This window comes from Lepisosteus platostomus, chromosome 19, assembly GCF_059453375.1.
Source record: "Lepisosteus platostomus isolate fLepPlt1 chromosome 19, fLepPlt1.hap1, whole genome shotgun sequence".
In the NCBI taxonomy this organism is placed as follows: Eukaryota; Metazoa; Chordata; class Actinopteri; order Semionotiformes; family Lepisosteidae; genus Lepisosteus; species Lepisosteus platostomus.
The window spans coordinates 6,262,257-6,831,791 of NC_142629.1; the positions used below are offsets into that span (position 1 = coordinate 6,262,257).

The 569,535-nt window shown below is 45.0% G+C and overlaps 22 protein-coding genes and 7 long non-coding RNA genes across 95 annotated transcripts in view; 14 read left to right on the forward strand and 15 right to left on the reverse strand.

Moving 5' to 3' along the window:
- Positions 1–2,096: 2,096 nt before the first annotated feature.
- LOC148645003 (aquaporin-8-like) lies at positions 2,097–9,500 on the reverse strand. The gene is made up of 5 exons (XM_088613104.1): positions 9,184–9,500; positions 7,205–7,331; positions 3,899–4,113; positions 3,277–3,411; positions 2,097–2,750 (listed from the first exon to the last, which is right to left on the reverse strand). Exons 1-5 carry the CDS (start codon positions 9,453–9,455, stop codon positions 2,708–2,710), a joined length of 792 nt encoding a protein of 263 aa, XP_088469230.1. The 5' UTR covers positions 9,456–9,500; the 3' UTR covers positions 2,097–2,707.
- A 9,449-nt stretch (positions 9,501–18,949) lies between these two features.
- On the reverse strand, positions 18,950–33,101 carry lcmt1 (leucine carboxyl methyltransferase 1). Of its 3 annotated transcripts, none has more exons than XM_088613103.1 (12): positions 32,970–33,101; positions 31,245–31,364; positions 30,438–30,529; positions 29,219–29,340; positions 28,752–28,828; positions 27,376–27,437; positions 26,944–27,046; positions 25,351–25,471; positions 24,200–24,301; positions 23,608–23,699; positions 21,146–21,243; positions 18,950–20,563 (listed from the first exon to the last, which is right to left on the reverse strand). In XM_088613103.1, exons 2-12 carry the CDS (start codon positions 31,331–31,333, stop codon positions 20,541–20,543), a joined length of 981 nt encoding a protein of 326 aa, XP_088469229.1. In that variant the 5' UTR covers positions 31,334–31,364; positions 32,970–33,101; the 3' UTR covers positions 18,950–20,540. The 3 variants fall into 3 exon arrangements, with proteins under 3 accessions (XP_088469229.1, XP_088469226.1, XP_088469227.1); XM_088613100.1 differs by lacking the exon at positions 32,970–33,101 and adding an exon at positions 32,555–32,692; XM_088613101.1 differs by lacking the exon at positions 32,970–33,101 and adding an exon at positions 31,456–31,634.
- LOC148645005 (rho GTPase-activating protein 17-like) lies at positions 33,080–94,267 on the forward strand. 10 transcript variants are annotated; one of them, XR_015928537.1, is made up of 22 exons: positions 33,080–33,220; positions 63,027–63,066; positions 67,941–68,045; positions 69,246–69,322; positions 70,578–70,689; positions 71,102–71,178; positions 71,448–71,565; positions 73,259–73,327; positions 74,698–74,779; positions 76,273–76,400; positions 77,605–77,716; positions 80,056–80,137; positions 81,307–81,387; positions 82,888–83,001; positions 83,410–83,501; positions 84,017–84,173; positions 85,078–85,332; positions 86,348–86,511; positions 87,837–88,343; positions 89,632–89,655; positions 91,048–91,094; positions 92,120–92,236. XR_015928537.1 is itself a non-coding variant. In XM_088613095.1 (21 exons), exons 1-20 carry the CDS (start codon positions 33,168–33,170, stop codon positions 89,634–89,636), a joined length of 2,430 nt encoding a protein of 809 aa, XP_088469221.1. In that variant the 5' UTR covers positions 33,080–33,167; the 3' UTR covers positions 89,637–89,655; positions 91,048–92,236. The 10 variants fall into 10 exon arrangements, 7 of the variants coding, with proteins under 7 accessions (XP_088469221.1, XP_088469222.1, XP_088469218.1 ...); XR_015928536.1 differs by having other exon boundaries at positions 89,632–91,094; XR_015928535.1 differs by lacking the exon at positions 89,632–89,655 and having other exon boundaries at positions 91,048–91,321.
- On the reverse strand, positions 53,968–57,068 carry LOC148645006 (uncharacterized). The gene is made up of 2 exons (XR_015928543.1): positions 56,757–57,068; positions 53,968–54,287 (listed from the first exon to the last, which is right to left on the reverse strand). It is a non-coding gene; the product is annotated as an uncharacterized LOC148645006 (long non-coding RNA).
- Positions 94,268–94,564: 297 nt separating the features above from the next.
- On the reverse strand, positions 94,565–98,590 carry LOC148645007 (testis-expressed protein 47-like). 2 transcript variants are annotated; one of them, XM_088613107.1, is made up of 7 exons: positions 98,439–98,590; positions 98,182–98,237; positions 97,303–97,406; positions 96,830–96,894; positions 96,182–96,389; positions 95,553–95,712; positions 94,565–94,734 (listed from the first exon to the last, which is right to left on the reverse strand). In XM_088613107.1, exons 1-7 carry the CDS (start codon positions 98,495–98,497, stop codon positions 94,697–94,699), a joined length of 690 nt encoding a protein of 229 aa, XP_088469233.1. In that variant the 5' UTR covers positions 98,498–98,590; the 3' UTR covers positions 94,565–94,696. The 2 variants fall into 2 exon arrangements, with proteins under 2 accessions (XP_088469233.1, XP_088469232.1); XM_088613106.1 differs by having other exon boundaries at positions 98,182–98,254.
- LOC148645008 (uncharacterized) lies at positions 96,311–101,029 on the forward strand. Of its 2 annotated transcripts, XR_015928538.1 has the most exons (5): positions 96,311–96,449; positions 99,252–99,367; positions 99,880–99,923; positions 100,079–100,129; positions 100,739–101,029. It is a non-coding gene; the product is annotated as an uncharacterized LOC148645008 (long non-coding RNA). The 2 variants fall into 2 exon arrangements; XR_015928539.1 differs by lacking the exon at positions 99,880–99,923.
- Positions 101,030–101,729: 700 nt separating this feature from the next.
- On the reverse strand, positions 101,730–104,044 carry LOC148645009 (uncharacterized). 2 transcript variants are annotated; one of them, XR_015928358.1, is made up of 5 exons: positions 103,768–104,036; positions 103,278–103,334; positions 102,721–102,788; positions 102,450–102,505; positions 101,730–101,970 (listed from the first exon to the last, which is right to left on the reverse strand). It is a non-coding gene; the product is annotated as an uncharacterized LOC148645009 (long non-coding RNA). The 2 variants fall into 2 exon arrangements; XR_015928359.1 differs by lacking the exon at positions 102,450–102,505 and having other exon boundaries at positions 103,768–104,044.
- A 2,579-nt stretch (positions 104,045–106,623) lies between these two features.
- On the forward strand, positions 106,624–109,233 carry LOC148645010 (uncharacterized). Of its 3 annotated transcripts, none has more exons than XR_015928564.1 (4): positions 106,624–107,143; positions 107,236–107,364; positions 107,541–107,636; positions 107,812–108,057. It is a non-coding gene; the product is annotated as an uncharacterized LOC148645010 (long non-coding RNA). The 3 variants fall into 3 exon arrangements; XR_015928563.1 differs by adding an exon at positions 109,009–109,233 and having other exon boundaries at positions 106,650–107,364; positions 107,812–107,948; XR_015928562.1 differs by having other exon boundaries at positions 106,663–107,364.
- Positions 109,234–109,245: 12 nt separating this feature from the next.
- Positions 109,246–122,457, reverse strand: slc5a11 (solute carrier family 5 member 11). The gene is made up of 16 exons (XM_088613165.1): positions 120,962–122,457; positions 119,923–120,088; positions 119,063–119,134; positions 118,515–118,619; positions 118,232–118,291; positions 117,208–117,312; positions 116,243–116,348; positions 115,653–115,733; positions 114,568–114,773; positions 114,042–114,177; positions 113,031–113,138; positions 112,144–112,294; positions 111,271–111,439; positions 110,843–111,058; positions 110,532–110,679; positions 109,246–110,112 (listed from the first exon to the last, which is right to left on the reverse strand). The coding sequence occupies exons 2-16, from the start codon at positions 120,052–120,054 to the stop codon at positions 109,886–109,888; spliced, it is 2,022 nt and encodes a 673-aa protein (XP_088469291.1). The 5' UTR covers positions 120,055–120,088; positions 120,962–122,457; the 3' UTR covers positions 109,246–109,885.
- Positions 122,458–122,586: 129 nt separating this feature from the next.
- grid2ipb (glutamate receptor, ionotropic, delta 2 (Grid2) interacting protein, b) lies at positions 122,587–196,577 on the reverse strand. 5 transcript variants are annotated; one of them, XM_088613158.1, is made up of 24 exons: positions 196,408–196,577; positions 190,218–190,471; positions 189,235–189,567; positions 188,333–188,487; positions 153,891–154,157; positions 150,942–151,027; positions 147,703–147,772; positions 146,696–146,790; positions 145,986–146,175; positions 145,148–145,302; positions 144,830–144,973; positions 141,478–141,575; positions 140,998–141,142; positions 140,239–140,555; positions 138,449–139,318; positions 137,026–137,113; positions 136,097–136,186; positions 135,529–135,725; positions 132,997–133,152; positions 132,159–132,245; positions 131,072–131,201; positions 130,003–130,121; positions 127,039–127,203; positions 122,587–126,170 (listed from the first exon to the last, which is right to left on the reverse strand). In XM_088613158.1, the coding sequence occupies exons 1-24, from the start codon at positions 196,505–196,507 to the stop codon at positions 126,099–126,101; spliced, it is 4,383 nt and encodes a 1,460-aa protein (XP_088469284.1). In that variant the 5' UTR covers positions 196,508–196,577; the 3' UTR covers positions 122,587–126,098. The 5 variants fall into 5 exon arrangements, with proteins under 5 accessions (XP_088469284.1, XP_088469281.1, XP_088469280.1 ...); XM_088613155.1 differs by lacking the exon at positions 196,408–196,577 and adding an exon at positions 191,866–192,517 and having other exon boundaries at positions 136,097–136,174; XM_088613154.1 differs by lacking the exon at positions 196,408–196,577 and adding an exon at positions 191,866–192,517.
- zdhhc4 (zDHHC palmitoyltransferase 4) lies at positions 190,466–203,802 on the forward strand. Of its 2 annotated transcripts, XM_088613191.1 has the most exons (8): positions 190,466–190,646; positions 195,360–195,440; positions 198,224–198,354; positions 199,517–199,590; positions 199,777–199,955; positions 200,661–200,786; positions 201,559–201,803; positions 202,909–203,802. In XM_088613191.1, exons 3-8 carry the CDS (start codon positions 198,232–198,234, stop codon positions 203,191–203,193), a joined length of 1,032 nt encoding a protein of 343 aa, XP_088469317.1. In that variant the 5' UTR covers positions 190,466–190,646; positions 195,360–195,440; positions 198,224–198,231; the 3' UTR covers positions 203,194–203,802. The 2 variants fall into 2 exon arrangements, with proteins under 2 accessions (XP_088469317.1, XP_088469316.1); XM_088613190.1 differs by lacking the exons at positions 190,466–190,646; positions 195,360–195,440 and adding an exon at positions 197,776–197,961.
- Positions 203,803–204,565: 763 nt separating this feature from the next.
- On the reverse strand, positions 204,566–216,910 carry e4f1 (E4F transcription factor 1). 5 transcript variants are annotated; one of them, XM_088613164.1, is made up of 14 exons: positions 216,672–216,910; positions 214,091–214,242; positions 213,223–213,316; positions 212,825–213,012; positions 212,415–212,535; positions 211,680–211,832; positions 210,899–211,014; positions 210,191–210,409; positions 209,650–209,755; positions 208,510–208,727; positions 207,778–207,976; positions 207,212–207,372; positions 206,421–206,483; positions 204,566–206,103 (listed from the first exon to the last, which is right to left on the reverse strand). In XM_088613164.1, the coding sequence occupies exons 1-14, from the start codon at positions 216,763–216,765 to the stop codon at positions 205,753–205,755; spliced, it is 2,235 nt and encodes a 744-aa protein (XP_088469290.1). In that variant the 5' UTR covers positions 216,766–216,910; the 3' UTR covers positions 204,566–205,752. The 5 variants fall into 5 exon arrangements, with proteins under 5 accessions (XP_088469290.1, XP_088469288.1, XP_088469287.1 ...); XM_088613162.1 differs by lacking the exon at positions 216,672–216,910 and adding an exon at positions 215,346–216,171 and having other exon boundaries at positions 213,223–213,313; XM_088613161.1 differs by lacking the exon at positions 216,672–216,910 and adding an exon at positions 215,346–216,170 and having other exon boundaries at positions 210,191–210,406.
- A 699-nt stretch (positions 216,911–217,609) lies between these two features.
- On the forward strand, positions 217,610–224,164 carry pgp (phosphoglycolate phosphatase). The gene is made up of 2 exons (XM_088613210.1): positions 217,610–218,515; positions 220,964–224,164. Exons 1-2 carry the CDS (start codon positions 217,924–217,926, stop codon positions 221,287–221,289), a joined length of 918 nt encoding a protein of 305 aa, XP_088469336.1. The 5' UTR covers positions 217,610–217,923; the 3' UTR covers positions 221,290–224,164.
- A 1,541-nt stretch (positions 224,165–225,705) lies between these two features.
- Positions 225,706–232,607, forward strand: bricd5 (BRICHOS domain containing 5). Of its 2 annotated transcripts, none has more exons than XM_088613211.1 (6): positions 225,706–226,006; positions 226,643–226,774; positions 227,574–227,726; positions 228,234–228,341; positions 231,218–231,371; positions 232,019–232,607. In XM_088613211.1, the coding sequence occupies exons 1-6, from the start codon at positions 225,953–225,955 to the stop codon at positions 232,111–232,113; spliced, it is 696 nt and encodes a 231-aa protein (XP_088469337.1). In that variant the 5' UTR covers positions 225,706–225,952; the 3' UTR covers positions 232,114–232,607. The 2 variants fall into 2 exon arrangements, with proteins under 2 accessions (XP_088469337.1, XP_088469338.1); XM_088613212.1 differs by having other exon boundaries at positions 227,586–227,726.
- Positions 227,079–229,324, reverse strand: LOC148645017 (uncharacterized). The gene is made up of 2 exons (XR_015928566.1): positions 229,187–229,324; positions 227,079–228,275 (listed from the first exon to the last, which is right to left on the reverse strand). It is a non-coding gene; the product is annotated as an uncharacterized LOC148645017 (long non-coding RNA).
- Positions 232,608–233,550: 943 nt separating the features above from the next.
- mlst8 (MTOR associated protein, LST8 homolog (S. cerevisiae)) lies at positions 233,551–244,075 on the reverse strand. 3 transcript variants are annotated; one of them, XM_088613188.1, is made up of 9 exons: positions 243,935–244,075; positions 242,250–242,405; positions 241,545–241,596; positions 239,314–239,476; positions 238,801–238,876; positions 238,081–238,233; positions 236,777–236,901; positions 236,220–236,383; positions 233,551–234,751 (listed from the first exon to the last, which is right to left on the reverse strand). In XM_088613188.1, exons 2-9 carry the CDS (start codon positions 242,376–242,378, stop codon positions 234,633–234,635), a joined length of 981 nt encoding a protein of 326 aa, XP_088469314.1. In that variant the 5' UTR covers positions 242,379–242,405; positions 243,935–244,075; the 3' UTR covers positions 233,551–234,632. The 3 variants fall into 3 exon arrangements, with proteins under 3 accessions (XP_088469314.1, XP_088469312.1, XP_088469313.1); XM_088613186.1 differs by lacking the exon at positions 243,935–244,075 and adding an exon at positions 242,724–242,805; XM_088613187.1 differs by lacking the exon at positions 243,935–244,075 and adding an exon at positions 242,648–242,788.
- LOC148645019 (hexosaminidase D) lies at positions 240,173–255,802 on the forward strand. 12 transcript variants are annotated; one of them, XM_088613173.1, is made up of 14 exons: positions 240,173–240,366; positions 244,985–245,094; positions 246,207–246,453; positions 246,849–246,958; positions 247,264–247,351; positions 248,655–248,819; positions 249,679–249,862; positions 250,279–250,350; positions 250,602–250,806; positions 251,922–252,004; positions 252,383–252,461; positions 253,490–253,588; positions 253,969–254,058; positions 254,640–255,802. In XM_088613173.1, exons 2-14 carry the CDS (start codon positions 245,000–245,002, stop codon positions 254,821–254,823), a joined length of 1,701 nt encoding a protein of 566 aa, XP_088469299.1. In that variant the 5' UTR covers positions 240,173–240,366; positions 244,985–244,999; the 3' UTR covers positions 254,824–255,802. The 12 variants fall into 12 exon arrangements, with proteins under 12 accessions (XP_088469299.1, XP_088469303.1, XP_088469295.1 ...); XM_088613177.1 differs by having other exon boundaries at positions 246,213–246,453; XM_088613169.1 differs by having other exon boundaries at positions 240,174–240,366; positions 246,168–246,453.
- A 712-nt stretch (positions 255,803–256,514) lies between these two features.
- On the forward strand, positions 256,515–267,979 carry ciao3 (cytosolic iron-sulfur assembly component 3). 2 transcript variants are annotated; one of them, XM_088613180.1, is made up of 11 exons: positions 256,515–256,620; positions 258,866–258,966; positions 259,160–259,303; positions 260,404–260,533; positions 261,339–261,473; positions 261,712–261,830; positions 262,409–262,538; positions 264,202–264,274; positions 265,248–265,385; positions 265,726–265,883; positions 266,624–267,979. In XM_088613180.1, exons 1-11 carry the CDS (start codon positions 256,560–256,562, stop codon positions 266,863–266,865), a joined length of 1,431 nt encoding a protein of 476 aa, XP_088469306.1. In that variant the 5' UTR covers positions 256,515–256,559; the 3' UTR covers positions 266,866–267,979. The 2 variants fall into 2 exon arrangements, with proteins under 2 accessions (XP_088469306.1, XP_088469307.1); XM_088613181.1 differs by having other exon boundaries at positions 260,407–260,533.
- LOC148645021 (uncharacterized) lies at positions 264,691–266,624 on the reverse strand. Its single transcript, XR_015928565.1, has 2 exons — positions 266,541–266,624; positions 264,691–266,043 (listed from the first exon to the last, which is right to left on the reverse strand). It is a non-coding gene; the product is annotated as an uncharacterized LOC148645021 (long non-coding RNA).
- LOC148645022 (hydroxyacylglutathione hydrolase-like protein) lies at positions 267,574–280,513 on the reverse strand. Of its 15 annotated transcripts, none has more exons than XM_088613195.1 (10): positions 275,962–276,209; positions 274,967–275,044; positions 274,695–274,822; positions 273,533–273,597; positions 271,877–271,994; positions 271,434–271,542; positions 270,973–271,076; positions 270,595–270,701; positions 270,094–270,173; positions 267,574–269,739 (listed from the first exon to the last, which is right to left on the reverse strand). In XM_088613195.1, exons 3-10 carry the CDS (start codon positions 274,797–274,799, stop codon positions 269,411–269,413), a joined length of 1,017 nt encoding a protein of 338 aa, XP_088469321.1. In that variant the 5' UTR covers positions 274,800–274,822; positions 274,967–275,044; positions 275,962–276,209; the 3' UTR covers positions 267,574–269,410. The 15 variants fall into 15 exon arrangements, with proteins under 15 accessions (XP_088469321.1, XP_088469323.1, XP_088469322.1 ...); XM_088613197.1 differs by lacking the exon at positions 275,962–276,209 and adding an exon at positions 275,734–275,955; XM_088613196.1 differs by lacking the exon at positions 275,962–276,209 and adding an exon at positions 275,564–275,727.
- Positions 280,514–282,117: 1,604 nt separating this feature from the next.
- Positions 282,118–289,426, reverse strand: LOC148645023 (hydroxyacylglutathione hydrolase, mitochondrial-like). The gene is made up of 9 exons (XM_088613208.1): positions 289,292–289,426; positions 287,795–287,967; positions 287,316–287,380; positions 286,520–286,637; positions 286,073–286,181; positions 285,455–285,558; positions 284,507–284,608; positions 284,260–284,339; positions 282,118–283,024 (listed from the first exon to the last, which is right to left on the reverse strand). Exons 1-9 carry the CDS (start codon positions 289,416–289,418, stop codon positions 282,925–282,927), a joined length of 978 nt encoding a protein of 325 aa, XP_088469334.1. The 5' UTR covers positions 289,419–289,426; the 3' UTR covers positions 282,118–282,924.
- A 402-nt stretch (positions 289,427–289,828) lies between these two features.
- Positions 289,829–290,625, forward strand: fahd1 (FAH domain containing oxaloacetate decarboxylase 1). The gene has a single exon (XM_088613213.1). It carries the CDS (start codon positions 289,829–289,831, stop codon positions 290,486–290,488), a length of 660 nt encoding a protein of 219 aa, XP_088469339.1. The 3' UTR covers positions 290,489–290,625.
- A 646-nt stretch (positions 290,626–291,271) lies between these two features.
- Positions 291,272–299,318, reverse strand: meiob (meiosis specific with OB-fold). 4 transcript variants are annotated; one of them, XM_088613183.1, is made up of 15 exons: positions 298,995–299,317; positions 298,464–298,543; positions 297,497–297,554; positions 296,741–296,872; positions 296,428–296,500; positions 295,827–296,022; positions 295,085–295,185; positions 294,932–294,984; positions 294,758–294,853; positions 293,957–294,055; positions 293,425–293,578; positions 292,848–293,034; positions 292,421–292,507; positions 291,817–291,958; positions 291,272–291,483 (listed from the first exon to the last, which is right to left on the reverse strand). In XM_088613183.1, the coding sequence occupies exons 2-14, from the start codon at positions 298,530–298,532 to the stop codon at positions 291,851–291,853; spliced, it is 1,413 nt and encodes a 470-aa protein (XP_088469309.1). In that variant the 5' UTR covers positions 298,533–298,543; positions 298,995–299,317; the 3' UTR covers positions 291,272–291,483; positions 291,817–291,850. The 4 variants fall into 4 exon arrangements, with proteins under 4 accessions (XP_088469309.1, XP_088469310.1, XP_088469308.1 ...); XM_088613184.1 differs by having other exon boundaries at positions 291,272–291,996; positions 298,995–299,318; XM_088613182.1 differs by having other exon boundaries at positions 291,272–291,958; positions 298,995–299,316.
- Positions 299,319–336,869: 37,551 nt separating this feature from the next.
- On the reverse strand, positions 336,870–374,527 carry LOC148645026 (heparan sulfate glucosamine 3-O-sulfotransferase 6). The gene is made up of 2 exons (XM_088612278.1): positions 371,078–374,527; positions 336,870–340,784 (listed from the first exon to the last, which is right to left on the reverse strand). The coding sequence occupies exons 1-2, from the start codon at positions 371,626–371,628 to the stop codon at positions 340,166–340,168; spliced, it is 1,170 nt and encodes a 389-aa protein (XP_088468404.1). The 5' UTR covers positions 371,629–374,527; the 3' UTR covers positions 336,870–340,165.
- A 47,702-nt stretch (positions 374,528–422,229) lies between these two features.
- LOC148645027 (uncharacterized) lies at positions 422,230–431,498 on the forward strand. The gene is made up of 4 exons (XR_015928462.1): positions 422,230–422,909; positions 428,524–428,655; positions 429,172–429,223; positions 429,988–431,498. It is a non-coding gene; the product is annotated as an uncharacterized LOC148645027 (long non-coding RNA).
- Positions 431,499–432,845: 1,347 nt separating this feature from the next.
- Positions 432,846–527,029, forward strand: LOC148645028 (unconventional myosin-XV-like). Of its 8 annotated transcripts, none has more exons than XM_088612504.1 (65): positions 432,846–433,098; positions 461,169–461,251; positions 462,433–462,496; positions 463,410–463,519; positions 464,186–464,260; positions 467,217–467,307; positions 469,042–469,145; positions 469,464–469,527; positions 469,844–469,957; positions 470,401–470,562; positions 470,815–470,928; positions 472,323–472,381; positions 472,519–472,642; positions 473,680–473,775; positions 474,459–474,590; positions 476,215–476,340; positions 476,918–476,995; positions 477,917–478,071; positions 478,781–478,826; positions 479,051–479,175; positions 479,978–480,095; positions 482,869–483,044; positions 485,033–485,117; positions 485,603–485,656; positions 486,786–486,867; positions 487,482–487,612; positions 488,237–488,332; positions 488,810–489,045; positions 490,791–490,969; positions 493,981–494,053; positions 494,698–494,889; positions 495,609–495,724; positions 496,643–496,761; positions 498,294–498,414; positions 499,603–499,686; positions 500,765–500,826; positions 503,156–503,329; positions 503,643–503,727; positions 504,819–504,975; positions 505,583–505,676; positions 506,168–506,318; positions 507,817–507,932; positions 508,373–508,432; positions 508,602–508,677; positions 510,026–510,141; positions 511,257–511,375; positions 512,895–513,036; positions 513,417–513,528; positions 513,653–513,727; positions 514,442–514,647; positions 516,214–516,356; positions 516,450–516,522; positions 517,019–517,091; positions 517,335–517,408; positions 517,914–517,996; positions 518,837–518,967; positions 519,286–519,380; positions 519,889–519,966; positions 520,810–520,906; positions 522,561–522,721; positions 523,095–523,228; positions 523,592–523,725; positions 524,121–524,254; positions 524,793–524,933; positions 526,174–527,029. In XM_088612504.1, the coding sequence occupies exons 1-65, from the start codon at positions 433,066–433,068 to the stop codon at positions 526,273–526,275; spliced, it is 7,215 nt and encodes a 2,404-aa protein (XP_088468630.1). In that variant the 5' UTR covers positions 432,846–433,065; the 3' UTR covers positions 526,276–527,029. The 8 variants fall into 8 exon arrangements, with proteins under 8 accessions (XP_088468630.1, XP_088468631.1, XP_088468632.1 ...); XM_088612505.1 differs by having other exon boundaries at positions 504,822–504,975; XM_088612506.1 differs by having other exon boundaries at positions 495,612–495,724.
- On the forward strand, positions 452,315–456,397 carry LOC148645029 (uncharacterized). Its single transcript, XM_088612694.1, has 2 exons — positions 452,315–454,864; positions 456,202–456,397. The coding sequence occupies exons 1-2, from the start codon at positions 452,634–452,636 to the stop codon at positions 456,395–456,397; spliced, it is 2,427 nt and encodes an 808-aa protein (XP_088468820.1). The 5' UTR covers positions 452,315–452,633.
- Positions 527,030–530,267: 3,238 nt separating the features above from the next.
- On the forward strand, positions 530,268–545,723 carry alkbh5 (alkB homolog 5, RNA demethylase). The gene is made up of 4 exons (XM_088612512.1): positions 530,268–531,885; positions 542,457–542,537; positions 543,015–543,149; positions 543,567–545,723. The coding sequence occupies exons 1-4, from the start codon at positions 531,197–531,199 to the stop codon at positions 543,748–543,750; spliced, it is 1,089 nt and encodes a 362-aa protein (XP_088468638.1). The 5' UTR covers positions 530,268–531,196; the 3' UTR covers positions 543,751–545,723.
- A 4,976-nt stretch (positions 545,724–550,699) lies between these two features.
- Positions 550,700–569,535, forward strand: part of llgl1 (LLGL scribble cell polarity complex component 1) — a 74,499-nt gene continuing 55,663 nt past the window's right edge. The window contains exons 1-2 of one of the 3 annotated variants that reach the window (XM_088613368.1): positions 550,700–551,358; positions 556,184–556,281. In XM_088613368.1, the coding sequence (XP_088469494.1) occupies positions 551,278–551,358; positions 556,184–556,281 (179 nt within the window). In that variant the 5' untranslated portion in view covers positions 550,700–551,277. The remainder of the gene's footprint in view (positions 551,359–556,183; positions 556,282–569,535) is intronic. The other 2 variants (XM_088613367.1, XM_088613369.1) reach the window with 2 other exon arrangements.

Here is a 569,535-nt window from a genome sequence, read left to right on the forward strand (position 1 = left end):
AGGCCCTCGACTTACATATTTATTTAAAAACGACGCTATGAGAAACCGATTACTTCTTCAGATTTTTAAAAAAGGACACAGCTCCGAAATATTGAGACGTGCTAGTTAATGCCTCTTTGTAAGCAGCATGCAGTTGCTTGCTAATGTTCGCCTTTTAAGGCTACACCCGCAACTCTTCTGACTAGGGTGTGATATTGGTGACAATTGTAATGTTCCTGTTCACACAAACGTGCAGAAGATACAGGTATTGCAGAATTGTTACTCTCGCACCAGTAACAGAGGGCTTGAACTCGGCAGACGGGGTCACTGGAGGTCAAAGTCACCGTGCATGGTCATGTGATCACTGGAAAACCAAGGCGCTATATCTCGGAAACGAAAGCAGCACAAACGCTACTTTCAACGGCACAAACCGGCACAAACGCAGCACTAACGAAGCACTAACGAATGAGACCGGTCCGGTTCCCCTACGACGTTGTAGGGGGGCTGAATGACGTTACGACCCCGAAAAAACAAGGCGCTTAATCTCGGAAACGAAAGCAGGACAAATGCTACTTTTAACCCCACAAACGTAGCGCTAACGAATGAGGTGGTTTGTGCTGCTTGTAGTGGGGGCTAACATCACGGAGCTGAAGACTCCATGTATCGGCAACCCAAATTGAAAATCCCTGCTTGGAATGAAAACTTGGAGTGTATGTATGAAGCTTGGGACCTGAGATCAACTCTCGGCCAGTCCGAAGAAGTCGTGATGTGGGAACCACCTCTTACTCACAGTCCATCACCTGCAGATCCCACACTCCATCCCTTCACCTGCTGCAGCTAGAGAAGCTCATTCTGTCTATAGGGGTGGGTCAGGGGGATGCCACTACTCTCCTCCTCTTGGCTAGCCAGTCTGGTCAAGAAAGCTAAACCCAAATCTGAACCTGCAGTTTCTTACCAGCTACAACCATTCAGTCCTGGGGTTTGAGCTGCTGTGAGGCACGTTGGGAACGAGTCTGTGAGTGAGGAATTGGCAGAGAAATGCTTTTTGAAGACACCGCAGCTCTTTCTGTGATGTGCGGAGCTCTGCTCTGCACCTGCTGAGAGCCGATCTTGGTCGCTCACTGGCTCAGAGACACATAGTTCCAGTCTGCAGATGGAGGCAAACTCTACAGCTACAAAAGAGTGTTCCTCCTCTCCAAGTTACTTCCAAGAGTAACGTCTGAGTGCCACCGAGCACTCTTTCATGTATTATTTCAGGTTGTTTGTGTTCTTTTTCATAAAATATGAAGATTTGGGTTGCTTTTTTGTTTTTCCATTTTTTGGATGTGGATTTGGTGTCTGTGGCCAATCTTCATTCTTTCCTGCCTGCAGAGAACGAATCCCAACTCCCTGTGGTATTTGATGTGCCTTTTTTAAACAGATGTTGTTATATTTTAATGTAAATAAAAAAAATGCTGTATTATTTTCCATTGCACATTTCCTATGTTTAACAGCCTGGCCAGTACCTGGATGGGAGACCTCCTGGGAAAAACTAAGGTTGCTGCTGGAAGAGGTGTGAGTGGGGCCAGCAGGGGGTTCTCACCCTGCGGTCTATGTGGGTCGTAATGCCCCAGTAAAGTGACGGGGACACTATACTGTAGAAAGGCGCTGTCCTTCAGATGAGTCATAAAACTGAGGTCCTGACTCTCTGTTGTCATTAAGAATCCTAGGGTGTTTCTCGAAAAGAGTAGGGGTGTAACCCTGGCGTCCTGGCCAAATTTCCCATTGGCCCTTACCAATCATGGCCTCCTAATAACCCCCATCTGTGAATTGGCTTCATCACTCTGTTCTCCCCCTTTACTGATAGCTGGTGTGTGGTGCTGCTGTCACATTATTCAGGTGGGGCTGCACACTGGTGGTAGTGGAGGGGATCCCCATTACCTGTAAAGCGCTTTGAGTGGAGTGTCCAGAAAAGCACTATATAACTAATTATTATTAATAAGGATCTACATTAGGGGGAACCTTTTTATTTGATCTTTTAAAAGTTTCTGAAACTTAATTAAATAATCAAAGAAGCAAAATCCAAACTTCTCATCTTTGGGTGAGAGCCAAACTCCTCTTAAAGACCACCACAGAGACACTTTTTTTTCTTTTTTCTTTATGTACAGTGTGGTTATGAAACACAGAGATCCACATCACAGCCAATTCTCCAAAGTGCTTCTCAGACATTGGAGAGAAAAAACGAACACCACTGAACTTCCGGAACATTTTGAAAGCAGTATCAAATCCACACACAAATAAAGAAAAGCTGGGAAAGAATCACAGCTTACCAGTCTGTGTCTCTGAGTCCATTGTGTTGGAAACGCAGCGTACATACTAACACAACAATCAGTTGATTTTTCTAAACGCTGCAATGATTTCTAACGCAAGGCAGAAAAACAGAACAAAAAGAACAATTATTTCTAGAACGCGTGTTTCCTGCTGTCCACCCACAAAGCAGCTCTCTCTGTGATTTCAGTTCTTTCGTGTAATGTGCTGCACGTCTGCCCTGGACGCGCTGTTGAAAAAGGCTCTGCTCTCTTTTAGAGAATCTGCTGTGTAGAAACCGGTGGGTGTGGATCAGCCAGTACTGACTCTTGTCCAGCAGGTGGACAGCCTAGCCAGGCGGGGGCATGGTCTTGTTGGACACCAGGAGGTCCAGACCCTGCCCCAGCTGGCCAGTAAGATAACCACTGAGGCTCTACGGAGATCACTTGAGGAGAACTCTGATCTTCCTGTCACCCAGCAGCAACCTATGAATTCAAGAGAACAGATATTTCTGTTAGTTTTCCAGGTTATTACTTTAAGCTTCAAGCTGGTGGTGAAATACTGCAGCTGTGACACTGAGGGGGCAGAGATGTGGGTTTATTGCATTAAAACAGACAATATCAGCCTTCCCTTGCCTGAAAATCAACTTCTTTTGCCATGGAAAGATGTAGCAAATTGTCTCACGTCTGAACTGTCAGGAGTGGGGAGGCAAAGGGCTTTTCTTTTCACGCTAATTGGAGCAGCCTATAATACGAATAATGTCAATCTGCAGCTCTCGACTGTATCTTTTATCCAATCATCTTTTTTATCCTCAGTTGGCTTCCAAGCCTTTGTGTTCACGCAGTAACCACTGCTGTCCACAGGAGGGGGCTGTTAGAAGCCAGTATCAGCAGACCCGGCAGGTCGCTTAGGGCATTGAACTGAGACAGGTCTAGCCGCCAGGCTGGTGGCACACTGAGTTAATATTAACCATGGGGCTCTGTGCTAGACTGCACCACGCCAGCACTGTACCTCACAAAGCAGGCAGTGAGCAGAGCTCCGATCACGGGCCCGACCCAGTAGATCCAGTGGTAGTCCCAGTAGTTTGCCACCACGGCTGGCCCAAAAGCACGGGCAGGGTTCATGCAGGCCCCGGACACGGCCCCTCTGAAACACAGGAAGGGGTCTGGATCAGTCACTATGCCTTGATATAGAGAGAGAGACTTTTGAACACCTGTTCCCACTGTCCAGATGACATGTGATGCAAGTAAAATCCCGGCGACGTGCACTGTTGGATAGGAACTGCAGAACACCAGCGTAATGGGATAGCCCAGGCGCAGCCCAGTGCCTCTGGGGATCTGGGTTCAAGACTGTTTCTTCCAATTTAGCATCTCGGCAAGCAATGGGCACAAGGCATGACACCCCTTGGACAGGACACCAGTCCATCACAGGGCACACACAGACACGCACACACTCACACCAGGGCCAAGTTTCCCAGAAGCCAACGTGGCTTTGGGAAACCCCATTCAAACATGGCGAGGAACATGCAAACTCCACACAGATAGCACCCCCAGATCTGGAAATGAGCCCACTGTGCTGCTGAATCGGACTGCAGTGCAGTCTTGTTTCCATCAGCGTGCTTATGTGCGCGTACCCTGCCAGTATATCCGCGGCCACAGTGAGTCCGATGCACAGGGGTGCCAGGAGGCTGCGGCTTTTCTCGTTGACGGCCCCCATACACACCACCATAGTCAGGAAGAGCGTCATCACTGTCTCGGCCACGACGGCCGGCCCGATCTGCTCGTCGCTCTGCACCACGTTAAAGGCTGCCCCTGAGGCGTTGGCGTAGCTCTGCGATGTGGATATCGCCTGGGAATACAGACATACAAGTGTTGGAGAGTGCGCTCCCCCCCCCACTGCGACAGAATGGTGAAGCTGGCAGCCGGAGGGAGGCAGATACACAGGTGACACTTAGCTACCCATGACAGGGCGTTCAAAGAGCGCACCAGGGGGCTCAAGTTTGTCCTTCTTGCCTTCGGACAAAGTAAAAAAAGGAAAAGTCCAAACAAGCAAGTGGATCAGCAGGAGAGGTTAAAGAAGAACTCGAATGGACCAGGATCTGCATCTTCGGGGATGAAGAATTAAAAGTGAAAGGTCTTTTACGAGACACTATGAGGTTTGCAGAGAGATTCCACTCAGGAAATCTAACATCTGCAACTTAAAGCACCACGGTATTAGTGAGGAAGAGCTTCGCAAGACCTAAGACCAAATCTAAAACTCCAGGTATAACACGGATGTTTAAGATCCTGTCTGTAAGATTCCAGACTCGTGGAATTAAATTCTTGAGCCGTTAATAGAATGAATTCTTTTTTTTTGTTTGTTTCCAAACAGATGAGCGAATTTGCTTCAAGCCTAAGGAGTCATTACATCCATTGTGTGGAAACTTGAGTTTTGAGAAAAGCAGACTTTGAAATCATGTCCAGTGACAATAAACATAAAAAAACTCTCTACAGCCCCTGCAGCCTTCAACAAGGTAATCCTAACCACTTGAGTAATCGCAGCTATTGTAGTCATAAAAAAAAACAACCTCTCCCTGGATATCAAAGATTGTTTATCGCTTTGTTCTCAAAACCCATCTTGTGATTTGAGCATAATTTCTGGTGGGCAAGAGTGCAGATTCTGTCATAAACATTCAGTCTGGTGATAATGTGGGACTGCTCTTCTCTGAAAACTGGAAGCGAAGCCTTTCTCTCAGTTCTTAACGATAGTATTAAAACTGTCTGGGTATGTCATTCAGAACAGAAATGTTATTGAAAGGGATTTGCACAGGGCAGAGTGGGCACTGACTTTTGAAACTTTTTTTCTGTGTGCTATCTTTTTCACCTTTTTAATAACATGTGGGACCCAGTGTCACAATATCAGATTTTTCAGAGGGTAATTCTCAAGTACGCTCATTCAAATTTGTTTTCAAACATATCCTTTACTGGGTAAGGCTAGACATGTTAATGATGACATAAACACTGCGTGAGCAAGTGTTTCAAAGCTAGAGAATTAACCTGAAAGAGCCCGTCATTCCGAGAGGAGGCAGCACTGTAGAGTTACCATCTCTTAGTACCACGAGATGAATAAAACAATAGCTTTCTAGTCTCACCAGCAAAGGTTAGTGTGAGGCATTCAAGGAAAACGTCACGTGACTGGACAGCAGGTTCCTTGCTACAAAACGAAGTGACCTCTCACTACCTCTGCCTGCTTCACCTGCATATACCCCCAGTGCATCCCCCATCATGAGCACTGATCAATTAATATTGAGATTGTACAATACTGGACAACTGAGGTACCCAGATTGCGCTTAATAACCATATATTTGCTTTGGCTTGCAATAAGGTTTACCCACACTGCTTGTCAGGATCCTGGATAAAACCTGATATGCAGAGACTTGCAGTTACATAAACTATAAGGTGCTACATATTCCAAGACGGCTGTTTTAAACACTGCCTTGTTAAGTCCTACAATGATCTTGACCTTGTTTTATTTTCTGTGGTTGTGGTAAAAGTTAACAAACATTTATTGCTTTAAATAAACCTTTAAAAGGTAATGGCCTGTCATAAATCAGAAAACCGATAAGGAAGTATAAGCATTCTAAGAAAGTTCAAGTTAAAAGGACTGGAAAACATAACTATTTGGGTTGGAGTGCTGTTACTGAACGGTGACATAAGATAAAGGAACAAAAAAACAGAAGACCCATTTCAAAACTCTCAGAAACAGTCACAATCCAGACACAATACAGTGACTGAACCGTCTCAATACATACAGCGTAAGAAATGGGAGAAAAACAACAGAACTTTGATTCAAAAGCGTCAATGTTCCATGGCAGAAATGTTTGGCCTTCTGCAGTAAAACTGGGGGAATAAAACAGCAGGTTTAATCCCCAGAGGTTTTAATTACAGAAGCACAACAGGGGGTTTTTCCTTCCTGCACTTTAATGGGTAGAACAACCAGGACTCTTTCATTTTCATTCTTTTGCAATTATTATACCAGACAAGCATTCGTTATGCACTGCCCGGCAGACACATGTCGTGTTCTGTAGGTGTACCTGATGAACCTTCCGTAGGTTTTTTTGCAAAAAGATGGGCAAAGGCTATCTCCACATAGAGAGGCAGCAAAAAAAAAACCAAAACAGATCGTCTCTTCTGCGTGCTCATAGCAGTCGCAGAAACCAATGTTGTAAACCAGAGCACATGCGAGCTCAACTCCAACATTTGTTTTACAGGCTGGGTCAGGACTAAGGGCTTGGCGGGGGGGGGGTTGGATGGTTTAATACGCTCAGGTGTGCCCAGGTGTGGAGTGCAGAACCCCCCACACAAGAGTAATTAATAATAATTAATGATAATTGCTTACACTTAAATAGCGCTTTTCTGGACACTCCACCCAAAACGGGTAATGGGGATCCCCTCCGCCACCACCAGTGTGCAGCCCCCACCTGGATGATGCGACGGCAGCCATAGTGCGCCAGAACGCTCCCCACACATCAGCTATCAGTGGGGAGGAGAGCAGAGTAATGAAGCCAATTCATAGATGGGGATTATTAGGAGGCCATGATTGGTAAGGGCCAATGGGAAATTTGGCCAGGACGCCGGGGTTACACCCCTACTCTTTTCGAGAAACACCCTGGGATTTTTAATGAGCACAGAGAGTCAGGACCTCGGTTTTATGTCTCATCCGAAGGACGGCGCCTGTTTACAGTATAGTGTCCCCATCACTATACTGGGGCATTAGGACCCACAGGGACCGCAGGGTGAGCGCCCCCTGCTGGCCCCACTAACACCTCTTCCAGCAGCAACGCGCTGTGGAAGCAGAGTTGCCTATTAATACCCCCCACCCCTAGCTACCTGTCCCTCACGGGAAAACACCCCCCAACACATACTGTACCCCCCCTTCGGCCCCCACCTCCGGCTCTCACCTTGGCCAGCGCTGCTCCGATCAGCCCCCCACACAGCTGGCACCCCACGTAGGGCAGGAGCAGGACGATGCTCACGCCTCCGGTCAGGTAGACCGACAGGGACACGGCAGGGTTGAAGTGACCCCCACTGCGGGGACAGAGAGACAGAATGAGGGGAGCTCGTCCTCGCTCCTCCCCCTCCAGAGTGACGCTCTCCCTGACGGCTGTTTCCCACTGCGATAACCTGGCTTCCTCCGCGGTGTCGGTCCCAGACATCCCTATACCTGCTGCCTCCATGTAAGGGAACTCTTCCTGTTCGGTATCTAGGCAACCGCACCAGGTGTGTATCTTATGTGTATCTTATGTGGCCTTCTCCTGTTATGCCCCCAAGCTCTGGACCTCTCTCCCCAAGGATATCAGAGAGTCACCTTCTCTAAACTCCTTCAAATCCAGACTCAGAACCCTCTTCTTCAGAAAAACCTTTACTGAACAGGTTCCATTCTTCACCCCTCTGCTTTTCTTAGCACCACCATCCATGTCTCCTCTGTATATCGTAATTGTGTTTTATCTTGTGCATTCCTTTGATTTATTGTTGTTGTCATCCTGTAAAGTGCTTTGAGAAGCCACCTTTAAAGGCGCTATATAAAATAAAGTCTATTATTATTACTGCATATGTGTCTGCGTGCACGTTTACAGTATATTTGCTAACTACGAGTGAACTCTTTAATAATAAAACGATTTGAATCGGGTTTCATCCTGTTGTGTTATTTTGTAAAAGGTAAAGTGCATTGCAGTTTAACAAGCATGTTTATCTCCCTTAATAGATCCATGGTATCAACATTTAACGGCAATCTAACTCTCCACAATTTAATATTTAACCCTCATATTGAGGTCATTCTTTGAAAGCTTGGTTCTTTAATGTGTTTGTGCTTAAGTGCTGGCGCTGTGAAGGCCAAGGGATTCTTATTTCACATGTCCCTGTACTACAAAACTATTCGAATTTGGCTGATTTATATACTGGTTTACAGGAGGGCTGAACTGTTCCTTCTTAAATCACATTCCCAAATCAAAACTACAACAAAATCTCTGCTTGAACAGCGAGGCCAGAAGACCACGAGGTGACTGAGATCAGGCTGTGATCGTCTAGAAAGCCGAGTTTGAATTACAGCAAATAACTGAATTCTTTAGGTGAGCAAAGACTTAGGAGTCTGATATTGGGAACAGCACAGCACAGTGGAAGAGAAAAGTGTTAGTCATAGCACTGCATTGGGTGAAAATTCATCCGCACGTTCAAAACAAAGTTTCCCACCATGAACTTGTACTTTTGTACATGTGTGGGCTTAGAACATGTTCGGTCTGATTAAAGACGTCCTGTTAGGTGATTTTATTTGTAATGTTTATTACGCACTGTAATGTTGTAATAATTCCCGACTTTAAGAATTAAAAAACGGAAAAAGAAACGCAAAAAGACAGGAACGCTTAGCAAAAAGTCTGAAAAGATAGAGAGAGAATGGCAGTCACATTCTCAATTTAATTTCACAAGGAAAGCATGCCCGTCTTATCTGTGGATCAACCTCTCTTCTCCCATCGCAATGCTACGACCAAAAAAAAAACGACAGCAACAAGAAGCAGAATCCGTCATGAACATTATGCACGCTTTTTTTCTCTGTGTGCCATAAAGGACTAAACAAGAAGAATGGTGTAAATGTTCCAGATGTAATTCACTTGCAAGGAAATCTTTCCCCCTGAATTCATAAATCAACCTGTCGGAGGGCTTCACTGACAGCTGAGCTGCTCTAAAGGATTTCTAATACAGTTAGATGCTGAAATTTAAGACTTATTTAAGGCACAGAACCAAAATATTTCTTACCAGCCCTGGTGTTTTCCTTTAACGTCCAAAAGCATGATACATTTTCGCTTCTAACCAAATTGAATGCCCTTTAGCTTTGGACCTTAATCAGTTCTCTGTAACGCTTCTTCCAGGTCCCTGACCTCCATACCTGATCTCCCCCAGGACTGCGATGACGATCCCCAGGGCCAGGCCATGGGCCAGTGCAGGCTGGAGCCTGCCCGTGCCCTCCACGTTCTCGATGACCGAGGAGCAGCCCACGAAGATGAAGAGAGCCGAGCCCAGGAGCTCAGCCAGGCAGGGCTGGACGTAGCGTTCAAACCTGTTGGGCTTTTGGCAGAAACGTTCCCCCTCCTTCTCTGGCTCCGTGATGGACACAGCGGACATGTTGAACAGCTCTGACTTAGACTCCACTGTGGACATTTTGTCGGTCGGGAGTGTTTGGAGAGAAACGCATGTCTGAGTGCCCTGTTGAAACACACACACACACAGAGTGGATGATAAGGTCCTGAAAAAAAAAAGTGACTCCCTCCTCCCTCACAGGTGTGTCTGGACGCTCTTCAGGGGCTCCAGAGTGGGGGGAAGAGAAGAACGATGAAGCATTGCAAGCTGGTGGCCCACAGACAGCAAAGGGGTTTCACAAGGGATAGAACAAAAACAGTTAAGAAAGAGCAGAATCCCCACCCAATTCTACATTTTCCACTCACTTTGTAAAAACAAGACACAATTCCCAAGCTTAATCAATGTGACACACCTGATATTACAGCTGCACTTCAAAATGATTCTGTATTATATTTCTGTTTTACTTTTAGGAATCTGACACCGTAAGGGTTCGTTCTGCCACTGTAGTGACACACATTTATACTCCACTTCAAGGAGTTCCTTACTATGAGAACCAGTGAACAGCACATTCACAACAGCACACAGATTCTTTTTAATATAGCTTTTGGGCATTTACAGTTTTTGCCAGTAGATCATTTCAAACATATATACAGTACAGTAGGCAGAAAGCCTGTTTTCTGGGTCTGCAGATGCATTTTCTAATTTGTGTATACTAAATAGTGATTTTTACATCTGTATTAACTCTTTAAATTTTTTTTTTCACTTTTTCCTTGCTTTATATTTGCTCTTCTTCTTCTGTCCATTGTCCTAAGGGTAGATTTTCATTTGTCAATAGCTACATTAACCTATGTAGAAGTGTCTCACTCTCAGCCTGCTAGTCTGTGCCTGGATTCAGTAAGTGCTTGAATTGTTCCAGCTGTGGTGACATTTCACTGGCCAGCCTGCAGCCGTAGATCAAAGTCCTGAGGTTTCTGAGTGGCCTTGATCTCTGCAGGGTTTGACCGCATGGACTCCAGGGTTTAAAGACCTGCAGGTTAAACTCGAAAAAGTGTCCGAAATGTTTCAATCTGAGCCTCAGGTCCTCTGCTGGTATTACAGAACTGACAGATAATGGGTTTTAGAAGCTGAAGTATCTGGTGCTGTCAAACACTGCGTTCAAGCATATAAAGTTTTTTTTCCCCATTATTTATGCATTGGTTATCTGAAATCCCATGCAAACAAAGAGTGAGGGGTAAGGAGGAATGTGCAAACACCACACAGAAGGCACTGTACCACAGTGCAGAATCAAACGCAGAACCCAAGAGCTGTGTGCCATTACTAACTACTATGTATCTGTGCCACTTTTTCATTACCCATTAAGAAAATACATTTTCAACCACAATAACAAAGATGAAAACTCTGATCCATATTACCCTGTCATTCATTCACGCAGGTGTGATTCCGAAAGTATTTTAAAACTCATTTACAGTTTGTTCGGATGAAAAACTAACCTTGTTTCGGAAACAGACATGGCCACTGTGTTGCGCCGGCAACCTCTTTGTAGATGATAAATGTCACCTGTGTCACTAAAAGAAAACCCAAAGTGAAATAAAAAATGCTCATTTCTAGATTTTCCTTTTGCTAACTAGGACCTCTGAAGCGTTCTCAGACCTCCACTTCTTTGTAACATGGCCCAGTCCAATAAATCACACCAGACAGTGAGTGAAAAACAATTTTATGATTCAATTGTGGATCATTATTAAAATGGACTATTTGAAAGGACTATAAAACCTACAAACTCCCCATTCAGCAGACTTCTATGGAAATATGAGATAAAATTCCAGAATTATTAGCACTCTAGTTCTGAACAAGTTAGGCAATGCTTTTTTTTCCTTGTCAGGTTATCTTGGTGTGAAGGTGTTTCGACATTGCCCCCTACACTTTCACCTGCATTGTTCAACCACACTGAGCCCTGTGTAGCCTGGAAGAGTCCTGCACAAATATGAGAGAACTGCCAGGTTAGAGCCTGATCAAGTTACAGGACATCTATCACGAGATCTTATGGGCGTGTGTTTCACGAAACCCCGACATGTCTCAGCCCTGTGGCTACGATTTCAATGTGTATTAATATGAGAATACAGAACTGTGTGTAGTCACTTGCAGAGCATTCCAGGTCCTCTGTGACTCTCATTAATACTACTTAGCTCACCTCTATACAAGGTGTCTAACAATTAATAAACTGTAAAGCACCAACACTGCAAAACATCATGCAGACAGGCATAAACTGTCAGGGAACCTATAGGTTGAATAGGAGGATCCTTATGCATAACTGTGAATCCTGCAGAAGGTGGAGTAGCACAGGGACAATATCCAAAACACGGAATCCAGGGGCTTGGAGAAGCAATGAGTCCTAAATGGTCAAAAAAGGCAGGAGCAAAGATTAGGAACCAGGAGATCAGTCAAAAAGATTGAAACACACACAAGAGAATACTATGGGAGTCTTCTCAATAGTGAGCCTGGGTTGGGGTGTGAGGGAAGTTTAAATACTGAAGGGAGAGGGACGTGGTTGGATAAGTGGTTCGGGAGTGAGGATCTGTGGAATCTGGTGCATGTGGGAATGTGATGGGTTCAGTTAGGAATGAGATCGTGAAACAGTGAGTTTGGGAATGTAACAGCGTTTGCAAGGGAGAGTATGGGGCGTGACATAAACAAAAGAAATAGATAAATGGCATATAATTATATAATACTCTGATGCCAATAGGGGACACAAATGATTGAAATAATATCACGGTCTAAGCTAGATTAAGCAAAAGCAATATAACACAAAGTGCCGAATTCACAGTCATGTCAGAGCAATCTGAAGATGGAATCCACAGGAGGCATCCCAGGGTGAACAGAACATCAGGAAAGCCTCAGGCTCATCTGGTTCAATTTCTTTATAGCCCCACAGCCAGTATTGGGAGTGCCTCCCCACCCCCAGTATGAAACGCTCCACAGCATGCAGAGCAGCCAGTTAAACCTGATCGGCATGTCTTTCGGAAGTGGAAAGATGGAAATCCTATGGAAAACACAGGAAGAATATGCCAACTTCACGGGTGGACAGATGCTCTAGTGTGGAATTGAACTAAAAGAGCAAAGCAATAATGCTAACCAGCATGCTTTCCCAGAGATGGGTTCACACAGTGACAGGGGATATAAAGAAACGTGAAGGCCTAGAAGACAGAACAGGGCAGACATTTCCCCCGTGCTCCCATTTTGTACTGTGCTGTAGCAGCCCTTAAAATTCCACAATCGCCGCTCTCGTGGAACTGAAGCACCAGACCCCTTCAGGCAGGGCCTATGACGATTTTTAAAGAACCGTTGTTCCTGTGGTTGGAAGTCAAAGGAAACAATGCAGGACTCCTATCCAGCGTATCTAAAAGATAGCCAAGCTAAATACCGAGTGGGTGAGTGAAACCCATTGACGCCAGGATTAAGAGAAACAAAAAACAAACAGACGAAAGGAAATGAAGACAGCGAGGCCAAGCTGTTAAGAACATAACTCTACACAATGGCCTTGTGTTTTAAAATCGGCTGGCATTTACCGACCAAACATGGCACAGAAGCGTTGTTGTTTTAATTACAGCGATATATTTATTTTTAAGCCTGACTTCCACCTCCGGGGCCGGCTCTCGAGTGAGGGTGAATTTTTCTTAAGGGCAGACTAAAAGAGCCGTGTTATGTGACTCATTGCACAGTCAGTGAGGCTCAGGACCACCCCAGACATGCTGATCCAGAACACTGAGACTCGATTAGACAGCTTGAATAGTCTTTCAGTCACACCATATGCATAACCAGAGATTTATATGTATATCTAGATGTGGTAGGAGTTGTTGTCAGCTCTTGAGTCCTGGGTTCTATGTCGGGCTGTGGCACCTTACGTGTGGAGTTTGCATGTTCCCCTCATTTTTCTCTGGTTGGCCCAGTCTCCTCCCACCTTCCGAAACATGCTACCTGGGTTACATGATGTTTCTCAATTGTTCTTTTGTGTGATGGGCTGATTTAGACCCTATGCTTCTGGGAAGGGTTCTTAATCTGCACAACCCATACCAAGGATAAGTGTATTTCCAATAACGGACGACGATTACACATTGAAATCTTTACAATACAGCTCAAATTAAAAATAACAACCACGGGTGTGAATTCTCTTATAAAGAACAATCAATAACAGGATTGGCTATGATGGTAGGTAAAGACACAGAAGGGCAGATCGTAGACAGATGGACCAATGGACAGACAGAGCACTATGCCAACAGGAGGTTGTGGCAAGCATGTTGCAGTAAACAGAAACCACATGAACCATCATACTAGCACACAAATTGCCCAAAAGAAAACTTGGAATCCTCTATCTGTCTATATAAGAGATGGAACAGTGCTGCGCAGCCTGTGCAACATTTTCTTTCTCTGTGGTTGGATTTTGTTTTTATCTTTATGGTCTTGGCAGTGTTAATAACCCAGAGCAATCCAGCCATGCAATATGTGATTGCTTCAACAGCTTTATTGTTTATGTAGCGATAACAATCCTTTACACAGCCAGCCAGCCCATTATGGTGAAAAGGCATTAGAGTCTCAAAAATGTTAGAAGCATCAGAGTATAGGACACCTTTCCTGGCCAGTAGAGGTGTCTTTTGGTGTGCAGGTTGGGACTTACAGTCCAGGTATTGCTGGGTTGAATCTGGACTGTCTCAGAAGCTGACTGTGACCAGGACTCTGCAAGCAGTGGTGGGCAGCTAGTCAAGCAAGCTAGGGCAGGACTGGAAGATTCTGACTTGACTGACCCCTGAATTCATGCCTTTCAGTAAATGTCGAACGGAGAAACAGGACTCAGAGACTTGGACTGCGCTTGTGAAGAATGGTACTCTACAATACACAAACTAGAGGAGGCTTATAGGATCTCAACGTGATAAAGCAATGAGAAGATGGTCCGTAAAACTGTTGTTTGCTTGAAAAAAAAACTGAAGGATATGAAGGATACAAGACCTGAGTCCACCTGACAAACTGGGAATGGAGTTTGTGTGGCTTCTGTATCGGGGAGAAAGGTCACACAAGCAAACTACATTGCAGACTGCTTTGCAAAGAGATGTTCTGGCAAAGGACGTACTTGACTGAAGCCCGGAGCATTGTGAGCAGAGAAAAGATATTAATCCCTGGTTACTCTTCTAGAGCTCTAGGTATGCACAAACTGCAATCTCGCCTTGTGTGCTGTACAAAGGCACGCCTTGTTGCACAAGCAAAGTCTAAGACACGTTACAAAAGAAAACAATTTCTTTTGACAGTTCTCCGTGTTAAAATCCAGATTTTGCAGGTTTCCCTTTTCTTAAGTTACGAAATGCAGGTATTTGACTTCTCCACTGTTTCCCATGAAGTTATGTCCTGGCGTTCCACACCTCTGTGTTTAACGCTGTCTCAGTGCATCCCCTTGAGATTTAAAAGTGTGGTGGTACATGGGAAAGAACAGGCAGCAGGCATGATGCTAAAGCCAATGGAAGACAGGGAGATGGTGCAGAACAACACAAATGATCCAGAAACTCAATGCAGAGGCATTGGAGCACTTAAGGTTACAGGGCACATGGCCTGGGGTCCCAGGGAACAGAGAAATGTCTGCCGTTGCATATCTCTGCAACTCACCACTGGCAGCCCACTGAAGCTCAGCAGGTGTGAGCCTGGTCAGTACCTGGATGGGAGACCTCCTGGGAAAAACTAAGGTTGCTGCTGGAAGAGGTGTGAGTGGGGCCAGCAGGGGGTGCTCACCCTGTGGTCCATGTGGGTCCTAATGCCCCAGTATAGTGACGGGGGCACTATACTGTAAACAGGTGCCGTCCTTCGGATGAGACGTAAAACCGAGGTCCTGACTCTCTGTGGTCATTAAAAATCCCAGGGTGTTTCTTGAAAACAGTAGGGGTGTAACCCCGGTGTCCTGGCCAAATTTCCCATTGGCCCTTACCAATCATGGCCTCCTAATAATCCCCCTCTATGAATTGGCTTCATTACTCTGTTCTCCTCCCCACTGAGAGCTGATGTGTGGGGAGCGTTCTGGCGCACTATGGCTGCCGTCGCACCATCCAGGTGGGGCTGCAAACTGGTGGTGGTGGAGGGGATCCCCATTACCTGTAAAGCGTTTTGAGTGGAGTGTTTGGAAAAGTGTTATATAAGTGTAAGCATTCATTATTACCTGCATTTGTGCATGCCCTTTGCATGATTGTGTTTTCACTATATGCATTTATATGGTCTGGACCGAAATAGGGAAATAAATCAAGATTATCAGACATCTCTTATGCCATCTCAATTAAATCTGCCTCTGTCGCATGCTAGGTGAAATTTGCACATGATTCTCTAAAGACTTGTTTTCCAGACCTAATGCTTCTGTGTGTGAGCGCAGTGTCAGAGGGACAGGCACTGGTTTAGAGCTGGGAAGTGCATTGGAGGTGACCCAGTTCTGCGATTTTCATTAGCCACACCTTCACACACTCAATCAGCCTCACCAGAGGGTCCGGGAGAACTAGGGCATGACTGGTACCCTCACCACCTGCTTGCCATCTCAGGCTGGCACACTAATACAGACTGAACGGGCGCAGGGTCTGAGGAGGGATTACTGTCAAGGACATTACAGCACAGTCAGCTGTAAAAGGGTACAAAAGAAGAGAGTGGCAGGTCATGAAATCATTTCCAATGATTTGTAAGAAGGGCATACGCTAAAAATAATCTCTTGTGCGATTTCACGTTTCTCACATGAAGGATTTGATTACATTTAGCCAGCCGCCACATCACCCTGCGACTCACAACGGGCAGCCCACTGAAGCTCAGCAGGTGTGAGCCTGGAGGAGGTATGAGAGGGCCCCTTAGGAGACGCTCACCCTGTGGTCTGTGTGGGTCCTACTGCCCCAGTATAGTGACGGGGACACTATACTCTTAAAAGGTGCCGTCCTTCGGATGAGACGTAAAACCGAGGTCCTGACTCTCTGTGGTCATTCAAAATCCCAGGGCGTTTCTCGCAAAGAGTAGGGGTGTAACCCCCGTGTCCCGGCCAAATTTCCCATTGGCCCTTACCAATCACGGCCTCCTAATAATCCCCATCTGTGAATTGGCTTCATCACTCTGTTCTCCTCCCCACTGATAGCTGATGTGTGGGGAGCGTTCTGGCGCACTATGGCTGCCGTCGCATCATCCAGGTGGGGCTGCACATTGGTGGTGGTGGAGGGGATTACCTGTAAAGCACTTTGAGTGGATTTTCCAGAAAAGTGCCACATAAGTGTAAGGAATTATTATTATTTAATCAAATAATCCTTGTGCAAGTGACCAACAGTGGACTATAGAAAAGAAGCACAGAAACATTTAGTGTTTCTTTGATATTCAGATCCAGAACAGTGCATCAACGTGATAAAGCAATGAGAAGATGGTCCGTAAAACTGTTGTTTGCTTGAAAAAAAAACTGAAGGATATGAAGGATACAAGACCTGAGTCCACCTGACAAACTGGGAATGGAGTTTGTGATTCTTAAAACGACAATTTTACATTCTTCACCATGAAGAATCGTTTGTGAAAGTATATACAATATTTCAGGCTGTACAAATGTGAAGGTATAGCGGAGCTAGTTTGGACAGGGCGACGTCATTGCCCTCCCTGCGCATAGCAGGGCTGAGGGTGGTCTCCTTTAGCTCATGGAGCTGCGTTATGCCAGAGACTCGGGATCGCGCCTAGGTGTTATGGGACAAACTGGCAGGGGCACAAGCCTGCGCGGAACTGCGAAAATAAAGTTTTTATTAGGACAGAAAGGTCCAAAGTAGATTTCTGTATCCAATCCTCTGCATACTCTTCCCACATTGCACCACTGCCATGGGCCTGCTGCCTGTGACAGGAAACGATCTCTCATGTCTGGCAGGGTCAGCAGCACCACTGTGTTTGGACGTGACCCTTGTTAAGCCGCCTGATAGCACAATGTTAATGATTAACGACGAGAACTTCAGAGTGGAAAAACAAAACATTGCTAGATCGAACAGGTTTTGTGACGTTCAGAGGCAGATTCTTTTGTTCCGGAATAACTCGGGGCATCGTGGGGGGCGAACACCAAGCCACGTGACGACGGCGTTGTCCCTCTCAGGACCCCGTGCTGACATGGCGCCCAGATGAAAATTGATCCTGGTGTGGACGAGAGTCGGTTCTGTATTGTCATGCTATTTCAAAGTACCGATACCGATATACCGATTTCGAAGTATTGAGCATCTATGCGCAGTTTTATTAAACTAAAGCATTTTGGGATAGTGATTGAATATTTTTGGCATTATTGCTTTTAATTTATCATTTACTGTGGTAAAGACATGTGGGCTGTTGAATAAGCAGTAACTCACATAATTAGTCAGAAGGCTGATTGAGCACAGGTGATGCCTGGCAAGTATCAAGGAACAAAAAAAATGCTCTATTTTTCAAGAGAAAGCCACTTTCCTGCCATTAATACGTTAGAGGTCGGACTAAATTGATTCACTCTTGCTCACCCTCTCCTCACAGACAGCAACCTTTAACTGGAAAGATGTTACAGCTGACAGAACCCGTCGATGATCATGGTAGCCTCTATAGTCCTACAGTGGGTCTAGGTTAAATCACAGCCCTACTCTGCCCACCAGTCTCACAATCCATGAATTCCTGCCTTGGCAGATAATTGATTTCAACAGATAATAATAATAATAATAATAATAATAATAATTGCTTACACTTATATAGCGCTTTTCTGGACACTCCACTCAAAGCGCTTTACAGGTAATGGGGTCTCCCCTCCACCACCACCAATGTGCAGCATCCACCTGGATGATGCGACAGCAGCCATAGTGCGCCAGAACGCTCCCCACACATCAGCTATTAGTGGGGAGGAGAGCAGAGAGTAATGAAGCCAGTTCATAGATGGGGATTATTAGGAGGCCATGATTGGTAAGGGCCAATGGGAAATTTGGCCAGGACGCTGGGGTTACACCCCTACTCTTTTCGAGAAACGCCCTGGGATTTTTAATGACCACGGAGAGTCAGGACCTCGGTTTTACGTCTCATCCGAAGGACGGGTATTTCCCTTCAAAGCTGTGGAAACCCACCCCAAGGAGCTGGGTTTGTAATTTGTGAGAGGCAGGATGGTCTTGTCTGTTCAATAAAACGTCTACTGCCACAAAATGGGATGGTCATTTTCTTGATAGCCCTGTGAATGTGATGCAGTTATGTGTTTGTTGATGCTCACTATTGCAAAGAAAACATCAAGATCTTGAAAGTGCAGCCTCAGCGATGTGCTGAATAAAGATAAAATGGATCTGCATTTCTTGAAGAAATCTTGATAGCCATGTGACACAGAGGAAGCAGTTCTGCCCAAGAGAAGCACCATTATTGTGCTTTTATTTTTTTAATAAGTTCTGACTACCATAGCTTTAAAATAGTATTGTATAGGACATTTCTTTAGCATTATCTACTGCTGTTACTGTGCTGATAGTTCTCATAAGTTTTCATAGCCCTCATTGGTAGAAACAAGTGTGATGGTGTTACTAATTTCAGCAGACATCATGGATCACTCATGGGCTTCAGAGTTTCGTGCAACATTATTTATCCTCCCCAAGCCCCCCAGTTCTTGGCAAGAAACTTTCAAAAGCTGTTATGGGAGCTGAACGTGCTAAAACAGTTCAGATCACTAACAGCGCATACGGAAAAACCGGGAATTGAGCAGCCCACATATAATAGTTACAAAAAGCAAAACGTACAAACCACTTCTTTCACACTTCTGCTTATCTTTCACGCTTCTACTGCATGCAAAGTTGCAAGGATCATAGTGTCCCGCTACATTATGAACAGAATGGAAATCATATTTTAAGTTACAGGGTATATAATTCAGATAAAATGAAGGCAGAAACTGAGAAATGCCTTGTGACTGGAGTAGAAACAAAGAGCTGTATAGGAACACAAGTAAATAATGTCTGAACTGTCACAGCTGGTATGATCCCCTATAACAGACAGATACATTACAGTCATTACTGACATTACATTGCTGTCAGTGCTGAATGACTGGAAACAATGTAGGCAAGAGGCAAGATATATCATCACATAATCACATACTCCACTTTGAAAATAAGTTCAAAAATACTAACAGGTCTCGTTTGTTCCACATTTGGACAGGTAAATACTAAACTGTTTCACTCCTGACCTGATTTTTAGCAGAATGAGGACCTACTGGCTTTGCAGCACACTAACGTCTGCCCGGTGTTCCTATTAGCCATGGGTCCTCAAGAATGATGCTGACTTTGGTTGTGTCCTCTTTTTCACCATACAGTATGGACACTTCCGCTGCAAATTTGTTTTCAAGCTTTCTCAATTTTAACAATATTTAACCCGATGATCAGTACCCTACCCACTGCACTACATACCTCCGTGAAAGGGTGAAAACTTCATCTGCAACAGGGGATTCTTCTCAAGTGCTACAGTCTGTTTCACATGAAACAAATTTAATTCGAAATATTTTTTGGAACAGAAAATGTGTTATGTTTCTTTCAAAATCCTTTTTTCCATAAAAATGGTAAAAAGCATACAAGAAAGGGTTACCCATACAATTTCTGTACAGTTCACATTTGACATTTCAAGAAAATCAAAATATAGGCTGTCTTTCAGTGCTTGAACAATCAGTCAAATAAATTATATCACAACACTTTACAGACATATAAAACAGATAAAATTATCAGCTAGGAAGAGATAAAAGGCTGCAATGAACTCTCTGAAGTAAACAATTAATATGATCTAAAGAAGCCTACAGGAGGCCAGGCTAAATGATTAAAAGCAGAATGACCTTGGTTTATTTTTACCGTTTATTAGTGTTTACACTCAAGGCCCTACACCTGTTCAGACTCTGAACAAGGGCATTTCCTTTGACTAAGAGAGTTTGCATGCCTTTCACAGCTGGAGTTTTCCCTATTTATGTGCTGCTAACAATATGACATCCAATCAGTTTTCATTCACAAAAAGATAGCTGCAACCCTCAGATTCCTGATATTCGGCTGGGGCAGAAACCCCACTGTAAAGCAACTGCGCAAGTTGGCCTAGGATCCCGATGTGTCAGCTGATTCTGGTTGGGAGGTTCATGGCACTCAAGAGTCTTATTGAGAAGAAAAAGTCCTCCTTTAACCTCGTTATTTAAAATGCAACTTCAGAGAGGCCTGAAAAACAGCAAATACAACAACAAAAAAAGGTTTATTAAAGAGTCCCAGATATGTCATGCATTCAATTGGCATTTTATGCGATTTCCTCGTTGTGCTGTCCAGCAATGACCTCTTTGCACAGAAGACAGTGGACCCACAGCAGAGAGCCAGGGGGTTGCAAGTTCAAGTCCCCACTGTGCACACTGCTGTACCTCATTCCAAATCCTCCAGTCTACCAGTATTGTATAAATAGGGATGACCCTCCACTGGACCTGTGTCTCACCTGGGGGAGGGGTTTCAAGAACATCTCAGTCCAGTTAACACTACTGAGACGGCTCCAGCTGTGATCCAGATGTGTGAGCCACTAGGTGCCAACATGGACTCTGGCTCACTGTATCTAGAACCTGAAAGTTTCAGCCTACTGTCACAACAGATGTACATTTGCCTGCTTGGGTGAGATTATATATCATGTGTCATTGAGAGGCAAGAATTTCAAATTTGTGCCAAATAAAGGTGGCAGAAGCTGATGTCTTCTTGTGCTGCCGTGGCAGTGCTTCAAAAGAAGCCCCAGCTCTCCCTCTCCCTGGTACTCTCACTTACCTAGTTTGAGCTTATCTTTGGTAGCCCAGCAGATACTGTAATGCTGCAGTAACTGCTGGAGAAGTTCCTTCTCATCCAGAAACTCCAGGCGTTCTATTCTGAAATTAAAGTGAATACACGAAATATTGATCTATCATAACACGCTCTTGGGAAAACAAACATATGCCAGCAGCCATATCACCCTGCAACTCACAACTGAAGCTCAGCAGGTGAGAGCCTGGTCAGTACCTGGATGGGAGACATAGGTTGCTGCTGGAAGAGGTGTTCGTGGGGCCAGCAGAGGGCGCTCACCCTGTGGTCTGTGTGGTCAGTATAGTGACAGGGGCACTATAGCGTAAAAAGGCACCATTCTTCGTATGAGACGTAGAACTAAGGTCCTGACTCTCTGTGGTCATTAAAAATCTCAGGGCATTTCTCAAAAAGAGTAGGGGTGTAGCCCTGGCATCCTGCCCAAATTTCCCATTGGCCCTTACCAATCATGGCCTCCTAATAATCACCATCTGTGAATTGACTTCATCACTCTGTTCTCCTAACCACTGATAGCGGATGTGTGGGGAGTGTTCTGGCACACTATGGCTGCCATCACATCATCCAGGTGGGGCTGCACACTGGTGGAGGTGGAGGGGATCCCCATTACCTGTAGAGCACTTTGAGTGGAGTATCCAGAAAAGCGCTATATACAGTAAGTGTAAGCAAGTATTATTACTATATGGAACAAGTAATAGGTTTATTCCATGCTGGAAAAATGAAGAAAGAGAACACAACGTTTCGGCCCTGGAGCCTTCTTGAGGTGTGTACACCTAGCACATGCAGCTACCCAGCTGAATTATTACTATATGTTGGTTCTTACACAAACACGATCATTTATGCTAAGTATTGTTCGCACGAAAGAAATGCCAAAGCAGCATTGTAGTTTCGGAACACAACCGATTCTAGCAAATTAAAAAATAAACATATCCCCTTTATTTTAAAAATCCTCTTTCTACTCCTGAAACTTAAGTAACTATCGCTGAGCAGATCAGCCTGAGTAATATGTATATACTGCTTCCTGCTGGATGATCATCAATACATTTGCAATTCATAAAAAAACACAGAAGAGCTGCTAACTGGTTATCACTGACTGGTAGCCCTCATATGGGGCTACCGATGGTCATATTCCAGGCCACACCCATACCCAAAATCCACAGTGCTCAAATCCCTTTGCATGTACAACGCTGGGCAGATGTTTTATAAGGCAGAGCTATGTCATTCTGTCTTTCTTGGGCTAACACTTAAATCGTTATTTCCCCTTCCTCTCACAGCACCTAATACAAGAAGGACAAGCGCCGAGGTTTAAGAGCTGGATAGTGTGAATAGCGATCATACCCACTCCACACAGATGGAAAGTTGCAGGGAATGGAGGGGGTTTTCAAGATCAGAGGAGATTTGGCAATAATCCAGTTGTATCAGAATAGAGATATTGCCCTTTATTCTACTCTAAACTTGTAGCTGACGACTTGTGGGTTTGAGTCCCTGCTGTTACAGCTTGAGTGAGGTACTTCACCCCAATGATTCCAGTACATCAGGTGTCTAAGTGAGGGGTAATCCCTGTGATGAGCCGGCGTCCCATCCAGGGTGTGAATTGCATGCTCTCAGTGTACTTTAACATTACAGTAACCAGGATGTGCTTTGCTGCAAAGAGCCACTGGATTTTACTCTGCTATGGAAAAGCCTTTGCATTGTCTTCTCCAGATCCAGCTGGATTAACTTTGATGTACTGTCTAGCCCTGAAAAGGTGATGAAGGGCTGTATGTTTTTCTCACTGTTATCTGAAGCACTGCAGGAAAGGGATGTGCTTAATCGAGAGCTACAAAAGCAAAAGAAGCAGCAGGAATTTGTACGTCTCAGGGGGAATTTGGTACATACAGATTACAAAGCAGACAGTGCAGCAAAATAGAATCCCCTTGTCAATTTTACCTTGTTTTTTTAGGGCAAGAGCAAAACAGAATGGAACAAAAAAAACAAATCAATAACGTTCTTGATCTTAGCGAGCACAGTGTGGCCTTGCACTGGGAACCCTAAGCACTCTTGAGGAATGCTCTGGCTGTTTGCCGAGCAGTGAGAAAGGAGCACATGTGTCTTGGGTGTATCAGCAAGATACACTCCCCTAAGGTCAACACCTGAACAACAAGCCCAGGTCCACAGGGACAGCCGAACCAATAGAGCTACAGCATCCTATCCACCTGCCCTACCAAAGGATTTAGTGCAGTTAATGGTTTTTGACTGTCCTTATCTAGTAAATCATTAAAGAGATAATGCCAGACACTGGTATGAACTTAGCGTCAATATTGACACTTTCTCTACTGATAAAGTTGAATGGCTATGGACAATACATGGCACTTTAATAAAAAACTCCTGTTTACAATAAGACAATGCTCCTGACACTGAGACCGGCACACTGAGATACGGTACATGGGCCCTACCTTCCCACATCGGCCTGTGGAAGCAGACTGTACACTGTCATCATGTCCAGAGCGTCTGCAGTTTCCCAGCCAGTTGACAAGAAGCGCTCTTTCTGAAATGCAGAGGGAGTCACTCATTGCAATCTATAACCCCCAGTGCGCGGAGATGACTGAAGGAAGTCAAATGCATAGACGAATATGTTGGGTGCACGTCTGCATTTATGAAAACAAAAATATCAAATACAATTTGAAAGCTGCTTATAAAACAACAAGACAGTTGTCCATGAGCAGGAGGTCTCTGTGCTGTGCTAAGGCAGTGGCGAAATGTGAGGACTCCTTCTTGGTGCTCATTCAGCACTGCAGATTTAAGTCCCATGCTGTGAGAACTGCTGAGTGCATTCAAACTAGAGGCACGAAAAAACAAACAAAAAACAAACACTCAGCTTCTGACACAAAGTAGAAATGTATTGCCAAGGGTCAACAAGGCGATAAGGCGGTCTTACAGGCTGAGGTGTCGAGAGTGCGGTTTCTTTCTGCTCTGCTACCTTATCTGACCACCCTGCGAGAGGAACGCGGCACCAGGGGAACTCATCTGTGCGGACGAGAGACGTACCTGCGCCTCCAGGCTCCGACACACCTCCACCCCCGCCAGGTTACACTGCCGCCTCTGCAGGTTCTCGATCATCACCTGCCCGAAGCGGTCGGCCATATGTACCTGCGGGCACGGGAAAGGGGTCAGAGGTCAAGGCACCTCGTTTTGGGGGGGACCATGCCTGATGTTTTCTCCACATCAGAATTTTGGGCTACTGGCCTGCTGCGCTTATCTTCAAGCGTTTGGCCTCTGAAGTAACTATTATGTTGCATCTTGGCGCCTAATGTCAAAGCAGTCATGTTTCATGACAATAATGATATTCCTTTGTAGTAAGAACCTGTGTGGGGATAATCTTTTGTGGTGAAGTAGCAGAATTTGTAAAAACGATTCTGTGAAAGAGGAAGGGGGTGAGTACAGGGTCTAATGTGGCTAGTTTGACAAAGGACAGGGAGGATGATGTGCCAACCGATGTCTGTCACAGGAATGCCTTCTTCACACAGGGGCTTGAATAAACCATGGCTCATTTTAAAACTCCCCAGACCGGGTCTCTCGGGGCATCCTGGGCTGGCTGAACCTCTGTGAACTTGCAGGGTGACAAGTGAGCCTGTGACAGAGGGATCTCCGTCACCGTCCGCAGACGGTACAGTACAGTTTTGCGTGTATGAAATGGGAAACTGCTAGCCAAGCCCCGAGTGTGCACCCTCATGAGCTAGCTAGCTGACAGGAACGTGGATGCATGAACTTAAGTGTGATAGGGCTCCTGGTCTCTAATTCTTAGAGGAAGGGTTTATGATTTTTGTTCCATTTTGTTGTTTTTTTTTGCTATATATAATTGTTTGTTAGTTTGTGGGGACCACTGTCCTAATAAATCATTACTTTTGCACCTAAGTGCTATTGCAGCTGAGCCATCATTCTGTTTTAAAAGGACTTACTTGGGCACCCCTCCTGCCCTCCCTGTGACAGAGCCCTATCGATCTCCCGTCTCTGAACTAACTCTCCTGCGGACCTGGTGAGGGTCTCATTGCTCTCCTTTTGTCGTGCTTGCCAAAAGGGTCTCAACAGCGAGATGAGCTGATTGCCATTTTGAGACTACTGAGCGAGGGGGGTCACTGGAAAAAAAAAACAAGCTGAAGATTTCACATTTCTCTGCAATGGGAGTGGGCAGCACAGACCTGCTCGTAGTTCACGAACATGGCAGTGTGGAAAGTCTCTGCTGCCCAGCGCACCAGGCTGGAGGACTGCTGTGGGGTCAGGTACACCAGCACACACTCCGACAGGAACAGCGTGGGCAGCCTGAAGAGGGGAAGGAGAAACGAAACAAAACAACACTGCTCAGTCTCTGTCATGCACAGCACACACCAAAAGCAGAAAAGCAAAATGGACACCGACTAAGGGCGGAGCGGTGGCTCTGTGGTTAAGGATCTGCGCCTGTGGCTGGAAGGTTGCCGGTACAAATCTCGCAGCCGGCAGAGGAATCCTACTCCGTTGGGCCCCTGAGCAAGGCCCTTAACCCCAGCTGCTCCAGGGGCGCCACAGAAATGGCTGACCCTGCGCTCTGACCCCAAGCTTCTCTCCCTGTCTGTGTGTCTCATGGAGAGCAAGCTGGGGTATGTGAAAAGACAAATTCCTAATGCAAGAAATTGTATAGGGCTAATAGAGTGATGTTAGATGTTATGTTATGTTAAGCTCTTCAACCGTACCGCCTGAATCTCTGTCGAAAGAGCTTCTTTCCCTGCAAATCAGATGGTTGACTTAGGCTGTCCTGCCTGCAACAGCTTTTACTTAAACTGAGATCTGGGCTACTTGTCCTCACCGCACGGACAAGCCTGACTCTGATGAGCGACAGCTGACTGTGCTGCCTAATTAAAAACAATGATGTGATTCACTGCGAGACTGCTCCCTTTTAAACATTCACCTTAGGTGCAAAAGTTCCAGGCAGTGACTGATCAGATGTTCAGTGCCATTAAAGGACCTGATTAAGAACTGCATCTTCACATAAAATTTTTGAAACAAATCCTAACTTTTACAATGGCTGCTTTTTTACTCCTGGCCTACCTTGCATTTTATCACGTGTGATATAACTCTCAGATAACCTCACTGTAAACCATTTAGAAAGGGCAATAACCTACATTGTGATCATATAGCTCAATCTGCAAAAGCAATACAGCCTATTGAATGCAGGAAGGGACAAACTGTCTATGATGATAAATCCGAAACCTTGATTTGGCTTGGAGAGTGGAAAAAGTGAAACACGATCCACACGTAGACTGAAGTACACTTGGGAAATTTATTTTCCTGAGACAGCCTTCATATCTTATCAGGAACACAAAGGCCAAAACATGAGCAAATAAATATGGGGCTACAGCATATTTAAAAGAATGGACATCACTGAGCTAAGGTTTTTAAATTTCCTTGCAATATGTTGCAGTTCCTCATTACTGGCCAATGTATCCTCTCCTGCTTAAAAAAAAACAATCTCTTGCAGGACATTAATACTTCACGGTTCATAATATAATTCCAGATTGGTCCATCACACAGACTGACAGGAGTGAGAACATTCTGTGTGAGCATGGGGGGGGGGGGGGCGTTTGGGTGGGGAACAAACCCGAGATCACTCAGGATCATAGAATCAAGGGGGAATGAGGTATTAATGATGGAGAGGAGAGCAACAGGGTATTCATTACAGCAAGACGGGGGCAGGAAAACAGGGTATGAGTTAGCATGAGTTGAAAGAGGGGACAGAGAGCTTAGGAAACTAAGCTCACTCTGGGCTCATCTGGAATCTCTTGAGCTTCTCCTCCAGTCCGGGCAGGTCCCGGAGATCAGCGCCGATGATGGTGTACCGGTCCGAGTCCAGACTGTGGCCATCTGTCACAAGGATGTAGAGAGCATGTGACTGATGTGAACACAACATGACCAGCATCACACACCTGTTCTCCTTCAATACAGATGGCAGCCATCAATCATCAAAACGATAACTTTGATGGCTTTTAGTTGTGGACATTGCTGGGATTTAAATACTTCTGCCTTAGTTTCAAAAGAAACAAGCAGTTTTAAGAACAAGCGAGACATCTCTGAAACATCTCCACGGTTAATAGGGAAAAACTGGTTATTATTACAGCCTACATTTTCTTGTATTGCTTTTTAACCTCAAAAGCCCAGATTTACACAAAATTAACAGGCTTATTTATTCTTACCAATTAGAAGTGAATCTGTAGAATGTGTTTCTACTATTGGTTTGGACAGAGGAGGCTTGGTTCTGCAAAACAGGAAAGAGAAATGAATATCTTGTTGTTTTTTGTATCTCCCTTGCACTTCACACTGTACATCATTCATGTCAAGTGTGTGATCATACAAGAAATCTATGAAAAGAAAAAAGATAAAAGAAAAAAATAAACGGAGTTATCAAAAAAAATGGGTCAGCATGTTCTCTGACAGTAATAATAGCATCAGTACAGTGACCCAGCAATGCATTCAGACATGCTCAGAAAACCACATTTTCCAACCCCCAAGGCAGGCCAGGAAGAGGTCGGAGTGCTTTCAAGAGAGCAGCTATGAATGAGCCACATTAACAAAAAATATCAACCTTCCAGCTTACACTTTTTGGTTGTCACTGTTAAATCCCAAAACTCCAATAAATAGGGATACTTTGATCTTTGAAAAAACGTAATAATATCTGCGCATGACTGATTGGTGTCCAGTGTTTAAGGGCTGCTCTCATTCTGCCATACACTAACATCGCGGCCATGTCCGACTCTGCGCTCAGATTCAGCTTCTGAGCCCCATGCTTTAGAAAATTGCTTCAGGCTAAAAAAAAAAGCTGAAGACACAGTAGTATCAGATCGCATTTGCAGTCTGCAGGGACGTTTTAGAAGCCTCCTGAATTGAGCGATCTGTGTTGTCAGTATTACACAGCCAAACACATGTTTAAGGAAGAGCATGCAAGATAGTAAAGGACTGTGATGCAATACCCAAGTTCGAAAAGGTCCATGAACTAGACGTGCCATTTCTGTGGTGCGGTTTCAGGGATAGTTGTCTGTAGCAGCGACTCAGAGTTGTGTCCCCATTATTTGCATGAAGCCAAAACTCTCAATGTACCACAAACAAAACAGTACAACTGATAATCTTGATTTGTTTTTGGAAATAAAAAGGTAGTGCTTTCACACACCATCCTGTTTTTGTTAGCTGTACCAACTTCAAATTCCCTTCAAATTCTGGGAGAGGTCCCACTGTCAAACGCTAGAGCAAGATACTTCATTCAAACTGCTTCAGTATAATTCCCAGCTGCACGAGTGGGTAGAAATAAAAACTGGACAAAGTCGAATAACATTGGTCTTCTATAAAGCACTAAAACGCATATCCAAGACATAGAGCTACACCCCCTCTACTGGGCACTTTCAGAATGACACATCTGCACATGATGGCGATAACCCAGTACCAGCCCCACAGCGCAGCTGTCTGGATTTCCTGAATTTCCTCTCGGCCTCTCCGCATGTAGAAAGGAATCCATCAGTCAAAGGCTGACCGGATCTCACCCTTCACTTTAGGAGAAGGTCAATAACAGTGGTCTTACTTGATGTTGTGGATCTTCCTCGCAACAATCATAGGGAAGTCAACTTCAAAATACTTTTTAGGCAAGAGATTTTCATCCTGTGTTTTGAAGACGAAAAAAGGGACATTGAAGTCATGCTAGATGTGGTCCTACAGATTACAAAAAGCATGGACCAATAAGAAAGGCAGACATCTCAATACTGAACACTAATAATCATATTTACCAACTGATACTTTCTGGTACCAATTAAGGGTTAGATTTTCCTCAACCTAAGACTATACTCCAGCCTTCATTAGTGCCAACAGAGACATATCTCTCTAAAACAGCTTTAGAAGCTACAGCAAGTAAGAGAAAACTATATGAAAAACTTTGATTATCACTATTAATGCCCTGAATGAAAGGTAAGTCCTTGCCACAGATAGACGATGAACTTTAATTTCGCTTCATGGGGTGAATGTTTTTTTAATGCCACAGTGTGACCACTGTACCTTCAGTCTCCAGAATGTGGTGTCCAGACCAGCACCCAGGTTGATCACTTGACATTTGCATGCAGTCTTCCTGATGAAGGCATCCAAGAGGAAATTCACACCGTGTACTCGAGCATAGTAGCCTGGGAGAGAGGGAGAAGGCAGATACGTGTCGGCACTGCTGGGAATTCAACACACATGCTTAATCTTAAGGCACTTGGATCCAGAAGGCTGCATGTTCTATGAACACAATATGATTCACAGCACCCATTACATAACAGGAATAATCGAGCTGCGATTTGAGTTACAAGATGCTTCACTGAATTCATAAGGCTACCACCAGGTGGCAGCAACAATAAGTGGAAAAATCACAATATCACACCACCCCGAGTCTGATTCAATACCATGCCTGTTAATGCTTCTAACTGAAAACCATTACACACATTACCAAAGACCTACAGTACATACTGATACACTGGGTTATGCCCAAATGTATTTTCAGGCTACAGCAGGCTGTGTAATACTTAAACAGACATAACCTTGCCAATTCTACTCATCAAGGGCAAACCAGGTCCATAGGTCTTCATTAGGAGCTCCCAAATTCAGACCTGTACGGGTGAATTTATGGACATTTTATCAGTCTCTTTAATTCAGCAAAGCCCAAAAGACCCAGGGAAAGCTGTTAGATCAATCCGATTGAGCTAATAATTAGCTCAATTAGATCTGAAAGGGTTTAAATAACATGCAGGACAGCAGTTCTCCTTGCAAAGGATAAGATTTGCAAACCCCTGCCTTAAATCATCTAAAGCTTCAGACCTGTGACTGGGAGAATGTACACATCCAATCAAGCTTTAACTGAGCCCATTCCACCCTCTTCCTGAGCTCCTGGACTGCTGATGATTTAGACCTAACAAACCCTGCTGGACTGTGGCCCTCAAGGCGCAGACTAGACCAAGCGATTCAGTCTGCAAGCAGCTGCACTCCAGGACTGTAAAGCATTTCTTGACATTTCATGCAGCACGAAACAGACCATCTCCGCACCACAACTGCAGCTGGAAAACTGCACTACTCGAGGAATATCTCCAGCTTCAGGTGTGATGGTGTGGCCACTGTCCTGATTTCACCGCGTTCCCCTTGACAGCTTCACACGACAACACGTACACCGTTTATAGGTTAGCAGGAGGAACGATGTGCTGTTTCGAGAGAACTGGGATTCAGGGTGAGCAGGTCACTGACTTGCCTCTGTTGATTTCTGGGGCCTTTCGTTCACTGGTCTGTCTCACGAAATACTGGATGTACGGATCTTTCCAATAGCCTTTACTGGTTGCAAACCTACAGATCACACAGAAAGCAAAATGATGTTTAAGATTACTGTACAAAAGCGGCTTAGGACCGATAAATGTCATAGAAACCTAGAACCTACCCTAAAACCGTAGGATACAAAATGGGAGTACAGCTGAACAGGACATCAGCCCTTCACTGGACACACACAGGGACATTTCAGAGGTGGGAAGAAACGGGAGCACACTCATGTGGACAATGAAAGACATGCAGACTCCACACAGAGGGTTCCCTGGCCAGTCAACCCAGGACCTACGTGCTGGGAGCCAGCAGCACTGTCACACCTTCATGCCAAATTTCTTTGGAAAATGTCAAGAGACAGTTCCACCCAGCGGAGGATGTTATTGGTTCATGCTTAGGACTCTGTTTAGACTAGACACATCAAAATATTTACCGTCGGAATATTGACAGGAGAAATCATGTAGGAACGTCCTAATAGTTTCCTTGTAAAACGAACTTCCCAGAGAGCTGTGACCGGACGATGTTACTCTAGCTGAGCTGACAACTCTGCTGCATTTAGATTAGACAGCCCGTACAAAATGGCATTTTCAATTCTACATTTAATGTGAATTAACCGAACACTCAACCTTTTTTCCCATGGCTATTGGTGCCTGTAACTTCGAGCACAGATTTAACAACATTACACAACGGGGTTCACAATTACCACTACTGCTCCAACGTGAAAATGAGACATCAGGATCTTTACCTTTTACACACCGAGGCGTCGTCGCAGGTAGTTCGCACCGCTTCATCTGCAGTGTCGGAATCTGTTATGGGTTGTCGGGTAGCCATCATTTACAGAAAGGCACCACAGAAACGTCGTTTGCTAAAAAAAACACCAGCCGCAGCTAAATTAAATATAACCACGCCTCTCCAATTTCACCCACTGGAATCCCTTTATAATGTCCGGAACTAACCCGCCGGAGCGCTGGTGGTCACAAAGTACAACTCGAACACAGTCAACGCTGAATGGTTTATCCTTTCACGATTTTAAAAAGAAATAACAAGACATTCCCTTTTCAACCAGTTACCCCTACACAACACACCAACTTCTTACAGAACGACAGTACTGCTTCCTGTCCCAACATCCGCTTCTGACGTTTTCTAACAAAGAAGCCTCCTATTGGCCGGCTCCTGCTCAGCGGATTGATTTGATTGGAGCGATCAAAACGGAAATCCCACCCTCCACATATGCTCCGCTCCAGATTCTCCTGTGAATGTGAGCTATTGCTCATGTGGACGATAATCAATCGTTGTGATCCCGTGCACACCAAAAAATGATTATCTACATTCCTGAAAGTGTTCGGCCATGTTTGAGGTTTCTGTACTTCGTTGTCTACGGCGCACTGACACACTTGACTAATTTCAAATAATGCTAGAGTACGTGTAGATGAGCTAGGCACAGCTGTAAAATAACAGTGGGAGACAGAGCAAAAACAACGTAATGGTTTCATCTGTAGAGGCTACTCTGTTCTTATGTAATTGGAGACTGATATTACTACAACAGTTGAGTGAAATGTTAGTTCACTTACTACAGCAAACTCTGGGAGGCGAGCTTTGTCAATTTTTGCATTAGCAGCAAAGTTCATTAGCAGCAAATGGGAAATAGTAAAGTCAGAGAACGGGCGATCTTTAATACTATAATGAGATTCATTTTCTTGAAGCAGATATATCAAAGCAGGGCGGATAGTTATTATCTATGGATAATCTATCTATGCATTTGAATGACGAAGCCTTTTAAAAAAATGTTTCACTAAACTAAAATGCAGTCCGGGTAATCATCTTTGAGCTTACATCGACTCTACAATATTGAACCCAGTTCAGCTACAACGTGTTAGCTACATGAAGATAAATACATGGGTTTTTTTTGTTCTTAAAAACTTTGAGCTTACTTCGTGTGTAATGATTCGACTACAATACGCTGCGCAGCGAGTAATAAAGAAAGCAGTAAAACAAAAACTAAAAGAAAGAAAACACATGGGTATTCCTAATTGAGAAAAAAAAAACATGTATTACCGTTGTTTTCGATTGATGCTCTCCACGCAGTCAGAATGTTGCATATTCATATGCATCACTCATTAATACTAAATGAGGTGCACAGGGCTGGGAGTCTGCAGTCCGCACAACTATATCACATGTTCCCCCAGCTTGTTTAGTATAGGGAAGTAGATAGTGCATGCACTTCCTGCAGTACGGAGCGCTGGTATCGCTTGGTCTGTGCTTGCAGAAGTTAAGGTGTGTTGTTGTTAGTGCGACTCCCGGGGCGTCACTGTTTAGTCTAAAGCAACTTAGGGGTTTGTAAATTTGCCAAACAGACGGACGCCGATTGAGAGGGCCGGGTTGAAGATAAAGTAACAGTGTTCAGGACAGCACTCGGGCAAATCGCAACATTGGTTTCATCACCACCACCACCCAAAAAAGAACCGCATACCTGTGTGTTAGCCTTCGCCTTTGGGACGCTAAGATGACGCGGGACGCCTGGACTCGCGTGTGTTAGCTGAAGGGGAGAAGGGTATCAGCGGCGGGTCGCTCTTTTTATTTTTTTTGTTCCTGAAAACAAAACTTTAAAAAGGAGAGGAGGAAAAAAACAACAACAAGTGAAGAGCGCAGTGGATCACGGATCTGAAAAATGAAGAAACAATTCAATCGGATGAAACAGCTCGCCAACCAGACAGTTGGCAGGCAAGTACACGTCGTTGTTTGACGGGTTTTCGGGGGGGGAGTGGGGGGTAGGGAGTCACACCCCGAATTTATTATCATCTTTATTAACGTTTTCTCTGTTGCTGTCGGAGTTGTCAGTGGGAGCACCACGGGAGTTCATGTCGACATGGCCTCGCTGTAGGAAATGCCGAACTACTGTACTTGTATTTGCAACAGGGCCATGAAAGACCGAGCGCATTAGCGAAAATAATCCCGAATGAAAGTGGACGAAGTTCCGCTTTGTTTGAGCAAGTTCTGACAAGTTGTCCGGCTGCTGTTCGGGCTTTTTTTTCCCCCACTCGAGCTGTTTAAAGGCGCGTTGCTTGTCTGCGTGTGTTGTCCGAACACGAAACCCTAACGAGAACAAATCTTGTTTTGTGGTTTTTGCTCGATCGCTGCATCTTGTCGCACGGGGTGGGTCTTTTTTTTCTCTCTCTCTCTCCATTTGTAACTGTGTTAGAAATATGTCGTTTCGATGTAATCGACGGGTCACAGCTCCGGTGACTGATAGGACAGCTGTTGTCGCTAAGCGGTGGGTTTGTCGAGAATCGGCTTGCAAACTCTTGGTGGAGCTGAACGTTGTCATATATAACATTCACAAAACAAATCCATCCACTGGCCTATCCCTGAAAGATTGTCGATTGAGGTACTTTTTATTGTTACTAGGTCCTCAGATACTTCCGACTCACACCTGGGTCAAATATCAAACCCCCTTTTCTGACCGAGCTGTGAAAGAGATCTTGTCGTTTACTGGCTAGAATACACGCTCCGTTGCACTCATTCAACAAGTGGGGGGAAAACGCTTTCAGTTTTCAAAAGAAAAGGTCGCTGTCTTATGTATTCTTCCAAGCCGTTATCTGTTCTTTATTTTTTTTTACATATTGTAAAACCCTGAATTTTATGTTTCATCTGGGTGATGAAAGTGCAGTGTTTATGGGATAAACACAATAGCAGATACGCGCAGTGGACAGGTGAAAGCTGTTGATTTAACCATGTCCATAGCGCACGTCAGTGGGCTTCTCCGATATACCAGGATAGTTGATCACTGAGAGTCTCTGGTACAGTATAACTGTAAGATAGTGGCATGTAGGTAGCAGTCCTGTAGAGAGACAGCATCCACACACACCGATCTGGTACTGCAAATTCGAACCCGCTGCACCACAGCTTTCTTGAGATCCAACAGCTGAAGGCTTAAATCAGACCAATAAAACCTTCATTGAGTCAGTTGATCCTTTCTTCCGGGGGAAAAGCTCCTGGGTTCTGAACCCCAGGAGCCTGTGAGGGGAGCCCCTGGCCTGTCCCACCTTTGAGGAAGGACGTTGATCTGGTCTTGTCACCCTGAAGTCACGGGTGACCTCTCCTCATCCCCAAACCAGATGTTCTTTTAGGTCACACTAAATCACCCCCTGTGTAAAGATCAGGAACAGTCATGTAGTTGCTCATTTGGACAAGTAATGTTTCAATGAACGTAGCTGTGGCCTCAGCGGGCTTAAGGACTGGAGTGGACCGGGGTTGGAGACCTGAGCAAACAGAGTTGAGCAGTGGCTCTGTGGCGAAGGATCTGCGCCTGTGGCTGGAAGGTTGCCGGTTCGAATCCAGTCCACTCCAATCTTTTAGCCCGCTTCGACCACTGCTACGTCCATTGAAACGTTACTTGCCTAAACGAGCAACTTAGACCACTGGCCGGCAGAGGAATCCGACTCCGTTGGGCCCCTGAGCAAGGCCCTTAACCCCAACTGCTCCAGGGGCGCTGTACAATGGCTGACCCTGCGCTCTGACCCCAGGCTTCTCTCTCCCTGTCTGTGTGTCTCATGGAGAGCAAGCTGGGGTATGCGAAAAGACAAATTCCTAATGCAAGAAATTGTATAGGGTTAATAATAAAGTGATCTTATATTGGGTGAACAATTAATCTCCTCTTTACAGTGGGCTGGATGGGACGGCCCTTGCAGAAGCGAGCTCTGTAATGTTTAACCCGTGCAATTCAGTTGTCATCTGAGCACCCAGTAAGACAGAACTGCCCGGGCCAGCATTTGTTTAGGTGAAACAGCTTGTTAAGCAGATTCTGGGCTTACCCCTATAAAGGTCATTGATAGGCATCTCAGCTGAGATAAACGCGAGATAAAGTTAACATGCACCTGCCTTAGTATTTTGGGAGAAGGTTTATTGTGCTATTTTTGAGGGGTTTATTCCGGGCCCTCGGCAGAAGAATTGTTTGATGTGTTGTGATAGCTCACATGTTTGTTTCAGGACAGCGTGCACTGTGACTAGTGAGGAATCCCGGCTGTATTATTACTGCACATCCCTGCTTAATACCCAGGGATTTGGGAAGAGTATGTTTGGGATCTCTGGGACAATAGGAGCGGTCTTTGCTGGAATCGAGTCGAAACTGAGGAAAAATGCAGATTTATCTAAGTGAAAATGACATTTCCCTCGGCTCTCAGCACCAGCTATTGAAATACTGACTTCCAGTGCCTCAGAAAAGGGTTGAAGTTTTTTTTTTTTTAATGGAGCAACACCAATTTAGTAGTTACATTTGAAGCATTAAAATATTTTAAAAAACGTTGAACCGAAGAGGTTAATGTGCCTCTCGTCATACTAAATGATATTTTATTCTGCTTTTTGAAATGCAAATACTCAAAACAGTATTCAAACTGCATGTAAATGAAACAGTATGTTTTCCCACACAGCATTGCGTAGTCCTTGCGAGAGCTGTCAACGACTGAAACAGAACAGCGTTCGAAATTCTGGTCCTTAACGATTTTTCTCTGCTTAATCAAGGCGTATCAACGTTCTTCCCCCATCTGTCATTATTGGTGGTGTTAGTCAGTTTTATCTCTTAATTTGAAAAGCGAAAATGTGTGGATTTTTATTCAAATCTTTCTTGTGTTGTGTAAAATGGTTAAACATCATCGGCATTGTCTCCATAAGAACACAACATTACAAATGAGAGGAGAGCATTTGACCTGTCTGACCCATTTCATAGATAGTAATTGATCCTTCCTGGCCGTTTCTTGAAAGAAACCAGAGTGTTGCCTTCCACAACCTGTGTGGGTAGCTTGCTCCATATTCCCACAACCCTTTTTGTAAAGACGTGTCTCCTGTCCTCGTTAAAGAACGTCATCCAGCTGTTTCTTGAAAGAAGCCAGGGTATTGGGTCCGAAAACGTCTTCAGATAACAGATTCCCCAAACTCTTAAACCATTTCCGTGGAATGTTCTGCAGTCGCGTCTATGTTTTTTCACTATCAGTTATTAGACTTTTAGAATCAGCTTATGTAATAAAAAAATATTAGACTCTTCAGCATATGAATGGTGGGACAAGGATATTACAGTGCAGGAATAAGGAGTTAGAGAATGATAACGGGTATATCAGCTGCTATTTCATTACTTCAGTATTGCAGCTGAGCTGTTGCTGTGCTACATAATATTTGTGGGCCTCCTGTCCTTGTGTGTGATGTTGAAGAGCCAAGGTATTTGCAGGGTGGGGGGATGTGGGAAGGGACAGACAGACATCATAAGGAATCATAAAGATGGAAGCTGCCCTGTGGAAAGACTGCCTGCTCGCCTGAGTTGACCTGCTGATCCAGCAGTTATCTGCCGATCCAGCAGGTCAATTCCTTGAGAGATTTCGCTCAGTCGGCTTGCCCAACGGTGACGTTGAGCATCTCCTGATGCCCGTTTCCCTCCGTGCTGCACAAGTAACCACTGCAATGCCTTGTGGGAAACCGGATTTGTTGTTTTGCCAGTGTGCAGTTTTCAACTGGGAGGGGGGTGCATCAAGGTAGAGAAAATCTCCCCCCCGGTCCAGTTAGAAGTGTGTCTTGGCCTCTGCTCCTTCAGAGCCGCCTGGTTTACCGAATAAAGTTTTATAGCCAGTGATTCAGTGTGGAGCTCCCCTTGGCGATAAAGTGCTGTGAGATGTGTTTGCTGGTTACACCCCTGATTGCGCTGATAGCAGCTGGGTCTGGCCCCTACCTGTTTTACAGCTCAGGTGAGAGTTGCCAGGTACTTATCCTCCCCATGCCCTCTGTTAGTGGCCTATCACCTGAACTGCTCTGGCAGTGCGAGAGACCAAGCAGTCCGTTGTCGCGTTGTCTAGTGCAGCAGTTCCCAACCCTGCTCATGGGAGATCAGTCTCTTTGTTGTGTTTTTGTGTGCTGCAACTGAGTTCATAATGGCATTTAATTGATTTCTGTTTTCCAGCTGAGGCAGATATAACCCCCCCCCTGCCTGCTCACTCATCGTAAAGCAATCAGAGGTGTTTGTGCCAAAATAAAGGTGGAGGAGGCTCTCCTGCAAATTCTGCAGGGGAAGTTGTCCGTAACGGTGGCCCCTGAAGTCTGGTATTTTAATTATTTTTTTTTAGATTGGGGGCTGAATGCAGAATACAACACAAGTGCATCAGTCAAAGTCAATTAAAGATGAATGAGCACTGGTGAGAGCTACGCAGAGCTCAGCTTGAAAGCAGCCCAGCAAGTGCTGTTCCTTTTTTGGGAATCGGTGGTCAGGAAATGCTTGAGAAGGGTTGACAAAAGCAGCGATAAGTACCCAAAGCTGCTGCAGACTTTCTGGTTTGGCCCGCGCGCCTGTTTGATCTGGTGTGAGGGTCATGAAAAAGAGGAACGACAAGGCTGCACCATCGTTGCATTCTTCTGCAGCAAACTCTGGGTCTTAACGTGCTCCACCTGTACAAAAGTGTCTTTTTTTTTTTCCCCCACCCCATTTGTATACTTGCTCATCTTCCTGCTCTGACACCAGTCAGGTTTGTCTCCAAAGCTTGTGGCCTGGGGCTCCCGAGTAGTGGCTCGCCCAGTTACAGCGGCCCGCTCGGAAGGGGGCGGAGCTCTGCGGTGCCCGTGGGACAGCTCGAGTGGTCGGGTGTCTGTAAACGGGATTGGCCGGGCGGTGGCGGGAGCTCCGGTTGGCTGCGCTCTCACCAGGCAAGGCGTGGGATTGGATGACTCGCGTACAGGGGGGCGGGGCAGGGGTCCAAGGGGAGTGGCTTGAGGTGGGCGTGTCCGGAGCCTAGCCATAGGCAGGGCTGTGGAAAATGCAATACTGGTGTTTCTACATCCGGTGAATGCCCCATAACAATAAACTCAATTCAGATTTCTTTTTAAAAAAAGAAGCCTGTGGGATATTGAGCTATAGGCTCAGTCTTCGGAGGATGTGGAGCAGTGTGCATTATCTGCTAAAGGAAAGCAGATTGCAGTGGGAACCTCAACACTGTCAAGCTTGTGGGAGATTGGCAGTTCAGGGCTGGGGGGGTTGTGTGGAGGTGGGGGTCCAGGAGAGGGTACTGGGTGCTTCTCGTTAATCAAGGCGAGTTGCGATTCCTGCAGGCCTGGAATGGCATGCAGTGTGATGGCGGGGGGTATCTGGTAACGAGCTGATTGCTGCACTGCCTGTCTCTGCACTGGTCTCTCTCTCGTGTCCTGTCACATGTCCCAGAGTCTGCTCTTCGGCAAGGCTGCTGTTTTTTTTTTCCAGTTAAACAAAGTTTTTTTTTCCCCAAAAAAAAACATCCTGTTATTTGTTTAGAGTACCAAGGGACGAGCTGTCTTTATTGCCTCTAAGCAACCTGTAGACTTCATCATTATCCCGAGCAGGTAGTTTTCAATAGCTTATCTGCTGTGGGTCGTGCCAGCTGTGATAAGTTTGCAAGAGCCCAGCGCATGCTTTTTCTCAGAAGGAGGTGTCGGGAATGAAGAGTGATCTGGAGGCTTAAAAGTAGTGAAGTACAGAACTTTAATCCTACACGGTTTTAGTTGTTAGACTGTTGATCTTGCACAGCGCACTGGTAAGACCTCAGTTTAGAATGTCGTGGTCAGTTTTGTTGGTTACCGCATCACACAAAAGATGCTGCTGGTCAGGATGGGTTGAGCAGGACTGCCAGATGCATTCCTGGGCTTAAAGGAATGTGCCGTTCTGGCTGGTAAGAAGTGAATCGTAGGCGTTTTGGGAAGAGAAGGCGACAGGGGGACCTAGTGTGAGTGCTGGTCTTCGGGAGAGACGTGAAACGTACGTCATTAAGGGTCTGCGAACGAAGGATTCTTCATCCCAGCTAAATTCCGCTCTGAGTTTGTCAGTCTGGCCTCCCTAACGTTCCCCCTAGTTCAGCCGATGGAGCAGTTTCTCACTTCCCTTTCTGTGCCTGGGGGAAGTGGTACACAATGCCTGCCATGTCTCGTGTGGAAAGCACTTGGGAGCCTTTGGGATGAAAGCGACTTATCTTGCACAGCGCACTGGTAAGACCTCAGTTTGGTCTTAGTCTCCACCTCAGTTGGGTGGAGTGGTGGCTCTGTGGCTAAGGATCTGTGGCTGGAAGGTTGCCGGTTCAAATCCCGCGGCCGGCAGAGGAATCCTACTCCGTTAGGCCCCTGAGCAAGGCCCTGAACCCCAGCTGCTCCAGGGGCACCGTATAGGTGGCTGACCCTGCGCTCTGACCCCAAGCTTCTCTCTCCCCATCGGTGTGTCTCATGGAAAGCAAGCTGGGGTATGCGAAAAGACAAATTCGTAATGCAAGAAATTGTATGTGGCCAATAAAGTGATCTTATCTTATTAATCCCAAGCATGATTCAGACCGACCTCGAACGCAGGTTTTTGGTTGCTAAATGTAGACATCTGATCGCTGTGTTTAAGCAAAGAAGTGGGACTGATTCAGTCCCAGCACTGGTCGGTCAAGTTTAATACGTCCCGCATCAGCAACCCTGGACTTCCCTGTTGGTGTCATACCATGAACCATTGTTCCCCAAAACACAGAAATACCCTACCCCACCGCGCACCGCAGCTGCAGAAAGAGAAGTGAGATCATAGGAGCGCTCTGTCCCCGGTCTCGAAGCTCGCTGTTCTATTTCCAGAGACTGCTGTCTGTGGTTGGGGGGGGTGTGCGCGTGCGAATGGCGATGGCGTGTTGTTTGCTCCGTTTCTGTCGAGCTGGCCCGTGCAAAAGAGCGGATCGTTTTTGTTTTTGTGCTTACAGGGGCCTTTACAGCCGGACGTGAGAGAGCGCGTTTTGATTTGAAAACCCCCGAATCCGATCGTCCCGGCTGGAGCTCCGGTTCGGAGGGGGGAGGGGGGGGGGGGCGATTTGGTTTCCGATTTCCCGTCGTTGTTCTTCACAGAGGGCAAAGAAATAGGATCGAGGCTAGCGGATGCCATCCGCCGATCACATCCGCCAGCTGCAGACCTCTGTGTGCAAGTCGTCAAGCGGTGAAGGTGACGTTCTCTGTCAGTTTGCGCAGACGGGTGAGGCTTGAATTAGGTTAAGCAAGAAGGTTAGAGATGAGAAAAGGCCGTTCGGCCTGGCTAGCCCGTTTGGAAGTTCAGAATCGATCCAGGGATCTGAAGGCTACTCCAGAGAGCGACGCCGGAGGAGAGATGGAGCTGGGCTCGGCTGTGGCGAAGCGGCCTTGTGAAACCCGAGCAGGCCTGATGGAGTCAGGCAGGGGCGGGGGGTGGGGTGACGTGGGGGAGAGCCGTCTTCCCCTCGTCCACCGCGTCGGCTGCGGTACCTGAGGGCTCGCTCCCCCTCCTGCCCCCGTGGCCGAGGGAAATCCTAGCTTCCTGTTGCCCGCGCCACAACAATGCGCCCTGCGAGATGGGATCCGAAATCCCTGGAAGGGGCCGTTGCCGTGGGAACGCGTGTTTTGTTTGGCTTTTCGCTGGGGGCAGCGGAGGTGCAGGAATGAGTCCTGGTTTGGCGGCTGCAGATGTTTTGATGACTAAGCTCTCGACCTTAAAGCACTGGGGTGGGGGTGGGGGGGGTGGAGAAGTGTGAGCCGGGCTCGGTTTCCTTGAAAGTCTTGAGCTCTGGAGCGAGTGTCCATCGGCTCTCTCTTCAAAGGCCCATCCACACGCTTGCATTCCCGAGCCCCCCACACCGCCGCCCTGGGGGGGCCGCAGCTGGGCGAGGAGGCAGGGGGGAGGTGTGCTTCTGTGCTCCCGGTCTGTGCCCTTGTACTCGGGGGAGGTAGAAGAGCTTGCTTTTGGCCATAGGCCCAGCCTTCCGCCTGCTGCCTGCTGTAGAGGGCAAACTGAGCCGATCCCGTCCAGGACGTCGAAAACCGGGCCTCGTGGGAAACGTGGCGCCTGGGCAGCGTCAGCCTCGGCAGGCAATCAATCTCCAGGGTGTCCGGAGGACCGGGGGGGCTGATGCTCCCCCTCTGGGATTACTGTCACCTGATGGGTTGCAGGCTACGCCGGGGCTGTGCCATTGAAGAGGAGGTCAGAGGTTCACCCTTGCCGGCGTGTGGGGCCGCTTGTGGTCCTGCTCGTGCCCTGGGTGACGGCGCACGCACACAGAGCCGTGTTCGGAGTTTCTGGAAGTGGCTGGTCGCTATCCCCGTTCCTCTGCTCTCTCCTAAGATCAAGTCCAATATTGTATAGGCAGAGGCTGAAGTGCCATCCGCCGACTGCTGGCATCTTCTGGCGTGCGGGCGGGGAATTCCCCCCGGAGACCCCAGTGACATCGAGGGTGAAGTTTTAGTGTGGCACGCTGAATTGGCGAGCCACAGACCTCCTTTCCTCTGGTACCTGGACTTTCAGTGCAGTTGATTCCTGTGTTAACAGCTCTGGCACGAAGGGCTTTGCAAGCACGGTCTGATGCCTTCAGCGCTTAGTAATTTTCACCATCCTTTGCTAACTCGAGGCCGGCTTTTATCAAAACTGATTGTTGTGTTGCTACAGACCACAAAAATGTACGCAATTGCAAAATAAGGGTGACTTCTTTCTTTATGTTGAGAGGGTCTCTGTGAACTTTGTACACACTTTTCCCACAGAAGATGCAATATTTGATGAGGTGGACATTCAGAGCTGGTTTGAGCTGGAACTGGTTTGGGCTCAGCGGCTGCTATGTAATACTATACTGTTATATAGGGGCGCGTGCTACGGACCTAAGTAACCAATTGTATCAAAAGAAGTTATCTTTAGCAAAGGTAGGAAGATGTGCGTAATTTTGGAATCTTGTAAGCACAGGGAAGCGTGCTAGATAACAGAAAAATATTTAAGGACTGTTCTAGTTAAATTACCTGGAGAAAAAAATACACCAAGCATTTCTGTATGTTTCGCTCCCATGTGCATGAAATAAACTTCTTTTAACTTCCAAAAAGTCTTTCGAGGGGAAGCGGGGAAAAAATTCTCCAACATTTACATTGAAGGAGCCACAGTTCTGAATGCCCGGCTTTGTGTGCCAGGCACCACCGTAGTTAAGTGCATCACAAATCATCGTGAGCACTGCGAGGTGCCTTGGCGTTATGATGAACATGGGAAATTTAAGCCACCTGCCAGCCTCTCTGGCTTAGCAGCAGTAGTGCAGCCAGCTCACCCAGTGTAGGACCTTGCGCCATGCCAGTTGTTCACCATTCAAGTGCTTTGTGTGCGTTTATGTTGTTTTAAAATAGTCCTCATGCCTGATGCACTTACTTTCAAGCAGCTGGCAGCCCAGTAAAGTCCTCTCTGTCACCTTATCAGTCTGGGGTCTCCAGTGGGCAGAGTGGAAAAATAAGGACACTTTTGCCCTTTGAAATCGTAGCCCTTGGCCCCATGGTCAGAGAAGCAGGGGCTGTGGGGGGAAATGCCCTTCTTCCCCCCGGACATCTTGTCCTTCTTGTTGTCCTGGACTGAGCATCGATGGCTGGGGGTCGGAGTTCTAAAATATCACCTGCAGAGAAACAAGGGATCTCTGTATCATTGACCCAAGCACGCAGTCCCCCCCCCAAAAAAATGAAATCACCTTTCGAGCCACGCGTGAAACGTTTGCGAGAGTTGGTTGGCCTCACGTGGGCGTGTAGCTGCAGATGAATAAATTCTCGGAAGTACAGGCGGGCAGGGGACAGTGTTTCTACAGTGTGTGAAACTGGTGCCTGCGCCGCGAGGGTACAGATCGCAGGGAAGGGAGGGCAGAACCTTTGCAGATGCATGCATTTGCAGACCGAGTCACTGGCGGCTTCAGTGTCGATTTCTAACAGAAATGCAAGAATAGCGAATGAGGATTGTACACGGAGAGGATGTGGCAATGAGAACTGCTTCTTCTTCCTCACAGTGAAGGTGTCCTGTGATTTGGGCTGACTTGAACAAGATGTGCAGGTTGAATAGTTGGTCAGTGCGTTTAAGGTTTCTAGACGTACTGATAGGCTCATTTTCTGAATGCACTTTGCTAGCTGCAGTGCATAAGGCGGAGTCCTGTATCCACTGCAGGGTGTGTGAGCCTGCTGCGGAGGGGACACCGGCTTCCTGCGATTGTGAGCAGTGAATGAGCTCCCCCGCTGGTCCTAGAGGCCCTGGAGCAGACCACCCCCCCCCACACAGGAAGGTGCTGTCAGGACACGACCTGAGGAAGAGCTCAGCCTGACCTCGGGGGTTAAGGATCCTGTGATTTTGTCACGTTGTAAAAGCGACAGTTCTGTTTATTCAATATGGGCAGGAACAGCTGGGAAGGGTCACATTATTCCAGTCGAAGCTGTGCAGTTTATTGTGAATAGGAGCTGCTCCTTCAGGCACTGGCCCGGGTGCCTTCAGCCTGACGTCCCCCAGATAGCCTGAGAGCGCAGGAACTTATGGACGGTTACAAACGAGAGGTTATTTGGCCCGTCTGGTCCGCTAGACAGTTAGTGGACAATTGACCCATGGGTCTCATCCAGCTGCTTCTTGAAAGAAGCCAAGCTCCGTGGCTCATGGCTTGTTCCACACTCCTACAACCCTTTTGGTAAGGACGTGCCCCCTGGTCTCGGCTGGCTGCCCACGTTTTCTGGTTCACTGGCGGTTCAGATCGCTAGTGGCCTGCCACACCCACAGCTGGAGTGGAATAAATAAGGAACAAGCAGCAGCTAAATTTAGGGTTTCAGAGCCACCATTGTGGTGCTTTAAATAACCTGGGAGGGGGCACCCTGACAGAAGGCCTCTCCTCTGTGTGCAGGGCAACAGCAGCTCCAGGCGATCACACCCACTCTGGCTGACTGCCAGCCCTCCACTCCTCCCCTTTACTGTTCCCACTAGGCCGAGATATATGGTGGCAGGTGTTACTACTGTAAAAGTGAGACATTAAGAAAAAGTTTTGTTCTTTTTGGTTTTACATTGTGCTAAGTGTCGTAAGGACCATTGTGTTCATGCTACAGTACATCTGTTCTAGAAACAGGCAGCCATCTTGAGTGGCTGTAGACCTCGAGTATGTCTTTTATGTGAACTGGTGCACAAATAGTCCATGGGGATGCATCTCCAGCACAGTAATTACCTGTCAAAGCTCTGTGCACATTAAAACCAACCCAGACAGGGGCCTGGTGAGTTGCAGAGCTCAGCACGTCACGACTCTGTGGTGCTCTAATCAATGCTAATTTAGTATCTTCTGGAATCCACACATTGCGGAGGGGGTAGCTTCTGTAGCTGTGTCGAGCACTTAGTATGTAATTGGATGTGGGTTTTTTTTTGCTCTTACCCTGATGCAGTCCGGTAGCCTGTTCTCTCATTGCTTGGCTGGGGCGTCCCTTTCAGCTCAGTCCCGCTGGTCACCCATGCTGACCGATTCCCTCTGGACCTGGGGTGTCTTGAGCTCTGAGCCTCGTCTCTGCCGCTCGGACTGGGAAGTGTTGAAAGGAAAAAGGGGCGAAGTCCGACAGTGGTGCTGCTGGGTCCAGTGGAACTCAGAACAGCAGGCAGCGGAGCACCTGAGCGCTGTCGACTTCTTGGGGACCTTGTTTTGTTTGCTTTCTCGTGGACATTTGAACCCCATGCCAGCGCTCACCGCGCGCGGACCCACAACACGTTCATGCCTTGGGAATCTGTAATCCTGAGAGTGAGCCCGCTGGCTACTTCATGCACTGCACCTGCTTCTCTTGTTGCTGGGGCCTGTGATGGGTTGTGGAGCGGAGCTCTGTAGATACTGGGTCCTGCAGGACAGCAGCCTTTCGCTGTAGATTCTCACTTGCCAGCAGCCAGATCACCCTACAACTCACCACTGGCAGCCCACTGGAGCCCAGCAGGTGTGAGTCTGGTCAGTACCTGGATGGGAGACCTCCTGGGGAAAACTAAGGCTGCTGCTGGAAGAGGTGTTAGTGGGGCCAGCAGGGGGCGCTCACCCTGCGGTCCATGTGGGTCCTAATGCCCCAGTATAGTGACGGGGACACTATACTGTAAACAGGTGCCATCCTTCGGATGAGACGTAAAACCGAGGTCCTGACTCTCTGTGGTCATTAAAAATCCCAGGGCGTTTCTCGAAAAGAGTAGGGGTGTAACCCCGGCGTCCTGGTCAAATTTCCCATTGGCCCTTACCAATCATGGCCTCCTAATAATCCCCATCTGTGAATTGGCTTCATTACTCTGCTCTCCTCCCCACTGAGAGCTGGTGTGTGGGGAGCGTTCTGGCGCACTATGGCTGCCATCGCATCATCCAGGTGGGGCTGCACACTGGTGGTGGTGGAGGGGATCCCCATTACCTGTAAAGCGCTTTGAGTGGAGTGTCCAGAAAAGCGCTATATAAGAGTAAGCAATTATTATTATTATTATTATTATTACTTCTCCAACAGAGGTGTATTGTGTCAGTATGGCGATTTCACCGATGTAGGACATCTTGGCATAAATATATAAAAACAGACTGATCGGTTTGTGTAAGCTCGTGTCGTCTGTGCCTTCTTTGGGGGCGGAGCAGTGGCTCTGTGGCTCAGGATCTGCGCCTGTGGCTGGAAGGTCGCCGGTTCAAATCCCGCGGCCGGCAGAGGAATCCGACTCCGTTGGGCCCCCGAGCAAGGCCCTTAACCCCAGCTGCTCCAGGGGCTCTGTACAATGGCTGACCCTGCGCTCTGACCCCAAGCTTCTCTCCCTTTCTGTGTGTCTCATGGAGAGCAAGCTGGGGTATGTGGACAAATTCCTAATGCAAGAAATATGGCCAATAAAGTGACCTTATGAACCTGTTCATAGCCTCTCTGTTGTTCGCCTCTGGTATGCCACAAAAAAACACGGGCAACTTTAAAAGGAATACAGTACGTGAACGATATTTTGTTACTTTTTGCTTTTGAAACCATTCAGACCTGTAAGATAGTAGTAATGGAATTTTTGCTTCAAAACAGCCTTTTCTCTTTGTGCACCAAACCTCGTTGTTGGGCAAGTATGAGGTCTGCTGTCTTGGCACTTATCGGTAGGATCTATAGTTCAGTCCGGTGCGTAACGAACAAGACAGTGTCAAAAAAAAGTCACAACGCCTTTTTTTTTCCCCCTCTGTGATCATGTGAGTTTTATTTAGCAGATGGTGGGGGATCTTCCGAGCAGCAGCCTCAAATCACAGGGCCTCGAAGAAGAGCCCTTTCATTTTATCCAGGAAACTTTTCTGCCCTTCCAGAATCAAGGCAGCTGACAGTTTAACTGCAATTTTTTTGTTCCTTCTTCCTTCTCCTCCGCTCTGCGATGAGGAAAAGGCCAATGACAGCCCGTTCCTCCGTTCTGGTTAAAAAGCACACTGGAATGGCAGGAATTCCAGCCTGACGCTTCTCTCCGAGTCGAGATAATCTCCCAAGACTTCGGGAATGCACAGCCTGCCGAAAAAAGGGAGAAAGGGCTAAACCAGAGGAATGGCTTTGATAAACATGAATGTGCACACCCGTGTTCTGAAACAGCACTGTTCTTAGTTTTTTTTATACTGCCTTCATGCTATGAGGGTAACAAATATTGCAGATATGTTCTGTGCAGTTAACATCATTTTAAAGCTCTGTACAAGGTGTTTGTGTAGTTTAATGTAGTACTTCGGGTAAGATTTGGCTGTAAAGGGGCTTTTCTCTTTAGGCACATTTCTTATTGAACTGTTAACCTTTTCTCTCCTGTGCTGTGCTAACCCCACTTGTTCTGTTGACAATTCCAATTCATGGCCCACAAATCGCTTGTCATACCTGAAAGAAGGTGTGTTATCTTCAACATTCACACTCCACCTGCATTTTGAAATGCATTTTCCTCAAAAAGATACCCTTTTAACTGACTCACGGGCCTGAAGATGTTTCCATGCTGTAACAGAGAAATGATTTGCTCACTGTTTTTTTTTCCTGGGAATGTTTCTGCCCGGCTTTGATCTGTGAATCTGTTAGCGGTTTCGATCATTCTCTCACGTTATTGCTTGGTGATGCATTGGATTTGATTTGATTTGATTTGATTTTCCAGGCCGGTCTTTTCCAGAATGCCTCTTTCTGACCATGTCAAAGCAGGGGCAACAAGAGGTTAAAGCTTAAAGATGGGATCGTTCCTTTGAGGACGGCTGCAAGAATGTCTGATGTAGTTAGATGGAGGGTTCAAGGACCAGGCTGCACACTCTGTTGCCTTTTTTTCCCCTCTCTGTTTGCTTCCAAGACAATGTCAAAGAGCCGCCTCTTTGTGTAATTGTGGAATTGAAATAGAACTCTCGATCCCCAGATGGCCAGGATCCATCCCACAATCCTTTTCTCTTCCTCCGCACGGAGCAGTCTCAAAGAGGCCGAGCTGCCAACCAGGCCCAGGAGTGAGAACCAGGGCTCTTCGGTCCCTTACGGCACGAGGGTCACCCCTGCTTAGGGCTTGACCCCCCGTCCCTGGCAGGCCCTCGTCATCGAACCCCGCGCCCATTCGGCGACCTTGCCGCCTGAAAGAAAGAGGATTTCTATTTCCGTTCCGGAAACGGACACTTGCTCATTTGGTTTTCTGCAATCGCAGTCTTGCCAGCTCTGTTTCTCTGGCTGCTCTGCCGATGGGTTGGCTTTGCAGACTTTCTCGGGTCTCTCCAGAGCGCGGCTCTTCCATAAACTGCAGTGGCGCCCCGGCCAGTGTCCACTACTACGCACTGGATCTGCCCAAGCCTGTTCTCTCAGGAGGAGTGTCCCTCCTCCAAAACAGCTGCCTTGTGTTAACAACTTGCAGCCTTGTTAGACAGGCATTTGGAGAAAAGCTACATCAGCTACATAGCCAATAAAACAGGACAGTTCCTTTTCCTGCAGTGATCCAGAGACGTATTTGAGCCGGCTGCAAAAAGCCGAATTTAGCTGAGCGTTCTGCAGCAGATCTTAATTCAAGTGCTACGAGCTGAACAGAGAGGGAGACGTATGCCGCTAGTTTAAGGCAGCAGTCAGAGTCGATAAAAATGGTCCTGCACAAATATGTAAACCAAGGTTTTTAGGCTCAAGGCAATGTTTGGACTCAAACCACTACAACTGCGATCGGCGTCCGGTGACGTCGGCGCTGCAGACAGCCTGACGGCTCTTTGATGGGGGGGGGGGCAGGTCGAGACCCCTTTCTCCTGCCCACGTGGTTTCCTTCTCCTGCAGAGTTATTGGCAGAAGTCCCCTTTCATGTTTCCAATTACAAGGGAGACCCTGGCTGGAACTCCCCACCCTGTGATTAAACCCTGTGCAGGCTTTCGTGAGGGTGGGGGTGCAGTTTGGGGTTTACGTTCTCCAAACGGAGCCCCATGCAGGAGTTCCCATCTTTCCCCTTGAGACGAGAGCACGTTTGTGGCCTTCTTAATTCTGTATTGTGTGACTCTTGCAAAACGTTACAAGACGGGGATTCCTTTGAGATTGCAATTCGGATTATTTTTTTTCCCTCGCTCCGATCTTGTGCCCGAGCTTCTCGATCTCCAGATGCTGCAGTCTCTTGAAAGAAAGGCAACACGGGCAGTGTTGTCCTAATTTTGACAATGGCTCGGCTCCGAAGCATATCCCCGCAGGACAGGTGGAACTGTCGCAGAGCTCAAAGTTCAGTTCTTCCTAAACAGTGTGATGTCCGGGATCACAGGGAAGACTCTAGGTCAGGGGTCTCCGGTCCTGGTCTTGGAGGGCAAGGAATTGTTAGAACCTAAATCGGCTCATGAGTGGCTTAACTGACCCTGATTAACAGCTTCTTCCCAGCTCTTCAGGTGCTCTTGCTTCACCGAGACCTGGAAGGCCCTGCTCTAGGTGTTTTGTAGCCAGTTAGTTAACTCTCAAGCTTAGTTTGGCTCCTGTGGGACAAATCTTGGTCATTTAGGTCTTGAACGGGCTGTGCTTGTTTTATATTGTTTTATACACAGCCTGACAGAGGAGAGCTGCAAGGCAGTGGGGGAAGAAGAAAAGTCTGACCTTGAGGCAGGACTTTGAAGGAAGGTAGTTCATAGCACAGCATGTGTGGTGAAGTTCTTTCTTTCAGGAAATGAAAAAACCCTATTAAAGGCATAAATAATTAATTGAATTCCTTGTTTTTTTCTCCATTTGCTTTGCCTCGGTCAAACCTTTTGTGAGCTATAGTGGCTTGTACTGGCCAGAGCCTTCTGTACAGGGTGTTTTGCTGCACAGATAAATGCACTGTCTGGCAGCAGGCAGGAGGACGTGCTCACAGGTGCATCAGTGCAGTGCCTGTCTGAATCGCACCCGCAGATCAATAAGCCACTAGCCACCCGTCTGCCCTCCTGTCTGAGAGATGCTTGTATCCTCGCAAGATTGAGTTGATCCAGCAGACGGGCCGCAAGAGCGAAGATAGGAACTTCAACTCGCCTCCTCCGATTGTCCTGATGGACCTGATCGGACTTCTGTTCATGAACAAAACGCCCTGTTCTTTAAGAGGTTTCGTCTTTATGTTTTATGAGGTGCTTGCTGCCAAACTGCGTGTCCGTGCAGCAGATCAGTTTACAAGCCAATTAATGCCAGTCTCTCAGCCATCTGGGTTCTTGAAAAATATGTTGCTTTTTATGCTTTGTAGAGCGCGGAGAGACAGCCGTTTTTTAAGCAGCTAAATAAAAGCTGATTAACAGTTTGTCCCCTTTGCTGTTGCAGCATTGGGTTAGCAGTACTCCTGTTGCTGACGACTCAGAGGATGAAAATGCCGAATGCTCCAGTGTCCATGTCTTTCCGGGGAAAGAAAGAGGCGAAGTCTTGCAGGTGGTTAAACGGTTAAGGTTCTGCGAGAGCCGGGGAAGGAACTGGCAGGCCTGGCGTCTGAGTGTTGGCCGAGCAGCTGTTTTGAATTGACTGGCGAGGAGGACTGGGAGAAGTGAATTTGAGAGCAGTGCTCAGGCAGCAGGAACCTCGTCTGGTTCACCCCACACTGCTCTTCAAAGGCCGTTTTTTTATGAATGTGCAGTAAACCTTGGAATACGTTCAGCGGTAGTAGACCGCGTTAACTACGTTTCAGAGTGCTTTCACCACGGTTATGTAACCGAACGAAAGAACGTTTCTTTGACTTTTTGAGCGAAATGGACCGTGAATACGATCTAGAGAAATATTCTCGTAAAGGGTCAGGAACCTGAACCTAGCCTGCTTCATTGTTTTCAGGATTTTAAAAGGTTTTTAAAGGGAAGACCCAAGTCTGGGAGAGAACTCGCTGTCTCGCCTTGTGTCCGCTGTTTTTGAACTGCTGCTCCACCAGGTAGGGGGGTGGTCCCAGACCACATGTTCACACACAACACCCTCATCAAGATCTGCGGGGCTGTTTTTGTCGTCTTCTGTGGGCGCAAGGTCTCAGCCTGAAAATACTGCAAGTGCGTCTGCAGACCCATACGCAGCCTTTCGCAGTGGGGACCTGAACTCTGCCCTGGAGTTTTGGCAGGCTGTCTCTGCAGGCCGGAACAAAGCTGGTCCCAGCTTCAGAAGCGCCCAAAATTATTGAAGTTGGTAAATTCCTGCTGGGTCTGAAAGAGGAAGTTCCCGTTCTTTAACAATGATGACCTGGTTCAGTCTTCTGTCAAACAGTCAACACCACCCCCTCAGCGCCACTCACCATAAGGTCTTACTTGGTTTCTGTTTTTAATTTTGATTAATTCTTCTCATTAGCTCATGTAGGTGTAGAAATAGGTGTGCTTCGTGGAGATCTGAGCTGTATTCTTCCTAAGTAAGGACAGGGATTTCATGTGCATTATTGATGGAATGGCTTGTGAGCTGTGGATGTCATGTCATGTCATTTGCCAAACCGCTTTGTACCATACGGTATCGTGGGAAGCCAGAGCCCGCCCGGCAAGCAACGAGCGCAGGGTACACCAGTCATACATGGGGACAATTTGGAAATTTGGCCCGGACAACGGGATAACTCCCTACTCTTTATCGAGAAATGCCCGGGGATCTTTAAAGACCCCTGAGAGTCAGGACCTCGGTTAAACATCTCATCCGAAAGACCGCGCCCCACTACAGTATAGTGTCCCCGTTACTATACTGGGGGTTTAGGACCCGCACAGACCCCAGGGTAGGCCCCACTAACGCCTCTTCCAGTAGCAACCACGGCTTCCCAGGAGTCTCCCCTCCAGGTACTGACCAGGCTCGACCCTGCTGGGCTTCAGTGGGCTGCCAGTGGTGAGCTGCAGGGGTGATATGGCTTCTGGCTTAGCTGTGGATGTCCGCAGTGTATGTACGCAGCGAGGGTATATTGGTGTTAAACGGCTGAGGATGGGCCGGTCCTTTTTTTGGAACAAGTTCTCTATGAAGTGTGACAGTGTGTCCCAGACGTGTCTCTCGCTGACTTGAGGCCGAGGTCCCCCGACCCCCCCACCCCCCCAGCTCCGCGCAGGGAAGCAGATGGAACGAGGGTGTGCGGAATCGACAGTCGGGGACCCTTGTCTCCCAGCCCTTCCAGCTGCGCCCTTCCAGCTGCTGGGTGCTGCACTGTGGTTAGACGCCAAGGGCTGCAGACTTCTCTCTGCTTGTTACTGGCCTTTTTTTATCCAGCGTGAGAAATCTCTCACTCGGCTTTTTTAGTTCCTTCCATTAAGCACACAGAGGGTCAAACAAGGTTTTTTGCCGAAGATATCCCTGCTTGACATCGATTGAAGGGAGCCATTTTACAGATCGCAGCCCGTATTCTCCCAAATGTGTTTTGTTTGTCTGTTGTTTTTTTTCTCATTTTTACTATGTTCCTCTCTGAAAGGGGAACTGCAAGGCTATTTTGATATTTCGGGGGTTGGAAAGAATTGGCAGTGATGAGTGCACTTCAAACCACAGCGTCAGTGAATTGGTACACCGTAACCTGTAAAACCTCCAGTTTCCATCACAAAATAGCCAAATTTCCAGGTCTGCGCAGAGCCATGTTGTGAGATTCAGAACGAGGCAACAAAACGTCCGGTGATGTGTTGTGGCCCTCTTACGTTACAAACAAGCAGGCTTGTGAAATCCTGTCTTTTAATCCGATAGGAATATTGCTCTCAACTTGGAGACGGCTTTGCCGACAAATACTACTCACTTGATAACTCTGCATGCAACACTTCTGCGGTGAACTGTCTGCTGCACAACCTGTACTCATTAACTCGTACATCACATTCCATTAGTCATTATGGTGACTAGCGAGTAGGAAGGGCTGCTTCATGTCACAATGCTCACAAACTCTTGCTCTCGCCCGTGGTGAGACCAGGGGTTTGTGACAACATAGCGACCATACTGTACTTCCATAAAGTTCCACGATTTTGTGCTTCATTCGGAATTCGTAAAAGTTTGTGATACCATATTTTGTTACTCAGACTTAATAACCGGTCTGAGAAATTAGACTACAGGTCCACTTTAACTTCTTCCCCTTAGCATCTCTTATTCCTAATATGTTCATACTGTGACCACTTCACTGTTAGGGGTTAACAAGATGTTCACCTATTTTTGTACAGATAATGGTTATAGAACGGTTTCTCTTGAGTAGATCTAGCATGGAGTAGTATTGGAGTAGCATGGAGTAGTATTGGAGTAGTATTGATATGGCCAGCAGCCATATCACCCTGCAACTCACAACTGGCAACCCACTGAAGCTAAGCAGGTGTGAGCCTGGTCAGTACCTGGATGGGAGACCTCCTGGGAAAAACTAAGGTTGCTGCTGGAAGAGGTGTTAGTGGGGCCAGCGGGGGGCGCTCACCCTGCGGTCCATGTGGGTCCTAATGCCCCAGTATAGTGACGGGGACACTATACTGTAAACAGGCGCCGTCCTTCGGATGAGACGTAAAACCGAGGTCCTGACTCTCTGTGGTCATTAAAAATCCCAGGGCGCTTCTCGAAAAGAGTAGGGGTGTAACCCCGGTGTCCTGGCCAAATTTCCAATTGGCCCTTACTAATCATGGCCTCCTAATAATCCCCCTCTATGAATTGGCTACATTACTCTGCTCTCCTCCCCACTGATAGCTGATGTGTGGTGAGCGTTCTGGCGCACTATGGCTGCCGTCGCATCATCCAGGTGGATGCTACACATTGGTGGTGGTGGAGGGGAGTCCCCATTACCTGTAAAGCGCTTTGAGTGGAGTGTCCAGAAAAGCGCTATATAAGTGTAAGCAATTATTATTATTATTATTATTATTATTATTATTATTATTGTGGTTATTTGTGCACTAATGAAGTGCTGCAGTTCAATTGATAGCCCACATGTAGTATGATACTGTGTCTTTACACATGTACTGGAAATAGGGTTACACAGGCTCAGAAAAACCTTTCCTCTGGCACCTCTAGAGTGTTGTCAAGGAATCCCACTCAGGTGTTCATTTGAAGGTTGGCAGGAAAATGTTTAGCGATTGGTTCTGGGTTGAGTCAGTCTATTAAACTGTCCCACACCTGGCTGAGAAAAAACTGTAGAGTAAATGTAGTTCAAGATGTTTGGTTTTGTTCTCTGCTGTGTATTGTACTGCCAATAAAAATGCTTTGCTTTGCTTTAATGCTTTCAGTGATCTAGGTGTTCTCTGTGTGCTGACTGGCAGGGTAGATGCCAATATTTTTATGTAGTAATTATAATATTGTTGTAAATGAATGTACAGAAGATCTGTTTGAATCTTCTTCAACTGTGGAGAATCAGGATACATAACTAAGAGGCCTGCTGGTTTTTATTCAGGTAGAGCACCTTATCTTTAAGATCTTAAAGAATCTTAAATAAAGGGGGACTTTAATAGTGTGATGAGAGTACAGTTAAAAAAAAACAGCTGAGTTTTGAAAATAAATTCAGTGAAGCACAATTAATACATCCTCGTTTCGTGTGCAGAGGCTCCATTGAACAAGACTTTAGGGTATGTTAAATGTATAACTTCACTAAACGCCAAGAAAGTCTTCCATTTTGGTCGAAACAGAAGCTCGCTCAGGAAGGGGAACTGATCCAATGAGGAATTTATGCAGGAACATATGACTCCAGCTGGAAGAAAAGAGGAAAACAATGGAAGAATCGGGAGTAGAATACCAGTGTTCCCCACCTCGGGCTCTGGGGGCAGGATTCGAGAGAGGAAGTTGGATCACGGAGCATGGTGCAAAGCCAAAGAGGAAATGAATTTGCTAGGAACTTGTGTTTGTGTTGTTCTGTCTCTGTATTTCTCTTGGGCAGGCCGGACAGCACTTACAGCCCCCACCAGCCCCTCTCCTGTCGGGTTAGGGCTTGGAAACGAGGGGGGTGGGAGTCAGTGCCCGAGCTGTTTTTGTTTCTCGCGGTGATATTTTCAGATCCCCCCCCCCCCTCTCGCTTTTGTTTTGCACAGTTTCGGTACCTGCTCATGCGAGGGCGCAGCGCTAGTTTTGGAAAGCCCCAAGCTCCAGCCCCAGCAAGGGGCCTGTGTGCTGTAGCTACAGGAAAACGGTAAAGTCAAGGCCTTCGGTGGCCCATAATACTGGTTTCAGACTCTACTGGAAAAAGCACACTGGGAAGAACTATGCAAACTATATTGTGATGCATCACCCAGTAATTCAGACATTGCGGGTTTTAATCATGACAAGATTGCAATGGTTTTACTAGGTTCCACGTTTAACAAGAGCAAAGGAGAAATTTAGCCAGCCTGAACGGTGTGTTTGACGTGGGCAGTTTGATTATTTTATTTTTTTAGGGTAAACACTGGCCTTGTGCTAGGAGCGTGCGAATTGATGGCACCCTGAGAGCCCTCTGTGTGTTCGGGCTGCTGCGTGGGCAACAGTTTGGAGTTTCAGAAGGGGAAGGAAGCTGAAGAATGTGCCCCGTGCACGGCGTGGGCACCGATGCAGAGAGCTCTGCTGTTTTTGCCCTCCTTCAGCCTTTGTACAGCAGGCGCGGTGTTTGTGAAACAGGCGGAACAAAGCCAAGCTGCAGTCAAACGGTTAGAAAAACTGGAAATGGAAAATGTACTGTTTTGTTCTGCCCCACTTCTTCTCCGGCTAAAACTGTTTGGGTGGGGGTGGGGTAAGGGGAACACATTTTCTTCACCTCTGTTTATTCGGAACGTATTTTCTCCTCTCGGTCCTCACAGCGGGCTGTGAAGCGCGCCTGGCGGGGTTTGTTCTTTCAGGCTGGAGGGTCTCCTCCGACGTTTCCTGCAAGTTCTGCGTCGGCCTGCAGCCCAAGAGCTCCTCTTTTTTTTCCTCCCCCCCCTGTGTTTTCATTGGAAGCAGCTGTCTGCCACCGTCACGAGGTTACTGTAGAGCACAGACCGGCATTTTGGGAAGGAAAAGCCGCTTTGCGGGCAGCTCGGCGGGCATGCTGGGATAGCGTTGAGCGGTGTGGTGCAGAGCTTGGCTAGTGCGACTTTTGTGGAGCGCGAGAGCTTAGACGTTGAAGGGCTGACGTTTGTTTGGGGTGATGAGGAGGTTGACCATAAAAAGAATCTCGTACTCCATGACTTTGTTGACACTTCCAGCCCCTGGTCTGTTTACAGCTGCACCCTGGGTCTATGTACAGGATGGAAGGACATCAGGCTACCACCAAGAGCAGGCCTATTCAGCCCAATTTGCCCGTTCGTTAGCAATAACCACAGGCTGAGAGCGATTATAAATTAATACAGCTGTTTCTTGATTGAAACCAAAGAGTTACACGGTGGTGTTGCTTATTTCACATTCGCACAACCCTTTGGGTTATAGAAGTGCCTCCTGTTTTGGCTTCTAAAAGCACTTCAGTGTGTACGGCAATACCCATTGTAATGCAGCAAACTTCCCAGGCCTGCACTCGTCTGCTGAAACACTTCCTCCTGCCTCCTGAGGCTGCAAGAACGACTATTGTCCCTTCCAGAGCAAGATCCTGGTGTGGTTCTGATAGAACCCACTGTGCCAATCCCCCCAGCCGCGACTGGCCAACTGAACAACTAGTGTCCTAGGGAAAACCGAATGCCAAGACCTCTTCCGATTTATTTTCTGAACGTAAAGTATTTTGAGTTTTAAATGGTATTTAACACTGCGTGTTTTTTTTTCCCTACAGAAAATATAATAATCTGGCTGGTTAATCCTTAAAATAACAAGTTATAGGTTTCTTCCATGCTGAAAAGAGAAGAAAGAAAACAATCTTCCTTCTCTTTCCAGCATGGAAGAAACCTTTACTTGTTCCTTTGCAGCCTTTGCATGCTGAGGCAGCTCCCCACCTGAACTGGTTAATCTTTAGTTTACTTTATGTTCAGATTTAGACCTTGGCCCCCAGCTGCTTCTTGAGAGGGTAGTGAGAGCTCTGTGGCGTGAAGTGCCTTGTCTTTTGTCTTTACCTTGGTAACTTTTTGTATATGTGCAGCACATGTACCCTTACGTGAACTGAATTGAATGTACAATCTTATTAGTATACCCTGACTGACCGCAAGATTTTGATCAACAGATCTGGGTGACATATCAAATATTTAGTTGAAGTGGCACATTTTCTACCCTTGATTCATTTTGTACATACCAACTGCTAAGTGCACTGAGCTTTCCATGTTCCACAGGCACATGGTAGGACGGGATGATGTCATCTGGTCTGAAGCGTGTTACCGTGTCAACAGCGGAGTGATGAGTCATCATTCTTGCGCTCAGGCCGAACAGTACAGTCAAGTCAGGACAGCATCCACACACAGCCTAGCAAAAGGGAAGAGTAGCACTTTTTTTTTTCTCTGTGTCATTGAACCAGCTGTACCGTGTGCCTGTCAGTGAGAAAAAGAAGCTACAGACAAACCCCCTGCCTTGCCTATTGGTCGCTGCTCTGTGCTCACGCTGTATGTTTTTTTCTTACACTCCTGCTAGGTTAAAGTGGCACAATCTGTAGCTGTCAGTTTCTCATCTGTTCCTTAGAAAAAAACAGTCACGAGACCTGATGAGGTTTGTTTCCAACACACTTTTACAGTCGTAGTGTTTTTTTGTACTTTTTTATGCTTATGTAACATACGAGAGACTAGTAATAAATTCCTTTGAATGTCTTGTGCAGTCTTGTTCATCTGTGGGAGGTCTGTAGTGTCGCTGGTGCTGCTGGGATAGGACGGAGTGGGGGCGGGGGGGAGGGGGTTTCTTCGGCTGTTTCTGATGGGTCTCGCGGTCTGAGCACCCGCCCCCACCCCGCCGATGAGGGCCCTGCGTCACCCCCTCCCTCTCCACCCTCTTCCCCGCAGGCCTGTTGCCATAACAAACTGGGGCCTGGAGCCAACAGGAAGTGTGCTCCGTAAGACAGCAAGGACTTTCAGAAACAGGGCAAGATTTCCAAGAGTGTAGCAGGGGAGAGAAATAAGACCTCTTATAGAAAGCCTGAGAAAATGTCCATCAGGAATTGCTGTCTTTGTGGGGACAGTGTGGAAATCAAAAGTATTCCCCTACTCATCCCCCTAGGACTGACGGAATGACAATTACAGCCACAAGAAGCCTTCTTGTTATTCTTTCTCTATTCTTTATTGCCAATAGTGGGTGGAGTTTGCATTCGGTACAGCAGGAGAACACTGATGAGGCAGGCATGCAATATTGAAACGTGAATTCAATTTGAGAAACCAAGCAGAACACAATCACACACATGCATCAACGTTACCCTGACGTGGAGCAAGAAGAATCGTACAAGAGACGCTCGCAGGAGGCTCAATAGCTGAAGATGGCGAGTTACTGACGCATAGTGACTTCAGTGCTATCAGACAAAATGCCACCTTAAATGTCATTTGATCTAACCAGGGCGGCTGTTATATTTGTAGTTCTGATCAACTCTCAACGCCAGCCAAAAATAAGAAGATCTGTACATTTTGTTTTATTTTGTCAATCGATCAATGAGGGGAAATAACAAATAGAAGAAAAAATACCTAATGATTTAATTTTGTGACACAATAAAATGTGATCAAGTCCAAGGGGAGTGAATACATGCGCTAGCTACCGTATTATTATAATCCAAATGGAATCGCCTATTAAATCGATAAGAGGCCAGAAATATTTTGGGGTCTATTTTTCACCTACTGTGGGGACTTTGGAATAGTAAATAAAAATAAATCAAGTTGGGGCTCTGGATTCATAAGGTTGTGGGTTCAGTTCCCAGATGGGACACGGCTGCTACACAGCTCTTCAGATGCACGACAATTCGGATAAACCTGTCAGCCAAAGAAATGCAGAATAATGACCAAGTCCGACTGCCCGTTGTGGTCATTGAGAGTGGGCCCTTACGTGTGAACTCTCAATGCTCATCTCTGCCACAGAGACTGAGCTGCAGGGAGTTGAGCTCTGTCCGAGAAGGCACGTTTGCTTAAGAAAACAACCGACGCAACAAATGAGATTAGTAGATGGGGTTTTTTTTCCTCCAGAGTCAACGTTGAGCCTAGATGTTCCAGGATTGATCTTTTAACACGTTTTTAAAAAGGGGGCGACGTCTTCGGTTGAGTAACTTGAAGCCAAAAGACTTGTGAAAGGGTCTCTTAATGGATTTCCCCCACCAAGGTTTATGCCTGGTATGGGGTGAAGCAGAAGAACCTTTTATTTATTTTTTTTCCTTGTATACCAGCGATTTTATGTGTCACATCTGGTGTTGCTTTGAGACTTTGTGCAGCATCTCTCAGACATAAACAACAGCCCTGTGGAAGTGCCAGCTGTATGGTCTTCATTTGCTGCAGATCCTTCCAGGCCCAGTCTTGTGTTTAGGCAGGTGGGGGGGGGGTTTTATCAGCTTGTCTGAGGTTTGGACTGTAATTGCTTGCTCTGGACTGTTCAGGAGTCTGTTGACAGTCGCCATGCGGATGGGCCCGTGCTGGCTTTCAGTTGAGCCCCAAATCCCATCACCTGCCGGGGCTGCGTTCTACGTAACCTGTCGATTTTAAATCAATGCTCAGTAGACCAAAGGAATTGGTTTGATTGTGATCTGTGGTCTGTTCCTGAACGTGTAGGAGGTGGACCTTTAAACGTAAGAAAAACAGAAACCTTGAGTTGGGGGAGGGAAGTCGAAAAATCAATCTTGCACAGGATCCAGCAAAGCGACCCGTTAGAATTAAGTAACGAGCTCGGCTACATTGAAAACCAGGAGGTGGGAGAGTTCCCAGAACCTCCTAAAGCAGGTTCCCATCGGAAAGATAACCCCTTGTCCGGTAGCTTCTTCTCCCTCCTGAAACGGTGCTCTCGAAAGAGTAGGTGCTGTGTGTGCAGAGTCCTTTTCTCCCCGGCTTCTCCCTGTACCAGCCCACACCTTGGGCACCCTGTCGGGTTGGGGACTGTGGATGTGGGTTTCCTGCTGCAGAACTGCTATTGCATCTGCTGTGCTAACTGGTTGGCGCCCCCACACAGCGCCGGCTGATGAGGGTGACAGACCTCAGTCTAGACACGCGGGCCCCCCCCGGCGCAGATCAGAGCCTTCTTGTGACCTTCCTGCAAGTCGTTTTTTTTTTTGTGTCTTCCCCACCTCCCCCAAACAAGGGCATCTTGGCTTGGCCGTTGTTAGTGTGTGGGTGTGAAAGGTGGCACCAGCTCTGCTAGATTAAACAATGTGGCTAACAGCCCTAGCAGAGGAGTTGTCGAGTTAGGGTCTAGCCAGGCCCATTGACCTCTTCCCTCCCTCTCTCACTCCTCTTGCTCCATCTTTTTTTTTTTTTGCACTGACCTGCGCTCACACTGTCCTGCGCGCGAGTTTGAGACCTCCTGCGCCGGACCTCTGGAACGTATTCCCCAGAACACGAAGGCGTGCTACTGCGGTTGTTCCCTTGCGTAAGAAGTTGGAAAAAATGAAATCGTGGGCCTTTTAGTTGTTAGCTGATCTGAGTATCCTCTCCGGCTTTGCCCCTAAAAGAAGGGGGGATATCGGTGTAAGCGAAGAGCCTGGCGCACAGACCCGCCAAACCCCGCAGCACGACGCAAAGACCGCTCAGTCGCAGGGGGGGAGACGCGCGGTCTTCACGTCTGTCGGACCTGTGAAGCGAAAAAACCGCGAACGGTTTTGAGGGGCCGAGGAAGAGCTCTGCTTTTCACTGTCGTCAGCCCCTGCCGGGATAAGGCGACTGCACTTTGAGGCTAACTCGGATTAATCATTGAAATAAATTCTGTTTATCACATTAATAAGAATGTGCTTCGGCTGGTGACTTGTGTGTGTTTGAGGAGAGGGGACAGTGAGACACAAAATCTAGAAGTATTCTTACCTATTCCTGTTGCCATACAAACCATCTTGTAGTTTTAGATCTAATCGTTATGTGCAATACAAGTATTTGTGACTGCTTGGGTCAGTTTTGTCATCGATGTTATGGACAGACACTACATTCTCTGGCTGATGCCCACAGATTGGGCTATTGATAGAGACAGGAGTGTTCTTTGTGCTTTATGAATCCTGTTTCCCTAAGGATTTGCTAAAGGGGCACGGAGGTATCTATGGGTCAGGCTGCTTTTGTACAGGACATTTCTGAACAGAAAGCGGAGCAGCTCAGTTTTATTGTTACAGTGTCGAACACATTAACCTGACAGACCAGGCAGTTCACTACTCTAGTTTACAGTACTGGAATTCTCATTCCGGCTCTCCCCTGTGATAACAGCCCACAGCCAGACGTTTCCTGAATATTCATCTTCAGGAACGGTGAAAAATATAACCGTGTCTTCAATCGCTTAAGATTCCCGTGAGCCGTTTGTTTCTGGCTGAGCCGGCTTCCCACACTACCGGACCAGAGTTGATTTGGAGCCGAACGTGGTACAGGGCTGGTGCCAGTTACTGTTTCAAATACCGCTCTGTGAAGTATAAGAAATACTAATTTGTTTAAAACCAGCCATGAAATCCGCTGAATCTGTGATGATCTCACCTGGATCGGGAAGAAGGAATTGTTCCCCCTCCTGAGTGGAGAATCAATGGGTCTGCCGGTGAGGAACCGGGACTGTGTGAGGCTGGAGTTAATCATACGAAAGACTGCGTTCTTTCTTTTTTTTTTTTTTTGAATCAGAGCTTCTAAATCCCACCTTTTGGGTTGTCACGATGGAGTTGGTGTTGTGCTGGAGCCCCGTCCAGGCTGGGCAGGGGAGGTGTGGGCAGGGACGCCCGTCAGGGCTGGGCAGCCCTTCCATCACGTGCCTCAGTTCAGTAACCCCTGGCGCCAGGGGCACAGGGCAGGCCTTGGTGCCGAATCGGATTTTGCCCCTGTAGGCTCGACCCCTTGCAGCTTTGGCCTCTGAATTGACATTTAGTTTGCCATCCCTGCACATTTCCTTGTTTTCACCCATCTGTCCTAGGGCATTACCGCTGTGTGCCCAGTGTGCCCACCCACACCCACACTCACACTGCTCATATTGGCATGCGGGTAATTGCGATTTCACTTGGCATCTTTAAAGGCAGTTTTGTGGTTTACGGAGCACCTTGAGGAGAACAGAGAGATGAAGCCAGTTCAGAGATGGGCATTATTAGGAGGCCATGATTGGTAAAGGCCAGTGGGAAATTTGGCCTGGACGCCGGGGTTACACCCCTACTCTTTTCAAGGGACGCTCTGGGATTTTTAATGACCACAGAGAGTAAGGACCTCAGTTTCACGGCTCATCCGAAGGACGGTGCCTTTTCTTTACACCATAGTGTCCCCGTCACTATACTGCGGCATCGGGACCCACACAGACCACAGGGTGAGCGCCCCCTGCTGGCCCCACTGACACCTCTTCCAGCAGCAACCTTTTTTCCCAGGAGGTCTCCCATCCAGGTACTGACAACACCTGCTGAGCTTCAGTGGGCTGCCAGTGGTGAGTTGCAGGGTGACATGGCTGCTGGCAATGGTACAAATTGGTAAATAATTAGCCTTATGTACCATTTTGTAATTTACTGTCTACGTTGTATGGTGTTGTCTGTCGTACTGTCTCGTCTGCTGTTCTGTGCATGTCCTGAAAGACTTATGTGAATAGGAATACCAGTGTGGCGATAAACTCCTCTACTCTATCGGCCTTAGGAAAGATAAGACGGGCACACTCTGGGGAACCCCAAACTGCTGATGCAGAGTTTGCCAGTGAGACTACTCTGTGCCCTGACAAATCATTTTCTGCTGAACGCTGTTCTTGACGGTGCTTTTCTGGAGCAGTACTGCGAGACCTGGCTCGGTGCAGCTCCTCGGAGAGCCGTCTGGGATATCTCTGTCCGCCTCCTTCCCCTGCGCTCTCGGGAATGTCATCTGTCTGACCCTGAAGTTCTCCCGGCTATTTATAGCGCCGAGCTCAATGTTATTTGAGACTCTTGTTTGAAAGGTCCCTGTTTTGAGTTTGAGAGCAGGCGGCACACCGCTGTTTTAAAAGTGGACTGACCACTCGGAGAAGCGCTCCGGGCCAGATGCTGTGCTCTGGACCAGGGCCAGGCCTGTGGGAGAGCTCCCCACTCTGGCTGTCTTCTTCCTGTTTGGCGCTGACCTAGTCTGTCTTCCCATGTCCCTGTAATCACTCCGTCTCTTAGTGGACAATTCTGCCTCTCCCACCAGCTCCTGCACCATATCATAAGCGACTTCAGAACACGGGAATTTGAGCTCAACGACTCTGCGTTCATATGGCACATTATTTTAGCGCTGAATCGTACGGTGTCCTTAAATAAGCTCGTTGTCAGTGTGTTAGGTCTGTGTAAAGTGTTGGGTCATCTTCTGTGATTTGAACAGGCCTGGTTATTGCCGGTTTGGAGCCTGATTTTGTTGGTTGTGGCTGAACGCTTCTAAGGGAGGGGGGGATGTGCTTCGGTTCTGTGCTGGTTTTGCAGACGACTGCTAATCTGCTCTCCCTTGTTCTTTCTTCTCCACAGAGCTGAGAAAACAGAAGTCCTCGGGGAAGATCTGTTGCAGGTAACCTTGCGCATGGCCTTTTCCTGGTGTTCTAGTGTGCTCACGGAGGGATGTCGGATGTAAGGTGTCTGATCCGCAGAGCAGTGCCCATGTCTTTGCTTTGGGTCTGAGCCCGGGCCTCTCAGAGCATGTGGGGAAGGAGGGTAACTTTCTCTCCACGTCCTGGAGCATACAAAACTCCGGAGATCCTCCCCTTGTGTGTGTGTCGGCTTCAGATTCCTTCGGGATCTCCCAGAAATAATAATCAATCAAGCGCGTTGTCGCTCCCACACCAAATCCCAAACCCCAGTGGATCGGAACAGTGACTTGGTGAATCTTTTCTGTGCTTTGTTCCTTCATTCTCACCCATATTCGTTGGATTACTCGCACCGTTAATGTTGGGCTGAAACGGGATGAAGTCTGTTTTGGATCCTGGTGAACCTGTGATCAAGGAGCTGTCCCATGTCAGGCAGCTAATTCCTCTCCGTAGTTTCTTCCCATAGGCAGGAATGTGCTCTGTATTATAGCTGCAGTTGCAGCCTTTCCCTTATAATCCACCTGGAGTAAAATCTGCCTCTTGGTTTTTTTTTCCGCACGACCTTCACAGGACAAACTCCTGCAAGAGAAGCAGTTTAGTGTGGGACATGGAACGTGGTCACTTCTTGATCAAACTGACATCTAGTTACTCAGAATCTCGTCTCTGATGCAGATTAAGCCACGAGCCTCGTGTGCCTGAGGAAAAAAAGCAACAGTCTGGCATTTAACGTCACACTGGGTGATGCACGTTTTAATGTCATCTTGGGTGTTGCTAATATTTTGAACAGTATGTATTAAAAATACCAGATGGTTTTTGTTTCGGCAGAAACCATGTAAAAGGTCTTGATTCGCTGGTTGTCCCTGAGCTGCCTGTAAGTGGCGGCAGTTGAATGTTGGAGCTGTTAGTGTTCCTGAACCGTGGACCAGACAGGGGAGTCGAGGGCTACGTCAGACCCTGCCGTCCAGTACCCAGTCTCTTGCCTCTGTTGTCCCTACTGGCGTGTCTTGGGGAAATTGTGTCTGGTTTGAGGAGAGATACAGTGATTGTTGGCCGCAGACCAATGACCTCTCACTCCGCAGGTTGTCTGTTATTGACGTTCGTGATCCAAGCCCAGGAAGAATTGCTGTAGTTGCCGTTTATGAGGGCGTAAGCACTTCTTATCTGTGATTTCTATGCATTGGACGAAGACTTGTTGTCTTTCCGTCTCTGGACTGAATCCAGATAGTATCCACCGTTTGTTTTTGACCCGAATAAAATATTCAGGGACGGGTTGATTGGAATCGTCCCAGTAAGCAGAACCGCTTGGAACCAGGATGCTTGTGGTTTTAAGTTGAGGTTTTGAAAAAGCGAGAGGGCCCGAGCAGATCGCCCAGGTCTGTGAGACGCGCGTCCGCCTTTGGTATCGTAGAGAAGGAGCTCCTTGCATGTGTGGACTTCACTGACGCTTGGCACACGAAAAACTTCTCCAGCCACTGGGGGAAATGACGCGACGGCTGAGCTCTGCAGCGTTGGGGATGTCCGACTGCTCTCCGGTCCACTTTTCCACTTTCCGTTTCCCGGTGTCAGGGTGTGAGGGCTGTGTTGTTGCCAGAGCTTGTCCCTGCCGCTCCTGTGCGGAATGGAAAAGGGAAGCCGGCTTTGGCCTAGTAAACGCCACACGCACACACAGTTCGCACAGGATCCCCCCTCGGCAGATCGCGTGCCCCTGGCGGGCCAGAGGGAGCGGGGCGGGGGCTGTCGGCCGTCCCGTCCGAGGGCGCGCTACGTTCCCAGGCAAGGTCAGCGAGGGCAGGACACGCCCTGGTGGAAAGGGTGAGCTGGACCGCGCCATTTCTGCGGGGAAAGACGGTCATCTCCGCCGCCAGCCCGTGGGAATCCTGAGCCGCTGGGCTGTTTTTGGAGACAGCGGCTTGACGCCCCCCCTCCACCTGGGGCTGGCATTGTTCGCTGCTGAGGCGGTTTTCCTTTTTTCTTCTCAGCCTTGTTTTACAGTCTGCCCCAGCCTGAAAACACAAAGTTAAACAGAGCTAAATTTCCAGAGATCTTGCTACATCACAACAAAGGAGCGCGTATCTCCGGGCTTTAAAGTACTTGGTTATAGTCTGAGGCGGGGTGTGTGTGTGATGGGGATCATTCTTTTTTTTTCCCCCACTCTGGGTGACTTTCCTGATCCTGACCGTTCAGCACCCTCTCTCTGGTTTAACACGCAGAGGACTCGGGACAGAAAGAGTTGATTCTGCGGATTAACGACAAAGATTTCCAACCAGCAGCACCAGTCTGCTGTTGGGGCGTCTCGGGGGTACGGGGGAGATGGTGTTCTCTTATTTGACTCCTCACAGGAACTGCTGAGCCAGAGCGCCATGTTTTTTGAAGCTGATATACCCTGGCTTCTTTCAGGCACGAGATTCTTGACTCAATTGGCTACTAACTACCAAACAGGACTAGATGGGCCGTAGAGATCTTTCTCTCTCTCTCTCTCTCTCTCGCGCGACTAATTTTCCTCGTCTTCAAAAGTAAGGCCCATTTTATCAGTGGACCGTATGTTTCTTTTTTTGAAGCTGACCAACCGGTTTTGTGTTTCATCCGGCGCCCTTTCAAAGTGCCGTTCAGACACGGAGGGGTAGGGGGGGTTGATGCCCAGCTCTGGGGCGTGACGCATTTGGATCTGCGCAGTCCAAAGACGCGCAATCCGGGTCCGTTCCCGTCTCGCCCCGTTTTTTTTCGTGCGAGCAAATCCGTGTGGGTCGCTCGCGCCCTGCGGCGGGCTGACATCCGACCCAGGCTGTCGTCCCACTTTGCGGAGTTGGGTGCCGGTTAATCGCGACCGTCTGAAGGTGATCGGACCTCTGATTTTTGTTTTTTTTAGCCTTTCGTGTCTGACCGTGTCAACGTGGAATTGCCCGTTGAGTACTGTTCAAGTGGCAGGTGAGTTGGGCCACGTCTCTTTGAATTGGTCAAAGGGTTAAACCCTGCCGGACCCTGCCGGTGCTGCCCAGGAGCGAATATGTTTTCTGAGGTGCGGTCGTGTTGCGGGGTCGAGGTGTGCTGGAACAGGGGGCCCGGTGGCGTGCTGCGAGTTGTAGGATTGGGGGGGAATTCCTGCACCCCTCTGTGCAAGCTGCCTTCGGTCACCTCTGAGCTCTGCCTGGTTTTCGGGCCTGGGACTGCGAGAGGCAGCTGGGAGCGGGGGTGTAGACGGGGGCGGAGAGTCAGGAACCCCAGAACCTCCCTGGCCCTCCATCATGACCCTGGCGGGAGGCGGTCAGGTCTTTCCCTGTATCTGGAGCGCGGGAAGCCAGAATTGGTGCGGAATGTGGGGTGCGGTCGAGAGATGCCTTGAAGAGGGAGTGAGGCTGGTTTGGTGGGACTCCGGGTCAGAAGGAAATGTCGATAAAGGGGCTGATTTCCAAACTCCATGACCGCGATGCCAGTTTGCCAGTCAAGAGGGCAACAGCTGGCGTTTCTTTATCTGCCCGTTTAGGTTTTGTGCAAAAGGGAGGTATTAAATGACTTGTGCCCAGGGAGGGACTTCATCTCCGCGCCTCGTATCTGTGCTCCCAGTCTTTTTTTGCTTCCCCTTGAGTCTGTCTCGAAGGTCGTGCTGTATCGGATGTTTTGGTGAGCCCATTTTGTTTTCGCAGCACAAAACCTTTTCCTTTTACCTCCAAGACCCCAACGATCAGCGATGAGTAACTGAACGTGTGGACCACCTATGGTCGGTACTGCTGGGCCCAGAGCTCTAGGGGATTGTCTGGACAGGATGGCACTCTAGACAATAACTGGTATTACCATGTGTGTCCAGTAAACTGCGGACCCCAGCCCTGTTCCTGCAGGACCACCTTTTTGTCCGTTGAGGTGGTGTGTGAAAGTAAGGTGTTGTAGTTCACGTAGGTGGCTGTGTCAGCATGCGTAGGCTGCAAAGGAACAAGTAAAGGTTTGTTCCATGCTGAAAAGCGAAGAAAGGAAACAACCCCCTTTTTTCAGCATGGAATAAACCTTTACTTGTCCCAAAGATAGATAGATACTTTATTGATCCCGTGAGGGAAATTGCAGTGCAACAGCAGCTTAACACAGAATTGCAGTGCAACAGCAGCTTAACACAGACATAAGATGTAGACTGACATGTGCACAGGGAGGGGAGTTCGTGTCTATGCCTTGTATCTGTTCTCACAGTCCTTTCTGCCTTGCTGGTCAGTCTGGTAGAGCTCAGAGCTCTGGGGGATTATCCAGACAGCACAACCTGCCGGTTTTCATTCCAGCTCTGCTCTTAACCTCCAGGGCTAATTGATGCCTTTAATTGATCGGCTTTCTTCCGGTTCAGTTTTTTTTCCACGAGTCGTCTCCAGGCACTTCAAAGCACAGGATTTTTGTGTGGGGGGGTGGCTCTTCCATAGCTTGTTCACCCCGTTGTTTTTTGACTCTCGACAAACGATCAGTTCACCACCGACAGTCTTGGGTGGGAATGACGATCTATCAGGAACCTTCATCGGAGGTCCAGCCGGTTACATTTCAAGCCTAGTGGTGCAGCGTTGGGCAGCGCCTATAGGTGCAAGGGCCAGGAAATGCAAACTGCTTCCTTGACGTGCCTCGCAAGGCGTGATCTAAGAGATCGCCGCGACGTTACAGAGAAACGGCCGAGCGCACAGTGATTGCACAATCACACGTCATATCTGGCTTTTGCACTAGATTTTAACTGCAAGGCGTCCCCCTCAGAAGCATCGTGGGGAGTCAAAGATAGTTGCTTGGCAGTGCTAAACAGCCAGGCCAGGCCCTGGAAGCCGTGGCGCCCGATTCGGGGGGTCCCCACTCATCCGGGGCGCTAGCCTGGCACCGCCTGAGCTCCTGCGTCTCTCCGCAGATCGAGCGACGGATGGAGATGGTGCGAGCCGTTTCCCACAACGCCCACAAGCGGCTGGTGACGTGCCTGCAGGGCCACCAGGGCACCGACGCGGAGAAGAGACACGTGAGTAGACCTCTGTCCCCCCTAAACCACGGCCTCCTTTGTGATGGGGGCAGTCTGGGGCACAGCAGTAGATCAGCTTAATCCTTCAGCATGTTTCATCCTGCACGTAGCCCACTTGCATCTGTAGCCTGGTTCCTGTTACTGTATTATAATTATAATAATAATTGCTTACACTTATATAGCGCTTTTCTGGACACTCCACTCAAAGCGCTTTACAGGTAATGGGGATCCCCTCCACCACCACCAGTGTGCAGCCCCACCTGGATGATGCGACGGCAGCCATAGTGCGCCAGAACGCTCCCCACACACCAGCTATCAGTGGGGAGGAGAGCAGAGTGATGAAGCCAAATCAGAGATGGGGATTATTAGGAGGCCATGATTGGGAAAAGCCAGGGGGAAATTTGGGTAGGATGTCGGGGTTACACCCCTACTCTTTTCGAGAAACGCCCTGGGATTTTTAATGACCACAGAGAGTCAGGACCTCGGTTTTACGTCTCATCCGAAGGACGGCGCCTTTTTACAGTGTAGTGTCCCCGTCACTATTCTGGGGCAGTAGGACCCACACAGACCACAGGGTGAGTGCCCCCTGCTGGCCCCACTTGCAGATTAATGCAGTGCAAAAGCTTTGGGTTTTAAAATAATGATACAGTAGATTGTTCAAACGTGAGACCACTGTCCTTCTGCAATTTTACCAGCTAACACTTTACGTTAGTTAATACTGATTCATCGCACATTTTATGCTTTTCTCTTTGTTTACTTCTTGTGGTATTCAGTTTTATCTTGAAGAATAATTAGCTAAAAAAAACAACACAACACATCTTCAGTCTCTTTCTGCGTTTTCTGCAACCAGTCAAAGTGGTCTGTGTTTTTTTTTTAATTGGCTTACTGTGATGCACTTGCAGCAGTGCGATACCCCTCCAGTAGGGGGCAGTGCTGGGACAGGGTAATCCTGGCCCTGGAGTGCCGATGTGTCCGCGCGGGCTTTGTAGTTTTTTCCCGGCAGCTGAAACGAGCGACTGAGGATTAAAAAAAATAAAATAAAAAAAGGAATTGATCTCATCATTACGCCAATAGGGATCTGATGGAGATTGAGAAAACCTGAAACCCTGCAGGCACACAGCCCACCAGAAGGAAGACTGCCCACCCTCCTGGGTGGGTGTTAAGGCCGCCGTGACTATAATTCCTTTTCCTTTCTCCCAGAAAAAGCTCCCACTCACAGCGCTGTCTCAGACCATGCAGGATGGAGGGAGTCAACTGGGGGAGGAGTCCCTGATCGGGTGAGTCCGGGCACCCCTGATCTGAGTGGACATGGGCTGGAGGAGAGTGGGGGTTGGTGTTGTTGGTCTTCTAATCCAAAACCCAACCACAGGGGCAGCATCCAACTAAAGATTTCCCTACGACTTATCTTTTTTTGGTTGCAAAGTGCGGATGATACTAAATAAAGTGCATCTGGAATCAAAACCTCATTTTAGCGAAGATACATTTTTTTTCCTTTATGGTTCCTGAAATGCCACCTAACTCGTATCGGCCTTAAGCTTTGCAGTCCTCAGTAGTATTAAGTGTTACAGCACAGGACAGATTTGAGATTCCTGTCTAGAAAATTGAAAAGCAATATGGCCGGTTACTGAGGAGGAACAAGTAAAGCTTTATTCCATGCTGGGAAAAATAAGAAGACAAACAACGCAACGTTTCGGCTGTGGAGCCTTCTTCGGATATGAGAAAGAAAGGGAAGTTGGTAGCTGATGTAGCATGGGAGAACAAAGACCAGGAGTGGAGCGGAGCCGGGAGCAGGGGGGGAGGTAGACTGGGCACTCAGGTGGTGTGAGATTCGAGAGAGGTGAGGAGAAGTCGAAACCTCCAAATGAATAGAGCGGAATAGAAAGAAATGAGTCTGTCGTTGAGAGAAGGGGGAAGGTGGGATCCTAGTTTCAGTTTAATTTTGATTTCGGATGTCTTTCTGCAATAGGAGTTAAGAAGCCCTACTTTGAGAACGCAGAGATCAGGGTGAGATTAGAGGTGAAATGAGAAACTATGGGCTTGGAGAGATCTTTGATCCTCACAGCCCTAACATGTTCTCTACAGCAGTCTCCCAGTCTCCTTCCTGTTTCCCCAATGTAAAGCTGGGCATTTTCTGCAAGAGAGGCAGTAAATAAAGTTGCTGGAGGTACACGATGTCATCTGAGGGATCCGGAATTGTCCTGATGAGGAATGAGGTCTTGGATGAGCGCAGGGTTAGATGTATATTTGCATTGGCTGGTTACTGGTCAGAATCTGGTCAGAAAAGGTCATTGCTGCACTCGCCTTTTGGTTTCCCTGCACGTTATATTGGGTCCCTGTGTCTGTTGTGTCCAACGAGTGTTTGTGGAAGTGTGGACCAAAATCTCCCCGACATGTTGTTGAGGCCAGTAATCTGGCAGCTTCCAAGAAATGGATGGACAAGACGCTAAGATCAGGTAGCTCCTACTAGGCTGGACAGCCTCGTCTGGCTTGTGACCGTCTCCGTGCTGTGTGTGTCTATGTCTCTGCCTGCAGGAAGATGATGGAGGTGTGTGGCGAGGCGGAGAACCGGCTGGCCATGGAGCTCTCTCAGCACGAGATGCAGATCGAGAAGGACGTCCTGGACCCCCTCAATCAGCTGGCGGAGGTCAGTAGTCAGTAGAAGTTCTCTCATGGTTTCTGTCAAAATGACTAATTTGATTACGCATTTGGCTGATGCTTTTACCCAAAGCGGCTTTGTGCCCATTGATACACCTGGATCCCTACCGGAATGGATTATGTGAAGGAATTGCTCAGGGGTACAACAGCAGCATCTTATGTGGGATTTGAACTCGCAACCCTCAAGTTCCAGGTCCAGCATCTTGATCACCGTGCCACACTGTTGCCACAGAGCAGTGGCTGATGTAATGACCCTTCTGGTCGGACTAAAATGCTTGACCTCCCCCAGATCACACCCTCTGCAGGGGAGGCTGTGTTATGACAAGGTACCAGACAGGCTGTATGAAATGCAGTGCAGTAAACCAGCAGGGCCCCTGACTCCTGCCTTTATTGTCCTCCAGATGGACATTCCCAACATCCTGAAACAGAGGAAGCAGCTGGCCAAGATGGTACTGGATTATGACTCTGCACGAGCCAGGTGAGTCACCTGTCTGCCCACCTGTCTTTTCATCGAAATCTCCTTCTGTCTTTTGATTTCCTTGTCTCTGTCTGTGAGCCCACGGCCTCTCTCTCTCTTTCGTGCGGAGGAAAGCAGGTGCCGTTGGTGGAATTTTATTAACTTGAGCTTTGAAGCGCGTGTGACCCCGTTCACGACCTGTTGCGCCCCCCCACACACACACGCAGTGGACACGCTTCTGTGTGGCGGTGGTGCTGGCCAGCGCTCAGCTGTTGAGCTGTTCGTTTCAGGTGGAGTCAGGCGACCAAGTCGATCATCTCGGGAACCAACTTCCAGGCCCTGACAGCCAAGGCTGACTCCCTCAAAGAAGAGGTGGACGAAGCCATGAACAAAGTCGAGCTTTGCAAGGTAATAATAATAATAATAATAATAATAATCATTGCTTACACTTATATAGCGCTTTTCCGAACACTCCACTCAAAGCGCTTTACAGGTAATGGGGATCCCCTCCACCCCCACCAGTGTGTAGCCCCCACCTGGATGATGTGACAGCAGCCATAGTGCACCAGAACACTCACCACACACCAGCTATCAGTGGGGAGGAGAGCAGAGTAATGAAGCCAATTCATAGATGGGGATTATTAGGAGGCCATGATTGGTAAAGGCCGATGGGAAATTTGGCCAGGACGCCGGGGTTACACCCCTACTCTTTTCGAGAAACACCCTGGGATTTTTAATGACCACAGAGAGTCAGGACCTCGGTTTTACATCTCATCCGAAGGACGGCGCCTGTTTATAGTATAGTGTCCCCGTCACTATACTGGGGCATTAGGACCCACACGGACCGCAGGGTGAGCGCCCCCTGCTGGCCCCCACTAACACCTCTTCCAGCAGCAACCTTAGTTTTTCCCAGGTCAGTTTTACTGACCAGGCTCACACCTGCTTAGCTTCAGTGAGTTGCAGGGTGATATGGCTGCTGGCCATCGGTATCGGTATCGGAATCGACCTGATTCTCTGACCTTTAAGAGATGCCAGATTCCAGCTTTGGACGTCAGTAGTGTTTGGCATCGAGAACGCCAGTAATCTCTAACAGTGGGTCTAAATCTGCTATTTAAAATTCTAGAATGTACTCCGTTCTGCAGCTTTGCCAGGTGATGTAACAATCACATGGAATTCTGGAGCATATCCACAGGCTGAATGATTATTATTGTAGTTTTTTTAAATCCCTCAGGCTGTTCTATTGTCAAGTGGGTAGAGCTAAATTCAAAGTTCTGTATTCTGCCTGCAACATACTGTACAAAGCCATGCCCTTCAGTAGTATTTTATGCCAAATGCAGAATGCACACAGTCATCATGCACGAAACCAGGACAGACTAGGATTGGCAGAGCTTTGTACACACAAACAGTGATGTTTACAACTGTGACGCGTATTAAAGGAAGCTGTTCCAGATTCTGGGAATGCGTCCACTCCGAGCAGCCCGGAGATGGAGAGATTGCATTTTTTTCCTGACAAAGCACTTTCTGTTCGCTTTTAGCTGTGGGGCAAAGAGATCTGACCAGATTATGAAAGGCGAATGACTTTCTTAGGGGAAGAAAGCAATTAATGGTTTCATTGTTCAGCGCCAACAGTTGTATTCGGTTATCGTTTGATCCAAAAAAGGACAATTAAAAGAAACAGTCAGGTCAGGGATTTATGATCTGATTGTCATAAGCGTTGTATGGCGCAATAGAGACTTCAGAAGAAACTGTTGATTTATTTTATTGTAAATAAAATGTGAATGAAATTGTGTGCTGGGAGGCTTTTGCATGCAGATGTTTTCTGTGGATTTGGATGCTGTTCCCAGTCCAGGCAGCAGTCTTGTTGATTTTCATCCATCTGTTTAATATTATTAGTGTTATTGATATACATGGAAGGAGCACAGCGCTGCACCACAGTGTACATTTCACATCTTGGCGAGGACTGGAGTATAAACGGTCTTGTCTCAAATTAAAAAATAAGTTTGTAGAGAGAAAACACTGATAAGAAGGGGATGGAGACAGTCCGGCATTGTAACTCTGCCAGTTCCCACACTCCTGACTCGCCTCCCCCCCCTCTCCACAGGACCAGCTGGCCGCAGACATGTACAACTTCTCTTCCAAAGAAGGGGACTACGCTCGCTATTTTGTTGCAGTGAGTTGACTAGTTTACCTCTCCTCCTCTGGACTCTGTGTGGCCGTGATTCTCTGCAGAAGAATGTTTCATTTTTCAGAGGGTTCCCAGGCCCCTGAGGCCTGTGCTGCTACTATGTAGAAGTGTGGGTGCTCTTGTGTGATAAAGCACCAAGCCATCCAGAGTGCAGGTGCCCGAGGAAGCAAGAGATTCCTGGGGGTTGTGGGAAATATGCAAATTGTTGTTACCGTTTCAGACCCTTGGAAACGGAATCATCCAAAAAGGCGTTTAATTCTGTATATTAAGTCAAGGCAGGCGACATCAGGGAGCTGTTTTGCTCTCGTTAGGGCTCTGACAGGTGAAACAGGCCTGAGGTCGCTAAGAACAAAAATGCAATAAGGGTAAGGATTCCCCATACTGAAATTCAGGGGTTCCCAACCTTCAACCTAAATTGTTTGCCTCTAGTACCCAATTGAGATTTTAACTAAATCAAACCTTTCAATGAATGTAGATAAATCCTACAGCAGCCCTCTTAACATCCTTTCACTTTGTAAAATATTCCTGTTACTACTGTTGTTTTTCTTATTCTTATTATTACATTGTTACTTATTAATAGGACTATTTAATTTGACATTGACGTTTCCATCACAATCTCACGAACCCCCTGCAGTACCATCACGAACCCCTAGGGGATCACGAACCCCCGGTTGGGAACCCCCTGCTGGAACTCACGGGGAGTTTTAGATGTACACGTGTAATATCTGTAGAGGTACAAAGTAGTCCTGTGTTGTCCTGCATCTCTTTTATACTCTTCAGATGTTGTTTGCTTTTTAAAATATCATCTGTCCACTGTGACACAGTGCTCACTTTGACACCTGTGTTCTGATCGTTAATTGACTGTATTTTTTGTTTTATCCTGAGCAAGTTTGTTTAGTTGCGCACTCTGAACCTGACGCCCCACCACCTCAGGTGCTGCATGAGAATGTGTCCGGTTTGTCCTGCTGGGGCGTCCTCTGGTGCACGGCAGTTAAAGAGCAGTGAACCACAGGGAAATCACAGCAGGGCAGCATGGGAAACAGACGTCAAGCACTTGGAGGAAGGCTGGGCCGAGGTGAAACAGATCCCTGCTTGTAAACGGGGGTGACGCCCGGCAAACTAGTTGTGGAACCCCGTGAAAAAACTGGGGGGAGGTGGGGGGTCAGTCCAGTCTTCCTCAGTGCTGAGACCCATTCCTCAGCTGCAGTACGTCCAGAGGCTTTCAGGGTGGGGATGCTCCGCAGGGTGTTTGAACTGTTTAAGCTGATTTATTGCACATCGTGAATTTTGTGTTTTGTTCTGTGACATAACCGAGATTTGTTGTGTCTGTTCCACCCTGTGGGTTCTGTTCCCAGTTACTAGAAGCACAAGCTGATTACCATAGGAGATCTTTAGCAGTGTTAGAAAGTTTCCTTCCGACCATCCATGCACAGCAAGGTACAGTATTACCATGGGTCTGTGTCTCTGCCTCCTCTCTCGCTGTTAAGTTCTTTCTTCTTCTTTTGCACTGTAGCCTTTATTTCCTCTCCCGTCTCTGAAGCTTAAGTCGGCACACGTCTGAACATTAATGAAACTGTCCACTGCGCTGTACTTGGGGGTTCGTAGCATTTCTATAATTATATGCATATTGATCAAAGGTTATTCAAATATGTGACAAATAGGATCATTAGAGTTACAGCATATGTGCAATAATAATTGCTTACACTTATATAGTACTTTTCTGGACACTCCACTCAAAGCGCTTTACAGGTAATGGGGATCCCCTCCACCACCACCAGTGTGCTGCCCCACCTGGATGATGTGCTGGCAGCCGTATTGTGTAGTGAAAGGCATTGAAAATGCAACAAATGAGTATTGGAATGAATAGCATTTATGTTTTTAATGCTTCTCGTGTATATAACTACTAATGTGCACAAGAAATTTACCTGCACTTTCTAAACGTCCTGCTATGAAGACATCGGCTTCAGCCTTTTCATTTTTTTGATTCAGGCTACTGGTCATCTAATCTCTTGGCTGAGAGATGCAGATTGGCTCCGTTTATCGCATCAAAGCTGATTTTCTAAACCGGCCCTTTCATTCCTTCTCAACGTTGAACCAAATTGAGAGACAGGACACATGGCTGACAGCTCAGTAATACAGACCGAACAATAGGTCCCATCTGGGACTGGTTACCACCTTTTTCCTGCCACATGCCCATTGTTAGAAAGCCAAGAACTATTATTCTTTCAAATTGCATGCAGCGAACCTTTTTTTAAGAAGGGAATTCATCTCAAGGTTATTCGGCTGGCCATGTTATTTTTATCCAGTTATCCGTTGAGATGATAACTGAAATCATTAGCCCACTCCCAAGTGATTTAATGTGGAAAATGTGCCTTCCGTCTTTGCCCTTAATGGTCTTTTCTGACACCCCCCACCCCCGTCTTCCTCCTGTTAATTGTTTTAAAAGAGTTTCAAAGCTGCAATTTCTTTCTGCCTTTTTTTAAAAGATTCACAATAAACCCCCCCCCAGACAAGCCCAGCCTCCAAGCATGCCCCTCGCTCTGCTGTCCTAAACGGTGACTGTAGCATGTGACTCGGTGTCGGACCCCTGGCGGCCCTGCCCGCCAGGTGGTCCTTAAAGAAGGCCAGAGCCCTCTGATGTTTTTATAGGCCTTGGTCGAGAGCCGGCAGATGTCGGGCGTTTTGAGTGACTCACCCCTGCAGAACAGCATGGAAAATCTGCACTTTTCCTTCCCCTTCTCCTACTGGGATCACAAATTCCTTTCGTGTTTTGAGCGGGTGGGGGGGGAATGCTTTCGGTGTTTTTTTTTTTGGGGGGGGTTTAAAGAGCACGCTGGCATGTCGTGCCGCGGCCCCCGTCTTTCTGAGTCGCCACGCTCTGCAGCTGGACTCTAACCCCCCACCTTTCCTCTCTCCGCCCCGCCCTGCAGATTCGTGGACAGAGAAGCCGGCGTTTGGCACGGCGCTGGACGACCACCTGAAGCGCAGCAACCGGGAGATCGCCCTGCCCATCGAGGCGTGTGTCATGATGCTGCTGGAGACTGGCATGAAGGAGGAGGTAGGCCATGCCAGCTCTGGCCACCACAACACAGAGCGCTGGAAGTACCCATGTGGTGACCATCGATGAGCTTTGGCTCAGGATCTACGCCTGTGGCTGGAAGGTTGCCGGTTCAAATCCCGCGGCCGGCAGAGGAATCCTACTCTGTTGGGCCCCTGAGCAAGGCCCTTAACCCCAGCTGCTCCAGGGGTGCCGTATAAATGGTTCTGACCCCAAGCTTCTCTCCCTGTCTCATGGAGAGCAAGCTGGGGTATGCGAAAAGACAAATTCCTAATGCAAGAAATTGTATAGGGCTAATAAAGTGATCCGATCTGATCTGATCTTATAACAGCCAAACATGCTGTTCGCTGGCCTAGCAAGAGCATCGGCCCCATGTGACTGCTGCCTGAATTGAATCCGGGTTAGCTAATAAACTTGAGAGTTGAAGAAAAGCATTAGGTTACCAGCGCTAGCTGAAGTTGTGTTTTAATTGAAAGTCAAACTACCTTGACGGTTGAGTTGCATTCAAGGTTTTTCTGGAATTTGTGCTCTTGGCACAAGTATCCCCGCAACGAGTTTCTGTCCCTGTGTGAAGATCACTTCCTCTTTTGCTGGCGGTGCAGACAGGGAGTCCCGTCTGAGACACTAAGCTCTGTCCCGTCAGTGCGAAGACTATTTTTAACACAGAAACAGAACTGCCGTTTCCCTCTGTACAGTTTCTATATCATTCGTGTGCACTGTTGCAGGATTCTTCCACTGCTAGCTTGGCGTTGAATTTGTTGACATGGTTTTTAGAGGAATTGTAGCTCTCCTACGTATTTTAAAAAGATACAGAAGGTTGGCATGGCACAGGATTATCTTTGCATTCATCAAAGTGCTGAAATTCCCTTCACTGTTTTATCGGTGCCTCAGCCTTGTAGTGTTGAAAATCCGATGAGCACTGTTCAGGAAGGATTCCCCCTGTCTTAAATCCACCAAAATGTGAAGCGGGTTAGTTCAAATTACAATGGAGGTGGCATCTTGTCTGATTGGAATTAGTCACTGTGAGTCAGTAATCACAATGAACATTTTCTGGAGAGGTGAAATACAGGGTAATAAAACAGGACTGCTCATTGGTGGAATTGTCAATCGGCAGAATCTATCTACATCTGCTGCGGGTTGTGTATGTTGAGACAGACATGGCGAGACTGACCTGTTTGTCACCTGCTCTTCCCATGTGGCACAGGGGCTGTTCCGGATTGCAGCCGGGGCCTCCAAGCTGAAAAAACTGAAAGCGGCGCTGGACTGTTCCACCTCCCAGCTGGAGGAGTTCTACTCTGACCCCCACGCCGTCGCTGGTACGGTCCGCCTCCTGCAGTGCATGTCTGTGCCATGGATGAGGTCTCTGATGGGTGAAAGATAAGAAAGGGACTGGAGTTCCACGTAAGAGCCTAGAGGACTCGCGCTCGATTTATTGTTGACCACGCCAGTGCACGTTCTACAGCACATGTGGGTGGTCAGTCTAGAGTGTGAGAGCCAATCATTAGAAGTGCTGAGAGCATGCTATACTTTCAGACAGGGTGGAGTCAGATCTGTCGGGGACCATCCTAGTGGCTCAGCTGGTTAAAGTCCAGGTTGCACTCTTTGATCACAGGTTCGAGCCTCAGACATGTCACTAGCCCACTGTGACCAGGATACTCCAAGCAGCAGTGCAGAACTGAGGCACCTCCCAGGGGTTGGGTAGGATTAGCTGGGCAGAGCCAATGAGCCCTCTAGCCACCTGGGTGCTGGCAGGCTACTGGTGCAGTCAGTGAGGGACACACCTCTCCTCCAATCAGAAGCGAAACTCCAGCTGTGGTGGGGCGGGGCTGCCTGTGATGTTTTAGAAGGGGAGGGGCCTGAAGGTGGGCGTGTCAGAGGAGTCTGCCGACTCTTCCTCACTCTCCCCTGAGAATAGTCACAGGTGTCAAGATGTTAAGAACATACAGCCGGATATGCCAAAGTGGGTGAGCACAACAAGAAAATTGGTGCTACCTTGTAAAATTACGAAAGGATCATACCTGACAAGGGTGAGCTTTGAGTGGAAAAGGACATTGTCAACAACAGAATTGTGTGTCTCATGGAAAGCAAGTTGGGGTATGCGAAAAGACAAATTCCTAATACAAGAAATTGTACATGGCCCATAAAGTGATCTAACTTGTGGCATTCAGCTGAAAGCCTGTCCGGGTAGCTGTGTGGAGAAGACCCCAAGACAAAAGAGCGAGGAGACAACTGTTTTATTAACTGGCTTTTCTGCATAGAGATGGAAGTAAAAAAAGACATGAATTTAAAAACATTTGCTGGGTCTCAGCCACTCCGCATCTGTGCATTTTCCTGTTTCTGCTTCAGTGATGTAAACACATCGAAATATTCAGTGCTACAGGTCTCAGTGTGAATGCGCTTTTGTTTTGCCAAAATATAATATTTTGCAGTGATACAATGTCTTGATTCCAAACATGTTTGTATCCCAATACAAAATTAAGTATACAATATATACACTCAAGAGTTCTCATATTCTGGTCTTTTAAACGATTCAAGATGCAGTTTGGGGGGGGTTACTTACCTAAATACCAGTTTGCAAAGCTGTGCTGTCTTAACACATTTTTTGTAACCCACATAATGCCTTGACACTCTGTTCCAAAGAAGTTTTTATACCGTGGGCTCTGGAACAAAACGTTAAGGTTTGTCCCGTTTTGTTTAGACAGAGTTCTGGTTGTAGTAAATTCCACAAGCATTTTGAGAAACCCGACAGTAAAACAAAGGCCAAGCCATTTGACCACAGCTGCACTGTTCCTTGATTTTTATTTCACACTGGGCACAATGGCCTTTGTTATCGAACACTGGGCATAGTGTAACTTTGCAGATCCCTGTGGCTGACATCCAGCACGACAGAGGGCATTGCGCTCGCTAGCACGGCGAACAAGTCCCGTCGCACTGCCCTGCTGGTGGATATCCCATTGAATTGGGGCTCAAGACAGGAAGTGCATGAGGGAAGGGAATCTCTGTGACACCAGGCCTGGCATCATGCTTTGTCCACTGGTGAAGCCCACCTTTGTGGCTTAAATTTTTATCTGCAGGCATTAAGTGTTCATGGAGTGTATAAAAGGCTGTCATTGCTTGAATTTGTTTTTTTGTTAATTACCAATGTGCGCAGTGATGGGACAGTATCCCAACGGGGTGGTGGCGGGTGGGGTCATGTGCTGTCTAGCCTAGTTTAACACCACAGAAACCAGTGTGTGCTCTGACCTGATGAGCCACTGTCCGTGGCTCTGATAGAGACGTTTAGGGAACAGCACGGATCAAGCACAGGAGGTCATGCAGTTGAGATCAGTGAAACCTGTGGGAGGGTGTTAGTGGAGTGGTGGGTCTGTGGCTCAGGATCTGCGCCTGTGGCTGGAAGGTTGCCGGTTCGAATCCCACAGCCGGCAGAGGAATCCTACTCCGTTGGGCCCCTGAGCAAGGCCCTTAACCCCAACTGCTCCAGGGGCGCTGTACAATGGCTGACCCTGCGCTCTGACCCCAAGCTTCTCTCCCTGTCTGTGTGTCTCATGGAGAGCAAGCTGGGGTATGCAAAAAGACAAATTCCTAATGCAAGAATTTTGGGTTAATAAAGTGATGTTGTTGTATTATTAATCCTTTCACACTGCTTGCACACCAGGTGCCCTGAAGTCCTACCTGCGAGAGCTGCCCGAGCCCCTCATGACTTTCCATCTGTACGATGAATGGATACAAGCTTCCAAGTAAGGCTGTGCACCTCCCCTGCCTCCGTTACTGCATCGCACTGGCGCTCCGGGCCTTTTAAAAGGGCGCTCCGAATTTCTGCTGCTGGCCTGCCTGACCGAGCAGTTTCGGAAGAGAGAGCTCCGGTGACCCCCGACCTGTGACCGCAGGCGCTGAAGCCAGCATATCGATTCGAAGATCGACCGCGCCCGCGGCCGGCCTTCGTTAAAGGGGGACGTGCAACGCTCCATTTATATTTCGGCGTTAGAAAAAATCATCACAGATGAGTGCATTTCAGTCTGCAATAAATGGAAAATGTAAACTAATAAAAGTGAAAAGTAACTGGTAAAACCTCCAATGTGCATCACAGAAAAGACAGATTTCCAGGTCTGCGCAGAGCCATATTCTGTGATTCAGACCTTATTACATTGTAATCGAGCAGGCTTGTAAATACATCTCTTTTAATCCCATAGAAATATTGCTCTTGACTTCAAGACGATTTTTCCGACAAATACTACTTACTTGTCAACTCTGCACGCAGATCATGTTGGAGCGTTTCTGCGGGGAAATGTCTCCTGCACAACCTGTCCTTATTCGCTCGTACGTCACATTACATCAGTCAGCACAGTGACTAGTGAGCAGGAAGGGCCGCTTCACGTCCCGATTCATGGGAACTCTCGTTCTCGTCCGTAGCAAGACCAGGGATTTGTGACAGCGTGGCAGTTTAGAGTTACTTTAACAACGTTCATGATTTCGTGCTTGATTCGAAACTTGTAAAATACTTCTGTCCTGTCAATGACTTTATTTTGTTACCAAGATTTAATGACCTGTCTGAGAAATTGGGACAGCAAATTTAATTGGCTCTCCTGTGTGTGTTTGATTGCTTTATATTCATTTCGGTAGCCACCTTCATGCATAACGCACCTTATGCAAACAACCCAGTATATAAATAAATATCCCATATTATGTATAACATGGCATATCCAAATAACATTTATTATGCAAATAACAGGTCTTTCCATGCAGTTCTGTTTTGTACCATTGCGCTTTCTTGAAAAAGGGTTCCCTGAAGTTATGGTTAATTCATAAATTATAGTCTCTTCCATTTATCATCCTAAAGCTCTGATCATTTTGCTGGGTTGCTGTAGGAAGTGATGAGCGATTGAAAGATATGTTGTTTTTTTTTCAGCGTGCCAGACCCGGATAAGAAACTCCAGGCTCTGTGGGTGACGTGTGACAAGATGCCAAAGAGTAACAAAGCCAACTTCAGGTAGCTTGAGTCTTGAGTCATGCTGTGAACAGCACAACAGTGCCCTTCTCTGCACAGGCTGTAGAGGGCATGCCTGAGTCAGATAGGTCATAATGGACCATTGGACTGCAAAAATAAATCTGATTATACATGTCAACCCATGTAAAGTAAGAAAGAATAAGAGACCACATGAATGATTGATCACTGGGGAAAGACTGACACCTCACAAGTGAATTAACTGTCCCCTAGCACAATAATAATAATAATTAATAATTAATAATAATAATTGCTTACATTTATATAGCGCTTTTCTGGACACTCCACTCAAAGCGCTTTACAGGTAATGAGGACTCTCCTCCACCACCACCAGTGTGCAGCCCCACCTGGATGATGCGATGGCAGCCATATTGCGCCAGAACGCTCACCATCAGCTATCAGTGGGGAGGGGAGCAGAGTAATGAAGCCAGTTCATAGATGGGGATTATTAGAAGGCCATGATTGGTAAGGGCCAAATGGGAAATTTGGCCAGGATGCCGGGGTTACACCCCTACTCTTTTCGAGAAACGCCCTGGGATTTTTAATGACCACATTTTTTTAATGAGAGTAAGGACCTCGGTTTTACGTCTCATCCGAAGGACGGCGCCTGTTTACAGTATAGTGTCCCCTTCACTATACTGGGGCATTAGGAGCCACATGGACCACAGGGTGAGCGCCCCCTGCTGGCCCCACTAACACCTCTTCCAGCAGCAGCCTTAGTTTTTCCCAGGAGGTCTCCCATCCAGGTACTGTACTGTAGGTATTGTAGGTACTACAATAACAATCTTAACCCTGTGCTCTGAGTCCTTTATATCTCTTTAAAAACCGATGGATAAAGGAGGAAGTAGATTTTGTTACAAAAATAGCTGAGGATTTCCATGACTGAAAACAAAACCAGTTTTACCATAAAGCCTTGGCTAACTGACTAAACTTTCGTGGCCACGAATGCAGATTCTGTTCTAAAGCTGCAGAGCGACACTGCATGTTCACAATTACTGTCTATAAACAGAAAAGAGAAGCATCAGTCATTTAACTCCATGTGAAAGTAGGACATTTTTTTAAGAAGTGTTTTTTTAAATATAAATTTGGGGTTGCCAATTTTAAGGTTCAGAGAGAATGAGACACTTAGACCTGCTCTTGCAGCAGGCCCACCTATAGGGCCATCCATGGTGTGACAGTGTCGGAGGCTCCATAGTGCCTGTCAGGAGAGTTATTGCCTGTTGATCACTGATCGATACTTGCGAATGTGCCAAAAACGTAGAGGGTCCTGGCCACATAACATCCATCCTTCCCTGGTGAGTTGTTGTTCACCAACAACTCCAGTTTCTGGAGGAATCTGTCACAGACTACCAACATCTGGGCCATAGAGAGTAACCTGCGTTCCAAGTTAGATGCTCAATGAGTCATTCCAGAACCCTGGTTTTGAACAGTTTTTCTGTGGTGCAATGCGCAAGATGACTCATCTGCCTCTTCTCCTTGTTCCAGGTACCTGGTGAAGTTCCTGGCCAAGCTGGCCCAGGACAGCGAGGTCAATAAGATGACCCCCAGCAACATCGCCATTGTCCTGGGACCCAACTTGCTTTGGGCCAAGACTGAGGGGTGAGGGACTGGGCAACTAGCAAACATCTGGAGGGAGATCAGAGTTTTTGCAGTGGAGGTTGTGGGGTTAAAGGACAACATCAGGCCTAGCTCCTTCTGCAAAGCTTTTGCAATGGGTGTGCAAAGGGGAAAGTCTTGCTTGAGCTTTCTGTTTGTGTGGCCTTCTGTGCAAACAGAATTTATTAAGAGAAAGGAGGTCTGCCATTATAACTTCCCTTCACCCACTTACTAGAAGATTATTTCTTTTTCATTGCAATTGTAGTTAAGTTGCCGTCGTTTTGCAGAAGTGCCGGATAGCAAATACTGGGTGTTGGCACACACAATGTCCCGGAAACGGAGCTGTCAGTCAGGTAACTTTCGTCACAGTAGCAGTTGCTGGCAACTCAAACCATCTCTCTCCATGCACAGGAGCCTGGCTGAGATGGCAGCTGCTACCTCGGTCCATGTGGTAACGATCATTGAACAGATTATCATGCACGCCGACTGGTTCTTCCCTGAAGGTACTGTACTTCCCCTGCTAGGAGAACTTTATTACTGGTGTTGCCCTGCGGTGTCTGATACTGAGCCTTTTCACCGGCTTTTACCCTGGCTGTCTTATTGGCTGGGCTTCGTTTTCATTCAGCGTGATTCCCAGGAAACTTAAGAAGAGTGTACTGTTGGGTTTTACCTGTATAGAAGAAAAAAATGGAACTGTTGGCATGCGTTTCACTGGCACAAGAGTTCCGGTTCTCTTTCAAGCTGGCCTTGAAAATTACTGTAACTCATTTGCTTTACGATCATGTTTTAAAAGCCTCATAAACGTTGGCAGGGCTGTGTTTTGCAGACGTGTGACCTTGTAATTGTTGGGCAGTTTTAATTCTAATTTGAATTCTTTCTAGTTTTAATTATGCAGCATGAAAGCCACTGATATTGTAACAGAATTATCGCCTTAAAGATACTGAGTGATGATGGAGGTGTCGGCCATTCTCCAGGTTACAGCTGCAGGAGAGTGTAAACGTGTTGGCTCTCTCCTCAGAGCTGGATTTCAATGTCTCTGGGATGTTCGCCTTGCCCACGCCCCCTGCCAACAGCACCAACCACCTGCCGGCGCTGGACTCGGACCCTGGCACGCTGGAGAGGAAGAGACCGCTCAGCGTGGCGGTGACGGAGGCCGACCCGACCCGCAAAGACAGGTATCCGGTCCCAGAGAGGCAGAACCCAGGAGTCTCCTCACGCCCAACCGCAGCCCCCAGTTCTCCAGCTCCTTCAGATGGCTGCAAGAGCTCTTAAATAACTCTGTGTTGTGCGATTGAGAGAGATACTGCTGAAGACTGAGCGCTGATGGGTACTAATAGAACCATTAACCTTACTAGCATGACTAGATTATAACCCAGTAGTGCCCAAGCAATGTGAATGCAATTCCGTAGCTGCTGTAGTTACAATTCAGATGGAGGTTGTCTGTGTTCGCTGGCCTTGTCTTGCTTTGAGTGTGTCATTTCCTAAAGGAGGAAGGTTCTTTCCACACCGCCTTGTGTCCACAGATCCTGTGAAGGACTAGCAATGTGCCGCGAATCCCCTTAACAGAGCAGGCCTTTCAAAGCGATCCATGTGGGCAGGGTCTTTTCCGACTCCTGCAAACAGTGACAGTCCTTTAGATTAGAGCATCACATAGAGCGTCATCAGACAGAACATTTCTTTCACAAATTCTATTACACAAATTGTAAATTGGTGTATTGTTTACTGGCAGCATGCGTAGCATTAAAGCAGATTCATCTTAAAAACGAGAGCGCCGATATTAAATATGTTGCACATCTTTAGTGAGGTGTGTTTATGTGTATTCACATTACGGTAGCATTGCATGTGTCTTTGTCACTGGTAACGGTTGGTTAGAGTGCAGGTCTACTGGAAGCTAGTCCCTGCAGGAAAAGTGACAGCTGACTCGATGCATTTCAGGCCACGCGTCATTACGTGGCTCTGCCACCAGGTGGCGTACACTGCAGTCGTCTTCCCTCCCCGTCACCTGGGCCTTGTGTGTCAGCCTGCAACTCTCATCATGGCCTCTGTGTGTGTGTCTCCACTGTCTCCCTCTCTCTGTAGCCCTGCTAACAAACTATTGGACCACACTCCGCGTAGAAGCGGCACTCTTAATAGGAAACAGCACTCCTCGCCCGCCTTCCAGCCCCCCCTGCCTCCGGTCGAGGCTGGGGGGGGGGCCCTGGCGCAGCCCGTTGCCGAGCAACAGGCTCAGCCAATGGGTGTGGGCAGTGAGGCCGGCCCCTCAGGCTCGGCACAGGGTGTGGCGTCAGGGGCCACATTCCAGCAACCCCCTGCCCAGCACTGTGAGGACAGCAGGTAAGGACTTGGGCGCCAGGTGTTCAGCGCCACTCCATGGCCAGCGACGGCGCTGCACCAGTCATGAGCTGATGGGGTGAAAGGACCTGCGTTCGGTACTTTTCCCCCTTTCGTGCGTCTCCCCTTCAGGAACGCGCGCTAAGTGCCGGCAGCGTTAATCTTCACTCGCACACGATCGGCATTGCTGACAGTTCAGTAGGGCAAGATCAGCAAGTTGTTTAAAATCTATATATATATAAAAAGTCCCATTGAATTTTAGACTGGATAATGAAGAATATTTTAATTGACTTAATTGATTTTTGTGTTATTGTTTTAGAGGAGAAGAAAAAATTTTTTCAACAAAGCTTCGTTGAAGCAGTGTTTCAGTAACATTTCCCTTCGAAAATGCGCTTCCCTTCGTGGGCTCGAACGAAGCAGGTTTCTGTTAGATTGTGTGAGGAAAAAGAACCGTGTAAGTGCACGGTGCAGAGATGAGGTTGAATGCGGAACTAGAGGTAACAGTTGCTTCCGATTTTGGTTGCTTCCTGTCTGTCTGGTTTGTTACTCCCCTGATCCCATCAGCTCATTCCTGGTCAGGCTGTCGGTTCCACCAGCAGGAATCGGAAAGACACTGCGGCTTCCTCTTGTTTGCTCCTGTGGAGAAATCTCGCCTCTTGGTGCACGTGTGGCTGACGATCGTGGAATCCTGGCTGATTTTAAGAGTGGAGGTTGGCAGCGTAGTCTCTGCACCTCCTCTCTCCCTGCACGAGCCTCTCCTGCCCCCCCCTCCCCGCCTGCAGCTCACATTCACCTGCATCCCGATTTGCAAGCTGGGGAAAAATCAAGGCGCTCCGATAACAACGCATGCCGCCGTTCGAATTCTCCATAAGCGATTGGCAAGCTTTCTTTCAGACGAAATCAACGTGCGATTGCACGATTGCACGATTATTTCTGTCCGCGCTGAATTCGCACTTTGCGGGAGCCCCGTGCGAGTGGCGGGTGCTGCAGTCACGTGGGCCCCTCTCTGCTCTTCCAGCTCCCCGAAGGCGAGAGAACCGGCCTCGACGCCTCCCCCGCTGAGGAACGGGGCCGCAGGGGGGGCGACGCTGACCCCCAGCCCCGGCGGTGGAGCGGGACAGCTGACCGTAGGGCCCCCCCAGGCGGGATCGCTGGGGCCCAGCCCTCACATGGTGCGCAGAGGTAAGAGCAGAGCCGTCTTGCGGTGGTCTTTTGAGGAGCTGGACCATGCAGTCCGGGGGAAGCGAGAGAAATCGGGGAGACGGAGAACGTTGAGGGTCCAAGTGGAACGAATGGGGTCTTTGCAAGCTGGATGGGTTGAATAGGAACCAGATTACCGCTTACTAGTCTTATACAGACGGGTTTAGGTAGTGCCATCGGTTTAGTCTAGAAGAACACAAGCAATTGATCTAAATCAATCACGTCATCAATCAAGCCGGGGCGGTGCAGTAGCTCTGTGGCTGGAAGGTTGTAGGAATCCGACTCCGTTGGGCCCCTGAGCAAGGCCCTTAACCCCAACTGCTCCAGGGGCACCATATAAATAGCTGACCCTGCGCTCTGACCCCAAGCTTCTCTCCCTGTCTGTGTGTATCATGGAGAGCGAGCTGGGGTATGCGAAAAGACAAATTCCTAAAGCAAGAAATTGTGTATGGCCAATTAAGTGATCTGATCTAAACTATAAGATAATTGGAATTGAAAGGGAATTCAGAACACAGGACAGGAAATGCAGTTTTACGCAATGAGTCAGGTGGGTGAGGCCCAAACTCTTGGCTCTTTTAAGAGCCAACTGGATGCAGTTGTTGAGATTTGATTAACTACTATACTGTCAAACCTGCAAGGTGGACTGATTGGCATCCTCTCGTCTATAACCGATCTGACAGAGACCTTAAATTACAAGAAAACGCACTGTGGCGAAGTTCTTCCACTTCATATGTCGTGCATACATATTTAAATGTAAATGGTTAACAGTCTAGTCAGCACAAAACTTAAATATGTGTCTATGAGCCATACAGTAATAATAATCAACTTTATTTTATATATAAAGGTGGCTTCTCAAAACGCTTTACAGAATGACAACAACAATTTGAAATAATAAAAAACACACGAGATAAACACGATGCGAATACGCAGGGGAGACAGTAGATGGTGGTACTAAATACAGTAGGAGCAGAGGGGTAAAGATTGGACCAGTTCAGTAAAGGCTCTTCTAAAGAAGAAGGTTTTGAGTCTGGATTTGAAGGAGTTTAGAGACGGTGACTCTCTGATATCCTTGGGGAGAGAGTTCCAGAGCTTGGGGGCAGAACAGGAGAAGGCCCTGTCACCCACAGAGTGTAGACGGCCTTGGGGGACAGTTAGGAGAGCAGAATTAGAAGAGCGAAGGTCGCGAGGTGGGGAGTAGGGCGATAATAGCTCAGAAAGGTGCTGGGGTGCCAAGCCGTGGAAGCATGTATATTTCACATTTATTAAATTGATCCCTAATTAATGATCTGCCCTCGTCACCTTTACAGCTACAAAGAAGCCGGCACCGGCCCCGCCTAAGCCCGCCAACCCCCCTCCGGGACCAGCCGCCACCCCGGCTCCCAAGCCCCTCTCCGGCCACCCCCCCTCCAGCCAGAGCTCCCCCGCCCAGCCCGCCGCCCAGCCGCGCAGGCACTCGAGCAACCAGCTGCCCATCCAGGCCCCCAGCCACCCGCCCCCTCAGCCTCCCACCCAGGCCACGCCGCCCCCGCACCCGAAGGCTCTCGGGCAGACGCCGGGGGGCGCCGGCGAGGCGGGGACGGAGAACTCCCCCCCCAGGACCCCTACCCCCCCCGGCACCCCTCCGCCCCTCGCGGCCGCCCACGACACCCACCAGCCCCCCTCTCCCTTTCAGTCGGGGTCTCTTCCCAGGCCCCGGCCTGTCCCCAAACCCCGCCACAGACCCAGTATCCCCCCGCCGCCCCAGCCGCCCACTCCCGGCGCCAGCGACAACAACGCCAACGGCATCTGCAACTCTGCTTCCAAAATCATCACCGGTAAGCCAGCTGCGTCTCTCTCTACGTGCGGTCAGGGTTGGTACGTGGAGAGAGCTTGATCCAGTATCCATGCAGTGAGCAGAGGCTTGAAATGCACATTTCAAGGATTAACCATTGCGTAAACCTTAACTAATGGATAATCAGATCAGTTATGCAAGAACAATGGTGTCTTCTAGGAAATGCAGTACATGCACTTTGTTCTGTCTGTGTACAAATGGTATCGGTGTTAAAATAGCATCTGCTTGTCCTGTAGCTGCTTGAAAGCGAAAGTATTTCTTTCCCCCTTCGTTATGACCCGCAATTGTCGTATGAATCTGGTGCAGCTGGACCTAGCCGGTCAGGACTTGCTTGAGGAAAAGTGCTAAAAGACAGTGCACGCCTTCAGGAACAACCACAGCCTGGCCGTCTGTGGGACGGGGTCTTGTCCGACATGGAGAAGTCCTGCTCTGAGCTCGAGCATGTAAACGTGCCACCCCCCTGCTTCCTGTGATCCAGGGAAAGAGGTCTTTGCTTCAAAAAAGGGGTTGGCATTGCCATACAAAGTATCTGGTGCCCATTTTCGCGATTCTTGGCTTTGCATTGGATTTTCTATGCACAGATATTCTGAATGCATAGTGTAGGATAGCCAGTCGCTGCATGCATAATATAACATCATAACGTCCTGTAGTGTCTGTAGGAAACCGGAGTGTTTTAGAATAGTGTATGTGCCGTGCTGTCATTACAGTGCCAGTCACTCACACCACGGGGAGAAAAAAAGTTTGATGTCACGGATCAGTTGGGTTCCATGGCAACAAAAAGCAGAGAAACCACTTTTTGCAACTCTAAGCCTGAAATCTGAAGCTGCCAAAACCGCATCTTGTCCCCAAACTTGCTTGTTAGCTTTTTTTGTTTCAGTCTAGAACCATCTTGGTGAGCACAGTGTACAGATGCTTCAGAAGTGTGGTTCACTGACCCCTTCTAAGAAATGTGTGTTAAAGACCGTATTGGGTGAGCTGGCTAAACAGCCAAGCAGAATAGAAATGCAGCTCTCCTAAACTGACTTTCTTAACAGGACGCAATACAGCACAGTGCCACATTGGAGGGAAAAAATGGGTTAAACCTGTGATCAATAATCCACAGGTGGCAGAATACATTTTTTTAGTCTCTCCATCAGTAATCCTGTTCAGCCACCTCTCTTTCTCTATCAGTCAATAACATTGTGCAGGTCAGCGCTGACTTGGGATTATCTTAATACACCTCTAATTGTCATTAATTGTGCACTAACGGCCTTGTCGCAATACTTCCACAGGTTGATGATCTTTCCAGCAGGAAGGTTTGTAATGAGACACTTGCATTTGCAGTTTCCAGTGCCCCTGCTCTGAGCTCTGTACTCCATGTGTTATGTTACAGCAGCCTCTGCTGTTCTGTACATGCTTGAGGCATTTTGCTTGCAGTTGAACTGTTGTGTTTACATTGTCCACCAGGTACTTAACCTCCGTTTTTCATTTTATCACCAAAAACGCCCATCTCGTTTATAACCCATCTACTTTTTGATTGCTTGAGAGCCATGTTCATACCATTAACCCCCATGGAAAAGCGGACATGAGATGTGGATACATTTTTTCTCAAGAGTTAAATGCAAAGAATCAAGCACAACTCAGGAAAAGATGTGGAGCAGTAAAAGCAAAACATGGCAGTAGAGGAAAATGCCACTGTTTTCCCTTTACCATTTAATGCACAATCACGTTCAGCTTCCTTAGCAATGCTTGCGCGATGCCAAGATCAACAGTGTACTGGCTGTTTACTCCTTTTTTGAGTGGATGTGCATAATTCAATCTCTCATCACAAGGGTATTTTATTAAATGGTCTGCACCAAGCAGCCTAGGACTTCTGTGACTCATTTATGGTAGGGAAAACCCACAGCAGCACTTGCATAACTCCCTGCTCCCCATGTCCCTGTTAAATTGTGTATTGTGGCTTTAGGTTTGCAAGACCTAGTAGTGTGCTATGGTTTCTGCCAACTCTGGTGTGCATGTTGTTGATAGGCCTTTGCAATAGCAATGCATGCTGCAAAACCTATTGCATCAGAAAATGTGTTTTACTGTAAGAAATGAGAATGAAACAATGCCCACGTGACCCTCTTGACTTCTGGCATGCATCGCAGCTCTAATCCACTGCACTTTGACATTGTGACTCCTGGCTTTCATTGAAGATCAATGTAAAAGGTGCAATGTCCCTTAATTTGCCTGGAGGATTTTAAAAGGTTTATTGTACAATCAATATCAAGGTCAATTTTCGCTTCATGGTATTTTTTTAGGCCCTGCATGTTGTAATTTGGGTTAAGGTTTGAAATAAAATGACCTATTCTGTCTACAGAACTAAACAAGACATTTCCTTTATAACTGGTGAAAGACTACAAATTACCATAGAACACTCAATTATTTTAAGTTCCTCTTCTGGAGGGGGAATTCAGTTCTTTCCCCTCTTCATCTGACTGAAGTAGTTGAAGAGATGAATGCATGTGCTTTCAAATATGTATAGTGGGCAACTGAACACAAAGGCCAGTGTGCAAAAGTCACATTTTAATACTGTTCTTTATTGTTGCTCTTGTTATTTACAATTACTGCTTTGGAAACCTTTGTTTCCAGATGACATAAGGAACGTAGGGATGTCGTTGATGTGAATGCATTCATATTTAGAGGTGAATAAATATTAAATATTGCAGATGTCTGACCTGCCATTCTAAGAGATGATGTTGGGAGGCAGGCTATGGTAAGCACACAAGGCACCTGATTGGCCAAAAAAGTAGCCATCCCTGAATTGCGCACACTGCTTCTCTGCCTGTTAACCCCAGTGCGTGCTAACCCTGCTTGCCCGCCCTTACTAACGTCAATCATCTCTGGCTGTGCGAAAAGCCCTGTTTGCACAGACACTTGTCTGTGCAAACTAACTGCTGTTTGTCTCAGGTTCCTGGAATGTCCCCTGCATACACACTGTGGGTTTGTACAACATTACCTTTTTTTCCTTTTAAAAACGTGTTTTTTTTTTTTAAACGTAGAATGCACCTTTAAATTTGAGTCAAGGATATCGTCTTCATTGTCAGGTTAAAGATCAACCTTTTCCCAATGTGACTTGTTTTTTTTTTTTTATTATGGGACCGTTTTGAGTACAGTGATATGTAGTCCTTGTACTCCAGTCAGGATCACTCACATCAACAGTGCTTCATACATGGTGGAGGTTCATAACCGAATAACTAACCTAGATTCATGCTGAATAACTATCCTAGTGTGAGCTGGAATACTGAGGATCATACTGCTGCTGAGGCATTTCACAATCCTGTCTAGGCCAACTGTCACATGGAGCTCACTCTTTAGAAACTGTGATCTTTGTGTTAATTATTCCAGATATGAATGTAACAATTACAATAAAATCAATTAAAAGAAATGGCACATTAGTAGAATTTGCAGCAGTGGTATGATATATTCCAGTATGGAAAATACCAAGTTGTCTTTGATGAAGGAACTTCACTTTAGCCTTGTACAGTACATCATTCTAATTCATTTATACTCAAAGTGTGGGCTGGCACCAACGTATTTTCCATTTCACTAATGGGATCAGTTGAAAGACTGGGAAATCTTAAAAGGCTCCACTGAAGTGATTTAAAATCTCACACTTCTTATATGTTCTTATGTGTTTGAATGCTGCAATGCCTGGTAGCTCCCGACGTTTGCTACTGGAGAAACTTGTGTTGAACGCATTCCCCTGTGGACTAAACCCCACTGTGCTTGGCTGTGCAGATTCCAGTATTGCTGTGAAGGGGCTGACCCGTGCCCTGGTTCCTGAGCTCCCTGTGGAGCCGCCCGTGTCTCCCGCTGGCCGAGAGCTGTACAACCCCCCACTGCAAGACCCCGAGCTCGACTCCGAGAGCACCGCCTTGTGAGGAACCCTCCCCCACCTCCGCTGCTTCATCCTTCCCCTGTCCAGCCGGGCTCACCTCCTCCTCCTCCTCCTCCTCCTCCTCACTCCCCCGGGGCTCTGCCCTCGACACGCTACCCCTCTTCAGCGACGGGGGCACCAGCAGACCTCCCTCCCTTGACTGCAAGAGCTTTAGACAATCGGGGTGTGGCTCTTAAGAATGGGGACAGAAGAGCTGGCGCCCCAATTCGCCATTACCACAGCTCCTTGGAAGCTTCAGGATACGGCTGCTGATTATTGACAGATGCTGTTATTGCGATACTGCGTTTGAAAACGGAAGAGTTGAATAAATTTAACAAAGCAAAGCATGCACCTTCTGCACTGGTTGCTAGCAAACAAGCTATTGGTTCAAAAAGTCTTTTTTTCTTTAAAGCCAGTGTCCTGGAACTCTGGGAAGCTTTGATCATAGGATATCTTTATATATACTGTATATATGCAGTATATACTTGTCAAAAATATGCTGTATCTTTTGCGAGGATATGGTTTAAGAACAGAAACAGCCTTTCCTAAGAAACATTCCTTCTTAATGTACAGTAGTTCAAACAATAATAGTATTACTCGGGAGGCAGAAATTTAAAAACCCGTTTAGCAAATTGTGCTGGTGACTGCAGGTTCCCAGTTGTCAGCTGATGTGTTTCAGTGCCTTTTGTAATCAGTCCAGTGTGTTTGGAAACAAGTCACTGGCTGTCTGATCTGTACTTTCAGATCTGCTTCCTTTCTTTCACAGACTGTGCAATAAATCAATCCTTCTCTTTTTTGAACATCTTGTATCAGAAGACTAATTCACTGAGCTTTACAATGAGGTACATACTGTACTAAAGAATCTGACTTTTGTGAAATGACATTTGACTGGTTATTACCGCTGTTTGGGTTCAAGCACGGATTATTTTTTAAGAAAAGCATTGTAATTTGTGTGTTTACCATTGCTGTTGGTGCATTTTTGATCAACATTGCTTATGATAGTACCAGTTTAGTGGACTTATTATGGCACCTGAGCAGACTCCACTGACCAGTTCTATTCAAGAGAAGGACTGAATACCTGCTGTCTACAGAGACAAAATGAGCAACTTGAACCATTTCTAATGCCTTTTTAAACACAAAGAGGTAGACAACCCTGAATATGGACTGTCGCAATGATTCCTTGTTTTCATTCCATTTCAGACCTTAACGACTTAATTAAACCAATCAAGTGCAGAGCAAATGAAAGTCAGCTGTTTTCCAGGTCTTAATCAGGCGCTAATTGCTAGATGCCTCTGAAGTCAGCAGGAAGTTGGCACTGGAGGACCAGGATTGTCCAACTGTCTGAATAGCTCATTTACAACATTCACACACAATGCTGTGCACTGTGAAACAAACATTCTTCAAGGGAGAGATGGTTTTACTTCTTAGGTATTAGGCTTTTTTTTTTAAGATGCCTGTAAAATGTTTGTGCGTTTAATGGTCATTTCCACTGAGCTGTATTTTTTTTTACTTTGGAGCTATTTTACGAAAAAACAACCTTGAAACTCAGCAGTGAAGTGGTTTAAGAATTTAAGGCCAGAAATGCTCCATTTCTGTGTTGGTTTCCTCACTGTCACTTTTGTGTTCTGTTCTCAAAGAACGGAAAACAAATAGCACTAAGGGTTTAGTCTGTGGTATTCTGATTGCCCTTAGAAGATTATTTGTAAATTTGTATTTAAGTTATCATTATGGTAGTCATCTGTAGGGTCTTGCTAATGTTGCCTGTAACCAGCTATTGTTTTCCTGATGCTGTATCTCTTTAAGTGCACTTCCTCTCTTGCTGTGTACACGAGGCACAGTTTTTGGAAAGGCTTTAAAATGAACAATCATATTCTTATACGGTTATTGTTAAGGCTGCATTTTTTAGCTCGGATCTCTGTCTAATTACATATAAAAATTGAAAAAAAAACATGTAAGGCTTAATAACTACTCTTTTTGTTGACAGAATAAAAAAAACCTTATGATCAAAACTGTTTTTTTTATGTTTCCCCAAGGTTTGTGAAAAGCTGAAAAATGTTCAATCACTTTCAATGTGTAGTAATACAGGTACCCTCTTCTTAATTTGTAGTCTTAGGAAACAGCAGTGATATAATTTTCCCGCTGCCTGGTTGACAACTTTAACATACACCATAAATACCAAGTCTGTTTTAAATAATAAAATATTTTCTCAATCTCAACAATGGGAACCATTGTTTATACATAAAAAGAAAAGTATATCAGCTGTAGGTAAAATAGGCCTTGCTGGAATTAAATTGGCAATAGCCCAGTTTGTCTTTGAAAATGCATTTTATTGTGCTTTTTAAATAGCTTGATGGGTGTATATCAACACAAAGTCAATAGCAGGTGTCCGGTTACTCCATTTATATACTGGTGTACTTGTTCAGTTTCATGAGAAGTTGTCACCAGTAAAGGTGACATTGAGTGGGCCACACAATTTCTAAAAATGAAGGAAGAGAACAGTGTTAGTGGAGAACAGCTTGGCACCCCAATTTGCTTTGTAGTATTCTGAAGAATTCGAATTATTTTGACATATATTGTGCAATGTAAACTTGCTTTCAGTAGAAGCAATCAAAACACCAAAGGTTTTAGTTTTAGAGCCTTGTGTTTGTAGTGGAGCAGAGAATGGAGGAAAAACACCAGCCAAGAGCTTACCCTCCAACCTCAGAAAATCCTTGTGTTCTGACTTTTCACACAAGTGCACAATTTCCTACGCACAGGGCCTATGCTCTTAAAGTAAGGCAGTGGGGAGAATCCAACTTTTCAGATGGTGTTGAATCTACCTGGAAACCTGCTGCTGTAGTGTGGATTCTAACACATCTGTGCATTGACAACATAGTATTCCCTAGTTAATGAATGAAAATCTGGGACAAGAACATAAGTGGTTATGACTGTATCCAAGGTTTCAAATTGGTTATTTGGCCAATGTTTATACCTTAAGTGCCTGGCAATAATAATTTTCTGGACACTTCACTCAAAGCGCTTTACAGGTAGTGCGCCACCAATGTGCAGCCCCCAACTGGATGAAGCCACAGCAGTCATACTGCGCCTGTATGCTCACCTTGCAGACACTAGTTGGTGACGTACGTGAGCACAAAGGCATTGGGTAACTCGCTCAGAGTGACAGTGCTTAGGTGGCTTTGAACCAGCAACCTCCTGACAGCAGGTACTTTGGCCTGGCTGTCTGACGATCCCGCCTGGCCCAGAACCGTGTGTGATGGGGGTGGTAATTGAACTCCCGTAGCGAAGCCGAATCACCTGAGTCCATGAGGACGTGCAGGGGCGCGTGGTAGGCCTGCAGGAAGGAGGCGGGCGTGCGCAGGGCGGTACTGTGACACAGCTGGGCCACGGTCTCCTCCTCCACCAGCAGGTCCTGCTCCTGGACCTCCTCCCCCGCCTCCCCCTCCTCGCGGTCACCCTGGAAACAGATGGCAAGCCTGGGATACTCCTGTTGCTCGCTTGTAGGATTTTTTCCCTCCCATCATTTTGCCCCCCCCCATTCATTGACTGGGGAGAAAATTTTCCTCCCCTGCTGTCTCCGCCTCTGCGGCAGCCCCTTCGCCACTCCTCGCTGCTCCCGGGAGTCCCAGCCTCCTCATCCTCTGGCCAGGAGGTGAGATCTCAGCCAAGCGGGTTCAGCCAGATTTATTAATAGAACAGAATAAAAATATCACTGGGGAAAAAACACAGGAAAATAGGGAGACGACAGAAACCCCCCATATAAGGCACCTCAGCCCAGAACTGGACTGTGAAGCAGTGGTGCGAACGTCATGCCCCTGTACTGCTGTTTGTTAATCATCAACTGATCTTTTGTGTAATCTAAAAAGCAATATCATCAGAAGGCCTTTGTCGACTGGACTGCCCTCATCACCTGTTGCTGCTATTACCTGGTCTGTGCTGCCCTTCAGCAGGTGTGCGCACAGCCTGTAGAGCAGGGAGAGGCAGTCGGGAACCAAGCTCTCCATGGTCTGTGGGCTCCGGGCCTCCTCCTGCAGGCTCAGGGGCAGGTTCAGGCACCTGAACCCCCACTCGTGGAACACATGGGCCGGAACACTGTAGGACATCACCAGGATCCTGGCATCCTTCAGGAGAGAGCTGCAGAAATACATACATACATCAATCACCTGTAACACCAGCTGGATGACACCGTTCCGGGTAAATGCAGGTTTTTTTTTTTGGTGCTTTGTATAATTGTTCAATTGTAGGTTTTCTCAGTTTTTTTAAGATGAATCAGCAGTTTTTCGGTGCTTGTGTGAAAATAACATTTGCATCACCCAGAAGTCATAAACTTCTATTCCTAACTGTGAGAAATGACTTCAGCCATGTAAAAAAAAATGTGTCAGGTTTGCAAAGGAGTCCCCTTCTAAACAATGAGGATTCCAAAGTCAAGAGTGCCGACTACAGTATGAGATCATGACTGCCTGTTTTCCATCCTGATCCTTCACTAACAACTGTGCAGATGGGGTTTCAGATACTGTGCTACATTTCCTGTATGCCATTCCAGCCACTCTCCAAAGCTTCAAGGAAATCCTTACTCGGTGCCTTTCTCCTCCATTGCCCTAAGATCCTGCAGAATTGTGTTTAAGACATCTGAAGAGGACTGCAAGAGAGGATGCATGTTAGCATATTGATATCCATCTCACACGTCACGATTTCAATATTAAACTACAGCAATTCATATAGTGACGATTGAAATGCGCCGAGAATGGCGAACACAATAATAAGATCACGACAGTTTATAACACATGGCACGGTTCAATTACAACCGTGTGCGACTTTGATGAACCTGATGATTCATAGTCACACAGATGTGAAACAAGTTTTGGTGCACGATGCCAACTAAATAGAGTCCCAGCCTCCTTGTCCTCTCTTGCCAGGAGCTAAGAGCTCAGCCAGGCGGGTTAAGACTTATTTATTATGACTGAAACGCGCAATAATTATTTCAATTCGCTTAATTCTCGGGTGCTGTTATTCCTATTGAGTCGAGTGCTGTGCAAAGACGGTTTACCTCCAGCACATGCAGGATACATCTCGGGTACAGCAGCAGAAGCCCAGTGATACCCTCTGCCTGGGGGTTCTTCTGCAGATGGTTAAACAGCTGCTCGTAGTGATCTACAACACGGAACACCCTTTTCAAACACAGAATTCAGATTTTGAAAACGCCCGGGTATTCCGGTATACAGTATGCTAAGGACTCCCCCTGGCGGTTAGGACGCGTCAATACCTGCAAGTTCCGTCAGTACCTACAGTTCATGATCGACGTTGAGATGAGATCACTACTTCATTTTGATCTATTGGTTTCTGTTCTCCATCCTTGCTAGGCTTTGCAATAGTGACACGTCTTTCTTGCCCACAAACGCACAATCTCATCGCATCATTAAGTGTTTTATCCATTAATATAGCAGAATATTAAAGTGGATATAGAGTAAGCTGCTCCCGTACCTGGGAGCTTAGCACTAATTGGCTATATCATTACTGTGTGTATCAAACACTAATAAAATTCTTTCCAACCGATCAAATTCTGTAATATCTCCGACCTCGCCATTCAAGCGCAATATCACCCGATCTCGGGCCAAGTATAGTTCGCTGCTGAGTTAAATAAAAATCAGACTAATTAAAGAGGACTACTTAATGCTGCCAACCATACAAAGAATCCAACAATGCTGGTGACCACACTAGCAGTAATGGACATAGGTGTGGTCAGTTGTAACTTGAAAACCAGTGTTTTTAGTAATTTTGCATTGCATATAACATTGTTGAGCCTGTCCTGTGCTTAACATCTCCATCTAATTCTGTTCCTCAAAGTTTTTTTAACTTCCTAAAACTTCGTTTTTACGTGACCTCACACTTACATAGCTGAATAAGAATCGCCGTATTTATTGTTTACCTGTGATGTCGCTCTTCTTCACTGTACTCGTACTGATCTTCGCTACGTAAATTAATCTGTGAATCAAACATTTCTAATGTAAACAAAGAACAAAATTGTTAATATATTGCAGTATTTATATAACCATACTCCTAATAAGTGCAGCTTTTCTTCACATAAACATTGGGTCTTAAAATTTTAGGGTTCAATTCCTTAAGTACTATTTTCGGCCGTTCAAAATCGCAAAAAAAAGCTAACGGGTCAAGCGCACGACGCACCTTGTGTGTGCTTTTCTGTTTCTCGACCTCGGCAAAAAGTGAGGTCTTGTAGGCCGCATAGTGGTAGGTGACGCTGTTCAAAGAGGAAGACAGGGCGTTGGAAGCCATGTTTCCGTCACCCTGGCAACAGCTGGCAACAGCTGCTGTTTGACCATTCCTAATACTGTCCTGCCTGGAACTGTGCTGTAACTGATTCCGTAGAAAATATATCGTTTTCGATTCTGTGTGTCAAATTTGACATGCAGTATTTTGATAGTTTGTGGCCATAATACTTGTATTAAATAGAATGGTAGTTCAGGTGGGTAGCTGCGTCAGCATGCGTAGGCTGCAAAGGAACAATAGGTTAATTCCATGCTGAAAAAAAGAAGAAAGAAAACACAACGTTTCGGCCGTGGAGCCTTCTTCACCTGAAGAAGGCTCCACGGCCAAAACGTTGTTTTCTTTCTTCTTTTTTTCCAGCATAGAATAAACCTATCACTTGCTAATTTAAGTGGGACAATTGCCACAAAAAACATTGCTACTTTAGGCCCCTAATTATCTAGCAATACGGCGGACTGAATGACCCTGAACTCTGACATCTTGGTGCAGCGTTAAGATAAATCAGGTTATAGAACAGTAAGTGTCCTGCTAAGAACTTTAGACCCGAAAGCTCACCTACATATTTCTAAATTCTTTCATTCAGTGTCCTGTGACACTCAAATACTAATAAAGTTTAACTGTACTGTGATTACCCCGATGGGCAGGGCAAAAAGGATTTTGAAACTTTTAACTCATGGGGTCGTCTGAAAAAACAGGCTTGATTTCTTCCACCAGTTTTCAGGTGGAAGAAAAACCCGTCGGTCTGTGGCCACGCCCACTCGAACGACATCCCTCGGAAGCCACGCCCCGCTCACCTGTCCGCCAGGTTCTGCGAGAGAGAAGGGAGCCGGGTGAGTTTGCTCCGCGTCTTTTTTTTATCATTAGTTTTATTTATTTTAATGTAGAACATTTTAACTCGTGTAATTATGTATTCTAAACATTGCAGGAGAAAGGGCAAAACACGTATTTTCGTTGGGAGTTAAAAGCATTTTTTAATGTATTTTCTGTTCCAAAGCTTCTCTTATTTTTAACGTCGCTTGTGTTACACAGACACCTCGTGTCTTCCTTTTACATCGAAGAAAAGCTCTGTTCTAGCAGGAAAGAATGAAAACGTCGTTTTTTTCCGAATGTTTCTTTATCTTAATCTTTATCAAACACTTCGTGAACTTTACTCTCAAAATTAAGCGTGTGAATGTATCCAAACCTAAGTAGCTCCCTAGAATTTACGTTTTTTCCATCATTTTCCAGAGTATGTTATGTGATTGTTCTTATATTCGTGTGAAAATTTCTCCAATTACTAATACCTTTTAGTTAAATAGTCTTTAAATTATAAATACAGCTGTTTTTGTTTTTGCGTTTTCAGTTTCGGGCAGGACATGAGTCACACTAAATAACGGGAGTTTAATCGTAAGCATGAACATTTTATTCATTTCTTTACTCGTATCTTTTTTAAGTATAAACTGCGTTATTTTCCCTGATGAAAACGTCGTTTGCTACTAAGAAACCTTAGTTTAAATTATCTTTAAATAATCGTCTAAATACATTTGGTCTTGTGTTTCTAGTTTGGTGTTTTCGGGCAGGACATGCTTGGCTCAGTTGCTGGAACTATCTGTGTAAGTATGATTTTTCATTTCATTTTTATTCGTTCACACTTACTGCATCATATTGAAGTACAGTATATACTCAAACTAGACGATATTAGATCTCTCAACGGTAGAAATGGTTTTGAGACGACAACACTGTAGGCCTGCTGTTTATTGAAAGCAATTTCTGCTTAAAATGCCATCACTTGAGCTTTTTTAATATGACTAATACAGATTCATAATAAACCGTTTTGGCTTCCAAATTGGATCACAACAATTAAAACAACGGAGCCTATAAATATTTGGATCGAGTGTTCACGCGTTAATTACGTTGTTTCGGAAAAAGAATATGCTAATCAAAATGATTATCGTAAATGAAGTCGTAAAAACACATTAGAATATAGTAGTTTTTTATCTAATCGATACACATGTAGCTGTATTGGATGTGTTGTGCCTTGGGTATTTTGCACACTTGTAGTGCACACCTGAATATTTCCCGTTACATCAGGCTAAACGCTTTATTCCAACACTGTCTTTTTAAATTGTTTTATCTTCCGAACCTGTCAGTCAATACAGAAGCTCGATCAATCCTGTTTGTAACACAAAGCACAGCTAATACTGATTTCTGTGGTTTTGCAGGAAAAGCAACGAGGTGCCGGTCTTCATTCTGGTTGCTGCCTCCACAGATCCCTTGGAGAAACAGTAACGTGCTGTACTGTATGTTTCTGTACTTTTCCATTTACTTGCATGCAAACCTTTTTGCACTGTTGACTTGCAAAAGTGTTTAGCGTTAATGTAGCCTTAATTATAGCCGTGCTTCGACACTTTGTAATTTAAATGCCTGTGAATTTTCACCTCCAAGCCCGTGCATCTGTCGTACTGGAATGCTCTGTATGCAATTCTCGCTCAATAAATTGTTTATCGAAGTTTGCTTTTGTTGTTTCATTTTTCATGCAGAGTTCGGTTTCCCTTCGGTCCAGAAAAACCCTGATGTTGGTGAGTTTTTTGGCGGATGAATTTGGCAAACAGTTTCTGAGACACGATGCAATGTTTTTTTTTTTTTGCTTGAAGTCCCGGCCACAAGGGGACACCCAATCGCTTTTTGACTTGAAAAGGTCAAAGGCTACCCCCTTTTTAAGCGTGTCCAGATTTTCCCGCCAAAAAACTTAGTATATGGGGTTTTTCTCGGGGTGTGGTAGCAATCAAGCCGAGCCTCGCCCACCCCCCTCATTGGAGAGGGGTAGGCGGGGGCTGGCTGATTGACCGCAGCTCTAGCCAAGCCCACTCGCTCCCGGCAGGAGAGGATGGCAGGTTGGTGGTGGCTTTGGTCCCTGCAGAGAGGCAGGTCTCCCGGTGTGTGGACTTAGAAAGCTGTCAGTTGCAAGCTGTGACTGATAGGCTGAGTCCATCTCCAGCCTGCCTTCCCCTCCTGCTGGGAGTGAGGGGGCTTGGCTAGAGCTATCCTCAGTTCTCCTCCCCCTGGGGCTATACCCACGCTCCCTCCAGAGACTATCTAAAAAGGCGGGCGTCTTCGCACTTTTCCAGGTCAGTGCGATGGGGTGTCGCCTTGCGGTGCGTGGCGCACACTGCAAGACAACCCTTCGCACCTTCGAAAATACAGGACAATGCAGACAATGAAATGAGTGTTTTTATTGCAGAATTCACAGCAAATACATTAGCAGCAGTCAACAGAAAACATGCAGGTCAAGAATAAAATACAGCACTGAATCGGGACATTACAGATCAAGCCACTGGTAACAAAAATCAACTGTAAGAAAAAGCACACATTGTCGAGAAGAACTTGCCAACGCTCGTCGAGTTGCTGGAAAGGAGATCGTCGGAGCGCAGAGATGTCGTGAGGAGCCGCAGAACTGAAGGCAAAAGAAAAGGGATCAAGTTAACACGATTCACTTGAAGTTCTGAAGTCTTAACTTCTTAAATAAGTTGCCTAAATAAAGAAATATAAAAATACTCAAATTGAACAATAAGCCATGGGAAATCACCACTACTCCAATATTTAGAAAATACTTTCGGTCACATAGAAATCCAATGCTACTTGTAAATACAAGACCAAGTAACAGCGTGCATACTATTCGAATAAACTCTGCTTTGAAAACTATCGATAAAATGTGTTGGTATTATCCATCTTTACCCAATGAATTCAAAAGATGAATGAAAATATCATATAAAAAAGAACCAGCGCCTTAGAGTATATTCTACAAAATCACAATGAAACAAAAATCAGTTATCGAGTTAGTATAAAACTGTTCTTGTGTTAAAATGCTAGGAAATACGTGTTGTTTTATCGAGTTACACAAATAATGTAGCGGAAGGTAACAGTTAAACTTACCTTGGAAAAAAAAAACTTTCATAAGTGGACGTCCGTTCTTGAAATCCTTTTGTCCCCTGGAGAAATAAAGAAAAACTTACGATTAGTCAATTTCATCTTTACAACATTTTATCATTTCTGAGCGGTAAGCGTTATTATAGCCCGAATCCGAAAACCAGAGATTGCACAGCTACTGACTTCATACAGCAAATGTTTGACGATAAATAACAGCCTTTTTTTCGTTAAAGGAAACAGAGTTAGAGATACCATATATTTTAAAAAACATACTTACAGCGCTGAATCCAGATTTCTAAAACTTCGAGAGCACGCTCCAACGGACAGGAGACTCTTTTCGGCGTCCTAAAACACAAATTAAAGAGAAACAAAGGCAATTAACAAAAGTTACAACTGAAGGCAAAAGAAAAGGGATCCAATTCACAAGATATCAAACTTGCATAATCGAATCTTTTTACTTTTTAAACAAGCTGCCTGAATAAAGAAATATACAAACACGCTCAAATTCAATAAGATATCAATGGGTAATTTCATGAGAATTCAAATTTAAGAGCAAGTACCATTTACAGAGTGTATTATTTACGATTTAACTCCCTGCTTTGAAAACCAAAGTTAAAATTTGTATCGTCCATCTTTACCCAATAGATTCAAGAGAGGAATAAAAGAACAAGCGCTTTAGTTTCCTTTTTCTATTCAACAAAAGCACAACGAAAGGAAAATCAGTTGTATACTTGGTATAAACCCGTTCTGGTGTTAAAATGCAGGGAAATACGTTTTGTCTTGTCGAGTTACACAAATATAAATAGTATAGCAGAAGGTAGGAATAGAACTTACCTTGGAAAACACCATTTTTCCAAAACTGGAGTCCCGTTCTTGAAATCCTTTTGTCACCTGGAAAAATAAAACAAACTTTAGTTTAGTGAACGAATTGGTAATTATCGTGTTAACAATATTTTATCATTTCGGAGCGGAAAAGGTTTTTATAGCCCGAATCCGAAAAGCAGGATTTACACAGCTACTGGCTTTATAAAGCAAATGTTTGAAGGTAAATTTCAGCCTTTTATCGTTAAAGGAAACTGACCAAGAGATACCATATCTTAAAAAAACATACTTAAATGAAAGATAGTATAAGAACACTAAATACAGACTTTTAAAACGTCGAGAGCACGCTCCAACGGACAGAAGACTTATTTCGGCGTCCTAAAACGCAAATTAAACTGAACAAAAGTAGCAACAGCAATACAGTTTTGTGTAGCTTTACTCAAGATGAGATTTGATTTTTTGCATTAAAAATACGAAAACTAGAAATAAAACGCAAACGCACCTCAAGCCGCAGACACTCGCCCTGCCGCCATCTTGCCGGGCGCACCTGTGGAACAGGTGGACGGGGCGTGTCCGCTGAGGAAGGTCACTCTGGGGGCGGGCCCGGCTCTTGAATGACAGCTGTGCTCTCGGTTACAAGGGCTCAACACTGACGGTACTGAAGATAAAAATAAGCCTTAACTCACCAAATCGTATATAATGTATATAACGGCTGAGGACTTTCAGACACCCGAATACAGTGACATCGCCCTGGTTGTTCGCCGGACTCGTTCAGCTTGCGGCCGGTTGATCTCTAGAACCAGGAGAAATGTGCTGGAGAGAGACCCCTGTCGCTCCTAGTTAGGACTGCACCTCTCTTTCACTGCTAGTGCCACACCTGTCCTGCAGGTGTCACAGTGGTATAAGGGGCTGCTTTTTAGAATTGAATTCCGAACTATGCATTTATAAATGACCTAAACCCCCCATTTTTCCCGGTTTTGGAGGACCCCGAAAATGGAACCCCCCAAAACGGCCGGCGTGGTAGAGAACAGCCACCTCCACAAACTCACCCCGACAGCACGAGAGCTACACCCGGGGCTTAGATCTCAGACTGACGGGGAGGCTCGGGGCTCAACTTCAACTCCAGAGACTCCGGGGGAGTCAATCCGCTTTCTGAACTTTACAAGTGCCCGATGGTTCAGCCCGCGGAGCCACCAGGCCGGCCACTGAACTCTCTTATTCAGTCTAAAGCCAAGTCACAGTTCAAAGACGGGCTCGCTGTTTGCTCGCTTTTCAAGCATTAAGGCTAAAGAAAAGCCTTGGTAATACGTTACTGTAACCGTTTTTGCGATTGTTTAACTTTTCGAGTGACAGTGAAAAATAAAATAACAGAATTTTGTAGCAGAGTTGGAGGAATATGTATGTCATTTGTCAGACGCGAAGTCTGTGAGGTAAAAATGTTGATTTTTTTTTAAACGAAACGTCTGAAACAATTCTGAAGACAACTTATTTAAAAATGCATGAACAATTACATTAATGTAGGCTTTAGACCCCGGCTGGTGTCTGGGCAGAGTATCCCTTTAGTTCCTTTATACCAGTAGGTGTGCCGACATGATTTATTTCCGTCGACGTTTGTCAAGGTTCCACATAGAAGTTTAATCCTTTATATTAAAAATGTATCAATCAAAAGCAATGCATGTAAATAGAATGTGAACTCATGTGTGCATAGAAAACAGAAAAGTGATAAGGATGTAACAACTAGTTTTGCTATCAATGGAGCATCACGTCACTCCTTATTAGAGATGCTATTATTTAATACACTATAAGATGAGAAAGGTTCTGTAGTCAAGTGTAAAGAGTGCAGGTGGTAAAAATGTGAATATCAGACTGCTGGCACTGAACTAGTGGAAGCAGTGTGCGACAGGTATTCAGGAGTTTTGTATTAACTCATAACTGTCATCACTAAGCGAGAGATGTTAATTCATTTTGATGAATTTAAGAAGTCATCATAAATCTATTTAGTGTAATAAACTGTATACACAGGATGTACAGTGAAAAGCGCTGGGGAACCACTGTCAATGAGTGATTTGCTGTAGGTACAGGTGAGATTGACTAGCAAACACGGGCAGTATAATTCTTACTCTCTGATCCAAATTTAAAAGACAGGAATAGAGAAACACTGGTGCAATATTGACGCTAATGTCTAACCTTTTACTATGATCTGAATCCCTGGGGATGAAGAAAGTATTTTGAATATAATTGAATTGAAAACATTTGGTTAATGTTCAAAGTTTCAATAAGATTACTTCATCAATATAAATACATGGATAATGATGGGTTTTTTTAAACAATTTAGATACATGTTTAATTATTTTATGTGAAAATAGAAATATTTTCAAATATTTCCGAGGTCTACATGTACAGTATGAGACAGTAAAGGTTTCCAATGTTATTTCGCAGATGTTTTATGAACTGCCTAGGTCAACGTAAAACATAATGTCCTGGTTCTTTTCAACTTTTCCGAATATGCTTTGCATAAAATGGTACAACAGTGGTCTTGTAATACAGGAAGTAACTAATTCTAGTATTTTTAAATAGGTGTCTCGAATGACGGGTTGAATTTTTAAACATGCCTCGATTTGTATATTCAAACGGACACAGTAAGAAACTGATTACGTCTTCAGATTAAAAAAATATATATTGACACAGCTACGAGGTATTAAAACGTGTGAGCGAAAGCCTTTTTTAAGAACATGCAATTGTTTGTTCATGTTCGCTTTTTATTGTTAAACCCACGACTCCTGTGATTGTGGTATGATATTGGAATCAACCCTTTTTCCTGTTCACACAAACGCACAGAAAATACTGGTATGAAATGCAAAATCAACTGTCGGTCCTCGGGTAAACAGAAAAACAAAACTGCAGACTTTCTTATCCTCGCATCAAGTAACGGAGCGCTTGAACTTTCGGGGTTACTAGCGGTCAAAGTCGCCTTACACGGTCACGTGATTACTCGGGGGAAAAAAGGCGCTATATATCGGGAACAAGAGCAGCTGGGAAGCTACTTTTAATAATTCAAACGAATCAGACCGGTTCGGTTCTCCTGAGCCGCTGTAGGGTGGCACAGTGACGTCACGCCCCCGAAGAAATTAGGCCTTTTCTTTCTGAAACGAAAGTAGCACAAACGCTACTTTCAACTGCACAAACACAGCACTAACAAACGCGGTTCATCATTTGTGCCGCTTATAGGGGGGACAGCTTTACGGAGCTGGCAGCGTGAAGTCAGTGTGTTCCCTGTCTCAGGGTATTGCAGTGTGAAGGTGGGATCTTGATACTGGAATCAGAGCTACTTGCAGCCTCTCCAATTCACTCCAATTCTCCAATGTCGAGGCACCCAGCACTGTTAAATGGATAATTAGCAGGATCTGCATTATATAAAGAGCTGGTTGTGGCAAGCTAAGTAGCTCCGATTAAAACCTTTAACTTTGAACTTAATTGTCCCTGTTAGATGTTTGGAATCTCAATACAGTTGGATTTGTGCAGACTGGCTGTTTGAAAACTCCGCTGTTTAACAGCAGAGACGAGCAGCTCCGGGATCCGCTGCCCCTATTGGCCGGGTGTGATTGAGAAGGCAGGTGCGGTCGGTCTGCAATTAGACTTCAATTCGCTCATTTATAGCAGTTCTGGGACCCATCTTCGCTTTTAAATAGCGAGTTTGGAAGCAAAAACGGTTTTAAAATTAACCGTTTCACAGGAATTGCAGGATTCCGGGCGAAGTTTGTCACTTTTTCTCGGGGCGGGTGGAAAATGTAATAAAATGGGGTTTAATGGTAACAATTTCGAGATCGTTGGAGCTGCTGGCTAAGTTTTGTGGCTTCGACTCTGCGAAGAGAAACGTGGTATTAAAATAGTGCCTACAACTTCTTTACGTTGCTAATTTCGTATTTCATAGCTTTAAATGGACGATGAATTTTTTTGGTTTGTATTACAGCTTTCCACTGTATATTGGTGAGTCTCTGGGCTTTAAACAGCAGCTTTTTTTTATCCTTCACGGCGTGGCCTGGAGACCTGATCGCAGACCCGTGTACCGAGTGACTGGATCTCCGCGGCGGATTCACAGGTGAGTCGGAGTCTCTTCTTCCTAGAAGCCAGGAGTTCCGGTCAGGAAAGCGCAGCTCAGGAGTGAACCACTTTCACTGGGATGGCGGATTTTGAAATCCCGTGGTTCCGTTTAACTTGTATCTGGCCTCGCTGTGAAGATGTAGATCCAGCTGGGTTTTCCTTCTCTCGAAACAGTTTGCAGGAAGTCGTACCGACCGCTCTGCTTGGATTGAAATGGGAGGGAGACTCGTAACAGACTGCAAGAAACTGCACCCAGCTGTGCGAGACCCGGTACGAAAACTGAAACCCCCCCGGTGCGAGGAGAGGGAGAAATCGGTTACCTTGCTCCCGAAACGCCTTTTGCCACTGTCCCGCTGTAGAGTTTTTCTACGATAACATTTTAAGCATATGTTGCTGGTTTCAGCAAAACCTGTAAGAAAAATTAATGCGTTTTTTTTTTTTGCAGCGACCGAGTAAAGCGATGGACCAGGAGAGCAGCGAGATATCGCTATCAGCCGGGACCCCAGCCTGCACAGGCCAGGAGGCCAGAACCGCCCCGTATTTATAACCTGAGTCCTGCTGAGCGCGAAAAGGACGACAAAGGTTGCTAATTAAGACACCGGCGAGGGAGAGGAGACTCTGGATATCAATGTAATAATACCGCTGTATATTGTAATTGGTTTTTATGCTGTAATAAACTGCTGTGAATGTGTTAATTGTATTGATTATTCTGATAGGGTGTGGGGGGAGTACAAGGGTGTAGAGAACCCTGAATCGGGTCCCCCCTTTAAATGGTCCCACCACGGGGTTCGCAGCGCTACAGCCGCCGGGAGTTGGGAGCCAGGGGCCTGCGGCCTCTCCTACAGCCTCTATCCCCGACCTCTGCGGGCCTGAGGACACTCGCCCCTCGGTACGTGAAGGATGACGCACCACGCTGCTGAGAGAACGCGTCTAGTTACCATGGTAACTAGGGGGCGTGACGGCTTTAGGGGCGGAGTTCAGTATTATCCAATCGGCGCCTTGAAGAGGTAGATGTAAGGCCCGATCACAAGAGGGACGGGCTGAGCCTGAGAGGAAAAATAACTGCAGAGACGTGCGGGACTCGAACCCGGCTCACAGGGGTAGAGAGGTAGAAGAGTCGGAGGTTCAGCTGATTGAGCTATAGGGCGTGCTACTCAGAGTCACTCCTTGGAGATATTTGTTCAAACGCCCCTAAAGCAAAAAAAGTCTCCTCCTCCTCTTTTAGGATTTTGGAATTCTATTTTTTTTGTAGTTGTAGTTTTGTTCATCTTCGATAATGTAGCTTTTCCTGGAGTTTTTGTCCTCCATCAAGTGCTGCCAGAATCGAGATCTTTTTCCAGCTGAAGGCAGGGAGTACTAAATGCATTGTGTGCCTCTTTTTGTAAACAAAAAAAAAGTGAGGTGCTTTTATAGTTTTATCTAATTCATACAATGTATGCATCTCATTGTTGGTGGGTACCAATCAATTAAGACTGTAACAATTCATGAAGTGAGGAGTGTAAAAGATGATCTGGAAATAAGTTCAAGTAGGGAGGTGCCTTAGGCTGCAAAGGAACAAGTAAGGGTTTATTCTGTGCTGAAAAGAAGTGTACACCCTCCACAGGCTCCACAGCCAAAACTGTTTCCTTTTGTCTCTTTTTAGCATGAAATAAACCTTTACTACTTCTCATCTGAAAAGAAGGGGCAATCGGGAACCAAAATGGAAGAAGAGAAATAGTCCCCATATCTGCGGGTCTCACACAATGGGAACCCCTGGGTACCGCCCAGCCCCCCTCCAGCCCCAGCCCCTCTATCCACTGTGCTCTCTCAGACAAAGTAAATGTGCAAATGAACTTCACCTGATTAAATACATTACTGTATGAGTGTGGCAGACGGGTCATCTGGTTTATTCTTTATTCACTCAAATTTAAAGCAATTTAGTCTTCATTCTTGGCATTGGGGATTATATCTTTTGTGAGAATTTCATCTTTAACTAAAATGAGACACCGGCTGTTGAACGTTTTCATCATAATCTTCCCGGACTAAATTAACGCCGTGGAAGTGCAGAACTACAATGAATGGAATGGGTCGACGCCTTCGCCGCTGGTCTCTTAGAAGAATCTGCAGTGATAAGATAGATGGGGTTTCCTCTAGATACCAGCCTCAGCTCAGTCTTGATTTCTTACAACAGTCCCTCCGCCATCTTTGTTGAACAAAGTGAATGTTGGCTGATGTCCTGTCCTTGAAGTCACAGTCTCCCAAGGCCCCCGATGCACAAAGACAATTGAAAGGCTTGCTGGGACTGGACAGTGTGCATCGGGGTTGAGCTGCACTGCCTGCTTTTCATCAGGCTGGGGCAGAGGCTTCAAACTGCAACCCCCTGAGGGGCTAAGGCACTGGGTTTTATTCTGATGGTCGCCACCGAGGCCGAGTATGCCACCATCGCGATAGGTCTCGTTACTCTGGACGTGCTGGGGAGCGAGGGCCTCCCGCTCCTGGGGTTTTATTTTTTTGGTGGGCCGCCTTCATTGCGCCGTCCGCTAGGCAAAGTACGCAAACAGGAAAACCGCAGCGCACATGCAGACGAGGAGGTTGGCGTTGAGCACGTGTCTCAGGCAGGGGTCCTCGTCCAGGGAGCAGACAGCGACGGCGGGCGGGGGCGAGACGGGACCGCCCCCTTCCCTTTTGCGTTCCATCCCGCACACCCAGAGAAAGACGGACTTGAGGCGGGAGCCTCCTTCCTCGCTGGCCTGGCTCGAGCTGGACTCTGCTTGGGAAAGGACAGGTTGATCAGGTTTCCTGGGAAGCTCCTGTTATTCCTGCTGCTTCCTGACAACTCCCCTTCACAGTGTGCTATCCAGGATTGTTGGGCGTTAAATCCCCAAAGGTAGAATTTAGAATAACAAGGCACTTGACAATTTATCATATATCCGTGCTCCATGAACAGCTTCAGTGCTGGTCTGCTGTTGATACTGTTAGCAATTTTCCCTAAATATAGTTGCCAGATGCATGTTCAAGTGACTCTCTGTGGTTCAAAAGGATTTAACAAGACTTCCTTGCACAATAGGTCAACTCAAATTTACAATGCTCAAAACAGGAAGTCCTCTACCCAGAATTCAACAGCCTCAGCCCTCAGCTCAGACGTTTTTGCCTCCGCCAGCCCCCACACCCCGCCAGGCAGCTCACCCTTCCGCGGGTTGGGCGCGCCTCCATTCCCGGCTCTCTCTGCCTCCTTCTCCGGCACTGCAGTCCCGCCATCAGCGGGCAGAACGGCGATTTCCACTCTGGACGGAGCCGCTCGGTCCAACCTCGTGAACCAGGTGAGACGGCTGATCTGTCAGCACAAGGGACGAAAGAAAGAAGGTCAGAAGAAAAAAAAGGCACCCCTTTCTAATGGGTGAACAAAAAGCCTAAGCCTGTTCTCTTAGGCCTGTGATTGCTCAGTTTAAAGTAGATTTCAAAGCAATCTAAAGAAGTACCAGGCACTGGTCACTTACCTGTTCCCTCTGCGGTTTCTTCGTGGCCAGGCTGACGATCACAACCACGGCCAGCGTGAACAGGGACAGGATGATGGAGAAGTACAGGTAGTGGATGTACTTGACGATACCGGGCCGCTCATCCGGCTCGTGGCACTGTGGTGCTGGGAACACGAAGTCAAGGGCCATCCGCGCGCAGCCGGCCAGCAGCCCGAGCACTAAGCCCCAGAAGGCACCCTGAGTCGTGAGACAGAGCGCAAGGAGGGGGGGAGGAGGAGGACGGAAGAACGTCAGCCTGCATCAGGGGTTTGAGATAGGCTGTCCTTTGAAGATTTACCCCATAACCTTCAGCTTCTACCTGAACCGCTGCGCTTTTCCGAAACCCTCAAGAATCCTCCCCTCGTCCCCGTTTCTCTCCACCCCGGCACGGAGCCGGGACATTCGCGTACCTGCTCGCTGCTCCTCTTCCAGAAACAGCCGGCCATGAAAACGATGGCGACAGGGGGCTGCAGGTAGGAGCTGATGGACTGGATGTAGATGAAGAGCTGCCCTCCCTGGCTGGCCTGGACCAGGGGGATCCATAACACGGACACCGCTACCAGCACCAGCACAAAAACCCTGCGCAAGAGATGCCCGTGGCACAGTAAAGATACCTCCGCGCACACACCCAGACACCACGACCGTACCCTTGGGCAGCAAGACAGATACTTCTACGCACTGGATGGCGCTGCCAGTACCACACACACACACCTTGCATGTGTAGAAAATCGCATGCAGTACATAAGAGGTGCCTCTACAATGACCGACAATGTTACAAACAACATGAACTGTACAGAGAGACTTAAAGAGAGGTGGCAGCTGCTGTAGGAACATCACCAACCCCAGACTTGGACAAAAAACCTCCAACTTCCTGCTGAAACTAGCACTGGGCCAGTGATCTCAAAACAGCTATGCAGGAGGGCCTTGTGATTATACCTCTGTGTGTACAGCAGGAACTGTCTCTTTGTCTCTATGGAGAAACGAGCAGCGACCCCTCCTCCACACAAACAAGAACACAAGCAAGGGTACAGCTAAGAAGAGGCCGCTGCATCCATCCCGTTCAAGTGGTTGGTAAAGGTGGAGTTCGAAACCAGACCTGAGCAAGGAGGGGCTTGAAGCAGAAGAAGGAAGTGGCACACTTTCAATGTGCTTGTCCATTCAAGGATTAAGACCTTTTCACAGTTGCTCGGCCTGCACCGCTCAACCCATTGATGTGTAAAACCACCTGTAGTCACCAGATCCTCCAAAAACTGCACCCACCCACCTCCACCCAGCCCCGTTACCTGCCTACGATCATGAGCTCCCACTCGGTTGCCCAGGGGCGAAAGTGTCTCCACAGGTCGATGGTGAAGATGGTGCTGGAGCTGTTGAAGATGGAGGTGAGGGAGGACATGAGGGCCGCAATCATCACGGCCATCATCAGCCCGCGCAGGCCTGCAGAAAGCCAACATGAGAAACAAAACCCTCCTCCTCATCATCGGCTCTGTCGCTGACAGGACAGACAAGGTCATCGGCAATGTCACCGAGTCTCCACCCCACCAGGGGAAGTCATTAACTCAGATGACTGATTAGACAACATCTCACACTGACAGATTCATTTACAATGCCTGTTTGGGGTTTTCACCACAGCTTAGGATCCATACGACGCTCCAGATGAGTCAATTATTCTCTGAGGTGTAACGCCTGCCTGCGCTGATGTTAGAGAGCAACTAATTTTTTCTTTTATTTCACACCAACTACAGCAGCTAAACCCCCTACTCCTCAGCCTTGAGCCTTATGGGATACGAAATCTCCTGCCTTTCAGTTCAGATTTGAATTCATACTCGCTTAACGTCACCAGTTTATCCCCTTTCTTCAATCTAAGGCCAACTCCAGACGCTGAGATTCTACACTGGCTTAAAACTCTTGCCCAGCTGTGGAACCCTAAGGACATGACTTAACGACAACCTGAACTAACCGACAGAAACAGCCTGAATCCATAACGTTACGCACCATTACCTGCGATTTTTTGGTCCTGTAGAGTATTTGAAATGTATAGTGCAAAACAGAGAAATGACCCCTACATGAAAGAAGATCTTAGCAGGTTGCATCTTTAGAGTCCAATGACGAGAGGCTCTACAAGACGCGTCTACAAGGCTAGTCCAGCCTCTGCTGTTGGCTGCGGCCGTACCTGTAGGCAAAAGCTCCATCACCAGTTTGGGGTACGCTATGTCGGAGCACCCCACAGGATTTCCACAGACGTCTTTGCATACAACTGGGTCTCCGCAGGCCACTTCATCTGCAAAGCACGGCACCCAACACGAATCACCATGAAAATGGACATCAAACTAAGAAAAAGCAAATCTACCCATTCCAGCAAGTAGGTCTTCAATTTCTAAGGAGTCTTTTCTGCTCCTTTGAACCCTTAATACATTTTTTTCCTTACTATTTCCTCCTTCCACCCCCTGGTGAAACAGTCCAAAACTCTGTACGCTGAGATACACAGGCTGGAGCTTGTCACAGGTTTAAAGGGGAACTTCAATGCTATTTTATATTTTGGGGTTAGAAAGAACGAGCATCGATGAGTGCATTTCAAACCACAATTAAAGAAAAATGGAGACAGTGACCTGTAAAACCTCCAATTTACATCACAAACTAGACAAAATGTCCAGTTATGTGCAGAACCATATTGGACGGTTCAAAATGAGACAACAAAACGTCTGGTGACTTGTTGAGGCCTTATGGCACTGTAAACAAGCAAGCTTATGAATACATCTGTTTTAATCCAATAAAAATATTACTTTTCGATTTCGATTTGCCTGCAAATACAGTACTACTTACATGCGGTCAGCATGCAGAGTTAACGTTGGAACATTTCTGCCGTTAAGTGTCTGCTACACAACCTGTACTTATTTGCTGGTAGTTCGGATTACATTAGTCATTACAGTGACTAGTGAGCAGGAAGGGCCACTTCGCCTCGCAATTCGTGGGAACTCGAATGCAAGTTTGCGACAACATGACAACTCACAGTACTTTCACCAAGTTCACCATTTTGTGCTTCATTCAAAGTGTGTTATTTTTATTTATTTATGGTGAATGAGTTAACGTTGTTACTGAGATTTAAGAACCGGTCTAGGAAGCTGGGACTGCCATAGCCCTTTAACAGAAGGTTATGATTGCACCTGCCAGGGAAAGTCCTCACCTGGGAAGAGTATTCTGCTGATCATCCCAGGAAGCACCATCATGAAAAATGGCAGCACTTTCAGGTACGAGGCAAACAGGGAGCCACCCTTGGCGTGAAGCAGGTTCTTGGCTGCCAGAGACCTCTGAACGATTACCTGCATTCAGAAAGACACAGAAAAGGCACGTGTCTTTGTCCATGCAAAGCCTCAGGCCTGAGCTCGGAACCCCGTATAGATGATTTATTAGCATTCTGCAGAACCTCATTTTATAGCAAATGATCCTTAATAGAACATCCACTACACTCTTATTTATGCAACTTAACCTAAAGCTACTCTATTTCTTCCAGAAGCCACACACATTATAACGTACGACCAGCCAGCACAAAGCAAGAAGCAGATACTGACAGCTTTCTCGTCATCTCGCCATTGGCTCTCTAGATGAAAATCATCATCAGGGAAGGGTCAGGAGGCCAAAGTAAGTGAGTGGCCCGGGCAATACATTGGTTAATACAGAGTACGACTGTCATGGAAAGTGGGGCTAGTCACCTGGTCAGTACACCAATACCATATGGATGGAATGGTCATCCCCACCAGGATACCCGGCCAGGGCAGGTCAGAGGTCACGGGGTCACGGAAAAGATGGAAGGCATCTGGCCTGGGCAGGCCGCAGGTGGTGTTGGGGTCTCGGATCTCAGGAATGGCCTCCCAGTACTTGTTGTGCAGCTCCTCCCAGCCCCCCACTGCCGAAAAGCCTGAAGAGACACAGTCAGGCAGCAGCAGAGACCTTCAGAATCTGGGTTCGAGGGGACAGAGTGATATAGCCAGCAGCCATATCACCACTGGCAGCCCACTGAAGCTAATCAGGTGTGAGCCTGGCCAGTACCTGGATGGAGACATCCTGGGAAAGCTGAGGCTGCTGCTGAAAGAGGTGTTAGTGGGGCCAGTAGGCGGCAGCCTGTGTGGCTCCTAATGCCCCAGGATAGTGACGGGGACACTATACTGTTAAAAAAGGTGCCGTCCTTCGGATGAGATGTAAAACCGAGGTCCTGACTCTCTGTGGCCAATAAAAATCCCAGGGCGTTTCTTGAAAAGAGTAGGGGTGTTACCCTGGCGCCCTGGCCAAATTTCCTCCTGGCCCTTACCAATCATGACCTCCTAATAATCCCCATCACTCTGCTCTCCTCCACACTGATAGCTGGTGTGTGGGAAGCATACTGGTGCACTCTGGCTGCTGTCATCCAGGTGGGGCTGCACACTGGTGGTGGTGGAGGGGAGTCTCCATTAACTGTAAAGAACTTTGAGTGGAGTGTCCAGAAAAGCGCTATATAAGTGTAAGCAATTATTATTACAGTGTATCACCTCAATGGCCGACTTCATGCTATTCTGTTAGGAAATGAACCTTACATTGTGAGATTTAAACAGTCCTTATGCAGCTCTTAAAAACAAAGACTATAGATACATTTAGATTTACAAAACAGGCCTGCACACAGCCCTTCATATCAACCTTGTGCTCGTTTTAGTGGAAGTGGGAAGCAGGGGAGAAGGGCTTGGCAGGGTTCCGACTGGGGAAGTCACTCAGAACTGGGGGCTTTGGGGCTTTGAGGGGCCGCCAGGGCACAGGACACACTTACTGAAGCCCATGAGGATCAGGGCGCCGATCAGCATGATGACAGTCTGAAGAGCATCTGTGTAGATCACTGCAGCCAGGCCACCTGCAACCACAGAAACACAGTGACTGCACCGGGAGCAGACATGCTGATAGAGCTTCTTCAGGCTCTTGTTTGACCTGTTACCCAACTGTTCTGCTGAGCGCATTTAGGGGAAACATCTCCATGTTTCCCAGCCTCATACTCCTCATATTGTAGCAGCAGCCAGCCCTACAGAGTCCTGGTCTTGCAGGAACGATAGATTTGCTCAAGGCTCAACCGCTAAATACAAACAAAAAGTAATTAATTTATGTAGGTGTTGGACACAAGAAAAAAACTGTGTAGGAACAGGGCTGATGATATTTGTACTATTAGCTGAATCAAGTGCATGGAACTGAAGAATTGCCTCTAAATGACCCTTTAGAATGTTAAGTGATTGATCAACTTAAGGAAGTGAGGACCGTGGTTTCACATCCAGTTTTAGAGTAAATGTTTGTGTTGTGCTTGTTGTCCTTCCCCAGGTGACACGAAACAGTTTTATGGACTTTTTATGGGTGGATGTGGCGACCCTCTACCTGCTACAGTGTACAAGGCAGTGATGACCAGGAGCACGACCACAGCCAGGTACAGGTCCCACTGCAAGGCCTGCTGGATGAACACAGCTCCTGCGTACATGTCCACCTGGAAGACACCCGGGACACCCGGGCAAAATATTAAAGTAGAGCGTCACTCAACTCAAGAGTCACATCCACATTCTCACGTTCATTAGGAATAACAACACCCCAGAATTAAGTGTACTGAAAGGATCTGGGCACATTTGGTCACAATTCAGCTTTAACTTGGCTTGACAGAGGGCTGGCCTTCTGGCCAGAGGATGAGGAGGCTGGGACCCCCACGCTGAGGGAGGAGCGACCAAGGGGCAGTTGCAGAGGGGGAGATGGGGTGGAGATGGGATGCCAAAGACGTATGTAAGGGAGAGAAGTGGATCACATGCAGTACTTATAGTGCTTTAGAAGAGGAAATAATGATCGCTAATTACTGACACCCGAGTCTTATTGAACTTGGTTTGTTGTCATCCCTCACAAACCTTTGTTAAAAAACTCCAATAGTTGGATTAAGAAGTTAATCACTGAAAGAGACCTTTAAAATGTGATGGGCTTTGGGCCACAGCATGAGAGCAACAGAGAGGGCACCACAGCTGTATTTCTGCAGACCCTCTTTTCAAGTCCCTTCTAAGGATGGCAGAATAGTGAATTAACTCACTCACCTTACATCACAAACCTAGGATATACCTTTTTTATGAGACCTCCTACAGTTCATGATGTGCAAAAAAATGCTGCTTAGATATAGTAAAAAAAACAGTGGCTGGGCCATTAATTATTTGGGAAACTACTGTAAAATCACTAATATGTCAGATTAGTTCCTTAGTGCTACAGGACCGAGGGTGAGCTCTGCCCCGACGAGCTGTCAAAGAACAGGTCTGAGTTTGACCCTTTTCATCCTTTTCAAATGTAAGGCCTGTCTTTTTCTCCCCACTCACCGATATTTTGGTAAAGATGTAAATGAACAAATACAAAATAGCAATGAACAACTGGATCCTTTTCCCTCCAAACCTCTTCTGCAAATACTCGGGCATGGTCGTCACCTGGGCGCGAGATAAGAAAAAACAACAGAAGGGATAGCCACAGTGATGCACCAGCAAGTGAGCAAGAACAAATTTCTGAGTCACAGCACTGGGAACAGTGTCCACATTTCAAAATGGCCCAGCGATAATAAAGGAGGAGTTCTCTGCCACTGTGTCTGTGTGATGTGTTGTATATGGGATTCTGATGCACCCATTTCAGTGGCGGAAATCTCCTTTTCTTAAGGACTACTAATCTAATAAGCTCTTAACTAATCAAGTACAGTAAATTACGATGACCTATTCACCTGGTCCAATTCATCGTTCCTCATTACTAGGAACACCAGTATCATTGGCCTGGCATTGCTGGTGAGCTCTCCATTAACTTAACACCGATATAACAAAAAGCTTCAGCTGACATTAAAAAGTTACACATTTCCAGGTCTTAAATCGTCCGCAATGAAATCTAATGAGCCAATTATTGGTTTACATCAAGGTTTCCATTAAGGGATGATAGAGAGATCACTTTATTGGCCATACACAATTTCTTGCATTAGGAATTTGTCTTTTCACATACCCCAGCTTGCTCTCCATGAGACACACAGACAGGGAGAGAAGCTTGGGGTCAGAGCGCAGGGTCAGCCATTTACAGTATATGGCCCCCCTGGAGCAGTAGGGTTAAGGGCCTTGCTCAGGGTCCCAACGGAGTAGGATTCTTCTGCTGGCTGCAGGATTTGAACTGGCAACCTTCCAGCCACAGGCGCAGATCCTTAGCCACAGAGCCACCACTCCGCACTTCATTTTTTTTACAGATAGGTACTCCAAAGCATGCAGACTAGAAGCCATTATGGGTCCAGACAGCCAGGGATTGGTAGCTGTGGGGTGTTTTGGTAATGAGTTTGGACTGCAGCTGGGCAGCACAAGCTGCAGTCTGCAGTCTCACCCCAGAAGCGATGTAGATGGGCAGAAAAAGCCAGGCCAGCAGCAGCACGATAAACATGCCCTGTGGGGAAAACCAGAACAAGAGGAGGTTAGACAGTGCAGGGCACACCTGACACAGGACTCCTCCAAGCCCTAAGATCTGAAAAGCACAAATACACATGGTTCCTGTGCCCTTCCCCATCTTAGAGAGACTAAAAAGTCCCACCCGAGCAGTGGGCCAAAAACAGAAACACAAGAATGAAGGGGTTTTTTTTTCCATTTGAAAAAAAGAACGGATATCTTACGTTCCATTCGTACGCGGTGACGGCGATACCAGACGCGGCCCCCGATCCCGCCAGTCCTATGAAATGCCCACTCCCCACGTTACTGGCAAAGAGAGACGCTCCCACCTGCCGGGGCAAAGAGGCGGAAAAGCTGACAGAGATCTGCCCCCGGAGCCCGGGAGGCGGGAAGGCGAGGCAGTGCTCCGATCCCAGTTACACCAGTTCATGCAGAGCGCAAAGACATCACCACTCATTAAGAGAGCCGGCCAGCATGCTCAGAATATCCTCAACTGTGTTTTATCCAAACTGCATAAGCAAATGGGCCCCACATCTCCCAGCCGTTCCAGGTGCAGTTTAAATAAAAGAAAGTCTGGGGTATTGTTTTTCTGTGCAACCTTTCTCATGAGGACATAGCAGTTCATACCTGTACATGCGGTGCTCAACTCACCGACAATGAACTACAAATTGCTCCTAAACATCAAGAGAGGGAGAGAGTATAATATGTACGATACTTCAACTGGAATTGAACAATCGCTGCGATCATGATCCGTGATGTCCTCCATACTCACCGGCCACCACACCATGCTCTTCCCAGCTAGGAAGTACCCGTCCACTGTGCTTCTCTTCGTCTTCCACATGGACTAGACGGGAGAGAGACAGAGTCAGGTCCGCTAAATCCACACCCCCAGGCGCACAAACCCAGCATGTCCAGCCTTCCTCTGACAAGCAGCGGCCTTTCTGCACCAGCAGCCCCACTGGGATCAGGAGGAGAGAAACGGCTGCGCCAATCGAATTGAAGGAGGAAATCATTTAGTACATCGGCCATCAACAAAGACTTCAAAAACACCTACACCGAGGATGTGATCAGTATCGTTTGAGTTAAATTAGACAATAACCTTTAACTCACACTCATTGCTTATATATTTGGGTGATGCTTTTATCTAAAGCAACTTCCATTTGTATCTATTTATAAAGACGGGCTAATCAGCAGGAAACAGTCAAGGATAGGTAATCAATCGCCTCTTTGCCTTAATTACAGTGACACCACTGAAACAATTACCTTCCCTTTACACAAACAAAGCTGTGATCTACATTAGAGCAGCCCAGGCATCACTGCAGTACTTACCACTAATTTTATGTGGCTGATGGTTTTATCCAAAGGAAGTTAAATTTGTACCTGTTTATACAGCTATGTATTTTACTGGAGCCATTCAGGTGCAGTATCTCACTCACGTGTACAACAGCACTGTCTCACCTGGGATTCGAACCCGCAACCTTCCAGAACCCTGACCTCTGGCCCCCTTAGAGTTTACGGAATTCATGTATTAAAAATGAGGAGTTTACAATTAAACATCATGGATTAAAAATGATTAAACAAAATACTTAGAAGTGAGCAGCCTCCGATTAAGCAATGACAACTGTGTATTACCCAGAGCCCCACAGCCAAGACAAACAGGAAATACAGGACCAGCACCACGATGTCAGCGATAGCCAGGGATTCTGGGCGGGAAGAGCCCGGAGATCGGGGCGTGGATACGTGGGATACCGGCGTTGGGTCCATGCTGTCAAAGGTCAAAGGTTAAAGGAACCTGAGTCTGGAACACAACATAGAACAACACATCAGGATAAGCCTCACGAACCCCCCTGTACCCCAATACACATACACCCCACTTCTTTTCCACTCCACGGGCAAGGTGTGCAGGGACCCCCATCTCTCCCATCGTGTCAACACACCCTACAGGATTCCTTCAGACTGCCTGTGTTTCCCATTGAAAGGAAGCAGCATTTCATGGATCTGTCCTGTCTCCCAGAGTGCTTGTAACACAGTAACACATTGTTACACAGTGGGTGTGCACCTGTCACACAAATCCCACGGAGCAGTGTCGCTATATTCTGCCCAAACTGTGGAGAAGCATCCCAGTGAAGCCACTTGCTCGACTCTGGAAGGTTCCCAGGAGGGATGCTGTGCTGTAAGTGGGCTGTCCAATTACCAACGTAATATTCAGAATACGCAAGCTCACTGCCGCCTTTGCGAAAAGGCAAAGGGCAACACCAAGAAGTACAGTATTAACCCAATTCATTTCCCCAGTGCATCGTCTTTCTAGAACAGTCCTTGTAGACCTCACCCGGCAATTATTTATGCAGTCTCTGCATCTCAATAAAATCCTAACACAGACTTGTTTTTTTGTGTGAAAACGATTTGCTCTTTCACGCTCTTCGAATGCCTCCCTGTTCCTTTATGTATGACTGTAAGGTTATGCAAAACCTCCCTTCCCGACCAGTGCAGAAATCACCTGTCAGCGCAATGGTCTGGCGTTCTGCTGGTCAGGAGGCCCACACTGAGGGGACTGGAATAACTAATAAACTTTTTTTCGGCGATCTGGGGACAAGACTCAAGAAACTGAGAAGTGGAAAGGTAAAAACTGTACTTGTAATGGAATCAAAAGCAAATGCGTTTCGGGACTTACCGTGTCATTAGCGTGTGACTGCGTCAGGGTCTTCGCGGATGGTGTGAGTTTGACAGCCCATGCAGGCTTTGAACCTGTGTGTGTGTGTTGTAATATCGTCCCTGTCTTTTTCGCGTTCCCCCCTTCCTTCTCGCCCATTTAAATCCCTAGTTCATCTCGCCTGCCAGTCCGCCAGCGACTGAACTTTAGCCCTCTAAGGAGTTTGGTCCAAACTCCACCAGGTGACACTCCGTTATCGATTTACACCCCAGCTGAAGTGTAGCATTCTTTCGTAATGAGAAGTCAGCCTCAGCTCCAGACGCGCAGTCATTAGCACTGAAGCATGTGTGTGTGTGTGTTTATGAGCTGCTGTAATTCTCGGTGAGAATGAGCGATTTATGGGTCGAAATCGAGATATTCATCGGGGATGCGCAACATGGCTCCCACGTGGAAACGTCGGCGTTTATCGTTATTTTAGTTAGGTTTCTATCGTATTTTTGTTGATTCCATTCAGTAAACCGAGTTTGCCAGACCTCCCAAGTTAATACACCGTTGTAAATTATAAGGGTTTCAGGTTATACCATACCACTATAACCTTGCCTCTGTTGCAACCCTGCTACGACTCAGGCTGTATTATTTTCCACCTGTTTCCAACCGGTTTACCTGCCTTCTCCATCTGACTGAGCTGAGGCTGAGCGTCTGCGGCACAGGGACCGACGGCCGGCCCGCCTCTCTCCCTCCGCGGCCCGGCTGGACTTGACTGCGTCTCCGCGGCTCCTCGCTATCAGCCAGGCCGATCCTATACAGGCTGGCTTTCCGTCAGCTGGCCGGGAGGTTAATTGCTCTTACTGTACACACAGGTTGCTCCGACGGGCTTCCTTTAGGTAAAAACGAGGGTGGTAGTAATGCGATTTTATTTTCCCGGCGAGGTCTTCCCTCTGTTTGATTGGCCTCTGTGTCAAGGATAGCGGGGAAGGGTAGCTCAACTCAAATGGGTTTCAGGATGGGCTAAACCAGTACGTGATACAAATTTAGCAAAGATTTTGTTTCTCATACCCTTTTACTGATCAACCTCTAAACTTATTTCAATATTCAGATACCGTGAAAAACCTGAGAACTGCACGTCCATCAAAGTAATTTCTGTGGGACTCTCAAAAACACATCTTTTACTGACAACTCGCTTTGGTCACAAATTGGGTGAGCTCTTCCAAGCTGAGCGCAATACTGGACTGTGTGTCGGTTGTTGTTGTTTTTTGTCTGGTTATCGATTTAATAAAGAGACGTCCTCAGTACAATTATCATTCCACTAATGTTCTCCAGCTTGTTTTGGTTATCCCCGGTGTGGTTTATAAAGGTGGTTAAAATAAACTGCCCCCCCAACCATAAACTAGCCGTGCAGGCTGGCGCTGGTTTCAATGTTGACATTTTCTTCAGAAGTGAACATCACCCAGCACCGCCGTCCAGTTCTTCCGTTTGGGAGGATGGGCTTGTCACCCGGCCTGAATCCCCTGCGCGGAAAACGGGCAGCAGACAGCACCATGGTTTTTGTGGCTTCTCTCTAACAAGGATGACGACTTGTCAGGCGCTGGTGTAAATTGTGTGTGGGGTTGTGCACTCTCCATGAGAACGACACAGTGGCGCCGGAGAACGTTTACGCGTCATATAGGTTTTTATTGGCCAGCGTTTGCTGTCGACATCGCTGTACACAATACAAAACTGCGACTCTTCGGCGTAGCCATAAGCCGTACCAAGACCCACACCTACTGTAACACACAAGTCAATACTGAGCTTTATACAGTAAAAACAGGAATTCTGCTTAACTAAAAGAAGGGAAGACAAAAATAAATAAATAAAAAAACAAATAATTGCAGAATTAAACATAATTCAAGGAAGAAATTATATTACTGGCTGTAATAATATTAATAATAATACTCTACATGCCTAATGTGTTATACATGCAAGCACATTTTATGTCGCTAATAAATACTTTATAGTTCTAATACTGCGTACTGTATGTGGCAACAGCAATGTGAACTGATGTTCTCTTGCCCTCTAATGCTTCTGCATTAGTAGCGATTAGTAGTAGCAAAAAAATGGCGAAGCTCTCGAACAGCGAAATGAAATGGGCTTGTATTTTGGTCCTGGCACGGAAATGTCACGGGAAAACCGAAGTAATTCCGAATAATAATGTTGTCAACACTGGGATTTAGGTGAGAATGGGTCATGTCACTGAGGTTCCCTAAAAAACATCTCAGGAAACATAACCGCCAGTCTGTTGAGGCTTGATGCCAGATCTGCACTGCAAGTATACTGAAGTGTGGTACAAACGCTCTAATATAATTCTATTCAGAGTGGAAATGTATTAGGATTCTAATACATTAGATTGTATTAGATTAGAACATTCTAGGTCATCTCCCATCAGAGCCTAGTTCTGTTTTTGTAACACAGAAAAACAGTTCCGCAGTTGTCTAATGGTTTATTTAGGATTTTCTGGATATTATCAATATGATTCTATAATCACCCAAAACCGAGAAAGGGTGCCAAATACATCAGTTGTCATATGCAAGTCTGAATACTGTGGTTTTAATGTCTCTTTGTGAAGAGCATTATAAACCAATGTCTCTGGCAGAACATATATAACGAATATCCAGACCAATTTCAACAAGCTGAAGTTTAGAAGTTAGTCTGTCTAAAGAAGGAGTGATGATACCTCAAGCTTATTCATTGTTGTCAGTCAGATTCTGCCAACAAGCTGAACAATCACACAAAATGTAATTCAAACGAACTTTTTAGAAATGCGTTCAACAGAAATGACTGCTATGCACACTCTGTTGATCAGAATGAACTTGTAATCCTTAATTAAACGACATTATGTCCTACGGCCAACAGAGAGAATCACTAGAGGGCCAGAGAAATCATAATAATAATAGACCTCGAATATCAAAGTCTTTCTCAGAGTACTTTTGTCCTAGGTAAACCACACACAAAAATCTGTAAGAACACCTTTTCAAAACCAAAGAAACAACAAACAGTATTGTCTTCATGGAATACTTTTGATGCCCTTTATGCCTCTAATTACAAACAGCTGAGTAAGACTGCCAAAGATGTTTGAGAATAAACATTGACACATACAGGACAATACACGGCATATTTTGTTAGGTACGCCTTCTGAATCACAAATGTCAGTTACAAGAGCGAGTTGTTTATCATCCTGTTGGTCATCAGGACTGAGGATTGCCCCTGAAGCACAATGTATGTGGACAGATGAATCTGCACTCAGTTTCAGAAATGACCACAGCCTGGTTTGCACACCAGAGCGTCTCGTTTCCTCTCTGCAGTGTGAGCGGGCGGCCACCACACCCCCTCCCACCACTCCGGACAAGCTGTGACCCCAGTCCACCTGGGATGGGGGGGGCAGGGGGACAGCCCCCCTGTCTCCTATTTGGTGAAAATGAGCCTTTAAGAGGAAGCACAGAGGACTGAAAATGTACTGGCAACCAAAGATACAAACGTATCAATAAAAAATTCATTTCACAGAAACAGATGCCTGATGTTAGGAAGCAAGGGACATTACACAAATTGAGGAGCTAAAAACTACACAGCATGAGGAAAAGTCGGTCATTTCTGTTAAATACTTATCTGTCAGCCAGCTCAGTGCATCATCATTGAAGATAGGTGGTCTCCTCATTCGGCTATGGACAACCAATTTCGTTTTACCCAAGTATCCCCACAGGAAGTGGGGAAGACACAGCACATCAGACAGCACCGCAAAGCTGAACGTTACCCTCATGATTCACGTGGCAAAGTGAATGAGGACAGGTTCAACCAGTCAAAGAAACAAGTCCCAAAATCATATACAGTACATCACATACAGTGCCATAGCCTGGCTGTCCGTTTCCTCACTCAGATCATTAGAAGTGCCTCTACTGATTTACATTTACTAAGTTAGAGCATTAATAAAACTTGTCAACCAGTGTAGCAGTTGACAAGATTTTCTTTTAGCTATTTTCACAGAAATTATAGACTAAGAGAGACTTAAAGATTTCCTTGGACTGTACAGGTAAGTGGATTATTTTAAAATATTTAAACTATACAAGTGGGAGGTTGTACGAAGTTCAGGACCGGGTAAGGAGTTTGATCCTTGTTCTTAGTTTAATCTCTGAATAAATCAATTGCACATTACCTTCAGCAGACTGGCCTGAAAGGGTGGGAACTGTGAGCACTCACAAATCCCACACAAAAAAACAGCCCTTTCACAAAGTGAGAATGGGTATTTTGATTTCATCGCCTTTGCGATGATTTACAGGAATCTGACGGTATGTGCAGTTTGTAAAGTGTCAGATTAGTAATGAAGTCTACTGACAGGCTCTCAGCCCAGATTTGTACAAAGCGCCCCACTTGTATAATTTCAAAGACAGAAAAATAGTAGAGCTCATCTGCTTTGCTTCGAAACAATGCTCACTTTCACTGGAAAAGGAGATTCTGGTGACATTTTCTTGACAGTATTCTACCAGCTAGTGGATATAGTTTTTAGCCTTTGGATTAATCCTGTATGCACAAAATATTATAGTTTAGTCAAGTTGAAAAATACAGTGACAGGAGTATATACACAGTATTTACAATAAAAGACTAGCTCGCTGCAGGAATGGGAGATTTACGTGGGAAAATGCTGTAAATCGAAACTTAAGTTTGGTCAGAAATGCAAATCAGTTCAACCTGAAAAATGTGGGAGTCGGATGTAAGACAGGAATGGCTCGGTACACATGAAGTGGTCTGTGGTTATTGTTAGGGTGTTCAATTCTAAAGCTCAAAAGCAAAGCATTACCTTTAAGATTCGTCCCAGGAGGGTGAATGTTGCCCAACGCGCTGTATAAACACTTCTGCAGTAGCAATGACAGCTTATGTACACTTCCTGCTAAGTAACCTACTTGCCAGCACAGAATTAAATATAAAACATGTATACTGTATCTTGTAAATATCCTTTTTTTGTTGGAAATTGGCAAGCTGGTTCCGAGATTTCCATTTTTTCGCATTTCTGCAGTCTTTTTTTTGTTTTTGCTTCAGGGCAAAAAAAACAGTTCCTTTGTGGCTTTCTCTGAACAGCCTGCACTCCTTTTGGCACCATGTGTGGATGAGTGGCAGAGGTGCCCCCTCCCTCTCACCAGGCCAACGGGGAAGCCACACGCGGACTTCTTGGGTTCTCGGTCGCCTGCGTCTCGCTGAAAGCTCTCTGAAATCAAGAACGAAAACGCGTGCGCATCCTGTTACACCCCGCTGCCCTCTCCGTGACTCGTTAACAGACTCCTCTCCCCACGGGCTTGCTAACTTGAACAACAGAGTTACTCTTTAAAGTTCCACTCCATTGAGGAGCCATTGACGTGATTTTATGGCCATTATCCTGTCACTTCTGTGATTCACTGACTAATGATTAAACAGTCTTTTAGAATCACCAATTGTTTCCGTTGTGCCCGACGACGTGGGAAAGCGAGTCGTGTGCTTTTCACGTCTCAGCTGGCAGCTAAGGACCCTGTGATCGCACACGGGGAAAGGGTCAGCTCTGATTGGAGGAGAGACATGCCCCCCCTCCCTGACAGCTCCTCGTGACTGCAGCTGCCCAATGAGGCCAAAGGGGTCACTGTGTTGCTCAGGCAACTAGGTCACTATGGAGCCCAGGCAGTCTAATAACATAAACAACTGAGCACCAAGGCTTGGTGACTCACAGACATTGCCCACTAGTGACCAGACCCAGACTCGAACCCGTGATCATAGGGCTCAGCCTGAACTCATTTAAACGCCTTTAATTGTTGAAGCCCTCAGGAGGCCCCTGTTTTTATTAAAAATATTTTTCTCTCATGCAGTGGGATTAGATTGTATCCTGCAACAGATGAATTGGTGCCATTTTACAACTATCCACAGTATAACCAAGGTGCTTTCTTTCTCTATATTGTTTTTTTTTGTTTAAATTCTTTAATGTACTTTATTCCAAGTGCATTCATAGCTAGATCCATTTCCATGCTTAAGAAAGTGAAAATTTAAAGAAAAACAGAACGGCCAATGCAGGGATTCTCTGCACAGAGCTGCTGCGTGTACCAGCTCACCTCGAACTTGGAGATGAACTCGGCGAAGATGCCGAAGAAGGCCTCGGTGGTGGTGGCCTTGCTGTCTTCGCCGAAGAAGGACGCCACCTTGGTGAACTCATCCATCGCCCGTTGCTGCAGGGACTCTAGTGACTGGACCGCGGGGTGTGTGTTTTCCAGAAACCCCTTGGCACCACTGGTCAAGGAGTGAAACATAACCCTGGCCCTGTGCTCACCATCTGCGACATCTGGGACCGAAGTCACAGTGGAGGAGTCCACCTACAGGAGTCTCCCCCTCCCTGTCCTGAGGAAAAGACGATGGGCTCAGCTGTGTGAGGGCCGGTTGCTGGGATAATGAGCGCAGAGCCGGGACAGTGGGCGCAGGGCCCTGGACAGTGGGCGCAGGGCCGGGACAGTGGGCTCAGGGCCGGGACAGTGAGCGCAGGGCCGGGACAGTGAGCGCAGGGCCGGGACAGTGAGCGCAGGGCCGGGACAGTGGGCGCAGGGCCGGGACAGTGAGCGCAGGGCCGGGACAGTGGGCGCAGGGCCGGGACAGTGAGCGCAGGGCCGGGACAGTGAGCGCAGGGCCCTGGACAGTGGGCGCAGGGCCGGGACAGTGAGCGCAGGTCCGGGACAGTGAGCACAGGGCCAGTACAGTGGGCTCAGGGCCGGGACAGTGGGCTCAGGGCCGGGACAGTGAGCGCAGGGCCGGGACAGTGAGCGCAGGGCCGGGACAGTGGGCGCAGGGCCCTGGACAGTGGGCGCAGGGCCGGGACAGTGAGCGCAGGGCCCTGGACAGTGGGCGCAGGGCCGGGACAGTGGGCGCAGGGCCGGGACAGTGGGCGCAGGGCCGGGACAGTGGGCGCAGGGCCCTGGACAGTGGGCGCAGGGCCCTGGACAGTGGGCGCAGGGCCGGGACAGTGAACGCAGGGCCGGGACAGTGAGCGCAGGGCCCTGGACAGTGGGCGCAGGGCCGGGACAGTGAACGCAGGGCCGGGACAGTGGGCGCAGGGCCGGGACAGTGAGCACAGGGCCAGTACAGTGGGCTCAGGGCCGGGACAGTGAGCGCAGGGCCGGGACAGTGAGCGCAGGGCCCTGGACAGTGGGCGCAGGGCCGGGACAGTGAGCGCAGGGCCGGGACAGTGAGCGCAGGGCCGGGACAGTGAGCGCAGGGCCGGGACAGTGAGCGCAGGGCCGGGACAGTGGGCGCAGGGCCGGGACAGTGAGCGCAGGTCCGGGACAGTGAACGCAGGGCCGGGACAGTGGGCGCAGGGCCGGGACAGTGAGCACAGGGCCAGTACAGTGGGCTCAGGGCCGGGACAGTGAGCGCAGGGCCGGGACAGTGAGCGCAGGGCCGGGACAGTGGGCGCAGGGCCGGGACAGTGGGCGCAGGGCCGGGACAGTGGGCGCAGGGCCGGGACAGTGAGCGCAGGTCCGGGACAGTGAGCGCAGGGCCGGTACAGTGGGCTCAGGGCCGGGACAGTGGGCTCAGGGCCGGGACAGTGAGCGCAGGGCCGGGACAGTGAGCGCAGGGCCCTGGACAGTGGGCGCAGGGCCGGGACAGTGGGCGCAGGGCCGGGACAGTGAGCGCAGGGCCCTGGACAGTGAGCGCAGGGCCCTGGACAGTGGGCGCAGGGCCAGTACAGTGGGCGCAGGGCCGGGACAGTGGGCGCAGGGCCGGGACAGTGAGCGCAGGGCCGGGACAGTGGGCGCAGGGCCGGGACAGTGAGCGCAGGGCCGGGACAGTGGGCGCAGGGCCGGGACAGTGAGCGCAGGTCCGGGACAGTGAGCGCAGGGCCAGTACAGTGGGCTCAGGGCCGGGACAGTGGGCTCAGGGCCGGGACAGTGAGCGCAGGGCCGGGACAGTGAGCGCAGGGCCCTGGACAGTGGGCGCAGGGCCGGGACAGTGGGCGCAGGGCCGGGACAGTGAGCGCAGGGCCCTGGACAGTGAGCGCAGGGCCCTGGACAGTGGGCGCAGGGCCAGTACAGTGGGCGCAGGGCCGGGACAGTGGGCGCAGGGCCGGGACAGTGAGCGCAGGGCCGGGACAGTGAGCGCAGGGCCGGGACAGTGGGCTCAGGGCCGGGACAGTGAGCGCAGGGCCGGGACAGTGAGCGCAGGGCCTTGGACAGTGAGCGCAGGGCCTTGGACAGTGGGCGCAGGGCCAGTACAGTGGGCTCAGGGCCGGGACAGTGAGCGCAGGGCCCTGGACAGTGAGCGCAGGGCCCTGGACAGTGAGCACAGGGCCAGTACAGTGGGCGCAGGGCCGGGACAGTGAGCGCAGGGCCCTGGACAGTGGGCGCAGGGCCGGGACAGTGGGCGCAGGGCCGGGACAGTGGGCGCAGGGCCCTGGACAGTGAGCGCAGGGCCGGGACAGTGAGCGCAGGGCCGGGACAGTGAGCGCAGGGCCGGGACAGTGGGCGCAGGGCCAGTACAGTGAGCGCAGGGCCGGGACAGTGGGCGCAGGGCCGGGACAGTGGGCGCAGGGCCGGGACAGTGAGCGCAGGGCCCTGGACAGTGGGCGCAGGGCCGGGACAGTGGGCGCAGGGCCGGGACAGTGGGCGCAGGGCCGGGACAGTGGGCGCAGGGCCGGGACAGTGCTCTGGACTGGAGAAGTCACATCTGCCCACCTTTCAACTCGCTCAGAAAAGAAAACCAGCAAAGACACTGATAAAGTCGACCCCCATGGTTCTTCTTCAGGATGAGCACTGAAACATGAGCCACAAGTGGTAACTACGTGGAAGTGCACTTAAATCCAAGAGCAGGAGGCACTTCTTTACCCAGACGTCTGTGGGAATGTGAACCAAGCTACCCAGCCAAACTATTGAACCCAGTGGCTGAATGAGATTGTCAGATCAATTACTAACTTTCAAACAGGCTCAGAGGGCTGAATGACCTCCTCTCATTTGTAAACCGTCTTATGCTCTCATCACAGGTATCACAGTGATTTAATCTTTTGTGGCGCTGATCAGTGGCATAAAGGATACACTCATCACAGCTGCAAACCTGTCCTCAGCAGTAGCAGGCATCTTCTGGCAGGCTATCCGGATGTCCTGTATGGTTGCGTGTAGGTCATTAAGGTCAGTTGTGATCGTCCTTTGATTGACTACAGAAGGAAGGGAGCAGGAGTACAGTATGGGTACAAAGATGTACTTCGTCTTCATGCACATACTGTAGACTGTAGATTAAATAATCTGCTTTTCAGAAACTTGGCACAGAAGTAGAACACTGTACACTAAAAAATTCCTTTTTGTTGCTCAGCATGTGTTGTTTCATTATCAAAGATCTACTCGGGTATGAAAAAACAGGCAACCCAAAAAAGCAGTAAGCATCTGACCACACGCTTATTTCAAAACAGGGTTTTGTTGGTGGCTGGGTAAGCTCATTTTCAGGGCTGAATAACGACGTGTTCAGGAGAAAGAGGCTGATGCGCACTTTTCCTTCCCTGGTAGATAGTTAAACACTTGACACTAGACCCTGAACAACTTCACCACAAACTGAACAGCTCAGTAGTCACCCACTCTGGGTAGTTTTCCACTGACATCCTACAGTATGGTAAATTGTGTTTTTAATGATTCACCAGTCTGTGTCACTACTTGAGCATTCTAAGACGTTTTCAGCCCCACTCTAGCTTCAGTATTCACCGGGTTTTCAGACAATTTTCTGTTAACAGTGTGTAGCACACAGCACGTATCATTAACCCTTTCACACGCCAAGACATCATACGCAGAAGGATCATTTAGGATCATACGCTAAATTAGAAAACTCAATTGGCCAAGTATACACAGCAGTTACCCTTCTGAATAATGATCCTCTCTCAAGTGACACACTTGGTCTCAAATCGTCTTTTATCTTGAATTTTGGACATAGGAGGAAAATTACAAATTGCATGTATGCATTATAGAACCTTGTGTGACAATGGCTCCCACCACTACAAACCAAATCCATTTAAATTTAGTGGAACTGAACATTTTCAGGAGTTGTTTCTTTAAGACATTTTCAGCAGTGAACAGCCGTCGCTTCTCAACCCTGCCTGCAGACAGAGAGTGTGCCCACCTTTGGCAGCGAGGGACACTGTGGGGAGGTCCTTGGCAAAGCCCAGAAGCTCCGGAAAGTGCTGGCCTAGGGACTTGGCAAGGATGTGAAGGAACGTGGACTTCCCGTCCACCGTTTTCGTGGTGCTGAGCTGGAGGGCAGGGAGACAGCGACCAACGGGTGAGAAGAATCTAGATGGAGCAGCACGCAAGAGCCTTTTGGACTGTCTTCCGAAAAAAACCCAGCGTGATCTGGGATCTTCGAATGGCTGAGAGAACCCACACCCCTCTGCAAACCTCCGAGACCCAAAATGGCTCAAGCTTAATAACGCCCAGCCATCATCAGAATCCATTAATCCTGGTGCAAGCTGGAGCCTAACTCGGAAGTGTAGGGCACATGATTACTCTTTCCTGGGACAGGAAACCAGTCTATCATACACAGTTTACAGCCTATCAGACTGAGGGAGAATTTTAGCATTGCACCTTTTTTAAGTGCACAAGATAGTAACTATTTGTCTTTGCTAACATGCCTTTCCAGGATTCTGCTGAACCACACCTGACCTGAGTGAAGAGTTTTCTAACCTCCATGTCTTTGGGAAGTGGGAGAAAAGTGCAGCACTGAGCAATAACCCACAGAGACACAGGGAAAAGACTCTAAACTCCACACAAACAGACGTCTAAGACTGAAACTAAATCCTAGGCCAGAGGAGCTATAAGGTGCTAGTTATCTGTTATGGCACCTTGCTGTCTCAATATTGCCACTTAACATTATTTAGCTATTATAGGATACCATCTACATTCTTTATAGTCAATAAATTGGACAAAAAAGGCCTGGCAAGGAACATTTATTTCATGCGTGTATCTGTATGGCTGATATTTGATTTGCCTTGAACATCCTTCACTTCTGAATCTGTAGGCTGTCCACTGTCAGCTGCAATATCTAAATACAGGGCGATCCCATTTAATCAGGATTCCTTCCATTGTCCTCACTATAGTTAGTGTGAGGCTTAATGAAGCACTTCATGTTTTTAGGATGAATGACAGCAGTGCACCACATCTGCAGAGTTAACACACCCACCCACGCCATTGCCCGTAACAGCGCAGCCTACCTCAGTGAGAAAGTTGATTTTAAACCCAGTGGTTTTACCAGTCTTGGGCTGGCCGTTGTTCAAATAATTCCCCATCGCCAGCACAAACTGCAGAAAGATACAGGAGAGCGAGGTAGCACAGAGACTTCATCAGTGTTCATGTGAAGACAACACATTATGATGCAACATGAGTGTAGTGTTCACATATTCTCCTTGTGGCAGCAGGGTGCAGCTCACTCCTTGCCTTCTGCAATGCATTTGGCTGCACTTGGTATTTTCTAAAATGAGCAGCCTTTAAAAAAAACAATGCCTGCTTTTGTCATCAAAGATTATGGCTGTGTTTTGCGCTTTATGGTGCTATGGAGCATGTCAAATCTGTACAGCTGCAAAAAGTGAGTGTTTACTAGATCAGAATGTATTCAGTATACTGTCATTCGCCATTCAAGGATGCAGGACGTGCAGCAAATATATGCTGTCTGTATACTGTTCAGGTTTCACAAGGACAGATTTTGACATCAAGTATTGAAAAAGCTGATGAAAATGTTTTTCAGGGTTAAATAATCTCCTGATTTATTTCCCTTACTGGCATGAATCAGCCACACACTGGCTGCTGGACTGAATGTCACTTAGTTTACACCTGTGAGAGCTCCAAACAACCCCCACTGGTGCTCTTGCAGCGTAATTTCTTGCAGCAGCATTGCAAAAGCTTTGCACAAAGCTGGGCAACAAGCCCGCCATTAGCCATCAGGTGTGCAACCACTATTAACATGTTGCAGGAGCGTCAACACACAAGTTATTCAGTTGCTGTACTGATGATCGCTCAGGTGCAGAGCTGCAGCAATGTTGCGGAGTGCCGTACCTCCAGGATCTTGGCAAGTTTCTTGCTGCTCTTGAGCTCCAGGGAGGCCTTGTAGATGCATTCGTACCCGGCTTTCATCTCCTCCGTCTTCTCCTGAAGAGTGGTCTTGAAGTGCAGGCTCCTCAGCCTGGTCTTGTACTCAGGGACGGACAGCATCTAGAGCCACACGCAGACAGAAGGGTGCTCAGGTACAGCGCTGGAGACACATAAGGCCAGCGGCCATATCACCCTGCAACTCACCACCGGCAGCCCACTGAAGCTCAGCAGCTGTGAGCCTGGTCAGTACCTGGATGGGAGACCTCCTGGGAAAAACTAAGGTTGCTGCTGGAAGAGGTGTGAGTGGGGCAAGTAGGGAGTGCTCACCCTGTGGTCTGTGTGGGTTATAATCCCCCAGTATATGAATACTATACGGTAAAAAGGCACTATCCTTCGGATGAGATGTAAAACCGAGGTCCTGACTCTCTGTGGTCATTTAAAATCCCAGGGTGTTTCTTGAAAACAGTAGGGGTGTAACCCCGGTGTCCTGGCCAAATTTCCCATTGGCTGTTACCAATCATGGCCTCCTAATAATCCCCATGTATGAATTGGATTCATCACTCTGTTCTTCTCCCCACAGATAGCTGATGTGTGGTGAGTGTTCTGGCGCACTATGGCTGCCGTTGCATCATCCAGTAGGGGCTGCTCACTGGTGGTGGTGGAGGGGAGTCCCCATTACCTGTAAAGCACTTTGAGTGGAGTGGCCCAGAAAATGTGCTATATACAGTGCCTTGCGAAAGTATTCGGCCCCCTTGAACTTTTCAACCTTTTGCCACATTTCAGGCTTCAAACATAAAGATATAAATTTTTTATTTTATGTGAAGAATCACCAACAAGTGGGACACAATTGTGAAGTGGAACGAAATCTATTGGATTTTTGAAACTTTTTTAACTAATAAAAAAATGAAAAGTGGGGCGTGCAAAATTATTCGGCCCCCTTGCGTTAATACTTTGTAGAGCCACCTTTTGCTGCGATTACAGCTGCAAGTCGCTTGGGGTATGTCTCTATCAGTTTTGCACATCGAGAGACTGAAATTCTTGCCCATTCTTCCTTGCAAAACAGCTCGAGCTCAGTGAGGTTGGATGGAGAGCGTTTGTGAACAGCAGTTTTCAGCTCTTTCCACAGATTCTCGATTGGATTCAGGTCTGGACTTTGACTTGGCCATTCAAACACCTGGATACGTTTATTTGTGAACCATTCCTTTGTAGATTTTGCTGTATGTTTGGGATCATTGTCTTGTTGGAAGATAAATCTCCGTCCCAGTTTCAGGTCTTTTGCAGACTCCAACAGGTTTTCATCCAGAATGGTCCTGTATTTGGCTGCATCCATCTTCCCCTCAATTTTAACCATCTTCCCTGTCCCTGCTGAAGAAAAGCAGGCCCAAACCATGATGCTGCCACCACCATGTTTGACAGTGGGGATGGTGTGTTGAGGGTGATGAGCTGTGTTGCTTTTACGCCAAACATATCGTTTTGCATTGTGGCCAAAAAGTTCGATTTTGGTTTCATCTGACCAGAGCACCTTCTTCCACATGTTTGGGGTGTCTCCCAGGTGGCTTGTGGCAAACTTTAGACGAGACTTTTTATGGATATCTTTGAGAAATGGCTTTCTTCTTGCCACTCTTCCATAAAGGCCAGATTTGTGCAGTGTAAGACTGATTGTTGTCCTATGGACAGACTCTCCCACCTCAGCTGTAGTTCTCTGCAGTTCATCCAGAGTGATCATGGGCCTCTTGGCTGCATCTCTGATCAGTCTTCTCCTTGTCTGAGCTGAAAGTTTAGAGGGACGGCCAGGTCTTGGTAGATTTGCAGTGGTCTGATACTCCTTCCATTTCAAGATGATCGCTTGCACAGTGCTCCTTGGGATGTTTGAAGCTTGGGAAATCTTTTTGTATCCAAATCCGGCTTTAAACTTCTCCACAACAGTATTACGGACCTGCCTGGTGTGTTCCTTGGTCTTCATGATGCTCTCTGCGCTTTCAACAGAACCTTGAGACTATCACAGAGCAGGTGCATTTATACAGAGACTTGATTACACACAGGTGGATTCTATTTATCACCATCAGTCATTTAGGACAACATTGGATCATTCAGAGATCCTCGCTGAACTTCTGGAGTGAGTTTGCTGCACTGAAAGTAAAGGGGCCGAATAATTTTGCACGCCCCACTTTTCATTTTTTTATTAGTTAAAAAAGTTTCAAAAATCCAATAGATTTCGTTCCACTTCACAATTGTGTCCCACTTGTTGGTGATTCTTCACATAAAATAAAAAAATTTATATCTTTATGTTTGAAGCCTGAAATGTGGCAAAAGGTTGAAAAGTTCAAGGGGGCTGAATACTTTCGCAAGGCACTGTAAGTGCAAGCGATTTTTAGTTATTAATTACTAAAATACCCTGTGAGAGGCAGAGACAGACACACCGCTAGAGAACAGTGACTGGCCTGGCGTTACACTACAGGTGATTCACCGCGCCAGACCTCTCCCACCACACCCTACCTGCAGGACGAACTGGTCGGGTTCGCTGAGCTTGGCGGGGTCCTGGCTGTACTGCTGGAACTGCTTGACCTCCTCCTCGTCGGGGGCGTAGAGCAGGAGCTGCTTGATGTGGGAGGGCTCCAGGCGCTCGTTGCTCATGGTCATCAGGACCTGGCGCAGCTCAGCGGGGGACAGCTTCAGGTGGGCGATCAGGATGGCTGTCGAGGGGCAGCAATAAGTGTTGACGGCCACTAACACAGCAGCAGCCGGTACCCCAAAACCCCGCGCTCGCCTGTCTCTAAAGCACGGTGGAGACCCTGCTAAAACTCGAAATGCAAAATCAAAAAAACGTGTTTCAATGCAAGCGGCATAGAAACTATGGAACGTTCAATAAGGATGTTAAATCCAAGTGAAAGTCAAAAACTTTTCAGCTGCATTCAGTCCCTGGGTGAATAGGTAAGGCTTTCAGAAGAGGTGTGAACCCCTGATGTATTGCAGGCTAAGGCAGCAGACTTAGACAGGACTCAGCCCAGTCGCAGCTCAGGGAAACTGGAGGGTCATTCCCTCGGGATCCGCCATCCATACTCACACGTGTTGTAGGCCTTTTTGCGAGAGAGAATCTCCACCACGTCCTTCTTTTTAAAGGACTCGGGCAGGAGGGTGGGATCTGGAATAGAAACTGAAAGATTTAATCCCAGTGTAAGGACCTGTCCTCCCGGCACCATCAGCCACACAGCAGACAAAAGCAACTGTGATGGAGAAGATGAGCGGAGGTGAAGTGCCAGGTGGAGCCGGGGGTGGCGTGTCCGGGAGGCCTTGAATTGAGGAATTCAAAGGTCTCCTGAAGGGACAGGGCGCAGGTGGCGCTGTGCTGGAAGAACACAAGACGAACAAGTCAGGCTCGGCAGGTATGAGGACACGCACAGAGCACAGAACAAGACACAGCCCTGTACTACACCACCCACACATACTGGGAAGACACTTTGGGACTGGAGCAGCTTTGGGTGGTTCTTAGATTTTTAAAGCTTGCAAAATTGAACCAGAACAACTTCGAGGAATGTTATGAAGCAAAGGGAGCTTTCAGATAGGGATTTGTTTTGTTTTGAGGTCAAATCGAGTTTTTGCTTCTAAAGGCAATCCCTTTTGCCTACAAAGATGACATCCATAGACAGGAGTTTTAAAATGATCCCAATGATCGTTTCTTCAGAATCTAAAATACACAATCTGGTAAAGGAAAAGGAAAATGGAGCAAATCACAAACTAGGTCAGAACACTCCTTCCAGCTAATCTTCTATTAATACAGGACCTCTTTAGTCCTATTAATCAAAAGCTATACGTTGTGCTGCTGGACTTCAAAAGTCGGCCAAGTTGCAGTCCCAGCTAGAAGGCAGCAGGAGGCATCCTAACTTTATGAATTAGGGTGTGTTGGCATGGAGATGTGGACAATAATGCTCACGCACTTGGGGCATGTTGCCATGGAGATGAGAACAAGAATGCTCATGTACACATCTGCCTTACTTGTGTTCTTCTGCGTTCCGAAGTGCAGCTCAAGGTCCAGATACTTCACCATGTCACTCAGCTTGTCGTAATCGGAGTCCTCTCCAAGCTGCAGGACACAAGTGCACCAGACTGGTCAGCATGCCAGCTTAGAGCAAAAGTCTTGGCTCAGGGTGCCAAGCCCATGCCTCCTTCAAACGTACATCGGGCATTTGGGTTGGCATCTGCAACAAACATCCCCTGCTTTTTTCGTCCCTTCAGAGCCCACGCTGATCAGCTGGGCATCACTATTCCCACCAAAGCTTCGGGCAGAATTCTCAAGGTTGCACTGCCAGTCAACTCTGACCCCAGACCACCTTCTTGACATCTCTCGGGATGCAAATTAAGTTGAATGCAAATTTTGTCCGCCAAGACAATTTGACACACATTCTTTCTCATTTAATCACACTTGTTTTACAGAGAGTGTTAATGATCAACTCAGCCATCGCAAAAGGTGTGTTTGACACCAAAGCAGAACTGCACCAACCTATCACTATTTATTTCCCTATGTACTAGTACAAGGCAGCATACGCTTAGTGCTACCAGTGTAAGGTATTCCCTGCAATGCTCCAAAATGGCAAAACCACAGACCTTGGGAGATCAGTTTACAGGCAGTGTCACACCAGAGGCTGGTCCTCTAACGACACTCTCTCACCAGGAATCTCGGAGCACGTGCTTTGTCAAGGAGACACAGGAGCATGCGTTCTGGAGCTGTCCCTTTGCCAAAGCAGTGTGGGGCAGAATAGACAACATTATGCACCTCCTGGGAGCAGGAGCGGTGCTCAGCCACCAGTGCATCCTGCTGCGGCTAGCACCGACCTCACTGGACAAGGGGACACAATACTTGCTGGGGCTACTGGTGTCCCTAACAAAACAAGGACTGTGAACTGCGAGGAACACTTGTTATCCAGCACAACACAGTGGGGAGCGAGGGAGCTGGAGGAGAGGATCCTTGCGGATCTCAGAGGGAGGATGAAGCGCGACATCACCAAATGGGGCTTCTCCACAGCAAGGGAGTGCTGGAAGGGATTGGGGGCCTGTGGGAATAAAGAGAAAAACCCTGTTCCCTGAGCTCCTGCGGAGGACTGGACGGCCGCAGTTTCAGAGCCGGCACAGGAAAATGGCACGGACAAGAGCAAATGGGTAGGCCTTGAAAGGGACTCTTTCAATGTGCAAACCCAGCCCCAACATCATTATCAGCTCTGACTGATAATGAACAATCACTCGGTTCAGAAAGTTTTTGATTAATGTAAGTTTAATATTTTGTTAGTGTGTACTTACTGGGAGATGTTTTTTTGTGAAATTAAGTTTATTTTGATGGAAAAAAACTACAGGCAGTGTCAGCGTTTCAGCGTTTCACATCACCTTGCTAATGTCCCGTTCTGAGGCGCTGTGCTGTACCCACCTGGCCCCAGATGGTGCCTTCAAAGTTCTCCACCTGCTCCCAGCGCAGACGCTTCACACTCATGTGGCTGGAGTCTGACCGGAGGTGCATGGGCCGGGGCAGAGGAGGAGGCACGCAGGGTGGGGGAGGGGGTGGAGGTGGAGGAGGCGGGGGCACTTTGTGAGACTGGCCGGGGTGGTGGGAGGGAGCAGCAGGATGATGGGGCTGGTGTGCAGGATGGGCTTGGTGAGGTTGGCTGGGCTCTGGGGTCTGGTGAGGCTGGTGAGTCTGAGGGGCCTGATGAATTTGGTGGGGCTGATGAGAGCTCTGGTGAGGCTGATGAGGGCCCTGGTGAAGCTGGTGAGGGCTCTGGTGAAGCTGGTGAGGGCTCTGGTGAGCTTGATGAGGGCTCTGCTGAAGCTGGTGATGGCTCTGATGAGGACTCTGATGAGCCTGATGAGCGCTCTGCTGAAGCTGGTGATGGCTCTGATGAGACCGATGAGGACTCTGATGAGGCTGATGAGGACTCTGGTGAAGCTGATGAGGACTCTGGTGCGGCTGGTGATTCTGCACATCCTGGCTGGGAGGGTGCGCCTTGTGCACGGAGAACCGTGAGGGCAGGTTGGCTCGCGGGGGTGGGGGCGGGGGTGGCGGGGGGTGGTGTGGGAGGTGCATGTGGCTCCTGTTGATGTCAGGGGTGAGGGAGACGGGCAGGGGGTCGTTGAACTGTATGGGTGGCGGCGGTGGGGGGCTCTGTGGGGGTGGCGGGATGTGTTCGGAGCCGGAGGAGTAGGTGAGGGAGCTGCCGTCCTCGCTGCTGCTGTGGTACTCACTGGCGCTGCTCAGCTCATGTGGCAGGAACCCGACTTCCTGCTCGTCCTGAAAGCTCATCTGAAACCCAGAGAACAGCGTCATTGTCTTCGGTCAATCCAATTCATGGAGATGAATGAGAGTTCTCAACTCTCATTCATCTCCATGATCTCATATCCTCATTGCTTCTTCTCTTTCCCCATGCTGCTGCTAAATCCCCACTTATTGGCCGTTTACCTCTTACCTCTTGGTCACCTTTCGCTTCTTATAAAAGATGTTTGTCACACTAATTTCCTGGAAGTTCCTCTTTTTTTGGAAGCACAGCTGGTACTGAGAATATACAAGGCCCAGTTGGATAAGTACTATTTTGGGGGTTAATTGTAAGGATCCTGCTTAGAAGAAGAAGATCGTGTTGTCTTACCCAACGAAAGCAATCCTAACGACTTCCAAAGAGACCTGTAGCTTCCGGGGGAAGGACAGGGCTTCTATTTGTATGACTTTTGCAGTAACCTATCCGTTTTACTGCTCGTTTATTTTAAAACAGCATTTTGTTCTCCTATATGCTGTAGAATTTCTGCTGACTTCTCTGTCTTTCTCACACCTGAAGAAGGCTCCAGAGCCGAAATGGTGTGTTTCCTTTCTTCTCTTTTCAGCATGGAATAAACCTATTACTTGTTCCTTTGCAGCCTACGCATGCTGACGCAGCTACCGACTTGAACTGTTTTATTTGAAGTTAACATTCCTGTTATTTTTGTGTCACTGAGAGTAATCTGTCCACACCCATGGCATTTCTAGAGTACAGTTCTGTTCGTCCCTGTGTCCTTAAATTCTGCTGTCAAGCTTGGATTCAGGCAAAAGACGCCAGGTCCAGTTGTTATAAGCTTATGACACCGATCACTCAAGCCTGGACCGGAACTGGAGAAGGAAATGACCAAACACAGGATCTCACACTGCCCAGCAGTCTCTGTGGAAGGTGAGCTTGCGCCCCTGTCCGCACTAACCTCCTCGTAGTCATTCTCGGTGGACAGGAAGTCGTCCACGATGGTGACGCGGTGGCCCAGCTGCTCGCTCAGGGCGTCCAGGAACTTGTCCGTGTCTCTGCTGCGGGGGGGCCGGGAGAAGGTGAAGAGCTTCTTGCGCCGGGAGGGCGGGCTGGGAGGGTAGTCAGGGGGCTGGGGCGAGGGGGGGGGGCTGTCCAGGCTGATGTAGGGGTTGGACTCGGCGCTGCCAGGGGATGGGACGGCGTGGGGGTAGCAGCGACACTGGGGGCTTGGCAAAGGTTCCTTCCAGGACAGAGACAGTCCCGATTTTCGGCTCCCTGCAGCAAAAGCGAATACAATACCAATCAGTGTAATAATAATACTGCACAATCTGCCATAATGCAATTCAACGTAGCTCTGTGAGGGAGCTTATGAGTCCAAATTCTCTCATGGAATGTGCTGCTGAGGTGTCCCTGGGAAACGTCTGTAGAAAGCAGCCATTTTGGCTCAGTCTCCCCGCTGTTTCCCAGAAGAGCCAAAATGGCTACCTTCTACAGACGTCTCCCAGCTTCCTACTTTAGCTGAGTATTCCACTTGGGAATATATAGTCCTCCACAGTGCTATGTTGAATTGCACTACAGCAGACTCACGGGCTCCGTACAATGCAATGTGGGCCATTACTACAGCGCAGTAGATCCTGCTGCAGTGCAATGCATAATTTCTTTCCAAAATCAGATCTGACACCCGTGGGTGGCGAAAACGGCGGCGCTCTGCCTGTACCTGTGCTGGGCTGTGCAGAGGACGAGTGCTGCAGCGCTGGGCTGGTTTCAGCCAGGTTGTCCGGCCCTGGGGACAGGCGATTGGGCAGGGGTTTGAGGCCCTTTGTAGAGTAAGTGCTCTCTAACTCTGCGTACACAGCAGACATCTTCTCAAAGAGAAATGTGGAGACACATGGCAGAGAGAGTTCAAGGGTTAAGTCGGTTTTCAGACCCAGGATCCTAAAGGATTACAGTCCAAAATTAAGCACAGAGTCTAAGCCATCATAGGCTAGGTTTTACCACTATTTCATTTCTTTAATTTCTATTAATTTATAACAATAATATTCAGCATGTTGGTGTTGGAGATCTGGAACATGACGTTCAGCATATCTGTGAGGAGAGATTTTTCAAATTTCTATTAGTGTTCATGTCATCAGTGCACAATATTCACCATTTTGAGACCAACTGCAAGTTCCTCACTCCTTGATTTCAGAATACTCACGTTTTTGAGATTTGGGGTCTCTGGAAGGGACGTTCCATCTCCAGATTGTCTCTCTCCTGGGGTGAGTCTCATTCCGTCCCCTGGGTCACTGTGAGCCCCTGGAATGCAGAAGTGAGACGCAGCCACATCATAACATCATACATCAGTTTGCAGAAAACCTTCCCACTCGTTGACATACAAATCATAACTGACCTTTTCTTAGAATGGACCACAGTTTTAGCTGAGACCTTCTCCATTGATTTTGTTTTCCCTATATTTCCTTGACAAACTGTTGTGAATATCGAATATACTATTGGATTAAATTGCATATATGAATATTAAATCTACAGAATTGCTGAATGGCATCTTTTTTCACATGCACTTATAGTATGTGGTTGCAAGATAAGAAAAACGAATATTAAAGAAAGAATAAACCAGTATGGGGCTATAATTAAGGAATAGAGAACGAGGGGATTAGAGCTTTTTATTTTATAGCTGTTTCATGTCTCTGAATATTCAGTCTTTTATGTCCCAATGTTACACTCTTTAAATGGGAAATGATTTCAAAATTAAATGATTTGCATCCCACACTTAATCTGAAAAAGATCCCAAAAAACATGCTTCACACATTGGAGGTGACCCACTCACCCACCACTGGCGTGTAGTGACCACCCATGTGATGTGTGGCAGGTGGAGAAGTCAGAAGTTACTAAACCAAATGAATTGAGCAGGAGCTTTGGGGAGGCTAGATTGAACTAACCCAGACTGGGATTTAACCAGGACAGTAGTACAGGATGTACAGTATAATGACCAAGTATTCAGGACCTGGGCTTAATATTTCAGACACCTCTTTCAGCACAGTGTCCCCAGTCATCTCTGAATTGGCTTCATTACTCTGCTCTCCTCCCCACTGATCGCTGGTGTGTGGTGAGCGTTCTGGCGCACTATGGCTGCTGTCGCATCATCCAGGCGGGGGCTGCACACTGGTGGAGGTGGAGGGGATCCCCATTACCCGTAAAGCGCTTTGAGTGGAGTGTCCAGAAAAGCGCTATATAAGTATAAGCAATTATTATTATTATTACCACCATACACGGGCAGTCATTTGGAAATCCTAGTCCAGAGGAAATAGTGCCACCTGCTGGTCCAGCAATACCATTAACAGCAGCAAGAGGAATTGTTCTTTAGAAAAATCCCATTACAGCACTGACCGCGCCCAGTATTGTCCAATATAGTCTTCTGACATCCGATAAGATCAAGTTACAAGGTGGTAACAACTGCTGTGAAAACTGTGTGCTGGAAGGACACCAGATACACTTTGGTGTTAGATTATCCTTTGAAAACCAGCTGTCTCAATGACTTATAGTCCTGCTTAAATTAATAATTATCAGAACGGCGTGACATTTCCATTTCCTGATGTTAGACACTGGATATGGATATTCAGTGTTCTTCACTGCGCAGAAAGGATAGAGCAGCTGCTGCGGTCTCCCCTGTCCTGTAATGTGAGTGAGCCATGCTGCTCAGTTTGACCAGGTGTGACTAACAGGTTCCTTGTTCAGCCCAGCCTACTGCCAGGGCCCTGCGGTTAATGAGGGCCATGTTTCTGAGCCTGCCTGTCAGCAAGCCTCAGGGTGACCAGACAGCTCTTCTCTCCTGAAGCAGAGACAGACGCAAGAGCTCAGCAGGGCCATTGCTTTCGTGTTTGATCTCCGTCCTAAAGTTGAAGGACGGACAGTGATTCTTCATTGAAGAGAATGCTGTCTGATTGCAAATCTGCAGGCTGGATTCAGCCTTCAGCCCTTACACACCTGACTGTGCTAATGCGACAGTGAAAAGAGGCAACCTCAGAGACTCCCATTCTCCCTGTGGATCCAGCTCACATACTGTTACTTCCTTCCTAAAGCAGAAACAAATCCCAACAAACACGCGCATACACTGAAATTCTCAAACTGAGCCCAAAACTTTGAAAATATTTTGTTTGACGGACCATCCTAACACCCTCAGACTGCATCACTATGATTTATACAATTTTCTCAATTTCTGCTCACTTGTTCGCTTGAAAATGCATGCAGTGGAAACACATCCTTCTCCAGAGATAAGAGTTATTAACAAGGCCTAAGGCAATGGCCAATTCCTCTCATTGAGTTCTCTAATCACAACCTCAATAATGTCAATATCCTTTTTAAAGCTTTCAGAATGATAAAAAAGCCTTGATTTCTTCACTGTAGTATAAGACACAGCCCTAGAATAGGGATATTTTCTTTCTCAGTTGGCCATTCTTCACCACATCACCACATCTCATTTTCTTTCAACCTGAACAGAGTGAGATCAGAAAATGTTTTTTTTTTTACTATGAAGTTGAACAAAAGCACCAAATGACAAGGTGAACATCAATCTGGGCTATACCATTATCCAGCTGTGGCTGGGGTTCCCAATGAAAAGGTTTTACAAGTTGGCCATTTATTGCTAGCGGTTTCTGGGGGGAGCTCCCAGCATGCTTTGCAACAGTGATTATACAGGATGCCAGCTGCCTGCAAGATGCAGATCACTCCTCCCCGTCTAACCAGCGTATAAAACGATGGCTGGACCCGACAGAGCACCATCCACAGGCAAGGATCCACAGATCTCATTGGCGATGGTCCAAATGAAGAGGGAGAAAGGAGAAATAACGGTAAATTATGTACCAACTAAAAGGAAAGGAATAATTCCTCATTGGTAATAAAAATGTATCAGATGACAGCAAGGAATGTTTTTTTTTTTTTACCTTACCAGAGGATCCCACTCTGCACGCTAACAGAGAGCTTTCTCTGACTCTGGCATGGATACCATTTCAGCACAGAGCCATGTTACACTGCAGAACAACAGAGGAGCCACTGTATCCAGGCTCACCTGGTCACTATCCCCCCCCCTTCTCCTCACAATGCCACCTCCTAATTCCCCGATGAGGGATTACAGAACTATCCGTGTTTGCTGTCCGGGATAATGTGTGATCTCTTAACACAGACTCGGCACACTGCCATACAGCTCAGCTTGTGGGTCACAGAGTGGCTTACATAAGCCAAGCTATTTGCTGATCCCAGGCGACACAGTGAACTTTTGGCTGACATTTACACACGAGAACGTGACACTTTACTTGCAAAGGGCTATTCAGGATAGGATTGAGGACCTCCTATGGTATTTCTCGTAGTGAGTAAAAGCTGTAGTAGCAGCATCAGTGTTGGGTAAATGACTGAGTTGCCAATCAAAGGCCATGAGGTGGCTGTGGTTTCATCCCAGTTATCTGACTGACTGCACCAGTTGAGAGTCCTGCCTGCTCGCTCACTGCTGCCACCTGCAGGTCAGAAGGAGCACCTACACTGGCGCGGCTGGACTGTACCTAGGATGCAGTCGTCGGAACTCCTCCCGCGGACGCTACTGCGGTAGGTGGTGGAGGTGACTCTCATGGAGCTGCTGCGCCGGTGAGTGTCGGGGGCCGGCTCGGGCTCCGTCGTCGCCGCCGCCGCCGCCGCCGCCGCCGGCACTGGGGACGCGGCACACAGACAGGGCTGTCAGGATCACTCCCGCGCGGCCGGAAACCGCGCCTCTGCGTTGTCGCCAACACATGCGCGGAGGCCGAGGGGGAGACAGACGCAAGCCCACGCACATTCTCGCAGGCAGCCCCGCGCTCAGGGCGTCCCACCGGCCCCTCTCGTACCTGCGATGGTCTTGTATCCCAGGAAGCGGGCGATCTTGTGCTGGCAGTGCTCCTGCTCCTCATAGGTCAACAGCTGGTAGATGAACTGCCAGATCACCTGCTTGGCTGGAGTGTCCAGTACTGGGAACACGTCCACGATCAGAGTGTCCACATTCCTGGACACAGGAGGAAGGAGGGGGCACAGAGACAACTGAGGGGGATTGAAGTGACTCTACACAGACCTCTAGAGAACAGCAAGGTCATGTCATGTCATTTACCAAACCGCTTTATACCATACGGTGTCGCGGGAAGCCGGAGCCTACCCAGCAAGCAACGAGCACGAGGCAGGGTACACCCTGGATGGGATGCCAGTCCATCGCAGTGCAAGAGCAAGCCGATCATACATGGGGACAATTTGGAGGCCACGGTAAAGGGCGAGGGGGGGAATTTGGCCCGGACACCGGGATAACTCCCTACTCTTATTAAAAAATGCCCGGGGATCTTTAATGACCCCTGAGAGTCAGGACCTCGGTTTAACGTCTCACCCAAAAGACGGGAGAACAGCAAGGTCTCACACATTGTTGAAGAGTAATGCACTTTTTCCTGCTTTAACAGTAGAAATGTACAGGAGATATCTTAGAATCAACACTTTTCTAGGACAGGTTGGGAGTTAAAAGGTGGAATGAGAAGCTGGAAGACAGTTCTGTTTCCTATAGCGCTGTGATTGGATGGGGAGCTACGTGTTCGAGATCAGCCAGATCTCTGAAGGTAGAAATGTACTAAAGACAGCTGTTGGGAACCTATTAGGATACGAGGTTCCTTCTCGATTGCAAAGCCAGTGCCGATGTCTGAGCCGTACCTGTGCTGGAAGAAGGTCTCCAGGGCCTTGCAGATAGTGTAGCGCTCCTGGTGGGTGAGCAGATGCTCCAGCTGCTGGCTGAAGGTGCGGCCATGCACCTTGATGCTGGGCGGGAGGATCTCAGCCACCCACTGCAAGGAGCTCAGCACTGGCGAGCGAGAGCGGGGAGGGGTGCTGTCCGGCTCCGGCTCTGAGCAGGCAGGCACGCAGACAGCCCCGTCGTCAGCGCCGGGCACAAGCATAAGCACACAGACAGTCAAATAAACCAGCGCCGAACAGACAGTCAGAGAGAGAGGGTGAAGACAGGTTCTGCCTTACCCAGCAGCTTTCTAATTATGTGTAGGAGCTGTAATGTGTCGCTGAAAATGTTTGAAGATCCCTACGCGGCAAATAAGGCTATGCAGGGTATACGTATCGGAATACGAGCAAGAGAAGTGTTTGATGACTCTGGCTGTTTGATAACTCTCGATGGCAATGATGTGCTCAAGAGCTCATCGAAAGCTTTTTCAAGCAGTCGCCATTGGCCAAATCGATGTAGATCTTGTGTTTACTGGCTCAAAAATACCGTTGTGACAAATAGTCCTGGTTGAAAATACATGATGGGATTTACAGTAAAAAAAACAACTTTTTCCTGCGTGCAGATTTGCAAGGACCCCGATGCTAGGCTTGCACTCTGCAGGGTTACAGCCTTACGGAGGGCTCTGCCTCACCCAGTGTGAAGTTTGTGGGCCCGTCTTCTACCACCAGTGTGGGCATGGCACCACTGCCCTGCAGCATGGATACAACTTTCTCATGGGAGCAGCTCCTGGGAAGCAGACACAGACAGCAGTCAATGACCCAACCTTCAGCTCTTTCATGAATATGTATCTGCAACTTGAAACCAGCAGCCCCATTGGATACACAGTGACACATCTCACCTTCTTTCTACCGGCTCCTACAAGCTGTAAGCAGAAAAAACCCATGGTCCTAGGTCACAGATTTAAAGCATGCTCTTCCTGCAGTCTGCAATCACATCTGCGTTGCACACAGAAGCAATGAACAATTAAGGCTAAAAAAGGTTCAATTTAATAGGGCCAGCTTTTGATGCTACAAGAATAATCTGTAGAATGGGAAACCCACATTTCACTCATACTGCTTACAGCTGCCGAACAAGGCAGTTGCCTTCTAAAAACAAGCTGTAACCCTTTTTTAATCTTTTTGTAAATTTATATAATAGTGACAATTTCTGGCTTTACTTCCAGCATGAAGCGAGTTGATCTTTGTGAATGTCTCCTGGTGATTCAGCTCTGACAACACTGACTCAGAGGGCTCATAGGACTTGTACAGCATGTATAAATGCAATATGCCCCCTTCTCACATTTTCTGTACGTCACTGCTCTCTTCCCTAGAAGTAGAAAATATTCATGATTGTACTCAAGCCTGTGTTATTTGGAAGTGATACTTCAAAACGGTAAACCACAATCCCTGCCATTTTTGACCAGTCTCTCCTACACTACCCTAAATCTAAAACCATAATCCAGGCGTAAGAATTACTCTGATCGGGACCTGACCACACCATCCCATCCCGGTGCCCTCCTCTAATTGAAAGCTCTTCTCAAGCTTGACCCAGCAGGGATACTGCCTTGCCAAGATGAGACTACCTGTGGGCACTCTGAGACTGTGTCACGATGACTGCAATGGGTAATTATAGTGGCACAGACTGGTAATGCATTCTGACCTCATGTCCAGGCCATTGAGAAACAGTATGCGGTCTCCAGGCTTGAGGCCGGACTTCTCTGCTGGGCTCCCTAGTGAAAATAGAGACGGGGGAAGTTTAGAAAAGATGACATCGGAAAGAACAGGAAGCTTGCAGGTCGAATGGAAAATCCGCTGTGCTTCTTTTCTTCCATGAGCAAATCGCAACAGGAGGAAGGCAGGCTCTAGGAAGAGGGTGGGCCGCATGAGTCAAGCCGATACTTCGTTTCCAATCTGCATACATGACACACACAAGAAGAGTATGCTGCTCTTCTTGACATTCCGGGTCTCAGGAGCTCATCTGTTTCCTGGAGTGTTGCACTCCCACGGCTGTGCTGCAGTTTCCCGGGAGCTTCTCTCCTCCCACCTCCCCTCTCCGGCCCCCTGAGTCATGAGAGACCGGACACAGAGCAATGCTGCACAGCGGCACTAACGTGCACAGTGCACACAGAGAGACAGGGTGCACACAGCAACCCCTGCAGAGGGACAGGGTGCACACAGCGCCCCCTGCAGAGAGACAGGGTGCACACAGCGCCCCCTGCAGAGAGACAGGGTACACACAGCAACCCCTGCAGAGGGACAGGGTGCACACAGCGCCCCCTGCAGAGGGACAGGGTACACATTGCAACCCCTGCAGAGAGACCGGGTGCACACAGCGCCCCCTGCAGAGGGACAGGGTACACATTGCAACCCCTGCAGAGAGACCGGGTACACACAGCGCTCCCTGCAGAGAGACAGGATGCACATACCTCCTCCTGCAGAGTGACAGGGTGCACACAGCTCTTTCTGAACAAGGACATGGGACAGTAACTCGACAAGAAGTGGGACAGCTCAGCAAGAGACCCCCCACCCCGGTGAAAGTAGTACGCTGTTGCAATTTGTAATTTGTTTCCTGAATTAACCAATAATTATATATAATACAGCTTGAAACAGTGTGGTCCCGTAGGGATATTTTTTCGGAAGTTTCCCTTTCAAGTTGCTCCTCTACACAGTCACAGAGCAGCAGGGGAAGACAAGCAGTCAGTATTGTAAGAATTGTGTGTTCGGCGCAGATTTGAAAGGTACGTGCTCACTCTCAGAGGGAAGTAAAAACATTCCTCTAGTAAGAAAGCTGCAGGAGTCAGACAGATATTCAGTCTTCCTTGCCTCTTTGCTTTGGATACAGTGACACCCCTGAAATAGCTTTTTTTTCATTTTACAAAACAAAGGCTGTCACCTACTGTCACGATCATCATCCCTCCTCTTAAGGGCGCTCCGGTCCTTTTCTATTTTAGTTGATTTCGTGCACCTGCCCCTTCTTTTGTCTGTCATTATTCAAGCCTGGTGCTCTCGGTATTCCTGGCTCAGCACTGGGAGATGGACGCCTGGAAGCCCGGCTGCCAGCGGGTCCAGGAGAGACCCGAGGGCACAGGCTTCATCATGGCGTCCTGACTGTCTGAGTCCGGGGCTCGGAGCGCCTGGTCTCGTTATCCTGTTTTCAACTCCCTGTTCCTGTTCCGGATCCCGTTCCGGATTTAAAACCCCGTCTGTCTCTGATGGTTCTCCCGGTTCCTGGACCCTGGACTGTGCCCCGGATTCCTCTTTGGACTGTTTGGACTTGTTTGCCTGCGCCACGCTCCCCCCCGCGCACCGGATCACCTTCGTCACGCCCCCCTGTCTGTCATCCCATCCTGATTCCTCATCGTGTTTGCCCTGTTGTCCTTCTCCACTTACTTCCGGACTATACCGTCTGCACAGGGTCCTGAACTACTCTTCACACCTACATTATAATGTAGCAACCCAAGCATCACTGTAGTACTTACTAATTCATTTGACTGACAGCTTTATCCAACTTAAACCCCATTGGCCCCATTTATATGGGTAAAAGAGCTCAGGTCGAGAACCTTGCTCAAGGGTACAAAGGGCAGTGTCTCACTTGGGATTCGACCCCACTGAATCTTCCAGTTCAGAGCCCAGAACCCTGATTGCTGTGCCACACGGGAGCCCTACACTGCAGGGCTTAGGCAGAGTGAAAAAAGATCTGCAGCCATTCTCTTCCCCCACAGGCAGGCTGAATTCCGAAACCCAGACGTTTGAAAATCTAAGTTTCAAAACGTGCTTTTTGGAATAACCAGATTAGGTAACCAGGGGCGCCACAGACAGATCTGAATAGCCCCTTTGCTGCTCTTCTACTTGTTTTTACCAAATGTAAGCAGTTAGGAGTAAGCTCACAGTTTAATTTTCTGTTGAATTAATAGATACTGGTCAGAGTGTTGCATAGTATGTACTACACACCATGATATATATTGTATATGATACTGTATACCACATACAGTTATCATATAGTGTATATCATTTACTGTATTATATACAGTACATGTAGATGCATGCACTGTATATCACATTGCAATGGAAAGTTACCGAGAAAAAGTGTTTTATCCTAAAAATGTTGTTTGCTGTGCTGCAGAAGCAGCTGGATACTTAGAGCAAAGTGTGATAGCACCCAGCTCGTCAAGGGCACGGGATGTTTTAATAACGTTTATCTCTGCTGCTTGAAGAAGGGAGTATGAGAAACTATTTGAATAACTGCTCTTCTCTGCTTAAAGCAAAAACCTATAAGGAATGGAAAATTACTGCTTCGCCTGTCCTTGAAGTGCTGCATCAGCTTAAAAAAAGATATAAAACAAGGGCTCTCCCTGCTTGCTTTTGAATCAGCTTTCACTTCTCTGCACAGACCAGTGATAGCTTTTTCCCACATTGCAATATGAATAAAGACCTTACTGAGTGAATGAGAACACCTCTCCTGGCTCTTCTTTGATAAAATTCCACGACAACATATATATATATACACAATATGTAGTGCAAGACAGAAGGATTCAGGAAGTTCTCTGTTCAAGCCCTGACTTGAGATGTACAGTAAAACCCAGGCTTTGTTTCCATGATTCTGCACAGGTGAATCCCTTTGCTCTGCAAGAGAAGATGTCTGTTATGGGCTACTTCCACATTGAAAAGTAGAAAGAAGAAACACGACGTTTCGGCTGCCGAGTCTTCTCCAGGTTGGTCTTCCTCAACAGCTGAAACATCACGTTTCTTCTTTCTGCTTTTCAGCCTGGAATTAAACCTCTGCTTGTCCCTCTGCAGTCAAACGCTCACTGCTTACCTGCTCAAACCTTTTGTGCTTACGTAGACACTGATAAATGATACCGAACCCCATGCTGTGTCGGTCCCAGAACCGCATCTTACCTGGAATGACCGAGTCGATCCACACTGGGGCATGACCGCGCAGAGTGAATCCGAAACTCTTATTCCCTTTGTACACACGCACTGTCCTGCAATGGAAAAAGAAGAGATTGGAGACGGTCCACAGCATGTAACTAGATTGTGGCTGTGGCTCTATTACATGACTAACACACAAATCACTTTGAGAAAACAGGAGCGCGACCCATTCTTTTAACACCTATCATTATGTATTTTCCAGATCGGAACTGAAGAAACAGAGTGCAGTGGAGATATTACAATTAGAATTGTCTAGATCCTGTCACCAGGTAGTAATTACGGGATGCTGAGAGTGAAATTAGAGGTTTTAAATTAGACTTTCTAATGCTCAAGGGAGTGAACGTGGACACGTACTGTAGCCACACAGTTCATAATAATAATAATAATGTTGCTTTATTAGCCCTATACAATTTCTTGCATTAGGAATTCGTCTTTTCGCATACCCCAGCTTTTCTCCATGGAGACACAGACACACAGACAGGGAGAAGCTTGGGGTCAGAGCGCAGGGTCTGCCATTGTATGGCACCCCTGGAGCAGTTAGGGTTAAGGGCCTTGCTCAGGGGCCCAAGGGAATAGGATTCCTCTGCCCGCCACAGGATTTGAACCGGCAACCTTCCAGCCACAGGTGCAGATCCTTAGCCACAGAGCCACCGCTCTGCCCACAGATCAGAGCTGAAAGACTAACTCACACATTATGCAGTCCAAAAAAAGGACAGAGGGCTGTGTCACGCTGATCTAACCAGCAGCATGCATAAATCACAATAATGCACAGCTGTTGGGAATATGACTTTATCATACAACATGCATGGCACCAAGAGGCTGTGATCACTTCTGCTTTGGCAATATTTGAGGGGGCTTCATCAATATGGCTGCTGTTGGGAGGAAGCTCTTTCTTCACCCTCTTGCTCTCACACTGCACTTTGACCCCTTCCACAGTGAATTCTGGGATGCCTGGTGCCTTAAAACAAGGCCCCAGAATCCAGCATCCTCTCATTTCTGTAGAAGTGAATCTTAACAGACTGTCCTTGGAGGCGATAGATTGTGCACCACCATGCGCCAAACGATGTTGTCTAATTGTGAAGATTTTTCCGAACAGCCCAAGGTATTTTTAGCCGTTTCTGAATACCTCATTTGCTGCCTGTCTCTGAAGTTGTGGATAAAAAAAGAACATGCAGTTTTCCACAATATGAGCATGGGTGGAGGAAAGACACTGCAATATATCGGCCTGTTTGTCTAAGTTGTTTTTGTTTAGGATTAACCCACTGTTTTCTCTGGGTGATCCTCTGGCGCATCTTCCCCATTAAAGGAAAAGTGTCAGTTGTGCAGTTGCCATGGCAACTTCCAGGGACAACACCACCCGAGTCCTGTTATGTAAGCAGTACGAAAGGGAAGGCTTTAAATCCTTTTCCTGCATTTCGGTTTGTTTTCTTTTCCACAAGGCCGAGGAAAAGTGAGGACGAAAATTTGAAGCTGTGAGAAAAATAGAAAAAAGACTCCAAAAAAGCCCAGCTGTTTTACTGTGCAGCGTGCTGAAACAGATAAACACTGAGATAAGGAAGAAAACTGTGTAATTTCCCCAAAGCTCTACCTCCAGCTGTGTGCTAATGGAGATGCACCCTGGAGTGATCTCCTCACTAGTGAGATTCAACTGAGTGCAATAACAGGTTTCAGGTAATTAAACACCCCTTTCCCTAAGCTGGCTTTCAGCTGATTTCTGTTTGCAATGGGAAAATGTCTTTAAAGAGTGAATGAAACAGGGTTAATTAGCTCTTTAAAATGATCTCTGAAGGCTTTTTGGGGGGGCACTATAGTTTTAGATCTGAACATCTGTGTTGCCTTTGGCATTCAGGACAATTTATAGTAAAGAATCTGAAGTCACTCACAGCACTGCACAGTGAACTTATCAAGCACTTATCAATAACCAGTCACCGGAAAATGCCACGGCATTTTAAAAAAAGAGAAGGCAATTCACCCTGCAATAGCAAAATACAGTGACAGACTCTCAGTCCCCGCCAGTAAGCTAGAGATCATTAACAAGACTCATGATTCCCTTAAGGCGTTTTGCCTGCAGTCCCTGTATTGACAAGTAATTTGGAAGTCCGTGGTGCTGGAGCACAAACAGCAGTTTTCTGATTGCAGAGCTTTAGGGATCAAGCTATGCTCACCAGCTGTGCAAAGGCTAACTAACTCACAAATTGCGCAGTGCACATGCGATACGATTGGAGCAACATACACATCACTCTGCCCGATTTCACGTTTGCAAGTCCTTTTACAGGATAAGCATCACGGATTTCGCCAACTGTTAACGAGATGGGTGTTCAGTCCTCAGTGGGGTAAACTCTGTGCAGGACACTCTTCACAGGACTGCTGATCTTCAAAAGAACCACAATAAAGCAAAACCATCTTGTGCCAATTCTTAATGTTTTTGAAAGCTCCAAATCTCCTTTCTCACTATTATAAGACTAAATATGTCCAATATATACAGTATATTACATTTTTATAAGCCCTCAAACAGTTTCTGACTTGGAAATGAGATTTCTTTATATCCCTCAGGAGTGTAGATGTTCTGACACCCCACAGTCTACAAGAGGGACGTCACACTAAACTCTGCTTCCGAGTTATCAATCCTCTTTGCAATTAAGCAATTGAAATCATCGTTTAACCGGGCACAATTAACAGTTTATCTAGATGTTATACAGGAATGCAGCTACAGAGGTGTAATACCTTCAGAATAAAAATCAAAACAAAAGCGGACAGTTGAAAATGAAAAAGAAAAACATTCCAAATAATGAATGAAATCATTCCTTCCTCAGTAAAGAATGTAATGGCAGCATATTAATGAAGCAGGACTCAGACAAGAGCAATGGCCACGCCCCCTGACCCGTCGGCCAATCCGGGATGTGGGCAGGTCCTTACCTACGGTTGCCGCCGGCGCCGGAGTGCCCGGCAACCAGGGAGGTGCTCTTCCTCAGGCCCCTGGGCGCCGAGCTGTCCTCCCCGGCCCGCGGCACGGAGCTGGCCCGGGTGGACACCAGCAGCCTCTCGTGGTGGTCCTCGCTGCGGCTGCGGCGCAGGCGGCCCTGGGCGGTCTCCGTCAGGCTCTTCCCCCGGCGCAGGCGGCTGATCAGGCTCTGGGACACCACCTCGTCGAAGCGCTGCCGGTGCTTCTTGGGGATGAAGATCCTGACAAACATGGCGGGGCGAGACCGGGCATCAGCGGGCCCAGCCCAGAGATTACTGGATAATACCCGCTGCAGTTAACCCCATCTCCCTGTGTCGGGACACAACACACGTGGAAAACTTCCAAAGAAATCCCACAGGACAAAATCCAAATAACTTCAACAGCGGTGGCAAAAGACTACCGCCCAGCAGCGCCAGCAGTCCTGAAACTGCTTTGTAAAACGAGAACACCCTTCCCGAAGCAGAAGGATTTCTTTCCAGCAGGACCAGAACGTTCTGTGCTAGAGCTTCGCGCCTGAACTCATCCCGAGTATACAGCAGAGCAAGGCGAATCAGCCACATTTAACCCGTTGCAGTAAAAAACGATTCCGGAGAAAAACGACAGCATCCCCTTGATCCCGAACAGACAGAGAAATCGCTGAGCACATCAGAAGTGAATGAAAAGGATGAGATCTCCCCCCCCCTCCTGCTTTGCTCTGTAATCCCAGGAGAAAATACCAGAGGAGTTAAAAGAGAGAGAAAACACAGAATTGGTCCCTCAGGAATTGAAGGTTGCCTTAAGAGATAGCTGGTGCCCTAGTGGCAAGTTGACACACAGGGAGCTGTGTCTGCCTGATATACTGTACCAGGGCTTGGGCTAGGTGTGAAATGCCGGAGCGCAGAGACAATACAGGTGTTAGATCATATTATTACTGTGCCACCTCCACAGCCTCCGTCTCTCTCTCTCCCCCTCTTTCTCTCTCTCACTCTCTGCAGCAAACAGCTCGCTATATACAGTACAGAGTAAAGGCAGCCATCCAAAAGCAAACCCACCCTTTTCTCACAGCATAGGAGGCTCGAAAACAAAGTAAAGTGACAGTTTTGTCAGAGTTTCCTTCTTCGGTGCAGTGCTTGTGTTGTTATTCCACCTTTCAACCCCAGGGAAACCTCAGCAAAGTTTGGCGCCAACGATAACACACAGCAGCGAGCCAGAGGCGGTCACCACCCCGAAAGACATGCAGGGGGAAATTGTTTCATGCCTTAGGAAAGAGGTGGAAATCGCGCCGTTAAACAGGTCTGCCCAGCTGCCTCACAACACCGAAATCAGTCTTTAATTTAACTACAGTTGGAATCGAACCAATTATTCTCTAGCCCAGCCTGTAGAAGACAGATTTGACATAACGTTTCTTTGACCCAACTGCTGTGCACAAACCTTACTTCGCTAAATTCTCTTCTCAACACCAAAGCGTACTATAAAATGCATTAACTATTGGTTAACCAGTAGGGAACTCAACAAAGATTTTCACTGGAGGATCTTACAACAGAAATCTGGACAATTTGCTTTGAAACAAAAGGATACCAAGAGTCTTAGGTGCTGTGCTACAGTAGTCATTTTCCCCATGTGACAGTATTCATTTATTATTTGCTAGGGAGCAAAGCTCAATATTATTCTTGTTTTAAATATACATGAATTCATATTCATATATACATATTGCAAGTGCTCGTATATAACACGATTGGTTTTAAGTATATACGATTTCACCGGTGTGTGAAAATTCCTCCTTATTTCAGAAGGATGTCAAAGTCATTCATCTGTATCTTTGCCTTCAGCTTTTGACATTTTGTTAATATTCAATGCTTTCTCTTTGATTTTTGGATTAGAGAACCAAAGGAAGCCTAACATGTCTCTGCGTCTGGTGAAATTTGAAATTGGAGACAGAGCCCTCTGAAGTGAGCTGAATTAGCACTGACCTGATAAGCAGAACACCCACTGTAGTCTGTGCGGAGGGAATGATCAATGGTGATTGAATGAAGCCACAAGATATTGCATTACTGTACATCTCCATCTGGATGTATATTTATTCTAAAAGGAACAGGAGAGAGCTGCTGCCTCACAGCTCTTATATTGATTTCGGCCCCAGGGAATGTCTGTGTGGAGATTGCATGTTCTTAACACTTTGCTTCAGTTAAAGTGCCATTTCTAAATCATCCCCTATGCGCTTGTACACTTGTGTCCTCTGCAAGGGGCTGGTGTCCTGCCCAGAGTACTGTGCCCAGTGCTTCCTGGATAGACTTCTTCCCAGAAATAAATAAAATAAACTTTCCCATAATGACGGGATTGGATGGAAGAACAAAACACAAATTCCACGGGGAAAAAATAGATGTTGGATTTTGTTGTTTCTTTGCTCTCTTGTTGTTATGTTCTGAGAAAAATGGCTGTTTCTTTTCGATGAGAGCTGAAACGCACATCCATGTCGTATAGGACAGGAAGCATTTTCTGCTGTTTTATATATATATATATGCCCCCAAGAAAAGGGTGGAAGTTAATTTTAACTGAAGGCAAATCCATCTAAATCAGCTACTGATCTCTAGTAATTAGCAGGGTGGTTCAAAGTGCTGGAAATACTACAAACCTGTTAATACGTCTTTATTGTAAGCCCTTGGTAAGCTCTCCATCCATAGAGCAGATAACTCTCCTCTTTTGTAATATGTAAGGACAATGATGTCTAAGTATAATGGCATTCCAATGTGATCTTCCTTTATTAGGAAGTTCTTACAGTTGTGGAAGGCATGCATGCTCCCTGATAATTCTCTGATCTAAGGGGGGATAGTATATTCAAGAACAGACACTTACTTTCTTAAGATGAATCTAAAGGTCTTATCTTTCCACAAATTTAAGCAGCAATGTTAAATAATGCAAAATGCACACTCTCCCCAGATTCACAACTTTACCAGTACAAAGACAACATTTAGGACCGCCATGAGTCCTAATGAGACATCTTCCATAATGGGACAAACCCTCCGATATTATTCTCTGCTTCATTCTGCAGCTGGCATCTCCAGTCCTGGTCCTGGTGAGTCCTGCAGGTTTTCTGAAGAGCTGGGAGATGCTGTGAAACTGGTCCAGTCTAGCCAACAATGAGCTGTTTGAGGTCATTAAGAGCCCAGCTGGACTGAAACCCTTTAGACACACCTGCCCTGGCCCTCCAGAAGCAAGAATAGAGACCTCCTTTCTGTGACCCGTTTCTAAATCTTGACAAGAAATTTGAAAAAGAAATTGTGTTCACTGAAACCAATTGTTCTTTAAATGTAAGTGCCCTTAAGTCATTTATCAGGGCAGACACAAATCCTCAGTAGTTGTACAGCTTCACTAATAGAGGAACATACTGCGTAGAGTCTCTACATTTCATGATCTGAATATGCAGTATGTTATAATATCCGTTAGTTATATGTTATATTAGGTATATGTTAAACATTATAACAGTTACCTGTCAATCTAGGGTTTGCAGTAAAAACAAGATAACATTGAGGTACGATACTGTACCTCAGTATTTTAGGCGTCTCTGACTCTTACAAAATGTGATTCACAGAGCCAAGTAATTCATCTGAAACACGCAGTGGATTGATCGCTCGGCCAGAGCCGAGAGTCAACAGCCTGTCAGACATCGTGCTTCATTCAGCAGCCAGCAGGTTGACTTTCCACTTTTGTGGTGCTGGAATCGTCGAAGCTTCGGGATTGCTCTCCTGAAGAGCACGACCCGCACTGCTAGTGTTAAAAACAAGCGCTTGAAGAGCCACCACAAAGCTCTTCATACCTACAGTATCCCCCTTAGACACACCAGCCAGCCCACTCAACTGCCAGTACGGGCCTCTGATCTGTCGAAACACTTCAGAATGTGGTGACAGCAGCATCACTTTGATTAACTGCACCTTACCTCTTTAAAAAAATGACTTAACATTTAAGTGACCTCAGAATGTTTTGGTAAGCTGGTGGTAATACTTGCAATAAATGAATCTCAGGCAAGCTTCTGTTCCTGATGTGCTGTTCTCATGAAGTATGTTGGGAGCTCCCTCCAACACCACCATCCGAGTCTGACTTAACTTAAAGAATACTATTTGAGGCATGGGACTGCCTATTCATACTACTACTGCGTCTGCTAGGTAGATGTTGCACCTTATTTTCTCTAGAAAACCCCTAACCTCGCCTGAAGATGGGAAAAAAAACCAGCACGAAAATCTTTTCCTCAATGATCCCAGATTCCAACAGATTCTTTCCTTCCATGTACTCATCAATGTGCATTAGCACAGTCATGTGTGGATCATACAGACTAACACTGGCAAGAAGATCAGAGAAGTTGGAGCACCAGCGGCACATTTTCTTAATTAAATCACGGCCAAACAAGTTCATTAAAACATTAGATGCGCATGCAAGGAAGAGCTCGAGCTACAGGGAAGACTTGGGACTTGAAAGCAAAACCTGCTGTAGGCTGGGGAACTCCAGAATCCAGCCTGCTTTTGACCTCTCTGTCACGCCTCAGTTGCTAAAGACTTGGGAAGGAAAAACATCAACTAAACGTCTCCTGGAAGACTGGACCTGGACACCACCAGCATAACTGGTCAGCATGGGGGTGAAAGACCTTTGAGAACCACTGCGGTCTCTGCCAAGAGAGAGGTGGCAGAGGAGCAATTTTGCTTCGTTTCGCTACTGGAAGCTTAAACCCTTTCCTCAAAAAACCCAGTGGAGTCAGGTTCCCTCACTAATTGCCCAATCGACTGGCTGTTTTTCTCAAACCTGTAACGACCGACGAGATAAACGGTAAGACCTGCAGGGCAGTGGACCTCCAGGTCGCTACTGCTGCAGTGTCTGCTGATCATCTGCGAGGTGCCGTTCCACCCCCAATGCACAGGACAGGTTCGTCCTACGTGTGTGTAACCCTTCTGGTGCAGGATCTGTTCAGCAGGCCCTTTCAAAGAGGCTGCGAGGCCAGACAAGAGGAAGCTATTTTTATAGCAGCGTGGCCGGGACTGTGGCTGAAAATAAACCGCAGAACGCCCACGGACCCCCCACTCCATCTCCCAGGAAGTGCACCGAGTGAGCCCCTCGCTTACTGAGAGGCTGTGGCTCTCTCCGCCGAAACCTGTGGCGTCTGTTAAAGAAAACCTGGTAACCATGACAACCCTTGCATTCAAGCACCACAGTGCATGCCAGCCGGGAGACGGCTCTGTTCGGCACCCTGAGCTCAAAATAAAAACCTGCTGCTGCCTCCCGTGTCTGCGCTGTGCCAGGCCGCTGGGACTGACAGTTTTCCTGATGGGGCTCAATGACTGAAAACCTCCCGTGTCTGGGTCTGTCAGCACAAGCGCGGGGGTTGTGATTGACATTAACCTCTCAGTCTTCCAATATGTTAACTCTTGATTTCATCCTTCCGTTTTCAGTAACCCCTCCATCAGAAGAGTGCCGAGACAGATCCTAACCTGGCAGGCAGAGGGCACAAGGTGGGACTATAGGAGCAAGTCGGGATGGAGGCCCGATTTAAGACACCAACCTGGACAACGTGTCATGTCAACCGTCTTTGGACTGTGGGAGGAAACCTGAGTAATCAGGAGAAAACCTACATTGATGACAGTAGAACAGGGAACTTCCAGACAGAGACAGATTTGAACCTAGGTCCCGAAGCTGTGAAGTGACAGCACTATCACAGCGCATGGCACCACTGTGGCACAGATCAAGAAAAATGGAAGACGAGGACCTCACGAGTAGCTCAACCAGTAAAGGGCAAGCCCAGGATGAGCTCTGTGATTGTGGGTTTGAGTGTAGGTAATGTGACCTAGGGATTCCCCAAGAGATGGCAACAAGTGGCTGAGATGACAGGGTGGAATTAGCACGGGAATTACACAGCAACCCCGGCACCTTCCTGGGTGACTGTAGGCATGCGGCGCCTCTCCTCCAATCAGAGCTGATCGTCCTGCAGGGGGAGGGGCTTCCTGAGACGTATTAAAATGGGAGTGTCTCTAAGGTGGGCGAGGTCAGACGATTCTCCATACACTTCCTCTCTCTCCCCTGTGGGGGGTCTCCAGGAGTGTAACACAAATACAAATAGTATTGGGAATACAACATTTCTCGGCAAAAAATGATTGTTTTTTTCTTCAGGAACAGCATAGTCCCAAAGAGCAACTGTAGTCCCAGCCCAGGCAGTGAGTGAGAATACCAATGTCTTGAAGTGAAAGAGTAAAGAGATCACGTCATCACTTATGGGTTCAGTAGATTGTAATGCAGCACAATAGGGAATGGTGCAAAGTGACCCAACACAGAATGACAAGGCCCTCTGGTCAGTCTAATAGCCTGTACATCAGTTGTATCTCTGTAGTTTGGCTCTGTGCAAACTCAGTACATACGTACCAATCCCAACTTTACCACCCATTCCAATGAAAACTATTTGTTCCACTGCCCGTGGAACAGTTCATTCTGTGAAAACCCTCATTAACAATTAGTGATTAACACTCAGTAATGCACATCAATAGAATTCACTGACACTGAAAAAACAGCATTACTCTACTGCTAAAATAGAAACAGTAATTATTTCCATTAATGTACAATGGGCAAAAATTCTCCCTTTTTCCCCATGCAGTAGACTCACAACCAGAAGTACTCAAAATGCAAGGTTTCTGAACATTGCCAACGTGTCATGTGAAAACAACGCATGCTGGTACACTTGGCCCTCTGCCCCACAGGATAAGAGCCCTGGCGCGCACACGCACACACACAAGCTAAGATCCCCGGCACACACACACACACATGTTGAGACCCCCCGGCACACACACACACACATGGTGAGACCCCCGGCACACACACACACACATGGTGAGACCCCCGGCACACACACACACACACACACACACACACACACACACACACACACACACACACGGTAAGACCCCCGGCACACACACACACATGTTGAGACCCCCCGGCACACACACACACATGGTGAGACCCCCCGGCACACACACACACACATGGAAATTGACAAACACAGCAGAAGTGCCCCATGATGAGTTGGAGAGACAGCTTTGAAAACTGTGCTTTGATCACTTTGGTCTCCATAGAAACCAACAGCATAAAATCCAACTGTGGGAGGCAGATTCATGTTCTTAATTTGATATTCCTTTATAAATCGTGTCAATTGCAAAATGAATCTCCACCCCTCTGGGGTCAGAGCACAGAGCTGGTCTACATACAGTATTAGGCATATAGCACGGCCTAGGTTTGCATTGGTAACTGGGACAAGGAATGTCTTGAGACTATTTACAGGGGTTGGCGACTGTCAAAGAGACTCATGGGTGGTTTTTCAGGTCCTGACAGGAGGATAGCAGCCGATAGGTGGGAGGGAAGGATATTATTAGGAAGAGACGCCTGCGTTCCTTGGGCAGAACTCAAACAAGGACTTAGACAGTGACACACTACCGCAGCAGGCCAGCACTGCGTGAATAAATAGATACACACACACATGGTGAGACCCCTGGCACACACACATAGAGAGACCCCCAGCACACACACACAGAAATTGACAAACACAGCAGAAGTGCCCCACGATGGGTTGGAGAGACAGCTTCATCTGAGAGATGAAAATGTAAAGAAGCCCAGAATGCCTCCTGACTGCATAAGCAACATCTGTGTTTCCTGTTAGACTTGGACAAAGCAGAAGGCCGGAATTAAAGTAGAGTGTTGATGACCCAATGGTATCAGCAACGAGAAGCTTGGCCTGTAATTAAGTCCATGAGTGCTGAGAACAGATTAACAGGGCATATAAACAGAATGAGTTGGACCGTTCTAAATAAGCTAATAAGACTCTGTGGATTTTTACTATTATACTATGAAAACGAAGTTTTTACGGATTGTTAAAATGCAAGCAATTGTAAAACAAACTGGTTTGGAAATTCGCCTGGACTACATGTTTTACAATCCACCACCAGGAGGCACTGCGGCCACCACTGCAGGCAGGCAGGCAACTGGAAACAGAGCATTTAAAAACCTAGTTTCTAGAATATACCGTACTATGCGGATAAAGAAAACATTAGTAGCGATTTTGTTATAAGCAGTATTTAACTAAATTTGAAATTATAATCAATTACGGAATTCACTGAATTACATTAACACTATTAAGAAGCTAGTATCGTGCTTATCACTGTAAATCTGTGTTTCTGTATCTGGTACAGGAAGGGTTAATGTATTTGTTTATATAGACAGAACAGAAAAACAGCCACATCCGGCTAGAGGTTTACTTTAAACGATGGGCAGGCACTAATCATGCCTTTCCTTCGCTTACAATTTCCTTCGCTAACAATCCCTCGCAGGTCTACTGAACAGATTCTCTGAACGGATTCTCTTCTTCACCCACTAACACACAGTGAAAACAAACGCCGGCCACCCTGCACACTGCCATGTCACAGGCCCACAGGGCTTGGAGGGGTCAAAGGTTACAGGGCCCGGAGAGGTCACAGGGCTCACTCCCTCAGGCCAATCACACTGGTTAGCAATAAACACACTACCTGTGCTAATGCCCTCTCAAGGTAGTGTGTTTGCCACCAGCTTTCCTATGCTTCAGCTGCTGGACACATCACTAAAACAACAGAAAGGTGTCATGTATAGTTTCCCTACAAATGAGAATGATTTCTCCCTTCTTTATTTCAGACACGGGAAAAACAGAAGGACAGAACTTGCTGGAACTGGTAAATTACATCTGCTGGTAAATGTTATGAGACATCTGCCTTCAGATTGAGGGTTATCGGAATTGTATTGGCAGCCTCAGATGAAATAAGAGCACTGTGCTACGCTAACTTGCAGGGAATGACTTCTCCTTGAAGGGAGCTGTGCCAGCCTGCCCCTGTCTCCACCAGTGTGTTCTGGAGCAGTGCTGTAAACCAGGCCAGAGCTGCTGGTAACACGTCTCAAACTCACAGTTCCACAAGGTCGGCCCTGAAGAAATTAGCACAGACCTCGTCACACACAGAAATAGTCTGCTTTTCTAGGGCACTATACAGTACCCTACTATTCAGATTCTACAAAATAACAAGAACCCTTCCAAGATGTCCCTTTCTTAATGGGGTGTCCAGCTCTCTTCTATGCACCCTGTCTTATAGGATGACTCAAACTCTTCTCATATACTTTAGAAAAATAGTATTTCTTTACCGCCATGTACAGTGATCTCATGTGGATCCGAACTAGAGCAGGGTACGACGATAGCACGATAAAATCTGTGGTGTGGTTAAGCCAGATGTAAAATGCGGGAAATAAGGGGCAAAGCAAGATGAACGCACAGCACAGGCAATGGGAAAAATGTGGGAAAACTATGGAACTACCCTGCAGGCTTTCCCTGGAAAATCTTCATAAGGGTGATCATCACCACGGTGCCTGAGAAGGTCAAGTTTCTGTAAGCATCTCTTCAGTTGTGTAATATTTGGCATGTGGGATTTCCTTCTAACAGTTAATGAAGTTCTTTAAGGATAGCTTGGGAAGTAGTACTTTAGTAATATTGTCCAATGCCAGTGGCTTTTCATAAACCTTCCATGGAAGCAGCACATAATGGGCAATGAACACCATGTACTGAGTAATGAACACCGTGTCCTGAGTAATGAACACCATGCAGAAAGTAATGAACACCGTGTACTGAGTAATGATCACTGTGTACTGAGTAATGATCATTGTGTACCGAGTAATGAACACCATGCAGAAAGTAATAAACATCATGAACTGAGCAATGAACACCATGCAGAGAATAATGAACACCACACACAGAGCAATGAACACCACGCACAGAGCAATGAACACCACGCACAGAGCAATGAACACCATGCAACGTCAACGTGACCACATTACTGCTCAGCAGCGAGCTGACTCTTGTCCTGACAGCACAGATTAGCCAGTCATATCTGAAGATCCAGGAGGAACTCAAAACAAGGGGCCGAAATGTCCCAAAACACAGAGGGGAGGAAAAGTGGCTGTAGCCGATTAACCTTATCCTGTCACTTTCTACCAACCTGCGAACTCCAACAAACACCAACTCAGAGAGCAGGCAGAGTCATTCCAAGATGATTCCTGCCTGCTCTAAACCACTGCTGGGTTCAGCAAATTGGTAGTGCCCGGTGATCAGGAATCAGTGGACACTCTCAGGTTCCTACTCCTCCCTGATCACGTCACCCACAAAGGGGAACATCGGCATCTCTGACAGGCCGCGGTCCCCTGGGGAAAAAAGAAGTTGAAACTTATTTTATAATGGGGAGGACACGAAATTAAACGATCCCTGTGTTTAAAACTCATTAAGTTTCAGAGGTGACCTTAATTAGAAGGAGATCATAAGTGCGCTAAAAATAAACTTGTGGGGGGGAGATCAAGGACGAAGCTTTCAGAAGAGAAGAGAGTGACAGATCTCAAATACAGGAAAAAGACCTTAATAAAGTGTACTTCCAATTTTCTGCAAGACCTAATTACAACAGAACACATTCACGTTGGCACCGTGCAACAACAAGGGTTACAGGAGAAGAACCTAACTTCAGCATCAAAAAACAAGTCCAAAGGTATTCATCATACTGAATCCTGCACTCATCCAGTCATATCAGACCATAGTGTGACTGGAACTGTCCTGGCAGAGATGCATTATCTGAGTCATGCCCAATGTCTTTCACTTCTGCTCAGTTCTCTGCTCTTCTTGCATGTAACACCAGAGAGTGCCATTTATAGCACTACCATCTAAAGTTATTGATATACAACAATTCTTGTATAAAAAGCAGTGTTGTGCTACATGAAGGACTTCTTTACCACAGCCGGCAATACCCCTGTTGAGCGACACTGGAGACCCGGGTTTGAGTCCATGCGGTGAAGGATGTACTGGGCCAGGAGCAGTGAGGGCACAAGCTCTGGAACCCGAATTTGTTACCAATATGGTGGCGTGGTAGCTAAGGGTTTGCACCTGTGGCTGGGAGGTTGCTGGTTCATATCCTGCGACCGGCAGAGGAATCCTACTCTGTTAGGCCCCTGAGCAAGGCCCTTAACCCCAACTACTCCAGGGGTGCTGTATAAATGGCTGACCCTGCACTCTGACCCCAAGCTTCTCTCCCTGTGTGTCTGTCTGTCTCAATGTGAATTACCATTTGTATGTTCAAAACAGATACAATACTGTATGTAACACATCATGAACATCATTGTACAAAAGTTCAACCCAAAAAGAGCCGCTCATTCCAAAGCAGTAAATGCAGGCAAAAGAAAAGTGCAGGAAAGCTTCAGCAGACAGAAGGGATGATACGAAAAAACCCTCAGATTTACTTTGGCAACTGTTACGTACTGTCTGCCTTCCAATAAACATACAACAGAGGGTTCTAGGGGCATATTTTCTTGTGTCTATTTCAACACAGATTGATGCATATCCTGTGAGACCTAAATAAAAGGCAAAGGCAAGTTAAAAAAAAAACCCAACAAAACAGATCTAGGTTTCTAAATGTGAGGTCAGAAAATAACCCAGTTTCTGCACTTACAAGAAAAGTGTAGCATGGAGCACCATGGTAAAGTGAGAGCAGCAAAGATAGATCCGGGGAAACTATGAAGGGCTAAGGTAAGCCACAACTTAAACTGTTAGACAAGCATCAGATAACTGTATGAAATCTGGAAAAAATGTACACTACTGATTAAATCTGAATTAAATCAGTCCTAGCATAACAAAACCCATGGAGCACATCGTTTAAACGCAATACCTGCTACCAGCAATTCCTACGGAACAGACCTCAGTAACGTGAACCTACAGTACATCCAGAAAGAAAGCACAAAGAAAACTGAAGTCTGATGGGTCCAAATACTAAGATAAGATCACTTTATTAGCCATATACAATGTCTTGCATTAGAAATTTGTCTTTTCACATACCCCAGCTTGCTCTCCATGAGACACACAGACAGGGAGAGAAGCTTGGGGTCAGAGCGCAAAGGGTCATCCATTTATAGGGCACCCCTGGAGCAGCTGGGGTTAAGGGTCTTGCTCAGGGGCCCAACGGAGTAGGATTCCTCTGCCGGCCACAGGATTTGAACCGGCAACCTTCCAGCCACAGGCGCAGATCCTGAGCCACAGAGCCACCACTCCGCTCCGCTCCTATATACTAAACACTAAAGGAAGCACGCAGACTGCAGCTACTGTCAGGATCGCACGCAAACTGTTCCTCTGATCTGTCACTTTTTTACTTCTGCAATTCCGACCTCCTACTGCTCATCGAGATTAACTGCCGAGAAGAAGAGGGGGGGAATGCAGTTTACAGACGATGAAGGTCTTCTCAACTCCCTCTGAGCTGGTTTAAAATCCCAGTGATGTGGCTAGAACCATTAAAAACATGATGACCCAGAAACAATCTGGCATGACAAACAAAATGTTATTAAAATATCAATCAGAAAATAAGTGTTTTTTTGTCAGCCAGCTGAATTCTTGTGAAACTCAATTTCACTTTTGATACCCCATTGCTAATCGTTCTCCTCTTTCACATCAATCATTATATTATATTTATGTTCTATTTGTACTGAGACACAATATTCGGGATGTGTGTATTGCTCACTCAGTAATCTTTATTCTGTGATACAACAACACCAAACGCCCTGTATGATTCTCCTGCAATATTATTATCCAGCTTGTTGTGCATTAGATGAGCAAACTTTCGAAGGGGAGAAAAGTTTCTCCGGGGACTTTGAGTTCATGGAAATAGCTCTGCACGGAGATGGACAGAGAGGCCGATGGACCACCAGGGAGAAAAAAGAAAAGGTTCACACCACATCCACAGACAAACTTTCCATTTAGAAATCTGCCCACAGGCCCCCTTGAACCATGCTAAAACGACACTAAAGAACTTCAGGAGCTCAACCCTGCTGGAGTTCATTTACTTTCCTGCCTCCTCTGACACACGAGACACCTCCACCTGGGACAGGTAGCAAAGACCTTCCTTTCCTGGGTTCTTCACAAGATCATCCTCACGATTTCAGCACACACGGTTGACCCCCCATTATTTCTCGGAACAAAAGACTCGAATACTATACAGGCACTTCTCCCTGCAAGCAAGCATTCACAAAACACCCCAACGGTGAGAAGGAAACATGAAATAAAATCAGCACACCCCGGACCATTACCTTTACCCTTCCTGGCCCTAGAGCCGACACTAGCCCTTAAACAAAATCACAAGGTATTCCCTTCTAGTTCCCAATGAACAAACAAGGCTGGAAGATACTGTGGCCGGGAGCACAAACAAAGTCTGAATGAAAGCTCGGTCCTACCGAAAGTGCCGAGAGAAGTTCTTGTCCTTCCCCATTGGAATTCCCGGAGCACAGTGGAGCTGGAGGTCCAGGGGACGGACAGTTTCGCCCGCAGCCGACGAAGACCGCACCGCCGAGAGGGGACGAGAGGGGCCAACCCTCCGCAGAGAGTAAGTCGGAGGGCTATGACTGCTTCTTCACGGGAACATTATTCCTGCCCTGCCTCTTGTTCCTCTCTTTCATGGCGTCTTTGAACGTCTCTCCCTTTTAATTGTTAAATTCTTTTTTTTCTCTTTTCCTGCCTCCCTTCCTCTTGCGGTCTCCAGCCTCCACGACTTCTATCTCTTCGTTTCGCCTCCTCCTTGTCTTCTTCTGCGCACGGAGTGGCGTGGCGGGGGGGGGTGGAACAGCGGCCCCCAGGTTCAGCCCGGTAGCCCACCTGGCCGGGTCCGGACTGTCACAGGTGCCCGACACACGAAACGCAGGCTGCGGCGCCTCGGAGAGTCGGACAGGGAAAGAGAGAGAGAGGGAGCGAGAGCGAGCGAGAGAGAAAGATGAAGAGGAGAGCAGCAGCTCTCAGTCCCGCCTGAATTGCGAAGGCAAGAAGCTGCAAGTTTGCTCCCCCGCTGCCTGGCTGGTAATGAGACAGCCCTTGAACGGCAGCCCGGTTCTTCCGCAGGAGGGGTCCGAAACAGCCCGCTTAGGTGAACGAGGACCCAGTGGGACTGACAGGTACGCAAGGACAGGTGCTCTCTCACCTGACAGCGCCATGTCGCCAAGATTCAAGAAATCCAAACAGGGCAAAGAAACCACAGCAGCGACACCGAGATGAATTACAGACGACCAAAACGCTAAAATCATTCCAAAATGAGAAAGACCGACTGATTGATGGCAGATCACAGCTCCCTGAACGTGCCAGGAGATGGTATACAAAGTGAAATTGCCTACTTAGGAGAAAGCGCTAAAAGCAGTCACGCCTGTTAAATACAGTGTGATGTGTATATACTGTACATATGGACTGTAAATAAACACATATACAGGCCCACATATAGCCATAGAAATGTCAAAATGCTCTCAGTCTTCCCTGAAATAACCTTTTGAGCAAACGAATTAGGATATTGTTCAAAGCCACGCATGAAGCTCAACTATTCTTTCAGATTACAGCCTGTCCGACCAGCCCTTGGGTTGAACACTGCTCTTGGCAGGTGTTTTTTTTTTTCGTTTTGCACTTAAAAACTTCGAAAGGCTGGAGAGCCCGAAGCTCCTATCTCGAAACGACATTTTTGCTCTGCGCGATGGGAACGTCACCCTTTCCGAGGGTGAGAAGCACCACTGAAAAACTGAGATCTTTTTTCAAGACCGAAAAAACAAGGTTAAAAACGAGTGGACCGTTGCCCGAAGGAGGCTGGAAATGGCCCACATTTTAAACTGTACGGTATATGAAGAGCAGCACAGCCACGCTCCACAATCGGAGCTGTCAGGATGAATTTAAAGAGGATAATCACAGAGCTTCCTAAAACCAGGAAAACGGAGGTGATCGGTTTTATGGCCCCAGGATTATTAAATGTTTTCAATGATAATGCTCCTTGTGCAGGGAAAAGGAACAGGGAATAGAAAGTCTAAAAACAGGGCTGACTTGAAACCCTCTGGTCCCAGCCAGTGGTGCTGATCTGGAGAGATATACACAAGTCAGTAACCACTCTCCTGGAGGATGCACAGAACCAAATTTGGCCCACCCCTCTACCGTACGTGCCCAGATCCTGCAGCACCAAACCTTCTGCTGACCTGACTGTCTGAGGACAAGGATGGAGATGTCTGAGCTGACCCAAGTAGAGCAGCAGAGCTGCGGCACCTAAATTCTTTGCTCGCAGTGCGGAAAAGGAGTGTTCTTACTCTCTTATTCCAAGAAATGCAAAAATTCAATGGAAATCTGACTTTGGGTTTTTTAAACAAAATCCCAAATCAAACTCAATGTTGTCGTTTTTTGGTGAATGGGCAGGAAGATGTCTCCATTGGGATTAGCAGATGGTCTGGAATGTATTCAGGTTCAGGGGGGTCAGGGAGATGGCTGGGGGTGGAATGGAAGAGCTAAGTTTAGCTGTGTTAACGCAGCAGGCACGGCGACAATATCTTTACAAGTGCTAAACGCGAATTAATTGCTCTTCACGTCACCCACGACTCAGCTGAACTCCTTGCGTTTTCCACACACCAGCCGTCCTGACAGAAGCCCACACTGAAGAGCCCCTCAGTTCACTCGGATGAAAGAAAGACATGTGCCTGCTCAGCACGCATTTCGCTGGGGTTCAAGAGTTCTGTGGTTCCAGTATCCCTCTCTAGTTCCACCAGCTGTGGTCTGTGTGGGTCCTAATGCCCCAGTGGAGTGATGGGGACACTATACTGTAAAAAAAAAAGGTGCCGTCCTTCAGATAAGATATAAAACCGAGGTCCTGACTCTCTGTGGTCATTATAAATCCCAGGGTATTTCTCCAAAAGAGTAAGGGTGTAATCCTGGCATCCTGGCCAAATTTCCCATAGGCCTTTCCCAATCATGGCCTCCTTATAATCCCCATCTCTGAATTGGCTTCATCACTGTTCTCCTCCCCACTGAGAGCTGATGTGTGGTGAGCGTTCTGGTGCACTATGGCTATATTTAAGGAATTATTAATTATTACTTTAATATTCTAAGTCTGGGCCTTTTACCTAAAAGAGCTCAGCTCTTCACCTTGACCACGGACTGCATAGATAGAGCTGAGATTGGAATGCATGAACGCACGAATGAGTCAAATCCTACATGCTGTCCAGCTGCCCTGATCCATGTGTCAAAGTCAATAGTGCTCCCTGCCAAAAGGGCAGGGAAACCCCGATGCCAGACTTCGCTTCTCTATCAAACAGCCCTGCCTGGTTCCTTGTCTCCTCCTCGAAACAAAGAGCCGTCAGAACTGCACCAGCACGTTGGGCGTCTCAGGCCTGTAGGCCTGCTTATGACTGAATGACTTTATTTTGTGAGTCAGAGGAAACTGACTTGAGGCCTAAACCTCTGTGAAACCACCCTGAACCTCTTGGGTTTCCTTGACTTTGCTCTCCAAGTCAATGATTGATCTTACTGCTGTAAACAGAAGTGGGAGCCTTACTCCACTGCTTTGTCTGGTTCAATTCAATTCAATTCAATTCATTTTTATATAGCGCCTTTCACAACAAGGTTGCCCCAAGGCGCTTAACAACGCAAGTAACCATACATGTTGTGAATACAGAACAGAAGACCAGAAGACAACGGAGGAGAGGAACCAAAAACTCCTCAGTAAGGAGAAAAAACACCTCTAGGGGTCCAAGGTCAACTGGCTGTCCAACCCCTTTGGGCATGCTAACATTATATAATTAAAAAAAGGAAATAAATGAATGAGGGTATTAATCCATCCATCATGTCCTCTGTATGACAGTACTCTCTGTAAACCAGCAAAATCCTCCTAAACGATAGCTATATCCAGGATGTCTCTCTTGGATCCATGGCAGTGATGAAGCATCCCACTCAGATGCTGCCCAGCCCGGGCGCCATCCCGACTTGGTTCACCCAGCTAGCAATGAAACTGGGGCCCCTTAACTCCAGTCACGCTGCACGGCAGAGAGCAGCCAGAGAGCACCTAGTCGGGTGTTTAAGCTGTACCATCCGAGTCTTCTCAGAGGCTGACAGGGCCGGGCTGTGGGGTCGCTATCAAACCACAGGGTTATGGAAGGTTAATGTACTTCCAGCAAATGTGATTGAGATTCCCAGGGTTTTGGCTAGTGAGAGGAAAGCCGTTCTGGGAGATAAACAGGAAAAAGCTCTAAATACCATTTAATCCTGCTCCCTTAATTTCCCTTATTATTCTCTCTCCTGCTGTCATTCAGAGTGTTTGTGTGTGTCCAGCAGACAGCAATCTGATCAATCCAGCCCAGGATCAAGCGGTGCCATGCTGCTAAAATGTTAATTATTTCAAATGAATGCTTTGAAAACTGTCCTTTTGAAAGATTTAGGCTCAATTTGGAATGGCCAGTCGTGTCTTTTCCATCTCAACCCCCAGAGCAGTGACCTCTGTACCCAGCCACCTGCCCATCTGCCCACCCACTGAGTCAATCATCTCTGGACAGGTTGTAAACTACAGGATGCACATCAATTATCTAAGACCCCTGTCTAAAAGTACAATTGCAAATTGCCAAGGTATTTCTGTGTTTACGAACACTGTGTAATTTTTTTCAATGGTTTCCCACAATTTGCAAAATAGTCCTACTTTAACACACCCTTCCTATGCTTTATTATGAATTCAAAGTGTTTTAATACACTTTACTCTGTGTTCTCCAGGGTGCATTTTACCATTATACAGTATGTGCAATATCTGCCTTTCAAAGCCGTTTTTGACAAGAAAAGGCTGAAATGCTCTGAAGTATCACTATCGTACCTAATACACAGTGAGTCACACCAAATACTGATTTACTGTAAGTGGGAGTTCTAACTTAAAAGAGCAAGCGAAGCAGGTTAAATATCTGCATTTCATAGAAGAAAGGATAATTTAATAAAAGATGTTTAAAACATCTTTTTTTGTAAAACTATTTCACTCAAAGCACAAGTGAAATTTCAAGAACTGCACGATGCCAGTTATTAAACACCTTTGATCTTGGCATTTTTTCTCCCCATTATTAAAATCGCTATTCCTGCCTAGTAGTTCACACCCTTCTCTGGAATAAGAGGAAGATGAAGAGAGCAAAGCTAATTAAGTCCCATCGTTTCACATGGAACAGCGACATTTGTCATTAGGCCTCTCCAAGACAATATTGCTGCAGAGAAATCGTTGGTCCCACAGAAGTAATTTGTTGACAGCTTGGCACTGGAACACAGCTGTGCTGCTCAAACAATGCTTTTTGTTCCATTAAGAGGTGAGCCAACCAAGCAGGAACCAAGGTAGATGGAAATTATAGAACAGCTCAATTGAAGACCAGGATATCCACTGTCCCTACTCTTGCAAGCTCCTGGAATTAGAATGCAAGGGGATTTTAAGTTTGTGCTCAACTAGAAGCTATCGAAAGCCAAAACAAAATCCCAGAAAACTGCACGTGTAATAGCTTACCTATTGTGTTGCAAGAGCATTGCCGATGAGATTCAAGTTCAGTTTTATATGGTCATGCACACAGACAATGGGGAACCTGAAACAAGCTACACAGCCATGCTGGTAAAGCCGATACCTAAGCTTCATTTCAGACACAGTCGGATGAGAACCTACAGTATAACAGCTCTTATGTTTTTACAACTCGTTCCACGGGAGTAAAAGTTGATGCGCGAGGCATCAGCAAGACTCCAGAGACCTTTTGGGTTATCCATTGACATATCAAGCACCCAGAATTGAAAGCCCCAATTAAATTAAATTAAGCTTAATTAACGGTAATTTAATCAGTGCAAGCTGATAAAGATGCCAGTGCAATGCAAGAGAAGGGGAATGGAAAAAAACCCTAATATATCCTTGTACAGTGTCTTACGGCACATTACAGCAGGAATTAATGAAGCCACAACAGCCGAGATCGTTACCATAATTAACATCTCGCCACACAGATTGCGGGGTTAAGCAAAGGCAGGGTGGAAACAAGTATCGCCACACCTCCAGCCAGGGGTTTGTTAGTACGGGGGAAAGTGCGGCCGATCTCTCGCTGCCCGTCAAACGTTTCCGGCACACCCCTGTCGCAGCCCCGCCTACGAAAAGATGATTCCTAAACTGCTCTCACACAAAGGGGCATCTGTAAGAAAAAACACGCCAGCAAAAAGTAACTCCACAGTGACATACTGGCGCAGTGCTAACTCCAGGTATGCATTTTCTTGTCAATGCAGTTATGCACGAGAACAGAAAAACAGAAGATTTGCTAGCTGGTGGAAATATAATGCCAATGTTTTACAGCCGTTTAAACATATACACACACACTTTCACAGTCCTCAGCAGCACATGAGGGCTTGATTTCTCCTGGGCTTGTTCACAGTAGTATTATTTGTTGTTGCTATTGAGGACATAAAAGCACTCATCCATAGGAACCAGACCAGTCAATTAAAGACCGGTCCACTGTATTGTCAGTGCCGCCCATGACAGTAACAATATAGCCTAGAATCGCCTACCAGCTTTGAAGATGGCAGCAGCATTGCACCATGTGAGGATGGCCCTGATCAGCACTGGCGGGGGCAGTGGACACATGCGGAAGGGGTGTGGCATTGTGAACAGGGCGAGGAGATGAACACAGGAAGCACACCACATCGCTGCAGTCCTGCTGCTTGTCCGACGTGTGTGGATAGATTATCTCTGAGGTTTACCTCTAATTCCTATATGATCTGTAGGAGGAATGTTAGTATTAAACATAGGCACATAGGTTACATTGTGTTGTACTACTCCTGTGCCAGCAAGCAAACAAGCACTGAGGTCAGTATTTCCTATACTTTGGTCTTGAAGCCAATTGTCCAATATGCTTTTCTTCCCTTCATTAGTGTGGGATAAGTAAGGCACAGTATCACAGATCACTGGATCACTGGACATAACCACTGTATAACTTGACCTCCTTTAATGATGAAGGCCCTGGAACTTTTAAAAGTGCTGCTTTCTGTTGAAACATGCTGGAGTTTTACTCCCAGAAGAGTTAGAGGTCTGTTTGACATTGCCACGGTAATTAAACCATCGACATCTGCCTAGACAGGAATTACGGTGCCAAAATTAGCAATAAGTCACTACAAAATCAGAAAACCGGTGGAATGTTTTCCCAGCCTTTGTTACACCTTGCAAGGCTGTGTCAAACCCAGTCACACACACTGAGACTCCAAGATTTGTTGTATTAATTTGTGTGCACCCATCTATACCTGTCTGTATTGTTTTGTTGTCTCATCGTAAAGTACCTTGACACAATGTATCACTAAAGGCACAATGTAGATAAACACCACTGTGATCTACAGACACGCTGTACAAAGAAGAATAATAGAGCTTTAATCAGAAAAACAATAGTTTACTTGAACTAAAAAAGCACATTGTTTGCTAGCATCGTAACAGTGTTTAAAAAAATGCAAAGAATACAATAACAAACAAACTAGGGACACATAATTCCTCTTTCTTAAGTGCGTCTTTATTACATCCCCGTATCCACTTTGAGAGACAATGGAACTGTGCCTGTCTGGAGGAGATGATTATCATGAACAACGCCTCTCATCCGCTTCATGGGACTGTTACGGGGCAGCAGAGCACTTTTAGCACCAGACTGCTCCAGCTACGGTGTTCAAGGGAACGTTTCCGCAGGTCTTTCCTCCCAGCAGCTGTGAGGGTGTATAACGCTGCCCTAGGCTAGGACTGTTAGCCCTTCATCTGCTCGTCTATGGACAGCATGTTGCTCCATTGTACTTTTTGGACAATCAGTCTGTATAAACCTATGCACATTTTGCACATATTTTATAGTTTTTACAGTGACTATAATCATCACATTTTGCGCACAACTATGTATTTTTTATTTATTTATTTTGTTGTCTTTTGTTTTATAACTATTCTGATGTCTGTTTTTGCTTGTCTTGGGTTGGACTGCCGTAACACATCAATTTCCCTACGGGATCAATAAAGTCTTATCTATCTATCTAAGTCGGATTCATATAAAGACCTGAGCAGGAAAAAGCTCGACTCTTTAATCAAAAGCACCGGCACCCGCATCTTTGTCAAATTTCTCTCCAAACAGCACGTGTGCGATTTTGTTTCTTTTTTCATGGCAATTAAATCAGCCCTTTTGTATCTCTTATCCAGGGGATATCCACTTCAAACATTCTTTTTTGCCCAACATCAACCCCGCTGCTATCGGCAATACAAAACACCCCTCTCCCATGTTGGGGAGTCTTTCCAACATCAGGGAGTCGGTAGATAAAAAGTTAACAAAAGTCAGAGATCTGCAGAACCAAACCACTGAAAAATCACGGGTTTACTTATTTTCTGAATCAAATTGCTATGAAGGATCCAGCCTCTTAACATGTTTCTATGCGAGAACATCTGTGGATTTACCTCTTACAAAGAGCATATCTAAAACAACATCCCCTATCAGCCTTGTAAGACCTCCTTCCTGCTCAAATCCACACCCAACACTAAACCAAGTGAATAACAGTGTTGCCACAGGTTAACAAGTTTCCACAGCAAGGATTGATAAGAAGATAAGAGAATAGAAAAAATACTAAAGCATCTGTACAAATCCTACAGTGTCTGAAGATAGAGAAGCGCTAAAAAAATCAGCACTCCTTGGTCTACACTGCATACCATAACAACATCATATGGGAGATTAATATATACTGTACAAGCACAAGAATGAATATAGAAATTAAACTATTGCTCAAAAATGGAAAAACCACATGGAAATTGCAAATCTAGGGAGAGTGCTATTTGTGTGTACACATATTTCATACTGTATTTTACCAAATCTATCGTATCTAATTATGAAACAGCGTCTTTTATATTTCACACTGCAACATTGCAGGGCACGAGGGATATGTCAGGAGAGATAAAGCATAAAAATCTGGGGAAGGACACATTCTCATCACAGACACCGCAGAGCAGAGAATTTGCAGGTCATTAAAGACACATTCTGCATGCGAGCTCCGGGAGCTGTCTGCAAGCAAGTCGAAACTCAAAGATCACAGATACCGTTACTAACAAAACCCTCTATTGCTGTGATGAAGAAAGAGCTATTGTAACATATTCCCACTTCCACAGAAATGTGCTGTGCGCTACTGACAAAAGCCATAAATCATCACAAGACAGATGACTGCGGATCAGAGCAATCTTCTTCCTTTATACCCCGTGCAATGAGAGAGAGCCTGCGTGTTAACCCAAGTCTGCAAGCGAGTTTTCTGAAACCTCCACAGTTTTCCTGGGGGATACGCAGGACTGCAGAAGCCCAGTTACAGTGTTAAAACTTCGCTGTCCTTCACGCACTCTGAGACAACAGCAGCAATAGAACCACACCGTCCGATACTCACCCAAGGCAGCTCATCTCTGGTGTTTACAGCATCTCCTCCTCCAAAGCCAGAAGAAAAAATTAGAGTATCCAACGCAGAGCGACGTGCATACGCATGTACAGACAAGCATGCATTTGCAGGGAAGGGAGGAAAGCCTCCCAGTGCAGTGTGGAGTCTGGAAAGGAACAGAGTCCCGATAGCCCCCCGACTACAAACTGCCACAGAGAAAAAAAAATGCCAGCACATTAAAACCTGCAGAAGCTCAGAGCGGGATAAACAAGAGGAAATCCATCAGAGCCAAAAATAGCAAATCTAGTGTGAGTGTACTGTGTGTATGCATTTCTTATTATATTTTACCAGATCTAACGTCCACAGCAAAGACCTGAACATACCACACAGCCTTCAGGGATTCTATGTGTCTTTAATAAAAAATGTGAAGATGGCACAGAGATCGCCGGGGCTCGGGAAGTGTTTTTTGTTTTTTACCACAGCCTGGTGCAAACGAGCTGCAGCCACATCAGGCCGGCTGTGGAGACGGCCCTGGCAGTGAGCATCAGGCCGTGATCGGATTTAAGCAATTTGGGGCAACCTGAGACCAGCAGGCTAACAATCTGCGAGACCCCGTATACAGAAGGCGAAGAATGACATTTTTGGGGGACCAAAGGAAAACAAAACTGCAACGAAAATCGGATTTGCTTAGCCATGGTTTGGCGATTTCAGTGGAACTTGGATCAGTTTGAATCCATCTTTTAAAATTGATAAACATCGAGAGAAAATTGTTTTAACTTGACTGGCAGTGCAGGTGATCATTATTTGCCCACAAAATACCAGTCCTCTGATGTTTGACTTGTTTGCGAGTCCAGGCCACTGTGAATGAGTGCAGCCTCTAGCACATAGACAGACCGGTGAATCAGCACGTGCCTCTCTTTAATATCTCTCCAGTGAGGCCTGATAGAGGACTGTGTGGCTCCTACCCCTAACTGGCCCAGCTGGAAGCTCACTGCAGCCTCTCACAGACAGAGAGAGACACCCCTGCACAACAGCCCAGGACCGCCGGCTCTGGTGTCTGGAGATTTAAAAAAAACCCCAACAACAACAGAGAAAGGAAGCTATTATTGACCAGCTGAGCATCACATCTCTTAAACTGCCAGTCACGAATGTGGCCGAGATTAATCTGTCCCACCGAAAAGACTTGCTTGCAATTTCAAAAGACCAACAAATGCTATCAGCGATAATCCAGTATGACGGCGCCCGTTTGGGCTGCCACAGCTCAGAGCCTGCGTGTGTGATCTGGGGTACCCCTGGTCTTGGGGGGCCCCAACTCTGCCAGTCACCCTAAATCAACCCATTACTAAAGACAGGGACTGCAATGCAAGGACACTCTGGTCGTTGGAGCTCACAGCCTGGCTTCTTTTTAAGAAGCATTTGGATGAGATTCACAGGTCAATTAGTTACCAACTACCAAACAATTTCCTCATTTCCTTTCCATGTTCTTCGGCTCCTTGAGAGCTGACCAATTCCTTTCCAAACCTCTTGTATCAGGAGCCTTCAGGAGCAGGATTTGAGATACCTAATCCAGTGTGAGAACAAATTCCCCAAGTCACAGACAACATGAGTACGGCTTCTGTCAATTATAGAATTAATGCACACAGGTAGGCAAGCCTGGCACAGTTGCAAAGAAAATTTAAATATATATTTCTTCCTAATGGTCGGATTTTACTATTTAGCAATAAAAGACAACTTAGGCCTACTGTTCTGCTCAAGCTATCAAATGTTTTTGGAGTACTCTTATCTGCAATAAAACAGTTAAAAGAGGCTTTTTTATTATCAGTACAGTGTATTATTAAAAAAAACAACCCCAGAAATGAATGGCAGATGAGCATACTGTAATCCGCTCTCTACCAGAGCAGTGATGAGACTGAGCCCATGTCAATCAGGAAATATACGCTTGCAAGACAAGTCTGCTGCTGTTGATTCCTGATGTAATCAGAGAGCCAAGCGCAGCAGGGGAGCGATAAATCAGTTTTTCCATCTGCAGGAGAAACCATGAAACTACCTCCTGTGCTGTCTGTGATCTTTTCTCAAACAAAAATCGATGCTGACTTTGGCACCACACATGGGCACTGTAACACCTTAGGGTCTCTTAGAGCTACTACCATGAAAGAAATGTAAGCTGGCCAGTTACTTAAACTGGAGACACCCCCGATCTACTCCCAGTCCTCTTTGACCCCTCTATTCCCAACAGAAACTGGGGTGTTTATTCCGTAGATTCATTTTCCTTCATTTCCATGCCTGGAATCATCAGTCATCCAGAGGGGGGGCGGTCTCCACTGAGGCACTTGGCTCTGTTGGGAGACAACAGCCAAACAGCTGAAAGCCAATTAAAAAAAAAAAAGCATTGCCTGTTTTCTGTGTCACTTTAAATTAGACTCCCCTAATTCCATTCCCCGTGCTTGTAGGAGAGAAAATTAGGCCACTCAGCAGACAGAAACCTGGCAGCAGCGCGATGTGAGAAAATTTCAGCCCTACCGTTTTCCTCTCCCCTCCCATGAACAGAATTTAAAACTCTGTCGCCGTGCACAATCACACATCAGCCAAGGCCCTTAAGCCCAGCCCAGTGAGCATGATCACTCTACATGCTGCCAAAAGGTCTCAGCAGTTTACTCAATTGACATCTCTGGCATGGGCTAGAAACCTTGTTTGTAATGCTCTCCTGTGGCCAGCAGCCATATCACCCTGCAACTCACAACTGGCAACACACTGAAGCCAAATGGATGTGAGCCTGGTCAGTACCTGGATGGGAGACCTCCTGGGAAAAACGAAGGCTGCTGCTGGAAGAGGTGTTAGTGGGGCCAGCAGGGGGCGCTCACCCCCGTATAGTGAGGGGGACACTATACTGTAAACAGGCGCTGTCGTTCAGCTGAGATGTAAAACCGAGGTCCTGACTCTCTGTGGTCATTAAAAATCCCAGGGCGTCTCTCGAAAAGAGTAGGGATGTAACCCTGGTGTCCTGGACAAATTTCCCATTGGCCCTTACCAATCATGGCCTCCTAGTAATCCCCATCTGTGAAGTGGCTTCATTACTTTGCTCTCCTCCCCACTGAGAGCTGATGTGTGGGCAGCGTTCTGGCGCACTATGGCTGCCGTCGCATCATCCAGGTGGGGGCTGCACACTGGTGGAGGTGGAGGGGATCCCCATTACCTGTAAAGCGCTTTGAGTGGAGTGTCCAGAAGAGCGCTATATAAGTGTAAGCAATTATTAATTATTATAATTAAGTCCATTATGAAAGGAAAGGAGAGGAGCCAGAACTGCTTCTATACAAAGAATCAAGGTACGTCTGCAAATGAGAAAATAAGTTTTCTTTTGGAAGGACTTGCATTCAAATTATGTGTTGAATATATATGTTGAAATATTTTATAAATATTTGTACAACCTACATTTTCTGCTGTGCCTGTCGGGACTTCGCACAGTTATCTGCCTCCCCATCAAAGGATAGGCCAACCTGTATTATCCGAAATCTGATGCAGGTAATTGACATCGTACCAGTAGATACTCCACTTAAGCCCACGATGAAAACGGAATAGGGTCTTCAGAGATTATCAGGGCTGGAGATGACTTCTTGCAGATTCTTAGATGTCAGAGATAATGATCAATTGCACAGCTTAATTATCAAGACCATCCCAGGGAATAAAGCATTTTGAAACCATGGCCTTTTAAAACACACACACCTCCCATTCAGATGTCCTTAAGGCATACCTTCACACTGGCATGTCCCCGTCTACCATAGGTTATACAAAATCTGTCTTTAAATGCCACCAAGGTGTCAATCAAGAAGCAAAAGGTGAAGATGATATCACTGGTTCCAGCGATATAATTAGGGCAAAGAAAAAAAAATGTGACAAGCCAGTTCAGTATCACCAGAAAATGACTTCCAAGTCTATACATAAGTTAATTGTCATTTTTCTTAAGCTTATCTGAGCATAACAGAGGATAATGGGTCTGTTAAGCTGTGGTTTCATGTCTGAATGAGCAGCTGTAGAGAGTGAGGGTGCTGAAGTACACTGCAAGAAAGTGCAAAGATTACATATCGTGCCTTTGCTTTGATGACCTATATACTGGATATATAGGAAAGTCATTCAGGCCAGTTACTAGTGCAACACCATTGTAATTTATCCTGGGCGAAAATCACTTTTTTTTAAATGCTCATCTAAGAAGAAACGTCTGCCTTTGCCTTTTTTAAAGTGCAGCAATTTTTGTCAAGAAAGGATTAAGAGCAGAAAATAGAATATAGAGCATGCTTCCCTGTGTACAGCAATGATAAGTGAAGCAAGTCGGATTTCTCGTTATATACTGTAATATCAGCTTACTCCCTTATTCTTGTTTTTTTTTTAAAAACAAACAAGAAATTATGGTTTTGTCATAAGAACATTAGAAAGGTTACAAACGAGAGGCTGTTTGGTAGTTAATTAAGGTAATTAATTCAGCCAGCTACTTTTTGAGGGAAACTGGGGTATCGAGCCATATCACTCTGCAACTCACCACTAGCAGCCCCTTGAAGCTCAGCAGGAGTGAGCCTGGTCAGTACCTGGATGGGAGACTTCCTGGGGAAAAACTTCAAATGAGACGTGAAACCGAGGTCCTGACTCTCTGTGGTCATTAAAAATCCCAGGGTGTTTCTTGAAAAGAGTAGGGGTGTAACCCCGGTGTCCTGGCTAAATTTCCCATTGGCCCTCACAAATCATGGCCTCCTAATAATCCCCATCTCTGAACTAGCTTCATTACTCTGTTCTCCTCCCCACTGAGAGCTGGTGTGTGGTGTGTGGTGAGTGTTCTGGTGCACTATGGCTGCTGTTGTATCATCCAGGTGGGGGCTGCACACTGGTGGTGGTGGCCTTTTTACAGTATAGTGTCTCCATCACTATACTGGGGCATTAGGACCCACATGGACCACAGGGTGAGCGCCCCCTTCTGGCCCCACTAACACCTCTTCCAGCAGCAACCTTCGTTTTTCCCAGGAGGTCTCCCATCCAGGTACTGACCAGGTTCCCACCTGCTGAGCTTCCAGTGGGTGGCCAGTGGTGAGCTGCAGGGTGATATGGCTGCTGACTGCTGGACTCTAGTCCCCAAGAGAGTCAGCGACAGACTGGAATCACCCTTTCAGCCTTGACATTATTTCCTCCAATTTGTCTCGATCTCCCTGGCTCTCCTAGGCATGCTTACTGCACGCTCCCACTCTCCCAACCACACTTGCTGACCACTGTTTTCCCATCACCTCCTCCCTTACACATCTGTCTTCTGACTCCATCACGACCTCTCCCACTCGGCCTCACTTTCTCCCGCACGTCTTTGCTGTCGCAAATCTCCTGCCCACATGAGCTGAGCACTTTGCCAGCCCAAACGTGTTGACGGGGACACCAGAAACACAGTGGGAGGTGACTCGGAGCTGCCGTCTTCTTCGCACAGTGCCGTCTGATCCCAAAAAACACTTTTCACAGAGGGAATGCAGCAGGTGCCTGGGCAGTAGGCAACGCTCACACAGTCCTAAATTTAAGACTCACAGAAAGGCCAAAATAAAATTAGCTGAGAACCAAGTGCAAACTGGAAAACAAGCAGGAAAACGTTCATTTACCCTAGAATAGCTTTTGCTGCTTTTGAAAAGGTTGTTAAATAGGCACCAATGCATCAATGTTTGTAGAGGCTATTGCTCTTTCTCTTAAGAAAATGAGTGGGGTCTCATTGGACAGATTTCAACCCTCAGAAGGTTGTATTCCAGGCTTAAACTCCATCTCATTACAATAGACTCATCACCAGCCTCTTGCTCACTGCTTGACTAGCAGACCCTGGCATTAAATTAGTAGAAGGAACTCCAACTCCCAGGAACTCCTAATCCAAGAAGCATCCCCAGTGTCCTGGGCAAGCAGAGCTGCAGGCTTGAGATTAGTGGTAACTAACCCTGAAAAACACCTCTAATCCAGATGTCTGAAACAAAGATGTCCTCAGGCACCTGAAGACTGAGAATGTGTTTCACATAACTGTACGTTCTGGGAGACAGACAATTTACAACCAACAAACATATCAAGCAAAGGTTAAGAATCACTTCAACACCTCTCACAACTCCCAAACTTCTGCCTACACCAGTGTATTGACACTTAGTGTTCGTCATTTGTGAAGCTTATTTGCAAGGAAAGTTTCTTGCGTGAGAGTGACAACCATTCTCTTGCTGTCACATTCTGATTATTATCATAATTATCCAGACCCCAGCTGAAACCCACATTACACAGAAACCCATCTGCATAGACAGGAACCACTGCATTAATCTCCATTTCTGTTCTAATAACTTTGATCCTCTGTTGAGCTTTTATAAACCCTTCAAATTTCCCTCTAATCTTCAATTAAAAACTAAAATTAAAATGAAACAAAGAAATCTTTCGATAAACAGTGGAGAAGTGCCTACAAAATCTTCCTCCGTTAAACAGAGTATAAACAGCCTTTATATTTCCTTTAAAAGAGAGAAAATGCCAACGTGACAATGCACTGTGTCAAGGACGAACAGTGGAATAATTTCTATAATACTTTAACACAAACCTAGAACGTGAAACTTGTAGTTGATCCTCTTAGGTTTTAATCAGCTCAGCAAACACAGGGAAAAGATATTGAAGCAGGAGGATTAAAAATAAAGAACAATTTAAAGACAGCAATTATGTGATTAGTCTGTCCCAGCTGGGCATTGGCAAAGCTGGTGAATCAGGGAGATGTCTCCCGTCCTGTTCTCTTTCACAGACAGAAGAACTCCCAAAATCACAGAAGTCATTTGGCCACATCTTGTGTGCAACCTACAACCGTACAACAGCTTATCTATTAAAATGGCAATGTTGTGTACCCACAGCATGTACAAAAGGACATATAGCTCTGTTATACCAACCTTTTGGCAGGGATCAGTCAGGACTGGATACTTTAAGAGCTAGGCCACCCACTGTGCTCTCACACTAAGTGAGCATGCACTCCACATGTACCAGGAGAGATGACTCATGCAGGAGAGCTGTCCCTTGTCATTCACAGTTGATAATGAGTTTTGTAGCACAAATACAACCCTATACCTCCTTGGGGCGCCCACCAAAAAAAAAAGGAGTAACATAAGAAAGGAAAGCAAATTGGAAATTCCTCAGAGCTCTGCATGTTTCTCCAGCAACAACTGCGACAAATTCCCCATTCTCCCAGCTCACTGATTAGGGTGTGGGTTAAGGTAAGGTTGGACAAAAAGCATGTGGTCCCAATCGGCTGTTGGCTGGATCGATGCAGAGCCTTTCTTTCCTCTCCCTGGTTTCACCACTAGGGAGGATAGAAAAGAGGGCTTTAAGGCCCTTGGGACAGGTCAAAGTTCTTATACGCTGAAAGGAGAAGAAAAGAAACACGTTTCGGGGACACACGAAGAAGGCTCCACAGCCGAAACGTTGTTTCTCTTCTTCTCCTTTCAGCAAAACACACCTTTACTTGTTCCTTTGCAGCCTACGCTTGCTGACACAGCCACCTACTTGAACTACTTTTGACAGGTAGTCTGGGCCAGCTACTGAGCCCAGATTAGATCACTTTATTGTCCCTATACAAGTTCTTGCATTAGGAATTTGTCTTTTCACATACCCCAGCTTGCTCTCCGTGAGACACACGGACACACATGAGAAGCTTGGGGTCAGAGTGCAGGGTCAGCCATTCATACAGCACCCCTGGAGCAGTTGGGGTTAAGGGCCTTGCTCAGGGGCCCAACAGAGTAGGATTCCCCTGCCAGCCACGGGATTTGAACCGGCAACCTTCTAGCCACAGGCACAGATCCTGAGCCACAGTGCCACTGCTCCGTCCTCACCAGTATGCGAGAGATCCCCACTTTTTGATAGTGAAGGGGTCTCCACTTCAACTGTAACTATCTCCCCTAAATAGCAGTTGCAAGAGCCTCTCTCGGTTGATTCCGGTTGACCAGGTGCACTCATCAACCATCTTCTTACTTACCGGCGTCCCAGCCTGGAAAACGAACGAGGCTGCTACCAGTTTTATCCTGCTATAAGTCCCCTCTGACTTGATGCAACACTTTGATCTCGGGATTGTCCATTTGAATACTCACTGTCTAACTGAACTGTGAGGGTCCGTGAAAAGACAACCTCTGACTGTCCCAGGAACTGCTTTTACAGGGAGCTAAAGTCTCCAGGTGCAGCCAGTTCAGTGATTTCCCTGTGAGAATCCGAAGAATGTGATTCTCCTAAATGAGATGACCCTGCCCCAGGGGGATTCACCCGTGTTTCTGACCCCTGCTTTGCTTCAGAGTAGTGTAGGACAAGTCATTACTGCAATGCCAAAACCACTGGGCCACCAGGCAGCTTCATGGGAACTACACCAGCAACATGGGTCACATCTACCTTGCATCTGGCAGAGACCCCAGTCTAAATCAAGAGCGCACAGCGGCTGCAGCAGAGGAGCAGTTGCCTGTTCTGCGGGATAAACATATTTCAGAGGATTACGACCATATGGCGCTTCGCCCCGATAGAAGAGCAGTATCACAGGGGGGAAACGACATGAAACAGCAGGAGGTACAATCCACTGCTCGCTGAAGTCCCGCCCTTAGCTCGGCCCGATTCCCAGCTGCAGGGCAAGATCTGGTCAGGTCAGGCAAAGCGAGCTGGCAAAACTGACCGAGCAGCACTCACACCATTCCAGACCTTTTTCATTCAGCCTCTGCTCTTTCTGACGAGCTGTTCTGAATAGGTTGCTCCGGACTCTGAGAGTTACCTTCAATAGGCACTTCAGCTGGTGAAATGGAAACTGACAGGCGAAGGTTCGAGATCAGTCAGTTTTCTCTTTCCCATTTAAACACTAACCTCGCTAACACACACACGCACAATTAAAGGTTTTGAATTCCCTCCTCCTCCTCCTCTTTCTGTCGTGTTTCCTTGGCACTCCGGCTCCCTCTGGGGGGTCAGTGAAGCTCACTGCCCCGACCTCAGGATGCCGGCGCCTCCTTGACCCCTTCTGGGGAGGTTCTCACAGCGGAGCCAGAGGGGCCCCCGGCCACATTGTTCTCGGTAGCTCTAACTCGCTCATTCTCCTCCCCTCGGACCCCTGAGGGCCCGGCTCAGTCAGGGGTGCTTTCTCTTCCCCCTTGAGGGGTTCGCTCCCAGGCGTGAGGTAGCACATCTCGAGCGACCCTCAGGGGAGTCTTCCTCTTCCTTCTCTACCCCTGAGGGCCCAGCTCCCAGTCGTGAGGCAGCGCCTCTCAAGTGTCTCTCCATGAGTCAGGGCTCTTCATGTCTTCACACCCCAGAGGCTGCCGAGTCAGCCAACCCAAACGGACCACTGGGGTTCCCCACGCGGTTCGGGGTGCTACTTTCCCCTCCTTTACTAACCCCTGCGTCTCCCATTGAAGTAGCGAGCTGCTGTACAGAGCAAACAGGAAACAGCAAGTGCCATATCATTTATAATATAGAAAGGGGAATTTGTTCTTTGGAGAAACCAAGAGGTGGCAATTGTGGAGATATAGGATTTCCTGTACTCTCTAGTCTTGATTATCCAAAACTAGGACAAAGGGTTATTGAATGTTTAAGACCAGTTTCAGTGTATTATTTTTTGCTATTTCTAAAACTTAGATCATTTATATTTCATGGTCAGATTCTTTTTTTTTCTTTTTGCTGTTTCAACAGCGGGAGTGCTCATGAGTAATGAGATCTAGCCCTGCACCTCCTTATTCTACATCAGAAGATCTGACTCCAGTGTCCCTGTGACATTACAGAGTGGGCATACCATCCTTCCCCATTAGTCAACACTTCAGAAACCAGGGAAAATCAGACTGCCTGCAGCCAAACTGCTTGTCCATGCCTCTTGACAGAGGACGCAAATACCGATGACATCAACAGTTTCAACTCATTTTATCGCTCCCAGACTTTCCCAACCATATCTGAAAATCATATCAGACCGTTATGACAAATTAGATCCCCAGATGCTATCGCCATCTGTTTATAGTGTTTGTACATTACATAGATGGTTATATACATATCACCTGTGGTTAAAAGTATAAACACTTATGTACACACACATATATACTGTAGGTGTTTCCTGCACTGTTGTGAAATGTTTGGTTAGAACTATAGAGTAGATGTGTATAAAACTGTATATATGTCTTTTAACCAAAAATGTCTGGATAGTGCATGAAACTGTGATCCCTTTTCCTCCTATTGGTCTTTGTGTCTGTCTGTTTTTTTTTTCCATTCCATTCTGCTGCTTAGGAAAAAAGTCAATCACCACCGAATCACCCCTCCTGAAAAATGTGCTCAGCCCACTTCTTTGTCATTTCCAATGGAATATACAGTAACAGGAGCAGCTTTAGGGCAGTGAAGGAGTTGGAAACAGGAGAACTGTTGAGTAAACCACAGAGAGCAAATGGAGAGTTTTTGTATAAACAAGCAGAGATAAAGCTAGTGAAAGCCGTGGTTATGTAAGAAAACAAAGGAGCAAGCCGACACACTGCAATTCATTAGCCACTGCAGACTTTCACAGGTTTAACATTCAGTCTGACAGCAATTTAATATCTGAGCAGAATGAGCTTTGAGTTAGTGCTCAGCGTGCACTGTGATCTAAACCAAGTAGTTACACACTCTCATTGATCTATCATTTCTGATACTCATACTGTAGATAAATCTACCAAATGCATTAATGTTTCCTGTAATGTTCAGAATGCAACTTATTCCCGGTAAGGATCATAACAAGCTGGGGTCTATCCCAGAGGCTCAGGGCACTAGGCCGGAGTTTACTCTATCGCCATCGACACACGTGAAATTTAGAGAGAGTCATTTTAGAAACACTAATTAACCCAGCTAACATGTCTTTACAAAAGTGAGAGGAAACTGGAACAGGCCTATAAAGACCTGAGGCAAACATGCAAACTCCACACATAAGGTACTCTAATACCGAACCAAATTGTGGTGCAACAACGCTAACCAAACTATGTCTGGGCCACAAACATTGCCATGTTTATATGACCTACATAATTTGGAAAATTACACTGCCTGCTTTGCATTAAAATATAATTTTAATATCCCCATTAACATCTACCTTTTGTGGTTATCCTGAACATTTTTTTATGTGCATGGACAATCATCTTTAAAGAACATTGTTCACGCATCTGTTCACAGGATGAGCAGCAACACATTTACATTGCCTGTACACGACTTAAACGAGTTTTGCCTCTCCAACCCTCCTGAATACATTAAGGAGCTGCAAAGCCCCCCTTTCAGTTAAAAGGATCAGTTTGCATTTAGAAGGCATTCATCTCAAGTGGCAGAAATTAGTGAGCATGCACACATTTCTTCACATCAGGGAATGGAGTTGGATGTCAGGTTGAGCAGAGGCTTCTGGGCTGGCCTGAGTGGAGTGGGTCGTATTACACAAGGACCAGCTCTGGGAAATGCGAGAGAGTGTAGTGTTGTCCTTGCTATGGATAAAACGGAGATTGACCCTTTGCTGTTTGTAAAGGATCCTGTTTCTGTGATGCCCTGACGAGCTCCAATGCTCCTGCATCAACCCCATTCAATTCCACGGTGCATTCCACATGTGGAACTAGCTCGTCAAAGCCATCCCTAACGAGATCAGGCCGGGCTTATCAGCCTCATTAGGGAATCTCACACGCTATTTAAGCCCTGAGGAACCATTCCTCAGGGTTCAGACATTGAGTCACTAATATGCGTGTGCTCTCAGTTCTAACTGTGGTCTTTTCGCAGTTTACAATTCTCCAGTTCCAGTTTTCAGACACCCCCACTGTTAATCACCCATCAACCCTTCCTGACTTCACCTCAGGCCTGTCTGACCCCTCCTATGCACCTCTCCTGCCTGTTTCACCTGTGCATCTCAGTCATCCGCCATTCCTCCTTCTATTTCTATAATTACATTATTGCCATCCACTCATCCAACAAACTCCAGAATCGTTTCCTCTGAACAGACTCTGAAAATAATTAATTAGCCATGCCCTTTCTTCCCCCACCCACGGGCCCGGTGTAACAGTTTCTGCTCAAAAACAGCAGCCAGCTCCTGAGTCACCCCAGGAAGGGGCTCTCCCGGTGTGATGGGGTCAAAGGGCAGAGAGGCGGGAGGATTCAGACCGCAACCAGAGAAGTGGATGCAGGTACCTGATGTTGTCGATGAGCTGGTGATGCGTCTCCTCTGTCAGGATGCTGGGGAGGGCGGTGGCCAGACACTCCACCTTCCTCTCGGCGGCGTACTGCTTCAGCACCGCAAACAGCTTCTCCTTCACCTCCGGCTGGTCTCCCAGCACCTCCTCGATCTGCACACACAGGGCCACGCTCGTGAGGCACCGACCGCGAGGAGGCAGTGGACACTGCCTGTTCCACACACCCACCACTCTTAGTGAAAAGAGGTATTTCCTGTTCGCTTTACTATCCGTGTTTCACTAGTGAGAATAAAATAAGTACCCTGGATTGGTCCCATCTGTACCAATTAAGATTTCAAATCAGTACTGCAGCAGGTTCAAATGAACTCCCAATCTCCTACAGTGAAGAGATTTAGCTCTTTTAACTAATCCATATTTGACAATCCCCTGACGTCAGGCCTCTGTCTCGCTGCTCTTCTTTGAATTTTGTTAAGGTTATAACATGCTTTTTGTAGTATAGAGGCCAAAACCTCATATTTTAAATTAGGTTGCACTGTAGCTTAAGCATTAACTCCCCTGGATATAAATGCCACACTTCCACCCAGATCTTTTTAATGAATCTTCCTGCAGCTCCTTGCGTAATATATAGTAGATGTTCCTTCTGCCTTTATGACTCACTTGTACTCACTTGGCACTGATTAATGAACAATTAAATTGTTACTCCCTAATTTTATAGCCAAGTACTTGATTATATCATTCCTTTGTTGCTCTTGCTTTTGCCACCCCTGTGATTTTTGTATCATCTGAAACTTTGACTGGACACATAAATCACTGAAACAGATCAGAAAGGCCCAAAATGCACCAATGCTATACGCGGCTGTTACACCTCTTTGCAGCCCCTCTGGGGGTAGCAACGCTCACCTTCCTGTTGAACTCCAGGGCTTTGTGCTTGCGGTCCTGTCGCACACTGTCGCCGCCCTGCTGGGAGTCCCTGAGACTGCTGCTGGCCCGCTTCTGCCGGCGGCCCAGGCAGAGCACACCCAGACGCAGCGTGCGGCCCTGGGACGTCTTGATCATGGCCGCCGCCATCTCGTGCTGCTTCACCGGGATCCCGTTCACTTCCAGCACGTAGTCCCCCGCCCGCAGCCCGCTCCTCCCCGCCGGCGAGTTAGGGAGGCAGTCCTCCACCAGCAGGGGGCAGTCTCCCACGATCGTGAAGCCGAAGCGGCCATCAGGACCAGGGGCGATGTCCATCTGTGGTGTATACACACACACACACATACACACACATTCTTCACTCAGAGAGAGCCACAACCACAGAGCGGGATTCCTGATTGGAAAAAATCATAACGTGCCAGATCAATCATGTCAACGATTGTAGGAAATGACAAAAGAGGTCCCTTTCTGAATCAGTGTCATTCTTGTCGCATCTTGTAGATTTAACACATGAACTCAACCTCCCAGCTTGGGCTACTATTGTATTGCAAGAATTCCCTCTTCCTCACACCTAATCGTTTCCGCAGGTCTTTCCTCCCGGCGGCTGTCAGGGTGTATAACGCTGCCCTAGGCTGGGACTGTTTGCCCTCCATCTGCTCGTCTATGGACAGCATGTTGCTCCATTGTACTTTTTGGACAATCAGTCTGTATAAACCTATGCACATATTTTATTGTTTTTACAGTGACTACGATCATCATATTTTGCCCACACCTATGTATTTCTTTTTATTTATTTTGTATAACTTTTCGTCTATTCCGATGTCTGTTTTTGCTGGTCTTGGGCTGGACTGCTGTAACACATCAATTTCCCTTACGGGATCAATAAAGCCTTATCTATCTAACCAATGTGTTCAAAAACGGGGGATGTCGTAACACTGTTAGATGAGAGGGAGGAGGGATGGCCTGACCTGTTGAATGCGGGACACCACTCCGATGCTGGGCGGCACATTCTTCTGCTTCTGCGCCAGGGCGATGAGCGCCTGCGTGCCCAGCAAGGACACGTTCTGGCCCTCGATCTCCAGCACCTGGTCCCCCGCTTGCAGGCCGGCCACATGGGCGCTGCTGCCCTCCTCCACCGACAGGATGTAGCTCGGCCCGTTGCCCCCCAGTCGGAAACCGAACTCCTCCGGCCAGCCCTGGTTGGAGGCCGGCATCGTCAGGACTGCGGAGCAAGGGGGGAAACACAGGAAACACATCACCACACGGCACCCGCCTTGCGCCGATCCCCGGAAAACGCTGCACTGTGTTCCAAGGCGAAGCCTAAAAAAACCGCAGAGAAGTCAAAGTACAGGCGTTTGAAAATATTCAAAGGAAGAAGAGCTATCCAGCTGGACAAGGTAAAGCAAGAATGCAGGAATCGCTAAAACATCTTTTCTTTTTGTAGTGCAGCTAGACAACGGGATTGAGTCAGGGAACAAAGTGTTCAGATATCTCAGATATTTCCCCGGGGAGCTCTCATTTCAGGTCATGTGAGTTTGTGTCCTTCGCTGCAAGAGAGCTGCCTCTCTCTCGCTCTCCTCCTCTCCCTTGTCTTTCTTTCCTTTTTTCACTTGCGGCTGCCTCTTTTTTGGGGACAGGCTGCCGATAGTCAGCCCCCCCAGTCTGCTCTGCTCCATGGTGGTCTGGCGTGACACCTCGGGCTCAACAGCCTCATTCCTGCACTGCAGTGGTGTCATTTGCTGCCTTGGAAAATGAGACAGTCTACAACTGCAGCAGCCTAAATCTTAGCAGCTAACTTTGCATGTGCGCTGCTGTGCTGTTCAGTTTAGTCCTGAAAACTTCCATCCCACAAAAAAAAACTGTTCCAGCTCCAAAGCCTTGTGATCGTGATGCTACCTGCAGCAAGCGGTTTATTCCCATTCAGCGATACAGTAGGATCCAGCCAGACAAACAGATCTTAATCTAAAACCCGCCCATCTGTAAAGCAGAATTCTGCTGTTGTATATCAAGCATGCAAAATTAACTGTGCCTCAAGGCCCACAATAGTTCTATAGTTCTAACTGTTATCTCCACATAGTGTGGACAATGACCCGTGGAATTGTTAGTTTTTACAGCTGTCTGCTGTATTCTGTGCCCGAGCAAAGAGACGAGACGCTGTATTCCACTGCCTTGCTCTAGTTCACCAACATTCAGTGCATAAAGAGGCTTTAAAGAGAAGTTGCAATCAGGAAACAGGGCACCTGATGCTGTAAAAACAGCAACTTAAAATACTGGCTCGCCTGAAGGTCATGGATACAAAGCAGAGACATTAATCAGAACCCGAAATGCAAATAACACGGCGCTCGGGTGATGAATAAATATATGCAACACAGAAATCAATGCAAGCCTCCCGGGCGAAAGCCAGATACTTTTACAACTTACACAGCATTACAGAAACGGATCAATTCTATGACATCAGCTCAAGGCAATCTGGATATAACTGAGCCATCAGAAAAGGAATTACCGTCCTGAAAACACTGCCTTTTCCACTGCTGATCGCTTCAGAAACCCAGGCATGCAGATTAGGAACTTTCCTCCTTCCTGAGCAGAGTAGTGAAATCAGAGAGAGACACTTACAGAAGTCTTTGGATGCACAACGAGAGCCGGACTTGCTCTGGCGCAGGGAGTACCTGCCCTTCCGATTTTTCAGAAACTTCTTCATTCTGTGTCGGGATCTGGTCTCGTGTCACGCTGCGGCCCGGGAGGTGAGAAATCAAGGCACAGTCCAGCACACACACACACACACCACCCACCCCCCCACCCCCCGCCCCACCCCAACTCTCTCCTGGCTAACGAAGTGAACGAAAGACACCTCCAGGCCCTCTGCCCTTCAGGCACAAGTTGCTGGGAGAAGGAAAGGCTGGGAAGCTAAAGAGTCACAGTGAAACGCAGCCTTGCTGAACATCTTCAAGGCCAAGCTGCAAAAAAAAAAATCCATAAAGAGGAGGAGAAGGGTGTGAAAGTGTTGTCACTCTGTCGATGCTGCATCTCTGGTGAATTTGGCCAGTCCTGCCTGCTTGCCGAGTTCTAATCATAAAAGTAGGACACATCGCTGGGCTCTTTAATAATTCTTTCACAAGAAAGGGTACTGTGAGGCCCCATTTTTCTATAAATACCTCCGCTCCCTCTTGCTCTCTGTCTCCTCTCGCTCTCTCTCTCCTGAAGCTGGCCCAGAAAACAGCGTGGCGAACCAGTGAAGGACGAAGGTGGCCTTCTCCTGCTTATTGCAGTGTCTGGGTGAGCAAGAGCCACAGACGGGGGGGGGGCTGGACCTCAAAGCGAATTAATGCCTTGGGCCTGGATAAGCTGGATTAGAGAAGGAAACAGGTGCCTCTTCTTAAGGCCAGGCAGGAAGTGGCGCCCTCTAGTGTTGGGGGAAGACGCCTGCACTGCAGGGTCATGCTTCACATCCACGTTGTCAGGAAAACTGCCCCCAGTGAAAAGCCCGGTCGAGCTGTCAGATCTGCTCCCGGCGGGCTGTGGTGTCTCCAGGTAATTAATCACTTTAATTAATCACTCTCCTGAACTGAACAAATAGTTCCTTATTGGCCTTGAAAGTAAAGTTCCTTCAGCACCTTTGCTTTCGAGTGAGTGAAGATAATAAATGCATTTAATAGAGAACGTGCAATGTTTAAAAAAAAAAAGAGTTCTTTTTATATATCCACTATATTAAAATATCTTTCGAGCCAGGTTACAAGGGAGTTACAAGGGCCTGGGAACACCCGTGATCCCACAGAGTGTAGAACAAGTCTCACAGTAAAAAGGAGGTCACAGTTTTCAGTGGGTGTGTGATGGGGCTCTAGATTAATCTTCACCTCTCTCTGGTAATAGAGTTTATTACCTAGTGTAAACAGGGGGATCGTGACCCATTTTCTAGCTGACAGATGTCCGGTCAGCTAGGGCCGCAGTTGATGCTAGAGCAGTCTGGGACCTCATTCTGTCAGGTGTACAGTCGGCGACTGTGGACACAGAGCAAAGGCCTGAGAGGAAGAGTCAGGATAGTCCATCACGCTGTCAGGGCACCACGCAAATCCCACAGATTTCTGACCATTTTAAAACCCTGGAATAGTCCAAGAACTGCTCATTTGCCAACCTTAAAAAAACTGCAAACTTGCAGGACTAAAAACTCCTCCCATAAGAACCTGGTGCAAATTACATCGCTGAGCAATCTGTTCCCTCCTCGATACTCTGAACACAAGGGCCTCTAATCTTGGATGGGCTTTACTGCGCTTTTCTTTGTAACACGACTGGGAACGTGTTTGCTTTTCATGTTCAGCTATAGGAGTGGAGCTGGAATCCTGGATTCGCAGAAAGGGACAGCTTGCTTGGAATGTTTGGGAGATCTGCCTCCCTAAAGTGGCTGGGTCTGTTATCGAGCAAAGACATCGCCTGCAAAGGACGTGACTAACCACCATAACACACACAAACAACAAGTAAACAAGCAACATCATCATCTGCAGCACCAGCAAGCAAGTGTGTGGACAGCAGGGGTGTGGCAGAGACAGCATCTAGTGTGTGCTGCACAGAGGCCCCTAAATAATTCAGCACCGCTCCGAGTCTCCAAACAGCTACTGCTGCTCGCTACAATTCTCAACTTACACCAGACTCAAACAGGCCAGCCCAGACACAGCACAGCAGCTGGGAAGCATCGGATCTCTGGATTCATGTCTACACAAAGCAAAATGCCCCCCCGCAAAATTGCATTTTAGTCAAGGTATTCATTCATTCAATCTGCTCACGTGCGTGTGCAGCACTTTGTCATGAATCACAGAGGACTGCGTGCAAGTATTTTTAAGCTCCTAAAGAGAAAAGTTGCTGGCAATAGAAGACACCTTCTTTCACAGAAAAAATAAATACGAATATGTATTTAAAACCATCTTTAAATTTACGGATTCAGAGCTAATTGTGTTCAGATGTAAACACTGCCTCCTGGTGGAGAAAAGTAGATATTTCTGCTTACCCCTGGCATACATCTGCAGTAGATAAGATAAGATCACTTTATTGGCCGTATACAATTTCTTGCACTAGGAATTCATCTTTTCACATACCCCAGCTTGCTCTCCATGAGACACAGACACGGAGAGAAGCTTGGGGTCAGAGCACAGGGTCAGCCATTGTACAGCGCCCCTGGAGCAGTTGGGGTTAAGAGCCTTGCTCAGGAGCCCAACGGAGAAGGATTCCTCTGCCGCCACAGGATTTGAACCAGCAACCTTCCAGCCACAGGCACAGATCCTTAGCCACAGTGCCACCACTCCGCTGTACAGACCACTGACTGAACATTCACACATTACAGTATATACAGAAGGACAAGCGCTTGGTAGGTAATGCCACCGACCCCCATCTCCAGTTTTTGGGTTTAGCTCCTGACGAACTCTACACCTCAAACATGCTCTGTCCTGTCAGGAGGGGATCTGTCTCTCTTCTGCTTTTGACCCCAAAGTTCAAATTCAAGTATGAGTTTCTATAGTTCCACAAAGGCCTAACAAAACCAGCGCTTTTAACATAGAGATTGGCTAAATGAAGGAAAATGCAAAGTTAGTAAATCAGTGCTCTCTATGAGGCCTGTGACCACGCTGCGGCATCCAAAATGAGTATCTGAATAAATGCCTGGAGTATCTTATTTCTCTGCTGGAAAGAAAAGCTCCTCGTTGCCAAAGATTCTGTGCCCTTGAGTGATTTTTCACTCCACGTCCAAGTTCATCCCAAAGTTGAATCCCTGCCACTCTGGGGGACAAGAGACATCAGGGAAGCACTGGGTTATTGTGGGGCTTTAGGGATTGTGGGGAATTCCAGCCTCATTCTTGGATGCTCAGGTCAGCAGTGATAGGGAAGAGTCCATTAACAGGCCCTCCGGAGTGTGAGGAGGCAGCCTGACATACAGGAACATTTGCTGAAGTCTCTCCTGCAGATCATCTCACACGAAGCCAGTTCTGCTCAGTGGCCTGGACAGAGGCTGAAAATGGACAGCAATGCTACCCATTCTCTAAAGCATATAAACACACATCAATACTCTCTACTTCAAACCTTCAGTGCCCTGTGCTTAACATTCCTATACCTTCATCTGCTTACAGACCAGCTGGCCATATTGACTGCTGTCCATACTTGCCCATTCACATGGTGATCTGCAAGCTCAGCTCCAGAACCCGGCTGATGTAAGTGTTCCTAAACCAAATCGAGAACAGTTGCACTAGAACACACACTCTTGGAAGAAAGGAGTGCAGTCTGCAATTAAAGCAGGTCAGCAGTGGGTGATACATTATTTGGTAACAACAGAACGCAACAACAGATCAGTACACCTCAGGAAATAGTATGGGATATTAAAGTGATAGTGGATGTTTATGACATAGACCCATATTGCAGAGATACAATGTGAGTTAAAGATCACAACATGCTCATATGTAATAATAAAATAGAACTGATTTTAAAAGGGAGTTATTTCACCAAGTCCTGTTTCACTAATGCTTCACTTGGCTACACTGTAATCTTTCTGCCTTTAGAGAAAAAAGTTAAACTGCAAGCATACAAAAAAGGTGGCACTATATTTACTCAGATCTTTTGCTTTTACGACACCCAAGAGGTTTGTCTATTCAACGTGCGTTCCTGTGCATTAATTCAACTCAATTTATTTGTATATAGCGCCTTTCACAACAAGGTTGCCCCAAGGCGCTTAACACTGCAAGTGACCCTACATGTTGTGAATACAGAACAGAAGAGACCAGAAGACTACGGAGGAGAGGAACCAAAAACTCCTCAGTAAGGAGAAAACGAAACCGCCAAGGGGTCTAAGGTCAACTGGCTGCCCAACCCCTTTGGGCATGCTAACATTACACAATTTTAAAAAAAGGAAATAAATGAATGAAGGTATTAATCCATCCATCATGTCTTAAGGAGAATTTAGTTCTCTACAAGCCAAATACAGCTGTGCTGTTGCCAAAATCTAGGAACAACACGTTTCCCCAGGACGAAGACAGAAGAAGGCTTCTTCAGAAGTGTGTCAGGGCTCCTGTTTCATCTGCCCCCCTCAGGTCTCATTCACTGTTTGTCCGAAGAGAAGCCCCACCTCCCAAAACAAAACGACAACAGAGAAAGCGGTTTTAAGGCCGGCCCTTTGTTACTTACCCTTGTAAACGATGACCAGCACTGCTGTTCCGTCGCTGTCCAAGAGGGAGACGAAGATCAACCAGAAACACATCGGAGCTCCTCCGCGGCGCTCCGACATAACCCGACGCCAGCTGTCCGAGTTGCCCGAGCTAATTCTATCCGGGCTGTGTAACCCGATAGACCGTGGAGGAGGCAGGCAGGAACCCCCAGCCTTGGAAGAGCAGCCAGAAAAGTTTCCTGTGAAACTTTCTTATTTGTGAAAACACAAAGGAGACTTTGTATTGCGTTGATAGGTTTAGGTAGGAGGCTGTACAGAAAATTAAGTACGCATTTAAAAGATGCACGGAATATAATTATAGTGTTATGGTTAATTGTGGTGAATTAAAAACTCTCTTTATGGGCCACTATTATCAGTGATGTATCTTCAGTATGGTCCTACAACCAGAACTAACCCATTTCTCAGGAGACACTGAGGCTGAAGGTTGCTGATTTCCTTAGGTGAGTGGCCACACCTTAAGGTGGGTGCGTTTTCAAGCTCAGTTCTCAGTTGAGGTTTCCTGAGTTTTTATTTCTGTGATGTTTAAAAGTTGTCAGTTAACTCCCAGCTGGCAACCCACTGAAACTCAGCAGGTGTGAGCCTGGTCAGTACCTGGATGGGAGACCTCCTGGGAAAAACTAAGGTTGCTGCTGGAAGAGGTGTTAATGTGGCCAGTAGGGGGTGCTCACCCCGCAGTCTGTGTGGATCCTAATGCCCCAGTATAGTAACAGGGACACTATACTGTAAACAGGCGCTGTCCTTCAAAAAGAGTAGGGGTGTACCCCCAGCGTCCTGGCCAAATTCCCCTGGCCCTTACCAATCATGGCCTCCTAATAATCCCCATCTCTGAACTGGCTTCATCACTCTGTTCTCCTCCCCACTGAGAGCTGGTGTGTAGGGAGCGTTCAGGAGCACTATGGCTGCTGTCGCATCATCCAGATCAGGCTGCACACTGGTAGTGGTGGAGGGGAGTCCCCATTATCTGTAAAGCGCTTTGAGTGGAGTGTCCAGAAAAGCGCTATAAAAGTCTAAGCAATTATTATTATTATTAAGAGTCCGCCGGCCACATTGTTCTTAGTAGCTCTAACTTACTAACACCTGAATTATTATTATTATTATGTTCTGCATCACAGTGTAACTCGTTAGACTGAAACACTAAAGCTGGGGACTCCCAAACGAACCATAACGAAGTCACTGAAAACTGGTTGAAATGGTAAGACTTTGGTAAGAAGGTAATTTTTTAAAAAATGTTCTGATCACATTGTAATTGACAGACCACAAACAGACGCTCTGGGATAGTTAGGCAATGTGAATTGTGCTCTAAAAACAGAGCAAGCCGTGGTACAGCCTATGGCCTAAAGGCAAGGCTGAGACAAGGCACCAATCGCTGCTCGCGCGAACAGCTGATTGGCTGCTCGGACACGCGCTGGGGATCCAGGAAGCAGGAAACAGAATCGAACTCATGGCGAGCCTGTGAACTTCTGCCATGAAACTTCATGAGCGATGTGCTGCTCTGTGAGAGACAAAGAATTCCGGTAAGGATAACGAGTGACTCCCGACGCTCTCTTAACTGGTTGCAGCTAAAAGTAGAGTTTTGCGAATACCTGTTCACATATCGGCTAATAAACTGTTTTGCAAAATGACAAATGGATAGACTAGTAACTGTCATAAGTAAACGGTTGTGCTAAGTTCAGGCGGTATTATCTAAAATATTTTTGCGATTTAGAAAATGAACGCAAAATCGGTGTGGGTTCTCTCTGGGGGAAATAAAGTTGCGTGTTTGCTTCATTTCTGCAGGCTGCCAGATGGATTTTCTCTCTCTCTTTGCCGTGTATGTGGTGTTCGTGGTGACCTGTATTGTCCTGGTGTGCAAGTACTCCGGCCAAGAGCAGAGTCCTTTCGGGAGGGCATTATCTTCTCTGAAGGAGGTCAGTGTCCGTATGTTTGCTGCTTTCACAGGGATCATAGGTGGAGACCCTGCTGTGCCAGACCGTAGCTTGTGCGGTGTGATTCCTTCTTTTAATGAGCTACATCAAGAAACATGACTCGCAGGAATCGGTCACAATTCGTCTGGATACGCAAATACACCCGCTCAGTTTATTTTTCTCTGTCCGATCCCCTTCCATCGCACGCCCACGTTTCAAAGTGGTTTATGACAATGACAGTGGTGAAAATAGTTATTACATAGAATTAGTAATGACGCGTGGAAACGTGTGAGCTAATATGATGTCTCAGCACTTCTGCAACAGAAAGAAGTGGTTTGGAGTTCTAGAAATCTGGTCTCTTTAGTTGCGTTTTCGTTTTGGAAATACGCATAGCCTGTTTAACGTTGTCTGATGCCCCGTTATACAAAAAAAAAAAAACAGAAGTGAATTAAGTTCAGGTTTTCCCAAACATTTCAATCACGTTAAGAGGTAAAAAGTGACATTTCGGAAATAGGTTGAGGAATTGTGAAGTTGTTGTCTAAGGACATAAACAGCAGAAAACGTAATATTTAATAAGAAGATGTGTATTTTAACTTGTGTTAAATGTGTACTGCTCAGCGACTCACGCACATCGCCAGTCAGATAGATCTCTCCCTCTACACAAGTGTTTATCCCTTAATGAGGCTTAACAACGCCCATTGAAGTGCTGCGTTGCCATAGAGGTTTTAATAGGACCCAATTACGAGCTAATTTACATTATGAACCTCGTAATAACGGGAGATGTTAAGGCTTGTATTTATTCATGACCGAGTTTCGTCTTCCTGTTTTTCTTCTTGCTTGAAAAATTCGGAAATGTCCGCTGCACAACCTGTACGTGTTTTGCTCGTACATTGCCTTACATTAGTCAGTACAGTGACTAGTGAGCAGGAAGGGCCGCTTCACATCACCATTCTCACAAACTCACGACAACATGGAGGCTAACAGTACTTTCACCAAGTTTGTTTTTGTGCTTAATCCGAATTTTTTTCTCTATACTGTCAACGAATGTATTTTGTCATCGGGATTTAATAGCCAGTCTGAGAAACTGAGACTGAGTTCCCCTGTAAACATCCCCTGCGGGTAATGGCCACCAGTGTGATGTCATCCGTCTGTGTGTGATTGACAGGCTGTCTCTCCCTGGATTCCGGAAGGTGTGCGGAGCATTTCCCATAGGGCCCTGCACAGGCTGTTCCATCAGCGGTGAGTAGAGTCCCGGTGTCATGGCAACAGCAGAACAAGAGGAATCACACCCTCCATTGAGGAAACTGAATCTGTGATTCTGGGATCAGCACCGCGCAAGACCAGGCCTGGATGGAAAGATCATCTACGTCCGCAGCGGTCAGGTCAGCGGGCGTCTCAGTTGCTTGTTGTGCTCTCTCACTTCAGGAACAGCCTGCTTGTGGCTCTGCACCTGCTGCTGGAAGGCGCAGTGTACGGGGAATTCACCTATGAGGTGTTCGGCTTCTGCAGGGAGATGGACATGGGCCTGCCCAGTCTGTGCGTGCCCTATGTACTACTGGCTCTGAAGTCTTATTTCTACTACCAGTGCTGCGTTCGAGACCCAGGTAGGCTGACTGTGGCCCAAGGGTCTGCATTCTCCATTTAAAAAGAATGATCAATAATTCCTTACTTACATAGCGCTCTTCTGGACACTCCACTCAAGAGGTTGAAGTGGGCAGTCCTTGAGAGGAAGGATTTGAAACATGTCCCAGAAGGGAGAAGCTGAAAGAGATTATGAGCTGGACGAGAGGGGTCTGAGATGATTTTCTTAGCACGGTTGGGGGGTACGGCTTGAATAGAGAGATGAAATAATAATAGTTATTATTAATTGCTTACACTTATATAGCGCTTTCCTGGACACTCCACTCAAAGTGCTTTACAGGTAATGGGGATCCCCTCCACCACCACACGTGCTGCCCCACCTGGATATTGTGACGGCAGCCATAGTGCACCAGTACACTCCCCACACATCAGATCTCAGTGGGGAGGAGAACAGAGTGATGAAGCCAGTTCAGAGATGGGGTTATCAGGAGGCCATGATTGATAAAGACCAATGGGAAGGTTGTCCAGAACGCCGGGCTAACACCCCTGCTGGTTGTGATGCAGCCATGTTTCAACGTGTCCAAATGACACCTCTGGTGTCTCCGCATGATCTTGGGCCAAAAAAACACAGCATTTTCCTGAGTAACTAGGAACGGCGCTTGTGTATAAAAATAATACGCTTCCAGAAATGGAGTAGACATCCACAGCCTGTGATCTTCCTGCTGCAGGTGTGGTGACGGAGAGGAACCACGCCACCCTGGTGCAGGTCTACCGGTACGACGGGGTGCTGTTTCAGCCGGGCGTCCTGTGCCCCACCTGCTGCTTTGTGAAGCCAGCCCGGTCCAAGCACTGCCGTAAGTCCAGCCGGCGTCAGCCAGGGCTTTCCCGGGCTCGTGCGGTCTACCCAACGAAAGGGACTGAGGTGGGGGGGATCAGAAAACGGGACCACAGGAACGTGGCGCAGCAGGCTGTGTTGAGAGGCCATCCAACAATCATTTACGTCACGGCCAGCTGCAACAGTTCCCCAGGTCCCTGTAGATTAGAATGGGCCACAAGCTAGCTCCTGCAAAGCCTCACTGCTTAAAATGATTGTGAACGACGAGTCTTAAAACCATGGAGGGCCTCTTAACTGCATGCCCAATGGGAGTCATGTCACATCATGGCAAACTATAGCCTGTGTGCTCTTGAGAATTGATACTGGATGGCACTGATAAGATCATTTTATTGGCCATATACAATTTCTTGCATTAGGAATTTGTTTTGTTCGCATTCCTCCAGCTTGCTCTCTATGAGACACTCAGGCAAACAGATGAGGAGAGAGAAGCTTGGGGTCAGAGTGCAGGGTCAGCCATTAATACGCCGCCCCTGGAGCAGTTGGGGTTAAGGGCCTTGCTCATGGGCCCAACGGAGTAGGATTCCTCTGCCGGCCGTGGGATTCAAACCAGCAACCTTCCAGCCACAGGCGCGGATCCTAAGCCACAGTGCCGCCGCAAAGAGATTTGCAAAATTGACATTTGTTCTGCCAAGCTATCTTGAGAATCGATACTGGATGGCATTGATGAGCAAGTGATTGGCAAAACTGGCATTCGTTTTTTTGTTTTATTTTGCCTTTGTCCGTTTGAACAGGCGTGTGCAACCGGTGCGTGCAGCGCTTTGACCACCACTGCGTGTGGGTGAACAACTGCATCGGGGCCCAGAACACCAGGCACTTCCTGCTGTACCTCTTGTGCGTGTGCGCCATGGCGGGCGACATGGCCGTGCTCACCGCCGGCATGCTGTTCCACGCCGTGCTGCGCTCCGACCTCCTGCACGCCTCTTACATCGACCGGCAGGGGCAGCGGCAGCCAGCTGGGCTCTTTTTCATCGTGCAGGTGAGTCCGAGCAACACCCCGCACCGCCTGTACCACAAAAAAAAGCCCACAGCCATATCACCCTGCAGCTCACCACTGGCCACCCACTGGAGGCTCAGCAGGTGGGAGCCTGGTCAGTACCTGGATGGGAGACCTGCTGGGAAAAACTAAGGTTGCTGCTGGAAGAGGTGTTAGTGGGGCCAGCAGGGGGCGCTCACCCTGTGGTCTATGTGGGTCCTAATGCCCCAGTATAGTGACGGGGACACTATACTGTACAAAGGCACCGTTCTTCGGATGAGACGTAAAACTGAGGTCCTGACTCTCTGTGGTCATTAAAAATCCCAGGGCGTTTCTCGAAAAGAGTAGGGGTGTAACCCCGGCGTCCTGGCCAAATTTCCCATTGGCCCTCACAAATCATGGCCACCTTCTCTGAACTAGCTTCATTACTCTGCTCTCCTCCCCACTGAGAGCTGATGTGTGGGGAGCGTTCTGGTGCATTATGGCTGTCATCTTGTCATCCAGGTGGGCCTACACACTGGTGGGGGTGGAGGGGATCCCCATAGCCTGTAAAGCTCGTTGAGTGGAGTGTCCAGAAAAAGGGCTATATAAGTGTAAGCAATTATTATTAATAAAAAAAAACAGCTTTCACATTGTGTTCCTGCAGTTAAGTGCTGCAGAGGCGGAATTGTTCTGAAAGTTGGCATCTGCCCCCCAACCCTAACTCTTTACAATATGGTTTATTCCAGTATCGCAGAACACGGTCTTAGCTGAATTTGTCATTTTAGGTCATGTCATTACTACCAATTATTCATCTTGGAGCAACTTGTGCTCTTAAGGACAAAAAAACAGGAGGACTTACCAGTGTTCTGAAATGTTGCCCGCCTTGGGAAGATGGGGGGGGAGGGATAAAAAACAATCTTAATTTGAGAAAAAACATGGACACTAAGGCCTGAAATTGAAATAATTGCTTCCACACCCATGTCAGTTTGAGAACCGAATCTCATATCACCGAACTGAACAACCAGATCGGCGAACACGCTCTCACCCTCCCGGCAAGCGATTCCTCCTCCTCCTGACCTCGCATCTGCCAGCACGCTCACCGCAGCTCTCGCCCTTGTCTCCTCAGCGCCTCTTCCTGACGTTTCCCCGGATCGTCTTCATGCTGGGCTTCCTGGTCGCCGTCTTTGCCCTGCTGGCGGGTTACGCCTTGTTCCACCTGTACCTGGCCCTCGTTAACCAGACCTCCAACGAATGGAACAAGCGGAAAGGCCAAGGCTGCCGCCACTGCGGGCCCGCGGTCTCACAGGGACACTCGCACGCCGCGCAGCGCGGCTTCTACAGCAGGGGCATCCTTGGCAACCTGAGAGAAATCCTTCAACCCCTGAGCCACAGCCCCAAGAAGCACACATAGACAGCACTCTGGTACACCACCAATCACAGCTGATCAGGGCAGCTGGGCAAAATCCTGAGTGATCCAACACATTTCCCAGTCACCTGTGCGGTTTCCTTGCTAAGCAAATGACTTTCTGCTTGCAGCAACATTCATTTTTTAATTTGGAAATTACGATGATCAACAACATTTGGAAATTCCTGCTGGTCTAACCCTTGCGACAGTCATGGGGAATGGAACACGCGCTCAGGTCTTCAAGACGTGAACTGCTGAGTGGTTCAGGAGCCCCACAAATTTAGGACATTATCCATGAATAAATGAGATGAGTGTATAGGGACAAGGCAGGTGGGAATAAGGTTGTAATTTTAGTGTTGCGTTTTTTTTATTGTGACTACACTACCACATCGCATAGTCTGGGTGGGTGGGAATTCCTCAGTGCTAAATGCGTTTGGGATTATTTTTCCCCCTGCTTGCGAGACACAATTGGCAGTTAGGTCAAAAATAGTTTTTTATTGTTCTGGATGGAAGCCGAAGCCTGGAAAAACACAAATTTTCCCCCTACCTGTTCCCCACTTCTCAGAACCTGTAACTGCTTGTTTGGGATTCAGCTAAATAAAACTTTAAAAACTGTTTCAAATGTTTATCAACTCATTAACATGCAGAATTCAGTAGGGCATCTTGATTCTGATGTGACAGCACTGTTTAACAAACTTACTAATATTTAGATTGCTTTTTACAAAGGGGAGAAGGAGGTGTATAATATATACCCTTATATAGTGGCAATAGCAACATGGACTGTATATGAATGTGGTTCATAACTAGAGTGCTGCAATTCTAAACTTGTCCTTAAGCAAAATATCTCTGTGCCCTCAATGAGTGGCGTATTGTCTAATCAAAATACCTCTAATCGGACATTCAATAATGCCGAGACACATGAAAATTGAGCAGGAACAGCTTAGAGTGTGAATACGTTGAGGAAGCACTGCATGACCTTGACATGCTCCTGTTTGTCCATACTGCCACTCCAGGATGTAATACTCCTGAGGGCTCACTGTGGGAACAGGTGTTCCTTCACCTTGCGAAACCTCAGACCACATTAAATATGTAAACCAAGGAAGTCTGGCGCTAAGGAAGTGGCCACCTGGTAATAACACAGCCACCGGCAAGGTGATCACAGTTAGCCTCAGCCTGTGAATTCAGAAAACCTGACGGCACCTGAGCTTGGCTCTGTCAGTTAGATAGGTCTGCATAGAATCCAAGTTTCTCTATGATTTATCCCCCAAAATCTCCCCTTTAAAAGTGGCAAAGGACTTTAATAATGCATTGTGATTAGCTTTTGTACTCTCTAAAGGCAAAAAACATTGTTGTGTGAGGTGTTCCAAGAGAACAAGAGTCATAGTTCACGTATATATTTAACCGATAAACATAAGTGCTTCACAATATCACTTTTCTCCAATATGAAAAACAAAGGATACTGAAAGAAACTTGTTTTGCATTTCAATCTCGTTTCATGAAGTGTAGGAGAAAATGCTTCAAACCAAAGCCAATATAGAAAATAGATTTGTTTTTGGAAAATTATATTACTTTTGAAAAATCAGAACTGACATCATTTTCCATTGCTACCCCTTTCTTTTGCCCCTCCCTTGAGCTGAGCCTGTTTAACCCACCTGTTAATATTGAATAATGGGCTCTCTTAACCTCTGGCAAGTTCCTCTGAAGGAAATATAGTCCTGTACAGAACCTATTTCTACGTACGTAGGTACGTTACAATAATGAGCACTGTTTGACTCCTGTAATGAAAACTAGTTAGAAACCCTGCGCTATATCTGATCAGACTAAAACAGTTTGTGTGTTAGTATAGTTCCAAATGCAATACTAAAAACTGCATTACAAGGAAACATTTCCATTTCCAGTTCGTGATCTTTTAAGTTTGGACATATGGTATAAGTATTTTATTAAAAAGCTGTGCCCTCTTTTGGCTACAGTTCACTGATCTCTGCTTAAAGAATAAAAGTCTGCGGAGATCCCATGCTTATTTCTGAACGTCTTCATGCTCTCCACATTGGGAGCCTTCCTTCAGTGTAAGGCTGAGGTGTTCTGGGGGAAGGCCACTGCCCCTTTCAGTGTCTCTGGCACTGAGCAAGGACAATACCACTACTCACAGTTCAAGGCTAATAAAATATGAAGTTAGTGGAAAAAGGCTGGGTTCAGAGTGTTTGTAAGAACGATTGTCTTTAAAATATAGATGGAAGGAACATACATCACTAAAGTTAGTTAAACTCAAGGCGCATGGGTGGATGACTGTTCTTTGAACATAATTTGAAGATGCTAACAGCAATAATGGTAAAACTTGTGACCTACTGTGTGAAAATTCTCATTGCGTGGTGACAAAAATATCAGTTCAGAGTATTTGAGATAAGTTATCGTTCTACAATTGTGTAACTCACTCCAAATACTAAAAAAAAACCTTTTCAGCAGCAGCATTAAGGACTTGCTTTCATTTTCTCCTCCTCTCAAAACGTTTCACGAAGCCACCAGCCTGTGGGTCTGCACAACGGAAAAAGCAGTGGAGAGTCATGTTCAGTCCTGCACAATGACCGTCTGTATCTCCACTTCCTCAGGGGAGGTGATGACAAACTCCTCTGCCTGCTCCATCACCTCGATGTCCCGGGATGCTACCATAGTGACTGTTCCGTCCCTGGCCTCAAGAGAGCCCTCAGCTGCGAGTATCGCGCCATCGCTGATAGCAGAGGCCAGCGTCATGGCAACTTGTTCCGTTAGGCTCTCGGGTGTTGCTATGGTGATGGTGTCGCCACAATCTGTGGAAAGCGCAGCACCCTCATCCATAGTGACATTCTGCACAATGATCTGGTGCCCAGAGTGGGACTGGTTCACTATCTGCTGTACCACCTTCATGATGTGGCTCCCCACCTGCAAATATGGATGATATCGGCATCGTCAGTGACTGCACAGCTTAACTAATGCCATTCCAATTCTCTGCAACAACCAAAACAGTGTTAAAACCTGGAAATATCCTCAGTAAAAAGTGATAATGCACATTTTCACTTGTCACTAATAAATGCAAAAACAAATATTCCAGATAATGATCTCCTTTAACTTTCATGAGATTAACTTTCATCTGAAGGCTCATCTGTTAATCAAAATGGGTTTGTTAAAACATTCAAAGGCAATGGAAAAGGGTGTGAATTTTCAGATAAGGAAGAAAACAGTTCTGAACATCAACTGACCTCGCCTCTGTCATCCTGTATGAGTGCCACTTCTCCCCCTGTTCCTGCCGTTTCAGAGGGTGCCTTCAAAACGAAAAACATTATCAGACCTCTGAGAAGCCCATGAAAAATACAAATGAAAAGAAGGCCATTCAAAATAACTAGATGAGTTATATTTTAGTAGCTAACTGATCAGACAATCTCATCCAGATGTACCTTTAAAGAAGCAGAGTAGCTGCTTTATCAAAATGTTTGCATAGCTAATGCCCTGTGGCCATAACCCTCTGTGTGAAGAACTGTCCCTTTGGTCTTTGTTTTTAAATGTACTTTGAAGCTGTAGTTTCCATTTCTGTCATGTGGTTTGTGTTTTAGTGCTGATGCTCAAGAAATCCAGTAAATCCAGTGGTGGCAATGCCTTTGAGGATCTGAAACACCACGATCAGGTTCCTTGTCGGCTCTGTTCAAGGCTAAGAAAGTTTAGTTCTTTTAGGCTGTCAAGAGTAAGACTCTCCTTTGATACCAGATCCCAGGGTGATCATAGGTGAACAAAACAATAAACACTATCTGCTGTACCTCTACAGTAGCTCATACAAAATTAATTGTACATAGAAAAGCCATTTAAATGACCTAGTGGACTGACAATATTTCCAGCAATGAGTTCCAGTGCACGCACCCAAAATGGAATGGAATTCAACGGCCATGCTTTTTCTACCCTTTTCAGGGCTTCTTCCCAGGTTCAATAGGACCAGCCTGGGGCCCAGGTATGAGAGAAGACGTGACACATGCATGACAACTGGAGTGGTGGCTTTTACCTCAATGATGTACTCCTGGGTATCTGCCACCACGGAAGAGAACTCCACCAGCACTGCATGAGGGTCTTCTGATATGATAGTAGCAGCCACGTTATCAGCAGAGGGTTGCTCCTCTGATGCCTCAGTTTGCTCAGACTCCTTCAATCCTCCGAAACAGCCCCCTGCAAGACAGTAAACCCACGGAATATATTGAGTTGCACACCGAAACATCACCAGGATCAACGAGCCATCAGCAATACATCTTGCAGGTTCACCTTCTCCATCTCTGACTCTGGAGTGTTTGTTCTGCTTGATTTCATATCCATCCTATAACCAGCTGACCAATACAGCTACTACCTTTTCACCATACTTCAGTAAATAATAGTACAACTCCATTTTAATCTCACTACTTTGATAGTGACATAAGAGAGGAGATCCACTGCATAACAGGTCTTACTACGCCACCTTTACATAGCTTACACATGTGGAGCTATTCCATTGGTTTCTATTAATAGCAATAAACGATTAATAAATACAATAATCTGCCGGATAACACTTGCTCTCCGCTGCCATTAGCCCTGGCTTACCTTTGGCCCGCAGATGCCTGTTCAGTGTGCCATGCTCCGCAAACCCTCGACCACACTTGTAGCACTTGAATGGCTTCTCTCCGGTGTGGTGGCGGATGTGCCGCACCAGTGAGCCCTTCTCCCGGAACCCACGCAAGCAGAATTGGCACACGTATGGCTTCTCCTCCCCGTGAGTGCGCTGGTGCACCTGCAAAGCATTCTGGTACCAGGAGGGGGAGGGAAAGTCAAGTCAAGTCATTTTCTAACTGCGTCATCCAATTCGGGGTGGCTGGGGAGTCTATCCCAGCCAGCAAGAAGCGCAAGGCGGGATACACCCTGGACAGGATGCCAGTCCATCGTAGGGCACAAACAGACACACCCCCTCACACCGAGGGCCAGTTTTCCCAGAAGCCAGTTAACCTACCCGTCTGCCTTCAGACTGTGGGCGGAAACCTACTACGCTTCCAGAACAATTTCAGATTTCTGGTTCTCTGACTGTGCAGTCAAGTTCTTTTCGATTACTTGACAAGACCACCAGTCTTTAATGAGAAGCATGCACTGAACTACCGGAAAAACCTCTTGACCACTTAAAAGACTGCAATGAAGGGACGTAATACTGACATAAAACAGTCCACAATGTAATGCAAAAGCCGATATCTTTAGAGCGATACCAGCTGCAATGTTGATTCCCTAACTCCTGGCAGAGCTGTGGTGAGCACTTCTACAGCCGTCAGGATGTCAGTGCTGGCTCACCTTGGTCTTGTAGCCTTTGTCACACTTGTTGCAGCGGTAGGGCCGCTCGTCGGAATGAGCTCTCATGTGCTCCCGGACATGGCCGATAGTCTTGTACAGCTTCCCACACTCCCCACACTTGAACCGGCGCTCGCTGAGGTGCGCCTCCATGTGTTTCTTGAGCAGATACCCCGTGAGGAACTCCTTGGGACACTCCACGCATTTGAAGGGCTTACATCCTGTAAGAACAGCAGCCATGTCACTTACCCTGTCTCAGTGTGCAAGCTGGGCACATTCTAGTTGGATGTAAGGCAGTTTTCTACAGTACCTGTGTGTAAGCACACAGAAAACTGAAGATAATAATAATTATTAATGATTGCTCACACTTATATAGCACTTTTCTTGACACTCCACTCAAAGTGCTTTACGGGTAATGGGGATCCCCTCCACCACCACCAGTGTGCAGCCCCCACCTGGATGATGCGACGGCAGCCATAGTGCGCCAGAACGTTCACCACACATCAGCTATCAGTGGGGAGGAGAACAGAGTAATGAAGCCAATTCATAGATGGGGATTATTAGGAGGCCATGATTGGTAAAGGCCAGTGGGAAATTTGGCCAGGAACACCGGGGTTACACCCCTACTCTTCTAGAAACGCCCTGGGATTTTTAATGAGCACAGAGAATCAGGACGTTAGTTTTACATCTCATTCAATACACAGCGTCTTTTTACAGTATAGTGTCCCCGTCACTATTCTGGGGCATTAGGACCCACACAGGCTGCAGGGTGAGCGCTCCCTGCTGGCCCCACTAACACCTCTTCCAGCAGCAACCTTAGTTTTTCCCCAGGACGTCTCCCATCCAGGTACTGACCAGGCTCACACCTGCTGAGCTTCAGTGGGTTGCCAGTTGTGAGTTGCAGAGTGATATGGCTGGTGGCCATAGATGTCCCACATTCCTAGAATTACTCCTGAACATTCAGAGGGGTGAGATGGCAATTTATTTAAAATCAGCCAAACTGTGATGTCAGCTTCTTTTTACAGCAGGTCCACTGATGCGTGAACAGAAGCTGTCAAGTTGTTTCAGATGACTCTTCTGGGGGGTGAAGGCGAGGGATTTTTAATAGCAGTTTTAAAAAAAACACAAGCACTGTGAACTCACCCAAATGACCTTTCACATGTATTCGTAGGTAGTTTGGGGCTTTGAAGACCCGCTTGCAATGAGGGCATTTATGTCCTTTCTCCTCACTCTCTTTCTCTGAAGGCTCCTAAAAATATATTTTTTTTATTCAGTTCACATACAATATTTTAGTTTGCTGTGGAAAGAGTAGGAAAAAATGTATCTGAAGGTAAAACAAATGTTGAAAATTCCCACAAGGGGGTTTCTTTTTTTACTGCCGACAGCATCTCAAAGAAACCAGTGGCGCTACTCAGTGTTTAAAGTCTAGTATGGGCCAATAAACAAAAAAATGCAAACCACATGAAATGGAATATGAGTCTCTTAAAAAAAAAAATCATCTTATTTCTTTGCATCCCCAGTTCAGTCACAGTGACCCATCCTAGGAAAAGAAAGGTTCAGGAAGGGAACCATTTTTCTGCTTTCCGCTGGGCTCAGTTACCTCATCAGTACAATCCCGTCAATCCCCCTGTACACTACTGAAAACCGGGACTTGCTGCTTAAGCAGTTTTCCCTTCCTGCTCACCGACGCGTCCTCGGAATCCGCCTCCACGCACTCTTCCGTGACCTGGATGTCCTCCATCCGGTCGTGAGCGGACAGGGACAGCTCCGGGGGCCGGCCCTCGCCTCCCCCCCTCTCGCCATCCAGCGCGATGCCGGAGTTGAGGATGGCTTGGCTGATCAGATGATCCCCCTCCGTCTGCGGCGCGGCCTTGGGCTCCGACACGGCGGCGGGGTCTGCCTGCTGGGGGGGGGGGGTACGAGAGAATGGGTGAAGACTTGTGGGTAAGCGTCTACGAACCACCGCTGTCTGTTCGGCAAGATGGAGGATCGGTCTTTATAAACGGCGATTTGTGCTTGGACCTTTGGGATTGTACACTAGAACACTGTACATGTATAACCAAAACACAAAAACGTACGATACAAAACACTGCCTTGCTTTTCTATATACCTCTTCATCATTAACACCTTCTTTAGACAGGGATCCCTTTTATTTCACCATATACAGCAGGCAGTTGTACTGAGGCACATTTACATAATCAGTACACATAAGTTAACCAACTCTAACAGACACCTCCCTTATCTACATGCATTGGAAACAACTTGGGATCCTACACACTGCTTAATGGTGCGAGTAATAAATATGTCCTGAAGCACTGGAAGAGAATCCAGACATACAGTAAACTATTTTAAACAAATCCAATGAGATATAAAAAAATGGGCAAAGCCACACCTGCTCAGCACCGTCTACCTCCATCTGCACGTGGACTTCGTGAACAATCTCCTCTTCGGAACTGGTCGCCAAGTTCACCACAGGCTCAGCAGGGGGACAGGAGTCAGTCGCCAGTTCTGTATCAGATCACCACAACACATCACACTCATTCACAGAAATACAGGAGCCCGTGGCTGGAATACGATGAGCATCTAGTTTATTTAGGGATCAGTGGCTACTGTTTTTATTCTTGTCCAGTCGCAAGTGTGATCAAGTTCTGATGGAAGTCACCAATTTCCCAGGATCTTGAGCAATATCAAAGACATTTGGTGCCACTCAACCTGCTACAAAAATCACACACAGGAAAACATTAGCTATAAGTCAACCTTAAGTAATGAAATCACACAGTGCCCGTGCTAGTGGCAAAATATAAAAGCACTACACTATACATTCCCAACAGTCCTTAAAAATATGAATCAACCTTGGCAGAGACACAACTACAATGGTGTTCAGGACCGCTACCTTTCACTAGTCGTTATGCAATAAATGTCCTTCGTAGCTTCACATGTGTCTCGGACACACTACTTTGACTAGGATTAATAGTAATGCCTCCTATTTATAATTCCAAAATACTTTTACATATAGGGGGGTACCCACCTCATCCTTAAACGGAAGCACACCATTAAAACTGTAAATTAGGAAAAGTCTGGTATGTAGAGCCAGGAAATGTGGAACTACGGTAGTAAAATGTTAAGAATGGAGACTTAAAATTCCAGACTTGAAGCAGCCTGCCGACACCTACCTTTCTGTACACCGTCCTTATTGACCAGGATCTCCTTACACTGGCTGAACCGGATCTTCTCGGTACAGGGGGTGATGGACTTCAAGTGCCTGGTCAGAGCCCCCGACTCCCTGAAGCACAGCCCACACAGATTACACCTGTAGGGACGCTCATCTGCAAAGGCAAGAGACACGAGACAGCCAGGGAGGTAAAACACAAGATATATAGCATGCACTGCTTCTAGTGTTTTTCTCCATACTAATAACATATCAATGTATGGGTGTGAAAGCCGGACCCTGAAAAAAGAAAGAGGATAAATGCTTTCGAGCTATGGTGCTGGAGAAGACTGTTACGGATACCATGGACAGCAAGGGTCACCAATAAAGAGGTTCTGGAGCGCATCAAGCCAGAACTTTCGCTTGAGGGAAAGATCACCAGACTCCGGCTCACTTATTTTGGTCACGTGATGCGATCAGATTCATCGGAGAAAGCAATGACGCTTGGGATGGTCAGTGGAACAAGAAGACGAGGCCGCCAAAGAACGCGCTGGCTCGACGCCATCAAAACGGACACTGGCTTAGGCATAGAACAGCTGAAAGGGAAAGTCCAAGACCGGAAAGCGTGGCGAGAGATGGCCTATAGAATCGCCGAGAGTCGGATCCGACTGACCGGATAACATCATCATCAATAACAGTCCAGTTGTTTGGACAGAACTAGGGCAAGGACAGCTCAGTAGTGGATTTCTCTCCATCTCACCTGTGTGCCGCCGATTGTGGCGAATCAGTGAGCCCTTAGTCCTGAAGGCATTCCCACAAAGATTGCACTGAAAGCTCTTCTTGTCGCTGTGGGTGGTGAGATGAGTCCTCAGGATGTTTGTCTGAAAACACAACATATCCCAATGCAGTCACCCTGCTGCAGAGTTTTCTCACATGTATTCTTATGTGCAAACACCAATAACCATTTTCAGCTTACTAGCAAGCAGCCAACTCCTTAAGCAGTTCTAACAAAAGATGAGTCACGAGCACCCGGCCTTCCTATGTTCGTGCACATTTAGCAAGAGATAGTATTCTAATACGCTTATAAACAAAGATGTTCATAATCAATTTGTCCACGTGAAGCATGTGGATGTGTACTTCATGGAAGAAAATGTTCAATACAGAACGCACTGTTTTAAAGGTCTTCTCACACAGGGGACAGATCAAGCGCCCTTCTTCATTGACCCGGTAGGTGTTCTTGGAGACGTCTAGCCCCCTACTCAGGTTGGCGCCTGAGCTCTGAGAGAGACTGCAGTCCCTTCCGGTGATAGCTTGCCTGGGATGCCCTCCAGAGTGTAACACCCTTGCTCCTGCCTCATCTGCAAACAGACATCACACGGTTCAGCCAAGAGCTCTGCACTGTGCACAAGAGAGAAGCTTCCTTAACACAGTGACATCTGTAGCGGAAGTTTAAACATTAAATACCACACCAAACGCAGGTGCGACATCTGACGGTCTCTGCCATCTTGTGTACCTACAGAAGAACCCAATTTACACCACTTTAACTTGTTAATTAAAAAAAACAATACCTGTGTTTCTGGGCCTCTCCACCTCTTCTGAAGAAATAGCACCATCATCGACTACTATTGCTGTAACAGCTACTCCATCAGATAACACAACCTGCTAGAAAAATGACAAAAAAGGATCTTTTAAGGATTGTGAAAGCACTGATTTTAAAACTGCGGCACCCAATCCTTAAAATATCTCAGATCCAGCCTGTCCTAACCCAGATGCACTAGGCTGCCTAAGTGCTCTCGTTCATTACACTTCATCTTTGACCTTTAAAGCTTTTTCAATACCAGTTCACACAAATCCAGACACCAGATGGCAAGACAGATGAGCGTTATTACACCCACGCTAAGTAATAACACGAACTGACTATGTCTGCTTTCATTTCAAACTGCTGGTCTGCAACAACACTGCCATGCACAAAAAAGGGTATCTGGCAGTTCTAATCCTGTCACACGCAAAGTTCAACTCCACATGCCTTTGAAACGCATATTAAAAAAAAAAACCACTACCAACACAAATGATCAGGTCTGGACCCAGAGACATAAGAGAGACCAGTCTTTACCATCACAAGGTTTGCACTATGCAGTAATTCTTTACCAGTGTTTATGGGACAAGCAAGCTGTGTGAAGTTTTCTTCTTTTACCCATCAGCAGGAGGTATCCCCAGCCCTCAAGGGCTGCAGGTTTTTCTAGGTACCTTTAAACCACCACAGGTTTTTAAACCGGGACACATGGTTTGACGTGTTCACTCGTAGCCAGCAGGTGGTACAATGTAACAATCTGCAGCTCTCTGGGAACGAAATCAAGAAATAAACCCTTCGCTCTTCAAGGGGCTTGGATGCCCTCCATTACTCCTGGTGCCGGGGCAGGAGATCAGGGAGTGTACCTCTGGGCTGTGCTCCTGCACGATCTTGCTGGGTGCCTGGGTGGGCAGCCCCTCTTGGCTCCTCTGGCAGCTGTTCTGCAGCTTGTGCTGGATGAAGGCCTCCAGGCTGGTGAACTCCACCTGGCAGCGCCCACACTTGTGTACGTCCTCATCTGGAATGCAACACAAACCACCACCAGTGTGACACTGGCCGCGCCATGACAAACCCACCCCCACACCGTTCAGGCCATTCCTCGGAAACAGCTGAGCTCCTTCAGGCTGGGAACCGGCTGCGCAGCCAGCGAGGCTGAAACCAGCTCTGTCCGACCCATGAAGAAACAGCAGGGCCAAACCCTTGATTCAGTCAGAGAGAGCGGGGGGCAAGTTGTTTTACAGCAGCAGTGTTGGTGTACAGACAAGTGGAGAAAAAAAAAAGACAGGAACGATATACATACATATTTACACTTAAGGTCAAAGGTTAAATAAGGATATGGCTACAGGTATGAATGAGAACTTAAATCTGCTGGTTTTGGTGTTGGGGAGTCGGTATCTGTGTTCTGATGAGAGTAACTGGAAATGATTAAAACAAGGGGTGTGAGGGATCATCGAGGATGGATTTTGTTTTACGCAAAGCAAGTGAATGACAGATGGAGGAGAGGGCTGGGAGATCAGCCCCAGTGACCTTCTGATATATTTTCACCAGGCTGCCCAGTTTGTTCTTGCCTCTCAGGTTCCGGTTGCCAAACCAGCAGGTCAGGGTAAAGGTTAGAACAGATTCAAGGAAGGACAGGTGGAACAAAACCAACAAAGAATCATCGACCTTAAAATACTTCCGTTTCCCTAAGAAAAAAAAAAGGAGCTGTTGACCTTTTCTGAAGATCAGGTCAGTATTGGCTTCGAAGTTAAGCTTGGAGTCCAGGACAGTCCCCAAGTAGTTATATTGTTCTACATTGTGAGCTACATCCAACCAGGCACTCTAAATGAGCAGAATGGTCTTCTTTTATTCTGTAACCCTTCTAATGTAAAGAAAGCACGGCATTTAAATAAACTGTAGATTAGATGATTAGATTATTCTTTATTGCCACACAAAAATAGTTGGTGGAATTTGCTTTCGGTACAGCAAACAACACAGATGAGACATACATACAGTACAAATTTAAGTAGGACAGAAGACAAACAAACATTGTCACCTACATACAGCATGTAAACAACTTTCCATGCAGCAGCATGATTATACAATGGAACTCAGAGTTCAGCATGACTTCAGAGTACGTACTGGGGAAAGAAGAAGAGGGGTCGGAGATGATTTTCGTGGCAGGACTGGAGGTACGTCTTGAATAGAGAGATGAAATGGAAGGGAGATCAAAGCCGACACTTTTTGCAGCTTTGGACACAATCCTTTCCAGTTTGCCTTTGGAGTAGTTATCCAGGCTCCCATACCAGACTGGGATAGAGGTTGTCAGAACACTTTGGATCATGGCTGTGTAGAACCGAAGGAGACGTTGCCGGTTCACTTCTGTGTTTTCCGAGTTGCGTAAGAAAAAAACATCCTCTGCTGGGCTTTCTTAACTATGTGGTCAGTGTTGGTGCTCCGTTTGAGATCACCGTTTTCACATCCTCCCTCAAGTCTGTTTGCATGCAGAGGCCAACCAAAACAAACAAAATAAAACTCTATCTGGATCTCCATCCCCTACAGAGTGTGGCGCAATGCTCTGCACCTCATTTGAGCCTGATCACGCCACAGAGCAAGAAATACATGCTCTGCCCAAAGTGAGCCACTGCGACACTGATAGCACAGCGGCCTCCCGGCATCAATCAAGCCAGGGCTGAACTTTTGCAAGAACAGCAGTTTCAACCTCAGCAACTTGCCTGTTCTGGTAAAGGGCACCATTCTCCCACAGCACCGACGATGCTTCTGTATGAAAGCCATGCATCGATAGAGTCTTCATTAATACAATGCCTTTTTTTTGCAATATGCTTTTTATCAGCGTGAGAGGCATTGATCCCATTGATTGAACATCTTTTGATGTATGCATTTATACTCGTTTAGGTGGAATTCCGCCGATAACCAATAAAAACATTCGCGCCGTAAATGCGTTTCCCTGTGTTTCGTTACCGTTTCCTGATGGGAATCTCCAAGGCGCCGCCCCCTACATCAAACCTGTGGCGAAACATTAAATCCTACAGTGGAAAGGAGGTCACAGACACGCGCGGCTGTGGAGATTGTAAAACCCGAGTTAAAACGAAAATAATTCTGAGAGGGACGAGCACCAAACCAGTCCACACAGCGATCACCTATATAACGTGTTACAAAACGGATGTGATTAGAATGATCCTAAACAATTCCAATATTCCCCCGTGGTTTAAAACTTGCAAAATAGTTGTCCACAACCCACGCATTTTTCTATTATTGCACGTTTTACATACATAATTATCTGCTACAGCAGTTTCTAATCCTACAACCAATCATCCCTTCTGTTCAACAAGGTCTATAGACAAGACATATCAGGTCAGGCCTGTGCCGTGGCCTGTTTTTATAAGCATGTTTTCCGCGCCTCTCAAACGTGGTGAATGTGCAAAAGAGAAAGGTAGAAGTGTTTACCTTCGTCGCCGAGTGTGGTGTGGATGGCGATGATGTTGCCGGCTACCGTTTGCTCGCTCACTGTTTCTGCCGTATTATTATTTTGTACATTCATGTCGTCTGGGCTCTCCGTCTCTGTCGCAACGCCGCGACCGGGAAAAACATGGCGGATTTACGACCTCGTCGTCATAACAACAAAGGGGCACGGGAAGGGAGGGCTCAGATCAGGATATGCACAAGATCGATAGCAGTTGCTTAAAACCCGGACCACTGGAAATATTATATTTAGCTAATTGTGTTGCACTTGTTGCCTTGGTTCTGTTGCACAACGGAAGACGTGAATTTACGCCGCACCAGGTGCTCTCTACCCACTCTGATTTACAGCGATTAACATCGTTTTTGGCCGAAATGTTTTTCCTGCTAGTACCCGGAGAAATTGGGGTTGGAAAAGCGCTGCTGGGATTTAAAATAGAAGACATACAACTGAAAATATAAATGCGTTTAAAAAATATGATAACTTTGCGCAGCCCGCTGTAATGTTCTTCCCAACTGACTGCGACATCTGAGAGATACTTCAAACCGCTCAAATCACAGTATTCACAATAAGATATTCCCCTGAAAATAATTTTATTGTAGCCTAAATAGTAAAGCTAGTGATGTCAGAAATATTGGTCTGCAGAGTTTTTTTTTCTAAAATGTGATCACGCTTCACCTGGGTGTTGAGTAGTTTATGTTGTCCAGACATTTACTTACAAAGTCGCATTGAATTGAGCTTGCCAAGTACTTTAATTATTTTAAATTGGAAAATAAATCTATCGTGAAGGCTGTTTTTTTTAATGCGTCTGCGCTGAGGTGTTCATAGCCTGAAGTTAAAAAAAATGAGAGTACTGTTTCTTTAAGGCCGGTCAGCTACATTGTAAATTGAGCAATGAGGAGGTCGGCTTTGAAATCCCGTGTACTGTCTGCGAGTGAGTAATCCTGCGACATTGAAGACTCATTTCCCCCTTCAGACCTGTGTCGGCTTCCAGTTTCATTTCAAATCAGCTCATTTCCAGTAAAAAAAGGGCTGCAACGGAGCCGGCGAGATACCAGGGCTTTGGGAAGCTGAACTTAACGGAATCTGTTTGATACCGGCTAATCTGCCAACGGGACATTTCACTTTTAATTTGTTTCCAGGAAAACAGACTACGAAAGAAAGAGCCGACGTGACAGTAAGGCTTTGGGGCACAGAACCTCACAGTGTCTCCCTCTAATTTGCGCATCTGCTGGTTCAATGGCGTCTAAATGCAACCGACTCAGCGGCCCCTTGCTACAGCAGCTCCTGGGCTCGGTGGATAACGTCCTGTTCGACTGCGACGGGGTGATCTGGCGAGGGGACCAGGCCATCGCCGGCGCCCCGGCCGTCGTCAATTCGCTGAAGAAGAACGGGAAGCGGGTGTTTTTTGTGACCAACAACAGCACCAAAACCAGGGCCATGTACGCGGAGAAGCTGAGCCGGCTGGGCTTCGACGCGCGGCAGGAGGACGTGTTCGGCACGGCGTACTGCTCGGCGGTGTACCTGAAGCACATCTCGAAGCTGGCCGGCAAAGTCTACCTCATTGGCAGCAAGGCCATGGCGCAGGAGCTGGAAAACGTAGGGATCCAGAATGTGGGGGTTGGCCCCGACCCCATTTCGGGTGGGCAGAGCGACTGGGCGAGTGTGCCCTTGGATCCCGAAGTCAAAGCCGTGCTCGTCGGCTTCGATGAGCATTTCAGCTACATGAAGCTCAACAGAGCGCTTCACTACCTCAGCAACTCGGACTGCCTATTCGTAGGCACCAACACTGATACCAGGCTACCGCTGGAAGGTGGCAAGGCTGTGCCAGGTGTGTACATGGGTTTTATACGTGCATTTTGATTGTTGAACGTTTTATAATAGGTGAAGATAGTGACGCGCAAGCGTTTCGCAACTGTCCCCCTGCCTTGTTCTAGCACCATCAGCGCGGTAGTGACGTCATACCGGCGGTGCTCTTCTGCGCGTTTTAATCCGGCGTTACCTGCTGTAGCGACGGGGTGAGGATTTCCAGATGCCTGTTAAATGCTGTACATACAGACTAAAGGAGGGGACACGCAAAGCATTTTCAAACGTTTGTAGAAAACGCCTCCCTGACGTTTTATTGATCTCATTTGCGTCTGCGTACTTTGAAATCAGTTATTTCAGAGAGTCCAAGGTACAGTGACGCGGCTGTGTGCAGGGACTGGACCTTCAGTTGTTTAATTGAACTCATTTGATTTGCTAGATTTTTAATTTACTGCTCCTAAAAAAAAGACGTTTTTAATTTGCCCATGAGTTTTTTTTACGTACAGTTAGAAAGCGGGAATTCATAAAAGATCTGCTTGGTAAATTTACTAATTTAACTGGTAGGAAATTACCGCTTAAACTGGTAGAAATTCGTGGTTCAGTTGACTGACAAGCTCCCGATTTTGGAAAGACCTGAACCTTGACGTGACACAAGAAGGAGTTATTCAGATAACCCCTTTCCCCACCTAATCCATTGCCATTGTGCAGGAAAGCAGATTTCTGCTGATCCTCCTGACAAACGTGCACAACTGCTGACACGTCGTTATCCCCTCTTTGAATTCTGCGTCCTAATGAGAACTCACAACGCCCCTCCACATCCGCTGGGCCGTCCTTGGGGTCCTTGCTTCTCTTAATTGCTTCGTCTCCTGTTGAGGGTGGAACGCCGGCGTGTCTCCTCTCGCCGATCTTCCGCTTTCCTGTTTTTATTCCCTTTTTTCCTCCCTCATTTTTTACTCGTTTAATTGCTTTCCCACTGTATTCCAAACCCTAACTGTAATTGTGTAATCCTGCAGTCTCCTCTCATTGTGTTTTTCTTTCCTGTGAAGCGCTTTGAGAAACCACTTTCAAAGGCACTATATACAGTGCCTATAGAAAGGTATTTTTCAAGAACCTTGTCTGGGGTCAGCTTGGAATGTTCCTTGGTCTTCATGGTGTAGTGTTTCCTCGGAATTGCACTAAGTGGGGAAGCTCCCGGACACAGTATTTATTCTGATAGCATGTGAAACACCTCAACTGCACACAGGTGGACTCCAGCCAAGTAATTCTGTGACTTGGAGAAGAGAGTTAGTTACTTCAGAGGTCATTTGGGGTGTGTCAAAGCAAGGGGGCTGAATACTTATGCATTTGATTATTTTCAGTTATTTTAAAAACTCCTTAGTAAGGAGAAAAAACACCTCTAGGGGTCCAAGGTCAACCGGCTGCCCAACCCCTTTGAGCATGCTAACATTATAGGATTAAAAAAAGGGAATAAATGAATGAGAGTATTAATCCATCCACCATGTCTTCTGTGTGTCAGTACTCCATTCAGATCTCTGTAAACCAGCAAAATCCTCCTAAACAATAGCTATATCCACGATGTCCCTCTTGGATCCATGGCAGTGATGCAGCGTCCAACTCAGACGGTGCCCAGCCCACATGTGGGGAGGAGAATAGGATAGTTTGGTCAGAACAGATGTATCTACCTGTTGGGCCAACAGAGACACACAATGGCATGTACAACAGCACCAGCAGCCATGGTTGCAGCAGGCTATCATGTAAGGTGTGAGTAGGCTAGGCTGAAGTAAGAGGTCTTCAGTCTGGATTTGAATGAGATTGACTCGGCATCCCGAATAATAATAATAATAATAATAATTGTTTACACTTATATAGCGATTTTCTGGACACTCCACTCAAAGCGCTTTCAAGGTAATGGGGATCCCCTCCACCACCAACAATGTGCAGCATCCACCTGGATGATGCGACAGCAGCCATAGTGCGCCAGAACGCTCCCCACACACCAGCTATTAATAATACTAATAATAATGTTTCTTTATTAGCCCTATACAATTTCTTGCATTAGGAATGCGTCTTTTCGCATACCCCAGCTTTTCTCCAGGGAGACACAGACACAGAGACAGGGAGAGAAGCTTGGGGTCAGAGCGCAGGGTCTGCCATTGTACGGCGCCCCTGGAGCAGTTGGGGTTAAGGGCCTTGCTCAGGGGCCCAACGGAGTAGGATTCCTCTGCCGGCCGCGGGATTTGAACCGGCAACCTTCCGGTCACAGGCGCAGATCCTTAGCCACAGAGGAGAGCACAGTAATGAACCCAATTCATAGATATGGGGTGGGAGACTGTTCCATAAGCTAGGGCCCCTGTAACTGAAGGCTTTACCGCCAACTGTTCTTTAATTAATGCGTGTGACCACGACGCGGGTTCACCCAGCCCAGCGCCGCCCTGCTGACCTGTGGGTGTTGTGCCCCCTTCTCTCCCTGCAGGGACGGGCTGTCTCCTGCGGGCGGTGGAGACGGCGGCGCACCGCCAGGCCCAGGTGGTGGGGAAGCCCAGCCCCTTCATGTTCGAGTGCGTGGCCAGCGAGTACGGCCTGGACCCTGCCCGGACCCTCATGGTGGGCGACCGCCTGGACACGGACATCCTGCTGGGCACCAGGTGCGGCCTGAAGACCCTGCTGACCCTCACGGGGGTGTCCAGGCTGGAAGAGGCCCAGGCTCACCAGGAGAGTGGCTGCCCCATGCGCTCAGAGTTGGTGCCCGACTTCTATGTAGAGAGCGTCTCCGAGCTCCTGCCAGCGCTGCAGGGATAGACCACAAGCCCTTGCCCCACTGGAGAGGAGAGGAGGGCGAGACAGAGAGGCAGAGTGGCATGTGTCGGGTCACACACCTTTCCGGAGCAGCAGAGTTATTTAATTTGAACTGTTTGGTGATGTGACTGATCTGCTGAGGTACGTTCTCTTTTAGCAGTTCCTTTAAATTGGCCCCTAGAGGAAGAGAAGAGCGAATGTCTTCAATAAAGAGTCAGTATTTGATCAGCTCTTTATCTTCTGCACCAAGACACAGTGGGGCTCTGTTTCCATGACATATTAACCCCTTAGTTTCCTAAAATCTAAAATTTTAACCCCCATCTTTGGCCATAGGCTATCAAAACAGTACTTCGTGTTTCAGCATCTGACTTTATTTAACATAAAAATATGTTGTTGAAGTATGTAATACAGTACACTATAGTAATGCTCAGTAAGCCGAATTTGCGGCTTTGATAATTCAAAGGAACAGAGGCAGGATAGCTAGTACAATGCCCTGCGTTCCTTCCTAAAGGTGTGAAAATAGTTCAAAACATAGATGCTAGAAATGGCAAATCGGCCTCAGGTGCATGCAGAAAGTTTTTGTTTCTTTTGAAGTGATATTTGGATTTTAACTTGCACTCCTAACAGTCCTAAGACTGAGGCTTAGAGCTTAATTACGTCAGGCTGTATAAACGCTAACAACAGATGTAGCTCCAGCATGTAACGCGTTCAAGAGAATGCACCGTATTTCTGAGTTTTTGTCACTACCAAGGCAACTGTGTAACAACACAGGTGAGTAATAAAAGAGCTTCCTCCCAGAATTTGAAGGGTTGGTCAGATTTTGCTGTTATGCATGGATTTCTACCAGAGCACAGAGATGCTCTGACTTCATCAGTGTTACTGAGATGTGAGGGAGAACAGACCAGGCAGGCACTGAGGCGAATCGGGCTTGGTGGTCCTGTTTTTTTGTAATAGTATTATTTCACTGTTAAATTGAAGTGTTTTTTTGGGCTGGCACAAAAGCTGTATGTTTGGCAGCTAAGTTAAATAAGTAATCTACATTAATATAATACATTTCCATTACATATTAAAATATTGAATTATAGCACTGGCAGTGATCCCCTCTCAAAAAATCTTTATCCCAAATTCCAGAAACTGTGTTGGAATGGAAATTTTAGCCAGTTGCTTGTCGGCATGTGCTATTGTAATTGCAAATGACCATGACATTTACTCACACAATCAAACTGCCGAAACAGACCAGGTTTAGAAAAAACTGAAATATAATGGCTTTGGAGTCTGTTCCTTAATAAAGGCATTTTACTTGATTGCAGGTGTTCAGACTCATTTAATTTAGTTCTTTTTGTCATAAAATACGTTTTATCCTCTGCCTTGCTCATAAACACAACACAACACAACACCTGGCTGCTTCTGTATTGATTATTTTTTTAATTAACATACAGTAAAAGTGTCATTCAAAAATCACCTTGACTCTTATTGGCTTGAACCATTCTGACCTAACAATCCATTAATGTTGACCTTTACTTATCATTCCAGTGAAGCTGATGTCCTATGACTCAGATAACATCTGTGCATCTACAATAGAAGGTTCATTTCCGTGTCTCTAAATTCCCCGTAATTCTGTATTTTGTGCTCTCCTGTACTCATTCTCTGGTTCTCCTTGAAAGACATGCTATAACAATGTTGTGCGTTTGGGAACTGCCCCAAAATCACAACAAAGACCTGTATTCAGGAAGGTTTGGCCAACCTGTTCTACTCAGGTTTCATACAATTTGACACATGAAGAAATCTCCAAATGAAACAAAAAGCACCACTGTATCAATTTAATAATTTAGCTCACTGAAAGCAAGCTATTAAATACAAGGTATGTGGACTCGTGAGTGCATTACTTTTTCTTCTTTATATGAGAAAGAACATTGTGGTACGTGTTGCATAGTTGTGCTTGACGTTTTAATGCTTGTGTTACTGTAATGTTTCTGGCACCAGGAACAAATCTGGGCTCTTGGATTCCCTGCCAGTACTGAACTTTAAACTGCCTAACAAGTACTGAATTTATCCTTAATTACTGAATTAACCCAGGTGCTGCAGATCAATTAAATAATTAAGGATTGCACAGGATGGCAAAGACTCTCCAAGCCCTGTAATCCATATGTCTAAATTGACAATCCTTGGTTTAGTAGGTGTGTGTGCGTGTGTGTGTGGTAGGCAATATGATTTCTGTTCATTGCTGGAAAAGCAGCTTAAAGTGATTCAGCCTCTGTTATACGTGTGTGGATATATAACTGAAAAATGTCTAGTAGTTAAACAATCCCTATGGTTTTTTTTTTTCCTTATTATTACTATAACAGGGTAATTTATTATTTAATCATGGTAGCTGCAGTATACAATTAGCATAAATTCCTAGGTTACAGTTTTCTGATTCACACGATTTCGAGAAAAGGATCCTCTCAAATAACAAATAATGCATTTATTAATTTATTATACGGTTTCTTGATTCAGTTTCTTTCGATAATATCTTAACAAACAGTACCTACTGTCAATGAATGGTGCTCAGTACATTAATAGCTGCTCAGTACTTTTCTTGATAAACAGTTGATGCTGAACATTAGAAGGATTTCTGAAAGAGCCACTGTACGGACTGGAGGAAAAGTGAACAAATGGAGAAATTTATTTTGCTTCCAATAAAAAAAGTAAGAGTGCCGTGGCAATTGGAAATGTTTGGGGAGCATTTTTGTCAATTGAAAGTCAAAAATGTTTTTCTTCTCTAACAATTTGTGGTCATTTTTTTTTTGCTTTATGAATGTTAATAATTTGCACAAGCTACTCCATTCAATCTGGTCTACATTAAACGCTCCAAATGGAGATTTGTGCCTAAACAAAACGTCTAAGTACTCTTTTCTTTTATTTCTTACCCCAGGTTCACAGTACTGTTGAAAAAAATCCAGTCATTCCTTATGAGCAATGTTAAAAACAAACTTGTTTATATGGCATGTGCCAAGGAGAAACTGCATTTCTCTCTCACAGGCCTGCGCATGGGCATCAGCAACTGTATTTGCTGTTGGAGTCCATTTCACTCGATTCCTTTCACACTGTTACTTGTAAATTACAAAGTGTTCAGACAGGGTGTTTAATCTGATCATTCTGATGTGAGAATTGGACCATGTCTAAGTTAAACATCAGCTGGCGTGTGAGTTACTGTAGGCTAGTTGGTCAGTTTTCACATACACGTCCATTTTGATTAATTTGAATTATATTTAGACAGCACTTTTGTTCCCAAAGGATCTCACAGCACTTTACAAATAGGAGGGGACCCACTTTGTCCACTACTGAAGTGCTGCACTCCACTAATTTGCGATTCGTATACTCCAGCAGCCCCACTCCACAGTAGACTGGAGCCTTGGGTTGCCTTATCCAAAGGGCAGCACCTATAGTAATGCAGCACAGTGTCGCTTATTGTACTGGGACTTCCAGAAGGGTGTAGTGACACCTGCTGGTCCCTTTCTTCCATAAGAGGCTGAAATCCAGCAGTTTTGATGCATTAGGAGGGAGGTAGCATATCTGCAGGCTTTCTGTCCCTGGACAGCAGCACCTGAAGAGCTGGAAGATACTGTTAGATTAGTCCAGGTAAGCCGATAATGACCTGATTCGGCTCTTTAAGAGCCCTGATTGACTGAAAACCATTAGAAAAGCACCGACCCTCCAGTACCCTGCTGCAGAAGTTCCCAGGTTGAATCTTTGGTCATACTAAAGCACTTTTGAGAAGTTTTCCAACTAAGAAAACCTCTAATAGGATACAGCTATGCCTGTATTGCCAAAAATAATATGTAACTTAAAGTTTTACACTGTTTCGGTTCAAGCCCCCTCACTAATTCCAAGTACTTTAATGTCCATGCTCTGTACAACATGTTAAACACACACCTGTTGATGATCACTGTGTGACTACTGTAGAGTACTGTAAATCATGTTGAGCAGAAACCACAGCCACTGGACATGTGGAACAAAGGAAGAAAAATGCGTTAGAATAGAGTAATATATTATGCAAACGAAGACGGGCAACAGAGTTTTTACAGACCACTGTGAAATAGTTGTCCAAAGTGCAATAATTATCTGTTTTGTCATGCTATAAAACCAAAACAAGCTATGCCTGTGACTCATTGGACAAAGCAGCGGTAATACTGTATGTCGGGTCATGTCCTTAATATCCTTTTGTGTTAAACAATTCACTCCTGTTTAGAGTCTATGCAATAAAATAAAAAACACTGGAAAACTTTTTCATGGGTTTTAGTACATTATTTATTGGAGGGTTAATTTTTTTTCGCCTGTTTTGGGGGTACAGTGCAACGTGGGAGCTTGGTGCTCATTTAATTTGTTTGGCTCGTTTACAATACACTGCCTGTACGATACCGTGCATTTCCTTCGAGTCACCTTGGTCAGTCGCCGGCTGGCAGCCTCTTATCTCATTCTCCCCGATGACAGCCCCTGTCCTCTCCCGGACTTCCCTCTCGCCCTCTTTGTCCTTTGTCTGGGATGCTGGACCTGGGTCCGGTCCCGGGGCGATCACGTGTGCGCGGGCCGCGGCCAGGGGGACGCGCCCCGGCTCTATAGCCGCCCAGGTGCGCGGCTGTTCTCGCTCAGGCGGTCGCAGTCGAGCGCAGCAGCGGGACCCAGGATGAAGGGCTGCTGGAGCAGGTCGGCGGCCGGCCCCCGAGACACCCAGTGCTCGGTGAGAAACCACAAAAGACACAGAAATCTGTCTTTCCGAAACAGAAATGCTTTATGCTGAAGTTCCAGGATAGATTTTGACCATTTCAGCGACGAGTTTAATTTATGAACTACTTTAAATACAGGTGTTCACATGAGTTTGTTAATTACATTTCTAGAGGCATTATATTCTGCTCTTCATATGTAACTTCTAACAGCATTTCTGTCAACGGAAAGTCTGAAACCGTTTTTCTTCTCTACGAAATCTTTGTCATTTTATGAGCGTCTGGTCTATCCCCACTCTTCGCGTTTAGATTTGATCAACGTAGTCTGCATCGGCGAAATACTTTTCTGTGCGAAGGGAAAGGGCGTTAGGATTTTTCAAATCTGAGAAGGGCGAACTGCTTCGGTGATGTGAGCCGCGTCTTGCGGAAAAGACGCGCCCAGCGTCCCATCGCTGTGCCCGGGGTAGTCGCTCATCGGACACCGCCCCCCTAGAAACCCCCGGACTGGGAACTGCTGGGAGGCAGAGGCGAAACGCGGATAGATGTAGTCTCAAGTTGACCGCATCCGAGGGAGAACGGCCCCAGGCCGGAGCACTAACTTTACCGCACAAATTGGGACTACAGTAAATTTCCTCTGTCACCCCCCGCAACAGGACAGGAGCCCAGCTCTGCAGTCCCCTTTTCCTCACAGGACGCTGTGGGGCTCTGTGGGTGTCGTCCTGCTCCTGCTGGCCATAGCCGTCAGCGCTATGGTGCTACTCGGAGTCAAAAGGAAGCACCCGCAGGTAAGAACCACCTTCTCCCGGCTCTCTTGCACACAAAAAGCGAAAACTTATTGAGTTTTAATCTCACGCACTTAACTGTGCACCTGCTTGAACTTGTGTGTGTGTGTATGGGGGGGTAGCTTCACGTCTCTACGGCCTTTCAGAACAATCCTGAAATGCTTTCACGTTTCCGAAGTTATTAAATTCAATTCAACTTTATTTGTCATTATACTTACACAGGTGCATAGGATAGTGAAAAGTGTTTCTCATTAGTCTCTCAGGTGCAGTATATAAATAGAACAGAAAATAAGACAATAGACAGTAACACAATAACAACAGTGTAATCAAAACTGTGCAAATACGCAAACAGAGAAAAGAATACAACAGGACAAAAGTAATTGGGGGAACAGTGCAAAAATAGTACGGTGATGAATAAATAAATATTACAACTAATACAGTTTTAATAGCACAACAAAAACTTTTGGACGTGCGCTGTATTTAGGTGTCTGCTTAGGTGTCTAGGTATATTTAAGTGTCTTGCAGGCACTGTTCGTTATAGAAATCGGCGAGCGGGTTTAAGAGTGATAACGGTGGAGATCGAGTCCGGGGTGTTGTAGTTTTTTCGGAACTACAGTGCTTGGGCACTGCGATGCATCCTCACAAGTTTTCATGCCCCGGCCAAATCCTGCGGAACGCCGGATATTTAAGAACTCGAATTCGCACAAAACCCTAAATCACCCTGGTCGGCTTTGATGGCTACGACGGCGGCCTGAGAGAGGCAGAAGAAGGCAACCGTCTCCGGGCGTCTCCCGTGTCGCAGTCTGTGTTGCAGGTGGTGAGGGTGACTCTGGAGGAGCAGAGCGGCGCCCTGCTCAACCACTCCGCCCTCGTCGACAGGTGCCATGAGGTGGTGACCTACTACGTGACATCGCACACTAACCTCACCTCCGCTGTGCTGTTCGACATGAAAAATGTGAGGCTTTCTCCTTACTTCTGTACTATGATGGGGGATTTTTTTTTCCAAGTAAAAGCCCCCCCAAAAATCCATTTAGGATACTTCTAAATCTGGGAAAGATTTCCAGTTGTCCACAAAGAGGTCTTTCTGTAAAAATAGTGTCATCAAGACCCTTTGTACAAGTGAGTCTCTGGGATCAAGACTGGGGGGTTGTGGGTTAGTCCTCGCTGCACACTGCTGCTGTGAGGGTCCTTAGCCCAGTACGCCAGTCCCCCCAGTTGTGTGAGTGGGGGCCAGCATTCCTGTGTCCCCATTATGGACTGGCCTCCTGTCCTGCAATGCGGGGGGGTCTGTTCACTTATCTCCATGGAAACCAGCCCAGCTGCTGTGGCACTGATAGGGAACTTTCCAGTCCATTGATGCGAGACACTTAGATAAAGAAAGTCGAATACCAGATTGGGGATAGGGCATTTTTCACGCGAGAAGTTTCTCGTGAATCTTTATTTGTTTTTGGTTTCTGTTCAGGGCTTAATATGTTACAAGCCAGAGAGCCGGGATGCCTGCTTCCTGCAAAAAATGGAGACGTCCGATTTTGAAAACGTACACACCCTCCTCAACATGTCCCAACACAAGGTATGTTGGTAAGATCGCAACTCGTATTAAAGAAATCGACCTATCAAAATATAAGGTACCACAAGGTGTGTGGAGGGGGGCTTATTTAACACATTTTGGTCCTGGGTTTGACTTCAGTTGGACAGCTTGTCTCAGGTACAGGGCCTCCTAAAGCACAGCGTCCTTGGTGGCCATACAGCATTGCTGTTTTTTTAACTGTGTTCCAGAGGGCAGAGCGCCCCCTACTGGTCCGCCAACATCACTTACAGCAGCAAACTGGTATGCCTCATAGCAGAGGTCTCCAGTCCAGGTTCTGGGACACCCACATTGCAGCCGAGCGCTTTACCTAAATGAATCCTTAACAGGACCAACGAGAGGTTTGGTTGTACCTTTTATTTTATTTGTCGGAGGTTGGAGATCTTAAGTTACTTATGAATCCCAGTAGTTCAAATGCTACATGTTTAGAAACTAAGCACAAATTGATGAGGTCAGATCAAACCTATTATCAGGTCAAATAAGGGGTCGGTACACTGGTGGTGCTGACTGCTGAGACCTGACAGGATCAGGCTACAAGCTGTTGGGGTCAGAGCACAGGGTCAACCATTTACACAGCGCCCCTGGAGCAAGGGCCTTACTCAGGGGCCCAATGGAGTAGGATTCCTCTGCCGGCCCCGGGATTTGAACTGGCAACCTTCCAGCCACAGGTGCAGATCCTGAGCCACAGAGGATCCGCCCATGTTGACATTCCAGTCTGCTTCACAGAGGGCAGACTTCAGCACTCAAAGCCCCTCAGTAGAAAGCAGTGTGTGTGGTCTATAGTCACGGCACTATCAATAGACTTTCTGCAGGTTCCTTACATAGGTTACCTGTAAGTGGAGGGCAGACCTAAGCCCCACCCTCCGCCCCTCCATTAAGCAGAAGCTTATTCTTCCAGTCTCCTGGCCCAAAGCACAGAGCGGCAGACAGCATGCTAGAGCAGGACACTGAAAGAGCACTCCGCTAAGGCCGACCTGGTCTGTACAGTACACCCGATCCCACTGCCATCTCCCTCCCGGATCTCATTACAGCGCGTCACACACACAATGGAGACTCTGTTGGACTTTATCTGCAGTCCCTGCTAAAAAGAAAAAAAACACCGTGCAGCTCTTGAGATGTAAGAGACCATTCTGTACACACTGCTGCACTGCAGTTAATGGAGTGGAATATCAGGAGCTACGGTGTTTTAGCTTGCAGAATGAATGCTCTCAGTTCTGGCCTTGCTGATATTTGTTTGGCTTTCTTTCATATAATCATTTTTTAGGGTGCTTTTCCATTCCATTTACTGGAGAAGAGACCTCTAATCTTTATGTTTCTGCTTGTGTGAAAATCTGTAAGAAAAAACAACAGCACTACCATCTCCTTAGCCACCTAACTACTCCACTTCAAGCATGTGGTTTACAGCAGCTTGAGCACACAGAAGCAGTCTGTGCTCTCCTTGTGCTTAAGAGTGTGCTTCCTTGACAGCAGCCCAGTTCTCTTTCACTTCAGCTCAGAGTCATTCCTGACACTGTTTCCAGAAAGCAGTAACTGTCAGACAGAACAATCTCTCCTCCACCCCCTCTGCAGCTGCCCCTTGGTCTCTCCTCACTCTAAGGTGGGGTCCCAGCCTCCTCATCCTCTGGCCAGGAGGTCAGCCCAGAGCCAAGCAGGTTGCGACTAATCTCACCATGTCCAGTCAATAAATATTTTCATTCCATGTGAATTCTCACTAAACTGATCTCAAGAGGCGGTCAGTTTGAGACGGACAATCACAGGTGGGACTGGCAATGTGCCAGACGTGCCCACAAGGTGGTTTACTGTATTTCCTTTGGCAGAGGTCAGTCTGGTGGCATTTTAGGAGACACAGAGTGACCTATGACCCCAGTTCTGAGTGTCGGAATTTGGTACAGCTTAAAACCTATAGTGACACATACCAACCCACTTCTAGACGAGCTAGACACGATTTTGAAGATTTCTCTGACAGAGGCGGGTGAGACCTATTACCCACTGGTGAAGAACTGGAGTAGAACGGAAACTGAAAGACAAGGGGGAGGTCACCCCAAGACCAGGAGCGGGACCCACTGGGCTAGTGCAGCTCAAAAATCGGCCAGCTCCCGAGCTGAAATCGGCCAGCTCCTCTCCTTTAATTCGGTCAAACCGGCCGCTTGGGGGTTCTTGTGACACGCCTAACAGTTCAGGGCTGACTGATGTGAAAGGACCTTCTGTGCAGTGCGACAGTTTTGAAGAAGGGGAGAAAAAAAAGAAAAGGGGAAAAATTCCTCTAATAGTTTTATTCCCGGACAGGAGTAATTGCCCGGTTAGGGTGAATTGGGTGCTGGGTTGAATGAGGTGGGAGCGATTGTGACACTGCGCTGTGTCGGCTGAGCCCTGGGGACAGGCCAGTTACTCTCTGGGGAGGTTCACTTAATCAGAGCTCGCTTCTTCGTCCCTCTCCAGGTACTCCTCTTAACAGAGCCTGGAGCCCATCCATTCACATCCCTCCCAAAGAAAGTCTGTTAGTTGCCAGATCAACAGCAGCCTCCACTGACCCGGTGACTAGACACCTGATTAAATGGAACTGAATGTCCAACAAAAATAATCCACTTGGTGTAAAAAAAACCTTAAGTGCGCTCAAATTCAGATCGACAGCTCAGTGATCGTGCTGCATGTTTTTTTATAGACTGAACAAACAGTTTTTTATCTAAAGACGTCTGACAAGCACCTCTGGGGAATTGCCTCTTATTCATTAACATTTTCTTTTTTTAAGCTGGGAAAAACCGGCAGCTCGTTTCCTTCTCAAACAGACGTCGCATTTCCAGTTTCAGGCCTCCCGACCCCCAGTGTCTGAGCACTGTGACTCTCTTCTGTCTCTTCCTTAGGTCAATCACTTCTGGCTCCCAGGCAACAAGACCCGATGGCAGACGGAGTTTCTGGGGGTCCTGGGGGGCTCGGGAGTAGATGCCATGACATTGGAGGAGCCCCTGCAAGCCCTCTGCCAGCACGGCCCCATCTACTGGGCTCGCCGAGCTGATGGTGAGAGGATAGGCCAGCTGTTCGCCCACTGATCCCAAACCTCCCTCGATTAAAAAGCCAACACTTCTGGTCTTTTTCCAGCTCATCCACCCCTTTTTCATTCCTGAAGCATCCATAGACCACAGGTCACTGCCGTGTGGAAACACAGCCAGCCTGGGTCAGCGTCCTTCTCAAGCCTCATAGCATTACACGACCCCAGAGTCCGAGACTCCAGCCAGACGCGACACTGGAGATCACAGCACAGATTAAACACACCCTTGAGTGCAGTAACCTAGTTAGAACGCTGAATTAAATGGAGCAACGGGGGTAATTTAAAGTTACAGTATCGGTCTTGAACCTGCAATCCTAGGCTCAGATCCCTACCCACCAAAAGATGAATACAAACACTCAGGCAGAAAGGTAAAAAGAACTAGAAACGTTTCAGGAGGAATCCTTTATCTTCCTGACTGCCCTTTCAAGGCAGAAACATTATACAGCAGTGGAGCGGCACTTTTTTGGCGCGTCCTCTGAGGTGATCCTGTAAATAACAAGGACAACTTTGTCCTTGAGGCTGAAGTTACTCTGGGCTGAAGGATGGGACTGCCTTCTGGCCTAGATCCCGTCTGAGGAAGTGTGAGTGATGCCTTTCCCTTTGTCTGTTTTCACAGGCCCAGGAAAACAAAGGCTAATTTACTTCTGCATCGATATATGCTTCCCCAGTAACGTCTGCGTCTCCGTGTGCTTCTACTACCTGCCTGAGTGAGCAGGGACTGAGTCCACATCCCACTGCAGCCTGGGACCAAGGCTCTCCTCCTCACTGCGGACTGCCAGAAGCGCTCGCTGAACCCTGGGGGAACCCGACCTAGTTAGGCTGGCAGACAAAGGAGCAGCAGAAGAGCTGCCCTCTCCCCTCGGTGAGGACGAGAAAGAAAGTGGAACTATTTCATGTGGTCGATACCCGCATGACCACTCGGTGGCTGTAAAATAAACACCCGCCTTTCAAAACTCCTGCAGTGGACCGTCACATGATTTCTTTTCCTGTTTTGCCAAAATAACACACATATACCCGAGAGGCTTGGCTGACCTGTGCTTATTAACCGGATATGATCTATAGGAGTGCATTATCAAAAGGTCAAGTACTGTACATCCACTGGCTGCGTGAAAACTCTATTTTATTTTCATGGGATGTCACGGTTCAAGTCAGATCTTATAAACTATGGAAAAAGATTGTAATAAACAAGATTAATGCATATCGCACCCACATTGTGTCCATTTTTTTTTACACGTATATTCCTGGAAGCAGATTCCTGGAAAGCAGCAGCAGTAACTGGAGAGAGGGCCCAGGTAAAGGCCACGTGACCCTATAGAGCACCACCCAAAGGTGGAACATCAGGTGCTCAGGAAACTACTTTAATACTCCCTGAAGGCGATCTCAAGCTTCTTGTTGATCCCGTCATTTCAGGAGCTTTAAAAGTAGAAACTGCCCAACACAGCCTATCATACCTCGCAAAGACAAGACACAAAAAGCTGCCTGACTACTCCTAGTCCTGGTGACCTTACTGTCTGTTGTTTTTATTTCAGTTGAGTTCTCAGTTAATTAAATATTAAGACCCATGTTGAACTAATAATCTCATTAATCAGAGCCAATAAATCATTTGAATAGAATACTACTAGAAGCCTCTAGCTAACTACTACATTTCCTAAGCAATTTTATTTAAATCTTCAAATTTGCAACTTTTGAGTAACTGAAAATGATGCAAATGATTCATTCAAATATATACAGGATACTTAACTGATGGCTCAGCAGGGACAAAAAGCAGCAGGCAGTGGGGCTTTGGTTTGGGACTGCTGCACTAACAGCCTTTCAGCTCACACACAGACGACAATCTACATTTAAAAAGAAAATGGGGACTCGTCAAGCACAGTGCTGTGGCACTGTACATCAATTATTTTCAGAAACAAAGCGCACAGCGCCGACAGCATACCCGTGACGTACATTGCGGCTTCTGAAAACAATTTATGTAGTAGCTTTTTTATTGCCTGCGTGGGTATATGCGTATATGATGAACACGAGCTGTACTGCGTGGTACTGCACGCATTTCTTGTCCTGGGTGTCAATAAAACACCTTCATGTCAGACACCACTTTGGTGTCTGTCTGGGTGTTTTGAAGAGCGCACAAACAGCAGAGTACGAGACCAATTATTCAAAGACACTTGTTCTAAATTTCATTAATTGAATTATTACAGGTCAACATGTTTCAATAGTTTGGTGAAAACAACATTCATTTAAAGAAACGGACGTAAAGGTAATACATTTTTGTATTTTTAAGGAAGTAAAGTAACCCTGTAGTAACTCTCAGTTTAAATTGCCATCTTTGTCACAAATATGTGGAATAAATACATTTTGAAAGATCATCATTAAAGGATTCACCAATTCCATTCCACAGCAACCAATGCACACTAGCTGACTATAAACTGACATATCTCTAATGTGAAACACTGATATAGAGCTATTATCAGAGATGTATGGCATTGTATTGGACAGTCCAGTAAAATGTTACAGTAAAATGACAATTACCTTTCAATTAAGGCTAAACAAATTATAGTATCTAATGTTACTCTTCTGTTCTTCCTGCAAACAGCTGCTGATCACAAGTGCAGGCTCACTGGTTCAGAGTTGGGAGGCGCAATGCAGTCTCACTGGGCCAGAGTTGGGGCGCAATGCAGTCTCACTGGTCCAGAGTTGGGAGGTGCAATTCGGGCTCACTGGTTCAGAGTTGGGGCGCAATGCAGTCTCACTGGTCCAGAGTTGGGAGGTGCACTGCAGGCTCACTGGTTCACAGTTGGGGCGCAATGCAGTCTCACTGGTCCAGAGTTGGGAGGTGCAATGCAGGCTCACTGGTTCAGAGTTGGGGTGCAATGCAGTCTCACTGGTCCAGAGTTGGGAGGTGCAATTTGGGCTCACTGGTTAAGAGTTGGGGGCGCAAATCAGGCTAACTGGCTAAAAGTTGGGGGAGTAACTCAGGCTCATTGGTTAAGAGTACGGGCCGCAATGGAGGGTCACTGGTTCAGAGGTGGGGGTGCAATTCTGTATCAACCTCCGTTGGAATGAAGAGAGAACCAGGTACCCAGGTCTATTTTACAAGAGGAGTCACCCTCTTACCACAACAATTTTGAATAAGATCTTATGTTCTGAAGACCTGGTTCTGCACTGCACATGCTCATATATATGCTTGGGCCAACCCTCTCTGCCAAGACTGGTCTGAATGGATGCGTCTATCTTCAGCCCAGCACACTGTCATTGAATGCCAGGCACACCACTGCTTTCTGGTGTCCGCTGTACTCCCGCTTGATCTCCCCAGTCTCCACACACCACAGCCGTGCCAGGTTATCCGAGGAGGCTGCAGGACAATCACAGACAGGTCAACTAGTCAGCTAGTCGTCACAGACAAAGACCCCTAAAGCCGTTGTTTAATGATTTCCAGTTACTCCTATCAGAACGCAGACACCGACTCCCCAACACCAAAACCTGTAGCCATATCGTTCCTTAACACTTGATTGTCTATGCAAATATGTATGTAAATTTGTGTTGTTGTTGTTGTCATGTTTTTTTTCTGTCTGTCTGTACACCAGCACTGCAGCTGTTAAACAAATTGCCCCATTGGGGATAGTAAAGAACTCTCTCTATATATAAATATGCTGATGGAAAAAAGAAACGCAACATACTATAGTTATAGCTTATGTACTTTCACAAAAAGTGGTCAATTTGTTTTAAGCCCTCTGACCAGCAAAACAGCTTGTGCAGTGAGGCATTGCAACTTGCCAATCACATGAAAGCTCGTTAGGTGCACTTTTACCCAACGAGGTCCAGGTGGAACAATGCCTGGTCAGGTCACCTTTAAAAAGGCCTTAGTTCAAAGCTTAGGTCACTGCAAGAAAAAGGCCACACTTAGTCAGTTTTCTGTGCATTCCATAATGCCTAGAAATGTCACCAGGAGCAAGGGAGAGGGCCATTGGCATGCTGCAGGCTGGTATGTCATGTGCCAGCCTTGCCAGACACTATGGAGTGAGCCGCTCCACTGTGTCCCGACTGCAGAGAAGGTTTCAGCAGACCGGCAGGACAGATGACTGTCCAAGATCCGGTCGCCCTCGAGTGACCACACCAGAGCAGGACCGACACATCAGACTGGTCCATCTGAGAGATCGTTTCAGATCTGCCACCCGTACTGCTGCTGAAACTGCCAGCAGACACAATGCCCGCATCAGTGACAGGACAGTGAAGCTCCATGCTGCTGGCCTTAGAGCAGGGAGACCTGTCAGAGGCCCTCTGCTCACACCTCCTAGACGTCACACCCGACTGGCTTGGGCCAGACAGAGGCTGCGATGGACTCAGCAGTGGCATCAGGTCCTCTTCCCAGATGAGTCACTCTTCAGCCTGTTCCACACAGACAGGAGGGCCAGAGTGTGGAGCAGGAGGTGTTACGTTTCTTTTTTCTATCAGTATATATTATTGGAGACATCAAACACTGTACATCTGTCATCTTGGAAAAAGTTTGCTCAGGGCGATCAAGAATATTATTTAAAAGATGTCAAAATGATCTGATAGTAATAGACCTGTTCACTATCTTGGTAAAAAGTCATCATAAACACAACCACATCTATAGAAAAGACCACCTGAAGGAATCATTTTAGAATACCTCAGTATGCACTAAACTAACAACAGATGGAGCAAGTTTATGACCTCTGAGAGGTAATACAACTTCAGTGCGTTTACGAACACAATCCACAGGCAATGCCTTGCTGGTGCAATAACAGCTATAGTGATCTGTGTGCTGCGCAGTGGGGACAGTGGAATACTGAGCGTCTCACCTGTGACAATGTACTGGGAGTCTCCAGAGAAGGCGCAGTCCCACATCCAGCCCCGGGATGTCTCTCCAGGGTTGTTGCTCTTGATGCTGAGCTCTGTCATCAGAGAGAAGTTGGAGGTCCTCCAGATCTTACAGGTCTGGTCTGCAGAGCAGGTGGCTAGCAGCCTGTGGATCACAGCGCAATGGACACACATTACATCACGGGCACTCACAGTGTTCTATTACAGTTCCCTCATCTGTCAGCAATGTGCATGAAACGTCTGACTCCTGTCTATTGTAGCTCTGCCAAAGGCATCACTTTTTTGACACCAGCAAGCACTTAGTTTTCCCTGATGCCCTGAATTATAAGGAAACACCCATCTCATTATCATTACACTTTTACACTTGCACCCTCTACAAAGATACCCAATTTCAGGTGTTTATTCGGACACATCAAAGTTAATGTGACTTTAACGTCCTCATCAAAACCACGGGCCTTTGCCCACAGGCAGAGCTAGGCTGGTTCCCCCACAAACACGGGGCAGGGCGTCTCTGACCGGGCACCCCCGGGTGACTCACGTGGAGTCAGGGCTGAACTTGCACCGCAGGGAGTAGCGCTTGTGGGCCGGGATCTTGGTCTTGGGAATGAGCTGCGTAGCCTCCTCTCCGATGCCCCCCGTCAAGTTCCACACGTAGCAGTTTCCCTGGGGGAAAGAGGGAGATTAACAAAGAACGGCTGACTGCACACACGGAATAAAACAGCAGCCATGCAGAGCTAAAGTGGGAGAAGAGACAAGGGCAGGCATTACAGGGGGTGATCAGGTCGGCCCAGTCCATTACAGGAGTACAGCTCCCCTCTGTTGGGGATATTTGTACAGCTGGTCTCAGGAAGGCTGGAGGTATTGCTAAGGATAGCAATCATCCTGGTTGCTCACTTTTCTTTCCCCTTCCCACTGGTAAGCATTATAGGAGCATAAAGGCACGTACCCCCAGATCCGGAGACAGTTTCTTCCCGCAAACTGTCGGATTATTAAATCCTGCCTCTACCACTGACTCACACCGATGGCTTTTTTTTCACACTGCTTGTGCTGACTTGTATTTAAGGTGTGCGTTATTGAACTTTGTTGTTGTTGCTGCTGCTATTGTATCGGGGCATACGTGCAAATAAGCATTTCATTGCACTCGTGCATATGACAAAATAAACTGAACTGAAGACAAGTAATATGTGAGGGAGACACAGAAAGAGATTACATCCTATAGCATGTATTAAACCCCCTGCAGCCTCAGTACTGACAATCTCACTGCATGTGTGCTCCTCCAGCTTCCATCACCAAGGAAACACTTACTGCTGGGAATCAGAGAAGTTTCCTTTGGATAATTGTATTTTATGGAGTTATCCCCCCACAATTATTTCTCGTAATTCACCCATCTTCTAACCACTTCATCTGATTCAGGGTTGCAGGGGAACCAGAGAAGCTAGGATACACTCTAGCCCATAGCAGAGCACACACACACACACCAGGGCCAATTTCTGCAGAAGCCAATTCAGCTGCCAGCATATCTTTGGGAGGAAAGTGGAGCACCTGGAGGAACAGCACATGAACACGGGGAGAACATACAAACTCCAGGTCCAGAATTCTACCCAGGAGAGCAACACTAACATCTGCACCACCATGCAGCCCGCTATTTCTCATATTGCTTAATTCTGGGAGATTTACTCGAGGCACAAAGACCTGATTACAGAGGTGTGACTCCAGGTAACTGACTGCTCCAGAGAGACCAAGACAGTCTGTCTGCGGAGAGTGGAACGGCAGATATCCCGACAGTGTCCCCTGCTCTGGAGATCACACAGCTGCGCGGGCAGAGCTGGCCAGGGCACTCACCGAGCTGTTGACTGCTGCCATGTAGCTGGCATCGGGATCGATGTGGACGGAGTTGACCGACACTTCGGGCTCCGGGATAAGCTGCTCGTTTTGGTCCGTTTTCAGATCCCAGATGTGGATCACTCCGCTCTGGTCTCCAACTATGAGTTCTGCCTGTAAGCCCATGAGATGACAACATTTAACCCAACGGCGCCCTCTAGTGTTAATAAGTGTACACAGGAAGTTCAGACTGGCTGACATGACAGTACCTTGGATTCCTGCTACACATCTACGTAAAAAATATTCCACATATTTATCACTGGTTTTACCTTTTTATTTTTTATTTTTTCTGCTTCCTTGTCATTTCAGACTTAAGTAACTGCTTTGCATTCAAAAACCATCATAAAATGGGTTTTCCAATATGGAGTATTGAAGTTCAAAGATGCGCACACTCGCACTCCTCTGCTAATTGTGCCCCAATACAGGGTCCTTAGAAACCAGCAAAACTCCCAGGAACCAGGAATTTAGTGCATTTAATCCTAGTAAAACCTCCCACTGCACTGGTGTACATTTTACTGAAATATTCATCACCTTGTGTTGCCTTCAATACATGAGGTGGTAGCTGGTAAAACCTGGAATGGATCAAACTGATGTGCAATGGGAGTCTTTATCTGTTCTCTAGTTCCAGTGACTGTGTATTCCAGTGACGATGGCCTAGCACAGCAAAGGTGGGTAGCTTACCTGATTAGGGTGCAGGCAGACACAGTTAATCGGAGCATTGACCTGGAAAATTCTTTGGCACTGCAGGTTACGTGACCTAATGAAACACACATTTTTCAAAAAAGGATGCACAGATATGCATTGCACATACAAACGCACAGCTTTTCTGTGCATACAGAAGTAAGAAAAGCCTATTCATTTGATATATTGACATAAAAACTCTGATGCCTGGTAAAGTTTTTAAAATATCTTTCCGATAAATGAAATTTCCTAAGGGGACAGAAAAAAATCAGCACAGAGTGAAAAACGTTCTGCACTTTAATGTAACCGCATTAATGATGAATTCAATGGGAACTTGCCCTGGCCTACAGTGCGATGTTTCACAGCACCAGACGAAATAAAAGCCTGCTGTAGTAGGGTGAAGGGTCCCAATGAAAACGGAAGTTTTAATTCTTCATCACAGTCGATATACATTACAGTTAGGGACTGGACAAACCTCCCCAAGCATTAAGTCCCACATGGTCCCACACCTACCTTAAGTCCCAGATGCGTGCCATGCAGTCCTCCCCCCCTGTGTACATCCAGCGCCCATCTTCATGGAAGCCCACCGAGGTGATGTTCTTACTGACACCATCGTAGTTAATCACGGGGTTTGGGTTATTGGAGTTCAGGTCGTACATGCGAATGTGCTGGTAGCCTGCCAAGCAGAAGCGATGGTGAAGACACAGACCCACAGAGCAGCGCAGGTAAGCCAGTGCAGATTGGGATAAGAACATACGCCAGGTGACAAATAAGATGAGGCTTTGTGGCCCATGTAGTTTACTGGGAGATCCATCGTTCAATAATGAACCACAGGACTACCCCACAGTACAACACAAAATGCACTGCCTCCTTCAGGAAGGTGCTGCTCTCTGGGATGTTGATCACTACTGTGTTTTGGAGAAAAGATTGTGTTTTGTGAATGGTATTCTCTTCTCAGTCTATTTCTATTCCTCGTGAATCCAATATATACCTCTTCCATGTCTTCTGTGATACAGACTTTGCAAGCTTGTCTAAGTCTCCTCTCGTACTTCACTTGCCCAGATTCTTCCTGAATGATGTAATATTGTTCTACTGCATTTCCCCATTATCAGTCCCATCTCCCACAATGGGATGAGACTGTTTTCCCTGTGTATTTTTGAGACAGAGTGCACTCCTTTCTGCTAGCTGAAACAATGATACCTTTGTGTGTGTACTACAAAAACCCTGCTTATCATAGAAATGCGTGCTACGAAAAAAAAGGTGACCAATTGTATTTCTAAAAAGTTATCTCCAGCAAATAGGGAGGCAGGAGAATGTGTGGTTTTGCGCTTTTGGAACAATGCCAATGTTGTAAGCACAGGAATAGAGAGAAATGTGTGCTATGAATGCTGGCAATCTTTTGAGCCCAGGAAAGCATGATAGACAACAGAAAAAATATTTAAGAACTGTTCTAGGTTAATTTGAGAAAAATAAACAGAGCGTCTCTGTGTTTTGCTCCCATGCACATGATACGGACTCCTGAAACAGCAACGGGGAAAAATACAAGCTTCCGGATAGCTAAAGCAGGTAAGCCCCACACTATTTTTGAAGAACATTATTTACCGCTGGCAAAAGAGCTGACACGTATTATGTGTGGAGAAAAAGCTGCTAAACAGCTCGACCTGCTGCCCCCTCACAGCCACTTAATAGAATTACTGACATGGAGGATGATATCAAAAGTACGCTGATGGAGCGCGTTAAGATGAGCAGCACTGCAATTAGATGTGTCTTTAAATGTTGTCGATTTGGCCAATTTGCTTGTTTACGTCGCATGAGGACTTTCTGTTCTGTAAGCCGCTACCAACAGGAACTACAGGAGAGCGCATATCTCAGCTTCTGAATGAATTTATCGAAGAGAATGGCATCGACTGGATAAAATGCGTCAGAGTTTGTACAGACGGTGCTAGAGCAATGACAAGCCGACACAGCGGTGTAGTTGCACGAATTAGAGAGGTTGCTCCAGAAATGAATTTGCAACACCCACCGCGAGACCTTTGCCGTCAAGAAAATGCCTAACGATTTAAAATCTGTTAGACTCTGTTGTGAATTGTATCAAGGCTCGAAAAATGACTTCACATCCGCTTTGCTCGACTAAACAGGCTCACCCCTCTCACTGAAATGGTGCTTTTTTATTTTTTTTTTATTTTTAATTGTTCTTGTTCCTGTTTTTTTTTCTGTAAACCGCTTTGAGAAGCCACCTTTAAAAGCGCTATAACAAATAAAGTTTATTATTATTATTATATTTATTATATGTGTATGTGAGTGTGTGCGTGCTCGCACATGTTGGTCATTGAGAATTTCTGGGGTTCCTATGAGAAGATGACTTGTAGGTGGTACTTGGATGGTTTGGTTTGATCAGGGGTGGTGCTTGGTCCAAAAGGTTTTGAGAACTACTGGTCTAATAAAATTCAAAAACTCTGGAATTAGGCACATCTGTGTTCACAAAAGTGGACAGACACAGGAGACGTGTCATGAGCATGGAGGAGAGTTGATGATACCGCCAACTTTGCCCATGGGACTTCATTAGGCTCAATAATGGAATGAGAATGGAAATGGTAGCAGGAATGAAAAGAGATACTTTATTGCATTAAGAGCTGGGAACAGTCTATCCTGCCACACCATGGAACCTGGCCATCAGGGGTCCTGCAGAAAACTGCAGATTGGGGTTCTGGTATTGATTAGACACAAGAGGGTAAGGTACTCACCTGCTGCAGCAATCATGCTGCGTTCAGGGGTCACCTCCAGGGCATTCACCTGCTGAGCAGCCAGGTTCAGGAACCAGAACAAAAATAATTAGGCAGCCCCCTGTGCCCTACTAATCATTAAGCAGAGCACATTTTACACATGATCACTACCTGTAGATTGATTAGACGCCATCAACGGCACATTACTGTTGATGACCAGCTGTACAGAAGTGGACTGTGCTGTCCATCCATTCGCACATGCATTTTCAATGAGTGCTTTATCCTCAGAGGACCGCAGTGTGCCTACACCTACAGGCACAGGGTGTAGTCCTGATTCCTTGGACTGCCAGAGCAGTTAATAGGAGCACCACGAGTAAACCCACAAAGACATGGGACCATGCAAACGCCACACAAACAGAAAGGGATTGGAACTCAAGACACTGGAGCTACTAAGTTACTCACTGCCACTGTTTGATGGCATCAATGTTCAGAAATATCTGATAAGGTGCTCAAGCCAAATCATAGCCAGATACAACATTAAAAATAAAATTAAGAGATCTAATCTAATCCAGTATTTCTTAATTTATCTTCCGTCTTTGATCAGAGACTGGGCATTAGCCGCAGAGGGAAGTACTGGTCTTAACGCTGTGCTCAACTCTACTCAAGACATTCAGCTTGTATAGCAGACGTTACAAGCTGCCCCATCCGGTGCCTAATTAAGGATACCGAGTCCTGGTGCTGGACGGTTCGTGTACAGATGCCGCTGTGGGCCTGCCAGAACCGCACCGTGTGGTCGTAGCCGGCTGTGGCCAGGATAACCGGGTCGCTGCCGACGGTACCTTGGTTTACATTCATGTTCCAATAAGACCGGAGCTCTTCACCCTTCATGGATCAGTACAAATATTATTTTTGTTAGTAGCCTATTCCTAATAAAATAACAATCGTTATAAAAAAACAATCTGATTTATTTATACACAAAACATTTATGGAAGATCCACCTACTCTATAAACAAATACAGTAGCAGTAGCATACAGTCTACGATACACAATTATGATGCTTTAAAACACTTAAAAGAACTAAAACAATTTAAAACTTTGTAGAATTAAAAGTATATAACACTTACACAGATATGCCGACTCCCAAATAACACTAGTAATATAGATATTTATTTTGTAAAGCAAAACCCACTTAACACCAACCCCAGTTGTTTTGAATTCCTCTCTCTGTAATGTTCCCCACTGCAACAAGGATTTAGACTGTAAGTTCCGACCACTATGGTCCATATACTAAATATTCTAATTACGCTCTAAGGGATGGCTAATGTAGACAAATAAATACATATATAAAACGGATAAAGCCATTCAAATCAAAACCACAGTATACAAATTTTTTACTTGCAGTGAAATTTCATAAAAATGTATTTCAGTTGAAAGATCTGTTTCAAATGTTCTGTATTTTGTTAACAATTGATTTCGCCTACGACCAGAGGGAAATTATTTTGTGAAAGAAATGGTAAAAAAATAATAATCTGACCTTAATATATTTATTTGTCATGTCCGTTTTTGGACTTGACGGTTAACTATTTTTGGATCCTCAACCTGAAATCGTTCCTTGGTGGTTTAAAACGTAGTTTAAAACGAGCCAACATCAAAATAATGTGCCAAACTAGTTTTTACTAATACTGTGTAGTGCTGCGCGCAGTCAGCAAGTGTGACAGCGCACCGTGGGGAAATGTATAATTAACGACATACTGTAGCGATCACACTGACTCTGAGCCTAACTACTGATAACGAAACATACGGAAGTAACGAAACGAGAAAGCGCTTCTTATGTTACTCCCTGACCTTGTGCATTTATTTCTGAAAATCATTTGCCATTAGAATTGTTTTTTTGGTTAAATTTCACCGCAGCACGCAGAGGGGTGACGGTAAGATCGCCTGTATCGCTTAGGTAAGGTACGTACTGTGCTGAACTTCCTGCTATACAATTATTATCCAGAGCGAAGTAAGGTGTAATATACTGATTCAGCCTGGTATGTTAGATGGCACCAGCCTAACATGCAGCAGGTGCATTTTTCTCGTTTTATTCTTGCAAGGGGCCTGTTTTCTTACTGCGCTAAATAGCAACCGAGCAGCGCTCATCGACTATTGAATACGATGTGTACTGCACATTATACTGTATATATTGTAACGCTTACGGCCGACAGGCACTGTGTAAGTGCGTTACAATATATATTTCTAAAGCACCATTGCGTTTAGTAAAACAAAAACAAAAAACAATTTCGGTACGTGAATTTGATCAGACCCTGCATCGTTATTCATTTGTGGAGGGATAGTTTTACCGTGGTTAAGGAAGGAAGGGTCGGGGTTTTATTTTAGTGTTATTTTAATGGTAAACCAAATCACAGTACCTGTAGCGCTGCAGTTGCCCGTGGGAGTGTTGTTGACACACAGGGTGGATGGAAAACAACGTTTGTGTACACTAAATCTGCTCCACAGAATATTACTTAAACTCACTGCACCATTGTTATAGTAGTTTTCTACACACCCTGATTTTAAATGACGTTAAGGCAAATATTTATGTAGCTACAGGTTGTGCTTAACCTTTGCCCTCTGTTTTTTCAGGGAGCAGTGGTTGCCTGTAGAGACTATTGTAAAATCTCAAGATTTGCATCGCCCCTGTCCCTTGTAATTTGGGTATTCTGCAGGAGAAAATCATTTCTTCAGCCCATTTTGAGCGCCTTAATTGAACTTTCCACTAAGCTTTTGATAGCGATTAATGACTGCAAATAACTTTTTGTCCTTCGGGGACTATTAAGAGTAAATGTCAAAGAGGTTTTTATGTTGCAACGCAGCTGAAGTCCTATCATTCACAAGTTGCTTAACATTTAACAAGGTTTTGCCTAAACCTTTACTTGATCTTATGGAATCCACCTCTTGTCGATATGGTATGTCCTGGGCGTACAGGACGTAGGTCATCCAGAATTCAGCGCACAACAGCAGCCAATGCCTGTCCCTGTTAAGAGCTTATCAGTGCTTTACCAAGGCATATTTACTCAAGAATATTTACTTACTAGGAGCATTTTGCTTGATGGAGTGTCAGTAGGTAAGTGCCTGGGTGATGATTTACTGTGCTTTTTGGAAATCCATAGCAGGGGTGAACAGTCCTAGCCCTGGAGGGTCAGTGTGCCTACAGGTTTGCTAATTCTAATTGAAATTCAAAGCAGGCGCACTGAGAAACAGCTGGGAGAAGCTGTTCAACTGGTCCCATAGCCAATAATGAGCTTGTGAAGAGATGAGTCAGAATTAAACCCTGCAGACCAGAATTGCCCATCCCTCCTCTGTCGAATTTAGACATTTTTTGTTGTGAGGAAGAATGGCTCAGTCGGTCTCTTCTTTGCCTCTCTCTTCTGATAGAGCACCGTGCTGTTAATGCGTTGTCCTTGTTGTCTCCGTTTTAGCACTGAGCTGCAGAAATGAACACCCACTTCATGAGGAAGCCGGCGGTCTTGAGACTGGTGGTGCTGTCTGTCGTGGTCCTGACTGCCGTCAGGTTCCTCCTGAGGTCCAAGTGAGTAGGATTCCTTTGAGAGACAGACAGGGCAGCCTGGTGTGGGGTGTTAAACAGCAGGGAGGCAGAGCTGCTCTGTGGGTATTAGTCCACTCCTGACCTTGAATATTACATTCCCAATGGGAATGACCAGGCATCCAACAAGAAAGTCCCAATATGTCTCTAATTTTCACTTCTTCCCTGGAGCTCACTCTTATTTCTTTATCCCATGAACATAATCTAGGCGTTCCAGTTTGCTAAATCTCACTACTACTGTGCTAAAGCTGCAGCCTAATGTAAAAGTCGGTCAGGAGATGTAGGATTTGCATCTTAAGTTTACAGCCAGTGGCAGTTTCGAAATCCAGTGGTTCTGGGCAGTGTTGGTATGGTACTGTCAATCATAGAGAGGTCCTTTTCATAAAGAATGATCTGTAGAGCAAAAACAGGCTCTAACACTGTCTGCATTCTTTATGTAATCGCTTCAGTGGGCGTTTACAGGTTGCGTCTGATTTTGTGTAAAGTAAGCAAGTGGTGTGAACTGTGTATTTTGTTGATGAATTTGTATTTTATTTTAGTTGCATGTTATCATATCTATTCTATTGACACATGAAACAAAAGCCCTATGGTACCATTGGATCAAGACGTCTGCAGCAGGAAAAGAACAGTCATGTTTTTCCTTTCTGCGTGCTGCCTGCTTGAGTGGTTTTTTTTGGTTTTGTGTTAACATTCTTGGGCTTGTTTTTCTTGTTTTCTACCTTCATCTGAGTTTAGTGCCTCAATTGGAATTTCTAGGTACTAGTGTAACCTGAGGCAGCTCAGTGGGCCAGTGAATAGCATTGCTGCCTCACAGCTCTGGGGCCCTGGGTTCAATTCCTGGGGCGATATCTGTGTGGAGTTTGCATGTTCTTCCTGTGTTCGTATGGGTTTCCTCTGTTTTCCTTTCACATTCCAAAACACATCAGTTTGCCAAGACAATATTTTACTTAAGCGGCTTAATTGTAGTACAGATGCAGATTGCCACAACAATCAGCCCGTCTCCTGACCAGAGCTCTGTCTCTGCTCTGTCGCTCTCTTGTCGTGTGTTTGTGTTCAAGCTCTAAGCTGCCTGTGCCTGACCCTGCTGTGTTCTGGAGGCACAGAGAGATTGGCGGAGGGGCGGTCTTGAACGAGGAGCAGACTCCGCAGAAGAAGGAGGCTCTGGTGTGGGCCCGTCAGCAGACGTCCCAGTCACAGGAGCCTCAGAAGTCACAGGGAGGAGAGGCACAGGACTCCCCGAAAAAACCCCAAGTCACCCCTCGGCAGGACACTAACCAGACTCCACTGAGGGTTGTGCACTTTGATCTCAAAGGTGCTGCTCCTAAACTCACCTATTTGGAGCAGGTGAGCAGGGCTGGAGGGGTGTATGGTGACCTCAATGCTTTGGGTTAGAGTAAGTCTTCTTAATGAAGAGTTTATGGTACTGTGGCGGCATTCAGACTCACTTAAAACAAAGAGCCACATATGGCTTTATAGCTGTAAGATGGTCAAAACCTGCTTATTATTCCCAACTGTAGCTGTATAGCTGGCTAAAAACACATTGCTGGAAAAAAAGAAATGCAGGAAAGCATTTCAGCAGAAGGAGACTGTGATGCATAAAGGCTGCACCTACAGCCCTGCTGGGAGCAGGTCTTGTTCAAGTGTACCTGCAGTTTTGGACTGCTCCAGCAGATCCGAATTTGCTTCTTAGAGCTTGAAACCACATATGCTTATAGTCTTATTGTCATGTTTTCTCCCAGGTATTCCCATTGCTGTCTTCTCTTGGGGCCAATGGGATTTTGCTGGAATATGAGGATATGTTTCCGTATGAGGGTGACCTTCAGATCCTCAGATCGCCCCATGCCTATAGGTGAGTGCTGCTGGGCAGCTGGGTACAGGAAACTGCACACAACTCACTGCCAAGAACATGTTCAGTCTCAATTATCTGCAAAACATCTTTCGGTTTCTAATTCATTTCACTGGGCTTTAGAGTTGCATGATACTCATGGTTCCCATCAGCTTGCTCCATGCATTGAGAACTCTTTGGATCAGCTGCATGTTAAAATTAGGCTTTTAGCTTTGCAAATCAGAGAGCTGTGCTTGAGAGAGTGGCCCATGGAGTTACTTCAAGTGTTCCCACAGGGTAACTGTCCTATTGTTCTCTCATTGCTGTAGTGTGGAGGACATTCAGAAGATCAGGCACCTGGCAGAGCTCAGTAAGCTGGAGATCATTCCCCTGGTTCAAGTGTTTGGACACCTGGAGGTGAGGGAGATACATTGACCCAGAGAGTCATGCGATAGGACACATCTCTAAAACGGGGCATCTGAACTTCCCCACTTTCTGTCCCAGTGCAGCTCTAAACATGTGATTGAGTGAAGAAAACGCCCTGGTTGTGTCAAAATCCAGTAGTGGGACAGACTGCAGAGCTGGGCAGTTAGACAACTGTTTTCTAGAGCTTGTGTTTAAAGCTCAGGCATGCAAATAACGCATACAATCACATGCAGGAACATAAAACCATATTTCTACCCAGGAATCTGATTGCAGTGAACTGAATGCAGTGTATATGAAGACTGCTGTGGGAAATTCTTCATCAGAGGAGCAGAGGAGGAGCAGGACACAGTCTTGTGCAGATTCTGTTTGCACAAGACTGTCAATAAGTACACAATGCACGCTGGGTCTGCCCCACAGAACAGACACACTGCAAGGGTTTTTCCAGCTCTTATATACAGTCAGAAAGAAGTTTGTTTCACAATCTGAGTGCTTGTCTTGTTCTTTGATATGTAATTACATATTGTCCTGCTCTGTCTTGCTCTTAGTTCTGTCCTTCGATATGGAGGAAACATTGATCCGTCCTTCGGATGAGACGTAAAACCGAGGTCCTGACTCTCTGTGGTCATTAAAAATCCCAGGGCGCTTCTCGAAAAGAGTAGGGGTGTAACCCCGGTGTCCTGGCCAAATTTCCAATTGGCCCTTACCAATCATGGCCTCCTAATAATCCCCTTCTATGAATTGGCTACATTACTCTGCTCTCCTCCCCACTGATAGCTGATGTGTGGTGAGCGTTCTGGCGCACTATGGCTGCCGTCGCATCATCCAGGTGGGGGCTACACATTGGTGGTGGTGGAGGGGAGTCCCCATTACCTGTAAAGCGCTTTGAGTGGAGTGTCCAGAAAAGCGCTATATAAGTGTAAGCAATTATTAATTATTATTATTATTATCTGCTTTATCCTGTTTGTGGGTGTTGTTCCTATCGTTTATGTATGTAGCATTAAGTCACTGGGGTTGCTAAAGCAAGTCCGCTTTATGGCATCTTAGAGTAACTCTTGTTGAAGGCTTAATTAACAGACCCCAGCAACATCTCTCACAATGTGCTTGTGATGATATTGTGATGCTGGATAAGTGAAATATATACATGTCCCACTTCAAAGACTTTTTGGCATCTTGATCATTTTAGTGATTTCCTGGTGTGCCACCATCAGGTATTTGGGAGATGTAAACTGCTTCTCCCCAGGCTCAAGCGAGCTGTGGGCCTGCTTCAGAAGTGTCTCTGATCTTGTCTGCACAGTTTGCTCTGAAGCACGAGAAGTTCTCGAACCTGAGGGAGGTGCCAGGGTTCCCCAACAGCTTGAACCCCCACGCCCCTGGCTCGCAGCCGCTGGTCCAGGCCATGCTGTCGCAGGTTCTGGACCGCCATCCCGGGCTGCGGTGGCTGCACATCGGTGCTGATGAGGTGGGTTAGGGGAAACGGGCCAACCCAAAGAGAATAGCCCAGGACGTGTAGAGTACATGTGATCTGCAGCTTCGATTCTTGTTCTCTTTCGTTAAAATCTATGTGCATTAGAGAGAGACCATTGTTGATTAAAAGTCACTTCATTATAGGTAATGGGAAAACTGGGAGGGTGGATTCCAAGCTCCTGGGAATGTTGTGCTATGATATAAAGTATATGGATCGGGTCTGTGTGAGGAGGCCTTGTGAGAAAGCCTAAGTTGAGCCAAGATGGTGGCTGCGTGGTGTGGCTTGGAGCCAAGATGGCGGCTTTCTCACAGTGCCACCCCCCATTACCTAACAGTCTGGTCTAGGGCATTGGCCTAATAAGAGATAAGATCATTTTATTAGCCATATACAATTTCTTGCATTAGGAATTTGTCTTTTCGCATACCCCAGCTTGCTCTCCTTGAGACACACTGACAGGGAGAGAGAAGCTTGGGGTCAGAGCGCAGGGTCAGCCATTGTACAGCGCCCCTGGAGCAGTTGGAGTTAAGGGCCAAGGATATGAATTCCTCTGCTGGCCGTGGGATTTGAACCGGCAACCGTCTGGCCACAGGCACAGATCCTTAGCCATAGTGCCACCGCTACCATTACTTAATGTAGTTTGGATTCCTGGCGTAGTGTTGCAGCATTGTCTGAACTTGGGCTTGGGCTGATCTGTGTGGCTGGGGTTACTGTGGTTGATTGGGATAAGTGTGAACTTGCAGTTTTATCAGTTTAAAACACTGACTTGATCAGCTGTTGGCCATTGCAGCTTGGGATGGCAGGTGCTCTTCCACCTAGTTTTTTTGAACGATAAAATCCATCTTGGACTTGACAGGTCTTTGGTCTGGGACAAGGATTGGACTCCAAAAACTGGCTGAACAGCAACAACGGGGATATGGGAAGGATGTTCCTGAACCACGTGAGGGAGATCGTGCACTTCACCACGGAGAGACACCCCGGCCTCCGGCTGCTCATGTGGGACGACATGATGAGACACATCAGTGTGGACACTCTCAAAGGTCCTCTGCAGCTCTGATCCTGGTTTCCCCTTAGGGTTCTCCAGGTTTTCGGAATATTTCACAGGGAAGTCGACCAGATGCTTGCGCTTGTTGGGCAATAGTGCAGACCAGGTGAACTTGAGAGAGAGGCGGGCTGCGTTAATGAAACCTGAAACTGATTCTCTCATGCTCTTTATACTGCGGGCATATTTGTGTAGATTCCTCTTTATCTGCGGATTGATCTCCTTCAAGGAGAAGCCTGATAACACCTGTGTCAGCTGATTCTGTACAGGCACATCAGCAGCAAGGAAATACAATGCAAATACCGGACACTCTGAAGTTTTGGGGGCTGTGTATGTGTAGTGTTAGCTCTGAGTTACAGATGTGATTGTTATTCTTATTGTAAGAGATTCATTCTGAGTTTCCTGTTTTCCCAGCATCCAGTCTGACCAGCTTTGTCTCTCCAATGATCTGGGATTACGGTGCAGATTTGCAGATAAACCAGATTGGTAAGAAATGTGAGCGTAAGGCATTGACGTCTGACCTTGCAGACTGACTGCTGACCTGCAGTTTGCTAGTGTACTTCCTGTACAGAGAGTGTCCACTTATAAAGAACAGGGGGAAAAAACCTTCAGACTTCGCCAGTAACAGCAATTTTAATAAAGTGTAAACTCTGCACTGCATAAACATGTTGAAAACGTGCATGTAAGTGTGAAGGGTGGTTGAAGCCAATCGAATCACACCTGTGCCTCTTTTTCAGAAAAGTTCATCTCGAACTACCAGGCGGCAGGGTTCGAGGGTGTGTGGTTTGCCAGTGCATTCAAAGGCGCATCAGGGGTGGCACAGGACTGGACCCCCCTGACCCAACACATGAAGAACCACCTGTCATGGCTGAAGGTCATGGCTGTCATGCCCAAGTACCCGTCCATCCACTTCCAGGGCATCGCGCTGACAGGCTGGCAGCGGTATGAGAGGGGTGTGGCTGTGGAGCTGGGTGCCAGGGACTGTGGGACACTTGCTAGACATGTTTGATAGGTCCTTACAAGATACTGTATTTGCTGGTGTATAATACCTACTAGTGTATAAGACGCACCACGGTTATAGAAAGTGTTAGAAATATTTTGGTGAATATATAGTACTTTATATATTTAATACTACAGTGACAGAAAAGAAAAGGTGTGTATTGTCATTACCACATTTCACACTTAGCCTTATAAAAGAAAACTTCAGTGTTTCATGAAATGAAGATACGCTATGTGTATGTTCCTACCAGCATGGAAAACAATATAAAAGTTTTACTTGTCTTCAAATATAGAAAAGTCCTCCACACATCTTTCATCTTTATTATTACTTTTGTACACACAAAATGATTTTTAAATAGAGTATAAGAGTTTATTCGCTGTGGTATGACCAGGGAAACCTTTACTACTGATTATGGATTCATACACTCAGCACCTCGGCATACCTCACCCTATAACTCTGGGATATGAGATGCAGGGTGATGTTATAAAGCCTTTTTGAGGTGTGAGAATGTGTCTTATATACCAGTAAATATGGTATATTGTTCAAGAACCAAAAGCATGTGACTGGAATCAGGCTCATTTGAGCCAGACCTTGAAAATTAACGCCACAATGTTCAACTTTTTCAGGTACAAGTGTGGTTGAGGTGAATGTAATTTTATTGTTCCACTATTAATTTATCTGTTCAGGAATTTATCCAATGTGCCTCACATTTGCACTAATTTATACAGGTGCATGTGTTACTGAAGAACCTTTGCTTCAGGGATTGGTGATGTGCAATAAAATCACAACTAACTTGTTGCATTCCTGTGATTTTACACCTTAATGGGCCTCCAGTCCTGTTACCCAGTGAGAATCAGAAAAGAAAATGTAATTGTGGGCAATGATCATGTTCTCTGTAACACCCACATGGTAAACACTGACCTACGTGAGACTTATTACATTTTTTGGGAGACTGCAGGCCCTCTTAAGAGGAATTTCTGTTTGTTTTTTATAACAAGCAGAAGATAAACACTGGCCTGATTTGAAGACACTGAGCTGCCTTTGCTGTGTGTTACAGGTACGACCACTTCACCGTGCTGTGTGAGCTCTTTCCTGTGGGCATCCCATCCCTGGCAGTGTGTCTTCAGAGCCTGGCACACGGTCAGCCTGGGGGAGAGAGGGGGATTCTGGGAGTGACGTCAGTGTACTGAATTTGTTGTGTAGTGTTTACCAGAGGAAATATCTAATGCAGAATACCTGCAGCCGGGTTGCCAGCTGTGGTGCTGAAATATGTACCATCAGATTTTATTGGGTTTTGAGATCCTAAGAAGGGCACTTAATACAGAGTCCAGACCACTTCAGAATTGTTAATAATTACAATATTAAGACATTATGGCTTGTAACCATTCTGTGACCACTATTTTTCTCACTGTTGGTAGTTTCTACACTGTCTTTTAGTTAAATGTGTGCATCTGCTGTTGAAATCTGCCTTTAATCTGTCCCCCCTCCCCCCTCCCCTCCCCCCTAACTGTGCTCCAGGTGGGTTTAATGAAGAGGCGAAGAAGCAAGTTCTGCACATGCTGGGCTGCAAGAACATCAACCTGGAGAAGAGTCTCTGGTAAGGAGATTTCTGCTCCATCATACTGCTGTCAGGTGTGTCAGACTGCTCCTGAGCTCTTCAGAGAGAACCAGTTGCTTTTGGAAGGTGGAGTCCATACCAATGAGGTTGACGTGGCAGTGTGTCTATGGTATTGTGTGCTTGGATTATGAAGAGCTGCAGAAAAAACGAACGTTTTGGACAGTAAATTGTTTTGTCTTTGAACGGATCTTGTGATAAGAGTTCCTCAAGGCCGCTCCTTGAAGACAAACAAACAGTCGAGCCTGTTTTGTTGAATTACTGATATTGAAAACAGCATTTGAGGCCTGTGCAGGAGGATTAAACTGATCCACATCTGAGGTCATAGAACCCTCTTCCTGAGGTCTTGTGCTGTTGGTGATGTAAGAGAGTCAGAGCACACAAGACTTCAGATTGTGTCTGAGCTGTGGGTGACTCCGGACATGGCAGATGGCCAGAATTCCAGGTGCAGAACCTCTGCTTTCTGCATCACTGTATGTGAATGTGCTGCAGCACCAAAAAAACCCACACACGAGTCTGATTTGATTTTGTCAAGACAGGGACAGCCTATGATTTTCCTAGGCAAACCGCACCCAAAGGTGAATCGGAGTCCTCTCTGTACCCTTCAAAATGAACACCGTCCAGGCTCCTGAGTGACACAATCATTAAAGGCACTGGTCCGAGCGGAGGTTGAGCTCTTTAAACTACGTGTCACGGGTTCGAGTCCAGTTGACTGTGACCAGGATCCCCCATGCGGGGGCACACGATTTGGCTGAGCTCTGCCTAGGCTGGGGTGGGATTACACACAGCGCCCCCTTGTGGCCCCCCGCACACACTGGCCCTCCAGTACCCTGTGGTGTGTGTGGTGTGTTAAAGGACGTGTGCAGAATGGGGGATTGTCTGAACTTCCTCATCCTACCCATAAGGTTGCAGGGTTTGGGGCTGCAGTTTGAAAATGCACGAATGGAGAGTTCGAAATCAGGTGCTTCGTAACAAAAAACACTAAAAATATGTTTTTTTTTTATTTGCAGCGAAGGGGGTGGGGCGTTCCCGGGCTATGAAGTGTACCAGATGGTCCTGCACATCAGAGAGAACCTGAAGAGCCAGATCCACCAACAGTTTGACAACCAGTGAGCTGCTGTTTCAGTTTTAGTTTGAAAACAGTCCTCTGGAGCTCAGAGCTCAGCTCCTGGTGATGAGAGTGATTAACTCACCTTGACTTCCTCTGTGTAAGATCTTATAGTAAGGAAGTCAGTAGTCATAATCCCAGCATAATAATTTTACTTGGGGTATTTCCCCTGTTGTCAATGAAGGGCTGAAGCATTGGATAGAATTAAGACGGACAAACAGTGAACCTTGTTTTGTTTTAAAGAAACCTGCTTTAAAATAACAGATTATTTTGTTTTTCTGATGGATTTTGTACATCCAGAAGTCCGCTGTTAAACTCGTCGGTTTAAAATGCTTTAAATGAATTCATTTCAATTGAATGCGCTCATTGATTCTCCAACAGACACTTGAAAGGCTGGTTCTCCCGCTACCACAGGAAGTACAAGTTTGGGAATCCTCGGAACATGGAGTTTTTCAAAGACAAAATGAGCAAGTAAGTCAAGGAGGTCTCAAGACTGGCCAGTTCGAGCAGCTGTTACTGTGACCTGAGAACTGCTCAGCAGTCTGACAAGAGGGTTACAGCAGGGAAACAAGAGTGGCCCAATCTACAGTAGCAGGCTGTATGCAATATGTCACCTGTACATTTTCAATTTGGAAAGACCTGGCAAACATGTGAGTTGTGATCAAGTTAGAAAATTGATTTCCTTCCCTCAGGAATGTCCAGCTGTGGTCCTTGAGCCTGGCCAATAGTAATGTACTTAGAAATCTTCTGCTTAATTGCACACATCACATGCTTCAGTGGTCAAACTGATAGTGTTCCAAGTGTCTGGTGATTTGAGGTTGAGCTGTTTAACCTGATTGTCAGTGGTTCTCTCGCCCCTTAGTGTCGACTCTTTCTAACCCTGAAATGTAAAAACTGCGTTGCAGTTGCTCTTTAATGCAGGTGCACTGTAGTCTCATTGTTATTTGGAAACAGAGCTCTGATCTGTGGCTGTGAAGTCTCGGGAGGGATCTGGGTGGTACAGTGGGGCAGACGTGCCCGTGGCTCAGGGGGGCTCTGTGCTTGTGGCGCAGGTTGCTCGAGGAGTGGGAGGACTACCTGCAGAACTTCCGCACCCAGATGGAGGCCATCTACTTCGCCGACACCGTGGAGGAGTGGATGGAGGAGAACGTCAACGAGCACATGGACAAGCTGAGGGAGCTGGCCGCCGACTTCGAGCAGGTCATCAAGAGCAGGGGCGGCCAAAAACCCCTCTGAGGGCAGCAGGACGTCCCCGGAACCGGACGTGGTGGTGGTGGGTGGGGGCCGCGGGCCGTAGAGACGGACTGTTCTGGCTGGACCATGTGCTCCTGTTCCATTGCCCAGCATCTGAGAGGGACAGGGGGCGCTGGAGAGCGGTGGAGGAGACTCTGCCCTCCTGCCTGTGTGCACGTGCCCCCAGTGGCTCTTCATGACACCTAATAGGGGCAGAGGGCACAGAGTGTTTAAAAGATCACTTCTTTTTTATTAAGAACATAATGTACATATTGAAGACAACCCTAGAGTTTCGTTGTTGAAACCAGAGCCTCTGTCATAAGATCTAAACTCGGATCAGAAAGGCCAATTAACTAACCCTATTGGACTGAGGGGGGCTCCATTCCTCACTGCACTTTTACCTGATTTATAAACCCCAGAAGCTCACTAGAGAAGAGGGGGCTGTTACCCTGGATATTTTCTGTTTCCTTGTATTACAGCCTCCTGGTGCAAGGAAGTCAATAGGCTGGGGGGTGCATACAATCCAATATTCCTGAGCACTTCAACGGGAATTTTGTTTTCCATGCAGTTTACGATCACTGCATTGCCACTGCAGTTTTTTTACTTTGCTTTTAGAAAAGTTGATATTGCTAAAAAAGTAAATATGTTCTCTAGGGGAAAAAAAACAACATTTAAAGCATGGGTCTCTTCTGTTTCCAGCTTCCTCAGAAAAGTACTTTCATTATCTCTCTTACTTCAGCTCAGGGTTTTTTCTTACTGTAAAATAGAGCTATTCCTTCTGATTATAAAATGTAATACGGATCTGGTAAAAAAAAATAAAACCTAATAGTGATGAGAATTTATGTTTTGTGTAGCACACTTAGAAAACTGTTTAAAAGTCTGGAACAGGGGCATGATACTCAAAGTCATTTATTCTATGAGCCTGAAAATCACTGAGTTCAAATAAATAACTGTGAAATAAACTGGAGGTTTATGTTTAGAATATTTTGAGTCTCTTTTTTTCTGTTCCATTGTGTAACTTGGCTGTTTTGATCGTAAGAGGGGCACAAGGTAACCAGGTTAAGTTCTCAGCTCTGATTTATTTTGAGTTTGACACTGTATGTTCCATTATGGTTCAATATTAAAGATCAAAAGTCAAAATGATTGTCCAATTATGCTCCTCGCTTCACGAACGACAACAGCTAAGTACCCGCTGTGCTCCGTTGTGTTTTGGTTGGTCAATTATGCAAATCTGATAATGATATTGTATGTTATACGATTTATTTTTTGTTTGCGTTAAAATTAAAGATGAACACAAATACACAAAAGGGAATGTCTGCCTGCCTCTGCAGTCCTGCTAGGTGTAGGCTGCGTAAAAGTATTTCCAGTTTCAATGTTATTCTGGATCCTTAAAACCACAGTAGTTTTTTTGAATGTTTTTCGAATGGAACTGTCCACCTGCTTTTGAACCCTTGAACTAATTAAAGGCGTTTCTAGTGATGTAATAATAAATATAATGTACAGAGTTTCTGCGAATTTCGCTCTAAACTGAGCCGTGCGTAAAAATATTTGGTATAGTCAGCCGTTTTAGACACTAATCCACTTGAACCGCTTACCTTGACGCCAAAGAAACTGCGACCTCTGAAGGACATCCGAGGTACAAGTGTTAATTTTGCGACAGTACGGCACGAAACGTACAGTACGTATCGTGTTTCCAAGTTACAAAATAACAAACCAACGCACGGCAGCGTGGCAGGAAGATGGCTTCTCATTTTAGTGGAGTTTTGCAGCTGACAGATCTGGACGATTTTATTACTCCGTCTCAGGTAGGAGAAAGTTTTTAAAATTTGAGTTGTCGGAATCAAGTCCGTTTTTTTTATTCATCCAGTTCTTCGAATGGGAGGAAGGCAATCAGTTCTCGCCGGTTTTTTTTTTTACAGGAACATAGACCGCAAAAGTGAAATTGTTGAGGTTAAATTTAAGGTATAAGGTTAAATATTTTTTTCCCGACATTCAGAACACGTTCCCTGGTATAAATTTGAATGGACCACTACGTGTTTTCTAACCTGTTTAACACGAGATCTGGTCCCAAACTTCATATTACATATCGACGTTAGCAGGGTTGTGCGACTGTCAAGCTTTCGACGAATCAATTCAAACCGCTGTGTCTTACTTGTGAAAATAGTTTTCCTATTCCTGCTGGCATCTCGGATTACACAACGTAATTTCTGTGTTAAACCTCTCGAGTTAATAAAAGCAAAGTCGCTTTCGAGGACATTGTGTGATGTGATAGTACTGGTTTTAAATAAGATACTTCAAGAGCAGGCTCTTTCTTTCTTGTGTCACCTTAGCTAATGTAGCAGGGCTGTATAACTCCAGTGTGAAATAACTGTTAACGTTGGGCCAGTTCAGTTTTTTAGTGCTTTTCTGGACACTCCACTCAAAGCGCTTTACAGGTAATGGGGACTCCCCTCCACTACCACCACCAGTGTGCGGCCCCACCTGGATGATGCACCAGTCTGCTCCCCACACACCAGCTCTCAGTGGGGAGGAGAACAGAGTGACGAAGTCAAGTCAGGAGGAAATTTGGCCAGGACACTGAGGTTAACACTCCTTCACTGTTTGGAAAAAATGCCCTGGGATTTTTACTAACCACAGCGAGTCAGGAGCTCAGGTTTTACACCATTACTATACTGGGTCATTAGGACCCACACAGGCTGCAGGGTGAGTTGTTGGCTTCTGGGTGTTTTATATATTGTGAGATCCTTTAAATGCAGAGATCAACCACTTCTTTCTAGTACAGAGCTGTTTATAACTAAGGAGGCGCAGAAACAACTTTGGCATCTGGACTCCTAGGACTGAGGCTTTCAAACCCCTGTTGTATAGTATCACCTTGCCAAGGAAGATTAAACCAGGCAGCTTTCCGCTGAAATTCGACTCCCTCCTCTGCTCTAAGCATAAAGCGCTTGTCTTCCGGAATATGTTGGCAGCGGTGTAGCTAACTTGTTACACCCTTTCGTGTGTTGGGAGTGTTTTTTTTTTCTGCGGTTGCGTCACATATTTAACATGTAGTGGACAAGTTTTGTCTGAGCCCCTGTTCACAGCGGTTAACTGCACCGAAAGCCTGGAGTCTAGTGATAAGACACTTCTTGTGTGCTGCCCAGAGATGACTCGGTATCTCTGTGCCGCCAGAGAGTTACACTGTGCAGGTCAGACCCTGTACTCTGTCTGTGAGAGGGATAGCTGCACATCCTCCAGAGTCTGGTGGCAGAGGAAAGCTCAGGACCCTCCTGCCTCAGGCTGGCCCACTGCTCCCTCTTCCTGACTGGGATTGAAGGGCCTGAAAGAGTCAGAGCAGGGCTGGAGCAGGCCGGGAACTCTGAACCCACTTGGCACAGCTCACGCCTGGAGGTCCTGGGCAGAGGGCACCTCCCTCTCAGAGATGTGCAGAGGGTGATGTAACGCCATGGGTATCAGGCAGTTATACTCTCACTCAACTGAGGGCTTTGCTCCCTGGCTCTAGCTTCAAAAACCAACAAGTCAGGGCTTGTTCCTCACTGACACGCAGGAAGAAGAGGAACAGGAATGTTTCAGCTGTCTTCAGGTGTGACAGGCGTGTGTCTTTGCCGGCACAGCTCCCCTCCTCGAGCGGCTCAAAAACTGTCCAAACTTTTAATAATAATAATCATTAATAATTGCTTACACTTATATAGCGATTTTCTGGACACTCCACTCAAAGCGCTTTTACAGGTAATGGAGACTCCCCTCCACCACCACCAGTGTGCAGCCCCACCTGGATGATACAACAGCAGCCATAGTGTGCTAGAACGCTCCCCACACACCAGCTATCAGTGGGGAGGAGAACAGAGTGATGAAGCCAATTCATAGACGGGGATTATTAGGAGGCCATGATGGCCCAGGAGGTCTCCCATCCAGGTACTGGCCAGGCTCACACCTGCTGAGCTTCAGTGGGCTGCCAGTGGTGAGTTGCAGAGTGATATGGCTGCTGGCTTTTCCTGGTTGTTGAGTTTTTCTGAGCTCTGGTCTTGCATCTTTTTGTGAATACCTCAGGAGTGCGTTAAGCCGGTGAAGGTTGAGAAGAAACGGGGGAAGTCGGTGGCCAAAATTAAAATCGAAGACGATGGGAGCTACTTTCAGGTTAACCAGGTGAGGAGACCAATTTTAAAGGAAGACCAATTTCACATATGACAGCTGTGTGTCAGTTGGCGAGTTATAATCCTGCCTGGGTAGTCTGAGTAGTCTGAGTAGTCTGGGTTGCCTGGGTAACCCGGGTAACCTGGGTAACCTGGGTTGCCCAGACCGTAACGCTGCCCGTCTGTGTGTGTGTGTTTCTGGGCAGGATGGTGGGCTGCAGAAGCTGGAGAAAGCGAAGATCACGCTGAACGACTGCCTGGCCTGCAGCGGCTGCATCACATCCGCGGAGAGCGTCCTGATCACGCAGCAGAGCCACGAGGAGCTGTACAGGGCCCTGGAGCACAACAAGGTTCCCCACAGCGCGCGCGCACGCCCACACCCGTGCCATGCAGTAACAAATGAATCAGTGGGCACAAAAGGACATTTCAGGGAATTGCATTTAAAATGAGAACAGGAGGCACATCTTTACACAAAGAGTAGTGGGAGTATGGAATCGGCTACCGTGTTGTTGAAGTGGATACCATGGTGTCTTTCAAGAAACAGCAGGATGAGATTTCTGGGATCTGCTATTAACTAGATGGGCTGAAAGGCCTCCTCTCGTTTTTCTTACTTTCCTCTGGCTGTGAGACTAGATTTTGAGAGGGTCTGAGAGCTACATATTTTACAGAACGGCTGCCAAAGGCCTTTAATACAGGAATAAGGAAGCAGGAGCACACAGCCGTCTTGGAGAAGATGCCCCACTCACCTGCCACACAGCTGCAGAGATGGAAGGGCTTATGAGACAAGATAGAGGTTCTGGACTTTTACAAGACTGTAATGAAAACAGTAGGACTCAAAGTACATGCAGTAGTTGGTCATTCAAAAAATAATTAAAACACGTCATTTTTATTTCTGAATGTTCAATTTTTTCGCCAGCTTGCAAAGCCATGGTGAATTATTATTTCTGGGTCCAGCTTGGCGCTGTTTAGGTACTGCAGTAGGTCTGGAGTGCCAGTTAACCAGCTTGTTTTGTGTTCTCACCTGACCACAGATTTACGCCTTAAAAAGACAAATGCACAGCGCTGAACTGCTGTGCTTACAATAAAATCGTACAACAACTTCAGTCATTCATATTCAGAATGTGGCATCATTTTTCAGTTTTCAAGAACAGAAAAAAAAGACTAAAAATATTTCATGTTAGAGAGGGAGGTCTGTTTTTTTCCATAGGAATTGGATTTCTAGGACTCTTGCTTTTTGAGATAAAGTTTACAGCAGCATCTGATCCACTGCAAGTGATTCGTAGTGCCTGTCTAATTCATTCGAAAGTTGCTGATTATCTGAGGGATCTGCTCCCTCAGCATGTGAAGGGGTTCCAGTCTAAGCTGGGGTGGATGATATTCTGGGCCCAGCAGAACTGTGCTGTCCGGAATGGGACCCGTACTGAGGTTGGACATGATCTCTGTCTCACAGCAGATGGGTGCTCCGCAGAAGGTGGTGGTGGTCTCCGTGTCGCCCCAGTCCAGGGCGTCCCTGGCTGCCCACTTCAACCTGAGCAGCTCGGACACGGCGAGGAGGCTGACGTCTTTCTTCAAGAACCTGGGTGAGCAAGCGGACAGACCAGCAGGCCACAGGGTTGTGCTCATCAGTGTGGATGAGCATCCAGCAAATGGCATCAGGAGATCATAAAAGTCATTTTTCTTTTTTTCAGTTGGATTAGTTATGGTTAATCTGATCTGTACTCCCTGGCATATCAGTATGCCTGTGCCTTTATTTATAGCACCGGGGCCGAAGGCAAGTGGTTTTGGTACACATTGTGTAATAATGGCAGATAAAACAAAACAGCAAGCCTCCGAAATAGCTTCTTCTCCAGAGCCGTCAAGCTGGTGACCTCCCCAACTCCCACCCACCAAACCATGATCTCTCCTCACTTCTTCCTGTGACCACACAACGACTGTACTCCCACACCACTACATACACCATAACTCCGAACTTGGACATAAAACTGCACTTGATTGAGTTGCACCATTTGATAACGCTGTATTATTTTGCACTGTTTGTGTACTTTTGCACAGTTCTTAACAGATATGGATACTGTCATACCGGTACCATACTTGTTGTTTACATTGTTATTGTATTTACTGTCTATTGTCTTGTCTGCTGTTCTGTGTATACTGCACCACAGTGACTAATGAGAAACACTTTTCATTATACTATGCACCTGTGTAAGTATAATGACAAATAAAGTTGAATTGAACTGAATTAAACAGATAGACAATAAGACAGTTCAGCATGTTGGTCTAAAAACAGTGTTTGGGTATCGCTTAAAGCTGGGGAAAGCTGAATGGTATCTTGACACACTCTCTGCATGTCTGTCCTGGGTGCTGAAACGTGTGCTGTTGCTGCAGGTGTGCATCACGTGTTCGACACCTCCTTCAGCAGGACCTTCAGCCTGCTGGAGAGCCAGAAGGAGTTTGTGGAGCGGTTCTCCCGCCAGGAGCAGGACAGGACCGCCCTGCCCATGCTGACCTCCGCCTGTCCAGGTACCCCACCTGCTCTGCTGGCAGCGAGCAGCTCAGCTTCACCGTGCGGTCCGATCACCACAGTGCCCGAAAGGGGCTGAAACTATTAGTGTTTGAAAGCGCTGATCTGAAACACCAGGGCCCAGCCCTCCCTTCAGCCCCACACCGGGATACTGCCGATACCCTCTGCTCTGACAAATGCTAGATTCAATTGATTTGACAGAACTTTCGTTTCTGTGCTGGGCGTGGACTTTTGCAGGCTGGATCTGTTATGCGGAGAAGACTCACGGCGACTTTGTCATCCCCTTCATCAGCACGACCCGCTCGCCGCAGCAGGTCATGGGCTCCCTGGTCAAAGACTACTTTGCCAGCCAGCAGGTAGTGTGCAGGAGCCACAGAGGCCCCCATCGCCTGACCACAACACTGGGGCTGCACGCTCCTTCACGCGCGTCGAGGGCTTGATTGTGAAACACCCCGTCGTGCAAACGCACCCATCTCAGTCCCCCATAAAAAAAAAACAATGCAGTGAAACCGCGAAATGAAATATCAGCGATTTAGGATGCCTTCTCTTCAAAAAGTGCAGTGGCTTTGTAGTGGAAAGTACACTGTTCAACACACTTAAAGATCAGTTATGCATATTTTATTGCTTATTTATGAACTTTATTTCAAGAGCTGTTCATTTGTTTGCCACTGCTTCAGTTTTTATATACTGTATTGGGCTTTTTCAGTATTGTATGTTTTCATCGGGATGGCCAGTGTTCCGCTAAAAATGGGTTTTACGGGAAATTCTCTTTTAATTGCCTGAAATTGAATCACATTTACACTATTACAATATAAGTTCATACAAATGCCCAAGACGTAAGCAGTGGGACAGTGGGTGCAGGCACGTGACAGCCAAGTCGCTGCTCGTGCTGTGCCCTGTGTGATCTCGGGGGGCCTCCCCTCTCTCTCCGCAGGGCCTGAGCCCAGAGCAGATCTACCACGTGACGGTAATGCCGTGCTATGACAAGAAGCTGGAGGCGTCCAGACCCGATTTCTACATCAGCAGGTCGGAGACCAGGGAAGTGGACTGTGTCATCACCTCAGGTAGGTCCCCAATGGCAAGAGCCAAATCCTTCGGCGTGATCTTTCTTAATCACACCCCTGTTGGTGTGCCCATGCATTCTTATGGCCAGCAGCCATATCACCCTGCAACTCACAACTGGCAGCCCACTGGAGCTCAGCAGGTGGGAGCCTGGTCAGTACCTGGATGGGAGACCTCCTGGGAAAAACTGAGGCTGCTGCTGGAAGAGGTGTTAGTGGGGCCAGCAGGGGGCGCTCACCCTGCGGTCCCTGTGGGTCCTAATGCCCCAGTATAGTGACGGGGACACTATACTGTACAAAGGCGCCATCCTTCAGATGAGACGTAAAACTGAGGACCTGACTCTCTGTGGTCATTAAAAGTCCCAGGGAGTTTCTCGAAAAGAGTAGGGGTGTAACCCCGGCGTCCTGGCCAAATTTCCCATTGGCCCTTACCAATCATGGCCTCCTAATAACCCCCATCTATGAATTGGCTACATTACTCTCCTAATAGCTGATGTGTGGTTTAGTCATGAGTTCTGGCGCACTATGGCTGCCGTTGCATCATCCAGGTGGGGGCTGCACACTGGTGGTGGTGGAGGGGATCCCCATTTCCTGTAAAGCGCTTTGAGTGGAGTGTCCAGAAAAACGCTATATAAGTGTAAGCAATTATTATTATTAATTATTGTTATTCATGCCACAGTCTTTTCAAAACAGGCCAGGGAACCGATGATGTCAGCCAGCGGGTAGGATAATGGGAAGCTTTGAAGGGCTAAATGGACAAAGTTGCCACATATGTTCCATATTTTTCTATCCCATTATATCGTAATGCATTGGAGATACGAAGCCAAAAAAACCTGTGTTGAGTTGACGCACTAGATTCAGTAAGAAAAGGTGACAGCTGAGCAGCAGTTTGGAAAGATGTGCGCGTTGAGGAAGGTCACGTGACTGAAAGACAAATTTGAAGAATAAGAGCATCCTCTTGATGAAGACAGGCTCCACAGTCTCAACGTGAACATATTCCCTGCGTGAAAGGCCGTGATGCGGCCCTTGTTTTATTGGGTTTCTACAGGAGAGTCGACGTGGAGTAAATAGTCTCTGGTGCACTACTGGAAGCACAGTCACAAAAGTTTAACTAAGGCTTGTGAGATCAGCCCCATTCCGGCCGTGGTGTCAGCTGATACCCTGGCTTTCAAAAACTACTACCAGACAGGCTGGACTTGAACGGCCTGCTCTTGTCACCTTCCTTAAAATCTTATTCTATAATTAATAATCCCTTACACTTATATAGCTGGCTAAACTATTCTAGTTTAAAGGAGCTTTGTTCTACATCTCTGTAACAGGGCTTCAGTATAAAAGCATGTAAAAAGGGGAACTGGGGAAGGATGGTTTATCAACAGCGGACAGATCAGCGGTCTCCTTTACGTCCTGCTGATCAAATCACGATCAAATCCAAAGCTGTGGCTTCAGTCACGCAGTCCCCCACCCCCCCCGAGAGCAGATTGGCAGTGGACAGCCCAGCGGCTCAGCAGCAGTACCGCAGTGGGCAGTACCGCAGTGTGCCCGTGGAGCCAGGCGCCCCTCGCTGTCCCTCTCGGGCAGAGCGTCTGCGATCGGCGGGGACGGGGGCTGCTCGGGGCGAACGGCCGCGGCCGGGACTGACCTCCCTCGCTCTGACCTCCCCACGCAGGTGAGGTGCTGAAGATGCTGGAGAAGGAGGGCGTCTCCCTGGGTGACGTGGATCCGGCGCCTCTGGACACCATGTGAGTATCACAGCACCGGCACAGTTTTTACATTTTGCTAACTTATTTGTCAATAGCTCTTCAGATGCCTTCTCTTTAGTTTGCGTTATATTGCTTTGGCGGTGGGGTGGTGTGGTGGCTCTGTGGCTCAGGATCTGCGCCTGTGGCTGGAAGGTTGCTGGTTAGTATCCCGCGGCTGGCAGAGGAATCCTACTCCAGTGGGCCCCTGAGCAAGGCCCTTAACCCCAACTGCTCCAGGGGCGCTGTATAAATGGCAGACCCTGTGCTCTGACCCCAGGCTCTCTCCCTGTCTGTCTCATGGAGAGCAAGCTGGGGTATGCGAAAAGACAAATTCCTAATGCAAGAAATTGTATTTGGCCAATAAAGCGATCTTATCTTATATACTGTGAGGAAGGTAATTATTTGGGCAAACATCATCAAGCTCTAGTTACTGTATTGCAGACCTAATCTTATTTTATTGTTCTCTGATGACTTTAATAACATCAGTGTTGGTCTTGCTCGAACTGAACAGCTAACAGCCCAGGCTGAAAGGTGCAGGGGAGTCAGCTTTTCCTTCCCAACACATTCCTGCGTGCAATTGGTCAGAGTTACTCCAGGGGGGAAAAAAAATGAAGCTCTGATCGGGTGCGTTCTTCTTAAGCGTATCTCACCAGATGGGATGCAGTCAAGTGCAATGAGTTCGGCACGCCTGCCTTTTCCCAATCGCACTCCAGTTCACCACACAAGAAGCTTTGGAGCAGCTGTCATTTGGAAATCTCCTTGCCCTCATCCCCACTGCCCGTTCTGTCTGTCCCACATGCTGACCTTTCACCGCTGTCGGCAGCCAGTATTTCCCCTTTCCCCCCTTGACCAACTCTGTTCTGAACCTCGGGAGAGACTCAAGGAGGGACTCAAGCCCGAGGCGCCAGTGCAGGGTAAGGGTTCTGTACGCACACCTTGCATACAGTGTTGTTTTCTCTCTCCGTCTGTGCAGGTTCAGCAGCGTGTCTGGAGACGAGCTGCTCCGTCACGCCGGGGGAGGCTCGGGGGGTTACCTGCAGCACGTCTTCACTCACGCTGCCCGCGAGCTCTTCGGAGAGGAGGTGAAAGAGCTCACGTACAAGACCCTGAAGTAAGGCCTGGTGATCCGTCACTGTCCGCGACTTCGAGCAGAAGCCTTACAGCGAGAAAAGCTTGTTGATCAATGTCTTTTGTGTTTTCAGTTGAAGACACCTTAGGAGGACTGTAAAAGAAGGCATTACAAGCATGCATCTTTTCTAGTGCCTCACCCAAATTGCCAAAGGCAGAAGAATGGGTAGCGCTCACTGCATCGGAGGGCAGGGTGAATGTACTCCTGATTAACCCCTCTGCCTGCTGTATTCAAGCGCAGATGGTGCATTAGCTTGCCCTCCTGGTGCACAGTGCTTTCAAGCTGCAGGCCTGACCTCCTGTCTCTGTCCCCGGCCTGGCAGGAACAGGGATTTCCAGGAGGTGACCCTGGAGAGGGATGGGGCCGTGCTGCTCCGCTTCGCCCTCGCCTACGGGTTCCGCAACATCCAGAACCTGGTGCAGAAGCTCAAGCGCGGGAAGTCTCCCTACCACTTCGTGGAAGTCATGGCCTGCCCTTCAGGTTAGGAGCTTGCAGGAGGGGGCGTCGGCCGGAGCGGAGTGCTCATTGCTAATCCAGCAGGCGGTCAGGTTATATAGATCCTTATCGCCGTGCTTCACTTTTAAAACTGACAATAGGAGGTACTTCTTTATGCGGAGAGTTGTGGGAGTGTGGAACGAACCTGAAATCATAGTTTCACTCAGGGAACGGCTGGATGAGATCCCTGGATTAATTCACCACTAAATATGAAACAGGTTTCACTAGCAATGACAACACCCAGGATTAAAGCGTCACGAAAGGATTATGGAGCGAACTTTTGGCTTAACCCTGCTTGGCTGAGGGCTGACCTCCTGGCCGGAGGACGAGGAGGGCAGGACCCCCATGCAGGGTGACCAAGGGGCAACTGCAGAGGTGGAGATGGGATACAAGAGACAAGCAAGAGAGAGATAGGGATCTCGTAGGTATTTATAGCATTTTGGGAGAGGAATTAATGTCATGAGCAATTGCTAATTACTGGCGGCTGAGTCCGATAGAACTTGGTTGTTGTCATCCCTCCCGAACTTTTGTTATAAACTCCATTAGGTTGAGTGAATGGCCTCCTCTTGTTTGTAATATAATAGAAAGTCATGTGGTAACCACCTGATTTGACTCCCTCTAATCCTCTCCCACGAAAAGCACCTGAAATATCGAAGAATGACCCGAGACGCAGCTGTGGTCTCTGGTGTCCTATAACAACACGCCTTCCCCGTGTGCCCCAACAGGGTGTCTGAACGGGGGCGGCCAGGTGCGGCCAACGCCGGACCAAACCAATAAGGAGCTGCTGCAACGGGTGGAGGAGCTGTACCAGGCCGAGCGCCCCCTCGTCCCAGAGGCGGACGGGCGCGTGGCCGAGCTCTATCACGGCTGGCTGCAGAGCGAGGGCGAGGAGAGGGCCCGGTCGCTGCTGCACACGCAGTACCACGCTGTTGAGAAGATGAGCAACAGCCTCGCCATCAAGTGGTGATGAAACGGGACCGGAAGGAAGCAGGAAGCAGGAAGCAGGAAGCAGGAAGCAGGAAGCGTGGTCTTCCCGTGGTTGAGCCTGACACAAAGGACAGCAGCGTGGACGCCTGTCGTCCGCCGTCTTTGTGAATGTCCGAGTCTGTGTCTCTGCCCCCGACCGGGAAGGGACTTTCTCATTGCCCCTAACCGGACCCAGTGGATTGGAGCCTGAAATGAAAAGGTTACCTTTTTCTCAAACAGAAACATGTCAGAATCTGATTTCCCAGTCAAATAGTTCCCCGTTTCTGCTGCTAAAAGTTGGAAGCAGATCGTGAAGGACGACTGTCTGCTTCTCAGAACGGGTTGGTTTTATATTGAAATTTGCTGGGAAACCTTGGATATGCATTCAGTATAAACCATATTCAAGTGATTTGTGACAAGTTATTAAGTGATATGCCTTTTTCTTGTGTGTTTGTGATAAAATCAAAAATAAGACTTGCTGGCCTGATTTTATGTTTAACCAATATTGTGATGATTGCCTAATTTATACACATTTTCTACAGAAATTAAACTTGCATTAAATTGTATTTATATCTTTAGGGTTTGTACATGATACCATATGAACTATAGCTCCTATATTTGTGCATTAAGGAAACAAATGGGAGAGATTACACAGCTTCTGAAAATAATGAGTCCGGACTCTATTAAATAAAAAAGACAAACAAGAATGGCATGTACAAAAATGTATTTGTTGTGCAATATACAGTTTTTTTTAATTGATATTTACAGGTACAGAAAATGGTCAGTGGTGGTTCATAGCCCTGGCTGTACAAGCACAACGTCCTCCTGTGGCAAAGATGTGGTGTTTTGCATTACAGGCAATTATAGGTTCTTTAACAGCTTGCTTAGAACCTCATGACTAATACATCCATTCTGAAGAGGCAAATAGAACATTTTACTGCAAGTCCCAAAAAAACCCAACAAGTGCACAAAGATTAACAGACAATAGGTTTTAAATTCATTATAAAATTTAAGGAGGCTGATGTATACCAACTACTCGCTGTTTTTTGTAATGTGATGATTCTTGTTATACAGTGTATCATCTAAATTAAAAGTTTCTTTTAGTGAACTCTAAATTTGTTTCTCGGACCCAACATTCTGAAAATGCTGAAGAAGTCAACAAAAATTGAGTGTAATCAATACCCCAGCTGCAGCAGAATAATTCAGAAAATACTTGCTATGTTCTGCATTTATATTTTTATTATATCACTGAGCTTTAACAAAAGCAACATTATAAATTGTTCTATGTGCCATCCCAGAATTTCATTTTAACTCTGAATATAATGATTCATGAAGACAAACTAATCCCTTACGATGCATATTATTTGACATTATACCTGTTACTTAAGGTTGATCTGAGTCAGATGGCTGTACTGTTGTAATTAAGAAGAGATGGTCGTGTTTGTACAGTACCTAGATAAAACCCAAATACAACACGGTCTGTAAATTTTAAGCACGCACAGCACATCATTTATACAAGAACAGTAATAAAAAAATAAATATCAGGATACATGCACGTACTATACGAACCCAAGTGGGATGTTTTAAACTGGTAGGTGTTGACTGGGAAAGCTTTCTGCATTACTACCATAGTACTTCCACTCTCCCAAGTTGGAAAACACACTGTGGACTCTCTCTAGAAAAAAGGCATTCATAAATCTGCATCCAGTCCATTTCAACCACATGAAGCACAAACTGGCTAAACATTAACACTGCTGCACTATACAGTCCTCATTCTATTGTGTGAACTCAGGACTGATAACTGAGTAATGGAGCATGTCCGACATGTGACTAACCAGTAATCCAGCCTGAGGATGTACTCTCAGATCTGACATAACAGAGCATTTATCCTGCATATAACTTTAATGGCCACTCTGGCTGCGTTTTCAGTTATTGTACTTGGACTTCATGAGAACTCTGGGTAACAATTTCCGATCTCTTTTTTCAGAAGCAGATACTGTAAATGGCAATGAAAACTTTCTGACTGAACTTGAACAGGGATTAATTATTGACTATTTTTTACAGCTCTCCCTGATTGCTCTATGCCTTCAATCATCTTACCACAGTCTCAGCCGACACATTCGCCCAGTACAAAATAAACAACTGTCGCCATGATCACCTAAGGCTGAGACAACAAAGATCAAATATAATTGACTAGACGATACAAAAACAGGAAAAGAGAGCCAAACACCCAGCGAGTGATGCTTAATAATTCAGAATATTTATCACCACATGCACAGGAGGTTATGGTAGTGGTATTTGGTGTCATGTACGGTCATCTTCAATGAGCCAAGTATGATCTGAGACGTTCCTGGTCAGAGGTCAGAGGTCAGAGACTGCAGGCTCGAGGTTAAATCAATGATCCAAAAGAGAAATGAACAGGCCTCATCTCACTTGAAGACACCTGTGTAAAAAGGAAGGGACTTTTCTCCTCCCCCTCTTCTCGGAAACCTTCCTTAAACTGGCCCCTCGAACCAAGGGGTGTCTGCGCCCCTCTGTGTTCGACATCACCTGCGTGCTGCACCGTCCCAGGATTCCCCCTCCCCCAGCCAGAGGCAGGCTGACCCCCAAACTCCCCACCTTGCAGTCCGGGAAAAGTCCAAAGTGCTGCAGCCCAACCCCACCTTTGTGGAGAAAGGGGACCGGGAATCGGGAATGGGAGGGGAACGGGCTCCCCTGCTCTCAGGGCCGGAGCAGCCCCCACTCCAGGGCCAGGAGGGCGTGGGGGGCGGCGGCGCGCTCCTTCGGCTTCTTGAAGTTGTCCTTCTCTTTGCGCAAGACCCGCAGCACCTCGATGGGGTCCCTCTTCCCTGTGAACGTCTGCACGCTCTCCTCCCTGCGAAGAGGACACGGGTGGGTGTGACAAATGCGACCATAAACCACCCTTGTGGCGTTCAGGGGTGCCTATTAGCCCCTCTTTGGCAGACTGGTTCTAACAATACCCCCACAAATCCCGCTTGGGAAAGCAGAAAGACGCAGATAAGCAACCTCGACTCCGGCTTGCCAGTGCGTCACGCAAAGGGATTTACCTGTATGTGACCCAGATTGAATAGAAAGGGCTTACGACGTCAACCTGTGCCTCGTGGGGTTTTCTGGCTGTCTGGGTGCAAGCTGTGGGTGTCACAGTTAGCGCGCCAATCTCCTCCCCTCCCATGTGCAGCCAGGGTCTTGCCTGGCAGGAGACACTCACGACAGTCGCAGGAAGGGGTTGTACTCAAACTCCTCCGATAAGGTGGACGGCACTGTGGGCTTGTCGTCGTCATCTCGGGCCTGAGAAAGAAAGACAAGAAGGACAAGAGAAGGGATCCTTCGTAAGACAGCAGGTGGAATCTGCTTTTCGGACACAGCAACCACTGAGAAGACATCTGATTTAGGTTACAGCTACAACAAAGCCACATCTATTCCATTAATACACAGCGTACTACTAAATGAACAAGGAGTCAGGTTACAGTCTCAGATCTACTCGGGGACTAATGCGAAGCTGTGCTGATATAGGTTGTGCATGACAACCAACTGGAATGCCGTGGGTTCAAATCCCAGGTGTTACACTCCAGGTACAAGCCCTGCTCTACAGGCCGTCAGTGTAAATGAGAACGTGTTGACTTAATTAAGTAAACAAAGGGTTGAATAAAAGACAATTAAATAAGACTGTAAATTCTGTGACGATGTTGGAAAACGGCGTCTCCTATACCTCACCCTGGCCCAGGACAGCATCTGCTTCACCTTTTCATTCCCTGGCTCTACCTTCAGAGCAAACTTCAGGTTCTTGATGGTGTACTCATGCCCGCAGAAGACCTTCTGCACACGCCACAAGAAAACAGAGAGCAACCTTAATTTAGCTGAACGACGCTGCAGCAAATGACGGCAGGATAAACAGACGATTATAAAGCCGAAGATAGAAAATTGCAGGCCTGCAGGTATAGGTTACGGTGCTATTAGCTGACTTCCTGTAAACCTGTGCATCAGCCGGAATAATTCCTTTTCCGAGACTGGGGCGGTCACCTACAAAGTGACACTGCCTTCAGCGAGTGCGCCACCGATGCAGCTGGACGCAGCGACAGAGACTGACCGTGTCCTTCGGCAGGGAGCCCAGAACTTCGGTGAGATTCCTGTGCATCTGTTCGGCCGTGCCCTCGAAGAACTTTCCGCAGCCGGCTACAAACAGCGTGTCCCCTGCCACGCAGGGAAGAGACATACCGGGGTTAACCACAAGAGCACGCAGCTCTACCACGCTTTGATATCCAACGTACAGAGGCAGGAGCAGGAGATGTAAGTTGAGTACAGTCGTTAAAAAGACCCAGGGACTGCGAGATGTCGTGGATGGGCTGCGCACAGTTTCTGCTGAGCAACGGGCCGAAGCAGAAGAGGGTTTTAACATCAATGGTTCCCCACACTTTCACTGCCCGATCTTAAACTAGCAAATGTCCACTGTAGTTTTTCCTGTTTGTTTGAAACCGTATTTTTTTTAAACGATGAAAACGCACCTGGAAGGAAATATTAGAAAGCAGGATGTTGTGTAAGGATTTTAACCTGTAAAAACCGCTGGGGCATCTGCGCAGTCATCCTCCCACACGAAGTAGCACATGTGTCCGGATGTGTGGCAGGGGGTGAACAGGCACCTCACGTTGATGGAGCCAAACTGTAACCGAGGCAGGGAGAAGGGAAGACTTTTGTTATTTTTAACCACACTGGCGGCTGAACTCTTTTCAAGTGGATCATTTTCACCCTGAACCTCTGAACCTGAACAACAGATTCTCCCTGTTTGCCTTCTTTTTTATCACTGCAACAGTGTTCCTAAGGGATGTGGGAAAAAACAACCAAGAGAAAAAGTCTTGACTCTTGACTCTGAGAGCTACAAAGGGCCAAGTCACTATTGAAACCCACTGGAAAGATTAGTGACAGCTGCAGAGGGTTTCAGGCTGCGCATGTTGCATGCCGAGATGCGTAATCAGTTATGCATGTACTGTGGGTACCTTCAGGTCCTGTGCATGGAAGACTTTGTCAGTAAGCGCCCCAATGCGATCATCACCCCCATACACCTTCAGCCCCGGGACCTCCTTTGCCAACTCCTCATTCCCACGAGCGTGATCCCTGGAGCACAGACACCCGTGGTCACACACACAGGTCCCTGACCGCCCTCCAGCACGCACTAAACATCTCGTGCTCATGCTCAGCTGGATCATGACCTCATGCAAGCAGATCACGAGCGGTGTTGAAAGCAGTTCAAAAGACAATTTCTTAAACTTCCCCTTGCTGGATTAAATAGAACGTCATGAAATTCTATAATACGTACAACGGACAACGCAGGGCCTTAGCCTGAGAAGTGGCAGCAGTGGACAGTGTTGGTTAGGCCACTGTCCCTTAATTTATCGATTAAGGGGCTGTTGTGGGTTCAAATTTCAGGTGAAGCACTGCTGTTATACACCTGAGTAAGGTACATCACTAAGTAAAATGCCCATGCACCAATGTAAGTTGCACTGGAAACGAGTAATAGCCTAATGACAATAGTATTTCCTGTATTTATAACATTGTGGGAATCAGATTGACACCCAGACTATATTTTTTTGCAAAGAGCAAAGTATGAGTGTGGAACTTACCCAAGGGCATGCATGGGGCTCATAGAGGAACAGGCAGAATGCAGTTAAGAAACAGTGTGCTGACTCATGGGAATAGTTAGAAGCTGCGTTTCAAGATAAAGACTGCCTCTTCCACAGTGTATTTTAAATATCATTAGAATTCAAGCTTAGAGGGGGAACAGTATGTTATTGCCTTGATGTAGTTTTGCCAAAACGCAAATTTGCTGCACTCTTTGAAGAGCTATCTTCAAAGCACTGAAGAATTACAGCAGAGTAGCAGTATTTACTGTGTTGCTCTTGTTTACAGGATTCCTAAGGGTTCAAACCTCATTGATCCTCCTTGGTCATCCATCATTATGTTTGGTGGTAATGACTGGCTGTGTATATAGAAACATCTGTTTCCCGGCCGCACTGTCTCATTAACTGTGCATTAGCAGCAGGTTAACAACAGGCTCTGGCAAGGCTCCCTTCGGTAATAGCTGCTCCCCTTGGACCACAGTGCTGCCCTGCGTCACAAGCAAAATACACAGGCACTCTGGAACCTGAGGCTTCCTTTGCTCCTGGCCCAGAACCAAAATCTTAATCTGTTTTTTCAGCTGATCTCCTGCTCGGATTTCACATTAATACCTTCGGTGCTGCTGGACACAGCACACCATGTAGCTCCAAATAGGTACATCTCATCACAGCATAAATCAACAAGACTTTCTTGGCTCAGCTACACCTTTAACAGTGGGCAATCAGGTGAGATCCTGATATGGTTCGAGCTTTTCACTGCTCTGACACTCGATCTCCAGTTCACTCATCAACACTCTGACAGAACTGCCCATGGGAGATGGTGTGAGTGGTTCTTCAGCAAATAACACCAGTCAACACGTGGGACTGGGATGCAATGCCTTCCCCCTTCATCTACCCTTCTCACACGGCACGTCCGTGTTTGACTGTGTACCACAGATCGAGAACCCTTCCTGCACAATGACGCCCACTGTCCCTCCTGCCCTACGGCAGCCCATAAGGCTCCAAAGTCCTGCTGAATGGACCCTCCAGTTTTCTTACCAGTGATGGTGTGTGGTGAGGACAGCGGTGAGGGACAGACCTTCCCTTCTCAGGATCTCCAGCAGCTGGAAGAACAATAAGGCATAAACGACGCTTGCTCAGGCTCCACGACTTCCCCTTGTGCTCCTAGTACAGGAGCTCATCGATCCCTGCAGCTCTTCCCTTTCCCAGGCTACCGCTGGTTTCGCACAAGGCTCAGGAGATCCCAGGAACACGGTGCAGTAGTGTGGGGGTGGGCAGAGCTGCGGAGAGCACCGCTAAAAAGCCAACGCCGCTAACTGAGGTATGGGGTTAGCAGGGACCCAAAATAACACAACAAAAGGTAAAAAAAAACCCGAAACAAAGGCAAAAAGAAATGCGCCGCTGTGCATCGCGACCTCCAGACTGGGCTTATCCTATTTATCGGGGTCCAGCCTGGGAAAAAGGAACCGGCAGCACAGCGGGGACCAGACTGGACCGACCCCGTTGAACAGGGAGCGGGGAGCACAGGGCCACAACAAAACAAAAACTTAACGTGTGGAAAAGGTCGGCCTACCCCAGCAGGGATACAGGCAAAAAGAAAAAGAAAAAGAAGAAAAACGCCGGCCTAACGCTCGGGTACGATCCCCCTCCGGGACTGCCGGTGACAATTCCTCCCCTTCCGGGGATGGCCCTGCTCGTCTCTTCGTGGGGATGCCCCAGTGTGCTTTTAAAAGAGCCTTCACAGCTGCAGCTCCTCCTCGGGCAGCCAGAACAGCTGGGACTGCCGAGGCAAGGCGTCGCCCTTCATCCACACTGAACAAGCCCCTGCCGAACCCCACGACTGCATCAGTACACACATACTACAACACGCGTGGACCCCGATCACAGTGAGCAGTTCTCCACCCCCCACTACCCAGTCCCGACTCCGTACCCACCGACCTCCAGATCTCCAGCCCTTCTTCGTTCTCTTCAACACGTTTTATATTATAAAACAGCCGGCTGCTCATGATCAGTTGTTAGTGGCTGTAACTGTTACACAGCGTGCTTCTGGAAGCCTAGGGCCTGTAAGGCCTGCAGGTACAAGCCTCACTGGGTATTGACATCCTTGGCTGCTCCACCCCCCAACAGTTTGGGGTTCTGTGACAGCGGAGGGCCGAAGCAGCGCTGTTTGAGTCCAGGTGGCACAGGGCCTCAGGCTCACCCGGTGTGGCACCGCAGGGTCCACTGCGATTGCCCTCTTGGTATCTTCCTCAATCACCAGGTACATGTAGTTGTCCTCCAAGATGGAGATGACCTTCACCTTCATCCTTCTCCCAGCATACAGCCCAGCTGGTGAGGGAAAACAGGGCGGACGTTAAAGAACGGGATAATCCAATCCCAGAACAGGAGGCTCCATCTCCGGTCCCGGACTCCAATCCATTATTCCTTGTAGGTCACCCGAGGGTACCTGTTATTTCAAGGTGTGGAACTTACTTGATCACTGACAGGGCTGGAGGGCTCCTGTCTTAGATCTGGGAGCACGAAGACCTGAACAATGGTGGTGCTGTGGTTCTGGATGATACATAATTAAAAACAAAACCCATGTGGACAACCTTGCACACACAGAGAGTTCCCCCTGACCAGAATCAAACCCAGGGCCAAGCAGCTGTAAGGCCGCAGTGCTGTCTGCCAACACACCCCTATGCAGATGCAAGACTCAACAGTTCACTATGCAATGTGTGATTCTTTTATGTCTTATGCAACGTCATCCGGTACTAACTAATTAACAACGCATGTCGAGAAAAAGAATCTTTTGGCGCCCGTCCTACTGTCGAACGCAATACGTGTTTTTTTTTCTACTCACAAACAATTCAATGCTAACAACCTCCTCTAATTCTGAGAATCGGAATCACGTTTTATTATTAACAAATAAAGAGCATTTTTCAATGATCTCATTTCACCCATTAAAAAAAAATTGATAACTGTTCCACGGAAGAAAAAGCTATTTCAAAAACTTGTTTTACGTTTGTTTTACGCAGAAAAGCACTCAGCCTGTCAGGGTCCTGTACAGTTTTCGCCTGCTGTACTGACCAGTCTCACGTGAAGTGGGGTGACCGAAGAACAAACGTTGATTTACGAGCAGAAAACAGTACCGACAATATTTTTTTAATTAAATGAGCGTTTAATTAACGACTTCCAATTACTAAACATATTATCAAAGATGAATAAACAATCAGTTAAGCTTCAGAGGTTTAAATGACCTAATTATTAGCAGTCTTGAACGCAGCAGAGCCCCAGATAGAATCTAACATCTAACATCTTTAGTTTTCTTCGGTACACTTTGTCATTATGACTCGACAGAAAGTCATAAGCCTTGTTACTTTAGGCGACCTTGAAATATAAACCTCACAGGACACGTCACCGCACCAGTGGAAACTATAGACAGCATTTCAAAGCATGACTTGAAAATAACATCACATGAATTTTACCGTGACGAGAACACTATCCGTCCTGCACTTCCTCCTGCTGCAATCCGCTTACCAGTCCAAAGAGCAAACCACCGAGCCGAAGAGCCATCCCCCCTCGAGGCATTATTAATCTACCTCGCACAATCCATTCGCACTCTAACGTCAAGAAAACGGTCGACTGAAAATATACTGTATGAGAGAACATGTATTGGAAACGTTCATGGCTCGTGATCTGGAATAAATGACTTACGAAATGGACCTTTGAGATCTTATTTGTAGCTTTAAATTCTGGAAATCCTTTAAGTAATTCAGAAAATTACCACAAGCTCTTTGACTATAGTGAATACTTCCTCAAACAGTGTATCCAGGTCAGGGACATATAGTTCTGGTCCTGGAGGGCTGGTGTGTGTCTACAGGGTTTCACTCAAACTCAGGTCTTAACAAACTCAATCTGCTCATTATTGTTCACTGGCTACATGGGACCCGTTGAAAAGTTTCTGTCAGCTCTGCTTTCAAGAGATCTAGTAAACCCACAGATGGCATTCTTCAGCTTCAGAACTGCACATCCAGGACCCAGATGCTATAAGTATTCAAATGCACATCGACGTCTGCACAAAGCTACGCAGCACCACTGAAGACACACAACTCTGTCCACTGTTTTTTTTAAACGCCTGTCCACTTCATGCGATCTTCAGATCATAGACTTCTTGACTAAACAAAAAAAAACATTCAGAAACATTTGGCAGCTGTACATAAGAGGAAGTATCTGTACCTGATGTGCATAATGTAATAGTTTTGAATTTTATTTTGTTGTAGCAAAATACAAGGAGCTGCATGTGATGCTATTTCCAAAAGTACGCAGCACAGGAAGCAGTGTTTATGTAAGGCGTGTCCTGAAAGTGGGGTTATTGGTACCAAACTGAAGCTTTCCACACCATGGCTGCACCAGTGCTCTAGTGACACAGCGTGACAACTCAACGAATTGAACATCACGAGGCACTGAACCCCGTGCAGCTCCCAAGATTTTACACTCCGGTCCTCAGAGAGTCAGGATTCAGTCCCGTGGCATTTAGCTTTTTTTTAAACTTGCCAAAAGAAACAGTCACTGCTGGTGCTCCTGTTGATCTTTAACAATATGCTTTATTGCTGGTACATGAGCATCGTGCACAGACTTTAATGTACTGTTAAACTCTTAACTCTACATGATCTGCATTTCTATTCCATGGAAAGTATTTTACTGCTTTTGGATTTAACACCATGACAAATAATGTACAAGATGTACATTATGTCTGAGACACAATGTTCGCTGACTTAAACTGATCGCACTGGTCGTGCCCTTAAACAGCTGGAAGACGAACATGCAGCAGGGGACTATAAACTACAGAACTGGAAGTACAAACCATGCTGGATTTATATTTATAGTGAACTTTGCGTTTCATTTCAGCGGGCAAGAAACACTGCGGTACTTTAAGAATGTACAGCAAAAAAAAGGCTCCCTCTAAATTGTCTTAAAAGAAAATTACTGCTGTCATCATCAATAAAACCCCCGTATGGTACAACAATACAATCAGAAAATCTCCACAACTCTTGTTACGAATAGCCTTCTGCTAAATTAAAAACCACACTATTGCACATAACGTTTGGAAGGACAATTTGACCTTAACTCTTTCCCTGTTTTTTTCTTATTTTTAATGTTTTGAGTCCCTTGAAAAGGAAAGATGCTACTTTTTGTTTGTAAAGATAATTAAAATATATAACTTTTTTTTTACATTCAATTTACAGAGCAATGATACATTTATACTTAAATATATGTACTTCAACAGTGTGAAAGTATTAAGCACTGAGGTTGTTAGTGACAGCTCGCTGTGCACTAGGATGAGTTGTAGTGGAAAAAGTAGCTTCTGCAGCAGAGCCAGCTCTTCTGGACTCAGTCCTTGGGAACACGGAAGCCATCCTTCTCTTTCCGGAGGCTGGCCATCGTGGGAATGGGATCAGATTTCCCTACGTGTTCCTGCACGGCCTTCTCCCTGCAGCAGAGACAAGGGATCAAACGAGGGCGCCCAATCAGTTCGGCGTGGTGCCACTCGGTGAGGACAAGAAGGAAGAAATCTAGCTCGATCGATGGCGCCCTTACAAAGTCCGCAGACATGCATAAGCACCCTGGTTGATTAAAACCGTGCACGTGGAACGGGTCAAAAACCGGGGTGCTGAAGCAGAACATAACAACACGCAACATGGGGAGTGAACGAGAAAGGGAAGGTAACCTAAAACTAACTGTGTGGAGTTTGTATGTTCTCCATGTGTTTGCGTGGGTTTCCTGCAGGTGCCCTGGTTATCTCCCACAGTCTAAAGACATGCTGGTAGGTTAACTGGCTTCTGGGAAAACTGGCCTTGGTGTGAGTGTGTGCGCGTCTGTATCTGTGTGAGCCCTGCATCCAAGGTGTATCCTGCCTTGTGGACGTTACCTGCTGGGATAGGCTCCAGCTCCCCCACCACCCTGTATGGGATAACCTGGCTAGAAGATGGATGTGGATCCTAAATCTAAATGGGTTAAACAGACACAGCCGGGGTCCTCTGAGCCAGTGGAAGCAGGAGGCCGCGTTGTGTACAGATCAGGGCTGAGGATTCGTGAGCAGAGGGTTTAAAGTGAGATCCCAGGTGGGGACGCAGACGTACTTGGGAGCAAGTCACTGTACCCAGATTCCTCCCTCAAACCCATCTGTATTAATGGGCATCAAAACAGGTCACTTTAATCACTGGATTAGTCAAGATGGATGAATGCATCAATGACATATTATTAAGAGAGAGATCACTTTATTGGCCATATACAATTTCTTGCATTAGGAATTTGTCTTTTCGCATACCCCAGCTTGCTCTCCATGAGACACACAGATGGGGAGAGAGAAGCTTGGGGTAAGAGCACAGGGTCAGCCATTTATACGGCGCCCCTGGAGCAGTTGGCGTTAAGGGCCTTGCTCAGGAGCCCAACAGAGTAGGATTCCTCTCCTGGCTGCGGGATTTGAACTGGCAACCTTCCAGCCACAGGCGCAGATCCTTAGCCAGCCTGGGAAAAAGGAACCGGCAGCACAGCGGGGACCAGACTGGACCGACCCCGTTGAACAGGGAGCGGGGAGCACAGGGCCACAACAAAACAAAAACTTAACGTGTGGAAAAGGTCGGCCTACCCCAGCAGGGATACAGGCAAAAAGAAAAAGAAAAAGAAGAAAAACGCCGGCCTAACGCTCGGGTACGATCCCCCTCCGGGACTGCCGGTGACAATTCCTCCCCTTCCGGGGATGGCCCTGCTCGTCTCTTCGTGGGGATGCCCCAGTGTGCTTTTAAAAGAGCCTTCACAGCTGCAGCTCCTCCTCGGGCAGCCAGAACAGCTGGGACTGCCGAGGCAAGGCGTCGCCCTTCATCCACACTGAACAAGCCCCTGCCGAACCCCACGACTGCATCAGTACACACATACTACAACACGCGTGGACCCCGATCACAGTGAGCAGTTCTCCACCCCCCACTACCCAGTCCCGACTCCGTACCCACCGACCTCCAGATCTCCAGCCCTTCTTCGTTTTCTTCAACACGTTTTATATTATAAAACAGCCGGCTGCTCATGATCAGTTGTTAGTGGCTGTAACTGTTACACAGCGTGCTTCTGGAAGCCTAGGGCCTGTAAGGCCTGCAGGTACAAGCCTCACTGGGTATTGACATCCTTGGCTGCTCCACCCCCCAACAGTTTGGGGTTCTGTGACAGCGGAGGGCCGAAGCAGCGCTGTTTGAGTCCAGGTGGCACAGGGCCTCAGGCTCACCCGGTGTGGCACCGCAGGGTCCACTGCGATTGCCCTCTTGGTATCTTCCTCAATCACCAGGTACATGTAGTTGTCCTCCAAGATGGAGATGACCTTCACCTTCATCCTTCTCCCAGCATACAGCCCAGCTGGTGAGGGAAAACAGGGCGGACGTTAAAGAACGGGATAATCCAATCCCAGAACAGGAGGCTCCATCTCCGGTCCCGGACTCCAATCCATTATTCCTTGTAGGTCACCCGAGGGTACCTGTTATTTCAAGGTGTGGAACTTACTTGATCACTGACAGGGCTGGAGGGCTCCTGTCTTAGATCTGGGAGCACGAAGACCTGAACAATGGTGGTGCTGTGGTTCTGGATGATACATAATTAAAAACAAAACCCATGTGGACAACCTTGCACACACAGAGAGTTCCCCCTGACCAGAATCAAACCCAGGGCCAAGCAGCTGTAAGGCCGCAGTGCTGTCTGCCAACACACCCCTATGCAGATGCAAGACTCAACAGTTCACTATGCAATGTGTGATTCTTTTATGTCTTATGCAACGTCATCCGGTACTAACTAATTAACAACGCATGTCGAGAAAAAGAATCTTTTGGCGCCCGTCCTACTGTCGAACGCAATACGTGTTTTTTTTTCTACTCACAAACAATTCAATGCTAACAACCTCCTCTAATTCTGAGAATCGGAATCACGTTTTATTATTAACAAATAAAGAGCATTTTTCAATGATCTCATTTCACCCATTAAAAAAAATTGATAACTGTTCCACGGAAGAAAAAGCTATTTCAAAAACTTGTTTTACGTTTGTTTTACGCAGAAAAGCACTCAGCCTGTCAGGGTCCTGTACAGTTTTCGCCTGCTGTACTGACCAGTCTCACGTGAAGTGGGGTGACCGAAGAACAAACGTTGATTTACGAGCAGAAAACAGTACCGACAATATTTTTTTAATTAAATGAGCGTTTAATTAACGACTTCCAATTACTAAACATATTATCAAAGATGAATAAACAATCAGTTAAGCTTCAGAGGTTTAAATGACCTAATTATTAGCAGTCTTGAACGCAGCAGAGCCCCAGATAGAATCTAACATCTAACATCTTTAGTTTTCTTCGGTACACTTTGTCATTATGACTCGACAGAAAGTCATAAGCCTTGTTACTTTAGGCGACCTTGAAATATAAACCTCACAGGACACGTCACCGCACCAGTGGAAACTATAGACAGCATTTCAAAGCATGACTTGAAAATAACATCACATGAATTTTACCGTGACGAGAACACTATCCCTCCTGCACTTCCTCCTGCTGCAATCCGCTTACCAGTCCAAAGAGCAAACCACCGAGCCGAAGAGCCATCCCCCCTCGAGGCATTATTAATCTACCTCGCACAATCCATTCGCACTCTAACGTCAAGAAAACGGTCGACTGAAAATATACTGTATGAGAGAACATGTATTGGAAACGTTCATGGCTCGTGATCTGGAATAAATGACTTACGAAATGGACCTTTGAGATCTTATTTGTAGCTTTAAATTCTGGAAATCCTTTAAGTAATTCAGAAAATTACCACAAGCTCTTTGACTATAGTGAATACTTCCTCAAACAGTGTATCCAGGTCAGGGACATATAGTTCTGGTCCTGGAGGGCTGGTGTGTGTCTACAGGGTTTCACTCAAACTCAGGTCTTAACAAACTCAATCTGCTCATTATTGTTCACTGGCTACATGGGACCCGTTGAAAAGTTTCTGTCAGCTCTGCTTTCAAGAGATCTAGTAAACCCACAGATGGCATTCTTCAGCTTCAGAACTGCACATCCAGGACCCAGATGCTATAAGTATTCAAATGCACATCGACGTCTGCACAAAGCTACGCAGCACCACTGAAGACACACAACTCTGTCCACTGTTTTTTTTAAACGCCTGTCCACTTCATGCGCTCTTCAGATCATAGACTTCTTGACTAAACAAAAAAAAACATTCAGAAACATTTGGCAGCTGTACATAAGAGGAAGTATCTGTACCTGATGTGCATAATGTAATAGTTTTGAATTTTATTTTGTTGTAGCAAAATACAAGGAGCTGCATGTGATGCTATTTCCAAAAGTACGCAGCACAGGAAGCAGTGTTTATGTAAGGCGTGTCCTGAAAGTGGGGTTATTGGTACCAAACTGAAGCTTTCCACACCATGGCTGCACCAGTGCTCTAGTGACACAGCGTGACAACTCAACGAATTGAACATCACGAGGCACTGAACCCCGTGCAGCTCCCAAGATTTTACACTCCGGTCCTCAGAGAGTCAGGATTCAGTCCCGTGGCATTTAGCTTTTTTTTAAACTTGCCAAAAGAAACAGTCACTGCTGGTGCTCCTGTTGATCTTTAACAATATGCTTTATTGCTGGTACATGAGCATCGTGCACAGACTTTAATGTACTGTTAAACTCTTAACTCTACATGATCTGCATTTCTATTCCATGGAAAGTATTTTACTGCTTTTGGATTTAACACCATGACAAATAATGTACAAAATGTACATTATGTCTGAGACACAATGTTCGCTGACTTAAACTGATCGCACTGGTCGTGCCCTTAAACAGCTGGAAGACGAACATGCAGCAGGGGACTATAAACTACAGAACTGGAAGTACAAACCATGCTGGATTTATATTTATAGTGAACTTTGCGTTTCATTTCAGCGGGCAAGAAACACTGCGGTACTTTAAGAATGTACAGCAAAAAAAAGGCTCCCTCTAAATTGTCTTAAAAGAAAATTACTGCTGTCATCATCAATAAAACCCCCGTATGGTACAACAATACAATCAGAAAATCTCCACACCTCTTGTTACGAATAGCCTTCTGCTAAATTAAAAACCACACTATTGCACATAACGTTTGGAAGGACAATTTGACCTTAACTCTTTCCCTGTTTTTTTCTTATTTTTAATGTTTTGAGTCCCTTGAAAAGGAAAGATGCTACTTTTTGTTTGTAAAGATAATTAAAATATATAACTTTTTTTTTACATTCAATTTACAGAGCAATGATACATTTATACTTAAATATATGTACTTCAACAGTGTGAAAGTATTAAGCACTGAGGTTGTTAGTGACAGCTCGCTGTGCACTAGGATGAGTTGTAGTGGAAAAAGTAGCTTCTGCAGCAGAGCCAGCTCTTCTGGACTCAGTCCTTGGGAACACGGAAGCCATCCTTCTCTTTCCGGAGGCTGGCCATCGTGGGAATGGGATCAGATTTCCCTACGTGTTCCTGCACGGCCTTCTCCCTGCAGCAGAGACAAGGGATCAAACGAGGGCGCCCAATCAGTTCGGCGTGGTGCCACTCGGTGAGGACAAGAAGGAAGAAATCTAGCTCGATCGATGGCGCCCTTACAAAGTCCGCAGACATGCATAAGCACCCTGGTTGATTAAAACCGTGCACGTGGAACGGGTCAAAAACCGGGGTGCTGAAGCAGAACATAACAACACGCAACATGGGGAGTGAACGAGAAAGGGAAGGTAACCTAAAACTAACTGTGTGGAGTTTGTATGTTCTCCATGTGTTTGCGTGGGTTTCCTGCAGGTGCCCTGGTTATCTCCCACAGTCTAAAGACATGCTGGTAGGTTAACTGGCTTCTGGGAAAACTGGCCTTGGTGTGAGTGTGTGCGCGTCTGTATCTGTGTGAGCCCTGCATCCAAGGTGTATCCTGCCTTGTGGACGTTACCTGCTGGGATAGGCTCCAGCTCCCCCACCACCCTGTATGGGATAACCTGGCTAGAAGATGGATGTGGATCCTAAATCTAAATGGGTTAAACAGACACAGCCGGGGTCCTCTGAGCCAGTGGAAGCAGGAGGCCGCGTTGTGTACAGATCAGGGCTGAGGATTCGTGAGCAGAGGGTTTAAAGTGAGATCCCAGGTGGGGACGCAGACGTACTTGGGAGCAAGTCACTGTACCCAGATTCCTCCCTCAAACCCATCTGTATTAATGGGCATCAAAACAGGTCACTTTAATCACTGGATTAGTCAAGATGGATGAATGCATCAATGACATATTATTAAGAGAGAGATCACTTTATTGGCCATATACAATTTCTTGCATTAGGAATTTGTCTTTTCGCATACCCCAGCTTGCTCTCCATGAGACACACAGATGGGGAGAGAGAAGCTTGGGGTAAGAGCACAGGGTCAGCCATTTATACGGCGCCCCTGGAGCAGTTGGCGTTAAGGGCCTTGCTCAGGAGCCCAACAGAGTAGGATTCCTCTCCTGGCTGCGGGATTTGAACTGGCAACCTTCCAGCCACAGGCGCAGATCCTTAGCCACTGTGCCACCACTCTGCCCCCATTAATATCAAGAAAAAACAGTAATATAACAGTAGCAAGGAGAAACACGCCAAATTGTTTTAGCGGATGATAATATCTCATCAGCAGCTACAGCATACACACAACATACAGTGAATGTTTTTAGTCTTGAGGATAAAATATTTTGAATCTTTTTGGAAGTCCAGCTCTACTCTCCATACCTGACTCTCATGAAAGGATTGTACGTGAATTCTTCGGCCATTGTGGACGGGATGGTTGGTTCTCCTTTGTTGTACACCTCCTGGAAAAATGTGGACAAGGGGCTACTTTCAGAACCAGATCGGAAAAAGGCTGGTGTGTCTTCGCTCATCTTTGAGGATAAGAGCTCACAGGACACGCTAAGACTAAGCCCCTCCCATCAGTCATCAAATCACTTTAATGTCACTGGCAAAAAAAAAAAAAAATTACCTTTGCCCAGGCAAGTTTTTTCCTGATCGCCTCGTTCTTTGGCTCCACATGTTGGGCAAACTTAAGGTTGTTGATGGTATATTCGTGTCCGCAATAAACCCGCTGAAACAGAAACTCACATTTACCAAGTGAGAACAAAATCTAGCAGCGGAAACATGCTCGTTTTCATTTCAGACTGACAATTCATTTCAGCCATGCTTTTAAAAGAAGGAAGCATTTTAGTTTGGTATTACTGAAGGGCAGTGGCCTATTAAAGATTCTCTCAAGGGGGGAACCTTCAATCAGAAAGTAGGAAAGAGACTGGGAAGAGTTTCTGACTTCATTTCCTTTGCATGGATTCATACAAAATGTTGTAGAAAAATTCTTCATCGGAGGAGCAGGACACAGTCTTGTGCAAATTCAGTTTTATTGAACTCAATAATGACATCAATGCACGCTGGGTCTGCCCCGCAGAACAGACAACCTGCAAGGGTTTCCCAGCTGTTATATATAGTCAGAAGAAAGTTTGTTTCACAATCTGAGTGCTTGTCCTGTTCTTTGATATGTAATTACATATTGTCCTGCTCTGTCTTGCTCTAGGTTCTGTCCTTTGATGTGCAACAGACATTGGTCTGGTTTATCCTGTTTGTGGGTGTTGTTCCTGTCATTTATTATGTAGCGTTAAGCCACTGGGGCTGCTAAAGCAAGTCAGCTTTATGACATCTTAGTGTAACTTTTGTTTGAGGCTAAATAAACAGACCCCATCAACAGCTCTCATAAGGTGCTTAAGTGGTGATGCTGGATAAGTGAGATATATACATGCCCCGCTTCACAAAACAAACTTCTTTTGAAAACTGTTTTGAAGTCCAAGACTTGTAAGAATCCCAAAATGCGTTTAAGCTCAGGCAACAGAGCAGTCCTTTGCTGTAGTGACTGTGGTTTGGCAGTACAGTAAAATATCGTACTTACAGTTTCAGGAGGCAGCTTGCCCAGCACGTCGATCAGAGCCTTGTACATTTCATCTGCAGTGCCTTCAAAAAACTTCCCACAGCCCGCCACAAACAAGGTGTCTCCTGAAAACGAGCAATAGAATAAAATCAAACTTAGTGGCTATTACACAGCAGTGAAGCAAATTGCTTCCATGGGAAAGGAATAATGCACTAACATGCCAATCGCATCAAGATATTGTACAAGTTAGTAATTCTTGACTGTGAGTTGTGATTAGAACGTACAGAAGAAAAAGATTGGACAATTGCCTCTTAATTCATAAAGCCAAACAACAGGATACAGTAAGCAGTACATTCTGACCCCCAAAAATGTGGCACTTTATTTCCAAATTGCTGAGAAGACGTTCATTAAATCCTAAAATAAAACCCTGCACTTCGAAGGTACACACAAACACATCAAAACATCAAAAACAAGACTGAGTGAAATGTAGCATAGTTTCTGTATTAAGCTAAGCAATCCTGTATTTATAGCATGGGCTTCATTTGAGTTACTTGAACTTGCAGCACAAGCACAGAGCTGCACTGTTTCTGTAAAAAAGACAAAGACGCACCCAATGTCTCCTAAATGACCTGCCCTTACCAGTGAAAACAGCTGGGGGTTCAGTGCTACCGTCTTTTGTGACAAAATAGCAGATGTGCCCAGATGTGTGACAAGGTGTGAACAGACACTTCACATTCAAAGAGCCCACCTATATTCAAAGGGAAAAATAAAGTTTAGCTGTGCCTATAGTGGGATCTTCTTTTAAAGAAATTGCTATTTAGTTATGTATTTTTATTATTATTGACATATTTATGAACAAACATAATAAGACAAGTAGAAATTGTCAAATAATTTTTAAAACCTTATATGGTGAACACAATAACACACTTCATTAAATGTCAACTTGCTTAAATTGTTGGAAGTTTCCTACTAGCGAGGTCCTAATTGAACTGCAGCTTTGTTCCAACTATTTGCTACGTGATGTGTTCCATCTTTGACTAAAATAGTGTCACATCAAGACAGTTCAAATTTCCTCTGGCTCCTTACCTTGAAGGTGTTGTAGTGTGTTACTTTCTGGCTGAGGGCTCCAACCCTGTCATCCCCTCCATAAACCTTCAGTCCTGAAACCAGCTTCACCAACTTCTCGTTGCCCCCGGCATGATCCCTATGGAAACCAGTCAGACACACATCACTAGGGATGTGGTCCCTATGGAAACCAGTCAGACACATATCACTAGGGATGTGGTCCCTATGGAAACCAGTCAGATACACACACCACTAGGGATGTTGTCCCTATGGAAACCAGTCAGACACACACCATTAGGGATGTGATTCCTATGGAAACCAGTCAGACACACATCACTAAAGATGTGGTCCCTATGGAAACCAGTCAGACACACATCACTAAAGATGTGGTCCCTATGGAAACCAGTCAGACACACACCATTAGGGATGTGATTCCTATGGAAACCAGTCAGACACACAACACCTGGGGCATGGTCCCTATGGAAACCAGTCGGAAACACACCACTAGGGATGTGGTCCCTATGGAAACCAGTCAGACACACATCACTAAAGATGTGGTCCCTATGGAAACCAGTCAGACACACACCATTAGGGATGCGGTCCCTATGGAAACCAGTCTGATACATATCATTAGGGATGTGGTCTCTATGGAAACCAGTCATACACACACAATTTGGGGCGTGGTCCCTAGGGAAACCAGTCTGATTCACATCACTAGGGATGTGGTTCCTATGGAAACCTCAAGTATGACCTTAATTCAGTCATGGTCGTTCTGAGCAGAAGCACTTTCTAGCACTTACCGCAAAGTAAAACTCACCAGTGATGATGTGTTGTAAGGACAGTAGTAAGCTTTACTCTGTGCTTTTTGATGGCGTCCACAACCTAAACAAGACACAGAAAGCAAGCAAGATTTCCAAATGCAGCGGCCCATGAAATTCTATATCTGACTATACACTAAACGAAACAAGTGCTTGGGAAGACATTACATCAGACAGTCGCATGATGAACATGAACAGTCTTTTTGAAGACTTACGGCACGGTTCCACTTACTTTGTGCACAACTAAACAACAAATTGTATTTCCTCTCAAATATTACTAACTATATTTGATAAACAAGTCTTCAAAAAAATTTGAACTCAGCACTAAGAGTTTCCGATAATTTCGTGCACGAATGGAGGGTGTGTGGATAGTGTTTTTTTTTTTCAAAAAAGGCAGCATGGTGCATGATGCCCTGGACCTATTTTGTATTCTTGGTTCGCCTTCCTCCAATTCCTCCCCGAAAACCCACAGAGATACCTTCTGGGGCTCCACTGGGTCCACGATGGCGGCCTCCCGGGTCTCCTCGTCGATGAGGAGATACATGTAGTTGTCGGTCAGTGCCGGAAGCAGCTCCACCTTCATGTCTGCCTGAGAGACCAGCGAAGACCGCCGGGAGGAGTGGAGGCAGGCTGCACGGGCCTGGGCAAGGGCTGAGAGGGAGAGAGCTTCAGCTCCTGCTGAACCACTTATCTGGGCAAGTAAGTAGGACTGACTCTGGATTCATACCTATTGTTATGCTGAACTGGATATGAACATAGATCTATGTACAGTATATCCTCTTATTTACACCCAAAATCCCCTTCATTTTGGAAGGAAGGAGTCTGTGCGCCCCCCAAATTCTGGGAAGGACTATTTCTTGACAGAGCAGTTCAAGTATGTAGCTGGGTCAGCCTGCGTAGGCTGCAAAGGAACAAGTAAAGGTTTTTTCCAGGCTGAAAAGAGGGGGGGGAAGAAACACAACGTTTCGCCTGTGACACTCCCGAAGAAGGCTCCACAGCTGGAAGGTTGTGTTTCTTTCCTTCTCTTTTCATCATGGAATAAACCTATTACTTGGTCCTTATTTCTTGACAACAACATCATCGTCAACATTACGTTGAATGAGGTTTTACACCAGTATTACTCCACGCACACAGAACATTTTATACTGTAAAGGTTCATTCCATGCTGCAAGGTAAAGACTAGGAACACATCTTGACCGTTGCAAAGTTGCAAAAAAAATAATGTATACATTTAATACTGTATATTCACTAGTACAGCAACAAGTGTCCGCTGTCAGTCGATGCTGCCAAAGAATGACGGCATCGTTTTTGTTAGGGCTTCTGTAAGAATAAACTGAACCATGTATTTTAAAGGGGAGGATCAAATGAAGACCAGCGACTCGTGTATATATTCAATTATGCTCATTCTTCCGTGCAATCAGACTTTACTGCTAAATGGTTTGCATTACTTTGGTGTAATGAATTTAAACTGCATTCATGCCTATCGCTGGACTCTGTCCAGTTTTTAGTTTTAGCGAGGCGTGACAAGATTAAAATCCTTATCCAAGGAAACTTTACTTCTGGGGATGACGCATCAAATTATGTAACACAATAAGAACGAACTGTACCAGTTTTTGTCACGATTTAAAAACGAAACAGCATTTCTATAAAAAAAGAGGGAGGGTTAAGTGTGTAATTTTTGCTAAACAACCGTAGTTCTTTTCACAGTTTAAATTAACTACAAAGCTATATACTGTGTGTATTTCATTTAACTTGACGTACACTGAAATAAACACTGAACAGGAACTACTGTTTTTCTGCGGCATCCGGAGATATCCAAACTCAAGGGAGCTGATGTAATATGCAGTACCTTTTCCTAAGGCTGACAGAGACTAAATCGTTAAAATCCGACCAGACAGGACGTTTTGGTCAGAGCCAAAACGAACTCACGGTGCGTCGCGGCAACACTAAAAGCTTCAGTCGTGTAGAAACGTACCAAGTTTACACGCAGCAGCTCCTAAGACACCGAGAGCGCAGGCACTCGCCAGTGACCTGTACATAGCAGGTGTTAATATTAGCGTCCGTGCAGGAACTGAACACTGTTGGGGTTTGAAGTATATCATGTCATTACTTTTCAACTTTGACCTGCCCAGGCTCAGCCAATCCCAGACGGGGGTGTGTCGCTGGCAGTTTCGCGTGATGCCGTAGAAGCCAAGTGATGATAGGGTTACCAGCGTGGATTAACAAGTATAAATATTATTTAACTTGTGCCCTCCGTTGTCGAAGGTCCAGCATGCACGCGTTTTATGATGCCCGTCCGTAAACGTGTCACTAATGTAAAGACTCGGGGGACCGTTGCCCGGGTCCGGAGTTGTTTTGGCACTCCTGGCACGCCGTAGCAAGCCTTGCGCTTCTGCATTGTCCAAAGGTCTAGTGCGGCTTGTATGTTATCGGTGAACAGCGGGATAAGGTGCGTTCACATTCGCACGCTTATAACAAGTGGTGCGGACTCAAAAGGCATCTTTTTTAAGGCATGGCTTCCGCGAGAAATTTAAATAGATTCTGGGAATGGGGCAGGAAGATTATCTGCGTCGGGAGGAATTACGCGGACCACGCCAAGGAGCTGAAAAACGCCATCCCCTCCGAGCCGGTGCTGTTCCTCAAGCCCCCCTCTGCCTACGTCAGGGAGGGGTCCCCCATCCTGCTGCCGGTCTACTCCACCAACCTGCACCATGAGGTGGAGCTGGGGGTGGTCATCGGCAGGGGGGGCACGGTGATCCCGCAGGAGGCCGCGATGGACCACGTGGCTGGGTACGCGCTGTGCCTGGACATGACGGCCCGGGACGTGCAGGAGGAGTGCAAGTCCAAAGGCCTGCCCTGGACCCTGGCCAAGGCCTTCAACACGTCCTGCCCCGTCAGCGAGTTCATCACCAGGGACAGGCTCCCGGACCCCGGCAACGTCCGGCTGTGGCTGAAGGTGAACGACCAGCTGCGCCAGGAGGGCAGCACCTCGCAGATGATCTTCTCCATCCCTTTCCTCATCAGCTACATCAGCGAGGTCATCACGCTGGAGGAGGGCGACCTGATCCTGACCGGCACGCCCAGGGGGGTGTCGAGCGTGCAGGAGCACGACGAGGTGCAGGCCGGCATCGAGGGCGTCCTCAGCATGACTTTCCGAGTCGACAGGCTGTGACAGCTGGGGACGCGCCGTTAGGACACACAAGACTTTCCAGCCAGATGTCGGAGAATAATAATAATAATAAAAAAAAGCCGATATATATTTTTAAAAACACCTTTGTAAAAATTAAAGTACATTTTAATCTCACTAAATTTACTCGGTAATATCTGTTTGCCTGCTCAAATGTTCCCCAAAATTAAAAAAAAAAATGGAAGCGTAAGAATGGAGGACCATAGTCATGGATTCCTATATTCCTTGCGCTGTAGTAATCATTTCCTATAACCTGGGAATCGGAACTACTGCAGGAATTCTGAGAAGAATGTTTCCAGGTCAAAAAAGATGCAAGCTTGTTTTGCAAAACACATAGACCAAGGATATGGGGTGGAGCGGTGGCTCTGTGCCTAAGGATCTGCGCCTGTGACTGGAAGGTTGCTGGTTCAAATCCTGCAGCCGGCAGAGGAATCCGGCAAAGCAAGTTAACCCCAACTGTTCCAGGGGCACTGTACAATGGTTGACCCTGCGCTCTGACCCCATGCCCTCTCCCTGTCTGTGTGTCTCAAAGAGAGCAAGCTAGGGTATGTGAAAAGACAAATTCCTAATTCAAGAAACTAAAGGGTTAATAAAGTGTTATTATTTTCTCTCCAACTCCCCTTCCCAGCCTGCTGAGTTTGGTGTTGTGAGCCGGTTAAGCATCAACCTGAGCTTTATAATAACTTAATATTGTTAGAAAACAAACTTGAGAAGCAATTCTAAACACAATGCAATGACTTACTTCTTTACACAAAAAAAAACATCAGATTCTCTACATTTCTCCATTTATTTTCCATTAACCATCCGTCAGGCTCAATGCTCTCAATTACATTCGTGTGTGTATAGTTGAGAAATACAATTCCAATCATTTCACAATGGACCTGCACTCATTCAAGACACCTTACTCGGGTTTTCTGAAAATGGCAACTATGAGGTTCTACTTTCCTTTCAGTTCTTGAACATTTACTTCACTTTGTACCCTGCAATAATCACATTGTGATGTAAAGAAAATAAAAGCTATCATGACATTTAAAAAAAAACTATCAGAGAATTTCATTAATAAGAACCTTGCATCACTCAGTTAATATGTGTGCACCAAAAATCTGATAAAAAGGAGATCAGAAAATGTACAAGATAAATTATATCCTATCTCACATTTGGCTAATTTTATTCAAATTAACAGTAAATGACTTAAAAGTCTTTAAACGCCAGATGTTAAAATTCAGCAATAAAAATATTTGATCATTTAGCTCATAGAGGGCAGATGTTTGGATAGTGTATTCTTTTTTGAAAAAAGGCAAAATTAACAATACCGTCCTGGACTTCTGCCTGTTTCGTATTCTGGGTTCACATTGCTGATCTCGAAAAGCTTTGTCCTGTTTCCACAGGGTCAGCCAGTGTGCAGGACAGCACATTCACCCTCAGACCACTTCTGGAATTGGGGGCTGGAAGCACCTGGAAATAAACAGCTTAAACTCGATGACTGTGGTAGGCTGGGAGTTTAGGAAAGGAGGAAACATATAGTAGAGTTAAGAGAAATTTCAATGTAAAAGGAGGGAATTAAAATCAAGTTAGAAAACCAAAAGCAACAGGTCATATACTTACAACTTTAGAAGTAAATCTCTAAATACTAGAAATATTTACAAATCTTTGGTTCTAGAAGTAATGGCATTAAGAGGTAATTGTCATTATTGGAGTAGTCTGAAACCTGGTTAACTCAGTGACGGAAATTAATGTTGTATCAGTGAGCAATTTGTTCTTTGAAAATACTAAACCGATGTGGTGGGATAACACTATAAAAGTAACCTTCCAAATGTATTTGTGTCTTGGAATGTAGAAAAATATCTATTACACTTTTGAAATGAAAGAAAGAATTATACATGTAAAAACAACCTGATAAAAGATATATTTTCAAACCTTATGGTAAACTTTGCACCTTTCCAGAAGGAATTTCCATTTCAGGGCTGTCTTCTGCCCTTCTGTCAGACAAATAAACTCTTCAGCCTGTCAACAAATTAAATAATCATCCAAGCTGGTGTTACGCAAACTAACTTTTATTTTTCAAATAGATGTACATCGCTGAAATAAAATGGAATTTACATTTCAAGCAAGCATAATAAAACTTATAAACTTACAAAATTATTCACAACTTGCAATTATACAAAGAAAAGTTATAAAATAACTGTATTTGTATCTGGACATTGTGAAAAATATACTGCCTATTAAATGACAGCACACATGGAGGTTAAAAGACAAGAATGCATTTATGTACATTTTCAAGAGCATTGTGAAAAAGTACATAAAGTATTAGAAACAAACCATATGCAGTGGTCATGATACTCACAGTGCAGCCCAGTGTTTTTTCTGCTGCAGTGCCAGACAGGTTGCAGGACTTCAGAGTGCCAGTGTGATCAGTGAGGTCCACCAGCAAATCAAAGCTTGCAATGGCTTCTGTAGGATTTCCTGACTCACTGCATGTGATGCTGGAGCAACTCTGCGTTTCTTCATTTATCAAAAACATGCATCTTGCACTAAAATGTGAAGACGATATTTTCATCACCTTGTTCCAAGAGATTACACACTGTGTGCTTATGAATTTGTATTACTTTGGTAACATAAACAAGATCAGAAGCTGTTACTCTATTAAAAGTATAGTCACTTTGAAATTAAGCACTGCTCCCTGGCTTTGTGTAAAGATCAGACGTTTGAATTAGAAACACATTATTTCTGACATCTGATACTAGATTTCTATTTGGAACAAAGCACGCCATCCTTTGTTAAACCACACATGTCATTGTGTATAAGAACAATTAAAAAATAACTGTAAAGGTATTTGCTTTGACATTTAAACAGCTATATTTTAAGAAGATAGCTGTTGAAAGGCAAGCACTTAATGAAAATTCATTACAAACAGAACTCACCACCTGTTTCGTATTAATTTGGAACAAGATGAGTCAAGGTTCATTGTAGTGACGAAGGCATACGTGATTCCATAGATGGAGTCAGGCCCATCAAGATTTTCATGGGCTCTGAGTTTCAGCTGATGTACAGTGAATACATCAACAATAGAGTCCACTGAAAATAAAACAAATCATAAGTGCATTTCATTCACCGACCCTAAACCTTTATAAAAAAGCTGTTTACAGATCACTATAATGTCAAAGCATCAAGACTGAGACACAGTAAATACATCAACAAGATTCCACTGAAAAATAGATAAATTATGGATGCATTGTTATGCATTAAGCCCAAGCAGTAAACTAAGCAGTATTGGAGTTATGGAAAGAAAGGAAAAAGGAAGGCCAGTATTTAGGAAAGCTGTTTACAGATTACTAAACAGCCAAATAATTAAGATGAATAATATAAATAAATCAGTTTCTGTCAAGCAAATCCACATATTGTATAACAACTAATTATAACATCTGTATGCATTTATTATACCATGTTACATACAGTTCACTCCATCTGCTGCCAGGTCATCTGGGTCATCCAATCCTCCAGTTTTAACAAACTCCCCGGCATAGTTGAACAGCAGATTGGCTTCTTTTGTGTCTAAAACATTTATGAACATAAAAAATTCAAATACATTATTCAAGTAAAATATAAAAATATATCAGTTACAAGCCAATAATTTTGACATCCTGCTCTAGCAGCTGTAATTCAAATCTACTCTTCCATAACATGCAGTTCTATAAACCCGGAGCAGAACTGTAAGGTTACCATTTGGTTTTCAATTACTATTTAGATTGATAGACAGTAGTAATGAACCATATGGGAAGTGTGTCCAAAGTAAATTAAGCAGTGGCTTGTCACTGACACTATTCTACGATGCTTAAAGGTTCTTTCCATGCGTTACTGAGTATGGAATATATACGTGTGAAGAAACTTGTTTTGAAGTGTCCCATACTGTATATCACCTGCAGTGCAGTGTAGAATTTCTTCTAGGATCCCGAAGTAAGAACAATTTATCAGTATGTTTCAAAGGAGCATTAGAGAAAAGGGTGGCTTAGGTTTCATGCATTTAACAGAGGGTTTTTAGCTATATAAGGTTACATATGGGCCAAGTCTCTAACATTTTATTCCTAGAATAAATAATGAGGTTTTACTTAAAAAGAAACACCTGGAAATGAGGCTACAGCCAGGTAAATTGAAATAGCTTTGGCAATAATGAGACAAGTTTAGGTAATTTAACTAGTGGTTACACTGAACCTATGAATCTAGTTATATTTTTTCTTGGTTTCATCCTGCTCTTACCAGGGTTGACAGTAATGATTGTTTTCGAAGTAACTGTTGCAGCCATACTGTGACGAAACCTGTCAAATGTAATTCGGGCATCAGCAATGAAGAGCACTGCAATTAAAAAAACATCAAGTCAATAATTCAAAAAAGAGTTCATCCCGTTCTTTTTCATGTTATAAATTTCTGTACCTGTCTCTATTGGGATCCATGTCTGAGCAAGATGAATGGCTTCATTGTCCCAGCTAAATTAGAGATAATTTCATCACAAAACATGAACATATCCAAAACAGCATTTTAAAACTTATTTGATCTGTATCTTTAACCATTTCTCCTGCAGCTTACCAGATCAAGGGAAAGGAAGGTACAGTTTCATCAAATAGCTTTACTTCACACCTCTGTCCTTTGCGCCTGTCTGCTGTTGTGAAATACTTTGGTCCACCAACCTATGTACAACACATATACACTTAAATATAAAACAAATCTGAATGAAACTATTTTCTGTATTGCTCCTGGCCTTTGTAAAACACATACGCATTTAAATATTTTAATCTGTAAAACATCTGTATTCTCACTGTTAATTCCTGTGATGACTTTAATGTAATGTATGCAAAATTAGAATGTTCCATTAATTTCCCCCAGCAGAACACTACAATTTGGAAAAGCCAACTGTAATACTGCAAGATTTGGACCTTTGTCCTGTTGTGGAAAATGAAACTGAATCAGAGACATGCGTATTGCCATAATCATCTACATTTTAAGAAAGCTATCCTTTCTTAGCTTTTTAAGCAGAATACTTCTGACACAAGACAAATGGGCCACAGACCTTATAACTGCCTGTCCATCAAATGCACTGATGAACTACAATGAACTACAATACTCTTAATACCAGCTGAACTCAGATAGATATGCACCACCTCTGGGAGATCCCTGGCAGTGGATAAGTGTCATAAACTATATTACAAGCATTCACTAAAGGTCTCACCCTGCGCTCCTACTGGACATTTTTATGGACAAAGGCAGTCAATGGTCCCTAAATCTAATGTCTTTGAATCGGGAATTAATAAAACTAGACAGAGGTGCTTACCGATCGAACTGCTGCCAGAATATTTATAACTTTTCCATCAAGGCTCTGCCCATTGGCAATAATGTCCCCCAGTGGGTAGAAATCTTGAGAATCCTTCACAGGCAGATGGAATAAAGAAAGAAGCCTGGTTTCTCTTTCTATGTCAGAGCATACCCTGACAGTTGAATGGTTTTCGCTCACTAACAGTTTGTAGAAGCTGAAAATAGAAGCATGTGAACTTGTTTTGAAATTTGCTTGGCTTTCACATCTCTTAAGTGAAATAGATGAAAAAGACCCAGTCAGACATAGTGGAATTACAAAGCAGTGCTCCTCACCCTTGTTCCTGGAGAGCCATAAGATCTTCTTTTTCACCTGAGCTCTTAATAGCTTAATTGAGATAATTATTGACTTAACTGTTTTAGGTAAAGTGCTACCTAAACCGTCAGTTTGCAAATCTTTAGTTACTGAGGAGTAAACGTTCAAATTCAAAATGGAACAAGCAACACACTTTGTAACTGTTTATAGCCTTAATTGTCAAGGGAAAATATATACAGCATTTACAAATTATAAACTGTATATAATATAGTCCCAGAAATATTTCGGGGGGCACTTTATATCTTGCCTTGGGGTTGATGGGTTGAACTGCTCCTCTTTCTCCACATCTTTGGTTACTATTAAAGGGTTTTCAATTACAACTGTAATAAAGGCAGACGACCTTGTCAATAGCAAGTAAATTAAAACAATTTCACCAGCAAAAAAATCTCTAAGTCTCCTACATCAATACAATATATTTTCATTATGCAGCACAGCTGCCTACAAATATTCAAGGTTATTCAATAGTGTTGACAGCCTACTCGGCTTAAAGTGATTATTGGTCATTTCAAAACAGAAAAAAGCAAAGCATGGAGTACTAAAAGACACTGACGTTGTCTTACCACAGTCTCCAATTCTGAAACTGTCTGACAAGGCACGGATAAAATTCTCTCTTCCCCAGGAAAAAACATTGATGAAATGGTCAGGAGAATCCTTAATTGTAAACCTGAATGTGTGTCTTTCTGACCCAATATCTGAATACAAACATGACAGTAACAGAAACTGAACAACCATCATTTTTTCTTTCATGATGTAAACACACAGTGATAAAATGACAAATGTTTGTATTTTGGACATTTATCATTTACAACACATCTTAAAGGCTTATATTCACAGAACCTAAGTCCATTTATCACATACAGTATGCATAATCTGTCTCATGTCTTCCTGGGTATTTGAAGCAAAAGTGCATAAAACAAAAATATCATAAAGAGTAAATAACCTATGCTATTTTAAACTATTTTAAGATCATTTTAAATATTAGGAACACAGCATAAGTAATAAAAATCTCAAGTCACCATTAGATGGCAGTGTGAACTCAGAGCTTTACAATCAGCCCAATAAATGAATTAAGGAAAAGAAACTGTTGGGCTCCTTAAGTGGAGTTGCATTAAAAAATTGGTCATATAATTTATAGAGGTAATTTCATAACAACAGTCAAATCAAATAAAATGTGGTTGTTCTGTAATATGGGTGGATCTTAAAAAATGTTTTTAAAAAGTTTTACTTTTCAAGTAATAAAATAGTTATATGTAAAAAATAAATTCCTTAAGAGTCAGTCTTCATTTAATTACCACTAAAAATATACTGTACGCAACTTTTTCTGTCTGGAAAGCCTTTGATATCGGTCTTGCCAATAACAACTCCTTCGACATTCTGCAAAACACATAAATATACAATTGTAATGAGTCATAAACCTTTATGCACAAGTATATTTACAAAATGTTTTTAACATTTACAAACTTACACAATCCACGTTTTATACTACATGGCCTCAATTGCTGAGTACTGCAATTCTGTGGTTTCAAAGTAAGTTTAGCTTTTGAGAACTACTATAATGTAGTTCCACGGTAGTTCTTTATTAATGCTGAAAAATTAAGTAATGCTTCAGAATTCAGTCCATTTTAGAAAACAATCTGCAGCACGATATTACATATTGATGTTTTGGCATGCCTCACTTCATTGACTTGTCATTGAAAAATGTCATTACAAGTGACATTTAAACAAATTGTAAACAAATAAAATGTAACATACTGTAAGTATGCAGCTAAAGGAATGTTATTACTAACTGCAAAGTGTAACAAGAACAAGAATCTAGCAATACGTTGGACACCCCACTCAGTACGATACAGATACAGTGCAGATCCGATTTTCACCCTTGTGGATTCAAGACAACACTCTTCTACTTTTCTTCAGATGGTTGTACAGACAGTAGGGGCTAATAGACAGATACACTGTATAAATACCATACATTTCTACAACAAAGAAAAAACAAACTATGGTAAAACATGGCCAGCTAAGCAACCTGAGAAAACAAAGCACCAAGCAATTTCAATTGATAAATACACACTCACTATTCAAGAAGAATTTAACTTTTAGGCTACTTTTCAGTGAAATTGGTAGTGAATTTAAGACCTCATTAAGGACTGTAATGCACAAGTAATGTTTTCAGAGAGGGAGAAAAACAAGGAGCTACAGTAAATAAACACACCAAGTTAACCAAATGTTAAGGCTAATTTTTACTACTATTACTGCTGCTACTACCACTACTAATATTTTACTTACAGGATGAGTGGTGCTTGGGTGCAGGTCCGATATGGAAATGCAGTTCTGAAGTGGAGCATTAAATGACATTTTTTCACAACCTATAAATGAACATAAAGTACAGTTAGTGGTAATAAAATGATTTGCATTGGGTGGTTAACATAAGCAGGACCTTCTCCAAAAGCTGCCATCCAGCCCTTATATAAACTGGCCACCGATATAGCCTGTTCTGGTCCGTCAAAAAGATAACTGTTAAACAGTAACTCGGTTTTATATGGCCTACCAAATTCAGTACTGTTTTAAGGTATATATTAGATGCTGAATACGACATTCCAAACCCTTTAGAGTTTGAGTTTATTTTCTCTGTCTTTTAGTTTACTGGGAATAGGTTTAACCGACTGATAGGGCTCTAGGTACGAAGGTGTGATTTCCTTTCCTTGTTACTGCTGGACGGACTTCGGAAATCTGGCATAATCACAACAACATGTACAGACACAAGATACGGAATATTTTAACATTTAAATACAAATAATATAAAATAAACTGTTTTACCGCGGAAATGCCGAAAACGTTTACTTCTGTCGAAGCCAATTGGGTTGATCAAATCCCGTAAGTGAATTAAAGAAAAGCGTCGTTCAAGAAGAATTTAACACGGGCTGACCAACATGGCGTCCAGACCTGACGCGCCGAGGCGCAGTGATGCGCGTGACAGCCTCACAGTCTGGACCCTTCGAGAAGGATGAATTACAGTATATATTTCAGAATAAAATATATCTATATTTATCCATCGCTTCTGCTATCTGGTAATAGGTCAGCTTTACTCTTGTTTGCGTGAGTGCTCGTTATTTTGTTTTCCGTTAAAGATATACTAAACATGGTGATTACACTAATTTTATTAAATAGTGCGACGGTGAATAAGAATATCCTATATCGCATTTCTCCTGAATGAAGCACAGGGAATTGCATGTAAATCTTAAGAGTAACAATAAAATGAAATTGCCTCGGTGACTAAAATAGTAATGCAGACATCCGAAACAGTAATCTAACTAAACAAAGTAAATAAAGGTTTGTTCCATGCTGAAAAGAGAAGAAAAGAAACACAACGTTTCGGCTGTGGAGCCTTCTTCGGGTGTGTCATCCAGTGATTTATTTTACCTTACCTTAAGTATAACACATTTCATTAAAGCCGCAGTTGACTGGCTTACATCATGAAAGGTCTGGGTGAGATGTCTTTGGAGATGTGCAGTATGAAGTGATAAAGGATATCATATTTTAATGTTTGAATTAACCCGCCTGGAAGGGGCTGATAAAATTCCCCTCCTTGTGAGGAATGAACTAGGGAGGTAGCTGCCAGGGAGAAAAATGGAGGAGATCCTTTGGTCAATAAGCTACTAACTACCAAACAGTCCAGAAGGGCTGAGTGACCTTCTTTTGTTTGTAACGGTTCTATTGTTCTCTCCTGACTTTTCACTCTTTGAAATGATCTTATTGCGATTCTCAGTTACTCTGGCTGGATTGCAGTCAGTGAGCCAAGGTCAGTGCGTATTGGGTTGACAACACTAAATACGTGTGGTCATTCTGTATAATATCGCCAGACTGTGGAATTATAGGTTGAAAGCATGTTATCAGACACACCAGGAGACTATCAACAGAGACCCTGACTTATGGCAGAACGAATGAATATTTGAGATAGTTCCTCTTGTTTTTAAGAGTTAAATAACGGCAGGACAAAGTTCGTGCCTGAAAGATAGTATAAATCTAGTATTCCTTCTCCGCACTAAGCCTTTTCACAGGGCACTACAGTCTGAGCTTCCAGCTCTTGGTTAGAAGGCCTCTCCCTCCCTAGCTGCCAGCTGAGCAGCCAAATCTCGATGTGACCTCCTGTACTCATTTTCGAGTTCTGATTCACCAGACACGTTGAACATTTCTCGTAAAAATGTGCTCTCGGCACCTTTCAGCAAGAGTGCGTTCAGGGTAACCGAGTCAACAAATTGTGTGTTGATTAATGATTGGCGTTCGAGACACCCGGAACAGCCTCCTGTGGCCGAGGAACATTTCTGCAAATGTTCGCCCTTCAGCACTGTGCCATGCTGGTGGCCTTCAGTCAGCTGGGACGACTCGCGAACAGAAAATCAGCTCACTGATGACCATAGCCAGAGACATACAGCTCATGGCCTGGGCTGTCGATGGCTCTTAGAGGATGAAAAAGGACCTTTCCAGTTCCTTGGGTTACTTTACCATTATTCTCCTCCATTTGCCCTCATTACACACCTAAAGCAGAAATCAATGCGGACCAGCGACCTACACGGACATGCCTGTAGTGTGGAGCTGCTGCCCTGTGGCTCTGAGTGATGGAAGCCCTCTGCTCTGTGTGCCAGCGAGGCGTCTCAGGCCCCCTTCATAACCTCATTTAGACCAGATGAAATGGCCACCACCTGGGCTCCCGTATTTATTATGTCAGTAAAACTCTTATAATTGTGCCGTGCCTATGAAATATGGACCCTCTCTCGAGTCGCTCCCGGGGTCAATAATTGGTGCTGTCCGCGGTAAAAATGAAACTTTAAATAAAAAGCGAAAGGTTGACGAAAGACAGCCCATTGACAGCCAAGAACCCTTCCCCTCCAGCAGACAGTAATAACTGCAGGTATTGATCGCGGAGACAAGTAATAGCCCAGATTAGAGCAGTGCCATTTACATGTAATTGCTAGGTACACAGTGCTACACCAGAGGATGAATCTGCCTTTCAGAGAGCCGTTTATTAAAATGACCGCCCCAGAAAAGGCCCCTTTTTATTTTTTTTTACAGAATGCAAAAAAAAAAACCTGAAAAGAAAGCAATGAATCACTTGGACCAATACCTGGATTTGTAATAATAATCCGTTTATCATTATTTTAATAAGGATCCGTTGCGTATAATTCTGTATAGGAACAAATAAAGGTTTATTCCACGTTGAAAAGAAACACAACGTTTTGGCGGTGGAGCCTTCTTCCCTCCCGAAGAAGGCTCCACAGTCGAAACGTTGTGTTTCTTTTCTTCTCTTTCCAGCGTGGAATAAATCTTCACTTGTTCCTTTGCAGCCAACGCATGCTGACGCCGCTACCTCTTGAACTACTATAATCATGTATAGTCATATATAATAACATATACCACGATTATTTATTCTTAGTAGTAGCAGCAGTAACAGTAGCAGTAGTAGCCTTTAATAATACAGCATCTCAAATGTCAGTTCATTTTGTGCTCTCCTGGAGAGCAGGGCAGAAGGCAGAATGTCATTTTTATAGATCACTGCAGCACTGTTGCTGGTGCAGTATTTAGTAATATTGAATGGGAGAAAGCCGTATAGACTACCTATCAGGACAGATTCCCCACTCAGACGCTGTTTAAGTCAGGACTCCATAAAATCACGCCCTCCACACCGACTTTGTTTTACTTTCTGTATTCATTCGCACAGTTATTTACTCCTTTCTGTGAAGCTGTGTGAGTGACGAGCACAATGATTTGTTTCCATTACTCGTCTTCTTTTATAAGACAGTGATTAAGAAAGACCCCTCCCCCCTCCAAAACAAATCAGCAGTGACACACAACTGTTCCAATACACTAAACGTACAAGATGATAATTGCTCAGAGTGTCCTGCTTTGCATTATTTCTCGGTTTGCTGTGCCCTAATCAGCTCCGTGTGTTACCCCACTCAGAAAGGAGAGAAGCACTGCCCTGGGCCTGTGCATTGTGTTCTCCCAGAGACCCAGCCTTTTCTTTGATCAGCTTTTTTTTTTTCATTTAATGAATCAGTCGGGACAAGTTCCCCATCCACCTGATACGGCCAGGTGCATTGAGAGAACCGCACTGTCTCTGCAACGTGATCCAGCTAATTGCTCGGGTTAACCTGATATCAAAAGGTACGCTGTGCAGGCCTCAGCCAGGTGCTGTCAGTCAGCTGGGCACTTGGCTGATCCTCTGGGCTATACTCTGAGGTCTAAAAGAGACATATTATCTTATGTAACAATGTGTGTTTTTGCACTTAGCCAGTGAAATCTGAGAAGTCTCCTGCACGGCCCGGGACGCTGATCGCATTTTTGGACGAGGTGTCAAGGTGATTTCAGGACACCTGGACACCTCGAAGCATTCACTTTTATGTGCCTCCACATCTCCGTGGTAATTATAATAATAATTATAATAATAATTGCTTACACTTATATAGCGCTTTTTCTGGACACTCCACTCAAAGCGCTTTACAGGTAATGGGGTCTCCCCTCCACCACCACCAATGTGCAGCATCCACCTGGATGATGCGACGGCAGCCATAGTGCGCCAGAACGCTCACCACACATCAGCTATTAGTGGGGAGGAGAGCAGAGAGTAATGAAGCCAATTCATAGATGGGGATTATTAGGAGGCCATGATTGGTTAAGGCCAATGGGAAATTTGGCCAGGACGCCGGGGTTACACCCCTACTCTTTTCGAGAAACGCCCTGGGATTTTTAATGACCACAGAGAGTCAGGACCTCGGTTTTACGTCTCATCCGAAGGACGGCACCTGTTTACAGTATAGTGTCCCCATCACTATACTGGGGCATTAGGACCCACGAGGACCACAGGGTGAGCGCCCCCTGCTGGCCCCACTAACACCTCTTCCAACAGCAACCTTAGTTTTTCCCAGGAGGTCTCCCATCCAGGTACTGACCAGGCTCACACCTGCTTAGCTTCAGTGGGTTGCCAGTTGTGAGTTGCAGGGTGATATGGCTGCTGGCTAACACATTTGGTAACACATTTTGAGTGGGCACAGGTGGAGCACGAATTTGTAATTCGGCAGCTCGGCCACATCCTGCGAAGTGCATTAGGGGTTGTTTGCATTAAAGGTAGCTCTCCTAACTGAGGGAACAGCAGCCTGACCATAAGGATGAGGCCGATCTTACCCCTCGTTCCTTCACTTTCTCACGGAATGAGCCAGGGAGCTGCAGCAAGGGTGTTGTGAGGGTGGTGGCAGAGGAGCAAGAGAGTTGCACAAAGGAAAGCCCAGGAGGTGAGATATAAGTAGGAGAGAGGAAATGGGCAAGACCAGAACCTCATCTTACACCCTTCTGTTAAATACCCCCATGAAGAAAAACAGGAAAGACAAGTCTGGGTCTCACATCAAACACATTCCAGCTCTCGTGCCGCCTTACTGCCCCTTAAGAAGCAGACTTTGGCTTGAATCAGAGGTTCCTTTCACGCTGCACAAAACACTTGCTAAATTCCCATAGCAAGGACAGGGGTATGGCATCAGACACAATCAGAGACCATCACCAGGCTTGGGCACCCACTTTGGGATGCACCATTCAAGCTGTAGGAGTCCCACATTTCTGGATACTCCACTCAAAGCGCTTGACAGGTAATGGGACTCCCCTCCACCACCACCTGTGTGTAGCCTCACCTGGATGATGCACCAGTACGCTCCCCACACACCAGTTCTCAGTGGGGAGGAGAACAGAGTAATTAAGCCAGTTCAGAAATGGGGATTATTAGGAGGCCATGATTGGTAAAGGCCGATGGGAAATTTGGCCAGGACGCCAGGGTTACACCCCTACTCTTTTTGAGAAACACCCTGGGATATGTAATGAGATTCGGGATGCCATCAATATACTGGGGCATTAGGACCCTCACAGACCTCTTCCAGCAGCAACCTTATTTTTTCCCAGGAGGTCTCCTGTCCAGGTACTGACAAAGCTCATACCTGCTGAGCTTCAGTGGGCTGCCAGTGGTGAGTTGCAGGGTGATATGCCTGCTGGCAAGCTAAATTAAGCATCTTAGGTAGGTACCAATATTTAAAAGCAATTGATAGAAGCTGTATGGCACAGAAGCAGAGTCAGACATTGTGGTAGCACATCTGGACTGGTGCTCTCAGAGCCTAAAACAGAGACTGCTCATCAAGCTAAATTCTCTAGGTTTTTGCTGGGATACTAGAGAAACCACTCAGGATCACCAGAGACTCTGAGTTCACACTTTAAGAGACTGATTTTTAAAACCAAAAACCAAAAACATTGTTTTCTCCACAGTAACTCTTCATGGGAATCGGGTTATGTAAAAATGAAGTGTTCGGTCACGCGCCTGTATTGGCTTTATTGGCGGCTGCACATCTTGCTGCTAGCTGTGGAGAAGGGTTTAACTTGAAAGGAAAGTGAAGTCCAATTCTTCTTTTCATCCGTCTCAGACAAAAAATATGCAAATGTCAAAAAGAAATAAAAAAAAACCACACACAACAGCGCAGCCTGCTGGGAGGTCCGCGTGATAAGAAGTTGCTTTTGTGAAACGTAAGGACCATTTAATTTGTCTCTGCAGGCTTTTTCTATTGAGCTCTAATTAATTACGAGGAAACCTCTGGGGGATTTCTGCCTGTGAAAAGTACAGTTTGGCTAAGACAGTGAAAATGATTATTTTACGCTCATTGTTCAGTCTTTATGGGGCTGTGATGGTTCTCCTTTTGCTCAGGGATTTACTATATTTGGTGGCCCCCAGCTTTGCTAATCCTTTCTTTGTATGGGCGCATGTGAAAACTTAACCTTGGGCAGCATGCAGAGAGCCGACTGCTGTATCAGTCCATTTGCAGTCAGCATATTGTTGTGTGCATTTCTCTAGCGCAGCTGAGACAAGATATTGAAATCCGGGAGACAAAAGCCCCGTTTCTGAAAATAAGACTTTTTCAATGAAGAAATCTAGTACGATGTTTCAGCTGGATTTTGAATAAAGGGGAGAGTAAATGCAATGTGTTTTGTAGGAGCTTTTTTAACTTCAACTTATGAGAGCAAAGTTGATGGCTGCAATATTGTTCATGCACGTATTTGCATTTACAAAGCACAAATATTTCGGCACTTGACATTGTATTATTAGTTCATGATGCTTCTGTGAAGATCACAATAAAGGCACGCAGTGCTTATTTACATTGGTTTGAGCTTGCTTTCGTTATATCCAAACCTCAATTTGATAATTAGCAACAAATACATACTGTACATAGAAGGAGAATGAGGTAGTTCAGGTGGGGAGCTGCGTCAGCATGCGTAGGCTGCAAAGGAACAAGTAATAGGTTTATTCCATGCTGAAAAGAGAAGAAAGAAAACACAACGTTTCGGCTGTGGAGCCTTCTTCAGGTGTGAGAAAGACAGAGAAGACAGCAAAGGTAATGTAGCATGAGAAAACAAAAGCCAGGAGGAGTCAGGAGCAGGGGAGAGGGAGAGTGGCCAATCAAGTGGTGCGAGGTCGAGAGAGGTGAGAGGGGTGAAACGAAACCTACAAATAAATAGAGAGAATTAGAAGAAAACAAGTTTGTCGTTGAGAGAAGGGGGAATATGCGAACCAAGTTTCAGGATAATTTTAGTTTCTGATGTCTTTCTGCTATAGGAGTCAAGAAGCCCTCCTTTGAGAACGCAGACGGAGAGATCAGTGTGATCATGGCCATCAGAGGTGAAATGAGAAACTATGGGCTTGGAGAAATCTTTAATCTTCACAGCCCTAACGTTCTCTGAAGTGGTCTCCCAGTTTTCTTCCTGTTTCCTTAATGAAGTTGGCAACGGGGAAGGAGAAGGAGAATGAAGGAGTACAGGCAACTTCCTCTGAAGTGACCACCCATTGAGTTAGTCACCTTTCGACAGATTACTGGATATGTAGATGCTTTCAAGACATTAGGCACCAACTGGGGTACATGCATGTTTCTCACTAATGTCAACAGAATGCCTGCAGAAACCTTGTGATGTCACAGAGGTCGCTGTGCAATGGGGAGCGAGGGGCAGGGTGAGAGAAACCCATCTGTCCAATCACAGCCCTGTGTATGAAGACACTGAGCCAATGGGAAAGCCCAGTCACAGTAGGCTGGTGACACAACCCAGGCTTGAACCCGTGACATCTGGAACATAGAGCAAAACCTGCAAGTGAGAGCCTTCACCTGACGACCTCCCCAAGATGCAGTCTATTATTCTATGAATTAGCAATCTGCCTGCATGTGATCCGCCTTTTAAAAAAAGGAATGCTCTCAATAGCACACCTCTTTGCATCTTGACACCTAATTGTGCAGAGAAGGTTATTGTCACGAAGCATTCTCTCAAGACCCTATGCAGACAGAACAATCTGGGGAGGAGTGAGGAAAACACGAGGAAAAAGGCATGCAAAGGGGCTGGAAGGAAAACAGGGGACGTGTCCAAGGTGCGCTGGTGTTCAGGGGGGTGTGTCCGAGGCAAACAATCCAAAGGTGTCCGAGGCAAATCTGAGTACGATGCAATGTCCAAGACCGGGTGATCCATCCAGGACAAAACAGAGTTAAAAGCTGGAGTGGGATCTGGCGGAGGGTCTGGGGAATAAAAGGGGGGTCACGGGACCAGACGCTCCTTAGTCCCGGACTCAGAAGGTCAGGACGCCATCGAAGCCGATGCCGCCGAGTCACTCCTGGACTCGTGGGTAGGCGGGCTTCAGGGCGTACATCTTCCAAAGCTGAGACGAGATTGGCAGGAACGTCTGGCTTTTATAGCACTGGGAGCAGGAACCAGAGGCAGGTGCAGGAGATAAACACTAAACAAGGAAAGACTGGAGCGTCCTTAAGAGGAGGGGTTTACGATCGTGACAGTTATCTGCTAGGGGGTGTGTAGTTACTGGATTCCCTCAAGGCCACATCAGAGAGCTTGTGATGTGAAGCTGGCCTTGACATTGCTGCATGCTTAGCCGACTGTTTAACATCTGTTACTGGTCCAATTACCTGTCTCCTCTGTGCCTCTCTGATTCTGAGATCTGATCACCTCTGCAGTGCTCTCTGCTGTGTAATCTGAGTCTGTTTACAGGCCTACCCACACCTCCAGGGCAGAGTGTCACCATCCAGGTACTGGAAAGGCAGGTGAACAAGAGGGTCGTTGTCTGTCAAATCTGTATAGCTTCTTTTTTTCACCATATTAATCCTCCTAATTCTACTATCACATTCAAGCAGGAATTCCTTCTTAAATTGCTCTGCTTTGACACTGATTTGCTTTTTAGGGGGCTTATCATATTTTCAAGATGCATATACTGCACAAAGGTCTATATTGGTCTTCATTTTTTTTAAATAAAAGAAACAGTTAGAGACAAAAAAAGGAATTCTTTCATAATACAGCTCCCCAAACTCCTCCAGCTTGTCTGTTTTTACCTACTTTGGACCGATCAGGAGATCTGTGGCTTTTACACTCATAGACCCACCTGTCCCATACTCTGACTCTAGGGCGCCTGCTTGCTCTGTCAGTGGGATAAGTACACCTTAGAATTTCAGGAATGACTTATTTTCTCATAAAAACCAGTGAGCATTAAGAAGGCAACTTAAATCAGGCATCATTGTAGTTAAGAGAATAGGAATCACGACAGTACTTCAAGACCAAAGATAGAGTAAAAGGTATATTTCCTGCACAGGAAGGCACACACTGGACAGTCAGCATATTCTGCAGTACGGTTTGCACAAAGTGGTGCCCAGATGCATCTAACCTGAATATAAACCTTAAAGGCTGGAATATTACAGGAGGTCAGAAAGCTTGAAAATTAAACAGGAGCTCATGATGAAGGGCCAGAATACAGAGAACACAGTAATCAACATGATGAGAGGAAGACTTGGAGGGTGCAATTAACATTCTCATGGGCTGAATTACAAGTAATCCAAAGGCTACCAGCCCTGTGCTAACAATGCATGCTTTCTTCGCTGATAACCTTCAAACCACTGCTGCAGAAGAATTCTCAAAATGCATTTCTGGTAAATTGGGGTTTGGGTCACCTCTTTAAAGAAAATTCTTTAACTGTTCCCTAAAGTCAGGTCCCAGTCAGTAATTTCAGATTTTAAGTATGTGAATGTTCTTTAACAACAATCACAATGGTTTTATATTGTTTATAGTGTGAGTTTCATAGCAATGCTGTTTTTAATATATCAGTGTTTAGTCATTATTCCTCAGATTAAATGCAATGAGCTATTGACATGAGAGAGGGAGATTCCTTGATGTTGTAAAACAAAGAGCAGTAATGAACATTGATGGGTGTTGCAGGCTTGATACTTTTGTCCTAACGCAGCATGTAGAAACACTGACTGTATTTCAGTCAAATCTGTATTGTATTTAGTCTTTCATATCTTAATGCTTAAAATATTATGTTCTTAAAGGTACAGTCAATAAAAAAAGTTTATACTGTCTAAAAAGTCTATAACCCCGCCAGGTTAGAAGTATTGCAATTTAGCAACTAATTAGATCAATTGTATAATTTGAGAGTTTGAGTGGTACAAAAACTAGAAGAATCCAGTCCCGGCAGGAACAGTGTTTTAGACCCTGGATCTTTACCTTGACAGCCAAAAACATCCCACAGATAATATAGAGGGAGGGAGCTGGTCAGGAGAGTCACATCAATCATGGAAACACCATCCTGTCAAGAAATGTCTCCTTTGAAAGCAAATCTTTGGGATCTTTCTGAGCAATCATTTAATGGGACAGAAATGATTGGGGCCTTAATGATAGATAAAGATGAATAGCCTGTGTCTATGCCCTTGTGTAATAACTTTGACTGCATGAATGGCACGCTGATTGTAGGGGGAGGGGGGTGTTCGTTGTGATATGGGCTTCGCTGATACCTGACCCCTGCTAAAAAGCCAATGGGACAGGGGGCTCATTGACAGATCAGGAGCAGGATACGTGCTGCCGACTCAAATGCACGAATAAATGAAAGCCAGCGACTCTCTGCACAGACGTTAAATTAAATCAGAGCATGGTTAACAATCCTCTTTACCTGCATGCCCTCTCACTGGGGGAAACCTGCCTCTGGGTGCCTACATTGAACACTGAAGCAATTCAGCTGGTTTCTGTCTCCAATTGACTCCCTACAAGCTGGCATTCCCAGAGTAATGGGCCTGAATCATCTTAATAAAACCCTGATGAAAAAGAGGTCAGATGGAGAGCAACCTAACACACAATGCATTATATCAGCAGCCAACAGTTTTGTTTTTCCATCTTCCAAGAGTGTATAATATTTCTATTGAGTGACCAGATTAATTTTAAGGTACAGATCTGTTGAGGTTCGTGGGGTTTTTAAACATTTTCTCTGAGATTATGTTTCCCTGCACTCAGCAGCATTACCAGGGCATGTTGTCTAAGGATGGCCCAATTAACGTGCTACACAGCAGATGTTGTTTTCAGTTCAGTTTTGGTTTTAAGGCCCTACCCTGGCAATGCACCTTTATCTTTAACGAAATTATTACTCAAGAGCTTCAAAGAGGCCATTGTATTACCTAATATACTGCAGAAAAAGCTGGACAAAGCACCTCATTCTTCAGCTTCAAAATTGCTCTGCCTATAGAATGCCAATAGTACAATATAATTCCCTGGGACAGCTGACATGTCTGTCCTAACCATTCAGGACACAGGTAACTTGATTTCGTTGGGAAATACCATCATATTCAAATTCAAATAACCCTTGATCAAAACTACTGGTTCATACTGAACACAGAAAGCCTTGACACATTCTCTCTCAAGATGTGTGTGACAGATTGTGACAGAGTGCTTGTTATTTTTTTCTTTCTGAATGTGAAATACTCCAATACTTCCCCCTACCCTTCTGGTATGTTTGAGAGACTGTATGTGATACGAATGAAGTGTGAACGATACTTACCCTTTTTGTTGTTTCCCTAAAAGCACTGCAGTGTTTTCCCCATTTGGAGTATTGTATTGTGTTGTGTTGATCAAGATGGCCACCAGTCACCTTTCCTGTTTGTAGTATCACACAAATGATCTCAAAGGGAAAGGTTACTGGTGAGCCATCTATAAGTAACCGATGTAAGGTTAGGTGTTTTGTTTAAGCGAAAATATCACGGTTGCATGACTCTGTTAAAATTTATAAGGTTTTTTTGGATTGTTGAATACTTTATTTTGAGCAAACTGCCCCTCTCTGTCAAGAAAATGTGAGCGAGTCCCTTTAAGAGGATGGTCCTTAGAAGAGGAGGGGCTATAAAAGAGACTGGGAGAGCTCAGTAGGGAGGAGGGAAGGAAAGGAAAGGTTTGGAGAGTACTCCTGTGAAGGTTCCCCCCCATTATCCCTATTTTGATGGCAATAAATCCAGTTTTGTTTGCATTTGAAGACTGCTTTGTGGGAGTGTCTTTTCTTTTGAGCCAAACCTGGTCACTTGGCCAGTGACACAGATCTTAAAGCATTGTTAAGCAAATAAACCAAGAGTGTGTGAAAAAATAAGAATACGCACTGCCTTTGCGAGTTAAGACAACCACTGCTTGTTGAATGTGCTATTCTTCAAGGTACACAGAAGGTCAGTCAGTAGGGCGCACCTCTGGAGTTTAGACTTTGGCTTTAGAAGATACTGATATATTGGATTTAAGCAGATGGAGAGTGTGAAAATTATATTGTTGGTTAATGTTGCCACATTAATACGCTGTCTCCCCCTTCACTTTAAAGACCGCTATTAATCCTGAACGCAGCACACAAAATCCGCTTGTGTTCGGCTGTCGGAATGCCTGCTCTGTTGCGACGCGCTCGCTCTGCTTTTTGACATACTGATGTTATCTGCAGAGATAGTTCCGATTGAAAGGCAGCTGCAAGGATACCCATATAATTCAACGGTCGAAACACTGCACAGCAAATGTATCAGCAAAACACAGCTGTATAGAATTGAAAGGCAAGTGTTGGAAGGAATGCACTGAAAATTAAGTGTCAAAACTACCGCTGTGAAGAGTTTTTTAGAAAAAGGGACATTTGCCCTTATGAAGAAAAGCTGAAGGGCGTGCAGTCTTGGGCACAAACCTATGAAATGGTTTAAAACCAAGTATGAAAGGCATGAAATGTTAATTGTCGCTGACATGCAAACTACAGGTGAAGCAACAAAGACTCCCAAACATTTAGCACAGCAAATGAACAGACATCAAAGAGGAGCACGACACTTAAACTTGCGACATCCTGGCTGGGGCATGCTGTAACAGGTCCTTTAAAAATAGGAAGAAAAAAAGACACCCAAACACAGCCATGAGTTACAGAACCTGTACTCTTTGTTTACAGTGCAGGGAAGTTAAAAACCACCAAAACACAACAAAGCAAAAAACCTGGACATCTTCAAAGACTATCACTATTCACACTAAGCACCTACACTGCTTACTGGCTTCAAATCAAGACTGGGACTCTTCTCACACTTAAGTCTGTCTCTTTCTCTGAGACTCTTTGCAGAACTACTACTAATAATTAATAATTCCTTACACTTATATAGCGCTTTTATGGACACTCCACTCAAAGCACTTTGTTAATTTTGTTTGTTAATTAGCGCTGTCTATTTAAAACCATCCATCAATTCATCTAACCGCTTCTTCTAATTCAGAGAAGGGGAGCTGGAACCTATTTTGACAAGCAATGGGCGCAAGGCAGGATACACCCTGGATGGGACACCAGTTCATCGCAGGACAACACAGACACATACACTCATACCAGGACCAATTTTCCCAGAAGCCCATTCATTTACCAGCATGTTTTTGGACTGTGGGAGGAAACTGGAGCACCTGCAGGAAACACAGGAGAACGCACAAACTCCACACAGACAGATCTGGAACTGACCCCAGGGCTCCAGCACTGCAAGGCTGCAATGCAACTACTGTGTGACTGTGCTGCCCTATTTAAAATCATTATTAGTTTATTAGAAACTCTCAGTTCCATTACAAGCTCTCTGTTTTAAACATATTCTGCAATAAAAAAGGACTCATAAACAGGTTACATGAGCTGGAAGGGCCATTTGTATAAAATGAACATTTTAAAGAAACTCTGAGTGTCTCACTTAAAGTAATGGTGGACTAAAACTATGTGCCTCTGTGTCTGCTGGACAATAGTTTCTCATTTTCTTGTTAAACTCTCCCTTTGAAGTACTGAATAAAAAAGGCACACACACTTGTTCAATTATTGTTGAGACCTCATAAATATAGGAAACAGGAGCTTTCACATTTCAGAAGCATATGTTCCCAGTTCAGAGAACAATGAAACCATTTCACTGTTCAAAATGAAAAAAAAAAACAACAACTCGGGATTGCAAATGTTTGCCTCTTTTTTAAATTTCTGTTACACAAGAAAATGCATTGGGTTACTGTTTTAAGGGTTTCCAGAACCATGCTATTCAAACATCATGGCCAAATGTGATGTCTGACAGTTGATGCCGTAAAAGATATTCTTTCAAAAGAAAAAAAAGCAGTTACTCATTTTATCCTGTCCCTGGCACAAAAGGACTACATCTGATAGGCCCCTGTCAGTTTTTGTATGTAAAACAATCCAGCTGTGAAGATGTGAGAGTTACATACAGTATTTGCGCTTTTCCTGTTGCCAAACAAGGATAGCCCTGGCCAGGTTTACAAAATCCTTTTTAAAAAAGCACGACGGTCTTCACTCCCAAAAGCCAAGCACCTCGTAAAAACAGCCTCTCCTGGGAAGGGCAGTGCCTTAATAGAGATTAAAGACCAGACCTATCTTCTGTCAGTTAGCAGACATGCAGGTGTTTCCCTGTTTCCTGAGAAGCTAGGTGACCTGCCCAGTGGGCTCCTGGAGACCTGTCACACACCTCAGAGCTGTCAGGTGCAGTTATGCAGGTCTTGGCTTTTAGGAAGCATCACACTGATGAGCTAAGAAGATGATGCATGAACAGCATATTACAGAGGACACTACAAAGTTACTCATGCAGTGAGTAGATTTCTCAATGGACTTCCTGGAACCGGTTCAGCAGAAGCAGTGATAACAGGATAAAGTCCATATTGTTCGCCATCCTCACACAGCCCTGCAATAGCGTAGTTTGTGCCAAACTGGCTCTCCTCAGACTTACTCCCCTGCAAGACGGGACTGTCGATTGAGCCGAGCGAAGACCATTGGATCGATTTTAAGGGGACAATTCACAAGAAAAGGAGCTTAGGAGGAGGTCAGATGCCAATCTTGCTCGCTTCTGCCTGCCCGCGTACAAAAATCTCTTCTTGCGGGCTCACTTGTGCGTTCTCATTCTCACATCCGACTCACTCTCTCTGTGGTTGCCCAGGCGGCAACTCTACCAGCGTGACAGTCCCAACTGCCCCACCCTCAGCCAAGCCGTGCGCCCCACGGAGGCTCACTATGTGTTACGTTCCATTTCCCTCCTCTAGAGGGCGCTCCTACCCCTTTCGGTTATGATTAGTTTCTATTATTTCCTGGTGCGTCTTGTTTGGGTTTTTGGTTAAAAGCCTGGCGTCTCTGCAGTTCCGGGCTCAGTATTGGAAGACGGACGCCACAAGGCTTGCCTGTTTTCCGGGTTGTCCGAAGGCAAACCTTTTCCCCGGCGTCCTGACCGTCTGGGTCCGGGATTCAGAGCACCTGGTCCTGTCAAGTTTTTAGTTCCTGTTCTGGTTCTGACTCGGTTCCCGTTTTTAACTGTTTGTCTTGGATGGATCTCCCGGCTCTTGGATTACGGACTGCGCCCCGACTTCCCTTTTGAATTTCCTTGGACTTGGTTGCTACCGCATTTCCCCCTGTGCACCTGCTCACTACAGTCACCGCCCCCTGTCTTGTCTGCCCATCCTTACCCCCTCGTACCTTCCTCCGTCATCTTTTACGGATGATACCGTCTGCATGGGGTCTTTAATAACACACTCCACAGGAGTCAGAACCACACTCCTTCCCTGCCTTCAGGGAGTTTGTAACGAAAGCTTGGGAGGGATGCCAATGACCAAGTTCATCTGACGCAGCTGTCAGTAATTAGCAATCGCTCCTGATGTCATTTCCTCTCCTTAAACAGTATAAATACTGTACGTGATCCCCATCTCTCCCCCGCACGTGTCTTTTTGCCCCCCTCCTCCACCCCGTCTCCACCTCTGTGTAACAGGGCGCGTTGTTGTCCGAATGAAGAACCCTGTGCGGAGTTGGGGAGCTGTGTCAGGAGAGATTTCAGGTGATCCAAAAAAACGCTGGGCAGAGACGTAGTTGAGGGTGAATGTCGATCCCAAAGGTTATCCCAAAGGAGAAAGGCAGACAAACCCAAAGGGCTAGACGAGGTCAAGGTCGAAGGTGAGTTCCGGGATCGAATACCCAAAAGCAAGATCCAAAGGTTTACCCAAGGGAGGCCAGAAGTTCCGAAGAAGCGAACAATACCGAGCGATGTTTACTGAAACAGAGGAGGCTTAAGTAGGTTTGGAAGTGGAGGGTGTGTTAGCAAGTGAGGCGCTCTGATTGGAAGAAGGGTTAGATCAGCGATGTTTGAGGGGCTTGCCTCCAGCTGGTGTTTTACTGGGGTGAGACCGTTTGTGTGGAGGATTCCTCTTAGCAGCGGATGTGACACTCTACAGCTGCCCCTTGATCCCTCCTCCCTCAGCATGATGGTCCCAGCCTCCTGGTCCTCTAGCCAGGAGGTCAGCCCTCTGCCAAGCTGGTTAAAGCCGAGTTTAACCATATTTGGACTCAACATGCCCAGATCCGTTCTGTACACTTAATTCTTGGGTGTTGCTATTCCTAGTGAATATAGGGTTTGACCGAACTGCAGAAAATGCAGCTTCCCCTATGTGTTCATGCAGGCCTTTTTGTGTTCTTTTTTTTGCGCTAAGAACAGTGTTTCATCAGAGCCCTGCGAAATGAGCTTGAGAAAGGAGTCCGATGGAATCGCCCGCTCCCTGTTCCCTAGTCCTCTGATTCTGTGACACCAAATCGAGAGGGGATCTTCCTATAACACATCCCCTATGAAAGGAATACGCACCCGCGTATAACAGGGATGTCAGCTGGCCGGGCTGGGGGAGGTCTCCTTTACCTCAGCCGGCAAGTTCCCTGTTGCGTGACACTGGATTCCCAGGTTCATACCCAGGCAGTGAGGGACAAACTGGTAGGGCAGGACCAGCAAGAACAGAGACGCTGGGGACTGGAGTCAGTGACACAGCCCGCTGAATGTTTGTACTGCCAAACATTCTGCTGTGAAATATGGCTGAAACGCCTTTAAAAAAATTGAATTCAATCACACAAGTGAAGAAGGAAGAATTGGGCTTGGAGACCTTCTGATATCTTGAGTGTAGAAAGAGTTTATTTTTTTAAAATTTGGTTCCATAGTTCAAAGATAAACTTCAGGACAAGGTTTTGTTTAATGCTGTCTATTTACACTCCCTAGCCCAGACCCCCTCTTTAAATCATTAATTTTGGAGCGGCTTCCAATCTCTGAGAAGCTCAATGGGGTGGGCTCCCCAGCACAGCAGCGAGGAGACAGATTCATTTTCAAAACCCGGCTTCAAGAGGGAGAGGAAACCGCAAAAGCAATGAACCGACCTTCAAAAAAGAATTGCAAGCACATAATTGAGGTCAATTGTCTTTTTATTTGGAAATCATAAAAATTGCGGAAACGACATATTTGCAGTGGATGTCCATGGTATTGCCATTTAAAATGTGATTTATGGTCGTCGTAACAGCAACCAGATGCAACAATGTCACACGAGTCTCATTTGTATTTCAACAGCTCTGGAAGGAGTGACGCCAGTCTTTGTTTTTGAGTTAAAGACGAGCTGGTTTGAGTGGTACTGCCGAAGTGGTTGACAGGAACACCGGGCCTGAGAGAAAAAAAATCGTACTCACTCCTTGAAGATGCCCCCTTGAGCTGGGGATGTGTTTACGTGCCACGCTAAAAAAACTCACTTGATGCATCCCAACTGATCAGTCCCTTTTTTTTCCAGTAATCTTCAATCCGTCCTGTGAAATGCCCCCTTTTGCCCTTGAGAAAAGGGGACGCATTTGTCAAAAGCTTCTAAGGACAAATAGCCCATGGGATGGGCCAGCTCAGAACCCAATTCTTTTTCAAGAGGCAAACCACGTCCATATGCTTAAGAAAGTCATTAAATTGTACAGATGCACCCCGTGATATATGACAAGTGACAATACCTTCATCAATCTCCTGGCTACATCACCAGGTCCACTCTATATCTGTGTTTAAATGACTTGACTTTCAGGCTGGCTCCTGAGGTGATCAGAGAGAGAGCGGGTACAATTTTTCGCTTAGCAGAAATCAGTTACAACAGGGCTTCCCAGCCCAAGATGGTACCCTAGTTACTTTAGTAGCTGCATTAAAGTTTTATTGGTTCAAGCAGAGAGCTGTGTCGGTGTGCCTCGCCTGCAAAGAAACGAGAAAGGGGTATTTCCCCCACTAGAAAGTGGGGAAAAAGAGAAGCATGTTTCAGCCGACAGGTGACACCTGAAAAAGGGTCAACAGCTAAAACACTGTGTTCCTTCTGCGCCCTTTTCAGTGTGGAATTAACCTTGTCTTATTCTTTTAAAATTCTATTGTTGCAGAAATAAAATCTTTAACGACACTGTAAATTGCATCAGGCGAGCGGAGCTAATCCAGGAGAGCCCATCGGATAAAAGGAATTACACGATTGCCTTTGTCCTCCTATGACTTTTTTTCCTTCTTTGCATACCAGAGCATATTTCTCTCTCTTCTCCCTGAGCATTGTTCCCAGGCGTTTTGGTACCTTAGTACAAATCTGATAGTCTAGGGCTTCAGAGGCATTTTTTCCTTTTGAAGGGACGGTTTTAAACAGGGAGAGAAGATGCAATCAGTTGGAAGACATCAGGTCAGGGCAGATCCTTACCTACACAGAACATGCTGGTATACAGACTGGCTATGAAATGACAAACACCGATCTCTCTCCATGGCGGGACAGCAAACACACGATAACACAATTGACTCGGCCTGCTCTCACGCAGTTCTGTCCGACTCTGACCTCCCTGCCTCCCTCACGTGGATACAAGTGTTTTCAGAGCTTTGTCTCTCCTGTCAGCCTGTACCGCTACCCTAACTACTGTACCTCTTCATTCAGAGCGTTCTGGATTATTGAGAGATATTAGAGCTAGACAAACAGTAACTGATGGCCAGCCTTTGTGAAGTTCTTATATCATGAACAAGAAGGGCACTGATATAGCACACAATGAGGGCTGGCAGACACCAGGTGTGCCGTCTCCTGAAAACTAAAATACTGTATGAGCAAGGGAAGACAAACAACAGGAGAGGCAAAAAAAAGGTATATCTGCAGTCATCACCAAAGCACCTCTGTTACGGAAACTCTATGAACTTTATCAGATGAACCTAATTCCTTATCTCTTTCCCTTATACTGCTTTCATCATTGTCTAACTCCTAGAGGAGTCAAGAATTCTATCTGCTGCTGGAGAGGAAATGATTTTGTTTTTGCTGGTTGCGACTGTTCTCAAGTTCTTTATTTAGCCCTCATATAATCTGGTAATTGTGCAGGGCTTATTCTTCTGGCTTATTTCATCTCAGCCCCCCTTCCACCTCTCCTCCTCGTCCCATCCTCTCTGCCTGTCACAGTGTTTTGTCTGGGGGGACTGAGAGACAGCCAGGCTTCCTCAGATCGGCACTGGGCTCCTGGTGGGCTCTGCTGGACCGTCTCCGGCTTGATCACCATGAGCAAGAGCAAAGAAGGAAGACAAAAAGACGTTGTGCCCAAAATGCAAGGTGTCCCATTACATGAAGGGACTTTGAGAAAAGAGAACTGCATCAATTTGCAGTTTGTGTCTGTGAGTCCAGGCTGCAGTTCTTATCCTGCCTTTCTCTCTGTTTGGCCAGAACCTCTGTTTGCCTTTTCTATTCTGTCTTTATCACTCACCTAAAAAGCACACAGCACCTGGGATTTTTGGCTCATCCTGAGCTTCATCAAAGGACATTGTGTCAGTTGACTTCAGTGCGGTTTTGCTCCTGCTTGGGTGTGTCCAATCGCCAGTCGCAGATGTTGGAATGTTCTTTTTGTGCCTGTGTTTCACACTTTTGATTTGGGGATTTACTGTGGAATTGGTTCCCGGAGAATAACAAGTTTTTACAGGCGCGCACGACCGGAGAGAAAATAGATTACCCTTTGAACTGCTGAAGACAGAGAAAATGATTTTTTTTTAATGTTGGAGAGGTTTAAATGAGCACAAAACTCATGTGTTCCAGAGCTTTCTAGACTGAGGGCCTTCTTCAACTGTTTAGAAAGAAATATAAGCATGGTGCATTAAACTTTGAATTATGGGAATGAATATCATTCACATATAGGCAATTTAGTTGGACCCCTATCTTTCAGCTTTGTGTTTCTTGCATGATAGACAGAGAGATAAATGAAGATTCATGACCTGTTTTGACAGAATTAATTCTTCATGCACTTTTCTTAATTTTACTGATCAGCTCTAAAAGACAGGAGGCATTTTCATATTTATTCATGATGTAGAGATGACCTCCAAGAGCCGAGGATATTGACAAGAACAAACAAATTAATGATGTGAGTGGTCACGGTTCAGTGTATTTCCTGCAACGTTGAGGTGTCTCTTTGACTTGGAGATAGCAGCCAAGGATTTCAGAAACGCAACAGTGGGAGGGCCCAACCCCAACAGAAACGACGCTCCGCGCTGATTAAAAAAACGCCTTCTTAACAAAGCCATCTGCAGATCTGTCTTAACCAGAGAAAACCAGTACACAAAAACACCAAACATGTCCCTCTGTAAATATCTTCAGTGTTTATGCTGTGGTTTTGCTCTGCTCATTATGCTCCATTTTAATGGGCTCATGTTTTCCATCCCTCAGAGTCATAACACACCGGCCATCCAAAAAATATCCGAGTAGGAAACAGGGCAAACTGCCAATGAAATGATAAAGTACGTTGTGGTTTCCCTGGAGGACCTAACTGTATACTGTGCAGGCTTTTAAATGCGCGCTCCTCTCCAGCACTTCCTCATTCCTTCTGTTTATATTACCGGCTTGCCAACACTGGGGCTCCCATGATGAAAGGGAGATCATGCCCTTGGTGGCTGAACCGCTTCTGGTTGACAGGCTGGCTTGCAGACATGTCAGCATCTGGGCTCGCTGGCTGCTCTGCAGGCTGTCAGTGCTCTCCCGGCGCATTTGAAAGAGGTCAGAGGTCAACAATTAAGAGAAACACTAGTGCCTCCCCGATCCCCTCCCCATGGATAAGAACGGCAGCATAGCGAGATACCGCTTTGCAAAAAGTGCAGTACTGCACAGAAATAACTGGCTCATCTCACAGGTAGGAAAGGCCGCTTGCTGAAACGACACCTGCTGGTATTGACAACGTGACGATCGAGGCACTCCCTTGCATGCTGTTTGGAAAGATGCAATTCGCAATTCTTTCAGTCTATACATAATTCCTATTGAATGGATTCTCCAAAAACAGAAATGAGACCATTTAATTTGGGTTTTAGCATTTGACACATCATATATAATACAGATTGCTTGAAAAATAACAATATAATGATATTTAATAACCAAGCAGCATGTGATATCTTTATTCTCTGGCACGGCTGATGATAGAAAAAAGACCAAATATTGATTTTTTTTTTAACAAAGACAAATATTTATTACAATACATAACACATACAACACACAATGTTCCACTGCTATTATATATTTACAGTTCTGTGAGTTTCAGAATCCTGTCTCCTATTGACATAGAAAGCCAATAATTCTGACCCTATATTCCTCCAAAAAACTTTCCCAATTTGACATAATGCATAAAGAGGAAAACTCTCATAGTCATGTTTTCTTATGATGATTCTTTCCTTCCTGTCTTTCTTCATTCCCTCTTCCTTCTTTGATCCCTTGATCCCTGCTCTGTTCTCTCACCCATTCCCAAGAACTCTGGAATAATGACCTTACTAGGAATGATCCAGTCTCGAATATTCCTATTCTGGTATGGTAGACCTAATGATATAACAGTTAACTTAGTTAACTATTGGTACCTCTCCTTTTGCTCATCTGTATATTTTGATCAACTGAGACAATACTCTTTGCACAGAGCCTACACAATAGGGCATTCAAACATGCAACTAACCTCTAACCCAGCTACCCTTTCCCCAGCTGCAACAATATGGCTTATCCTTTGAGTTTCCCTGGAACATGAACCTACAGTGGTGCTACCAGTCCCTACAGAAATGTGTCAGAATCCCACCATGTCTTGGCAGAAAGGTGTCACCCTAGCCCTTGACCCCATCACTCAGACAGCAGAGCAGTCTCTCACTGACAGCTCCCAGCGTACGGGCCAGCTAACCAGAAACTGTGCATGGAAAGAGATTCCCACTGGCCGGTGTACGATACCGAGAGCTATGAGCCCTTTGAGCCTGCTCCCTGTAACACAGAAAGCTGGTGCAAGAACAGAAGCAGGCATGCAAATGTCTCAGTGTGATAACTGTGACATTTTATTCTGTCCAAGGCAGTAGTTCTCAATGTTTTCCATCCTACATAACACTTACATATAACAATTGTCTGTCACACCAACTCCCCACACACACTCAGATATCACCGACCTGAACACATTATTGTTAATATTATAATCAAAACGATTTCAATGTTTAATTGCGGTCTGGACGACCCTGGCAGGAACTAATAACAGCCTGCTCCGTTTTTTGTTCTTTTTATCCAACAAACTTGAAAAGCTCAGTCGACTCCCACATGGCGAAACTCACAGCATGCCCTCTCCCTCATATCTATTCCTACCAAACGTGCGGCCAAACACTTTGGTTACTCAAAAAATTCAGAGCTGAAAAATATTCAACTCGATCATTTTGTATTTTTCTCAAATGTGAGAACACACCGGTTAAGGTCTGAAGGCATTGTAGTGTTCTGTGGCACATCTAAGAAGCGCTGGTCTGAGAGGCATATGAAGTGGTATTCCACATTATGATTAACATGATAATACACTGTAACTTACACCTAATCTTCTCTGTAGCTGTCTTCCATTGCATTCCATGCATGGCAGTTTTAAGTGGCACCACAGGTATGAGTACAGTACAAAGATATACTATGGCCAGCCATGTGGTAAATATTGACAAGCCCTCGGCTCATTCTTGCTGTACAGAACCAGAATTCATTTTAAACCCGCTCCCACGCTCTGTGAATCCTGGTTGGCATCCTCCGTCCAGTGTCGTGGCACAGATGGCAGAGATGGCATTTGAAGTCAACACCCCTTCATGAGGAATTAATTGCAGGGTGGTTAGGGCTTAATAAAAAGCATGGAACATATTACGAGTTGAGATTCACATGACTATGCATGGCTTGTAGCCATACCAGCCTGGATATGACAGATCCTGGGAAGGATGCACACTAAGCTGGCTTCACGCTTAAAGAGACTGTGCTCTGTAATGTGGAAGGAGTTTCAAAATCAGAATTTCCCAAGATTATCCCCAAATCATACTGCTGGTCTTTTTATGACCCGTTAGCCTGTCCTTCTCCTTGCCCTGCCACAACACCCTCACAGTTACCTTTACTCTACACTAAAACGCCTTGCTGTATAAATGGGCAAAAAAGTGAGTCGCTTCAGAAAAAAGCATCAGCCGAATTAGTACTAGCTATGAAATCCCCAGAATCCGGACCTCTAGCATCAGATTTTAAATGCCTCTGATCTACAGCATTTGCTATATATATAAACAAATAATTCATGATATAAACACATTCCATACACAGTGTAAGTCACAAATTAAGCTTTTCTTTAAAAAAAAAATCTTCAGTGTATATTGAAAGGATTGTCTTTCCTCCTGCAAAATTGCTTCTTGGACAGGGAATCTGACAGCGTAATTTCTCTTTTATCTCTTTTGTACGAATCTGGCCATTCTTTTATGCAAGCCTCTCAAACTGTCTCATCCTTTTTTGATTTAACAGTGTGTTTTCGATTAGCCTTCCTTACGCCCAGGGGAAAGTCAAAATCTGATCCCACTTTAAAAGCATATTTTCTCTCATCGTTGGTAATCTTGGATAGTCGCAGAACTGTAATTGAATACATCTTGGGCAAATTTGACCAAAGCGAAAAAAAAAAAGCCACAATGGTAGGATTTTCTGGCATGCTTCTGTTTTAGATTGCGGACGGAGCTCTGTGTGTACCAGAGCGAGCAATGCAAATTGTCATCATGTTAACAAAATGAATATATACTGTATACAGGACAGAGAAACATGTAATTAAAGTTGCAGGAGCAAATTGCTGGTTGTGTACTTCTTATTTAGCCTTTTACCATTACATGTATATTTCCATCGCCACACAGAAATAATCCTAAACAAGCTAATTTACAATGCATTATTCTCTGGCGTCTGATTCTCTTAGTGGGCCAGTGCCAGCAGGGCACTGACTTTTCTAGCCAATTGGGTTATCCAACTCATTCATTCAGGACCCAATATTCTCTGCTGGTTGTAGTAGTACCAGGTCTCTTCCACTGTACTGCTTTCTTCCGGACGTCTTCCCGAACTGCAGACCGATATCTCTTCTAGCGAATGTTACACCTTTTCAATTCATGGTAAAGCAAGTGATCGGTGTTGTACAGCAAATCTTCGCTCGAAGGTTTCTTTGTTGAAAATGGAAGAGCCATTCAACCACAGCTGGTATTGTTGTAGCCTGGCGATGGTGGTCCAATAGTGTGTAATTCTGCCCCCACTAAAGGGGGAGGTGCAGCCCTCCTCATTCCCTCAACAAACACACCCTCTATGCTTGTTTCCCAGCACCCTTCCTCCCGCACCTCCTATTTCCCCAGTTCCTACAGCTATTCTTCAGACTCCTGTTGCAGTACAGTGTTACAATTTTCCATGGGGATGAAAAGGGGGATCTGGAGGGGGGAGAGGTCTGGTGCTGACCATATCATCGGAGGTGACAGGCCGTGGAGGCGCGAGCTTCGAACTGCTCTGCGAGAGACAGGCCCTTGCGCCAGATGGGCCTTAGTCTGCCTGAGACCGCCGCCCCATTCACAGGCTCGCCCCCGCTGTCCCGACACTTTGATCAGGGAACCATTCAAGGAGGGCAAAACGAATGGAGGAGCCTTCCTTTCAGCACAGGAATTTAATATACTGCAGTTCAGGGCACACATACATGCAGACACACGGAAACACCCACAAAAACTAAAGGAATCATGAAGTTCAGGCTTTTCTCTTTCATTCTCTCCCATTACACATTGTGGCTCAAAATGCAGAGGCCCCCGAACAAAATACTATTATCTGATGGTCACGCAGATATGTTTTCTGCAAGCTCACCGATAAAGTCTGTCTGGGTCTTTTCTTCCTGTTTGCAGTCAGTACATTAAGATCCTATCTTGAAGATGATACAGAAAGCCGTGAGATTTCTTTTAATAATGCATCTAAAACCATCAGTTGTCTTTTTTTGTGACAAGATACTAATAAAGTGCATTTGTAATTGAAAAAGACAAGACAGCTTTGCGGTATCTCTGGGTTTATTCAATTGAAAATGTGGCAAATGTCACCTGTGCAGGTTCCTGGCTGACTGTTTTAAGGACCCTTGGCCTTAACTTGCCCACAGTATCACTTCTTTGTAACCTGATATCATCAGATCTCAGGAACTAAGCAAGACTGGCCTGAACAATTCAGCTGCTATAAGTGATATTGGCGGACCAGTAGGTGGTGATCTTCTCTTTGGATCAATAATTCCAAACCAGTGCTCTAATATGGTGATCAGGGACATTGTGGTGCTGCAGGTACTGTCCTACAGATAAGACGTTAAGGTTCATGCTGCTTGGTCATTAAGTGTACTACTGTCTGTACCATTAAGTGTACCACTGACCGAGCAGCATGAACCTTAACGTGCAGGGATGGTAGCCCAATGTCCTGACTAGATACTGTCTGGACTCCCTAAATCTCCCTTTTAATTAAACTGGTTAATTAACCCCTCAGTTCTCTGCCTGATCTTGGTGCAACTTAGCTACCACGCATCACCCAGGTGAGCACAGCACTTCAGCGATGGGTGAAGTGGGGTTCTCTCTTATTTGCAAAAGTGCTTTGGTAGCTTTCAGGATGAAAAGCTCTACATCCTGCAGATGCAAAGTTGTATTCTTTTTATTCTCATGTTTTACGTATGATATTCCATGCTTTGAAATACAATCATATACAGGCCCTCAAGCCTATAGTGAGGCTGTTTCCTTTGAAAACAGTAAGCAATATTTCAGTGAAAGGGTTCCAGTTAAAGTTTCAATTTCATGTAAGATGAGCATTTTTTAATCAAGTGCCTGACACCACTCTACAGCTTTATTGTGTCAACCCCGAGCTCCGCAGGAATGAAACGTGCACAATCCCTCTTACAGCATGTGGCAACGCTGATCCTGACGGGCCCCAATGGAAACACGTTGGCGCGAGTGTGGAGGCCTTTCAGAAAGGATAATGGGATTGAACTTGCCCCGAAGGCAGACAGAACCAAAAATACGAGTTGTGCTTTTGGTGTACTTTGTGCGGGTTGGGGAGGGCTGGATGAAAGGGCTTGTGGCAGCCATGGCTAAATAAAATGAGCAGCCAGTCTAAAAGGGGGCATTGCTGGGCCAGTGGGCATCCGGGGAGAGGATGGACTTCACAGAGCAACTACACACACACACAGGCCTGACTAGAGTTTAAGAAGCATGTGTCCCCCTAATCTGTTGGCAATTTTAAAAACTAAACCATGACACAAGTCATGTTCCCCAGGACGGATTAATCTACAATCAGCACATGAGACATGGGAACGATATTCAAGATCAAGATCATGTGAAAGAACACTAAGCCGCAGGTGTCATGCAAGCACAATACGGGCTGATGTGGTGGCCATTCAGATTAAATGAAGACACAGGGCAGGCTGCAGCCAGTGACCGGGGAATGCGGTAGTGCTGTGACCTTATTAGAAGAGAATGCCATGCAGTTCATCAGGCCTCTTTTTACTGTATATGTGGGCGGAGGGGGGGCTCTGAAATGGTCACCTGTGACCACAGCCAACTCCCGAGCTGACTGCTCTTTGCACTGCTGCCACAGAACTTTATGAACAGGCGGAATTTTAATAAATGTGGACAAGTGGGGCCAATTGATTGGGGGACGCTGGTGTAATAAGTGTCTTGCTGTGAGTGTCATTTCAGAGCAATGTCCCAGGAGAGATTTACATCTCCTGCTCCCAGTCACCCTACCCCCTCCTGACCTACTCCCAAGACATCAATATTTTATCACCTGTTCTTACAGTTCCTTATTGATCAGCTTCCCCGCTCTGCCTTTCCTCGCCCATGTGCAGATTACAAACTATACTATTACTCGCAGTGGCATAATGTCAATCCATACTCGGGAGATGGTGACAGAATTAAAGCTGCATTAATCTCAGCCATGCAGTAATTGCCGAAGAGGTGTCTGGCCTGTAGGAACAAGCTGCTTGTGTCACAGGAAGGGTTCTCACTAGCTGTTAGCATAACCTGTCAACACCTTCTGGCTTTTAACATAAGCCAAGTCCATGCTGGAATCACACAGCTCTAAAATCAGTTTCGGAAAGAGACAAACCAGATCTGCTAGGTTGCAATCACAAAGCCATTAAATCGAGTTTAACATGCTGATGTGCTTACTAGCTCATAAAAAGACTTTTGGAAGGCCCTCGTTAGTTCTCAGGGATGTTTTTCGGGGAACCGCAAAAGAACCGTTTGAAAGCTCCTATTTAACAAAAGAAATATTTTTCAGTGCCGAGTGGCATTGTGCCGAATTAATCGTGTGGTTGCGTCATACGTCTTGCCTTTTGCAGAGCACAGTAATGGGTGCAGCAACAGAGACATCGGGATTAAAGATTTAAGTTAATGGAGAATGCCAGTAAGTGAAAAAACAAACAAACAGAATGCAGACCAAAGGGCGGCAGTCCTAATTTTATTCATCTGGCATAGATTGGGCACAGCTGCCAGCAGGAGAACACTGAGTGGCATGGAGAAGAGTGAATAATAGCTAGTGGAAATGGAGAAACCAAGCTGCAGACTGGCACGATTCATAGGCAGCTATATAAGAAAATAGAAGCTGGCACGGTTTCGGCAGTAGAAGCATTCAATCATGTTCAAGCCACAAAATTGGTACAGAGGCGGGCCAAACCAATAAAACTAGCCCAGCCTGGCATGTGCTCCACAGGCCGAGGGGAAGCTGCCACTGACAGCACTGTCGAGCAGGAGGAGCAGAGCAGGCACTGTGGGACTGGCAGGCACATGGAGCTGGACTGCATCAATACCAACACCAGAACATTGCATGTCATAGGTTTCTACTACAGACCAGGGCTTGGATAGCTATCCCTATTCTCTCTATTTAAAAGCGACAAAATAAAATCGAATTTTAGGTCACATTGTGTCTTTATATATCCTTTTCTAACTGCTTTACCCGATACAGGGTCCCAGACGAGCTGGAGCCTACCCAGGCAAGCAACAGGTACACGGCAAGATACGCCCTGGATGGGATGCCAGTCCATCGCGGGGCACACACAAGAACACACGAACATTCACTCCAGGGCCAGTTTTCCAGAAGCCAATTAACCTTCCAGTATGTACCTGGCATGGGGGAGGAAATCGGGGCACCCAGAAGAGACCCAGACAAACATGAGGAAAACCATACAAGCACTGTAGCACTTCAGGAATTGAACCCAGGGCCTCCAGCGCTGCATTTACATATACACATCCGTTCCGTTTCTTTCTGTCATGCTCGAGCTATAATTATAACCATATCTGTGCAAAACGCAGCTTGCTGGCTGTTGTGAACTGTGCCTCCTGCAATCTGTGCAGAAGGACCAGAAAGAAGGTATGAGACCCCAACAGTGGAGAGACAGTGCTGAATTATTCTCATCCTACTCGATGACGTGCAGAGGAGAGGGAGCAGGAAGAGAGTGGTTTTGTCCACGATGGTGTTCCTGCCTTGGGATCTCCCGGAATTCCTAGAATCCCTTCCTGGAGACCGCGGAAGCTCTCCCTCTCCCCCTGATTCAGAGTAAGTTAGTGGATGGACTCTTCTGCAGTCCAATCCTAGTCCCAGAAAAACAAAAATCTCTGGTCCTCCCACTCATCTGGCAGCTTCCATGGTATAATGTGACAGATTCCTAGAATTATCATCGTTTTAGGATGCTGTTCCAAAGCACTGTGAATAACCGGTTCAGTCCGTGCAGTGCACAGTCTGCCGTCCTGAAAAACCCAACTCCAATCTTGTCGGATTAACGTTTCAAATTTGAAAATCACCAATTGAAATCTGCAAGAGGAGACAGGGAGGTCCTGAAGGACATCTGTTCTCTGCCGGCCCAATCCAGGTGCCCCTCTTCCGGGCTGGCTGCAGCTCAGCAGCGAGGTAATTAAGTCCGCGGCCCGGGTGCTGTACAGGTGGCGAGCGCGCGTCGCCTGCTCCCGCGCTCCGGCCGACTGCTTAATGAGCGGGTCGCAGCGCGCTCTCCGCCGGAGGGGAAGCAGAGCGCTCAAGCGTAGTGTGAAGGCTACTCGGCTGTCACGGCTCCTGCTTCGAGCCTGTTCTCCAGCCCCTCGTCTGAGCCTGAGGTTGGGAGAGGGGGGGAGGGGAGCCGTGACTGGGGATGGCGGTGGTGTTGGGATTCGTCTCCATACGCAGTTCGGGCTCATTTGCTGCTAATAACAGGACTGCGGGGTTTCCTGTCTGCTCCCCCGGTCTTCCTCCCCCCTGACCTGTCTTGACCGATTCCTCTCCACGGACGTCCTTTCTCAAGCCCGAACGGCTCCATTCAGCTCAGTTTTGCTCTTCCGCCTGTTCAGGCCCAGCAAGGGGGGACACTTGCATGAGCAGTTTGCGTATTCCAAGGCAGCGGGCCCCGACAGGAGAGCTCTTTCTCCCGTTTATGAATCAGAACCTCGGAAAGGCACTGGATCGGGACCGGATGGGCTCCTCAAAAAGCCAGACTGCCCGTACCTGCTTCTGTCACCGCGGGGGTTGGGGACAGTTTGGGATAGTTAAGTCTCTGGACTCTGCTCTGGAGTCTCTGTACCTGTGCTTCAATTGGCTCCAGGCCTCCCCAGGTTATACAAATGACTACCAGGACTGTGGTGAGGTAGCCCTACGTTGGACCAGCATCTCACCCAGGGTGTGGATTTGTGCCACACTATTGAAACTAGGATAGATTCCCCAAAATAAGTTGCTTGGCTCATTGTCTGCACTTACTTTAAAAAGGCTTTTTGGATCAGAGGGGGTGGAAATGCATTCAAACCCAAGATTCGAGACACAGGGGTCTGCACAGCTCAGGTCACTATGCCTGTCAGAGAAGATTTAACACTGGAGTCAGCTGGAAAGGTCCTGATTACTTGATCCTTAGAGACCCTGTGATGTTGTTTGAAAGAAGTGTTGAATCCAGAGTCTTGTCTAAACTGCACTCTGAGTTTGCAAAGCCTTCCCTGTACGTTTCTCTTCTAATTCCTTTGGTGGTGCAATTTCGCATTTTCCTGCCCGATCTGTCATGCTGTGGGGCTGCTGGTGCAGGTCAGCTGTGGTACACTATGTCACCCAGGTGGGGACTTCACTAGTGGACAGATTGGGCCCCTCCTATATAACATGCTTTGCAATCCTGTGGGATGACACGCACAAGATAAATGCAAGAAATTATCTTTTTTTGGGAGAAATTCTGTCACCAAAACAGAATCACCTTAGACAATGAGAGTTGCTATACACATATCTGTGGTTTCAGATGGAGCCTTGTCTTCAAACTATTTCTTCTTGTGTTGCGAAGGAGATTATTAAAAGATCAGCGCAACGTGAGGACCCGAGCATTTCAAAATCCTTTTTATAGGGTCCTGGCACACAACCCTAAAAGGAATGCCATGCATTTTTTTTTTATTATGCTGATTTATTTTTGAACAATGACAGATGTTTTTTTCTTCTTACTGTACTTTGGCTGTATTGGGCTCGAATGCCTTGAAAAAGCTTTGAAAAGTCGGCCTCCGTGTTTTCTAATTACAGGCTGCTCGTTCTCTGAATGCAAAACCTCGCGCTTGAAAAACAGGGACCACAGTGCTGCTCCACATCTGCGCCAGCGCGAGCACATGGGCTTAAGATTCCCACATCTGCCCTCGCCTCACGGGCGGACAGGAACCGGGAGAGTCCCGGGCCCCTTCAAAAAGAGCTCCCGTCCCGTGCTGTGTAAGCGCAGCTCTGTGACGGCGAGGCAGATGAAAATGTATCCTGTCTGGGCAGAGCCGAGATTGCAGCCAGCAGCCTTCCGCAGTAATTATGGGGAAGGCAGAGGAACAAGCTTCAGATTTCCCACATGTTGCCAGTGCCTGCCTGTTCAATTATATACACTCCAGCCCTCCTTTTTAATATAGCACATTAGATTTCCTGTTTAAATGTCGGAAGAGGTAGTAATTTGTCATTCCTTTTGTTGTCATATTTAAACGCCATGTGCAAAACAGACCTGCACTTCTGCATAGAGTTTAGCACATATACAATATATATTGGATCTTTCTGTCTGCCTATCTGTGCCACATGCTTTATATTTTAATTATTTTTATGAGTATCTACTGAGTGACGCAAAGAAGAATTGTCTTATTATTGCCTCAGCTGCAAACTAAAAACAAAAGAACAGTTGCCTTGCTGCGTCAGGGAGGATGACATTTTTTCCTGTTTACCCTGGTGGTGTACTTTCGGAAACATCGTGGGTGAGGAGTCCGTTGCTGGCCATGAGCATTAATCTCACTCTGACGCTCCACGTCGAGGGTCGCGCGAATGTGGAGCGGCGGCTGAGTGACGGGCTGGAATGGCCGAGCTGTTGACCCCGGCTCTCGGGTCAGGGAGGAGTGCGGTCTGTCGCGCTGCTGGCCTCAGCGGAGACGAACGAAGAGCCTGGTCAAACCCACTCCTTGCAGGGTTGTGTGTTTTTTCTCTCCCCTTTTTGAACCACGAGCTCCGCGGGGTGTGAGAACGCAAAGCTGAAGCCAAGAGAGAAATCCGTTCTGTAATTAGCTGCAGGTTTGTGTGCATTTCCTAGCACACTCTAATTACTTCACACAAAGCCGTGATAACACGGAGATCATTTTTTTCCCCTGCTTTGCGCTCGACGTTGTCTGTGGGAGTGACGACCGAATATCTGATAGCGAGTTCCATAACATACAAAGTCGGGATTTTAAATTGATTTTGTTTTTGTTTTGTTTTTTCAACTCAGAGAATGTTTGCCTCTCCTTCGGTTTCCTTATCTGCGTGTGAACTGGGCCGACTGAAAGAACGGCGAGAACTCTTTAACGAGCTGGATTTCAAGAACAAGACATAGGAATGCAGGCGAATGAAGAGTAAATGAGAACGACTCATTTATTTTTGACATAATGGCTCTACAGTCGCTGAAGCCAATGACTGGGGCTGCTTTGTTGTCATGCTATGGACTGGCAAGAGACGATGCTTGTCAGTAATCTGTCTTCTTGTTCCAAATATATAATACATTTTGGTGGGTCAAAGGTGTTTCGGAGGTGTGAAAGGGTGTGGGATAGCGCTGACTTTCACTTCCAGTCCCACAGCTGAGATTCCCAGATTAGAAGAGTCCAGCTCTCTGGGAACAGCAGGGACAGCTGTCAGTCCCTGGGGCGGATCTGGAACTTCCCAGCACGTGTGAAGGTGCTCTTTCACCGATACTGTCCCTGTCCCACCCTGAACCGTAATGAGGGATTTCCAGTGTCGTGCTTTACACCTCAGCTGCAGTTTCGAGTTCCATCCATCTTATCCTCACATCCCTTCTCCCAGACTGACACCACAGCAGAGAGGAAAGCCTTTTTGTGCTGTTGTGCTTCTGGACAGCGCAAGAAGGCACAGTGATCTAATCCAACGAGCTCCTCTCAGGTCAGGTTTGTGAGACTCACCTCCCCACACCACACCACTCACTCATTTCCCTGTTTGGATCCGTTGCTCAAGCCCCACTGAATCCCAGCCCCCCCAACCCCCTCAATGGCACTGATCTGATGAAGTGCTGACTGCAGTCGGACAATCACTGGAGAGGATCTCCAGCCGCCGCTATGAATACCAATACTTGACCTCAGCTCCAAGGGTCAACAATTAGTTTTTAGCAGGAGGGGTGAGGGGGTTTCCTGTAGCACATGGATCTGTCTAATCCACTGGCTCGGCTCCCTCTCAGCGCAGCCTGCCAGCCCCTCCTTGACAAAGCAGGGGAGGCGGCGGAGCTGGCTTTTCAGGGCTGCCGGGCGCGATTCGGCTGGTGTAAATGGGCGCAGTCTATATGGCATTGTGTGAGAGAGCCATGGCCGGTGACAAAGGCCGGTCTGCAGACCCCGGGCATGCCTCTTTGCATATCAATACGGCCGGGCCTGAATGTAGCCACTCAACTGCTAAATAGGATCACTATCTCAGCTTCCAGGCCTCTTGTCCCGCTCCACAAAAGGGCACTTCACTGGGAACACTCTGAAAGCCCACTTCAGCTGAGAGTTATTTCATGGAATGTTCCTGTTCCGAAGAACAACAGGAACAACAACAACAACAAAAAAACAGCCACCCCCCCCCCCGCCTCAGCCCCCCTCACCCTCCAAGCCTTAACCCCCTTCCCTTCCTTCCTTCTTCTTTGTACCGGGACATTTCCACATGGAGACCCCAGAATGAGGATTTAGAGACCCCATACCAGGACATACTTATGCTCCGCGAGCAAGGGGTTTCCTGAGGTGATTCTCAATGGCTCCCCAGATGAGCTTTGCAAAGTCTGTGACCTCAGTGCTGTTGGTGGTGCAGCAGGCAAACCTTCAACAAGGCCAATCCGAAACCTTGATGTTGTCGTCCGAAGCTCATGTTGGGGACATCAGAACGACATCTTTCTTCTTCCTGCGCCAAAATGGCTCAGTTGAGACACCTACTTCTGGTTCTGGAATATTAATACTTTGTGCTTATTTCACCAAGATCCGACTATGGCAAGACATTACTTCCTGGGTTATCTTCTAAGGTACTCAACAGGCATTGAGGATCCAGAATCCCGCATGCTGTGTACTAAATCAACGTGCTCAGCATCAGCTTGCATCTCCCAGCCCTGTGAATTACACAAACTCCCAATAGCACTCTTCTATATATGGCACTGAGTGGTCAAGCTCACTCTATGGTCATTGCATGATCATAGTCCAGCTCCTAATCTGAGAACTGATGATGAAGGCCTCCTTACTCTGCTGAAACCAGGCCCCATAGAGCATCTGTGGAACTCATTGCCTAAATCTCATTAGAGACTGTACGACCGTTGAATTTTTCTAAAAATTCTACAGAGCTGCGTTTTTTTGCTGAGGCTATTCAGGTTTTAGTTTTGCTTTTCACGAGCTGAATGTGCTGGACTTTTTTCTTTTGCCATCATTTTATTTATCCTTTTTGCTATCGTAAGGCACTTTCAGTTTGTACAGCTGCCCTAATCAATACAATTGTATTATTCTGTATTCTTAAAAAAGAAATCCCATAGTTCTCAATGAAATGAGACATGCGCTTACTGGATTTAAAGGGCAACAGGGCTCTATATCATAAAACTTTAAATAGAATAAATAACAGCACCCTCGCCAAGTCCTTTCTAGCCTTAAGATTCTGTTGTTTGATTGCAAGTTCGCATTATTGAGCTCAAATGATATAAGTATGACCCTTACCTGGAGAGGATATGTTCAAATTGCTCATGGTCTGTGTTGCCTGAATGTCAATTGCGGAAGTAGTGTGGTACATTTTAATTCCCTTACGCCTTCTTACAAAAACCTCTTGCTGTGAACAGTACATAAAAATTGTTGATGTATTTCCTGAGCTGAAAAAAATATTGGAAAAGCGGCTCTAGTGGCCCAGCTATTTTATGTTGTTGCACCAAAATACTGTGACCATATTGTCATCTTCTTAAAATCATGCAGGGCATGAGGACTGCTTTCTTCTTTTTAATTTTTGGTTTCTATTGTTAATTTTATTTCACACTAGTTTATTTTACTTTACTGTGGATCTTAAAAAATGCCACCTAACCCCTGGGCCAGCATGCCACCCAAAGATCACACAAGTATTCAAATAATAAACATATCACAGAGTCCAAGTATGAGGCCAAGTATGAGGCCATTATCTGTGTATGAGAATCCTATGGTGAGTTCACAACTTTCACATGATATTTTTTCAGCTAAATGGTCCTTAATAATGTTGGCTAGATTTTTCGCATGTGTTGATTATGAGAAAAGCTCACATGGCCAAAATAACAATAACAAACTAACAGTTTTGATTTTCTCAGTGTTGGGTCATTGAGTCTTGTATCATTCCCAGCTGATCTTCACATAACATTTCTTGTTACGTTTTACATTGGGTTTCCACGAGTAACTGTCCTAACCATTCCTAGGTTAATTCCTAACCCTAGGAATGGAGCTAGAGGTATGGTTTACTAAGGTCATAATTAGGGTTTCGTTACTAACATGCAGTACATTTACAAAGAGGTTGGTTATGATCACCTGTCGCTCATAAATGAATTTCAGGTTTGTAATGTGTAGTGTTTCCTCTAGATTAAGGATCGATTAGTATGGCATTTATAAACGCATTATATTTCAGAAGCAATGTTTACATGGTCTAGAGCAATGATCTCCAACCCTAAACCAACAGTTTTTAAGGTCACCAATAACACCAATTACTAAAGACATGGATTGATTCCATTGTGATCAATTAGGCAAACTGTGAAAGTAAATAATTTAGAGGTAATTAAAATCTGAGTATTCATCATCAATCAGACCAGAGGCCATCAAGACCAGATTAATTCTACAAATTGCAAAAATATTTGCTTGATTTATGAAAATCTTACAGGTGTCTTTAAAAACAGGTGGTGACCTATAGGAACAACTGCACTGGGGCCCTTCTTGACCTGGCTAGTAGACCTCTGATCTAGAATAGTATTGATGGGTTTTGAAAGGCCTTGAATAATAATGATATGAACTGTAATGAGGTGTATCTTCTGTACACCACCATCAGAGATGAAAGAGGGCTTTTGCAATCAGATAGGGGCTGGCAACATGACCCAGACCTCATCTCTATTCACTTAACAACTGTCTCCAATCTAATCCAATCAAAAGCTATCAGCTGTTCTCCTCTCCAAAAGCTGGTGAAAAAGTTTTGTCCTAAACTGATTACAGATTGGAAGAAATGCTTGCAGTTGATATCCAAGGACACCCCTAGATGCTTTCTAATCTGGGATGCAATAAAAAAATGCAATGAACGGGATTTAAAGAAATGCATGAAACACTAAAAGTGGACACGACCCTATTTCTGTGAACTTTACCGCACCGCTCAGCTACAGTATGCGAGGAGTTGTTTATGGAGGAAAGTGTGCTGGTGTCATCTGCTGTATAGGTAGGTAGTTTAATTGGGCTATTTCAGCGTCTGATCGTTTCGACGCATGAATCATTCTTAAATAATATTTTAAAAATGTGTAATACCCCTGACCTCATCTAAATCAAACTGACACAGGCATGAAGTACATATTGCTGCACCTATAAACTAAAAAGGCAGATATTGATCAAACCATATTTCCTCTCAGCCCAGGGCCTGCAGGCTGAGTTAGGGCTGTGCAAAGCCAGCCAGTCAGTCAGCTCATCTGGACCAGGCTGTGGTCAGCAGCTTAATGCAGCACAACATAGGGGTCAAGGGAATGGAGGGGCCAGAGGTCATGATCTCAAGATTTCACGTGACCCACACAAATTGCCTGCTTCCACATTAGAAAGTCTGCTCTCTGCATTGATAACGTCTAATTTAGGCCTGGAATCCTGCCACTCTGAGCCAGCTAGCACATAAGGGTCAGCGTGTGAATGTGTCCATCTGTGTTGCACAGGCCCACTGGAATTCAGGGAAAACCAAAATCACAGTATTAATTTGCAGGAGACATGAGAGTGCTGCTCAGCCCTCTTACTCAATACAGATGATCATATGTAGAACTTATGTAGTATATGTAATTCTTGCAAAACATTGCAATGCTTTAATTCACCAGCTGAGTTACAGATGTATTCCTTATGAGACTTGATACAGTGTTGAATGAAAAATACATATGTGGTTATATTAACATTATAGGGATGTTTTCCTGTTCTGCCTGCTGGCAGAAACACCCTGTTGCTGTTTCCGTAACATTTGTTTTTTACAGGACAGGGTTGTTAACCTTGTGCCCAAACTCCAACATGGAGGACCTGCTGCCCAATGTGGGACCCGAACCCACTACTCTGAGATTATGAGTCTCATGCTCTACCCACAGAGCTAGCCGGGGCCCCTAACAGTAGTTATATAAATTCTGCAATATACATTCTAGTAATAAAACAATTTTCTTGCAAGAAATAAATAATTCAGTGTATATATAAATATTTTGTGCAGATTGCACAACTCTTGAAACCATGGGTTAAAGTCTTGGGCCACCTTCTGTGTGGAGTTTGTATGGCTTCCCTGTGTTTATGTAGGTTTCCTAAGGCGACAGCAGCTTTCTGTTGATGGACAGATGTGTCACCCATTTAGATTTATTATGGTAATCGACTGCAGCTTGTTTTTCTGTAACTCTTGACAGCTCTTGGTCATTTCCTTCCCCGAGTCTCCCAGCTTGCGGCTTTGATCATGCTAAGTTTTCATCTCGTCCCCACATCTCAGATGGGATTCAATTCCAGCGACAGAGAAGGCCAGCCTGGGATATTTCTTTTATGTTGCTTCACAACATTTGCCAGTTGTTTTTACTGTGCGTTTTAAGCTCGCTGTCACACTGGAATAAGCATTTCTGACCAATTAGTCTCTGAGCAGATAAAATCGTCCTTGCTATTCAGTTACATTTACAAAACCCACAACAACATATTCATTCCCATAACCTGCACCGCTAAAGCGAGACCAGATCATTTTCGATCCTAGTATTCTTTCAGTTTGTTGCTGTACACTTTATGGTATACTTAGCTGCAAACACATAATGGCCCATATGGAGAAAACAAAACAAATTTTTATTAGGATTTCATCATGTTGTCAGAAAAGCTTTCAGTTAATCAAAATATTTTAGGTTGTATTATACTTTTCAGTGGTTTTCTCCGTTATCTCAATTCGATGTGTCTCATTTGCCTCCGAAACAGTTTTCCTTGCCAAAGTGTTAAGTGTTAAAGTGGTTGAATTTATTTTTCGGGGTATGATGTAATGTTTCATAAGGAGTCAAACTGATGTTCAATCCCTATGTGATTTAACTGGCTCTGATAAATATACTACATGTATATTATGCAGTGTGAATGGAAGAATATGATCTGATTATAATCTTTATCTTATTGCTGTGATATAATTTGTGCTTGCTTTATTCTAAATTGTATCTGTCATCATTAAGACCTACTTTATATTTATAATGGTGTTTATGAATTGTAATTCTATTTTGTTAAACTCAGTTACCATGCATTTTGTTGAGATATATACAGTCTATAGTAAAAGACCTTTTTAAAGGACAGATTAATGGAGAGTTGTCATGTACAGTATATATATAGAATGGCTTAATATATACAGTCTATTAAGTGTACTATCTAATAAAGCCATTACTTTACTTAAATCACAAGTATTATTTAATTAAATTATGAGTTGATTATATAGCAATCTTTTGCATCACCTTCCAAGGTAAGAGATTGTAGAAAAAGAGTTTCCTGTACGGGTGATCATCTCCATTTTTTTGTTTCGGATAAGAAAGGGCTGTGAAGAAAGACTGGAACTTCAGTCACGACTCGGACACCGAGACAAAATTAAAAATAATAACTTTACTACAATCTTCAATATATTCAAAATATATACAAAAACGTTACTTACTTGTCAAAGCAGGAAACAGTATTAATTTTAATGTATATAAATTAACATTATGTTTGTACAGAAAAGAACTGGATTAGTATCGGAGCAAGGAGCAAAAAATAAAATGTACAAAATAATATTCAAAACAGTTTTTTTGTTGCCAGCATCAGTTTATGTGCATTTAGAATTAAGGACCTTATTCCCCAGTAAAATAAACGTTACACCATAAATTACTACACAGATTTTACAGCTTAAGTAGAACATATTTCTTCCATATTTTAAGAGCTTTCATATTTTTGTCTAAGGGTACACAGTAGTTAGTTCAGCATTGATTTTATCCTATAGAAATCTATAGATTATAGAAGCCTAAGGAAAGTAGGCTTGGTACTCATGTAGTGTGGTGGTTATGCTGTATACTAACAGAATTAAACAGGATGCCTTGCAATTTTATCCAGCATCAATACATCATATGGCAGGTGTCTCCAGCACTTGTTCTTGAGAACTCTATACCTGCAGAATTTATATATATCATCAATTTCTAAAGATCTGGAAGAAATAACCATAATCAATTAAACATCTGATTTGTTAAATTAAATAATTAGAGATGTTCTGGGATAAATATTAGATCACCCTTCAACCAGAGCGTCTTTAAATTAAACAATTGCTCTTTTAGCTGATCAAGAACTTTTAAGTGTCTTTAAAGTCTTAAAACTTTAGGCAGTTAGGGGTGACCAGCTCTCTCCAGGACTATGGCTGGAGACTGTAGCCCTGCAAGCACTGAAAGGATCATGAGTAAGAAGAGAAACCTTATTTTATGTCCAGAAAAAATGTAAATTACAGAAGCCTGATGCCCTTCCTTTGAAAGCAGCTCCCCTGGTTCAAAATCAGGAGTTAATTTCAGGTCTTTTGAAAATCCACTTGTTTTTAATGACACTTGATAATAAATCTGTTTTTTATACGTCATTATCACTTTCATTTAAAGGCAGACTTTAAATATTTTTCCTATTTGTAAGAATCAGAGTGGAAAAGGACTCGTGAATAGCTGTTCTCCTTCCACTAAAAGGAAATGATATCCTTATGCAAAGTCAGGAATTCCCAGTCATGCTCTTACGAGGTGAGAGCTTAGATATTCCCAAAGTACCCCTATGAGGGCCATGAAGCAGAGGCCTACTCATTATTGGACAGAGTTTGTGTTTCATACCTGAGACACTGTCCTCACCCGCTGGCTACCTTAGGCCAGAAGCACCTGACCAGGGCAGCCTGGTCACACACATGACTCGGAAGGATAATTCAGAACAAACCACACAGCTCATGAGAGACCACAGCCGTGGGCGGGGCCTAGTTTGGAACACAGGAAGTAATTAAGACCCCAGTCCCAGCTTCTTCAGAAGTGCTTCCTGTGATCTGTGTCCCTGTGGAAAACTACAGGAAACAAATGTTTTGACTACTGTGTTCCTCAAAATGGCCCACATATGTGTTATGATGGTTACCAGGAGAATGTTTGATGAGACCCACAGTCCTTTAAGCTGTGGTCCCCAGTCCTGGTCAGAGGAACCACCGGTTACTGGTTTTTATTGCAGCTCAGCTCTTCACTTAAATGAATCCTTAACTGGACCAACAAAGGGCTTGTTTGGAACATTTTGCAAGATTGTATTTGTACTTAAAGCTTGTCCATTATAAATTACTTAAAGAAATCCAATAGTTAAAAGGCCACCTTCGAAACGTTTAAATGAAAACATAGCTTAAGGAAACAGATTCTAAATTAAACCTATTATTAGCTGTGTAAGGTTTCAGTTATTTAATTGAGTGCTCAAGTGGAACAAAAACCTTACAAGGCAAAATTCTTTTCTGAGAAAACAGGTCCTTAATTAGCTTCTGAAATTCGATCATGTGGCCTTTCATACAGTGAAACAAAAGACAATATTAATAATTTTGCCTTGTACAAACTCCCACAGAGACAGGAACCCCAGTAGTACCTCATCCCTGCTTATACACCTAAAAAATCTGATCTTTTTCTTTTTTGAAAACATTATTTATAGGCATAAATAAGCTGTTACATATGAAAAATAAAAACGTGTCAAACATACCAATGAATTGAAACCACTGATGATGGCTTATATATTTTTTTTCTTGATTTAGTAAAAGTGCTTAAGTATTTCAGATGTCCCTGGTACTTGTTTTGTTTCTCAAGCCAGCAATTAGGACGAAAGAGAGTACAGTACTGGCCACAGATGTCCCAAAATGCTCTTAGTGCTTATTATTCCCTCATATGTTTAAAAAGCAGTTTTTTACTAATTTAGTAATCAAAACAATTTGAACTAGAAGCCCTACTTCGGATTTAATGTGCTTTCACACAGCAGGAACATTCCCTGTGCTTTTTTTTAACAAGGCAGGATTCCAGCCACAGTCTTTAAGAGATCCTCCCTGTATCAGGCACCCAACACATGGACCACTGAAGTGATGGACCAGAGTATTTGTGGGCACAGGGTGTGTGAACTGTCTGAAGTGATGGACCAGAGTGTTTGTGGGCACAGGGTGTGTGAACTGTCTGGAGTGATGGACCAGAGTGTTTGTGGGCACAGGGTGTGTGAACTGTCTGGAGTGATGGACCAGAGCATTCGTGGGCACAGGGTGTGTGAACTGTCTGGAGTGATGGACCAGAGTGTTTGTGGGCACAGGGTGTGTGAACTGTCTGGAGTGATGGACCAGAGTGTTTGTGGGCACAGGGTGTGTGAACTGTCTGAAACGATGGACTGAGCTTCTGTGGGCACAGGGTGTGTGAACTGTGTGCTGAAGATCTCTCTGAATAAAACACAGAGGCACAAGTGAAGGTTAACTCTACGCTGAAAAAACAGAAAGGAGAAACGCAACCTCCCGAACCTTCTTTGGCCTTCTTCTTCACACACAGAAGGCTCAACAGCCGAAAACTTTGCATGTCTCCTCGTTTCTCAGTGAGGAACTATCTGCTACTTGTGCCTTGGCAGCCAACACACGGCGACGCAGCTCCCCAGCCGAATAAGAAGAGATTCAACAGAAAGTCTTTTCTGCCAGCTGTCCCGATTGCAGAAGGCAGGTCTGCTGCTCAACAAAAATGAGACATTGAGAGGGACAATATTCGCACAGAAACGTGATGTCCTCTTCGCCCATCCTGCACTCTGGGTCTTTCTGGGCGACGTAGCCTCTTCACGAGCTCGGCGCCGGCCTGCACCGCGACGAAGCCGCCTGCTCGAGGTCCAGCGGAGTCCGAGTCAGTCCCAGCCGAAGTCCTGGCTGGTCATTTGGTAGAACTTGAGGTTGAAGGGCCTGTAGAAGTCGCGCAGGCGGCGCAGCACCTCGGGGGAGATGTGGGGGTGGGGGCGCCCCTTGGACTTCCCCAGGCAGCGGGGCCGGCTGCTGCCCTCCGGCTTCTTCAGGCAGGGGAAGCCCTTGGTCTGGTTGAAGTAGAAGTGTTTGTCCGTGACGACCCGCTTGAGCCCCAAGAAGTCCTGCACGCGCCCCATCTCCCCGGCGGGGTCGCTGACCAGCCGCTCCCCGCTGACGAACAGGAAGCGGGACAGCGGGAAGTAGCGGAGCCAGTTCTCCAGGTGCTTGGCGTAGATGCCGATGCGCACCGCGCTCCAGGCCGTGTCGACCAGCCCCGTGCTGGCGTTCTTGAACGCCAGGCTGTGGAAGGAGGGCAGGCCCGGGTTCTTGGACAGCGTCTGGGTGTAGTCCGACACGGCCCGGGTGACCGGGTCCCGCACCACCACGATCAGCTTGGTGTCGCGGTTCATGGCGTAGACGCGACGTGGGGCCTCTTTGGTCACAAAGTAGCTGGGCGTCTTCTCCATGGTGATCTGCCCCTCCAGTGTCCGTGGCATCAGGTTCCTGGCACGCAGACAAGAAAGCCGAAGGCGTGTCGAGTTAGAGTAGGCATTTTGTACATAATAACTCAACAATTAGCCTTCCAATGTCTTCAATTAATTTTAAAGAGTTCTTTTCTCTTCATGTCATTTCAAACATGTCTCTGCTAGCATGAACCTAATTGGAAGGTAGAAGAAACACATCTTCTGTCTTTCAGACCAAATAACACATTATAACCGCAGAGCGTTATTCAGTTCAGTTCTCAGTTTAGAATCCAGTTTCATTTTTCATATACCTTTCTAAACACAGTGCGTGATTGCAAAAATCCATGCGCCATGATTTCTGTCCTGGAAACAGAAAACTACAGGTGTTCTTCTAGGTCATGAGGAGAAGAATAAAAATAAAAAGAGTTATAGCGACCCTTAATCAAGACTCCTTGAGTGGACACACAAAAGGCCAGTTGTGTATCCATGCAGTTTTATTTCTCTTAACCCTGCTCCTTGTGCTGAGCTGCTGGGCAATGATAAGACCAGATCACTTTATTGGCATTATACAAATTCTTGTATTAGTAATTTGTCTTTTCGCATACTCCAACTTGCTCTCCATGAGACACACAGACAGGGAGAGAAGCCTGGGGTCAGAGCACAGGGTCAGCCATTTATACGGCACCCCTGGAGCAGTTGGGGTTGAGGGCCTTGCTCAGGGGCCCAACGGAGTAGGATTCCTCTGCCAGCCGTGGGATTCAAACCAGCAACCTTCTAGCCACAGGCGCGGATCCTTAACCACAGTGCCACTGCACCACCGATTGATTGTGGAAGATTAATTTACATCCCATGTCAAAAAGTCCCCCATTAAACTTGAGAAGTTGCCATTTTTTTTAATTAAGGGTCTGTTAATTCAGTTTTTCTCAACCTTGATTTGAATCCGGGACCAGCTGAGGTCCTCCCCATTGGAGCCAAGAACAAAACGCTAGAGAAGAGCTCTTGAGTTTGCCTGGTGTAACTGAGCCTCTCTGTCTCTGTGACGTCTGGCAGAGACAGCTCTTGACAGCTCAGCAATGCTCCAAGGAGCAGAGTCCATCCACAGGGGCTTGAGCCTGAGCTGTGAAGAGATTTTCTTTCTCTCCTCTTGAAGACGAGGGTGAATACCAGCCTGCGAGGGCCCTATTAAAGCAGTTATATTTTCAAAAAAGCCACAAAACCACAGGAGCCACTTAACAGCGATTTCCTGAGCACTTCCTCCTCTTATTCTCATGCCTGTCAGTGAAATGGCTTTTCCTGAGGCTCAGAGTCCTAACCAGACAACACGAACGTACATGAAAAGTATGCTGACTGCGCTGGAACCCTCCCGCAGTTCCCCGCAGCATTCCTCTTGCGCCTTCGTCATCAGGACTGATTTCAAAGACATCCGGCGTGAAGGAGCGCATCCAGTCACGTCCTCAGAACCGCAAATGTGGGGGCACCAAATATGGAGCGGACATAAAAATAACACCTCAAGCAGAAACAGTCCATACGGACACTCAAGGCACAACACTAAGTCCCTTAAAGATGAGAATGCAAAAATTAATCTATTCAGCCTACAGTGGTTCCATGCGTACAGTATGTGGTGTATTCAGTAGAGCAGATAACAGCATTTTGATACCACTAGGTTAACATGCCAAGTTATTTTCCATGCTTGGAGAATCACAGGCATTTTCCAGTGTCCTGGCATTTCCAAAGGTCAGTGAAGGAATAAGGAACTGGCACTTGACGTGACTGGCACTCCCATGATCCTCTCTGTTCAATCCGCCGTTTCTCAGACACACACAGCTCCCATCATCCGCCCTGGCCAGGGGGGTCTCTCCCTGTAGGGTGAGACCTTGCTGCATGATGGGATTGTTAGGCGCCTTGCTGGCCTGCCCTCGCCCCCGTGGCAACTGAGGCTTTGACATGGTTTGGGGAGGACTCCTCCGATGGATGACGGTGGCGTTCGCTGCCTCGCACGCGCCGGGTACGCCGAGCCCCCAGCTGCAGCAGCTGCAGCAGTCAGAGAGGCGAGGGCTTTCAAGGGGGATTAGGAACGGGTGAAGGGTGGAATGAAAAGGGCAGCTGTGTGGCCTGAGAGAGAAGAGGGGGGGGGGGGGGAGAGGGTCTGCAATGCCCCCATGATTAAAGTAGCCTGCAGATCAACATTGCCCCCAGAGCACCAGGCACAGTCACTGACACCTCTCTCACGCAGTGCTCTGTGCCCACTCACTGTGCTTCTTATTGTGCCAGTCACTGTGCCCATTCACTGTGCCACTCACTGTGCCCACCTCGCCTCTCTGACTGCTCCAGCTGCTGCAGCTCGGGGCTCGGCATCCCCGCATGGTGCCACCCACTGTCCCCACTCACTGTGCCACCCACTCTCCCACCCACTGTGCCCAGGACTGACAGGGCTGTATTCGCTAGTCCCTACTCAGCCTCAGAGTCTGCAGTGTAACAAACTCTCTCCTCCTCTGCTAAAGCCACCTTTCTATGAAAAATAAGTTCCTTTCTGAATCAAATATTTTTTTTTATCAACACCAGGATCAAAACTTGATACGTGAGAAAGTGAAGGGAAATGGCATGATGATGAATGCTACATTTATGGACTGCGTTAGAAAGAAAGGACAATTTTATATCCTTCCTAGATTTCCATGCACTAGAAAATGTATTTAAAAGTAGGGTTGTATTCAGAAAAAAAAATATGAAAAGACTAGTCCGGTTTTTATACCGAAATGTTGTTTGGTATAATACAGAAGATTTAAAAAACATTCCTGTTAAAACTGTGAGAAAGTAAAGGGAAATGGCATGATGATGAATGCTACATTTATGGACTGCGTTAGAAGGAAAGGACAATTTTATATCCTTCCTAGATTTTCATGCACTATCCACTCTCTGGTGGGAACCTGTTTTTAATTAATTGGAATTAAGTGTGCTGGCCTGAGATTAACACAATATTAGAGAAAATGTCCAAATTTACTCTGGCTGCACAGTTTTATCTGAGATTTTGCTGAACATCTTGTTGCCTTGAACGCCAAACTACTTCGTGCTTTGCGTAGTGGAGAATTTTAAGAATACATCATTTCTCATGAATTGTCTCTTTTTTTGTTTCTTCCGCAGGGATGACACACCCAGAAATGAGAAATGACAGCAAAGAGAAAAATCAGCTTTTTTATTTACTGTATATCCAGAACTTCAGAAAACGTAGCCTGGGAACTCTGCAGACTGGAAAATCCATCTGGCTTTAATGGAAGAAGAAAATGTATTTAAAAGTAGGGTTGTATTCAGAAAATTTTATAAAAAGACCAGTCCGGTTTTTATACCGAAATGTTGTTTGGTATAATACAGAAGATTTAAAAAACATTCCTGTTAAAACTGGTATATGGATGATGGATTTTAGATCAAGCACAATAGAGACAATTGTTTCTTAGAAAACACTAATCCTGGACTTGGAGAGCTGCAGTCCACAAGACTTTCTAGGTAATTTATAATCCCTGGAGAGAAAAGTCCTGAAACAATGGTAATGAAGACCAATTAAGTAAACAACTGATTCAAATCAAGTCATTAACAGTCCATAGTGGAATAAAAACCAGAAGTCACTGTGGCTGCAGCACTGAGATTTTATATTAGTGCAGATCCCTTCTTAAATATTTTTTAAGATCAGGTCTGTGTGGATCTACTCACCTTCCACTCCTTCGTGATCTACTCCCAGAAGGGGAAAAGCACTGTAGACCTCTGTTAAGCTTTCATTGTCAGATCAAGACCCAGTGCTGGAAAAGGTTGCTGTTTAAGCCTAATAAAATCCTCTAAGCTGCAAAAGATTTTCTCTTACAGCTGCCCCAGGGTATAAAGTCAAATGGGAATGGCACCGAGCAATGAACGAAATCCATAAACAATCTGTTAAATGAATACAAAATAAAGATTGATCCAACTTTCCTGCCCTAAGTGCATAATCATATGAGCTTCCCAACCTCAGCCACGGGACAACTGAATTTCATTAGCAGGGAGCACTGAAGAAACGCATTTAAAAATTGGAAAGCAAGGGGACACTTAAAAAACACCCACAGGTTTTAAAAACAGAAAACCTTTTATGCTCTGTAATTAAAACACATGGATAGGTTTGCTCATTCACAAACTATAATACAGGGTGCTTTACCAAAGTAAAGAACACAGGGTTCTACTAGCTCGAATACTTTTTGCTTCAGTCACCCCCAGCTTGTTGTACAGCTAAACGCTGGATACCTGAGTCTGTTCAAGCATGAGCAAGACAATCGGATTGAAGGGTTTAGTTATCGTGCCTTGAAGAATATGGTGCAGAGTTGGACTTTTTCCAATTTATGCAGTACATCTGAGAGAGGTGCTGATGCCATTGTACTCGGTTACCCAGCCAGACTAAAATGAGTATCCCTCAAGCACTGAGGGAACTGTTTTTTTCCCCTGTGCTTCAGTATAAGTGTCTGCAGCAGGCCCTGCATGATGCACAGGGCTCAGCTGACAGGCTCTGCTGTACTCGTGCTTGGTGTTGTGGTGTGTTGCACGCCACGCTGTCTCTCTGTCTGCAGGAGATCCAGCACAGGGCGTGCATACAGGTTTCCTCAGTCACAGAGAAGACTCTTGACCAACTGGCAGCCCACTGGAGCTCAGCAGGTGTGAGCCTGATCAGTACCTGCATGGGAGACCTCCTGGGAAAAACTAAGGTTGCTGCTGGAAGAGGTGTTAGTGGGGCCAGCAGGGGGCACTCACCCTGCGGTCTGTGTGGGTCCTAATGCCCCAGTATAGTGACGGGGACACTATACTGTAAAAAGGCGCCGTCCTTCAGATGAGATGTAAAAACCAAGGTCCTGCTCATTAAAAATCCCTGGGTGTTTCTCCAGTATCCTGTCCAAATTTTCCACTGGCCTTTACCAATCATGGCCTCCTAATAATCCCCATCTGTGAATTGGTTTCATCACTCTGTTCTCCTCCCCACTGATAGCTGGTGTGTGGTTAGGTTCTGGCTAATTATGGCTGCTGTTGTATCATCCAGGTGGGGCTGCACACTGGTGGTGGTGGAGGGGATCCCCATTACCTGTAAAGGGCTTTGAGTAGAGTGTCCAGAAAGGCGCTATATACGTAGCATAAGCAGTACGCAGCAGAGCTCTGTCCGCCCAGAGGAAACCCCTGACGCTTCCCGTGCCAAAAGAAAACAAAATGAGACACCTAAGGGTAGAGATTCAAGAATTCCTAGCAATTTTGGGTAAAAATGTTGTTCTGGTATTTTCAAAGACTCTAGTATGTCACAGCTACCAAAATTTAGATTGCAACACTAACATCTGTGTTGCTTTGCAAAAATATGCTATCGCCCAGTAAGTGAACTATAAGACTTATAAGATATACGTTTTAAACCTAAGATTTAAGTTTTGGATATAAAATATAAGGCCATAAGAGAGTGAAATTAGCTTGGAATAAAACATACTGTTTATATAGTAGATTGAGAATGTTAAGAGTTTTCTTTGTATATACTGTATATATATTCTTCAAAAGCCATTTAAAACAGGAAAAAACATTCAGGGGTCACATAGAAGAACATTATGGAGGAGGGGAGGAGTACATCTAGAAGCCTGTGGCCCCTGCTTGCTATGCAACATAGAGTTGTTGTCTCATTTGGAATCTTGTTGTCTTAATTGCTGTTCCCCAAGGGAAAGAGACCGGACAAAGACTATGGGACCAACTGGGAATAGTTACACTGCTGTAGTCACTGTCTCAAGCTGCAACAAACGCCTACGGGCCTAAAGACAATATGACGGCTGCCGACACTGACCAGCTCCTGCCCAGATGTCTCCATATGGCAGCAATATCTTTCCACTCATGAAACAGCATGGACTATTGCAAAATCAGGGATATACTGCTGGCCAAACGAACGGAAGAAATGTATAAATACAGTCAAATTAAATAGCCCTTATTAGGATAGTAATAGATACCAAATAATATAGATACGCTTGAATGAAACCCAGGAGACTGATTGTGTCATAAGTATAGCCATTGTCAATGTAAACCTTCTAAGCCACCTGAATAAAAGCAGCAGCCAAGTAAAATGGATACATATCTAAAATAAATTAGTTCACGTCCAATAACGGCACGTAACACTTCATTCTGCATCACTCTGGAGTATTGTGGCTGTTACTACTACCCTGGTGCTGGTAGAAACACAAGCATCCAAATCCTTAGTGAACGCTGCTTCACTTAGTGCTACAGAGAAACTTCGCTGGCTCCTTGTTCAGACCACAAAGCACACTGGGAGGTGTACATCCTTCGTAATACTGTATGTTCAGATGAAGGGGAGTTAGTTCCAAAAGGGGCTGATCACTTACAGTATTATTCCCTTACAGAACTCCATCCATCCACCTGTTTTAGAAGCAACACCTTTCAGGATTATGGTGTTTTTAAGAGAAAACGAGTCTCTTGAATTATGGGAATGTGAATATGTATTAACTGAGACCTTTTCACAAAACTGCAAACCAGAGCTCTCAAAGAAGCCTTCTAACTCCACTACACATACATGAAGTTCTTCTAGTAAAATACGTACTGTGTATAAACCCGTGTGATCAAAGTTAGCAGTGCCACTGAAGGATGAAAAGGGTGGCCTGTGCCTACTTATTTTGTTAATTACACAAAAAGGAATTGGAAATCTCTTGGAATGGTTCTCCTTTTCAGCGTTGTGAAAATATTGAGAGGTAATATTCTCATCCCAAGATCTATCCTACTCAAAAGTGTTTAAACCTTCTTTATCCCTGTTGCGATCGTGTTATTTCATGACTCATACAGAGCTCTAGGTTACGTTAACCAATTTTCCAGGTTGCATTTGAATTCCGACCCCTGGGCAAGAAGTTGCTGTGTAACCAGAGAGATACCTCACTGCTGGACTAAGTATATGTACAGAAGTAAGTGCATGTTTAATTCAAAGCAATCACGCTAATGGAAGCCATGCTGGACAGCCCTGCGTGGTGACACGGTGTTTACTTTTAGAGCATCGGCCTGTAATCACAGAACGTTTGGGATAATACACAGAGTCACGAGGGGAGCCCACACACCAATTCACATTGCAGCTGAGTTCAAGGCCAGAGAGTAATTTGGGGAAGAAAAGTGCTGTGATAATCTTCCCCCCCCTGCTACAATTTATCTTTACTTCTGTAAATCAATGGCGTTGCACTGACTGAAGGAATTTGATTGCTAAGACAGCAGTGATAGTGACTTTGATTTTGTGCCTCACTCTATCAAGGAGACGTATCAGGAGATAGGGATTGATTGCTGTGGTGGGCCTTTCCAGTTACAGGGCAGAGGGCGGCCGTTGGTTTTAATCACACCTTACCCCACACAGAACAGCACATTACAGCTGGTGGAGGAATGTCTCCATAGCAATTACAGATGTGTTTATAACAGCACAGAAGGCTATCAGGGGGCTGTTTATGGGGCTGTGCAGTCTGTGTGGGTGGCCTGTCTGACAATTAGCCTTTTAAAAGGGCCCAGGTTTGCATATCCCATCCAGCTCACCTGCTTGTAATTTCACCACGAGCCCCGTTTCCATATCTTTCTGATATTTAACCCCTTCTTGACCCTTTCTGGTTGGCAGGGACGCTGATGCCTGATCCTGCTGCATCACAGGAAACTCACAGCAAAACTGACGTCTGGGGTATGTGGAGATACTGAGTAGAAACTTGTAAAAACATAAGACAGGAATCTCAACCGTGGTCTTGCACAGCAAGACCGCAAACCCTCTTCCAAGATAACTCAGCTACAGAAGCTGCAAACAAGAATTAGAAAGTGTTTTGCGGACCGACGAAGACCTTGTGCATCAGTAACAGTCCTGATAACACATCTAATGGTCAAGTGAAAATAAGCTCTGCATGCCCACTACACTGCTAATAGCAGGTTTAACTTCATATGAAAAGATACTTATGAGACTGAAGCATTGTAATGTGCCATTATAGCAAGTTCTGAAATTCTGGGTTAAAAAAAAGAGGTTTTAATTTCAAACGGAGTCAGGCTCCAGTTATTGGAATACGTAGATCCAAGAAGAACTTATTTTTTCCTAGCTCAAACACCTTTCGCTGAGGGAACTATGGTGTCCCCTCACCCCACTCAAATAAAAAGACAAAAAGCAAATGTATTTTGTGCCAAATCCTATTTGAGACCTTGCTGAAAGTCAGCAAAACAAAGCTATGGGACTCCCTCTCCACTGTCCTGTGAAACTCCCCTGCCCTCTTGATTATAGACCAGCATGGCTGACTTCGAGATTTCAGACAGGAAAGACTCTCAAAACAGAGGGGCTCAATTTTTCTCAGCAGCCCTAAAATGCTCTTTCACTCTCCAGGCCTGCACTTCCTAAAGGCGGGTGCCTTTTGACATTTCTATAATTGAGTTGAAAGAGCTATCTGTTGGTTATGAATAGTTAATACCGCAAGAGGCAACCTTCTCTTGCTTTCCAGTCACATTTTTATTTTTTGTCTCCAACGGGCTTCCTCTCAGTAATTATGCCAGGCCCAATTTCATTAACTCCGAAACACTTTCACCTGCAATTACCCCCGTTAATTATTGATAACCTCCCCACCACCCCCCGCTTCTCCGCAAATCCTGATTAGGCGGCCTGAGAGCAGCACGCTTTTATTAGAAGTCATTTTTTATTGAAATCTTAAATTGGCTGGCCTAATTGAATTCCCTGCTAAATCGTATTCACAGGGGGAGAAAAAAAAGCCTATGAAACGCCTGAAAGTGGAGTCCTGTCATCCAGAGCTTTCTGTAGTGGGAGAGAGAGGCTGACTCATTTTTCCCATCCTCTCCTGGTTGTAATATGTTCTCAAACCAGAATTAAACATTTATAAGGTAGATATGAAAAAGTGAGGGCTCCGGATACTGATTTTCAGTTCATCTTTGTTGTCTTTTGTGCTTTATGGATCCCTTTTTAATGGCAGTGAACAGTCATATATTATACAAAGACTGTTAGCCCTACATACAGATATATGCACAACTGTGCATTTTTATGCCCATGTATCCTTCTGTTTACTCTGTCAGAGAATTCCTATTCCCTCTCTTATATCTAGACAGTTATTGTCACGCCCCCCACTGTTTCACAATCTCATTCCTAATTGAACCCATCACATTCCCACATGCACCAGATTCCACAAATTCTCACTCCCGGACCAATTATCCAACCACGTCCCTCTCCCTTCAGTATTTAAACTTCCCTCACACCCCAACCCAGGCTCACTAGTGAGAAGTATTTTCTTGTGTATGTTTCCAAACCTTTTTTTTTGACTGCTCTCCTGGTTCCTGATCTTTGTTCCTACCTTTTGACCATGTTTTTTGGATGGTCTTTTTGGATTTTCCTGGTTACTGGTCTCATTGCTTCACCAATTGACCAAGTCCCTGGATTGTGTTTTGGATTGTCCCTGTGCTGCTCCATGTTCTGCAGGATTCACAGTTATGCAGAAGGATCCTCCTATTCTACTTATTGGTACCCTGACAGTCCTCTAGTTATACTTGGAGGACACTGCATATATAATAGATTTTGAAGTAGGCTCCTCATATTAGACAAAGGTACAGGAGACACTGCTGAGCTAAGATGCCTGGATCAATACAACATGTGTTGCTCTGATGCCTGACAGTAGGGAGATTGTTAGTGAAACAGTGGGTAATCCTGTCTCTGGATAAATGTAGAGAAGGGAAACTGCCTGATCCACTCTGGGGTGTTATTCCAGCTGCCTCTTCTATGTCCATTGGAGGCGCATGCTCTATCAGGCAGGGCTCCTCCAGCTCAGGGGAGACACAGGCAATATTAGTGTCCTTTGCGTGTTGGGGTCTGTGCATCTACAGGGGCTCTATCGACAGACACAGCCCTGGACATCACTCCTGCAGCAGCCCTGTCTGCAAAATGGTGACAGTGAGCAGTGTATCTTAGGAGCTGATGTATTTTTGAGGGTGGCATGGTGGTGCAGTGCTGTCTCAAAGCTACCAGGGTCCTGGATCAATTCCAGACCTGTAGTATCGTCTACATGCAGTTTGTTTGCATGTTTCCCCCCCCCCCCCCCCCAATTTTTGGCTCTTGCCTCCCACAGTTCAAAGACAAACTGGTAGGTTTACTGGCTTCTGGGAAAATTGGTCCTGCTGTGAGTGTCTATCTGTCTGGTGATGAACTGGCGTACCTTCCAGAGTGTACCCTGCCCTGTGCCCATTGCTTGTCAGGAAAGGCTCCAGCTTCCCTTTGACCCTGAATTGGATGATGGAAATTTTTCTCCCTGCTACAAACCAAACACTTCCAATCTTTAAACGTGTGTGAGGTGCAAAGGGATCTGCTTTATAAGGCGTCTTTCAAGCAGCAATTAGAATTTTAGCATTTGGGAGCTCAGTGATGGTCACAGATGAGGGATACAGTTATCAACTCCACAACGCATCACTGGGCTGGAGTCCATCTGACATTCGTTCCCGAGCTGGCTGTGGGCATACAATAGTTCAATTCATTTTTACCAGTATAAAAAACAGAGTAAACCTTCTTTGCAGGGGCTGTATTAAGTTCAAGATGGCTCTGTGCACTGAAGCCATGATTCCCATTGCAATGGGGATTTCTTCCAGTACGTTAGTCTGTGTACTAGCCAGGACTGGATTTAGGACTTTTGCACAACCAACACTATAACCAGGAGTGACCTCAATGTCTTTTTACTATCCACAGAACTTGTTTTTAAAGAGCCACAGAAGTTTGTAAACTACCCCTTTAAATTCATTCAAATACATGGAGATCAAAGCCCTGCCGACAAAAATGAACAGCAGCTTATTTGGAGCCAAGATGCCATACACGGCAACGTGGGTAATGACTGTCTCTTACTGGAGCAGTGCTGTGCAAACACATTACAGCTTGCTCAGCTTGTTTCTGGAACACACGCAGGTACAGTAAACAGCAGTCATTAACTCCAGTCCATTGGAGAGCTAATTGCCACAGACCCGACTGAGAGCCCTCCTGTGGGTCTTTATTGTTCTTGGTCCACAGAACGCAAGCCATCGTTTACCAACTGCAGGGTGCAGCTCCGAAGCACCAGCTGAGAGCTTTAAATAATAGGAAGAGGTTTGATTTTCAAGCAGCTTGTCCCTGATAAACACCCCAAAAACCATCAGCAAGAAGGAAAGGTCAGGCTAACACTGTGTGGTAGGATTCTCTAACATCTGGCAGCAATGAAGACTAGAACAGTTTTTAAAAAAAAACCTGAAGGAAATCTTGTAGATGTTTCAGAAGCTGGGCCAAGGCATTTCTGGATAACTGCAGCAATTCTGCAATATTGCCAGATTCCTGTGTTAGTGGATAGAGGGAGATTTTTTTTTCCCTAAGGTCAAAATGAGAAGCTAATGGTTACTTCACCACCAGTAAACTAGGCAACGTCCTCATGGTTTTAAATGGAGAATCTCAAGCTAAGCACCAGGCTCGCTGAATTTTCCTTCTTGCATTTCTGAAAGGTTTCCTCTCCTGTGACCACACCGCAGGAGGAGTTTCATTTCAGGAGATGCAGGACAAGTCCCATGCAGTTGCCGATTGAGGGTGCTTAAAGAGTTTTCCTGTGGCTGTAGCCCACTAGGCTAGAGGGGTGACAATGTGGTGATCAGCCCCTCCTTCCCCCAAAGAGCCCCCACGAGCTGTCGCAGGGGTAGTGAAGATGGGGCTGGGGGAGGATCGCTGAGCTGAGAATGACAGGAAGGACAGTGCCTCTTATTTATACGGAGGAGGTAGGAGGTGATTAGTTGAATTGGGCTTGTCTCCTTCCTGAACGTTCATTATAAACTCCAGGAAAAACAGAAATCAAAGAAGAATCACAGGATTTCCATGCCAGTTACTGTGTAACTCTGGCAATATTTTACCAGCGTAAAGACAGCGAGTGCTACGAGATCGTAGTAGTCTGACTTCACTGGAGTTTTCAAGTTTCTACCACGTTCGAGCTCATACAGGCTATAGTGTACCCTGAGCTTCTGAATTAGAGAAAGAGAAAAACAAAATTGTGAGCAAGAGGAAGTTGTGAGTTTAAGAGACGTACCGTTCTCTAGGAAAAAATCTCAGTTTCTTGAATAGGTCCTGGTGAAAGCGCATGTGATCATTTGGAGAAAATGAGGGTTAGATCTGTGAGATGCAATTAGAAGGCAACTTTAAACAAAAAAACAAGCAATAAAGAGGAAGAAAAACAGTTGTTTCCACCAGTCCAGGACACTGAGCTGAAGAGAAGTGTTCACACGGTCCAGGGAGGTAATAACAACAGAGCCTGTTGCTCTTCTGTACCAGTAAATATTGAGACCTAATCTGCAGCCTTTTTTTATTCTTTTCTTAATTCAGAACTTCAGGGTACAATATATCCTGTATTGGCTTGAATGTCGTCGGAACCTAAAAGCTTTTCTACCAAAGTAATGAAACTAATACTTTTCAGTTTTAGTGCAGGAGTTCGTTTGATTCCCTCCCCAGGACAAAAATACACAAAATGGAAAGATAAAACTACAAAGGGAGAAAGAACAAGAGGAGTGTGAATTTTCCTGACGGAGTTCTCACAGACGGAGGAGTAATATTGGGTTATCTCCCCTCTCTGCTATTTAACCTGGACAGTAATGACACTGTCTGGCCTTGAGTGCGTGAGATTGGACTGTGGAAAAAAAATTCAGATGCATATTAAACCCTCTCTCCGTGGATAATAACCAGCATTCCAGGGCTTGTCCTGAAAAAAGATCCCACAGCACAACTGAGAGCGACCCGGGGGGGAGGAAGTTCGGAGAGCGACACAGAGAGAGCTCATTGTATCTAAGGACCGGACTCCCTAATTGCCCTCCTCTCTATCAGATGGGAAAATCTGACATGTCTTGTAAAGGCAGTCCCTGTTGAGCCAGCCTGCGATAAGTTCAAATTCGATTAGATTATCTCGCTTGTTGTTAGACAACTAACCCACGACCCCGGCGGTTTCTGCTAGCTGGGCACACCCGCCAAGAGGAAGAGGACGCTCTGCGATGAGGAAGAGTGCAGTATAATCGGCGTTCAGCTCCACTGTGCTCGGTGTGGCTCTGTGTGTGGTTTTATCTTGCATGCCAGACCTTTGAAACCATGTCCCCCTCGTTTCCTTCATTCGCATGTTTTTATCCTCATACTTTTCACTTTTCTTCAGGGCTCTGACCCTGTCTAGAAAATGTGGTCCTGTCTTCGAGCCATGATCTGGGACTGTAAGAAAATCTCCAAGAGCAACCAGTCTCTGGGGTGGAGGACAGCAGCTGGCCTGAATGGCTAACAGAGAGGTTAGGAAGGAAAGGGACTGGTGAAATGGGACTTAATTGGAGGGTGCAAAGCCTTTCATGATAAGTGTAAGGTCAAAGACAGCAGCTCTTTGAGGGCAGGATGGAATGGGAGCATTAGGGCACACAAAAAAGTTGCAGGAGAAACGGTCTGGATTAGGAGCAACGTTCTGAAAAATTAAGCAGTTTACACGATATATTAATTCTATGATTTTAGTGTCAAATAAAAATCAAAGAATTGTCCACGGGCTTCATTTTAAAAATGCCTTGGGGGTGTTTTTCCCGCTGCTCCGAAATCTCTGCCCCCGAAACTGTGCACGTTTTAAATTGAACACTTCTGTGCTGGCTACCAGAGAGTTCTGATTAACCTGTGAGTATGATTCTCGCCAAAACCCAACGCGTTAGTAGCGGTGTGAGGAGTGCAGTTCTGTTCCCGCTGGATTTTGATCAGTCACTTGGTGGGGCAACTTCAGCTTCAGAGCCACACAGCGCCGCTCCTCTGGCAACAAGGGAGAAGAAAGACCGGAAGACTAGGTCTCCTGCCGGGGCCGAATTCAGCACCATCCAGATTCCAAGGGGGTGACATCACCTTCCTTACAGGTTCAGTGGCGCTGAAATCTGGTGCCTTTTTGAATTTGCTGTCATTTCTGCTCTGTGTGGAGTTTGAAGTCTCAGATTTTACAGGGGCCTCTGCTGCAGAAATGGATTCTTGCCTTCATCAAAGAGCCCACTAATGACCTCTGGAGACCAGTGGTCAAAAAGCCACTTGTTTTGTCCTTGTGCTAATTAAGCATCTTCACGGAAACTGAAGCCAATTATGCCCCCTCATTGAAGGGCCTGCTCAGAAGGACATGCTGTGCGAAAACCTGGCATCGTTTCCAAAAGGGAAATTCTGCAGCTCACATCTCCCTAACGAGCAAAACAAAGCCAAACAAAAAAAAGAGAGAGAGAGATGGGGAGAGAAAGAAGGATCCCCATAAAGAGCCATCAGACTGCCCTGCAGGCAATATGGTTTCCTTTTACTGAGAGGAAACCTTCAATTGCTTTAATATTTCCTTTGGGGCTTTTAGTTTTGTTAGTCTGGGAAGTTTACTTGTTTTGCTTCTTGATATGTATTCCAAATGTACACCCCTCAAGTCCGAGTTATATATACTGTAGGATTTTCCCTCTTTTTTGTTTCCTGACAGCTCAAAAGATGAATGTTCTTCCATATTGCATAGCTGTATTCAACCCTCTGCAAGATGGGCAAGAGTCACTGTTCAAATTAGTGAGCTTCTATTGGGGTAACTCACCTGGGTGAAGATAAGAGTTTTGTGCACCCCACGTGCACCCAGGAACGATGACCCAGGAAGATGCTGAATTTTTTTTCCCCCTAAGGTCTAAATGAGAAGCTAATGGTTACTTCACCACCAGTAAACTAGGCAACGTCCTCATGGTTTTAAATGGAGAATCTCAAGCTAAGCACCAGGCTTGGGGAGTTTTCCTTCTTGCATTTCTGAAAGGTTTCCTGTAATGAATGTGCAATGCACAGAACCAAAAAGTCCCGTTGTTTCGTTTTGTTGACTTTTAGTGATTTAAGAAGTCAGCCTTGGCTGCTAACCAGCGTCCTTGTGGTGAAGAGCAGAGAGGCTGCCTGCCCCCTGGCGAACCCTGTACAGACAGGTGGGTCTTCTCTCCTCCCTGCGCCCAGTGGCCGAGAAGGAACATGCGCCGCGTTGCCTTGGCTCTATCGTGCCCCCGAAGCTGAGCCCGCAGGAATGGGAAAGAGGAAAAGGAAGAACCCCACAGCAAGAGTTACTTTTTAACTGAAATTCCATGTTTGAATTATCAGGCTGTGCTTCAGAGACTCTCCCCTCCTCTGCTCTTAATTCCGAAAGAAACATAATAATAATTCCTACAATTGTTACTTATATATGCTTACTTGAGTTAACGGGTCAGCAGGCTACAGTACAGTTGTGCTCTCTTTAAACCTAGTACTGGAGACCAATGAAAGGAGGTGTTTTCAGTCACCAGTAAGTGATCAACTATGTCTGTTCTATTGTCAATAATCCTTCCCTACAGACACTGCTATATGCAAGCAAAAGGAGTTCACAAACCGATACCTTTTACTTATAATTCAGGAGAAGTCTCACACGTTGAAAACACTCATGCTGTGTCTAGATTTGGAAAAGGGTGAGTTGTTTTCATTATCGTCCGACCCAGTGTGTTTAACATTGATGTTCATGCTCGCTGCCTCAAGATACCGTGTGCTCAGGACAGGGCCGGGCTTGGAGGCAGGACCTTCAGAGAAAGCCGAACGTCTTGGTGACATTGGATTACTATCCTGCCGATGCCGCCGATCATTCTCAGGATGGTTCATATGGGAATGAAAATTTTAAATAGCATGCCTAAGGATTTCTCCACATTTAGAGGCCTTTTAAATTCAACCGCTCTGCACCACGGAAAAATTTAATTTCCACCATGTGGACATTCATCTTGAATTCCTGCGTCTCCTCTTGGCTCTACCAAACATCACACGAAGAAGACCACGCTTAGAAGAGTCCACTGCAGTCCACCACCAGGGACTCAAAACCTCGCACTGCTTGTGGTCTCCACTCAACCGTAATGATGGCGTTTAAGTTACAAACAAGGAGCATGTGGGAAATACATTGGGAGGTATCCAATCCAAGGATATTTTCTCCTTCTGGGGATAAACCTCAAACCCAGAGACTGGTTCATTGGCCTCTTTTGAAGTTCTCGGAGTCAGCAGACATTACATAACTTTACACTTATGTGAGAAATTGGAAGAGGGACACAGCTTTTACAGTGGACACTGGAGGTCAAGTGGGACCTGTTGTGCCAAACCTACTTTCATTCCACATTTCAACCGTGCCCTCTGCTCTTAACGCCTCAGGAAAGTAACAAAATGTTTAATTTCCTGACGTCAACCCATTTTTCTACATGGATTGGTAACATGAATACGACTGAATTGGTGAAAGACCTGCAAATCACTCTGCATAAAAGTGACATATATCAATATAGTTCTCAATCAGTGATGCACTCACTTAGCCTAGACAGGGTAGGTTGCTGGTAATAAATAACTGATGTTTAATGTAAAGCTTATTTTGCATTCGAAGCTGTCTTCCTCCACCCTAAATGGACACTGGAAGAAGCAGATTTTGCCTTTCTCCGCTGTCTTCATCTACATCTCTACAGCATTAGGCGATGCTCTGCAGGTGTCTGGAGAGGCTGCAGAAGAGAATTAAAGCCGAGCCCCAGTGCAGCAGTGAGTCCCATCCGCTTGGTGTTGCCACTGCTCGCTAGCTGCTAATACACTCAGACAGCCCCACTAATCCGAGCTCTCTGGAGAGGGATTAGGGCATTAGCTCAATAAACTGACAGAAAGTGCTGCATGTTCGGCGCTTGGGGCTCAAAGCCCCACCTGCAGACCCACTGCCTGAGCTCCACAGCCACCTTCCTCGATTCTCTGCAATGAGTGGGCTGGACGAGTGGCCTGTGCTGATTAAAAGAAAAGCTCTTTTAACAATTCCAGTCTTATCTTGGTGAAGTGACATGTCTTCTTGTGAGTATTAGTGTCACAGTTAAAAACTCTGCAATTATGCAGTCCTTGATATATTGCTGAGGAAATATAGCAACCAGCAATTGAAGTACTTGGTCTGGGGCTGGCCAGTGTACCTCAGTGTGTGCAGTACTGGGGTGTGGGGCTGGCCAGTGTACCTCAGTGCGTGCAGTACTAGTGTGTGGGGCTGGTCAGTGTACCTCAGTGTGTGCGGTACTGGTGGGTGGGGCTGGCCAGTGTACTTCAGTGCGTGCAGTACTGGTGTGTGGGGCTGGCCAGTGTACCTCAATGTGTGCAGTACTGGTGTGTGGGGCTGGCCAGAGTACCTCAGTGTGTGCGGTACTGGTGTGTGGGGCCAGTCAGTGTATCTCAGTGTGTGCAGTACTGGTGTGTGGGGCTGGCCAGTATATCTCAGTGTGTGCAGTACTGGCCAGCGTACCTCAGTGTGTGCAGTACTGGTATGTGGGGCTGGCCAGTCTACCTCAGTGTGTAAAGACCAGATCTGAAAGATCTCTCTCTACCCTGGTAATACTTTACCATTACATCAGATACTATACAGTATATCAGACAAGCCTTCTGAGAAAGACTACAGATGGTTAACTTGTTTTTCAGGAAATGAGATTCAGTGGGATGGGTGAATGTCTAACTGCAGCGAGGTCAGAAGACAGAGCAGGTGGCACTCGCCGACTTGTTCACAGAAATTACTCTGAGTGTCCGCTGCGCTGAGAGGGAGTCACACTTTAACAGAACACCAAAAGCAAAACCAACTGCAATGTCAAAAGCGAACACGATTTCCACACCCTGCCACAGGAATTAGGAAACAAGTTTCGTCTGGACTGCCAGTGCCGATAAGACTGGTCCCAGGTAAACTTCACTTTCTCCCAGCGCAGTGCATTCCCAAATCAGTAATCGAGTGCTCACAGGCTAGGGGCTGACCACTGGAACCTGACAAACTAATAATCAAGCTGCTCTTCCCTGGCTAGGCTCCAGGCAGCTCTCTGCAGCTGGGCAGCCCTGACTGAGGGGTCTGTACCTTACAGTAGTCTGGTATGTAGTGAGCTGCTGTTTGACTCAGGCATGTGAAGAGTGGATTCCCAGCCCCACTGTCACACTGAGCAGTCAGCAGCCAGTTAGGCTGCAGATCAGGTTTCTTAAATGCTGGGTCTGCATTAGGCAGTGGCACCCATCCAGACCTCTGCGATAATACAATGCAGAATTCAATCAGCTCTGGAATTTTGGAGCACTTAGAGTGTAATGTCGTTATATTGGCCTGTGTCTTGTCTGCGATGTAAAAATGTAACACGTAAGTATAGTTAGTGTGTCCCCAACTATTGCAAAAAAAAGTGAAAAAAAATTCATAGAGGGCGCTTTTAGTAGTAGCTAGTAGCCAAATAATAGTCAAGTAGTAATAGTAGTCAAATGAGTGGCAGCAATGGCAATAATGATTAAATTATGAGACCCTATTTCTATTTTAATAAGAACGGCTTTCTGCATTGAATATAAAACTTGTGAAGCCCTACAGATCAATGGCACACCAGGGTGATGCTGGGAAGAGTTTTTATTCCCCATCAGATATAAAAAACCGTGAATCGCAATCAATGGGTTAATGTAATGAATCCAAATTAGAGCCAAATTAATCCTGTATGATCAATAGCTCTTTCACAGCAGGTCGATCTGTCCAAAGGCGGTACGAGTTCCCAGATCCAATGTTTCCCGTCCACCATCTATAACAATGCAGTACTTTGTGTTTTATAAGATTCTGTAAGCTGAAACACAGTGAGACCCATGCCCCCATGACAGTGAAAGGGTCCAAGTAGCCATGCAAATCGACTCTCCTCAAAATTCACTCCTTCCAGCGTTAAGCCTAGCTCTGAGACTGCAGGCGTCTCTAAAGATTTATGTTATTTTTTTAATTGCAATCTGATTGGAGATGGCCTCTCATGTCAAGGGGGGAAAAGGTCAGGCGATTGATAACCTGTCAGAATGTCAATGACAGGTGGGGGGATAGGGACTGTGGAGGAAGGTGTGCTGATGAGAATGTTCTCCCAATAGAAGATCTATGTTACTGTAAGACTGGGTTCATCAACAGTATTCAGCAATTCTTCTTCCTGTATTCCTACAATTATTACTTATATATGCTTACTTGAGTTAACAGGTCAGGTCAGCAGGCTACAGTACAGCTGTGCTCTCTTTAAAACTAGTACTGGAGACCAATGAAAGGAGCTGTATTCAATCACCTGTAAGTGATCAACTATGTCTGTTTTATTGTCAATAATCCTTCCCTACAGACACTGCTATAAGCAAGCGAAAGGAGTTCAAAAACCGATACCTATTACTTATAATTCAGGAGAAGCCTCACACGTTGAAAACGCTCATACGGTGTCTAGATTTGGAAAAGGCTGAAGAGATCCAGAGTTGTGTTCATCATCGTCTGGCCCAGAGTGTTTAACATCGATGTCCACAGTGGCTGCCTCAATTATAGAGCACTGAAAAGACACTGAAATGTTGTCTGTGCTGTATGTGCAGCCCTCTACCCATATCAGGTCGGAAGGGGAAAGACACCCGACTCTTCCACATGCCAAATCAGGTGGGTATTTCAAAAATAATTGGTGATTCCAAAGCGAAATCCGGTTACTATCCTTCACACCTGATGGAGCCCTGCTCCTTTTCTCATTAGGACAAGACAGGGATTGAATCCCAGACCCCAGCAGTCTCACAGCCCAATAAATCACCCGATATATAAATCAGAGCCACCCACCCTGCTTTCTTGCTGGATCATAACCGGGAGAAGCCAACATCAGAGTGTGTGGCTACAGAGGGGTACAGATTTCATTCATTTCAAGAGCAGCCTTTTCATGCTTGCCACCATGAAAGGGTTCCCCATGCTTTTTGGTTTCTCGGTTGCTTGTTCCTGTAATTTATTTTTAGTTCTGCTTGCGGCTGGTACGAAACCCAGGCATGTGTGTTACACTACTCTGTCTGAGGATCCCCCTTTTCCTCGGCTTTGGGGACACTGGTTTTTCTTTCTCCTTTTTCTCACAGCCCCGCTATCTTCCGGTCAAACGAGCTTCATGAAGAGAAACTGAATGACAACAAGCAAACAACCCAGTTGCAAAGTCCTCCACAGCTGCTGCAAAAGCTACGAGGCCCAGCCAGCCACTTCCTCGAACCGCATCAACAAACCTCTCATCTCCACTTCTGTACCATCAAAAGCCGGGGCCGTTAAATGTGGAGACTCCTTTCCGTCACAATAAAATCGCAAACCAAATCATGACAAGAAGAAAAGAAAAGTTCGCTTGAGTTCCTCTGTCATTCATGTGGGGCAATTTAATGGATTTTCCCTTCTGGGGGCATAACTCAAAACACACAAACAGAATACTTGACAGGCAAATAAAATACTGGACCGAACCACAAGATGGAGCTAATTAAAGCACTAAAAGGTAAAGAATATAACTTCAAAGGGGAGCTGAGCTGTGGCATTTATTTGTTCATTTATTTTAAGCTACGGGCATTTCCTTAATGTTAGAAAGGCTGTTTTTCATAAATGTCACTGAATTCAAAGACAATATTTATTAAAACTTGCCCACACAATTACTAGGAACTTAATTTCTCCCCTCCATCTGTCTCCCCTACAGGCACAACCACAGCCAGAGAAATATGACCCAGCAAACATCAGTCTTTCTGTATTGTATTGGAAACTGTTGTTTTGTTGCTGCACACGCAGGTTTTGAGGGTCATTTAGCGATGGAAATGCTCATATAAGAGTATGTTTGTATCCCTTGAATTCAACACCCAACATCCTAAATACTTTGCCAGGCTAGATCAGGGGACGCAATTACTTTTGCCATTTTGACAGTGAATTGACATGAAAGAGCTCATCTGGCTTTCTAGTGCTCAGAGCAGTTTCACTGCACCTCTTTGTGCCATAGGCTGGCCTTCTGGGCTATTTCACACAAGCAATCAATGACCACAGTGATAACCCATAAAGCTGAATGCTTTGCAGTTCATTTTTCAATGCTTCAGTAAGGCGGGTCTTGCAGCAGTTTAACTTTTACCTGACTTAGATCATGAGAAACTGAAATCTGCAGAATTCTCCATCCCCAATACCTTTACCAGGTGGAAATGTGTTTAAAAACAGGGCAGGAGTTTGTCTTTACCCAAAGGGTTGTGGGAGTATGGAACAAGCTATTCAGCCATGTTGGAAGAAACTGGTTTCTGCTTTAACAAGAATGGTCTTCATGGACAAAACAACAGCTGGATGAGATGGTAGATCATTTACTTTGTTCTGCTTGGTTTGTAATGTGTCTGTATACTGTTTTCATTTTTACAGTTGGTGCTTCCCTCAGCTTTACTTTGTTTTTTCTCATTAGGACACTCTCAGGGAGGGGACTCTGTTGACCAGTCCCTCGTATCAGAGCGTGTTTTACCATCAGCCCCCGGTACTGCTCCTCCTCCACACTTTACTGTTGAAGCCAGATGGTGACATTCAATAGAAAATATTAACACTGTGTATATTAACCTTGTGTATCTCTGAAAATAGTAACATGGTGTACCTCTGAAAGTGAATTCCTCCAGGAAGGAGGAGTGAATGTATTATCAAGGAGACATAAGCCTTCTTAAGGAATGTGTCGGTGGAATGTCCCCTCTTTGCTGCTCAGCTGTGGAAGTGATTAAAGACAAGGGGGGAGAATGAACTGGTCAAGCTTTCTTCCCGTTTTTCTTTTGTAAGAAACAGAAGAAGAAAACAGGGTATATGCACAACCTGTGGCCTTTGACCTCTGACATCCAAGGACACACGGAAAGTGACAAGAACAAGTGCACTGACCTTTGACCCTGCCATACAGACTGACCTGAGAGCAACCTCAACCCCCCCCCCCTCCAGCCCACCTCAGGTCACTGTCTGCCGAGCAGTTACTCACAGCTTATTTAAAAGACTGCGCGGCTTTTTGGTTTTCAAAGTCCGATTTTATTAAATTAAAATACCATGCAAAATCGTTTCATCTGCTCAAAGACCCCTCTCGGCTTCTCTCATAATGCTCTGCCACGGTTCCCAGGGAATTTCGATGATCTCCTTGGTTAATAAGGACAGAAACAGAAAATCAGCACTCAAAGCCCCAGGACTGAAGAGCCAGGAGATGGGGAAAAGTGAACCACGAGGGTTTTTTGTATCAAATCAGCTGTGGAAAACAGGAGTGAATATGTTCAGAAGAAGAGGAAACTGATTTAAGAGAGAGAGTGACAGGAGCTGTTCTCTATGTGAGAAGAAGACTTTGATTTCAGATATGAACTTACAGTTCCTAGGAAAGTATGCCCTGGCCCTGCTGTACTTGAGTGGTTTAACTGCATTAGAGAATCAAAGAACACAGTGACAGAGAGCTCAGTTAAACTCAACTGACCACAAGAAATTGATGGTTACTAGCTTGTTTGGTTGTTTGTAGCTAATTGATTCAACAGTCCAATCCAGATTCTTTTCTTGTTGATCAGATACTCTGGCCTCTTCCAATATGGTGGAGTAGCCTGCTCCCTATTCCCACAATCCTTTGGTTAAAGACGGGCCACCAGTCCTCATTTTAAATGCACTTCTTCTTAATAAAGGTGTTGAGGATGGAGATCAGCGCTTTCCACTTTGCGGATTTTAGTTTTAAAGTCTCTTCATCTGCAGATGTGATGTTGCCAGACATAAAGAGTGGAGTTTCGAATTGTACTGAACGGCAATCCAAATGAATCACATTATTTTCATTCCAGAGCATCCCAAAGGGATTAACATACAGAAGATACCCACTTCATCCACCACTAAATTATGCCCCTGCAGTGCTAATGTTCAGCAGATCAGGCAGAGACTGCTTCACCAGCGGAGTTAAGGGAGAACTTTAGGGAGGCCAGATTATGCAGGCCCAGAGTTTAATTAAGTTAGGATGTCAGAGTTAACACCCTTAATCTTCCGATTATCTCATGGGACCTACAGTGGCCAATTAAGCGGGACCTTGGTTTAATCCCCAGGAGAGCATCTCAAACAATACAGTGCCTTCCATCACAACATTGTGGCAATGGTCAGGAGATTCTGGCCCAGAGAGAAGAGGACCACCCACTGTTCCACCAGCAGCAACCCAGCTTACCTTGGAGGTCTCCCAGCCCAGCGCTGACCAGGCCCAGTCTTGCCGAGCTTTTGAGATCTGGCCAGATCAGCCTAGAAACTTCTAACAAGAATTTGTCCACCTCCGAGTACCCCCCACTCCATCCATCCACAACCCTCAGAATTAAACGCACAATATACACAGGGTGGCTCCTTCCACTGAGAGAAGCCACATCTGACTCCAGTTACACAACTTTGAGGCAGGCTGGGCACCCTGATTCTCTGTGCCTGCCTGCCCTGACGCTGTTCAGACAATTTTCAAATTTGTACCAAGCACTGCCTGCTGGAAGCCAGAGCCGCCACAGGCATTTCCAGACGAACTCCAGCTCCTTTTTTTTGTCCCGGTCTCGCAGACGACAAGGAAGAGAGGCCAGGAGCAGGCGAGAGAAAGCAGAGGCAGAGAACGAGAAAGAAGTGGCCGTTTTCGCGACTGAAATGATCACTGCGAAAGCGTTTCCATGTGTTCTCCTGTTTATAGAGGGAGGCGGGGATTAAAAAAAAAACGACAAGAGAGGCAGACAAAATTACAGCCGGGAATTGCGATGATGTTTGTGGTTTTTCCCCTCGCTGCTTTCGGTGATGGGTGCCCTCCGTGAAAAGAAACAGTGTTCCTGTCGGGATATTCCTTTCTTTCCTGTTTCTCCACTCCAAGTACAGCTGAGCACACCCTGATATCTCTGCTTCACCTCACAGCCAGGCTGGAGACGTGCAAGTGCAAGCTGCTCCAGAGGAGTGTATAAATGGCTAACCCAGTGCTCTGACCCCAAGCTTCTCTCTCCCTGTCTGTGTGTCTCATGGAGAGCAAGCTGGGGTATGCGAAAAGACAAATTCTTAATGCAAGAAAATGTATCTGGCTAATACAGTGATCTTATCTTATCTTATGGATGTGTGGAAAATTTCATGGAGTACTGCAATAGAACGATCAGCAGCTTTCCTCTGCCTCTGTGTGCTGCAGGTCTTCCTGGGCATCGCCAGCACAAAGACAGGAGATGTTCAACTCCTCGGTTGTCCATCAGCATGCATCAGGGGGATCTTGAACACACAGGGGTGACAGGGTGTCTCATTTTCATCTCTCTGCCCCCTGCTGGCCAATACCCCCCGACCTCGTTAGCTTCACCCTTTCCCCCAGCAGAGGGGCTTTTAACGAGCTTATCTTCACTAATAGGAACAGCAGCTGTATAACTGAAGAAGCTCTGGGTGCAGGAGTATGCTCACGCACGGTTAAAGGTTTCTAAGAAAAACGGGTGGGGATTTGCTGAAGAAACAAACGTGTAGGCTAAGCAAACTTAAACTCAGGTGCAGTGTTTACTGGAATGCCAATAATTTCCAAACCACAGTAGCACACACCTTCAATTAAAGAAGAGTTATGCAAATAACTAGTATCAGTGTTGCCTTAGGCACAGGCATGTTAGCATTTATTAATTCTGAGGCCCTGTAGTACCTCACAGAGGAACTGTATCATGTTCCCAACATGGACTGAGTTTCAGGTAAAGCTGGACAGTGAGGGGAGGTTGTGCCAGTGCAAACTGAACAAGCATATTGTTTCAATTGTTTTACCTGCAGGACAAAGCAGCTGTTTTAGAGGAAGTCCGTTTTTCCCCTCTGTTGTCTCCGCCTGTGAGCAGAGTCACCTCAAGGCTCATAAAACACAGAAAGACACCGGGGACTAAAGTAGGAAATGGGAGCTCTGCTGCACTGAGGTCAAGAAAGACCGACAAACATTGACAAGCTGTATGAAACTTACAATTACAGATAAACAAGCAGAACTCCAGAATTCAAGATCCTGATGTGTGATAGAAGCCAGCGCTTTTGGGCACTGGGATTGGCCGATTGCCAATTGTCTGCACAGGTAACTGCAAAGTGAGTTTCACCGGAAGAGAGCAGAGGCAGCATAACTTCATCATGTGGGATAACTGCCTGAACAAGGCAGAGTCGTTCGCTCCATGACTTTTACAGCGCTGTACTTGGCAAGCATGGAACAGCAGGCAGTCTCCCTGGCCCTCTCAGTACGTAAGGCATAGAGCTCACACTTCTCGAAAGCAACCCCTCTGTCAACAAAAACAAGGTTTTCTGGTTTCCTGTTAATGCATGGCAACGTCTTTACAGGTCTGGCAGCTCCTGTGCCTTGTTAATGAGGGAAGTGAGTCAGTGGGTGCCCCTCTGTCATCTCCCCAGACCTGGATAAGGTTATTTTTCTGCAGGATACACACCTTCAATACCCAACTCCTGGTGCATTACAGCCTGGGAGGAAGACAACACACACAGATATCGCACGGCACCTTTTCTCTGCAGCTAATGATACTCCTGGTCTCCCTTCTGAAAGAACTGGAAACACACCTCTGCCTGCAAGAGACTTAGGTTTGATCCCCCCAGGGGAGTGGCGCAGTTCTGCCTCTGTCACTGTAACTGCTCTGACAGACTACGTGAAACACAGATGAAACGTGAAACACTCTCCGAAACATCTATGCACATCACATCCTAAACTGGGTCTTTGTCACCCGTCCTCACCTCTTACTTATGTTGTTATTAGTCTTGACAAAAAAAGAGTTTGAGGGAACTATGGAAACAAGGTGAGAACGCCTTTAAAACCAACAACAGGAGACACTTCTTTACGCGAAGGGTTGTGGGAGTATGGAACAGGGATGGAATGCAGCGCTAGATAAGCCTAATGGCCCCCTCTCATTAATTGCCTTTCTAACTTTCTCACTTGGTCTAACAATTACACTTACAGGAACACCCACTCCTGACTGCCATCAACCACACACTACTACTGTACCTTTCCTGCTGCCCAGCTCTGTAAAATAATTGGCAATTGGATACGACCAAAACAATTAAACCCGTTACCAACCACAAAGTTGCAAGTTGGAACAAAGTGCAATTTATTTTTTTTATTAATGCCCTAAGGCCCTCCCATTAATCTGCTACCTTCTCCTAAATTGCATGGTTACTCCTTAATGCCATTGCCCACACAAATATATGCCGGAAGAGAAACTGCTTTGTTAAAGGTTTTGGCAACCGGAGGAGCTTCTGTGAGCACAGGCAAGCTTTTTAATCGGAGGAGGGACACATCTGCACTGCAGCCCTGCAAATCCTTCATTTGGATGAAGCACAATGATTGATTAGCTGGACGATAACGGGCCACCCCACTGTCTTGGGGACCCCTCCTAGATAAGTTCACCCAGGCTGCCTCCTTCCGTACATGAGAACGTAAGAGGGGTTACAAATGAAAGGAAGCCATATCACTCAGCATAATTGCTGATCCTAATCACTGCAACATTAACGTGCTCTGTGATTGCTGTCTGTGACGTACTCTGAACCAAACGAGCGTTTTTGTACCAAGAGTTACTCAAAAGTCCCCCCCCACGCAACCTACAGCTTAATATCAGAGATTTAAATCCCCCGTACAGCTGAGACATAAAAGCACTTCGTTTTTGCATAATCTGCAAGATTTAAAATATCCCTGCTGTACACAAATGAGCTAATTGCAACAGACACACATACACACAGGTCCCAGAGATGCTGTGCTCACCACAAAGGTGCCCTTTTCAGTAATTAACTGCTTTTCGTGATTGTGCTGTGTTCTCTTGGTGGCTGCCTGATGTGGTAAATGTAGCTGGGATTTTTGTGCCAAAAAGGCACCCAAACTGCCATAAGTGATTAAAATAAACAGTTTCATGTGGCACATGCAATTATGAGCGCAACTCCCTGTGCTCATGAACAGGACGGTTTTGTCTTACTTTTCCTCCTACTGGCGGGAAAGAAATGAAAAAACGTAGAAATCATAACCTAGGAACACAGCGTCTTCCCTCCACCTCTCCAATCCAAATTCTTCTCTAAGCGTGGATTAACAGTTGTATGGGCTTTGGGCTCAAATCCCAGGTGGAGAACTGAACGTGCTCTCCTGTCTGAATGGGTCATGTCCGGAGCGTACCAACAGTCAAGACGTTTTCTGATCCAGCAAGAGTTAAGTGCAGCTGTCTTATAACACAGGTTGGACTGGAAAGTCTGAAGAAAGACTGCTCTGCACAATTCACCAAGAGAACACTGTCCCTGCTCTTCATAATATCGACTGCCAGCTAATGATAATGAGTGATATTGTCAAATACTGTATAATCCCTTGCAAAGTACAGTACAGGTGAATTAAATAGACCATTGATAGGACATGACACCACCTAATTACTGTATAAACCGATAAACGAATGATTTAAGTCATTCAAACTGTGCATGCAGGAGGTGCATGAATATGACACATCGTCTCCATTTCAGCCTATTTAACAAGCCACATTCAAAACTGAAGAAGCCTGTCTGAGAAGAACTGTCAAAAACAAAAGAACCACACCATACAAACATATAATTGTGCAAGAGTAAACTGAACTAAACAACTTCTGTGTTTATTTAGAATTCTGTATCTAAACCTCTTCATTTTATTCAAGGGAAAACAGTAGAAAAGATATATTCACTTAGGCTAATACTTCAACCAGACATCCTGCTCAAACTAGCTGTAGTCAGCTGTAAAACCTTGCAAACAGTGCCTGTGTACAATGTGCCGTGTTCAATATTGCAAGAAGCAGTTGTATCAACCAGCATCTCCTAAAAAATGACACAGTAGCATTTCAAAAGCACTCTACTGTAATGTGATGCTGATATCTATTTGAACAGTGTCATTATCAAGGAGAACACGGATCACTGTGGTGATTTTGCTAAAGCCACAATTTACCCCCACTCAGATATAGCGCTGATCTTCTGCTTCAGTGAACAGCACAATCAGACAGTCCGAATCCCACCATCGCTTCCAGTAGGTGCACGTTAGGTCAATCAGCAGTATTTTATTGGCATGGGACTGAATACCCTGCGAATGGCTGGGTCTCTAAGTCCTGGAGTTTATTGACAAGTGTTAGTAATGAGCTCTCTACTGACAAGCTGGAGACTGAGACGCTCTGCAGAAGCCATCAATTACCCCCCATCCAGTACCCTCTCCGTCAGCCTGTGGCAAGTCGCGCTGCCATCTCGCCGAGCCCTCACGCACTGAAGAGCTATTGACAAGCCTTCAATACGCGCGCTAATAAACCCCCCTGGCTGCAAAACTGATCGAGAATTCAGAAAAAGAAAATCCCAGAGCCTTCGCCAAAGCCGTATACAAACGACAATAGCCGCCGTTTATTTTATGCTTTCCACTGTAATGTTCCTTCAGGAGCAGAGATCATTCTGCGCTGTGCGTAAATTCTCACTTGAAATATATATGGTAGAACACATACAGTAAATAGCTGAAAGCGCATAGTTATCGCGTAGAATGAAGAATAGGTGGGCACTTTCATATATACAGCATAGGTTCCTGTGGGTTATGCGCTGGGGTTCGATAAACTGCAAAGGGATACGCAACAGGTTACAGTAACTCCACGCTGGAAAGTACAGGAAGAGAACCTTTCAGCTCTTGAGCGTCTTCAAAGGTGTGAAGAAGAGTTATCATGAAGCTCTACCGTCGAAACGTTGTTTTTTTCTTATTAGTTTAGAAGGTGGAATGAACCTCGGCTTCCTCATTTATGCACAACATATACACACAGATATGACTATGTAAATAAATACACTAGGTGAAAGGTACTTCACTTCTGCTTTGAAGGAAATACTAACGCTTTTCAGACGTTGTCTTGGCAAGGCACGATTTTGTGAATTTGTAATTACTTTACCTTTCAAATATTATTTTTTTTACTCCCTAGCGCGGCTTCAAACAAAACTATTCTCTTTCCTGTTGGTCAATCGTTACAGATTTGCCAATATTTCTAGCAATTCAAGTGCTACAGTCCTATAACACGCTGGCCGGTATTAACTGGAGCGATCAGAGGTACTTAGTAACTCCTTTTTTTCTGCAGAGAAGCCCGAGCTGATAGAACTCTAGGACGCAGAAGTCCCACGCAGATGGATGTAGTGGAACTAAGTTAAAGCATTCAGGTTTTAGTATTAAGCAAGCTATTGCAATGAACGAAGCTCTATGTCCAAGGCCTAAATAGCTGATGTATTAATTGCACGCCACCTTCAGAAATCCTGAAGTTAACGGATGTGGATTTTTAAATCAGGACCTGCACTTGGCGTGCCGGAGTGTTTGTGAATTAATGATTTATTTATTATCGTGCCGTTTTGCCTCAAACTCCTCTACCCTTTTGCAGGTTCTCAGAACTGTGTTGATATGCAAACAGCCTCTATCCGCTGTCTTATTCCTCCTTCGAACCTAAGTGGAAACGACGGTACGTTAAATTTTACGACTTAGCACACGGGAGAATCAATACTATTATAAACCTCCCAGAAAGCCGAACGTCATGTCAGCAGAGGAGGTTAATGGCAGCCCAGAAGAGGTCTTTACAAATGAGTCCGACGGAAAACTCTCCTGAGATACAGAACTCCAAATGTGAGAGGCCGGAATTTCTGAAAATGATCCTTTGCCGTTCACAGACAAACGCCAACGACACACGATTTGAAAGGCAATCGCTAGAAGCGGCCCTTTTGATGAAGAGGAACTTGTTTTATTCATTTCTACCCATGCGATGTACACGGTGCTATCAATCCTTGCTTCAGAGCTACATTTTTAACATAATCAAAGTAAAAGCATTTCGGTACAGGCAAAATAGGACAATGTACGTATATATGTTAGGTAAAATTCATGTTCGAGCAGATTTTAAATTTCTTTTACAAGTGATACGTTAAGAAAAAGTTTCATGACTAAATCTTATTTTTTGAATTATCTTAAATAAGAAACCCTAAACCTGTGGACTGTAATAATAATAATAATAATAATAATAATAATAATAATAATAATAATAATAATAATAATAATAATAATAATAATAATTGTTGTTGTAACGAAGAATTAGATTATCACTAGTTTTAAGTGCTGATTCACTACATAAAATTCCTTATATTATATCCGAAATTAAACAGCCCAAAAATAACAGTTTTATCCGTGTCAAGTGTGTAAAAAATATTGAATGTCAATCTTTTGGGGAATCTGAAGCCTTAACGCGTTGGAAGTTGTTTTTGGTTCACATTTTGTGTGTGAAAGCCATCAGACTTTTCTATTAAAACAAAAAACAGAATCCAATTCTTAGTGCAGTTTTGCCACTTACCTAAAACTGATTCATGTCGGTTTCGTATTTCGGTTTATGCAGTACATTTTGTCACATGGATCGAGTTCGGAAAGGACGAACACACTTTATTAATGTAGTTTTGGTAACATTTAGGATAATCTGGTGATGTCAGACCCCCACCCCAAAAAATGGTACCTTTGGTTTCTTTTTAGACCAGTCGGCACCGATAACCCCCAAACTGGGCGGCTGTATTTTGATGGCCTTACCTGTACCACTCCAGTCCTTTATCGTAAAATCTATCGAAAAAATGCGGCTCGGCCCCCACGGCTCTGACATCGGGGTGAATCCGGAGAAACTCCAACAGCGCCCGGGTGCCCCCCTTCTTCACGCCGATGATGATCGCCTGCGGGAACTTTTTACTCCCAAAGCTATTGAACACGGATAGGGTGCTGTCAGCGTCTTCCCTGTCCCCGTCCGAGATCTGCCTCTGCACATGTCCGATCTGTTGCAGGATGGAGTGCAGTCTGATCGAATCCGGGAGCTCTCGCGTCCCGGAGCCGGGAGCGGTCCTGTTCCTGTCCGCCGATGCGCTCGGCTGGCGACCGTGCTGTGGGGACGCGTCCTGTCCGTCGTGCTTGATGCTGGTGCCGGTGAAAATCTGCTGGTCGTACAGTGGCCTCGGCAGGGAGTCGCAGTAGCCGGTCAGACAGTAAAAAAAATAAGTAAAAATTATGATCATGGTAAAAAAAAACGATACTCTGGACTGCGCCTTCAGAAGTCCAAGGTTAAACCTAGTTCTCCAAATGCTACATCCCATGAGTCGCTATCCTGATCAAAATGCAGCAGGCAAAACGTAGGTAGCATGCCTTATGACCCTCCCTTGCACAACCAGAAAACTCCAAAATGCTGACACTTTAAAAGAAAAAAACCAACAGGGAAACTCGCCCGTTGCAGGTTGGAGAAGCAGGTCCCGTCTGCCAACTGTGGGAAGTGTGTCCATCTGTTACCAAGACAATTTCCGCAAATATGTCACGCGTGTTATGCGTTTATTCATGATACAGAAAAGATCAGCCGCCTCTAGTAGCAAAGTTCTTGAACAGAATTATTTTTCAAATGTTCGGGCGATGTTCAGGCAAACGGGCACACTCTTGTGCTCTGCCGCACGGGGTAGCGTGTCTTTTTGAGGGCCTGCAATTATTTTAAACCTCGAGTTCACTGACCATCGGCCCCTTTACGTCCCAGTCTTCAGTTGCGTGATTAAGCGCTCTCACAGTCTCTCTCTCTCTCCCCTCTCTCTCTCGCACACACACGCGATCTGAATCCACGATTTAAATTCTCACACTTCTCCACTCCTGCGAGAGTAATCCACGCCCCGTTTAAGGAAAAAGAAAATCCCACCCCTTTCGCTTTGCTATTCTTAGACGTTCTTGCGAGTCTTAACTCTGCTAACATTCAGAGTGTTAAGGCTACTTCAAGTTCTCGGGGGACAGGAAATAAATTGGGGGGTCGTGGGTGTTCGCACTAATGGGACAGGTAGCTCAGATGGGGTGACTGAGTATCTAGGAGTCAGGAAATATATTGATGACCTGATGAAGAGATACTGTATATCTAATCCGACATTCTTCTTTTTAGGGTGCAGATGGAGTTGTCATCTGTCCTCCGAATCGCCCAGGGCAGCGAGTCTTTCATCAGGGGTGACCTGTAGGATCATCTCTGCGCTGAGTTGTGTCACTAATGCCTGGGTACAGTATTTCTGAACCCGTGTCACCGCGCTCAACTTCGGAGCATTAAAACACCTACAGAGTTGAATCAGATAGTTGATGTTGGAAACGATGGCAATTCGCACTGCATTCACAGTAGAATCCAAGAAGACATGTTTAAAACCATACCAGGACAGTCTTCGTTTCCTGACTTTATTTTCCACCGACACAAGCACTGAAACAGCTTGTTTTCAAAATTAGATTGCAGCCTGTCCATATTTTGACGAATTAAACTTTTTTTCCTACTAGGTCTTTTTTTTTCGTTTATCATATTATTTGCGTACGTTTTCGACTATAAACGGCTTTGGTGAAATCGTGTAATAAAATAATCCTGCTACCAGCGCTTTGTGATAGTCCCTTTTTCTCGCAGTCTCGCTGATGTTTACCTGTATTGGCATGAATTCGATTTCAGTATATATTATACATAAACGGCGCGTTTGAGTTAATTAGGTACTCCTTTGTGAACTGAGTCTAATTACACAATTACTCTTAACACAATCCGGGCCGCGCTCCCGGCGGCAGTTTTTCGAGCTGTCGCTTAAACGCCGAGATGTGTCGCCTTACTTGCCTATTGGGTGCAGTATCGATGGTTTTATTAACAGATAAACAGATATCTAGCAGACGATAGGATATTATTGCGTCCGAAAAGGTCCGGAGGGCAACATTTTAATCCAGTTTAATCTCACAGGGAATACTAATTGCTTCTTGCTGCGAGGGTTTTCGGGATGATTGATGCGTGCTAAAGAAAATAATTTAAACAGCATTTAAACGTGATTACGAAAATAGCTAAATAGAATCACCGTCTTCTAGAAGCGACTTCGAGACCAAGCTTATCAATATCAGCATAATATTCAAGAATAATGATGTCGTTTTGGGTTTTAAAAAAATGGTAAAACGGAGAGCAGCGTTTTCAAGTCTCAGTCTAGAACATGGGATCAACGCAATCAAGCAAAAACTACGAGTGGTTTCTCAATATAAATGACGATAAAACGTTATTTTAAAAAAAGACATAGAAGGAATTCATCGACAGTACTCCCAATAATTTTTTTTGAGTAATTCCGATACTGGTCCTTTAATTTCAGAACTTCGTTAATTTTATTTTAAAAAGGTGTTTGGATCGGACAAAACTAAATATATGTAACAGATCGCTTAAGCGGCTGAAACTGGTGTGTTGGGAGCCCCGCTTAGTGTTTGGCACAGCGTGTTTGACGGGCGGTCTCCGGGGGGCAGAGCGCACAGGAGTCTCCTCAGCTGTCCTTCTCCAGGCACCTCCAGCGCGAACTGTGTAACAGGGTGGCATTTCCGCTGCTTGTGTGGGTGTCTCCCGGGGACTGGCGCAGCGAAGGACTGGGTCGAAAGGCGCTGGCGATTCGGTGGGGATCGCTCTCCGTCACCTGTCAGTCAGCCGACTAAAAAGCCCACCTGCCCGGCCACCAGTACGCACCGGACCGCAGCAGGCGGCTACCGTCCGGCCCTTCAGCTCGCAGGCTAACGCCGCCGGACAGGGGCCATCTGCCGCAAGGCAGCGACACGAAAAACCTGGCTGTCTCTCTAACGGCCGCCGGAGGCTGACGTCTGAAAACATTTAACATCTTTAAATCGACGACGCTGCCGATCTGAGGCGGGTTCTCAAGGCGCTAAGGGCTTTGGTTTTTTTTTTAAATTGGAAATAAATTACAAGATTAAAAAAAAAAAGACCGCTAACGTTGTTTCATTATAAATCAGCTCCTGGCACACGTGAAGCAGCAAGGATGACACACTCGTTGGCTTCATTTCGGTCCTCGCTCAGTGATTGTTACCAGAGTACAAGGTTAGATTTAAAATGACGCATGTGTTTTTTTTTAAAGAAATGAACGAAATGATCATTCTGCCTCTAATCATTTTACAGTTGCAGTACGAGCGACAGACCGCAGCACTGTTCGTTTTGTCCTGGTCAGCCCGTGTCGCGCTGTGTATCGAGGCTCCAAGCCGTGCGCACTCCCGAAACCTCATAGTGTTCCACCCTCTTTCATCCATCAGGGGGCCGCTCCAGCGAGCCCAAACGAGAGCTTCAAGCCCTCCGCTCCCCAGCTACGCCACCCCCTGCTCACTCCAGTCCTGGATTACCTGAACGGGGTCTGGTGTTTCAAAGCGCCCACCTCAAAGACGGCTCCGTCAGCCCAGGTTTAAAATCGCATTATGTTACAGCTTTATCGCCTAAAGAGCCTTTTGAACCGTGACGCAAGCCCTTCTCTTCTGTTGAGCGACAGAGGGATCAGACACAGGCGGTTACAGCAGATTAAAGACCCGCTGTCACAAGAAGCTCGTTTTAAGGCCAAGGCTTAGTCTCCAGCACAGGTCCTGGGCAGCCCTGTCCCCATTCTGGAGATCTCCAATAAATCACCGTTTTCTCAAGATGTGGGACAATTCCATTGTGGTCAACGGAACAGGTCACTTGTTAGATTAAGTAATTAATAGATCTCTTAAGGCTAAATTCGAAGTATTCTTCAGTCCCCCGTGGTTCTCTTAATTGAACAGGTTATGTTCTGGATCCATCAATCACTTACAGGGGTTGCCAATCTTTTAGAAAGTGTAAGAAGAACTAGACTGGAGCAGATTTGGGGACTTCTTTTCAAGAAACACTCCGGGATTTTTTAATGACCACAGAGAGCCAGGACCTCAGTTTTACATCTCATCCGAAGGACGGCACCTGTTTACAGTATAGTGTCCCCGTCACTATACTGGGGCATTAGGACCCACATGGACCGCAGGGTGAGCGCCCCCTGCTGGCCTCACTAACACCTCTTCCAGCAGCAACCTTAGTTTTTCCCAGGAGGTCTCCTATCCAGGTACTGACCAGGCTCCCACCTGCTGAGCTCCAGTGGGCTGCCAGTGGTGAGTTGCAGGGTGATCTGGCTGCAGGCCGTTAACCCCTACAGCAAGTCTTGGGGCTGTAGGAGGAAACCCGGACAATCTGTTTCCATTTGGAATGGCCAGAGATTTTAATTTCCGTGTAGAAATTCAGAAGTCCCTTGACAACTGCCATTTTTAGAACACAAAATAATGAAAAAGGGGTTCAATTAAGCAATTAATAATCCAGATGGAATGAAAATCAGCAGTCACTGGGACCAAGACTGAGAAACCCTGCATTAAGATGATTGTAGACTATTATGTATGCATACGGTACACATACGGGCTTAATTACAAATAGATGAATATTGCACATGTGCTATTTGTAATGCTTTGCAGCAAACCAGGGCTTTTAATGTAAATCTTGGCTTGAATGTCATTTTGCTCGCGTACCCATAAATATTACAAAAATCTGAATTTTTCCACTAATTAGAAATGTTAGATTGCAACACATTGACATTACTACAGCATTATACATAATTAAGTCCCTCAAATGGCAAAGTCGTTTATTTTCATTTCGATGCGTAAATTTAATTTGCTTAGCAATCAGATTTTACAGTAAAACCTTACCCTGACCTCACAAAAGAGCAGCGAGGGTATTTTTCTATAAGGCTATGTATATACAGTATATGCACACAGACAAAGTTAAAGGTTTTCTTTCAGTGCTTCTATTATGAGGCATGCTTAAACGATATTCTGCAAGCTAGTTAATTGAAGTCATATGGAGGCCTACTAGAGCCATCTGAAAAGTGGTCTTAATTGTGCATATCTTCAAAATAAAGTCCTCTGTACCCAAATGGTGAAGATGACGTGTGTCCTGTTCTTCTTAACCAGATGTCATGATATCATCTTGTCTTTTTTTCCTAGTTAATACGATTAATTATTTCTACAATTCAACCAAAAGCAGCATGAAAAACATATGCAGAGAGAGAGACAGAGAAGACACAAACGGCATATTTTTCAAATGAGATTCAGCTCCACACACCGCTTTCTACGAAGACAATGAAAAAACAAAAAACGCCCAAGGAAAGAAAAGGCATTTTCCTGAATTCACAGAAATATGTCTCAGTACACTGAACAGAGGAATGCAGGCAACTGAAGAGATCAGATTTTGCCACAGCTGGGAGACAAATTATCACAGCCCAGACCTTTCAGGTACAGCAACTGCAAACTCAGTAAGACACATTAAAGCTAATAAGAGCATAATAGCCCTATTTGCATGTGAGAATGAAATTAATTGTGCCTAATTAACATATATGCAAAATGAGCGTTCAATTTGTTGTGAAAGGCAAAAACTTGAAGGTTAAGCTCCTTATGCTATTAGGGAAAACACATTAATTGCGCTAATTAGCTTTAATTACCATATACAAATGAGGTTAATGTGGAAACTGGCTTACTCTCGTGTCTAAAATGTTGGAGGAAAAAATAAATTGGGCCAACATTTGCTGGTATTTACATATTGATATTTATTGAAAGCTACACACTTCCAAGCTGAAGTTAAGCAATAAAGGGACTTACTGCTGACAGAGGTCCTCCTGTATTTATCTACTCGCATTATAGAATTATATGGGAGGGGATGGGTTAGGTCTTTATAGCTTATAAAAATCTATTTAAAAATGTGCCCCCAAAGCTTGCAAATAATGATTATTATTTTTTAAGTAAAACTAAGTGTACCAAGAAGACTCTAATCCCTCCATTGTTTGAAAAAAATAAATAGACAAACATTAAATGACTTTGTTCTTCCAGCTATGGGTATGATTATTATTACATGGAAATCCGTATTGTCTTCGTTGCTGTTGTCTTATTGAAACAATGAGAAGAGACAAGCTCTGCAAGAGGTTTTAATCAAAAGCTAACAGATAATTTGCTCTTATTTTCCTTTACTGCAGGTGCTAGGGGTACATTGTGATGCTTTTTGTCTGTATTGAAAGGGGTGAGGGCATAGCTCTTGTGAATTTGGCAGTGGGGGGGGGGTAGGAACAGTCTCTTCCTTTGTTATTTCTGTGGGGGGTACCCTGTCCCGGTCTTGTTGTTGTGAGGATGTGGTGAGGGGGTCTTTCTTCCAGACATAATTTATTCATTTCTGACATTGTCAAAAACAACAGGATATTTGTAGGTTTGCTCAGAGATGGGACTATGTAGGAGTCCCCTCTTATGGAGAGAACAAAGCAAAAGGAATTTTTGATTTTCAGTATTGTGGTGGGGTGGTGATGAACTTCCTCATCTTTCTCCTGTAGAGGAAACTGCCCGGGAGACACCTATATCACTGAAGGCAACATGACAAAGGTGCATTAAGATGAACTTGAACTTGAACTTTATTGCCATATGTAAGCGGTACTAGTACAAAGGAATTCTTACTTACAGAAAGTCTCTCGATTGCTAAAAACAAAGGTGTAAAACACAAAGTGCAGACAGTGCATCAAGACAAACAAACAGTAGACCGAGATCAAGATCAAGACATCACACAGGGGAATCACCTGCCATTAATGGCAACCCTCATGAGTTTTGTCTTTTTGGACTCGTTAAAAGTCTTTTTTGCTTGAAATGATACAGCTATGGAGACAGTTATTTTCAGAGAGACGTTAATGCTGTTATGACATTCCTATAACTGAAAAAAGAAACTATCTGAGATTTTGTCATGTCTCTTGGATTTTTTCCGACACCAGGATGTATGCTAAGTTGCTATCTTACCCGCTGAAGGAGACTTGTGTTACCAAATTCGTGCCCCATGATCAGGCTTTATTAAAGGGCGTTTTGCATCTCATGTTTGTCACACACGGGTGTAGAAATTCACTCTTGCAAACAGTGCCAAAGTTTTTTTATAGCGAGTTAGTCAGAATTTCACTTCACTCAAAGGTAATGGGGACTCCCCTCCACTACCAGTGTGAAGCCCCACCTGGATGATGCACCAGTTCGCTCAGCACACATCAGTTCTCAGTGGGGAGGAGAACAGAGTGATGTAGCTAATTATGTAGCTAAGCCTATGATTGGTAAAGGCCAGGGGAAATTTGGATAGGTCACTGGGGTTAATAACCCTACTCTTTTTGAGAAAAGCCCTGGGATTTTTAATGACTATGGAGAGTCATGACCTCAGGTTTTACTTCTCATTCGACAGATGGTGCCTTTTTTTACAGTATAGTGTCCCCATCACTATACTGGGGCTTAAGGACCCACACAGACTGCAGGATGAGCGCCTTCTACTGGTCCCACTTACACCTCTTCCAACAGCAGCCTTAGTTTTTCCCAGGAGGTCTCCCATCCAGGTACTGACCAGGCTCACACTGAGCTTCAGTATGATGCCAGTGGTGAGTTGCAGGGTGATACTGTATACTGTAGCTGATTGGTTTAGATTGCTGGTCCAGAGAAAGTCTGGCATACAAAATGACAACAAGCTTGTGCGAAAAATAAGAAAACTCAAAGAAGACACAGCCAGCCAATTCAAAATGATGCAAAATATAACATTTTTTTATCTCGCGTTCTGTGTATTCTGGGTATTAATGCTTCTCTCATATGCGTTCATTTTCTAAGTGCTTCTTTGAATTCAGGATTATGGGAAAACCAGAACCTATCCCAGCAAGCAACAGGCACAAGGTAGTGCATGCCATGAATGGGACAGCAGTCCATCACAGGGCAGACAGACATGCACAACCTCACACCATTTTCTCAGAAGCCCATGAACCTACCAGTATGTCTTTGGACTGTGGGAGGAAACCGGAGCACCCATAGGAAACATACGGCAACACAGAGAGAACATGCAAACTCCACACAGACAGCTTCCCAGGTCCAGAATTGACCCCAGAGCCCCAGCGCCCAAAAGCAGCAATGCTAACCACTGCTGCACTGTGCTGTCTGCTTCTCTTGTATCATTCGTTTTTATTTAGACATGGTAAAAAATGCCTATATTTAAAACAGGAATATGCAAGATCCAAGAGATCTGCCTTTAAAAAAAATCCACGAATTAGAGCCACACTTGTGTTCAAGCTGCTATGTGACTTTGCTTATGCATCTCTGAGCATCTTTTTAAAGTGCCAGCATATGTCGTATTAAATTCTGTGCCAAGTCTGGAACTCAGTTGTACTAAAAATTTCCAGAGCACTAACACATACAAGCAACGACGGCAAGTATCTTGCATTTGTTCTTCTGCATGTGAAAGATGACTTCTGCCACATGCTCAGTCATGCACCCAAAACACACACACACACACACCCCTCCCTTTAAATACACTGCTCCCTTTCTATCAGGTGTTCAACATTAAATGGATCACCTGCTTAGAAAAAGCCCTTTCGAGAGTTTAACTGCAATAAAAACCTAAAGACACCCCGGTTCTTGCGAGCTGAAATTGTTTCCAACTGCTTTATAGAAAAATAAAGACGAAAATCCTTCTTAAGCTGCAAACCGAATAGAGTTGTGAATTGCCCAGAGACAATTATTTTGTTCAGAGCTAGAGAACTGCACAGATTATTAGCGTTTTTGTACATGGGGGTATCCTGAAATCCAGTGGGTCCAATTACACCAGCACTGTCACAGATACACCATGGCTTTAATGTATCTGCAGTACTCGCTGAGCTTGCAATAAAAGAAAAGATTGAACAACATAACCGAGTGCTATGGTTTCTCATTTAACTGTCAATAGAGTAATGGATGATTTCTCCAAGTGAGGAAGCACAGGAGAAAAGGCTGTTGTGCTGTCAGGAATACATGACAATTCGCATTGATCTGCATCTCCCCTAACCCGTCTGTGCATCAGTGCTCTCCAGACAGATATCACACAAATCTATCACATTGCACGCTTTGATCACGCTGAGCATGTTATTGACCTGTTCGGAAAGACGAACTGTGTCGGAGTTTCTGCGTATCAGAACCACTTGTCTGGGATTAACAAGCATTGTGTAATTGACTGGGGCTCCCGTGTGACTTTATTAGGACTGCTCCCAGGAAAACGCAGGGCTCCCTGTAGGTGGGAAATGAGAACGTGTTGTTTTGCTTTCGCAAAAACTGTCCCCAGATTAAAAACTAATCAATGCACAATGCGCTAGTCTTACTGAAGGTAAAGGGACTCATTTGAACATTTATTCTGGTTGAATTCAAATGAGAATGTTTCAATCATCACATTCCACAATACTTTGAAGTCATGTCATTTTATGTGAAATATAAAACATTTACATTTTCAGCCAATGCTAGATTTATTAAAAAAATAAAATATATTCACTAGGCTTTCTTTCTAAAAAGGATTTTCAGAATCAATGACTTTATTTAATTCAGAATACCTACGAGGATCCTAATAAGTGTAGTCAATAAACGAAATCCTGCTGTGTTGTTTGACATGTAACATTAATTCTTTTGTCTGGGGTGCCTGGTGACTCTCGTGGCTCTGATCAGTCTGATACAGGGAAGCTCCTCTTTCAGTGCAGTGTGAACCATTTCTGGTTTCCTGAACAAAAGACTGGCTTTTCTATGCATCACTCAACACCAGGCTCTTAATATCTGCACCTTCTAGTCTTCATTTCAGTAAAGATACATAGATGGACACGCAGTGTCTGCGTCTTGTACAAACATTCCAGGTTCATCAGTACGTCTCTGACAAGAGATGGATGAAAGTTGCTATATGATCACAGTCCTAATTCCATCTCTGCCAGATAGAATTTACTGCTTCCAGACACTAAAGTGCAATTTTTAGGTAAACTAGGACTAGACTTACTTCCAGGGAGCAAGACGATAACCATTCATTTAATGTCATCTTAACCGAGATGCCGAATGGCAGCCTGTCCCCCAGCTGGAAGAAGACTGTCAATTAGTTTTTAGTATAACTGATAAAAGAGCTGCAACAGAAGCAGCAGGGGCATGGTCTGGTCTTTCCTGACAGGTTGGTTAGACCAGTCTGAAAACCAATACACACCCTATATAACACAGTAGTAGTAGGGTACTGCCCTTGTAAATGGTGTTATTTAACAGACGTTCAAGAGGAGGTCAATCTCTAATCTCACACTTCTGCATGCCTTCATATAAATACTTATTGGCTGCTTCATCTCAGACAGCATGTTTTCTAGCCCTCCCCCCACCCCAGCTACACCCTTGCAGCTGCCTCCCTGGTTCATTCCCCGTAAGTGAGGGGACTGTGTCAGACATACACATTTAACCCCAGAGTCTTTTCACATACAAATGGAATTCAGTTAAGGATAAAAAAGTAAACCAACAACAGAAGGGACCCACATGTCCTGTCCTATGCGAGTGTTTTATAACCCTGTTAAGGGGTTTCATCCACATTTGATGAGGAATTTAAACCCTTGATGGGTTCGCTCCCAGTCGTGAGGCAGCGCCTCTCGAGTGACGCTCAGCGAGCCAGGGGAGTCTTCCTCTTCCTTCCCTAGCCCTGAGGGCCCAGCTCCCAGTCGTGAGGCAGCTGCGTTCCTCATCTTGCTTCTTGTATCCTCCAAATATGCCATTATACTTCACAGTTGTAAACAACATGATGCAGTGTTCTAAAGCAATACACAGGTTACACTCCACAAGTTTCTTCACAGAAATCTCAGTGCTATAAGCATGCCGGGCTAGTGTGCAGATAACAGCTTCTGAATGGTTGTAAAACACACTTGTCACTAATCTGGACAGGACCACAGGGAGAGAGATCCTACTGCAAGGGGATTCTAACAAAGCAAGGCTACTCAGTCCCAGGTTTTTAATTGTTTTTACCTCATTGACTTTTTCTGCACGAGCCAGACCACCGGCTTTATTTCTGAATGATTATTGGGCCAGGAAAAGATATTATCCACTGCTTAATCTCGCATTAAATTCCAAAGTGTACGTGGAACTAATTAGCACATGCAGCCAAGCACAGCAGAGGCACAGAGAAACCTTTAGAACCTCCTCATTTTGCATGATGAGAGAATCCCTTTCGCAGTGTGAGCAGCTTCTTGGAAGAAGAAAGCACAGAAAACCAAGTCCCAGCGATGATCGGGCTGGTGAATGGCTGAATCAAAACAATCAGTTTAGTTCCAACTGGAGTGGCTGCAAAAGTATAATTAGCATTTTTTTCCTGCAACTTCTTTCATCAACAGCATACATCTGAAAATCCTCCAGGGAAACCTATCAGGGAGTATCAGAGGACTGTGCAGTTGGACGTATTTCAAGTATATATATTTACAGGAGGGCAGCACGGTGGTGCAGTAGTTAGCATTGTTGCCTTGCAGTGCTGGGGCCCTGGGTTCAATACCAGACCCAGGGTGCTATCTGTGTGGAGTCTGTATGTTCTCTCCATGTTTGTGTGGGCTTCCTTCAGGCTTTCTTCCTCCCACAGTCCAAACACTATCAAAAGTTGCTGGTAGGTTCATTGCTGACTGGGAAGATTGGCCCTGGTGTGTGTGCGTGAGTGTGTGTGTGTGTGTTTGTGCCTGTCTGCACTTGTGATGGACTGGCTGCCCCTACCTTACACCCAGTGCTTGCTGGGATAGACTCCAGCTCCCCTGTGACCCTGAATTGGATAAAGCATTTAAAAAATGGATGGATATTTGGAAGGGAACTACCTGGTGCTTTGAGTCTCATGTATGGTTCCTTCTGTGATTGTGTGGCTTCAACGTTCCTGAGGCAAGATTTTTTCTGCTGGGAATTTTTAGATTGTCAGAGCAAGCCTTCATCACAAGAGCAAGTGAAAAGCAGTGACGCCAATTCTAGGGGAAATTTACACCCAAGAATTAGGTATATTAGAAACATTTATTGAGTGACTGGACATGGTAAGATTTGTCTCGACCTGCTTGACTGGGGCTGAGGGTGACCTTCTGGCCAGAGGACGAGGACGAGGGGCTGAGACCCCCTGTAGGGTGAGGCATGACCAAGGGGCAACTGCAGAGGGGGAGATGGGGTAGAGGAGGGAGGCAGGAGACGAGCGCAAAGGAGAAGGTGTGGTACTAGTGTCAGGTACAATGCAGGGGATGTCTGGTGTGGGGGGCGGAGCCCCGGATTAAGGGAGACGCATTGCCATGGAAACCACACCTGACGTGAATAAGTGAATGAACAGCAGGTATAGATGTGGTTTAAAGGGGGAAAATATCTAGCAGGACTTCGGTCTTGTTGTGGTTGCACTGGTGAAAGGACAAATGCTCAGGCTCTGTTGGGAGAGAACCGGGCTGAAGCACGACAGTAGCGGGTGTGAGACGCTACTCGACAGGGCGATGGTGGAAAAGCGTGCAGTATGTACAGTATGAGTGAGCAAAGACTTGATTAGCCGCTGTAGTAACCCCGCGAGGTGGTGGAGAAGAATGACAATTCCGGAAGGGATTGTGAGAGGGAAAAGCCTGCGAGGAAAAGAGTGAAAACGTCAGTTTACGAGAAGACTGACAGAAGAAACGGAGCTTTATGAGATTATCGAAAGATTTAAAGGGGCAGCATCCTGCTAAGGTGTGAGAGCAGGGCTGTCGTGTCCGCTGTATGTGTGAGTTGTGAGTTAGTGTGTGTGGACTAGAGTGGGTTGTGTGGTAGAGGGACCCTCCTCCTGGCAATACATTGGTATCGGGGAAGTGGGTGGGGTCTATCTAGCTGCACCCTCTGGGAGAGCTAGATAGTGCAGTGGTGGCTGGGCACCGTGAGTTGCACTGGCAGCTGTGAGTTCACAACCTAAGGGCGTGACAGTGAGGTGCCAGAGACGTTGTGAGTGTGTGTTAGAGAGGGACAGTGTGTTGGGTCTCGGCACGGTGTGTAGTGCCGAAGAGACTCGGTGATGTAGGTAGTGTGTATTTGTGTCTGGGGGTCTGAGGCACTGGTTGTGTGTGTGATCCAGTAGCCTAATGGAGTAGGAGTAAGAGGCTCCGTGATGGTGTCTGAGAGCAGGAGGTGACTAGCAGTGAGGACAACAGGGTGAACTTGGTGGATTTGAGACTCTGAAGTTAAAGGGCCCGGAAGTAATGGAATGTGGGGTCATGTATCCAGTTACCCCGATGGGGGGGTCAGTGTGATCACCACTCTTAGAGGAGGAGAGCGTGTGGAAGATAAAAGGAGCCGAAAAGAGCTTATAAAGGGGTGTGACAGGGGAGAACGAGAGGCTGACCATGCCCAATGTGGTGTCAACTACCCCCATGGCCCCACACATTGGAACCTTCATTGGAAACTCCATATGTAAAATATCTGCAATTAATCTTGTAAAACAAGGTAGAAAGCAGGAATTAAGTTACACAATTAACATATGCTGTATTTTTGAAAAAGCATTTATGTACTATATGGTGCATGTGCAAAAATACACATGGGAAAGATCCTAGTGCAGATACCTTGCAGAGATGTAACCTGGATATAGTTGTTTTTTTTTACTACCCTTATGTGCCACATTTGTTATATGTACAGATGGAACTGCATGTGTAAAACCAGAATCCGATATCAAATCCTGAGCTCTAGTATTTGTGGCTGCTTGCTTTGCCCAATGGAAGCAGTTGGCTATTTTTCAAACTCACCTGCTGGGCTGGGCTGCAGTGGGGGTATTGTAAGCTAGGGATTGATCTGGGGGAAAACGCACAATGGCTGTGGCCTGTTAATACCCAGAATGAGCCTCTTGGCAGTGCTGAAATGACACATGGAAGCAGGCCACTCCTGGCCTCAGCTCTCCCAGGCACTCCCAGCTCAGACGGGCTCCCAGGAGTCACTTCTTGTGGGACTAGAAGTGGTGGAAAGCGTGTCGGAACTCTGGGGTGAAATACAGTAGACATATAGGTAAAATTTAATTAAATACTATTTATCATCCGTTTTTTCGGAAGAGACGTTAAACCGAGGTCCTGATTCTCAGTGGTCATTAAAGATCCCCGGGCATTTCTCGATAAGAGTAGGGAGTTATCCCGGTTTCCAGGCCAAATTCCCCCCACACCCCCCTCGGTCTTTACTGTGGCCTCCAGGTTGTCCCCATGTATGATTGGCTTGCTCTTGCCCTGCGATGGATGTACCAGGGTGTACTCTACCTTGCCCTCATTGCTGGCTGGGCTCCAGCTTCCCATAAGGTATAAAGCGGTTTAGTAAGTGACAGGAATACCTATCATGAAGATACGATTTGAGTTATTTTCACTAGTTGCTGGGGATTTTTTAGGCTAAATTTTATAATTATAGTTAATAATTGTTTACACTTGCATAGCGCTTTACAGGTAATGGGGACTCCCCTCCACCACCACCAGTGTGTAGCCCCCACCTGGATGATGCGATGGCAGCCATAGTGCGCCAGAACGCTCCCCACACATCACAATGGGGATTATTACTCTCACCACACACCAGCTCTCAGTAGGGAGGAGAGTAATGAAGCCAATTCATACATGGGGATTATTAGGAGGCCATGATTGGAAAAGGCCAATGGGAAATTTGTCCGGAACGCTGGGGTTACACCCCTACTCTTTTTGAGAAACACCCTGGGATTTTTAATGACCACAGAGAGTCAGGACCTCGGTTTTATGTCTCACCCGAAGGACGGCGCCTGTTTACAGTATAGTGTCCCCATCACTATACTGGGGCATTAGGACCCACATTGACTGAAGGGTGAGTGATCCCTGCTGGCCCCACTAACACCTCTTAAAATTTTGAACTGGCATTCAAGGTCAAATGTGCAAATGCAATGGTGTGCTTTAGCAATTAGTATTAAAGCAAAATAATTAAATTTAAAAATGATTTGGCACCATTAGAAATTCTGCATCGTTACACTATTATACCGCATTGACCCATGATTTCTCTCAGGTTTTTTGTTTTCACTGTAGTTAACCATGCTTTCAGAAGCACACAATGTAAAACGGCAATCTATGCCAAGGCAAAAAAGCTTTCTCGTTCACAAGGACTTTGCAATTTTGCAGGCTGATTTAAAATCGCACCTTTAAACTCTGGGCAAGCATGGATTAAGGAATCTAAGTACCTCTCAAACAACAGGTACACAGAGTGCAAGGTCACTGCCAAACCTGTCTTAACCTCTCCTCTGAACAGAGCCCTTTCCCATCTCCCAAATGTTTTCCCATGTGGCTACATTCTCATTGAAAACCTGGGCACAGGCGATGGTAAGGGCTTTGCACGGGAGAAAGATAATTGGTCCAGCAAAAGGAATTATTAAATGAGGTTTTTGCATCTGAGGAGATTGTTAAACTGATTAGGAATAAAAAGGGCATGACATTTGCAATCAAGAGGCTTTAAACAGCGTGCAGATTGTTCCCTCTTATGCTGGTCCCTGTTGTTTTCAGGAGAAGAGTACTGTGCTCATTCTTCCAGTATTCCATTAAGGTCAAGCCTTCTATAAAACGGAGAAAACAGCAGAAATTGTAGTTCTCAAAATCGAGTGTGTGCTCTTCAGGGAAAACACCCCCCTCCTGCCCGTCCCTGATGTGTCCTTCGAGTTGTTTGAATTGCTGGCCTTGTTGAGTTCTCCCAGTCTTGGAGAAGTGAAAGCAGACTTGTGATTTAAAAAAATAACAACTTTTCTTGTCATCTTTGTCAAACATAGTTGATTCATGTGATCAAAGAGCACTTGCCTTTAATAACGATCAGTTTTTGCAGTAGTTTAGTAGTTTTGGCGATTTCCAATTTTTCCAGGAGAAAACTTTTTGCGTTCCCACTGGTCAGAGTCGGCCTTCAAAAATGACTTAGGATTGGTGTGTCTTTCTGCACTGTGGGGGGGAAAAAAAAAACTAGCCCATCCTATTTGCCCTCCAGTTAGCTTCTGTTCAATGACTTTCACTGGTTTAATTTGCTACAGATTCAGACGTGCAGTTAAAATCGGGCATTTTCAGGGATGTTACTGACCTCATAGTCTTCTGATTGCTGATCCACTCAGCAAGGGTCTTTGAAATTAGAGCCTCTTCATCTCAACAGCACTTTAGGCTTATGGAATCCCTACAGCAGTCCAGAGAGGAAGGGTAATCTTCATTAGTGACAATTTGTATGCAAAGCTCTTTCAAGCCGACACACTCCAAACATCTTGTGTTTTTCTTTTTTTTTTTTTGGCAGATCATTAATCAGCTGTCCTAAAACAAAAGTTTTACGAGAGTCGTTTAAAAAAAGAAACCTCAAGAGCTCTTGTCAGATACTGCTGCAGGAAACGCATTCATCTGCTATTAAATGCACCAGGGCCTAAATAGAACATTCTGTTTTGATCATTCTGATTATGTCAACGTATAGTTAATAATCGGATTAGAGAAAAATAGGTGGGGGGGACTATGAGAATTTATTTAAAAATATCTGGCAACTTCTGATAGCACTCATCATGCTGAATACAGTGCAGATTGTGTCTGAGCCATTGTGAAAACGAACTGAATACAGCTCTGTGCACCACAGCTCTTGGTGAGTAGGGTAAGAGTAGGGTTTGATGTTTGATCTCCAGATTGAAATTCCAAGCAAGAAGTCAGCCTTTCCAACATTCAGCTGCTGGCATTTTAGCTTTCTTTTTAGGGATGTGATGAAAGCCATCAGCCCCCAACAAGCCAGACTCTCCAGCAAAGAAAAATGCCTTCAATAGGACATTTTTCACTTAAAACACATTTTGAGATGACATTTATTCGCTGTCCTGGATGTGTAATTTTCCTTTCATTTCAGCACATCACAAGCCATTAAATTAAATTTTAAAAGGCTTATTAAGCGTCAAAATTATTGATGACTCACTTGCCTCTGGCTGCTGGCAACAGTGTGTTGCTGCTCTAGTCCAGCTCTGTTTCCTAAGCCTGTTTCTTTATAGACAAATTCACGGGGAACAATCGAGGGGAATTTGCATTGCTTATCCTGGTCACAGTAGCTGGACAGGGCATCTGGCTGCCCATGCATGAAAAAGCACTATTCCCATCTCTTCTGCTAGGTACCACACAAGGGGACAACAGCTTCCCATTTTCTTCAATCCAATGACATCTAACAGGAGATTCAGATCCTTATCTTAGAGGATGCTCTAACCAACTCAGATGGGCAGCCGGGCTCAAGAGGGTTCAACATTGAACACTTGCTGGTGTCTCGTGGCTTCAGGTAATATCAGCTGCAACACAGAGACATTTAGAGAAAATGATTCCTCAATGCAGGATAGCCTTTTCTTTTCTTAAGTACTCCTGAATGCATGAAGACATTAAGGACATCTGGTCTGCTGCAGAGTCTTTTTGTCTCTGTTGTACTGTCTACGCTGTTGAGCAGTTTTAAATAAGAAACTTTGCCTACCAATTGTATCTTCCAAGACTTATGAAGCCAAATGTTTAGTTAATGCCGTTATGCTATACATTACAGTGGACAGAAGTGACCTAAATGTGCCTGAGGCACAGCCCATGTGATTAAAAGAAGTTACGAGAATCTGCCATTAAAGGCAGTCTTTAGTTCTGGTAGCTGTTTCCAGTATCATGAGAAAACGCTTGTTCATTCATACAGCTCGGGGAATCCAGTTCTCTGGCCCGGAGCTGTGTTACAGGATTGGAGAGTCATTGTTTTAACCAGGAGAGAAACAAGCACATAACGTAATCTCATTATTTTCTGGCATTCTGGCTCACAAATTAAAACAAAAGCAAGATAGCCCAATGGAATAAAACAACTTAATGTTATTCTTGTTTTAATTCTAAATATACAGTATGCAATACTGATATATTTGTGTAAACGATTGCACAAATATAGGGCCTTTTTTATGAGAAAAGTTTGACCAGTACCTGTGATTTTCAAAGGATTGATTAAGTGTGCAGACAACATTAGTGCACAGTTGCATATGTTCTTCCCATTACAAGATTTCCTGTCATCAAAAACAAGTTAACAAACTGCAATTTCTTGGGGATTTGATTGGCAGTTCTCCATCACAGCACACTATAAAAAGTAACAATTCCATTAACATAGGAAAAATTACCAACAGTATTGTAGGCCATTCAGCCTGCCCTGATGGTTTGCTGATTGGAAGGTTGTGGGTTCAAATCCAAGATAAAGTGCTGCTCTTGTCCCCTTGAGCAAGGTGCTTCAGCTGAAGTGTTCCAGTAAAATACCCAGCTATATAAAAGCTGCTCTGGATAAATGTAGCAGCAAAACATGTACAGTATACTAATTTATGGTGTATTAACTTCCATATTCCCCTGTACTGTATGTGTCTCATTCCAACTACGAAAAGAGCAACATTGGAATCGCTTTCTGTCTACTGCAGGTGAGACGTTAGTTGTTTTGTTATGGAAACCTATAGTATAGGTGGAGTTCTAGGGGAGAAGCTGGGGGTCCTTCGCCCCTTCCTCTATCCGTCAGTTTTCTCTTTCCTATTTAAACAGTAACCTTGCTAACACACACACACACGCACACAATTCAAAGTTTTGAATTCCCTCCTCCTCTTTCTGTCGTGTTGCCTTGGCACCCCGGCTCCCTCTGGGGGGTCAGTGAAGCTCACTGCCCCGACCTCAGGATGCCAGCGCCTCCTTGACCCCTTCTGGGGAGGTTCTCACAGCGGAGCCAGAGGGGCCCCCGGCCACATTGTTCTCGGTAGCTCTAACTCGCTCATTCTCCTCCCCTCGGACCCCTGAGGGCCCGGCCCAGTCAGGGGTGCTTTCTCTTCCCCCTTGAGGGGTTCGCTTCCAGGGGTGAGGTAGCACCTCTCCAGCGACCCTCAGCGAGTCAGGGGAGTCTTCCTCTTTCTTCTCTACCCCTGAGGGCCCAGCTCCCAGTCGTGAGGCAGCGCCTCTCAAGTGTCTCTCCATGAGTCAGGGCTCTTCATGTCTTCACACCCCAGAGGCTGCCGAGTCAGCCAACCCAAACGGACCACTGGAGTTCCCCATGCAGTTTGGGGTGCTACTTTCCTCCCCTTTACTAACCCCTGCGTCTCCCCTTGCAACTGCAGTGATACGTAAAGACCTTGTTATTTGAAGAATATTAGCTAGGTTGAAAAGATCTCAGTGTTTTTCAACCAAAGTATGAAAGAAAAGCAACAGGTTGCATTACAGCATCCCAGTAAAGAAGAAGAGAAGGTTGAATTCCCACAAACTCCGCACAGCGTCTCCTGCCATTGGGCTCCAGTGGAGCTGCAGGTTTCTTAAGCTGGAATCCAGATCTCTCTAAAAAGGGATATTAAATCACCTACTAGGAATGTGCATCTCTGCCTAACCCTGAAGCTCCAAATCCCTTCAGACTGGAACCACAAAAGCATTGCTCAGGACCCGGCTGTCAGAGGTGATCAGAGCAGATACCCTAGAACAAAGGGGAAATGGAGCACGACACACTGCTTTTTTCATTCTTCATTTGAGCCCAACAGCAGAAAATCCTTTCATGATAAAAGGAGCCACATGAAATGAAGATGAATCCAACAGGCAGGACTAATATCCATTTAAGAAAAGAGCACCGCCTGAAAAGAATGAATTTATTATTGGTATTTGGAGTTGCCCTCCCACCCCTCCTGCAACATGAAATCGTGTCCCCCCCCACGCCTCTACCATTCTCCCCATCATGCAGTAGATTCTGGTAAATTAGATTATTTTGTTTCCCAATCTCCCTGTGCCCCCTGGCTGGATATTAATCACCAGGAATGAGGAGGAGAGGAGGGTGAAGAGAGCGTCTCGGAGTATCACTTTACCTCCCCTCTCACGTTCAGGACAAGTGATGCGTCAGGAAGGATACAGGAATATCCTTGCATCAGACCCCTGATGACAATCTCCCAGGCACAGGAGCCAAATGGCTTAAGCTGCTGTTTCTTAACACTGAGCGTGTGCTTCATTAACCAGTTGTTATCTGTCTGCACACTGAACCAGTTTGCTCCACCTGTCTATCTTGCAAGAAAGCCCTTTCAGGATTAAGGTGCACTCACAGAGCATTAAGTCCCCCTGAATAACGGGAAGGGATAGTTAATTAGCTCCTGCCATTTCACAACGCTCTGATGTTGTGGAACAGCCTTTCTCTGGACAGAGGTAGCTACTCCACAGCCATGAGCCTTAATAAGGATGAAACAGCTGGCCATAGCTGCTGACTTAAAAAAAATGCACCCAGTGGAATTGGATGGAAGTCTGTTTGGACAGTTCCATCTCCCAGCTTTGTGAAGCCGCAAGAGATAATTATATGTCCGCTTCTATATCTTTAACATACTAAATATAAAGGTCAGGATGCATGGCTGAAGAATATAAAAATAAAATCTAGATCCTCTTCTAGTGGACAGACACAGACACTAAATGTTCCCGCCTGCCATCTGTGAAGTCAGGAACAGCCTAATCCGAACCTTCAGCCAGGTTCACAGATCAGGCTGTGATGTGAGCTGTCAGCTGAGTTTCTCATATCACAAGCATGTTCGGGCACAAAGCACACTGCCCGTTTCAAAGCCCCGCACAGTTTCAGTAGCTCTGTTTCCGAAGCAACAAGAGGTGTCGGGGAAAACATGGCTCAGGGTGACAGCCAGAACCGGAATCGCAGCTCCCGTTGCAGAAGTGAGAGCTGTAGCAGTAATAGGAAGAGAAAAGAAAAGGTGATAAGAAAAATAGAATTAGATGAAAAGAAAAAGAGAATTGTGAGAAAAGTGCAATATAATCTGTTGATTTATCTATTTTAATGGGAAAACAAATGCAGTAAGAGACGTGTCCATAGCAGCTCATCTTCTGAGCAGGCGTGATGGTCTTCCACACCTGGACAGGTTGCCCTGGGGAAGAAGGATGTGTCCCCTGGTCACGGATTAGCTGATCTGGTCTACAGCCCTTTGATGAGAGACCCTCACCGGCGCTGTAATGGCCTGATCCTCCCTGGAGGGGGGAGGGATAGCTTCAGGGTGGGCGCCCCGCTTCACACCCACACAGTCGGTCAGCTCTGCGCAACTGGTTTGCAGTCTCTCCCAGCTGACCTCCTTGATCACCTTGCTCTTGACGCAGGAGCAGCCAGCTGGAAACTACAGCCAAAGCATGGCCAATCCCCGTCGCTAATAAAGCTTTTAGCATGGCCAACCTCACTTCCTGAATGCGCTTTCAAGCACGCACAACAATAAAGCATTCCTTTGCACCAGAGGAAGACCTGCAAAGACACCACATTGTTGCAGCCAGTTTTCTTACGAGAGTCGCATAACTCAGCTGATCATTGACAAGCATCCTTTGAACTGGCTTTGCGTGGCCCAAGTAGAGTCGTGTTTCTGTTGCTCGACAGGAAGCGTTTTGAATGTTTTCCTTGAAGTCCTGGATTGCAGCTGTCGTATTTAGGAAGAAAGATGCAGCCCAGACTGCAGAGGAACAGGGAGACAGGCTGTGCAGACTGAAACCCGATCGCCGCAGTTCTACCTGTAATGGCCTTGACCAGGTTAAGCAGTGGACCGAGTATGTCAGGGAAACGGCGAGAGCAGATCTTGGTGTGGGTACAGAGCGCTGGTGAGCACATGTGTGCTCTCCTCTCCTGGCTGAATGGATACAGCTGTACCAGGCGGAGCAAGGGCTATGCAAGACTTCCAGATGCTTTACGGTTTATTTCTTTTTAGAGCATTAGTTGAAGTGCAAAATGAACGATCCCTGGTGATCGAGCTGTTAGCCCTGTTCCATGCTGCAGGTTTTGTGCCAGACCGACAGGTGGGATCACGCTATAAACACAGCGCTATAAACACAGCTGTCAGCATTTTCACTAGTGTGAAAGAGGGTGAAATTCCAAGCGTAATAGCCAATGGCCAGAGAGATGCATCCATATAAAAAAGCAGAAACATTGGTGTACAGTTGAGCAATGGTTTTGTCTAGATTTTACCCTATCACCGCGTAAACTGAATATTGCGTTTGTGTCCTTTTTCTTGCAAACTGCACTTCCACGAACTTCAGTGCTGCCGTGACACGGAGCTTGAAACTCGAGGGGCAGATTTTGACCTGCACAAGAGCTCTGCTGCGTTTTGTAAGTAGAGTGAAGCAGTTTCAAAGGAGAGCAGGATGAAAATACCGAACATGTCTGCACAGGAATGCTCTCCCCAAAGAGAGGGAACTGTGAATAAAATGTTTAGCACTCATTCTCAGGGGGGATATTAAACCGGACGCCGAAAATGACATCAAAATGTCTCCAGCACGCAAAGCAGATGGAGAGTCCCTTATTAAAGGTTTACTGTGACATGCCATAGCAGAAAAACTGTTTCCATGTCCCCCCCCAAAAAAACAAACAAACAGATTTGAGGTTATTTTCTTAATCATCTTTGTGTCATGAAAGATGCTCTGCATTTTGCGTTTGCTGTTCTTCAACATTCTGTATTTTACGAGTCTGCCTCCACAGGAAACTCTACGGCATGCCATTTTTTTTGGTGGCTGTGAAACACAGAATTTAAAGTGCAATCCGTATTACTTTGTTCGTGGGGACAGAGTTCATCTGGGGAAAAAAAACAACATGAAATCCATTTTCCATGCACTCACCTTTTTATTCTCTAAAGTGACTAGAAAAAGCACTTCGTATAGCTGTCCAAGAGTTTTGACACACAGGTTTACTAAAGTACAGAGTAACCAAAACCTATTGAACATAGGAGTTGGCTTTAAACATTGCAATAACAGTCGAATGGCCTTCCTACATGTGTCACAGTTGTCTTCCTGTGGTTTCCAGGAGAGCAAATTAAGCTTATTTTTCATACAGCCCTGGCTCATACATGTGGGCTAAGTCAAATACGCTTCCGCGTTCACAGATGTGGCTTTGGTGCAGTCAAGAGCCTGTTTGGTGTTGAGTGCCTGTTTCAGTGCCTCACTTCACAGAGGAAGCACCCCTCGTTTTGGCAGTCCAGCCACGACCGGGGAGGATGGAGCAAGGGCAGAAGGAGTTAAGCTCTGCCAGTGATTGTGCCTGAAGTGAGAATGGGAGACGGTAGCCGGGGTGATACAGGCAGTATAGAGTTTCACGCCTTCCAGCAGACTGGAGAGATTAACAGAGGCTTGTGGCAGCTGATTTGACAAGGTGGATCTACGTGGGTATCAGCCTGTTTTGTGTGTTTGTCAGCTTTTCTCTAGCCTCAGGTGCATCAGTGTCTATGTGGAAGTCTGCTCCTGGGTGCACTTTCCTGCATGTGGGATAAGTGATTTTCCGTGACTTATCCATGCTTTTCCCACAAATATACACACCTGCTAATATGACATGACATGTGTCAGTGTGTTTTCCCATAATGCTTATACTGTAGCGTGACTGACAGAACCTGCTGCTCTTATATACTAATATTTTCTGCAGGTACAGCTTCTGTCATCTCTTTTTTTTCTATCCTTTATAAATCTATATACAATTCAGAGGAATTGAAGAGGATCTTGGATCTCCAGCACAACAGAACTGGACACTGCCGTTTCTTTCACTGCCCCTGAGAGAAAAAGAGACAATGACATAGTCTCAGTGGGTTTGTCAGCTAACTTTACCTGTGGTCACTGTTACGCATGAACTGTAAAGCAACATTTCAGGTTTCACAATAAGGAACAGGGAGCAGTTTAATCCACCAGAACAAGAGACAGGGAGTGTGTTAGCTCACTCTGCTTGTTGATCCAGGTCAGGAGTTCAGAAATCATAAAAGACATGGTGCGTTTTGTTTGCACTGTTTCTGCTTGCAAAACTGGGAGTAGGATTTCATCTTTGTTTGAATATCTCTGTGCGTCTGATGGCTGCAGGGCCTAAGGAAAGGATCCCTGCTGTACAGTATGTTCAATGAGACCTAAATCTAAATGAATGCTTCTCTTAAGACAGAGTATCCTTCTACAGGCATGTTACGGTATTACCCTTGCAGCTGTCACATGACGTCACATACAGTATGAACCCTGCACTTACATTCAGAGTGGCGGACAAATTTCTGCCATTAAAACCCAGTAATGGACTTTTGGGACAAGCTCTTTCCTTTCCATCTCTGCCTCAGAAAGTCCTGGTTCCTGTAATGAACCCGATATAGATGTCAGGCTTCGTTTCCCCAAATGTCCCCGACTCCCCTAATTTTTAGAAGGTTCAGGAAGGATTTCTCTCAAAATGACAATGCAGGACACAAGGAAGAACTGCCACAGGCTTGCCAAAGAGCTCGTCTCCGAGATTTCAGAATGTTTCAGAACGGTTTGCAGTTTCCGAGCAGGAAAAACTCTGCACAGACAAACCCTTGTGCAGCTGGCTGTTGTGTCAGTGACCTTCTGTTGAAAAACCCCTGCAGCTCTCTGAATGAGGACTCTGAATGAGATTTTAAAAGAGAAAATGTGTGGTTTTGCACAAATATGGAGAAAATGCTGCAGAGCAAGAACAAAATGCATGTTGGTTACAGTGCCTTTTATCAATTCCAATAGAAGGAGACAGCTGCTGTAAGCGCTGATGAACATTTGTATTATCAAAAACAATAGCAGACTTTAGCGGTCTGCACAAGACTTTCTTCTCAAACACTGGCCTGACTCCGGGCCTGTTCATGAGCTTGCTTGAAGCTGGGTAGGATCTCTGATCTCATTCTCTGATAAACCGCTGGATTGCAATTGGCACTAATTCGGACAGGACATACTGAAAGCAATGTGTTGGAGGCAGTGGGCTGAGAATTCGTTCTACCCTTCACAATCTCTCTGTTCCTGGAGCCTGGAAAAAGCAACCTCTTTAAAATCAGGATTTCTGGTCATCTGTTTCACAACAAAGCTAAATAATATGCCGCCACTTGGTGCAGACTCAAGAAAAGATGTGTCAGGGGTTTATATATAAGCAAGGGAGCATGATAGAAGGGCAGTGGATGGAATCTCTAAGATAAGTTAATCGATGAATATGTGAATTAATTAATATTGATCGTTGCCAAGCTTTTGCATGCTCAACAATGCTCTAATGAGGCCAACATATGTAAACCAGTGTGCAAAAATAATCGCATTGTTACTGAGCTAAGCACAATTCCAGGTGTGGCAGGCCCTGTGCGCACTTTTTGTATCGACAGCTCGGGCAACATTTTCTGGTGCAGGGGAGTGCCTTGCAAATGTGCTGCACAAGGCTGCCTTTCTTTACTGTAGTTTTAGCTGACTGATAGAAAAAACGAGGCGATGACACTCGAGCAAATTGAGATTGATGAGCCGTCCTCCAAGTGTCGTGCCAACGAATTAGCAGGAGAGCCAATTACAGCTGTTTAACAAGGGGGCCTGTTTGCCATCGTGATCCTTTGCTGTAATAAGCAAAGTCATGAATTAAGAGACAAACAGATGACTGAAAGAGTGCACACTCCTCCAACAGCAGAGGAGAAGGCTGCCACACCGCCAGCAGGCCCTGGCTTGGGATGATTCACAGAATCCTGGAATTTTCCCTACACCAGGGCTGGGAAAATGTTCCAGGATTGCTGTGGCCTTCCTGTAGTTCTCACTGGTCTCGTTCCCTTCACAGCTTTCACCAACTCAGGATACACTGGGTGTGGAAAGATTGAGGACAACATGGTACTGGAGCTACGAAGCTGTTATAAATCAAACCTTTGCATTGACTGCCTTCTTGCTTTTCAAGTAACCTTATGCCGGTGTCACACTACATGACTTTTCCTAGGATTTTCAGTCGTAGCCTTCATCTACATAATCGTAAAAAATCACAGCGAGTTGTAGAGAGTGGCAACGCGCGCCCGTTACTGTCAGTTGTGTAGTGTGACACCCCCAGCGACTCAGTCATAGTGCTCTTAACAGCCCCCAAGACTCTCTGTGACTCGCTACGACAAAATCAAACTGGTCTGATTTTCTTGTAGCAAGTCACAAGTCGTAGGGGTGGACAGTGAGCCAGATTTGTACTTGTGAGAAAATTTGTTTACAATATTGTTCTAAAGCTGTTTTCTATTTTTAACTGTTTTATTTTTGTCAATTTGTTCTAGATTTCTAAAGAAGAATTCGAATTTTGAAGATGTTTAGTTGTGGAAAACAATGCCTGCGTTACATTGTTCAAGATTTGTCCAAGTTTACGTGCTTGTCCTCCATGTTGTTTGTTTACTTTCGTGCGGCGCTCCTCTTGTGCTCCACGTTGATTGGCTGCCAGAATGAGGCGACCTCCCGGTACTTTCACTGCACAATACGGGATTTGGAACCATAATGAAAAGGCGTGAGGGAATCGTGTAGTCAGTCACCCCCTGCAATTCCTAGTCATATAATTTGCCACCCTCTAGGACAGAAAAGCCAGCGAGATTCGACAACTGCAGCCATTACATTTGACGTTCTCTCTGACTAGAAGTCGTGTCGAGTCCTGTAGAATGGCGCCGGCTTTACCTATTCTGTCATTCATTTTCTGCTATTACATGTGTGATCATAAAAATGGAAAATGTCTCACCCCTGTAATTGTGTTTCCCGTTTCTTCATCATCATGAACCAAGTCCTTGTGCAGGACCTAGCATCGTAATGTGACTTTGTGAATGTCAGAGAGTTGGAAAGGTTCAGCCTACAGATCTAAGACCAAAGGAGGTGACCAATAAGAGTAGGACTTTTGGCCCATCCAGCACAGAACTCACCTGGTCTTGAAAGCAGCCAACGTCTGGGACACAAAAAACACGGCTGGTTAGCTTTGTCCATATTCCTATAATTGTTTTGTGGAAAAGAGTGCCTTCTGTTCTCAGTTTTAAATGCCCTTCCACATCGTTTCCACTTGTGTCCTCTGGGTTGTGGTTCACTGTTTGTTCTGAAAGAGATGAAGACCCGAGAGAAAGTTAACAGGATGGGCGCAGGTGGCAGATTTATAGCATTGGTTTTGCAGTGCAGAGGCTTGTAAAACTTTTGCAGGTCTCGGAGGAAGTAAAATGAAACCGCATGACAGTCCTCTCCCCTCTTGGCGTTGAAGTCCAACTCTCCTGTTAATACCCATCGCCCGCTCTTCGGAGATCAAAGACCAAAGCAAAGCCTTCTTCCCCAGCACTGTTTCCACCTCTAGATCAAGGCCTTCACTGGTCTAATTGGCAACCTGACTGCATACCTTAAAAATGAAGCCTACTGAGTTCATTTCAGCTGATACATGTACAGTGCCTTGCGAAAGTATTCGGCCCCCTTGAACTTTTCAACCTTTTGCCACATTTCAGGCTTCAAACATAAAGATAAAAATTTTTTATTTTATGTGAAGAATCACCAACAAGTGGGACACAATTGTGAAGTGGAACGAAATCTATTGGATTTTTGAAACTTTTTTAACTAATAAAAAAAATGAAAAGTGGGGCGTGCAAAATTATTCGGCCCCCTTGCGTTAATACTTTGTAGAGCCACCTTTTGCTGCGATTACAGCTGCAAGTCGCTTGGGGTATGTCTCTATCAGTTTTGCACATCGAGAGACTGAAATTCTTGCCCATTCTTCCTTGCAAAACAGCTCGAGCTCAGTGAGGTTGGATGGAGAGCGTTTGTGAACAGCAGTTTTCAGCTCTTTCCACAGATTCTCGATTGGATTCAGGTCTGGACTTTGACTTGGCCATTCAAACACCTGGATACGTTTATTTGTGAAGCATTCCTTAGTAGATTTTGCTGTATGTTTGGGATCATTGTCTTGTTGGAAGATAAATCTCCGTCCCAGTTTCAGGTCTTTTGCAGACTCCAACAGGTTTTCATCCAGAATGGTCCTGTATTTGGCTGCATCCATCTTCCCCTCAATTTTAACCATCTTCCCTGTCCCTGCTGAAGAAAAGCAGGCCCAAACCATGATGCTGCCACCACCATGTTTGACAGTGGGGATGGTGTGTTGAGGGTGATGAGCTGTGTTGCTTTTACGCCAAACATATCGTTTTGCATTGTGGCCAAAAAGTTCGATTTTGGTTTCATCTGACCAGAGCACCTTCTTCCACATGTTTGGGGTGTCTCCCAGGTGGCTTGTGGCAAACTTACACGAGACTTTTTATGGATATCTTTGAGAAATGGCTTTCTTCTTGCCACTCTTCCATAAAGGCCAGATTTGTGCAGTGTAAGACTGATTGTTGTCCTATGGACAGACTCTCCCACCTCAGCTGTAGTTCTCTGCAGTTCATCCAGAGTGATCATGGGCCTCTTGGCTGCATCTCTGATCAGTCTTCTCCTTGTCTGAGCTGAAAGTTTAGAGGGACGGCCAGGTCTTGGTAGATTTGCAGTGGTCTGATACTCCTTCCATTTCAAGATGATCGCTTGCACAGTGCTCCTTGGGATGTTTGAAGCTTGGGAAATCTTTTTGTATCCAAATCCGGCTTTAAACTTCTCCACAACAGTATTACGGACCTGCCTGGTGTGTTCCTTGGTCTTCATGATGCTCTCTGCGCTTTCAACAGAACCTTGAGACTATCACAGAGCAGGTGCATTTATACAGAGACTTGATTACACACAGGTGGATTCTATTTATCACCATCAGTCATTTAGGACAACATTGGATCATTCAGAGATCCTCGCTGAACTTCTGGAGTGAGTTTGCTGCACTGAAAGTAAAGGGGCCGAATAATTTTGCACGCCCCACTTTTCATTTTTTTATTAGTTAAAAAAGTTTCAAAAATCCAATAGATTTCGTTCCACTTCACAATTGTGTCCCACTTGTTGGTGATTCTTCACATAAAATAAAAAATTTATATCTTTATGTTTGAAGCCTGAAATGTGGCAAAAGGTTGAAAAGTTCAAGGGGGCCGAATACTTTCGCAAGGCACTGTATTTACTTAAAACAGTGTTTTCTCTAACAAGGAGATGCTAGGGCTTTAGAGCAAAGAGCTTTAAAAACAGCTGACCTGGCACATGGGTTAGCCATTAGTCCATGTCCGACAGGCTACCGGATGAACCTTTTGAGTCCATAAGGCCACCCATGCATGCCTATGTGAAGTGTGTGTAGCCTGAACACAGTGTTGTTTCCAGTGTCCTACCTTGACTTTGTCTTGGGTTTCAAAAACTTATCTCTGTTCTGTCTTCAAAGATCTGTCTGTCATCGACCGCGTGGAGAGAGAGACGTGCGCTCTTCTAAACAACGCTTGTCCCTTTTTGCACGCTGTCCTTCTGAGCTCCTCTTTCCCCACCTCTGCCCCGCCGAGCAGCTTCTTCCTGAGAAGCTGACAAACTGCGCGGATGATGTTTGTTGAAAAAGAGGGCCACAAACAAATTGGGCACAATGTCCCAGACACACCTGTCAACCTGCTTTGAGGGCTTCACAGCTGTTCTGTCAGCAGAAAGCTGGAGTTCGGGCACTGCCAGGGCTACTCACTGCAAGTCCATACATTGAATTTGAGAGATGTTTTGACTACAGAACCTGCTGCCCTCATGACAGGAAGTCACACTAATATTTAAAAGACAGCAATACAATAAATAATTAAAAGATTCTGACAACCTGGGCTAAACGACACAACTGCAAGTACCACACACTTTGACAGCAGATGCCTGTGGGTCTTCGTGGAATATTTGTATCTTAACAGAAGCTTCCAGCTTTTTAGGCCAGCGGTTCCCAGCCCTGGTCCTGCAGGAACACTGTGTCATCTGGTTTTAGCTACATCTGAGATCTTACTCATGATTTCATTTCTGATGCAGTGTCAATTCCACTGTGTGTGTGTGTCTGATACAATGACATTCCCGGTGTGGGTGTGCCTGAAAGTGTGCCACTCCCATTGTGGGTGTCTGATACAGTGTCACCCCCACTATGGGCAGAATTGAAAGTGTCACTCCCACTATGGGTGACTGATCCAATCTCAACCCCACTATGAGCATGTCTGATAAAATGTTATTCCCACTGTGTGTGTTTGATACAGCATCACCCCCACTTGTGTGTCTATTCATCATATAGTGATCAGCTAGTAAGTGGTGCTCAGTCAAAGGCACGCGAACTGAGGAGAAGCTGTGTAAAGCTCTCTGTGCTGAAGCTGTTCTTGAAGTGGGATAAACAAGCAAACAGATCAATTACTTCATCCATGAACACTGGGGATTTAGAAAATCTCTGTTCTTCCTGCTACGTTGAATTATTTATTGCATGAACATGAACTGTACCAAATATACAACTCATCAATTGAGTTAAGAATAACAATATAAAAATTCTGTTTGGAACATTTTTGTCTTAAAAATATGTATATATTACATACTGGTTTCAAATGAATGTTTCTTAAACACTTTCAGAATTAGAGTTTATATAGGCAAGTACATGTTTAAACATTTATGTTTTTCTAGCATCACGTAATTCTACAGTCACTTAATTTTGAAAACATGTGAATGTCTTTTGTCAAATAAGGCAGAGATTACTTAACTTTGAGAGAAAAAGACCTTTGTACATTAGTGCTTTCCCTCATCTCTGCAATCAGTTTGCACTTTGGCTAGCAAATAAAAATACAATATCAAGTGTGCTGTCTCTCTAGTGTGTTTGAAATAATGTATGTAAATAAAAAAGCAATCCAGATGTGTTCTGCTGGCAGAGTAATCAAACGCCCTATTGAGAACAAAGTGGCTACTGTAAACTTCCCCCCGATAACATCTGTACCACTGACCTGGTAGCTAGGCTCTGCACCACACACCAAGACAGCCTGGAATGGGGTTCTCTCACAGACACATGCTCCAAACAGACAAGCGCATTCTAACCTCATGGAGAATATACCGTATACAATTTCGTATTTACTGTACATGACAGATATTTGGAACGGTAAACTCATGAAAGCATTTATGCATTTTCTGTAGCACACATGGCTGGCGTTCATACAACAGCACACATTTCTTTGCAACCGCTGTGCTGTGTGCCTTTCAAGACTACACCCTGCACATACTGTAACTGACAAGCTCTTACAGATCGTTTTTTTTTTTTTTCATGTGTATGAGCTATAGGTGATACATGTGCTCGTGTGCTGAGCTGGTTCGGTTTAAAGTTATATAGCTTCCAGATTAAATGAAATCAAGCCACACATCTCCAAACTGCACCAAAAAATGTAAAAAAAAAAATAATAAAATGTTTCATGTTTCTTTGGGGACCAGAGAAGGAAGCAATTAAGAACCTCTCTTTGATGCAGGGCAACATCATTTATTTCACCGTTTTTCTCCTCATCAATCAACAGCTTCTTGTGGTACAGGAAGAGGGATTCAGTCTGTTCAGTCTACCAGAGAGATTTGGGATGAAGCAACTGAAAACAAAACAGACAGGAAGTGTCCCTTTTCAGCACAGCACTTCTACAGTGTAATTTCCTGTGTGCATAAAGACTCACATCTTTATTGACCACATTGCTGACTCTAATCCTCTAAATTCCCCATTTCTGTATACAGTAACCCTGGAGTGTCTCAGAACACTTTCCAGAGCCCTGTCTAGTGCATATCCTTATAGAGCAGAGGAGTCCAGTCCTGACCCTGGAGGACTGGTGTGTCTGCAGGTATTTATTCTACGTCATCTGATGGGAAGATAAAGCAGCTGGTTTACCTGAACTAATATAACAGGTTCTCTCAGCTCTTCAAGGCCTTCCAGTACCAAGATTGGGCAGCCTTGTTATAGAGCCTCAGGGGTGCCTGATAAGCATGAGAGAGGGCTTTTTAGGGATCAGGGTTCCAAAAGTGTAAAAGCAAAGGATTCCACATACCTGTGCAGGAATAAAACTTTGCAAGATGCAGTCGCCAAGACTACTGCCTATTAACGCAGGCACAGGACACTAGGTGGAACTACAGCTTCGACGGGACTCCCTTCCACATACAACCAGGGATAATTCAGAGACACAGACAGACCAGCTACTGTGTCTTCGGAAGGTGAAAGAAAATCTCAGTTCCCAGAGGTAACCGACGCAAGCATGCAAACTCCACACAGAATGTGCTCCAGGGTGACATCACACACAGAACCCAACAGCTATGTGGAAGCAGTGCTCACCTTCATACCGCTCAGCCACCCCTATACCTAGATTGCTTTCTTATGTTTTTGGTGCAGAGTATTTATGCAGATAAGAACAATGTTTGATTTTTTTACAAAATCTTTTTAAGCACTGATGATGCAAGCCAGTGACGTGCACCCAGTGGATGCTGTCCACTGGTGCTGTTCTCCAACTAATTCCAAAGCGAACCTGGAAGAAGATGGATGCAGTGATTAAGTGAAATAAGCCCTTAAGTTTGTCCAGATGTTGTATGAATTGTTGCTATTGACAGGTGTGCTCTCAGGGGAGCCATGATGATGCTGTGGTGGGCACAGTGCTTTAATCTAATTAAGGCTGCATTCTGCTCGTCAGTGGAATTAGCCAAAAAGGTCAATTGCAGAATGACGCTGCTAGGATTATAAAATTTACTTCTGCTGAAATCTAATTATTCTGTTCTCATTACCGCTCCACACAGCTGTGCCACGTTCCAGAATTTCAGACCATGCTCAATTTTCTTCCCATTTGCATATCTGATTCCATTGTAACTATTACAGCTCTCAAGTCCCTGGTAAAGAGATAATTGCCTCTTGCACGTGATGGCATTTCTTTTGACAATCACAAATTATTTTTGTTAAATTCATTTTAGCCTCCCAATTCAGAACCGCCAGAATAGTTTAGCACATCTCGGCTCACAGCTACAAACCCCACAACCGCACACAGGGGAGGGAGTGTGGGCGGTCTCATCTACCCCGCCCTCCTTTTGACCACTCCCCCATTTGAACACATCATGGGTAGCACCGCCCACTGCACTGATTGGTGGGAAAGTACGTCCCTCACTAACAGCACTACATGCAAGTGCCCAGGAGGCCACAGGTACAGTAGAGCCACAAGATCAGGTTATTACTTGCTGTTATTACTTTACTAACCAACAGAGCACAACAGGAAGCTGCAGCATGTGGCTAAAAATTTGAATAAGGCTGAAAAAGTCACTCAGAACACAGCAGTATGCGAAATCTGCCATTGCAGAAACAGGAAAAACAGCTTTACAATGTGAACTGAGAATCTCATTCAAAAGCAATATAAAATTTACAATCTATTTGTAAAATTTAAATATGCATTAAGTGAAATATTTTAATTCAACATAAATAATTGAAATATTTTTTCCCATATTGCAGATGCTAGCAATTATGATTATAAGGTAGTTAATGACAATCATTCCTGATTGAAACACCATTAGCATTTTAAGAGATGTGATGAAAAAAATCCCATTAAACAATCACTAAAGAGCCTTCGCTGGTTACCTTCGCTGTTGGGTTTAATAGTTTACATACTTATGAACAGACTCATTAAACCTAACATATCCAATATATAAGATATCCAGATAGACGATGCATTTTACCAGTCAAACACTTTCTTTTGCTCTGATTGCACATGGAGATTAGGAAGTGATTAGCCCTGGTTCTGAAGAGCCACAGTCCAGAAAGTCTCATATTTTAGCCAATAAATCAAACTCATAAAAATTTCAAGCACATCTGAGTTTTGATCAATTAAATACAATTAAGTCTGGGATAGTCACATGCAACCCTTGAGAGGTACATCATGTTGGTATTGGGTTTTAGAAGATCACTAAACTACTTAATGGAACACATATTCAGCTTCAGGGGTCTACATGAAATCCAATCCAGACTGCTGCACTGTGGCTCTCCAGGATGGACCAGGGTTGGCTACCCATATTCTAGACTATTGACAACTCTGGTTTATAGAAAAGCATATAACCTCACCGTCACACTTTGAGGGAAAAAAATGACCGTGCATGTCCACTAAAAGGAGTTAGCATGAATAAAGATGGGCAGGCACATGTGCTCTGGCCTGTGACCTGGCCTTCCAGCCAGCCAGGCGACCTGAGCACACCGGGAAGATGACCACAGCTAGGCGCAAGAGTAATAAATTCACAGCATCAATACTTTGTCTCTATGTCTTCTAAAATACAAAAATAACTATTAACTGAGCCCCATTGCTAGAATTAAAACAGATTTTAGGTCCTGAAAGTCAGATTGTGTGGCTTGTGGTCATTCCTTCACTCCTGTTTGGAATTTCAAGTTGATTCATTTCCCTCTGTAGGAATGTGTCTGGACGGAGAGCAGTGTGGGAGTCTGTGGAGTGCCCAGTAATGATAACCACAACCCCGCCCCCAGCCCTGGGCGTCCTGGCCATTCCTGCTGGTTAATAAGTCTAATAGTGTTAAATTGTCTCAGTGCTGCCTCTAATGCCCAGACAGGCAGCATCCATTACACAAAACAGATGCTGCCTGCATGCACCATTAACCCCTGAGAACCCATTTTTAATGTTGTGTAACTAAGACTGATTGTGTGCCACGGCTGCACATTCACACCCTCTTCTCCCACCACTGCACGCTCAGTGGGAAAATGATTTAGCCGAAGTCACTCCTGCAGCAAGTTCAGGCAATATACCCAGTGCCAGTTCATGCGAGGGAAATTGGCCCATCTGACATGCCTGTCCCATTGAAACTTCTCTTACAGAAGCTCAGAGAGTTCCCCTTCCCGAATCGCAAACCACAGACACGCCGACAGTTTGCAGCAGCTGAGGTCTGAACCGGACCCTGCTTAATTAAACATGCTAAATAGTTTAACAGTACCAACCCCAGTGTAACGGGAGCCGGTCCTGACTCCCATGAGCGCGTAGTTTAGGACCCTATGCAGACGGTATAATCCGGAAGTGACTGGAGTAGGACACCAGGGAAAAAAACGTTAGGATCTGTCACGATCGCAAACCCCTCCTCTTAAGGGCGCCCCAAGCCCTTCCTTGTTTGTTTCATCTCCCGCACCTGTTCCCTGTTCCAACCCCTTTTCAGTTCCCCCTTAAAAGCCAGACGCTGACGCTAATCCGGGCTCTGCATTGGTTCCCGCATCACGCGAGCCCGGGACCTGGATACGCCTGGCTCCCTTATGGTTTTAGTTTCTGTTTCTTGTTCCCGTTCCTGTGCCCCCAGCCGGTCCCGACCCGGTTCTGGATTTTAATCGTCTGTCTCGGATGGATCGCCTGGCCTTGGACTGTGCACCGTTTTTGGATTTCCCGTGCATCTCATCCCTGGATCGTTTGCCTCGGCCACACCTCCCCCAACCACCAGCACATCCCCGTATCCTGCATACCTTTTTTCCCCGTGTTTCCTCACTCAACCCTGGATTGTGTCGTCTGCATAGGGTCCGGAAAGAACTCTCCCTGACAGGATCAGAACGGGACAACAGACAGGGGGGCGGGGGCGACAGCGATCCGGTTCTCAAGGGAGCATGGCGCAGGCAAACAAGTCCAAAACGGTCCAAATCGGGAAAACAGGGCACAGTCCAATATCCAAAACCGGGAGGTCCGTCTAAGACGACGACAAGAATAAAAACAGGGAACAGGAACATGGAAGCTAAAAGAAGAATGACGAGGCCAGGCGCTCCGAACGCTGGACTCAGCTGGTCAGGATGCTGTTCTGAAGCCTGTGTCCTCAAGCCATGGACGTGGGGCGACTTGATGCTAGGCGGGCCTCCGGGCGTCCTTCTTCCAATGCAGAGCCCTGAGCTTCAGAGGCATGAAGTTTAAATCCTAAACGGGGAACAAGGGGCAGGTGAACATGATAATGAAAGTAAAATACAAAAGGGTTGGATGACGATCGTGACACCCAGGCTCAAGGACCCGAACCCTTTCAATCTTGTGTCAGGTCACCTTTGGAATCTTCTCTGTTCAAGTATTCATCTTCTAAGGCATTAACAAAGAAGGTGACCCAGCGCAGTTCTCCAGAATGATCAGTGAAATACGGACCAGAGGACACGTGTGGAACTTAAGTGGAAGAGCATTTAAAATCAAGGACAGGAGACTCTTCTTCACACAAAGGGCTGTGGGAGTCTCTAGTAAGCTTTCAGCCGTGATGACGAGGCTGGCTGTGGAATGATGGTTCTTCCTAGTGTCCTATTTACTACTGTTTTCTTCCAATAAAGCTGTTATTAATTCTATATATACTGATGGAAAAAAGAAACGCAACACCTCCTGATCCACACTCTTGCCCTCCTGTCTGCGTGGAACAGGCTGAAGAGTGACTCATTCATGAAGAGGACCTGATGCCACTGCTGAGTCCATCGCAGCCTCTGTCTGGCCCGAGCCAGTCGGGTGTGACGTCTAGGAGGTGTGAGCAGAGGGCCTCTGACAGGTCTCCCTGCTCTAAGGCCAGCAGCATGGAGCCTCACTGTCCTGTCACTGATGCGGGCATTGTGTCTGCTGGCAGTTTCAGCAGCAGTACGGGTGGCAGATCTGAAACGATCTCTCAGATGGACCAGTCTGATATGTCGGTCTTGCTCTGGTTTGGTCACTTGAGGGCAACCGGGTCTTGGACTGTCATCTGTCAGGACACAGTGGAGCGGCTTATTCCATAGTGTCTGGCAATGCTGGCACATGACATACCAGCCTGCAGCATGCCAATGGCCCTCTCCCTTGCTTCTGGTGACATTTCTAGGCATTATGGAATGCACAGAAAACTGACTAAGTGTGGACTTTTTCTTGCAGTGACCTAAGCTTTGAATTAAGGCCTTTTTAAAGGTGACCTGACCAGGCATTGTTCCACCTGGACCTCACCTGGGTAAAAGTGCACCTAACGAGCTTTCATGTGATTGGCAAGTTGCAATGCCTCACTGCACAAGCTGTATTGCTGGTCAGGGGGCTTAAAACAAATTGACCACTTTTTGTGAAAGTACATAAGCTATAACTATAGTATTATCATTCCAGAAAATGTTGCATTTCTTTTTTCCCATCAGTATACAGTTGTATGCTAAGGTTTGGGCACCCCTGGTCAAATTACATGTTTTGTTGATTTTCTAAGTGAAAAGAAGTTAACACAACCTCTGCAGCGAACAAACTTAAACTTGACATATTTCTGCAGATTTTAATTCACAGGTACTATTTATTTGGTGAATTGAACAGATTGAAAAAAATAAAACAGTAAATGTGCAAATGTTTGGGCACCCTTCCAGTTGATCAGCTAGTGTTATTTTTTTGCAAGGTCTCAGAATGTAATTGACTCACTAGGCCTTAATCTAAGTCAGGTGATGACAATTCCAGACCTTAATACATTTTCACTCTGTTTTTGACTCAATTTTGACCCTTCAAAGTGTCAAAGTGGTGTTAAGGTTGTTCACAGCAGAGGTTGTGTTAACTTCTTTTCACTTAGAAAATCAACAAAACGTAATTTGGCCCAAATATTTGCATACAACTGTATATTGTTAAGCATTACACTTCATGTTAAAGTTGCCTTCCGTAGTCTGTATTAATGTTTCCCAATTGATCACACACTTTAGAATGGTAGCCTTCTGAAGAACGCGAAAAAGGATTTGTTTTTATCCTGTCATATCAAAAGTGACATTTTCAGTTCTCCCTTTTATCCCGTGTTAAGAGGTTTGGAAGTTCCACGTTAGCACACTTGAACATTTGAACACTTAAATCTGCCAGAATTTCTTGTTTGTTGCTGCTTAGCATTCTTCGGAATCCACTTCTCACCCTATTTGAAGGTGGCACTTAAGGCACATCTGGTAAAGATCTCATGTTTGTAATCCATAACCCTGTTATTTGGAGATGCTGTTGTCCTTTGATGTCCAGTAAAACTCCTACTCTTAAGAGCATGTAAGCTCCTTGGTAAGAGACATGGGGATTTTAAAGGTGGGACGCTCAACACTTGCTCATGGTTCATCCTTTGCAGTTGCTCAACAGAGGCCAGAGATGCTGTTCAAGGCAGAAGCTCTGTTCGTGCCTTCTTGCTGGATTGGGCAGTCAAGACACCTGACCCAACAATGCTCCCTTTTCACAAGCTGGTGCCCAGCTGACAACACGCACAGAGGTCCAAGACCTCAAAGCGCTCCTCAGAACTGAATTTTGCACATTTTTAACAATAACGGACATGGGAAAGCCATCCAGCAGGTGGTGTGCAGTTAAAGGGCTATATTTTCCCTTCAGACAAGCTGTGAGGAACCTTAACTGGCTCAATTTATTTTCTATAGGGTGTGCTGTTTGCTAACTTCAAAACTTCAGTAAGTTAACTTCAGCCTCAGCCTGAGAAACAATAATGTGCAATGCCACACCCTTAGTACCTGTGGAAGTCACACGAGATAGCATATGAAACCGTATGTTAAAGATATAGCAATAAAGATGATAAATAAATGATTGCAGGCAGCGTGCATAGCTTGCAGGTGAAATGAAAAACACAGAACTGGAAATTTAATATCAGATGGACATGACACTGGAACACTGTGCTACTTTACTTTGTGCATGTGATAGAATTTTCTTAATGTGAGTCTTCTGTAGCACACAGTGCCACCCAGTGGCCATTCCATGTTATTGCTGTATGGTAACAAAATAAACTGTGCAGTATATCCTATGAAAAGCTTAACAAAATAAATAACTGTTGCTATGTTCAAACTAGTATGGTCTAACTGACCGGCTCTTTAGTTGCAGTGTGGCAATAGCTTCAGTTACTTAAACAATACTATTGCTGGCTTGGACATCCGTGTAAAGCTGTTCTCGGGCTAAAAATCTAATCTTTAATCTTCAGAAACATTTTAACACCCTGGGTGTTTCACACTGCCATTGACATTTTATATACTGTATCAGCATAATAACCCTTTAATACAAATACATGCTTCAGCACGTAAAACAATCAAGGATGTTGGAATGGGACTACTTTGTTTCTTAAAAGACGGTTAGGCACTGGTGTGTAAATACTGAAAACACACGGAACTTCAAACCGAAGATTACAGGGAAGCTTATCTTTGAAAAATATGACCTCGTAATTTATTTCCCCATATGTAGATTTGGTGAAGGGATCAAACTTACAAAATTCTTCACCTTCAGGCGTGTGTTCCCTATAATGTTGCAGTTAAAACAAAAAACAGCCCCCCCCCCCATGCATAGGATATTGAAATATAAAATTGGAGGCCAAGGAATTAGCTGAAGAACATAATCCTAATTTTTGAAAAAAATAACAATGTTTGACGTACATCCGACTTTGAACTGCATGGTGTACCAGGTGCAAATAACTGCAGATCTTCGTAGAAAACACCAAACTATTTCCTAACGAGGCATTTCCAGACATCGGTATTGGTTATATTTCTTTTTTTTACAAAATGAAGTAAACGCTTCTGATGGCATCAAAGGGAATTGAAAACTCTTTTTGCCTTCCAAGTAATTTTCGAGTGGGAAACTCTGAGGAATGGTGGCCAAGAGGCTGATTACATTTTGGGCCGGCACCATGAGGGCTGTCTTTCTTAGGTGTGTTGTATCTGCGCCAAACAGCCTGGTAAGGCAGCTGTTGAATGCAATGCCATTAATTGTAATCAGGGGGCTACTGCAGTGCAGCAGGATGGAACTGTGCGAGACCGAGACTGAGCCGAGACCTATTTCATGCTTGTTTTCTTAAACGGGCATTCGAGCCACTCCGTTAGCAATGCTCGTTTGTTCTCCCACTGGGAAAGGAAGTCCATGTCAGGGAACCGATAGGTAGAACAGGAGAATCCTTATGTAGAACAGGGACAATATCCAAAACTTGTAATCCAGGGGCTTGGGCGATTGGAGAAGCAAAGAGTCCGGCAACCAGGGAAATCCAAGAAAGACAATCCGAAAAAATGAAATCCAAAGAGCAGGGTCGGAAAAAGGCAGGAGCAAAGATTAGAGATTAGGAACCAGGAGATCAGTCAATAGAAATGACTGAATTTTAGAAATTTAGAAATGCACACAAGAGAATACTACGGGGGGCTTCTCGATAGTGAGCCTGGGCCGGGGTGTGAGGGAAGTATAAATACTGAAGGGAGAGGGACGTGGTTGGATAAGTGGTCCCGGAGGGAGAAATCAAGTCAAAGTTTATTTATCAAATGCACAATACGGCGTGCAGCAGTAGTTGCTGGCAAAGAAATGTCTTTTCTGCGAGCTCACGAAAATCAGAAGAATCACCAAAAATCACAAAATTCACAAAAAAACAAAAATCACAAAATCGAGGTTACGTTTTTTTAAATGGAATAAAACTCAATATGAGTAGAGCTGCTATGTGCCCATGGTGTATGCAATATATACAAGTAGTGCAGTTATGCTAAATACAATACAGTGAAAACTGTGTCCATGGAGCCATTGCAGGTGATTTGCTAAAGGAGCTGCTGGTTGGCTATTTAGCAGTCTTATTGCCTGGAGGTAGAAGCTGTTCTGTAGTCTGTTGGACTTTGACCGAATGCTTCGGTACCGTTTACCGGACGGTAGGAGGGAACACAGTTTGTGACTGGGATGACTGGGGTCCTTGAGAATGGACCTGGCCTTCTTCAGACATCTAGCTGAGAAGATATCCTGGATGTCTGGTAGCTCACAACCGGTGAGGAGCTGCGCTGACTCTGAATCTGTGGAATCTGGTGTCTGTGGGAATGTGATGGGTTCAGTTAGGAATGAGGTCGTGAAACAGTGGGTTTGGGAATGTACCGGCGTTTGCGAGGAAGAGTGGCGGGCGTGACAGTCCATTAACCAAGCCGGGTGGAAGAAACCCAGGTGGAGACTCGGCTGTGAAACTTTTCCCACAGCACCTATCTACTGCTCAGTGGAGGAGAACTCTGGGATACCCGCTAAGCGAAACACGAGACCGCACCAGTAAAAACTGCGCTCTGCGTCGAGCAAGGAGGGGAACAATCTGTCTGTTGTCAGGAGAGAGAGAGAGCACGGTGGCACAACATGTGATACCTTCTCAGCAGGGCAACACGGGATAAATGGGATCAATTCAGAGAGGAAAAAAACCCCACAAATGAAGTCACACCATGGCATTGCTTGCCTGTGTCACACATAGCTTTGAATGCGCATCGTATGAGACATGCTGCAGCAAAACCACTCAGTCACTGGGCAAAGTGGAGCCACGTTTTCATTTTCCAAATTGTGACGGGAAAAAGTCCTCACAGAGCACGTTCATCTCCCAGTGCCAGCTTGAAGATGTACCAGCCAGGAGGCTGACAGAGGCCCCTGTCAGAAGCCGGGGCCTCTGTGGCACTCAGAAAACTCTCGTTTCCAAATTTCCAGGGTGTGTTTCTAAGCCACGCCAGGCCAGAAACTATGCGAAAACACTTTTAATTTTCAGACTCGCAAGTCCAAGCACTCGCAAGCAATAACCAAACTCCGCAAATCCATTGAACCAGCCGTTTGCACCGTTTTCGTTTTTCAATTCATTTTCGGGAGGGGGGGGTTAAAATGAGCTGGGTCTACGTCAAGTTCAACACACGGAAAAGGGCGAGAAACGTTTTCAAGTAGGCGGCCATAACCGAGAACCAGTCGGTATTTTGACTGGGCCTCCACGCAGATTCACGCTCGCCACCCGCTATGGCTGAGGTGAAGGGTCGAGGGTCACGGAAGCCGCCGGATGTTCTGAATCAGAGGGGGGCGCGGCGGAGTGTCACCACGGCTCTCGGGTCCGCAGCTTAAGATCCCCGCTGGCTCTGTAAAAATTATTGCAGGGTTTTACGAGAGCACGGCTCCCTCTCACCCGGAGCTTGGTGCCAAATGAAAGAAATGTTTTCCAGCTGAAACTGCGGTTTGGACTGACTCGCGGTCCCATTAATCAACGCCCTCCCTGCCCCTTCCGAACACTCAAGGCGCTCGTTAACACAGACGTTCAAGAGGCACCAATCAAAGAGCCCTTCCAGAGGGGAGGGGGGTTCAAACGGGAAGGAGACTCACTTACGCAAAATAAACGTTTTAAATAAACATTGCTAAATATTTTGAAGTCATTTGAGAGTGCATTTTCTGAATCATGGGAGTATTCATTTAACAACAATACAAATATTCATACGTCTACCAGAATATTACCCGTTTTCTCCATAGATGCCAAAAAAAAAAAACAGATGCATAAATAATACAGTTATTTTTGTGAGGTCCAAACTCTGAAATCGCACACTACCATAGGGAATATCAACCAGGCAGCGCACTGCAAATGCTCAGTACCACAGTCACAGGCTTACTCACAAATCAACAGTGACACCTATTGGGCATTTATACAAATGCAGTTTAAGTATGAACCTCAACCGCCGGCTGTGCTTGGATTTGCCCCTATTGTACACCCACCCGTTTCCAAGAACCACAGGGACCAATACAGACGGGAAGCAAGCCAGCGCCTAACCCAGTGGACAGTGGGTGCAAGGTAGAATAGTTCCTGGATTGGACACCTGTCTCTTACAGGGCAAACACACTCACGGATTTGAAGACAATTCTTCAAATTGTCTAGCAGCCATATCACTCTGCAACTCACCACTGAAACACCACAGGGTGTTTCTCGAAAAGAGTAGGGGTGTAACCCCAGTGTTCTGGACAAATTTCCCATTGGCCCTTACCAATCATGGCCTCGCCCATCTGTAAACTGGCTTCATTACTCTGTTCTCATCCCCACTGATAGCTGATGTGGGGAGGGGTCTGGCACACTATGGCTGCCATCGCATCATCCAGGTGGGGCTGCACACTGGTGGTGGTGGAGCTGATCCCCATTACCTGTAAAGCACTTTGAGTAGAGTGTCTAGAAAAGCATTATATAAGTGTAATTATAATTCAGTTACCAGTTAAGATGTCTTTGACCTCTGGGAAGAATACAAAGCACCCAAAAAAAACCACAGGGTTACAGGGAACATGCAGACTCCACACAGAAAGTGCCAAAGTCAAGACCCGGGATCCAAGAACTGTGAGGCAACAGTCACTACGTGACCTCCTAAAATGAAGCTGTACACTCAGTTTAAAGTAATACCTTTACACAAGCACACACTAAAAAGAATACAGTATGACATATTTAAAATATCTAAAAATATAGAAAAAGTATAAAAGTATGACATGTAAACCATTTTGAACTAACCCTGGACACTCAAGGATTATTCATTAATCCTGAATTAAAAGATTTTCGCCGCAGTTTCCATCTCACAAGATTAACTTTTTTTAATGAGAAAAAAAGTACATATTTGAAGACAAATGCAGATATTTTTAAATAGCATGCCCAGCGGATAAAAAGGAATGCAAGCTGGAGCTCGGGCTGCAATTCAGCATATTTTATTTCCGCAGCTCTGCTAACAGCTGAGCAAGACTTTAGATTAATAATCTGTCCAAGAAAAGCTGCAACTACAACAAAAGCCAACATAGTCACATTCTTCAGCACATAAAAGAAGACACAACAAATTTCTGTTAGTGGATTTATTTTTAAAATTCGATGTCCTGTAATTCTCATACAATAAAAATACATTTTTGATTTTCCCTCTTTTGGATAAAATGGTTGTGGTTTGCAACCAATTGTGATTGAAGTAGCCACAAGAGAAGAGAATACAGCTCCTTGCGTTTCTTCAACAGTGTTTGAAGTCCCACCCCGAACTTCCTTCTGAAGAACACTCTACTGACATTTTCCAATGATACGAATCAGGACTGGCAGATAATCTCACCTGGACCAGGTTACACACAGCATGACCTCATCCGAGGTTCCAAACTAAGTCAAATCCTGTCTCCCCTCAGTCACACTGAAGGACGCATCTTAAAAGAAAAGAGAAGTCCTTTCAGACTTGCCCATCAAATGCAGAGCCTGCATTCAGAATAAACTGACGTGTTACAATCACCCATTGTCCAACAGCTGCGAAAAACAAAGACAAGATTGTGCACATCTGTTTTCAATGCACGGAGACAAGTGCCTAGGTTGAAGTAAAACTTCTCCAGTCGCCAAATTCTTCAGTGTTCCCCACCTTCCACATCAACCATGACCAATTATCTGCAAGAGCAGAACAAAGAGAGGCTTACACATCAAGAGATCAATTGGTACTGGCTAATCAGATGGCAAGAATTAGTCATATATTAATGTATAGTGTCTTCGGCAGCAAACAGAACTTTAATCATCCATGAACCGAATAGTATTATTGCTCCAGCACACTAATGATGGAAGCATGCAGCAAAATACTTTAATTGATTACTTTCCGCGTCAGTGGTTTAAGTAAATGGACACAGGTTCTATTATTCTTTCTGTACTCATTTTTAGGATGCAGTGCTCAAGTTCTCCCCACTGCTACAGAGTTGTAAGCAAATCTATTGCTAAAATGCTTTAGCCAGTGCTGAGTCATGGTGGTCCGGGCCTATCCCAGCAAGCAGTGGGCACAAGGCAGGATACACCCCAGACAGAATGCCAGTCCATTGTACAAACAAACTCCACACAGATAGCTCCCCAGGAATTGATAAGTGCTGCAGGTTCGAATCTGGTTTGTACTGTATCATGTCACCGTTTTTCAGCCGCGTTCCTTACAGACAGCAAGCGATTGTTCAGAAAGCGTTGAAAGTTAATATATAGACAAATCGACCTTTGACACACAAGCACACATATGCTTGTACCATACAAGTAAAGGAAAATAAAGTGCTTGGTGTGGAAGCAACAAGATTTCTTTTCACCAAGAAAAATGTGAACAAGTGTGATCCGATCTCCATCTCTGTCATAATAATAGATAAACAATCTGATTCAACAAATAGCACACAATTGTATTTTTCTTGTCTATAGTAAAGACACAGTTAAGACCATTCACTGTCTATGCTGGAAAAAGTATGTGAACCTTTAGATTTAGTAACTGGTGGAACCTCCTTTAGCAGTAATGACCTCAACCAAACGTTTCCTATAGCTGCTGATCAGTCCTGCATATTGGTCTCATTGATATTTTTGGGATGTCTTGCATGAACAGCTTACTTCAGGTCATGCAGAACCCAGGTCAATTGGGTTAAGGTCAGGCCTGTGACTTGGCCATTCCAAAATGTAAAATTTCCAGTGTTTGAGCCATTCTGTGTAGATTTATTCCTCTGGTTAGGATCATTGTCATGCTGCATGACCCAGCTACTATTAAGCTTAAATTCATGGATGGATATCCTGTATACCCCATCTGTCCACAGAACATTGTTCAAGTAGCCTTGTGGAACATCCAGGTGGTCTTTGGCAAGTTTGACACGGGCGGCAATGTTGTTTTTGGAGAGCAGTGGTTTCCTCCGTGGTAACCTCCCATGAACACCACTCTTGTTCAGTGTTTTTCTGACTGATGACTCATGAACACAGACATTAGCCAGTGCAAGAGATGCCCGAAGATCCTTAGCTGTTGCCCTTGTGTTTTATCACCCCTATGAGCATTGTACTGCTCACTCTTGCAGTGATTTTGAAAGTTGTGCTCAAGGTTAAGACATCTTGGACATAATCAGGATTTGCGAACACCTTTACTCAGAGTCTCCACAGTGATGTTAGTTAAATTATTCTAAAAACATATTCACAAAGCACAACAGTTACAAAATAGAGGACTCCAGCTCAGGACTCAGCTCGTTTGGTAATTAGTAGTTAATTGATCCAGGATCTCATCCAGCTGAGTCTTGAAAGACCATTAACTTCATTCTCCCACAAGTCCATAAAGCTCAAAGGCTACATTCTGAAATCCGAAACACAAACCTGCCAGGCTTAACTATTAAAATCCTAATGACTGTCACGAAGTGTTAATCAGGACCCTATGCAGACAGCAGAATCCGGAAGGGAGTGAAACAAACATGGGAGAGAGAAGACTAGGAACAGAGCTGGTAGATGAACTGGGTGGGGTGTGTCAACGGTGCACTGGTGCTCGGGGGGGGCGTGGTCCAGGCAAAAGTTAAAACCCGGAGCGGGATCTGGTGCAGGGACAGGGGGGATAAAAAGGGGTAACAGGGCCAGGCGCTCCAAGCCCCAGACCCAGATGGTCAGGACGCTGTTGTGAAGCCGATGCCGTCGGGCCATTGCTGGACCCGCTGGTAGGCGGGCTTCCAGGCGTCCATCTTCCAAAGCTGAGCCCACATTGGTAGGAGTGCCTGGATTTTATAGGGAGGGGCTGAAACAGGAAGCAGGTGCAAAAAATCAACAGAAACAAGAAAGAGGCGGAGCGCCCTAAAGAGGAGGGACTTACGATCGTAACAATGACGACGGATTCAGTGGAAGATCAGTGTGAAATTGTGTGAATGAAGAGAGCAGCACAATGCAACATGTCTAAGACTGTCACACACTCAAGTGAACAAACTGATTTCAGAGAGTATGCTCGGAGCTCGGTCCTGTTCTGTCAACGGCCCGGCACCTGTCAAGGGCCAAGATTTGTTAGGTTTTCTGTATTTTTATTGTGATACAGTCGGACACTTGTGGTTCTCGTGGGAAAGCAGGGATATTCAGGAATTGTGGGTACGTAGAATAAGCTGTGCAGGCAAATGCAAGGGTACATTAAATATGTTAAAGAAAGAAACTCTTAACTCTTTTTAAAAGTGATTATTTGTGACAGCTCTTCAGAACATTCTCTGTCCTGTGGCTGTGGTCCTATAATAACAGTGTTGAAACAGCTGAAATGTGCTGAATGTCTCGGAGATGGAAAATGTGGTTTATCCAGTCAATAGCAAGGCTGTGCATCACAGTAAAGCTAGCTCGAATTCGATATTCATTTTGGAACATCAATAATGTCTTAAGGAAAAAATCTAAATATTTTAATCTGCTTGTATTTTGTTAAGGGTGATTTTTCATTGTTTTCACAACCTTCACCTTCTCATTAAAACGCCTGCTTATTTTTGAGACAAGATGTCAATACCTTTGCGTGCAACACACACAGAGCCTTCATACCACAGGCATTTTAAGATTGCAATTTGTGAAAATGTTCACAATTTGTATTTAAACAACATCTAGTTAACCAGTACCTGGTTGCATTTTTAGAAACTTTAGTTTGTTTTTGTGCAATTACACACAGGCTTGAATAGAGTGTTACTATTCAAAAGCTACTGTACTGTATGTATGGAAAATACCTGCCCATGTAAAGCAGAATAACATAAACTCAAAATCCTTTACAAATATTATTTGAGTATTGGGTTCAACGTGTCTTTAATTTGTGAAACACTTTCTGTATTTACTGTTTTTACTCAGATAAGAATGAGTTACACATACTTTTGACAGAAGGAAAGATGCTCTGTTCTCAGTATCTTTCTTACCACAGTACTATAGAGACAATGCCTACTATTTCACTTAGAATTAAGTGATATTAAGCATTTCTGACAATCTTTGTGTGCCTGGACCAAACAGCCTGTTGTCACGGGAATCTAGCGAAAGAGGCCCCTCTCTGTGGACTGCCACAGGATGACCTAGTAGTCTTTGTGAGTGAGCAGGTAAGGGAGATGAGCATATCTTTTGGATAAGAATCTTTCCCAGGACAGTCCATATCCACTATCAATAACCCTTTAAGATGGATGTCCACTCCTGGCGCCTCAAAGTCTGGCAGAGGGACACAGGCACAGCTGGAGATCATCCTTAAAGTCACAGGCTATGGTCAATCATCTAACAAGATGACCAACCAATCAGGGATCTGCAAGGTGTGGGTGTTGGTAGTTTTTTGATCAATCACCAACAATATTTTCCCTCTATCTCCACGGCCCTCCTCTGAAGCAACTTGGCTGTCAACAGAACCAGATGCCTGCCACATTTGATGTCTGAACTTTGGGACTTCAACTTTTTCCTGAAGTGCTGAGTTAGGGTGTGAGCCCTATGTAAGGACACAATTCTGCCCAAGGTCTAGCCTGCGGCAGGACATCAAGACCAGCTAGCTGCCCCCAGGTGTCAGCTTGATCCCAGGAGCACTAGGGTTGGACTTTTTGTCAACACGCCTGAATAGATTATTATTCATCAGTAGCCGCTACACCGGGAGCAAACCGAGTTTCTCCCCTTTTTGTGTGACTCGCTCCGACTGAGCAGTCACCACCCTGTGCACAGACTTTGTCCCAGTTCAGCTCAGCTGACCCGGACAAACCATTTGACCATTCACCATGAGGCTACAGCCGGATCCTCCTCTCTCTCTCTCCCGATACCCCCTGATACAGTACCTCGAGCTGCCTCAGGACTGGAGTGGCACCGAGCCAGCAGAGCAGGGATTGGACAGCGCTGCGACGGACCCAGTCAGCTGTTCTCCATCTTTCTGCGCGGGAGTTACTACAGTAGTCAATGGTCGTGGATGAGTATAATTCAATATTCACCCTCTCGAAAACAAAACTGTAATATTAACACGTTAATATCGATTTAATTCATTCAAGAAGCCGTAGTTACTTTAGAGTGCCTGAATGGTGATTATTTTAATTAGATGGATTAGGATGTTAGCATAACCAAAGGTATCTTAACCATAGTATCCTTGTTTTTATGTATCTTTTCTGTATCAGCTTGATTATCTGAATGCTTTTATGTACACATTGTTTCAATAAATATATTTCATCAATAAATATATTTCGTGAGTTGTAAATCCTTGTGAAGGCAGATAGATTCCTAATAGACAAAGTAAACTCACTCAATGTATTGCTACTGTACAACCAGATATTATGCCAACAAAATCCCAAAACCAAAACAGCATGCATCACATGATTTTTTTCCAATACGACACTATACACACGTTTTCAAGAAATCACAAAAATTGAGAGGTTTTACTAATCAAATCAAAGCTGTGAAAGTGGTGTGGTTAGACAGCTGGTCTGGTGTGGTGTGGTTAGACAGCTCCTGTACTACAGCCAGCTTAGCATAACTCCTGCAGCTGAAATTTGAGCTGGCAATTTATGTAAGCCACTAACAGGGGGTGTCCTGAAAGTCATCTCATCGGAGTCTGGGAACAGTGCATGCATCCATTTTGATATTACAGAGGAATTAAGTTTGGTCCAAAAGATAATGAGAGAATGTGACACAGACTGTGGCCTGGATATACAGTATACAGCTTCTGCAGATCGACCCATTTGCTGCCTGTCTTTACACAACACAGGGTATGGGATTTCTAGTTGCACATCTAAGGCAGAAGAAAAAAAATAAGCCTTTTTCCTGGATGCAACTGAAGGGGTAGTTAGAAAGATTCCATCACAGACCAAAAGGCTTCTGCAATACAGTCTTTTGTTACTTGGAGGTGGAAAAACAAAACCTCCATTACCAGTGTCTGAAATGTTGACAGATGATCACACTACACCTAGTATAACATATTGGCTGATGAAATTCCTCCATGACATCTCTAAATATACCACCAAGAGATTGTAGCAAGTTGAAACTCACTACAGCTGGACCCTGATTCACAGGGTTGAATCCTTCAACAAGGAGATCATTCTTACATACCTAGATCATGCACTTAAAGTCTTGATTGGAGAACTAAAAAAATACAGAGCTTGCAACGTTCCCTGTTCTGCACCATTGCTCTGCTCATGTCATAAAGGATGTCTCTTAAACAAATGGGAAAATCAACAACAAGGGTCTGAAATACGTGGCCATTTCTTCGTTCCCATTCTAAAAAACAGCACATCTTTGAATGTAGCCAAAACAGTTTTCAAACACATGTGCATTGTTTTCTCAACCAGGCGTTTCACAAGTGAAGTCAAAGCCAGTATCAGCCTCTTTAATACTTACATTTCTTAAACATAGATGCCACAGACAGCAGAAACTGAAGCCACAGTTGAAGCTACAGATGAGGAAGAGCACACAACAATGAAAACCATACTTGAACACTCTCTGTTTGCTGCAGAGTGTCAGACTATACAGTATATAAGGACAGGATATCAGGTCAAAGAGATGAAGTAACAGTGTAACCCCTGTGTCTTTGATGACATTATTCATTTCTTGTTGGGAAAACACATGACATTGCTTCCTCTGTGGAGTGGAACTTTGTTGGGCAACCTGGGAAGATATGTTTCAGAACACAAAAAAGGCAAATCAAAGACAAAGGATACACAAACAAGAGCCACAGATTGTCATGTTGAGACCTGGTTTGCAACTGTGAAGTATTCAATCCTTCAGCACAGAAGCAGTGCAGTGGCTCTGTGGCTAAGGATCTGCCGGTTCAAATCCCATGGCCAGCAGGAGAATCCTACTCCGTTGGGCCCCTGCGCAAGGCCCTCAACCCCAGCTGCTCCAGGGGCGCCGTATAAATGACTGACCCTGTGCTCTGACCCCAAGCTTCTCTCCCTGTCTGTGTATCTCATGGAGAGCAAGCTGGGGTATGTGAAAAAAGACAAATCCCTAATGCAAGAAATTGTATATGGCTCATAAAGTGATCTTATCTAGAAGGAAACTAAGGCCAACAGAATGTGTCCTGAAAATGAGGAACTACAGAGAATATGCACTCCCAGGCAAGGCTTTGATGGCAAGATTGAGCACCACTAACGGCCCAGTGGGCAAAGAGGATATCAGATGTGGGCAAGCTAAGAAAAAATAAACTCAAAAGTGCACCACTGAGAATTCCAATCCCTAAAAAAAATGAGGGAAAAATTAAAAAGAGATGACAATTTTGAAAACTGAAACGAGCGGCACACGGCAAGAAAACAACAACATCGTTTGTACAACACAGCAGGGGAAAGGAAAAAAAAACACCAAATGTGTCGAATGGCGAAACCAAGAAGAAGGAAAAGTGTCACCCAAGCCCGTAGTGTTCACTACAGCCAATATACTGTAGCAGGCAAGGGTGAGGTGATCACACCTAAACCTGATACTCTCTCCATTTCAAAATTGAGGAGAGAGAAAACAGATTCCAGAAAAAAAAGTATTGTAACGCATACGGCCACCATTGCAGGTTGTTCAAACCGGCTTACCAGCGCGGTGACGTCACCGGCCTTCCCTGTGGGTATCAGGGACCGCAGCCGTTGGGCTGAAGGGAGATTTCCCTTTGGCTCAATTGGCTGGGTCCTTGTTGAGTGATGCTGGAGGCCTGTTCGAGTCCCCAGCAGTGGGGGGCTGACCCGAGGTGGCAGCGGCAAGGGTGCATACCCATGTGAACCTGAGAGCGCTACAGTATGTTGTTACCATTTCACCTTCCAAATTTTTCAGTGTTTATTAATGTCATTGGCAACAGTTATGGATAAGAACAACATATAACAAGTATGTTACTTGTTACTCACTTTTTATTGTGGTTAACACTATTATGAGCTCTCAATTTTCAAGACTATTTTAACTGCACAAATCTGTTGAGCTCGTGTTTGCTTTGACAATTACTTTTGTAAGGTGGCCACCCTTTGGAAAGCCAACCCTAGCCAATGAGTGAATGCAGTTTTCCCCTCCACAGTGCGGATACATTTGTTCTCAGACACTAAGAGTTTCTGTCTCTGAAGCCAGATGAGTGGCTCATTGGAGAGGTACTGTGTCACGGAAGCCAGAGGCTATCAGTGGAGAGAGTCCGGCAGAACAGGAAGACCCCAAGCGTAGCGGTTAAAAGGGGCAACACGGGGTTTAGCGCAGACTCAGGGGGTCGGACGATGTCGTTATAGAAACCTACGCCCTCAAGCCACGTACGGGGGGCGACCTGGTAATAGGCGGGGTCTCAGGACATCCGTGAGCCAAGAGCAAAGCAGACACAGGAAGTAAATAGACTACACAACAAGACACACCAGAAAGACATGAATAATCACAGGGAACTAGGAACAGGACAGACTTAGAATACAGGAATACAGGGCGTTTTCTAGGAATACAGGGCGTGACAGTAAGATGACAACGTATGATTGCACGTAGTTCTCACGGTTTGTAAGCATTAGTATAATTACACATATATCTGTGCGTTGAACTACATCTTTTTCAAAGTTGTTTGATTTTTTTTTATCAGACCATTGAGTGTCATTTGCAAGCCATGAAAGAAACCGTGGACGTGGAGAAGACAAAAAACGTATTGCAAATGAATCATTACACAGCGGGAGTAGTCATGAGTGGAAAAAGAGTTTGCAACACACTTTGTCAAGTGTAGGGGTGATAGGAGTATGACGGAGCAAGAAAGATGAGTGCTTTTGTATTTGATTATTGTTATTTACTCCAAGAAGACAATACAACAGTTAAAGGTAAGTACATATTAGACGCTGCAATATAACAATACAAAAACAACATAAAATGAAATAGCAAAACATCGAGAACATGATTCGCACGACGTTAGGAGTCAGATTAAATAATAAACCTGTTCACCATAAAATTTGTGTAAACCAGGTTCGGGATTAAGAAGCACTTTAAAACTCGCTTGCTTGGACTGGTGTGCAACTGCTGCCACACAGTGGACATTTATCAGAAGCGGCTTCTACTGCAATTCGTTAAAGTCCTGGACGCGTCAGTCACGTCTCATTCCAGCGCTTTATGAACAGATCTAGTAAATGGACAGTGGATCGGCGCTGATTGGACAGTATTAGAAACACGACGCTGATTGGACAAAAGCCAGGTCACTCAGGCGGAATTCTGCGATCACTGGACGGAGGCCGCGTCACTCACGCCAAGTTCCGGGATATCCGCGGTCATTGGACGGAAAGAGCATCACTCATCCTTAATACTGAAAACCCTTGTGCTGATTGGATAAAAACCCTGTCTCTCACGCCTGTTTTATTATGCTATTTTGCGGTGACAGGTTCAGGTGTGAGTACGGCGACGGGGTTCTGGTGTGTGTGGATGGCTATTGTGCGTCGCTGCAGCATTAAAAAATAAAAATAAAAAAGCACTGGATACAGTGAGTCGCTCTCTACATGTCAAGCATTTCAGGAGCCTGGATAGTTGTATTTAAATGCAAAGAGTAATTATTATATTCCAGTCATCGTTGGCCAAGTTATTTACAGACGAGTGAAATCACATTATTGAGAAATTCGCCTTAAATGCTTTCAGTCTCCATGTTTGTTTGTTTTAATTTCTGGGCGCTTAATCAGTTGCTCTTGTCCTGGTTTCGCACCCTTTCACACCCATCCTTCGGATGAGACGTAAAACCGAGGTCCTGACTCTCTGTGGTCATTAAAAATCCAAAGGCGTTTCTCGAAAAGAGTAGGGGTGTAACCCCGGCATCCGGGCCAAATTTCCCCATCTATGAATTGGCTTCATCACTCTGCTCTCCTCCCCACTGATAGCTGGTGTGTGGTTAGGGTTCTGGCTAATTATGGCTGCCGTTGCATCATCCAGGTGGGGCTGCACACTGGTGGTGGTGGAGGGGAGTCCCCATTACCTGTAAAGCGCTTTGAGTGGAGTGTCCAGAAAATGCGGGGTGGACGTGTAATATCAGCGATTACATTCATCGCTTCCTGCAGGGTACCTTCGTGTTTGGCATTGTACCGCTGTCACGTCTTCCCAAATTCTTTGCGTGTCTTAATTCGCCATATTTTAATTTTGTTGTGAGTGTTAAGATCCAGAATCAGATTAAATACTCTTCAGCGCCCCAGAGAGTTCGAATGCCTTGCCAGTTTCATCGCCATGTGTTTTAACTAAGTGTCTTTCATCTGCTGAACTACTGCAAGTACACGAGTTGCAGTTTCGCCGCTTTTTTCGGTTTAATTGCAGTGATCGTCCAGCAGAGGGGGCACTTCACATGTCCTACTCGCCCCCATTGAATTAAGAAATTGTACAGCGTTTTCCAATTAGTCCGTATGACCTCTCCCAATGTAAAGCAATACGCTTAGAAGGGAAAGATAGTACAGCCACACCGTGGAGTTTAAAACACGTCTCATGGGAGAATACAGGTTTTGGATTTTAATTCTGATTTGTATGTGAACCATGTATACGCAAGTATTTGTTGTTTTGGGTCATGCCTAATCCAGAGCTCGGAGCTGTGCTGCACTACTGACCACTCGAAAGACACTGATTCAGTGAAAGAAGATAATGAGTTCATTACCTAAAGTCTCAGTTTGATGTACTATTTTTCTCACTGAATACGACTCATAGGCACATCAAATTATTTCAGTGAGTGAGAAATCAGCATTCTAGTAGAGACTCGAAGAGGGACGTCATCGCATATTCTCCCTGGGAAACCTGCAGAGAACACACTAGATTTGTTCATAAAGCCCTGTATTATAAATACAGTGAAGGTCAGATATTTCAGCGGAAAGTGACAGACGTCCATTTTTGTTCTAGATGTAGTGTTGTAGAGGCGTGATTTTGAGAAGATGCCACAGGAAATATGTTTATATGTTAAAGAAGCATCTTGTGCGGTTTCTGAAAGATGTTGCAGTGTTTATTGCATTCAAGTCATTTGATCTAATTCAGGTACCCCATTGAAATAAGGGTACGGAAGGAGTGCAAACGATCTGTAAAGTACGTCGACATTTTATCTTGACAGAGTTTCAGTATTTTGAGAGAGCCTGGACTGGAGACACTAGTACTAATCATACGAGTTTATTTAGACTGTTTTGAGAGTTTTCCTTTTTCGTCAGCTGCTCTGTGGGTGTGTGTTTGAAAAAGGAAAGGTGTTTCCACACAGAGATCAATGAAATTAATAAACGTCATACATAAACACTTTGCTCATTATAATTAATACGATTAATTTGAAAAAGTAACTAATAATTACAATTTTAAAGTGTGCGCTCCTGTATCTAACATTTGCGCCGTTATTAAGTTGGCGTTCATTTTTCCATTGAGCTCCCCCTTTTGTAACGCGCACTGCTTTTCTAACGTGCTAATTTTCTAGTGGGCGTTCCTTTCATTTCTGTTCGCTCCTTTTCCTGGGGTGTGTGCCTTTTTCTATTGTGATTTTTTTCTAGCGTGTCCCCCTCTTTAATTATAATAATAATTATAATAATTGCTTACACTTATATAGCGCTTTTCTGGACACTCCACTCAAAGTGCTTTACAGGTAATGGGGGCTCCCCTCCACCACCACCAGTGTGCAGCCCCCGCCTGGATGATGTGATGGCAGCCATAGTGCGCCAGAACGCTCCCCACACATCAGCTATCAGTGGGGAGGAGAGCAGAGTAATGAAGCCAGTTCAGAGATGGGGATTATTAGGAGGCCATGATTGGTAAGGGCCAATGGGAAATTTGGGCAAGACGCCGGGGTTACACCCCTACTCTTTTCGAGAAACGCCCTGGGATTTTTAATGACCACAGATAGTCAGGACCTCGGTTTTACGTCTCATCCGAAGTGCACCGTCTTTCTAGTGTACACCCATGTTTCTAGTGTTCTGTCCTTCTGTGAGTGTGAGTTTTCTTTTTCTGATGTGCACTCATGTTTTAGTGTGTGTTACCGTTTTGTGTGAACCCCGTTTTCTAGTGTGTGATTCATTTTTTCTAGGGTGCGCTCGTTTTAAAAGTGTGCGCTACTTTTCTAGTGTGAGTTCCATTTTTCGTGTGCTCTGATTTTTCTTGCGTCCTCTCCTTTATCCAATGTCTCTTTTCTAGTATGTGTTTCATTTTTGTGGTGCACTTTAGTGTGTGTACCCGTTTTCTAACGTGCACTCCTTTGTTCCAGTGTGCGTTGAATTTCCTCATTTTCAAGACCCTTCTTCCAGTGTCTGCTCCTATTACTAGTCTGTGCTCCATTTGAAAGTGTTCGGTCCTTTTAAAGTCCTGCGTTCCCTTTTTCTAGCGAGCGCTTCTTTTACTGGCGTGTTCTCCCTTTCAGGTGTCTGTGCCCTTTTTTTCTCGTGTACGCTCTCTTTTTCCAGTATTTGTATTTACCGTCATATTTTAGTGTCCGTTCAATTTTTTAGCGTGCATTTTCTTTTTCTGCTGTGGGCTCCTTGTTCTAATGTGCACTTTTTTCTTAGTGTCTTTACCCTTGTTCTAGTATGCACTTTTTTTCTAGTGTCTTTACCCTTGTTCTAGTGTGTGCTCCTGTTTCTAGAACGCGTTCCCTTCTTCTTGTATGCGCTAATTTATCTAGTGTGCACTCCTTTATTCTAGTGTGTTACTTTTTTAGTGTGCATTCCATTTTTCTACCGTGCGCTCCTTTTTCTCGTCTTTGCTTCCTGTGTCTTGACCCTTGTGTTTGCTCTCTTTATCTAGTATAAATACACTTTTTTCATTGTGCGCTCTGTTTTCTAGTCTACTCCCTTTTTAGAGTGTGCGCTCCTTTTTCTATTGTTTCCCTTTTCTGGTGTGCAGTTTTTTTTCTAATTTGCGTTTTTTTGTAGTGTGCATTACCATTTTCAGTTGTGTGCTCCTTCTTCAAGTGTGTGCCTTTTTTAACCAGTATCTTTACTCTTTTGCACCCCTTTTATGGTCTTTCCCCTTTTCTAGTGTGCACTTCTTTTACTGGTGTGCACACCTTTTCCTAGTGTGTGTACCTTTTGTCAAGTGTGCGCTCCTTTTCCAGAGTGCACTCCTTATCATCCACCTGGATGATGCGACGGCAGCCATAGTGAGTGTTCTGGTGCACTATGGCTGCCGTCGCATCATCCAGGTGGGGGCTGCACACTGGTGGTGGTGGAGGAGAGTCCCCATTACCTGGAAAGGCCTTTGAGTGGAGTGTCCAGAAAAGCACTATATGAGTGTAAGCAATTATTAATATAATTATTATCCTAGGGTGAGCTCCTTTTTAAAGTGTTCGCTCCTTTAACTAGTGGGAGCTCCCTTTTTCTATTGTGTTCTAGTGTGCACCCACTTTTCTTAGTGTGCAATCCTTTTCAAAGTGTGCCTTCTCCCTTTCTAGTGTGTTTCCTTTTCCTAGTGTGCGATCCTTGTTAAAGTGTCGGATATGCCTGTTAGTGCCCATAGTGGTAGCCACTTCCCCCATGGAGTCACACACCCCTTTGTAATCAGCCACATTTCTGTGAGTTAGTTCTTCCTTTCAGCAGCTTCCAGAGTCTCTGGCCGAGCCTCTCGCAGTGTCTGTGAGCCTTGTACTGGACACCATTTGGCTCTGATGCTGATCCTGCTCTAGACCCTGTTAGGAAATTGTTCATCTCCCACCAGGTACAGTAGGTTTGGACTCTTGAAAAGGAATGGTGGGTTCGTCTGCTTTACTGAGTGTAGCCATGCAGTGTGGAGCCACTGTGGGCTCTTACAAATATTCTTCCACGTCCTCTTTTGTTGAGGCTGAATATAATTTATTTGAATATAATATTTACTTCAGGACGGTACAGTAGTGTTAAAATGATGCTAAGGACTTAAGTACCTCCTGCTGATTCAGTTAACCAGTTCTAAAATTAAGTGGCAGTAATACAGTGTGAACTACTTTGACGCGACCCAAGGGAAACGTGAAAGGATGTTATGGGGACCTGTATTTAAAAGTTCTTTACACCAAGGGTTGTGGGTGAACAGCACAGGCAATCCAGCCATTTTGTGGAAACCAACAGCCGGTCATCTTTCGAGCAATGTCTGCATGAGATTATCAAATCAAACTGATGCCAAAAGGGCTACATGGATCAAATACTGTCCTCTCATTTCAACATTCTCATGTTTTTGGAACATCTAAAATGAACATGACTAATAAGAAGTACAAGGGTAGTAAATTGAGTTTATGATCAACTTTTTCAGATGAAAAATCTGACTTCTTGGTGCAGCATTAGGATAAATCAGGTTATAGAACAGTAAGTGTCCTGCAAAGAGAATTTTAGACTCCACAGATTGCCTACATATTTCTAAATTCTTTCATTCACTATCACATAACATGACTAACTGTTATTACCCTGATGGCCATGGGGGGGGAAAAAGGATTTTGAAACTTGTAACTCCTGGGGGTCTTTTGAAAACATGCTCCATTTCTTCCACCAGAGGAACGAAAAAAGCCAGGAAAAAAAGCTACCTGCATCGTCAGTCTGTAACCATGCCCGCTCGAATGACATCACTCGGAGGCCACGCCCCCCACATCTGCCCGCCAGGTTCTGCGAGAGAGAAGAGAGCTGAGTGAGTTTGTTCCGCGTCTTTTTATCATTAGTTTTATCTTTCCTTTGTTTTAGTACAGATGTCATATAATCATGTAGTCTATAACTTGCAGGAGAAAGAGGTAAAACAAGTATTTTCGTTGGGAGCTAAATAGAATTTTGTAATGTGAGTCTTTTATTTTCCAAGGCTGCTCTTATCTCTGTTTTACACAGCCAACGCGTGTATTCCTTTAACATCAAGGAAAAGCTCTGTTGCACCAGGAAAGACACTGATGTGTTGTAAGAATGAAAACATCTCTTTTCCGTAGGTGTATCTTATTCTTTCTTTATCAAACACTTCGTGAACTTTGCTCACAAAGTCAAGCGTGTGAATTTATCCAAACTGAAAGTATCTACCTAGACTTGTTCTTTTCATTATTTTCCAGAGTCTGTGTTGTGATTATGTTCTTGCATTCGTAGTAAAAATGTCACTTGTAACTCATATTTTTTAGTTTAAATGATTTTTTAATTCTTAAAATCTGCTGCTTTCTGTTTTCAGTTTAGTGTCTTCGGACAGGACACGATTCGCACTAAATAATGGGAGTTTAAACGTAAGTGTAAAGATTTTATTAATTTCTTTACACGTGCAGTATCTTATTGACATAAATTATGCGCTATCTGTCCTGGTGAAAACACCGTTTGATACTGCGAAACCTGATCGTCTAAATACTGTACATGTGCTCCTGTACCTCCCGAATGCTGTGGTTGGGAAAACGTGATGCATCTTGCCAAAAGAAAACTCAGACTAGGCGATATTAGATCTCTCCATGGCAGAAATGGTTTGATACGACAACACTGTAGGCCTGCTGTTTATTGAAAGCAATTTCTGCTAAAACTACGAGTTAGTTTAGCTTTTTTGATGCGCATGATACATGCGCAAAAGAAACCGTTTTGGCTTCTGCTACGTTGCATCACAACAATTAAAACAACAGAACCTATAAAGATTTGGATTAATTGTTCGCATGTTAATTAAGTTGTTTTAGAAAAAGAATACGTTAATCAATGAAAATCGTAAGAAACACATTAGGATATAGTAGTTTTTATCTAATCGATACACATGTAGCTGTATTGGATGTGTTGTGCCTTCGGTATTTTGCACACTTGTAGTGCACACCTCAATGCTACAATACCTTGTTAAACATGAACATTTCCAGCTACACCAGGCTAAACGCTTTATTCCAACTATAAATATTTTTAAACTGCTTAATCTTCCGAACGTGTCAGTCAATACAGAAGCTACAGTAGATCTGACTAGCTGGAATAATTCGAGATCCTGTTTGTAACAGAAAGCATAATGATTTCTGTTGTTTTGTAGGAAATGCAGCACTTCCAGTCCCTGCCTCCACATATCCCTTGGAGAAAAACAGTAATGTGCTGTACGTTTCTGTGCTTTTCCGTGCAGTTGCATGCAAATCGTTTCGTACTCTGTTTAAAAACATTTAGCTTGAATGTAGCCGTGTTTTGACACTTTGTAATTTAAATGCACGTTAATTTTCACTTCAAAGCCTGTGCATCTGTCGTGCTGGAATGCTTTGTTTTGTATGCAATTTTCTCTGAATTAATTGTTTAATTAATTAATTAATTGTTTCGCCGAGCCCAAGTTCAGCAGGGGAGGGTGTAGCGGAGCTCGTGTGGTGACGTCATCGCCCTCACTGCACGTAGCAGGGTCCTCAGCTGCCTGGGCTGGGGGAAGTCTCCTTTAGCTCACCCGGTTGGTGCCCTGTTGCGTTACGCCGGAGACCCGGGTTCGCGCCCCAGGTGTGGGGACAGAACGGGCAGCAAGGAGCACAACCCCGCGCGGAACCGTGACGATCACAGCAGCAGTCAACAGGAAACATTCAGGCTAGGAACGTCAAGAGCCATGACTAAATCGGCACATTACAGATCAGGCCACTGGTGTCAAGAATGAAATTTAAGGAAAGGCACACATGGTCAAGAGTAACTTCCCGGCCCCAACGAGATGCTGGAGCGGAGCTGGAAAGGAGATCGTCGGAGCGCCGAGGATCTGGAGCCACAGAACTGAAGGCAGAAGCAAAAGGATCGGGTTACCAAAATAACCGATTTGCAGAATCGATTCATTTGACGTTATGTCAAGTCTATTAACTTTTTAAGTAAGTTGCCTGAATGACCCAATATGCAAACACGCTTGAATGGCCAGCAGCCATGTCACCCTGCAGCTCTCAACTGGCAGCCCACTGAAGCCCAGCAGGTGTGAGCCTGGTCAGTACCTGGAGGGGAGAGTCCTGGGAAGCTATGGCTGCTGCTGGAAGAGGTGTTAGTGGGACCAGCAGGGGGTGCCCACTCTGCGGTCTGTGTGGGTCCTAAAGCCCTGGCATGGCAGTGGGGAAACTATACTGTAGTGGCCGCCATCTTTTGGATGAGATGTGAAACCGAGATCGTTCCAATGCGAGCTGGTACCAGGGAGTAGTGATGGGGCCTGAATTTGCAATGGCACCGCAAGATTTGGTCTTTTCTGTTTAGGGCAGCAGACAGAAGGAGTCTTTCCTAAATTCAAGCCACGCTGGGTTGTCCAAGACCTCATTATCTTCATTAGTTCCTCTCTTCCTAGAACTCTCCATTTTTTATCTGGAATTTCATCCCTATCTGCTCAGTAAGAACACTATCCACAGTATATACCTTGCTCTCAGTTTTTGTTAATGAAAATGTCACTAATAGTTCTAATAATATCAAACACTATACAAGTAATAACGCTGTGAAATGTTTCTTCTGCACTCCTTTGCTTACAATACTTTATTCCATGTAGGGTCTATAAAAGAGAAAAATAACTTACTATGTATTACTAATAAAAATATAGAATACTTTCCACATTATTAGTGTTTTACTTTGTCTCGAGACTTACCACGCGACTCATATATGGTACTATCTGCAGTCTCAGCACCAGTATTCACAATTTCAGCTTCTCAAAGATGTCTGTCAGACGAACATTCCAGGTCTGTGTGTGACCTGGTTAATTTTTAAATATTAACTTTTCATAATGAATTGAAATTGATTACATGTTTTAGGAATGTTGAGACACATCCAAGTCATAGCTTATATTGCCTCTCTTGAGACCCAAAGACCATTGTAATGGACAACAGTTTTTTTTTAATCCAGCATAACATCTTAGTTTATTTTGCAAGTAATGCCTGAATAGATACATATAAATATTAAATATCATTTTTATTGCATTATATTATGGTCTCACTGTTAATAATTAAATATAAAAAGATTCCTTGCTCGGGACCAAAGGCGACTGACCTGACATGCTGCTGATAAATGTGAAATATTACTCTCAAAACTTCACGGACGTGCGATTGCTCGATGCTGATTGGTGTGTTAGACCGATTTATCAACCAATTAGAAGGCAGTGGTGCAATGTGCAGTAAAATGAGGAAAAAATACTTTTTAACATGTGATGTCCATTAACTGGACTCCAGGTCTGAATGTTTAAGGTAATGTTACGAAATGCGCTGCACACACTCGTGATTTCAGCGCTGGTTCAAAGGTACATACTATAAACGTCAGAGTATGACGTCAGCGGTTTACAAACGAGCTATTTCTAACACCAAATTGTCTCTAAACCATTAAGCTGTTGTTGAAATGTTAACACATTTGAAAACTTCTGAATGCACGAATAAAAGGGAACCAAGGTAGTAGTAAAATGATTTAGTTTGTAATCCTAGGTGAAGGTAACTCGCCTCAGTTTGGTGCCTTACCCTTTCAATTTGCTGTTTACCAGCTTATCCGTCTTCGGGGGAGAACAGTGTCATAGGCACAAACGTTATGAATTTGTTGTTGTTTTTTTATTCTTAGCCTAGGCTGTAAGCGACGGAATTAATAGTAATATCACATGAGGAAACTAGACATGAACTCAGAATTGCAAATGCCTCGCTGATCGATACGGGAAAATAAGATATTTTTGTACATGTACATATATACTAAATATACAGTATGCAACACTTAAACCGAGACCGGTTAACATATATAGTAACCGGGATAAGGTTGTTATTCTACGTTTTCAGGTACTAATCTCCTCCCTACCTCACCTCCGCAAAACAAACAAAAAAAAAGATCTGTAGAACCACTACGGTCCGTATTATTTGTATTGTTTCTTAAACCGAGCTGCTGTATTTGTTGATTTTATAGTACATTCATTTGGCAAAACCTTTACAATGCAGCAATAAAGATTGCTTTCACCGGCCTCGCCTGACTCCAGTGCTGGGATGAGAGTCCTCTCGTTCTGTTAACGAAGTGCAGAGTTCAAGGCTTATTCACGGGTTTAGCAGTAAACAGTGTCGACAGTAATTCTCAGACTGATGCTGCATAAACTTTCTCAAAACACCTAAACTGTTGGGAACAGGGTGGCACCCATAAAACGTCCTGGAAGAGCACTATGGCTGTGGTAAGTGAGCGTATTTCTCAACAGGTCAGTCCCATTGTCTCAATATGATGTGAATTCACCCAAAATGAGCTCATGTGCAATGACAATTAGCAAAAGCCTCAACAGCAGTATGTTTTTTTGCATTTTCGTAATTGTGAATGACGAATTATTACGTTGAATGACATTGATGTACCTTGCTACGAAATGGCGCTGCTTTGTGAAATAGAATGGATTAGTAAAGTTGTATTGTACGAGTTAATGATCTCAATGTATAATTAAATAATCAAAGAAAATTAATTGCGAAGTAATTAAAGTACCCTTTTCTTTAATTCTAAAGAGTAAAACGATATCCCATTGTCAGCTACAATACAAAGGCTCCATGTACTGTATTAGTCTTAATTGAAAATATATACCTGTTCTTGTTTTGGTTCAGTGGAATGAATGGTGTTTATGCTGATTTGATTTACACTGAAGAGCTTTGGTTAAACAGCGGCTAGAAAGTTAACGACGATTATGGCCTTCAGAGCAACGTACTAACAAAGAAGGTGTGAAACATTAAAGTAATACAAATTTCCGCACCAAACCTAAAATAGCAAACACGTCGCTTGAGTAGTGCTGTGAATCTTTTCATATTTTAATTGTGTCGTGTTAATCATTCCATTAGAGATTTTATTTTGTGTTTGAACCCAAAGTGATTTGAGCAGCAACCAGCTGTTGGCGAGTCCGAGCAACAGTACTTTCACCCAAACGTTTTTATCATCGGTTCTGAGATATTATATTGATATTTCATGACACGCAAAGCCAAATATATATATATAAGGTCAGTTTTGTTTTGTCTAAATTGTTAATCAGGGAGTAAAATGACTGAATTTACATGTATTTATGTAAAGCTGAAATCGAATCTTGTATCATCTTGGGGGAAAAAAAGATGAAACCAGGAAGCCGTTTAATGTCGTAGGGAACCAAACAGGCTGTGTTCTAAACTTATTTTTTCAGATTTCCAAATAATTCTAAACAGTATGTGAAGTATAGCTATCAAATTCTGGCGGATGCCTTGTTTTTCTTCTTGTTGTAACTTTAGAATAGCGCCCCAACAACTACCAGGTAGTTTCTGACGTTATTTCTTGTCGTTGTCCCTGTTGTCACTGGTACCCCAAGAGACTGTGTAGCGAACGGGGGTCATCCCCGGCCTTCCTAAGCGATGCGCTTTCCCTGCCTGCCGGCTCACAACTGCAGCTCAGCTCCAGCGCTAGTACTAACAAATTCCGGCAGCCTCTGCGTTTTTGAAAGCTTAGAACCGGTGCCCCCATTCATGAGTGAAAACGAGAATAATAGCCATCATTAAATATGCAGCAGGAGGCATCAGGGCGTTACAACAGCGGACAGGCGTGGGTTCGGAGGCATCGGTAGTGTCGAGCTGTTTTGTTTTCGTCGTGCTGTGTGTTTTAGTTATTCTGCTGGGCCCAGGCTTTCTCTGCCGGGAACCTCTTCACTGGCCGCACTGCTGGGGAACATGGAAAAAGTCGACTGTGGAAAAACTCTCAGAAATAAACTGAGGTTCTGGTCTTTAAGTGAGTGACAGAGTGACAGTGGAACAAAGGTAAGACGCTGGCAGGTGTGTAGGCCTTTACTATAAATATTAGAATGACACTTGATGCCGTTGAGTCCATATGGTCCTGTTTCTGGGTTAAGCCTGTACTAGTCAGACCTTGTCTTTGTAATGCATCCAACCAGGAAAGGTTAAATAGTTTTATCGGGTTTATTATCAAATAATTGCTTTGTCCCGTTTAGGAATGTGTGAATCCCTGAATTCAACATGTTCTTAGTTGCAGCTTGGTATCTGTGTTAATTGTGTGCTGTGTTTTAAATAACGCCCAAGGAAGCTACTGTATGTACAGTTTAGCTGTTCCTATACATTAAGATTGCTAGAAACACTTCGCAAACATCACATTCCTTCTGACGTATGTGAAGTGATTGATAGTGCTTTTATTTTATTTCGAAAAAATGTCCATAGTTTGTAGTATTTTATACTGATTATTTTAAGGGCACTAGTCCAGTAGAACTTTAAAAAGAATTAAGTGATCGAGGTATTCTGACAATTGGTTATTCTTTTATTATTTGGATTAAGAGTTGGCGCCACCTGCTGTCAAGCACGTGTTCTGCCTTAAGAGATTTTCAAGCCTGCAGTGTATCCAGCTATACACTAGTACCATATGCTTTCTGGGATGCAAGCAGAATGGCTTTGGTTACTGTGATAAGCAGAAGATTCTCAGCTGAGCACATACTGTAATTTGTTCAACAGAGTACTAACCTTGCAATAGACTGTATCTGGAATACTAACCATGACTTATTGTTTTGGAATAAAAACATTTTCTCAAATTAAATCCTAGACGTCAGCAGCAAATTCAGTTTTCTTTCCATGGGAGTGCTCGGTTATTTAATTGCATCCATTAATCTTTATTCTTGAATCTATTGAATCTAATATTTTCCCTATTACCTTGGCTCTTAGAAGTCTCTACAAATACCTATGGTATCTTCAAAGGCTACCAATGGTAATGTTGTAGATTGTCTTCCTGGTTGGTTTTTGTCTTTTAATGTTAGGATATTTATTTGTCATTGTTAATTTATTCAAGTGCTTTTTTCGGCTTACTGTTGTACTCGCACACACACACAGGATGAGAAGCCAGTCCATCACAGGGCAGACAGACAGACAGACAGACAGACACACACACACACACACACACACACACACACACACACACACACACACACACACACACACCCACCAGGGCCAATAGTCCCGGAAGCCCCAACTTTTTATATTGTGGGAGGAAATCGCAGCACCTGGAGGAAACCCATGCAGATATGGGAAGAACATGCAGACTCCACACAGATAGCTCCCCAAGTCCAAAAAAGAACCCTGGGCTCCAGTGCTACAAGGCCACCTTTTATTTAAAAAAAGGTACATTTATTTAAATAAACATACAAGCAATTGGTTTGACATACTTTGCTCTAGAGTTCAACTGCACTGCTACATCCAGGATTTGAAGCCACAACTTTTCAGTTCCATGTCTAGAGCCCTAACCACATCTCTACACTGTAAATGTAATTTTCACAGCTTGTGCCTCTTGTTTCCACTTCCCAGACTCAACCAGGGCCTGCTTTGCACTTTTGTTAACCTAAGATCACTTTATTAGCTTATTTATTACTTTATTCCTCTTTTTCACATACCCCAGCTTGCTCTTCATGAGACACAGACACACAGGCAGGGAGAGAAGCTTGGGGTCAGAGTGCAGGGTCAGCCATTGTACAGCACCCCTGGAGCAGTTGGGGTTAAAGGCCTTGCTCAGGGGCCCAACAGAGTCAGATTCCTCTGCCAACCGCGGGATTTGAACCAGCAACCTTCTAGCCACAGTGCCACCTCTCTGCTCCACATGTGGGTCAGGTGAGGTCCCAGGACAGATCTGTACTACAGCACGGAGTGTACTGAGGGAAAAGACTTAGACAAACATCAGGCAGTTTAAAAGTCTGCATTTACTAGTCAAGAATGTGCAGGTAAAACAGTAACAACCTTTGCAATGAAAACTGCTACTGATCATTTCTTGTAAGTTGACAATTTTACATGAAGATGCAAGATGAAAGTACTGCGCTTTTATTCAAGTCAGACTTATGACTGTTTAGATGTAACAACCTGAGGAACAGAGAGGGAGGACAGCCATAAGCTGAAGTCACATCAGTGTAACTAAATTTAGTCTTTATTAACTACTTGTAGGCTTTCCATTTTTCGACTGTACTTCAGAAGTGAGTATTCTTTTTGTAGAATGCAGTGGTCTCTCAGCAATAATATCGGTAGCTTAAGAGACCTCCCGTTTTGTAACTGGTCTAGGGGAAAATGAGCCGACCAGTCTGTTTTGCAGCATCTAAACTGAAGGATAAGGAAAACCATAATTAAAATCATTTTAATTTTTAAGATCGGTTTTGAGATCGTGTCGATGTAATCAGCTGCAGGTCCCCAGAAACAAACTGCACTATGAGAGACTCTGCTTCTCCTTCTCTGCTTTTCACTTGTGGAGCAGCTGCCCTGATCATCTCAGACAAGCAGTTTCGCCTGAGACTTTTAAATGATCTTGAGCCCCTTTTCTACCAGGAACCCCATAAGCTCCCAGTACTAGAAACTAATTTCCTGTCTTCTTCCTTCTTAGGTATTAAGTTCCTTGACTTGTCCTTTAGCCTTTTGTTTTATATGAAGCAGATTGAGATTCTCTATAATGAAAAGTATTATATGTACTAAATGTATTATTAGTAGTAGTATTAATTTTGTACTGTGGGGCAGTCTTTTTAATTTCTGAGAAAACAAATTTAATTATTCTTTATTTAGTGACAAATGACAGGACCTGAAAACAGTCAAACAAATCTATATGCATTTTTTCTGACGTTTTATTTTACTAACAGGGATTCAGTGATAATTAGATGAAGGTGAATTGGATGTTCATATTGATGTCATGTACATCTAATTCATTTACTATAGAGTTACAGGGCACCTTATCCATGAGGAAGAAATATATATCTCCACCTGCGCAGCTGTCCCTTGGTCACTCTTCACTCTGCATGGGGGTCCTAGACTCCTCACCCTGCGGCCAGGATGTCTAAAATACTACATAAACTTTTCAATCCGCTTAGTTCTTGGGTGCTGTTGTTCCTAGAGGAAATGTCTCTGAGGTACTGAGAGAAAAGATGCCACAGCTACAACTTCCTTCTCACTTTTTATAACTTGGCATCATTTACTAAGTACAGTATAGCTGCATAGAAGTGAGAGAGGTACAGTAGCATCCAGCTGTTTGAAAGTAAATAAGAAAAGGAGACAAGGTTATTGATGTATGACTAGATCTTCTCTGCTTCTCTGAAAAATGCTAATCAGGAAACATGGGCGTATAATGGAGATGAGGCCAGTCAGTTTTGTACTGAGAAAAGGAAGATGTCGGAAAGCTGGCCACATGTGACAACAAAGAGCATTCTTTCCCGTATCTCTTTATCTATTATTTATGCTGCTTTTATTACACTATCTGCAGTAACATGGTGGGGCATCATAAGACTTACAAGCACTGCAAATGAGAGACAGCGTGCACGCTCTGACAGTTAGAGATACAGTTGTGAGAACAAGTTTGTGAAGCCTGAGGAATTATTGGGATTTTTGCATGACTGGCTCCTAAAATGTGATCTGATCTTCATCTGAGTCATAATAATAAGTAAAGTCCTATTTAACAAACAGCGACATTTTACATTGCCATGTCTTTATTGAACAAATGGTTTAAACTATCAAGGTCATTGATGGAAAAAGATTGTGAGCCCTTATATTTACGTAGGAACTAGTGGGAACCTCCTTTATTGGCAATAACCCCAACCCAACACCTTCTGTAGCTGCTGATCAGACCTGCGCAGCGGTTAGGGGGTATTTTGGCCCAATTCCTCTATACAAAACTGTTTCAGTTCACGTATATGTTTGGGATGTCTTGCTTGAACGGCCTGCTTCAGATCACACCACAGCATTTCAATGGGATTGAGGTCAGGACTGTGACGTGGCTTTCTAAAATACAGAATTTCTTCTGTTTGAGCCACTCTGTTGTTGATGTACTCCTGTGTTTTGGATCATTGTTATGTTGCATGACCGAACTTCTTTTGAGTTTTAGATCACTGGCAGACTCCCTGACATTCTGCTGTAGAATTTCCTGATATAACGTGGAATTCATTGGTCCCTCAATGATTGCAAGCTGTCCAGGCCCTGAGGCAGCAAAGCAGTCTCACACTATTATTCTCCTTTCACCATGCTTCTCAGCTGGGATGAGGTTTTGGTGTTGGTATGCAGTGTTTTGTTTTCTCCAAACATAACGCTGTGGACATTTACCAAAAAGGTCAACTTATGTCTCATCTGTCCAGAGAACATTGTTCCAGTAGTGCTGTGGAACATCCAGGTGGTCTTTAGCAAACTTGACACGGGCGGCAATGTTTTTTTTGGAGAGAAGTGGTTTCCTCTGTGGTAACCTCCCATGAACACCACTCTTGTTCAGTGTTTTTCTTATGGTAGACTCGTGAACACAGACGTTATCAAGTGCAAGAGATGCCTTCAGATCCTTAGCTGTCACCCTAGGGTTCTTTGTCACCTTTTTAAGGTTTGTACTGTGTGGTTTTGCACTGATCTTTGTAGGGAGAGTAGCAACAGTGCTGAATGTCTTCCATTTGAAACTATCTGCCTGACTGTGGATTGATGGAATCCCAAGTCTTTAGAAATTCTTTTGTAACCCTTTCCAGTCTTATGAGCTTCAACAGCTCTTCTTCTGAGGTCATCTGAAATCTCATTTGATCATGCCATATTGCACTTCTGCACAATTCTGTTGTGAAGAGCAGGTAACCAAAATTGTGTGATTTTTTAAAAACGCTGGTCAGGTCAATCAGGTCGAACCCTTGATTGACTTTGTTTGTTTAAACCATTTGTTCAATAAAGATATGCCCATGTAAAATGTTGTGTGTGTTATTTGTTGAATGAGACTGTCTTTATTTATTATTATGACTTAGATATTAGACTCATATAATTTTACAACTGTACATATGTTTGCCAGTTAATGTAGCTGAGCATCTGTAACAGGGCTCATTGGGTACAGAGGCACTTATAGAAGGTGATGTCACTCCCTTGGAACGTAGATAAGGTGGAATCCTTTGACGCTCGGGTCACTGGCGTAGTGGAAGTCTGTGCTGCCTTGGGAGTGTTACAGTTTGTCATTGCACCATGGAATCTCAAAGGGACCAGGGCTGCTGGTGGCAGTCGGATTAATAGCAAGTGGCCTGTCATGAATACATCCCTGTTTTGTTGGATGTCACCAGCACCATGGGATGCAGATGAGAGATGACTCATTGGTTTGCTTTTGTGCTGGTTTTGTAGATTTGGTCTTAAATCTGTATGATAATCAGCTGCAGATACATAACACTGGAGATAATTTTGCTGTTTTGCCAGATTTCCCCCAAGTGGTATCAATGCAGTGATGACACAGTTGGCTGACAGAGGCAAGTTAATTTGTACCCTCGTGTATTGAAAGGGAGGCAGACATTTCAGTTTAAAAAAAAAGCTTTCATGTGACATGTTTGTGAGTCCTTTTTACATGACTACAATTGGAAATAGTGTAATGGTAGTCTTTAGAAACTTGACTGAACTAAAAAGCTGTATCAGGCAGCCTTAAGGGTTTAATAGAGGAAAAGGCTTTCTCCAGAGGTTAAATAGACCATCTCCTGTCAGATTCACTGGTTCAATTTCTGAATCTCCAGCCTGAAATTCCAGATGATAAGGTTGCATTGTGCAAACGTATTCTAAACTTCATGACTGTGTAGCCGGGGGAAAAACCTCGGAATCTTCTGCATATACAGTACCAAGCCACTCTGCTCTGTGAAGACTGCAGCTGGAGGATGACTGAACTCAGTTTTCATCAACATTCCTGGAAACCACAAAACGCATATAGCCCTTACACCTGCAAGATCGGTGTAGTTCTGTAACTCAATTCTAACCATGATCAGGAAACCACTTTATCATGTGGCCACACAGAGCCCACCCCAGAGTGCAAGGGAGGGCTTCTCTCTGGATAGGACACCAGTCCACCACAGGGCCAATTTCAAGACATCATTGATAATATACTAGATGTTAATATAATGTATTGTTGTGATTCATTCAAAACAAGTAGAAAATATCAAAATATCAGCGTCTTTCACTGACTCTGGTTGACTGTGTGCTGCATTCTCTACTAGAGATCACTGGGGTTCCATTAATTTGTTTTGAGAGACATTTTGACAGACATGGTACTGTATGTAAGATCCTCTCCATCGTCTTCCTGTTATCTTCCAGATTTTAAGCTGTTTTCCCAGTTGTTACTGATGAATCGTTGTGCTCTGGTGTTGGCTCATTTCATACATGCTGTACTACTTACTACTTAACATACTAATCAATGTTTTATTGATTAGGTCAGCTACCCAGGTGAATGATCTGGGTTTTCTTTTCTAACCCAGTTTAACCCGGTAGAAATATTGCAAGGGTTGCTGTTCCCAGTCTCTGTCTGTTTTTAAAAGTCATTTAAATGCAGATTTGAGCGAAGCTTGCAATAATATGATTTTAAATAAAACTGTTAACAGCTTTTTAACTTCATTTATCTGGCACTGTACATTATTTTACTTATGGTGCATTTTTCCTTCATTCTTCTAGTTGTAAATAAATTGTATTATTATATTACATAACATATACATACTGTAATATACAATTTGTATTTATATGTAAGTTAAAGGTGCAATAAAAATACAATTATCATCATCTTCAACATCATCAAAGAATATGAGCACCGCAAATACAGCCTGCTGAAAGGACACTGTGTGCATAATACTTTAATTTCTGTGTAAACGAGCTTGGTTCTGGCATGCAGAGTTCAGATAACCGCAGAAGGCCATTGTACTCATTTAATAATAACCATGTTTTGTATCCAGATTGATAATAGGAAATGATTGAAGCTTTTCTGTCCTCAAAGCAATTCAATGGAAAAGGGTGGGTCTCGGTAGAAAACAATAGTTGTGTCTTTGTGAACCAGGATGATAATTATTGCATCCAGCAAATGGGGTAGCAGGGAGGTTTCTAATATATCAAGCGATGAGCAATTTTCTGGACGGGAGTCGGCTTGTTTACCTAGCAACCTGACCTCGCCTTATCCGCGATTGATCAGTGAGGCCAGTGAATGGCCTGCCTTTTTTTTTTTAAATGATGAGATGTCGACCTTTTGTTATGCCTGTCTGCTTCCCAAGGCGACAAAAGGTTTTTATCTTTTAACGAAAGAAATATTGTTCTACGAGTGAAAAAAGGGAGGAAATAAATACATAAACCTGGTTTTGGGAGGTAGCTTTTCTACCCTGCCAGCTCCCATCTTGCTCCGTTGCCTGTGTAGACCCGCGCTAAAGCACACAGCCATCCAAGTACCAGCACGGACCTGAGGGATTAGGTTTTCAACTAAGCAGAGAAGCAGCGGTTGTTAGGAAGCCAGTCACAACACTTGTACACACTTGTGACGCTGCGCTGGAGAAGGATGGAGACTTGGAGTGTGAAGCAGAGATTCCTGGCTTGCTTTCTTCGGACCTTGTAGCTTTTGGACCACAGTCACTGCATTTGCTTGTGAATGGTGCGTGATCTGAAGTTGGTTTACAAGTGGGAGGCTGGCTCTGGCCTTTGGAATAGTAAGAAGTAAACTGGAGCAAGGTAAGCCTTGAACAAAATTAGGAAGCATATTTTCTCCAAAGGATATTTATTTACACAGCAAAAAATGTAGTGCGTCAGGTAAAATTAAATTCTTTCCTACCTGTGAATATGGAAAATGGGCAAAGGGCACATCTTTGGAATAGCACAAAATTAAAGAAGAAATAACATACCTTAGTCTCTGGAAAGTACTACAGGCATGGTGTTGCATCTAATGTGTCCCTGTACATCTGCTGTAATATTAGATACAGCGTTCACCCCTACTCCTACACTACAGTAGGTGATATAATGTAGGCCCTGACCTGCTGTTGTCTGACTGAGGACTTCACTGTAAGCAGTAGTGTCTCATTATTCCCAATATAAAGTTCTGTGCAAATGTTTTATAGCTCTGTATTTTATTTTGCAACATAAAATAAATAAGCAACAATGAAAGAACTGGTGGTGTCTAACAGATTTTCTTTAGATGTATTTTTCTTGGAATTACACTAAGGAACAGTCCCTGACAACTCTTGACAAAACTTTATGTGCAGTCGAGAGTAAATCAGATAGGTGAAACTGTTGTTTTTCAATTTATTGTCGTCTTCTTCATTTTTCCTCTGAGAATATTGTACTTCCATGGTTTGGCAGATTTTTGCCATAGTAGTTAATATCCAAAAGATCTGCTCATCGTTGTTTAGGAAACAAATTTTTGGTTAAAGGCCGCTTTGACTTAAAGTGCATTATTGGATATGCAAGATACTGTATTTTTTGAATAATTTGTCCAGATGTTAATTCTAATTTACAAAAAGTCTAGTCGCTGAACCTTTGCCTTTAAAATTGTTTCATATCTGAAGCAGAAGCTTCTTTAAGTAGTTAAGTTTTATTTGTTGCATTGCAGTTTGATGGTAATTCTTGATGTATTATTAAAACAGAGATAACTGTCCCTTTAAAAATACAATTTAAAGGTGCATTTGCAGATTGTTCTGGGAGTGCTTGTAACTTGTGTATCAGTCCTGCAGAACTGGGCAGGAAATGGCTGTTTTTACTGTATATTTCAGGGCATTATAATAACATAACATAACATCACTTTATTAGCCCTATACAATTTATTGCATTAGGAATTTGTCTTTTCGCATACCCCAGCTTGCTCTCCATGAGACACACAGACAGGGAGAGAAGCTTGGGGTCAGAGCACAGGGTCAGCCATTGTACAGCGCCCCTGGAGCAGTTGGGGTTAAGGGCCTTGCTCAGGGGCCCAACAGAGTAGGATTCCTCTGCCGGCTGTGGGATTTGAACCGGCAACCTTCCAGTCACAGGCACAGATCCTGAGCCATAGAACCACATGAACACATGAACCACAGAACATGAATATTATACAATATTAGAATAAACAATAAAAAATGGATACTACAGCTCTGGATTCAGTCAAGTGAAGAGCCATTTTATAGGGACTCAAAGGAATGTCCTAGACTGACAGGCTGAACGAACTGAACCTTTTTAGTCTTGAACATAAAAAAGACTACACGTATTCACAATTCTCAAAGCCAAAGGGATATAGTTGAGAATTAACAGTGAAAAATGATCCAGAGGACACTAGTAGAATCTAAATGGAAATGCATTCAATACCAGGAACATGGGACGCTTCTTTCCTCAAAGGGTTGTGGGAGTATGGAACAAGCTGCCCTGTCATGTGATGGACCAAACAACCTTTTGTAACCTGGAAACCTTCTCCATTTTAAATACACTTGGACATGGTTTCCACATGCATGCTTTTAGCCTCTTGCTGCTCGGTACATTTTTTCCTTCGGTGGGAGAAATGACTCTGAGTGCTGAATTTAACACCTTCTTGTGTCTGCCTCTTTGGGGTGCCTTCTAATATGTGAAAAAAACACAGTTATGTCCATTCAGAAGTGGATCAATAACAACAGCATCAGAGTCATGCTTTGTATTTGCACCTGACATTTTTCTGGCAGTAGATGTCACCAGAGGGCTACGTCTGAAGGTGGTTGAAGGCCTTTCTATGGAGATAGTGTTGAAGGTACTCCAGACTCCAAGCTGAATAATGCTAAAAAGCGAACAGCCACAAAGCAGTCTCGAGCAGCCAAATAATCTAAAGTAGCTGGTCAGCGTTTCTTAGAAAATACGTGAACCTTGGAATAAATCAAATTCACACAGTTAAAAGAGTGTTTTTGATTTAAAGGTTGTGAATGAACATTGATATGAATGAACACATTAATCATGGCTGAAAAGAGTCATTGTCCCTCGGGCAGAGGATAGAAACCAACGGGAGAACATTCAGTAATGTTTTGCCTTCTTTTAGGATATTATTGGCTATTGATTATTATTCCAGTGGCCTTTTTGTTTGAAGTTCATTCTGAATGCATAATTCAGTAGTGATTTTTTTTTCCTTGGATAGCGAATCAAACAAGATGTGGAATTACAATTAGTTGGCTAATGAAGTGTTGGTAAGAAAACTCTGACACCCTGAGTCGGGGATATTATCTGTCTTTTGCAGTGGCCCAGTAGTTGTTAGCAAAGTTGCATTTTCTTCATACTAGAGTGCCTCCCTCTGTCTTAGCCACCCCACCAGAGCATTAATGTCATTGTGTTAGAAAGCTGACACTGGCTTTAGTAATTGGGCCTCTTTCATTGAGGAGAATCTGATCCTGAAATTAGCATGCGTGTCACTTGAGGTGTCTGTGATGTAAACATGCAGGGAGCTATAAATAGGCACAATCATGTTGCGAAATGAAATTTAGCTGAAAAAGGATGTTGCAACTTTGGAAAGTATGAACTGGAAGAAATAACATGAAATTTTGAATACAGTATATGGTAGAAACAATAGATGTCAAAGCTTAAGGAACTGTAGCCTAAGGCATTATTGTGTGTTGCGTACCTTAATTGAAGTAACACAGTTCCAGCAAAGCACTGTGAAACCTGAGGTTGAAAAGTCCTATCATTTAAAAACAAGGTGCTTAGGTATAAAACACGAACACCTTACTTAATTGGAAGTAGGAGTAAGGAGTGAAATATCTGCTTTTAGGTTTTAGAATATCTTCTAAAAAATAAGATATTAAAACTAAACAAAAAGTGTGAAATAACGATTGTTGTATTTAGTGTTAATGCTGAATAGGAAGAATTTCTTCACTGGACTTTTATTACAGTATATTGCTTACAGTATATGGAGCCGGGCAGTTTAATTTTTAAAAACATTTTTAGCAGTGTTTTTTTTAATCAAAGTGTCCTTGATTTTTAGGGATGACAGAAAATAATATATAACAGTTGTTCTGTGGTTTTTACTTGCACATAGTGCACAGACAGGAAAAATAGCACATTTATTTGGGTACCTCAAAAATATTCCAGAAGAACCACTAGGTGGCTCTGCAGCACAGTTGATTATTTTGAAGGTTGCAGCCTGATTAAATGTTGGAAGACTGAGATCAGAACCAGCATGTGTTATAATGAAGTGATTTAATAGGGTTTAGTGTACATGGATAAGGTCTGCCTTCCTATATAGTGTTACTGTAGTTAAGAGCTGTAGTCACGAAAGGTCTGTGCGTCACAACCTGATTAGCCTGGCAATCCACCTCACAGTCTGAGTCAGAATAATAGAAATGGCTGCATTATTAACTACCACATGCCCTGCTGCACACGTGCAACATTGTCAGAGATCACTGAGGGACAAGACTTCTGTCACATCAGACATCGACAGAAGATTAGGGGCTGGTAAATAGTCAAAAATAATTAAAAAAAAAGATTTTAAAAAATGATTTTTTTTTGTCAGACAAGAGGGTGTTTTTTTTTTCTTTTTCCCTCATGTCCAGACCTCTGCACCGTCCGTGATTGAAACAGAATATGATGATTTCATGGCCCAATTAAAAACCGAGGTGACTGTATAGATCGTACATTTTCGGTCTATACAGAGGTGGAAGAGGTGTTAGTGGGGCCAGCAGGGGGCGCTCACCCTGCGGTCCATGTGGGTCCTAATGCCCCAGTATAGTGACGGGGACACTATACTGTAAAACAGATGCCGTCCCGTCCTTCGGATGAGACGGAAAACCGAGGTCCTGACTCTCTGTGGTCATTAAAAATCCCAGGGCGCTTCTCGAAAAAGTGTAGGGGTGTAACCCCGGTGTCCTGGCCAAATTTCCAATGGCCCTTACCAATCATGGCCTCCTAATAATCCCCCTCTATGAATTGGCTACATTACCCTGCTCTCCTCCCCACTGATAGCTGATGTGTGGTGAGCGTTCTGGCGCACTATGGCTGCCGTCGCATCATCCAGGTGGGGCTGCACACTGGTGGTGGTGGAGGGGATCCCCATTACCTGTAAAGCGCTTTGAGTGGAGTGTCCAGAAAAGCGCTATATAAGTGTAAGCAATTATTATTATTATTATTATTTTCCTGCCTGCTGAGACAATTGCCCTTTCTAGTTCAAAGCTAAGTTCATTTTCATTTGCATTATTTTCCCGCTATTATTTTGTCTCGACTGTTAAATGGGACAGACGAGCTGCCTGTGGAGCAGAGATCTCAATTGCGAGGGCGCCCTGCGGACTGGAGGCAGAGACAAAAGGTTCTCTGGTCCTGAGTGTGTTTGAATGTGTTGAGCAGGTGGCTAAAAATCACATTTACTGCCGAGGTAGGAGAAATATGCCATCGGATTACCCTCGCTTTTGTTCTCAGAAAGATGTGTAACACCTGATGCTGGAAAGTTGAGGAAAATTTGATCAAATCCACTTACTGTGGCAAATGGAAAAGTGGACTAAATGCTTACCATGTAGCTTCTCCTCTTCTCTTGAACCTGTAGTTCCATCCATTATCAGAATAGACAAACATTTTGGCTGCTCCCAGTGATTTCTATCTGAATCTACTGCGAACATGTGCCGCTTGTGTCTGTTGGAGTTATTTTGAATATACAGTTGCAAGAAAATGTTTGTGAACCCTTTGGAATTACCTGGATTTCTGCATGAAATACTCATAGAAATGTGGTCTGATCTTCAGCTAAGTCACAATAATAGACAAACACAATCTGCTTAAACTAATAACACACAAACAATTATACTTCTTCTTGTTAGTACTGATGACATCGTTTAAACTTTCACAGTCCAGGCTGGAAAAAGTATGTGAACCTCTAGGCTAATATCTTCTCCAAAAGCTCATTGGACCCAGGTGTTCCAATCAATGAGATGAGATGAGATGAGATTGGAGGTGCCCTGCCCTATAAAAAAGGCACACAAAGGGTGGTTACTGAGAGAGTCTGCTCTTCTCAAGAAAGAGCTGTTCATGTGAACCATGACCTGATCAGAAGAAATATCAGAGGACCTTAGAGGAACTGTAGAGATGCATAAAGCTGGAAAAGGCTACAAAAGCATTTCTAAAGGCCTGGGTGTTCATCAGTCCACTAAGACAAATTGTCCACAAATTGAGGAAATTTAGTACTGTTGCTACTCTCCCTAGGTGTGGGCGTCCTGCAAAGATCACGGTAAGAGTGCAGTGTGCAATGCCGAAGGAGGTGAAAAAGAACCCTAGGGTAACAGCAAAGGACCTGCAGAAATCTCTTGAACTTGCCTATATAACTTGAACTATAAGAAAAACACTGAACAAGAATGGTGTTAATGGAAGGACACCACAGAGGAAACCACTGCTCTCCAAAAAAAACACTGCTGCACGTCTCAAGTTTGCAAAAGACCACCTGGATGTTCCACACCACTTCTGGGACGGATGAGACAAAAGTTGAACTCTTTGGCACAAACACGCAACGCTATGTTTGGAGGAAAAAAAGCACCGCAAACCAACACCAAAACCTCATCCCAACCATGAAGCAGGGTGGAGAGAGCATCATGGTTTGAGGCTGCTTTGCTGCCTCAGGGCCTGGACAGCTTGCTATCATAGAGGGAACAATGAATTCAAAATTGTCAGGGTAGTGGTCTGTCACCTGAAGCTTAATAGAAGTTGGCTGATGTAGCAAGACAATGACCCAAAGCACAGGCGTAAATTAACAACAGAATGGCTTAAACAGAAGAAAATTTGTGTTCTGGAATGGCCAAGTCAGAGTCCAGACCTCAACCCAATTGAGATGCTGTGGCACGACCTGAAGAAAGCTGTTCACATAAGGAATCCCAGAAATATCAATGAACTGAAACAGTTTTGTAAGGAGGAATGGTCTAAAATTCCTCCTAACCCTTGTGCAAGTCTCATCAGCACCTACAGGAAACGTTTGGTGGAGATTATTGCTCCTAAAGGAGGTTCTACCGGTTATTAAATACAAGAGTTCACTTACTTTTTCGAGCCTGGACTGTGACTGTTTAAACGATGTGTTCAGTACTGACAAGAAGAAGTACAATTGTTTGTGTGTTATTAGTTTAAGCAGAGTGTTGGTCTATTACTGTGACTTAGTTGAAGATCAGACCACATTTCTATGAGTAATTCATGCAGGAATCCAGGTAATTCCAAAGGGTTCACAAACTTTTTCTTGCAACTGTAATATACAGTAGATCCAGCTCACACATGAAACTTAATCTTCTGACATTTGTACTGCAAGATGTAGTTGTTTTTTTTTTGATAAGTGGGGTTGAGTTCCACTACGGCTTTAATTATCTTGACGTGGCTGTCTTTTCCTCGACCACGGCAATGTGGTGACAAGCGCTCACAAGGAAGCCATTATCAGTGATGTGATGGGTAGGGTTCCTGGTGATTAGCAGCAAACATTACCCCAGGGATTGCAGCAGCAGCTTGATATCTCCTCTTTGACTTGTGGCCATGCATCGTAATGACCAGATAAGCTTACACCCGAGTAGGGCTAGATGAGAAACGCAACCAGATACCCCAGCAGAGCTGGACCCCAAGATGCATCAATTTGTCAGTCAAAGATTCCAGCACAGATCCACATCATGGGATATCTGAACAAGAGAGCATCAACCTATGCATTTCCACGTCTTTGTTTGGACTTTGAAGAATTGGGGCATCACTCTTGGGGTCTTCTTTAGTCCCAGGGGCACGCAGGGTCTTTGCAGAAAAAAAAAACTTAAGTATCATTTTAAATAGATGTGGTTTGTTAGGCAAGGCCTTTCTAAATACAGAAAGCTGGTATTCCATTCTAATTGTATGTGAATCCAAGAAGAAATCCTATTTGCAATAAATGAGTAAAACTGTGCATTGCAGTAGTGGAATGCTCTTGCACACTGAAGATCTAATTTTTTTGCAATCTAATTGACAAGTTTTTCATCCAGAATCCCAGCTACATATTCAACTGTTGAATATGTATGTGTTTTACTGTTGGTCAAACTGAAAAATGTCCTGATTGTCCTGAAGGTTTCCACAGAGAGCAATAGAGTGCTGATAAGAGGTACCTGTATGTTACTAGAGCCAGTTAGGAAACTGGGTTTGCTCCCGACCAATTTAGAACATTTCTACTAAATCTTTCATGAATTCTCGGTGAACCAAATACAAAAAAGGCATTAAACTTTAATACCCCCCTACGGTCAGGAACTCCAAAAATAATCAACAGTTAATATGATTGTCAGATATGTCAATCACATGTTCTTCATTTTTGTATCAGAGAATTGTAAGAAAAGGCCAATATTGTCCCTGGCTAATACACCCTTGATAAAGCCTTGTGATGTTAAAAGAATAATCTGACTAGTTGTACTCATTGGAATATTTATTTTCAGTCAAGTCAATGAGGTAGGAAGCTCCAAACGAATGGTGACATATGCTTTTAATCCATTCTGAGGATCTGCATGCCTCTGGTCAAGTTGTATAGGTTCATTAGGTAGATTCCCCAACCCAAACACCTTAAATGAGGCTGACAAATACTGGCCTATGGACAAAAGCGCAAAAGTAACCTAAACTGAGCCTTCTGCATGGTGTTGGAAGTTTTAGAAACAGAAGCCAGGGATTGATGTGATGCAGCACAAAACTGTTTCAGATAAGGTTAATTCTTCATCACTCTGTTAAATTATAAAGCATCAGCTTTTCGTGTGAGGCCACTACAGATGTCCCAGAGTGGTTTTCTGGGCCTCACATTATAAAGCAAAGATTGCCTTGCTCTAGCACAACAATGTGAAAGATGATCTGGAAGTGAGAGAACTCCACCAAAGTTCCCCATATGAATACAAAAAAAACCCAGAATCAATGCCTCAGATAGAGTTTTCCTAAAATTGCTGCACACTTCCTAAAATGAAGTGTACATCTGAAGAAGATACCTGAAGAAGGCTCCAGAGCAGAAACGTTGTTTCTTTACTTCTCTTTTAATGCCTTTTTTTGATGTAAAGTTTCATTCCTTTTTTTATTCCATTCACAGAGAATTTATGAAAGATTTAGTGGAAATGTCTCTGCACATTGTCTTTTTTCAGCAGAATCAGGCATCCTCAAAATGTCTGTCACTTTGTGACTTTAATGGGACTATAATTAAACTCTCTTTGTGACAGTAAGTTTGATGATTCTAATTAAAGTCACTTTGTGTGTGTAATTTAAGAGTGCAGAGAAATTCACCTGTGAGAGAACATTCTAATATGTCTGAGATACGTCTGGCATTCCGTTTTGGGAAAAATATATATATTTTTTTACAGAAAGAATGAGAATTATTAAGAATGATAATGAAATATAACATTTATGTGTATTCAATGACCGATTTATCCATCAGTCAGTACATACTGTAAATAAACATTTTTTCTTCTGGTTTTGGTTTTGTTTGAAGAGGAAGGGACTAAGAAAAAGCTTTGAAAATGTGTCCATTAGTTTTGTATCAAATTTTTCCAAATTATGCACCAGTTCTGAACATTTTGGTTACATACGATGTACAAAAACAGGACTGTGAGTTGCACTAGAGTAACCATATTATGGTTTAAAAATATTTATCTGTATATTTAGTAGAAGTCACATTGTTAAGGGATTATGCAGTGTTTTCGTAACATTAAGAATTTGAGGTTTTATGTACTCAGTTTTATATATCTTTATACAGTTTGTGATGTGCAATTTTATTTGAACAGATTGTAACTTATGTAGAATGTCGGATAATGGGTCTGTTTTCATTGTTGGGTGCTTATTGTCATCCAGTTCATATTTGATATCCATGACCAAAAATAATAATTTAAATTTTTATTGATTTGTAGTTTGTAGAAAGTAGTATATTTGTGCTTACACTAAGAAATTTGAAAGTTGTTTTTTTTTGTTATGGAAGGTGCTGCCTAACTTTCTCAAACACATGTAAAAAGAAGCAAGCTCTTGGGAAAGTATTGAGTACAGAACCAGCAGTATACAAACATACTGCTCCTTACCTCTCAGTGAGTGATATTCAATAAAAGACCAGATTAGACTACAAAACAGTACCCAATTATGTAAAAACTATATACCTAGAGTTAAAAACACATTTTAATTACCCTTGCCCAATGTCCTCTTAAACTGCCTGTTTACTCCAGTAGTAAAAATGCCCTGACCTGCCAAATAAGCCAGCTGTCTCCAAACATTGTTTGTTCCCCAATCTGTAAAACTCACCACTCTGTTGAGCTAAGACGGGACTTCTCTACTGAACTCTGCTCCGTGTCTATATTTTGTACTTCTTTGGATATGTTTCTCAGTCTCAGAGTAGTAACAGCTCAGCCTGCCTGCATAATTCATACAGGAATGAGCTAAAGAGATAATGTTACGCCAAGGCATTCTAGCTCTTACATTAAGGGTCCTCCTGCACACTTACAACAGAAAGAGCAAACAGTTTCGGGCACATGTTGTAGTAGTCTCAAGACTTACAGCATTTAAAACCAGAGGGAAGGAGTTCATTCAGCAGGATCGCAAGAGCTGAAAGGAAGAGGACTGTAATGCACACTATATGGTAAACAAAAGGATGCTGAAAGTCGTGGATACCGCTGTCGTACAAAGCAGAGCAACTCTTTATTTGTAGGATTTCTCAGCCTTCTGCCAAAGTTGTGAACAAAATTGCCATAAGAAAGGATTTTTACACATTCTAAGAGGAAAAGAAGATACTGGATTTTTTTTTTTAGAAAAATGGGAATACACCTTAATATAAGGTAAAAAAAAACTTTCTCTCTCCGCTAGAAAAATAACTTGTGAACTAGCACTTTGTGAAGCAGTAATGTGTTTCTTTGTGATTTTATTGACCGATACGCAGTGATTTTTTTAAATTGTATTTTGTAGCACAGATTTGCAATCCATTTTTAAAACGGTGTAAGAACAAAACATTTGACCTTTTCAGCGTGTTGTGTACAGCACATCCTCTGGGGAAGATGGGACTGGTTCTCTGCGCTCTCCCGGTTGACAACTGATCGTTTGAGCTGCGAGACATGGAGTAGCATGAGTTTGGCGAAGGGGGAAAATGCCTGCCAAAAAAGGTGATTCAAAAGCCGCGGCGAAGAAAGGAGGGAAGGGAGAACCCGAGAAAGCCAAGGGGGCGGATAAGGGCAAATCTGGCGATGCCAAGAAAGAAAAAGATGACAAGAAAGGGGCAAAGGAGGATAAAAGGGGGGGAAAGGAGGACAAGAAGGGTGTGAAAGAAGACAAGAAAGGAGGAAAGAAGGGCAAGGAAGAGCCCCCTAAGGGAAAGGGAAAGGCCGATGGGAAGAAAGGAAAGGACAGGGGTAAGGGTAAGAAGGCAGTGACCAGTGATTCAGAGGAAGGTTCCGACGGCGACCCGCTGAAGAGTGAGGTGGATGATAGCGAGGAGCCCAGTGGGGCGGCCGAGGAGGATGAGGACGAAGAACGGGACGACGAGCAGGAGAACACGGGGGACGAGACGGAGGACGACGGCGCGAGGAGAGGCCGGCGGACGGCGGCCCTCAAGGGAGCCTCCCGAGCAATGGCAGGCATGAAGGCCAAGGGCAAGGCGAAGCACCTGCAGTCGGAGGAGGAGGAGGAGGAGGATGAAGAGGACGAGGAGGAGGACGGGGAAGAGGAGGGGGCAGAGGAGGACGAGGACGAGGACGAGGAAGATCGTGGAGTGAATCGCAAGCGTGCCAACTTAAAGGCTGCCTCCAAAGCGGTAGCTGGGTTTAAATCTGATGGCAAAAAAGAGGTGAGGAAAGGTAAGGATTTGCACCTGAAAGGCGCCTCTAAAGCTGTGATGGGGCTGGCCGTTGATGGAAAACAGATAAAAAAGAAGAAGCGGGAGGAGGCCAAGGCCCACTTGAAAGGAGCTTCAAAGGCAATTACAGGGCTTGCTGGACGAAAGTCCCCACCTCCCGTAGAAAGAGAACCTAAAAAAGGCTTAAAGAACGCCTCTAAGCTTTTCATGGGATTTGGAGGCTTCAGGACCAAAAGTTCCAAGAGAGGACGAAATTTTAAAAATACCTCTAAGCTGTTTCTAGGATTTGGCAGGCGGAAAGGACCCGCGTTGCTGGCCAAGAAGAGGAAATCGGTGCTGAAGAGTACCTCCAAGTTCATGATGCGGTTCCAGCGGAGTAAAAAGAAAAAACAAGCAGAAAAAGAAAAGACTCCCCCCAGAAAGACCTCGTTTCTGTTAATTAGACTAGGTTCCGGGAAACCGGAAAGCTCAGCGGAAGCTCCCAAGAAAACGGGGTTTGGAAAATTTCTGGAGAAAACCAAGATGGGTTTGTTTGGCAAAAAGAAGACGAGCTCTACCGGTTTCAAATCTCGTGGGATGCTTTTAGGCAAGCTTGCAGGCGCGGCAAACTGGCTTACCAAGAGGTTTCTGTCCACTAAAGGAAAGAGGAGCTCCCAGGAGAGGCACAGCAATGAAGCCTGGTTTTCAAAAATTGGAGCCAAAAAGTTACCATTCCCATCCGGCGATGAAGTCATGCGACACAGGGCTAACATGAAGAGGTTTCGTGGTCATCACAATTTGGGCTACGAGCAGGAAGATGATGAATATAGCTACGAGGACAATGATTACGAGAGAGGTCCATACCAAAGAGCCACGACCCGAAGACAGTCTGTGAGGAGCAGGTATAAGGAGCGCAGTCACATGCCAGGATATTCAAGACTTCCAGCAGGAGAGTACGACTATTATGAGGATGATGAAGATTACTATGAACATCCATCTCAGCAGCAGTATGGTTACTATGAAGAGGAAGAGGACCATTATGATCCTTCTGCGGACTACCAAGATGACTATGAATATTATCAGGACGGTATGGACTACTATGATCCATATCAAGGACAGAATGAGTATGACTATTATGAGGATCAAATGGGCTACTATGATTATGAACACCAACCAGATGACCAGTATGCATACTATGAAGATGGAATGGACTACTATGATGCTACTGATTATCCAATAGAGGATGAGTATGGATATTATGGTAATGAAATGGATTACAATGAGCATGTGTATCCTTCAGAACAATATAATTATTATGAAGATGAGCAAGGTCATTACGAAAACCCCTATGGAGCTGCTGTGCAATCAGATCCTTACATGAAATATTCAGGCTTTGATGATCCATACTATGATGAGTATCAGCTTAATTACAGTGAATATGGAGGTTCACCTTATGTTGAATCATCATATAACCAGTATCTGTCTTATCCCTATATCATGGAGGATATAATGGAACAAGAGGAGAATGAGGAGGTTGACAGTAATGAGTATGGAAACTTTTTTTCTCCACCACCTAATTTTTCCAGTTTTACAGGGCATGACATAGGAACAGCACTACCTTCTGCATTTCCATCTAAAAAGCAGTTCAGACTCTTCCCCAGACCTCAGGTCAAATTGTTTGGGAAGGATAAACTTGACATTCGACTGCCACCCTCTCCACACATTTCTCTGAATGACTTTGATGAGATGTCTGAGGAAGATGAATACGACAATACACATTTAAGTCCTTTCAGTGGTCAGAATCGGCAATTTGCTGTTCCAATGTCCTCTCAATTTTCCTCACCAAATCGATTTCCGCCAGCTATGAGCCAACAGACAGTTACATTTCAGAGACCTCTGTCTCCTACCCCTACAGCCAGGCTGTTTGGTGCCGGCAGCGGGCAAGGAAATGTTTCAAGAACTCCTTCTCCAACACCCAGTGCAAGACGTTTTGGGAGCCCTGTGCTTCCTAGGGCCCCTCAAAGACCAATGTCTCCTACACCACAAGTGCGACCATTTTCTGTTCAAAGGCCAGCGTCCCCATCCCCAAGCAGGCACTCTGTAGCACCGATGGGATCTCCTCAGCTTTCAAGACCACCTTCCCCTCAACCACCCATAAGAAGGTTTGGTGGACCACCTCTTTCAAGCCCACTGCCTCATCGATCTGCATCTCCTGATCCTATGCTGCAAAGATTTGATCATCCTGCTGGAAGAAATCGCTCCCCTTTGCCTGTCAGGCGGTTAAGCCCACCTGCTTCTCCACTGCCTTCCGTAAGGCAGCTAGGCAGGTTTGGAATCCTTGCAGAAGAAACAGGGCCCCCTCTTTCTCCAGTACAACCTTCAAGAACATTTGGTCAACCATCTCCCATTCCAGGACACTCAAGACCGTCTTCTCCCAATATGTTCTTTAGACGGTTTGGTCACACATCCCATAATAATAATGCTCAAAGACCTCCATCCCCGCAATTGCGAAACAAAAAAATCAGCCCTCCTCCTTCCCCCCAACTTTCACTCAACAGAAGAGGAAGTGTCAGGGGACGAAATGATCAAAGGTCAACATCTCCGCAGCCATCATTAAGACAGAGGTCTCCATCGCCTGCACCACGCAATCCTTTTTTGAACAGCAGCCCTGTTAATAAACAGGCTGCCTCTCCCCAGCCATCGCTCAGAAGAAGTCCTCCCCCGTCACCTCGACCATCTCTTAGAAGGGAAAGTAACCCAGTGCCCCCTCCTCCACCAAAGTCTCCATTTAGACTTTTTGGTCCCAAAAAAAGTGAAGCCTCAAAAGTCTCAACCAACCCTTTCCTGAACAAGTTGGGCAGACCACCTAATCGTGGACCCCCAGTTCCATCTCCATCTCAAAGACCCCCATCCCCTCAACCATCTTTAAGAAGAAGGAGCCCACCTCCTTCCCCTCAGCCAAGTTTGAGAACCTCCGGCAGTATTCGGCGTGCAGATGTAGAGAGGCCATCATCCCCAAGTCCAATGCGGAGAGCCCCATCTCCTGTTCCCAATCCAAAATTAAAAATCTTTCCGTTTAAAGCTCAAGGCAGTGCCCCAAACCCAGTGGCTAGAAATCCTTTCATGAAGAAGTTTGAGCGTCCTGGAGGAGGAGTTCAAAGGCCACCATCACCCATACCTTTGCGACGTTTGAGTCACTCTGCAGGAGCTGAGCCCCAACGCCCACCTTCCCCTCATTTGCCAGGAAGCCAAAGACCTCCCTCCCCTTCACCATCAAGAAAGTTCGGCCCTTCTGTCAATGGGGTGAATGGTGTAACAAGTCCTGCATCCAAGTTTAAACAATTTGGTCGAAATAGGCAGGTTACAGGGGCGGTCAATCCTTTCTTGAAGAGAATGGGGCATCCAAGTGTTCCAATCCCACCAAATGCTCCCCCGTCTAGACCATCAGTAAGAGGCAGGCAAGCATCTTCAGGCCCAGGAAATCCAGAAAGGCCACAGGGAGCCTCACCTCCACCGTCCCCATCAGCTGTTAAAAGAAATCCGTTTCGGAACCCGTTTGGTCTGCCTCCTGGCAGAGCACCCCCCCATCCTGTGGGGGATCCAGCAGGACAAGAGGAAATGCCAATCCAGAGGTCCCCCTCGAGGAGAATGTCAGTAAGACCAGGGGTTGAACCTCCAGCAATAAGAGATTCCCAAAAAATGTCACAGCCCCCTGCACTAGGAAGAAACCCTTTCTTGAAGGGCAGGGGCCGTCCTGTGGCCAGGATTCCTAGGAACCTTCCTTCTCTGAGGCAGTCGGTAAGAGGGGAGAATCGTCAAGCAGGTATTAATGAAGCTCAAAGGCCTGGATCTCCACAACCTTCGTTAAAACACCCCTCCTCTCCGCCTTCTCTGCAGCAAAGCACTTCAGCCTCTGTGCCTCCACATCCCCATATTAAAATGTTTGGCCGTGGCCGACCTCTTCCAAAGCAAGGAAGAGATGGAAATCCTTTCCTTAAACAAACTGGACCTGCAGGTGTAGGGGAACAGCAAAGGCCACCGTCACCACAGCCCTCTCGAAGGCATCCATCAACTAAGGCTTTCCGTCCCCCATCCCCACAGGCTGGAATTAAGCAACTGGGAAGTATTAGGGAACCCCACAGACCTCCTTCACCCCACCCTTCCTTTAAACAAGGGTCCCCGACTCCCTCAAGGGCAGCCTCACCCAATGAGCCCGCTCCTCACTCTCCAATGGTGAAAAAATATGGCCAGGTGAAAGAAGATGTTTCATCCCCTCTTCTAGCTGGTGCACCTCACCTGCACAGAGCCTCCTTCAGACAGCCTCCTCCAGGAACCAACGGGCGTTTACACTCACCTTCTTCATTTCGGGGTCCCCAAAGCTTCCCGAGAACGAGTTCCCCAAGCCTAGTCGAAGAAGAGCATTCTTCGGATGACCCCGGGGGTAGATACGCAGTGGTAATGCCTCAGGTTCAGAGGATGGGACCGTCGCCCAGAGCCCCCCAACATTTGAAGCAGCACTGGGCTCAGAGCCACACGAGGGAGGTCCAAGAGCTGCAGGATGTGTGGTCTTCAGAGAGAGTCCTTCCCCTCCCAACTGTGCAGAACCTGACCAAATGGTCAGTGTACAGAGAGGACAATGTGTCTGACTTCCTGACAGGAGTTTCCACTTCACAACACGCGGACACTTCTGAAAGTGACTGGGAACCAGACACAGAAGGTGAAAGGCAAGGGCCATGGTATAAGAAGGTAAAAGCAGCTGATCTTACCGGTGCCTGAAATCACTGAAAACCCCAATTTCTCTAAATGCTGTATTTACGGGTTTCCACATTGTCTTAACGTCTAAGTGGAAGATAACAGTATATATCATGCAGAATAACAACAAGTAACGGTGTTTAAGGTTCCTTGAGTTTGGGGGTCAAGGAATGGTTTTGAGATATAGCACACACTCAGTGACTGCTAATTGCAACACAAAACGTAGAACTCCATACAAAACCTATAGACCTTTGGGGTGTGGATAGTTCTACAAAATCGGTGCTGACACTAATAATTAGGCAAACGCCGTTCAGATACTTTACACAAGACATCGTTTATACTGTATGTGTTTTTACAACTCTGTCAACCACAGTAAGCTTTTTAAAAGCGCAGCACCTCACAGTCTCTGCAAACTGGATATCACATAAGTGCTGTAAAAATACATTAATAAACGTGTAGCATGTTAATGAAAGTATGGTGTTTTATAGCAGTATTGCATTACTGTGTTACTAAAGCACTTAAATGTTTCTACATATTAGGTATCTACATATGTCTCAGGACATTGCAGATTTCAGCATTACTTCGAAGAGCCGTAATAGACTGGTTATTGAACTTAGGTTATTCCTTCACGGCTTTGGTAATTTCCTGGGTAGCTCTGTGCTGGTTCAGAATTGCAGGAAGAAAAAGCAAGATGATCAGCAGGGGTCTTCTTGGGAGTTGCGGAGCACTTTTAATTAGAAAGTAGAAGGTTTTTCTTGGCAGCCTGGTACGTGGACAGGGAGACACCTGAGATATTCCCAGTGCGAGAGGAAATGACAGAGGGAGGTATTAGCTTACCTGGTCTGGCAACTCAGCTATTTCCCGGGACTGAAAGGCTATGCTTATGGACTCTGGTTCCAAGCCAGGCTAGAAGGGTTGATTTTCCTTTGTGTATATGAAAGGCAAACATCTGAATTAATTACTGTATTGTTGTTGTGCTTTTTGTTGATTTACAAGGTTGATTATGAAGACTCAGCTACTGCCAAACCACTTTTGAGGCACTCTGTCCTCTTAGCTTCATCGCGGATTAATTCCATGAGCCATGAGCACTATCACTGACAGTCTCAAACACGCAGGGGCTGCTTATTTGTGACGTCAAGGAAGAGAGAGCTTTTAATCAAAACCTGAGACCAAAAAAGCCAGGAAGAGGGTTTCTGTATTGTACTGCGTTTATTTGTTCATGTTTTTTTTTAATGAAAGCTTTGGAATCAGAGAAATTAACCAGATGGTACGTGATTTGTTTACATGATTTATTACATCATAAAGATTCTACATATTGCAGAAATGTAATAGTTTTCAGTAATAATTGATGTGTTCAATTCCTAAGGAACTTTGCTATTTTTAAAGATGAAGCATTTAAAATATATGTATAAACTGAGTATAAGAAGAAAGTTCTCACTTTATGCAAGCATGTTCTTAGACAAATAAGACATGGATTTTGGATATTAATTCAATGTTTTTGGCACCATTTTGATTACCTACTCATTCATGACTGACATACACTTAAGTGATCACCTAATTAGTGAAAGAGGTGATTGGGCACAGGTGATGGGGTGATATACAGGTATCCTTCTGAATTTTAACCCTGCTGAAAATCATGAAAGAAGACCACAATATGAAAGAAGTAACCAATATGCCCAGCGTATCAAGAGCACAATGCATTCCTGTGATCAGTATGTTGGAGGCTGGACTAAGTCAGACTTTCTACAGCATGTTACAGCATATGTAGTCTGTCCTTAATAGGCCCCGTTCTGGCAGACCATGAGTCACTGCCCCTTGCTAAATCTCCAAATCAGCATGCTCCAATTTCGTGATTGTTTTCTCTCTGCCAAATTCACTGCATCGCAAATGAAGTGGATTTGGCAGGTCACAAGAAATGATTGATGGCAACCTGAGTACTTGGCGCTACATTGATCAAGTCCTCAGACCTCACCTGTTGCCCTTCCTGCTGGCTCATCCTGACGTGACAACATCTTAGCAGGGCACCGTGTGCTGCTCATATAACACCAGCTTGCTTATGAGAACGTGACAGTCAATCTGTGAATGCCCTACCTGCCAGACCTTAGCCCCTATGCCTGATCCCATTGTCCCAGCTTCTAGGGGTCACTGGTCACTCAAACGCTTGTCCAGACTCTACAAGAGGAACAGGACAGGATTCCAAAAGACAGCATCTACAACTTAATTGCAGGTTGCAGATGATTACAGGATGCATAATTACAGGTTGCTGGTAAAGATCATATTGTTTCCAATAGTGACCAGACGTACCCGTGACTTTCACAGTATACACCCTGTTAAACAACCTTGATGATGGCAAGAGTTAATCAGTACAATCAATTTATATCCATTGTGTCTGGTCACTAATATGTCGAGATTTTGTTGATGTGTCTTTGTGAAATGTACTGCAGTTATGAGGGATATGTTTCTTTGGATGCTCAGCATATGGTTGACAAGAGGGATGTCCAACCAGTTGAGGCCCATTTATGGGCTCTAAGATATGTCACTAAGTGGTTCTTTACAAATGTTTGAGGATGGTCTGCTTGTCCTGGCTGTACATTTAAACATCACCGGCGTCGGTGTTGAAGCAGTTTAAGCTCGGTGGTACTGGCTGGAGACAGTACAACAAAGTTTCAGGTTCAATGGCACAACCTCATTGTTTCTCCCTAGAAACCAATGTTTTTAAAAAAAGGCTCAAGTGGCTTTTCATCCTATAAGCATCTTCTCTTTGGTTTGTTTGTCTAGTGGTCTCTTATGGCTTGGGTCTCTGTCTTTCGGACCTCTGGTGCATCTTGTTTCTCCCTTTGTCCTGCTACAGCACAAACACACCAGCTACAGGGAACACAGCTGTCGGGCATCTTAATGATAAAGATTGACAGTTTCCTCCTCTTGGGTGGTGATTAGATCTGCTGCCTGCCACACTCGGTTTGACGTTTGTGAGGGTTTTGATTAAATATTATATATCTGACCTTTGTTCTTGTAGCATTATAAAGAACTTAAATGGTCTCTGGTTAGTGCAAATGAGTCAAGAAATACAGAACACAGTTTATTCCTATTTGAATGCAGATGTACTCCATTCGAACCCTTCCCTCCATGCGGTATCGGGAACAGGATGAAGAAGATGGGGTGGAGGATATGACCCAGCTGGAGTAAGTATTATTTAAATCACATGTGGCAGCACTTTGAAATGGCTTTGTTTTAGGGCTCAAATCAATTGAGCCCTCAGTTTAAATCAGTCTTAGCTGCAGTACCTTCTACACACATTGCCTGACGGACGTTTTCTCTATTGGCCAGAGGCTCGCTGCACCTACCCAATGATTTCAAAAACTGGTCTACAGGTTAAAAGCTGGATTTTATCTGGGGCTAGATTTACACAGAACTAGTAATCCATTTTGTGTAATTCTGTACAAACACTGCTCTATGAATTGGCTACATTACTCTGCTCTCCTCCCCACTGATAGCTGATGTGTGGTGAGCGTTCTGGCGCACTATGGCTGCCGTCGCATCATCCAGGTGGATGCTGCACATTGGTGGTGGTGGAGGGGAGTCCCCATTACCTGTAAAGCGCTTTGAGTGGAATGTCCAGAAAAGCGCTATATAAGTGTAAGCAATTATTATTATTAATTATTACTGCACTGGACATATCATGAGGAGGGACGTTGAGGAAGTAACAAAGAGGGTAATGGAATTTGAGGTGGAAGGTAACAGAGGAAGAGGCAGGCCTAGAAAGAGATGGATAGATTGTGTGAGAAAAGATATGGAGGTATGTGAAGTGAGTGAGGAAGATGTGCTCGACAGAGACAAGTGGAGAAGAGCAACCAAAGCAGCTGACCCCAGGACAGTCTGGGACTAAGGCTGTGAAAAAGAAGAAGAAGAAGAATTATTACTGCACTCCGATCGCTTAGATTGTGGAACTTCTAGGATTTTGTTACTTTCCAGTACGGGCTAAATTACCCAGATTGTGCTCACTGGGTATTACTGGTTACTGAAGCCAATCAGTCCTATCCAGTCCTGATCATTACTAATTGGATCCTTAAAGATTGGAAGGGGGCAGGTTTATTGTAGTTCATCTCATTATTAACTCTTGTACCACATGAGAAAGAACTCCTATTGCAGTGGCCAGCTCCCCACCAATACACAGCTCAGGATTATCTGTGGTTATCTTGACAGGATAGCAAAATCCAGCAAGAAACATTTCTATTTCTAGTCTCTAGACTGGACTAAAGTATGCATTTTTGACGTTGCAGTTTAAAGCATTGCATCATGTGCATGTTATGCTTTCTTCCTCAATTAGTGAACAGTAATGAACAAATTCTTACATTTTTTGCAGGGAGCTCCATGAAGGCACTGTGCTATATAACCTGAAGAAAAGGTTCAATCGAGAATTGATTTATGTAAGTGGGCTGACTGTATCCTATGAAAAAGGTGTAATATGTCATTGCATGTCTTCCACAGTGGCAGCAAGATTTTAACTAGCAGTACGAAGGTGACAAGTCTTTTTTAAAACAGCTGTTCTAAACGCACTGTTTGTCTGCTCAGGAACAATTTCTTTTTTCTTATTTTACAGTGTCTTAATGGTACTACATAAAACTCTTCTTAGGTTTTATGTTTGTAAGTGCACATCAACACATAGTGAAGCAGATGTTTCCCATACAATTGCTCTGGTTGAGTTGTATAAGTTAGCAACATCTCTAAAGTGGCAGCAGCCAGCAGCCATATCACTCTGCAACTCACAACTGGCAGCCCACTGAAGCTAAGCAGGTGTGAGCCTGGCCAGTTCCTGGATGAGAGACCTCCTGGGAAAAACTAAGGTTGCTGCTGGAAGAGGTGTTAGTGTGGCCAGCAGGGGGCGCTCACCCATGTGGGTCCTAATGCCCCAGTATAGTGACGGGGACACTATGCTGTAAACAGGCGCCGTCCTTCGGATGAGACGGAAAACCGAAGTCCTGACTCTCTGTGGTCATTAAAAATCCCAGGGCATTTCTCGAAAAGGGTAGGGGTGTAACCCCGGCGTCCTGGCCAAATTTCCCATTGGCCCTTACCGATCATGGCCTCCTAATAATCCCCATCTCTGAACTGGCTTCTAGCTCTGCTCTCCTCCCCACTGAGAGCTGGTGTGTGGGGAGCGTTCTGGCGCACTATGGCTGCCGTCGCATCATCCAGGTGGGGGCTGCACATTGGTGGTGGTGGAGGGGATCCCCATTACCTGTAAAGCGTTTTGAGTGGAGTGTCCAGAAAAGCTCTATATAAGTGTAAGCAATTATTATTATTAATTATTAAAGTGCCATTCTTTTGCCTTTTTTGCAGACGTACATTGGCAGTATCCTAGTCTCTGTGAACCCCTATAAGATGTTTAATATCTATGGGACCGACGTGGTGTTGCAGTATGAGGGACGGGCACTGGGAGAGAATCCACCGTGAGTGTCACTATGGAAAGAGAACCCTTACAGTATTAACAGCAGTCTGTGTTTGTGTAGTCCCGTTGCTATTACATTTTTAAAAATGTGCTGTTAATCATATGGTTTTGGCCAAAGCTTTCAGTTCCACTGTAAAACGGATTTTCCTGGGCACTTTACACTTTGAGTAATTACTTTTCTGAAGCACTCTGATATATACGAGATTCTCATATTTCCACTAACAAATTGCAATGGAGCTAGGCATGGGGAGGTTTATGGATTGAAGGCCATATTACATGTAAGGTAACAGGAGATGTATGTAAAACAGGGTGAGTGTTACAAGGCCGCACAGGACTCAACAAATGTTGACATGGAAATAATACCCAATAAACCACATGCTGTCAATCCAGCAGTGCTAGAACTTATTAGAAGAGTAGTGTCAGTTCACTTCTAGACTGTAATCCATTCACTGAAATGAAAAAGTTTCAATAATATTTGCAATTATTAAACAATAGGCAAGTGTGACAAATATATTATCAGTAGGTGTACATATACGGTATACGTAACAAGCCATTACAGTCTAGCATACTTTATGAAATAATCTGTTGATATACATACTGTGTAAAGTCATGTAATTTACATTATCGTTTAATTGCTTTGATGAAGAGCATTGTATTTCTTTTCTAGACATCTTTTTGCGATTGCAAATGTTTCTTACACGAAAATGATGGATGCCAAACAGAACCAGTGCATTATTATCAGGTGGGTCGCATTTGTGTTGCTAGTAGATCAGAGGTCTTGTCTTTTTGCTGTAGAGCTCTTTCTGTATTGCTGATGAACTTTTGTTTTAACATGTGATCAGTCCCACCTTTTTGTGGACAAGTTAAGAATTTTAACTCCTTTCCTGGCAGGTTTCTTGCTAGCCGTGGTTTCTGTGTTCTAATCTTTGCCAGTGTAGCCTGGTTCAACTAATGCCTCTTTGTGACGCACATTGTGGCCACTGTCTATCAGAGAATCAGTCTGTGAGCTTTAACGTTCAATACATTAGTATGAGCTGCTATGGGAGTTTTTGTTTTAACAAACAACACTTCCCCATTTGAAATATTGGAAATAGGACCCATTAAAAAGCCGAAGATTAGCTTATTTCCAAAGCAATGTAAAGTTTTGTCAGCCTTAGTATTTATACAAATACACCATTGTTGCAAAAGCCAGTTCTAACAGAGAAAAGGGGCCAGCTTTCAATGTAGGTGTCAGGTACTGCGTTTAATCAGTTACGTTTTCCAGTGTTTTACAAACACTCTGTAAAGTCCAGGTCAGTTGGTCTTGCTTTCCACTGCTGGTAAATTGCTGGAATTCTTCAGACCTTCAGTTACAGGAGATATGTGTAAGAAAAGAATCCCAGTATTGCTGCCAAGCTTGTTCCCACAGTGAGATCACATCACTCTATGAAATAAATCCTTTGTAACTTCAGGCAGGCTGGCGTGATACTTGCATTCCAGAGTTGAATTTCACATCTCTGTCTGATGTTGAAAGGGAAACAGGAAAATTATCAATCACAGCTGTGACAGATGTATAGAATGACCTAAAACATCCGAGGCACTGCGAGAACCATCTTCTCCTCAGATGTACAATAAAAATGTCATGATACAGCAGATTTCTTCTTATATTTAAGAGAAATTAGTTTTATGCTCTTGTTACTTTTTCCATTCTAAAACAGTCAACAGAGCTAGAAGAATACCTTGCAGTTCAGAAGGGCCTTAACTGTTTTCATATTGTTTATATAGTACTTACATAATAAAAGTTAGTCTAAATTGTTTATAAACACTAATTGCAGTCCCTAAAGTGTTTTCAATAATAGTTTGTTTAGTGCCTTTTATGTAGAAACATTACAAAGCACTTAACAACAAAATACAGTGAGAGACAGGCCTCACCCCTACCAGGTGAGCTACTGTAAATACGGACCTGCCTGAACATTCATTATTTCTTTCACTGTCACTCTCACTGTCTCACAGCCACCATAACTAGCATTTAATTGCTCATTTAAAAACTTTCTCACAGCAACTAATACCTCAGAGTCTGCAGGTCCTCACCTCCTGCCTAGGTCCTTCTCTGTCCCTGCAGTGGAGACTTGTCAGACAGACAGTCCCTCGCCCTCTTCCTCCAGCACAGCTGGACAGACAGTCCCTCGCCCTCTTCCTCCAGCACAGCTGGACAGACAGTCCCTCGCCCTCTTCCTCCAGCACAGCTGGACAGACAGTCCCTCGTCCTCTTCTTCCTACACAGCTGGAGAGACAGTCCCTCGCCCTCTTCCTCCAGCACAGCTGGACAGACAGTCCTTCGCCCTCTTCCTCCAACACAGCTGGACAGACAGTCCCTCGCCCTCTTCCTCCAGCACAGCTGGACAGACAGTCCCTCATCCTCATCTTCCTACACAGCTGGAGAGACAGCCCCTCGCCCTCTTCCTCCAGCACAGCTGGACAGACAGCCCCTCGTCCTCTTCCTCCAGTACAGCTGGACAGACAGCCCCTCATCCTCTTCCTCCAGCACAGCTGGACAGACAGTCCCTCGCCCTCTTTCTCCAGCACAGCTGGACAGACAGTCCCTCGCCCTCTTCCTCCAGCACAGCTGGAGAGACAGTCCCTCGCCCTCTTCTTCCTGCACAGTTGGAGAGACAGCCCCTCGCCCTCTTCCTCCAGCACAGCTGGACAGACAGTCCCTCGCCCTCTTCCTCCAGCACAGCTGGACAGACAGTCCCTCGCCCTCTTCTTCCTGCACAGCTGGAGAGACAGCCCCTCGCCCTCTTCCTCCAGCACAGCTGGACAGACAGTCCCTCGCCCTCTTCCTCCAGCACAGCTGGAGAGACAGTCCCTCGCCCTCTTCTTCCTGCACAGCTGGACAGACAGCTCCTCGCCCTCTTCCTCCAGCACAGCTGGACAGACAGCTCCTCGTCCTCTTCCTCCAGTACAGCTGGACAGACAGCCCCTCATCCTCTTCCTCCAGCACAGCTGGAGAGACAGTCCCTCGTCCTGTTCCTCCAGCACAGCTGGACAGACAGCCCCTCATCCTCTTCCTCCAGCACAGCTGGACAGACAGCCCCTCGCCCTCTTCCTCCAGTACAGCTGGACAGACAGCCCCTCATCCTCTTCCTCCAGCACAGCTGGACAGACAGCCCCTCGTCCTCTTCCTCCAGCACAGCTGGACAGACAGCCCCTCGTCTTCTTCCTCCAGCACAGCTGGACAGACAGCCCCTCGCCCTCTTCCTCCAGCACAGCTGGACAGACAGCTCCTCGTCCTCTTCCTCCAGTACAGCTGGACAGACAGCCCCTCATCCTCTTCCTCTAGCACAGCTGGACAGACAGTCCCTCGCCCTCTTCTTCCTGCACAGCTGGACAGACAGTCCCTCGTCCTCTTCTTCCTACACAGCTGGAGAGACAGCCCCTCGCCCTCTTCCTCCAGCACAGCTGGACAGACAGCCCCTCGTCCTCTTCCTCCTGCACAGCTGGACAGAGCCCCTTGCCCTCTTCCTCCAGCAGAACCGGGAACCTTGCTCAGGGGCCCAACGGAGTAGGATTCCTCTGCCGGCTGCGGGATTTGAACCGGCAACCTTCCAGCCACAGGCACAGATCCTTAGTCACTCCACCCATGTGCAGGCCAGTGTGTTTACACAGACAGTGCAATGGGATTTTGTGTGATGCAGGTGGGTTGTTTTTTATTCCAGTGGAGAAAGTGGATCCGGCAAGACAGAAGCCACAAAGCTTGTCCTGCGATACCTAGCAGCGATTCATCACAAACGAAACATCACACAGCAGGTATGAACGGTCCTGACCGGGCATGTAAAATGTGCCCAATGCGAACATTATAAAGACATGGACTTTTGATCAGACATTTTGAATGTAGATGTACTTTCATTGGCAGATCTTGCAAAACTGGCAAGACATTTCAAATTTTCAAATGAAAGCAGCTCAGAAAGCTTCCATTTCATAAAGATGTTCATGCTAGGACACCAAGTAATGTTTTCGGAATGTGGAAGTGTGCAACATTAGATACCTGTACTCATTTCACTTTTTACTAGAATCTCAAGAGATGTAAATTGAGCCTTTGTTTCGCAAAGACAATTCCAGACAACCTGTCAGTAGGCACTGAATTAAGCCTCTAATACTTGTAAATTGCCACACTAGAGATGAATTTTGTAATTATTTGTTAGTTGGTGACTGGTTAAGTGTCATATTTGCATAAATGGGTATAATTAAGTCTTTTTGGCATATAAAGGGCTTCAGTGGTAGCTGGTGGTTGGGCTTTTGAACAGCAGTTTTTTTTGCATCTATTAAGATTGTGTTACAGAAAAGTCTCTTCAAGGCACCATTCAAGCCATCATCAATTGTAATGGGCTCAGACCCCTATGTAGATTGGAGTGTGTCCACAGGCTTACACAGTGGAATAACGTGAAGTGTAAATGTGTTCCTGAAGCAGGACTTGTCTTCCTGAAGTCAAACACTGACATGAATGTTCGCATTAATGCATTTGAAAAAATGAATGCTCTCTTTATTCGTTATGTGAAATGACTTTCTGCTACAGTGAAAGCGTACCAAGTCCCATATATATTGTCAAATCTGCCCGTCATCCCTCAAACAGCCTATCACTAGTGAGTTTAACCTCCCATTGTCCCTCCCTCTGTACATCCTCAGTCACATGGCTCAGAACCTCACCTGTCAAATTCTAGCATTGAATAAGTCATCCCTGTTAAAGTCAGATAACCAGTGTTTCTCTTCTTGGTCCTTTGTTCCATTATGCTTGTTTTAACTATTATTGTCTGTTGTAATAAATACCGGTATGTATACTCTTTATTTACCTTCTTATCAATACACAATGTTTTATCTTAGGTTGCATTTTTCTAAATACTGCCTTTAATCAATAGTTAACATTCATATCACAAATTTTCTCTTAAACAATTTCCAAGGAACACACCACTTTTGTAAAACAAGTTGGTGTATTTGAAATCTGCTTCAGCTTAGATAGATGTTTACATGATTTTGTTTTTTTTTCACATATTTTCATTTGGATTACCCTTGATCTGCAATACCACAGATTGAGGTACTGTGTCTGTTTGATTGTGTGCACATACTGTAGTACATAGCATGACCCTACAGTTTCAGTGCTGTACTGGATTGGAAACAAGCACATGCATTGCAGCGAAATGCATGGAGTTGTGTGATTTGTAGTCTTTTTTAAAACTTTCTAATACTGAGTTTAAAGATATGCCATGCTTGTCATAGAGCTCTGTGTTTTTGACAGACCTGATTAACACTAGATTTCTTTTAAAATTGCCATTTTTAAAACATGTGCATTAGGCCTGTATTTTAAGAACTTTTCCACACATTTACATCATCCTGTGTGAAGTGTGAAATATTTGAAATTGCTTTGCTACTTTTCAGATGGACTATAAAAATATAGTTCCAGAATCAGTGGTCTTCTACTCCAGAGAGAGTCCTTGATGGTGCCATTCAAAACCAGAACATTCTGTTTTTCCCACCTTTCTGTCATAGATCCTTGAAGCAACTCCTCTTTTGGAATCTTTCGGAAATGCCAAAACTGTCAAGAATGATAATTCAAGCAGGTTTGGGAAATATGTGGAAATCTTTTTGGAAGAGTAAGTGGACAATTTTTTTCTTGCGTTCGTGCAAAATGTTTTTTTTTTAATTATTATTTATCGCCATTACCGGTTATAGCAAATACAGTGTAACATCAACTTTGAAACATTTACAAGGATTTCCCATCCATGTGGAAACAAGTGGCACATAAGTGCACACAAAGAAAAAGGCCATTGTTCTAATGTACTGTATTGAGCTGAATGGTTTTTACAAACAAGAGTGTACAGTTTTTATTTACCGTAACTTGTTAAGGTGTCGTAATGAGGTGCTCTTTGGCACTCATTTATAAACACAATTGTCTGCATTATTTAATACAGGGGTGTGATCAGTGGTGCCATAACCTCTCAGTATCTACTTGAGAAGTCCAGGATTGTATTTCAGGTGAGAATTACTCACAGTACTTATTCTTCTCAGAACCTTTGAAGTATGAGGCAGCAGTGACTCCACCACTTAGACTCATGTGAGAACTCGAATAAATTAAAAGACAGTTTTCCTGATTCAGGAGAGTACTAGAGCTGGATTTCTTTCGGATAATAAATGTATTCGTGTACAGGTGAATTGTTGACTTCAGCCCAGGTAAAAAAAGAAACTCCACAAAGGGTATATTTGTAGTCAGCTGGTGCAGCGTTTTAATCATAGAACCTGAGGATATTTTTTATTGTAATTTCTGTATTTTTATTGTATTGTTGTTTCGCAGGCCAAAAATGAGCGGAACTATCACATTTTTTACGAGATGCTTGCGGGCCTTTCTGCCGAACAGAAACAGAGATTCTACCTTCAGGAGGCAGAGACGTACTATTACCTCAACCAGGTAGACACAGCGGTCCATGAACTTACTCCACTTTTATACCTTCTTGACTCCTGTTCTATAAGGAATCCCAACATTCATTAACCCAGACCCAGAGACGCACCCAACCCAGTGAAATCGATTGATTTATGTAAATAATCGGTTGAACCTATGTGAAGCTTAGCTCTAATCAATGAAAGGGAGGCTTTTTAATTTGTAATGGCGCTAGCTGGTATTTACACACCAACGGACGCAAGCTGCACCTCACTTCTAAAGACTTGTAAAATTGTAAAAAAAAACTCTTGCAGAGATGCAGAGCACAGTTTCACATCTCTGAGGTGTTGGTTTTAGTTTATAGTGTTAATCAGTCTTTTTCGTCTGGGCTTAATAACACGATAGATCTGGCCTTTGAACTCCATTCCGGCCGTCCAGACATTGGGCTTCTTGGTGGGTTTCTTTTCCTGCAGGGTGGCTACTGTGAAATCCCTGGAAAGAGTGATGGTGAGGACTTCCGGAGGCTCCTCAGCGCCATGGAAATTCTGAGCTTCAGTATCGAAGACCAGAACAGCATCTTCAGGGTCCTGTCTTCCATCCTGCACCTGGGAAACGTGTACTTCGAAAAATACGAGGTACAATGAACCCAGCAAAGAGTTTTCTTTTTCAGAAATGGAATCTCTGCATTCCTAGAATGATTTTTCAAGTGCTCTTATTCAGTTTACGAGGATGTAGATGGAGAACAGTTCGTGCATTTGGCTGCATAATGGTTAATGGATCCTCCTCGTAGTGTTTTCTTTCAATTCCACCAATGTCAGCCCATTTGTCCAATGAAGAAACAGTATCTTGATTGAAAACAGAGCTGTGACAGCTGTCTTCTTCCACAGACAGATTCCCAGGAGGTAGCATCAGTGGTGAGTGCCCAGGAGATCCGGGTGGTGGCGGAACTTCTCCAGATCTCTCCAGAGGGGCTGCAGAAGTCCATAACCTACAAAATGATGGTAAGGATGGATTCTGGCAGAAGGGGCGATTCCATGATGTCTCATCCTTCATTTGAGGAAATGTCAGGGGGCTGTGAAATGTTCTGCTACTGTACAAGCCCTTTGTCTTTCAGATGAGGGTAAGTGTAGTGTATAACTACCTTTTTCACTCAAGAATTCAACTGGCGTTGGTAACATCAATTGCTATGGAATTTTTCCAGATGTTTTTCAAGATTCTGATCTTAGAATTCAGGCCACAATCCACAGTAGAAGTTATAGGTTTCTTGAATTGGAGTGAATACAAGCCCTCTTCTTTACAACATTTTTATTTCCAGTAACCCATTTTTGTTTGCTCTTGTTGAGGTTAGAATTGTAAACTAACAGCACTTTGTATTTATCAGAAGGTATTTCAAAGTCTGTATGAACTGCGGCAAATTGTGAAGCTGTGAAGAGCTGTCATGTTCTGGCCCTGTTCCAGACCTTATCGGTCTGTCAGTGTAGTATATGTCATTTTCTGTGCTGTCCTTGTGAAACTTGAAACAAATTCAACAGCTGATACATTTCAATTTGTCCACCAAACAACAGCAACAATGGGGCCAAACAAAACCTCAAATGATGCATATAAGCTCTGCGTCCACGGGGTTGAATAACCAGAGGAGCTAATTATAGCAGGTTACAGTGCTATGGAAACGGCTGTAATCCAGTAAGGGGTTATCCTGGGCCTCTGAGACATTAACACCCAAACAGAGCAGTTGCCAGCAAGCCTTATCATTACATCACAGTGACACAGAACCTGATTGGCTAAGGAGACCATAATGATCCCGATGACACACTAGCCCAAACCACGCGGCTTCCGATTTCAGCAGATTCCTCCATAGCTAGAAAACTTTGAAGGAGCACGTGGGCAACATGGCTGTGGTCCTCAGTACAAAGGTCTACTTAGTCAGAAAGCCATGAGAGATTCATTAGGCATCTTCTGGAACTGGAGATTAAAAAGGTAGTGAAGACTAACGTCAAAGATGGTCTCCTTGGTCAGTCAGATTCTGTGTTCTTATCTGTGTTCTTCCCACAGTTTTAAGGATAGTGCACTGCTGACCTGTCCTGCCCTTCACTTCAGTCACTTCAGAGAGTTTTAACAGCCGATGAAAACGTTTCTCGATTCCTTTAGTGTAACAGGCAGCATACCATCAGTCCTTGAATATTTGTTCATTTTAAGGGCTTCTGTTACTTGAAACACATTTGCCTCTTCTGTGCTAATAACAATTAATATAGAACTTTGTCTTTGCTCAGCCTGAGGCCTGTTGTCTCTGTTGTTAAACATAGAGTGAAATATCATTTTAATGCATCAGCCATTTTTCCCTGTCATCATCTAAAATAAAAAGATACCTGTTAAACACAGATTGTGTTTCTTTCAGGAAACCATGAGGGAGAAAATATTCACTCCTCTCACTGTGGAAAGTGCAGTTGATGCCAGGTAACTTGTTTTCAATTGTTTCGAAATAGTACATAGTACAACCCATAAGCAGAGCTGACCTTCCAAGAACACATCTCATCTACAGCCGGTGTTTAAAATGCCCCCGTTTTAAGAACGCTTCTCTCTCCAATCCCTAGAGATGCAATTGCCAAGATCCTGTACTCCCTTCTGTTCAGCTGGCTCACAGACAGGATAAACAAGCTGGTTTACCCAAGGAATGAAGCCCTCTCTATTTCCATTCTCGACATTTATGGATTTGAGGTAAAAAAAAGAGTGATTCCTGCCGAGTCATGATGGAGGAATCACGTCGTTCTAAGAAAAAAATAAAATTCAGTGGAGATTTGTAGCTGCTAAGCTCCTCTTTCTAGGACTCCTTCTCATTCAGTATTAGAAATGCTGTAATACTAGGTTCTTTGAAAACATTTCTTTTTGACTCTCCTTTGTGTATTGCCTTTAAGTTGGAATTGTGTCTTCCTATGCTTTTTTAAACCCTTGACGGCGCTCTGGTGGGAATCTTTAGAATGAATGGGACTATATTAGGATACATTTGTTGTCAAAGCATGAGACTCATCATCTCAGAGTAGTGGGTTCGGGTCCCACATTGGGCAGCAGGTCCTCCATGTTGGAGTTTCGGCACAAGGCTAACAACCCTGCCCCGTAAAAAAAACTCATGTTACGGAAACAGCAACAGGATATTGCTGCCCCTACGTGTCGGAAGTCATAACGGGCAAACATCAATCTCTTCACAGACAGTTAGTAGTTAATTGATCCATGGATCTCATCCTGCTTTTTTGAAAGAACCAATATACTGTATCGGCATCAAGAACATGGCTGGGTAGCTTGTTCCGTATGGCTGCACTCCTTTGGGTAAAGAAGTGCTCTTACACATACTGTAGTTTCCACTTGTGCCCTCTGATTTGTGCCTCATTGTTCGTGCCATCTGCTGGGTTGTGAGTACGTGTAGTGTACCTGGTCTGCTTGTAGCCTTCTCTGTTCAAGCCTAAAAACCCTGTCAGGAACTGAAATCTGGACAGATTCCTCAGCAATATTTTTTCCATATTGAGAGTCACTCTATATCCTAGGATTTTGTTTGCCTTTTTAAATTCTTCCTTACATTGTCCAGAAGATAAAAATGAAGTGTGAACATGCAAACCTTCTTTTTCATCAGTAGCCTCTAAATAGCTCAGCATTTCCCATTTTGATTCATGCTTCATGTGTTTTGTCTTGTGTGCAGTACCCTGAACTTGTGTGTGTGTGTATATATATATTTATGCAGCCTTTTTTCCTGCCTTTCATAGGACCTCTCCTTCAACAGCTTTGAGCAGCTGTGCATCAATTACGCAAACGAGTACCTGCAGTTCTTTTTCAATAGGATTGTGTTTAAGGAGGAGCAGGTAAGCAGACTGTTCTGGAGAATATCGCCCCTCCCAGTACTTCACAGTGGGGCTGCAGCGCATCAGGCGTGGTTGTAGTTTGTATCATTGCATGTCTGAGGCCTGCGTTGTGCCTAGACTTTTTATTTCACAGTTTATTCCCCAGAATCCAAAAAACGAATGCAGTGCTGTAGTAACTTTAAATTTAGCAGTACAGTCTTTGCCCCTGGCGTAAACATGCTGGGCCTGAACGTAGTCCTCTATGATCCTGGCCAATTGCGAGTGCTGGATTTCATCATCAGCACCATTACAGCATGGCCTTACCCGGCTTTCCCCTCCCCACTTGAAAAACCATCTCCTGCTTTTCTTAAACGGGTTGGGAAGGCTTAACTACGTATGTTTTGGGAGAGAAAATCCAGAAATTGGAAAAGAGGGATGAAATATTTTTTTACTAACAAACATTTAAGAACTGTGTTGGTGTTTGACACTGGAGCAGACACAGAGCAAATTCTGGACAGAATCAAAAGGTGCTGAAAGATGACCTGTCATAGGGTATGAGCTCGTGCAGTAGCAAGCATGTCCTGACTGACTCAAAATAGAAGCTGACACCTGTTCTTTTGCATCTTCAAACATTTAGAGGGTGGTGTAGACAAACAAAAGGTTTAAATACCCTTTTAATAAGTTTTGTTTTCTGCTTTTCTAAGGATGAATATATCAGGGAGCAGATTGACTGGAAAGAGATCGCTTTCAGTGACAATCAGGCCTGCATTGACCTCATTTCCCAGAAGCCCTATGGGGTCCTGCGAATACTCGACGACCAGAGCTGTTTCCCTCAGGTCAGTGGCCCATTTTGAAGATGTGGCCTGTTAGATTTACCAATAATCCAAACTTATGTGAATATAAAACGACCTTACTTCCTTGAGCCTGATCTCGTCCATTCTCAGAAAGGAAGCATGGGTGGGCCTGGGCAGCACTGTGATGGGAGACCCCCGAGGAAAATAAGGTTGCAATTTGTGGAGGACCAGTAGGTGGTGCTCCTTTATTTGGATCACAATTTCCAAAACCAATGCCCAGGCATGGGGACCTGGGAGATTGTGTTATAGGAGGAGCCATCTTTTGGAGAAGACAATAAAATAAGGTCTTGATGTATCCATTAAAAATCCTGTGGTACTGTAGGTTTCAAAAGAGTATAGGTGTCTACCCCAGTTTATCCTGGCTGAATTGGAAAATCAGGCCTCTCTAAATTCTGAATTGGTGAGGGCATTGCTCACTTCCGTGCAATGGGGCATAGCTGGCACGGTATGGGTCACTCAAAAATAGTAACTGTCTGATTCTTAAGCCACTCCAGTGTAACTTTGGCCTTGTGCTTTGGGTCATTGTCCAGCTGAAAAGTGAATTACTGCCCCAGTTTTACGTCTGAAGAACGTTTTCCTTTAATATTTGCCAGTACTTTGCTCCATCGGTCTTGAGAAGCTTCCCAATCCCTGAGATAAGGCAGAATTATAACATGGTCCTACCACAATGCTTGATAGTTGGGAAGGTGCTGACTGACTGATGCACAATGTTGGGTTTATGTCCGTTCTAAGACTTTATTTTGACCTAAAAGCTCAGATTTCTGATTAACGTCTAACCACAGAACATTTTGCCGCATTTGTAGCATCACTTACAGTAGGTGTTTTTCAAGAAACTGCCTGTAATTGTACTACTTGACTGAGACAGAAGCAGTGCATTTGTCCTTAAATCATTTGACCTACTCTTATTACCAATGGACAGAGGCTACTCAGCTAACTGTGTGACTCATTAAAGTATTTTTTTTATCTAAATGTATTTAGGTTTGCCACAACAGAAAGGGTTTGAGCACTTATCTAATTATGCCTTTTCCATCTCCCTTCACATTGATTATGTTTTCTTATTCCTTTTTTGTTTTTTGCTTTGAATGTGAGGAGTAGGATGTGTACTGCATATAACATATTAATTGCTACTTCAGAGTGTCATGACTGCAACCTTTAGAACACCAAAGTGTGAAACCTGCACAAGGGTCTGATACTTTTGCAAAGGCACTGTACAGTATAAAGGGGGGGAGTAAAATTAATTTGTTGTGTTCAATTTTGGAAAATGTATGTTTCATGCAGGATGCTTGTCTTTTTGAAAAAAAAATACTGTTATTCGGTAAGCAAACACAGGAGTTCAGCTTTTTATAGGTAAAGGACCTTTCACTGCCGTCTGTCATGAACATCTCCCATTGACGTTTTTCCTCTCAAAGCTATTTCGGAAACAGAGAAATATACAGGCAAATAGTATTTTTTGTTCAGATTTTGTTTTAATTCAGCTCCACTGTCCATATTTACTGTTATTTACCAACGTCAGTAATAGTTATTCTAATGTGTAATTGCGTAAGGTAGTTTTCAAGACTTATTTTAAAAAATGACGTGTTTTAACTGCACTCTATCTGCACGCCAGGCAACAGACCACACCTTCCTTCAAAAGTGTCACTATCACCATGGTAACAACACCCTCTACTCAAGGCCAAAGATGCCACTTCCTGAATTCACCATCAAGCACTTTGCTGGCAAAGTCACTTACCAGGTACAGCTGGTGTTACTGAGGCCCCCCGGAGGGCGCTTACATACTACGCTACGTTACTACGCTTTCATAATAATGTTCGTTTCTAAAGTTAACGTGAATACATTAGATAAACCATTAAATAACAGATAAAGTCAAATGAACACACCTGTTTGTGTTCCAGGTTTTTATTTTTTTCGAAGAACAAGTTAACATTTGTGCTCCGAGCTATAGGAGAAATCTAGGCGCTATCCACTGCTAGGATATAAGATTGTAAATGATTTGTTAACTTGTAGCTGGTAAAATTAGGAGCAGAAGGACAGTAAACAGAAAGTATTCCCATTTTACAGCTAGCAACTGTGTCGTTAATCTTTTCCACATGTCTTTTAAACAGGCAGGAGTCAACAACATGACCTGTTAAATACTCAAGATTTTTATATCCAGTTTTGCTGGATATAAAAATAATAGTACTCAAAATCTACAATTTTAGTTTAGATACATAACTTTATAATCTCAGTATTTCAACAAATAAATGTAGTACAGTGAATGCGTGTGTGGCCTGAGGACTTTTATTTCTCTGATCTCTGAATTGTCGATGCAGGTCCACAAGTTCCTAGACAAGAATTACGATCAGGTTCGCCAGGAAGTGCTGGATCTCTTCACCCAGAGTAGAAACAAGGTAAGAGGAGGTCCTTTCAAAATAGCTTTCAAGTTGCTCAGTATTTTTCCAAAATGCTATTTTTGCATCTGCAACTTGGTCATTCAATTTACTTGAACAGATGGGAGGTGTTATAGCCTAATTTATATGTTATAGCCTAATAATTGCTTACACTTATATAGCGCTTTTCTGGACACTCCACTCAAAGTGCTTTACAGGTAATGGGGATCCCCTCCACCACCACCAGTGTGCTGCCCCACCTGGATGATGCGACGGCAGCCATAGTGCGCCTGAATGCTCCCCACACACCAGTTATGAGTCGGGAGGAGAAAACAGTGATGTAGCCAATTTATAGATGGGGATTATTAGGAGGTCATGATTGGTAAGGGCCAATGGGAAATTTGGCCAGGACGCCAGGGTAACACACCTACTCTTTTCGAGAAACACCCTGGGATTTATAATGAACACAGAGAGTCAGGACCTCGGTTTTACATCTCATCCAAAGAACGGCGGCTTTTTACAGTATAGTGTCCCCGTCACTATACTGGGGTATTAGGATCCACACAGACCACAGGGTGAGCACCCCCTGCTGGCCCCACTAACAACTCTTCCAGCAGCAACCTTAGTTTTTCCCAGGAGGTCTCCCATCCAGGTACTGACCAGGCTCACACCTGCTGTGGGCTGCCACTTGGGAGTTGCAGGGTGATATGGCTGCTGGCTAGAAAGTAAGCTAATGAAAATAGATAGGTCTGAAAAACATTAAAATGGCAGCACTAGTTGTAGTAGGGGTTTCTCAGGTATTATGCCAGGCTTTTTCTCTTATGATAAGGGCTCTGTCAAGGATTTGTGAATATTATTGCACCAATGATGCACCACTGCATTTGTGATTGCACAAATTATTACCACTATAAGATGATAATTTCGGGGTCTTTTTTTGTGTAGATGGTGGCAAACCTCTTTTCCAGCCACGCCCAGTTCCTCTCCCAGCAGAAGTCCCTCCTGAGGAAGAACAGCACAGTGACCAGGAGATACCAGCCTCCCACAGTGGCAGCCAAATTCCAGCTGTCCCTCCTGGAGCTGGTGGAGAAGATGGACAGGTAAGTAAAGAGCAAGGAAGCTCCTGTTGTTCCAGTGTACTGCATACACACAGTAGGCTATCTGTATACTCAGCAAAGGAACACGTAATAGGTTTATTCCATGCTGAAAAGAGAAAAGTGAAACCACAACCCTCACCCTCACACACCCTCACACCTGAAGAAGGCACTCTCACACACCCTCGCACCCAAAGAAGGCTTCACAGCCGAAACATTGTGTTTTCACTCTTCTCTTTTCAGCATGGAATAAAGCTATTACTTGTTCCTTTGGCGACTGTGAAGGCATTCTGATGCACCTGAACTATCTGTATACTGTTCTGTTTCAGGGACCTTGATTCAATTTGTTCTTTATTGACCTACAGTAATTGTCCTTTACGTGTTTATTTGATTATTCCGATGAAGAGTATAAATCATTATTAGCAAAGACTGGAAGGCAAGATCATAAGTACATAAATATGCTTGAAATGAGGTCATCTGGCTCATTTAACCCATTTGATAGAAAACAGCTATTTGATCTCTGAGTTTCCTGAAGGATGCCACATCCTAACCTCTGCTCTAGGTGGACTTGATATAGCAGAGTAAAAGTACAAATGTGAAGTTAACTCACCTTTCAAAGCAAGAAAGCTGAGACAGTATCTATGGTGTGTGTCTGTGTTGAATTATAGTCTTGCACTTTCTTTGGTGTGTAAAGCACAATGTTTCTGTTTTTTAGGTGTAACCCATTTTTTGTACGCTGCTTAAAGCCAAATAATAAGAAGGTAAGAAAAATGTTCCCCAGTGACTTCTGGCAATAAAATACTTCTTTAAATATCCTAAGCCTCACTGTTGTTGTGCAAGATGATTTGCTGAGATAGAAAGATTTCTTTGAGTAAGATACAGGGCTAATGGTTTTGTAAATCCACTGAGTATAATATAGTTTTCTATTTTGGTTTCATTCCAAGCAGGGCTGACCTATTTGATGGCATGTTGTCTTTTTCTGTAGGAGCCTGGCTTATTTGAGGTTGAAGTGGTTAGCACCCAGTTGCGCTACTCTGGAATCTTAGAAACCATTCGTATCCGAAAGGAGGGCTTTCCTGTGAGAATCCCTTTCCAAATCTTCATTAACAGGTCAGTGCACTGTTCACAAGAGAAGAAGGTTCTTAAGGGTGCATTATTAGTCACATTTAGAGGTGATGCACAATTTCCTTTTAGAGGCAGGTGAACAGTATTCTCCTACTCTGCCTTCACCACTGTCTTTTCATCTTTGCTCAAGTTATCACAGAATTCCAAATGTGAAATTATGCAATAGTAGATTTCTATGTTATGAAGCTAAACATGTTTACTCAAACCACGAAGAACTTGACAGTCTTCTGACAATGAGCCCAGCAGGACCATTGTGAGGGGAGGCAGAATGTTTTCCAGGGACCCCAGCCTCTAGCCCTCTCTCCCCCCACCATAGAACCTTTTGTTGTTTCACAACTTGTAACAACATTCAATTTCAGGCAGGCTGCTAAGATCTGTGTATGCTCACATGTCTAGTCTAGACTCTAACAGTTTCATTTTGAAAATACATTTCCGACTGATGATCAATGAATCATCCCAATCTTCTATTGCTTGCTTTCCTTGCAAGTTATGTGGCAAATGTGCTCAATCCCTTTCATGAAATGGCTTCTTAATCGCCAACAGTGGGTTCAGAAATCGCCTGAACTGGGTTGGCTGAAACCGTAATAGAACGTAAGCTGTGTCGCAGGTGGGACTTCAACTTAATAATTAATAAAAACAATAATAATAAAGACCAAGGAGGGTCCACTCCCGAGAGTGAATCACCATGATTTTACATTCTCAAAAAAAGCATTATTCGCTGAGAGTGTCTGATTTTCCCAGCAGTCTGTGGGAGAAAAATGGGACAAATGCCTTGTGTGTTTGACAGGTACATTTCTCTGCTGGGCATGAAGAACCCCATCATCCCTAATGGGGAGAACTGTGTCGCGGTCCTGAAGAAGCTGTGTCCTGTCAAGAAGGGGGCGTACCAGATTGGAGTCACAAAGGTGAGTATGTCAACCACAGACCCTTCTGTTCCCAAATTATAGTTCAACCATCTTCTCTCAGGGGAGGCCAGCCCTGACTCAACCAGGACTCGGGAAGCGGTGTTATGTGACGTCGGCTTACACGTATAACGAAAGCCTCTGAAGCAGGGGTCTTCACCCCAAATCTCCACTTTGTCTTGTAGGTCACCCTGAATCACCTGTTTTTAAGATTAGGTAGGCTTGCATGTTATTGATCAGTTCAACAAGTAATAGTTGTTCAGTTAGGGACATCTGGTCTTTTGGGGTTGATAGATCTTCAGTTTTGTTTTGTTCCAAGTTAAGAATATTTTAATGGATCATAGTTTAACCGTTCCATCTCTTTATAAATGGATGATTTATTAGCTACCATATAAAATCTAGTTCATGGGGCTCTCCGGAAGCATAGCGGGAGAGCCCAGCTTCAGGTTCAAGTTCAAGTTCAAGTTAAAGTTTATTGTCATTATACTCATATACAGGTATATGGTATAACGAAATTTTATTTAGCTAGCTCTCGGACATAAGTAATACAAAGAAAAAAACAACAACAATACAATTGTATAGCAAAAGAAAGACAGAGACAACAGGCAGTGTGCGAAAAAAACAACAACAGGCGATGTGCAAAAAACAACAACAGGCAGTGTGCAAAACAGCAAAAAGGTAACAGGTTATGTGCAAAAAGATGCATCAACAGAATGAAATAAAGGGATAGAAATTATGGGGAGTGATCTTTTTGACATGTAAGGTAGAGGTAGATTTCAATGTGTGTTTGAGTTTTTGGTAAGGAAGAAGGCACTGTGAGGTTCAGATCATAGGTGAGAGAGGCTGGGAGTTTAATAGTTTGATAGTGCGGGGGTAAAAACTGTCTCTGAGTCTGGTGGTCCGGGCCTGAATGCTCCGGTACCGTTTTCCAGATGGTAGAACGTCATACAGTCCGTAGCTGGGGTGTGTGGGGTCTTTGATGATGCTTAGAGCTTTCCTCAAGCACCGTCTGTCATAAATGTCCTGTATAGATGGAAGGGCAACCCCAGTGATGGACTGGGCAGTTTTCACCACCCGCTGTAGGGCTTTGTGGTCAGCAGCACAGCAGTTGTCATACCACACTGTGATGCAGCCTGTCAGTGTGCTTTCTGTAGTGCATCTGTAAAAGTGGAGTTGAGTGAGGATCTGGGGACATATCTTAGCCTTCTTCAACCGTCTTAGGAAGTACAGGCGCTGTTGCGCTTTCTTGATCAGACAGGTGGCGTTGAGAGACCATGTGAGGTCCTCGGTGATATGGAAGCCAAGGAATTTGAAGTTACTGACCCTTTCCACTTCAGTCCCGTTGATGTGGATAGGGGCATGTCCGGTTTGCAGTATCCTGAAATCAACAATCAGCTCCTTGGTATTGCTGACGTTGAGGGTGAGGTTGTTGTCATCACACAACGTTGTAAGAAGATTGACCTCCTCCCTGTAGGCCCTCTCATCATTGTCTGTGATCAGACCTACAACTGTGGTGTCATCGGCAAACTTGATGATGGAGTTGGTGTTGTGTTTGCCCTTACAGTCGTGGATATAGAGGGAATAGAGCAATGGACTAAGCACACACCCCTGGGGGACCCCAGTGTTCAGAGTTAGTGTGCTGGAGGTGTGGTTTCCAAGCCTGACAGCCTGAGGTCTGCCTGTCAGAAAGTCCCGAATCCAGTTGCAGAGGGTGGTGTTGAGACCCAGTGCACTGAGTTTCTTGACTAGTTTCTCTGGGATGATAGTGTTAAAAGCTGAGCTGAAGTTGATGAATAGTAGTCTTGTGTATGTGTTCTTTTTGTCCAGATGGGATAGGGCAGTGTGTATGGCAATGGAGATTGTGTCATCTGTGGATCTGTTGGACCGGTAGAAATAGACCGGTAGGTTAGAAATGTACCTAAGAAAATGTTAAATCGGCACTTACTGTACATTCCACTAACCCCTGAGATCATTTAGGACCAATTAAGAAATTGTTCAAGAAGGATGTGAAAGCACAAGTACGGTTGGCTTCTTTGTCTTTGTTGGCTGACTTGGATTTGGTGTTTTGTAGCATCTATCCTCTTTTGTGGCCTGGGGTGTTTTTTAGTGCATGTAGAAGAGTAGCTGGATGTCACTATGGTGATTATTCTCACAAAACTGAGCAGCATGTCCTCCTGGAATATGGATTGAACCTTTCGATGTCTGCAGAAGCCTTGAGGTCTGAGCTCTGAATTCTCTTATGTTAGCACTTAGTGAAATATTTATTCCTTGCTATGCATGCATAAGAAGAGAATGCATAGAGTCCATTAGTGGGGTGCGTTTAAAAGTTTTAAAAGTTGAAAAGTTTTGAGAACTATTTGTGTTACAGCTCCTCCATTATTGACCGTGTGTTATTATTTAGTTTTATTCTGTCACACTTACTACAGTATATGCATTTCCTGTGCATGGGTACTTGGTGTCTGTTTTCAACTAATGAATTGCTAAAATAATCAACCAACTGGACTGCAAGGGGGAGTCCCAAAATGTGGGAAACTCTGCATGAATTCATAGATTAGTGTCCATGATCGGTTATCCTCAGCTGGTCTGGGATCACACTGGCAACATAGGTGGGTAGATGGATCATCAAGGTCCCTTGTGCCTCATTGTTTCTGAAAGTGCCTACGTTTTTGTGGCTGTGCATCGAAGTTCTACAACAGCCAGAGAGTTTTTCGGTAGTGGCTTCTCCTGCAGGGATGGAGGTACTGTCTGCTCAGGCCTTGTGCCTGTGTATCCCCAGCTCTTCCTGAAGGAGGACCTGTACCAGCTCCTGGAGAGCAAGCGCGATCGCGTGCTGCACCTGGCCGCCCTCACCCTACAGCGCTACACCCGCATGTTCTTCGTCAGGAAGCGGTACCGCTCGCTGCGCAGGAAGATCGTCAGGCTGCAGGCGCACTCCCGCGGATACCTCACCAGGTACAGACCGGGAGCCTGTACCCGCTGCTTGCTCATGTACTGGGCAGGTGGACAGCAGCCATATCACCCTGCAGCTCACCACTGGCAGCCCACTGAAGCTCCCACTGTGGTACTGCCCACTGGGGTGTCCACTGCCAATCTGCTCTCGGGGGGGGTGGGGGACTGCGTGACTGAAGCCACAACTTTGGATTTGATCGTTCAGCAGGACGTAAAGGAGACCGCTGATCTGTCCGCTGTTGATAAACCATCCTTCCCCAGTTCCTCTTTTTACATGCTTTTATACTGCAGCCCTGTTACAGAGATGTAGAACAAAGCTCCTTTAAACTAGAATAGTTTATCCAGCAGCTATATCACCCTGCACCTCACCACTAGCAGGTGGGAGCCTGGTTAGTTCCTGGACGGGAGACCTCCTGGGAAAAACTAAGGTTGCGGCTGGAAGAGGTGTTAGTGGGGCCAGCAGGGGGCGCGCACCCTGCGGTCTGTGTGGGTCCTAATGCCCCAGTATAGTGACGGGAACACTATACTGTAAAAAAAGGTGCCGTCCTTCAGATGAAACTGAAGTCCTAACTTTTTTTGGTCATTAAAAGACCCAGGGCGTTTCTCGAAAAGAGTAGGGTGTAATCCTGGCCAAATTTCCCATTGGCCTTTACCAATCATGGCCTCCTAATAATCCCCATCTCTGAACTGGCTTCATCACTCTGCTCTCCTCCCCACTGAGAGCTGGTGTGTGGTGAGCAAACTGGTGACTACGGCTGCTGTCACATTATTCAGCTGGGGCTGCACACTGGTGGTGGTGGAGGGGAGTCCCCATTACCTGTAAAAGGCTTTGAGTGGAGTGTCCAGAAAAGTGCTATATAAGTGTAAGGAATTATTATTATTATTACTGTCTGCACTGCTGGGCAGTTGATACCTTGTTACAAAAATACGGTGTTATTGTTTTGTCTGGAGGAAAAAAAATATTTTCATGGACCCAGTGAATTTATTAAATGACTGAACATGTTAACCTCAGAGTCCTGGCTAAATTCCACTCTGGGACTGGACAATCTGGCCTCCCTAAAGTTCCACCTAACTTCAGACGGTGAAGTGACTTCTCACTTCTCCCCTTGATCTGCTGTGCTTCTGGGCTTGCTGGCGCAGCATAGAAGCTGCACATCACCCAGGTGGGTGTACTGTACTTCAGCAGAGGAGGACAAAGTAGGCCCCCTCCTATTTGTAAGCACCTTGGAAGACACTGTATCGGTGCAAGCAGTTATGAATAAGCTATCACTGTTTTAAGTGGGTAGCTGCATCAGCATGCGTAGGTTGCAAAGGAACAAGAAAAGGTTAATTCCATGCTGATCAGAGAAGAAAAGAAGCACAGCGTTTCACGTGAGGAAGGCTCCGCAGCCAAAACGTTGCATTTCTTTGTTTCTCTTATCAGCATGGAATTAAACTTAACTTGTCCCTTATCACTATTTTATGTCTTTGCCTCCTTTTATGAGACACTTTTATAGAGATGTTTATTTCAGGTGGGATCCACATTTGTAGCATGTCCACAAACAGTTAAACGTCTCCACTGGAGGTAGTCATTTGTATTCATTTCACAGATGGATGTTTGTACAGTGAGTGCTCTGCATTATCGGTTTTGTTTTTTTCCCCTGACATTTTTATTCAACTTTTATACTGCAGGTCTGAGTTATACTGGACCTTTGTCATTTATTTTAAATGCATTCATTTTGTAAATAGGAAATAAAGAGCAAACCTTTAGAAAACCTTTAAAAAATCATTCTACAATTATACCGACATGTTTTGCTGGACTTCTTTAATGCTTAGTGTAAACTAAAATGAACTACAAATCGAATACTTTTGAAAATGTTAAGATTTGGAAATTTAGTGGTACTTTGAGCATCCGAATCTTTCAAAGCATGAATTTATTTTTCAGAGACCAGAGCTAAGACCAGACGATTAAAACTGAATTCCTTAAAACATTTTCCTGTGTTTTTGTACAGAAAACGTTATGTGAAAATGAGAGCAAGTCTGATCAAATTCCGTTCCTTGATCCACATGTATGTCAACCGCAAGAGATACATCAAGGTATGAACCAAACATATGACTCCATATATAGTAGATCAAAGAGCCTGTTCTGCATTCTCATTACAAATATAGTTTGTTATTTCTTCCTGGGACAACGCTTAATCTCTATTTTGTCAGCCAGTTTAATTATTTGTGCTAATTACTCTCTAAATATGTTGTTTCTTGTGGCTGTGGTTTAATTTGTGCTAATTAAAAAGGCTATGGTTTATATAATAGCTATAAACAATCTATCGACATGTTAATAACATGTTATAAACATGTTATAATATAATTGCTGCATTTGTTTCTGGCTACTGTCAGGATTAGGGTTTTATTACTAACATCCATTTGATATGGCTCTGAAGTAACAGGCCTGGAGACCCTGACAACAGAGGATTATCTCCTTCATGTCATCCTGTTTATGTTTTAGATATTTGTAAACTGCTTTTAAATGCCATTTCCAATCCTTGATCTAAAGCTTTATCTTTTCATTGGCCACATTTTAGATGAAGGAAGAGGCTCGCAGAAAAATAGAGGAACAGAAGAGACAAATTGAAATGGTAACTGCAGATGTCCAGCTGTCCAGCCTTGTTGGATGTCCAGCGAATTCTTTGTTGAAGTTTAAATGGAATGTGTGAGACAGACCTTACCATTAAGCAGAGTGGTCACAAGAGTCTACACGCAAAAAACACATACTGGCCACAAGACATAAAATCCAGAAGGTTTATTCTAGTCCTTTTCAGGATACGCAAAAAGAAAGCCAGCTCATGTGAGAATGTGTACCCACCACTCACCCATCGCCCACTGTGAGACCGTTTACAAACTACAGGTTGAGAATCCCTTACCCGAAATTCCTGGGACCGAAAGTGTTGCGGATTTCGGATTTTTTCGGATTTCGGAATATTTTTATATTTGCATCTATAAAATGGGACAGCTTGGGGATGGGACCCAAGTCTAAACACGATATCCATTTCATAATATAGCTTATACATATACCCTGAATGTAGTTTTATATAATTTTTTAATAATTTTTTAAACATAATACCATCAGAAAGGTAAGATATCAGTCTCTACCTACGATGTCATGTTTTGATTAAAAGGTTACACTACACGTACGCCATTTGTATTTTATTTTTTACTATACAGGTATTAAGTTTTATGTAAGGTATAAAAACAAAGCATTGAATATGATTACAGGTAAATAAAATGAAAACTGAAAAAAGTCAGCATTTTATTTTTAAAGTAATCTGCAAGTAATGACGCTAGTCAAGTTACACTCACACGTGGAGGTGAAATTCAGATCTCACGTAAAAATAACGTTTTGTATTTACTGTACAACAAAACAAAACATGATGATCACTGCTTACAAACTTGAAGATAAATGCAGCCCCAGACATTACAACTACATCAGGTCTGAGAAACTTGAGGGAGAGGGTACGTCATCGATGATATCACTGTGAGCTGGAAAGTTTCAGATTTTGAAGGTTTTCGGATTTTGGAATTTCGGATAAAGGATTTTCAACCTGTACCTACAAACATTAGAGGTCCTGTACTGACCTCTAGTGGAAAATTGCAGTGACTGCAGTCCGTTGTTCAGCTGCTCAGCCACAATGGTCCTAATGCTCTGTCTGTGAACCACATCACTCTCACCAGCTGCCGCCTGTAACTCTGAACCCTGTGTGTTTCCAGGAGCTCACAAGAAGAGAGGTCATCAATGTCACTCACCTGGTCATCCCAGCGGAGCTGGGGGGGCTGCTGCAGGCTGTTGCAGGTCACCAACGTCTCCAATATCTTCCTTTTTTAATGCAGGATGTTTGATAGCCTGTTCTCACTTTCTGCAAACTCTTCCGAGCTGCTTCACTGCTGCAAAACCATAGGCATTCTCTGATCTCTGTTCTGATTCGGGCACTGTCACCAGAGGAAACAGCAGGGTGGTCTTGGGTTCAGTTGCTCTGAAACACTTCCTCAGTTAAGGCATGCAATAGGTGATCTTCTCTTTAGGTCACAACAATGCTTTGTGCTCATTAGGCCACAGAGATTAGTAGAAATTCAGAATAAAAAGAGGAATATACAATAAAGAGTAGAGGTGTGGGGAGCTTACTGGTGCATCATCCAGGTGGGGCTGCACACTGGTGGTGGTGGAGGGGATCCCCATTGCCTGTAAAGCGCTTTGTGTGGAGTGTCCAGAACAGCACTATATATGTGTAAGGAATTATTATTATTGCTATGAATAGGAAGTGTTGTGTTTGTGCAAATGGAGAACTAAAAAAAAACTGTACAAGCAAGAACCCTTACAGTGACAATGAAATGAAAACTGGCCTGAGAGATGGACGTGCCTTCAGCTCTCATTATTATTGATTTTCATCTCGTTGGTTTGCATCTTAGCTGGTAAAGAACTGCACTCTGGTTGCCTGGCCCTGGTCCAAGCCCCAAAGATACCAACTGAGACCCAACTCACTCTGCCCCTAGACATCAACAACTACCCCATCTCCAAATACATTCAAGTCCATTTCCAGGTAAGGACATTCTCTCGTTTGCATGAATCTTTTTAAAGATTAAATTCTTGATTTAAAAGCATGCCGTATTGGAATTGTCTCCGCTGAATGAGCAAAGTGAAAGACTCCGAACATCTTTATCTCTGGAGAAAATGAAAAGTTGCATGAATTGCTTATACATCAGGTTATGTAAGATAAGATCACTTTATTGGCCATATACAATTTCTTTTATTAGGAATTTGCCATTTCGCATACCCCAGCTTGCTCTCCATGAGACACACAGGCAGGGAGAGAAGCTTGGGGTCAGAGCGCAGGGTCAGCCATTTATATGGCACCTTGCTCAGGGGCCCAACAGAGTAGGATTCCTCTGCCGACCACAGGATTTGAACCAGCAACCTTCCAGCCACAGGCGCAGATCCTTAGCCACAGTGCCACTGCTCCGTCCATGTTGACATTCCAGTCTGCTTCACAGAGGGCAGACTTCAGCACTCAAAGCCCCTCAGTAGAAAGCAGTGTGTGTGGTCTATAGTCACAGCACTATCAATAGAGTTTCTGTAGATTCCTTATAGGTTACCTGTAAGTGGAAGGCAGGTGAAAGACCTACCCTCTGCCCCCACATATGACACACCCTGTCTTGATTTGCAGGAACCTCAGTTTGGAATGCTGACAGCTCCCCTGGATCACCCCCTAACCCACGTTGAAGAGGAGTTGAGACAGGAGGCTCTGAATGTCTTTATAATGGTAGGAGGACCATTCTATCAACATGCACATAAGTGGGTGTGTGTACTGTATGCTAGATTATGAAAATCAGAATGAAAACGAAACATTATTAGATCTGAACATATTAAGGTCTGCTACTATCAGAGGCTGCATGGCTATAGGAAAGAACAATATCATCACCATCAACCCATAAAAATCTAGTAAGATAATATCAGAGTGAAATAAGACTATATTTTAAAGGAATTAAGACTGATTGAAGGGACAGCATTGTCAGATCTGTCTTATTACTCTTTATAACATGCAGGTATGCAGAGTGTAGGTAACATGCTTAGGTTCCCCAGTAGTTTAGAAAATTAAAGCAAATAATGATGAAGGAAATACGATTTGTTTTGCAAAAGGTAAAAATCCCTTGAAAAGGGGCAGACAAACTGCTGTGGTGTACAAACGTGGACAGGATGAACCCCAAACCGACGTATGTGACGGGATTTTTCTGTTAAGGTTTTGCGGTTCATGGGGGACCCGCATCTTAACGGGGCCCAGGAGAACCTCTTTGGGAACTACATCCTCCAGAAGGGCCTGTCCATGCCTGAGCTGAGGGATGAGATCCTTTCCCAGATCGCCAATCAGGTCTGGAAGAACAGCAACACCGTCAATGCTGAGCGAGGCTGGCTCCTGCTGTCGGCCTGCCTGAGTGCGTTCGCACCTTCGGCAAAGCTGGAGAAGTACCTCCTGAAGTAAGACATGCCTGCCTTTCCTCTCTGGGCCTGGACACTGAATATTTCTGTGTAGGAAATGTTTATAGTAAGCCTTGAACATTGGTTAACACGCTCAAACTGAATTAGTCCCCAAGTGAATGGACGAAATAGTTCACCTGCCTATAATTATCTACCTATAGCTTATCCTCATACCTGTAAACAGACAGAATACTGGAGTCTCCAGGATTAACCTGAGTCTGTCTCTGGACTCAGCCGATGTTTGTACTCACTGTATGTGGCTGGTTGACCTGGAGCATGTGGGGAAATATCTTATAATTATATAATTACATTTTAGGCCTCTGTTGGAGTGAACTCCTGACCTGTAATTACAACGGCCCCACCACCAGGGGGCAGCACAAAGCCCATTTAAGTGGCTGGTGCTCACCTGAGATAAGAGAAGTGATATAACATTACTTCATTAGCCGTATACAATTTCTTGCATTAGGAATCCGTCTTTTCGCAGACCCCAGCTTGCCCTCCATGAGACACACAGACAGGGAGAGAAGCTTGGGGTCAGAGCACAGGGTCAGCCATTTATACAGCACCCCTGGAGCAGCTGGGATTCAGGGCCTTGCTCAGGGGCCCAAGGAGTAGGATTCCTGCTGGCCGCGCAATTTGAACCAGCAACCTTCCAGCCCCAGGCACAGATCCTTAGCCACAGAGCCACCACTCCGCCCATGGCATCTGTCCCATAAATAGAGCACAGGAGAATCTGTGTGCCATCAATTGTATGTTGTTAATTGTATTATGGCAGGATGTTCATATGGTTTTTGATTTGATAAAAGGTTGTGCACTTCACTTGTTGTCTATACACTAGGTAGCAAACTAGATTTGACTTGAGCAGTAACATAGAATAGCTGTCAGAAAAACAGTGTATTGTTTTTAGCATAGTTAGGACCCAATAGAGTTTAGTGTTAATTTTGGTTTGTTTCCTTATCTTGAACCTGTGTAAAGTCAGGAAGTAGTCCTGGTCCCTTTGTTGTGTGTGGAGTGACATTATCCCACAGCCATGCTATCACACACTTCCTCAAATAGCAGTAGTGTTGTCCTGGAACCTTGAATATGCAACCTTGGTGGTGGTGGAGGGGATCCCCATTACCTGTAAAGCGCTTTGAGTGGAGTGTCCAGAAAAGCGCTATATAAGTGTAAGCAATTATTATTATTATTATTATTATTATTATTATTATTATTATTATTATTATTATTATTATTATTATTATTATTATTATTAACCTTCTGGTGAACAGTCCAGAGCCCTAACCATTATTCCATGCTGGTTGGGCTTTTTTTTGCTTCTCTCCTGCGAGACAAAAACTAGCCCAGATTGTGTTTCCTTATAAAGAACAATATTCTCCAATTCACACACATTGCACGGAAGGTTTCCATGGCAAACAAGCATGCGCTTCCGAAATTAGACTCCGATACGCAGGTGATCAAAATAGGCATGGAGGGTCTGAATCTACAGGTCCCTTCCATCCATCCCCTGCCAGTGACCTGTCTCAGATGAACAGATATATAAATAGAAGATGCTGTACCCAGTCTGGAGCTATCCCAGGAGTAATGTGGCTCTTCAGGTTCGTATTTCAAGTACATCCTCTTGAAAATGCACACATCAGTTCATCAGATGTACCTCTATTATTTTATCAGTCTGCTGTGCATGCATTCATTGTTGCCCTTCTAATAAGAAGGCTAGCTCAGTCCTGGCTTGGTTCCTTGCTGTGCAGGTATGTCTCAGACTATGCCTACAATGGCTACAAAGCTGTTTGCCAGCATAGGCTCATCCAGGCCATGCAGAAGTCCCAGTATGGCCCAGAGACAGCCAGAACCTACCCGCTTTCTCTACTGGAGTGGACAGCCAATAGGAAACGTGCAAGCATGGTACTGCAAGTGCATTGCTTGGATGGTGAGTAGATGAACAGTGTGACCAGACTTAACCCTTGTCTTTGCTTATTGTGGTCTGTATCAAACTGATTGCCTGACTGGGCTCCACTGTCCTAAGGTTTTAACCCTTTCCTTCCTGATTTGTGCTATTATGTTTCCAGTGCCTCAGAAATAAAATAAGATTAGATCACTTGATTGGCCGTATACAATTTCTTGCGTTAGGAATTTGTTTTTTTTAGCATACCCCAGCTTGCTCTCTGTGAGACACACAGGTACACAGACGGGGAGAGAGAAGCTGAAAGGGCCAAGCTCAGGGGCTCAATGGAGTTGGATTCCTCTGCCTCAAATAACCTTTGAGACTTACTTAATTGTCCCAGATGGATACTTTGCTTTATAGGCAGGTAGAGACATAATGCAATCCATTTAAGAGACATAACACATTATACAATACAATTAACACACAATACATTTATCAGCTGTATAATAAGAAAGAAAATCAATATAAAGTGAATGTACAGTCAGTTGTCCCAGTTGTCCCAACCTGTGTTGATAGTGGTGGGAATAAAAGACGACTCAGGTCTCTTCCTCTAGAATCTAGGCAGTCTAAATTGAAAGAGTTCAAATTCACAGTGCAAGGGGTGGTCCTGACAGTCAATGATTATATTGGCCCTCTGCACTATGTGCTTGACATAGATGTCTGAAAGCTGTAGCTGTTGTACAGTACACCAATACTTTACTGGCTACCTTCACTATCCTACTGAGTCTGTTTTTTATTACGTGTATTAAGGCTACCAAATCAGGCTACCACAGTGACTGTTTTAATGACAGATTCAATGAAAGTTCTACAGAATAAAGTCCTTGTTGTAGTACACACATTAAAACAGTGGAGTTTTCATTGGAAGAACAATCACTGTTTGCTCCAGTAGGTGCTCTACCTGGTGGAGAACATGCCTTTTAACAATAACTAGAGAGGTCAATACCACTGGTGTGAAAGTGCTTATTGTCTTGGGGCATTTGTTTTTTGTAACTTGTGTGATTATTAAGGAACAAGTAAAGGTTTATTCAAAAGTTTTATTCCACCTGAAGGTGACACCTGAAGAAGGCTCCACAGTCGAAATGTTGTATTTCTTTTCTAATGCAAAATTCAGTTTTTTTCTTTGATCTGTGTGATCACCAGCTGCCTGTGTGCAGAATCCTCCATGTGGCAAGGCTCTGCTGGCAGAGCATCACTGCCTCAGGCTTGGGGCTATTCAGCCAGGGCTCTCACGCTCTCACAAGCTACCAGCTGCTCCTCTGGCTTGCCAGGCCTGCAGTGACATCATTGTGAGATGCTCTGCTCCTCCAATGGGTTGTCACTCTCCTGTCAGGCACTGTGGAGCTCACAGCACATCAGATGATAAATGCTTGCAGGTGCTGGAATCATTGCCAGAAAGATGATTATAAAGAAACAGCTGGCTTTTCCAAATTTGTGACAAAAATGGTCATTCCAAAAATTTGGTCATTCCGAATTTAAAAAACAAAAGCTTAAAAAGCTTGATACTTCATATAGTGTGATTTATGTTATTTGACATCCTGTGCACTTATGAAATGGCATTTTAGTCAGGTGTATTGTTTTACAGCACATCAATTTTGATTTTGTAATAGAAGTGCTTTTTGTGAAGAGCATGTTCTCACGATTCGGACACGAATGAGTAGAGGAGCCTGGGGATTTTTCAAGTAGACAGCGTCCTTCTACAAGCACCTCCTCTGCCCAATACAGAGTCAGTCACCTGAGGTCAGAATCATTCTCCCTGAAAGCAAGAATCATGATGTCAGGTGGAGAGAATGCATTTGTTATACGCTTGTTCCGTGCAGAAGCCTTTTAATTATACATGCAGTATATGTAGCTGGTGGTTTTAAATTTTATACGGTCAGGACACCTTGAACAAACAATCATCACATGAATGGCAATTGGAGAAATCAATAGCCCTTTTTAATGACTCAACTGCTCAATTAAGCAAGACTGTGATTGAAAGTAGATTCTCTTGGCACCCTTGTAGTCTTCTCTATATATAACTGATTGTTTATAGCTGTTACTATGAGACAAGTTTCACTGCTTGCCAGAAGAGCATCTCCTGTTTTCTCCCATTTCCTTCTGTCAGGAGACCAAGATGTTAGTTTTGCCTCTGTGGAAAGTTTAGAGAGGATTAGATCGATATCTGATCCTTGTTGAAGTGTGCCACTAAGTCATTTGACAAATGGGAAATCGGAAGGCTAATTTTCTTTACCCCTGCTGGAATAAAACAGTGGAGGACTCACTTACAGCAGAGTTAAGCACTTCATGTCCCAGAGTCATCTTTCTAGTTTTTCACTAATTTCTGATTGCTAATGTTTTATTTATTTGGTAATTGTATCCCCACTTTGCCAGTTTTTACTGGAAACATTCAACACATTCCAGCTGGGGGTGTCTGTTACTGCTTTGTGCCACTGCTGTCTGTGTGTGCTTGCAATTCATACTTACTAGGCATGCTCTCATATTTGTTTTGTTTTTTTGCAGCACCTGTTATAAATTTGGAATCAGTACAACAATCTTTTCATAATTCTGTTGTACTTTCTCTTAACTTGAAAATCTGTTGTCTCCTTTTCCACCTCTACTTAACATTGAGCCTTAAATCATTTAGGACATCTGCCAAAAAGATCATACTTTTTAGTATTTGAAGCACTTTCCCGGTAAAGTCAGTTTGCAGCTAAACTATTCGTAGAGCTTAAAAAAAATAAGTTTAGCTGCTATGTGGTTGATAAAAATTACATATACAGTATCTCAGGTTCTTTCATTTTTCCAGATCCCAGACCAGGTAAGTACTGTACAACATCAGTCCTGGATAGTCTGGTGGTTTTCAGCTTTGCATAGGAATTGGAGTTCTTGTTATTCTGCAGGATTCATTTGTAGTTCATAGAGACCAATAGATCCTATGCCCAGGGGTACACCCGGGACTGGATTTTCTCATCTGTGGCAAAAAGTGTTTGGCTTCAGAGCTCTCCACTCTTCTCCAGGCGAATCCTTCCTGTGTCCTGTTCACTCCTGGACCACTGGAGAGGAGCTGGCAGGAGACGTTTTGCGCCACAGGTAAGGCCAGACTTTCCACAGGCTCTTCAGCCCTCCTCTGAAAAACGTCACGGGATTAATAGTCTCATCTTGAGAGCCAGGGGGCATTCGTCCCATGTTTACCTGCTGAAGGTTTGGCACTGTGAGACTGAAAGGAGTTGAGCGCATTTTTAAAACCTGCTGTAGGAATAAATGAGAACTCTGAAACTGAAACAGGGAGTAGGATAAGATAAGATCACTTTATTGGCCATATACAATTTCTTGTATTATGAATTTGCCCCATCCTGCTCTCTATGAGACACACAGGCAGGGTGAGAGAAGCTTGGGGTCAGAGCACAGGGTCAGCCATTTATACGGCACCCCTGGAGCAGTTGGGGTTAAGGGCCTTGCTCAGGGGCCCAACAGAGGATTCCTCTACCAGCTGTGGGATTTGAACCGGTAACCTTCTAGTCACAGGCGCAGATCCTTAGCCACAGTGCCACCGCCTCGCCTCTCATGAGTAGAGAAACATGGTCAAATCTGATGCAGGGGAAGAACATTAATGCCAGCCCATTTGAAACTGCTGAAAGACCTAAGCCATTGACCTGGAGTTTTGTGCCACATCAGTGTAGCAGTCCTCTTTGGACTCTCTTGTCCCAGCTGGTGCTTTGCTGCTCCGCCTGCAGGGGTGTGACAGAGGGCTGGAGGGGCTGCTCCATTTCCATGAAGGACCAGAGCCAGTGGGTGGAGCTGGCAGGACACGATTATGTGATGGATCTCATCTCCGACCTGGAGTTAATCCCAGACTTCCCCAAGCAGAAATCCTACTTCCTCATCTCCTCCGAAGGTCCAGCCAGAGTCAGGCCCAATGCCAATGTGTAGGTGATGCAGTGAATTGTTCAGCAGCACTGAAAGCGTTTTCTTTTTTTTTTGCAAAAGAAGTGTACAGTATGTTGTGTGAAACAGCAAAAAAGCACACAGTAGAGAGAAGACCACAAAGATAGAAGTGCAATCAGTTCAATCTGTAGTATATTCTGACCAATTTCTTGCAATTAAAATTCATAGAGCTTAAAGAAATTTGAACTTCAACAAGGCCTGAAGTCAGTCAAAAGTTTGATTCAGCAGCCAACTGCAAATTCAATTCCCCATAATTTATGGCCAAGATGCCTAAAGAATGAAAGGCAAATCCAGTAACTGCACTGGAAAAAAAACTATTCCAGGTAGATTTTTCTATGAAGGTGTAAAATATGTGAATTTAAGAGCAGCTGAGGCTACTTCAGGGAATTTCAATCTAGTAAAAAAATCACAATGTGTCTTTGTTGGGGAGTTGGGGACACCTGTAAATTTAGACATGGAATCCAAAAAGAGACATGGTATCCTGTGATCTAGAAGTAACACATTTCCAAAGGTTTCACAAGGATGAGAGTTTAATTTCCTTTACAAATGCAAGCTACTGTATATAAGCAATACTTTTCCACCTGAAGGGAATCAGTCCTTAACTAGTGACCATCTTTTGCGAGAACCTACTGTAGCAAGGCGTGGTCTGAGGAAATAACTTGGAACAGGGTTCAGGATGTCTATGTCCTTGTTTCGGCAGCAGCGTGTTTGGGAATGGATTTGAATCTGACGAGGACAGCCCTGTCCCTCATGCCACGCGGTCCCCGGGCCTGCCAGCTTCCAGCCTGCCCGACTCCGATGGGTATCACAGCCACGGTGAGCAGAAAATGCAGGAGTGCCCACCGGCTCTGTCCAGAATCAACCAGAACAAAAAGGGCCCAAAGAGAAGCTCTAGTCCTTGAGAAACGATAGGGGGCTGTTGGTCACTGTTGTAACAAATGTGAGAGGGATTTCACAGGAATGGAAAAAAAATTGCATTATTTCTGCCCAGGTGACTTAATTTCCTTCTGTGTTTATTCAGCAGCTCTGAGGCTGTGTTGTCATGTTGTTGGCTGGGTTGTCTGATATGGCCAGCAGCCATATCACTCTGCAACTCACAATTGGCAACCCACTGAAGCTGGTGTGAGCCTGGTCAGTACCTGGATGGGAGACCTCCTGGGAAAAACTAAGGTTGCTGCTGGAAGAGGTGTTAGTGGAGCCAGCAGGGGGCGCTCACCCTGCGGTCCATGTGGGTCCTAATGCCCCAGTATAGTGACGGTGACACTACACTGTAAAAAGGCGCCGTCCTTCGGATGATATGTAAAACAGAGGTCCTGACTCTCTGTGGTCATTAAAAATCCCAGGGTGTTTCGTGGAAAGAGTAGGGGTGTAACCCCGGCGTCCTGGCCAAATTTCCCATTGGCCCTTACCACTCACGGCCTCCTAAAATTCCCCCTCTTTTAATTGGCTTCATCACTCTTCTCTCCTCCCCACTGAGAGCTGATATGTGGTGAGCGTTCTGGCGCACTATGGCTGCCGTCGCATCATCCAGGTGGGGGCTGCACACTGGTGGTGGTGGAGGGGAGTCCCCATTACCTGTAAAGCGCTTTGAGTGAAGTGTCCAGAAAAGCGCTATGTAAGTGTAAGGAATTATTATAATTAATTATTATTGTCGATCTGATCGTAGTTTTGATTCGGTTGTCTTGAGGGAATGGTGTGAGTGTGCTGGACTGGCGTGGCTCTCTAACACTGCAGCTCCCACCTTCCTGTCGCCGCCCGCAGACTCTGACACGTTCAGCGAGCCTCGTTCCCAGAAGGGGCTGGACCGCTACCTCGACAGCCTATTTGACCCAGTGCTCTCGTATGGGAATGGGGTGAGAACACGCCTCTTCAGTCTCATCCCCCTGTATCTGTTCCACAGTGTCTCATTACACCTGTTGAGCTCATAGCCTGTCTAAAGAAAGACCTGTTTGAACGTTCTATAGTTTAGTCTTCTTTTCATGCATACTGTTTTTTACAAAAGTAAACAGTCTTGCTCTTTAGGGTTTCTAATATTGCATTCTCCATTACTGTGTACACATACTGTAATTTATACATATTAAAATGAGAAGTGACTGGTGGCACTGTGTATTGTGAGTGGGCTATTTGATCTGGCGTGTATTAGATTTTGCGTGTATCAGATGTGTTCTATCAGCAATTGAATTCCTGCTAGCATAGGGGTGATTAAGTTACTGTATTACCGTAATTCTTATAATTATATGATCTACTGATTTGTGCAGGATCAACACTTTTAATGTTGGCCTGTTTGTGAAGTGGATCTGGTTCCACTGTTTGTAAACAGTGTCAGTAGAATAGTGAAATTCTTTCAATATTTGTTTAAAAGCAATGTTGTTGGTTCTCAGTTGTTTTGAGGATTCAGTGCCCTACAATGTGATACACAAGAGTTAAAATGATATTTAAAGAATTGTAGAAAAAACAAGAGCCTCTCAGAATTAGTGAAAGTTCCAAGCAGGAAAAACTAAAGAAGTGTTCCTATATCAGATCCATATTTTCAGTTCTGAACTGGAATAGGATAAATCCAATCTCGTACGTTCCAGGTGGGGTCACCAGTCCTAGTCCTAGAGGGCAGGAGTGTCTACAGCTTTTTCAGTCCAGCTGGGCTCATAACTACTTGAATCAGCTCATTTGTGGCCAAACTGAACCAGTTCAATAGCTTGTCCCAGCTCTTCAGGTTCTGGTGCTTCAAAGAGCCCTAGAAAACAACAGAGACACACACACCAATCCTCTAGGACCAGGATTGTTTTAGACTGTCGAGGTCATTGTAGGATAAGGCTGCTTAGGGTGCATAAGGAAATGTATAAGACTACTTAGGATGGAAGGAAATATGTCTGCATGGGAAAGCTCAGGAGATAACTGATCTCCTACTAGGGAAGTGCTATGCTACGTCTAGCCGAATGAACATTTTCATTCATTACTGTATGAATTAAAGACGTGAGAAGACTAAAAGACAGCATGATTTGTTATCAAGACTGAGACCGAGACAATTTACTATAAGTAGAAAATCTGAACAGTATGTGCATCCATGTAACTCTAAATTTATCAGAGGGGCTGCAAGCATTTGGTGGATTTATAAACAGTGCTCATGAATTGTGTTATTACCATGTTATAATATCAAGACTTTGGTGTGGCACATATGAAACATTACACCAGCGACAGCGTTAAGGCTAAAGGATTGGCAGTCGGAAGGTCCGCGAGATTTGCCTAGTTCAGTAGTTTAAAAAGGAGGGTGTGCTTCTTTTAGGGGGTATACAGTCATGATAGAAGAAGATAGGTTTCTCTGATAAGGCTGGGCAGTGATGGGACCCGGCTGGAGGACGTGGTGCTCACTATTGCTCCGTCTCTCAAGGACTTGGAGAAACCTGCAGTTGTGTCAACCAGGATGAAGGGGGGAGGCAAGACTGGGGGAGGGGGCGGTGACAGAGAGCCGAGAGGGGCCAGCGATCGCCCTGCCTCCGGACAGCAGCCCGGTGAGTGTGTCCTGTCCCCTAACTAGAGAAGGAGGGCCCTACAGAACTAATCTGCTCCGAATGTTTAAAAAGATTCTAAATTGGCCAAATTTCCCCTTCTAAAAATGGCGTTATAATCTATCCAAAATCATAAGATGGTCTAATCAGTTCTGCTATAACACAATAGTTGCGATCCTACCTTGTGGAAAACACGTCTTCATAACCATGTATTTGATGAGAATTAAGATATTAGGGGAACGTGTCTAGAAGACACCATCATGATTGAAATATGTCTGTACAATTTTGTGCAATACTCTTAATTCCTACGTTGTTATTTCATCACAACAATATTTTATTGTGATAATATCATTCAGTGATTGAATACAACCAGGAAAACATTGAAACAGGTGCCGGAGACAGAGCTGTACAGTGTGCGTCAGTCTTCCATACAAAGGCAGTAGGAAGTGAAACAGTGGTAAAGGGGGAGGAGAGAGGCAGCAAGGCAGATAGAGGAGGGTGTTTACATTTCAGAACATTTTAACTGAAAGAAACATGTATAAAATGTAAATGAAAGCCAGTCGGGCCTAATACCATTCTGAATAATTAAGAGCAAAATGCCAAGGGTTTGGGGATTCTTCACGCACATCTGACAAAGACTGCACAAGGTTTCAGCCAAAACCCTTTGCGTTGTCCTGTTTCTGTCAGTGTGCAATTAGCCTCCTTTTGGTTCTTTGGCAGCTGGTATGCCAATTACAGCCCCTGATGTCCCTGTCTCATGTAACCTCTCTGAAAAGTATTGAAAAGTTTCAAACTCCACAATTCTATAAAATATGTTGTAATGGCGCCCATAGTACTTTAATTATAGCAAGAAAAATAATTACTCCTAAATCTAAACACATAGATAATTAATCAGGTTTCCTATGTAACATCATACAGTATGTGCAGTGCTTCCTCCGATACAACAATAGATGTCTCATCACGTGTCTCTTTAAGCTGTAATCTATACGGACTGTGAGAAGTGGAAAACGATTTTGCACTCTCTTTTTTCCTGCATTCAGAGAAAAAATAAATTGGTTTCCGTTTATGTTTCTACTGTCCCTTTAAAGTTGCTTCTAGTTAATATGAGATTTTAGCTGGTTAATTTTTTAAGTGCCTCTGCCCTGCCCTGCCAGCCTGCAGCTGAATGCTTGTCCTTCCTTCTGTGTTCAGTGGTGCCAGTGATGTCAGCAGTGGGAGAGGTGATGCCAGGAATGCAGTCAATGCCTATGATGCCAACAATACCCAATGTGCCAGGTAAACGGAATCAATAGTGGGCGACACAGAGACTGGGTAACCTCGGGGCTTTTGTAAGTGGTGATAACAAAGTACCAGTTTAAAAAAAGGCAAAAATAGCATGGGTCTCTTTCTTTGACAAGAGAAAAATAGCTGCAGATATTTTAATCAATGGACATCTACATAGGTCTTCTAATATAGTAGAATTGACTACTGTAATGCTCTACTTCCTGGGGTATCTAAATCTACTCTGAACAAACTGCAGTATGTCCAAAATTCAGCAGCTAGAATACTGACCAGGTCTAGTGCAAGTGTTCACATTACTCCCATCCTGGAGTCCTTGCACTGGCTTCCGGTCAAGTTTCGTGTAAACTCATGCTCACCTATAAGGCTCTGCATGGCTTGGCACCTCAGTACCTGTCTGAACTATTATCGCCCTACTCCCCACCTCGCAACCTTCGCTCTTCTAATTCTGCTCTCCTTACTGTCCCCCAAGCCCATCTACATTGTATGGGTGACAGGGCCTTCTCCTGTTATGCCCCCAAGCTCTGGAACTCTCTCCCTAAGGATATCAGAGGAATATCACCTTCTCTAAACTCCTTCAAATCCAGACTCAAAACCCTCTTCTTCAGAAAAGCCTTTACTTAACTGGTTCCATTCTTCACCTCTCTGCTTTTCTTAGTACCACCATCCACGGTCTCTTCTATATATTGTAATTGTGTTTTATCTTGTGTATTCTTCTTATTTATTGTTGTTGTCATCTGTAAAGAGCTTTGAGAAGCCACTTGTAATGGCGCTATATAAAATAAAGTTTATTATTAATATTATATTATTATATACTGTACGTGATCTTTCGTCAGACTACAGCAAGTGATCTTACTGAACAGTAAAAGATTGAAATATGAAATTTGCTGTGAAACTCAAAAGCGTTATCTAGAAAAGGCAAGGAATGTGGACTTTAGTTACCCCTTATTGTTTTGTGTTTTGAGATGGCACTGAGAAGAGAATTATATAAGTTATTCATTGTTTTAATGCTTCTATATGGAATGAATAAATATATTATTATATTATATTTCCATTGTTGTCTTTCTGTTTTGAGGTTTGGACCAGTCGCTGTTGGCTCAGCAACAAGCCTTCATCAATCAGCAAGCATTCCTCCTGGTTTGTATCCAGATAACCAAAAGACCATCCAAGCTGTTACCATGACATATTGTGTCTGCAGAGCTTGCTCATAATACAGTCAACCACATCACAAGGGGTTAGATAGCAATGATTATCAGCCTGTGAATTGATCTGTTTCCTCAGCCTTTGGCGTTTTATACAGTAAAACCCACCAAGTTATATTTTAAAATGGTTATTTGTTTGTTGCCATAAAACAGTTGATGTAGGATTTCTATTTCCTTTGGCTGGGTGATCAAAGTTTGAACCTTAAGATCATCAGAATGGTTACAAGTAGACCATTTGGTGATTACTAGCTAATGGATCCAAGGATCTCATTACACCATTTCTTATTTCTTAAAATAATCCAGGTTAGTGGCTTCAACATCACATGGCTGGGCAGCTTTCTCCATATTCCCACAGTCGTTTGGATAAAGACATACCTCCTGTTCTCAATTTTAAATCCATTTCCATGTAGTTCCGACTTGTCCTCTGGTTTGTGTTTCACTGAGTTCTGAGGACATCCGCTGGGTTGACTTTGTTATTGCCTTTGAGAATTTTGAGTACTTGGATCAGGTGCCCTAATTCTCTGTTCAAGAATAAAAAAGGTTCAGTTCTTTCATCCTGTCAGTGAAGGACATTTGTTTAAGCTCAGGAATGTACCTGATTGTGATTGCAGAGCACTGACACATTTTCTATAATGTGGTGACCAAAGTAGCACACAGTCTTACTGGTGCATTATACAGTTTTAACATGGAATTCCTTGATTTAAATTAGATGTTTTCAACCATTTATCTTAACATTTTTATTGTGTTTTGTGTTGCTTCTAGACAATGCATTGTATTGTCCAGGTGATGTAAGATTATGTGTCAATCCATTTTTTAAAATATGTAGCCTCTCCTAGCTCTGTGTTTCCCATTTTATTTTTACTGCTACCTACTGCCTATCACATTTGGCAGCCCACAGAAGCTCAGCAGGTGTGAGCCTGGTCAGTACCTGGATGGGAGACCTCCTGGGAAAAACTAAGGTTGCTGCTGGAAGAGGTGTTAGTGGGGCCAGCAGGGGGTGCTCACCCTGCGGTCTGTGTGGGTCCTAATGCCCCAGTATAGTGATGGGGGACACTATACTGTAAACAGGCGCCGTCCTTCGGATGAGACGTAAAACCGAGGTCCTGACTCTCTGTGGTCATTAAAAATCCCAGGGCGTTTCTCGAAAAGAGTAGGGGTGTAACCCCGGTGTCCTGGCCAAATTTCCAATTGGCCCTTACCAATCATGGCCTCCTAATAATCCCCCTCTATGAATTGGCTACATTACTCTGCTCTCCTCCCCACTGATAGCTGATGTGTGGTGAGCGTTCTGGCGCACAATGGCTGCCGTCGCATCATCCAGGTGGATGCTGCACATTGGTGGTGGTGGAGGGGAGTCCCCATTACCTGTAAAGTGCTTTGAGTGGAGTGTCCAGAAAAGCGCTATATAAGTGTAAGCAATTATTAAATTATTATTATTATTACTTGCAAAGCCCTTTATCAGACTACATTTAATCATTTTCTAAGAGTTTGTGCAGTCTTGAATTTTATAAAAATCTTTTTTATTAAATTGCTTCTATAGTGCTAAATATCCTAATATGGTATCATATGCAAATGTAAGTAGATCACTTACCATACCAGAATCAAGATAATTGAAGAATTGGGAAAAGCAGTGAGGAGCCTAGCACAGATCCCTGTGGTACTCCACTAATTTCCTCACCCCTCGTCTGTGCTCTTAGTTTTATATTTATTAACCAATTCTCAATCTCAAACACAGGTGATTCCCTGAATGCCTACCACCTGTAATTTGAGAACTTATCTTCTCTGAAGAACTTTATAAAAAAACCTTCTAAAAAATCGAATTATGCTATATCATATGCACTGTGTGTATCCATTACTGTTGTTGTTTAAGCACGTCCTACCTTTTCTAAATCCCTGTTGACTATTCACCACTTATTTTATTAATCTTACATTAATCTGTTAGACTTTCCACTGAGAACATATACTGGATAGAATTCATCAAGATTTTGTAATCAAAGCTGCAAAGACCTTTATAAGTCTATATAAAAGACCTTCTATACATTTAAATTTGTGACGAAGCACAATGAAAATGACAGGTCTGACAATCCCCAACTTAAATGTTCAGTATTTAAATGAAGCAGCACCAAAGTGAAGAATTCCAAGAACACTGACCATGCATGTGTGTGCGTGTGGGCGTGTTTGTTCATGTGTATATTCGTGTGTTTGTGTATGCATGTGTGTGCATGTTTTGTTCATGTGTGTGTGCATGTGTGTGTACTTCGCAGGCCCAGCAGATGACAATGCAGGCCATGGCTCTCCAGCAGCAGATGAGCAGTGCTGCTAGTCCGGTCACCAGCACAGCGACCAGCCCCATCTCCAGTCACCCCTCCAGCCCAGTGTTCCAGCCACGTTCCGGTGCCAGTATCGCCCCCCTGCCCCGGGCTTCTGTGCCTACTCCGGTGAGTCTGTGACACCGGAGCTGTGCACTGGCTTCCGATAACTCTCCAGGCTCCAGTTCCCATCGGACCCCCTTCAGGTGAAGGAGCTCTTCACCTCTAGGACATCCTGACAGAGCATTTTCCAAAATACGCAGTAAGATCAGTGGTTGCTGACTTTCAGGTATTTCCTCTGAGGAAGTGGGGAACTAGGCCCTTCGATCCTCATGATTCTAGTGTTTGGAATGGTTTAGAAAAACGTGTTAAGAAGGTTGGCCAACCTCAGTATTTGAAATCTGTTAGGAATACACAAAACTCCCAGCTTTTATTTCTGCAGAGCAAACCACCACGAAGCAGCCATACCCATAAGCCAATTCCTGCCCCGGCTATGAAGAGGGAAAGGCCTGCCTATCAGAAATCAGGTACGTGGGCTCAGCGTGACCTCTTATAGGGCAAGGGTGTCATGATTATAGTCCCCCCTCCTTAAGGGTGCTCCAGCCCTTTCACTTTAGACTTAATTCTGTGCACCTGACCCCTTTTCCCAGCCCACCTTAAAAGCCAGGCGCTGACGTTCATCCTGGCTCTGCATCTGGTTTCCGCACCGTGCGAGTCCGGGACCTGAAAGCGCCTGGTCCCGTTGAGGTTTTAATCTCTGTTCCCGTTCCCTGTCCGCCGGTTCCGACCCGGTTCATGGTTTTTATTCTTTGTTTGGATGGATCTCCTGGCTATGGACTTATTCTTGTGTTTTTGGATACCCTCTATGGATTACTTCTGGATTACCTCGGCCACACCTTCCCCGTGCACCAGCGCACTTTGGACATGCCCCCCTGTGTTTCCCACTTCTTCGGATTGTGTCGTCCGCATAGGGTCCGGAAAGAACTGTTCGTTACAAAGGGTTTCTAATCCTGATGCTCTTGCTGGTGGTGTTCATTCCAGCTGAGCTTAAATACCTCATTGACGCCTTAAGAATAATGTTTGTTCTTGTTTTTCTGCTCAGAAGTTTGGGATTTAAGTAAAAGGCAACCTCCAATATCGAACGAGTAAGGGTTTATTCCATACTGAAAAGAGAAGAAAAGAAACACGACATTTTGGCTGTAGAGCCTTCTTTTTAGACACCCAAAGAAGGCTCCACAGCCGAAATGTCATGTTACTTTTCTCTCTTTTCAGCATGGAATACACCTTTATTTGTTCCTTTGCCGCCTACACATGCTGACACAGCTCCCAGCTTGAACTATTTCAACATCCAGTATGTTTAAAACAGTAATGCATATCAATGTAATCCTATTAAGGGATCCAATTGTGTACCTGAGAGTTGAGCTGGAGAAAAGCCAGCAGGTCTACTTTAGGATACAAACTTATTATGTTTTTTTTTTAAATTAAGATTCTTTCATTGCAAACACAGACTGCTTACAAAAAAAATAATACAGCGTTTTTTCTCATTTAAAAATCAACCGATTTTCTTGTGAGTTCAGGCATTTGCGTGAGCGAGTTGTTTTTTTTCCCCCGTCATTAGCAGCTCCTGCCTCGTCCCAAACCCGTGGGGTCCCCGCAGAGGAGCTGGTGCGGTACACTATAACCAACTCGGAGCACCTGGAACCCAGCCACAACATCAAAGACATCATCAGACAGTATCAGTACCCCAGTCCAGCCAGGAGCACAGAGCCAGCCAGGTCAGTGCACTGTGATGGGCACATTCAGAATTCTCATTGAGCATGATGTAGCTGCTTGTCTTGGATTGTGCTACAAATTCCAGAATGTTTTGTAATAATAATAATTTTTAGTGATGACCATTATAAACAAAGGATTTATACAGCCCTAGCACTGCCTTAAATGCCATAGTGATACACAGCCTTTGAACATAGCTGTAATAATAATAGTAGTAGGTTAGGTTTTATTAGTGATAATATTTCCAATAGGTTTTCTGAATCCCTTCCTTTTCAAGTTTCGAACAGGTCGCAGCCCATTGTACTATCAAAGATCCCAAATGCCTTTTTAAATATGTTTAAATCCAGAAGACTCATGCCAAAAATATTTTTCCCAGGAAGGAACAAAAGGAATAGACGTTGCTTACGTCAAAAAAAGTTAAAAATGGAGAATGCCTGCAAAAAAATGTTCTATATAGTGGCTTAGAATGGCTCCCTGGTTTGTAAATGCAAGGTTTCAAATTTGTTGCAACACATTTCTTCATAGGCTGCTCACGTTGGGCCATGTTGACTGATAGCATGATGGCTGAGTTACTAGTTAAGAACTTGTCTCTGCTTTGCCTTGATGTCATAGGAGGGAAGGTGGGAAAGTGTTTACGAAGAAGAAAGACCCACATGATGAGGCCTTAATGATCTTAAAAGGACAACTGACTTCTTACACCCCTCAGGTACTGACATCATAACTAAGTAGGAGCAGCCCAATAATTAGAGAAGCGTTTGCTAGGAGGCATGAGTGCGCACTCAGATTAGTTTCCAATGCTTAAGCCTCTCATAGACATTATAGTTCTGTCACTGCTTGTAGCAACCTGGTAGCCTCCTTCTGTAGTCCAATGTAACGTCCCAAAAAGACCCTATGAAAATGTATTTAATCTAACTGGGTAATCTACATCCAATACATGCTTGTCTCTGAGCTTCTGACTACCTGATCCCTTGTGGTGTAGTGTCAGACATATTTTTGTGATGGAATTTCTTTTAGGTCCTCTTTTTATCCATTTAATCTTCATTTTAATCTTCCTCTTCCTTTTTCAGACTCAAACAAAGAATGTTTCAGTTGTAGAGTGGTTCCTTCATGCTATGTTCCTTTACTGAGTGTCCTTTAAACATCTGTGTCCACTGTACTGTAGTTTACGTTGCATCTCTCGTCACCATTGAATCCCAGAAAAGTTCTGTTCCTGCTGCCCCCTATGGTACCAAGGAGAAGGGATACCAGGAGGGCACTGCCAACATGAAGCCAGCCGGTAGCACCAAAGCGATGAGAGCTGCACCTCCGATGCCAGCGGGGTCCTTCCGGAGCCCCAGAGCCCCAGTGGGTGGGTGCAGACAGGGAAGAGAGCTTTGGTTAAACAACCTAAGATCCATCGACTCAAACTCCCTAGTCTCCTCTGTGAACTGCTTCAGAAGCAACGGCAAGACATGAGCCACAGGGCAGAAGTCACAAGGGGAAACTACTGTATATAGAAGTGCATTAAAAGCCAAGAACAGAGGCACTTCTTTAACAGAAGAGTTGTAGAAATATGGAACAAGCTATGCACCCATCCTGTTGTACCTAGGTCATTCAGAGCAGCACAGCTAGGCCAGCTCATGACAACACAGAGTTCGGCTCTCGAGTGGCTTAGTCGGTATAGGCTCTTATTCATTGAGCAGGTTGGGCCCTATGGTGCAGAAATGACCGGGTCTGGGAAATATCAGTAGTGTCAACTATGAGCTAAGCCAGAGGTTCCCAGTCCTGGTCATGCCAGTGTTACACTGCACGTACCTGCAGGGCAGCGCTGGATTTCGGAGAGTCCAAGCACAGGGCTTCGAGCGTTAATGGTGGAAGCCGAGAGGAGCCGAAAGGAAGAAGGTTTGCAGGCGGGCAGGTCGGTCCTGAAAGATGGCCAGAGGGCTGCCTGGGGTGAGGTGCCAGAGGCCGAGTTTGGTAGGAGTGAAGCTGCTCAGAAGTGATGCCGTAGGTCTGGCTAGCAGCTTTGAAAGGTGCCAAATTCCGGTTGTATTCAAACTCCGGCTGTAGCCAAACTCTGGCTGTAGGGAGAAGTAGCGGCGAGTTCAGAAGGAGTTAGACATGCTGTCGTTTCGCTGACTCAATGAGAGTTCGCAGGCCCTACAGCAAAGTAAGCCTTAAACACTGCTAATTAATTGGATGATTAAATAGATGGTTGGCTACCTGATTGATAGGCAGCTGGTTTCACACCCTGATCTTGTCCTCACCAGCTGAGTGGACAGAGAAGGGCTCATGACAATGCTGGCAACCACAGGCTATGGGCCACTTCCAGCTGGAGTGTGACAGTAGGACCACACAGCTGCTGGTGTTCTTTCCAGCCTGGCATAGTTACCTAGTTAAAGCCTTCATTGAACTTACAAGCTGCTTGATTGGAATATTTCCAATATTGTTCCACAGAAAATGTTTGAGATTGTATTTTGCTCTTGAAATGGGATAGTTAAAAAGCAACTTTCAACATGTTTAAATGTCAGACAGTTTGGATGAATCCTACTGTATTGGTGTGTTTCCTCCAGGACCAGGAGTGGCAAGCCCTATGAGAAACTAAGCATAGGTGGCAACACAGAAATGGCTGAGCACCACTAGAATCGAGCAGTCTTATCCAGTCTTAAATTGGAGGTGCTTTTGAAAGGGAAATAATCAGTTTCCAATTTTGTTTTCAAAAAAACTGTTGCAAACGAGGGGTCATTCTGCCCTTCGAGCTCGTTTGTTTGAGATGTCAATGTGTCACGTCTTGCACATTTGTTTTTCTCTTCGTCTTCCTTCACCATCCCATCTACTTGAACGTCAATGATTCTTCTGGCACACAGTTTTCCGGGAGCTGCCAGTGGAGGCTGAGAAAATCCAAACGCAGTTACACAGGATGAGCAGTGACGAGCACTTCACCTATACCAACGTGTCCTGGAAGATCTACGTCCGGAAGGAGGTGGGGTCCCAAGTTGTTGTCCCCTAGGAAGTTTTACATGACATAACAAGGAGACCAGGAGAGCCAATGGGTTTTTTTAATGCAGGATTGTAACGCTCTTCAAAAAATAACATATTTATTAACAATAGCTACATTTAAATTTATTGGATGGTAGGCATTCAGTTGTTGTTTTTTTAATCCTAACTCATGAGTCATGGCCTTCAATTGCAAACTTTAAATGCCATAATCCAGAACATTTTCTAGCAATCCTTAAAATATGGACATTTTAGGATTTGAGGATTAGAGTTGGATTCATCCACATATTCAGATGCATATTCCTACTTGTATTCTGTTAGGAATAGATCTGATCTCTTGGTTCTTGTCAGGCACTAATTCTGACATAATGATTTATATGTATTGATTTATACTGCTATGATAACTGTCTATTCCTTCGCTTGCAGGTTTTTTACCCCAAGGATAGCATAAACAATCCATTAGTGTTGGATCTCATATTTACACAGGTATGCTTGTTGGCAGACATGTCGAATATGATCTTTACCTTTCTGAGTAAGTGTAAAGAGCATTCCATATATGATTTACACATTCAGCATAGAGGTCAATAAAAGTGTTTTTTTTTCTCCAGTTCTCTCATGTAACCTTGAAATTATGTGGTAATTTGCTTTATTGTAGATTGTCAGTGACACCTTTTCAGATGCATGCATTCGAATTACAAAGGAGGAGAGACTGAAGATGAAGGCATTGTTTGGTAAGATTTCTGTTTATTTTGGAGACAAAAACGTTTTTGCATATATGTATTTTACATAATGCTTGGTAACAAAAAGAACTTAGGCTTCAGCCCTAAAGGTAATCAAACAAGATTAAAAACTTTATGGTTTAGTTAAGAATTAAATCTATTGCTTTATTTGAGGCATATAAAACACCTCCATAAAAAACTACACAACACAGTACAACAAAATGCATGATTTTTTACAACCATTTGTGCAAATGACATTGCAGGCACTTTCTGTATTTATTTATAATGGCTTATAACAAGATATAGTTTTAGCCAAACGTTACAGTAAAAGCAAAACTGCATGTAAAGAGAAGTAAGCTGAAAATGACAGAAGACGCTACAAGAGCCTGCTTATAACCACTTGAGAATTGGTTATGCCAGCAGCCATATCACCCTGCAACTTACAACTGACAGCCCACTGAAGCTCAGCAGGTGAGAGCCTGGTCAGTACCTGGATGGGAGACCTCCTGGGAAAAACTAAGGTTGCTGCTGGAAGAGGTGTTAGTGGGGCCAGCAGGGGGCGCTCACCCTGTGGTCTGTGTGGGTCCTAATGCCCCAGTATAGTGATGGGGACATTATACTGTAAACAGGCGCCGTCCTTCGGATGAGATGTAAAACCGAGGTCCTGACTCTCTGTGGTCATTAAAAATCCCAGAGCATTTCTCGAAAAGAGTAGGGGTGTAACCCCGGCGTCCTGGCCAAATTTGCCATTGGCCCTTACCAATCATGGCCTCCTAATAATCCCCATCTATGAATTGGCTAAATTACTCTGCTCTCCTCCCCACTGATAGCTGATGTGTGGTGAGCGTTCTGGCGCACTATGGCTGCCGACGCATCATCCAGGTGGATGCTCCACATCGGTGGTGGTGGAGGGGATCCCCATTACCTGTAAAGCACTGTAAAACAGGACACTCCTGTTGAGTGGAGTGTCCAGAAAAGCGCTATATAAGTGTAAGCAATTATTATTAATTGACAAAAAGTGCTCCTGTTATATTTATGTTCAATCTGGTTTTGCCATTCGTTTTTGTGTATGTTTTTATGTCAGGCTATGCAGTTTTTATGAAGAAGTTATGATGGGCTTGTGCAGTCCCATTCCAGTAAAGTGTTAACGATGTTAACAGTTGCAGGCAATGGAAAGAGCAGACGCTTTAAAGTAAAGAGGAAGAAAATCTCTTCCTCTTCCATGGTCTGTGTGTCAGGGTCTCCTGTGCATAAAGTCACACTGGAGTTGCACTGGAAATCTGTCTCCCCTGCACTTTCCCAGTCCCCGAGGTACTCAGAGCTCTAAGCTGCATGTCTGGTCTGATTGTTTGACACACAGCGGAGGAAGGGGTTGAGCCTGGATCAGTGGTGAAGGACGAGAGTGTGAAGAAGAGAATCGTCACCATGGCCAGAGACTCCTGGGAAATCTACTTCTCACGCCTCTTCCCAGCCACCGTGAGTCCCCTTGCCCTGATGGACAGACAGGTGGATGGGTGGATGAATGGATGAGTGGGTGGATGAGTGAATCGATGGATGGATGATGGGATGAAAGTGATTCGCTCATTGAAACCCAGTGCCGTTTACAAGGAGGCCCTGGGGAAGCACACAACAGAACATAACACGAGGCACAACATATAAGGTAATATAATGTTTGATGTATTAAATAACCTTTCATGTATGGCAGCGTAGTAATGCCATCATTTCACAGCTCCGAGGTCCTGCAGTCAAATCTGGCTCTGTCTGTGTGGAGATTACAGGGATATAAATGCCCTGTGTTTTATGTGAGTTTTCTATGACCGGGCTGGTTTCCTCCAACAGTTAAAAGATATGCAGGTTAATCTCTGTCTCTAAATTGCTGTGCTGGGCTTGTATCTCATTCAAGGTGTAGCCCTGTGCCACCTGGGTGAGTGTTCAGTTCACCTGGACCCTCTAAGGAGAAAGCAGTCACCAAAATAGACTGGGGGAATTATTAAAGATTACTGAAGGAGAACCCTTTCAATGAGCTTCCCCAAATTTGGTCTTCGAGATGGAGATTGGCAGAATCTAATGAAAATGTTCTCTTAAGATTGTGACAGAAATGGAAAGTTGGGTAATTCAGACCATAGTACCGGGCCCTACCTCAGACCCACACACACCTGCTGGGTTTTGTTCCTGCCCAGCTCTCAGTTTCACAATTGAACTTAACTGTTGCATTTCAAGCGCAAAATAAGATCCCAAACATTTGAGTAGAAAAGGAAGTTGAATTTACTCTGTTAAGCAATGTCTTAGTTCAATAAGGTGTTTAAGCTCAGGTGGAATGAAAACCAACTGGTAGGTGGGCTTCCGTGACCAGGAATGGAAACCCATTGCCTCTCTAATGTGCTGTTTACATGCATGACAGATATTTGTATTTTTCTAATACCTTAGCATAATTACATCTGGATTTAGTTTTGTCTTATTGGAATTTGAAATCGATTTTTGCCTGCATGTGAATATAATCTCTTTTGTTCAATGATGGAAATAAATGTAAAGAAATGGGCAGGCATTGTGGATTGGATCACACCCCTGTTTTACCTCCTCTTCTGACACAGGGCAGCGTTGGCACGGGTGTTCAGATACTGTCGGTTTCACACAGCGGGATCAAGCTGCTGAAGATGATGAAGAGCAGTGCCTCTGCCCCAGAGCACTTCAGAGTCCTGAGGGCCTACAGGTAGGCCCACCCAGCCACAGGCCTTACTGAGACAGCATGCTCATCCTGTGCTCTGGAAACACATACAGTAGCACCCAAAACTAGTGTAGAGGGGAACTGCAGCGCTATTTTTATATGCAACTCACAACTGGCAACCCACTGAAGCTCAGCAGATGTGAGCCTGGTCAGTACCTGGATGGGAGACCTCCTGGGAAAAACCAAGGTTGCTGCTAGTAGAGGTGTTAGTGGGGCCAGCAGGGGGTGCTCACTCTGTGGTCCATGTGGGTCCTGATGCCCCAGTACAGTGATGGGGACACTCCTGATAATCCCCATCTATGAATTGGCTTCATCACTCTGCTATCCTCCCCACTGATAGCTGGTGTGTGGGGAGCGTTCTGGTGCACTATGGCTGCCGTCGCATCATCCAGGTGGGGGCTACACACTGGTGGTGGTGGAGGGGAGTCCCCATTACCTGCAAAGCGCTTTGAGTGGAGTGTCCAGAAAATTGCTAGCAATTATTAATTGTTATTATTATTTTTAGATTTCGGGGTTAGACAGAATTGGAATCGGCATTGATGAGTGTGCTTCAAACCACTATGAAAGTAAAATGTTCACGATTATGTGAAAACCTCTAATTTACATCACAAAATAGACAAAATTCCACTGAGGCGAAGTGGCTTTATTACATTGCGAATACATCTCTTTTAATCCAATAGAAATCTCTCTTTCCTAGCGTTAATCCCACATCAGCAGGGTCCGCTTGTCGGCACACCAGTCTCCATTTGGTGGGTTGAACCAAATCTTGTTTACCCTGCGTGCAGATCACGTGGGAACATTTCTGAGATGAAATGTCTGCTGCACAACCTGTACTTATTCACTCGTACATCACATTACATTAGTCAGTACAGTGACTAGTGAGCAGGAAGAGCAGCATCTCATTGCAATTGGTGGGAACTCTTGCTCTCGCATGCAGCGGGACCAGTGGTCTACAACAAAATGGAGACTATGCAGTACTTTCACAAAGTTCACGATTTTGTGCTTAATGTGTTGCGATAACATCAATAAAATGTATTTTGTTACCAAGATTTAATAACCGTTCTGGGAAACTGGGACTGCAGTTCCCCTTTAAGTGGACCAGAGAGTTACCACTGGATATACTCTACAGAATGATAAATGCACAATGTTTGAATCTCATAGAAGGTAATTTCTTTGGAAATAATTCTTTACTCCTGCAAAGTTTCAAAAGCAGAGAGGTGGCCACTCCCATGGAATCTGGTGTATCTCTTAGCAGGAGGCCTGGCCTTTTGGCATAGTGGAATTCTCCTCTTCATGTGGAGTGGCACTGTATGGCTCGGAAGCTGGAGGTGCCCATGTGTGGCCATAGTCCAATCTCAGTACCTGTCAAGTGTGAGATGTTCCTAATACCATACGTGAATTGTCTCAGTCTCACCACCAGTTAGGCCTTGACTCCAAGACGCAACAGAAAGCAGATGTCCGTTGTCAGCTTATTTGTCTCACGTGTTTGTTTGTTTTCTCCCAGCTACACTGACATCATGTTTGTCACAATCCCGTCAAAGAACATGCTGGAGTTCAACCTGACGAACGAAAAGTTGATTCTCTTTTCATCCAAAGCTCTTCAGGTCAAATCTATGATTGACTACTTCATCAAAGAGCTGAAGAAGGTGAGAGAATATACCTTATATGAAGAGAGAGCATAAGCTGATTTGATTGTGAAAAGGAAACAATTCATGACTCTATTTATTGAAAGTGTTGCTATCTAATACATCATGCTGACAAGAGAAACAGAGGTATATGGCATTTATTAATTTATTAATTAATTTATAAATTATAAGAACATGATTGATTAACACAGCATACTGTATATCACTTTAAATGTCTGTAATCAGTTGTTAATGAATTTCCTTAATGCTGGAATAGAAATGACTACAGCCTGTGAGTATGGAAACTCTAATCGAAACTCTAATTGGGCGTACATGAATAAAAGGTCCAAACTGCATCTTTCAAGATACGGTAGAGTTCATTTTCACCTTCCTTGGTCCAGGATTCTGACTATGTGGTTGCCGTGAGAAATTACGTTACAGATGACCGGACTCTGCTGAGCTTCCATAAGGGTGACATCATCCGTTTGCAGCCAATGGAAGGTCTGGAGGCAGGTGAGCTCTAACTACAGTTTCATCTCCAGTCCCTCCCTAGCCATTAAACCAGAGAGTGTGGCTGCCGTGCCTACATCACGAGCACTGTGTGAAATGTCATGTCTTAACACGCACTGTTTCACAGGCCACTTCTATGGCTGCATCGTGAGAAAGAAGGTGATGAACTTGGAGGAGTTAAAGAAAGGCACACCTGACTTTGGTGGGTCTGTGTGCCGTGTTAGCATGGGTTGACTTTTATACTTTTAATTGGATGCGTCTTAAAGATTTGCCTAGTTTCATTGCACAGACGGATGCAAACACTCGTACATGTTATTGACTTATGCAGATGAGTCCAAGCAAAATGTTATTCGAGTTCTTTAAGGTTGTACTGTAACACGTCTTCCTCTATCATTTTGGTTGGGAAGCTCCTCAACCTAAAAACATCTGAATCACGAGTAAGAAGAACTAATTATTTAAGATATTTAAGCTGCAACATGGAGTAAAGTCCATCGGAATATCTTTATAACAAATGCAATTCTCAAAGAATGAGGGCTACTTCACAACTTACTTTAGAAATGCTTTTTAGACGAACTATGAAAATGTAGCTTTATGCTCACTGCTTTTTAATAAACATACTCCAACTAAGGGCACCTCTGAGTCCATATGTGGTTCACTGTTTGGTTTGCTGTTGATGTCAGGGCTGTCATGACACGAGGCACATTAGTACAGAGTCCCAGAAGCTGTGCATCATTAGAGTGAATATTTATGATGAATAGCTCTCACATCCCAGTGAAAGAACGAGCCCACTGGAGTGTTGGAACCATGAAATGAATTCCCTTGTGACGCCGAGTTGCATGAAGTGTCACTTCTTGTGGTCTGTTTCCCCTTTCTTCTCTTTGCACGTCTGGAGTGAAATGTGTTTATTTGTGAAAAGGCTGGAAGTTTGGAGCGATCCACGGCAGGTCGGGGATATTCCCGGCGGAGTACGTCCAGCCGGTGGCCGCCCCCGACTTCATCAACCTGCCCGTGGACAAGAAGGAGGAGCCCAAGGACAAGCAGGGCCGGGTGGCGGCTTCGGCAGCCGTGGCCGTAGCTGTGGCGTCCGCAGCCGCCGCCCACGAGCTGGACCGCAGCATCGAGGTACCGTCCACTCCCGGGTCTCAGATCTCGGGTCTTGGGTCTCGGGTCTTGGTGCACGGATCTCGGAGCTCAGTGCACAGGTCTTGGGTCTCGTAGCTCGGTGCACGAGTCTCGGGGCTCGGTGCTCGGTGCATGGGTCTCGGGTTTTGGGTGTCGGGTCTCAGGTCTCAGAGCTCGGTGCATGGGTCTCAGAGCTCGGTGCATGGGTCTCAGAGCTCAGTGCATGGGTCTCAGGGGTTGGTGCACAGGTCTCGGATCTCGGATCTCGGATCTCGGATTTCGGATCTCGGATCTCGGATCTCGGATCTCGGATCTCGGGGCTCGGGTCTCGGATCTCGGGTCTCGGAGCTCAGGTCTTGGAGCTCGGTGCATGGCTCCTGGGGCTCGGGGCTTGGCTCTCACTACAGCCAGAAGCACAGTAATCTGATTTTCTCCCACGTTGTGAGAAGTTCTTCAACAGAAGGGCAGGAGACAGCCTTGTGCACATACAGCCTTTATTAAGCTCAGTAGCTCACCGCCCCGAAGAACAGACACACTGCTGATGTTGTCTAACCCTTCTTGTACAGTATAGTCTCGTGAAGTTCTTCAACAGAAGGGCAGGAGACAGCCTTGTGCACATACAGCCTTTATTAAGCTCAGTAGCTCACCGCCCCGAAGAACAGACACACTGCTGATGTTGTCTAACCCTTCTTGTACAGTATAGTCTCGTGTAGTCTGTGACAGTTTGGTTTGTTTTACAATCAGTTGGTTTACATCTTGTTCTTTGAACTTGAGCACTCCTTCTCTAAATAACTTTTTTTAGGAGCAGATCAATGACTTTTGTTTTTAGAAAGTCAGTTCTTATTATACTTTAACAGACCTTGAGTTAGTTTGGTGACCGACACAGAGCTAACATACAAATACAGAGCTACAGATGGATACAATACAGAGGTTAGTTAACATATTGCAATAATTGTTCCATACATATAAGTACTGTACTTACGCTATCTAGCCTTGAACACGTGCTTATATGTGTTATATGTGTCCTACTTCATCCCTGCATGAAACCTGCCAGTATCGGACCCGAAAGCAGTTTTGATTTGCTGTTAAGAACTACCTCTGTACTGAACTGTGAACCACGGTTTGCATCTAAAGTGGAGGTTTCAGCTCTTTTCCTGGGTGGTTAGCGGTGTCTTTAGTTGTTTGTTCCAACCCCCTTTTCGTTTTCATCATGGGTTTAATCATTCGACCAAGATGAACACCCTTGTCTAGGCCTTGTGCTTACTGTTCCATGAATTAAATGCATCAGTTCTTTTCTTAAATATAAAAAAAATTGGAAACAAAATATTTCCAATTGAGCAAATAAATCTGGTCAATCGAGACACCGGAGCTCCTGAGAATTAAAGTTTGAACACCCCCCAACCATCAGGAATGTGATTTGAGGCTCTGGTCAAGAGCAGAATGCAGATGCAGTTGATTGGTAGCAGAGGGAGTTACGAGAAGCCAGGAGAGTCGGCTGAAGAAGCCAGTATAATGTGTGTTAGCGTCTATGTGCTCTAATGGCCTCGTGCCGGGTGCTCTCTCCAGCTGTCTCCTGCCAGCAGCGAGTATGCTGAGGCCCAAGGGGAATACGCAGCTGTGGAGATCGATGAGCGAATACTGCAGGACAGTCAATACACCATGGTCGAGTTTGCCAAGAAGTACTTCAGGGAAGCCCAGAGGAAAAAGAGGTCAGTCAGGACAAATGGATGCATTCCTCAGGCTCTTCCACTTTTAAACCAGTTTATAATGGAGAAAAAAATCTATTTTTTTATGGGTTCCAGAGAATCCTACAAACAGAAGTCAAAGAAAGGCAAAGATTCCAGAGACCCTGCTGAAATGGTGAAATACACTAAGGTAAGGATTGCATGAACATACACAGTACACACTGCTTATAAACTTTTATCCCTATCTAATGGCAAGCTGCATAAAGTACATTATAGAAAAGTGCTCTCAGCTACTAAACAATTACAAACACAAACTCCGTGGGACTAGAACAGCTCTTCAGAGCTGTATAGTCATCTCACACAAATGCCGTGGACAGGAAGAATAAGTGAAAAGAATTCTCCCCCAATTAATTCCCATCCTATAACCAAGGAACTTAACATCTATAAATAAGAAAAGAAACTTTTTGATATTAAAAAACACTTTAAATGCAGATGGTAAAATGTCTGAAAGAGGTGTGGTAAACTGTTTTCAGCAGTTCTGTTTTAAAAAGTTAACTTCCCTAAAGCCTGGCCTTGTCAGGAGATTGTCCATTCTATTTCTGTGGTGAATTGTCTTTGACCTTTGACCCCCACCGCCTTTGTCACTGGACTGCCCTGTCACGTTGTTGTCTTTATTCCTGACGCAGTCTCCGATTCAAGAGTCTTTAATAGACTTCAGTGACGAAGGCATGAACAAAGTTGCTGCAGAGGTTTTCCTGGGTGAGTGTGTACAGTTGGCAATAATCGTTGAGCATTTCAATGTTTAATTGAAAGTTTCGTTTTCAGGAATTCACAGCAAGCTTTAGAAAATATTCTATGTAAAGCATACACCATTTAGAATTGTACATTATCTGTCTAGTTCCTTATAACTGTTCAGGCTAAATTCACTATGTATGACTATGAGGATGGCTGTTATTTTGTAAATCAATAACATTGGACTGTTTTTTACCTTTTTGTGTGTAGCTGTGATGAAGTTCATGGGCGATTACCCTCTGAAAGGTCAAACCGAGCAGGATGTTGTCTGCACCATTCTGAAGGTACAGACTAGACCCCCTGCCTGACTGGTATATCCTTTCTGGCTTCTGCGCCAGATTTTTGCTCTATAAGCAAAATCATCACATCACATTGAAGGTAGAGCTGTGGCTCTGTGGCTCAGGATCTGCGTCTGTGGCTGGAAGGTTGCCGGTTCGAATCCTGTGGCTCCCAGGGGAATCCTACTCCGTTGGGCCCCTGAGCAAGGCCCTTAACCCCAACTGCTCCAGGGGCGCTGTACTGTATAAATGGCTGACCCAGTGCTCTGACCCCCAGCTTCTCTCCCTGTCTGTGTGTCTCATGGAGAGCAGGCTGGGGTATGCGAAAAGACAAATTCCTAATGCAAGAAATTGTACATGGCCAATAAAGTGATCTGATCTGACATCCTTGGAGCTGTTCTTTTCAAGTATTTAAATTCCTGTGTACAGAATCCATGCAACATTCATTTGACCATGCAGTACCACTGCTGTTCCGGGGCAGCCTGTGAACTCTATGGCCGCTGTTTTGCAGCTCTGTGGAGAGTACGGGCTTTTGAAGGATGAGGCGTACTGCCAGGTCATCAAGCAGGTCACCTCCAACACCAGCTCCAAAACGTAAGGCAGTCCTCATTGTCTGCACCACCTACAGTGACGGAAAACACTATTTCTTGTACTGTACATGGGCACCTCATTCATCTTGCTCTGCTTATACTGGGACCCATAGGTGGTTCGTCAATGGCCTGTGGACCACCATTCCAGTGCCCACTTGACAGAAGAAGAGAGATACTATAGCAGTAAGAAAGTAGATTAGGTGCACGAGGCTATCCCCAATGAATGTTTCAGTTGTACAATAAATAAAAATAGATGAAACTATGTCAGGGATGGCATTTGGAAGGCAGGCATTGTACATTTCTCAGTTAAAGCTAACAAGGATCACTTGTTCTTGCTTTAATGATTTATTTGGCAGCTCCAGACTGTTGTAGTGACAGTGTAATGGGAGAGGGCTATATGACGCATCCTAATGTGAAGAGTTAGTGTAGAGGGAGCTGTAGTAGAGGCTTATTGTAGAGGGAACTATAGTACAGGCATATTTTATGTGGAGAGGACAGGGTATAAAGTATAAAGGGTATACAAGCATAGTACTGTATATATGATGCAAAGGAACAAGTAATAGGTGTGTTCCATGCTGAAAAGAGAAGAAAGAAAACCCAACGTTTCGGTCGTGGAGCCTTCTTCAGCCTTCACACCTGAAGAAGGCTCCACGGCCGAAACGTTGTTTTTTCTTTCCTTTGCAGCCTACACATGCTGACGCAGCTACCCACCCGACCTGATAATAGGCTGATTGTTAACTTAAGACTACAAACGAGACAAAGCCTTTTGGTCTTTAGTCTTAGCGGTTGGTGTTACAATAAGGGGCTCAGTGTGAAAGAGGCTGTGTTGCTTTGTGCTCTCCAGGGACAGCTGCCAGAGGGGGTGGAGGCTGCTGTACATTCTCACTGCCTACAACCGCTGCTCGGAGGTGCTGAAGCACTACCTGCTAAAGTTCCTGCAGGACGTCTGCAGGAGCCCGGGGCTGCATTTCCAAGGCATGTTGCCTGAACCGGCGTTTCTTAGTTCTATAATCCCTTTTCATTTCTATTGCAGAGTTAGTGAACAGAGTCTGTTGTATCTGTACAGTATCAAATATACCCTTTCTCCAACATTTCTATAATCCTTTTTTTTTAATATAGCCTGCACTTCCTGTTAATGAAAGAAATTGTTTTTTGATAATTAAATCATTGATGCATTTTCCACGGATTTAGTGATTTAGACTTTCTCCGTTGAGGAATACAGTGTCTTCTCTTGAATAAATAATGTAAAAAAAATAAGTAGATGCTACTCATAGATTTTGCTTGTGCTGACAGGAATTGCTAAAGCTTGTGAACAAAACCTAAGGAAGACGTTCCAGTTTGGAGGCCGGAGCCAGTTTCCCAGTGGCATGGAGCTTAAGGCCATGGTGGTCAGTATTCTGGGAAACACGCATTTCAATCACAGTTCCAGGTGCAGACTGCTGGCAGAATTTAGGACTGAGGCTTATTAATGTTCAGAGTCCTAGTATTCACTTACAGTCAATAAAAAGAGGGAATTATTTGGAGAAGCTTCATAGTGGGGTAAGATTTCATCCTGGTTAAAAGCCTAAACTAATGATTTTTAGTGTGTAAAGGCTGTAATATCTAAGCCATGTCCTTCCTGCCTCTGCCAAATGAAAACATACACCAGAAAAGACTTGAACAAAAGATCCTTGTCTGTTTTACTTCAAGAACCCCCAACAATGAAATCAAAAGTATTACCTTCTTAAGTGTGACAGTTTGGTTTGCCAGATGCTTCTTGTTTATACTGTATATCTTAGAAACCTGGCGACAGGGTGCTCAGTTTGTAACTCAGATTGCCTGCTGGTTTGAAGTTTTGATTTGATCCAGGAATGTGTGGCTCCATGTGATGATCAGCGCTGCTCTTGACTTCCGTAGGCTGGGAGAAGCTCCAAGAGGCAGTTGTTTCTACTTCCTGGAGGAATCGAGCGACACCTGAAGATCAAAACGTGCTCAGTAAGTCTCCCATCCTAGGACACATTGCGGAGAGAAAGATAACGGAAGTGCAGACACTCCTGGCAGCACATGTGCAGCGTTCTGTGACATTGTAAAGGAAAAAGAAAGTATTGTGAAAGGCTGGTGTGACGACACTCATTAGCAGAGGAGGAATGAAATGTGATAAGGTTCAGGGGCAGCTCTGATCGTTTTGGAAACTTAATAACTGGGCTGGTCAGAGGCTGCATTTTGTTTTGGATTGAAGAAAGTTTACAAAATAACTGTGAAAATAAAGTGTTCACATTACTCCTATCCTGGAGTCCTTGCACTGGCTTCCGGTCAAATTCCGTGTAGACTTTAAAATCCTCATGCTCACCTATAAGGCTCTGCATGGCTTGGCATCTCAGTACCTGTCTGAACTATGATCGCCCTACTCCCCACCTCACAACCTTCGCTCTTCTAATTCTGGTCTCCTAACTGTCCCCCAAGCCCGTCTACACTCTGTGGGTGACAGGGCCTTCTCCTGTTATGCCCCCAAGCTCCTGAACTCTCTCCCCAAGGATATCAGAGAGTCACCTTCTCTAAACTCCTTCAAATCCAGACTCAGAACCCTCTTCTTCAGAAAAGCCTTTACTGAATTGGTTCCATTCTTCACCCCTCTGCTTTTCTTAGTACCACCATCCACGGTCTCCTCTTTATATTGTAATTATGTTTTATCTTGTGTATTCTTCTTATTTATTGTTGTTGTCACCCTGTAAAGCGCTTTGAGAAGCCACCTTTAAAGGTGCTATATAAAATAAAGTTTATTAAAGTTTATTATTATAACATGCCATTTTTTGTTCTTTTTCTTTCCCCTGCACGCAGATCTCCCTTGACGTCGTCGAGGAGCTCTGCTATGAAATGGGCTTGCACAGGCCGGAGGCCATGGATGAGTACGCCATCTTTGTTGTCACGAACAGAGGTGAGTGATGCCTTTTCAATCCTGGATTTCACTCTCGAGGAAAAATGATATAAACATCACCGCTCCTCTCCCAGAATTAGACAGAAACTCAGAGTCTGTGGCTGAGAAGATGGTCTTATCCATTAGACTACAGGCGCTGAATAGGAATCATCTAAGAAATTGAAAGAAAAAAGATCACAAATAAACAAACAAAGAGTTTTCTAACAAAACATTTTTTAAGGATTTTCTGTTACCGATTCTTCCAAATAACTTTGTTGATTAGAAGCATTTTTATTGGTCAAATGAGAAGTAAATCAAAGAAATGTGTTCTGTCCTGATATGTGAAGCTGCAAGAAGAGATGTCAACGAATGAGGCAAATTCTCCAGAAAAAGTGATGTAATTACACTGTATCACCAAAAGAGGGGGTGATTACTTCATTTTTTTTTGTATTGAGTTGTAAGGACTATAAAACACAGAGCTACTCCTCCTAAAAAACTTTTTTGTCTAGGAAGTTCATCATTTTCTTGCTTATAACTCTCTTCATTGCAGAAGTCAATGGTAGCTGGTTCATGCATTTTTCTTTAAGTTCAGAAGATAAAAACAATAAATGCGTTTGTGTTAAATGAGCATCTAAGAGAATGTTTTGGTTTTACCTTGTTGGGCTTGAGGGGCAACAGGACATGTTCCCATTGGTGACACAGGCTGAGCTGAAGAGTTGTGGTTTTGGTGTTGGTAGTGGGATGGGTGGAGCAGGCTCTTTATCCAAGAAAACCGGGAAGGAAAGTCAGAAGTAATATATTTACAGTATACCTGTATGTATTCATATACCTTGGTGAGCTGTTGAGTGATAGGAGACGGGGTATTGTCTTTCTCTTAAACATTTTCTCTAAACTACCTTCAACATAAACAAAACAAGAACCCCTCACACACTTCACTTTTTAAGTCTTCAGTTTATTAACGTCTTTATGTATCTTGTTCCACATTTTCAGCGTATTAAGGACACAGGATCTGCAGAGCCATATACAGTCGATGTTGTTTTCACATGTAATAAGAAAATAAGTTTTGGAATTTGCTTCATACTGTACCTTTGTAGTCTCTGTGCTGTTCCTGTACTTTTACAATATTTACAATATACTATACTATTACAATATACCCTCACACCTGAAGAAGGCTCCACAGCCGAAACGTTGTGTTATCTTTCTTCTCTTTTCAGCATGGAATAAACCTATTACTTGTTCCTGTACTGTACTGTGTCTGCTAACACAACTGGCTGACCTGTGGTGCTCTCCCATGGCGTGAATGAGCTTTTCTGTTTTCTCGACATAGATTTCAATATTCTTATCATTGTTATAGTCATGGGACTTTTGTGTTTTTTTCCTTCTGCTTTTTAGGAGTGGGTTGCCGTTGTAAGAAGGGGTGGGAGAAGAGGGTGTGAGGGGTTGCTTTGTTCTTATTTTTGATCGCCGTTTTTTTTTGCTTGCCAATTAAATCAAATATTCATATTAAAATATTTGACATCTGAAAAAGCAGTGTTATGCCATTCATTACGATTGTATTGCCCACTAAGGCAGGTAGGTACTGTAATATGCCGTACAGATTATACAAAGATCTGATTTTACCGGCGATACGCTGCACACTGGCTGCTTGTCTACAGCTGATCTGTGCTCTTCTCAGGCCAGAACGTCCGTCCGCTGAACAAGAAGGAGTACATCTTGGATATCGCCACAGAGGCGGAGCAGATTGACAGCAACTACACCTTCTGGTTCAGGAGGGTGATCTGGTGCCAGCCGCTGAAATTTGACAACGAGCTCTGCGTCACCATGCACTACAACCAGGTACAGTGCAGGAAGGCTAGGCCGCAGAAAGCCGGCGTCTTGTAAGAACATTTTTTGTGTGATTGCCAAAAAAAATGCCTGTGAGATCCACTTATAGGAAACTAAACCGCAGTTGTTCATTATTTTAAGAAGGTACAAAACTTTGTGTGGCTACGACTGCTTCTTGAAAACTTGTTTTGTTTTGTTTTAACGAACAGTTTTCAAGAAGCAGCTGTAAAAAAAAAGGTTTTATATTTACGACTTAAGCAATATCTGCATGAAGTCTGTGGTAAATTGTAGAATACGTTAGGAGATTAGAGACAACCTTAGGGAGGTGTATTCCAGTTTCTTTCAGGTTCAGTGTGTTTGACTTTGGTGTTCATTCTTCTCTCAGGTCCTCCCAGACTATCTGAAGGCTTTGCTCAATGTTGTGCCTCAGGGAAAAGTCAGCGAGCAGCAGTTGCAACAGGTGTCCAAGCTGGCGGCCCTGCAGCACCGTGCCAAGGACAGCATCTACCTGCCCACTGTGTAGGTCTACAGGCCACCTAGCAGCCTCCACCCACTTGACTAGCCACTGCAGTATAGGCCTACAGCTGAGGATAGAGGTTTCTGGACCATGCAGGTCAATGAATTCATGGAAACATGGACTAATTCTATAGGTTCTCCATGGCTTGAGTAACAGGGATGTGTAAACATGTGCTTAAAGGGTTGAGGACCATTGAGACACCCCAGGTCTGTGCTCTGTATCGCTATCGACCCAGAGAGATCTCGCTTCTGTCTTCCTCTGGAGACTCTGCCCTTTCCATTGCAGGCCCGGCACAGCCTCTATCAGCCTGCAGTAACCTCAGTGTTTCCCCTCTGTGCTCTTGTCTGTGTCCCTGCACCTGTCAGCCGGGAGGTCCAGGACTACGTCCCAGCTCAGCTGTATGGGCAGCAGCGGCCGCAGCCCTGGCTCAACATGGTGACCCAGCACATGCAGCAGGTCCAGGCCTTGAGCCCACACCAGGCCAGGGCGCAGTTCCTTGGTAAGACCGGAGTCATGGAGCAGGATTGCACAATTAGGCCACACGTTCCGGTTCACATCAAAGCCTGGAAGCAGCAGGTGATCTATACCTGTGTGCCCTGGAGTCATCCTACCCTTAAGGACCAGGGAGATTTGTTCAAGTATTCTAGTTGCTGTCCATGGTTTCTATAATGTGAATGTATCCGTCACTGTTGGGGAAGCTGCATTCTCACATGTCTATCTCACTTCTGTGTGGGGGGTGGGTTTAATCTCACTGCGGAGGTTTAAATGGACTCCTACCTCCTAGGCAGCTTACCCACAGAGCTGTCTTTGCTGCTGTGGCTGTACGTGACTGCGTGTCTTTGTTTCTGTGCGTACGGAGGTGACGTGTGGTGGCGTTTTACTTGTTCCCCCCAGGGCTGGTGAGCGCCTTCCCGATGTTTGGCTCCACCTTCTTCTACATCCAGAGCAGCAGCAACAGCTCCATCGTCGCTCCCTGCATCCTGGCCGTCAACCAGAATGGGCTCAACTTCATCAACAAGGACACTCATGTATGCCGTCACAATTTTTAATTTTGTTGTTCGGAGGGCTGTATGTCTAGCCAGTGGAGGTGGTGCCTGTGCATGCAGGTGTTAACACATCCATCGTGTACAATTCTGCACCCATTTTATGTGCATCAAACAATCTGAAATATAATGAACAACATGTACATAGTGAGAGTCATGCATTACACAAATGGAATAGATTCCAAGAACTGTCTTTTGTCTTTTAGCCCATATTACAGCCCATATTATTTCCTCTTGAAGTCTGGAGGCACATTTCTGTTGGGAGACACACGATAAGATAAGATCACTTTATTAGCCATATACAATTTCTTGCATTAGGAATGTGTCTTTTCGCATACCCCAGCCTGCTCTTCGTGAGACACACAGACAGGGAGAGAAGCAGGGGGTCAGAGCGCAGGGTCAGCCATTTATCCAGCGCCCCTGGAGAAGCTGGGGTTAAGGGCCTTGCTCAGGGGCCCAACGGAGTAGGATTAATACAAAAATATGGCTTCTCTCCATTTCCCCCATCCCCCATTATTTTCAGGAGCTGCTGATGAAGTTCCCCCTGAAGGAAGTGCAGTCCACTCGTACACAGAGGCCCACATCCGGCTCCAGCTTCCCCTATGTGGAGATCATGCTGGGAGATCTGATGTCGCAGCGCATCACCCAGCTGCAGCTTGAGCAGGTACGGGCAGGTGGTTTCTCTACGCAGTTGGGCAGTTGTCCGTGTTTCTGCATCCCAGCGTCTCTTCCAGCCACTCATCTGCAGGGGATTAGACTCGTGCAAGGAAACCAATGCCACTCCAATCCAGCATTTCCAGGTCTCGTAAATGCTTAATTCAGAAGATTCAGGATTATTTTTAGATTCATGGACTGTGTCTAATATCTTCAAGAATACTGTTTCAATTTTTTTGGGTCAAATTCTTTGAAACAAGTTGACAAATATAAAGGGATAGTATATTGAATACTTTGGCATTAACTCACCTGGCTAAGGAATGAAAGCTGTGACAATCCTCACTTACGTGGAATGAACCAGGGAGGCAGCTGCAAGGGTGAAGATGGGGTGGAGGGAGGCTAAGAAAGAGCATAGTTGTTTGTTTATATGTAAGACAGCATAGGTGCAAGATTAGAATTTGACCTCCTCCTGTATTTCTCTTTAACAACACCATAAATTAAGAACTGAATGTTTTGCACTGTGTTCTGTCCTAATTTCTTCTTTCCTTGGTTGATTTCTATTCTGTTGCCCACGGGAGGCAAAACCTGTATTTATACAGTATGTGCAGTTGTTCATTTCTCAGTTCAAATGCATTCACTCACTTTTTTCTACCGCCTTTCTTATGCTTTTCAGAGACATCTGCACCTGAAATCTCACCTCGATTAATGAAATCCTTACTATTTTTCATGCTCAACTGTAATGAGGCACTCTTTGCAGATATTGTTACTTTTTAGTTCCCCAAAATACAATAATTGTTGTTTTCTAGGTAGTGGAATCATGATCATGAATCATTAAGTGCTTGTGAGCAAAGTACCAGACAGTTTCTGGAATACATAATATCACACAATCGGCTCTTAAAAGGATTGTCTTTATTTTATGCATTTAAGAGAACTTTGTATTTTCTTGTACAGTATACAGTATGCATGATTAATAACTGGAACTGTTATTTTATCAGAATGATAAAATTACACTGGAAAGATAGCCAAGCCCTATCCAACAGGACATAGCACATAATTGTAGACGATGTATTTCAAGACAAATGTCAGCCAAGCATTTAAATCGGCAATTGCAGAGACGTATTTTGGCCAGCAGGGGGCAGCATTGTATGTAGGTTTGTGAGAACTATAAGACCAGGTTTAACCATGCACAGAAGCAGCTCTGGTTTGGTCCTCGTGTCATTCCAGTTTCCTTGTGTGTGTGTTTCCTGCAGGGACTGGAGTTGTGTCGCGTCATTGCCATGCACATGGAGAATCTCCTGTCGGCCCGGGAGAAACGGCTGACTCTGCCCCCCAGCGAAATCACTCTCCTCTGACCCAGCAACCCCCTTCCTGATTTAGAATGCACATGGGTTTTACATCATGCATCATCAGACAAAAATGCTGGATTTCAGCTACCTCTGTTTTCTTAAACTGCTTTTAAGTGTTTAAAACAAGTTATCTATTAATTTCACTATTTATCTGAGTAATCATTTATTTTTACTGCAAAGGAACAAGTAATAGGTTTATTCCATGCTGAAAAAAGAAGAAAGAGAACACAACGTTTCAGCCGTGGAGCCTTCTTCAGGTGTGAGTTCTTCTTTTTTTCAGCATGGAATAAACCTATTACTTGTTCCTTTGCAGCCTACGCATGCTGACGCAGCTACCCACCTGAACTACTATCATTTATTTTTACTGAATGTTTCTTCACAAATGCATAACCCACCCTAACGTAATCCAAATGTATACTGCATACCTCTCTAGATTTTAACTTAAATGTTCTAAAAGAAGAAATTCCTTCTTTCATATTTATTCGTTTTCTTTCTGCGTTATCTTTTTGTACGTCCACTTGCCTTACAGATTTTTGTACTATAAATTTATATTTTCAAAGTGACAGTGCAATAGGTGTCTTGTTTTAAGTCAACTGGTGTCTAACGCGCTCTATTCTGATTGTTCATGCTGCCTGAAAAACAAACAAACATTTGTACTTCACTGCAATATTGACGCCTTTCTCTGTGAACACTCTGCCCTCATCTCATAAGAAATAATTTGAAGCAATATTTTTGTAAAAACATTAAACGTTTCTACAGATCTGTTTCTGAAATCTAGCCTTTTTACTTAAAATGTTTTCATTGTGGGATAAAATTACACTTAATGTTCTTTTTGAATGGAAGTCTAATCTGGGGCTTATGTATCTGAAGACTGAAAACACACATCGGCTTCTCAGACTTGAACTTCTTTCCTGACTTGTTCTTCGTTTGATTTCAGTAAAGAACATTATGAAGGAACACTTGTTCCTTTGGGGACCTTTTGCTTTCTAGAAGAGGGCTTAACAATTCTCTTTCACCTTGTTACAAGGTGGCGCGAGTCTTCTTGGTAGCTGAATGTGACTTTGTGACCTTTTTACCCTCAAGAACTATAAAGGTTGCTTAACTTCTCTTTTGCAAACCCTATGCAAATGCCTAACATTTGGAATTGGTGTTTCCTGTACTCCCGTGTACGTATTCCCACCCATCACTTTCTCTCCCTTTTTTTACACTAGTTGCCATGTTACCAAATATTTGATGTGGAATCTGAAATCTATTGCTTCACTTGTTTTTCAGTCCCTCCCAGCTAGTCGGCTCTGCCATGTCCTCGCCCCTCTGTTTGGCTGAAAATCTGGAGCTCAGAAACTGTGTAGGGCCCTGAACGTCATGTCTGCAGGCGTCTGCACACAACCTTCTGATGGAGGAAAAATGACGCTGACGCTATTTATAATGTCAGCATTTCCCAGCAGTTATCAGCATGGAGGAAGTCCACTTTGGAGCTAAAAACTGTTTGGCCTATATATATATTTATGAAAATCCTAAGATAAAAGAAAATATATTCTATAAAAAACATTTTTTATTCGAAATAAGTTTTCACCTAACAAGAAAACCACTGAGAAACATAAGAATGGTAGCAAATGAGGATTAAAGTTGCCTTCTGATTTTTGGTATATTATTATGTGAAGACAGCATCCACTGATTTTATGAAAGATCCTACGGAGCTGCCTTCCAAATGAGCCTGTTTAGCCTGCTCTCGACATCCTTGAAAAATCAAATCAAATCAAATCGAATCAAAGTTTATTTATCAAGGATTGTCAAGGATAATGCTTGTCTTATTATCCTTGACAAGCAATGGTTGCACATTTAGGTTTTTTGAAACAATTTTCAGTATAATAAATTGGACAACTAGGGACAAGTGCCCTCATGGTCCGAAATATGCAGTTACCGTCACCAAAAAACAATCTATAATCACTCAAAACATAATCTGCATAATTCCCCCAAATTAAGAATGTTCGTAACTTAAAAATGACTTAATCAGCCTTGTAAGTTATACCATGTTACTGCTGCTTCCATGTCCTGAGTAGAAGCCGTGCAATGTCATATGTAGTGCAGATCTATGTAATGCCATTTGCTGTTTGACTTAATGCCTACAGGAGGCAAATGGTTTTAAATGGGGCACATGCTGTACGTGCCAGCAGCCAGCGGCCATGACTCAGCTGATTTCGGGTCTAAAAGCAGAGAGGGACAGAAATATACAGCCAGCTGTGTGTAGTCACTCAGTGTCTGGGCTACACAGATCACATCACCCTTAGGAACTCCGCAGGTTCACTTTCTCAGGTGAAAACTAGAAAAGCAACCGATGTCCTACAGTACACTCTTCTGCTCATTTAAACTGGACTCATCTATTTTCTATCCGACAAGTAAACCTGCAGAGCTCTTTGGAACGTAATTTATTTATTTAGAACCCACTGTCAGAGAAATAAAATGACTGCTGAAGACCTTTAAAACTTGTTTAATGTGAAGAGTTGAACACGAAGGCCTGAACAACAGAAAGACAAGGTCACATCTCAAAGACAGGGCTGGTATCGGCACAACAGTGAGTGAATGATTAATTAGGATGCAAACACACATAACATAATTCACCTAAAACCAATGATCTGTGAATATGTAATTCAGAAAAGCATTGCTTCACGTTTTACATCCCATATAATAATACTATATTTACATTCACACTCCATTTTTAAGCACACAGTACAAGAGACACCTCTACATTTCGCTCCAGAAATTAACTTTAGACTCCTAATTTCTTCCATTTCCTGTCAGGCTTTTACTCAGTGTTAAGACTAAAGATGATTGAAAACTGGTGGATAAAAATTGTAATAAAAATGAATCATAGTAAAATACCGATTTTTATTGTTGCACATCTACCAAAAAAAACTATCGCTTTAGGAATTGAATGGGTTCCAGCCAACATTTGTCGGTGGACACTGGAAAAAGCGCCGATTAGGACTAATTCAAATAGCGAATTTGTGTGGTATTATAGGAAGGATTTCCACTCCTATAGGGTAAGGGTCTCTTACCTCTATCCCCAGTAGGCTTTAACCACAAGGGGATTGATTTACTAGAACTGGAGCACTTTAAACATGGCACGTAGTAATAGGAAAATGAAAAATTTGGAAAGTCCCAAGGAAAATCACTTTTGTCCGCCGCTCCAGAAACCTTACAGTATCAGTGTTTGTCCCTTTACCGAACAGGTCGCATACGCTCCCTGTGCTACATCGGCTTATTTCTGACAAATGAAAGCAAAAACATTTTCTTTCGCTACGTCATATAATCTATCCACCTTTTATTTTTAATCAACTAAATAGAAAAAGTGCAATGCAGATTAATAGCATTTATCTGTCCCAAGGAATAAAAGCATACTCGACTGCATGTTCGTGGGAAAAAAATGATAGCTAGCCGCGTTCTATAAATTGCAGTTTCCACTTCGCAGCAGCACTGTAAAAATGAACAGACCCAGTTTTCTAAAATAAAACGGTTTATTTAGCCAGCGTACACGCATGGCAATGAGGCTCTCCTGTCGGCCCTGAGAAACGCTGCTCCGGTCACGTATTTTCCTCACAGCCAGGGCTGCCCAACGGCTGCCCAACGAAACCGCAGCAACACCGTCCACCACCGATCTTTATCGGGAGCTCTCCTGACCGTTTAGTCACTTTTATTCTATCGCCTCATAGCATGTGACAAGGAAGTCCCGGTGATGTTATACGATACAGAAACTAATGGTTTTGGGGGGGACTAAAATAATAATTTCCGAAGAAACATTTGAGGATAGGCGCCTAGTGAGGCAGCTCAACCGCTCAAGACCCCAAGAATTTCTTAGTCCACCACACTTGATGGATTGAAATAATTAGCATACTATTTGAGTGGCATTTTTATTAGCCAATAGGCGTGTGTAGAATGGTTCGGCACGCGCGGGGCTGTGTAAAATAAGCCAATCGCAGTAACGCAAGGGGTGGGAGGTGGGGGGTGATGGGTTTGTCTGTGATGTCTCGAGGATACTGGAGTCTCGGCTGAGGAAAGCCAGTGAACTGAGAGGAAGGGATGGATGTCTGAGGGAAGGTGGTAGCGTTGTAAATCAGCCGCAAAAATATATAGCCTGTGACTGAAGACAGCCGGTATCCCCCTGACTCGGAGTGGAATGGGGAGGTTTTGTTCAGGTGTTTGAGGACTCGTTTTAGCGGTTGCTATGGATGAGCAAAAAAGCGTAGATTGGTTTCTGTGAGCACGCGCGGAATGGGGAGCATGCGCGCTGAGCCCGACTGGGTTACACGTTTATTTTTTTTCGCCTTGTTTTTATGTAAAGCGTTGACGAGTAAGAAGAGGATATTGTGAAAAAAAAGTGAGAAATAGCTGGTTCTCCTAAAACATCTGACCTCTCTGGATCGGTCACTGTGTCTACGGGGCGATAACAGTCGAGACCTCCGGCACGCAACAGCAGTCAAGATTAGGACGTCAATGTAGTTTGCGAAAAGAGCAATTGGACTTGTTACATTTTATTGACGTTTTCCCCGGTGTTCTTCTGGGGGGGAAACAAGTAAAATCTACGATTCGCAGGTTTCCGTTTTTGCTCTCGACTACCTAGATCAAAATACGTCTCGTTGAGAAGGCTCTCTTACTGAGGGTGTCGTGTCGTTAAAAATTGAACTAATTCAGAGTGACAGTTCAAGTGCGCGATTCTCCCGACTGAGTTGTTCTCTGTGTTTGCAGTCCTAGGGAGAGCACTGACTTGAGGGGATATCGACCACAGGGCACAAAACGACAGATCTTGGCTGTAGGACAACGCAGGGAAGCCCAGGTGGCGCGTCACGGTATCCCGATTAGGTCCTCGCAGAGGTCTGTGAAATATGGGGGCTAAATGCCGTTTTTATGAGCGCCCCGTTTAGTCTAAAAAATGGCAAGTGGGTACACCGACCTGCGGGAGAAGCTCAAGTCCATGACTCCCCACAGGGACAATTACGGGAACCGAGTTGCGGATCACAGCAATGGGCGAAAGCGCAAGTACCACGACTCGGAGGAGGACTACAGCGACTACGAGGACCAGCGAGAGGTGGAGGCTCAGAAGGTGAAGACGGGCATCCGGCAAGTGAGCATCTTCAGCTCGGAGGAGTGCTCCCGCATCGAGGCCAAGATCGACGAGGTCGTGTCCAAGGGAGAGAAGGGTCTGTACCGGGAGCACACGGTGGACCGGGCGCCCCTGCGCAACAAGTATTTCTTCGGGGAGGGCTACACCTACGGCTCCCAGCTGGAGAGGAGGGGCCCGGGGCAGGAGCGGCTGTACTCCAAGGGGGAGGTGGACGAGATCCCCAGCTGGGTCCACGAACTGGTCATAAAGAAGCTGGTGGCCAACCGGGTAATACCCGACGGCTTCGTCAACAGCGCCGTCATCAACGACTACCAGCCCGGAGGCTGCATCGTCTCCCACGTCGACCCGATCCACATCTTCGAGAGGCCCATCGTGTCGGTGTCGTTCTTCAGCGACTCGGCGCTGTGCTTCGGCTGCAAGTTTCAGTTCAAGCCCATCCGTGTGTCGGAGCCGGTGCTGTTCCTGCCGGTGAGGCGAGGAAGCGTCACTGTCCTCAGGTATGCTCTCAGCGCCTTTCACTGTAGCTGTCCTACGTTGTGGACCGATTTGCTTGATCAGGATGAGTTTATATGATTATTGAATGCTGTATGGGTGTAGATCTGCCTTTCGAGGTGGTTTCGTGTTTTGAATAGAATGCCCTCTTTCTGTGTAATTAGGAGATGAGTTTTTTTCACACGTGCAGGTAGTGGACAGAAAATGGGAACATCTGGGTAACTGAGGGGCAAAGCAAGGGTTTCCACACAGGAGCCAAGCATTAATTAAGCAAATCACATGACCCCATCCTGGCTGCAATGTTTAAAAACGATGGACAGTCCCGGTTGTCTATGATTATGGCTAACATAGCTACAGGAGCAGTCACAGTGAGGAGCAGGGATTGCTTTCCCTCAGATTTCCATGCTGACATCATCAGCGGGAGAAAGGGCATTCTCCTGGATCGTGATGTCCAGGAACGAAGTCGACTTGCAAGGCAAAACAGACCAGCAGCTGCTGATCGGTTGGCTGAAAAGTTCAACCTGCGGAGCAAGCGGTCAGGTTTGTCTAAACCAGTCTGCCAAGAGCGAGGAACCCGGGTCTGGCTGCAGTGCACAGACTGCTCATCACACCTGGCACTTCACCTCTGCGAGTCCAGTGGTGCAAAGAGCACAGGCAGTGGACTATTGAGCGGGGGAGAACTGTGATAAGGTCAGGTGAATCATCCTTCACCATGCTCTGGACAAACAGACAAGTTTACGTGCGGTGCCTCCTAAGCAGCTCTGCAGCCCTGAGTTGTGTGGTTCAGCAGTGAAGGGTACTGGCAGTTCTGTAATGTTGCTGGACACATTGTCCTGGCCTGGATTGCATGCACTCATTCCGTTAGAAACCAAAGTCTGTGCTAGTCTCTACTTAATGGTGCTGAGTGATGATCTTCACCCCGTGTTGCAGCATTTCTTTCCTGCCGGCTGGGGTGTCTTTTGGGGGAGACAAAGCCCCCATTTGCAGAGCACGTGAGGTGTCCCAGTGGCACTGACGTTCTCACAGGTCCTGGCCTTCTCAGTCACCAGATCTGGCCACACTCAGGCATTTCTTGGGTATTCAGAATATTCGGAACGATGCATGACACAGCGTTTTCCACCTCCCATTCAGCCAGGCGTGAGTTTATTGACTTTGTCATGGAAGAATGGTGCCACCTCCTGCAGAATTTCAGGCGATTCTAAGCTGTATGCTACAGCATATACACCCCACACAGGCACAGAGGGTTGACTTTCTGTAAGTGTTTCCATTTTTTTCTGTCCACAACCTGTAAGTTTTACAAAGAAGCACCTTTTTCTTTAGTTCAGGTGGGTAGCTGTGTCAGCATGCGTAGGCTGCAAAGGAACAATAGGTTTATTCCATGCTGAAAGAAAACACTATTTCAGCTGTGGAGCCTTACACCCGAAGAAAGCTCCACAGCCAAAACATTGTGTTTTCTTTCTTCTCTTTTCAGCATGGAATAAACCTATTACTTGTACCTTTTTCTTTATACCAGATGTGTATTTAGTTTTTAAGGTATGTTTTTAAGTAAGCTGGGCTAAAGAGCAATGCTTTCTCACCCTGGCTCTGGAGGTGGGGGGCACTGTGTCACAGAGCTCTGTATCTGTACTTTTAAATGATCACATGATCTGCTTGCTTGTTTAGACTTCCTAACATGTTTCTCTGCACACAGTCCTTAGGCTAAAAACAAATCTTACTTTAAAGCTGCTGTATTCAAAATACGGAACTTTATGAAGTGTGTCTTCAACTTGCTCACACTTAATTCTGTCAAGAGTGCTTAAGAGGTGATGGTTGATGATGAATTGAGACAGGTGGAAATGACAGTGTATCAAACACTCCCCAAAGTGTGCTTTTTTCCCCCTTTACAGAGGCTCAATTGGTTACATTTCACACAGTGTACCTGAATGAGGGCAGTTCTGAAACTCAGAAATTGGTCAGGCTTCATACCAATTGCAAATCTAATTGGAGTTTTTCAGAGCTGAAAATACGTTTACAAATCTGCTCCCCATAGAAAACTAAAATCAATGAGGCTGCGAATAAGAACTTGGCTGTAGGAAAAACTAAAAGTCACAGTGCTCTCCCAGGACTAGGTTTGGGAACCAATAATCTCATTATCCAGCCACACTTCCTACTATTTGTATTGTCATTACAGGTTTAAGACATTTCATCTTGAACTATAGCATCCACCTCCCATTCTTTCAGAAAAAATGTAGCAGTCAGTTCAATATTTATTTGGCTGATGCTTTTATCCAAAGTGATAACATTTGTACGCATTTATATTGGAACAAAATGAGAGAAGTACTTTTCTCAGTGGTGCAATGGCTGTGCCCCTCCCCCATGAATTTGACTCCACAACTCTCCAGTTATATGTTCAGAGCCCTAAGCATTACTCCATACCATCATGCCAATATTTTACAAAGCATGGTCTCTTCATAGTATACAGAATCTCCTATTTAATTCTGTAAATCACGGAGTTCTAAACTTTCCTTTTGGTTAGTATTTTAATATAGTTAAGTACATTTTTTTTCTGCCTCCCTAATACTTGGGTTAAGACTTTCTCCTTAATCCTGATCAGATTTTTTTGCTGAAGCTTCTGTATGCGTTGTGATGTGTATACACAGTGATGTGTATTCCAAATCAACCCATGAGTTCAACAAAAATACACGACTTGTTTTATCCTGGACGGTTGTGTGAAGTACAGATTGATGGATTTAATCAGTGTACAATGAAAGTAGCGAGTCTTGTAATCCCGGTTAGTCTTAAACTATCGTTTAACTGAAAACATTAGTGAGTCTTGATGCCTATTAGAGCATTTCTTTTATAGAGAACAAATCATGTCTTCTGAAAACGCAGCCGGGTTTATGAGCTGCTGCTCGGAGGTGAAGAATGTAATGATGAATCAGATTGTGCACATTTTCATCTGCAGTTTAACTTTGTTCACTGAAGTCAGCGAGGCCACAAAGGAATTTGTTCTACTGCTGCACTGGCATTTTCATGTTTTTTTTTTCTGATTAACAAGAGGAATCGCCAGTTATTAATCAGCTCAGCTTATGACTGTGACCTTCATACCTATGTGGGTGAAATGGGGAAGACCTATGTTGTAACAGAAGAAACAAGGTTCTTGATCCCGAGATGAAGTGAAACAGATGAGTTTATTGCATGCAAGGAACAATAAAGCCGAAGTCTTGTTTCCCGCAAGAAACAACAAAACCGAAGTATTGTTCGCCGTATTGTTACAAACTTTTGGGTTATATACAGTTTTCTTCTCCGTTTCTGACGTCACTCGGTCTGATGGTAAAGAGGGGGGTTCATGGTATTTGGCCAGTTTATGATGTTCTGGGCAAATGGTCAGTTTAACATTACACCCAGGGGGGTTCCTAGCTGGCATCTGCACTCCTTATCAGTTAACCCCCTTTCCTGCCATAAACCCCTGCTTGTGACTTGGAAGTCTAAACCCCCTACAGAAAAGATTAAATACAAACCCCCGTCTTCACATCTTTCTTCATTCCCCCCTTATAAAATATGGCATACGTCAGTGTAGCCTATTTTTATACATACAATGTCAGGGCAGATCTTTCCTTTCTTGGCGAACAGGTATGTATTGCCATGACATTGTTCGTTCCACGGTTATGGCAAGATGTGATACATGTTTTTGTGCACGTGATGATTACAATTACACATATAAACAATACTATTCCTACAAATAAACACTGTAAAAAAGTTCCGCCCCAGGCCCCAAACACAGACTTTACCCAAGATCCAATTCCCCAATTTTCAGTATAATAGTCCTGATATTTCTGTCCCTCATTGTAAATGTGTTGGGCCAGATCTGAGATGTGCTCAGAATTATCAGGGATATATGTGCAGCATTCAGTGCCAATTACTGCACAAGTTCCTCCTTGGGCCGCCAGTACATAATCTAAAGCTAGTCGGTTCTGCATGGCCACTGTTCTGAGGGCTACCATCTCATCATTAACAGCCTTCAGACTAGATGAGGTAGAATTTGCTAATTCTTCTAAAGTCGAAGCCATTTGAATTAACTCTCGACTCAGAAAGTTCATGCCGGCTTGTGGAAATATTATACCTAAATAATATTCCCAATCAGCCAATTTTCTTTGTGGTCTGTGGTTAGGTCCGAAGGGGGTGTGGGTTTGAACACGGATATGAGGAACCACATATCCTAAATAACATGAGCCAGACCACTGGGCTGGCAACCATGGGTAGGCTCGTTTTCCACAAATGAAATATGTTCCGTTTGGCGCTCCCCATGCCTCTGAAAATAAGAAACTTATACCGAATTGTGGGGTGTGCCGATCCCATCCTGGAATTTGGAAGGTAGAGGTGGATATATTTGCAGCGATGGTAAGGTTGCAACGACTCCATCCAACCAAGTGCAGACCATTAGTGTGCTGAAAGCATATGTTTCCCTCACGTTCCTTATTTAGAGTCAGGTATGGTGGTGTATGGCTTCTGTTATATTTAGGAGCGTAAGAGCCTGTGAAACTCGTGGGCTCTAAGCCTCGCTCCTGTAGATACTGTAATGTTGTGCAGGTTAAAGTCGTGTTATGGCAACCCCCATAGTTTGTCATATTAAAATCTCCTAAATTATCCCTCCAAATGATCATGCCTATGACTTCCTCGAGACGCCAAGGAATGGCCCCCATAGGAAGTCCTCCCTGTACATATTTGGGTAATGCGGCACACACCCAGCAGGCACTTTGGTTGGTTTTCTTAGCTGTCAGATAGGAGAGGCCTAAAAAGGAATTAATTCCATGTTCTCCTTTGTGGGAGAGATGATCATTAATCCCTGCGGAACATAGTTCTACAGCAACAATTATCATTATTGACAGAAATGATTTCATTCTGAGTCTGTAAATGGGGATGAGGCTCGTCGGCAGTGTGGCGCGTGGATCCAGCGATCTTTTCCTTCCACTCGAACCGCAGACTCGGTTGTCAACAGGATCTGGATCCCACCTGGGCTGGAGAACCTGTGAAGGAAATTTCCTGATCCACACCCACTCTCCTGGGATGAGGTTGTGCCCTCCTTCAGGTGGTGGTCCCCACGCCTCCAGGACCTGCTCGCGGGCTCCTTGGGTGGCCTCTGTCAGCTACTTGCAATAATACAAAGGAATGGTTGATCCCTCTGAGGAAACCCCAGTCTCAGCACCTGTAAGAGAACTTGTTTCAAATTATTAAAGGCGGCTTTTGCTGCAGGAACCAAGGCAATCTTGTCCTTGTACTGCACTCCTCCCTTAAGCAGATCTGTTAAGAGTTGTGCTCACCCTGTAAAAAACATTGCACCCAGGCCCTGTTAAAATTCCACAATGCTAGACACAAAAGGGCCTTATCATAACTGCTTCTATTAGACACTCTAAAGCTGAAGCAACTCAGACTTGTGGGTTTCCTCGTCAGGGGAAGCACTCAGAATACCATCAACATACTGAGTGATCACAGCCAGTTGAAGCCACGTGATACCCTGTTCTGCATAGTCATTCTTTGTAATGCATAATATTTCAACCCAATAGATCTGGGATCAAACCACCCATTAAAATCTGGTACTCGGCAAGTAAAACTTGCTGTCCCAATACTCCTGTGGCCTCCTGCCATCTTCCCATATACATTGCTCTATAGTACACTGTTGAACAGAGGAGTGAAACAAGCAGGACAGTAGTGCTCCAGTATCCCCTACAGAAAAACCAACACTCCATTAACAGTACATTTTTATCCACTGGACTGGGACAGACTTAGGGAGGCTACAAGGGATTTACAGGATCTAATCGTTAGGTAAACAGATTTTCTCACAAGACGTTATTCTCCCCAGTCTCGATTCTAAACCTACAGCGTTTCAGCATGTCTGGTTTCGAGACATTCGAATAAAACCAAATTGTTTCCACTATTGCAACTAATTGTATAAATTACAATTTATAATAATACAAAAACTGTTTAACTACTTTTACGTCCACCTGTACTGTACTTATACGTTTCAGACGCTCTTATATTTTCCAATCTCCTTAAGTTGATTTTCGTCAAGTCTCTGTAGTTACGTCTCTAGCCAGTCCCGCTGGCTAAACACACTCACACCGTCATTTAGTAGACCAAAACTCACAGTTGCACACATACATGCCGGCACACAAATTCATAAAACACACATATACATCGAGAATATATTTTTCTCTTCGTAATACAATGTGCTGTATTCTTGTTTTACTCCTACATGAATCATTTTAATTCCTGAAGCGCACTCCAGGTTCGCTGCATTTCTAATTTCGGGTGCGGTACTTTAGCCCACCGGTCAATATCTTACGGTTTTGGATTTGATCGTATGGGGGAAATCAGGGAAGGTAGGTGCGATTGCAGACCCCCTCGACGGGGTGCGAGACAGTGTTAGAGTGGCGCTGTCATCAACGGCACCAGCCCCTGCTACATCAAGTCCTTTCCCACTTCGAGTGAGAGTACAGACCTGCGGGCGCCCTCCCTCTAACAGGGGAGACCCTGATCCGTCTTTATCATACTCATACCAAGTGTTATCCCAATCAGACCCCCCTTCTCCATATGGCCACTGAGGGAATTGATCCCAATTATTTTCGTTTCCTGCCTGTTTGTTCCCCTGTGGGAGAGCAGGATATAACTTAGTCGCCGGCTGTAGCACATTAACCAGTGCAGCGTGACCAGGAGTTAATTCCTAATTCGTTTCTCATTCTCCTGTACTGCCTCTTTTAGCTTTTTTTTTCCGTATACTCTTTCGTAGCGAGTAAAGTATATCTTCTTCCGGGTATTTATTTTCCCCGTAAACACACTTTTAAGTCACATCCCAATTTCTTTCTTTTTCGTCATGTATCTGCCACCACTGGTGCCGGCCGTGCACCAGGGTGGGAGCTACATGCTTGTGCTTTTGCCAATCAATACTCATATATGCTTTCTTTACAGGCGTCTTCGCCCCAAATTCCCTCTGACAAACTCAGCTTTTTCCATATTTTTCTCCTTCTTTTCCGTCAACTTACACTTTTCCGATATTTAAACGGACCCTTCCACCACTTTCTCAAACCATCAGTTAGCGCACATGTTCGGTCTCTTTAAGATTTACTTTTGTCGTGTGTGAGGTAACAGCTCATTCAGTAGGGGGATGCTTTCACTTGAAAAACCTGTGCATTCCTGCACTCATTCAGCCAAGGGCGTCTGTTACCTCAGGATCTAAATGCCTCTCCGAGACTTTAGAGAGGACTTACACCGCACTGTTCACAGGTAAGAAACGAGACCTCGAAAACCCCCTTTCTTGATCAGTAATTCACCATCCCCAGAACGCCAGCATCGCTGCTTTTGCCCCGGGGTGGATTTACGCACTGAGCTCAATCAGGGCGATTCTCGGGTCCCCCAAATCCTGCCACTTAATGCCCCGCTCCCCACTATGAGGTGCGCCCATGCCAGTGTCGCGCGTGTGTATATGTATTTCACAAACAAGGAAAACACCAAAAACATACATACATATATCTCCTCCACTCCTGCTTCCTTTAAAACAAAAAAAAACCACGCCACGCCAATCTGTGCACGATCAAGGCGTAGCTAATCTCAGGACCCCGGGCGTAATTAAAGCCCACACCAATCCTGGATTATACGTGCATTTAATGCACCACTCCGCTCCAGAACCCCGGGCGCAATTAAGGCCCACACCGATCCCGAGCCACAGAACTCCGGGTGCAATTAAGACCCACACCAGTTCTGACCTTCAGAACTCCGGGTGCAACTAAGACCCACACCAGTCCTGAACTACGTGCATTTAATGCACCACTTGCTCTAGAACCCCGGGCGCAATTAAGGCCCACACCGATTCAGAGCCTCAGAACTCCGGGTGCAATTAAGACCCAAACCAGTTCTGAGCTTCAGAACTCCGGGTGCAATTAAGACCCACACCAGTCCTGACTTCACGGTAAGGGTCCAAAACCCGTTCAAAACTCCACGCGCAATTAAGGCATACACCAGCTTCGAACGCCTGTACACAATACCGCGGAACCCCTGCCAGACCAAATTCTGGGCTTACAGCAAACAACCCATTACATACACCGGTGCCTTCCCCGGGCCAGAGGAATTCAGAAACTCACGTTTACTCCGTCATCTCGGGCGATTCTCGCAGGGAGCAGAGATTTCCCAATCGGTCAGAGAGAGTCGGGACTTTTAAATAAAAGAGGAGTCCTTACCTCTTAGTTATGTGCGCGCTGACCGTCTCTCCTGCCGATGGGAAGTTCTGCGCCTTCTGGAGCATCCTGCCGACTACGCCAAATTTGTTGTAACAGAAGAAACAAGGTTCTTGATCCCGAGATGAAGTGAAACAGATGAGTTTATTGCATGCAAGGAACAATAAAGCCGAAGTCTTGTTTCCCGCAAGAAACAACAAAACCGAAGTATTGTTCGCCGTATTGTTACAAACTTTTGGGTTATATACAGTTTTCTTCTCCGTTTCTGACGTCACTCGGTCTGATGGTAAAGAGGGGGGTTCATGGTATTTGGCCAGTTTATGATGTTCTGGGCAAATGGTCAGTTTAACATTACACCCAGGGGGGTTCCTAGCTGGCATCTGCACTCCTTATCAGTTAACCCCCTTTCCTGCCATAAACCCCTGCTTGTGACTTGGAAGTCTAAACCCCCTACAGAAAAGATTAAATACAAACCCCCGTCTTCACATCTTTCTTCACCTACATGTCCCCGGGAACATGTGCTGTCGAGCCATCTGCTTCCTTTCCGAAAGGCGTGCCTTGCAGCGTCGGTGGCAGAGCCGAGCTCTGGCAGGAGGACAGGCGCTGCCCACCTCCATAGCGCTGCAAGCCCTAGCTGTCTTGTTTCCAGTGCCCGCTGGAGATAACCTGGCCTGTCAAAACCCGGTTGTTTGAGTGCAGCCCCCGGGAGAATTTCTAGTGACGTATTGTAGCCCACATTCAAAACCGTGATTTCTCACAGCTCTAAGCAGTGACTCCCAGCATTGTGCCACACTTAAAGGAGTACTTGTTAATAAAATACTTGTTTATTGTCTTTTAAACATCAGTGTTTCACGATATTGCCTTTCAAGATTCCTATACTAGTAATGAGATTCGAAACCTGAGTTTGAATTTCTAAGTGATAAGATTGAAATTCAGGCATGGGAGAGCTTCACCCCTCCAAGCATTTAACATAGAGGGGGTGGACAAAATAATGGAAACACCACATGAAAAGGGGTTTAACTTTGAAGTAACTAAATCACAATTACAAATGCAGCTGCAAAGGTGAGTCATATCAGTTTGATTGCCAATTAGCAGCATGTGTCAGCTCTAAAGGAGGTCTGACAATTAGCACTTTGATATGTGAGTTTTCAAAGCAACCTGAGGCAACTAACAGGGTCCTGAAGAGGCCATATAGTCGGTACCCAACTTGCAGGTGCATCGGTCACAAAAACTGCAAATTAATTGAATGTGTTAAGTGGAACAGTCTCGGAAATAATGACAGCATATGCCAAACATGGACAAACTGCATCAGCAAAGTGAAACAGTGGTTGCAAGTCGAAGCGCACCGACAGGGATAGACGGACACTTCACAGGATAGTTGCTAAATGTCATAAAAGTACAGCCTCAAAAATTACCACAGAATTGAATCGGCACCTCTGTGACCCAGTCTCAACAAAAACTGTACGTCATGAGCTTCATAAATCTGGAATTTATGGCAGGGAAATTGCTTGTATCCAAGGCCAACACACAAAGATGCATAACCTGGTGTAAGGAGCACAAAACCTGGACCCCTGAGCAATGGAAAAAGTAATATGGTCTGATGAGTCATCTTTTACCCCATTTCCTACATCCAGATGGGTTTACGTTTGGAGTCAAAGGATGCCTTCGACCCACAATGTGTGTTGCCAACTGTTAAACATGGTGTGGGATCCGTAATGGTATAGGCAGCCATCCCGTGGGAGTCATTAGATCTGCTGATTGCTCTGCATGGTCTTATAACAGCCAAGGAACATGAGGCCATTTTACAGGACCAGGTGCACCCTATGGTGCAAATACTGTTCCCTCATGATGTTCCCATATTCCAAGATGATAATGCCCCCATACACTGCTAAACAAATTCAAGAGTGGTTTCATGAACACCAGTATGAATTCAAATGCCTTCCATAGCCTCCCCAGTCACCAGATCTAAACTTCATTGAACCTTTATGGGAAGTTCTGGAGCACAGAGTGCAAAGTACATTTCCACCTCCTTCATCCCTCAAAGAACTGGAGGCTGTTCTTCTTGAAGAATGGTGCAGTGTCCCACCACAAACAGTTCAGGACTTGTATGACAGCAGTCCAAGAAGGACTGAAGCTGTTCTGAAGGCAAAGGGTGGCCCTACCCTTTAATAGGTCCTTGATATTAATATATTACTAAGTGTTTCCGTTATTTTGTCCACCCCCTGTATTTCAGTTGTTTTAAGTCTCTAGGCACCGTCTGTATGCTAAAATGAAATGTTTTCCATGTCGGAGAAGGGGCTGTGTGAGAGGCTAACAGTGCTTAACCTCCGTTTATTCCCTCCACTCATGCATGCCTGCTTTCTTTGCAGTGGTTACGCAGCAGATGAAATTACTCACTGTATTCGACCTCAGGATATCAAGGAAAGAAGAGCTGTCATCATACTACGAAAGTAAGGAGACTACCAAGCAATTAATTGTATAACATATGAGGGAATCCTGATGTGGTTACACTAAGTGCATCGCTGTTCAAAAAGAGGGCCATGAAAATTGTTTTTGAGGGTATTCATGTGAACGGAAAGCAGACAAGTGAAGCGTCTGTGCCAGATAGGCAGGTTGTTATGCCTTTAAAAAGTGTGAATCACTGGTGGTGTTGTAACTAATTTTAGATTTTCCATGATATACCTATATCTTAACTTGTGACATATCTCATGTACTTTCTTTTGACACGTACTTTCTTTTGACACGTTTATAAAAACTGCCACAGAAAGTATATTCAGAAATCTTAGGAACCTCCCTGCTTAATACCAACAAGATTTATAACCATATGTGTGGCAGAATAATTGTCTACTTTTTCTGTTTAGCATAGTTGAGAATCTGGAGCAGAACATGACAGCCTTTGTAATAAACATCTCTTTTTTTTTTTACAGAACAAGGCCTGATGCACCGCGATTGGAAACCAAGTCATTAACGCCTGCCATTCTTCCCGTTTCCCCTCCTGAGCGGCAGCAGATCCTGAAACCAAAGCGGTCTCATCGGAAGGCAGACCCCGATGCGGCTCACAGGTGTTAACACCCTTCTGTGTTCTCTGTGCAAGTCCTGAGGCCCTGTGTCACCCTCTGATTGCATCAAACACCTCTATACAGAGTAAACAGTTTGTGGAGTTCTGTGCCTCTGGCCTTTAGACAGTGCAATTGATGTCTGCAAAAAATCTTGAATACAGCCTCCTCAGAAATATAGTACACTGTATGTGCATGTATTTTCATCAATTTCCCTCATCACATATGAGTTTGTAATAGACCCTCCAGAGCATGTACCTTCTGGGCTTGATAATTGCTTCCTTGTTTCGCTGTTTGCTTTCTGTGCTGCAGTGAAGAAAACGCTATTATCCTGCCATGGCTGTGGGTTGCATTTTCTTGAGTCTGCCATGTTCCGTGACTCAGGCAGACGTCCGTAAAACTCCCCATTTGTTGTTTTTGCAGGCCACGCATACTGGAAATGGATAAAGAAGAAAACAGACGCTCAGTTATATTACCGAGACACAGGCGGAGGAGTGGTTTTAGTTCAGAGAACTTCTGGAGAAGATCCCACGAGGCGGCAGGCAGCAGCGATGAGCCTGACGATCATGCGAGCTCAGCAAGAAAAGTTAAAATGAGACGACACTGAGGGAGGAGATCCAGCCAGGATGCGACTGCGACCCCGATATAGCTAGCTCTTCAATGCGAGGCGTACTGAAATCATCCGTCTGCATGCAGATTTAGAAGTAGTCGGTTTGCATATCAGCTGCAAAGTGGGCCACTAAGTTGTTTGCTGGTTCTAATTTAAGCAGGGAGAAATAAGAACTTGAGTACCACAAGAAACGTTAAATTATTTTCATTGCAGTGGCCAGTAACTGAGAAGCTACTATTAAACTCTTCGGCAAGCTCAATCCCTGTAGCTGTGTGACAGCTCCCTGCATTAGTCTGTGGTCCACAACATGCTGTGAGTTTGTTTCATAGACGGTGCTTCTTATCAGTGGCCCTGATCAGATCTATGAGTATGATAATATAACAAGGAGTACCTGCATGTCTGCTTTCACTTTTTCAAAGGTCCTTGTCCAAATCGTTTTGGAGTTGTGAGGTTCTAAATGAGATGGGAGATGGAAGTCATTATCCATTTAATTTTGCAACCGTTTCAATTAAATGCCCTTTTCGTTTAGGTGCTCAATGATTTAGTAGAAAAATAAAATGTTTACGTATTAGGAAGTGCTTTTCGAGAGTATATGTTTTTAAAAGACAAAAAACGTAGTGACATTTCAATCAATTTATGAAAAAATACAGTTCAAGGGGCTCTTGTTTGTTACACGAATAATTTATACGTGTTGCCTGATTATTGTAAATGTCAGTTTCTCATCAATAAATTTAGCATAGTTACTGGGTATTTAAAACTTCCATTTAGTAAACCATTTAAATGAACAAAATGCACAATGACATCTGCTACGAAGTTGCTTGCTTTTTGTTTTTAGAGTTATTTTTCTCCGTCTCAGATATGCAAAAACTTACTAAGAATTTTTGTTGGTTTGTTGGTTAAACCAAATTTTTAATAAAGACCTACGTATGTGTGAGAGTGACAGCATCTGGTTGTTGGAATGTCTGTGTTAGTAATAAAAATTCAGAAGGATTCAACTCAGAATTTCCCATTTATTGTCCTATTGCACACGCTGCTTCTCATTAAAGCGCTTGCATTACAGCGTTTATGGTTTAGTATTAAAAAATGCAGTATGTGCTTTTCAGATTGCACAAGAAGTGCTTGTTATAGCTAAAATTGAAAAAGTTGCTGATTTTTAACATTTTATTTTTTTACATTTGATAACATTTTGTGTCCACATGGTCGTAAAGGTCTGATGTCTTTGGTGGGGGTTGTACAGAGAGTATATGGCTCTGGAAAATATAATAAAAACTAATTGGAGATATGTGTATATATGTGGATGTCCCTTACAAAAAATTGTATTTGATGCATAGGAAGCCTAACGTTTCTACACCTCTCCATAACCCAACCTCGGCTCTTGACTTGGTGTTTGATTTTTGCTGTTCGGCAGTGATAAACCTTTTCGAAGTTTGAGCACTGCTCTAAAATGAAACAAATTGAATGTTTGGGAGGCCATACAAAAAAAACTTAAATCAAAGTTTTGCTGTGGAAAAGGAGTTAACAAAATCAAGAGTTCCACTCTCGCCTTCACTTTGGAGTATATCTGATGCTTTTGAATAGAAAACAAGTACTTGCTGTATTTATTTGAAAAGCATATACTTTGCTCATTTGTTTTAAGTAGGGATTTTGAACTGTGTTCAGAGTAATGTGTAATTTGCTTTGTAACAAAGATGTACAGTTCTTTAAAGGATAAGGTGAACTGAAGAAGGAATTATATAAAATATTTTATGTACAAAAAACATTTTAATTCTGTTTATTGCTGTTTAAAGGTTTTCTTTTTTTTTCTTTAGTTTGATGGAGTTGTGAGTAGAGAAACAAGCAGGGAATTTTTCTTGGATTGTTTCTGAACAATGTTAAGGCATTATGTATGCCTATTGATCAGCTGTTGTCTTCGCATAAAGAGATGCACCATAATATTATGCTTTTTATATCATTAAAAAGGATTTACCAAATTTCCCTATTATAGTTTTTGTTTTTTGTTAAATGACAATTATTCATTTTATTTTTTTCATTCCAGGTGCATTTGCATGATGTTAAGTTTAAATCCATTTTAAAAATACTTAATCCATTAATGGCATTATTTTGAAAATGATTACACCTCAGTTATATTTTTCTATTATTGCATAGACATATAGATCTGTCAATGTATTTGCCGACATCAACAGTGAGATTTCTGTAGAAAATCCATTTCCTTATGAAAGTGAATTAATTTTCCCTCACAAAAAATAGTAAATTCTGTTTATATTAGGAATTGTTTTAATTCAGAAATTCCACAGTGGAGATTAATATACAGTATGTAGTCACAGGTTAAATGCAATCATAATTTTAGCTTTCACCAGAATGTACGAAGAAGTTATTGTGTATGGGACTTTTATGTACAGCTGTCTCCCTGTGTGGAGTATGCGATCTTACAACAAAATGTATTTTTGCTGAAGAGCATTTTGATATAATATAACAGGCACACGTGATTAGCAATCCAGGGAAATATTGGTCTTTTTCTTTACAAATAGTTCAATAAGCAAAGTGAGTTTTATATAAGGGTTGTATACATAAGTGTAATAAGTTTTGTTTGAATTAAAGCAGAAAGACGCTTTTGATTTTGGTTTGGTTTTGTTAAATCAGCATATCTTATAATATTGATCTGGTCATAATCTCATCAAAGGTAGGATAAGTGCTTCTCATTAATAAATTTAAAAGCAGGGCAATTGTGAAGTGAGATGAGTGATATTCTATGTACATGCAAGTGAAAAAATATTTTTGAAATGTCTCAAATTAACCTGTCCTAGTATCAGCAGCTAAAGAGACGCCACTCACCTGATTCTAGCAGCACTGCGTCTTCACAGCTCTCGAGTCCTGGACTTCTCTGAATGGAGGCATTTTCTGTGTGGAGTTTGCATGTTTTTATTCTTTTTGTTGGGGGGAGTCCAAGCACTCAGCGTATCCCTTCACCTTCCAAGGACATACTGGCTCGGATAGGATGTTCAACTCAGGCGCTGACAATTTTTGATTCAAGATGTCAAGGCACCGTTTGTATTGGGTTCAATTTTGAGTCCAAGCACAGAAAAGTGACGTGACTGCTCAGGAATCAATCAGGAAAGAGCAACCCGGTCCGTTCCCAGGCTCAAAGGAATATGTCACTCTGGCGGGCTGAGACACGGCTGACCAGTCCTATTCGTGCAGGGCCAAGGTGTTGGCACATTTTTCATCCCAGCTGAAATCTAATTGACCTTCCTTGGCTTGTGATTGACTTTAATAGGCCATTTCCCCCACCTTTCCCACTGTTCAGATGCTACTGTTTCAAAGGGACCTAAAAGACCTGTAGACCCACCAGTCCTCCAGCACAAGTGTTGGACAGCTCTTGGATGAAAGACTTGAGAAGACGACAAGGGGGCCTGATGCAAGTGTTCAAAATCTTCAAAGGTATTTGTCAAATCTACAGATGTCCTCGGAATCCACAGTTATCCAGAGGACACATTCGGAAAGTATAGGGAACAGAGGGTAGGTGCAGGTGATGAGAAACAGCTGTGGTCAACCACACTAGGAAGAGGGCCTTCCCCATGTGTTCAAAAAGCCCTCCCTTAAAAGCTGTGATCCAAGTATTCATAATCCTCCAAGGCGCCTGCTTAAACGTCTTCAGAATCACCAGTGAAACATCAGTAGAGAGTAGTTTATTGTCGTATGTACACATATATTAGAATTAATCGCGCTGATCTCTCGGGACATACACAGTACAAAATAATCCCTTACACTTATATAGCGTTTTTCTGGACACTCCACTCAAAGCGCTTTACAGGTAATGGGGACTCCCCTCCACACCACCAGTGTGTAGCCCCCACCTGGATGATGCGACGGCAGCCATAGTGCGCCAGAACGCTCCCCACACATCGGCTATCAGTGGGGAGGAGAACAGAGTGATGAGGCCAGTTCATAGATGGGGATTATTAGGAGGCCATGATTGGAAAAGGCCAATGGGAAATTTGGCCAGGGCGCCAGGGTTAACACCTTTACTCTTTTCGAGAAACACCCTGGGATTTTTAATGACCACGGAGAGTCAGGACCTCGGTTTTTACGTCTCATCCGAACGACGGCGCCTTTTCTTTACAGTATAGTGTCCCCGTCACTATACTGGGGCATAACTGAATTAGCTCAATTCAGTTGACGTCGTTTCTGACTTCAATGCCGTCCTGCCCATGCTGTAATACCCGCTTGAACACAGTGAACACCCGGAATAAAATGGTTTTCTAATGACTTAAGGATAAAGGCTTGATCATTTATACAGCAAATTATCCTGTCGACTGTTTTGAGAATGAACTTTGAAATTTTTATTTCCATGTTAATCTTGAAAGAAAATACAAGATCTTGTTTCGAAGCGATTTCACATTACATCGTGTGGTTATTTACATTAAAGACTTTCTAAGGGCAGAAGTCTCGAGCTCGGAACTTTTAACCTCAGGGCGCCAACAGCAATCGGCCTTCTTTTTAAAATATTTATTATTTTTGCCACAAGGGGGCGTCAGACGTTAAAACAATGTTAAGGAACGAAGTCTTAACTCCCAGGACGGCGGAGTTGTGTTCTGAGTAGTTTACCATTATCAATGATTAACCCTTGAGAAAAAACTCAGATTTAGAAACTGGGCGGGAAAGGCGTGGTAAGCATTTACTCCCAACAAGCCTTTCTTCTGCTTCGCATTTTATTAAACATTTTTATATGGACTGGGTGTGGTGAATGGGACCCGTATTAACAGCCCAGTCGTAAGCGAATTCTGCAGTTGCAAAAAGGGAGGGGATTTCATGGGTCTGAAAGAAACACATTTATTTTTTCCCCACGCTGAAGAAGTGTGCTTCACAGTCCAGCACGAATTTCCGTGAGAGTCGTGAGGTGTTGGAATGAGACCAGACAAAAACGTACTGCATTTGAGATACATTGGGGGGGTGTAACTGCAGAGGCTGTTGTACTCTCGGGTTCTGGTTAATGTCTCCGCTTCAGGTCAAGCCGTGGAGTGTGAGCGAGAAAGAGCATCGCCAGACCCCGGGAAACGCCGATCAGAAGTCGAGCAATCAGAGAGCTTGCGCCCCGGCCAGCGGACGCCAGGCGCACGGTTCAGCCGCAGCCGTGAAGATCTGCCACTTCTTCTCGTTTCAGTTTTTTTCTTTTCCAGCTCTCGGGCATTTCACCTTCGATGGGGGGAACGCTGCTGATTAGCCTTCGTGCAGCTGATTGATAGGAATGCGTACTCCCCGAATAGCTCGGGTCTGGAATAGTTCCTCTGGTTTCCCGGCCTTGGCTGTGATCCAAGCCTGCCTAGTGTCAAGTTCATGTGAGCAGCGCTCTGCGTAAACAGACTGTCCCTCTCCACCCCGCCCCTCCAGACCTGCCAACCTGAAGAGCAGAAACAGATGAAAACGGGGCTTTACTGGAGAGGGATGCTGTGAATGATGGGACTTACTCAGCATGTATCTCTGCGATTTTTTAAATTCACGCTCATTTGTAAAATATATTGCAGATACCCCTCTATTGGACATTTGGAAACGTTACGGTGTGGGCTGTGCTGTAAATTCAATGAAATCAGCTTTAACACATCTTCTCCTCCCGCCTTGGGAATGAAAAAAAACACACACACACATTCTCATTGCCAAGACGTCTGAACGTGATGACGTGACGAAGATTTTCGGAAAGCAAAAAAGAAAAACCGCAGCCGAGCTTAACGTGATCAATAAAGAATGCCGCCGCAGTCTCTTGCCTCTCTGACGGTTGACGCGTTTTGAAATTGCAGCAGACCAGGCGTGGATTTTGACATGAAAATGCGTTCGTAGCTGATTGGTTTTCACAGAAGACAAATCCGCGTGAAGTATCCCAGATGCACAAGATTAACTTGTAGAAAAGGGGTTTAAGATTCATGCCCTGCTTATATTGAATTTGCAATAAAAAGGTATTTGGCAAAGCCGTCATGCACACACAGTACAGCAGGTTTGGGTCGGTGTCATTACTGCTGTGTATAGGTGCTTTATTAAAATCCCACAAACCTCCAGTTCATAGTAAATTGAACATCAATAGAATATCAATGAAACCTTAACAGCTTCCTGTACTACGCGCTGACTGCGCTGGGGGTGTTTTCTGACAGCTCAGCGTTACTCATTACAGGAAAACAACCGCTTCTCGCTGCCAAAAGACTCATCCTGCAGCGTGAGATTGACGAGGCCGAGGAAGGTGCTGACTGGCTCTCCTTCCTGTCTGGAGAAGAGCTGCAGTGGTTTGTATGTGTCCACAATATTAACTTGTGTGACACCCCCCCGCCTCTCTCCAGTCGCTGCTGAATCGCACAGCAGGCTGCTCTCACCTGCTCGGGGGAGCGCCGCCTACAGACCTCAGCATTTTCAGCAACTGAAATCTGGTCTTCATCTTTCGTGTTCAATTGTAATTAATACTTATAAGAACTGTGTTCTGTCGTGTGCTACAGGGCCCCTTTTCCCCCCAATTAAACACAGTCTTGAGCTGGATGTTTTCAGCTTTAAAGAGAACAGAGTTTGCTCGGTGTGTGTGGCGCGTTGCAATGGTTCAGCTGTGTTGTAAAAAGCACCGATGCGCGCAGCAAGGAAAACCCCAGAAAATGTTACACGTGTTAGAAGCGCGCTACCTTTAAGAAGAAAATTAATAACGCTATTTTAATTGTAAAACGAGGGGTAAATGCCAAAATACCGCAGTTCCCTCACAGCACAGCTGTAAAACCGCCTTCCTCGGTAACCCCTCTCCTTTTGCAGAGGTGCGGTTGGAATGCGTGAGCGCCGCAGCCTGTTATGTGTCTAAGGGGGCTTCAACTTCTTCCTCGCCCATCCCTCAGCCGCGCACACACACACACACCGTGGAGGGAACCCCCTCCCCATCGCAGAGGGGTTTTCCCTCTGCGACTCACGATCACTGCAGAAACGTGGCGCATCACACTATTCCGTGATGCTGCGGTGAGTGCAATAGCGTGTTTCTCTACAGTCGGAGCAGTGTCGCCACACACACCTCTGCGCGACCGAAGCACTGAAGGAACCCATTCCGCATCAGCGCAACGCTCGTCGTCCTGCTATCGTTATTGCTTCGTTACAAAAGCAAAGCTGTGGCAGTTCTCTTGACCCACATTGGTGAAGCAACGCAACTGTAAAAGCAAACTGAGGAGAGCAGCGGGGACGAAACTACAAATCCCAGATGCTGGAACAATATCCTCACACGGTTCAGTCTCCTGTAATCAACCACTACGGACCTGCCCACTAGCATCTCCTCTCTGATTGGATCCCGGTAGATAAACTCCCCGATCCAATTGGCTGTAGCAGTTGCCAATCTGGACGGAAATGTATCCAGTTCCCCGGTATCCAGTTGCAGCCTTTGAGAACAGACTACAAAGAAACGGGAGCTTGTCTATGGGATCTCATTGTTTTGCACTGATACAAACCTGAGAAGGAATTTACAATTTGGTTTTTTTTCTCCCCTTGGCTCTCACTAATTTTCCCACCGGCTTCAGGATGATGAAGTTTAGGTTCAGGAGACAGGGGAATGATCCCCAAAGAGAGAAAATCAAACAGGACCTTTTTGCTTTTAATAAGGTAACGTTGAAACATTTGGGAAAGACGTCCGTTTCTTTCTGGTGGCAAGCATGCCGACTCGTATTGTATCAGTGAACTGTATTGAGAGTTAAAAGGGGGGGCATTTTTAGTTTTAATGCACGCTTCAAATGTGAGGAGACGTTCATACAATCTGCATTTATCTTATTTTTAAGCACCCGTGTAAAGGTAGGGCAGAGCTGGGAAAAATTGCAGTCTAACGGTCCCGCTAATCTGAGAACAAATCTCTGCATCTGCGTACGGCTAGGGGATTCGTGTGTTGTTGTCTGTCGCCTTCCTAGTTTGTGAAAGTCATGGAAAATGTGTCATCTCTGGAGTTTGACCAGTGCTGGGGGTTTAATGTGGGCTTCTAAATCGATTAGTTTCCTCGTGCTGCAGAACATGGTTTAACAATAATTGAAGTGCTGCAGTTTCTTAGGAGTTAGACACGCCGATGGACGCGGAGAGAAGTTGCATTTCCTCATATATTTTTACAAATCTGTGTTTCTTCCTTCAGTTCACCCCTTCATGTTTATTACCATTGATATTAAGACCAGTCGTCAAAACCCGTTACTCTAATAAGGCACTTTATCGGTCTATTGAGAAAAATCGGTCTATCCCGATTCGCTCTCGGTTTGTACTTTGCGTTTCTCTAGCATTTTTAACTACATTTTAATTCCTTCGAAATGCTTCTATAACAAATTTTGGTCTCTCGTCCAACCTACCACCTGGCTAATATATACCGTATATATGAGTAGGTGTAGTTTATTTCGCCTTGTTTATTTGCATCATGTAGCGAAGTAGCTCGGTGTTTTAAAACGCGTGCTCCAGCACATTCATAACTGTTCCATTCACATTCATGTCCAAATTAACTGTTGTTCTCGCCTGAATGGATTTACAGTGGGAAAACGGACAATAACCGCATACACTGTCCTTTACGGAGGAGTTAAAACATCGTTTAATGACACGCACCTAAAGTGAAGGGAATATACCATTAGTATGAGTCATTTTATAGTGTGATGGCTCTGATGGGGCACTATGTGGTAAATTAAATCGAGAAAAAAATGCTAACAATTTACGAGTTTCTGCGTATTTTGTGTATCTCAAACCCCAGTAAGCTCCCAGTTTAGGGGTGCATTGCCCATAAAATCGTACAAGTTTCTGTCTAATGTATGAAATGCCTAAAGGGGGGGTATTGTTCCTCTTTTCGAGAGTGTTGCAGGCACTTCTTTTTCTTATAAATCAACTGATTCCCAGCGCTAGTGTTTTCATCCCTTATAGCGTTTGATCGAGATAATTGTAACTTCAGTATTAAACTAAACTAGTTGTGACCAGGGCAACATGGTGGTGTATTGGTTTAAGATTGTAATTCGTAAGGGGGGAAAGAGACGTGCTCATCATGTTGAACGTTTAAGAGAACTGTTTATTTCTGGGGGAAGGCAGTTTCCGTGTGCTTTTATGTGGGAGTGGGAGTTCAATGCACTATTGCATTTTTCCTTAAACAAATAGCGTGTACTCCCACCGGTAACAATTCTAAACCTGTGCTTTGATGTGACAAATGGTTGGTAATGTGTTTGAAAACCTTCGTCTTTCCACAGGGAGTAAATGCAACCAACAAAACGTGCGTTTTGTGCTGCTGTTGTTGGTTTGCCTGTGCTACAATGCAGTTGGAGTGCTTATCAATTCTTTTGATGTTCTGTTTGTCATATATCGTGTGCCCTTGCCATATTTATGACAATATTTAAGTTGTTTTGTGTTAAAAACCTTTAGGATTCTTTAAGACAAAGGGCCATGTTTAAGTAAAAACCCTGTTAAAAAAATTGCTTCAATATTTTAAAAAGTTATTGCAGGCAGCTTCGCATTACCCACTGCGCTATGTAAACATTGTATTCGGTTCACACAAGTACCTCACGTGATTTTTTTTAAAGAGAGAGAGTGATGAATGGAGTGTTACAGGAGCAGGAAGTATAGTTTCTTGTTGAGCAAAACCACAGATCTTGGCAAGTGGAACTTTTGCGGACTGCATTTCTGTGGGATCCTCGTTCTGCTGTTGATGGGGGGAGAGTTTGTCTTCCAACTTTCTATAGATACCCCTCCACTGGGAAGTTAAGGGGCTTGACTGAGGGAGGAGAAATGTGTCCATGAGCCCTTAGTACTTCATTGCACAATGTGAGCTGTGACACATTGCTGTCTCCTTCTGATGGATGACTAAGGGTCCTGTGAGGTGATGCCAGCTGTTTGTTGTCATGTTTGTGCTTTTCCTCTATGAATGCATGTTCAAGAACATCCCTTTTCTCCTTCTGACTGGCAATAACATTGGTTAGGCAATGGGTTTGGCATTCATTTTCAATCCAAGTCTGATGCATTTGAAATTTGGAGATGCATCTAGGAAGACTGGAGAAGGGGTGGAATCTCGAGATAGAGGAGCTGCCCGATTTCTGAATCCGAAGGTAAATCAGGGCCCCGTTGTGCCACAGGTGACCCTAGGAATAGGGTAACATCCCTTTCTGCGTGGAATAAAAGATCCCTTGAACAGCATCGATCTGTCTCTTCTCCAGCAGCAGAGAGAAAGCACAGAGCCACATGAAATACAACCAGTCCAAAGGGTACAGTGGTTTTACTGATGAGTTCTGCTCTGCTGATGTTAATGAAGTCCTCCATCAATATTTAATTGTAGCATTTAAAAATGTCAGATAGGGTAATCCATCGTCAGACTGCACAGGGGTTTAATCCATCAGGGATTTGCTTATTCTGCTGGTGCCGCGAAACAGGGCTCACTGGCTGGGTCTGTGAGAGGCGCCCCATTATTGGAGCCAGGTTGTCCCCTAACTGTAAAAAGCAGTGGTGATTGTGGAAGGTCGCGGCATTAACGAGTGGTAAGGATTTGTTTTTACTGGACAGCTTTAGTCTAATTTCGTGAGCAGACTGTCAGTCATTCAGTGCTGTGTAAAAGTGAAACTCTGGATGCACTTGCTTCTTAGATTAACTGCACTTTGAGTGGATTGTCGGAAGATTATGATACATTGATCGTGGCTTGGTGCTGCCTTCAAACTGGTGGATGTTTCAGTGCTTTGAATGAATATATACATTTATTTAATCTAAGAGAGGGTAACTTCATTATTAAAAGGGAAATTGCTTTTTTTTTTAAAAGGAACGCAGGGATGGCTTGATTTCTTATTAATCCAGAATCAAAATTCAGTTAACCTTTCCAGGCTGGATGTATTTGAAAAGGAGGCTTATACTTTTCCACTTGCTTGAATATACTGCTGCCCGATAACATTGTTTAAAATTGGGCTCTACTGCCTTCGGAAACACAACATTGCTCCCAATGCTGGTTTTTCAATTATGTTTCTTTGAAAGCTGAGCTAGTTTTGAATGTTGTACCAGACCACATTGAAACGCGTTTTGCTTGCTTTGCTAATCGTATATAAGAATGCAAGAGAGGTTACTAACGAGAGGGGGTCCATCTCGTCTTTTTGTTAATTAGTAGTTAATCTCCGGGTCTCATCCAGCTGTTTCTTGAAAGAACAAGGGTATCAGCTTCCACACCTTGACTGTTTCCTACAGAACTTTTACAACCCTTTGCATAAAGAAATGTTCCCCATTTGAAATTTGCTTCCATGTAGCTTCCATCTGTGCTCTCTGTCTTGTCTGTGTTCCACTTTTCATTTTGAAGAAATCTTCTTGGTGGGCTGAGTCATGATGGCTTTGAAAACTTGTATTGGATCTCCCCATTATCTTCTCTGTTTAAGTCTGCAAGGGCTCTGTTCCTTCAGCCTGTCAATGTAGGACTTTCCCTAAAGCCTCAGAATGTATCTGGACTGATGCCAGAGCAGCCATAGGTTTTCTGTCATCATTTGGTAACCTGAAATGTCCTCAATACTCTGATTTGAGGCATTACTAATAATAATAATAATAATAATAATAATTGCTTACACTTATATAGCGCTTTTCTGGACAGCCCACTCAAAGCGCTTTACAGGTAATGGGGACTCCCCTCCACCACCACCAATGTGCGGCCCCACCTGGATGATACTAGTTCATTATACTACTTTAAAAACATCCGCCAATTTAAATGTTGCTCTTAGAGTATGTCCTAACATTTTGTTTGCCTTTTTAGTTATTTTTCCCACATTATCTAGAAGTTGCAAATGATCTGTCAGCATAAACACTTTCATCGGCACCATCTTCTTTTTCCAGCATTTTCTAGTTTGTATTTAATTTTTTTTACTCCTAACTTGCACTTGTCTACATTGAACATTGCAAATGACGTTGCTGACATCTTCATCATGGGTTTGATTGTTAGAAGACCGAGTGTGTTGGTGCTTCCTGGAGCATCTTGCTCCACAGTTGTCTTTTGCAAAGTTACTTCCATTATGCCAAAAATGAGCAGTTTGTTTTTTGTGGGGCAGTGGATGGGATGTTATTTTCTCTACTGTGGCATTGCTGAGTAACTGTACAACAGTTTAACTGTTAAGAAGCAAGAGTGCGCTTATGGGCGGAGCGATGGTACTGTGGCTCAGGATCTGTGCCTGTGGCTGGAAGGTTGCCGGTTCGTGTCCTGCGGCCGGCAGAGGAATCCTACTCCTACGTTGGGCCCCTGAGCAAGGCCCTTAACCCCAGCTGCTCCAGGGGCGCCGTATAAATGGCTGACCCTGCGCTCTGACCCCAAGCTTCTCTCCCTGTCTGCGTGTCTCATGGAGACCAAGCTGGGGTATGCGAAAAGACAAGTTCCTAATGCAAGTAATTGTGTGTGGCTAATAAAGTGATCTAATCTTATGTTAGATTTGCCCAGTCATTACCTTACCTTAATGTGTTCTGCTTCCAGACTGTTGAACATGGATTCCCCAATCACCCCAGTGCCCTGGCGTATGACCCTAAACTGCGGCTGATGGCCATTGGCACAAAGTCGGGAGCTGTCAAAATGTATCCTTTTAGTTCAAGAAGATAGATCTGTCTGTTACCCAGTTGCAGGTAAGACTTTTGGCTTTCCAAGACTAACACAATACATTTACTGTGCATGAGTACTGAATTCATGACTTGACCCTACTCTCAGGTGTAACACAAGGACTCTTGCATAGAAAATAAGCTTCAGTTATCACTGGTATGAAATGGAGCTGATAATCGGAGAGATTCCTATGAAAGTCGTGAACTTCTCTTTAAAAGTGAGGGCGTTTCCTTATTGTGAAGGGCCAGCATTACATGATGTGCTGAGCTTGAGTGAATCCATATGGAGTTTTATAACACTTCTGAGACCGTGGTTGTTTTCTTGAAGTGTGTGGGCGATCGGGCCATTTGACCATTTTAAAAATGGGGGGAAAAAAGTGTTGTGATATAAATGCTGATTGGCTTGATTCGTTACTTTTTGGTCTTATTTAATATGAGAGGAATGTGTATGATGTCATTACATATTCCTTTGGCTGGAGAGTTTTAAGAAAACCAAATACATGGAACAGCTTTTAATCTCAGCAAATAAACCATTTGTCATATTTTCTCTTATTACTGTATTCCTCCTCCTTAATGTTAATATTCTGTTTTTTAAATAACGATGGAGACCTACTGAGAGGTAATGAAAGGCTAACAATGTCTCCCTGGAATTGTCTTGAAAGTCTGTCACCAAGGATGTGCTGTATCCATAGAAACCCGTTTGGAACAGAATTAAAATGCTGACTCAGGCACTGCTTTGCTCAATTGATAGCTTTGGTATAAAGGTGGCCTTTCACTGATGTCAGGGTAACATGTTAAATGTTGTGTAAGTCCTTTTAGTAAATGACCTGTTTTGCTGCCGGATAACAATCCGAAGGGGAGCGACTTCGTTTTTGTTCATGAAGTGGACTGTGCAGCCCCAGGCAGATTTCTTTACTCAAACCAGGCTTGAACCATTTCTCTAATCCCAGTGCTGCTCTTTGAAGTAGCTTCACATAATCGCATCAAGGGCATCCATGCAGCCTAAAAGTCATTGTAACTTTGTGGGGTCATGCTGAGATTTATGAAACCTTGAGCTGAGACATATTTCAGAGTTGCAGACGTATGCCATTTACACCCTTCTGTTGATGATGTCTCCCAAATTGAAGGGTCACATGGCAGAAGTAAAAGCCCACTAAGGGTTAATAAGAGAGAGTGTCAGGATTTACTGCAGGGGGCTGATCCAGAAACTGGTTTGAATCAGTTATCCATCTTATAGATTTGTATGTACCGTTCTGATGTGCATGAATTTTAAATCCCAGAAGGAGATTATGGAGCTTCTTATTGTGTTTTGCAAATGTATCGGCAAGGTGATATTTAAAAGGCAACTTCTAAAAGATCTGGGGTTTGCTGTTATATCGGTTGCCTTTTAGGCTGTTCATCAACCTGTAATACTGCAGCACTGTAGTAAAGAGTCTTTCTAAACTACAACAAAAGTGGAGACCACTGCCATAAGACACCCCCGAGAAAAAGCTATAGTGCATCACTTAAAATTACCCTGGTCTCTAACACATGGGTAAAGTACACGTTTCCACCTTTAGCCACATTGCAATTAAAACAAGACGTGAGGTTGGAGACGGGTGTTTTCTCAGAAACGCGATCCCTACAGATGGAGCTGAGGAATGCCAAGCTGCGACTGCGGGGAACGTCTGAGTTTTGAAACTCTGGAGCTCAAGCCTGCAACAGTATTCATTAGCCTGACACTGCTGGGCTTTGTGTGTTGATTTACTGTGGGCTTCAAAGACACAGGGCCAGACACCTGTGTAATTTAAGGTTTCTTCCTGAAGGCTGCAAAATAAACAGCAGGCTCTATAAATATTCATGCAAAGGATGATCTTTTTGTTTTCCAGAGAGTTCAGTGAGCGGCTGCAATTCAACTGTGTTCCACCAGAGTCTTTTTCGATTTTATGCGCGTTGCGGGGCCGCAGAGAAAGAATCTAGTCCCACGCAGTCGGAGTGCCTCTGGCGAAGGGTGAGGACTCGGCACCTTCTCTAGGCAAGCAAAGTGAAACAGCTGGACTGGTGCCATAGCAGCACTTTGAGAAGGAAGTCTGTAGAGACCATTAAAACACGATTATGTCATTCTTGCCTGTTGCTGGCATGGGATGTCTTATTTTTTAATAAATTCCTCTGTTCCTAGCACGATCGGTCTTGATAAGCTGCACTCTTTTGGTTGTCCGTAGGCTCATTCATTCCTTAAGTCCAATATTCCGGAAGTGCAAGGTTGCTAAGTCTCTGACAGCATGCATATGAGCAACTGAATGCTTCAATGTCTTCAGTGTTGTGACGGAACTGAAATGGTGTGAAGAAAAAGAAATGCATTTCGTGCATCATGTTTAAATGTAATGGATTCCAAAGGGAGTATGAATTAAGCATTTTCAGCCTAGAATGCTAACAAAACTGTCCCATTGATCAGTATTGCAGTTCTGCATGTGTGTGTTCACACTAGATGTGATTCATTACAGCTGTAGAGACCTAAATGTACGGCTTCTTCTTTGTTACTGTAAAAGATACAAGATGCATTTTTCTAGGCCCCTGGGAATATAGAGCCTGTCTGTGACGAGATTAGGCAGCGGCGCATGCAGTCCTGCTTGTCCCAGGGAGACTGGTACAGTCAGGGCATTGGCAACAGGCCAACGTCTGAGCGCAGGAGGAGTTGGGGAGTGTAGGTTGGTCTGTCCAGCTGACACTGTGATGTTGCCAACGCTAGGGGCACGTGTGCGTTTGAGCTGAGGCGCGGTCAGGCTATAGGTCATGATGTCCCAGGCCCCTGTCCTTCCTTTACCTTCACCAGTCCAGGATTTTCAAGGTCATCAGCACCATCTCGCAGGCCGTTAGAGAGGGGCTTCTGAATGATGGCGTAAGGAAACATTAACTTGAATGGATGGAGGGTTTAAGCCTCGTCACCCCTCTGGTCCCCTGTCCTCACGGGTGGCATCACTGTGTGGTACAGCAGCTCTACAATGCATGACAGTGATGCACTACCAAGGGTTCTGACCACGGCACAGAGCACAACAGGATGCGATTTACCGACAATCGGTGACATCCACACTGTCCCAATCCATCATTCAGGATCCCAGCCATCCCGGCCACAAATTGTTCTACCCCCTGCGCTCTGACAAGCAGTACCACACTGTTGAAGCACGGACCAGTAGACTCAAGAACAGCTTCTATCCCACTGCATTAGGCATCCTCAGCAGCTAACTGCAGCGCCTCAGACTCAATACATTACGCACTTTTTGCATGGTCTACCATGTTTTCCTTTTCCTCAATACTACATAAGTATTGTCCACAACTTATTTATTGCTTCTGTTAATCTTTATTATGTTTGTAATGTACTGTTTGCTTTGTGTGATGTTGTCTGTCAGACTGTGTATGTCCCGAGACATCGTGTACATATGACAATAAACTATTCTCTCTGCAATGTAGTAAAGTAAAATACGTTGCATCAGAGAGGTGCCCCTTAAAATCCAGCAACTTGTACCCTCTAGTTGTCTATGCAAACCGAAAATGGTGCCCCTTTATCTATTCAATGAGCTGGATTGTAGAAACTAATACATGCTAATACTGTGGCTAGCCTATTGTACTGTATATGCGTAATATACTGGCACCCATAACAGAATCTCAGCTGGGCTGTGCCTGGTAGGTACAGGGATAGGAGACCGCCAGGGAAAACCAGACTGCTGCCTCAAGTGGTGTTTGTGGAGCAGTACGGAGTGCTTTTCCCTTGGGCGTTGGATTGGAAATTCTTCTCCAAACTGTGGTGACCACAGTCACTATTGTAGGTGGTGCTGTCCTTCTGAAGCTCAACCAAGGTCCTGACTTTTCCCATAATGAAGAATCCCTGTGGCGCTCTTTGAAAGAGGTGTTTTAAACCCTTTATCAAGGATTAATTTCCCTCCAGTGTTCCCCCTTAATTTGTTTGGTGAAGTCATTTCTTACTTCTCTACCTGATTTGCAGTGCTGTGCAGAGGCTGACCGCTGTTTCTCAGTCCAGTGGGTGCTGTTCTGTTTGTGAAGTGGTTGGAGATCCAATGGGATGGAAAGTACTGTGGATGTGCTAGGAATTACAGTTATTACAAGATTAGGAATTGGTAGACGAGCAACGGTAGGTTTAAATAGCAAAGGTGGATCTGACAGGCAATGGTGGTGACCTTTTTTTATACACTGAGAATGGCTGTAGAAGTGCTTAAAAAAAATGGCCTCATGCCACTGTCAAGACAGAAAGCATTCACAGGGGTGGAGATGATTCCTCTTTTAGGTAATGACGGTAGGAAATTATATGGTAGTTAAATTCATCTTCTAGGTGGAAAGTTTTTAAGGTCTGAGAAAAATGGGCTGTTTTTCAGTTCCCTTAAATACCATTATCTAAAGGTGTGGACAGGACTGTGGTCAGTCTGGAATGCTGAGTGAATGTTATCCCCATTGTGCTCTGTCACAGTTACAGTACAGGTCACTCACTACTCCGGTGTGATAAGGCTGCCACCTCCTTCATACCTGTAGGGATCTTAAGCAGCCTGTTCCCAGTTACAGACCGTAACAAGTGAGGGAAATTTCTGCAAAACATCCCTTGGCATCTCGACAAAATCTACTTAATTTTCACGTCCGTTTTATTTCCGGTACTTGTAAGCGTGACACCGTTATTTTGTAAATTGACAGAACTTTTCATAGTTTCCGAACTGTCGTGTTCAGGTCTAAGCCCTCTATGCTTCTTTAGAGATACCTATGAATGTAAGAGTCACTCCTTAAATAATTTCATAGCTCCCCATGGTGTTACATGATGTATCTGCATAGCTACATGTTCATTAACCATTAACCATTTGCACTTCTAACTTAACTTCTGGCTGAGATGAACGTTTTCAGGATCTGACTACTACTGATAACTCTGAGGAGCCCAATGTTAAGGTTTCTAGTGTGTTGAGCATCAGGTTACAGCGGCCTGCGCTCATGTCCTAGTTCCTCTTTTGTCTGGCTGCGTCATTGTCTAAATATATAAGCACTCCAGTATGATCTCTTTACTTCTCCCCAAGTGACTCACCTTAAATTCCTCACGCGTAAAGTCTGAACGAGGCATGAGTGAGTATTGATTGCACATTGTGGGGCATTTGAAGCAATACATCAAGGGCAGGTGGAGGGATGTCTGTAATGGAACAAGTGCTTTAGACAGAAATGACATGGAGATGTATATTTGGCCCTAGCTGAAAGAAAAATGGAATGGGGAAAAAAGTGGATTAGGAATTTCCTAACCTAGTTTTCAAGCTTTCTGGACTCGTTTTACAGAATTAAAAGGTAAACATGTACAGGAAAGCATTACACCCGTGAGAGTCCGCTCAGAATAAGTCGAAAACTTCACCGCTTTCCAGACTTTAAACTTCAAAGTAGCATATGTGATCCAATCTCCTGGCCTTGGAGCCCAGCCACTTTCGTGAGTGGACTTGGGGAAAGCTTAAATTGAAAAGGCAGGACTGGAGCAGAAGTAAACAGCAGGCCAAGCTGACAAGGCAGCTAAACAGATTCAAGTTTTTGTCCTCAGCTGAGCAATATTCTAGGAGCTTCGCTTGAGTGTATGGGGTTGCCCACCAAAAAAAAAAGGAAGTGTTCTACATGGGGGGGGGAGGTTTTTTTTCTCTAGTTTAGAATGGTTGAAGTCAAAGGATGTGAAGGTCTTTGACCCTTCTGAACTATTCCTTCTATGGTCACACCGACAAATAGGGAAGTAGTTTGTTTCTCTGCAGTGCTACGTCTTCCATGAAGTAAAAATTCCTGTGTAAGCATCCTAAAATTAGAATGCTGAATAGAGGTTACAAAGATTCCAGTTCTAAGTAGGGTCATATTTACTTAAATTGACACTTAACCATTTCTAGAGCAAGTGACAAAAAAACTAATTTTCTTCAGTTTCTTATGATGCATGTTTTTACAGTTCTCCCTTCATATTTAATATACCTGTTCCCTTCATCTTCTCCTTTTGTTTATTTTGGATTGTTTTTTGTTTGACTAAAAGTGGGATCATGGCGTTTTAAAAACCTGTCAGTCCATTGAGACTGAACTGGGGTGGGGAAGAGTTTTAAAAACAATGGATTGTTTTTGCTGGAGCTGGGAGGCTAGCATTAAACTACCATAGAGCGGTTCAAGCTCAAATCCTGTTCCTGGTGTCCTCCTGTAGCTATGTCTACCCCCGAGGAATGTATATTGTTATACTCGTAGTTCACTCTCTGTAATGAGAGGAAATTCCTGGGAAGCTTTCTGGCTAGGCCTGGTCTCAATAAAGACATCTTTGAAATGGTTTCCAAGGCAACCGCAGTAGCAGCGAGATAACTAGGATATAGCTAAGAGAGGCCATGCCAGTGCTGAGATAAATTTTCAAGCCAAAATTATTTACAGTCCATGCCTGCATAACATCAGATGTTGCTTTACTTTGAAATATAACTTTCCAGTGATCTTATGAAAAGTTGAACTTCATTAAAAGTGTTTTTGGTCCATATGGATCATTTTATGCGAAAGGCAGTTTTAAAACAACCTTCACAGCTCTTGAAACATTTTAATATACTATACACTTAATATAACTTAATGTTAATTTATCCAAAATATTTGCTTAGGGTTATTGAAATCCGTAGATGATGACCTATAATCCTCTTTTTACATGTGATACTGCTCTACTGTAACTGGCATTACCTATTATTAAATGCTAATGCTTAAATTATTGTGCTTTTGCTTTTTGAATGCAATATGCTGCTTTAATTTTAGCAAGTTGAAGATCACTCATTCTCTTGTCCTTTTGTTCACTTGTCAGGGAGACAAAGGGGTTTGTTTTAATTGCCATTAATAGATGGCAACAATGATAATTCTATTGTATTTTAATGTGGAACATCTGAAAATGCAATTGAGTCTTGTCTGACAATTAATTTTTCCATTGTTCAAATCTGATGATGAGAAGAAATGTTGCCATTAGTAATCCCAAAACATAATTCAAAAGTAGGGTAGATAAAAAATGTAAATTTATTTAATTGTCATCTGCTATCACGAATGTCCAATTTTCATTGAAATATTTTGCAAAAACATGGCTATATACATCATTACTACATAACTCATTTATTGTCTTTAAACAGCAACATTGAGGTTCAGATCACGGAAATTGAACAGACTGTTTTAAGTCAAACTGGATCTGTGCCCGAGTTGTAACCCCATCGTCTAGGAATGAAGATGTGCTTCGTTGCATAAAGTCTGGTCAGTCTTTGCAATTTGTGCTTGCTTATACAAGTATCGTATTTACTTGGTTACAAACGGGATTGTGATCCACTAGAACAGTTATTATCTGCACAAGATGAGCACTCTCTAAAGAGGATTACTAAACTCGCTAGGAATTTAAAATCGCGAGTCTTGGTGAGATTACATGTGCAGTTAGATTTAAGGTGAACAACTCTTGGTTCTACCTATATAGTGTAGTACTGTTTCACCAATTCCAAATTTCTTCATGGTTGGCAGTCTAGTCTTCAGGAGACAATGTTGACAATTGCTTTTTTTGCAATGAGGAAAACAAAAACTTCACAATTGACAAAAGTAGAATTAATCTTTCCTTGTCCAATATATGCACTCTTTCCCATCTTCCAGTACTTGCAGTCTTCTATCAAGTATCTACCCAAACAACTACCTCCAACAAGACATTAACTGCAGCAGCACTCCAAATCTCCACATCCCACTGCTGGCACCATGCACCCAGCTGGAGAAAATTCCCTATACAGTACATACATCTGTATGTATCCATTGATGCGGGGAGGGCAGATAGGCAGACTCTTAGTGCAGCACCAACTGTTTAGCAGCAGTCAGTCCTGCCAATCAGGTCCATTTCTGTGGTTATGATTAGAGTCACCGCCAGGCTAGAGTACTGAATGTGCTTGGGGAATAACTCCATTAAGAAAATTGGACCACCTGTAGGCAACCTGTTTCCAGTGCATAACCTCCAGCAACTCCTAAGTTGTGCACAAACATTCGCATTGCACCACCTCTACAAGGGTGAGAGGAAAATGACCTTTGTAGATTACAGTCTACAACTATCATATGTTATGCGACGGGAATCTGAAAGGCTCGTTTGATGGTTAGAGGTTTTGGAGGCATAGTACAAATGTTACCAAATATTGTCCCAGTAAGCAGTCTCATCTACACCAATCTATCTTCTAAATACTGGATGTTGTAAAAGAAGCCCGTCATAGAAAGACACAGAAGCCAGTCCCTTTTGTTTCAAACCAGCTATGGCTAAGGTTAATACTGATAGCCTGACAGGCGCAAATTGTCGAATGGAAACCATATAGAATGAAAAGAGCCTAGATGTTCATATTGTAATATGAGTTCAGTTGCACCTTATCTAAGGGCAGGTCTCGAAGCTGTTATGTAGATGGTTTGACTGCGATTTTAAATCATTTTGCCTAGTTCTATGTATTAGAAAAAAACTGGCATCACGTCTAAGCAGCAGATTCAGTTATTTTCTAATAATCGTCTAAAACGTAATCTAGTATTTCTTAAGATGGTGGGGGGCACACAAATATTAATAAGTTATGTTCTTAGATCAGCAGAAACTAAGAACAGTTTAAACGACAGACCATTAATTTCATCTAGCCCATTTGGTAGTTGGTAATTGGCATTCAGTATAACACATTATTTAATGGTGATAAGAATAATCTCTGAATTGTTTACCTCAGAAGCTCGGGAGGCAAAAATAGTTAAATTTTTGTTTGGAAAGACATTTTTAGTTGACGGGTTAAACACTCACTCCCAGGTCAGACCTACAATTTCTAAATGTTCTAGGGGTCTGTGGGCGAATATTAAACTCTTACAACTTGGATCTGTCACATATGTAATTAAGGACACAAATCTGTGCCCAGAATAATATCAAATATCCGAGTTCACACAGAGATTTGGACAGGAGGTTAAAAAAGTAAATTCTAAGAATTTTCCGAACGGAGCCTGAAACAAAATCATTCTTTTCCTGATATATTCTCAGTTGGATATGTTAATCTGCCTAGTTCATCGCATCGTGAACGTAATTATAATTTAAGTTTGAAAATTTATAAGATCTTTCCCCCAAAATCTCTCAAATGGAGTTCTCGAACAGCCTTGAGGTGTAGCTTTAAAAGATAAAATGCATGTGTGTTTTAATTGCACTTTTTATCCTTTATTTTTTTTTTTAAGGATGGGGATGTTTGTTGTGTTGGGATCAGTGCCAGAATTTTTGTGCAGGTGATGAATGAGCTTTGGGGAGCTCGGGTCAATGTGTGCATTGCTATGAACACATCTGGGAATTCTGGCGATTCATTCTGCCCCAGAACGGGGGGTGGGGGGGGAGAGATCTAAAACGAATGATGGGAGATTCCTCTTCTCGGGCACCGATGGAGATCGCCATGCCACAGTGGAGAGGTCGCACGCTGAGCTGGCAGTTCTGTTATGAGAGGGTTTAGAGCTCTGGCCCCTGCCTGCCGTTCTGTAGAACCTCAGTCTTTTGCAATGATGTCACTCCACATAAGGCGCAGCTTGTGTTTTGTTACTTTACAATAGGAGGCTTGTCTCTTGTTCTCCCTTCCTGAGATCTTGGAGTGAAGAATGAGTGCAGTGCCAGGGTATCGGGGCTTGTGCTGGCAGGGTGACTGACCTTTAAGTTTTGAGGGAGAGATGAGTAAAATGAGCCCATTTTCTCACACTTGAAGGGGAAAAATGAATTAAGTGGTTTGATTTCTTAGAGGCCATTCAATGGATCTACAGAAGGGCTTAGTTTCGAAGATCGGGACCTCACCGGAGCCGGTGAAAACAAGCAAGGTCCTTTAATCTGTATTGTTTTCCGAGCCCCTTCCTTCCAGTTTTTGCCTACGTTATTGTAAATAATATTAACTTTCATTTATAAAGTGTCTTTCCGAATCCAAGGACGCTGTGTGTCATTAAAGCAAACGACGCAGTACAATAAAAAGTAAATTTATGCAAAAAACATAAACAAGATCATCCGTCCAGGTTTTTACAGATGTAGGCAGTCAGCTGTAGACCGTCATAAAAAGCTGAGCTTTAAGTTTGGATTCAAAGAGAGTTAAAGAAGTTGTCTCTCTTAGAGTCTGAGGAAGGTCATTCCACAATACTGGAGCAGAAACGGAAAAGTCACACTCGCCAGAAGTCTATGGTTTAGTTCTGGGGACAGGTCTCAACTGAACAGAGCCTGCGGGGAGGTGTGTAAACATTGGGGGAGTTCAGAGATGTATGATGTAGCCAGATTATTTAGGCCTTTGAAAATCAGTAACAAGATCTTGTATTGAAAATGTTGACTTTACAGGCAGCGAATATAGAGACATAAGTGTAGTGTAATAAAGCACAAAGCTAATGTTGACCAAAGTGTCAGTCTGATATAAATGCTCCAGCATTGGAGAATGACCTTTAGAGTCATTTTTACTTTGGAATTAAGAAGGAATCGACGGATGTGTTATTGACTGAGACTTAAATTGCAGGTCTTATGAGAAATGCCCTTTTCCTACATGATTTTTTTTTTTAAATAGCTCCTTATAGTGTTTGGTTTAAGCAATTTGGAGGCTATGTGCGTGTGATGAAAGATCAATATCCTGGTTATTTCATCATGTTGTAAGATGGCAAGTGATGAAATGATTTTCATTTAAGTGTCCTGTCCATCCACAGAGCTCCAAGTTTCTTCCTTCCATTGTTCAGTCAGCTGTTGGCCATTGAATTGGCATTAATCGGGTGAATGCTGCGTGTTCATTTATGAATAATGTTCTTGTTTCTGAGCTCTTATTATCAATCTGATGTTTCTCTGTTTTGTGGAGGGTCTGTGAAGGGGTTGCTGTTCTCCTGTATGTGCTGATCACAAAGTTCACTCCAGTTCATTTTATTCAGTCCATCCTGAATATGTAACCCCCCCACCACAAGAGTGGAAAGATACTGAGTTACTGTGAAGCAGTGATGCCTGTCCTGCTGTCTTTCGAAACCTCAGTACGTCCAGGACTCCACCTGTAGTATTTATTATGTTTGCAATCAATTAAATAATCAAGAAGTTGGTTTTGCATTGAAATGAATTGAAAAGGCAGTGAGTTGAGCCATCTTCACACAGTGCATCAACTGGTGTATCTGAATTGTTAAAATGTGAGTCTTTAGCTGATGGTTTCCTGTAAAAAAAAAATGATGATAGTGGCACTGTTTCAATTTCCAGCCTTAACAATTCCTAAGTATTAGTTTGGTGCCTTATGGTAATGCCTAAACTGAAACAAGTATTTTGTGAAACCGTTCAAAGGGTTCTGAATTAATTAGCATCCCTAACTTTTCCATAATAAAGAGTAGGGTCATGGTGACTGCTGCTGTTTTTGATTTGTAAAGAAATTTTCAATCTTTTTTGTATTATGCTCTCCATTCTGGATTCTCATGGGATTGGAATTATTATTGGAAGAGCTTTTAGCAGGGCTTCCTTACTACTGTAGTGTTCACTTCACCTTTTTTTCCAGCAGGAGATGTGAAATGATTCCAAGTGTTTAGTGCATTTAAACAAAAGTGCAAATTAGTCTGGCTGTGTTGAGACTTTAATTAAAGTATTTTCTTTATTCAAGGAAATATGAAAATGATTACAATATGTTTCATGAAGACATCAGGGATTTAGTCATGGGTGTTTAACAAACCCTAGAGCTGATGCGATGTTCCCGGCTTTCTGTACAAAACACTTTGTTTCCATGGACACGTCATGGGATTTTGTTTTAAACTGCCAACATTTAAAGGATCATTTTCATTGTTTTGGAAAATGTGATATTCCTAAGTATACCAGGTTCGACATATACAATGTTTCTGTTGTATATGCTTTTCCATTTTGGATGTAACGTCTCATTAGTCTGAACTCCACAGTCCAAAACAGAGGAGAGCGAGGAAGTTTAGGCAGACTCCTGATCCAACTTCAAGGCTCTTGTCTTTTGACACGTCACTGGCACTGGAATAAGTCAGACATTTTGTTGCCTATACCATTACCCCAGGTTATGCATTGACAACAGCAGGACTGTTTAAAGAGTCTTAAACCTGTACAGTAAATGTTCTTCATCGTCAGTGCAGCTTTTCAATTGGAAGTTTGTGCCATGCCACCTTAGCTGGTACACTGCAAATGTAATGATTTGTAGCATCTTCTTGTAGTGTTGGGTGTCCAGCATCAGATAGCAAACGAGAGCTTGAATCAGAACCTGTGAACTCCGGACTCTGGCTTCTCCCACATGCCCGGAAATATGAAGGTGGTGTCTCAGGCGCTGAGAGCTGGTCCAGCTGAATCATCCGAGAACTTGTTTACTGTTCCCTTCCCCTTCACTCTTCAGAAATTTCATCTTGATCTGTTTATTGACCAGACGAAACCACCCGTGTTTCTGCAAGAGATCTGCCGAGTGTTCCTGCAGCGTCTGGGCTTGAGCTTACTCTGAGGTGTAGATGAACTGTGGCACGCCAGTTTTTGCGTTCCAGATTCCTCGTGCTGGTGCCACCCACTGTGCCTTTTAGATCCGATTCTGGACAAAGCCAAGAGGTCTGGCTGAGGCCAGAGGGGCACTCTCCATGCACCATGGTTCTGAGAAAAGGAGACAATGAAACATTATTGGCGTTTTCCTGAATTCTTTTGAAATCTGTTGGCTGTTGGATTCAAAGGCCAGCGCTGACCTTCTCACACGGTCCTGCCTGCAGTAACCAAGCTGTCTGGAACTCCACAGGCAGGGAAACACCCTTTCTGCAGTGGAGGCAAGCTGTTTTCTTGAAATGCTATTCATCTCCGGCACTGGGGGGCGGATCTCTTTTGTGTTTTGAGAGTGGTGCATCTGTAGAAAATTGTTTAGGTGTGGTGCAGAACTGAGCTGGACAGCTAGTCCACGTTTTGCTTTTTAGTTTGTTTCTTCACCCCCTCCAACACACCCTTGGGGAAAGACTTAGAAATGTAACCGTTTGTTCAGAATAGCCTAAATCTAACAGGATTGGATTTGGTGCCAAAACACTAAGACACTTCTTTGGCAACCTTTCAGACTTCAAATCGGTTGCATAAATGCAATGAACGGAACGTCTACGACCAGCGATGGATAATAGGATTGTGTTATGTAATGGGGGGATTTGTTTTAACGTTAATTTAAAAGTTAATTCCATCAATGCTGAAAAGTAGAGGTGTTTCACCTGAAGAAGGCTGAACAGCCAGTGTTTCTTTTTCCTACTTTACGGTGTGGGATT

Coding starts and splice junctions, on each gene's coding strand:
- LOC148645003 (XM_088613104.1), bottom strand. CDS start 9,455: ATGTCCACAGTGGAGTCTAAGTCAGAGCTGTTCAACATGTCCGCTGTG. Junction 4,114..7,204: donor TCGGAGCAGCGCTGGCCAAG/GTGAGAGCCGGA, acceptor CTGTATTCCCAG/GCGATATCCACATCGCAGAG. Junction 2,751..3,276: donor CTCACTGCCTGCTTTGTGAG/GTACAGTGCTGG, acceptor TTGAATTCATAG/GTTGCTGCTGGGTGACAGGA.
- zdhhc4 (XM_088613191.1), top strand. CDS start 198,232: ATGGATTTTCTCTCTCTCTTTGCCGTGTATGTGGTGTTCGTGGTGACC. Junction 199,591..199,776: donor CACAGGCTGTTCCATCAGCG/GTGAGTAGAGTC, acceptor CTCTCACTTCAG/GAACAGCCTGCTTGTGGCTC. Junction 201,804..202,908: donor GGCTCTTTTTCATCGTGCAG/GTGAGTCCGAGC, acceptor TTGTCTCCTCAG/CGCCTCTTCCTGACGTTTCC.
- LOC148645029 (XM_088612694.1), top strand. CDS start 452,634: ATGCCTGCCAAAAAAGGTGATTCAAAAGCCGCGGCGAAGAAAGGAGGG. Junction 454,865..456,201: donor GAGGAGGTTGACAGTAATGA/GTATGGAAACTT, acceptor GTGGACCCCCAG/TTCCATCTCCATCTCAAAGA.
- LOC148645023 (XM_088613208.1), bottom strand. CDS start 289,418: ATGATATACTTCAAACCCCAACAGTGTTCAGTTCCTGCACGGACGCTA. Junction 284,340..284,506: donor AAAAACTTGCCTGGGCAAAG/GTAATTTTTTTT, acceptor ACATTTTTCCAG/GAGGTGTACAACAAAGGAGA. Junction 283,025..284,259: donor AATCCTTTCATGAGAGTCAG/GTATGGAGAGTA, acceptor TCTCTGCTGCAG/GGAGAAGGCCGTGCAGGAAC.
- fahd1 (XM_088613213.1), top strand. CDS start 289,829: ATGGCTTCCGCGAGAAATTTAAATAGATTCTGGGAATGGGGCAGGAAG.
- LOC148645026 (XM_088612278.1), bottom strand. CDS start 371,628: ATGGGATGTAGCATTTGGAGAACTAGGTTTAACCTTGGACTTCTGAAG. Junction 340,785..371,077: donor AAAGGACTGGAGTGGTACAG/GTAAGGCCATCA, acceptor TCTGCGTGCCAG/GAACCTGATGCCACGGACAC.
- bricd5 (XM_088613211.1), top strand. CDS start 225,953: ATGAAGGGCTGCTGGAGCAGGTCGGCGGCCGGCCCCCGAGACACCCAG. Junction 226,775..227,573: donor TCAAAAGGAAGCACCCGCAG/GTAAGAACCACC, acceptor CCCGTGTCGCAG/TCTGTGTTGCAGGTGGTGAG. Junction 227,727..228,233: donor TGCTGTTCGACATGAAAAAT/GTGAGGCTTTCT, acceptor GTTTCTGTTCAG/GGCTTAATATGTTACAAGCC.
- ciao3 (XM_088613180.1), top strand. CDS start 256,560: ATGGCTTCTCATTTTAGTGGAGTTTTGCAGCTGACAGATCTGGACGAT. Junction 256,621..258,865: donor GGACGATTTTATTACTCCGT/CTCAGGTAGGAG, acceptor TTTTGTGAATAC/CTCAGGAGTGCGTTAAGCCG. Junction 259,304..260,403: donor GGGCCCTGGAGCACAACAAG/GTTCCCCACAGC, acceptor TCTGTCTCACAG/CAGATGGGTGCTCCGCAGAA.
- e4f1 (XM_088613160.1), bottom strand. CDS start 215,547: ATGATCCAAAGTGTTCTGACAACCTCTATCCCAGTCTGGTATGGGAGC. Junction 209,756..210,190: donor CGGATTCCGAGGACGCGTCG/GTGAGCAGGAAG, acceptor ATATATTTTTAG/GAGCCTTCAGAGAAAGAGAG. Junction 206,484..207,211: donor CCCAGGAGTACATCATTGAG/GTAAAAGCCACC, acceptor TTCGTTTTGAAG/GCACCCTCTGAAACGGCAGG.
- slc5a11 (XM_088613165.1), bottom strand. CDS start 120,054: ATGGACCCAACGCCGGTATCCCACGTATCCACGCCCCGATCTCCGGGC. Junction 117,313..118,231: donor CCATCTACATCGCTTCTGGG/GTGAGACTGCAG, acceptor TCTCGCGCCCAG/GTGACGACCATGCCCGAGTA. Junction 114,774..115,652: donor CCTGATCCTCATGGGCTTCA/GTAAGTGTGTCC, acceptor GTGTCTCTTCAG/GCTTTTCGGCAGTGGGGGGC.
- alkbh5 (XM_088612512.1), top strand. CDS start 531,197: ATGGCAAGTGGGTACACCGACCTGCGGGAGAAGCTCAAGTCCATGACT. Junction 531,886..542,456: donor GGAAGCGTCACTGTCCTCAG/GTATGCTCTCAG, acceptor CTTTCTTTGCAG/TGGTTACGCAGCAGATGAAA. Junction 543,150..543,566: donor GACCCCGATGCGGCTCACAG/GTGTTAACACCC, acceptor TTGTTTTTGCAG/GCCACGCATACTGGAAATGG.
- pgp (XM_088613210.1), top strand. CDS start 217,924: ATGGCGTCTAAATGCAACCGACTCAGCGGCCCCTTGCTACAGCAGCTC. Junction 218,516..220,963: donor AGGTGGCAAGGCTGTGCCAG/GTGTGTACATGG, acceptor CTCTCCCTGCAG/GGACGGGCTGTCTCCTGCGG.
- meiob (XM_088613183.1), bottom strand. CDS start 298,532: ATGTCATTTAATGCTCCACTTCAGAACTGCATTTCCATATCGGACCTG. Junction 294,056..294,757: donor AATCATTACTGTCAACCCTG/GTAAGAGCAGGA, acceptor TAAATGTTTTAG/ACACAAAAGAAGCCAATCTG. Junction 293,579..293,956: donor GGCAGCAGATGGAGTGAACT/GTATGTAACATG, acceptor TTTTATTTTCAG/TGGACTCTATTGTTGATGTA.
- LOC148645022 (XM_088613195.1), bottom strand. CDS start 274,799: ATGAAGGTGAAGGTCATCTCCATCTTGGAGGACAACTACATGTACCTG. Junction 271,995..273,532: donor CTCACCACACACCATCACTG/GTAAGAAAACTG, acceptor TCTGTGCTCCAG/GGATCACGCTCGTGGGAATG. Junction 269,740..270,093: donor AACCCCTTCCTGCGACTGTC/GTGAGTGTCTCC, acceptor TCCTCTTCGCAG/GGAGGAGAGCGTGCAGACGT.
- mlst8 (XM_088613188.1), bottom strand. CDS start 242,378: ATGAATGTAAACCAAGGTACCGTCGGCAGCGACCCGGTTATCCTGGCC. Junction 239,477..241,544: donor CAGCATGATTGCTGCAGCAG/GTGAGTACCTTA, acceptor TCTGCTTGGCAG/GCTACCAGCACATTCGCATG. Junction 238,877..239,313: donor GCACGCATCTGGGACTTAAG/GTAGGTGTGGGA, acceptor GTGTTTCATTAG/GTCACGTAACCTGCAGTGCC.
- grid2ipb (XM_088613158.1), bottom strand. CDS start 196,507: ATGTCGGAGCGCCGCGGAGGAGCTCCGATGTGTTTCTGGTTGATCTTC. Junction 147,773..150,941: donor GATCGACTCGGTCATTCCAG/GTAAGATGCGGT, acceptor TATTTTCACTAG/GGAGCCCAGCAGAGAAGTCC. Junction 146,176..146,695: donor GCCCACAAACTTCACACTGG/GTGAGGCAGAGC, acceptor CTGCCTGCTCAG/AGCCGGAGCCGGACAGCACC.
- LOC148645005 (XM_088613090.1), top strand. CDS start 33,168: ATGAAGAAACAATTCAATCGGATGAAACAGCTCGCCAACCAGACAGTT. Junction 71,179..71,447: donor TATGACTCTGCACGAGCCAG/GTGAGTCACCTG, acceptor TGTTCGTTTCAG/GTGGAGTCAGGCGACCAAGT. Junction 71,566..73,258: donor ACAAAGTCGAGCTTTGCAAG/GTAATAATAATA, acceptor CCCTCTCCACAG/GACCAGCTGGCCGCAGACAT.
- LOC148645007 (XM_088613106.1), bottom strand. CDS start 98,546: ATGGCTTCCAACGCCCTGTCTTCCTCTTTGAACAGCGTCACCTACCAC. Junction 97,407..98,181: donor GAAGAAGAGCGACATCACAG/GTAAACAATAAA, acceptor TCCGTGTTGTAG/ATCACTACGAGCAGCTGTTT. Junction 94,735..95,552: donor GCACGTCCTCATGGACTCAG/GTGATTCGGCTT, acceptor CTTCATTTTTAG/AAATTGTGTGGCCCACTCAA.
- LOC148645028 (XM_088612504.1), top strand. CDS start 433,066: ATGGCTGTGGTAAGTGAGCGTATTTCTCAACAG. Junction 516,523..517,018: donor AAATGGTGAAATACACTAAG/GTAAGGATTGCA, acceptor TTCCTGACGCAG/TCTCCGATTCAAGAGTCTTT. Junction 524,934..526,173: donor CCCAGCTGCAGCTTGAGCAG/GTACGGGCAGGT, acceptor TGTTTCCTGCAG/GGACTGGAGTTGTGTCGCGT.
- lcmt1 (XM_088613103.1), bottom strand. CDS start 31,333: ATGATGGCTACCCGACAACCCATAACAGATTCCGACACTGCAGATGAA. Junction 29,341..30,437: donor GGCCCCAGAAATCAACAGAG/GCAAGTCAGTGA, acceptor CCTCTCTCCCAG/GCTACTATGCTCGAGTACAC. Junction 25,472..26,943: donor AGATTCCAGATGAGCCCAGA/GTGAGCTTAGTT, acceptor TCCCCTCTTCAG/GCTGCCCACGCTGTTCCTGT.
- LOC148645019 (XM_088613169.1), top strand. CDS start 245,000: ATGAACACCCACTTCATGAGGAAGCCGGCGGTCTTGAGACTGGTGGTG. Junction 249,863..250,278: donor CAGTGTGGACACTCTCAAAG/GTCCTCTGCAGC, acceptor CTGTTTTCCCAG/CATCCAGTCTGACCAGCTTT. Junction 254,059..254,639: donor TTCAAAGACAAAATGAGCAA/GTAAGTCAAGGA, acceptor CTTGTGGCGCAG/GTTGCTCGAGGAGTGGGAGG.